Source organism: Barbatula barbatula, assembly GCF_947034865.1.
Source record: "Barbatula barbatula genome assembly, chromosome: 17".
NCBI lineage: Eukaryota > Metazoa > Chordata > Actinopteri > Cypriniformes > Nemacheilidae > Barbatula > Barbatula barbatula.
In genome coordinates this window covers 7,521,779-8,096,784 of record NC_136780.1, presented here as the reverse complement: position 1 = coordinate 8,096,784, position 575,006 = coordinate 7,521,779, and the positions used below count along the sequence as shown (strand labels likewise).

Below are 575,006 nucleotides of genomic sequence, written 5' to 3'. Positions count from 1 at the left end.
ACCGTCGTCCCATTCGGGAACCATCACCACAGGCAGTTAATGTGGCAACTTTACCAATGACATCATAAAACAGCAAATTTGAATATGAATAACAGTAAGGGTACTAAACATTGAATGTAGTGATTTGTAAGAGAAAGTCCTCATGAGTATCTATGTATAACCAAACATAGAGCCCTTCAGGTTGTTGTTTGTAAAAAGCAGTTTCAGCATGTTGGTTAAGATACAATGTAGAATGGGAATGATGGGAATTGGGAAGATGCCACTGGCCCCAAGCCTCAAATCACTGCAAGATTGTGTGGTCGCTGGAAAGAAACATAAAGAGAAATTCCATTCCATTGGTCGATTTTCCGACACTTCAGCATCTCTGAAATACAGTCCATATCTAACTGTTGATTGGGAAGAAAGGGGGGCGGGTGGGATCTTCAGCACTCATTCCTTTGTATCACAGCTTTTTCATGAAGTTGGTTAATTTCATTGAGATCACAAAGCTATTAAAATGTATAAATACATATAATATATAAGTAATCTACTCTATTTTCCTCAGGAGGTCACAAAACTGAACATTTTAACATTTACTTTTCTTTTTTGTGTGTTCTAAGTTTGCAGGTCTAAATTGTAAGCGGTAATCAGAACTGCCTAAAGTTGGACCTGTGGATGGATGATCCACATGATGCCACAGTATTTAGACTGTTATTTAACATCAAATAATGTAATCTCATTGCATTCTCTTTGGGTGCAGTACATTTATAAAGTTTGTGAATTTTGAATGCAAAGGTTATCGCAATTTTTTATGTAAATTTGAAAGGATCTATGCAACAAAAACACAAAAATTATATAATAGGAAAGGGATATTCTATTCTATTCATAAAATATTATTAAATTAGAAATAAAATAAATTTATTGAAAAGTAAAGTAGATTAAATTAAATTAAAGAACCGAAAAGAAAATATGTAAATAACAACAGATAACATATTCTATTGAATGCCTGTTTTTGGTACAACACATTAGCTCTCAGTTTAAGACGGAAAATGTGCAGCAAATGATGTGATTGGCCGTCATGTGATTAGGCTTCACAAAGCGATGCACAAATTCACTTGAATGAATAAATGCTCTCTGAGGGCCTTTACAACAACATTCCAATGCTCTGACTTGGAACACACCAATGTACCTTCTATTAAATTAGATGTGCTCAAGGCTTGGTTAACATAAAGCAGAAAAATGCACGTTCTAAATATTCAATGGAGGCAAATGACCTTGTCACAATTCATCCGCCCAACAAGGAATCTATATGAGGAAATTTTTGCTTGTGTAAGAAAGATTGTCCCAGTCAATCTCCCATAAAGCTGGCATAAATCACATCAGGGCTTTAGTTGCACTGTATTAATGAGAGACTTGTTGAATGGCCACCTGTTGATTCAGTGCTCATGACCCACCCAGCATTGAGAATGTTCAGTCATGCATATATCTGACAAGCCTGGCAGGCGGAAGGGATGGAGCGGTTATGTGTGTGGTAACCTATGACAGTATGATTTAAATCTATGTGGCACTGTTTGTTTGAACGCAACTTCAGTTTGCGGTCTGTAAAGTGGTCGAACTCACTGTGAAGTTTTACTGTGTTGTATTGAGTGAGCAGACACCAATAAGCCACCTGTTCCCGCAGTCTCAAGCCCCAGGAGGTTAACATTGGTTTATTGAGGCAGGCATTAGGAACGTCAGGCATGTCACCCCCCCCCCCCCCCAACCAGCTGACTGGCCCTTCCTTCCTCCCTCACCCTGCCAAGAAGAGCCGAGAGAAAGTGGATGGCAGCTGTGTAAATTATTGGAGGAGGGAGGAAACTCATAATGTAGTGGTACCACATAAGGGAAAGGAGGAAAAGGAGAGGAGGATCAAAGCATAGATCAGACAAAAACAAGATAAAAAACATTACAAAAGATGGAAATGTGTTATCCGTTTGATTAAAAACAGCAGATTGGGAGTTTAAAGAAGAAAAGCACAGAAGTGAGGTGCTGTACAGTCTATGTAGGTCACGGAAATGTCATTAGCAATGGGTTGATAACAATCTTCATTTGGGTGTAGCCCAGCAAAGTGTACTGCAAGATTAATTTTTTTTTAATTCTTTCTGACACACATATACATTTAATATATTGCTGACTTATTTGATTCAATATTCAAAGTCATCCATTTCAAAACAACAAGTAAAATTTTAATTTTGTAATGAAACAAACTCATGTTTTCATAATTATACATTTGTCTGCAAAACTTCTTTCAACATATTTCAGCATATACCGTCATATCAAAAAGTAAAGGTTAAGGTCAAGCGGAACTTTCACTTCAACTGTAGTGTAAATATTTTTATATTTACATTATATACTTATATGTTTTGTTTTATGGGATGGTTTCATTAAAGCATCTACTGACCCATGACGTTCCCATGGACAAAATTTGACAGCTGAACAGTCTGCCTATTATTTTGACAGGTAAGTAGTGGTTTGGAATTGGAGGTTGCAAATCATTTGCTCATTTGCTGACAGATGTCACATCTTACACAGTGCTGTGAATCTGTGGCCCGTTATCTTCTCATGGGGAACTTTATGTGAAGTGCGAGAACATGTCAGTCTTTGTTGGCCTTTTCCCAAACACGACCCTCAGAATGATTCACCAGATGACAGCAGGCTTTCATTTTAAACGTATTGGCACATGGTGACCATTTATAGCTTTATTACCTCACCTCCCTCAATAATACGCAAGTATCCACAAAAATCCACATGTGAACACAAAACATAGTTTTCTTCAATACATCATATTTTCTTTGTACTAAACTTGTATTTTTAAAACAATTAAACAAACATAAGCAAAATGTCAAAGGGTTCACACAAAAATTCTTTACTCACCCTCCTGTTATTCCAAACCTGTATGACTTTGTTTCTTCTGCAAAACACAAAGACATTTCTTTTGTGTTCTACTGCAGTTTTATGACATAATAACCATACAAAAAAAATATTTTAGTGGTAAATAATCCCTTTAAAGGTCCAGTGTATGAAATTAAGGGGCATCTGGCGGTGAGTTTGCGAATTGCAACCAACGACTCACTCCACCACTTCCTTTCAAAGCACTATAGCTCACAATGGCTCACACAGAACTAAGATGTTGTCACGCTTTCGCTTCTTTGCCGAAGGACAGCAAAGAATAGCAGAGCAGTATGTCGGTTTAGGGCTATAGAAACAACATGGTGAATTCCATTCCAGGGGACCTGCCGTGTATGTAAATAGAAATAGCTCATTCTCTACATTAACATTTAGTCCTTAGCAGACGCTTTTATCCTAAGCGACTTAAAAAGAGTTCAGGGAGCAATAAGCCATATGTCATACAATAGGTGCTGATACAAAGTTACAAGTTTTAACAAAAGCCATGAAGATCAATACCTGTTGGGAGAAAGAGAGAGGGTGTACATTAAATATATATTTTTTTATCTTTCATTTGTCTGTCAAGTATTCACAGAAGAGGTGGGTTTTAAGAAGTTTTTTGAAGGTTGTGAGAGATCGGACCGAGTGTTCCACCGAAGAATGTTCCACCAGGAAGGAGTTGTGAAGGAGAATGAGCGGGAAAGCGATTTACTGCCCTTCTGAGAAGGCACTAACACACGCCGCTGGTTTGCATAACGCAGGGTTCTTGATAGGGTGCAGGAGGGTGTGCCGGTGATAGTCCTGTAGACAAACATCAGTGACTTGAATCTGATACGGGCTTCAACCAGTAGCCAGTGGAGAGAGATGAAAAGTATTAAAAAGTACCAACATATTAAAGGTATTAAAACATAACGCTTCATTACGTAAGGTCATAATACACATCTGGAGACATAGTTGTGTATATTTTATTGCATTTCTGTCAATAAATACCCCAAAAAAAATTTAATGTGCAAAAAGTTGGAAATGTGTAAGCTGAACAGAGGGCATTATAATGAACTGCACAACTTTTTCAGTCTTCTTATATGAGTAATATGCTGGTACAATAAAGACTGAAGAACAGTAGAGGTAGCACTATTATTTTGAGTCTGGTAATCGTTCTCTCCCACAAAATCTTTCCTTTTGCTCTCCTTTTCACACGCAGTTCCTTCAGCTTGCCGTTACATGCCCTCACAAGTTCCACCTTAACCACAAAATATATCAGATGTGTTGGAAGGGTGTGTGTGGGAGACTTGGAACAGGCAGAAATGACTTATGCAATATAAAATGTTGCTTTGTTGTCCTGCATATGTGATTCTTTCAAGATCACACATGTCTGCTGTGCCCGAATAGCAAGTGGCATTTGAAAGATTTGTCATAAGAAGGGTATGTGTGTGTGTGTGCGTGTGCGTGTGTCATCTTTAAAGCTTTTATGGTAGACAGATTTTATATTTGATAACGTTCATAGGGTAAAAATAAGTATATTCCATTCGGATTCTTTCATTTGAGATTTTAGATCTGAACCCAGATCAGGTCTGCACTGCCCAACCTGACCTGAAGAGAACCATTATTTCTGTGAGATATAATTATGAGGAAAACCCGTCTTTACTTGTGTACGAGATTGTATTTCAGCCTCAGAGCAGAGGAGATGATGTCAGGGGCGAGGTGGTATGTTTACATGGGTTCAGTCACCAGGTGAATCCTTTCACAGCGGGATTGACCTTTTCCAATCCCCGGTGCCACCCGATCCAGCACTAAACATATCCTGACCATTGTGTAGGGTATGAAAAGAGGAGCACAATCAAATCCTATGTCTTTCTTCACACTATTCTGTTGACAATTGGATCACAACAGATTGGCTTATGGATATACGTCATCTATTAGGCTTTATCTAGAAATTGTATCGTTACCCTCAGTCACGCATTGCCGTCTCCTTTTTCACATGACTGAACGCTGAGACAAAAAAGGAACATTCAAACATCTTCATTTCACCCTAAGTAAAAGGTCAGATGGCTCTCAAATCTCATATTTAGACCTTTTGGTTGTTTTTATAACTCAACGTGATCAATGCTGTGACTTTGAAGCTTTGGGCATAGTCTTCAATAGTCCCAGAAAACAATTATGACAAAAGGTGCAATTCGTTTTTTGTTAAAAATGCACTGAACAGAAAAATGTTAATATGGTGTGATATGTTATTTATGATATAAAATGTTTATCCTAAATAAACGGTAAATACTGAAAATATGTCCCAGAGGCCCCAACACAAAAATGCTACACAAGGGTTACATTTGCTGTTGAGAGGTTCATATCAGATAAATACAGTATGTCATTGAAGTGAACTGATTATCTAAATAAAGCCCATATTTATGTTATCAAATGTCTGCTTAAGGATAATGTGAGGAAAGTGGAATATTGTACTAAGGGATCCAGATCAGAATCTGCTGGGTATTTTAATGGCTTTAAAACCTCTTCAGACGTCATTTATCTCTAAAACATGATTTTAAATTACATGTGAATGACTTTGGGGATTATGAGAACCGCAACTAGTATAAAGGCAGTATTAAGGAATCAGAGCGGTTGTTTTTTGCAGTCCTGCATGTTTTTAAGGGCTTTATGTCTATGTATTTAAAGGACCAGTGTGTAATTTTTTTATTTAAATTTATTTTAAATGTAAAGGTCTGTGTAAGAGGGTACAGGGGAACAGTAAAATAGCCTTGTTTCATCCATTTACACCCCATAAAGACAAAAGGTGAACATTCAGTAGTACTCTCGTATTCATATTATCATATCTCTTGCTTGTTAGATTGCATGAATGATCCATTAAGTTCCATTTTAATCATTTAAGCTAAATCATTCAGTGTACCTGAAGCTCAATATAGCACATTACATTAGCTGTGCAAATGGTTTGATGCGTTTGAATGCACCGTTGCTTTGGATCAAAGTTTCTGCCAAATGGATGAATGTGAGTAATTTGATGAACGGCTTAAAAAAATAATTTTCTCTGACTCAGTCTTACATATCGGCCCAGTAATGATTATATCCCATAAAAATCCATGCGGGAGTCAATTTTATCATACAGAATTTGCATAGTCATCTCGAGAGAATTCTTATGTCAAAAGCTTAAAGACAACAGGAGTCAGCACACTGCATATGTACATCTATTTTTGATAAGGAATGTATCAACTCAGCTACTTGTAAGATAATTTAAATTGCAAAGATGTTTAGTGCGCCCAAATGACTGGTGGAAAGTGGACACTTATCAGAAAAAGAAAAGCCAACCCCATATTTTCAACATTCTTAACATTTTCCTTCTCTTTCTAATTTGGTCTTTTGGAAGCTATTCAGTGTGGTTCTTACAAAGATGAAGGATAGCACAAACGTGTGCAATAAAGAGAAGCTTTGACCACTCGATGGAAAACTACATTCTTGCACCCGTATACACACATACATTCACACACAAATCATGATGAAGTAATAAAAATTGAATAGAAAACGAAAAATAAAGCATACGTAAATCTGAATAATCATCATGAGCAAATAGTTCTCATATTTTCCCAAACTGCCTCTAATGTTCATGAGGCTTGAGAATAAATGCAAAACAGATCTTCCAAAAGATTAAAATCCTACTAAGTATCATATCACATGGACTCAGCAGCCAACATATGGGTCCAATAAAGCAGTCCAAAACACTCCCAGCAATTTGAATGAATTAGATATTTGCATGCCTGTTCTTGCTTTGTGTCCTCCAACTGTGGTTTTACTACATACCAAATTCCCTACTGCGGCATCACTACCTTTGCCGTCGGCTGAAGAGGAACAATATAATGCTTTTTTTCCTTTTTTCTCCCAGATTCATACAGTACATCCTACAAATCTATTACTGCTTTACTGGGAATGGGTGTCAATTAACATTCCTGGTCTTGGCCTGTCAAGGCATTATAAATCTTATGCACTTCACCTCTTATTTTCCAGGAACACACCCCTCTTCTCACCGCGATGAAAAGAAAGATGGGAGTGAAATGTGTTCGGCGTGACTTGTCTGTAACTTTTTTTCTCTCTTTATCGAGTCTGTTTTAGCTAATCTCTCCTCAAACTTGATATAGAATTTAAGTGGTCTTTCATTGAGGCACATTTTAAATATGTATTTATTTATTATTTATTCTGACATATTAAACCACATCTTTGGAAAGAGATAGTGTTTCTGAATAACGTGCATTGTGGTAAGGATGGGATCAGATTTGAGCATCAGAAAAATCATCTGTGATGTATCTTCCAGCTCACCGCACTCTCAAATCTACTGAGAGATGTTTCCAATGTCATGCCAGCCTTGCCACAAGACACAGCCCTTGGGGATTCCACAAATTCTCTGTGGATCATGAGGGTTTATGGATTTATTAATCTGGCATAAAACATATTTAACCAGGACGAGAAACTTCACATGTCTCTTTTACACACACACGTTTAAATATCTAAATGAAGGCATTCTATAGACTTCTGTTTTTATACAGAGACAAGTAGCCTACTCTAACCTTAACCCATGCTAACCCTAAATGAAAACAGTGGGTTTTTTTCAAAATTGTACAAATGCACAAAGCCTACTATATTTTTATATGATGACATCCACCAAAAGGTTTTGCTCAGTTTTTTTGCAAATATGCCTCCTAATATTTTTTATAGGTTTTTTGTACCTCGCTCTACTCCTAAACATACTAATCACAGAGACCTTTATTTTATAATTTTTTCACTTGGTTTCATTTACTTGTTTAGGCAGTTAAAACTTTTACTATCAATGGTAAAGTGCATAACAAAACGCAACACAGGCAAACTTGTGTTTTTTAAGTAAAAAAACATGAAAAGCGTGCATGTCTTTCAATACATACTTGCCATGGTGATAATTGCTTGGCTCTACTTTCAGGGAAAGGGGGAAATTAATTTTTTTATGTAAAAAATGCACAAAACTGTAGTTGAAGTAACCTCAGCATATGTTAATGACATAATAAATAAAAATTCTAACTTCGCCTCATTACTGCATTTGACCAGCTGGTGGTGCTGTCCTCTCTTTCTTTCAGTCTAATGAGGGAAGATAATGAGAATGGTATGATCACACGGTCAGGTAATGCGTTTCGATGTTCTGAATCGTTAATTGAGTCAAACTTCCTGTTTGGTGTCTTTGTTAATGTGTTGTCTGAACATGCACTTAAATGAATCCGTACGTTTACTCTGGTCTGAAGCTCCTCTGAGTGGTTTTCTCCTCATAAACAGGGTTATACGTTATATTTGTTATTACAAAGTGTACTAATTGCGTTATGTGTTTTTATAATGATAGTTACAGACAATTTGATCAAAAAGAGCTTCAAAAGTAGCGGTAACTATTTGGTGACAGTTAGCATTTGGGGAGGTTTAGCCGGACAAAATAAGTTTACGGTTTAACAACACTGCCATCCAGTGGTCGTTAGTCACTACTACTGACAAATCGATCTCCTTAAATTTAGTTCTAGACGAACATGATTGAAAATGACCAACCAAACCAAACTGTAATATATAACAGAAATCAAATGGAAGCAACAAGCAAACACCAACAGACAGATAGCGATTGACCATTTAATGATCTGCAGAAGTGTTAACCAACAAAATTTATTTTACATCTTAAAATGTCCTCATAGAGGAACAGCAAAATGCACTCAAAATGATGAAATAACGTAAAACAAGGACAAAAGATTAAGACCAGCTGTTGTCGTTGGAGCTTTCTTTTGGTTTTCTTGTATGTTAAAATTTGTATATCAAAAAGGGTAAGTGCCTTCAAAATTACCATGAGAAAAATTGTAGTCAACCCAAAGAAACTGCAAAACTAAGACTCACGGTTATACTTTCTGCATCGGTTTTACATATTTTTGTTTTGTCTCGCAAAACAATGACCCTGACATAAAAGACAAAACAGAGACAAAACAACACAAAAAGAAAATGATTATATACAGCTTGGCTCAAAGAGACAAAAATGAGAACAAAATCAATTCTCTATCATGTCTCCTGACAGATTTGTACATAGTTTATCTTTCTTTTCTTTTTACAACGTTTTTAAATCACTTGCATTGCACTATTCTTGTTGGACATTCAGAGAGGTATGTTTAAAAAACAAAAGAGAAACACTTTTAAGGATCCAAAGGAAAATATAATCAGTTAAGACCCAAACGTTTCTAACAGGACAATTAAAAAATAGATAGAAATAGATAGGGGACAAAAAGTATAAAACAAAGGCAATTACAGATTTTAAAAAGGCAGGCCTTACAGATCAAGTGACAAATACAAAGTCAAGTATCAAAATAAAGATTGATGAATCTCAATTAATTTAGGTTATCCATTTAAAAAGATTATGGCACAGGATTGATTAAAAAAAGAAAACAAAGATACTCAAGTGGTATGACAATTCATTTTCATGGTTGATGGCAATAGGTTGTCAATCTTGTTATGCTTGTTATCTGCAGTGTCTATTGACTGCTTTGAAAGTCTTTAAATATACATATTTACATTCACGCCTTTGCTCGATTTCACTTTGAAAGTATAAAGAGGAAAGCGAAAAAGTATACATACAATCCCCTATTGAGGCATCAAGTGTAAACTGTACAAATCGCAATACTTCCATATTTTGTCCCTTTGGGAAAGAACAAGGGTTATATCGAAAGCCATTTCTAGAAATGACATGGAAGTGGCATTACGATTGAACAATAGCTGCTTTATATTACAATATTTTCTATAAAATTTGTCCAAGGAATTCCAGGAACTGCTTTGACAAAATAACAATTTTAGTCTCTACCATAAAATGGCTGGTGAATGAAGCATGTCCATGAAGTAATGTAAAGATACAATTTCAATAACCACATTTTTACAAACTTGTTTTTCATTTTTTTGATTTTCATAACATTGTGCAATGACAAATCTTGATTGTTTAAAAAAAAAACACTACCATATCACTTAAAAAAGAAAACTTACCCCATTACCCAATTATTCCCTATTCACCATTTTAAACACCATATACAAATCTCCAAAAGAGGAAAAAAATTAAATCAATGATCAGAGAATTGATCGTTTTAAGTAGCTCCATTAACCCTGTGTAACTCAAGATGATACACAGTGGAAATGCAAGCATCAATGTTACAATGGATTCAAAAGCTAGTGAACAAACAAAAACAGAGTGAGTAAATGGCCAAAATGGAATAAACTTGAGAAACATTAAGGTGCTCTACAGAGTAAAAAAAACTGTCAAGTTCCAAAGGCTGGTGTTGGCATACTGTTTTTTTGAGAAGCTGCAAACGTCCTCTTATACAGAAGCTATAACAATCATAAGATGGGGAGAGATACTGGAGATGCTATTGAGAAGGTCCGGAGCAAGATGAGACAAGTGGCTCTCGGAAAAGTCACAGGGAGGGAAAATCTGGACAACATAGGCTGGCTAAAGAGGAGAGAGAGGAAACAAAGATCTTACCACACTGTTCTATTTTGAGTCCCCCTGTTGACTATGTAACAATACAAGTTTACTACATTCAAATATTACAGTTTGCTTATGCTTAAACAGTTTTTATTGTTTAACCCCTAAATGCAATTGTTTAACACCTAAATTCAATGAGTACTTGCCTGATTTGAGCCTGGGTTGGGAACATTGATAATTCCAGCAGCTTGTTTTGCTTGCAGGTAGGTGATGAAACCTGTTTTGAGAGCATGGGTCTGGTTATGGACATCCTCTTGGTCCAATCCACAAGGCAATGCCAACAGAAGGCAGTACTCACTTTCCACCTAGAAAAGAACAATGTTTTGTATTAAATTCTGAAGCCTGTCCTGAAATTTCAATGCATGTTATCTTCCTTCATTGAGAGATTCTTGATATGACTTCCAAAAAGGAATGAAAAGTATGACATTTTCTTACAGTCATTCGCCTAGCAACCCCTTCAAGTTGTGAGGCCTCTAAACGCATTCTCTGGGCAATGCGAAGACAGGGACCACCATCTGTTGATGGCAGTGAGCGTTGAGCCAGGACATTGTTACCAGACACAAAGTGCAGCTGTACGGCAGCAGAATCATTCTTGAGTGCCAGGTGACCTTGCCAAATAATAGGGTATTTCTGCTCGAAGACAGATGAAGAAACTGTTAAACCCTGAAAACATGGATTTTATTACTAAATAAATCAAAACAAGAAGAGTACACACCGTTAACAAGTGAACCATATCAACAGACCGTCCGGTGTCTGATCGCATGTGTGAGGAGGCCGACGGTGGAGGTGCCTTCTGGTTAGAAATAGGTCCTTTTGGTACGGAGATGGGCAACTCAATTTTGGGAGTTATAGTCACTGGAGAAGTATAAGAGGGGGACCCAGCCTCTCCTTGGACTCTTGAGATGTGAGACAAATCCATTGAGCTTGGGTGTCTAATGTGTGAACTGTCATGCTTTGGTTCACCAAAACCTCCCACTGATGCAATGGAGGACACTGCAGAAACCTTATGTCTCTGACCATGATCGACTTCCTGTGATACCTGGTAAAGAGATAGATTTATAAAACAACATCAGGAGAAAAGTACTAACTGTGAATTTGCACATCTTAAATCTACAGACCATGTGTTTTCACAAAACACTTGGCTAACATTTATAATTTGAAACTATTCATGTTGAATCCCTCACCTGAGATGAAGCCATTCCACGATTTGCCAGGTTAATCCCAATTACTGAATGACTTTGATATTGAGAGTGAAAGCCACGGATGTCTCTGTAGTATTCAGACATGGGGTTTGCATTTCCAGGATGAATCAACTGTACCCCTTGAGGGGATACCATCACAGAGCCTGGTGGGTGTCCTATTATTCTGCTCTCTGAGTGAGGGGAGGGCGACATCTTCATCTCCATTGCTTTTGGTGCATCCCTCACAATTGGTGGAGCACTCTTTACAACTGGAGAGGATTTAGAAGTAGTCAATACATGTGTAGACTGGATTGCCTCTGGTGTTCGAGTCTGGCGACTTTCAACAACTCCTGGATGGTCAGCCAAATGTTGGTGCACAAGTAGCCGAACATCTCTGCTGTACTGATCCAAGCGCAAGGCCCTGTGATGCAGACCTTTGTATTCTGGCTGAATAACCACACTTTCTGGCTGTATCTGGGGTGCAGAAGCTCTGCGAAGTCCTTGTGGGAGATTCTGCACATCATCATTGCTTGTTTCACCAACCTGGCCACCAGCAGATGAACTTCCGTGCGACTTCAGAACAGCATCTCTGATCACTGCAGGCTGGGGGGTAGTGGACCGTTGCTGAGGTCCAGACCGTGGAGATAAGAGGCCTTCTGACCGAATACCATAACCTATTGCAGATAATGGACTATTGACTCTGACATCTCCTTGAGACAAATGACCTATGGGCACAGACTGGGTGACACTGTGAGGGGGCATTATCACTGATTGCTCAGCATGGTGTATATTTGAGACATACTGAGGTATTGGGCCACCTGATCCCAAAACAACCGAGCTGCTAGGAGGGCAAACTTTGGGAAAGCTTGAATGGCCTGATGCCCTTGGAGAGTGTGAATCCTGCTTGTGTTGTGTGACCAGACGTTCATGTGAAATGCCCGGACTTGAGATATGATTTCCTGATAACGATGAGCGGTTTGGGCTTAAAACAGGGTTTACATTAAGGGTCTTCAATGAAACTCCATTTTTCTTCATATGCTGCTGCTGTGCAATTGACTGGCTATACCTTAGAAGTTGAGAATTGCCAGTGGATTGCTGGAAAGCTTTTACAGAGCTTCCTTGCTGACCAGTGTGGTAGGGATGTTCAGATTTTTCAACGCTAGAACTTTCCTGATTATTGGAGGAAATAACAGGTTGAGCGTTGTATGCCTGGCTAGTTAATACCACCCCTGTGTGTCCATAACCTGTAGGTGTCTGTGATCCTTTTGGGGTAGAGGGTTGAGATGGTACTTCTGGTTTCAGCTGAGATTTTGATACAGACTGCTGAAATTCAATATCAACTGCACTGGCTGGTGGGATCTGACTAATTTTGGCAATGATACGCTGTGGTCCCTCAGTCTTTTGTCCAGAATAACTCAAAACAACCACACCCTCTGATGTATTTACCCTCAAACCACTCCCTGACCCTGTGTTACAATGTGTGCTTTCAGCTGTCTGCCGTCCAAAATTTCCTCCATCGTCAGATGGGTTAAATCCATGATACTTGGTATTCTCATTTAAGCCTGAACGATACTTTTGCTTAGGCAAGGATATTCCAGAGCTACGGTTGCTCAAAGATATACGAGGGGTGTCCTCAAAATCAAAGGGCATTGGGATCCGACTAATGACTGAAGTAGCAGAAGATGTAATAGCCAGTTTTTCCTTTAAGATCTGCTGAGCCTCACATTGCAAAGGAGGTGGCTGTGGTGGTGCTGTACGAGGTACAAGTTGGGTTTTGGGGCCAGGTCTATCATCATGTAGAGAGGACTTCAAAGGCAACACAGTCTCAACTGAATTTTCATTATCAGACATGCGTGGATCAGCTAATGTTGTTGTGAACTGCATTGTTGGGACTGCATTGCTGTTTGAAGCAGATACATACTTCGGCTCCATCAGAATCTTTCGCAGAGTACTGGAGCTAGAGTCAATATCAGACGCTTTTGTGTCAGGAGGCATGGGAGGATTTGCTGGGGGTAGCTTTGGTGTAGACAAAGCCACACTTACTTGTATTTTAGGTGCCATACCCTTATCCTCTGTTCTGGTGTTCCACTCAGGTGGTGTGAGAGGAGTCTTTGCAGAGCATGCAGGGGAATTCAGGCGGATGGTTGGTGACGTAAGGCTAGGTGTTACGGGGTCAGGAGATGAATGCTGTGTTCTTAAATAAGAAGGACCGTTATTCCTAGAGTGAAAGGCAGATTCTTGAGGTTCAGGCTGGTCAACAGCAGGCTGCTCTGCTTCTTTAGGTGTGTCCAAAATCACTGTAGATGTAACCTCATGTTTACATGCAGCAGCAACAGTAACTACAGCTGCGGCAGCTGCTGATGTTGCAGCCTTCGGGGTGGCAGTCTGAATCTCTTCTGGTATGGATTCTGGAAGTTTGACCGTAGTTGACTCCGGTTCCAGCAGTGTATCCTGGGTCACGTCTAATTTTCTGTTGTAAGGATCCTTTCGACCTCTATTTTTCTTTGGTGTTTTTGGCCGGGCTCGCCCTCCTTTTTTGTTTGCTTCTGATAATGGAGATTTTGTGAATGAAGATTCAGTGGTATTTGTTTCTGAGGACTTTGTATGTGGAACTGAACTACTTTCTGATTCAGGCGGCATAATATTCCTTACAGTCAAGTCTGTCTCAGATTCATTAATCTCATTTGCTACAGGCAAAACTAACGTGTCTGGTGTGGGAAGTAGGGCTGTGTATGTTGTTGGAGCAGAAAATCCTTCTGCATCCCCTGATATATCCTCAGCAGTAATGGAATCAATTGCAGCAGCCAGTTCAGTTTCACTTGCTGGATTGGCTGGCTTTTCTACCTCAGTTTCATCTGCTGGCTGTACTACAACAGGTGGTATTAGGGTAGGTGGTTCGGTTTGTGGTACTTTGTAAGGTACTGGATGTTGGTCATCTGTAAGTCTGGAAATGTTCTCCACAGCCCTTTCCAGTTCCATTTGACGGGCTAGCAGGGCAGCCACAGGATCAGCAGGAGGCTCCATTTCTGATAGAGACGCTTCTTTGTTATCAGGATCATGACCATTTTCCTCTTTTTGGGAGATATTTGGGTCCTCTTTTTCTAACTCTGGTACTTTGGTCTTGTTTGAAGACTCAAAACCAACAGTTTCTTCGACACCTGAGTGAAGAGCATCTTTAACTGCATCCACAAAGTTGACTGGTTTTTCATCAATTGTAATTTTGGTGTTCCGTGTCGCTCTTGATGTTTTGACTTTTCCGTTCTTTTCTAATGTCTGCATTGTATCTAAAGGAATAATTTCTGTATTATTATCTGTAGATTTTTCCTCAGAAACATATGCAAGTTCTTTTTCTCTGTTAGTGGTGTGTTTGGTGTCTTGTGACAACTGTTCAACTTGCAATGAAATTTCATTTGTGGGTTCATCTTGATGCTCTAGAGAAGCAGGCATATCAACATCTGCTTTATCCGACTGAATGGAACCTGGACTACCAGACATTTTGTCTAATTTTGATGTTTTTCTGCATTGTCCAGCTCTTACAGGTGAGGAATGCATCTTTTGAGATCGTGGGGAACGCCATCCCTCAGGTGTTTTAGAGACTTCACCAATATTTGCGGATTCTTTTTTTTCAATGTCTTCCCCCTCAGAGGTTTTGGTCTGTTCTGCTTTAACGGGTGACACATCATCACTTCTTTTACGAGTTTTGGGTGGGCGACCTCTTCTTGAAGTAACAGATGTGTTTGCCATATGTTGTGTTGCAGCATCCTTATCACTTACACGTTTACGAGTAGATCGAAGAGCTTCATCTTCATGGGGTGTTGCATAAACAGATCGCACATTCCGTCGCTGCCGCGTTCTGCCGTGATTCATGTTTGATTCATGGCTCTCTTCCACATCTGTAGCATGAACAGGAGATTTTGCAGATTTTCTTGGTTCAATAATTGGTTTTGTGGAGTCTCCTCTGGGTGATCTTTTCAGCTTTTCTCTGTCTATGCGTTCACTCTTCCGTATGGCTGGCTTTTCATTACCAATTGTTGGTGTTGGGGCTGGTGAGACATTCTTTGCCTTTTTATTCTTTGGTTGTTTTCTTGGTGCCTGGTCAACCTCCAGCTCAATAACTGGCAACTCAATGTCACGTTGGGATGCAACCAGGTGCAGAGAATCACTAACAGGTTCTGTTTTTGTTTCTGAAAACTCCATAGTCTCTTGAGTTTGGCTAGGCTTTGGATTCAATACAGGATATGCCTGTGCGGGATCACATTCTGGATCAATATTACTTAAAGATGCACCAGGAGTAGGAGGTTTAACGTCCAAGTCCTGTTGCACAGTTAAAGTTCCAGTTCTACTTGATTCATCTAGCTTCTCATTATGTTCTTCTACTGTTACCTCTTGTTTTATCATGATTTCAGGGGAATTTACGGAATCAGCTTTGTTCTCCTCGTTTTGGCTTATTAATAGAGAAGAAACTAATAAAGTATCTTCTGACTTCTCATCTAATTCTACTGGATTTTCAATGTCTGTTAATGTAAAGGGCATAAGTGGCTTATCATACTGCACAGAAGACTCTGTGTCTTTGGAGAATGACACAGGTGATGTTCTTGATGGAATAGGACTTACTGACACCTCTTTGGAAACGTCTAATAGATTGGATGGCCCAAGCTCTACCTCGGATATCTTCTCTTCCTCTATCTGATCATGTACACTGGCTCTTCCTGGGATAATAAGCTGTTGGTTCTTATCCCTTTGCTGTTGAAGCTCTAAAAACCTACTATGAAAAAGTACTTTTGGCTCCTGAGAAATGTCTGATCCCCCCGCTCCAGCTTGTTCCACCTGGGGGTCACATGTAATATTATCTTTACCAACTCTAACTTCAGGATCATTCTTTTTTAATTCAAGGTGTTGAAGTCGCCTTGAGTCCTGCTCAAAGATAGAACTATGAAGGAAGCGAGAAGCAAAAAGCTTTTGTCTTTCTTGTTCCTCAGGTTTGGCATCTTCCTTTTTACAATCCACTTTCCCCTCAGAAACAGAACGGATTTTCTTTTTTTTCAAGTACCAAGAAGGAATGGGTCTTGGGGTGGGTTCAGACTTCTCCTTGTCTGTGCTATTCCGAAAGTTTTTGAATTTTGAATCATGACCAAGGAAAGACCAACTATCTTCTCTAGATGAAGACAGAGATTTGGCACGCTCAAGCAATGCCTTGGTGTCTGGTGTTATAGTCTTATCTAATGCAAATTCATAGAACTTGTTCTTTTCAAGAGTTTCAGAGGACTTTAAATCTGACAGCCTCTCATCGCGCTCTCTTTTGAAGGAGTTTGGCTTCGGTAAAAGTTGGCTGCTGTCACCATCATCATCAGAGTCTGTCTGAACCTCCCCAGGTTCCAATTCATGTTCAGGACGTTTTCGTATACTTTCACGTTTAACAATACTTGTGGGGAAGCCCACTCCTCCTCTCAATGGGCTCTGCCTTTCCCAACAAAACTCATCAGACAGTGATGCTTTAACTTTTAAAATTTCTGTAGGTACTTGATGCACAGAGTTATCAATATTGTATTTAGATTCAACATAGTCCAGGCATTCCTTCTCCACTAGCACTGGTGAATGGGGCTCCTTGGCTGCCACTAATGGTGATGCGGTTCTCTCCTCTTCTACAGAAGGTGTCCCTTGAAGAGAATCAAGTTTCCTATCAGATTCATCATTTGTTTGTCTAAACCTTGGGTAACTGCGCTCTCTTTTAGATTCAACATCAAACTCAAATGCTCCTAACTTCTTCCGCTTACTTGGCGGTGAATCAGCAATAACATCTTGGGGTGGTTTTCCTACTTCATGCTCAATACTTTGCTGTTCAAAGTCCTCTGCATCAGTGGTGGGTGTGCTTTCAGTTCTATCAGACTTATCACATTCCAGAAGTTGCTGGATGCAACGGTTTTGCTCCATTTGTTTTCTGCAGCTCTGCGAGTGATCAATATCTGAGAACAACCTTTCCTTATTTTCTGAATCTCTTTCTAGGCTAGTAGACAGCAACTCATAGTTAGTAAAGAGCTCTGGTTCTTGGTCTCTTGAAGATTCCAAATCTACACTCCCATCATCAGAGACAGCACAGCCTAATCTTGGCTGACTATTAGCTCCAAAACGTCCCATCTTTTGATCAAGACTGTCTAAGGGATCGATTGCCTCCTCGGTTGGTTCCCCAAGACGAGACTGAAGATCTAGACTGATGCCTACTGAGATGCTAGTGTCCAGTTCTTCCTTTCTAGTACTAACAGTGACCATCCTATCTGGCTTAACATTTTGCTCTTTCTTTTGAGTTTCTTTTCTTTTCAACTTTTTATCATAATCAATGTCTTTTGGCAAATTATCATCAATGATTTTTCTTAATTTGCCTTCATCTTCCTCCTGACATATTCTTCTTAAATGATCAGCTTTTCCAGATGATTCGTCAAAACGCCTCTTACGTGCAGCCAAGCGGTCAGCATCTACAGAAGAACTGGTGTCAAATCCTGAATCAGTTTTACAGTATTTTTTATTTTTCACCTTGCTTTCTTTATCAACAACCTCTATCTGACTTGCTAAGCTAAGAGGTTTTCCGTGCTTAAAGAAATCTTTAGCTTGAGTCTCTATGCGGAAAGGCATGGTCTTGTGATCAACCATGGGGGGTGTGGTTGGAGAATGCACAGGATCGCTCGTCTTTGTTTTTTGTTTCTCACTAAGAGCATTCTCAATTAATTTTCCTTCTTTCTCCTTCACTCTTGTCAGTTGGACAACACAATGTGGCAGATCAAGTTTTCCTTTTCCAGAATAGTCTCTCTCTTTAATTAATGATTTGTTGGCTTTACCTCGCAAAGTTATGCTAGTTTCTGGGCTATTTTCAAGTTCAAAGTCTGTCTCTGACGACGGAACAGAGGGAGATGCAAGTTTTAATTTCCTTAATTTCTGCTTCTCAGTTCGGTCCTTGTCTCCTTTCTCTTTACGGCCTGCACGACGTTCTTTTTCTCCTCCGTTTCCATGCTCTGCTTCAAATAGTAGTTTGTCTTTCTCCGATTTATCAGTCATGTTGTGTCTTTCCAAGCGAATTTTGTCCGGCTTTTCAAAACGCGGTGGAGAAAGTGAGCTGCAGCTGCCACTTCGCTCAGATGAACGACTGTAGACAAGATGCTCAGAATCACTAGGTGGACGTTCTGAAAGAGACAGAGAGGCAGTAGGGCTGGCGGGCCGACGTGGATGGGATAGGCTTTGATTATGCTCAATTGTTCGTCGACCATGGTCTCGTTCACGATCCGTTTCAAATCGCTCTCTTTCAAACCGCTCCCTTTGCAAATAGCTGTATTTCCGAATATCCTGCTCGTAGGGGTCTCGATAATCCCTGTATTCCCGGGGGTCATCATGGTATCGTGGGTCATAGTAATCACCCTGGTAAGGGTCCCATTCCGAATAAAATTCTCGACCTCTGCCTGAATATTTTCGCCGTGGGTCCTCTGTGTACGAGCCTGGGGAACGCACATTTTCGTAGTATGCCCGCTCAGCTGTGAACTCATGATATGGCGGCCGGCGCTCATCTCTGTAAGTCAAAACACAGCAACGTGAGTTGATCTCAAGACATCCATGATACCATACTCCAAATGTATATACATTGAACTTACCGTCGTTCAGAAATGATTTCATAGAAATCTCTTATATCCTGTCCAGATGCCTGCATTGAACGGTAGAAAGCCATCTGGCTCTCCTGGTTGGCAAAATCAACCTACAAACAAGTAATTTTAACGATTTAAAAAAAATAGTCAGCTTGTCCAGTCATTCAAAATTGCAATGATATTATTAAAATTGTTTTACAGACCTTTATTTTATTTCCTCCAATTTTCCAACCTTTTGTTTCCTTGACAGCAGCCTGCGCATACTCTATATTATTGTATAAGATGAGGGCCATCCCCTTCAGCCGGTCAAACACAACCTGATAAATACATTTAAATTTAGAAAATTCAACAATTCAAATTTAAATTTTTATTCTTTTCAAGAAAGTGATTTAAATGAAAGTATAGAACATAAGTAATTTACATTTAGCAGACGCTTTTATCCAAAGCGACTTACAAGAGGCAAAGAAGCATAGAAGCGTTAAGTCGTAGAGGTAGCAATAGAAGAAGTGCTATAACGAGTTACCAAGCTTAACACAAAAACAGAAATTCTAAATTATTGACATGACGAGTACCTTTACAACATGTCCATAACGGCAAAAATGTCTTGTGAGATACTGTTCGGTAATATTTGATGCCAAGCCATCCAACCATACACATGTAGTAGGCATACTCTTACCAAATCCAAGCTGCAGATAAGAACAAAAATCACATTAAGTCATTCAATAGCAATATACAAAGGTTATAATTCTAATTAGCAGAACTTTAAAATTATAAATTTAACAGTGATCATTCAATACACTGTTACAGTAATTATTTTTGATAAGATTCAACTTAATTGTGTTCTTCTATTAGTTTCCGGAAATAATTTTATTAATTTGATCTTATCCTCACCTTAAGTCTGTTGTTGCCAAGGTATTCACCATCCATTTTCTTGATTGCTTTGCAGACACTTGCTATGTCACAATACTGGAGAAAGGCATACTGGGGGGAGCCATTTACCTTTTTTATATCAATATCCTAGAGAAAGACAAAATATCCACAAATAAGCTTTTCCCCAAAATCATCCATGCTTTTTAAACAAAGATATTTTCTAATGTCTACTTACAACAATCTCTCCAAAACGCTGAAATATGTTAAGCAGGTCATGATAGGTTGTCGTTTTCTCCAAATTTCCAATGAATAATGTCCTTGTAGCTTTGGGGTGAAACTCGTCTATACGTTCATCCAAAGGCCGAAACTCATTCTCACTCTCTGTTTCTATTGAACAATAGATTTAAGAACCAAGATTGGTCCACTGTTACCTTTAAACCCAACAACAAAAACAAAGACAAGGGAAACCAACCTGGCCCATTCCAAGCAGTGACCTCAATTTGCATCCCAAAAAACAGCTTCCCTTTAGATGCACTCAGGGCTTTCTCTTGGTCCTCTTTTTGGCGAAAGAACACTAATCCATATCGTTCCTCAGAGGCGCCGTGTATCTGAACTGACGTCACTTTGCCATGCTTTTTAAATTCATGGAAAAGACCATCCTTCAGACTTGTATCTGAAAATAATTTGATTTGTTTAGACCAAATTGATATTTGAATTTATCCTTTAACAAGAGGATGTTCTTACAAGATGAATGAAATCAGGAATACTGTTCTCACCTGTTGAGCGCACAGGAAGATTTTGCACTTTGATTCCGAAGCTTTTGCGAGGTTCGTCTTTGTCCAGTGAAGGTAGGGGTTGAGCAGGAGCAGGAACAGCTGCAGACTGCACAGAACGAGCTGGGGATTGATCACTGGAGCTGCTGCTGGAATCACTGCTGTCAGAGTAAAACAAAACTTGAAATATCTTTAACTACCATATAAATACAAGGGCAATACCTCAGTACTACTGTATTATCATCCTAAATAATAAATGATGGTTAATAATACAATTCAATAGTATATTGGTGCGATATACATCATTTTTTTACAAATTTGAAATAACATTACATTTGAAGTTTTACTACAAACGACATAATACTCCACTGCCAACCAAGCAATTTTTGTTTAGAATCATTAATAAACATCTGCATACAGATAAAATTCAACTGCACTTTATTTTCCCACCCCCAGGAGGCGCAATTGGCAAATAAAACACTGTCTTTCAGCAATCGTGAGAATGAACAATCTTTCAGGACTTTCTAAGAATTTTATAAAACGAATTCATCTCAGTCACAAAAGAGACATGCAAGCTATCCAACACACTCACCGATATCAGGCTAAATACTAATAATTCTATATGGAGGCTATTTCTTTCCAAAAACAAAATAACAGTTCTTTGTAGAAAATCTATGTCAAAACATTTACAACATCTAAATAATGGCTAAAATTGATTCTGGTTCTAATTGTACGTTTATGATGTTTCATTCAATTGTACGTTTATTTGAACAGTTTATAATTTGTTCTAAACCCATTCTATGACATGTAGCTATTTTGTGAATTCCTAGATACATGAATGGTTTGGACATGACCTATTAGTGGAGTGGACACTTCTTTCTCCATTATGATTCAGCCACAAACACTGCTTTCCTTTTGTCTGTTTACATCTTTGCACTGCCCTCTTTTCTCACTCACTCTCAGTGCTGCTGATAGGGGCTGGCCTATGGGAGTGGGCAAGCAGCCAGCAGTGGCTAGAAATTTCCAGTTCCAACCAGATCTCACAGGGGTGGGGGGGAGTTCAAGTGGGCAGTGTGAAAATACACCAGCCGTTGTTTCTTAAAATTCCCCCACAGCATTTCTTCTCAAAGCACACGATACCACCATATAGATGTCCTCAAAATGAACATATATATAAATATATATATATATATATATATATATATATATATATATATATATATATGCAATAACGCAATTACACTAATAAAACAACTTTAACTATTAAAACACCAAAGAAAACGTTAAACAAAATCACTAAATATTTAAGATTGGTAAACATTAGTATGTGAACCATAGTCACCCTTGAGGAACTGTTGCTGTTTTAAGCAGCAAAAAGCCTCTATAATAACAGTACAACCACAAGTGGATCAAGAAATTTACATTTAAATACAGTATTTGACGAAATGTGTAGAACTGCTTAGAAGAAAAATTCAGGCAAGATTAGATTTGTTCATTTGCTCTGTAAACCTGTGTCAGTAAAACAGATGTTTTCTTCATCTCACACACAATACACACAATAACAAAACGGACATTGTTTAATTAAATATCAACTAAAGCCATCATGAGACAAGACCAGTTTTTAAACAATGAGTTGCAATTCTTATCCACCGTTACTATTATTACACTGATGGCATGGTTGTCAAGGAGACTATCAAAGCCCTAGATCAACATCACAACAGGAAAGATAAACTATTGTAACTTCTGTTCCAAGCCGACATTTAAAGTCACATTTTATGCTGAAATAAAATGATTCTAGCTGGGAGCAATTCCTGACCAGAGATGTGAAAGCCCACACAACACATACAATATTCTTGGTTATAAGAATATGACAGCTTTAAATCCAGACACCCTCAAAAACTGGGTGACTGCAAAAAAGAGAATGGTGAGGGGGGCCATCATGAGACCAATGACTGAAGGAGTAGACATTTCCCTGGCAGTGATTGGAGAGATTGTTGTCCATATGACAACAGTTGCCTGGGTACCTCATCAGTCACTTTTATGGAAGAGCATCAAGAGAAATGTCACATGACATCTCAGCTGCAGTTTTGCAGAAGGCAGATGAGAGATCAGCTGAAAAAAGGTTCAAAGGTCTACTGAGCTTTTCAGGCATCCCACTAAACTATAAAGTAGATGCTGGGAAGCTAGTGAGAATAAACCCGTAGAAGAGCAGGTGGTTGTCATGTGGTTGTCCTTCGGACAAGAAAATGTGTCATTCTTTTGCCAGAGTACCAATATTACTATAAAAATGATAAAGATTAAAAAAATTATATTACATTTGAAGTGTCAATATCATTGTTTCGGATCCTGATCGCTCAAGTTTATTTGTAAGCGTTTTATCTATAGTGTCTGCTGCGGCCAACTAAATTTGTTAATTTTCTCCATGATTGCTATAGAACAAAGGCAAGCAGTAATTATTGATAGTGTCGGCCTGTACCTTAAATTTTATTTGCAGATAGCACTGGTGCTAAAGAGGCCAAACCTTTGTAGCGCAAGTATAAAACGTATGTTGTCATCATTAAACAAATATGAAAGTGCAGTTCATAACATGAATAGGCAGGTTGCTGGCATATTACATTAATGTTACATACAGATGGATAAATTAGGGCCATATAATTTTTTGTTTACCTAAATTTGTTTTATTTTTTAAGTTCTGTGTATTTCATCTTTTACTATACAATAGATACATAGTCATTCCTAGATACTATAGTGCTTTTTAACCTTACTATAGTATACTACAGTGTTTACTACAGTTTGTCAATTTACTACAAAGGTACTACAATTTATTTAGCAAACACTACAGTATTTTTTCTGAGGAGTGTTCGGGAAACTGGAAGACGCTTGAGTTTAAGTGTGCTTGATGATAGCTGTACTTAAACAGTAAAATGCTTGCAAAAAAACTCTAGGGGCAGCTGGAGATGAAGTTCATGTGTTTATAACCTCATACAGTGCACACCCAGACAAATCCTTGACCATCACTCGTGTAGTAATAATCTGTGCACCTCATTCACTCAGACACACAGAACAGCCGGTTTAAATAACAGGATTCCGCGTCTGCATCTACTTATATAGACTCAATGCGCTGTGCCATTGATTAATGTCACACAAGCACAAACGCAATTCACACAAACACGCAGCTCTGTCTAATGCACCTATTTGTATTACATTTATGCATTTGCCAAAGCGACGTAGATTGCATTATCCTATATATAGGTATGTGCAATCCCCTGGGATCGAACCCACAACCTTGTGTTGTTAACGCAATGCTCTTACCACTTAGCTACCACTCAGGTCGGGCAAGTAAATTTCTTGCCAATACAAAACAATCACTTGTCCTGGACAATACAGTGAAATTATGGAGGAAAAGAGACTATATAGGAATGGTTTAAAAGCAAGTCAAACTCCAGTTTTCACCGAGACAACAAACGCACAGGTGGACAACAAAAAGGTTGCCACCTCAACATCTCAATGAAACCTCAAGCAGTTATGCAAGGAAGAATTGGGGAAACTGCAGAAGATGCTCAGACTAGAGGTCTTCACAGGTCTAAAAATGTGGACCCGAACTCAAAGAGAATTTATGATTCACGGGGAATGTGCTACACTGGTCCGACCCGAACCCGTCTAATTATTTTAAAGTTTGACCCGGACCTGTGCAGAACTGAGAAAAACCATAAATTGACTACCCGAACACGACAGAGACCGTAATATTATTTGAAAGCTGAACCCGTAACCAATTGGACCTGACTGGACCTGGTCGGCGGATATTGCACAGCAAATTCAGTCCATAAACAAGTTGCGAAAATAAAACCTTTGTCTTACCTACTGTGAGAACCCTTCTGCCTCCCTGACTGTGATGCAATCCTCCTATTTCATTCGTTTTATTCCTTGTAAATTCCATTCATTTTTCCAGCTTCCGACTTTTCACGAAAGAGAAAACCAACGCAAACGTGCAAAGTAAAATAAAACTTTGTCTGTTTGCTTTGTTAAACTACAATAATGATTGCACGTTTAGTGCACTCTATGACTGCGGACATTAGCAGCACTTGTTTGCTATCATCTCTGTGCTCTCTGAGCAGAGTTTGACAATAATTTTTAAATATAACAAGATTAAGTGGAATAATCATTTTTCCCACATCACTCATGAAGGCAACCTAGAGTTATTCTGCGGCGGAGTTCTCATGTTTTTTCCCTTATTTCCAGACTCACACATTTCTCGTCCTAATTTTACGAGATGAACGTTACTAACACGCACAGTGCTGACTGACACTGATCGCGGCTGTGTTCGCCAATCGACTCAGGCATTACACACAATATTAAACAGACCCGGGACCTACATTTGGAACCCGACCCGGCTGACCATATAAAATATAGACCCGAACCCATACGGATCACGGGTCCACCATGAAGACATCTAGCTCAGACAGGCTCAAAGCTGTAATGGCTGACAAAGGTAGATATACTATAGGCATACACTCATCATGTATAACCCATGCAAAACTGGGCACACAGCATTTTTTTGTTTAAAATATAAATCATAAACGCTGTCCAATCACGTTGCGACTTTACAGGTAAGCTGTTAGGTCCGATATCTTTAGGTTCGCTGTTAAAATGTCGTCTGCTGAACAGACCAAAATAACTAAAAGAACTACACATCAACTACACTTTTGTGTAGTTAAACAATGTGCATTTTTCCAACATTTTTTAAACTCTGGTGCTATCAAAGTTGACCTGACCAGGCTGATTGTGGCAACATCAGCCTTACAGGAGTTTGTGGTATGTGTCCATCCAAACTGGTCACGCTGGTTGGACAATTTACACAATTCACCTTTTTAACACTGAAGCATGTTGATGCTGATAATCCCACAAGTTTTGGACTTCCAGATCTTGTTTAACCATTGATAACCCCTGTCATGGCTACATGTAGTTCAATACTTCTCAGTTGTTAGCCCTTGGTCTTTGGACTCACGCCACATGCTTACATAATGACATGTGACAGCCTTGTGTTCAGTGGTTTTGGTGATCACCTAGGTGTCTGAAACATTTCGTAACCATGGTTACTGATTACAGATTAAGTAGTCAGCCGCATTAAACATGCCACTGTTGTTACTCGGTTCCCATCATTACTTGCTCTTTGGACCTTTCCTGAAAATGTGATTTAGTTAGAAGATAGAAGACTTATTATTTATGTTGGTGTATTATATTTAAGTGCCTATAAAAACTAATCACCCTCTTGTAAGTTTGTGGCATTGATCTACATAGCTTTTGTGACACTGTAGTTAAAGGTCTTGTGTGTTATTTTTGGAAGATCTATTGACAGAAATGCAATATAATATACACTACTATGTGTTCAGAGGTGTAAAAGACCTTACATAATGAAGCGTTATGTTTTTGAGGGGACATGGTTGAAGTAAGCAGCAGTAGCTTGCATTTGGCAACCTCACTGGTAGATGCCACTAAAAAACACATAATGGACCTTAAATAACACAAAATAGCTGTAAATAGTTTAAATCAATAGTAGAGCTGCAACTAACGATTATTTTAATAATCGATTAATCTGTCGATTATTTGTTCGATTAATCGATGAATCGGATACAAATTTTTAAAAGCATTCATTTTCAACCCTTTATTGAAAAATAGAACTGACATTGCAAAACATATTTCAAAAGCTTTATTATTACTTATTATATTATTATTACAGCTTGCTGTGGTTTACATGATGCATTTCCCATCAAGAAGCCTCTCATGGTTTGCTGTTTTTTTCGGGTCTCTCTGATGGTCTTTCCTCTACCTCCGCTCTGCTTTTTTAATTTATTTTTTCTCCGCTATGCTGCGCGGCGCGATCAACTTTTTTTAGTCCTGTGACACACTGGATGCGTGGCGTGAGCGTCTCAGAAGCCTGGCGTGACCGTTTTTAAATCGGCTCCCATGTTAACAGGTTAGAGCTTGCACACTGCCTGCGTGAGACGAGCCGCACGGAAAACGCGCGCATGCTAGGAATTGAATCGACGCCTATTTTTCACGAGACACGCAAGCGTGTTGGAAGCGTTTCCAGGCAAAATAGAATAGGAAAAGATGTTTATATGTAATTTTGTACACGAATACATATTAATGAATGCCATTTTGATGTTTGAAAGCTAATCATCATTTATTTGATCGTATTTTCAAATTGAATTTCATTAAACCAACATCTACACGTTACGGGGTTTACATGTCCACTGTAGAAAACATCAGGACTTAAATCATGTTTATAATGCATTTTTGGAGAAACAACAAGTGAATATTGAAATAAATTATACATTAATATTCCTATTAAGTATGAGATATTATTACTAAAATGTTGCAAATGAATACTCCAATTAACTACTTTTTTCCATAAAATCTTCCTCCAAGAAAATGCTTAGGCTATATCCAATGAAAAGATACATTGCATTGAATGGGAATATTAATTTATGTCCATCTTAAACACATATTGCATAAAGTAAACTCGTGCATCAATTGATTACGTTACATCTTTAATAACATATCTGAGAATCATCTTAATACGAATTGTGGTTCGTATTAAACCCCAAAATGTATTGGTGACTGAATTATTTTTGTTTTTTATGCTCTTAACAATGTGATTAAAAATGGAAAAAAAATATGACACACTACAATAACAACGTAGTCTAGTGTGTCATCTGAGTGACGGTCCAACATCAGGTAATAAAGCTACAAAACATTTGGAAATGTTATTTAAATAAACAGACAGCCTACTTACTCATTTTTCGGATTTTGGAAGGTGTAGGTTATGTGAAAAAAGTTTAAACTTGTCGTGAATACAAGACCCTTGTCTGTCGGCGGCCTCCCTCTATGTCACCTTTAGCAGCAGCAGCGCGCCAGCGCCGCGTCAGGCACGGTGCTGCTGTGCAAAGATACAGAAAACACGACGCAGCCGCCACAGAGCTGACACGCAACAGAAACGCCACGCTCACGCCACTCAAACATGCGGCGCGCGTTATAGTCGCGCGATACAACGAATCGATAATGAAATTCGTTGCCAACATTTTTAATAATCGATTTTTATCGATTTTATCGATTCGTTGTTGCAGCCCTACTGCACATATTAGGGTAGAAGAGCGAAGACCTCATGAAGTGTTAAAAGCAGTCAAAACGGCACCAGGTGTTCCTTTGTTACATGGTCAATCACAGATCTAATAAACAATCCTTTTATAATACCAAATAACAAGATTTTCGGGTCATATAATGTTATCACTTCCTGTTTTTGGTTCGGTTCGATGCTCCGTGTTGCATTCATATTTCAATAGAACCGTGCCAGAGTTCGTTTAAAAGTGGAACAAGACCCATCTTTTCAGCAGTTTTGGTCCAAAAATCTTTAAAACGTTAGGTTAAGTATTGCATCACATAAGCTTATGACATGCAAAACTCTTACCTGCCACTTCCGCTACTGCTGGTGCTGCTGACAGAGTCAGAGCTGGAGGAGCGACTGTGGGATCCCGATGCGCTGCGGGAACGTTCCGGCCGCGTGGCCTGACTCGCCATCCTCTGTGGTGACAGATTGTGTGACTGCGAAGAGTGTGGTGATCGACTGCGACTGTGGTGGTATGTCCTTTCTGCCCGTCTGCCTCTTTCCTCCCTGTATAAATCCCGATGGACCACACTGGCCAGAGTGAAAGATTCCCGTGCACGGGGCTCGTACCGAGTCTCTGTAGTCTCAAAACGACTGGGGCTTCGTGAAGAATAATACACAATTGCTCCCGGTAATGATGCTCCACTTGCGACTCCTGTAGCACTGCTGCTGTTTCCAACTGTGCCGCTACTCCCCACGACAGTTCCGCCACCGCCTGTGCTGGCCCCGGAGGAGCTCCCTCCAATGCTGCCACTGGCAGAACTGGCACTCCCACTGGTTCCACTGAGGGCCCGGTCCCTAGAGTCTCTATAATAATCTGTCTCATAGTGGCGTTGCCGATCAAAACTACTACTGTTGCTGCTGCGTTCATGGTGTCCGTAGGCACTGTGATCGTAAGAGCGCTCCCGACCTTCTGCAGCCCTACATGATAAGGAAAGGAATGGAGGATGGCAAAGAAAAAATGGAAGGAATGAAACAAATGTTATTTTCAATAGATGGGTCTCGGATAGATGTGAGCATCAAGTGACATGCGTTGAAGAGGTGATTTAATTAAAACAGACAGCAAGTGCATGATTATAGATTATTCATTTTATTGTACTGCTCAATACAAATATCGAAACCACGTCAAAACAATTTCTGGCGAGTAGTCTTTATTTGTAAATCTGCTTATTTAGCCTTTGATGCAATTTGTTTTAATTTTGAATTTCTAACTAAATCCATATTAAAAACAAACGGGAAGAATAAATATGCATGACAAAAGTCATGCATGCCACGGTCAGTCACACTCCAAGTTACACAGGGTAGAGAAAATTTATGAAGATTAACGACAAACATTTCCTAGTCAGCTAAAATTAGTTTTTATTTATTTTTCTTAACACATATAGCTATTGTTTTTGTTAAGGGAAATTGCAACTACAAACCCATTGCCCAAAATGTTGAGATTTAGGTCTAAACAACCCACTTTTATTATAGTTTACGATTAACGTTTATTCATTTTGTGATTTGATTCCAAATCAATTTAAATTAAATTAAAACAACAAAACCACCGTGTGTTAAAAGAGTCGAATCAAAACCACAAATTTCAAGAACCTCATTATTCAGTATATATACTCAGTATAACTCAACCTGGTTGAATAATTATTAGTGAGGCAAATTATAGCTATGCCAAGGCTAAGGGAACGCCATCCTATGTTCTATGTTAGCATCGGTTAAGTTTGAAAAGTCTTATTTTCACTATTACAATGCAACTGCCTTAATTCGGATTCATTTTGAGTCAGGTAACTACTCCTACTTGAAAAACTGAAGAGATAATTGTGCATTAGAAATGTAGTTCTTAAAATAAATAAATTACTCTTATCAGTTTGCAACATACTACATTCAAACATCCTTGCGTTTTTAAACATGAAGTCATTTGACTGTAAATAGAAATACATTTGAAAAAGAAGTGATCTTTTATTTTTCAAACTTCAATAGTCCTCAGATTTCAGCAAATATTCTCTCGTTAAGTCTGACGTCACATGCTTCCGGTTCCAGACGCGATCACATGCCAAAGGCAAACAATGCTAATATACACTGTGCTGTGAACTACAAAAAAAGGATGCTAACATTTATCTCCATACCAAAATACAGATGAGCATTTTTACAAATCATTAAAATATTGTTGTTGAGGATGCTGTGAGGCTAAAGACTACTATTAGCCTGTAAATAATCTTTATTAAAATAATAATAATCATAAATTTGAATAACATTTAGTCAGGTTATAAAAGAAAAGTTAGAAAATGCATCACTGTTTGCTAGCCTTACTGTACAGTTGCCTAGCAACACAACAACTTTCCATTAAAGCTAAAGTTTGTAAAAAACGCAGCTAGAGACGAAAACAAAGGTGTAGCTTGATGACGCTGTGAATGAGTGTGGAATAATGGAATCGGTTGTCTTCAACTCCACCGCTGATGGCCATCAATCAGACAGGAACAAGAAATCGTGTTGGCGGATGAGGTAAAGTAATAAAGTTTTATAAGTGTTGCGTATAATTGTGGTCCATAAATAAGTGACTGTTTGAAACAAGTTAGTGGCTTGTTAGACGCCAGACACTACTTCTAAATTTGTCCACGACACTGTTGTCATGCAGTTTCTACGTCAGTGAAGGCGGTAACAAAGGGTAATGCGGATATGACGCCATTGACAGGCGCCCTGTCTCACTGTTTAGAATGGCGATTTTCTCCCGATTTCCAAGTAGTTGGAAACATTTGAGATATTGTACGTACTCAGCTGAACAAAATATATAACACTGGCCAAGTGGTTTTGGGATAATTTACTGCAAACTGTACCTTTAATGTATTAGCTATTTAAGCACACAGGTTATATTACAATAGCTTTCAACATAGCTTGTTCAACATAAATTTTAAAACCTATTCTAACCAATTAAAAAGATTTAAACCTAAAGTTGCTTATATGTTCCTGATGTATATAGTTGCAATCATTAACTTTATTTGGTTAAAAATAAGCCATAATCAGTTGAGCAAGTACATTGAAAATCAGTGTTGAAAACTGTTCATAACGGTAACCTTATAATGATTTTTGAGCAGTGGGGTACAATTTTGTGGTAATGTCAATTTGACTTCAACCCATGTGAAGATAAGTGCCTACGTACAGCAACCTGCAATTTTATTTTATAACACAGATGGCAAAAGAGATGCAAAAGTTTTACAGTTTACACCTTTAATAAAACCTCATTGTCTTAAACAAATTGACATTACTGCCATTTCAGATAATCGAAGACAAAAAGTAAAGTTTAAGACGTCTTTGATCTTCATTAATAATGAGTAACAGTAAGCGTATCTCAACAAATCTGACCTTGGTATTCCTATTGGTTTTAATTAGAAAAAAGCTTTGGTTTAGTGAAATCCAGCTGTGTAACTTGACTGTGAAGAACCTTTAAAATGCACATATTTCACTCCTGTAATTTTCACAAGAACTGACAAACAGTGGTGACACATTGCATCACAACACTCCAAGCTCATTTGCCATCTCTCAAATCCATAGAGCTGTTATGTGATTGGTCAGCTTTTCTGTATTCTTTAATCGTCCTTTTAACCTTTTTCTTGAAGACTCAAACACTATTCAAATTAATCACCTAGGTAAAGCAGAGAGGCAAAAAGCCAGGGAGTGTGAAAGAAAGTGAGTATCAGGAAAAGGACAGCAAAGTGAGGTAAATTTATTTCAAAGGCCAACAAGGTACTAAAAACAGCCTGTTTTTAAAGCTACATCTGTTAGTGGGAGATGGAAAAGACAGGGGATCATACTAGGGGTTAGAGAACAGCTAATATACACAGGGCAGAACATACCAACCTTTTCAGACAGCGGTAACCCGACCTACAATTCCAAATACAATTTAGGGAGACAGAACTTTGTGAGCAAAAAAGGGGGTTAAAAATGTAGAATGTAAAAATGGTAAGAAAAAAAATCAACGGAAGTAATCCTTGTATTTCAGGATCCAACATTATAGTTCAGCCAAAATTATCCAGGCATTCAAAAAAAAGTGATGTTTGGATCTAGGAAATGTGTATGGAGGTAGTTAGGAGGTAAAATGTTCAATTCAAGTCCAATCCAAGAATCATTTTATAGAACAGAAATCAGCATGGAATTGAAGATTGAGTTCCAAAAATCAATAAATCCATAACGTAGGTCTTCATACAGTTTAACTTTAATAGTCCTCTGACACAAATTGTCTTTGTAGATCAATTAAAAATTGCTAAATCACTCTTCGTTGTGCCACAGAGTTATTTAATCCCTCTTCTCTGCGAGAAAAAATGCTTTTATTTAAATCCCAAAAGTACGACCACATTCTCAAGGATGTCAAAAAGGCGTTATAATAGTTCCAGACATCCCAAAACAAGGTACCAATGTTCTAACCGATGTGAATGGCTATAATCCGAGTCTTCTCTGACAATATAGCAATTGACTTGTTGTTTTACGAATCCCATTGGAATCTTGATTGATGTTTGAAAAAAGATCAATAATCCATTGCCGTAGTAATGGTCCATAAGGGGAAAGAGAAATGTCTTTCTTCTTGTCTGTACTGTATCCACGGTCAGTCCTAGATCCATTATGGGGCTTTGTAATCCAAAGGGATATTTCACATCCAAGCTGAGAAATGTTCAGCCCCACAGCAACACCTCCATGCTTTAATTTGTCGATCCAAAAATCAGTCCACTTTTCCGATTTAGATGATATACTTCTTAAATCCATTTTTTATCATTTCGTGTTTAGAAAAAATGCAAAAATGAATTTAAATGGTTTAGAAACAAGTAATGAATAAATAAAGAGATTTGCTCACTGCGTTTCTGTCACATTCTACCACGTTGATCAATGGCAAAATCCCCCATGTATTTACCAGCAAAACCCTAAAACCATGCATAATCCCAAACTGCAATGTAGTTATAGATTATCCTTGTATGGGTAGTATTAATCCAGGGTGATTAAGATTCCAGAGAATATCATCCAGAGGTTTCCAGATCATGTAGGGAAAGAACTGCTCCTAAACCACCAATTTCAATAATCCAATTACCAATAAATGCGTTTTAATTGATCAACACTGCAATGTTGTTACAATAACAACAGCACAAAACCACATGTAGTAAGGCATTAATCCAATTTGTATGGTACTCCAGAATAAGGCAATTCCAGGTAGGGTCACGGCCACCGATTCTCTCTCTCCTCCAGAAATCCCGGTATATTTTGATATCCAAAACATGCCCTGGATACTCTTCGCAGTAATATCCAATTCACGCAGAGGAGCGCTAAGGTCTACGTAATTATTATGAATTTCTGCGCACCATGGTTTTGCAAACTTCGATTGGCTTGCTTTACATGGCAAGTGATGACAGACCTCAACCATCAAAACGTGATGCTTAAATTACTACCCTCCCGTGTGTTAACTTAATTTCCCTAATGTCCCCGACCCCAAAACAATAAATTAGCCCAATTAATGACGGAAATAATTGGGAGGGAGAGATGAGTTACAAGAAACGAATGGTCCCCCTGCCTTCAGAAAAACTATGTCCACTTACCCGTCTAGTCTGCGTTCAAAGCGTCCCTCTCTGCTGTGAAGTGACACAGGGGGCCCATACACCGGGCCCCCCGCCCCCCTTGTGAACCCTGAAACATCCCGCCCACGAGTGGCTATGGACAGGCTATCATCCAGGCCTCGAGCTGCACTGGGGATAGTTCCTGGCTCATTGTAATCGGTGCGCAGGTCCCTGTCTCCCATCTTGTTGATGGAATTATGTGCTTTCTGAGCACTCTTAATATCCACAAAATCCACAAAGGCAGCCACTCCACCCTCCGATCCACGTTTCGGCAGGACTTTGACACTCTCCACACGTCCATATCTATCAAGAAAAAGGCAAAACAAACATTTAAGTCAGTTATTGGGTTTCAACACATGCATTACATGATGCCTACATTTATTTTGAATTTAGCCAGAAATTATGACAAGGAAACAAATATCAGACCTCCATGTTATGGTTTTGATGTACCACAGAATTGCAAATAACATGATTTATTACACGGCTCGTTGAAATGCTTGATTCTGATTGGCCAGACTCGCAAAATTTGCAGGTTTGTTATTCCCAGATAACAACCGCCCAAGACAAATAACACAAGGTAACCCGGATGAAGCAAATCTTTTTGACAGGATTTTTTGACAAATTAAATATAAATAAGTCTTTTAATAACATATGTAACATATTTAAAAAGAATTAAGACATTTTTACATCATTTCTTACCTTAAAAACGAGAGTAAAAGGCTTTTCATCGCAGAAGGTCTGCTTTCGGTAAAAATATTACTGATAAATAGCTATTTCAATTTCACGTCTAGTTTTTTTCTCATGTGGCAAATAGCCGTATAATAAGTGGGATAATGTACAAGCACCAGGCTGTTATCGCCAAATAACTGCCTTCAGTGTTATTCAAGACCCTTTGCCTCACGTCGGATCACACTGTCTGCGATAAAAACCGACTGCATGTACATTATCCCTTACATAACACAACTAACATGGCGCTTATATCTTTGTCCGATAATAGGGGTGGGCAGATCGCTCCTGAAGTATCGATACTTCCGACACTGATGTTGTATAGAAAAGGATCGATCCTAACATAAAAAATATCGATACTAATGTGTTTTTAATACTGATTTCATTTATTTACAAATGTAGCTAATAATTGTATAATGAAGAAAAATAATTTCCCATACAAATTGTTTTGCACACCTTGCTCGAGTCACGTGACAGTGAGTCACGTGATAGTGGACTACAAAACACATCCTGATGTGTTTTGTAGTCCACTATCACGTGACTCGGCAGCGCCAAGCGCAAGCACGCCGGCACTGCTGTAGCCAATGAAAAGAAGAGGAGCATCGTGTGGAGTTTTTTCACCTCTGTGAATAAAAACACTGCAAACTGCGACATATGGTAGTGGGCCTTTGGGGGTAAAAAGTCAAAGATTGAGAATTAAGGTACTTTATTATTTAAGCACTTTATTTACTTTGTTTCTCAAACAATATTGTGCACTTTGTTTATAAATTCACTTAAAAGAAGGGTAATGGAAAAATGTTAAACATATGTTCTAAACATAACACTGAACAAAAGCGGAAAAGACGTTTTAAAATCTTTCAGTAATAATTTTGTGCACCTTGACTGACAGGTAGTACTGGGATAGGGAGAAATTGTTTTGTTATATGTCGCTTTTCTGTTCTGTTTATCTGTTAATGTTACAATTTTCCAGTAATAATTTGGTGCAAAGTTCATGTTTACATATTCTATTACAGTAATAAATAAATAACTAGATATATTTATTTGGTTTAAAGTATGTCCGTGTTTTTACATCTACTTGATTAATTAGCCTACAGGCACATTATTAAAATATCACAAAATATTTTAGTGGTCATGAAATAGTATTCAGATTTAGTATATAAATGATGCATTAATCTGATAAATCATGACATTTCATGTATAGGTAAGTAAATGTAACTTCAAGTGAATGCTTCTAAAAGTAAAAAGTATCGGTATCGATATCGGCAATACTGGCCCTACATGTACTTGGTATCGGATCGATACCAAATTTTACAGTATCGCCCACCACTGTGCGATTATACAATTAAACTGAAGAATATATCCGTGTGTGAATGCCATGAGGCAGCCAAAGAGTAACAAAACCATTTAAGTTAACTACTGTCATTTAAGGATAACAGATGTGAAACATCACAATAAATCTTAAATATTTCCTCCATACCTCATCAGGGCATGTTGTGTGACCGTAATGCGCTTTTGGGCTCTTTTTCTATAGAGCTCATGAGTCATCCCTTAGGGCTTATATAATCATGTGAATATACCGATGCATTAATTTACTGTCAATGTTCAAACTGTCGACATACAAAATATATGCAATAAGACAGGCTTACTCGACAACACCCGGTAAGCATCAGTGAAAATATGAAAATTAGTAATAAACAATAGGGCATTGAATGGGTGCAGCTCACCCCGCCGCTGTCTGCAAATAGGTGAGAAGCTGCCTGCCACACCAGTTCTCACACTCACCACAATCACAGTCGCCATTTTACAAACCTATTCACACTGCTTATTCATTCTCCCGTTCCCCATCTTCAGTAAGCACCTCTGCTGCACTGACCTGAGCTTTGTCACTCACCGTGCGTTACCCACATCACTCTCGCGCGCATTTCTAACGACGAATTCGGGAACCTGTATCTTTTAACGAAAATTAATTGAATAAACAATAGGGCTATATATATATATATATATATATATATATATATAGAGCCTACGTGCAGCAGACGATTTGCAAATATTTCTTAACGAATAAGCTTCAAAGCGTTTGCCCCAAGGGCGACCGATAATGCAAATCTAAAGCTAAATAAACATGCATTTGAACAAAAGGCTGCCTTTGAAACAACAGCGGTCAAAACGAAATGAATAAATGACTCATATTATATAAACAGATGTTTATAATTAAAATTGTGCACAATTGTTGCAAAGCTATGCTTTCAAAGCCTGCCTCCCTATTTTCTCGCATAGTAATAGCCTTTGATCGTGTTAAGGTCTAGTTACGTTCATAAACTACAGCCTGTAATTGTTGCATTGATATTTTTATCGCAATATTGGCTTAATAGGTTCACAACCTTTTGAAGATTAGTGTTTAAATCTAAATATAGTGTGTTTTTATATATATATATATATATATATATATATATATATATATATATATATAGGCGATCATATTTCCTGAAAGTCTAGTATCAAATGTGTAATAGACCGTACTGCGACCACGTCTTATAAATCTCGCTCTGCTGCAGTTCAGACTGAAGCCATTACAACAAAATCAAAACAACATCATTTTCTTTTAACAGACGGTCTACGTGTTGACAATGCTGCACTTGCAACAAGGGTAAACATCTTAATTCTCGTTCCCAAATGTGCAAAATAATATATGAAAGACAACCACGCAGATATCATGTATACACGCACTTCAGTGCCATGCACGAACTTCTGGCTGAGAACGTAAACGTCAGATGGGTTCAGTAGTACGAACGCTCGTCACATGTTCACACTGTAACCATAATTTGCATTATGGTCGTGAAAATGGTCGTGTGACAAGACGACGTTGTCCTGAAAGTGCTTCCATTGTTTGACTTGCATAGCCAGCGACGGTCACAGCCTGCCTGACATACATGTCATCGGAGCCGAGAAGGTTCAAAACAACACCCACCAAAGATCCACTGTAATGCATTTAGTAGTACACACTCCATTTAGCTCATTCAACTTGCTCGCAGTATTTTTAGCAATCGAGCAACATACGGACGGTAACTGCTAGACATACTTTCACAAGTGTCATTAAGTTCTGATAGAGACATTATGGGTTGCAAAAATACTGAAAGCCAGAGTTGTGCAGCCACAAGTCAGGCGCTTGAGCGCGACCCTCCGTGCTAATTAGCAACCTAGCGACAACTGCGACTCTCGAAAGCTAACTCATTAGCCAGCGTCAAAATCAACCAAGTTAAACCAGCCAACTCAAATGCAGTGTTGTTGTAAAAGTTATAGCACACATTTAAGGTGTTTAACCACACACGGGTGGCTCGCTTTTGTTTTTCCCAACCACTTGATCACAGCTCGTCTGAATGAAGCAAGTACATTGCTGTATGTTCTCTTGCTGAAAATTGTCACTCACCGTTTGAAGTGCTCGATAATTTTTTCCTCTCGCACATTTTCTGGTAAATTCCCCACCCATAAATGTCTGGTTTCCCGGACCATACTGCGTTTTGGTGTCCCCCGATCATACAGAAGATTTTATTGAGTTAAATCCGTTCCGACTGAATGTATGTGTGTGTGCGTTACACTGGAGATGTTCAAAGCTAGAAAACGACGAGTAGTTCCTCTGACTCGATACTACGCTAGGACCCGCTTGCACTTGAAAGCTGTGTTGACTACGAGAGCCTGAACCTTGCTGTCGAGGAGCGCGCTCCGGTTCATGACGAGATCGCGCATTAGAAGAAACGTATGCGAGGAGCATTTGGAATACCACATGCCTCAAACTGGACAGGGCATTGTTATGTGAATCACCTCTAATTCAAATGTTTAGCCTAGATGTAATCCATACGTTCAGACCAAGCGGTAAGAGTAAAACGAAATTTAGGTAATCCATGCTTTCTCTTAAATGCAGTTTAATTTGTTCTAGGACTATATGTTGAACATTTGTTAACATGTGTACAATGTGATTTAACAGAAATACCACCCTCCTATATTTATGTCTCCACGGTTGATATGTGAATGTGTTTGACAACAGTACGCTGTCCTGGATAGGATGGCACGTTGCATGTCTTGCTCGTTTATTTGACCAACATTTTGTGTTGGATAACAGCTTCCCAATACACTACTTACATTTGAAACATCAAGAGGTTATATGTACCTGCGTGGCACGCTGCTGGTGCATTTGGTTTATTATTAGATATTATTGAATCGAATTAATGATTTTCTCAGGATAATAATTGTCCAAATTCTAATTAACGAACGGGAGAGAATTGATATAGCCTTTGCCCGTAGCTTCAGAAAAAGTAATAACTGCACCTTATTTGTATATGATTAGTTATTAAAAAGAAAAGCCTCGCGTCGACTGTTAAGTATTAATATCAGTGCAGCCTATTTACAACAGGAGTCAACTCCATTTATTTAACACAAAATATCTTAGCATCGTCTGACCAATTAGTAGCCAGCTTGTGGCAATCAATGTGGTTTAAAACAGTAAAGATAGTGACCAACCACTTAAACGTTCCTACTTCAAATAAGGTTTGGACTGTCTACTGGTCTAAAAGAGCACGAGGCGAAGAGTTTAAAGCACGCATGCGCCAGAATGCGGCAAAACAGGGACCGCAATAGCTGGATTTCGCATGCGCCTAACACGCCCACAGAGGTTTGACAAAGAGCAATTACAGACCTGCAGACGGACAGAAAATTCTCCAACTTGCACCGAGATGGAGCGGGGTCTATCTTGGGCAAGCCATGTAATCTTCGAGTCGTCACTGGAATTGTATGGATTTTATGGATCTGGCTAAATCCCTAATATTTCTGGATTCGAGCTAATAAAATCCATTGACAGTACTTTTGGGATTGGATTTGTTACACGTTGGAAATACAAAAGCGCAATTCAGACCTATCTAGTGTTTCATGTTATACAATAAATGAATCCCCTGGACATTTGGACACTAAATATTCTTCTTTCTCCGTTCCCAAACAACAACAGACGGTGTGGCTAACGTCTAAGGAAAGGAATTGATTTAAGTTACTGTCTTGAGAACGAAAACGTAATGTGTATTTTTCTGACAGGAAACGACGGAATTTTAAAAACTCCAAGAATTTGTGAAATATTTAGTTTAAAAGAGAGAGAGAGAGATGTTCGTCGTTCGTGTACTGCCTTACAATATATTAAAATATTGAAAGTGCTGTTGCGATAGAAAATAAATGCAGTTTAAACATACCAGCGATTTTAAACGTCACAAACAGTTCGATGTTTCGAGGTGTTTAAATAGTTAAATCAACTGTTGACGCCAGAATGTTCTTTGAAATATGACGCCATTTTGATCATGACCTAGAATAGACAGGACCCAGCACAACAATAGAATACAACGCGCTACGGCCATTTTGTTCCCTGAGCTATTCTTGAGTTCAAGTTCAGTTTGCCCTGATCCCACCATAGACTCTGAGAGGAAATTGTTAGAGATGCAAACAAAATCATAACTGTGTGAGAGGGCTGCATGTAAATGTCATTGTTAAAATAAAATGGTCTTCTTGATCTGTGATGGTTTGTGAGTGCTTTTTGATTAAAATAAATTGTTAAATAGATTGTTGAATTTTGTTGCCTGTGTGGAATTCCGTGACGTTATACAAAGCTGGTAGGAAACGTCCCTAGAGACTTGAAATGTGTAATTTAAAAGAAGTGTTATGCTATATGTAGGTGTAAAGTAGGGGGATTTAATTCACCATAAATAGAAATCAGCTAGCTTTATTTTGATGCAAGTCACTAGGGAATAATGATGCATGATTCATACAAATGTAGCCTACATTGTTTCATACAAACCACAGTCCTTGATGGATTTTTTTACAAATAAGGTTCATTTTTGTTATTTTTTTGTAGAGAAAGTCTTGCGTTCACAATATAGGCTAAATTAAGCCTAGTATGTTTTCATCCAGGCTGAGTCACATTTTCCCCATTTGTTTGGGTTCAGTCAGGTTTACGGGCCTTTTTAAGGAGCTTTTTTGGCACATGGGTGACATGCTGCAAAGAAATAAATGTAATTAAATGCTTATAATATTCTCTTCTAAAATCTTAATTATTATATGGAATCTGTAGGGAATTCTCTCCTACCATCCACAGGTTACTTAGTTCAGTGTAAATAAAGACACAATAGATATGAATTTTTAGTTCTAACCTTATACATCTCCTTCAAAAGGTCTTGAGAAAGTAACAGGCACACAGCTTCACCAATGAAGCAGATTAGGACATGGAGTACATCTGACCACCTGCCCACCGTAATCAGCAAAACAAAAAGTCCACCCATTCGCACAACAACTGTATTAAGAAGAATTTGCTGGCCAGGTTGATGTCGATCCTCTGAAAAAAAATGGATGATATATTTTTTTTTGATGGCATAGCCCAGGGTATTGGATAATATTGGTTTTCTGAATATTAAAATATGTCTTCAAAAAACGTCTAATTGTGTTCAACCCTATTTTCTTAGTCCTACCATTTTATTTTCTTACCATTCATATACACAACTAGTAGAGTGTAGCAGATTGTAAGTGGTGTCCAAAATCTCAGAGCCTCGGTAGTTGATAGAAAGTGTTGGTTTATGTTTGATATGGCAGCAATTCCAGACACGCTAAAAGTTAAAATCAGGGCAGTGCAAAGCCAAGTTAATATTGAAGAGCCAGTAGTTAGGAGTCCAATGCAGAGTCCACAATAGCGCTGTGTGCTGTGTATTGGATACATTTTCTGTACGTGTTGCCTTAGTTTACAGCACTGACTTGATAAAAACCAGCTCAGTCCAACTGCAAGGATGAGGCTTAACCATGCTTGTGGTGCCCCCTCATGGAGGAAATTTATGCTGCAGCTGAGCGCACATCCTAAGGAAAATTGGCATTGGATGAGCAGCAGTAACAATGGATCAATTGATGAGTCCTAAACAAGAGGAAAAGTATATTTTGCCCAGAGTGGGTTAGTGAGTCATGCAAACGTAAGTTAAAAGAAAATAATGTAGTCAATAATTTTTTCATACTGATCCTCCTGTGATCCGTGCTGATATGACACGGAGAGAGAACTCTAAAACCACCAGAGATGCAACGCGAGACCCCACGATGGAAAGAACCACAGTAAGGATCCAGAACTGAATTTTCTCTGTTAGACCTCCATTTAGCTGGTTTGTTTTCTTATGGTCCGTTTCAGCATCTGCAACACTTAAAGGGACAGTTCACTTAAAATTAAGATTCTTTCAGCATTTACTCACTCTCATGTCATTCCAGCCCTTTATTACTTTCTTTTTTCTACAGAACACATATGATATTTAGAAGAACGTTTGTAACCATACAACCGTTGACTTGTATGGCCATGAAACCACGATGACATTTCTCAAAATGTCTTCTTTTGTGTTCCACAGAAGAGTCATTCTGGTTTTGAACAACTTGAGGGTGAATAAATGACAAAAAAAAGAAAATCTGTCAACACGTACTCACCCTTCAGTAGTGTCAGACCTTTGTATAACACATAAGAATATATTTTAAACAATGCTGGGAATGTAAACAACTTTGCAACATTGACTACCATAGTAGATGGTAGTCAATAGTGTCCCAGAGCTGTTTGGTTACAAACATTCTTCCAAATATATTTTTGTGTGTGTTCAGAAAAACACCAAAATTGCAGGCTTGAAACAACTTGAGGGTGAGTTAATGATGACAGATTATTTATTTCTTGAACTATCCCTTTAATATAACAGTGATACATGCAAAAAATATATATTATTTAATATAAAAACATTAATACATGTAACAAAATAGTGTTTTAAACAAACATCCTTACCTTTGAGCATCAACAAACAAGTAAACTCTTAAAAGGTTACGAAGAACCAAAATCCCACAAGCACCCACTATTCCTGTGATTAATATTAACAGAGACAATTTCTCAATATAACAGATCATTTTCTTAAACATTACATCTAAACAAATAATATTAAAAAAAATATTATTATTCAAACATATAAACGAAAGTTTGACTTATTTCCTGAGATTTGTCAAAGCATTTATTTTATTACTTACCTTGTAAAACACTATGTAAAGGATCAGTGCCTGGTGTCAACCAAGTAACACTTGGGACTAACCAGGAAATGAAGGACAGCATTCCTGTTAAAGTGAAACGCCGTAGATACTTGTCAAACAGAACACACAAAATCCAAGCGAGATTTCCAATATCGTTGACCTTATGTTATTTTCAGGTGTGTTGTTTGAGAGACTCATTCGTGTAAGACCTTTATCGGTAGCTGATATGAGAGGTGGAGGATTGGTAACAGTCTCAAAGGTCACGTCTTCGTATTCATATCTGTTTATATGGGCTATTCTCGCACAAACATTTAATTTATTAATGGATTTTCTCAAGTAGACATCTACAAAGTCAATGTTCGTCATTCAAATTCGGGTTCAAATTTGTAAAAAGTTATAAATATAAATAAATTAATAATTAAAAGACTTCTGCCATCTACAGGTGATCATTTTCATTGCAATTTAAGATTACCTTTTGTAAAATTAAGACCTATGATAGCATTTGAACTTTACACTACATGAACTTTAAACAGTTTAGCATTACTTTTCTCACCTAAACGTCTGTAGTTCACTGATATTACATTTTGTTGCTCAACGTAAAAATAAGATCAAATATTTTAATATGTAATTTTTATAATTTATGTAAAAAACATACATTTTCAGTATTGTATAGTTATATAAACAAATACCTTTTTATTTGGGGTACTTTTAATGTTTCCTGATTCTTTACTAAGAAACACAATCTAATACAGTTTCTTATATTGTGAATCATTTCAATAGGGCAGTCAGCCATGAATTTGTAATACCTGTCCTCAAATAGACCATCTTCACGTGGACTGAAATGGTTCTTCCAGTCACCAACCACAGCTATAAAATATAAATACTACTCGTTTAAATTTGGATCCGATTCTGCTTGTCGATTCCCAGATTCCACAGTTGAAGAAAAATATATCAACCTGTATGGTCATGTAGCCGATTTGCAAACATATAGGCTACAAAAACCGTTTTGTGTATAGGCCTACAAATAGCAACCATGTTTTGTCTGATTTATTACTATTTGTATTACTATTGTTTAACTACATCGTGGTTAAACTAGTTACTACAATGAAACCATTGTACATTTCTTGTTCCTGTGCTGTACTGCAAATGTTTTAGTAAACCAAGCTTACAAATATCGTTAATTTTCATAATAAGATATATCGTATCACAAGTTAACACATGCACGGATCTGAAAATATGCACACAGGAATTGATAAAAAGAATTGATATTTTAATTTCAAGTACCCGATTACTACTCCTTTTGATTCCGATCCGAGTCCTAACCTTTCTTTGCCAATAAATGTAAAGATAACCTAAAGATCTTTGCCAATAAATGTATTTTCATGTGTAAGTAAAGTTGTAACCACAACCCCATTCCAGAAATTCCAATGTCCTCCGTCCAGCAGGTGGCGGTGTGGTGTGAGACTTTTACTAACCAAACGGGTCTTTTACGCTGTAGAGGGAAAATGTGCGTTAGCTTGTGGATCAAGGGAACCCCCTAGTTAGTAGCTAAGAGTGGAAACATGGATGACGAGGAGGTCGCCGAAAGCTGGGAAGAGGCTGCTGATAGTGGGGTAAATATCTCATCGTGTACTTTCTTTTTACTCGCCCAGACGCTGTTCAAAGTGTAAATAGCTTAACAGTGAGCTTTAGGCCGATTCATACGCTGGCCTCCTGCTAGCTTGCTAGTCACGCCTGTGTATGAGTGTACAGAGTTGGGAAGTAGGCCGAAGTTAAAGGAAAACTAGTCCCAAGATATATGTTGGGTATTTCTTGTTTTACTTGAGTGTGTAGAAAATGACGGTGTTTTAGTATTAACTGTGGCCGAAGCGACGCGTGGGTGCGTCACGTAAAACTATTTGTCCACTAGGCAAGCGGAATACTGAATGGAGATTCCTCGGTAACTAGCGCTAGTTAGCTTGGGCAACTTGAGTCGAATTAAAGAGGAAAAACCCGTCTTTGCAATCGCGCAAGAAGTCAAAGATGGCTGCCCTGACGGAATGGGACCTGTTGGATGTCGCGATGAAATGGACGTTGGTTTTTAGTTGTATGTTAAGAGTTATAAACGATTTTATGCGGAAATATGGGTTTTAAAGTCGCCCGAGTGTCCCCATTCAGGCACTTTTCGTAAGTTTCAACATGATCTATCTAAACACTGCTGAATTAGTGAGTCAGTGTCTTTTACTTTCCCGAAAGTGTTTTATCAAAATGTGTTTGTTCTTTCGGACGGGTGTATGCATCTTTAAGTATTCTAGTGCTACTGCTGTTTGTATGTAAATGAAAAGCGAGGACGTGTTTTTTGCACCAAGCAAGTGTCGTTTAATGCCAAGTATTTTTAAAAGTCTCTGTTTTAGCTGTTAAGTTACATTACATGATGCTTAATCCTATAACGCTATATTATTATTAACTTGACCGTAAGTAAAACATTTTGTATTCGCTCTAGTTTTTCTTTTCTGTAATATGCATGCACTTTGTAAAGATTATAAATAAAAAGGAACAGCATATATCTTTGAGATGGCAATATGCTCTCATTTATGATTTGTCACGACCGCAGTCAAACTGAACTTGTCAGTGCCAACTACAACCTTGCCACTGTTAACATATTTCCCTCCATTTATGTGTTTTACCACAAGTCTCTGCTTAGACAAGCCCTCATGTTGTCTGGTTACTCAAGCACCACACTGTAATTTGGCCCTGCCATTAATTTAGCCACAGCACTAAGGATTTATAAATAACTTGAAATTGAAAACTTGCTGCTACTGCAGCACAGGCCCCTCCTCGATGCACTTCACTTATAATGGTTTATAAGACTGCTTCGTCCTATATTATGTAAAATTAAAATTTGTGTTGACTTAGGAAATGGAGAGAAGACTAGAGGAAAAGCTTCGTATCAGTCAGAAAGAGAGGTACGTGTCGTCCACAGTTTGTTGAGCTCATGTTCTGCTTATGTGCATTTTGCAAAAAATTGTGTGTTTCCTTCAGACTTGCAAGTGGTGGTTCAAGTCGATCCCCGGTGAAAACAGCAATTGTCATCCAGGATGACTCACTCCCCGCAGCACCCCCACCTCAGATTCGTATTTTGAAGCGACCCTCCAGTAATGGATCCTTGGGATCGTCCGTGACGCAGACCCGACCCTCCCCGCAAGTAAAATCCTTAGCTCAGCGGGAGGCGGAATACGCAGAAGCCAGGAAGAGAATTCTTGGCAGCGCTACGCCTGATGAAACACCCCAGGAGAGGCCCAATTCAGACCGGTAAAATACTGACAAATATTAGACCTATAGATTTTTTACGGATTTTTGTACAATAATTTTGCTGTCAAAACTTGCATTTAAGTCTAACAGGTTGTCAAAAAGGTTAACTGTGATTTGTCATTGATCAGATCCCCCCGCGGAAGTAACCATACACTTTCAGAAGAGAACAGACCTGTAAACCATGTGGTTCGGCAACCAGAAGGTCCAGATGGCACACAAGGCTTTCACCAGTGCAGATAGGAATAACAGTGTTTCCTAAGAGGAAGCGAACCGATCGAGTCTCTCTCCCAGAAAACGGTCAAAATTCTACTCATTTTTATCAATAATTAGGATGCGGGATGTTTCTCAATTAAGTATAAAACTCTCAGATCAAGCACGGCGCGTATGCCAGCGTGTGGAACGTAACGGAGGACAGAAACGTGACATAGAGGAGCGGATGGGGAATGTTTCATTCCCAGTTTTACACTGTGATGAGGACCTCGCTTCCGAACACAGCTCACTGTGATGTCCAGCCCCTGCCCCTTCAAAAAAACAAAAAAGTGAGAAATAGAAGTGTGGAACGATTGTCACTTACTCGCTTTACTTCGCTGTCGACGGCAGCCAGCCCGGCAAGTCACGCATACCCCTTTGAAAAGACATTTGAAGCAGATTATAGTGGTGGAAAGGCAGAGCTGGAGGTATAAATGCCATGAGGCACCAGCTTCTTTCAGCAATAATTGTAGAATTATCACAAATCTCCTTTCAACACTGTTCTACTTTTGTATCCATTGTGTTTGTCTTTGTTTTAATTTTGGTTCTTACTGGCTTGGTCTGCTATTTGCCATACGTTTTTAAATAGGTAAGGAACAGCGAGGTCATGGTGGAAACTCAAGCTGACTTTAAGTTTGTTCTTTATTGTTTACGGTTATATTTTTTTCATAAGTTGTTTTACTCATGGGTTTTCCTCTGACTGTCCTGATTTCTACATCAAGTGAAAAGAATAAAAACAAACAAGTAGAATTAAACAAGTGCAGCAGATTAAGCAGTTTCTATGCCTTTCAGATGATTTGAGAAAGTAGTCATTTTTAGAGCTGTGTATTTTAATTCAAATCTAACAGAAAATTGATTTCTGTATATATTTGTTGTGCTGGGGAGAACCAAAGGGGGTGAAGCGAGGGGAGAAAGATTTTGCTGGCTCCCCTCGCCTCACTTTCTCATCAGATCTGCTGTTGACCATTTTCTTTCTTTTCACTTTTTACTTATGTAGGAACTCAGGTTGTTTGAGGAATTATGAGAATGAAGTTGCGTATCAGTGGATATAGGTTTTTAAATGTTTGATGGTGCAATGTTAAGCTTTCATGAAGTAACAGCTTCAAGATGGTTTTAAAAACATCTCCAAGACTGGCTGACAGATTATTCTATAAGAGATTATTTAACGTTTATCGAAATTTAAGATGAGTGTGCATAGCACCAGTGGCCTATCAAGGCATCTTTGAGTTTTAAGTGAGTTGACCTAGTTGCTTTGGCTCATGCAATACAATGTCCATACAGGAAGAGCCATACTTTTCTTGACTACAGCACCATTTTTTTTATTCTGTCCTTAACCTTTCTTTCCTGTGCTGTCCATGAAAGATGTCTTTGAAACGACCCTGCGGTATATGGAAACCCTTTAATCTGATATGTCATTGTTCACCTATTGTGCTGTAACGAAACGGAATCGACAGGTTTGTCTGAATTCCTGAGAACAGCAATCTGCCTGTAAATACTTTTAAAAATGGCCATTTAATAAAGACTTTTTAAATAATCTCTCTATATATTACTTTTCACACTAAGGATTGATTAAAAGCAAACGTGAAGTTTTATTCACTGTACATCGGAGATATTCCTTTAAATTCATCTGTATAAATTTCAAGATTTGGTTAACTGAGGACGGCTGATACTAGACGCACTTAATATTAAATTAATAATTAACGTTTAAAAATAGAAATGAAAATTTGACAAATAAACTATTTAGACTATATGAATGTGCAAGACAACACTTTTTTTACCAGAGTAAAGTGAATTGTTTTTCAAGTGACCAATACTGTTACGCTCACATTGCTATAAGATAGCTTCAAAAGATTTATGGACCCTTAGGTTGAAAGCCAAACCCAACTGACCTCTCATCTTTCAATGTTGATAGCCACTGATCAATTATTATATCAAATATTAGGTTGTCAATTCTTCAATATGGCACGGCAGTAAATGAATCGCACCTGAATTTGAATTCTACTATTCCTTTATGCCTGGGATCATTTAAATATTTTTAATGAGTCCTCATCTCACCTGAACCTTTTTTTTTCCTCAGGAGGTTATGCTCTTGACACACACCTTTTCAAAATACTTTAACGTTTTATTCCTTTTAATATTTTGCACTAGAAACACCATCATTAAAAGTTTACTCCAGTTGCTGTATGAAAAGAAAGTTAGTGCCATATATAATAGGCAGACAAGGATGGCATCTGGTACACACACCTCACTGCACTTTGAGAGGTATCAGATTTTGGCAACCTTGGATATGTGTAGTAGGAGAGTCGGAATGTGAAATCGGGAGGCAGGTGTTAGCTAACACCAATGATGGTACATTGTGTTGGGACCAGGGTCTGGTTCAGAGGCGGCCATGAGGGTGTTTCCGCTAGCAGTTTGTCCAGACGTTTGTACTGTTTTTTAGACTCGCGCTTCCCACGTAGACTGCGAAGGCAGTTCAGAGCACCTCGATCAATGAGAAGCTGTGAATAGAAGCCGAAATAAGTACCAAGCCTTAACATCAATTTCTCTACACAGATATATATATATATATATATATATGTCTTTGTTTTTACCTCAAGCAAGTAACAAATGAAGAAATTAAGTGCAGCTAAAGCCACCAGTAGCAGTTTATAATTCATGTCGGTATTGTTGTAGAGCGTCAGAATTTTATGGATGATGGAATAATTGTAAAGCACCAGCCAGAGCATCATCGCAAAGAAGATCAGCAGTGTGACGAGGAACAAAACTAAGAAGAGAAAAACATGAATTAACTCGTGATGAACACTTAACACATGCATTTGTAGCAAAAAAGAAACAAATAGGTCAATGTTTACAATCTCACCGTTGTAAAACAGTGGTTTTTTGTAAGGATATCCTTTAGTTATCACAATAGCCATGATGATATACTGAAAACCTGATAAGGCAAATACACTTGTATTCTCCATGTTAGGCAAGTTTGCAGCCCCTGTAACAGTGGTGTTTAAAGACACATACCTGAAAGAAAAGTGAAAAATACACATGCACAATTTGGGGCTAAATATCTTTTTTTTTTTTTTTAAACAAACTCTTATTTAAACTTACCAGTCTTGTGACATAGTGATAAGGAGGGCAGACACCTGTGCTAGGATTATCAGCACAGTGTGCAACAGTAGACTAGACACAACTGCCAGAGAGAGAAGACTGGCGGCTGGTCGCTGGGGATGGAGCTCATCGCTGGGTCCTCCTCTTCCCATTACTATAGCCAAAACAGTCACCAGGACCAAATCAATGAAGAGGAACTGCAAATCACCCAAGTTTGTTTTCTCCTACAAAAAACATAGATGCTTTTGTTAAATTTATCTTTTCCTTTCTTTGTATCTTTAAAATAATGAATATAGTTGATACTCACAGTGTAGAGAATAAGCACAGATGCAAACTGGATTATACTGTACAAGGCCATGTACTTGAAAAGACTGAATGAGGTCACGAGTGAACATCTGCCTTCTCTGTTTAAAACATGATTTCGATATTTAACAAATTAGGCATTTAGTGGTTTCATACCATTATATAAAACACTGTGTAATAGACTATAGAATACAATATAATATATACAGTATAATCAAATGATTATTCCTATCATAGAAAAAATGAATTTTCCTATCAAAAGTGTCAAAAGTTTGCTTTCCTACATTCTTCAAAATAGCTTATTTTGTGTTCAACAGAACAAAGACATTTATAACGCATGTTTATCCTACTATGGTAGTCAATGGTTGCCAAGAACTGTTTGGTTACAAGCATTCTTTCAAATATCTTTCTCTATGTTCATCCAAACAAAGAAATGTATGCAGATTTAGTAGTAGTTTTTGGGTGAAGCGTTCCTTTAAGGCAGTCAACAAGACAAAAGTGAAGCAGTGTTCCAGACAACTCATCCATAGGAACTGTAAAAAAGAAGTGTTATTTACTTAATGAGTAGAGGCACACAGCTAATGTTGTCAGATTTGGATGTGAACGGAGAAGCCACAGACGCCTCGGCCTCAGATAATGACACACCAACATCTGCAGCCCTCAAAGCGCCACAGTCATTGGCTCCATCCCCACACATCCCCACCCTGTAACTGTACAGGAGGTAAGAGAAAATTAATTTATCATTTTACTTTTTTAAACAGTCAAATTACTGTTCCAACGTATACTGTATTGATAGTAACAATTATCAGAAAGCTTACTATATATATGGTAATTTAAAGTGTACTTTTTTATACACATGTAATTACACTTCAGGTCTTTACTTAAAGCTCTGTACTCACTTGAGTTTCTGCAGTGCTTTGACCAGCTGGGTTTTCTGATCCGGAGTCATGCGGGCGTACACTGTCCCTCTCATTAGGACCTGTAACACACACAATCATTGAACCCTGCTGGAGATCCACCAAAACGACATCTAAAATTGAAATGGATCAATATACACAAAATCTAATCCAGAGTCACCTTGGGTACATATTCAGGGAAATGATCACAAAGTGCAGCAAAGGACATTCCATTTATAGCCAAGTGATAGCCAACATCATTCTGATAGAGGCCCTTAGTGAACAGAAAGAGGAAGTCTTAGTTTCTGTTTAAATGTTGTGAACTATTAAAAAAAATCTGTCATCATATTTAAACCTGTGAAAGAGCATCCATAGACTCTTGTGTATTAACGTTGACTACCACACCATCTCCTTGATGAAACTGAAGTAAGGCCATTGAGTTTGCAGTAGGGGGCGATGCTTGAACAAAAATAACCCTCTCATGTGACAGCAGCATTCCACATGCACGTGCAACATTTACAGCTGTGAGGATATTGTCACCTGACAGAGCAGAAAAAACAGCATGACCAATCACTTTCACTTCCACACAAACCCATCACATGAGAGACTAATACAAAAGCCAACCAAAACCTTCAACTAAACTTGAATGACAAAACGAATGATTCTGATAAAACATATTTATGTACATACACATAAGTGTTAAAGTTAAGCTTTTTATTTTTGGGGCATACCAGTGACCATTACAGGCCGAAGCTTTGCCAGTTTAAGAACGTGAATGACTTCTGCGCTCTCTGGCTTCACTTGGTTTTTCATTATTAACAGACCCAGGAAGTTCATGTCTTTCTCCACCTCCACCCTGCAAGCAAACACTGATCAAAATCTGATGTCAAAGCTGCTACGCTATTTCTACCATGAGTTACGAACTGTTTCTATGGCCCTGACGTAGCATTTCTAAATGAATTAAATTCCAATCATTTGTTTTTGTTTTGCCCAATTCAGTTTGTTCTATAATATTAATGTTTTTTTTGTTTATGGTACATCGTAAAGCTTTGTAATAAAAAAAGTAAAACTCTGATGCTAAACTAATGAGATTGCTGAATTCAAGGTCTGTGTACAGAACATAAAACAGCTAACCTTTCAACAGTGCTCAAGTCAGTATCCTTAGCAAGGTGCTTGTAGGCGAGTCCTAAGACCCTGAAGCCCTGACTTGCATACTCCCGTAAAGTGTGTGAAAAATGAGTAGGCACTGTTACAAAGACAGAAGCAAAACACGTTTTGGTAGGGTTTGAATCATACGTTTTGTATATTAAAGGCAAACCAACAAAACAAATCTTTAAAATGTCAAAAATCGCCATAATGGAACTTAATTCAAAATCGTCCTCCAGACTTTTATATATGATGTATTTTGGTGGTTTCTCTGTGGGTGTTCATACGGTTTCTTGTAAGTTACTTATGAAATAATAAAATAAGATCTAAATAAAACAGCTCCATATACACTGTTTGTACTTCGCAAGGTGACGCATTGAAATAGGGAATCGAGTCCATACCACTTTCTTGAAGGCAGAAGCTGGCCACCATCTCAGGTGCTCCTTTAAGAAATGCAGTAGGAGAATCTCCTCCAGGGCCAACAGTCACTGCACTCATCCTTTGGAGAGTAGATGAGAAAGGATAACGCCGAACTATCGCCACTGGTTGATGGACAGACTGAAAAACAAGAAGGAACAGCTACATTTCTGAAGATAATCCTTAAATTGCTGGGTTATAGCTGTATACAAGCCTGGCTTGTTATTTCTGGTCACTTACGGCTCCTTCAGATGCAGGAGGCCTCATCACTGCTTGTACTCTTTGTCTCCCAAATTCAGAGTCAAGTCCCATCTCATTTGCAGGCTCTGTCAGTTCCTATTATTTACATTCAATTAAAAGAAAAGAAATTATGTAATCTGCACTAGATGGCAATTCATGTGTCATAGGTGTGACATTAACTAAAAGCTATGACAAATTTAGACCCCTTGATTTGTGACTGCATGTGGTCTGTAAGAACATCAAGAACAGTAAGACTTTACCCAGCCGGTGGACTCGATCATTTTGAGCTCCAGTGGGTCTCCAAGCGGTTGACCCCCCAGCAAAGCCAAAGAATGACATGAGGCAAGTGCAGAGAGCATCAGTCCAGGAGGAAGAGAGTAAGGGTCAGGAACCATCTCAGCAAATCCTGTACCGCTAACTTCCATCACACCCCACACATCAAGCCCTTCCTCTGTAAGAGTACCAGTCTGAAAACAAAAATTCATAGTTTGACGTCTGGGCCATCCAACAGGATCTTGATGTTTGGTATTGACAAGAGCAGAGATTAAGCGTCAGGGATCGTATTAGTCATCATGGTTAATAATCTAAACACATCCGTGTAAACTAGATACTGTGTACACATGCTCTTATTAAAACAGTGGGTGACGGACAGAAGTTTTCTTCACAGGGAGGATGATAAGGATAAGTAATTATAAAGCTGACGTTTTTTAATTGTTTGAAATTTAAGAGAATAGGGCAGCCCACACCACAACTACCAATACAGTGGAACAACATTGTTGGGATCATGTCTGAGTGATTTTTTTCCAGCTGATAAAACTTTCACTGCAAATTAAAATTCATACAAAATTTAAAGGGCTCACATATTTAAACCCATACTAAACATGCCATTTGGTGTGGACGCTAATATAGTTATTGTATAGTTACTATTATAGTTATCATTCTCAGTGGGAACTGGCATGTAGTCTTGGCACTGATCTTTAAACAAACAGAACGTCTTTTCAGAGCAATAAAACAAAGTTTATTTAAACAGACTGAAACCCGGCCTTTTTACTAGATGAAATAAGGAACTACGCTGTTTAATATATACCATCATTTGGCTATCCCACAAAGTATATTTACAAAGTGTGACCTCATTAGAAAAGTATTTTCAGATAAAGGATCTCACCTTGTCAAAACAGAACATTGATATCTTGCCACAGATGTTAATGCGAGGAGGGCTGATGCAGAACACCCCATGGCCCTTCAGCCGATTCTGGGCGTAAATGGTGGCTGTAGTCATAGCAGCAGGAAGGGCAGGTGGAACAATTATTGTCACGATGTCCAGAGACCTTATGATAAGTTCTTGCCAGGTAGTCTGATTACCAAAAATAAGAACAACCATTTGGACAAATGAGCATAGATTTAATGGTAGCAGTTTATTTTACAGTCCTGTTACCCATGTACATACTGTGTACTTATTACAGTAAATATAATAACTGGGTATTAACTAGATACTAACCATGAACCTACTCCTAAACGTATACCATGTAGTAACCTTAAACTACCCAGTACTACTTTGTGCTTTGAGGTTCAAATATGAACTTAAAAATACTTACATTGCTCTTTGAAAGTATCACAAGGCTATATATAGTGCCAGCCAGTGCTGTAAAACAAACACATTTATTCAATACTGTCTACTGACACCACAAAACAGAAGTCATAGTTTAGTTATCAAGGTAAACCAACTTACCCAAAACCGCCAAGAACAGTATAAACTTCATAGCGTCCCGATAGAAGCGGAAGTCTAGCGGTTGAGGGTAGAGGATAGAACTAATCAGGTCACCTTTGGCTGTGAAAAAACCTGGAGGAACAGAAAACTAACTGGTTTAATGTGAAAACAACACAGAACACATAAAATGAATCATTTTATATCTTCTTGTAGCCTAGATCAAAAATTACTATAATATTTATTCATTTCAAATTTGTCTGTGCATGCAGGCAATTGAACTTTAACACAAACTGTTATTTATTCATATACTGCCATTTTTTGTTTTTTTAATAAAACAAAATTGCATGGCAAAACTAGCGGTCTCAGACTTCAACTGTTTGTAATGTAATAAAAACATGTTTTCTTTTCTTTTTAAGTCACCTGTGCATGTTACAACAGCTATGGCCCCTTTCCCATCAGGGCGGCCTCCTTTAGCCTGGATGACCTGTGTGCCGCAAAACAGAGTATGTCTGTGCTGCAACTCTGCATTGTATGTCTCCTCAGACACAGATAATGGTGTCTTCATTACAGGTATACTCTCACCTATAAGCGAGATGATTCAGAAGTTACAGCAGTGAAAACCGTTGAAACTATTACAATGCTTACAACCATGGAGCATCACAAACATGACTTTTGCTTGTCGATTTATTTTACAATAAGGCAGGTAAAATAAGCTAACTTTTGTAGGTGTAACAATGTTTAAGTTGATGAATTGTTAGTTTGTAAATTATTGGCGTATAATGTGCCCCGCTTTCCCCTAAACAATTACACAACACAGTCCTTTGATTTCTCTCACCGGTGAGCATGCTTTCATTCACCATGCACTCCCCAGCCAGCAGGCTGGCATCACAGGGCAGAAGAAGCCCCTCGGCTGGAATCACAACACAATCCCCCGGTACCAGCTCTTCTGAACTCACATGCTCCTCCTCTGTACACACAACCAACACACATTGTGATAAACACCACTGATATCAGTTTGCTGGCTATTCTTTGAGAATTTATAAATTTCACCTCCAGTTTCTCTGCGCACAGTAACGTTCACCACTAAGCGTGCCATGCGGTGGAGAGAAACACTTTGCTGAGAAAACATGAAACATTTTACTATATGAATTAAAAGCAGCACATCTTAGATGAAAAGAAACACCACACATACCTTACGAATCTCATACAGTGACACAGCGATAGAAATGAAGGATATGATGAATATACAAGCAGCATAATAGTAGTAGTGGTCTGACATCCACAGAACAATGCTAAACACTTGAAAAATGTAGAAGGGATTGAGCACCTGGAGATACAAAGTAAACTGTATTAGTACATATATTTGAAGAAAGCTAACTTTTGGGTAGATCCTTATTTACTTATCACACAATGACCTTGGATGGATAGTGGATAGTTCACCCAAACATTTTAATTCTGTCATCATTTACTCACCCTTGAGTTGTTCCAAACCTGTACAAATTACTTTGTTCTGCTGAACACGAAACACAAAACAGTTCTGGGTCACCATTGACTACCAAAGCAGAAAAAAATACAATGGAAGTTAAAAGTGCCCTAGAACTGTGTGCTTTCATACATTCTTTAAAAATATATTATTTTGTGTTCAGCAGAACAAATAAATGTATACAGGTTTGGAACAACTTGAGGGTGAGCAAATGGTGACAAAATTTACATTTTTGGGGGAACTTCACCTTAAATAAAAGTTAAAATTAAGTTTTATTTATATATATCTATATAGATATATATAGTTTGGTTAAAAATTTGAACTTTTTTATTATGTTATCATAGCTGTTTTTTATTGTTATTATAGCTTAAATCAAAACAAACCAACTGCGGTTTGATTGATATTAATTGGAATGCACAATAAAAAAAACATGATTTTTTAAAATAAGTTTTTTTTTATTGTGCCTTCCAATTAATATCAATCGACCTGCTACACACACACACCTAAAATAAATTGAAGATCACAAAAAAGGTTAATATCTTTTGTTACTAATTTCTATAATCATCAAAATTTCAAGAAATAATGAAAACCCAATGTTAATTTAAATATTTTCCAACCTCTTCAACGAGAAGTTGTAAATAAGACTTCACAGGAACATCAATAATATTGGCCCCGAAGATCTGCTTTCTGATAAAAACAAACAGTGTAAGGCAAACAAAGCTAGTATTTGTGTAAGGTATCAGTTACATTTTCATATGGTTATTTAAGGGTTACAGACCTAGCACTTTGGTCTGAACGACTTAGTCCTCGCTGTCGGCCATGCAGGTCAGCACAGGTCCAACCCTCAGTGAGAATACTGACGAGAGATGAGCTGTTACTACCGTACAATTTTCAGCTAACATTATAAACATATAGTACAGAAAACAAACACAAACAGTACCTAGCTTTGCAGTAGGCTCCCTTTTTGGACATCCATATGTAACGCATGCCTTCAAACAAATAATATCTGAGAAGTGTTTTCTGAATGGAGGGGAAAGAAGATATTATGCAGCAGGTGGTGCAAAAATGTGGAAAATCCCGGTTTTGACTAGCTCATGTTACCTTTTCTTTGTGTAGCTGCACAGTGTCTCTACATTCATTTTCATCTGCCTCTCCTACTGCATAGTCCAAACTACAACATAACAATAATAACAGTTTGTAGTTTATTTATTACAAAATATTGTAAATACCCATACAAATATTGATCACGAATATAAAATAGTACACCATATTATCTTCAAATGCAAACAATAAACAAGTAGATGGCTGCCTTTGGAAGGAAACTCAAAGAACATGCCAATAAAAAAGGAGAGGTGTAAACAGTTAATGCTTTGTAGATCTTACCTGCCTTCCTCAATCTCTTCTGTATGCACATCTATAACAAACTGCTGGCCAAATCGGTCCTGTTATAATCAATAAAAAAAAATGTCCCTCTGTAACAGTAAAAAACTTGACTATATGAATTATATTAGTAAAATACAGATCTTTTTTAGTTAATATTATACCAATCCGTATTTAAAACATAAGGACTGCATATTTAGAGAATACCTTTAGTAGTAAAACATCTGCCATTGGAATGGGACAGGAAGTGCACCGGGCCAGAATGCCGAGCCGAGGACGCCAGTTGAATAGCACTAGCAGAAGGCCTAAGGAACATACCGCCCCGATTCGACATAGCCACACCTTCCAGCATACCCATCTGTACCCCTGAACATCCTGAGAAACAGATTACAACAAAAATATTACATTGGACATTAGTTGACCATTTAAAGGTGCTACCTTAGAAATTATACCATATGTGAGACAGCGGCGAGTTCCTTGGGCGTTGGATCCTTTACGATGGGTTCTGTATCTGGGGAGGTCGGCCCAACCGCCCCCTGAACCCAGCTCCCTAAAACACAAGATCAGTCATCAGTCCTGCTGAAAAGTACAACATACAACACAATGCAGACCCTCTGTTGAGTACACACCCTTTCTGTACATACAAGTACAAAAATCAAGCATGAACACAGCACAATCTATTATGCTGAGACAGAGGCATGTATTTAACTATAGCAAAATCTTACTTCCCATTTACTGTGAAGCCCACAGAGAGCTCTTGCAATATTTGAGAACAGTGCCACGTTGTGCTCCACTGAGTCACACCCTGTCAAATCCTCAACGTTGGACACATCACAGTGTCTTTATATTTGCAAAGTCAACAGTTCTATTTGATCATTGTATTACAGTCAGCTTCGGTCCTTCAAAATAAGCAGTACAGAAAGCCAAACTAACAGCTACTGTAATAATTGGAATAGTGTACATTATCTCTATAATGTTTTATGAATCTCTAATACCCCAACAAAGCTATTTTTAACATGTTATTATATAATCTACTAGAGCTTTAAAATGTCAAGCTCAAAGATCTGGCCCATGGTTTTGTTTATCCGCTAGACTAGATTTGTGCGACTTTGCTATGTTACTACTGGTCACAGCAGTTTATGAACTCAGAGAATCCCACTTTCTGAGAGAATTTCCTCTTTTTTCCAGATCATGTGCTTGCTTTGTGATGCGTCTAATCTACACACACAAAATTGTGCTGATTTGCAATTCACAAATGTTTGCTTCATCCTTTGACAAGAAAAAAACAGGATACAATTTTATAATATTGAATAATTGTCTTCAACAACAAAAAGCTAAGTTTTAACATTTCAAAAATCTTAATTTTATTATTTTTTTTTTTTAGAGAATAGGGGCTAAACTAGTGCTTAATTTGTAAATTCCGAGGTGCCAGAATAAGGGGTTATGGCAGCTCTCAGGGGGGTTTCTATCTAACTATTTAGATGAAATGCGCATAAAAAAAAAACATGCAGAGATAATCTCAGAATTATCAAATAAATGTAACGTGATTTTATCTTAAATTTGTCTTCGTTCAAATGTGTGAAGATGATGGAAACAGGTTATTGTCAGAATGATGATGTTATGAATATGTGCATGTTAACAAATATAACACAGCCCTCAACATGCGTGTTCAATTCAGAAGTTTAACATTTCAATTAAAGGAATCATATGACACGGCTTAAACTAGTATAATCATTTGTTTTAGATGTAATGCAATGTGTATACATGATTCAACGGTAAAAAACGTTGTTTTTTCCACATACTGTGCATGTTTGTATCTCCTTCTCTGAAACACGCTATGATGGGGCAGATAACCAGTGCCAAGTGATTGGTCTTATACTACAAGCATGTCACGGAAATGTAACGCCTCTTACCATATTTGGAACATTGATCAGGTTCCAAAGCAATTGTACTGACAGGTACGCCCACCCTTACTTGCGTTTACATTTGGGAGGTGTTAGTCATACCACGAACTGACGTAGATTTGTGGGGGTGTGGATACACGAGGCGTTTCAGTCTGGTCTGAGTGAGCATTCACTTTAAAATATAATACATATTTTGTTCACATACTTAAATTTTTGCATTTTTACGTGTCTAATACATGCATGGTCGATTTACAACACTCCAAAGACACAGAAAAAACACGTATTCGCGCCTTTTGACCCCTTTAAATTACGCACTTAGTCATCTGCATATTATCACCGTTTTTCCCTTTCGTTTTGTTAATCTTCATTTTCAAATATTCCGCGTATATTTATTCGCGTCGCATATGTTTGCATTGTATATTGAAGGGAATTTGTCGTGATGGACACTTCGGAGAGAGTCGTTTGTTTTGTTGGACAAATGCTGCGAAGAGACGCAACGGTGCCGTGGTTCAATTTGAGAGGCGCTGCGCTCCACAAAGAGGAGATGATGGAGCGCATCCCGTCTTTATTTAGCAAAAGTACAATGTTCTGTTTTTAGCACAAGTGTGTACACGACCAGCTATAAGTACGCGAATTAACTTTACAGCATTTAATGACGTACTCGACTGTTTGACCATAAATCATTACAGAGGTTTTGAAACTCATTGAAGTGCTGGGGACTAGCTAATCCTAACCACTCCCCCACACCTAATCCAACACCTAATGTAAATGGGAATGGGGGGGGGGGGGGTCGGATTTCGATCGGAGCTCAAAATACACTATTCTGAAAAGTCATCATTTGGGAAGCACATACATCATTTTCTCCTTTAATTACACTAATACCATCAGTTTAACACAGCTGCAGCAACCCAATACCTTTACAACATGGTCTTCTTTACAGGCTTAAAATACTGAGCTTGATCTTGAAATACAGGTTCGGTCAGAAAACACAACATTTGAGAGTTCCAGAAGAAAATGTGCCAGACAAAATGTATTTTTTAACACATTGAGAAGCTCTAAATCAAATCACAGGTGTCAACATAACACAAGGTATTACTTTTTCTTCTTCGGTCAACTGTATATACCTAATGCGCTGAGGAGCTACAGGTGTATTTTAGAGGAAGGACAACTTACCCCGTTCCTTTTGGTTTTGTTGGATCTTCCAATAAAACACACTACGAATTTAATTTATGACATTGTGGTTATTATATATCCACCGAAAAACAACAACAGAGGCTAAACACTATATCAAATCCTCCGTCAATCGCCTAGAAGCGAGATAGGAAATGCTCCTGATTTCTGAACAGGTAAACCAACCAATGCAGATAGACACTCCCACATTCGCATATGAATTGTGCCCGTGGCGCTTCGTAGTCGGTCAGAGACGTTCTAAAAATGTGAAGCTGAAATCTTTGAGCTATCCCAGCCTGAGTATTTCGGCGGATTCTTTCATATATCAAGATATATACATATACATATATACCTAAATCGCATGTTACTGTTTGGAGAACAGTGCCAACATAATAAAAGCAACGTATGGAGTTTTGTAATCGTACTTACATATCACATTCAGTTTTGATGGATAAAGAAAATTAAAGAAGAGTGTTCGTTTCAACTTCCCAATGGTCGCGTTAACCAGCCGACTAAATCAATCCTGTTGTTATTTTCCGCATATTATTAATTAAATGCTTTGACAACACAACACTGATTTAGTTAAACATTCTGAATAGCTGTTCATATCATCAGACATTAACAAATAGGAGTAATATTCACTTTATCAATCAAATTATTACGCATTAAATCATAACGCGTGTCAAGCATGCAGTCAAGTTAACGTTATATGTTTAATGTTAGCTGCGTTGACATTTCAATTCAGTAAGGCATGCGCTGGCAACATACACTTACCCGGCGAATCCATCTCTGTTCTAGAACAAGAGTCCCAAGGCGCATACTTACTAATCTGGGGTCATTGTTATTAGACCACACTTTTTTGTTCAACTATTTTTCTCTGAATGTGACGCCACAGCTCTTCTTCCTTTATGATCTGTTGGGGTACTTGGGGAAATTCACCCACTTTATACCGCCGCCTGGAGGACATCATGAGAATACATAAGCTTAGTTTACATTTTCAGTGTTTCAAAATAGGACTATCCGACTATGAGTATTTTGTTTGATTAAATATGATTTAAAAAAATCTCACAAATGCTACAAAACCACACATTTCTACATGCTATTAAAAAAGTATGTGTTTTTGGGTGATTCAATTACACACTAACCAACTGCTGCCGATCAATTAGATATATATTTATATTTTAACAATTTGTTACAGTTACTGATGCTCTACGTAATTATACAACTTTATGATTCAATACTTGTTATTTTTCAGTGCCGAAGAAATTGGCTACTACATGGAAATAGGTTATAAACTGTTCAGTTAATAAAGAAATTAGTTTATGGTTTTGAAATTGCGGCGACTTTCTCGGACACCTCCTGCTACAGTGGCATTTCTATCAGACAAGGACTTTCTTTGGAGTTGTTGTGCAATATGAACAGCACTTTTCATAATCCCAGTAAAATAACAGTAGGCATGAATGGTAGTAAAGTCATATCTATTATTTTAATGCAGGAAATTTTTAATAATGCAACATATTTACAGAACACCATGTGACTGTAAAACATGAACCTATGAACAAAGCAATGAGTGCGTTTAAACAAGGAAATGCCACATTTATTACAGTCTGTTAGCAGCTTCTGACGGTCTTTAATTCTCTGGAGATATTGTTGCTTTCCTTGGTTTGACTCATCTTTCTTCTTAACATAAGCCTCAATGGACTTATACTGTCCATAAAAGTTGCTAATATCCTAATATGATTGTAGATACAAGCATTTAATTTGATGGATTAAAAATAATATGGATTGAATATTATGAACACTCATATTAATATAGCTATTGTTTTATACAGTGGCACTCTCACAGGGACAAGAACCTTCACGACATACATATGAGGAAGAAGATAGCTGTTTGTGACTTTGCATTTGCATCTATTTTGTTCAGGCCAAGATGTTGCCTCCATTGATGTTCATTGCAAAAGAGCCACATATACCTGTAGAATATACAGAAAAATGTCACATTTATGTATAATGCATTAACTGCAAACAGATGTGTCGATGTACTCTTTTTTGCATTTAAAATATTATTTTATATTATTATTTCTCTCACCCTCTCTACACACATCTAGAATGTGAAAATATTTATCAGCATTATAAGGTAAAGAAACTATTACGACTAACATATGTACATATGTGTTCAAATCAATCTCATGGGTTTGCATGCGTGGGTTGTCACCAGGTGTCTCAGGGTCCCATCTGTAAATTTGAAATGTCTTTATTTTTGGCTGAGGGGCAGAAACAGGGGCAGCTGCTGTTTTGTCAAATCGGACCAGCTGTGGTAGACAGAAAAAGGAAAAAGATGGGTCAACATACGACAAGCAATGCAATACTAACAAACTGTCAGTCTTATCAATTGGAATTTCAGTGTCACTCACTGCATAGGCCTATGTTTATAGGCTAAACGATTGAAGTTACAATGAACCTATCCAAGTCTTTGGTAAGCCACCCCGTAAAGAAGAAATTACTGTGTTAAATCACTGTTATTCAACTCACATTGTGACAGTTTCGTTAGAAAATGCTTTGTTGTTCAGAAAAGACAAACCCAACTCTATACCCATATGTTATGCAAGACGAAGTTAGAAGCTACCATGGGCTCTATCAGATAACCAACTAATAAAGCCAAATAAAGAGGTGAGTTACCTATGGAGATAAGTTATGAGTATTTTCTGGGCAATTCTATTTTACAGCTATGTCTATATTAGTTATAAATAACACCATTTCCCAGAGATTGCATATGTGCGACTTGTTGTAAAATATAGAGCTGCTGCACTACTTGAAACGCAAAAATCTGCACATCATGCACCTGATCCCCAGTTAACTTGCGGTCTATCTTTGGTTAGTGTCTAATAAAACTATTTATATTTTATTTAATGTATGGCCTTATTCATTTATATTATTATTTAAATATTAAATTAAATTATTAAATCAACGATTTATTGAATTTCTTGTATGTTAATTTTATTAAATGAATAAATGAACTGAATGAATAATTTGTTGAATAATTTCTCCTTCCTGGTGGAACATTCTTCCTAACGCTGTCCGGTCAACCACATCTCTCACAACCTTCAAAAAACTACTTAAAACACACCTCTTCTGTGAATAATTGACAGACAAATTAAAGGGAAAAAAGTATACTCTCTATACCTCTTCTCTCAACAGGTATTAGTCTCGCTTTTGTTGAAACTAGTTTGTATTAGAACCTATTGTACTGCACTGTTAGACATGTAATTTTTACAGTTATTTACTTTATATCACCCAGTATAATACAGCAATTTATCTATACAGTAAATAACTGTAATTACTATTGCATTGTGGGATTTTTGTGTGACAAATACAGTGATTTACTGTATTCTTTAAATTGATGTACTATACTGTATTTCTCCTAACGGTCTTTGGCGGTCTTTAAACACAACGTAATTATTTTGCTCATTTCTGAGGGACAGCATAGGCTTTGCTCTCTACGTTTTGAAAAAGGAACCCCACCGCAGAACGGAGAAGGTTTTACCGGGGAAGTTGAGTTGCAACTATTTGAGTTGCACAGTTCCTGAAAACACCTGAAGCTGAAATTGTAACGGTGTGTTTTCAGCGGAGGTGTTTTTCTGTAAGGTTTGCCAATGCAAAAAGTAATAGAAACCTAGCTAATTACAGATTTTCATGTGGCATTGACAATAAATATTTTCTATAGTTTACACATCCCCCTGTCATCTTAGCTGTGAATGTCAGTTAAACAGAGTGTAAGTGATTGTTTACATGAAAACAGGTCTGTCATCATTTACTCACCCTTTTAACAGTGCAAACCTTCATGACTTTGTTTCTTCCACAGAAAACAATATTTTGAAGAATGTTGGTTGCTGGTTTCCATTCATTGCATTGGTTTTGTGTTCATACTATAGAAGGGTAATGGGTGCCGCTGCTGTTCAGTTACCAACATTCTTCAAAATATTCTCTTTTGTGTTCTGAAGAAGAAAGAAAGTCATGCAGGTCTGAAATGATAAAAGGGTGAGTAAATATGTAAAACATATGGAAGTTTATTATTTTTTTTCTAATTTTTTTATTATTTCCCTGTTGATGTAGATTTTTATCCAGAGGACGGAACAAAGTGCACTGCAAAGACCGTAGTGAGTTGAAAGACTGGCGACAGCAATAAACACCAGGGTATCATCCTTCCTTCGCCACCTTACAGAATTTGAGTGGAAGAACTTTGTAGGTGAGACGCTGCTCAATAGGATATGTACAGTATACATATAGTTTCCAGTTTATCTGGGATTTCTAAGTACAAACAAAAATATATATGTAAAAATAACATTGGAGAATGTTATTGCGAGAGTGAACTGTATTGTGTACTAACAGTTTTTTTGGAGTGCAATTAATTTATTTCGATGCCCTACAGGAATACCAAAGGATTTTGGTGATAATATTCCTGTAGGACTCTTATAGGACCAGGAATGCAAAGGAAACCTACAGGATTTCATTAGGAATCTAATGTATCCTGTACTATGGGTTTTTTATGCTATTCTACAGGATTTCCCAATTATTTTATTTATTTTATATGAATTTTCTTCACATTTGATGCTGTAAAGTGCTGTTTGATGCAGTTAATGGTGAATTCCATTTAAAATCAGTTCTGTTTTATTCCTGTTTTATTCACTTACTGCAAAATATGCTAAATAAACCACCGGGAGACTGCTGACATTAGATATTATTTACTAGGTGTTTATATAACAAGTTAAATTATTCATGTACTGTGTTTTACCTTTTTTTCTTATTTTCTCCTGTAAAGCTGCTTTTGAACAATGCAAATTGTGAAAAGCGCTATATAAATAAAATTTAATTGAATTCCAGATACAATTCTTTAAAATAATGAATTTTCTTTAGATTTCATATTTAATTGTGAATTCCATTTTAAATCTGTTCTGTATGAAGTCCAAGTAAAATGTACACAATATTTTACTTTACATTTGATACAATGGTTTGAATGACAGAAGGGTTCATGCATTGCTGCAAATAACATTAATTGTTTTAAATGTATTTTTGTGTTTTAAGCATTTGTAATGTTTAAATTAATTTAAATAAAGAACAGTTTTTCAATATTGTATTGGGAGTTATTATCGTGTATGTGTTGGATAAAAGTAAATTTTAAATAAATATTATAAAACCTAATTTATATTTCCTAAAATATAAACCATTGAATAGGATTACAGTAGTGCACTGTTAATCCAGGTTTTAACAGTACCTGTACTGTATTATATGTTACAGTAGTGTTTAAATACTGTAAAAGTGAAATACAGTTATGGTACTGTAAATCTCAATTACAGTAATTTACTGGCAACAATGTTGCCAGTAACTTACTGTAAAAACCCTTTGAAAAGTCTAACAGTGTGTTGCTCTTTTATGACTCTTTGTAAATCGGTTTGGATAAAAGCGACAAGTTATCCACCCAACGGTTCTTCTCGGTTATATACAGGCACTCGATTGTTTGTGAATGTGTACCGGAAGTGCACTGGGGTCAGGCGCGCGCGCATGCGCAGTATGGTTTATTTTATGTTGTCACTTTGAAACTGTATAATCAATTTACCGCCAACTTCTTACTGCTGCGACAAACGATATGTTTCACTTCAATACTGGTATGTAGGAATTTAATGTATTTTCAACCTAGAATAACGTAAGTTACTCATCTGCCACGCCTCTGGATGCCTCTGGCTTGAATCAATGCATTAGTCTTCTGTCGATTTAAAGCAATGACAGGGCAATGTGGGCGGTACCTAAAATGCCTTTACACCATTAGGCTACAATGCAACAACACAACATTTTTCAAGTTGATTCAGTAGTTTTGGAGGTCATACATAATAAAGAAGGGCAGATTTAACATTAACATTTCATATTTCCATATTGATAGAATACCACATACTTTTATTCTGCATAATTGCATTTATATACATACATTAACATTAAATTTTTTGTGTGTTCCCTAAATTTCTTTTGACTTTGGCCTTGACATATGTCACATGCCTGTATAAGGTCAATATTGATCATTCTAAACTATCCCAATAAAATTGAATTGTAATAAATATACATTTAGCAATTTTACTGGCTTTAGAATAGATACATACTCATTTTCCAGAGCAAAACACTAACTTTAATGTTTACAAATGCAAGCTATGAAAGAAAATCAACTCTGTTGGTAAAGCATACCATTGATATTCTTTAGGTATTGAGCTCAAGTCCCATATTGTGTGTTATAGACTATTGGGTGTGTGTTGTGTTGCAATCTTTTCAGTAACACTTACTTTACTTATGTCATTTAAGGTAGAAGAATCTTTGTAAAATCATAAATAGCAACATATAAGGAACTAAGTATTATGGCTCATTATATTCTAAAATAATTTATCTTATATAGCCTATAACAAAAAAAACTATAGTCAATTAATACATTTGTGATGTTGTTCGTGTTAACCTTTAATTGTTGCAGACTTTCTCAAAGCAAAATGGATATTTACAAATGCAAAAACACGTATTTTGCTTGGATGGAAAAAACATGTTTAAAATCACCTTAAAATCATTATGAAATAAGAGCACAGTCCAGGGGTCCGTTTTAACCCCGCCACCTCATTGTTTCTAACAGTGAAAACTGACCTACTTTGTAGTTCGTAAGATGTATTTAATATCTGTTTATTGCATTCTTTTCCTTGCTTGGTCTCGCTCAAGAATTACGGGTGAAGAAGCATTAAACGTTCCTTCAAGGTAAAACTTGGATGATGTTTATTGGTGTTGTCTGATTTCAACACAGAGATCTGCAGTGACGCCTGGAACAAAAGCAATCTTATTCAGGCCTCAAGTCGAGTGGTCTACGTGTATCTGTCATGTGAGTCCCACTTCTGCCAGAAGAGCTTTTAACAAATCCGTTTGACCTTATGAATCCATGCAGTGAATTTTTTTTGTATGCAGGATATCAAAAAGAGTTCATCCGCCTTCAGGTCAAGCAATTCAATTATTTGATTTAACCAATTTAAAGGATACTTATCCAGATAAATACGAAGCCAATTACTTAGTGTTGAAATGTAATGTTGACATTTTTGAAGGTAAATGCAGTTGCACTTATGAATGCAAATGCAGTGGCATTTATAAATGCAAATTAATTTACTTATTATTTCAAATGTAATATTTATTTTTGGTTCTTTCGTATAAATCAGTTAAAATGCTCATTCTTCATTTACTCACACTCACGTTTTTCCAAATCTGTATAAATTTATTTGTTCTGATAAACATAGAGAAAGATATTTGGAAGAATGCTTGTAACCAAACAGTTCTTGACCATCAGATCTGCACCATTTACTTCCATAGCAGGAACAATGTAGAATATTTTTTTGTTCGGTTGAGCACAAAATAAGATATTATGAAGAATGTAGGCAAGCAAATAGTTCTCGGGCACTTTTGACTACCATTGTCAATTTTCAATGGTGGCCAAGAACTGTTTGGTTACAAGCATTCTTCCAAATATCTTTGCCGAACAAAGAATACAGATTTGGAATAACTCGAGGGTGAGTAAATGATGAAAGGGTGAACTATCCCTTTACATCATGTCCAGAAACTACAGGACTGATGTAATTCGTTTATCTCTTAAATTTACTATGCATTTGTCATTTACTAAAGGTGAGGCACAGCAATGTGCATCTCGTAATCTTTCACCTTAAGTTCAAAATCAGTCAAAACTTAAATGCATAAGTTATTAACCATGAACATTATTAATGTTATTGGCAAAAGAAAACTACAGGAAACATAAATGAGTAATTTATGAGTAATTGGTTTATCCAATGCAACACATTCAGCCGCTTAGAAATAACGCATTCCAAAACTAGGGGTCACTGTTGTGCTTCAATAGCACTTTTAATAAAACAGACATTTTATCTTCACAACAGCAATGTCTGGACATAAAGAGGAAGAGAAAATTGGGTCAGAGCTCTTTCTGCTGGCAGGCTGGTTGATCTTGTTTGAGTGTGAAATATTTTAAAAGCAAAACTGGATGGGCTATGGACACAGGGAAGACAAAGCGAGTGCAAGCAGTTCTCACATTTGATGGATGACGTTCAAAACAGCAAAAAGAGCCCTGACCATTGATTTCAATCTTCCTGCACTCTCCTTTATTTACAGATAAAATTATTACATTCATTTATTTCACGTGGTAACAAAGCTAATCAATCGTTTTTTAAAGTAATCTCTTCATCCATCCAAAATGTTCACATATTACATCTGCATTCAAAATTCCTTGTGAAGTATCAATATCTTTCCCCTCTTTTTAAACAGCTCAAAACTCTTTTTCTAAGAACCTACTCATGTTTTCACTTCAATCCCATAAAACAATATGTGTAACTATTTACAGTAGCAGGAATCTCTAACTACACCATCAACCACCATCACAAAACCTCCAACCCTCCCACCCCAAGCCATATTTATCACCCCACCCGAAAAAACCATATCTTGATGAAAAAGGAAAAAAAAGTATATTGGAAAGCAAGATAAAAATGAATTGACTCACAAAACTAATTCTTGCATCTCCCCCATTCTAAAAGTGCATGCCTAGATTCAGCAATGAAAGAAAAACATGTCTGTACAGAAAAATAAATCAGAAATCAGGACACCGGCAAAGATTATCTTCTTTGTTCTTGAATTTTAGTTTTGGCAAATACTTGATGGTGTTGAGTGCTTTCAGAAAGTCTAAAAGATGGTTCAGACTGGAACGATTAAAGTGGGTCTCTGAGGCAGCAGCTGGTAATGGAGCAGTTTAAGGTAAACTGCTGTAAAAGAGTCAAAGGTGACGGGGACTGGGGTGACCGTTATGATAAAGCTTCTGCTTAATGTGCACCATGTTTCCACTGGAATCCTCCAGCTGCCGAAGCTGCGCACGTCTACGGAGGTCCCGAAGGTTGCAGAACTGTGGTAGCCACGACCAGGATGGGGTATCTGTGAGCGTTAAGTAGAAATTTGCATTAGGTTATGAGCTTTGTCAAAGCAATTCAATAGGATTACTGATCCTTTTGGAGTTCCATACATTTTTAAAGGGATAAAATCTAATAAATTAAATACAAATTCTGTCATCATTTATTCTTCCACAAAGCCTAAAGTCAACTGTCTTTAAAATACCTTATTTTATGTTTTGCAGATGAGAAAGAAAGTCATACAGGTTTGAAATTACATGACAGTGACTTAATGATAAAATAATTTTCGTTTTGGATCAATTATCCTATTAAAAACCAAACTAAGATGGTTAGAAAAAGGAAGAAGTTTAAAAAATACTATAATAAACCAGCATGTGTACCAGTGTGTTAATGGAAATGGTATGTGGTTCAGGACCGGTGTTGATATATAGCGAGACCTTGCAAGAGAGCGCCTCAGACGAATCCGCCAACTAGCCCTGTTGGAAGTGTGTCAGTGTGTGTGTGAAAGAGACGCAATAGGGATGGGGGTTATTTATAGCATTCCATGAGTATGCCATCTACTAGGACTATCATGAAGGGTATACAGAGGAAGAAAGTGAATAAGGGCTTTTTTCAAACCTATCTAAATCAAAAGAAGAAGGAAGAGGGGAAGAATCCAATGAAGATCTGCATATTAAAGCGGGAGGGTTAAGGAGACTTCTTTGTAAACAAAAAGAAAGCCATACAGAATTGGAATATTTATATTTTTTAAATACACATTTGATATATTACTCTTATCTAATAACATTAATTTGCTATTTTTATTATTAATTGAACACTGATTCAGATGTACATGGCTTCTATAAACTGAGGCATGAGATTGAATTCTGTAATTAGAAAAACAGAGCACAAAAATCTCAACCATAAACATTTATTGTGTGTGCGCGACTGCACGCTTATACAGTATGTGTGGCCAACTTGCCTTCCCTTTCCAGCTGCTCTTTGTCTATTTATAGCACTTGCACAGTGCAAGGGTGCAAGAGTGCGTGAATGTGCTAGTGGGGGTGGGGGCAAGACTGCATCTCTCTCCCACCTTCCCTCTCCATCAGCCTCACCTTCACTCACTATCGTGCTGAAGCCAAATGAGGCTGACCTGCCATCAAGATCATGATTTCACAGTTGTGGTGCTCTGCACTAGAGAGGCATTCCCAACATTTTTCCATAGGCAAAACCTTATGGAGATAGCATTTCTCTTGGATCTAGATTTATAAAAAATTAAAGGGATAGTTCACCCAAAAAAAATTTATTCTGTCATTATTTACTGACATATTTCAACCTGTACGACCTTATTTCTTCTGTAAAACACAAAAGAAAATATTTCGTAGAATGTTGGTAATCAAACAACGGCAGGAAACATAGACTTGCATTGGTTTTGTGTCCATACAATAGATGTCAATAGGTACCAGCATTCTCAAAATATATTCTTTTGTGTTTTGCGGAAGGAAGGAAGTAACATATTTTTAAATCGACAAGACTATATTACAAAATTGATTTTTGGGTGAACTCGCCCTTTAATGTCTGTTTAATTGACTTTTATTTTTATAATAATATTTTGTTACGTTTTTTCATATTTCGTGTCTATACCTTTAACCAGCAACATGCACATCAGCCACCCATCCAAGTAACACGGTAGTTTTGTTTAAACTTTGAAGCACCTACATCTTTTATCACAACATATGAACATTTGTGCCCCGAGAGTCCACGGCAACTGTTATAAACAACTGCCTGTGATTCAGTTACATTCAGTGAATTCCTGCTGTAAATTTCTACAGTCACCGTCTTCATCTTAATGCATTCGTTACTGAGGGTGATAATAACAGGGCAGAAGGGGAGTGCTGACATCAGCTGATGAACAAAAATGAAGCTTTGTAAATGTTTGGGAATAGAAAACTGAATTTTTTGCATGGTTAAGGCGTCACAAATTAACAGCACAAGCTGTGTTAATATTGTTAGAACATGGATGCTAACATTTAAGCTTCTTGTTTTTTAGAGTAAATTGTTTAAAATCAATAATTAATTTTTTAGATATTAGTGATTTGAAGTTACACTTTCAAAAAAGGTGCTTCACGATGGTTTCACAAAGAACATTTAACATCTTTAGATAAAATTATTTCGATTATAAAGAGTAAGACAGCAATTGTACTTATAAGACTTTTTTAGTAAATGAGAATTTTGGTTAGTAAACCAGAAAATATTCGACTAAGACATCGCTAAAAACCCTTTGAAGCAAAGTTATGTTCAAATTATGTTGAAGGGTGTTAGTATAGCAACATTTATTGAGCAAAAACAAATCATTCTCTCTCAACCTCAAATTCATCAACTTTAAACAAGTTCATATAATGCCAACAAATATAGTAGCATGAGTGTGAACATTTCTGCTCATAAGATTAAATAAATTATCACTTTAGGGAGGAAAATGTGATTTGATGTCACTGTGATGAATCAGATGAAATGCATTTATATTCAGTATTATCTGAGTTTCAATTGATCGGTTGTTCTTACAAGGCCAATCTTTGGTCCTTATATCTCTCAAAATATATGCTCTCCCCTATCCTTGTGGTTACAATGTTCTTCCCACTCACCAAAGTAGCGACTGGCTCTCCAGGCCCTCACGGCACAGTGCAAAGCTCCATCCAGCCACAACAACAGCCAGCTGATACAGAACCCCAGCAACAACCCCAGCATGAGGTCCATCTCTTGTTTGGTCACACTGTCACTCACAAAGTAATTCTCAGATGAGTCCACCAGCGAATGGTCTCCATCATATGGAATTACGTAGTGAACATGATGCCTGTGACAGAGAAGAACACAGAATTTTAAGAATAGAGAAAATAATAATATTAATATAAGAAAAGAGCACAACAAATGGGGAAATACAACATTATGTCATTTACATTTAGCAGACGCTTTAATCCAAAGCGACTTACATTGCATTGTCGTATATATTGTATCTGCAATCCCCTTGGATCGAACCCATGCTCTTACCACTGAGCTACAGAACAGCTTTATTTCCAAAAACCATAAAGAAAAATGGACATTTCTGTACTGGTACTAGACTGCATGGGTCTGAATCCAGCAGAGATAAAACCAAGTCACGTTTTTTCTTGGAATAAATGCATTAAATATATGGCTTGACACACAGTTAATGCTATTTTTAAATTTGTTGCTCCGTAATGTTAATCAACATCTACTAGAATATTTTTACAGTTTCATGATGAATATGGAATAATAAGGCAGCATTATCTCTGGTGGCTAGATATGAACGGACTAAATATATATATACTTGGTTTTAAGTATATATATATATATGTGTGAATGCATATAAAAACTCTTCTAATTATTAGCTAAATAAATACAATTTAGTTATTTAGCCCTTCTGACATGCAAAGAAATCTATGCAATCCTGCAATATATCCCCAAGAATCAGATAATTGACAAATTAAAAACATCAGGGAACAGAAACTAGTGAAAAATATTGGTTGTTTAAATTACTTACAGGACAAGTAAAATGCCTGAGTCTAAACATTAGAAAACAAAGTAAGGTATATTTACATCTTACAGAGAAAAGTTAAATAGTTTGTTGGATAAAATATATTGTTTAACAAATCTTACAGAAACAAAGACATAAAAGGAACAACTAAATTTAGAACTTACAGTACATTAACAAGGACAATGCTTAGCAATGTTTATATAATATACAAGTTAAATTGTAAAAATGTCACATGAGACTTTTAATGGTCATTTCGGTAAATACCATGACAATGATTTTAACTAACTACAACTCAATGGCCATGAGAATGATCTTGATCCTGATGTTTGTCACAGAATACTATTTCTACCTGTTCTAATATTCATTTGACTGCTGTAACTAATCTGGTCCCGTTATTTTATAATTTACTTTTAAGTTTAAACAAGTTAATTTAGAAATAGAAAGTTACCAAGCATCAACATTTATCAATATTACTAAAACATGCATCTCTTACAGTATATGTGAACAGCTTTAATTTGACCTAATTTAGCATCCCAATGTTGTTTTTACAAGAACAACTTCAACCGATGTAGCCGTCTTCTGCTTAAACAGAAACAACTGTTGTATACGTGATAGCTAATTTATTTTTATTTTTAATAATAGACAACTAAAAAATGTAACCTGTGATGTATATACTTGAAGGACTGTCTAACATAGGCTAAGCTCTAAGCTACATATGCTACAAGTGAACAAATAAAGAGCCAGCTAATCTTTATGTAAATAACAGCCTCTTTTTACTACACTAAACACAAAATCACAAAGCTGAATTTGCCGTGTTTTCACTCTCTGTACATTTTCCTTTTATACATGTTCTATAATTTTATGATCAACACTAAGATGCAAAAGAACAACATCTCTGTATGTGGCTGAAGAAAAAGCACACCTTGATACGCAGGAAGAAAAATTACGAGCAGGAAAATCCAGGATGATTTTCATCAGGCAACACCGACGCAAACCAACATCGGTGGGTTAACCTTTCGAATTACGGCCAAATTATGACACAACCCCCACGAATATGTAAAGGCCATATAAAATGACGATCTCCGAATAAATCAATGAAATTGCACAGACAGTCAAAAATGGTTCAGGCCTAAAACCTTTCGGCATTAGTTGGTGATTATGTCAATGCGCGAAACGGCATCGTTTTCCCTCCCGTAATAAGATTGGCTATTAATTATTAACCTTTGTTTTTTACCTTCCACAGTTGCAATGACAGACGCGGTCCTCCCCTCGTAAATGCGGTAAGATGTAGTTGTGAAAGCGGTCCAGGAGTGCGTTCATGTCCATTAAACACGCTATCGCCTGCAAAGAACCATTCGAGTCAACCGGGACATGACAAGCAGTATTGGAACACAGCAACCGCTACATGACCTGGTACTGTGACCACTGCAGGGGGAAATACACATTGATACATTTCCACATCAGCCAGTAATAGAAACAAGTACGGCAATGCTGCTGAGATTTTTAAGTGGACTTCACATACTCCAGTTCTGTATCTAAAACCCCCGATTTTACTTGAAAAAAATATCAAACAAAAATGTCAGAAATACACATTTGTAACCCAAATGAAGGTGTGCATAGGCGGTCTAATGATCTTACCATTACAACTGAAGCACCGAGGATCATAAAAATCATGGTGGTTGTGATCATATGCATCAAAACTTCCGAACTCGCCTTTCCTCTTTCCCCAGTCTTTTCAACAAATTCGATTAAACTAAAAACATGCCGTCCCGGGAGAAGACGCTCATGGATGCGCCCTCGCCACTAACCCTGCCTCTCAGTCCGAAACTCGGCAGATTGGAAAATGTTCTTAAGGTGCATATGGCTCGAGTGAGTCCAAATCTATGCCTACAAACGTATGCAACACAGCCCTCAACCACATCCAGTGATTCGTTCCCCCAATGCTGCAGTTGAATCCGCCTCAGCCGTGTACTTCGGTATCGTCGTGGGAGGGTGCTGAGAGTGTCCTAGTCTGATTACTGATGCTATAGTCTCTCTCCTCCTTTGCGCTCCGTTGAAATGTGTAGCGAAAACGATCAAGGCAAGGGACAGCTAGTTCTCTGATATGTCTGTCTTGTGGTTGCCGTCTTCCCGTTTCGTTCACGTGTGATTCATTTCGTCTTCAAGGTTTATTTGTAGAAATTTACATATCTCCCGTGATCCGCGTTCTGTACGATTGTTCGAACGGTAGGTTTTTCTGAGCCACCAGAAGACCGGACCCTTCTTTCTTTAAATCCATTTGGCTTTATGCAGCATCTGCCATCACAGCTTCGATGTCGTCCACGGCAGCCAGGAGCGTTCCTGTGGTCGTGAGTGAGAATGAGAGAAGGATAAGGAGAGAGAGACAGAGGGGGCGGGAGGGTTGGGAGTGGTGGAAGAGTCTGACTAATTCACTTTTCCCGTAAAAAAAAACATGGCTGATCTTTTTCAATTAATGAAATGCATTATATAGGACAGGCACCCCCTCAAGGACCACGTAGTTTTTTGCGATCCATCCTCACGCCCACTCGCGCGCTCTGCAGTTCATATTGCGCCATTTCGTTAAGACCGTGCGATCGTTCAGCATCTCTATCGCACTTCGAGTTCCCTGATGCTCTGTGCTTTAACTAACACGTGCATAAGACCTTGACAGAAGATACAAAGCACTGGCTTGGCAGGGATTCAAGCTTGAAAGCCATATTGTTCTCCCAGTCTGTTACCCACGATACTGGCACAATAACTCAGTTCGATGCACTTCAGTTTCTTTCCAGTGCGTGGAGCAGACAGCGCTTTAGCAGATTTTTGTGTAAACGTAACCAAATTCCTCTGTTGTACAGCCCCTTAGGAAACTCGATATAGTGAACTCTTATGAAGATGTTTTTAAAACAATCCTATTACTATTATGCAATACCACATTTAAGGTCAGATTCCGACCACCCGTCATTATCTGTGAAGGTCACCGGGAACATGTCATGATGCCCTCGACATAAAACAGCAACACATTTCAGCACCCTGGAGAGCAGCCACAGTAAAGATTTACTGCTGACCACCATTAAACTCTGACACTCCCCCTCTCGAGCCCAATCTTTTAAAAACTGATACAATATCATGAAATGAATAAGGAAATTAGCTTCACTGAAAATGCTCCAATTTATCATGTTTAATAATGTTTTATATTGCTTAGATATTTGTGCCTTTCCTTTAGTAAATATAATAAAATACATTTTATCTCAGAATGTGATTTATGAGCTTTTACAAGATTTATTGGCCATGTGCAATAAGGGGATTGTCATTGCTTTTTCTCCACATTCTCTGGCTCATTTACATAATTTAACAGTAAGACTTTCCTCACCAAAGTAAATTACTGTAAATTAGAGTACCTGCCTTTAAGTAGTTTGACAGCACTGCATTTTTATCCACTTCTATCATATATGCATATATAATATGAATGCATATGAATGTTTTACGCAAAATTAATATACCCAACTTATATTTCTTTCTATGTATGCTAAGTGATTTCTTAATTGCTTTTTTTTTAGAAATTTGTGATCGTTGATATACTTACAACTTTTTGCAAAGTCTAATAATAGCCATAAAGTTTCACGACTCACATCACGGTTTATTTTTTTATCTTAAAAGTTTTCTTTTGTTTATCGAAAAATACATCCTTGAACATTTTTGTACGTAACGTTATTCGTGGGAAAAAAAGATTTAATCAGAAGTAAATATTTAGCTACTTGTGGAGTCTTTTGTTTACGAGCTTTGCCTTTTAATACATCTTTACCTTTAAGTCGTTTGCTTCACACTGCTGCTCATTGGTAGACGTCATTTCCGCTAAATCTCTGTTGCTGCGGGAACTCAACTGTTTTTTTAAACGAATAATAGAAAAACGTGCTGTGCAAATGTTATTTATTTTACATATTAGTTCAGTTTACTCAAACACCCCTTTGTGTTGCAAGGTAAACGATTTTTAAACGTAACATTACTTAAATTAAACTTATTTATTTGCTTGTGTAGATATAAAACGGTTGCTTTAACATTTTAATTTGTTAAACGGGTTATTTTTTCTCTGTAAGTTACGTTGACTTACGCACAGCTTACATCTGACAAAACTCAATGCATTGTATGTCATTTATGTGTAAAATTGATGACACCATCACTAAGATCTAAAATGAATGAAAACTTAATAATGAATGTGTACATTTAATGATGTAAATGCCATAACGATATTTTGGGGTATTTTATCACCGTGCACCTAAATATTTTCATGTTTTTTCCAGAATGATCAAGAGCTTACCCACAGATGTTCGAGCACAACTGCGCTCCGGCGTTACAATCTTCTCATTGCAGCAGTGTGTGGAGGAGCTCATATTGAACAGCATTGACTCAGGAGCAACATGTGTTGCTATCAAAATGGACACAGGGGCCTGCAGGGTGCAGGTCATCGACAACGGCTCAGCAATGTGTCGGGAGGATATGGAGAAAGTGGGAATCAGATACAACTCCAGCAAATGCAGTACACTGGAAGATCTGGATAACCTCCGCTTTTATGGGTTCAGGGGAGAGGCTCTTTCCAGTATTATCTCTCTTGCTGAGACGGTTGACATAATTTCTAGATCTAAACAAACTGTGAAAACCTACGTTAAAACGTTTAATGAAGGAAAAGAATCAAGTGTTGTTGAATCGCAGACTGTCCGTCCATCGTCAGGGACAACCGTTGCAGTCTACAACCTCTTCTACAACATGCCAGTCAGAAGAAAAAGACTAGATGCTGTTTTAGAAACTGAACGCATCCGTCAGAGAGTGGAGGCCATAGCCTTAATGCATCCTTCAGTGTCATTTACATTAAAAAATGAAAACTCCTCCCACATGGTAGTACAGCTTTCCAAAACACGTAATACCTATTACAGGTTTGTTCAGATTCATGGGTTGAGTCGAGCTCAGAAGCTTGGAGAGGTCAGTTACGTCCATGAGCAGTTTGAACTGACTGGTCACGTTGGTCGTGAAGGTCACTACAACAACAGTTTGCAATTCTTATTCGTAAACGGGAGGCTTCTTCTGAAGACACGCATTCATAAACTACTCAACTGCCTCCTGAAGAGAGTAAGCAGTGGAGCCAAACAAAACAACAGCCTGACTTCATCGCCCTCAACAGCAAGCCCCAAACAAAAGAGTGCAGCTGATCTATATGGAGTCTATGTGTTAAACATAAAATGTAAATACGCTGAATATGACATATGCCTGGAACCAGCCAAGTCCCTTATTGAATTTAAAGACTGGGATAATCTTCTTACCTGTGTTGAGGAAGGGGTTAAATCATTCATCAATGAGGAAAACTCGGAAACAGAGGTGATGGACGACGCGTATGGTCCTACAAGTAGTGCAGCGAGGAGTGTGAAAACCCCTGCCGTAAGAAACTTCAACGTTGAAGAAACGCTTGAAGGGTTTGAATCACTGACTGAGAACAAGGATAATGCAGATGGTATGGAAGTCTCGGGTGGGGTTCAAATTGTGGTTTCAAGAAACGCAGAAAGTTACTCTAGTGAAGAATCAGAGACAGAGGCGGTTCAGATTGTCCCTCTGCCTGCATGGACCATATTACCCGTTGCCTCAGAAATTAATAACAATTGCAAGAAAGATTACATATTTCAGAAACATGATTCGAATGTAATCTGTGCAAAAAATGACTCAGCAGATATAAACCACAACAAACTGACAGAAAGCAAAAGTTGCAAGATTTCAATACTGAATGAAAAATCCTCTGGAGATAGTTTGAAACAATTCAGTGCTCCAAACAAACTTTTTCCACCAAAGAGAAAATTGCTATTAAAGGACAGTGAAAGAGGTGAGCCGAATTCTTTTCATGGTCCCAGGACAAAGACGGTTAAAACTGCGGTGCCACCTAAATTGACTCTGTCTTTTGAAGCCGGATCTTTTGACAAGTTCAGAAAGTTGTTTGGGAAGGATGGAGAGAAAAAACAACCAACTATGGAAGAAAGCGGTGGCTTGCATCCAGACTCTTCACAAAAATCTCTGGGTTCTTCTGTGGATGTAGATGGTCTGATTAGAACTGATTGTGAAAATGATGAGAACAACATAGACAGTACAAGGGACATTGCAAGTTATGTGTCTGCACATTCTAAATGTTCTGCTAATTCTTCACCTTGGAACAGGGGAGACAAAATATCATTGGCTGCCAAATGTTCACATTTGAAACAGAGGAAAGTAGTCTTCAAAATACCACAGCGTCAACAATTGCACCCAAATACAATTGATGCTCCTGGAGATGTTTTGTTTGAATCTTCTGGAACGGTTGGTTCAGCTGTCAACAATTCTTTTAAAGATATTCCATCTGTTGTTTTTACTGACCAAAGCTCCAAAATACCTCCTCCTGTAGAGGACCATGCTGGAGGAGGTGGGAACTTTGGTGATGAAGCTGGCGTTACCTCTCAGTGTGATCCATTGTCCCACAATGTAAGCGATGAAGGCCAGACTAAAAATTATAGTGATGAAGCAATCCCAGTTTCGAGCAACTGGCTGGCCCATTATGACAATTCGTTATGTAAGCTTGTTTACATCAACCAAGTTACAGGACTCAGCAAATACAACTCTCCTCTGGTGGACACTCAAGTGCCATGTACCACAGATGTTACTAACATGGTAGTCAGCGTTATTTCAAAATCAGGTAGGAAGAATTCAGTGAGCACTGTTTAGATAACCAATGTAAGGTTTCGTCTATTTTAAACCGTATGTTTGTACCATAATATATGTTTTTCTGCTCATAGGATTTGAGTACAGGTGTTACCCATTTCAGACAAATATTGTGCTTCCCTTTCTGCCCAAGCCTAGAGCAGAGAGAGCTTTTTGCTCACTGATAGTCAGCAAAGGTACAGCTCAAGACTGAAATCAAGATGGGCGCAATGCTTTGCTGTGTACTTTTACTAATCGTCTTTTTCCTTTTTAAGAGGATGACCAAGGTCCAAATTCACTTTCAACCCTGTTTTCAGAATGGACAAACCCAGTGTTCATACGACCCCCAGAGGTTACATTAGAGTTTCTCTCACTATCCTTCAAAGATTTAAGGGCGGTTTCCAGGACAGGGTTTAAGCCTTTATGGGTAACTCAACCCAAAAACGAAAATTCTGTCATGAATTACTCACCCTCTAGTTGTTCCAGACATGTATAAATGTCTTTGTTTTGTTGAACACAAAGAGAGATATTTTGGAATAATGTTCGTAAGCAACAGTTCTGAAGCACCATTGACTCCCATAGTAGGAAAATAATTGTAACATTATTTCAAAATATCTCTCTTTGTGTTCAACCGAACAATGTTTGGAACAACAAGAGGGAGTAAGTCATTTTTGGGTGGAGTATCCCTTTGAATGTAAGAGGTGTCTTGATCGAGAACCACTTACACTGACATATCTTAAAATGCAAGTGCAATTGTTTCGTCTCAACATTCACACCATTAATGTATTTTGAAAAGTGTATATTTAAAAACAACTTAAATATCCTAATTTAACTAAGGCCTAGTCCTGGCTTAAACGAATCCCTGTCCGGTAAACCGCCTCTTAGGGTCACTTGACTAAAACATCTCTCATGATCTTTAAACATATTAATCAGAACATGTTTAAATGTTTAAAATGTTTTTTTCGCAGCCAAAAATATAACTGTCAACATAATTTTGCATTTGAAAACTACAATTTTATTTAAAAATGTTTGGAAATGCATGATTTGCTCTAAATGCTAAAATATGTATAAGTGACGCTAAACATTTTGAACGGTAGTCATTTCTTAAATTTCTTCAGTTTCATTTTGAAGAACATATCTAAACTACTTCTGAATTCTGAAAAGGTGGCTTTGGATGTAACCAGTGGTCAAGCAGAGGGCCTTGCCGTGAAAATTCACAATATTCTTTTCCCCTACCGGTTTACCAAGAATATGATCCACACAATGAGAGCAAGTATTACCTCTATATTCTTTTTAGTGCATTGTGGATTTGATAATTCTAGACTCTAATGATAACAATGTCATAAAACTCCTTGCCCTGTTTTACAGACAAGGTCATAAGCCTAGTCCTAGACTATACTGCATTCTTGAGCTGTCTTAAAGCAGCCATAACGCAGACATTTTCTGCATATCTCATGTTAATCTTGAGTACTTAGAGAATAGTATCGTACCCTTCAAATATCCGTAGAGTCTTTAGTTTGATCACATTTATAAAAGACAGATACAGCTGTACTTCGCGAACGTAGTGCTCTCTCTCTCTCCTGCACACAAGTGAAAGTGACTTGTGCGCATGCTCCTTCTCCCGCTCTCCTTGCTTGATGCGTGGGCATGCCGCATGCTTTTCCAGGAGAATTGTCCAAAGAGGGACTAAGAAAAATTGGTACGAAAGTGATTTTCATGTTCGAAAAAAACTTTGCAAAACCTATACGAACGCTGGGGGAGTGTATCGAGCACAGAAATACTACGTCATATGTCAAGCCTGAGAAGACAACATGTTTAACAAATAAGTCAGAATGCATACACTGTTGCACGGCCGCTTTAACTGAGAACAACTTGAATTGATATGTATGCATAATATATCAGTGCCATTACTTTGCACACTATTAATATTTTTTCTTTAGGCAAAGAAAGGCTTAATCCAAGCCTTGTCTGTGGCACCGGGCCATAATTCTCTGCGAAAATTAATCTCTTTGTTTTTATCTCAGGTCATCAATCAAGTGGACAAGAAGTTTCTTGCTTGTTTGATAAATGCAACAGAACAAGAGATGTCCAAAAGCAGTAAAAATGAAGGTAACATGTTAACTATGGCTCATAATATTACATTGTGTGACATTGTTCTAAGCATGTTCTTTTCTTTTCTCTGTAGGAAATCTTCTTGTGTTGGTTGATCAACATGCTGCTCATGAAAGAGTTCGACTGGAGGGGTTGGTCACAGGTAAATTAAGTTTTGGTACCATTTGATCATGGTACCATGGTACCATGGTATCATGGTACCATAATGAACTCCATAAAAGAGTGTTACTAAACTAGAATGCATCAAAACTGTTTCTTGTTTGATATAGACTCATATGAGGATGATCCAGACACACCTGGAAAAAAGAGGCTGTGTTCCTCAAGAGTAACTCCACCCTTGGAGATTAGTGTGACGGAAGAGGAAATGAGACTTCTGAGGTCAGCGCAGCTGCTGTCACGAATCAACATTCCTGACTTCACCACCATCATCATCTTTCTAAAGTTCTGCACTTAATAAATGGTTCTATAAATATTTCTTGTTCTTGAAGGTCTTGTCATGCCTTTCTAAGTGATCTTGCTTTAGATGTGAGCTTCAAGAAGAATGAGTCATTGAATGTTTTTTTGGAGAGACTTCCCACATGTTTCATAGAGAAAGAGAGCACAGAGCTCTGCCGAGGAAGGCGGTCTGTAATTAAAACCATTGCAGAGGTTAGGATCACTTCCTGTTTAATGTTCAGGCATGATTTAATGTAGTTTAGAAACATAACTTTTACCTTTTCTATTGTTAAACTTTATGTGTAATTTTGCAGGAGTACCTGAGGGAACAAATTGAGGCGAGTCAGGGCAGTAACTGTGAACCAATGTTCTTGTTATTGCTTTATTGAAAATAAGGGATTTGTTTCTGATGGGTCTTGTTCTTTTGATTCATGTTTCAGCTTCTACGCTTAACAGGAAGAGTGAGAGGAATGCTACCTTTAACCGTTCATAATGTACTTGCATCACAAGCTTGTCATGGTTAGTGTATCAATCCACCATAGTGTTTTAAAATTTTATTTTTGGGGTGACCTTTTGTCTTTATTTAACAGAGAAGTTAAGTGTATGGGGTAAAAGAGGGGGTGTGGGATCAGGACATTTTTCGTGTGGAGATTTATAAAGGGGGAAGTACAAATGTTTATTTTTAAACAAAAGACGTTTGTGAACATTTTGATGGTAACGTGTGATGTAGCTATCATTTCATTTTCACAATATTCTAAATTAACAGGAGCAATTAAGTTCAATCACATTTTGAGTAAAGAGGAGTGCTGTAGTCTGGTGAGCTCGCTGTCCTCTTGTCAGCTTCCCTTCCAGTGTGCCCATGGAAGACCTTCCATCATCCCAGTCGCAGATCTTCACCACATAGAAGATCGAGAGGTACATTTAAGTAAATAAGAGTCAGTTCATCCTAATATGAAAATTGTGTCATCATTGATTTACCATCTCATGTAAACCCCTTTATATATATATATATATATATATATATAATTGTAAATATTTATAGTTGTAAATAAATTTGAATAACTATACTATACTAAATTAGACAATATCATAAGCGGTAACCATATGCAATATACAGATTATGTCACAAGAGAATATATTTATTAAAGACTATTGTACCATATATTAGACCCTTAACAGTGTATGTTTATTGTTTCATTTTGATTTGCCCTCAGGATCTTCCCAAGCCAAATCTGAGAAAATTGAGGAGAATGTACAAGGCATGGCAACTCTATGGAAGGGATAAATCTCTTTCATAAAACTGAGTATGGATGCACAAAAACAGCACATTTTGTGTTCAATCCACTACACTTACTACATAAAATATCTAAAAACATCAATATAAATACTGCAGCTTTTATTTGATTAATTTATTTTGCTAATAACAAATACACAAAAACAATATATTTATAGTAAATTATTGTCAAACTTTTATCTATAAAAAAATCAAATGTTGATATTGCCATTTTATGTTATTGCCATAAACAATGTATTGTAATAAAATATGTTGACAGCATTGAACAAATAAGGCAGTCGACAGCTTTTATTTTGTTGCACTTCTATGCATATACTGTATGTGTGACGTTAAAAACGAGCCAATAATAAAAGAGATGTGCTCAAGCAAGACATAGATGTCAAAACTAGATGCCGCATTCCAGGCACGTAAAGACCGGACTCGTACCGTTCCAATATGGCGGACGACCGACGAATAGCGGCCCATATAAACAGACGCTAATGCGGCATCTAGTTTTGATATCTAAGACTATGATCATCCAATCAAATCGTTTCTTAAAGTATTGCGAGCCAATAGACATGAATGTGGGTAGGAGCTTATATCGATGTTCTTCGACAGCTCGCTGCTGCGTTTCAGCGGAGGATTGATAAAAGATTAAAAAACAAACCCGAGAATATACTTTAATCGGTAAGTTTTGCTTGTGAAAATAACAGATAACAATGTACAGAATTATGTTAGACGGAAGGGACATACATATAAATGAGTCCGAGGATCGATAGAAGATACAGCAAACGGAATATAGTTTAATCGGTAAATGTTGCTTAAGAAAATTACAGATAGCGATGTACAGAATGTTAGACGGAATGTGGAATACAGAGTCCATTTTTGTCAGCTTAGTAACGTTAGTTATTTAAATAATCAGTATGCGATTGCAATATATCGAAGAAGCTGGACCACGTGCCAGCAACTTACAGAAGCTAACTTACTGGGTTCAAGCGTACAAAATGAGACCTCTTCATTTAATAAATGGGTTTCTCATACTGTTAGATGACTTTAGTGAAATTTATTCCGTCAGAACAGAGCAGTTTACTAGTTTTCTAGCATTTTTTGTGCTCTTTCGTGTACAGGCATTATTCTTAGGTCAGAGATGCAACATCGTGTCTTCTCGTATCCTTGTCTGTTAACTGTTCATCTTCCATTCAAATGATTAATATTTCCTTGTCGCATAGTGAGATGTAATTGGTGAAGTATCTAAATAACTGTTACCAGCTCTTGAAGCCCTGAATCAAGGCCTACAGCTTGCTGTGTAGCTGTTGGTTTCAAACAGTGGCTAATATCAAAGTCTTCCATTGGTCTATTGCCTTGCCCAGGAATATCTAACTGGTTAAGCAGATTCAGTAGAAGGAACACTTAAAACTCAGCACTCTTAAGTTTTGATTTCTTTAGAAATAAGCATTATATAACTGTATTCTTGACTAAACCAATATTGTTCTTATAACATGCAATACATATTATGTCTTAACCTTTCACAATAGACATTATCAAGATCGTAGCCAAGATTTATTCAAGATGTGTCCAGGTCTTAAGGATGTTCCATGTGGTCGCCCTGTGCACATGGGACAGAAAATTGAGAGGGATGTACAAGGCACGACAGGACTATGGAAAATGTAATAACTCTTTATTTTCAGAAGTTGCATTACTACGGGTTTATAAACAAAAACGTCCAGCACTTAGCATTTATATTGAATTAATGACATCAATATTATTTAACTGTCGTTATTGCTACTTACATTAAATTTCAACTGACATAGACATCGGAGGGCTTTTATTTTGATATGCTCGTGTGAGCGAATGGCCAATCATGAACAGAGTTACTCACCCAATAACTATTTCCCTCCAATCAAATCGTTTCTTAAAAGATCGTGAACCAATGAACTCAAATGTGGGGGGTGCTAAAATGGACGACGCTCGCCAACAGTTCATTGTTGATACTGACGTTGGGACGGAATCTTAGGAAGCTATCGCAAACGTTAATAAGAATCTTGTCATTGGTGAGTTTGTGGAAATCTCATATTACAAAGTAGCGATTTTTCATAGACATTATAGACCAGACATGTAAATAAAACCATCTAAATGTTGGTGATTTTAGTTATTGTTCAAATAAGTAGCATGTAACGTTAACTTACGTTAGCTCTCCCAGTTCAAAGATGGCGGAACGGCAGCTTTGACGTATGAGTTAGCACGTTATAATCTTATTGTTATATCATTTGTTATTGCTTTGAAAACGTGGATATATTGTTCTATTATATTTAGCATGTTTTATCGGAACATGAGCGAATTTCGTATGGTGATGATGTTTTTTTCTTTAATCGATATCTTGTAATGTGAATTTCAGTTGCCGTTGACTCTAGGTTAGCGTTTAGATAAAGATTAATCAAATTGTTTACGGCTTTTTGAGGGTCTCCTCTCACACGTAGTGCACACGTTTATTCATGCCGTGGAAAATGCACTCTATCCATGTCTAACATGCTTTGTACGGTAACGTATCCATTATTGCGTTTGCGAAATGGTGGATCCACATGAATCGTTATTCTGATTTTCTCACGTTGCATCAGCGATGAACAGGATTCGGATACACGTGTTGCCGTCCAGCAGGGGAAGGGTGACCCAGACTGTTCGAACCCAGGAGCCTCAAACCTGCTCATACACCCAGAGACCCTGTTCACATCCTCGACTGGAGGGCTTTGAGTTCTGCATAAAGCACATACTTGAGGATAAGAATGCCCCGTACAAGCAGTGCAGTTATGTGTCCAATAAAAATGGCAAGCGCTGCCCCAATGCAGCCCCAAAACCAGACAAAAAAGATGGGTGAGTGTGTTTATTTTCTTATGTAAAAAAACAGTATCAACTAGTAGGAAAAATGATTGACCAATTGTGCTGATCTTTCTTTTCTTAGGGTAACGTTTTGTGCTGAGCACGCACGTAGAAATGCATTGGTTCAGCAAGCTCAGATGCGTAAGGCGTCCTCGGGACCTTCCCCTGAAGTTCTGTTGTCTCAGCTCAGTGGCTACAGTCGGCCAGATTCTGGTGCAGAGGGGCGTAGTGAAGCTAGTCGCATACTAGGTGAGCTTTTACTTGCTTATGTCTAGTTATTTTCTTTTACCAGACATGATATTGGCCTCATGATCAACTTGACCATAACTGCTATGTGTGATGTATTAATTATTTATGGTTATTTTATATGTATGCATTTCTCTGTGTAGATGATGACAGCTGGAGTGAAGAGGAGCAGGATCCAGTTGTTTTGGATCCGACTTGGAGAGGAGACCCTGACAGTGAGGCTGAAAGTCTAGATAGTGACCATGAAGACCCTTTGAAGTGAGAAATATTACTATTAAGATTTACTGGTGAGTCTTTTTGAAAGATTGTCAACTGACATGCCAATTGATGGATGTTTACTTTCTGAAGGCATGCTGGCGTATACACAGCAGAGGAGGTGGCACTCATAGCACGTGAAAAGCTAATCAGACTTCAGTCCCTCTACATAGACCAGTTTAAACGTCTGCAACACTTATTGAAAGAAAAGAAGCGACGCTACCTGCATGGTCGCAAAGCTGAGCATGAGACCTTTGGTAAGGCAGCTGTTTAATGCCTTAAAAATGTTCAGTGATAAGCAGTGCGTAACTGATCACTGTTTGTGATGCAGGGAACAGCCTGCTAACAGGCCCAGAGGGACTATCCACAAAAGAGCGTGAAAACCTTCAAAAATTAAAGGCTCTGCGTCGTTATCGTCGACGCTATGGCGTGGAGGCTTTGCTGCATCGCCAGCTGAGAGAGCGCAGACAAGCAATTACAGAGGGTGGTGCACCACAGGTATAAAGCTTTTTATACTTTTGAAAGGTTTGTTTCTTTTAAGCCAAGTAAGTGTTTATCATGTCCCTGAACAGTAGCTAGCAGACGTTTTCAAAGCTGAATGCAAGAGCAGATTATTACAAGATCTCGCTGAAGCTATTCTACGCTAAAGTTTAGCAACTTGTAGTTGTATATACCTATATCTGTATCTATATCTGATTGACTTTCCCATAGTGTCAAATGAAAATAAAATCCCTGTGGTCCGTTTCTGTCGTGGTATGTTGTTAAAAAATTTCTTGTACCCTTTATGTACAGACGCTGTGCTCCGGCCAAAGATGCATTTCATTTGTGGAAGGGACTCGCTGTTCAAATCAGTGTCTGCCGATGACACGACATTGTGTCTCTCGTATCCTTGTTTGTTACTGGCGTATCTGTACCTCTTTAAATTTAGGTCTGTTGAATAATTAGTTAATATATTAAGTAGTGCAGTTCTTCAAATCCATAAATACTTATATTAAAGACTAATAATTATATACCAGCATTTGAAGCCCTGAATGAAGGCCAACAGTTTGCTGTAGCTGTTCGTTTCAAGCAGTGGCTAATATCAAATCTTCCATTGGTCTGTTGCCTTGCCCAATTCTATCTAAAGGGTTAAGCAGATTCAGTAGAAGAAACATTTTAAACTCACCAATTCCTTTGGAATATGATTTATTTTAAAATAAGTGCAAGTTATATGTTCCAACCATGCCAAAATTGTTCTAAAAACATGCATTACACATTTATCCTTGACCTTTCTCAAAAGACATTTACCAAGACAGTAGCCAAGTTTTATTTAAGATGTGCCCAGGTCTGAAGGATGTCCCATGTGATCGTCCTGTACACATGGGACAGTCGGAGGAGCCTCGTTGTTCTTTGCATTTGACCTTGCCTCCACCCATGTACCAACCTGAACAGGAGTCTATTGCCCCGGAGGAACTAGCAGCTGCACCCACAGATATGTACCTTAGTGCCGCAGAGCTCCAGCCCACAGAAAATCTGCCATTGGAATTCAGTGATGTATGATTGTGTTGATCTTTTTCCTCATTAAAAAATGACTTTCATAACTGTTTTGGCACATCCCTTCAAACTAGTTTCATATTACCAGTGTAATTACCACACTAAATTTGTTCATTAGAACATCTTGCACGGATTGAAGAAGAAACAATCAAGTACCTTCATGCCCGTAAACATAGCTGCTTAAACATGTCTCCTACTGTGTAAATAATACCCTTGCTTGTAGTTTCACATAAATGGAAAAAAGGAATCCGAATGATCAGTCATTTTAACTTGGTGTGCCTCACGTTTTCTTTGTGTACATAGTAAAATCTCATAATTTAGAAACGTGTCATTCTTGCTGCTGCTCTTTATTTTCCTTTTCAATATGTCATGTTGGTTTACAAACAACACACACTATACAAATTAATTTAAACGTATTACTGATTATTTTATGCTGTTACTTTGGCTCCTAATAACAAAATGATAGAACTCGATATGAGATGGGAACTTTTCATGCTAGTTAATTTATAAATGTGTTTAGATATTAAACCTAGGAGTATTTAATATTAATTATGATTATGAGTCCCTTATTGCATTTAAAATTGGTGTTTAGTTTGAAGAAATGTGCCATGTATTGAGATGTGGAGTAATGGGAATCTTAAAGGTCCAGTCAGTAATATCTAGCGGTAAGGTTGCGAATTGCAACCAACCGCTCACTCCACCCCACCCCCTCCCTTTTGAAACACGACCATGCCTGACAGAACATGGCGAATTATGCAAGTAGACCCGTGGTGGATGTAGATAAAAATAGCTCATTCTAAAGTAATAAAAACAACACTTCATTGTGTGCGCCCTTTATACCTCTGAAGGCATAGCTTCTCTATATTAAATTGCATTTCTACCCATAGATCATCCCAAAAATTACACACTGGACCTTTAAATGATTATGACAGTACCTCTGAATAAAACTGACGTGCGATTATACAGTATACACTTATTACAGAAGCACATTTGGCAGCTTCATGGATTTATTTTTTTATCTTTTTTTATCATCACAATCAATGATGTGTAGGATCTTGATGTTGAAGATGAGGGTTTGCAGTGTCCTCCATCCCCCCTGTTGTTTGATACAGCCCTCGCTTTAGAAGACCAAACCATCAGAGAAATTGCAGAGGCTCCCATGGATATTCTGACAGGGGAAGAGCAGGGTCTTGAAGCCCAAGACGCCGAGCTTTCAGAAAGAGATGAGGTGGAAGATCAGGTAGTTATTACTGTCACTTGTTGGTACTAACTTAAAGTGTATTGGTGAAACAGTTCAAAACTGTCCTGTGAAATAGGCAAGTTAGCACTTATAAGCACCGGGCTTATTTTCTTGTTACAGGTTGAATCTGAAAATCTCGAAGCAGTTGGACAAGTGGTTGCCACACAGAATTCTTCAAGAGACTTTGACTCGAAAACAACAGATGCGCTATCTTGAGCAACGTGTGACCTGATTTTCTCAGCTGTCATAGTGTTGATATTTCAAACAATTTAAATAACTTTGTTTAAAAGCCATTCTTCCGGAGGCCTGCTTTCATTGCAGAAGTATACTTGAATCAAGCCTTCTCTATTCTTTAAATAGCAGACTGAAAATGTGTGTGCTTTTTGTGAAGCTAAAAGGGTATGTTGAACATTTACATGCGCGTAGGACATAGAATTGAGAAGACAATGTGGTTTAGTCAGATATCTAGATTTTCATCAAACTACAGAAAAAGTCTGTAGTTTGATTATATCTGGTTTTCATCACATGTACTGGGATTTTTTGACTGAAATAAATCTTTACACAGCGTCATGCTCCAGTTATTTACAATAATGCACACGTGAGTAAGCTCCTCTGGGACAATTCTATTGAAAAATGTTTTGTTACTCGTGATACTGTACACTATATGTAAGCCAAAAAACGAGTTATACCAATAAATATATATTTATTTTATAAATAAAGACATGAGTTTAGCCAAAGACTAAACGTAATACGCCGAGTCGCTTTAGTCATATTCATATCACTGCAGATGTGCGAGCGATGCACAGCTCGTTTGTTGAACACTATTCGAGCAAAATAACGTGGTTGAGCAAATATAAAGGCTATTTATAAACAAACCGTGTAAGGACAAGCAATAAAACACAGGCTTTTGAAAATGCTACGTGGAGCACATAAAGATAGGCCCTTTTACTAAAAGTGGGGCGGGCAACACAATTTCAAGTCATGACATCACTTTTCCTGCCGAGTGCTTTAACCTAAACACGGGAAGAGAGACGGATGGGAAGAGACGACGATAAAACCTCCGATCAGAGGCTGGGAAAACAGATAAACATGTCCACACGCTGCCAGTTTAATAGTACAGTTAAAGGTATTTCTTAGCTATATTTATCGTCGATATTTTCACACCTTCCGAAGAAACAGAAGGATCGCGCGAGGTAAAGATTCCCTTTTTCCCCTCAAGCCGTTTGTCGAAAGTGTTGAAACCATGCTGATTTTGCACAATGAAGAGTAATCTGCACCCAGAGAGTGATTTAGATTTTTTTGCGAAATGTTGTTGTGTGGGATATGAGATGGGTAAAGCAAATGTGGGGCATTAGCCATCCGGCTATCTGGGACACCGGTGGGGTTGTATACTGAGGGATGCTTGTCGTGAGCCTGCTTTGCTCAGAAACAAGATGCATGGCTTCATATAAGAACTACATTCTAACTAGGTTTAGTTTGTGGTTTTAGGGTAATGTATAAAATATAACAATAATCCGATCTTGTTTTAAGCCTTTGCGTCGCTTTCCCCGGATCACTATGTATATTGTTTCATGTAACGCTAGTTATAGGTATAGCTCCCCCTCTTTGTCAGCACATCAAACGTGTAACTGTTTGTAATACGCACACCGACAACCCGCAACTTTCGTGTTTACTTGTGTGTGTGATGTGAACGCAGGCTGCATTGTTAATATTCTCATTTTGGCGGAATTCATTCTGCATGATACCCTAAAACAGCAACTAATTCAAGAGTAATTGAGGGTAAAAGCATGCCCTCAGCTCCTCCCCTTTAATATATTACAGATGTTTTTCACATTCGCAAGTCCCTTGTTCAGAACCATGTTCAGGATATTTTACAACCTACAACCCCCCTTCATATTCCGAGACACGATGCAGTGGAGAAATTTCTTCTAACAGAGTGCCCAAACAAGCCATTGCACAGCGCATTGAATAAATAATGCGCCCAAAATAGCTGACAGCAATCGAAAGCGAGATAAACTGCAAATTGCTCAGTAAACCAAATGGCCACAAAGGACATTACAGGCAGCAGGGGCCTTTCTCCCTGTTTACTGATAGTCAGTTGTTTGGTAATTTTGCGAACTACTCCCTATGATCACAACATTATCTTTGCATAGCTTTTGATCTCTTTTGCATGCCCGGGAGACATACATTGTCTTTAATGGGAGTCAGATGACATAGGCAAGATCACACACACTATAAATGACTCCAAAACACTGCTTAATGGTTGTGCTTTGTGAGTTCTGTCCTGTTATCTGTGAAAATATACAAATGTTTGTGTAGCTGCAGTTTATATTTTTGAGTTGCTGTATATTTTAAACAGTGTGTGTTCTTCCAATATTTTTTTAGACAGATTCTGCACATGCCAGTGTGGGTGTATCCTTGCAGAGAACACACACATACGCTTTAGGCACTTTTGAGTGAGGCAGATTTTCTTGTTGGACGTCTATGCAATTATGGGCACATTTCTTCCAACGAAGCACTTATGCGTGCAAGTGTTCTTTTGCCCTGATTCTGCTGAAAAGTTATTTGAATAGTTATTTATAACGTTTCTATTTGTTATTTTGTAACATGTATTATGTTAGCTTTAGAATCAGAATGCAGCCAAGATTCAGGGTTTGGTACATCAGTGCTTTACTTTATCCAGCATTAAACTTTTCATCATAAGTTGTGTGTAAATTTGTGACTCCATATAATTCAAGTTCTGCAAAAATGCACTGACTCAGGTTAAAGCCGTGTGGCTCCAGTACCAGTGAAACGCTGGTGTACAATTACTGTGCCATATCAGTCACACAATTGCTATTGTTCCCATGCATTTGTATTTAGAAAAAGATACCATCAGTCAGCGTTGAAATCCATTTCAACACATTACAACTCCCACATGGCCTGGAGTTATTACTCTGTGTTGTGAACAGTGCCGTTCGTTGTTTTTCCAGGTTGTGGCTCATGATGTTATTTTATGGATCGGAGCCCAGAATGGACTCTGCTGGCCACCTGATCCTAATACAGGGCAGAGACTCCGATCAGCTGCTATCAAAAAAGCTTCCATAACAAAGCTGTCTTTTTGATTTATCAGGCGGCTTTAATACATGTTTTGAGCGATTTACGTCTCCTGATTGTTATTCTGCTACTTTGCACGGCCCAGATTTGAGGAACCACCATCGAAAGATGAAGTGACCCCTTCCTCAAATTTAAATGTGTTGTCTGACTGTTGTTTTCAGTTTTGGTCATCTAAACATTGCTCTCTGGAAAATTAGGCATGAGCCATGAAATTGGACTTTGGCAGCACATGTTTGGGTCTGTTCTCAAAGAGTCTTAGTTTTTGTCGGAGAAGTAGTCTTGCATTAGGGTGAGAAAATGGAAGCTGTCCTTCCACCAGCATCTTGCTTGTCAAGATAAAACGCTGGAAGGTATCCCGATGGGTCAGTGTTAGCACAAAGCATGTTTAAAATCCCTCCAGACAAACAGGCTCTCATTTTCCCCATGCTGTGTTAGGTCGGCCATGTCTGTTACCAGTTTTCCCTGTTGGTGCGTTACCCTCTGCTCTCCGGCAAACAGTTACCATGGTTATGGATTGGGGGATCATATAAGCATGTAGAAAACTCATCAATTACTCGGAGATGCTGGAAAGATATGCCGCGTACACAGCGGGGGAGTGGGCTGTCATCTCCCCAAGACATTACTACTGTTTTCACAAACACTGCAGATATTTGGACGGCGGCAATTACTCTTGCATTTCCCCCTCTTGCAGCCTTTGTTTCGATTTTGGGGTTCGGCGTACATACAATGACATTAAAGGCTTTCTTGTGCATCCATTGCATATATATGACAATGTAGGCTGTATTTTGCACACTTTGCAACAAACCGTTAATAATATATTATTTTATATTACTTGAAGTATATTTATAATGTAAAATAAAATAAGATTGATTATTTCTTTTCAAACGTTTTGCTATTTCACACCATTGGACACGTGCGGTTTATTTGTCAACTAGCCATTGAAGAAAATAAGTGACCACTTTAATTTTGCCTTTATTTTGAATTTCTACATGTATTGTTTTCATTCCAGTGTAGTGTCTGTTGAATGCCAACAGACAGTTAGAAAGTAATCCAAAAGTTATGGGAAACACATTGACAAAAAAAGCATGAACGTTGTGGTTGCATCTTTTTTTTGTTACTTTGATTATTTTATTTAAATATCATTCTTTTCTGGAATTTGGCAGAAATGTCTTTATTTCACAGAATGAAACAAAAATTCAAATTTTACTTCAACGCATACCTATAAACAGTAAATTCAGAAAAACAAAAATTAGAGTGGTCTCTAAATTATTCGACAGCTCTATATAATGTTACACTTAGTTTTTCAAGCTTACCTTCCAATTAACTTCCTGTAGTTCTCCAACAGTAACAGTATCTTTCACATTAAACAGTGGCGCTCACAGAACCTATCAGAGAAAGAAGTGCACCGCTGCAAAATATTTGGATTCGTTTTGCTTCACGTTCACACTTGCAAAAAAAACTGAAACAAACATTTGCTTTGGTTTTTCACAGTGTGCCAGTCTTCAGCTGCAACAAACATTCAATTCATACTTTTAGTCAACGGAAATATGCTTCGGAATGTGGCCTTAATCAATTCAAGCAAACCAGGTCAATGGAACATCCTGTTTGGGTAGAGAGGGGATAAATGTCCGTGATTTGGTTGGGCAGCACTAAGAGTCAAACAAACCTCATGGTGAACGGTTTAGAGTGGGGCGTTTGTAAAGCGCCATACATTTGATATGGCAGGGGTCCTTTTCTCTGGCACAAAGACGCTACAGTCATAGACCCCTTTGAAAAGCCAAGCCACCACCCTGTTTAAAGCAGGGGGAAATGGCCTCGTGCCTTCATTTTGCTTCTTTTCTCTCTCCAAATGAAAGCATTGGTGGTTTAGGATCTAGTGACCTTTACCCCGTTAATTGCGCCAAACTATTCCCCCGAGAGGCTTACCAAAGCTGATGTATGTTATGTTTATGTTAAATATCCAACCCGCCATGCTAGAGGATCACTTCTTTTAAAACACTCGCACTTGCGGTCTGCTCTTTGAGAACTTTCTGCCGTCCGTTATCCTTTTTTTATTTAGCCTATATTTTTAAGGGGGCAGATCTCATGTATGTGTAGAGCACTGTCTTAAGCAGAGGATTAATCTAAGTACGGAATTGAAATGCTATGCGGCATGCACGCTTAATGCTTTAATGTGGCTTAAATATGGATTCTTTCATTTTAACTGGACTGTGGTCACATTGAGCGGAACAAAAGATTGAAGGTATAGAGAGCCGAAATGGCTGCATCGGCCCAGCTGGAAGGTGCCAGAGGGCATTTGCTTTAAGCCACGACGCCTGGTGTCCAGATGTTTAGTGGCTGTGTCCATGTTCACTGGCTCTGCAGTCTGCTGAAGGCCAGGCATCACTGCGTTTAACTGCAGTACCGGCACAGGGACACCAGCCCAGCCAGCACAACTCAAATGCCAGCCTTTAAACCAAGCGTATAGCCCACAGTTTTATTACGTGAAGCTGTTTATTTTACAGGTAAAATACATTTTTCCAGGTTATTTAAATACGTGGTTTTGTTTATCATTGGAGGAATTTAATCAGATTTTCTGTTTTATTTCTTTAGCCAATACAGTAGCCTGTGTGACATTTTAGTCAAGGTGGTAACCATGGCTACAAGATTATTCCACCTTGGCTTTACCAGATGTCCTTGTGCGGTAGACATATCATTGACTAGTGTGTTTGTAACCTCAAAGTCAAATTTGCTTTGTCAAGCAGTTTATTTTTACTCTCTGTGTTTTTACTGTTCATACTTGCAATGTATATTTTGAAACTACAGAGTTTAGTGATCACACAGACTCCTTAATTGACTTGCTTACCATCCATTTGCCAAATTGCTGCTAGTCAAGTGCTTTATGAGAAAAAGATGCAAGCTTTAAATGCGAATATTTATTTCATTACTAATGGTCGATGTGATTGTTTTAACTGAAGACACGCTCTTCACGATGTAAAGACCGGCAAGTTTAGCACCATGGTGTATTACCCCCCTATCTCGCCTCCAACCCAGACTAGTGTCACATTTCTAAAAGGTGGATCAGCCCCTCCACCTCACATGGAGTTCAGCACATTACAGCCCATTAAGCTGTCTCACTCTCAATGGGGCTTTTTAGCCATGAGCCTGATTTATTCTCTTAATCCTGATTCACCCAAATGCTTTGTCATTGACCAACTGCTGCCAAATGGAAGTGGAACAAGCACTGGCAAATGTCCTATCCCATATATAGTGCCAGACATAAACAAATACTGCGTGTTTAAACATATATGTGTATGTCTGTATGTTCAGCTTATACGGAGTGGATGAGAAGAGCACCATCATGTAATTCATCTACCCAGAAAATCTCTCTCTTGAGTATTTTATTATCATCTCACGCATGGCACCAAGTGTCTATAGTCAGCTCTATCTCAGTACAACGTCATTAAAGTTATGCAACCTGCCAAAATCAAATTCACAATATTGCTCCATCATGATAAATCTTCAAATGTAATTGCCTGAAGTACGTCCTTTGAGAGATTCTAATTGGGTCAAATGTCCAGCTGTGTTTAAGGAGTGCGTTGGAATTGTTACGTGCATGTTAATGTCATTTGGCACCTGGGGCTTACAGATGCTTTCAAGTGTGCTCCAGTTTGCATGTCATCGCCGAGTGGTGATTTGGCAACACACCACTAACACAAAAACCCCCAATAAGAAAACTCGTCTCTAAATACCTGACATTTAAGAAGGACGTGTCACAAAGTACCCTATTGTGGTTCCGGATCATTGTTCGTAATGCCGTAAGTCTATCCGTCTTGGTGTTTAGAGAGGTGAAAGTGGAGTTTAAGGCATCACAATGGCCTATTGTCCTGCCCCTTGACTGTTGACTCCAAGACAACATGTTACTCCCTTGCATATGGGTCATTTCATCCAATTTAGTCATCAAATGTAAAGACTCAACATAGTGGAATTCTACCTACAGGCATGCACATGTGAATAAGCATCTGGCAGGAACGTGATCTAAGGTTCATTCACATTCAGGGACAAGTGACAAGCCATTGGCCTTGTAGCCATAACATGGCACATATTTTTAGATAAGGTTTTAGTACTTGCAAGAATTTGCTGTTGTGCCGGCATTTGGAATAGATAGTGTTAGTGAACTGTTGGACTGGAGAGTCAAAATTGCAAAGTTATGAATGTATACAACCCGACTTGGTCACACAAAGTCTCATTATGCATGTATTTGTGATTTAGCTATCTATAGTTTGTTTCACACATTCATCAGTGTTATTCAGGTCAGTTTGTGGTCATGCAGCTCTATTTACCGCCACAATATCTGCAGTCGCAATCCAATCACTGCAAGTCTGATAAAGTAGTCCAATCCTCTTAGAAAAGAAGCTCCTGTTTCTTGACGGGGCCAAGTTGCCTCTGTAACTCCATTTTACCCTGGCGCTCGTTGGGATATGGGTCTCTTGCCTCATCTTTGTTTGGGGTGTGGCATTGTCCTCCTTGAAATATAACCCTCTCGGTTTTATGGCCTGGCCAGCAGTTGTAGGGTTAATGTTTAGCTGCAGCCGTTGGAGGAGGGAGAGACACTCAGAGGAGAGGTAGGGGGCTGGCCCACAGCTGTTGTAGTAGGCTGGGTCTACTGGGGTAGGATGCCTGCCTCACACTCCCTTGAACAATGGGAGGACATGGAGGCCACTGCAGACGCTATAGACAGTTTCCTTACACTGGCTTAAGGACAGTCGATTTAGTTCCTTGAATAGGGAGAGCCCTCTGCGCTCGCAGAGGACAGAAGATCGCTGACAATTCACGGGTTTCTTTGTGGCGCTTTTGGATTCTACTCCTGTGCCTCACGTTTGCGTGGGTCGCATTAAAACGTCTGGGATGCTCTGACTGGAATTTAAGGTAATTTTATGCAAAGCTATTTGCAACACTGTTTTTCTATGAGGGCTCCATCTTGCTTGAATGTTTCCCACTATTTTTATTCATTTTATTTAGCAGGCAGTTTGTCTGCGATATGTGTCATGATCTGGCTTGGTTTTGTAAAGTATGTATTGCTGAACAGTTGTGCAGCAGTCATGCCATGGTAGCATTTTATCGAAGCTAGGATAATATTCTGCAATATTAGAAATGTGTTGTTCTGGGACATTTATCGCAGGTAGGTCATCATGCCATTCATTTGCAATATACCTATGTGCAACGCAATCACAACGCTCTAAATAACCAATACAAGTTTTCCTCATTCTTCAAAATGGAACATTACAGTCCTAGATTTCATTGCAATGTATGTTAGAGAATCAGTTGCGTGTTAAAATGTAAATAAACACACATCTGTTTAAACCGGATAAGACACGAGAGACCGCTTTTATCCTTGTGTTTGATGCTTGAAGGATTCATTGTTTTGGTGTGAGGGTTTAGCCTTATTTCCTACAGTTGGCAATGAGTTTAAATTAATTGGTCAGAATAGTCCTCGAGCAAGCAATAGCTTTTGCCTGCTTAGTCGTCTTCAAAGTGTTCGGAAGCTCAGAGCCGTGAAAACTGAGATAATATTGCATCGAGACATAACCCACATAGGTGCGCTGCTGTGTAAAGACAACTATAATGCATGAGTCTGCAGATGGCTGCAGCAAGGCAACTTTGCTAAAAGCTACAGAGAGACAGCTTACCTTTCATGTTTGGAGCAAAATGGAAGACTAGAGAGTAAAATTTAGGGCCATGCTGTCAATGTCAATGATGCGCCGGATAAAATAATCTTTAAAGCGCATGAAATATTGAAATGGAGCCGCATAAACTCTAGAAACTTTCATTATTGAAGAATTTTTATATTTAATGCCACATTACTGAATAGATGCCGCCTCGCTTACTTCGGAGAGTCTTATCCCCAGAATAATTTACATCAAAGGGAAAAAATAATGCCCTGAGGGACTTAGCGGAATGGTCTGGATGTTTGTTTGCTTTTCTGTTAAGCGTAGGCGTCGTCCGCTTTTGTTTATTGTAACTCATTCATTATTTGCGTTTATGAAGAGTTTCCATTCTCTCTGTGCATGATTGATCATTTGAACTGCTCGTAAATCATGTGTAAAGATCAATAATTGGGTTATGAAGGTGTCTGTGGGCTCTGTGCCCATTGTGCAGGGTGTGAATAATCAGAGACGGTCTCTGCGGACGGGGATTGGCTGGTGCTTAATAACTCCTCGAGTGTGGGGGATGGAGGCGGAGCTGGCAGCACATTTTGGGATCCCAGAGAGCCCTACTTCTGTTTTGATTGCCTTCACACTGGCTTTATTCCACCCCTCCAAGCCATTCAGGACCTCCCCCAACATCCAATTCCCTTTCTATCTACATTCTTCTTAATCCGTTTTTGCATTTTTTTAAAGATATGATTCTTCACTGTATGAGGCCCCCCTCAAAAAAAGGAAACTTGAGCATTATATCTGTGTCAGCCATCCATTCATGCATTCATTAATGCCCTATCGGTGACCTAAACCACTGAAGCTTGTGAACGACACCTTGATTTTTGCAAACCAAGATAAAAGACCAGTATATACTATATGGAAACTATATGCAGATTAGAATTTAACAAAATTGAGTAAAAAAATCACACAATGCAACCGTGTGAATCAAAAACTGGCTTGTTCTGAATTGTCCATTGACTTGAATGGGTTTGTTTGAAATTCGTCAAAGTAAATATATTTTTTTATAATCTTTATATTTCAGCCATCCGTTCCAATGCTCTTCTGTAAGGCATTTGTGCATAGAGGCAGTGAAAGTCTTTGTTCTTTTTGTGTGTGTGATGGCAAAAAAAACGTCAGCGTGTGTTTTCCTGTAGCTCAGTGGTAAGAGCATTGCTTAACAACGCAAGGTTGTGTGTTTCGATCCCAGGGGAATGCACATACTAAGTAACAAATGTATTGGATAATGCTATGTAAGTCGCTTTGGATAAAAGCGTCTGCCAAATGCCTAAATATAAATGTACTGAAGTCTGAAACTACATCATCCATCTCCCTGATTGAACCATCTTTGTCTGCATTTCCCCTAAATCGTTTTACCAACTTTCGGTATGAAAAGCTCAGTCTTTTCTCTCCACGTTGTCAGATAAGAGTGTCCCTCCTGCGTTTGATATGTCTCGTGAAGAAGACAGTGGCCTCTGGTGTCTGTCTCTACCATGCATTGTGAGACCGTGAGACTGGCGTCTGCACAGCGGAACTTTGATTTCGAGTCTTAGTCACATTTGGTAGACTTCTCCTTTGGGCATCATACCAAGCCGGTGACTCAGAAGTACAGGGGAATATAGGTCTTACCAGGCCTCCGTGCTTCAATGCAGAACACTAACAGTAGTCTCTCAGAAGCTTAGTTTCAATAAATGTACTGCTTTACAGACAAATGAGTTTGGGGCCCTGTTTAAGGAATGCCACAGTGCTTTATTGCTATGTTTACTATACAGAAAATCCCGGGATTAAGGGGCTGGCATTTTGGCAGAGTGCTTCCAAGATTTCTGTTGGCATGGGTACTTGTTTGCCTCTGTTTTGCGTGTTGCCAAAATTGGCTCCACAACAGGATAGTATATAGAGCAGAAATATAGCACCCTAGATATTAAGTGGGGCACGCCTACCCCAATATTTGGAACAAGGGTTTTCACATAGTTTTTAGGGATTGTTTCCTAACCTTTTACGTTTGGTCCCTGCTACTTTTGCATATCGTCGCTGTCCAGATTTGCTGTTTTTCAAGAAAAAACACTGTACTTTTAAAATGATTTAAAACTGTATTATTAGTCAACCTTTATGTTTGTCACTGGGTTTTGCAACCAATAAACAATAATGAAAAGAAAATCACATAGAATGGCGATTTTTTTTCCTCTGCCCTTTATATATCTTTTCAAAGGTCAACCCCACCAGGTCGGTTAAGTAACCATTAACACCTAAACATAAACGTACGCTTCTTAAATGTATTATAAAAATACATTGTGAGGTTGTGCAACAAAATGAACAACTGAAACTGCCGTGTTAAAATAATCCCTTCTAAACTCTATTATAAGAAATCTGTATCCTTTATACATATTGGTGATCTGCTGAGTGAAAGTTAGAGCCTTACGTTAATACAATGATATTGTTTGCCCCAGTTAATATTGAATAATCCATTTAATCCACATAGGATCCCATTACAAATCTGGGTGGATTGTCACACGTGTCTAGCAATAAGCAGCATGGCTTCACAATGGGTCCGTATAGAGCGCAAGCATTAAGTTTAGGGCCAGATGCAAACCGATGCTAATCTGCTTGGGTCACAAGAGCACAGGGGATTAGTCTTGTTCCACTTAGGACGTGAGAATACTTCATCACGTTAGAAAAGATTGTACTGAAGGTGACTGTTCTGTTGGCCATCAGGACTGATGCGAAGTTTGAGAATAAAACGAGGATGGCAGCAAAATGTTAGTCATAAATTGAATTCCTTGTCGTCTAAATAACTGTAGAAGATTGGTTATGTGTCTAATAGAAGTTGTACTAAATAATAGGTCAGTGGTTTTCATACCTGGTCTTGACAGCACCACAGAGAGAAAGACTGCGGTCATGTTAACACACCTTTTTTGAGGAGTGCCAACCAGTTGTGTGGTTAGACCAGGTGTGGTTGTTCAGGATAGAAACTGAAAATGTCTGTTTAGCATTTGTGGAGATAAAATGAAATGGTCTAGACCTGTTGTTTAGGTTGAGGGCTTGTATGAGGTTGGACGTATTTATACTGCGCTGGTCCTGGAGAATGCATTTCTTTCTCAGGTCTGACAAAAAGTGCTTTGTTTATTATGGCGGGAGGCGCACTGTTGTTTCATCAAACATATATCGCTGTCACTTTTGAGGAATGTCAAATGTTTTCTGGAGACTTTAAAAATGTTACACTTGCGAATGAACCAAAAATACAGTAGCTTTGAAGGGGATTTTTGTTATGAAGACCGAAAGTTTAAATCATTGCTATTTTAGAGCTAAAAAACACTTTCTAGGCTGTATTTGACCAGAATCAGCTTGCTCACCCGTTCATTTTTCAGCTTTTGCAAGTGATTCATAGATGAGAAGAAAATATGATCGAGGCTGGTGGTGGATCACATCTCTTGAGGGTGACCCAACCCTAGCCGCCAGCAGTCAGAAAACAGACACAGGGTAAAGTGGAATAAAGACATGAAACGTTTCTAGCTAATCCAGAAGTATTACAAATGCTATGAAACGTATTGCCATCCTTTCATCACTTACCCATAATTACAGCGGTATGTAGATTTGACTTCCTTAAAGGGCGTATTCCTTAATATCGTTATCACGTGTGTGAGTTTAGACAGATGTAAATGAGGAATTGAGCACGGCACACTGAATTCAGAGAGATGTTTTCATTCAGTTTCTTTTACATTTCTTTTTTTTTCCGTTTCATAAATTAAACCAGAGAACTAACCTGGAATACTGGTTATTTCTGCTCCTATAGCTATGTTCATGCTTAAAGAAGGCTATCGTATAAACTTGCTCTTCAGACTATAAAAGTTCATTTATGTTTTGTGCTTAAGGCTTTGGATTTTTACAATATATCTTGGTGAGTTTTTGGCTTCTCTACTTTACGGGTGTTTTGCAAGCTATTAAAATAAAACAAAGTATCTGGAACTTTAAAATGTGTTACATCATAGAAGATAGCTCTCAGATATTTTTATTGAGAGACATGACACAAAGACAGAACTTTTAAAATGGATGCTTAAAATATTCTTTAAAACTGAATTTTATTAAGAAAGATAAGTTGTGAATCAGTGCAATATTTTTTGTTACAAATAAAACTGTAAAAAAAACGTTGTTTTCAAATTAAGTACAATAGTAGTAAACATAGTAAAATGTTATAGTCAAATATTTTTGGCAATATGCACATCTTATAACTTAAGGTATGGGGGGGTGATGGACTTACAGATTTAAAGGGATAGTCATCATTTACCTACCTTTGTATAAATCTGTATACATTTCTTTGTTCTGATGAATACAGTGAAAGATATTTGAAAGAATGCTTATAACCAAATAGTTCTTGGACGCCATTTGTATGCATTTTCATCTCGTTGTAGTCAATACACACTTTTTCATATTTTTGTCATGCTGTACAATGGTTAAAATTATAAATATTGTTATTTTGCTAAACATTATATTCACTGGCAGAAAACTGATACTTTTTTTAACCTTTCATCCCTGTTAGGGGGATCAAATCTTTGGGGGTCTGCAAAACATGAACACACGTACTACAGAGGCTCGCACAAATCGTAAAAATCTGTAATATTTATGTTCAATTCTTTTCGACAAAGACTAAAAAGAGTTTGTGGGTACGTTTTTATTTTATAACTACATTTTATTCTCATAATATTTTGTCAACAATATTGCGTGCTGATGTAGTCTTAGTTGTCATTTAATGGCCTTACTTTTTGTCTCCTCATCTTCGTCCTGGGTAAATAGTGATTGATGAATATTTTTGTGGTAGTTAGTAGAATTACACATGTACACATTTTCTTGATTTCTAAAATGCTATAAATGTAGAGTGTCTTCAAATGAAAAATACAGCTTAATCCTCATCTGTTAGTGGATTCTGCCTCGTCTCTGTGAAAAGAGTTTGTCATGTGAAAGGAGCCTGGCACCGCAGCGCTCTAGAAGAGCTTCTAGTTGTATAGCGTGGCCTCGGGCTTGCGGTAGTGCCGTACTTCACCGTTAAAACAGAGCTGTGTTCTCTGACCCTCCACACCCTGTCAGCCCCCGGGCCCCAATAGGCTTTATATTCATTTACTTCCAGATATGGAGTTTCCATTTAAACTATTCACTCGCAAAGAGTCAGGCTTCTATACATAGACTTGTATAGGCTCAGTGAGCACACAGAATGCTTAGACGATCAATTATAAATGAGTCGCATGAACATGCGTATTGATTTTTAGATCCAATCTGGCAATGATAGTCCATTTGTCAAGTACGTCCGGCGTTCTCATTGAAGGTCATATTTACGGTATAGTGCAGTGTTGGGAAGGGGTGGATGAAAGGCACATCAGTTATAATTTACATTTAGCAGACGCTTTTATCCAAATGTGATTGGTCTCTTTACATGTCAACTCAGAGTTGCCGTGGTCAAAAGTGTGACATGTAAATATGTACATATTATATTGGTTTGGAACCACAGCACTAGATCATGTGCCTCAATACATTCCTTTCTCCTCCTAAGTTTAAATGCAGGTCACGGGGAACCAATTCTGTGACCCGGTCAGTAGGTCATGAGGAGGCCGAGTGATGGCAGGAATCCTCCAGTGTCTTCAAACCTTTTCTGTCTAATCACTTTTGTGGAAACTAGTTACTTGGTATTAGCACCTATTGTATTATTGCTCTTGTATGACATATCGCTGTATTGCTACCTTAACTCGCTGTAAGTCGGTTTGAATAAAAGCATCTGCTAAATGACTAAATGTCAAACTCTTTGTACTTGCTGAACACTTTCTGCCATTTCATAGAATCGAGCTCATGATGGCATTGTTAGCATCTCTACGAATTGAGGTACAGAAACTGAAGCAATTTTTTCTCGTCAGGTACAGACAATGTCGGAAGAGGCCCAAAATAGAGTGGACGAGGACTTTGAGTCAGAGGAGGGTGATCTTGAGTCCTATCTAGAGGAAGAGAGTAGCAGTGAGCTCCTTGAGAGAGTAAAGGAACTTCAGGTAAGTGAATCGTATGGTTCCACCAAGAATAGATTTGCTTCCCTTGATTAAGTCCAGACGTAATGTTTGAAACTGTCCTTTTTTGCATAGGCTGAGAACTCTGCTCTTTCCCTGGCAAATGAGAGTCAGAGAGAAGCATATGAGCGATGCTTGGACGAGGTGAGTCCAGAGTGACATTATATATTGTTACATGGAGTTGTTTTGCCATTAAAGGAACGGAACCCCAAATTTCTTTGTTTTTATAAACACAACAGAAGATATTTTGAAGAATGTAGGAAATTTACTTTTGACTACCCTTGTAATTTTTCCTACTTTGCTTGTAAAAAAAACCTTCTTGGCCACCACTGACAACCATTCTTTCAAAAAAAAAAAGTATAACTCGAGGGTGAGTAAATGATGATAGCATTTTCATTTTTGTGTGAACTGTCCCTTTAAGATTTGCAGTGATTTTGTATAATGAAGGTGGCCAAGACATTTTGTAATTCTGCTTAAGATGTTTCAGATACATGTTCTCACATTTTAATTATTAAATTCTTCTTTTTTTGTAGGTGGCCAACCATGTTGTCCAAGCTTTGCTCAATCAAAAGGTAAAACTGCATTTTATTTGGCAGATTATTTTTCATGGATCATCCTGTTCTTATTTAAAAGGCTCTTTTACATCAAAAACAATAACTTTATTTGTTTTCACACCAACGGACAATAACATTCTTTATTTTAAGTTTGTGCTATGCAGTTTCACATTTTACATGTGCGAGCCCATTAAATTAAAATAGATTTAATTGACTGTCAATGTTTTATTGTTCATCAGCTGGAAAAAATGCTCTGAGACGGAAAGGGATCCAAACTATATCATTCTTCTTTATCCACTATTCTCTTAAATTTAGAATAATTTTAAAAACTTTATAGTTATAGCTATCATTATCGTCCTTTGTGTAGACCGGCCTTAAGGAAAGAACTAAATAACGGGTCCTTGTGTATTTAGTTTGGCATACAAAGAATTCACATAACTTGAACAGCATGTTTTATATAGTGTTACCTACCTGGCAAATGCATTTTAGGACTATAACTTTATAATGTAACACATTCTTGTCTTAGGATCTGCGAGAGGAATGCATTAAGCTGAAAATGCGAGTGTTTGATTTGGAGAGGCAGAACAGAACATTGTGTGAACTCCTTCAGGAGAAATTACACAGTCAATCATGTGTACACCAGCAGGTAAGCGATTAAATACTTACACATGATCATATGATGAAATAATCCCTTGTGCTATTTATGTTGTTGTTGTTTAAATGCACAAAACATTCTTCAAACCCCACAGGAACATCCTATTAGGTTTGTTTGCAAACTAAAGAAAATTGGTCAATTAACATTTTCCTGTTTTACCTTCTTGGGCTTTTATTTTTATGTGATTTAAAGGGATTTAAAGCAAGCAAAAAATGCACCTGGTGTGTACTGTTACACACAATCCATTAATTCATTAATATAAGAAGTTTAAAGTTATTCTTATTGTGTTTTATCAAAGCAGCCAGGGCCCTGTTTGGAACATATCAGTGAGGTGCAGCACAGTGAATCTAACAAACTTATAGAGACTCAGAGAAATCCACAGGCCAAGGTAGAATCAATACACATCACCAATCTTTGTTACAGCTATTATGTTTAAGATAAGCATGAGTCATTTTACTAAATTCTGTTTTTCAGGGAACCAGTGAATGTGCACAAAACTGCATACCTGACACCCAGGGTTCGTCCACCTCCATGGAGGCCATGTCTCCATTCTTAAAAAAGAAAGCACACATATTAGAAGTCCTCCGCAAGCTTGAAGAAACTGATCCTCTTCGGTACCATCGCTCCTCTGGCATTCCGTCAATCTGTGACTACAGCCAGGCTCTTGCCTCTAAGGAGGCTGTATTAGCCTGCAGAGACAATTCATCCAGGTGCAATGCACCCAAAGCACATTGTTCCCATTCCTGTCCAGATGTTTGCACACATCCACATTTGAATGGAGGAGAGCACAGCAATATCAAGTGTGGAAGCTGTAGCACATGCCTGATGCTGTCCAATAAAGATTCTGTCAGCTTAGCGAAGGGTAGCCACAATTGTTGCACTTCATCCCCTGTTACTATTGACAACCTAAATTTGGCTCGGTCTGATTTCCACGAGAATTCTGAATTGCAGGGCCTCGTAAAGCCGGCCACAGGTACAAGTGCACTACTTGTAAATAGGACGTCTGCTGATGTGTCTGTTCTTTCAGCAGAGCAAGGTCCATCCAGCGATCCCCACCCTTTAGAAGCCCTAGATCCTTACTTAAGACTGTCACTTTCAGAAAGAGATCCAACTAGAGCCGTTTCTGGTCTTTTGCTGGTAGAAACAAGAGACAAGAATAGGTTATCTGACCTTCTGTTCGAGTCCCAGTCAAACAGGTCTAGTGGTAGCACCTGCAATGACACGATTTATGATGATGGCGCAATTGATGTCAACCTGCTGGACTCTGATCTGAAGCACTTAAACATCGTAGCACCACAGAGACTTGAGAAGGTCAATGGTATTGAAGAGTTTGCAGTGAAAGAAGACACTGACTGTCTCTGTCGAGCCAGCACGGCCGCCTCAAAGCTGCCTACTCTTGGACTCAAAGACAATTTACAGACTGCACACTGTGAGGAGGAAAGCAATGAACCGGTGCACAAAGGTCTGCTGTTTTCTCCAAATGAAAATCACACAGCCTCAAAAGTACTCGATGACATCACTGTTCCTGTGAAAGACAGCACCCAGTCGGACCCTCAGTCCAGCAGATCAAAACTTATGGGCAGCCAAAGTCAAGTTTCCTGCCTTAGAGAGGTCAAGGCTTCACCCTCCAAACTGCTCAAGTTTCTTAAGATACCCACTCTTGGAGAACGTACTGCAGTACCTAATCCACCTCGTCTCAGTCCTCAATTGACCCGTAGCTCAAAGATTCCTTGCCGAAGCAACAATTATGAGGTTCACCAGTCCCCTGTAGCCACACGAAAGGCCACCACAACAGAAAGGCAAAGACAGCTGCCTGCTTCTAAATCAGAGTCTCAATCGGCACCAACATCTCCACCCCAGCCTGAAGATGTCCCCACACCACTGACAAAGGATCTTAGCTCTGGTATACCTAAAACAAGTCGTGTAGCCAAACCCACACAAAGTTCTCACGTTCAGAAGACCCCTCAGAAAATACCCCATTATGAAAACGTCTCAGATCTCTCTAAAACATGCGCTACCGATGTGTCCCTGTTACTGGGAGAAGTGAGCTCATCTCTTCGAAATACCAGCTCTAGTAGTGAAGCGGTAAAAGTGAAGCAATCAACGTTTGCAATAGAGCGACCAACAAGTCTCAAGCAGAAAGAGGCCTCACCAGAATCTAATTCTTCAGATCAAGAGGACAGCTTGGAGAGCCCTGTGTGGCATAAGCAAGTTAATCACCGGAGTCTGCCTAGTCAGTCAACATCCCAGAAAGCTCAGACTGGGATCAGTACACGGTCAAGAAGCCAAGAGAAAAATGAAACCGATAATAATCCACCCAGCACAGAATCACCTTTTAAAAGGAACGATCCACCACCAGTTCCTAAAAAATCAGGGATTGGTAGACATTCAGGTGAATCAAGTCATTCGTTTAAAGAAAGGTTGGCTGCGCTTGGCAAGTTAAGGAACCCGGAGGAATTGACAGCTTGTTCTCAGCTTGCAGAAAGGAAAGAAGTTCAGTCCACTGCAGGTATGGCGACACGTAGCCAAGATAAAATCAAAACTGCTGACAGAAATTCTGATTGTAAATCAGGGGAATATAGACTCGAGAAAAATATTGAACCCACTGAAGAAAAGTCATATCATTTAAGTCATCTTGATGGTGCTATCTCAAAACAACAAGGGTCCTTTCAGCACGGCGAGCAAGCAGTCAGATCTCTTCCCTCCAGCTCATTAGTCTCTAAACTTGAACATGATACTTCAAGATCATTCTTAGCCAAGCAAGAAAGCCCAAAATCAAAGATGCATCCACCATCTTCCAACTTAGAGGCTGCACAAGCCTTGCGCAGCTATGTTAAAAGTACAACACCACATAGCCTTTCATATAATGGAAAAAACGTCACCGGTCCCCACGGTGGCAGCCCCAATAAAATACCACTTAAGTCACCAACGAAAACTGTACCACCATCTATGAACAGAGATGGGAAGCCTACCCAAGAGTTTCAGAGGTACATGTCCAAATCTGAAGACAGAAGCCATCTCAGGGCCAATAAGAAGAAGATTTCTACCTACGGAGAGAGTCTTCCTCCTCCACCTCCAAGGCCGGTAGAAGTAGCCGAAGAGAAGAGACACTCTGCCCCCAGTCCTCAGTCTTCTATTGAGCAGAAGGTCATGAAGGGCATAGAGGAAAATATGTTAAAATTGCAAGAACAAGATAAAGGGCAAATGGTTGAAGTCAAGCAAAAGGCTTCCAACGGCATTGCCAGCTGGTTTGGCCTGAGAAAAAGCAAGCTGCCAGCTCTTAGCCGAAAACCAGAAGGATCGAAAGTGAAAGATGACAAGAGAGAATGGAAACTTAATATATCTTCGGTGGGCAAGGATTCCAAAGGAGCTTTCAGGAAAACCGAGGGTGAGAGCTTGAATATTTCTATGCTAATTGAGAAAGCTGAGGGCTTGCACAAGGCTCTTGAAGAAGAAAGGGCTTATGTCAATGGAGTGGCTTTGGACCGACAAGGAAAAGGACATTCCTGCGAGGTGGTGATGGACCAGGCACAAGGACAGCTGTCTGTGATGTACAGGGGAGTGCCATCTGACAACTTCATGCAACAACTGTTGAACCGGTTAGTACAAAGCAGCATAGGTCTATAGAGCAGTTCTTCCAAAACTTTGTCCAAATGGTATTGGTATTGGGGGGAGGGGTCTCGAGGACTTTTTTAAGTTAATGCATTAGCTAACATGATCTAACGATAAGCAATTCTTCTACAGCATTTATTAATCTTAGTTTATGTTAATTTCAGCATTTACTAAAACATTTCTACTAACATGCACAACTAAAATGGCATTAACTAACATTGACAAAGCTAATGCATTTGCTACTGTTAACAAATGGCATTTTATTGTAACGTGTTACCAACCGACACTTACATTTTTGCAATTTTACGTGTCTAATACATGCATGGGCAACTTATAACACACCAAAGACACAGAGAAAAGCGGTATTCCCGCCTAAACTGTGGTGTACTTTAATATTTATTGCATTAATGTTCGCAAACAGTCGTATCCAGAAATTTTACTTTAGTTACTCTAGTCAATTCTATTCTATTTTTATGTTTCTTTCTTTTTACATAAACCCATACAAATATATAGGCTAATTGTATATTCCCAAATGTAACAATTATATGTTTGTATGTCAATATATATATATATATATATATTTATATAGTACCCTATAGAGTATCTGTGGTCATTTAAAACAACTCAATGTGTGAACGTTTACTTCCAAAGCCATATTCAAATGAAGTGTTTGAATGCGAGTCAGCTGCTTTGACAGTTACTTGGAATTTGTGAGTTATCATTATAATAGCTGGGCTGGAGAAAAATGTGTGGGAAACAGACTGACATTTGAGTTCCATGTGAAATAATGTTGTGTGAAAGTAACAATGTATTTTGCATTTTCTTTTTAGGGTTGATGGGAAGGACACAGGAGCCATCAGCATGGCACACAGACGCCTCTCTTTTGACTGTAAAACCAGACCTGTATTCAGTCACCAGAGTTCTGGCATCGGCAGTCAGACACGAAGCAGTGATGACATTGAAAAGGTAAAATCATACAATGTTGTAGTTATCACGAATTGAAATTTACAAATAAGTTGTGTAGTTGTGAATATGAGAAACTGTTTTAATTTTAGTTGAATAATTCACAGGTATCTACTTTGAGTAAAGATGTTACATCAGATGACAACCTGGCTGAGAACATTCCTCATGAACACTTTACAGGTAATGCATGATTACAATGTATGGCATTCATTGTTTCCAGGGGCAGGAATTATGATTGGTTAACATGTCGCCACAAAAAACAGGTTTTAACCTGGTTTTAAAGTCTTTGATGATGAATTGTCTAGGTGCGTTAAGGTGATTCATCCTTGACAACAGCTGCTTGGTAGATGTATGTTGAATAGGGTGTGATGTACATGTTTCCCTCTGGATGAAGTTCCATTGTTATCATTTATAACAGGAAACCTGCATATGACCATCAAGGAATAAATTGGGGTTAGGTTTCTCCAGGGGTTGGGTTTCTCCATTATTATTATTATTATTATTATTTTTAGTTTAACTTATAAGAAGATGCAAGAAACACCAAAGCCATCAGTTAAATTCCTAGAGAAAATGTACGTATACAAAAATAGACAAAAGCCATATTTGTCATCTCCCAAATGTAGGTCTTAAGTGCTAGTTAAGGAAATGATTATATGTATATTGCCCTTAGCCCTTAAATCTTAATTTATTACAGTAGAATCAAATGGATAAATTATTTGCTAACCAAAATCAACCAATCACACATTTTTCTCAGAAGAGGTTTACAAGTTCTCACATGACATCAGTAAAAGCATTGTAAGACCACATTTGTCTCATTCATTTTCCCAACCTTTTCTCACAGGTTCTGGAATCTCCACACACACTCTTGACAGTGGCATCGGCACATTCCCGCTTCCCGATTACAGTGCGAATACTGGTTGCAAAAGCATTCCCAAAGGAAAGTGCCACGGGGAGAGTGACCCTTCTCATCTCCTGGGAAAACATGGATCAGGGATGAAAATTTCCCACAAGGCATGGACTTTGGAGAGAGAGCTGTCATCTTTAGAAGAGGATTATATGGGGAGTCAGGATATAGACCATCACACCAGCACGCTGGAAAACAGGATTCCAACCGGCCAGATTGCAAACGTTGTTCATGATGGTATGAATTCAGTTTTGTATTGGAATTCTTTTTGTTTAATAAACCTTGTAAATAGAATAGAATAGGATTGTAAGTGACCGTGTTAATTCCAAAAGTGAATATATACCATGGTGGACAATGACTTTTTTATTCTTCAGGAATTTAGGGAGAGCTTGTAGAATATTACACAACTTGTTCACAACATCAGGTTGTATTTGGAGTGTAGATCTCTGACAAGTGTACTAGATAAAAGGTTACAAAATAGTTTTCCTATAACATATTTTTTCCTGTTCCCACAGGAATGCAGTGTGCTATTAAAACAATATTTTCCAACTGATATTAATAGTAATTTTCACCAAACCTGCTTGCTCCATAATCTTGATTTTGAAAATTAATTCTTCAGGTTTTTACTTAAAGGGGTCATATGGTGCGAATACGTGTTTTTCTGTGTCCTTGGTGCGTTAAAAGATGCCCATGCATGTATTAGACAAGTAAAATTGCAAAAATTAAAGTGTTGGAACAAAAGATCCATTCTATCTTAAAGCGAATGCTCTCCTAGACCTGCCTGAAACGCCTCGTGTAACCACACCCCCACAAATCTACGTGTTATGATTTGACTAAGACCCCCCAAATATGGTAGGAAGCGTTACATTTCTGTCACACGCTTGCTGTATTCGACCAATCACTACGCACTGGTTAACTGGCCAATCATTGCACACCTCGCATTTCAGAGCGATGAGCTTTGTAAAAAAAGAAGGAGATACAAACATACACGGTATGAGTTTGAACCTTAAATCGTGTATACAAATTGCATTCCATCTAAAACAAACGATAATATTCATTTTAGCCGTGTCATATGATCCATTTAATTTCATTGCGATTAGGGGTGTTACAATATAATGGTATTGACAATAACTGTGAATAACAAACAAAAATTGTGATTCATTTGGCCAAAAAAGAGAAAACACAAAATACACAAAATGTAAGATTAATTTGACTGATAACATTATTATAATTTTGTTTCTTTAAATAAAAATAAAAAACAATGCCATGTTTTTCGTGAAGTGCTTTTGGCCCCAATAGCCGTGTAGTGAAAATCTGATATTGTTAAAATTTAATTGTGATGTTTATGTGATGGGCATTGCTACAAACTATCAGAATTAAACACATTTTCAAAATCAGAGTAAACTTCCAAACCGTTTTAAAAGAGTTTCAGATTTAAAATATAATGCTGTAAAATCTTTGCATAAAACATGACAGATATATGAAGGTGGTGTTTCTCATCACTTTGGTTTTCTTTTCCAGGCACTGGTATCTGTGGAGCGCCTATGAAATTAGGCCCTACTAAAAACTGGACGTTTCCTAACCTCAAAGCATCGGCAGAGCCATCTGAGGTTTATCTTGGTGTTGGAGATGGCGTGGAGCCAGTCAGTCATAAGAGCTCTTTTAAAAGGGTGAGAATCACTTGTTAAACCTACATATCAGTACCACAACATCTACCCTGACTGTTTATAGATCAGCTATAAATGCAATAAAGTAAAGCATTATTTACATTTTCCAAGATTTTTCAGTGCAAACAGATTACTGTTGTTATGTAGTCGTTCAATGTACAGTATGTGGCTATACAGCATTGCAGTATGGTGTAGTAATGTTTCAGGACAGTTAAATCAAATCTCGCGCTGCTTTTCCTTGGCTGTTTTATCTGCAGCGCAACAAGAGTAGTGACCCCATAAGCAACAGAGAAGGTGACCCGAGAAGTCTTCCTCAACCCGGCCAGGCACGTAGAGGCAAAAGTCGTATTCCTGCTAATCCAGAGATGGTGAGGGACACAGGTCTTGAGTTGGTGAGAGAGAGACCGGATGACGGTCTGTCTCCAAGCCATCCCCAAGTCCTCGAGACCCCCGAGTCACTGAGTGACTCTCTCTACGACAGCCTCTCCTCCTGTGGTAGTCAAGGCTAAAACTGACTGAACGATAACCAGGTACCAACCTTTTTTGTAAACCTGATTTATGAGATGCTTCTCACACATCAGACATTTTTAAAAGGTGGATACTTACGGGAAAACATTTTTTTGACCGAGCAAGCACACATGTGTTACCCCTACACTTAATACCCATGTTTCTATCTGAAATACCCTGATGGAGGGAAGGACTTTTACGGTGTGTTCGTAGTGATCTCATTTTTGAACCATTTTACCAACTCTGTCACCTCATTTGTGTTCTCGGTTTCAAGTGGTAGCAAAGTAGTGACGTTCCACTCATGACATTATTATTAAACTAGCTTCGACGACCAAGGTCTCAGTTCATCGCAACAGTCTTCCAGTTTCTAACTCGCAGAATGTTCTGGTATTCTCATGCAACATCCGTGCACATCCTTTGGTAACATTTGTGTAAAGATATTGGAAAGTGAATGTTAATATATGTGATTTTTTTATTAATTTAATATGCATATTTCATGAAAATAAGAAAAAAAATTGTGTAAAACTTGCATTTTAGGCTTTTTTTTGCTTCATTGTGTTGTATGTGAGAAAAAAAACGTGTAGCAGCAACGCAAATGCTATACATGTAAGACAGAGTGTCTCCAGTGTTCCGCAGTAAATAGTCATTTATATTTTTATTTATTTATTTTCTTTGAATTGTGTGGTAAGACAAGACCACATTTTATTGGTTACTCTGTTGAAGTATTTATCGTGCCTGGGTTTTTGTGTTTCTTTGTGTCTATGGGTTAGTTTGTTCCCCAAATTATTACTATTTTTTTAAACATTGATTTAAAATTGTGACTCATGAACTCATAACCTAAATCAAAACTCTGTATTGTTGGATCATGCTGCTTACAATCACGTATGTTTAACAAAACCTTCCCAGGAGTGTCCCAGGATGTTAAGGTTTGGCCATGGCTGAATTGGCAACGAAATGAGTATAAATTCTCAGCACATTTTAAAAACAAGGCTTGCAGTTCATTTATCTATCTTTGTTGATGTTATAATGCTGACCCTGCCTTACACAGCTCTCTGTAGCTGTTAGAATCTGAGTTTAATTTTGTCAATTACTCAGACCACGCACAGGACTATTGTTGTGATTGTCATGTTTTTCCATAACCCGATATTCTTTTCACTTAAAATATTTTGCTGCCATTCAGATTAAGGTGTTGTATGCATTTTTAACAACAGGCAAAGTGCACATTAGTTTTTTCATGTTCCAGTGGTTGCACAAAAAGCCATAGTTAATAGATTAGTAGCGCAATCCAAACACTTTAAAATGTATGTGCTGACCTCATAAGAAAAGACTAATTGGAAACATTCCTGAACATACATACGTTGTTACACAGTCCTTTCTGGCCTATGTCAATGTTTTTTGTTAAAAATTTACAAGTCCTTGTTTTCAATCATATACGCTTGACACTGTGTTTTGTCACAAAATCCTGTATTCATAGTAGTTTGTTATTCTCTTAGATCCCTTATTTTCTTGCCATTATAACATTTTGTTATTTTCTTTGTTATAAATGTCAGGAATATTTTATATTAGTTTGGTATGTTTACAAAAGAATTTATGATGAAGTTGTTAATATATCTGTAAAATGTTTATATAAGGTGATATCTGATTTTTGTTTTCACTCTGTCCTGCAAAAGCCATAAATGTGTTTTCATTATCTCCTTTCTAAGCAATCGCCATCACACATGCAACTCAATAAATACATTTTAAGAATATTTTTCTTACTGTAGTGTGACTTTAGTCAGAGTGTCCCTAGTGGTAAAAGAAGGATTTACAAGCTTATATGAAGATGAGGCTGCTTCAATTAAAATCTTTGTGTGCTATATTTTCTACAAGTTATCAGACATAATTTAAAATTAATAATCTGGAAACAATATGACATTTTTTTGTAGTTTTTTCTCATCTAAAAGTAGCCTAATATTTCCCTTATTTTTTATTTTGTATGTATTCATTCTCTAGGGCTATGTTCAAGTTAACTAAGATAATGTTCTGTGATCCTTCAATGAGACAACAAAGAAAGAATTTCAACTATTTTATGTTGCACAGGAAAACAAAGTGTATTGTCGGCAGTACAAAAGTCGAACATCACATAACACAAACCTTACACAGGCAAGACACCACCCTTTGAACATTTTGCTGTAAGTATAAAATTGTCATTTTAATACTTATGCTACAATAAAAACAACTGATCATATTTAAAACAAAAGGTGGTGGAGCAGCTGGTCTGTGCCAACAGCGTTTCATTCAAAGAATTCAAGTTTCAACCAAATATACACATAGATGACAGCATAAGTAGTTGTCTGGACAAAATACAGCATGATGTAAACCCTCAATGAGTACGATAAACTAAACAACATGCATTTCTTTGGTTCAATCTGTGTGGTGTTAATTCTGCCTCTCAAGCATCATAACAAAACTCAAGTACACTTGAAGCAGATATAAGGACACTTTAAGATGAATACAGTAAATATCAAAGTAACTTAACAGTGTGTGCTTGTAATTCACACAAAAAAAGAGAAAAAAAACAGGTGTTTCGTTAAATGTTGTTAAAGCACCTTAGTGAAATGGAATTGTTTTAAGGACTTTAAAATTTGTTATATAAAACATTTGCATAGCATGTTGGAAAATAAAAATATGTATCCCATTCATGCCATATTACAATTCTTCTGGCATTATGAGTCTGGATTACATTAGGGACACTAGAATGCCTGAAAATATTTGAAGTATGATAAATCAATGATAAAGATTAAAACAAACAGTGTGTAATTGTGATCTGTTCAAGTAGAACTTGCATAGACTGGCCGGAATGTTTATTGTGCTGTGACGTATGTTCTGAGCTGTTTACCATAGTTTATGCGTTTGAGTAAACCCTGTATTTTATAATGTTCATCACCATCTAGTTTAATCTCCCAAACGATGTCATGAAGAAAAAATTAAAATAGAAAAGTAAAAAAGTAATACAAAAATTTGTAAATTATTATTGCAAAAGACTCGATGACAGAGTCAGTCTCCGATAAAAATATTTATCATCTCGCACTGTTAAAGGTTACTTGGACCAAGTAACAGAACAGCACAAATTTCAGTGTTCAGTAGATTATAAGCTTTTGTGTTTTTAGGTCAGAGGGGGGAGTCTACTGCCATATGAGCTGCTTGTGATTGCCAGTCAGCGCAACACAACATGGAGGTTTGCCCTGTTCTGACAGTGTAGGGATTAGAGACCCCTGAGTTGTTCAAGTCTCCTGTAGACGTCATCGGCTTGGCTTAACTCTTCAAATACTGGGATGAGGTGAAGCAGCTCTGCGTCCTCTGTATCATCGAACCAGGACAACACAGGGACCTGTTAAAAACAGAAGTTTTTAAAACCCTTCCAATTTAACAGTTTAATAATGAAAGGACTGCATGTATCTGTTCCTTGTGATGATTCGAATCTATTGGGTTTTTGTATTAATATTAGTGTATTGAGTATAGACCGTTTCACTGGACGTGCGCGACTGGACTGCGCTAACTTTCGGTCTGTGTTTGTTTATCGGTCTGGGTAGTGTATTAAATAAACGATTTGTTAAATTTTGTTCTACGTTAATTTTATTACATAATTTGTTCAATGTGTCCAGTAGTTTAAATGTTCATTTAAAGAAACCATATGGCACATTGACATCTAGAGGTTGAGTTTAATATCGCAGTCTGATTTCAATATGTTAGTAAGCACTTTAAGGTTCTATTTATACTTTTTTACATTTACAGTTAATTTAAAAATATTTTTTAAAACCATATAATTAACACAATTTTGAAAAAAATCTATTTTAAAAATCTATACTTTAAAATTTTTTCATATTTTACTTAAATCAGAAATGCAACATAGAAACACATAGTTTTACCTGTTGTTTCAGACTATTGAGCCCCATATATTTATTCTTAAAACTGCAAATTCTAAAAGAAATAACTAAAAGGTGGTTCTTAATGCCGGCCCTGGGCATCCCCAACACTGCAAATTTCCATTTTACCATAAAGACCAAATTATGGATCTCTTCTAATGACTTAAAGATTTGCATCAAGGGTGTTAAATGAAGTAGACAAAACTAGGATTAAGAAAATGAAACCCACAGCATTCTCAGGGTGGAAGATGTAAGAGGCAGGGGAGTTGTCCAGGATCAAGGTCTTGTGGAGCTCACGGCCGAGGCGACTCAGGTCTTTAACATAGCAGCCTTGATAGAACACGCAAGATTCTCGGAAGAGCCGTGACCGGAACACCCCACACTGATCCAGCAGGTCAGTAACTGGGTCTGCATACTACCATAGGGAAGAATGCAAGGAGATAAGGGGGAGGGAAGGAATTAGGAAAACTGCAATGGATCTAAATGATTACACTGAATCTGAATGCTAAGACAAGTTATAGAGGTTATGGACGTGTCGTCACTTTACCACATGAGCATGCCTCTGTGGGTGGCAAAACACTCAGCAAAGTGACTGGTTACAATTTTAGGAAATGCAATTCGGCGCAACATTTCAGTGTACAGGAAACACCTGATTCCTTTGTAAATCGTAGGTTAGTCATAAGGATCACCGTCTAGTTGAGTAAATGCTTGTAATTTCTTTGTTCTTCCATTTCTCCTGAGTCATTTAACTCTGTGTATTGCTTCCCAGGGGAGCGTGTCCCAGGGCGTGACCCGACATGTTCACGTGGTAAAGTGACATCAACGCATACCCTCTATAGGGGTATAATAGTACATGGCAGACTAGTCATTGGGAGGCATCTCTAAAATGTCCCAAAGCTCTAACTTAAAGATAAAAGGACTTAAAGGTCAGAATTAGAAATATCGTTTAATACCTTAGCAAGGCTGGCAGTGAACAGAACACATTCAAACAATTCTCCCATCCGCTGAAGAAACTCATCCACATATGGCCGCTTCAACACATACACCTACAACACAGTTTAGAGTTTGTATGTTTCCCTCATTTCTCACTGCAAAGGTTAATTCTTAGATTTAGGAAGGTAAAAAACACACAGTTTTATCAATGTTCTGCAGTGCCGCTGGTAGCCTCCTCCTGAAACAAGTAATCAAGAATAGGCCATACTAGTGGGAACTAACCTATCCTGGATTACTTGAACCAGGGAGAGGCCAAATGCAGGATTCCAAGTGAAAACAATTGTGGTTATCTTAAAAAATTGTTCAAAAATATCAATATTCTGGTCCATCACAATCATTTGGAACTGCCGAAGCCTTCTCACAGAAATCCAGCAGAGGGAGCCAATCATTCATGTTTGAATATGGAACAACATCTCCACTTTATCCTCAGGCATATGTCCTCTGTGCACAGTTCATGTCAATAAAAACACCAGGCTACTGGCAGGGGATTACCAGTCTTTCTCACATATACAAGCATTTATCACATCTCACCTGGTGTGTGGTCCCCTCGATCTCCACAGGCACGATGAAATCAGCATTGCTTATTGGCTACAAAAATACAACGTCATGTTTTATCTTATTTAATTAACATGAATGCATTTTGGTTTTATCCTACAAGCTACCCTGCTGTGTTTAATGATGAAAGAACAAGGCGTACCTTAAAGGAGCTATGGACTAGTGTTTCATCCAGATCTATGACCACACAGATCTTACCCTGGTCCTGAGAGGTCACTGCTGGTAGAAGACACTCTCCTGGTATCTGAAGATGAGATACGTATTTTATTTACAGCTCTGTGTTTTGTCCTAATAATGAAAGCTTGAATCTCTGAGCCAAACAACATCAAAAGTCTTATTTATGATTAGGAATGACATTAAGACACTTATTATTTAGTTCAAAATGTTCTGTGTAGTTTATTTAATTTCATAATATTTTTTCTTGAGCAATATTCTACTGGGGACGACAATGCAGTACGTTAACAAGTACAAATGGTCTCAACACTTTATAGGAGTTAAACTTAGTGAAATTGTAATAATCAAAAATTAAATATTTTCCAATGAAGCAATAACACACTAAAGAGTTTATTTGTCATAATGAACCAATATATTTTTTGTAACCTCTTCTAGTTAAATCTTGTTTAACACTATATATATATATATATATTTCTTAATACAGTTAAGATTTAAGGTTACTATAATACTTTGGCAAGGGTTCCATTGTCCTCAGGTGCTAGCAAGGCATCATGGGTAGGTGAAGCTGGCAGCTGGGCATCTTGTGCTCGGAGGCAACAGATGAGCTTTTTGAAGATATTTCGACTTCCTGGTTTCTGAGGCGAGCTTTTATTCACCTGATCTGTTATTGGGCCAACACAATAAAACAGGTTTTATCAATTTTAGAATTTGCCTTCTGATGAATACATTACATATACCTCGAAAAAGTTTATTATATAAACTATTAAAGCTATCACAAAATACTACAGGCTTATGTTAAACAAATACATTTTAATATTTTCTAGAAACGTAACTCTCCAGGTGAGAACACAATGCAAGCAAATAAAAACGAATTAGTTAGTGGTTACATTTGCATCAAACACACCACAAAGGTTTGACAGATCTTTTAAATAATTCAGAGCACTGGTATGTTTTAGTCCGTAAACACAGAGTGGCTATAAACATCAAAATGACCAAATGCTCAGCCACCCTTCTCCAGTGATGGCACACGTTGCACAAAAACAGAAAATCTGTTTTAAATGACACTGCTGGCCACGGCTGGTATATGTTATATAATCTCAGAGGGCGGGAAAGGCCACACATTTCAGCTGTACCTTCAGAGCAAAACATACACACACACACACAACTCCTGCCACTTCATCACAGGAGTCTGTCAGAAACAAGCTCTCCAAGTGTAATGCCACATACACGACTCCCAGGCACAGAAATAAGAGCCATGTTTTGTAACATGGCATCTGTAGCGAGCTTTGCAATGCAGTACAATGAGCTCACGGCTCCTTGCATATTTGGGGGCTTCGCATACTTTTGCATGCAAATTTCTACATGTTACTGAAACATAATTTTGTCCAGACATGTCTGTTTAGATTATAATGAAGCTTTTTTTTATTACAGAAAAGCTCTTGTACCAAAGTGTGTCATGCAAAAATGATTATTTGATTTCTACAATGATGTAACTTTAGCACTAGTAATGTTTTTTCCCGTTCTCAGCTAAAGGCATGATGGGTATGAAAGAGGCGGCTGATCCTCATTCCAATCAATGCACGCTTTCTCTCTCGCTCTTTCCCTATGGGGACTTATGTAGCCATAGGAATCATTTTATATAACATACTAACAGCATGTACAGCAGAGAGAGGAGGAGAGAAAATGGCCTCCTTCATCATTTACTCTGTGCGGTGTTTGCCCATCTGTACACTCACTGATAACACTCTGCTTAACACAGAAACTCAGGAAATGGACTAGAAGGAAAATGTATCCATGAATTCATTTCACACATGAAGATGAAACAATAATGCAGAGCATCTGAATAAAATGAAGAGGGGGCTGAGTGTTTTGCAGGGACTTTAAAGAGTTATTTTACTGCAAGGCTGCTGAGACCTAATCAAATGAAAGAGCGTAAGTCCTTTTTTAAATCCATTTCCCAGCACACCAGATGTATAACAGAAAACAGCTAAATCTGACCCTTTTGCAGCACTAATTCATTCTCGTTGTGAATAATCTGAGTGACATTTTCTTGAGTAAAGAGAAACAAAATGAAATAAATGACAAACATGGATTTGAGTTTCAAGAGATTTGTGTAACTGGAGTCCAAGGAATCTGCTAAGAAAACAGTAAAAGGCCATGCTTGATATTTGTAATGACACCATTGGGCTGAGTACCTTATAAATACATACCAGCCTTTGCATTTTTAAAACCTTTGTCATTCTTGTAATTTCTTGGAGTCGCTTTATTCTACCTTGTTACATGTATCTATATAACAGAAAACACTGAGGTTGCATCAGTAATATTATCCCAAATGTCTTGATCTGGTGTTAAATAAACATCCAGCATAACATGTTTATCAGTTCATATGGAAGTTATAAAATGCAAATGCATTTACAAACAACTCATGGATCTTACACATTTCCTTTCTTCGTGTAGAGCATTTTAATAACTTAATTTTTATTTACATCAAATTAATCTATAGTTAATTGCAAAACAAATTACATGATAATAAATAAGAGAAACTTTGGTACTTGCCTCGTTTACATTGACATCAAAAATGACTTCACAATACTTAACACGGTAATATTTTACATGAACATTGCAAACACGCTTTGCCTTAGGCATGTAATGTTATTCACATTGGCACTGTATTTGCTCACGCTCTGAGCGCCATTTGCCGCCATGGCTGTTTTTAGAGTTGTTATTGTGTTACCGTTCAAGAAATTGTTTCATGCTTGCCTTGGTATTTCCGAACGACATGGCTGTTTATAATTCACTAACAGAGGTTGTAAACATCTGTAAGCATAACCTGCTAGTTTTATATTAAACCTGTTTGCGTCTGATCTATAATTAGCTAAGCTGAGGTCATATAGTCTATTTACTAGAAACGGGGTAAACACTGCGCGCACGTCAAAACACGAAAGTCCACTGGTTAGTAACTAGGGGACAAAATGGTATCAATCAAGTATTTTATCGTGCTGTATCTATCCTTTGACATATTTGGTTGTTTAAACACGTGAAATATGGCCTTCTTCAACCGTTAAGGTTTGAATTTTCGTAATCTTCGCGTCTGTGGCTGTTCGTCGCACGGCAGATGGAGGGCGTGTGCTGAGGGGTGTGTTTGTGCATTCCACCGCGGCACCTTGCGTTCTCCATTAGGCCGATGTTTTCCCCGTTTACAACGTTACTCGATATTTTCGTGTCACTTCATTTAGATAGGGTGCAAGATACGCGGTCGTTGGTAAGTCGGTTGAATAGGAAAACATATTTTTAAGCATAATTAGCATGTAAGGACAAAATGTCCCTCGAATGATCCATTAACCAAGCCATGAAACGCGGCCTGTTTAACATCACAAAAGAGGAAACTCGAGATTGTTTCAACGCTAATTTACGTTACTTGGATTGGCGACACGTTTTACAAATGTCACAAAATCATGCCTTTGTGGGAAAGGGAAAAACAAATAATCGATTCGCGTATGAATTGTTTATTTATATACGTTTGTGTGTATAACAGCGGCGTGGGAAACAATACAACAAAACATGTCAAATTAAGTTACGCGACAAAAATACAAACAACCTAAACAGTATTTATTACGTAAACGGCGCCTGACCGCACCATAAAGGCGTGTAAATAATACAATAAAGTTGTTATTGGATTTAGCCCTACCAAACCACGTACAAAAATAAAATATACATTTTCTGTTATCTTATGTTATCTCGAGTTGACCGACATGTCACGATCGCGAGCGGAATTCGTTCATTTCTAACCGTTGGAACTTAACGAATTCCGCTCGCGACTGTGACATGTCAATCAGCCCAATGTCACGAATAACAACTGTCAACGCTCGAGCACCGATGATGTTCGACTCTTTATCTTTCAAACGAACATTGTGACTCGTTGATTCCTTAAAGAGAATATGACTACAAAGAGTTCAGCTCCTATTGACAGCGACGAACACGACCATATAACATTTGATAATCCACTGCCTACCTGTTTTCGAAGACGACAGAGAATCCTCTCTCTGCACTTGAGTGATGATCGAACTTTCCATCTAACAAACGCACAGCCCTTAACGTCCAACCAACCTTTTCCAGCGACAAACAGTCGGACCGCATTTAGTGGCATTAATAGCTAGCGATGCCTGAAATGAATAATTTCCGTTCGCGCAAAAAAATATCTCAAACCGACTGCGACGAATTATTTTGTTATTTATTTATTCCCGCCTTCTATTCTCTTCCATATGGGAGGGGCATGCCACTTTGTTTTGTTTTCTCTTATCTGCTATTCTGTAGGATTCGAGTCTCAGTTTACTCTATCGTATGTATATTTATCCATAGCCCACTCTGGTCTAGGTAAAGCCCTCACTTTTTCTCCAACAACATGGAGAATCCAGGCGAAAGAAGAAAAACAACCGAGGACATGGGGCAAGGGACGGTTTCAAGTTCCCCTTACTACAGATAAACAACCTCGTAGCTGGGCTATATTCAAAATCGTATTTTTTTAAAGACACTGTGATTTCGATCAAATTTACGACGTGCACAGATAACAATCGAAAATGTTTGACAATTGACGACTTTTGCGTTTTTCCGTGTATTGTTTTGCTTTGGACGGACTCGCAGGGGCGCCTTGAAACGGCTGCTCGTTTCGGATTGGATCTCCAGGAAGTGGGAGTCGCTGAAGCATTCTTCTGTACGCTGCACGCTCCACACCGAACGCATTCCAGTGCTGGTTTTGTCACAAATCAGTAGTCAGATGCAGTAGTCACGTATAATCTATATCACAGTGACGGAATGTTTAGTCAAGAGTGAGAAAATAGCAAAGGACACGAGTAAGGCGATTAAACTAGTCATATTTGAAACGCCCATTTCATTCTATTTTTAAATGTTTCGCAATTAATTCGCATCCATCCTTCTTAAAAACATTGTAGATTACATAGTTGTTTGAATTAAATTCGTATTAGAAAAATGTGGGCGATTGAACTTGAGATTCTGTGCGAAAAATACAAATTTCTGTTAAAATTGTTGAATCAAGTGTGATAAACAACAATAATTTTAATTGTTAATGAGGCTATCAATCTAATAATACATTTAAGTAGTTTATTATTGCGTGCTGAACTATAGGCCCTTATTACTGCATGTAATGAAAATCTTAATGTCCTTTTAAACATGCATGATTGCGTACATGTCTTGCGTCACTGATGTCTCTATAAAGCTGTGAGATCATTCAACTTCAGAATCGATTGAAATCTTAAAGCTCTTTACTCAGTGTTTCCATCTGTATAACAACTTATTTGTGATCTCAACAATATGTCACAATAGGCGTAGAAAAGGATTTTTCTAAAACTGCTTAAAGGAAAACCTAAGGTTGCTTTGCTCATCTCCTAGCCACTCTTGACCAACGTAATTTACTATATATGGTCTAGCAAAACCCACATAGGTGTTAGTTAATTGACGTGACTTACTGTTTCAAGCTAATTTCAAAAGTGGAGGCATCTTTGTTGTGCAATCCAATGTAGGCATGTTTTTCAAATAATAATGTAATCTTTGCTGATTTCCAAGTGACAGAGGTGCAGAACAGGCATCGCTTAACATGTGTGAGTACTGCAGATCTCCTATGTTGAAAATCTATTCCTGACTTTTCCGAATGGGATCAATTTTATACCACAAAACTAGGACATAAACAAGAATGGTACCACTGTTTACATTCCTAGTTTTAGAAATGTGGAAGCTGTGCAGATGTAATATGTGACTAAAATAACTGTAAGCATGAGTTCCAAAACATGTTCTGCTTTTGAAAGTTATTTTGCAACTCCATGCAACAAAAAGCATAGAATAACAAAAAGAGCACTGGAGTATAATTGCATGATAGTAATATCTAAGCCATACCAAGTTCAAGGTCTTTGTAACCATAATCATTTTACACCAGTATGATCACTATAATTAGCTTTTTCTATTCAATTTAATCGGAACGTTTATATACGTGTTAGAAAAATGTCACCACCTCTTTTTTGGTGTAGACAGTGCCCCTTGTTTGTCCTGCAGACTAAGCATTCCACAGAGGTCAGAGCTGAGAAATAAAAAGAGGTAATTAATGAAACTCTATCCTGATTTAACTCGTGTGACAATGATTTCATGTTGACTTTCATTTACATCAAGTTATCATCATCTACGGAGACTGTTCACAGACCATTGGTAATTATTCGATAGATCAGCCTGCCATGTATCGCTTTTTTGAACCATTAAGGTTTTATCCTGGAGTAGTGGTGCCAGACCCGTAATATTCCATTAAACTTAAAATGTAATCGTAGCTACTCGCCCAAAAGGGCAACCTAATTGTTGTGTTTTTATAAGTCTGCAATTGTGGATTGCTGCCTCAAACAAGGGGAGAGTACTTAAACATCTTTATATTTCAAGACAAGCAAACAAGACAACTTCAACTTTTAACATAATGGAGGGCTGGTGTCAAAATATAATATAATATAATAAATGTTAAAATAAAAAACGAACTTTTCCCTTATCATTGTGGCAGCATTTTCCTCATTATTTTGCAATATGAACAATAAACAAATAAATAATACACATAAAATACGGCTAAACATCTTTATCCACTGTAAAAAAAATCCTGTAGGAAATCACAAAATTTTCTGTCGGCTGGGCCACCAGAAATATGCCGTGAAACAATTCCCAGTAAAATTACATGTTTTTCTTGTAAATTTGGTTTTGACTATATTTTTTGGACACACGTGGAAAAACATGTAAAAATAATATTTTTGACCTGTAAAAATATGTTTTTTTGACAATATGCACTTAAAGTGTTTGTACACCTCAAAATCTTCTAAATTCAAACATAATGCACATATTCATAATCAGTAAACATGATATTACAACAATCCTGCATAGAACCTCTCCACCCTCTTTGACGTCCAGTCCATGCACTCGGTGACCCAATCGTAACGCATATGCTTAACGAGAGCATTGCTCAGATTGACTAAATCTGAAGTTTCTGAATAGTTCAGACTCAAGTTTGCAGCCATGTGATTTGCAGGAAGGGGAAGACCCCCTCCCCCGATCACTTTCTCTCCCCCAAACCTGCCCCTGAGTGGCCCCTGCCAGGCTCTGTTTCCAGGAAAGGGGCCTAGTGGATAGGCACAGGGGCCTGCATGAGGGAGAGCCTGGCTCATTGAGAAAAACAAAAACAGAGGGGAGGTGGGACGACTCTCCCTCCTTACATAACAGTCTCTACCACTGAAAAAGAAAGCCTCTCTCTACCACCACCTTACTTAAAACCTGTCTGTCTGCTCTGTGCACATTGCCACACCCTACTGTAGGTCTCTGCTAGAAATGCATCGTTTGGAACTGCACACAAACCAGAGTGCGACTCGAACTTTTAATTTTATAGAAATTGATGGGCATAGACACATATGCATGAAAAATAGCAAATATCTCGTTTGCAGATGATAGGCAAACCCAAGGTAAACAAGATGTTGTGTTAGGTAAGTAATAAACTCAAGCAATAATATTCATCACGGCAGTTTAAGGGCATGTTTATGCTGTTTTCGTGGATTTTGACACTTGACTGCCACCTAGTGGTTATCGTGAGAACTTCTGTAACTGAAAATTGACAAAGATAGTCAGTTTGAAAATAATTTGCCTCAGCTTTTCAAACTATTTAAGACTACGCAACCTAATTTCTGTAGTATCAGGTTAACTACTGGGGTAGGAACCTTCTGTAGGTTGTTGTTGAGGGGGGGTAATATAATAAAGTGTGGTTCAACGAGTGTGCAGCTGTGGTCCTTGTGTTGAGCCTCCTATAAAGGTTACGGTGTACCTATAAAACACGTAACAATTTCCCAAAAAGGGAAATTGAAAATTTTTAATTAAAAATGTTAGAGTAAAAGCTGTGAAAAGAGCTCAAATGCACAGTTAGTGAAACATAGTAGTCAAATTCTTTTGAGACAAATGTTTTTTATTATATATTTATTTCTCAAACCAACAAATTACATACAATTGTCCTTCCATTTTCATATTGACCTGAAATTACGGTCCCTAATGATACAGTGCCTTTTTATGCATTTGTCTACATGTTTCATTCTTTTTATCTTCACTTTGAATAACCTTATGTGAAGAAAAAGCATCAGTGAACCAACCGCTGATGTAAAAAGAGGACAGCAAGAGGGAATGCTGAGGTAAGACAATAAAACTATAATATTCAGGCAATACCATTATGAGTTAAACTACCAGCCAAGAGTAAGAGCCTAAAAAATTTATTGTGTGCTAATTCTAAGCCATATCTGGACTGATTTATTACACTATGCCCTCTCAATTACTAGATTTACTATTTGACTACTTTGCATTTAATAAGATTTAAAAAAGAAATGCTTCATATCTTACAGTTTCATTAAATAATTTATCCAGTCAGAAAGCTGTCACAGCCCACCAGAAAGGTCAATACATTTATATATTATGGCACTCCAAATAACTATAATACTTACATTAATTAATTTTCCATGTTCCAAAACACTCTCTTACTAACCACATATACATACATTTATTTTAATTATAACACAAAACTTCATGAATTCATGAACATGATCATGTCTAAAACTAATAAGGGCAGGTTCATGTAGAATTTGGAAATTACACCTTATAAGATCAGCTAGGAAAACATGAATGCAGAATAATAATGTGTCATACTTCAAATAAAGAGTTTCGGGCTTGCAGGTTTGTAAAGTTACAAACACATCCAAATGCACTTGTTTACAAGCAAAGTCTAACAAAATTCTTTAGACACTTTGTACAAGCCTTAGCGTAGCCTTTAGATATATATACATAAATATAATTATTTTAAAGACAGGATACTGTCTTAGAACTCTTCATGTACGTTGCGGGCATAGTCCATAAGTTTGCTGCCAGTAAAGTACTCGCTGTATTTAAGGATCTCTTCTAATTCCAGGTTATGGTTTTGATTCTCATCTGCCACAGCAATCATCTGCTTGGCCTCATTCAGGGCATTATACTCATTCATGGGGTCCATGTATTCCTGTGGGACACAGAGAAAATAAGAGACAGAGAAGACATCAATGCTCATACCCAAACAGCAGTAATGCAATTCCCTAATGCATTGGAGTGAGCCTAGTGAAACAATTCTGAAATACTTCATTAATTAAAAACATTGCAAGCTGAAGGAAGGTGTCCATGTCTATAAAACATTCTGATTCTCAACACTAAGGAGAAAGGACCAACCTCCAACTCTTCCATGGTTACAATCGAATCGTGGTTAGCATCAATAACTTCTTCAAACTCCTTCTTCCTTTCACGAACCCAGTCATCATCGATGTCCTGAGCTTGCTGATTCTCCACAGTTCCCATAGGGAGGGAGATGAACTCAGCAAGAGTCAACTTTCCATCTCCATCTTGGTCTGTTTAAACATTCGAAAAAGCATGGTTCCATTATCAAGAAGTAGTACGACATTTAAAGAAATGCAAAACTAGTTTGCAGTTTTATAGCTACGCTTAGGAGCGTGATCACAAGAGATGAGACAGAGTTCACAAGAACGAGATTTTTCAACTTTATTAAACAAATCCCCAATGATATATATATCTTATTCACCTTAAAAACATAAAATGCAAAAAAAGTAGGCATTATGAAATGCAAAACAAAACTCACACAAATGCTCACAAATATATTTTGAGGTCACACAGGTTAAATATAGGGAGCATATGTGACTAAAATGGTTGCCATCATGACAATTGTGTGAAAATATTGTGTTCCCACAAGAAAACTCAGATTTCCCGAGATCTAGTGCCACGAGATCTCATGAGATCAGATTTTCCTCGCGAGATCTAGTGCCACAAGATCTCACCAAACCCTACGTTCTCAATGATCTTAGAATTGCGCTAGATCCCAGATTTCTATACTTACCAAGATCTCTGACAATCTCCTTGACCATGTATCTGAGCATGCCTCTGCTGTGCTCTGGGTGCAGGAAAGAGAGAAACTCCTCTTCATTCAACAGCTGATCAGCTGGAGGGTTATCTGCCTGAAACCAGCGGTCCTTTAAGCTCTCCAGAACCTCCTGGGCTGTGGTGAGGCATCGTTCAATACATATTCATTATAAGAAATGAATTTAAAAAGAGCAAAAGAAACCAAACCAATAGACAAGCAATATTACAACTTACTCTCTTCATCCACTTTTAGTTCTTCATTGTTCTTGATCTTCTCAGCTACTTCTTTCTCATTGAATCCCTTGCTGGCCAAAAACTTGACACGGTATTCATCCCAAGTTACATGTCCTGATGGAGCACAGTACAAGCAGATCGGGTCAGATTTTTAACTACACAAATATGACACAGGGAAATAGCAAGTCTTGTGTTACTTGAGTTATGCAATTTTTTCAAATAACTGCTTTGCTCATAACTTACCGTCTCCATCTGGATCTACTGCACGGAAACTGAGCTTGTTCTCCCTAACAGCCTCCTGAAAATGTTCCTCGGTCTTCTCCATGATCCAGCGCTGCATTTCTTTAGCACTGACACTCCTGTCTTTATTGATATCCACCCTAGAGACAATGATTAAAAAATGAATGCCACGAATTAGCAAGAGAACTTAATGGTTTTTCCTAGAAGGTAACATCCCACCTTTAATATAATTAAATGTTTAATGGCTAGTTTGATTTTGTTCAATATGTCGACACCCCAAACGTGAATACTGTTGATCGAGTGTAAACAAAAACATAAGCATATTTTGCAGAAACCCTCATCATTTCAACAGCTACAAACTTACTTGGTGAAGATCTCAATAAGTTTCTTCCGGTTCCTTCTCGGTTCCGAGTCTTCCTCAAATTCCTCCATCTCCTTCCCCAGAAACACCTCCTGATGGAAGTCTTTATTCAAGTGTCCGTCCATCTCCATCTTCACACCGTTCAGATGATCGGGTGGAAGGATCTCGTTCTCCTCTTTGCTGCTTGGATGTTTGTCTTTTAATGATGACATATTCGCTGGTCTGGCATGAGCATTCAAAAGCAGCATCAAAAATACTGCCAAAGATGTGGCGGACAGGCAGCCGGTGCAAGTTCTACGGTTGGACGTCATTTCACAGCTTCGACTTCACAGACAAATACTATAAAAAATAAAGAATATATTCAAAACACAAGCAGACTTAAAGATACTAAGTTGGTATCCTCTTTTGCAAATGTTGTGTTTGAAGTAAAACCACTGTTACCACAAATTTACGATCTGCAACCACAGATTCACCATTATCATTTAAATAAAATGATAAAAAAGGTAATACAAATGGTGATCAATCTGTAAACACTTTTACTACACTTTCGTGGAGGTGAAGTGAGTCAACAAAAATACAAAGAATTATGACAAAGGGTCGTGCATTATTGACAAAATAAGTAGTTTTAGATTAGATTTATAGCTGGTTATTATGAGTATACTAGCGTTGTATCAGTCGGCATTGAACATGGATCATGACAACACTAAGAACAAATGTCAACTCTAAAGTGTAAACCACGAACCTGTCAGCGTAAACGATCCCCAGTAGAAATAAGATGTTTGAACGAGAGGACGTTTATGCCCAGCTGTATTGTAATGACGGTCTATGTGCAGGTCATCGCGCAGTTCCTGTACACGTCGTCAATCCAGACTAATCGCGGGCCATTGGAGCAGTTTACTACCTCGTTTCTAAACGGGATTTGGTAACACACGACACATGAAAAAGATAACGGCGATGACTATACAGTCTGACACTGGGCGAGCCTTCAGGACGGAAACATTGCTACGTTGACAATAATGGCGTTTTTCTTCGATTGTAGTGCCACTGCAGTGGCACGAGGTAAAATGGCCATATAAAGCGCGTATCGCCATCTACTGTTCTAAATACTAACTGCATAGGACAATACGTTTTCTTTAAAAAAATAACTAGTTTATTCTTTATTTTAAACCGTCGGTCTCTAACTTAATCATTAGTCTTTTGTTGCTGTTGGTTTAGTCCCAATGATGGTAGGTGTGTGGCCTGCTGCTGTGGTCAATGCGTAGTGAGAATGGAGGTAAAGTGGGACTTCCATTAATTTCATCGACAGAGTGTCACACTTTACCCAATATCGCCCTATTAACTTTACATATTGTTTTTTGTACCTTTGCACTGCTATATGTGCCCAGTGTGTGTATATATATAATATGTGTGTGTGTTACAGATACTTAGTTGCCTAAAAGTTTACACATTACATTGTATAGAAATGTATGCTATCTAAAACAGGGCAATTTGCGTCACGTTGTCCTGTTGGATTTAAAATAAAACATATAAGTTTGAAATACTTTTAGATGCGTTTCAGCTGTTTTATGTTCTGCCACCAGAGGGCGAAAGAGCGCCAAGTGGCGTATGATAGCTCCAGTTGCAGAGGGATGTACGCTATGTTTTTTCAGTCCTCCGATTCTGAGCTTATATAATTCTTTTTTTATTTGAAAACTGTTGAAAAACACATTCATATAATATTGAAGAAATACTAACATTTACATTAAATCCAGAACTAACACCAGCATTTCTTCTTCTTTGTCATGTTTTGCAGTATTTAATGTACGCATATTTTAGGTTAGCAATCCATTATAATTTTACACACCAAATAAAAATAAATTCTGTCATCGTTTACTCACTTCAAGTCTGTATGTACATTTCTTTGTTCTGGTGAAAACAGAAAACGATATTTGTAAGAATGCTTACAACCAGACAGATTTTGCCCCCCATTGACTTCCATAGTAGGAATGAATACAATGGTATTCAAAAGTGCCCCAGAACGGTTTGCTGTCCTACAGTCTTCAGATTGTCTTATTTTGTGTTCACCAGAACAAAAAAGAGATACAAATTATAAAGTAATTTTTCCTGCTATGGTAGTCGATGGGGGGCAAGATCTGTTTGGTTGAAAGCATTATTCCAAATATCTTTCTCTGTGTTCATCAGAACAAAGATATGTATAAAGATTTTGAACAACTCGAAGGTGAGTAAATGATGACAGAATTTTAATTTTTGGGTGAAGTATCCCGTTAAGGTGTATATATTTATTGTACATACATTTTCAGCGCCCTGTAAAACTTCTGTGTCTTTGGAGCTGGACAGACATCAGTTATGATGCCTCAAAGCATTTCTTTGTGAGTTGTTTGAATTCTTTGATACTAAATGTCACATAGCTATTCCAAAGTAGGACAGTTCACACACACACTTTTACACCTACACACATGAACACACATTCCCTTGAGTCTGCCTGCCAAAGAGCTCTCCCTTGCTTTCTCAAGACTTGAGTATTTCATTAGTGAGATAAAACAGGGCTGAGCCCACTGGGTTTGCCAGCTCTTCTGATGAGGAAAAGAGAAGCAGGGGAATCAGAAAGAGAGAGAGAGAGAGAGAGAGAGAGGCAGTGATAAACTCTTTTGTGAGTCCTCATGCAAGCAGAGAGAGAGAGAGAGAGAGAGAGAGAGAGAGAGAGAGAGAGAGTGTGTGTGTAGAAGCAGCAGCATAAGATCTGGACAGAGTTAGAACACAAGCGAAAGCAGAGGGAGCAAGACCTACCACAAAGATCGTGCAATTAGATGTGAGTGTACATGTGTTTTTTTCACTCTGCTGGACCAGGCTGATGAATTAGGGCCGGGGACTTTGTACGCAAGTGGGCACGTTTGAAGCTGTCAGAGAAGGCGCGATTGTCTCGTCAAGTGCTTCACGACTTTGAAGTTTCTCAGAGTCGGCCGCGGGGGACCAATTTTTCCCTGTGAGGAAAAAAAACGGCAAAAGAGGGCCAAAGGCTACGAATACTGGAGTGGTTCCAACTTCCAATTCCCTCGGGACATTTTTTCAGCTTCAAGAGGGAACCACATGTGAAGACTGATGGGGCAAGAGCTCAGCATTGCTTACCAGAGAATCTACTAAGATGCATCACTGACTGCAACACAACAGAGGCTCCGCAACACGGTATGAGCGAGACAGAGGCGAAGATCCAGAGAGAGGGAATCTAGTAATCTCCATCCACGCTCCCCTCCCCATCTTCACTTCATCTGCCTGGACCTTCTTCGGTTTGCCCCTGGTACCCCCCGCAGGGCAGGAAGCGTGAAAAATCTCACTAATGGGTTTATTTGATGTCAGCTCACCGACGACCTGTCATTTCCCAGGGGCGCTCCGCTTGACACATTTCATAGTCGAGTAAGCTTCCCTTTGTTTCTGCCAAAGGAGCTTCGGCCTTTTGAGAAGATCAAGACCAAGCTTAACAGCCAGCTTAATTCACGTTAGTTGCCTGTTTGCCTACATTATTTTCTTGTGGGAGGTCAAGCGCGTGATTTAAAGCCAAGTCGACTTTTGCCGTTGCTCTGTGTTTCTGACCAAGAACTTGCAGAAGAGAGTAAGACAAGCAGAGATTTCTGAGCCGACAACATTCTCCAGGTTGGTGGGCTGAAGATGCGGTTCTGGCTGCTAGCTGTGGTGACGGCAGTGCTCTGGAGTCACTGCATCCTTCTAGGGTGGGCTGAGGGCAGGAAGGCACGTAAGAGGCCGAAGGAGACCAATCCACAGTACACTGAAGCCAGCAACAGCACCATCTCAAACAGTGAAGAGCAGGAGGACAACGTGAGGGTATGTTCTCTTTAAAAATCTTAAAAATATAGTTGCTATGCTCTAATATCTTTATCTTTTAGTATAAACATGCGTTTGGAGTTTTTGAAAATGATGTCACATCAGGTGTTCGGTTATTGTTATCTGATTTTCTGATAAGGTGCATTACTGCTTTTCAGCAACAGGTCCTTTTTGCAAAGTGTAATTTGGCATAACTGCATGTCCCAGCTTTCCTGTTTCCTGGTTAGACCATGGTGTTAGCAACGCCAAGGTCATGGGTTCGATCCCAGGCAATGCACATACTTAGAAACAAATGTATAGTATAATGCAATATAAGTCTCTTTGGATAAAAGCATCTGCCAAATACGTAAATGTATCATATTTTGAACATGTGCGCTACCTGAAAGACTACGGCTGCTTCGCAAACTTTGGCGATTATGCAGAGCACATTCAAAGCCTGTGATGAAGATGCTGCAACATTTCTGATTAGTTTGGCCCAGACTCAAACATGTGCATTTCTAGAGAATTAGGGCTTCTGACAGCTGTAATTCTCTAGTACAACCTTGTAATGATTTGTGATCTATTACAGGAGATCTGATTTATAGATTTTGATCATGTGCAAGCGGTCATATGTGACACTTCTGAGATGCATGTTACAGGTGAAGTTTTAGCTGATCTTAACAGATCTTAACACCAGGTTTCTCAAGATGAGACTGTAAAGTGTGAAGTGGATGACCGCCTGAGTTATGTGAAGAATGCACAGTCAAAGGGTCTGATCAGAGCATCAATTATGTTCTTCACAAGTTCTTATTGTGGTGTCAATTCTTCTAATAAATTAGTATGTTGACATATTCTGGCTCCGGCATGATTGACATTTTGCTATTTCAAACCTGTTATTGTTTATGGGTTTGTATTGTTTGGTTATTGGGATTTTCATTGTAAAATTAACTCATGTTTTAGCCCACCCACACAGTTGGCATTCTCAAATACCCCACCCTACCCCTATGCCAACCACCCGCTTTCCATAACTAGTGTGCTTCAGTGGTCTTGTTGACAAGAGTTATTGCCTGATTCAGATAAATGTTAGAGTTTTTATTATATTGTGGCATTCTGGTTGTATCTTACTGTATGTTTGTACAGTATGTTTATTTAACGGGTATGTTACATTTCTGTCATTACTTCTAACCTGTATGACTTTCTTCTACGGAACACAAATGAAGATATTTTGAAGAATGTTGGTAGCCGAACAACAGCAGTACCCATTCATATCTATTACAAAACCAATGCAAGTGAATGGGTACCGCCATTGTTTGGTTACCAACATTCATCAACATTTACATTTACATTTAGGCATTTGGCAGACGCTTTTATCCAAAGTGCCTTGAATTATCCTATACATTTATACATAGGGATTTGCATTCCCCTGGGATCGAACCCAAAGCCTTGTGTTGTTGACACAATGCTCTTACCACTGAGCTACAGGAAAGCAAGAAATATCTTATTTTGTGTTATGCAGAAGAAAGAAAGTCATACATGTTTGAAATGACAATATGGTGAGTACATTTTTATTTTTGGGTGAACCATCCCTTTTAAAAGTAAGCGTCTGGAAAACAAGTTATAACTGGTGACCTTGAGACAACCTTTGTCTCTCAAGACTTGTTCTGCTCCCTCATCATCACACACCAAGTGTCTTCATCACCTCTTCCTCCTCCTCATCCTCTCTTTGTGGCCCAGCATCGGCAGAATGCCATGATGTAATTCCTGAGAAAGTTAGGTAGAGAGATATTTAAAGTCCCTTGGCAGTGCTCTTTCCCAGCCCATTGATTCTGTCATTCACAGACCAGGCTGACTCCGCTGTGTCTGGGACATCCGATAGGGGCGGTGCGGCCCCCTGTAAAAACTGGGGCAGCAGGCCGCGTAAGCCCCTCACAATGCCTCATAGAAAGGGTCTTGAAAGCGGACACCTCGAGAAGGATTAGTCACTCTCTCTCCCCTTGCTTAAAATCTTTTCATCTTGTCCAGTACAATGTGAGAATAATGACATAATCACACTAAAACCCAAAGTTGTGCCAGGTTGTGTCACTACAGGGTTAAGGTGATGTTCAAAAGATGGAGATCATCTTTAGAGGTATAGGTGAGATTTATTGGATCCATGTGCTGTTATTTATTGTCATATTAATACACGCTATAAAGCCTGGCTGGGAATCCCATCAAAGCCAAACCAGTGACGCCAAAACCGGCTATATAAAAGCATTCTGTTATTGTTTTGTCTTGCAGTGTTCGTCCCACATGAAGAAATCATAAAGATAAAATAAAAGTTATTTTTATATGGGGTTTGCTTAAAATACTTTTTTAATTCAGTCAAGTAAAGTGATAGTTCACCAAAATATAAAAATTCTGTCATCATGTACTCGCCCTCTTTTTATTTCAAAGCTGCATGACTTTCTTTCTTCTGCAGAACACAAAAGAAGATATTTTAAAGAACATAGATAACTGAACAATGGCGTTACACATTCACTTCTGTTGTATAGACCCAAAACCCATGCAAGTCAAGGGTACGGTTGTTTGGTTTCCAACGATCTTTAAAATATCTTCTTTTGTGTTCTGCATAATAAAGAAAGTCATGCAGCTTTGAAACGACAAGAGGGTGAATAAATGATGACAGATTTTCATTTTCACTATCACTTTAATGTCTAAACAATTCTCATGTAAACATACAGGAGAACGATATCCCTGCTGTGGGCCTAATCGAATCATAAAACTATTCTAATCTTTAACAATCGACTTTGGATTAAATTAACAACATCTTTACACAGTTTCTGTGAACAGACGTTGTGAAATTCTCTTCCAAATTATTATGCTTATTACACTAAGCATTTAAATAACATTTACTGATCTTACAATTATGCTCCACTGATTCTTTCTCAGAAGCTCAAAACCACAGTTATTTATCTTCCAGGCGAGCTCAACATTACGGCTGATTGATGTAGGTGTGTACCTGAAGCTTTTCCTAGCTGTCCATTTCACCTACCACAGATAATGGGGAAATGAGCAACCAGCTTGTCGCAAACTAGCTTAACGGTATAATTTGAACACAAAGCAGGTGTGATGCTGCAATCAGACGCTCTTTAACTCTTTGACTTTTTATGTGAGAGGAAGGCTGAATAATTCTCCAGCAGATCTCGTAATAAGTCCTGTGGCTCCCTATCTTTTCACATGTCTTCACTAGCCAGGAATGCGCACTTCACGTAAATATCTAAACAATGTTTACACTGCCACAATGCCATAAAACAGAGAGAGAGGGAACGGGATTAGCTTAGAGTTATTAGAACAATACAATCGGTAGTTCGGTAATGTCGCAAGTGGATTCCGACACGAACGTGTTATTGTGCTTGGGTTAGATCTGAGTAAATTAGATTCAGACGTCTTTGATGCCACTATTTAATGACCTGTGGGCTTAATGGGAAAATGTCCAACTTTCCCCCATGAGTAATAACACAGCGTTTAACTGCCTGTTTGGCTGCTCACGTAAGAATGCGATGAAAGGAACTTTACGGTAAGTGCCAAACAAATATTTGACGTACACGCGAAAGAAAAGCAGTATCTGTCGTCCATTTGGAGTGTATTAGATATCAGGCCTCGTCCACAGGGAAGGAATTACAGAATAATGAGGCCCAGTAATGAAATTTACAGTGCTGCTGGGTCTGTTACCTGTTAAATGATGCCCTTTGAAGCTGTGTTGCTTGATATTCAGCCAAAGAATTATTTCTCTTTTGTATCTGTGTCGAGTTCCAAAACCGTAATGACTTGGTACCAACAGAAACCGTAATTGCAGGTAAGAAACCAAGGTGTGGCTTGCACGGGTTCATATAATCAAATCCATAAAGCTGTTGACTGACCCCTTAAGCTGTGTTTCGGAACCTACCATCACCACACTTGTTCTCATCAGGACGGAGGCGTAATGAAAGGGAGTATCTGTATGTGGTGTTCACGTTTGGTGGCCTTCACGTCTTATCCATCAGGCTCTTGTTTGTCAGTACAGCGATAGATGTGAAATGATGGGTGAATCGAGAGATGGTGGGTGCAGGGTGCATGATACGAAGGATGCATGCAAGTCCCGAGCTGCGATACGGCAGGGAGATCCTTCCCCGGAGGCGTGGGATGGAAAATATCATTGAGCCATGCATGGATGAGTGCACAGACAGAGATGATACACCCATCTAGAAACAACAATCATTTTGGGAATGCCCTCAGTTACAGTTAGATTTTTCAACATCTTTGTTGGTCTTGAAACAACCTGACAGCTAATATTCGGCGCTAATATTAGGGTTAGGTTGGGTGAGGGACATGACAGGATTGTTTTTCCAGGACCAACGAGAAATGTTGACAGAGGAACGTGCTTTACTCAGCAAAATGTTATATTTTTGAGGTGGTAGTATAGCAGGCGGTTGTATGTGCCATATCAACAAGTATGAACAAGCTGTATTAACGGGAATTCCATCTTTGTAGCAAGTTTTAGTCTTAATGGAAACACAGCGGGTTTGCTGTATTTTGTGTTTCTGCATGACAACTTCAGTACAAAACTTAAAGTGAAAGTTCACCCAAAAATGAACATTCTGTCATCATTTATTCACCCTCTTGTCATTTCAAACTTTTATCATTTTCTGCATTATCAATAAACTGTTACTTTTTCACTTCTACACAAAATCAATGCAAGTGAATGGGTTCCGGTTATCGACATTCTTCAAAATATCTTCTTTTCTATCACATTAAGATATTTAATAAGTCTTCTGCTGTCTTTATATTATTGTGCTAGAAATCAGAGAAATGTGTAATTTAGGTTCAATAAATATGTCATCTTTTTGTTAAATGTAAAAAACAATTTTTTGCATACATAAGGCAATGTGAGGTAAATAGGTTGCACCATTTGATGTGTTCATATTTCTGTATTAAAACGATGTAAAGCTCAAATGCGCCTACAAGTTTCTTCACAATCACTGCCGCATAATTGTTGATTGCGGCCTCAAGGCACATTTTTATGGCTGTGTTTATATTTGCTGTGGAGCGCTGCCATTAAAAATGTCTCTGACGTTTCTCTCTTAAAATAAACAATTTTTCCTAGATAATTAAGCAAATAGTGAGCTCTTAAGAGTTTTGTAGAAATGTTGAAATAATCTTCAATAAAGGAATTATTAGAGCACAAGTTATAAATACATGGCCCAAATCTAAAAATAAATCCCGAATTTTGATATCTTTTAAATTTAAAGTAAATTTATCATTTCTGACTTTAAACATTTAATTCTTTGGTAAACTTTCGGTTTATAAAAGTCTAGAAAAATCTCTCAAAGTGACATGCTGTATACACTTTCCATATCATGTTCAACCATTTATATGAAAATGACTGAGGGGCTTTGTGTTTACTTACTCAGCCTATTATAATGTCTTCAAGAAGTCTATTTTTCTCAGCTTTCCTGTTGTCTCACCAAAGCTCTTGACTTTTTTTCTTTTTTTAAACTGTCTCTAATGGAGCATTTGGCAGCTTTGCTCCACAACGGTCTGCTGTTTTAACAGCCCCAAAACAAACTCATGAGGGAAAAATCCACCCCAGTGGTATGCTGAGATAATAACAGCTTGCCATGATCTGTCATGATCTGAATAACTTCAGCACAGGGCTTTTCATACAAGCCATGGTACTGCTGTCAACTGAATCGGCTGTGTACATAGTGCACTGAAATATTGGAAATGTTATCACGCTGAACTAACCACCACACATTCCACATGAGTCTTAAGCTTAAATAATATCTTCTCTTGTTTCCAAAGATGGTTTTAAAGACTTTTATCAGAATGCGTTGAAGAATAAGATCACTGGTTATTTAGTTTAAATCTTTGTTGTCCGGAAGAGCGATAATCTCTGTGCAGCATTTAGATATATTGTTTTTTCCTTTTTGTGTGAAGGAGAACATGAGAGAACATGATACAGTTTGATGGCATAGAGTATTGATGCGTTTCCATAAACTTCTACATCATTTCCCAGCAGCGACTTCAGGCAAGTTAATCCTTGCCTTGACAGAATTATGGATCCTCCCCGCTCATCTGATCTGACTCTGATCGTTCATGGTGTTAATGCTGATTCTTCAAATGTTCTTAAGTGGATCAGTAAAGGTGTTGGCTTGTCCACTTTGCAAATCCTGTGGGAACTGGTTGTAGGTGCTCATAATGCTGCATTTCCTTTCCTTGGAGTTTATAGCTTGAGAAACTTTCATTGATTTATGATGTAACAACAAGATCATCAGGACATCATGAACTGAGCATTTCTTCTATTCACTAACATAAAAATCCTGTGGCTATTTTTTGGCAGCGCTAACCCATTCCACACTGCTTTGACATACAGTCTGTATAAAGCATTCCATATAAGACAATGGAAGAGAAACAAGTCGCTTGTCTTTTCCCAGCGTTTGGTGAAGCTCTGAGGGTTCGACTACTGCTGCAACAGTATCTTCACAAATCTCTCTGTCTTTCAGCTGTCTCCGGGCTCCTAATTCACAACAATAACACTGAGACAGCCAACACGCAAGGGGCTTGTGTGCTAGTTGAGTTGTTTGTTTTGTCTCCTGTCACAAGAAACATAGAAAGATTTTTTTTTTACACGCAACCAAAAATATGAGCTCTTCTTTCCAGTAAACGTCAGAAAAACAAGGCGATACTTTGTCACAGCTTAACACGGGACAAGTCTTTTTGTGAGGAGATGTAGCATGTTAGTTTAACAGATAAGCGATGCAGGTCTCGGTGCCAAACCTAAACAAATTCCATTTTCGACAGCACACCTCTGCAACTTATCTCTCTATCTCTGTTTCTATCTCAACCGCCTTCACTTGAAGTTTAGGGAAGGGCTCCTAGAGATTGAAAATTATATTTGTGGTTAGTGGATTTCATTAAGCCCAGCACTGTTTGTGGTTGGTTGTTCAAAAAGTAGTAATTATATTTCATATTTTGTGTGGTGCGATGCTAATGTACACAGTGTGTTGTTTTCGACTAGACAGAACATTCTCAGTCCATTACTTCGATATATACTGCTGTTGGGAGAATAGATAACATTCTACAATGTTTCTCCAAAAAAGGGAAGATGTCATTTGCTTGGCTGCTGATTGTTGAAATCGCTCCAAGCTTGAATTCAGAGAGTTCAAACTATGCCAAACAGAGCGAGTTATATTAAATATTGCACATTAGATAAACTCTTTGTGGGTTAGCCTGCTACCTCAGAGAAATGAACCCGACGCGTATTGAAGCAGACAGCAATTTTTCCACTGTATGTTTTTATCCAGTTGCATAAAGCAACCCACAGTGTAATGCGCCATGTCTCGGGCCTCTCATTTTCAGTTTAACAGTAATGTCTCGCTCATGGAAACTTGTTTAAACTAGATCAATTTAGAAAGGCTGTTTATTTTGCACAGACCCTACTGCAGGGCAAAACTGACGTATAGCACCTGAGAGAACTACTGAACAGGAGTAATTAAGCAAAGGGTAAAGTACTTAAGAGCAAATTTGACTGAGTGTGTTTGGCATGAGGTAGTGCCGCACGCCACACAAATATTCATTCCTTGCAGTGCCGAGAAAGAAAGAATAAGAAATAAAAGGGTACAGAGTGCAACCTGCTATGATGTCTGGCACCATTTAATAGCATCTTTAGGCAAAAGTTTCCTATGAGGGTTTGTAAGCAGAAATTATGACTCATTGGTTATGGCTACAATACATCGCAGACTGAATGATCTTAGCCTAAATATTTGATATCAGGACATTGGTACTGCTTTTAATGACTCATCATCAAATATACAGCCGCGGATATAATTAAGAGACCTTTTCAAAATTATTTTCCGGTTTCTGAATTTACAATTTATATGTGTTTAGGTAAAATTATCATTTTTGTTTCAGTCTGTTACCTACTAACAATATTTATACAAAATTTCAAATACATTATTATTCTATTTGCAGAAAATGACTGAAAAAACAGGAGTAACAGGTCTGAAAAATGTATTTTTTCAGACCTCCAAATACGTTTAAGCAATACAACAGTACTACTTGTACATATATTTAGGAAAAGTAATTATTTTTTAAATGTGATAACATTTAATCGCAGTGTCATGCTGTCAGTCTTTCACATTGCTGTTGGATGACTTTGTCACTCCTAAAATTTGATTTTGTTGAAATGCAACAGGCACTGGACTGGCCACAATACATCTAGAAATGCTGAATACATGAAATTTGGAATCAATGGTATTAACATAGCTTTTTTTATGGCATACTCTCTGACGTGTTAAACAAGCGATATCATATGTCATACATTCAGAATCATCATAATACTAAAAGCTATGTGCAGTTCCAAAAAACAACACAAGGTTGATCACTTTTGGTTTGATTCATCAGGTCAGTGAGAATCAGAGAGTGGATCCTCTTGGATCATGGATGGATTTTGTGAAGAGACCCGTGGGCAACTTTCCCGGAAAATGCAGAAAGCGAAAACGACCACTGGTGCGGAAAATCTTTACAATCACATATTATCAAATGTCAAAGAATTGACAGAAGTACATAAGAGCACGAGAATGTACAGTACAATTCTTCTGGCTATATTTTGTGACAATTTAACAGCAAATGCAAAAGGCTACGGCTAAACTTTAGGCAAGAAAAGCACAGTTAAGGACGCACTGCACTTAATGTAAAAAAAACTGCTAATGTAAATCTGTTAATGCATAATATATCCCTTGCATGGAATTTATCATGCTTTGCATAATACATTCCTAAACATTTCAAGTGGTGACATGTCATTATATAAAGTGAAATACCATTTGAGCATTGAGAGAAGTTTACTGTACGGTTGATTTGATGTTAGTATGTATAACACTTTTATTTATTTTGACTATCAGCCTGGTCCCCCAGGCCCTCCCGGTCCTCCAGGGCCTCAGGGACCTCCAGGATCTCCCGGGGCAGAGGTCACTCAAGAGGTCCTCCTGCGAGACTTCAAAGAAATGATTAAAGGTGAGGGCCCACACTGTGCATCTACAGCGTTTTCTATTCGTCATCTTGCTATCATGAAGATTAGTTGGACATTTTGAGATGCAAATGATGTTTGCTTGAACAGAGGCCACAGAGAGGCGAGCTGCAGTGGACAGACCCAACGAACCCAGTCAGCTGCCCACATCTCTCCTTAACCTAGAGAGCTTGACCTCCTACAGGAGAATTGAAGAAGCATTTCACTGCAAACTCAAAGGCCCTGTAGTTGTGGACAAGAAGACTTTGGCAGAGCTGCAGAACTTTCAGACGGTAGGTAAATCATAGAATCACATTGTGCTGCTAGTGGAAACATATCTGCTTTACTTCATCAAACACTCATATGATAAGTCATATTTTGAGGTGACAGACGATTTTAAATAAACAAAGTGTGTGTTTCTGCGGTCACTCATTAAGGTGCATTTGGTCTCTATCACAGACATGCATCTAAAACTTAAAAGGACAGTTCACCCAAAAATAACAATTCTGTCATCATTTACTGATCCTCGAGTTGTTTCAAATCTGTATAAATGTCTTTGTTCCGATGAACACAGAGAAAGATATTTGTAGGAATCCTTGTAACCAAACAGTTCTTGGCCACCATTGACGTTCATAGTAGGAAAATTTACAGCAGTAGTCAAAAGTGCCTCAGAACGGTTTGCTTTCCTATATTCTTCAAAATATCTTCTTTTGTGTTGAACAGAACAAAGAAATGCATAGAGCATTTTTTCCTACTATGGTAGTCAATGGTGGCCAAGAGCATTTTTGGGGGAGCTGTTCCTTTAAGCGTACTAACATAACACATTATGAGGGACTTACAAGACAGAAGAAAACATATAACAAGCGCGCCTAGATGTGATCACTTGAATTGTTTAAGAAGGAATATCCTCACTTCTTATTGTTATTGTTCATTCTTATTCTTACATTAATGCCTTATGTTGAGCACAATAATGTTGACGGGCCAACAAAAAAGAAGGAAACTGAGAGCAGATTTGAATTAATGTCAATATGAATGAATTCCAGTGATTTAGAAACATACAAAAAGATACGACAAAAGTGAACGTGATCAGCAGGTTAAGCTCTTGATATTCCATCAAATGATTTGAAACTGGTTTGTTTTGTCTTGGCTCCATTTCGCTTCAAACTGCATTGTTGTGTCTATAGTGACAGTTTTACGGAAGACCAGGCCATTTCCAAAAGCTTCCAACCTGCGTGTGCTTCACAACTGAATTTAGAGCCATCTGTGATGGTAACTTCGTCATTGGTTCTGTTTTATAAACGTAGAAATGAGATGCTGGATTGGCCAATAATTTACTCAGCCAGGTCCACCTAAAAATTACATCCAATGGAATGCACAAAAGGTACTCTGTTCTGAACTAGTGAGTTGTGTGGATAAAAATAGACACTATTTGAAACAGAACGCTGTTTCAGGGAAGAACTACGGCCTCTGGTATTCTGATTAAGCTAGTTTATGTCAACAACTGACGTACACTGAAAATCATGCTTTTGGGGAGTAAGTCATGGAAAAAAACTCATTGATTTAATGTAGACAACAGTAGATTTTTTAAGACCAGCATTACAGTAAATTATCATAAAACACTTTCACATTTAGTCCTGGAAGTTTCATAAATCATCCAAAGATCCCTTTTCCATATTAACGAATTGAGAATCATAAAGATCCCCTCAAATGGGTGACATAACAGTTTTTCACATCGTCACGAGTTCATCCAATTTGACAATGTCAAAAGTAATCAAACTCCTCTTGATCTGACATGTATGAGAAAGGCATTTATTGTATGTGTTTTAAGCTGACAGCACAGAACTAAGTGAAAGGGTGTTTAGCACACTAATCGGAGCACTCATTATAAAAGCGTCTGAGTCTGGAACACTTGGTGGGTTCTGAAGGCGTAATGTAGAATAATGTGGTCTGGCATGGCTACATGGCTGCAGTTATGATCAAAAACAGAATCGGAGGATTCTTGGCAGATATCGACATATTTCTAGCCATTTAATGGTTATGTTCTCCCAAACTGAGCCCTAAAACTGGTTCATTTTGGAATGCTGTATGCGGGATCCTTCGATTTGTAAGTGAGTTTATTAGAGCGTGAAGGGCAAAAATTCATCTGAAAACAAATTTGTCTTCAATGCTTGGAATGGTAGTGAGCAGTTTATGTGTTTGTGTATGATATCTTTATGCCCCACATACACCTTGAAATATTTTTATAAGGAGTGACTGCTGTTAATGTTTGACTTAGAAGTTCTGCTTCATATATTCTCAAGTATAGGAACTGGTTATTTGATGTGCAATGTTTATTGTAAGCCCTCTATAATTCTCACCTGTCTCATATCTTTAGCCTCCTGCCAAAGGTGCCTTCCTCAGAGGAACAGGGATGGATCAGTCCACTGGCCGATTTACAGCCCCCGTAAATGGAATTTATCAGTTCTCTGCCAATGTTCATATTGGTAAGGAAAGAAAAGTTTCACCTCAACAAACATTTACCTCTCATGATCAGAATCTTTTATTTTTTACTTTTGTGTATGAGAAAAGGTCTGTGGATATTATCATTAGTGATTTGAAGAATATTAACATAATGCACTATACTATGCATAATAATATAATTATTTTACATAAAACGTTTTTGCTCTTTATAGTTCAGGAGATTTAATGGAATTCTCAAAAAGGTTATATTTAAGTATCAGCTCTGTCTCAGATAGGAGAAATAAAAAAAATGAGACAACTGCTGACATACTGTGCTGTAAGTGTAAAAAAAAATGTTGACAGCTTAGCTCAGATAATTGAAATGTGGAAGACCATATGGAAATCCCTGGCTTTTGACAAATTTTTGACTTTGGTGTTTTGACAAATCTAAGCACAGTTTGCGACCATGTCAAGATCTCTTCTAAACATTTGAGACACAAGACTACAGGCTCTTTTTAAGGACAAACATCTGGGAAGAAGACTTTTTTTAAAGTTCTCCCAAAATTAAAGTTCATTTCATTATTTACACACCCTCGAGTTGTTCCAAATCTGTATTGTAGGGGAATATAAACAGTAAAGATCCATAGATCAGTAATGTCGAATGACGACAAAGAGTCAGGAATGCATCAATCAAAGAATATTTACTGAAGAAAAATTGTTTGTAGTTTTGCCAGCAGAAGTCAAATTTCAGAACTCTCAAGGAGTTCCACAGGCCGACCTGCCTTACATCCAAAATGCAGAAATATTTAAAATAACAACTAGTGAACTCAATCGCACATGATTGGTTATCAATAGATAAGCACTTATACAATAAAGAAAGCCCTCAAACACTTCTGGAGTCATGAGACGTCCTGTATGTACTATATGTCCTATATAGTCCTATAGATTATCAAAGATGACAGGCATGTACTATAATAGAACTTAATTAAAACATGACGTTAAGTCCGTCTCGTGATTTTCCCCTCTTTCTCACTTTCCTGAATCACACATACACACACTCCTCAAGGGTAGAGTGTGTGCTAACAGATGTTTTTCGAAGAATGATGATAAGAAGTCCCTTTTCTCTCAAAACCCACCTCCATCCCCATCTCCTCCATATCTGCCTGTATCTGTCGGATCATTTTAATTTAATCCCATTGTGCATCATGAACTGTTCTGGTTAACAAATATAGGGGCGACGGGCGAAGAGTCTCCCCAAAACAGTTTCATTCCGCCAATCTTATTATAAATATTGCTATTGTTTAAATATTTGATGACAGTCGTCCTGACAGAACTCTACTTTCTGTAGTTTATATCATAATCAGAAAAGGTTTGTCTTAATCATGTTTAAATCATCCATTTAAAATAAGACGATGCTGAATAATAATTGATTCATATTTGTCAAAACCACACAAAAGTATTTATATTTGAAATAAGGTGAAGCCACGGCACCAGTATGTCTTTGTTCTGATGAAGACAGAGAAAGATATTTGGAAGAATGCTTGTAACCAAACAGTTCCTGGGCACCATTGACTAGGAAAAACTCAAAAGTGCCTCAGTAATGTTTGCTTTTCTACATTCTAATAAAACAGTATTAGGGATCTCTTAACTACCGAGGATTTCTCTTCTATGAAAACAAACCCGTAAAACACATGCAGTACGCAAACATCAGTGGATGGCACCATTCAATGAATGTGTTTCAGACTTGGCACGATCTCAACACATGGATTGCATTCCCCTGTAACTACATTCCAACCGTTATGCATTTTTCAGAGACTAGGGGTGTCTTGCACAATATCTCGCAATTAACAATAAAAAAATGCACAGCCATGTTGTTGGTCGATGCTTTTGGGGGTGGGAGTTATGGTGTTGACTTCATCCTCTCCATAGTGGGAATACTGATGTGGAGTTACGCTCAAACAAGCCTCAGGGACTCTAAACACAAAACTCTTCTAAGCTGTGGCGCCACCATGCAGCTCCGGGAAAAGGAGTTGGCTCTCTGCAGTAGACTGTGGCAGAATAAAATCAACATCCCCAAACAAATTCACAAATCCTCTACAGACTTATAGAAGAGACCAATATTTAGATGCGGCCGGAGGTCAAACAGGACTGGAATCATATGCCCCAGATACAAAACTCTGTCAAACACAAGACTTCAACAGACTTTACTCTTCATACAACAGCCTTTATTTCTGTGTGACAAAAGGGAAAGTTAAAACATCTACATTATCATGTTCTTTTTTGCAGATCACACTGAAGTGAAGAAAAGTAAGAACCAGCTGAGAGCCAGAGACAATGTGAGAGTTTTGATCTGCATTGAATCACTCTGCCACAGATATACGTACGTTTCCTTCTAGTTTACAGAAAGTTAAAATCCTGTCATAAATTCATCACAAATCTCATCACATTATTTCAAATAAATGTTTTTTATGGTTTTCGTTCTTCTGTGAAACAAAAAACAAAGACATTTTAAGGATTGCACTTGTCACTGTTTCCCATGCAGTGACAATGAATGGTGTAATTTCAAGACAAAATCATGACAAAAAAACATGATTTAAAAACAATATCTTACAACTAAAATTGATAGTTCACCCAAGATAAATATTCTGTCATCATTTACAGTTATTTCAAACCTGTATGACTTTGTTTCTCGCAGAACAAAAAGAATATATTTTGAAGAACGTTGGTAACTGGACCCCAATCACTTGCATTGGTTTTGTGTCCATACAATAGAAGTGAATGGGGTACAGTGCTGTTGGGATACCAACTTTCCCTAAAATATCTTTGTTTGTGTTCTGCGGAAGAAAGAAAGTCATACAGGTTTAAAATGACAAGAGGGTGTGTAAATGATGACAGAATTTACATATTTGGGTGAACTATCACTTTAGGTTCATACAGATTGAAAGGCCATACACAAAAATGTCTTGTCAATGCTGGTGGATTCAGGACTTCCTGCCAGACAGTGTATATTCTGTCAGCAAAACAATCCAGAAGAAGAGCCGACACAAACATCTTTTGCCTGAAAACGTATTATGATTACATTATGTATAATTTACCGCCATGCAGCACCTATTTATTAGAGACAAATGCTCGATTTTGGACTCCGTGTCCACAGACCACATCCACATAAATTCATGACTTCAATATAAATTCATGACTCAGACCTAAAGGAATACATCGCTTCAGATGAAAATGAGTATTTTTCTTGAGCTTCTTTATAAATTCTGAGCATGTGGTTTTTATTTTAAGCGGCTTAGGATTGCATGTCATAAAAATCCTCTTTCACAAATCAAACAAAAATGATTTTGCTAAAAAGAAAAATGCTACTAGGGGTACAGAAGGTGGGAGAGAGAGAGAGAGAGAGAGAGAGGTTGAATTCTGGACAAACTCTTCCAGTTTATGTTGGTTGTTAGTCCGACATCTTAGCACTATAAAGCATGTTGTCTGTTCTAGCTTGTGTGGAACCAGTAAGGCATTTCCTGTGATAAAGTAAAGCAGGCCTTTAAAAAAATGTCCTCTCACCTTCCGTCTGGTCCTGTCACCTTGGTAACCTTTACTGGCCCACCTTTGACATATAGGGTCCCTGTTGGTTTTAGCAACAAAGCTCTTGACGGGTAATTCTTCAGATTTATTACTGGAAAACATGAGTGTAACAGGGTACAACATCATTTATGTTTATTTTAAAAGAACAGAAGAATGTTATAAAGTAGCACATTAACTACAGTAACACTTGTTGTGCATATTGAGCTTGGTAACAAAATATATGAACTGTCATACAAACACAGTTTTTGTCCTTAAATCATTTCCCCATTCTTTAATATTCTTTATACCTTTGTGCAGATCATTGGAAGTGATTGTTGGTCTTGAGAGTAACAGCAAGATATTTACAGTGTATGTCCATGGACTGCTGGAACTTCAGGTAAGCATTGGGGAACCTGACCCACATTGTTGAATAACTGGAGTTAGACTTTTATATTCTTATTAAAATCCTATCTTTTTCTCCTCTGCTGTTTTATATGATATTTCTGGCTCTGAACTCTAAAATCAATTTACCAAACTGTGTTTTTAAATGCTTAGTTAAGATAAAAACCGAACCGTACGTTTTGAAGTGGACACCAGGAGCCGTGCTGTATTTATATCGCAATGTGATGTGTTCTTTTCTAGGCTGGCCAGTACACCTCCATATTTGTGGACAATGCAGCTGGAGCATCGATCACAATACAGAATGGCTCAGATTTCATGGGCATGCTGTTGGGGGTATAGCCTTGGCTATATCTGGCGAATCAAATACAACAGACTGCATAGCTGCTCTGTGGACTGTCACGCAGCAACACAAGACATCATTTGACTTCACCGTGGATGCTGTTGTCTGTTCAAACTTTATGGGTGAGCAATGGACATATGGAACCCCACAATGCTAGCGACAAAGACTGTTGGATGCAATACTAAAAGACTTGACAATGGACTCTTATCTGCCTTGACTGTATTCCTTACAGCAAAATTCATCCTGCTCCCTGTGTTCGTTTTGAATGCCATTCACCAGATCGTATTTTGTCATAAATGTATACAAAGAGATTTTTCTACCTATATATTGGTGCATGATGTCAGCACCATCCTTAGTGTTTCTACACACTGTTTCTTTTATATATGGTGAGAGGTATTTTTGAGTAAATACATTACAAAAGCAATGGGTTTATCTATGGGCTTATAGTCTCACATATTTTGGAGGTGTAACACAAAATGCACACCTTCTGTCGTAAACGACTGTATAGTGTATTGTTAATAGCATTTAAATAGCATAAGCTAGACAAAGTTTTATTTACTTTGCAGATCCAAATAGCATGTGTTCGAGCTGGATTATTGATGAAAGATTTTCCATTACGCTTGGCCAAAAGAAGGAAACAAGCAAAAGTCCCAGTAAATATCCCAGACAATAGTGTTGATTCAAGAATGTGTGAGTGTATGCTTGGAAAGCTACAGTCATGATCGATTAGACATGTTAGAGTCCTGCTGAGTTCTCGTCTTGTGTGCCTCAATGCTAAATACGTCATCTAGTTTTACATTCACTTTTCTCTTATTTTTCCATCTATTTTCATACATGATCTCATCTTTATCTTTGGTGAATACAGAAATTAAGATGCACGTGCATATGTACAATATGACATATATACAGATTATTTATGTTTAAATTTCTCTGCCAATTAAATAGATTTATTTTTTTTATTGGCTTCTAGGCTTTCAATAGATCTCAATACAAGTAATATAAAAGAGGTGAAACCATTTGAACGTATTTGCTTTACAGTATCTTGTATTGTGGTGAAATGGAAATGAAACTATATTCAATAAATATAAAGTATATCTATTCACCTGGGCATACATGCGGTTGACTTTTATGAGGTTTGAATATTTGCTAACATTGTAATTCTCCGCTTATATTCCTTGTAGTAGTGTGGAAAAAGCTTTTTTGTATAATTTGCATTGTTAATAATCCAGGGTAGCTCAAATACAGAGGCATGTCGGACAGACTGATGGCGCCATGCCACTCGGCAACACTGGTGAAATGTTCTGAAATTCAAGAATTTTAGTATCATTTAATCAAATCATTTACAATGCTTATCTTAGCGTATATACTAATGTTAACAAATACAACCTTATTGTAAAGTGTTACCAAAAGGTTGCTGGTTTAGCCAATCTGTGTGATTTAGTGACGCAGTACCCTTTTGCCATTTTGCTGTATGCATTGTGTTGGGCAAGTTTTGCTTATTCCAGATACTTACAGTTATCACATCTCTTACGACCATCAAGGCCAGCTTTCATTTTGAGACCACACCAGAGTTTGTGTCAGGCGGCTGTAAAACCATCAGCTGTAAAGCCCGTTTCACAGCGCGCGTAGGAGCACATATTTATTTCAGCACTCATATTGATAGGTTACAGCGTACCGGCTGTCTGAGTAAATCTGACTGAAACCAGACAGCTGCTCAGTTTGTAGCTACACTGCGGTTTGAGTGCCGTTCCGTAACGTAAATTAGATTTCACGATGATCAAGTTTGTAATACAGCGGAACTGCTGTCATTGTGAGGCTGCAGTTGAAGTTATAATGCTGCATCTCTCCCGCTCTGCTTATGTTGATGATTTAATATAATAAATTACTCAAAAACTTGTTTTAGTAACTTGTTTATTGATTTTGCCCGCCAAAGGAAAAAAACATATAAAAGAGAATCTGTAACAATGGCTCTATCGATTTTGTCTGTAACAGTTTTACAACAGCTTGACTAAATTAGGCCCTTATTATGTGGAAAATGTACACATAAAAGACCCCAAACACTTGTGACAATTTTGCTGCACTTTTCGCCTCACACTTAGGGATAATAATTGAAATGTGGGTGCTAGTTACACAGCATCTGCAGGTAATCTCTTTCAGCTGTTAGTATTGTCAGCATGTACACACACAGTAGCCCTGGCACACCTAAACTTAACCCTTTTGATTTAGAAATATAGGCCTACTATATCGCTATATATCATTCATTATTTTGGGAGAGTGGCAAAGGATTAAAAACATATTAAAAGAGATCAAAACAATCAATTTTCAATCTAAACTGAAACAGTTTAATAGATGTTTGGAAAAGTGTAAAGAATCCAGAGAGGTGTTTGGTATAGTATTTTTTTACAAGGCTGTGTTATGTGCATGCAAATTTAGAGCTCACACACACACAAATATCGTTTAAAACCCAAAACTAAAACGTATTTCATTTTCATTCTTAAACAGCTTCTGTGTGAAAACCATGTGCTAGACAAGATCTTGTTTGCTGAAATGTTTGAAAACATAAGACGGCTTCATATTTGTGTTCTAGATGTATTCTGCTGTTATTGGAACATGTGGTTTCGAAAACGAACTTTGCTTTGCCTGGCATAAAAAACTTTTGGCTCAAGTGCTGCATGGCCATTTTCTTAGAATAACAGTAATTGGAGCACTGAAACGTGTGGTTAAGGACAATATTGCTCTTCTTAATAAATAGACTTATTAACTCGTTGGACAACTTTTTTGTGATCTTTAAAAATGAACTGAAAGGTTAAACAGCAATGTTTGAAGTGGGAACGAAGCTCAAAATAAGTAAAATATTTGGCACATTTAGGAATTACCCATGAAATAATCTACAATGACCAGCATTTGTCTGGTATTCAAGTCTTTTTTCTAGACTAATTTGATTAAGTTATATTTTGCAAAGCTTATTAAGGACCAAATATTGGATTAAATGTAACTCAATTGATGCCTAAAACCTAAAACCCATTATGTTAACTGTTATGTCCTATACAAAATACATTAAATGCAGTCAAGTGGTTTTTATGACGCGTGAGGCACAGCTGAAAGGCAGCAAGTGATTTTCTTCCATAGGAATTCACTATCACAAATTCAAAGTAACTATGTTTAATGACCTGAACAACGACCTGGTAAGTCCAAATTTCGGCCAAACCTTACTTGTAATAAATACTAGCTTCCGATAAAAGAACGAGCCCTTATTAAATGGAGAAATTTCTCTCTTCAAATGAACCCCTACATTGAATATAGCAAAAATGTGTGAAATGTGAATAGGGCCATAAGCGTTTCTCAGCCATAGCGTTTCTTCCATTATAAGGAAACATCTTTACATACCGAAACAAAAAACACAGAAAACTGAATAAAAACAATTTTGTTTATCACTGATATCAAACAAAAATATGATAACAGAAAAGTTTTATGTTATCATTTTGTTGATGCCTCGAGCCACTTTATGTGTTTTTTTATAATTAACTTTAATGAGTAATAATCTTAACATGAGACTTCTTATTCCTTGAATAAGTGCTTGTTCTTTTAACAGTAGCTAGTGTTTATTACAAGTTAGGTTTAATAGAATCTTTTTTGTGGTCGTTGTTTCGCTAAGCGGTTTCATTGTAATGGATTTATTTGGGAGAAATGTGTCACTTTATCCGTTTTATCAGGACTCGATCTTTGCAGCGCCATTACAAGATTCTTGAGCAATAAATATAAGCCCACCTGGTTGTTGTTTAAGTACGTTAAACCTCGCTAAGCGTTTAAGAAAGTCATCCGGTTCGGCTCATCCCAACCGCAGATTCAGGTTTACAAGCCACTTTTATCTCCGTTTCTCAGGCAAAACTCGCATTTTCCCCCTTCATGAACATCAACTTTTGCTTCACAATAAAAACACCTTTCATTCATTCATTTCATTTCATTCATTTGATCGATTTGAACAGCCAAAGGTGAATTGTTAAAGTGAATTCCTATGGAGAAAATCAGTTCCTGCCCTCCATCTGCACTTCGTGCAGTGCCATGACATCATGTGCACACGACCTATTGATCACCAGCTATTAATTGCAATTAATTAATTCACCCAAAAATTACATTTCTGTCATCGTTTATTCTCCCATGACCCTAATTCTGCGAAAGGCAAAAGAAGATATTTTAATAAATGTCTTTGTGATTTTGTGTCCGTATAAGTCAATGGGGCCAATGTTGTTTGGTTACGATTACCAACACTCTTCAAAATATCTTCTTTTGTGTTCTGCAGAAGAAAGAAATCCATTCAGATTTGTAATGACATGAGGGTGAGAAAATGATGACAGAATTTTCATTTTTGAGTGAACTGTCCCTTTAACTTTCTATGTAACATTACCTCAAACATAAGAATTTAGCACAATGCAAAAAGCTTTGTATTTTTTGCCATTATGCTGTTTGTTTTAAATATGTTTAATGACAGCTATGCGAGCATGCTTCAACCCATACGCCGTCCTAGTGTGGAGCATTCAAAGGCTGCCAAGGTGGTTGCGAAACCGCCTTGCGCCACAAACTCCCTGACAGGAATTTCCCATTGCCCCATTATCAGCATCAGACAAGCTGAGTGATCCCAATTACCTCTTGCCCAAATGCTAAGAGCAACTCTCTTTTTTTCAGAGAGGAGAGTGAACGTTTATGAATGGTGCCATTGTGAATGTGGAAGTTTCCTTGTTCGCTAAGCGCTGTATAAACAATCGGAGCATATGTCTGTAGCCTATGGAGGGTTTAACAGAGTTTTAATTAATGGATTCCTTATCCCTAACAACTGGACAGGTAGAAAGATAACAGCTTGGTCTCAGAAGGGATTAACTGTTAAAATAAATTTAAAGTGTAGTAAGTGAACCATACAGTAACTGGCTTGCTTTTCATAAATCAATGTCTCCATTGTTGTACAGTAAAGTGTACTGGGAGGTGTAAATGTTTATTTGTATATGTGACGAATTTTCAGCAATAATTGACTTTTAAGATTGGATTGGATTTATTGTACAATAACATTTTGTAACGCTAGTTACACTTTTTACTTCACTCATTAAAATACTTAGAAATTCTAAATATCCACCCTGGAGTGTTATTGGAGGTTATTACAAGACTTTTGTGACTTAAAAGAAAAAATTCTTATTTATTTAAGAACATTTCACTTTTATTTAGGATTTTTAATAATTTTGTTTAGGAACACAGAAACACACTCAAAACAGTAACAGTGAAGTGCAGATCTACTGAAAATAAAGTATATTGACATATAAATTGTAAATTTATAATAATAATATATAACTAAGTACTGCTGGTGCCCCTTATTTGAGCAGTAATCCATTTATAAGTTTACTGGATCTCTGTTAAATGTAATTCAAACCTGTGGCAACATTCAATGCACTAATAAATACTATTGCCCTACGTTACAATTCATTATTATTAAGAGTATGGCTTACTAGAGGTATCGAGTATGTCTTAAAATTTACATTTGGTCACTGACCTGATTAAATATGATCACACCATTTTTCATGCAACAATTTCACAAATTTCTAGAAATCCTACGAAAACAACATCTATCGCAACATTAAAGATGGGGTAACACGCGCGGTTTCTGCAAAACTCATATTAACCTTGAGTACCCATACAGTATTGCATACGTCATATTTTGAAGAGTATTTAGTTTGATCATATTTATAAAAGATAAACAGCTGTATGATTAATGCCGGCAAAAGACGAGCTGCTGGAGTCAGGCAGTACAGCACAAGCGCACAATACATCATCTTATTATCCCGTTTACATGTTTACTGTTTACATTATGCACATACGTGCCGATTGCCAACAAAACACAGACACATTGTGACTTAGGGCGTGCAGTTCATGTCCGGCATCTTTTAGCGCTTGGACTGCGCCAACTATCAGTATCAAACAATCTCCAAATTCAGCATTATATCCACCTTTTATTTAACATTCATCAACGATATGCATTGAGCAAAACACAGCTAAACTTCCATCAACCTAGTGAAGCGGCATTGATGGGCGTGCTCTTTCTCTCACACTAGCGTGTGGCCGTGGTCTTTCGCACAGTTGATGACACATGGGCGTGCTTTTCCGGGAGAATGGCTTGTGAAAGAGTAGGATCCCTGTTACGAAAAAGTTGGAGTGCTGGGGTAGTGTATTGAGCACAGAAATACTATGTCATATGTCCAACTCATTTTTGAACAAGTTGACCATGTTAAGCATGAGTAGGAAGCACGTTTAACAGTGTAAATAAGTCAGAATGCATGAAACAGCATGTTACTCCATCTTTAAACACTAATTTTACTTAAATTACTTGAATTAACACTTTAAACTATTCAACCACTGAACTATGTGTGAGTTTCATTAACTGATCATTTGTTTCAATGCTATTTACGTATTTGTAGAAGTAGGTAGGAGCGCAGATCTGTGTTTCACAAATTCCGGAATTATGCTGAAGTTTGAAACGCCCCGGGCAACTCCTGATTGGTCAGATCCCATGGTGGCACTTTTTGTGATTGGCCGGGAGTAATCCATGCGTTTACACAAGTTCACAGGGAAGATTAAGTTACCAACTATATTTTTGCTTGTAAAAAATCCCAATATAAACAGTACTGTTCCTATATAAAGTACTGTATACTGTATTTAAAAAAGGTCCAATGTATCATTTTTTTGGAGGATCACTTAACAGAAATGTTATATAATATACGTAACTATGTCTTCAGAGGTGTAAAAAGAAGCTTACAAAATGAAGCGTTATGTTTGTATTACCTTAGAATGAGATCTTTCTATCTACATACACATGAAATTTGCCATGTTGTTTCTACAGTAACTGACAAACTGCTCTACAGAGCCTGTTTCAAGAAGCAAAAACGTGATGACATCTTAGTTCTGTGTCAGCAACAGTAATGCTTCGAAGGAGAGGAGTAGAGTGAGCCATTGGTTGCAATTCCCAACCTCACCACTAGACGCCGCAACATTTTTTAAGATGGACTGTTAAACGGCAAAGATTGAAAATTGAAGACAATAATATCAAACCATTCTAGAGAATATCAAGTTTCCACATGATGTAACTTGGGTTGCCATGAAAAAATTCTAAACATGCACAAAACATAATATACAGGAACATAGCCCCAGTCCGTCCTACCATACTGTTTCATCAGATGTGATAAGACGTGACCCCATGACCAAACCATCTCTCGAAAAGAAAGAAACCTGGATATTACACAAGACCATAGCAGTGGACTTTGCTTTTGGAACGAGCTAAGGTTCTCAACTATGCCTACAAATTTCCTATTTGTCAGCATTTCCAAACAAGGCCACCTGTAGAGAGTAGAGCAGACAGAGAGACTCTCTCCCTGGGTGACGCCGAGTTCCTGTATATTATGTTTTGTGCATGCTTAGAATTTTTTCATGGCAACCCGAGTTACTCTAAACAGCTCTGTGCAGCCCCAGCCCCACTGATACCTGTCACCACCAAACAAAACCGTTGCCATAGCAGCAGCTCACTCCTGTCTCTTTCTGTCTGTGGATGAGGACAGAACTAAACATCTTAAAACCACAAACTTGCTTTTTATTTTAGGTTTTTGTATCAAAATGTATGAATTAAAGGCATAGTTCACCCCAAAAGGAAAATTCTGTCACCATTTACTCATCCTGTTGTTATTTCAAACCTTTATGACTTTTTTCCGCAGAACACAAAGAAAGTTGAAGAAAGTTGGTAACCGAATATTTGCTGGACCTCGTTCACTTTTATCGTATGGACACAAAACCAATGCAAGTTAATGGGGTCCAGTTAAAATTTTTCAGAATATCTTCTTTTTTGTTCAGCAGAAGAAAGAAAATTATACGTGTTTGAAACTACAAAAGTAAGTGAGTAAATGATGACAGAATTTTTATTTTTGGGCGAGCTATTCCTATAAGTTTATGTTTTTATTTATTTTTATTATCTATACGTAAAGCTCTGAATTTGATTGGAAGAGCCACTTTCATATCTAAAGTGAAATGCTGATAAACATCTACTGTATGACTGCACTTTATTATTATTGTGCAAGCTGCTGATAATATTAAATTGAATGATAAATCATTATTAGTAATAAATACGCCTATTTAGATGAATTTTCATTATATTATTGTTATTCCTGTTTTATGTTTTATACAAGCAAGGAGAAACTCGTGACATAATAATCATAGATAATTTGTGGTAACGTACCGTGTTCTGTTGCTTATTCTGAATTCACTGCCTGTCTCCACCTGGAAACATTGCTTTGTTTTCTCTTTAATCCTATGCTCTTTTTTTACCCCACTTGTATGTGTGGTGTTCTGGATTATAAAGGAACCTGATGTGTCTCTCCAAGCTTACGTTTAAATGTGCAGCACTGTAAAGCCTGGAATGAGCAAAGTACACAGACAGTGAGCAACGACTGACTTTCCTATAAATTGTGAGCAGGAGCTATTGCTCAGACAAGAAGACTCTGGTAAGAAACAGAAGACATTGCCAGGAATGAATATGAAGCTCTTGTCTCTGTGTGTGATTGAGAGAGTGTGAATTTAATTATCTTATTGTAAATATTGAAAAAGGACTGTTAATATAGTTCTATAAATCTAATAGATGATGTAGTTAATAAACAACCACAAGCAATTTCAGCATTATTTTTAATCATTATTTTTGATAATCTATCAGACTCCCAAAACAGCAAGACAACACCCAGAGGAAAGACTTGTGAAGATACATTATGAATCAAATAGCCGCTTCATTAGGTTAATTACCCCACAAACACAGAACGGGCATGTTCATTTCAGCAAGGGCGACTGGGAGACGTGATGACACAGGCTGTCTTTGAGAACGTCTTCATAATTGCTTCGGCTCTGACATGCATCTGTCATTGACACACTGCTCACGTTAATGCCCTTCTGTCCACGGAAACGGAGGGGGAAGGGGTTATTTTGGTACTTTAGGGTTGGACAGGTTGCCCCTTTGAGACCGTGGGAGGCCCGAACTGGAGCCATTGGTGTAGATTGGTATCATGTTGATGGTTCCCCAGACTCTGAGACCCATGCTGGAAAGCCGTAAGAGGCTGAAGAATGCAGATCTGCCCAAATCAATGTCACAATTAGAGACAATTGCATGTACAGATTTGAGTCTGGCATCCAGACACAATGTGGCTTTTGGAACGTGGCCCTTCTCATGGTTCTGCATGTTCCGCTTGTGCACAATGATAGTCTTCCATTTGTCATGCATCTAATATACTGTTTTGCCCATGCACATTAAACCTCATTCAAACCCAAGTCCAGGCATCTGTCATCCTCATTGCCCAGCGCCACTGTGTTGGGCCGTTATGAGAAACATGTCAAGCATCTCTGATGAGGAGACAGGGATAGAACTAATAGCACTAATCAGACTACATCTGGCCCTATTATCTCAGCTCTGAGTGATAAGACAAGTGGAAGGGCTGTGGTGCCCCTCACAGACTGATGGGAAAATGTAATGGGGAACTTGTCTGGATGATGGAGTAAACAAATCGATGAAACCAGCATTCTGATAAAAGGAGCATATTATAAAAGCCTGTCTGGTATACATCAGACATGCACCTACTGTATATAAGCAGTTTTTTTTGAAGACAGATTCTGAATGGTGTTGGTGTTATTGTAGTATAGACCATTTCATCGGACCACGTGCGATTCACCCCAGTTAACTTCCGATAGTGTCAAATAATATAACTGTTTACATGTTCTTTCATTTATGTTAATACTAATTTGTATCATTATTTTACTTTATAATAATTGTATTAAATTAACGATTTGTTGAATGGGTCCTGTAGTTCAGACGCATTTAAACAAACCATATAGTACAATTACATCTAGCAGTTGAGCTTGGTATCGGAGTCTAAATTCTAAATATTGGAGAGACAAGTTTAGCCAAGTAAATGCTAAAATGCTGAAGTGTTCGATTCCAGGTTTATTGGAGTCGACTCCGATTCTCGACTCCCACTTTTGGAGTTGATGGAATCGACACTTCGACTCCATTTACTCTCGTTCAATAGGGGCTCAGGAATACGAATAAATTAAATTTAACTTCACAATTTAGAGAACTTTTGGCTGGCAACCAATGTCCAAAGTCACTAGCAAATACACATGCATTTTAACTCATTGCCTTTCTGTGTTGGGCATATAACAAGATCAACATGTCATTTTAAAATCAACAATATGGTATAATTATATGGTATAATAATAACCCAGCAGCAAGAACTGTTGAACTTTTTAAGTTTTTAAGATGGAGCTTTATAATTTGTCTCCAAAAACTTGATTTTGATTTGTGTCCAGTTATTCGCACAGACTTACCTTTAAGCAAAGCGCAACATTTTCATTCAAAGCAACTTACAAATAGTTGTTTAGAAAAATATAAGCTTGAAGAGGGACAGACGAAATAAGAGACCACAGAATTTTATGTGACCGGATGGAAGGTGAAGAATGAATGGGAAATTAATGAGCCTGCTCTTTTGTGAGAGTACCAGTAGGCGTCGCTCATGCTCTGATTACCCCAGTGTTTTGGATCGGATGTAAACGTGTACAATTACATAGAGAGTGGAGGTATGCCTTAACCTTAAACATGATTGGTTTTTAATTGTAATTCTTTGCAATTTAACCGATTTGAGTCAATGACAACATTAAAGAGTCGAAAAGGCCGGCGAAGGTCGATTGTTTGACTCACATGTTTTACTCACATGCTGACTGAACATGGGCTTTTTCTAAAGAGTAATGCAGTCGGAGTTATAATACCACGTATAATTTCATTTCCAAGCGCTAGAATGGGAGTGAATCGGTGTTGACTTTTTGAAGCTCCAAAAAGTGCATCCATCGATCAAAGAACTGCTCAACATGGTGCTGTGGTCTTAACAAAGATCTTCTGAAGCGAATCAATCATTTGTTTAAAGTCTAGGTAACATGCCATCTCATGCAACTGACTTTTTTACACTGTTGAATGTGCTGGCTACTCATGCTTAACATGATAAACTGGTAAAAAAAAACAGTTGGATGTATCATATAGTATTTATGTGCTTGATACACTCCCCCAGCACCACACTATTGGGCAATTCTCCCGGAAAAGCAAGGCGAAAGAGCGTGCCCGCCCACCTGCCCACCGACGAACAAGATTAATAAGAGATTGGTTGAATCTGCATTTAAAACCTGATCTTTAAGGAAAATAACCATATTGATAGCACTATTAACTTTGATGTCTAGCTTTCGTCATCTCGCGACATGCGCGTGAACCAGAGGCTTGTTTTTCCGGCAAATGACGGAGATGAATGCTCCTGCCAGAGTAGACGCTATCCTATTGGAAAAAAAAACTAAAAATGCATCAGTCATCAACGGAATTTATGACAGGCCTTCGTCATCTGCCGAAAAACACGCATTCGGGAGATGACGGAAGCTAGACATCAACGTTAATAGCGCTGTCAATTTGGATGTTTAAACTAATGCATTGATTTGCTTCAGAAGACCTTTGTTAAGACCAAGGAGCTGTGTCAAGCAGTTCTTTGATCGATGGATGCACTTTTTGGAGCTTCTGCATTATTCTTCAAGAAGAAAACCATATTTAGTTAGGATACCTTGAGGGTGAGTAACACTGGGAAATTTTGTTTCAGGTTGATGTACTGCTTTAAAAGTCGAGGATTTTTACCCTAATTTGAATTACCCAGTAGCTTTGGTGTTGATATTGACATAATAAAAAACACATATTGCTACACAGCTCATTCCAACAGATTAGAAAACCCAGCAGTAGACATTCTCTGAAGAATAAATCTACTTTTAAATTGCTCCAAAGCATTTGAGTTTTTTTATGCGATTCATTAATATTCAATTCAATTAAAATGTCACGGGGTTGTGGTGTTGAGAGCATTTCCATAAAATAAAGTGCAGCTCAGCTAAAATATACAGACTCGAGTACACACATGCCTGAAGAGGAAAATATGCAAATGACATGTGTCATATCTCTTTATAATATTAGACCATCATTCTGTCCACATTCCTCACCATATTTATTCTGGGACAATCTTTTTTTATAACAGTCTGTCTTTGAAAAGGCATTGATTCCTAACCGCTAGATCACAATGTATAGACATGAAATTCATTTTCCTTTGAACTGGCCACCAGTCCATGATTATGTGTTCCAGGCTTCTCCGGATGAATATAGCCAAAAAGAGAAAAATCTGAAATATTGCCTTGTCTGGTTCATAAAGTTCAATGTCAACAATTCAAATGGATTTCTCATTCTCCTGTTGGTGATGGTATGTGGTGTGGTTTGACATGGCTTTGTGCAGGCCCCATACACACAACCCTCCCTCCTTTTTCCTCAACCAGCCGTCGTGCCGTCACTCAATTCGTTCTTTGTTACAGTGTTAATAAATGTCAAAAATATCAGTGCCGTTACAGATGAGGTGTCTGCTGAGTCCTTTTTGCTTTTTGCTGTCAATGCCTCTGTGATGATGGCAGGCCTTATGGCGGGAATGATGGGAAGAGATGGCCATATTGCTGCCAATGCTAAAGAATGCATTAGATACTTTTTTTTAAACATGGCTGGTTCAATTTGGTCTAATTTGGTGGCCATTGCAACCATTTTTTTACTATTTACTTCCTATATTTATTTCCTCTAAATAATTTCTTTAAGTTTTATTCTTTGGGGTAGGGTTAAAATTATTAATATAGTCTTCCTCGCTACAAACAGTAGCTTTGAGGTCAGTTTGTGTGTGTATATGGAAGGTTAAGAGAAGGCCACGAAACATAATAAATATACATACAACAACAAATGAAATATATTAGGCCACATAACTGTCAAGGTGAAAATTTGCACGATTCACATACTCCAGCCGCATTTCTCCTCCATGCTGAGTTCACACCGATTCATTTCCTCAACATACTGGAGTGGGTTGTTTTCAAAGATCATGGCTAGATGAGAATATATTGTGGTTTGCAGATGATATAAGGGTTTGGCTTAGCTCCTCATTTGTACCAGCTTTGCAGCTCATAATGTGGCCAGCCCCTCCACATGGCCCGCAATAATCTGAGGGTTTTCCCTAAAGTCCACATCAAGGTGTTATATGAAGTGCATTTTATAATACTATTAGCAATGTTTGCATTTCAAGGCATTCCTATTAAAGTGGATTACAAGAATAAAGACCAAACTTTTGACTATACAACAGAAATGTTTCACTTTCAATCCTACCACTGGCGATTGTACATCAATGCTTTTATAGAAAAGAGAAAAGGTCTGCAGATACTCTAGCTGCTATAATAGCGTTCGAGGGGGAAAAAAAGAAAATTTGCAGACATAATTTTCCCAATGTGGGACAGGTTTACAATCTCATGCTGGCAGAATAAATTCCTGAAATAAACTTTCCAGACTCTGGGAGTGAAAACAACTCCCTTTCTTTAGTGAGTGCGACTGGCCTCAGCCTGATATTCATCAGCAGGGATAACCTCTGACCTCAGGAATCATGTGATGCTGAGTGCTGGGGATCCTGCTGTAGCCAGACAGTCTGACTGTGTGGCAGCATCTCTCGCTCTTTTACATACCCCCCTCTTTCCCAAAATCTCTCTATTTCTCTCTCTATTCTGTGGTTAGGTTCAACAATATCATTATGGGTTTGGTGTATAAATATTCTTTCACACCACCTTTTTCTGTTATGAAACATCAGCACAAAATGAAAAGTCTCTTTTCCTTCATGCATTTTCAATAGTTTGGTTGACCCTCAAGTAAATTGGTAAAATAGGCCTCTTAAGGTTCATTGAAACAGGCTATAGTGATCTCTAATCTTGACAGATTTTATAATGCAGAAAAAACGTGTTAACAGTTATATATAGTACCCCCCCCCTCTCTCTCTCTCTCTGTGTCTGTGTACGACGAGCAGTCCCCATAATGTAAACTGAATGTAAATATAAAATAAAAAATGTTTCTTTGAAAATGCAAAAATCCAGAACGGTTTGTGTGGTGGTATGGTTTAGATTAGGGAAAAGAATATATAGTTTGTACAGTATGAAAATCATTACTCAGGTGAGGTTCTATAAATGTATCATTTTCAACAGGAATCTTTTTAATTGTAACATTATAACATTTCTAGCTTTTTTTTTATTTGGCTCAAAGTGTGTACAGGTTTCTAAACCAAATGTCATCACAATGACAGATAAAGTAATAACCACCTACAATTCCTACCAAAATTATGATCAAAAACATACTAAATAATGTTTTAATGTAAAATGTACAGTAAAGGTTTTCTGTGATGGTAGGGTGTGGGGTGCAGTGTAAAAATCCTCACGTCTTTGGAAAGTTTCTAACGTCTATGAAGAGAGTCTGTCACCTCTGTGTGTGTGTGTGTGTGTGTGTGTGTGTGTGTGTTGGGAGATGGTCTGATTTCATAAAAAAATCATGATTCAAAGTGGCTTTTTGTAAATAATCCAGAGAACCCTAGAAAAACCCATAGAGCACCTAAGCAACCACACAAGACAGATTAGAGTACTGTAGGTGGCCCTGGCACATACCACCAACACGCTAGCAACACGGTGGCATATTTTGCAAGCACAAGCATTATAGCTTCTATTACAAACAAATCTAATCCCCAAAGCCTCACAATCCCTTCTGGAATCATGATTACCAGATACGCAATCGTCATTATTTCTGTGCTGAACAATCAAGCTGTTAATTGCATTATCTAGCAAGGATTCACTGAACAAACTCTGATGCATTCCACATATATTAGTCATATTACAGTGCTAGAGCCGAGACCTCGGCTGTTTGAAAAGCGTGAGACAACATGTTTGGCTGTCGAGTTCTTGTGTGGCTCATGTAATTAGTGTTCGGTGATATAATAGTATGCAATCAGCCCCCGACCCCCCCCCCCCCACACACACAAAGCTTTTCATAGCTAGAACAAGTGGAGCATTGGCAATATGACATCAAGGTCTCGGTCTGGCCAAAAGCCTGGACGCCCCAACTCAGTCTAAGCTGGCCATGACGGTTGGCCATTGACCAGCGGCCCATATGAACCCACAAGTGGCTCCCAGATGCAGCAGGGCCTAAAAAGAGTTGCTGTGCTTAACTTGCTCCAGCCCACTCGCTCTCCACAGCCGAAGTACGTCGGAGAACATGTGTGAGGTACGAAGGAACAGGTTTGTCTTTGATGAGAGAGTTTGTTTTTGGTTCTCGGCGAGGAGAGCGAGGTGGCGTAGTCTGGGCACTGACGTAGCTGCGTGGGGGGTACAGATCACCAGGCACCTGGGAACTTTTGGATTTAGCTCTCTGTGGACATGTCTAGATACTGTGTCTTTATTTCCAACGGGCAGGAGTCCTGTACTATGGGTTCTGCGAAATGAATGCCGCCCTGTTAGAACTTTTCCAAGCGGTGCCAACTGTCTTCTGCCTGCCTGATGTCTGCCACGCTGACCTAACACACGTAGTCTCATGTACAAATTAGAGCCGTGATGACATTTCCAAAATGGATTCGGTAAAAGAGACGCGGCAGATTTTACTCGTACCTTACATAAGTGTCGCTTTATTCACTTCAGTTTACATAAATGCTCCTCGGTTTCCTGCGTGCATGCATTATTGCACAACAGTCTGTTCCAGCAACAACCCAGCTACAAAATATTTTACCCGCCTACAGAAAGTAAACCATAAATTGTTGCACAAAATAATATCTGTGGAGAGCACACTAACATCGCATTGAGGTCCAGAAGGCCCTCGGCCTGATTAAATGTAGAAAGTGGGCCCGAGGTTGGAGTCAGACAAAATAAGTGTCAGATGACTGTGCTGCTAATTATGGTTTGACTATTACCTGGACTGACAGCAAGAGAATGGGACGAGAGGGGGGTGGGTCCGGAACATTCAGTCAAGCAGAAAGCTCCCAAACGCTGAGGCTAACACAGGTCAAGTGATTTGGCGCCTCGGGTGTATTAAAGCTATTTACTAGAAGCAGAGGGATTTATAGTGCTTTTGCACAGTCTGTTCTTTTATATGACCTGGCACTAGGTGGTCATGCTTTCTGACCCACTCAATCATTATTTTGGCCCAATAAAAATCCTTCTTTTCTTATGTATTTACGTTGGGTTTTAAGAGGTGGAAGAGTGCTACCGGAGAACTGACTCTCTGGAGGCACCATAATGCCAATGCCATTGACTTGATCTACAATAGCTATTGACAATAAGCTAAAAAATCTGGGGCAACTTGTATAGCTTTTATGGATTTTATAAAATGAATGAAAATTTAAATGATTTATATTTTTATAGGCTATAAGAGTTCATAATAAGGATTCATCTGTTTCAAAATATAAACAAGACAGCAGTGTACATCAGACGCTAAAATCGTGTAATCGTGTTTCGTGTACAGATGGAACAGTGGAATTAAAGTCAGGTAAGCATGAATTTTTGCAGCTTGCTTACACTGCCATCTAGCGGAGATATATGAAAAGCGCAACATTCTTTGAGAATCGATTTAGTGGTTTCTCAAACTTCATTTATCAAAGTCCATTTGTAAAACGTAAAATATGGTTTTTAAAAATACGTTTCTTCTAAAATGATCATTGTGATGTATTTACTCAACGGGGTCAGTTCCCTAAAATCTTTTAGACACTGCCATGCAGGGCTGGACTGGTAATCTGGCATACCGGGCAAATGCCTGGTGGGCCGACGCACTTGGGGGCCGGTTGATATAAAATTATTTTTTTTTATTTGCCAACGACCGGCCCATAAAGCAGGGACAGCGGCCCATTGGTTCATTATCCATACTGACACTGGGCTGGCCCAATCATCTCTTAGGGTTAGGGCTCCAACCCTCCCCCTCGGTTTCTTGTGTCAAATGCAGTCAGTGGGTCAGAGCCAGAAATCTGTGGATTTAGGATGGAGAAACAAAAGCGCAAGGGCAAGGGGGGTGCGGAGAAGTTGCGGGCCAAACAAATACAAATTCTAGAGGTTGATGCCTCAACATGTGCAAAAATAACCGACATGTTAAGTGCTGTAGCTTCAGTTTCCAAGCCTATAGTAGCTTACCTAACGACATTTTGCAAAAACAGGTGAACATAGCACATGGAGGAGAGGTGACTAGCCATGGCGGCACCCAGGAAGAGGAGTAGGTGTCTGATAGTGAATTCAAGGAGAGACAGAGTGAGCAGGAGAGTGTACTTGAAACGGTAAGCAGTGTTGGGCGCTACAAGCAGTGACGCTACTAGCTTAACTAAATTTTTCAGTAGCGTGGTGGTAACGTCGCTGTTTTCTGAATCAAATAGCTTTTCCGTAGCGAAGCTCTTTTGTTGATCAAGTAGTGCGGTAGCGTCCACACAAGCTAACGTTACATATTACCAAACACAGACATCCCAAGTCTCCCGGAAGTTCCGGGAGTCTCCCGCATATTGATAGCGGCTCCCTGATGCCCGCAAATGAGTTAAAATATCCCGGAATCTAGAGCGAGTGATCAAGAGCGCGCATGCGAGACAGAGACTGTGCTTCAACACATGTAGCGCGCGCACAGCAGAGAGGGAGCGCGATACCTTGCGTGTGTGTGTGTGTTTGTGCTAGTCTGCGTGTGTGCCTCGTGAAGCGCAGGTAATACAGAGAGCATCCTGATTGGCCCGTTTCGGTAAATCAACCAATCAATTGTCAGTGTGGGCAGGCTTTTGTCTCTTCTCCCTAGTCCCGAACTGAATACTGGGTTTAATGATTGTAAAGACATGTTGAGGTGAGTTCATCAAGTTTTATTTGATTTCATGCGCATATTATTCAGGTCGGCTAACAACTAGCTACGTGAAAACACCTTAGACATATTTAAAATGGCAATGGAATGTAATTAAAAGCATTTCCCTGAAATGACTTTTTGCAGGTTGGGATGTCTGCAAACATTTCTGAAGAACAAGCTCATATCGGAAACACAACTGCTAAGGATCACCGATCCTGGTCCAGTAAGTGACGCCACCACCATACAGGGACCGGCCGATGACTTCTTCGTGTTTTACGGTAAACATTACTGCCACCTTCTGCTCCGGATGGTGACATCACAGTGTGTGGGCCTGGTTGGGCCACGACGAAGATGATGATTTACCTAAATTAATGAATATTATAGTAAGACAACATAATCTGACAGACATTATAATAGCGACAACGATTGTCACCTACTGCACTAGCCACTCAGTCAGCTAAAGTCAAATAACACAGCATAAGCTATTTTGCATTGTTTTTGTAGCTAGTTAAGCAGAGTTAACTTATTCAATTGCAACTTTGGCTGATTATTCTAATGTTAACTAGCTTTTATAACATGGAGCACATTGTAATTGACAGAGTTGCAGAGAAGAGCAAGCTACTGAGGAAGCTGCTGTTATTGTAAGGTGAGTTGAGATTATTGATATTATTATAAAAATATTCATAATATTGTAGACTGAAATGTGACTCGTTATTCTCTCTCGCTCTCGCTCTCGCTCTCTCTCTCAGGATGCCCTCACGTTTGTAGTTCGTTGTCTTTGATGTTCAGAGCACCATGGAGCCATTTCCACTAAGTAAGTATAAAATATGTGCAACCATCTCTCTACATTGTTATATATTAAAGATACTTGTATGGGGATCATTTTTCTCATTCAGTTATCATTCTCGTCTCTCTCTCTCTCTCTCTCTCTCTCTCTCTCTCTCTCTCTCTCTCTCAGGATGCCCTCACTTTGTGTAGGCCCTACTCCACTGCCACCTTTGGTCACCACGGAGTCAGTCAAGAGAGAGTGAGTACACTGGTCCATGGCACTTAGTTCTCAGCTTTGTAGGGGTTTTTGGGAATGGAAAAGTAGATATGCATATCTACAGGGACCGCAAGGATGGTGTACTGGTTGGTTGTGTCCGACCGATTGTGGTGGGCCGGTCTGAGCAAAAATGCCAGGGCCCTTTTTTTATCCCAGTCCAGCCCTGCTGCCATGGTAACCCGATCGGTTCTCCAATAGTAAAACCGCAGCAAGTTTACTACGATATCACCTTAATAATAATACTTTAACCATGCTGTTTGTAATAAAACTATGGTATTCCATTTGGTAATTATAAGCTTGGTTCATTTTCCCAATGGGCTCTTTAACGGTTATGGCCCGGAGTCTGCAAGCAGCTCGTACTGTTGCCATGACTACTTCAACTGCACAAGTGAGTCATATAGAAAATCAACAAAACCGGACAAAAACATGTTGGTCCATTGGATTGCTTTGTGTACATTAAATTCACATTTCAACAACGTTAGCTGTTCCAGAATTTCCTCCACACATTGAATCAGACCAAAGACACCATTAATCCAACACCCCCCCCCCCCCCCCCGTGTTTCAACCCACAGGGGTTTCAATTTGGCAGAATGTTGAAACAACGAGTATTTACTCGTCTCAGAATCGACTCACATGACAGTTTTACTGATTTTGTGTTTCGTTTGTGCGGCAGGTTATTTAAACGTCTTTCCAGAAGGATTTGAACCCACCACTTGGAGGCGCATGGAAACACCATCAGTGAATTTCGCAAGTCACTTACGTTACGTTAAGCCTACAATGACGCGATCTGTCAAAAGCAATGATGGCGAAACAGCGTTTTCTCACGGCTTGAAAATGTGTTCATTTGAATAGTAAAAAACGTACGCTTTCGTGCTTTGCATCCACAAAAACGCAGCCTTCCCGTTCCCGTTGGCCGACGCAAAGAATTGTGGGTTATCTCGAGCAACGAAGTATACACGTCGTGTGGTGTGTCCTCCGAATTCTCGTGAAACCATACGGTGTCCTACCTGGCTCGATGACATAACGTTAACAGACGAAACGAGACATGAAATGTTTCTTGATATATTAACGTTCATGTTCATACATATTATGTGTTGTCGAAATAGTTCAAAGAATGTTTACAGGTTCGACTTTCATAAGGTTGCGAAGGGCTAGTCGACATCTTTTCCGTGATGTCAAATGATGCGTTTCACTGAAGTCTGGGTTAATAGATCTCCCCCTACCTGAGGTCGGATAAACGACTTCGTTTGCATTCCGTTTTTCCAGGATTGAGGTTAGGGTGGCCATTTCCATAACACCAAAAAGGAGGACACTTTGCAGCATTTAGTGAGGCAAGAATAACTGCATCTGGTGTACTCGCAAATATAATACAATTTTGTCTATCATATCCATCGGATCATGATACAGTGATTCTGAAATAGCCTACTCTATTCATTGCCAGACAATTTGATCAACAACATATGTTGATGTAGACCTATGTGTAACAGTAGAGGCAAAAAAGTGTTTGTTTACAGTATTTGTATTTATTCAAGACACTCCTGTATGACTGGTGATGCTTGACTGCATGATAGACTTTACAAAGCTCTGCAGCAGAGATTTGTCATCCTGAGCTGATGTTGCCTCTCGAAAATAAGACCTAAGGGGAAGACGTACCAGCTCATTGTTTACCTTTATGTCTTTCAGTACTGGCATGTCGATCAATGGCGGATTTCCCTTTAATAATAACGTCCACTTCACAGCGACATAGTGTGCAAAATCCATGGAAAGCATCTCTGCTGCTTTTTGATATGAATTTGTGGTGTTTTGTCTATTCCGGACTAAATGATGTCAGACGTTTCGGCATGTTAACGTTATGATGTGACGTAGCCAGTAAGTGGACTCCACCTCAATTCGTGAGGACAAATGAGTGTCCGGCTTGAGGCTGCCTCGGACAGGGGGCTTAAAATCCGGATTGTCCGGCCAAAAGCCGGACGTATGGCCACCCTAATTGAGGTCGGCAATAGAGAATATGGCACTGACGTCAGGCCTTGTTGCATGCTGGGTGTCGCGGCCATGTTTGTTGGTGGTAGCGGCTTTTTTCTGCTAGTGAGTTCAGTTCAATGTCGTTCCGTTTGACTAAGAAGACATAGACATGGTGGGTCGGTTGTGCTGTGTTATAATCGCACAGAAACTATAGACAGCAGAATACGATTTTTTAGTTTTCTGACTTGTAAACAACGCAAAGGAAATCACATCGAGGATCATGTTTTATGTGTCAATTGCTGGGAAACAACCTCCAAAGATGGCGGCGCCGCCCCAGCATGCAACACACCGTGATGTGGATTGTCAAGCTCTATACCCGAAATCCGAGTTGTCTGGATGCAGCATAAATCCTTGGTGTTTCGAGTCTTACGATACCCGTACCCTAACCCACACCCTAAAACTAACCATGCATACTACCTATGGTCCTTGAATGTGCCAAAAACACGCCCACATGATGTCCTCTGATTTGTAACACCAAGGATTAAGCGAGAGCCTTGTGGTTTATAGTGCCGTCTTGCCCATCCAATATGGCGGAGCATTGACATATCATAGCAACTGTCAAAGCGCTTGCTCACATTGATTGCCCGGATGTGCTTGGCATTGCAAAGAATATATCACATATTAGAAAAATATCAGAACAATCCATAATTGGATTAGGCTACTTTCTGTGCTTTCTGTTCTTACTCAGTACTGGATTCTGATGGCAGAGTATTTGGTATTGAGCTAAAACTGTGAGGATACTTGATAAAGATCTGTCTTCAATAATTTAGTCTGCATTGCCTAGTACATTGCTTATTCTGTGTATTCAAGGAATGAAGGCAATATTGTTATTTTACTACTTGAACAACTACAGTAGCATCTGTTGACTGTTGACTTTTTTAACGGCATGGAAAGTTAAAGGGAAAACATTGCAAGACAGAATTATAAATAATATGGTATGATGTTACTTACGGTACAACAGCGACTTCATTTTTAAGGTACAGTATTTCATTCTCTTTTAAAGACAGAGAGAGTCCACGTGGCTCCTCCCTCAGTATTAGTGAAAACATTCCAGCCAGCGAATTTGAAACCCTGGAAGTCCCTGTTACTGGTCCCTTCTGCTTTCGAGAACACACGCTTATAACAGGACAAGAAATCTCCATATCCAGCTGCTGCACATCAGCTTCTCCGAGTTCTCAATGTACTTTTGATTTGTGGAGTACTTGAAAGTGTTTCTCATCCAAACTCGGCATGAAAGCCACTGTATTTTTAATTTTCTTCACCATTTTGACTCAGGTCAGAGGCCAGTACTACCAGGGCCTTATGAACTACCTGGAAAGTAGGATGCTTGCTATGGAGGTAAGACTCATTTGGTTTGTCTGGCCACATGCTGTTTAGGTGTTCTTTCTGCCATCATGTAAATTTTCAGCCATTTCATGGGATTTTCCCACAACAGATTATACACAGTTTCAGTTTAAATTTTAATATTTGGTGATTTTCATTGGAGGAACACTGAAGATTCTCAAACATTTCTTAGACAACATTGTAAAGAGTAACATGACAGTAAAGAGAAGTCATTACTTTTATTAAACAATTAGTTGTTGGAAGTATCTCAAAAGGTACATTTTCTTTTAACTTAAGAGTTTACAGACACACACAATGACTGAAGCTGAAGTGACCCCCTTAAAGCAACTTTGCTCACACATCGGCCACGACATCAGTGATTAAATCTGTGTTTTTCAAACCAAAGATCCATCGATGCATAGCTTAAGCGAACAATCTAAAATGTGACTGTTTATCTAAACCATGCTGTCTGACATCGTCTCATGATTTTCTGTATACTGCCTCAAGCAGATTAACATCCCTGCGATGTTTGTACATGATGACAGTATTGTTTAGCTCAGCAGTTTTGTTCTGTGAATAATATTAAACCGTCTTTTTTCTCATTTGGATAAAAAATTCTCATTCGTACTTTGATAATAATTTCCCTTTTCAAATAATAAATGGGCCACAAGAGGATAACAAAACCTTTCCAAATAACTCAACACATGATTCTGGACCATAACTGCCAAACCCTTTAATAAGCACAGAAAACTATTTACCACTGCAATGACATTAACATTCGAAATAATTATCTGGTAAAGTCTAAATATAGACGTGCTGTGCATGTCTCATTAGTCTGTTTGTTATACTTCCAGGAACGAATTTCACTGTGGCATGAACAAAACAACCGTTACAACTCCGACCTGAAGGAATTCAGACAGCTAGCTGCAGACTTGTTGGAAAAGTTGGCCAAGGAGCACAATAAACTGCGTTTGGACATGGAGGGTGCGGGATCACGGGTGGACCGAGTGGAAAGAGAGATGGACTACATTGAAACCAAGAATCCCCCCAGGTCTTGTGTTAAAGCTGCAGACAAAATGGTGGAACAGGATGTGGTTGTCAGAGAGAGGAAGAAGGAAGAGTTCTTCGAGATTTCGGGTGAGTAGTGTGAATAAGTTGGGGTGGTAGGCAAAGAAAATATATTATTCTATATATAACTTTTAATTATTAATTCACTTTCTTTCTTTATAAATATATTTAATAATACATTGTAATCATCTATTAGAATATATTGAGTTATATAAAAGGAATTGCTGCTGTTGATGTGTTGAAAAATCACTTGGTTCCAATAGGTAGAAATATGTATTTTTTAATATACAGCATTATATTTTCCAGTACAGACCCACGTATTTTTATTTTATAAGGGAGAAGGCGTTTGGAGTTAATGCTGGAAATACAATACTGGAAAAATAAAATAGGAAAGGGGGTGTAAATTGTTGCAACTCTGGACAGAGATGATGAATGGAGAGTATGTGCTTTGATTTAAGATGTTTGTAGGCTATGTTCTTGCTCATATAATGATTTTGTTGCGGTGTGTGTATAGCCTGAATTTAAGGCTTTTTTTGAAGTACTGACCTTTTTTTGCATAAAAGTTCTTCCATTTTGAGATTTCTATCAAGATCTTAATTCCAGGATCAAGGTTTTAACCCACTTGGATTGAATAACAATGTCTGTTTTCGCTGACAGTGTGCGTTAACATCATGTCCAGTATTCGAGCAATGAAGATTCTCAAGAGGCTTGGGAGTCCCAAAGGTGTATGGACCAAAGATGCCAGATCAGCAAAAGTCTACATCTTCAACAGCACGTCTGACAACACGCTGTATGAGTTCAGCTCGGTACGAGAGCTTTCGGCATCATCAGGCGTATCTAACGGCAGACAGATCACCCTTCCCTCTGCCTGGAACGGGACTGGACACGCAGTGTTCGGCGGCTTCCTCTACTACATCAGCGAGAGCTCGGAGATCCAAGTTATTAAATATGATCTAAAGAACGGCTCAATTGCAGACAGCACAGTTTTTCCCACAGAGAACAACAGTCCTGTGTACAGCCTTAATCCAGAGACCCTGGTGGACTTGATGGCAGATGAGGATGGCCTTTGGGCCTTGTATCCTGCTGGGGATACCATTAACGTGGCTAAAATGGACTCAAACTCTTTAGATATAGAGCAGATGTGGGACACAGCTTGCCCGAGAAACAATGCCGAAGCGGCTTTTATTGTCTGCGGCACAGTCTACGTGGTTTATAACACCAAGCCACCGAGCCGCTCGCGCGTGCAGTGCGTGTTTGATGTGAATGATATGGTAAGCAGCGGTGAGGCCCCTCTTGTTTATTTCCCCAGGCGGTACGGGACTCATTCCAGCCTCAAATACAATCCGGAGGAGCGGCAGCTTTATGCGTGGGATGATGGGTACCAGATTATTTATAAATTAGCCCTGAAGAAGAAGCTATGGGCAACTATGCCACCTCCTGAGGAATAGAAAATGTGCTTTTGTAGCTCTGAACAGGCTTTAGAATTCAGGCTACTAAAGCCTTCACCTTTATTGGTGCATAGATACATTGCTTTAGTTGCACATTTTATTAAAAATATGAGACAATATTGATCAGTGTAACACATTGTTTTCTGCCGGGAGTTCACAAATGCAACTCTATGCTTGAAACGACTGAACCAACATTTTATTTTTGGCATTTTTGAAATACAAGAACCTCTTCAAACATTACAAGTTATATTGCAAGTACAAATGATCAATACAAAATTAGAAAGTTATTAGATTCACAAGGGAGCAGAAACAGATTGTTAAAACACAGCACACAAGAGTTAGTGATGAGGTAAATAACCAGTTTGTATTTCTAAACCTTATTTTACATTCACATACGGAAACACCCTATTTTATCTGAGTATTACAACATAGTCATGTTGTAAAAACAGGTAAGACCAAAAAAGTTGTACTTCGTCACAAGCATTTCCTCAACAAGTTCACCGGTATTTTCAAAGATTCCTTTAAAATATTAAATCTGTTTTACTATATAGAAATATTTAAAACTCAACCTTATGATATGAAGGACATTATCTTTAACTGGCCCCAAGTGTCATATATCTTAAAAGATATTTTAACACCACTAGCTGGATATTAGTGAAAAGTCATTGTTCTAGAACCCACCATCTTTGAGCAGCCGGACTGCAGCCTCAATTGACAATAGATGTCCTGCATAGATTCACTCTTACAGGGCTCATCTCTCATGATTTAGTGACAATAATGTGCATTTGAATTGTCTGTATGTATGCAATACAATGAAACAATGTAAAGATGTCCAGGATTTTGAGCGGAAGCTCTTAATAAAAGCAATTTGTTATTCAGTAGGTTTATACTAAGAGCTATACGTCCTTGTAATTATGATGAATAACTGTGTTAAACAAAAGAACCAGAATTCATTACATCAGATGAGCTCCAAACCACACTATAAATAATTAAAATATTCTTCATTACAACGCAATGTAAATTTGTTAGTTGTTTATTAAATCTATATTGTAGCAATAATGACTTTTTGCCTGCACCATTTTGCATTATCCAGCCTTAAACAATATAAAAGAAATGCTTGAGCAAGATGACATCATTGTTTTTTTCCTGAAAATGATAAATTATTTAAGATATTTTCTTTATGCTGTACTGTAGACTGTACGTACTGCGCTTTCATTAACATCTCTTTAATAATCCCTATAACATAAAATTGGTCTAAAAAAAAAGAGTAATTCTAGATACATTTATGTGTTTAAAATCTTATACTTTTATGATGTAATGTGAACCCTGCTCTTGTCATATAGTGCAGAAAATACATTTAAGCATACATTGCTTACACTAGACATTTTCCAGTGCAATCTGCCAAAATGTGGAGTGTTTTGACAGTCCAATTTAACTCACAATAAAATTACATGTCAAGAGATGTCAACTCGATAAGATGTCATCAAAAGATGGAAATGCAACGGCAGGAGGTTTTAAAGAAGAAAATAATCTATTAAATGCAATGCTACCAGATTCCCTCTCTTCACCTCTTTAGATATTTATGGTCTTACTTTTAACTCCTACATGAAATGGCCAGTTTGCACTCATGGTTTCACACATGAATATTTATGTTATCAAATATATTTACTGTATTTAGCTACATGTGAAGTGTGTGGAGCTATGAATGTCTTTACATGTAAACCATCTTTGTTTTGCTAAGTATAATGAATAGGAAAAGATTCTTGTGCTCTGTGGAAATTCCATCTCTTTTTACACATTTAACATTTATACAACATCTATAAACTTCAATTTGTTATATTCTTCAGGATATTTGTACCCTCACACACATTTGTATTCATACAATGAAGGATAAAAAGGGTCATATAGCACAAAACACATCCTTTACTTTCTTTCGCATCGCTTTCTTCTCCTCGTACTGACCACACTGTCAAGCCCTTCGTTCCTCAAGATAGTTAGTCCTCCATTCACAATCTAAGATCTGAGCAGAGGCATCCACACAGACCTGCAGCATTGTGCGGAAACTTCTACAGCACGCAGACAGATAACAGAACACCACGGTCACATTTCAAACGCTTCAGTCTGAAGGAGAATTCAAATGGGAAGAAACACTTCTGCTGACTATACCGAGCTATTCTAGGAACACGAAGTTTACTTTGTAGAGTATTCTAGGTATAGAAGATTGCACAACACCCCCGATAGCTGACTGAAGATCGTGTGGACTGGAACATTTTGAACATGAGGAACATCGGGCAAAGACAGCAGGGACTGATCTTAGATCAGTGTTTGGGAAGCATCTATAGCAACCCAAAGGGAAACGTGGATAGCAGAGTTTATTTCTCTCTCTCCCTCTCTTTTCCTTGTACAGACACATAGACATCGGCGAGAGAGCGAAGATGAGTTTTCATAGCCCGTTGGTTTTTACATCTGGCTCTGATCAAGGGCTGGAAGGAGGTTTGGGGGAGGGGCAAGAGCCTTGACTGTCAAAACTGGCCGTTCTGGTTTTCCACTGTAAGAGAGGACACATGAAAAAACAATCAATGATGACGTATAGAAACATTTCCCATAATCATTTCCAGCGCAAGAAGAAAGCTCCAAAAATACAGCTCAGAGGAGTTTAGAATCGGTTGATTTCTTATTATTAACTCTTGACCACAGGTCAGGTCAGATTGCTCGTAAAATTTCAGCACATAAATCAGCTCTGACACATTCTTGCATTATGAATTATTCATGAAACACAGTACTGAGGAAGTGACTAGAAGGATGTTTACAAAGCGAGCTTGGCGACTGGTCAAAAATAGATCTAGCAATACAATTTGCATTTTTAACAGTCAGATTCAGAAAGTTATTATATATGCTCCTCAGCAACATTTCTGCTCAATATTTGCACTGTTCATATTCACATTTGTGTTGGCATTTCTTGCAAGGATAACTTGCCTCTTTTTCAGATTTCTTGGACTCCAGCAGGGGGTGCCAGTGTGCAATGGGTTTACGAGGGTATGCCAGCATCTCATTCCAGTGATCCCTACCCAAACCTTCAGCACCACACCCCAATCGGCACACACCAATAATCTCATTATGGCCCACCCTGAACAACAACAAAAATAGAAAGAACTAAATTGCAAATTCACCATGACAATTCACAACTCATGAAATGAATATGCCTTTGTCATAGCATTCACACGGTTTATGATAATGTTGTTTTCCATTTCATTTTAGTTTAAAGGGATAGTTCATCCAAAAATGAAAATTCTGTCATCCTGTCCTCACGCTCATGTAATTCCATACCTGTTTAAATTACTTAGTTCCAAAAAAGAAATATCCCTTTAATATATTGAGAATTTGTATATTTTTGTTGCATTTTAAGGTATTTTGTTGTTCTTTTGTTCTTTTGTCATTTTGATTATTTACATATTTATTTTACTATGTATTTATTTTTTGTTTTATTGCAGTTTTCTTTTTCATTCATTTTTTATTTATTTTCAATAAATAATTATAGTGCCTCAACTTGTTTAAGTCTATTTCTGAGGTCTGTCAAATATTAAGATCACTGCTTTATTTGATTTAAGTTAAGTTTAGAAATCTTTTCAACATTTTACTAAACTATAATAACCTTGGTTCATACAGTATTTCTTTCGTTGATGGGCTTTGATGATAAGGATTACATGTCCGAATCATTTCTTTTCAGTATGTTGATGCTTCATATTGTGTGACATTCCTGATATGTGCATACATATATTTGTATGTTTATAATTCAGAGAGACGAGATAGCTAGAGTGCCATAGGGAAAACATATCAACATATATTTATGTCTCTGACACTGAACTTTAGATTTTTTTATGAACCCACAAAAGAGAATGGTGAAACACCAGGTCCTGGCATGTCATCTAAAGCTGTGTTTGTTCTCCATACGACAAACTGATTCACTGCTTGAGACTGGTGAGTATAATACACGCACATTGCCCTTCTCCAAGTGACCCACCTGTAGAGGGGTGAGCAGTGAATGTTCTGACACCTAACCTTTTCCTCTAGCTATTTAAAAGAACACTTCACCCAAAAGTTAACATTTATACTCATCCTTGTGCCATTCCAAACCCATAATATTTCATTTCTTCAGAGGAACACTAAAGGATGTGTTCTTTTTAATATGATGCATTTTATACTGTGGCGTATTTCATGTCTTTGATTTATGTAAAACTGCACAAATGATGTTGAATGCATTGAATTTGATACACAAATACATTATGATATGTGATCTCTAGCATGCGGTGTTAAATTTAACAAGGATTAAAAATGATTCATAAAGCAAAGGAAGCTGTATAACATACAGATCATAGTCCATGACGGAGATGTGTAAGCTGACTTGGTCCATACTCTCAGGAGGGATGTCGAAGATAATGGCCTCATTATACGTGGGGTTCAGGGTGTTTTTCTTTGTCGTAGTCTTCTTCTTTTTCAGACGCCTCCCATCACAAATGAGGGACACTTTCACATAGGGATCTGTTTAGACAAAACACTGGTATCAGTTCAGTTATATAAACAATTTCTAATTTGCATATTAAATGTTTTTCAATATTTTTAATTCTTTCTTATTTTAGTCTTCACAAATATTAAATGTGAATTGATTAATCCTCTAACAATAGCTTCAAAATATATGAAATTAATGCTGGATATCATTGATCCCAGTTAATACTCAGTGAGAATAGAAGGCGGGTGAGATTCAGTGTTTTAATAAAATGACTTTAGAGTCGATCCAGGGCTGAATAACGATTCCCATCCTTCCCCATCATTGCACGGTTTGTCTGATATATTATGCCTGTACTTTACTAAGCCATAAACCACTTCCAGCTCGGGTGGAACAAATCAGATGAGAAGTACTTGTTCTGACACCAAATTTGCTTGAGGCAATTCTTAATAGATATTATCCAGCGCATACGAATTCAATTTCACCGCAAATGAAAGACGTTTACAGACCGGATAAAAGTAAAAATGTCTGGTGTATGAAATATTATTAAGGAGAAACCATGACAGTATATTGTTATTGGAGCTTAAAATTGTCTCTTGCATCACATCACAAGCCTTTCTTGCCTTAAACTTTCAGTGATGCTGTTGATACAAAGGGAAGTTGAGTTTGAATTCAAAAGTCACGTTATTAACTACCTTTTTTGCAGAAGCATATTTTCCCCAATATTTTCACACTCATGGCTGTATTCAGATGCTTTAGGCCAGTAAAATGAGTGACAGAAAATCTACCTGAGTATCCTGTAATGTCCATTGCCTTGAGGTTCCTGCACTTGATGACCGTGAGTGTTAATCTGCCTGCCGTAGGCAGATAGCAGAGCGAGAACATGATCTCCCCAAGATCTACAGTTTCCTGTAAGATACACACAAACACACACACACACACACAATCATTGTAACAACATAAAACATTGGGCAGCATTGCTATATACAGGTCACCTTCAGGTCACATAAACAACACATACCGTTCAAAAGTTTAGGATCACTTATTCATTCCTTATTCATGTAATTCATGTCTAGATAATGAGATGGTGATAATTATGTTGTCACTAAAAAAATATAAAACAATGAGAACTATGTTAAATTTTTGTATATTCAAGGTAGCTACAGTACCATTTGCCATGAAGTTCTCACCCTAAATGCTGGGCTTTTTGTGGCTGCATTGTCCACATTTTCTAGTCCAAATCATACATTTTACAAACTAGTTTACTAAATAGAATACCGAAGTTGTTATGTATTTTTGTGCACATAATTTATTTAAAATATATACAGTAAGCAAGTGGCTTTAGATCATGATTTTCTAAGATCCCCAAATAAATCTCAGTCAAGCAATCCTAAACTTTCAAAGGGTAATGTAAATAGTTGAATTCATACTTTAAATGTATGAGTCCAACCTGGAAAAATGTAGCAAAAACAAAGAAATGTTGAGTGAGAAAGATAAGTGAGGCATTTAAGATTCTACAGACATTCTAGCTCATTAGCATATTGCCCTCTGGCTCCTATTGAAGCTAAGCAGAGTTGAGCTCTGGATGGGAGACCTTCAGCTTTCTACTGATGCCTGTGGTCTGAACCCTAATGTCCCAACAGTGAAATGCCAGCTGTCATTAAACAAACAGAGTAAATGGATATACCAATGGACATTCTGAAACTCATTTAAACTTATTCAAACTTTTAAGGCATTAAATATTCTTAAAGGCCAAGACAAAATCTTTGCATTTTAACTAACAAGACCCTGACTTCATAAATCATAGAACTGTTTTTCTAACAAGCCAAGCTATGAATCACAGACCTTGATTCATACCAATTCACACTGGCTTCCTTCACTGCAATATTAGTGTCAATAGAATATTAGTAATCTTTTATCTTTGTGTCTGCACAATAGATGAGAAAATATATCTTACGTCAATAGGATGTCTGTCAGTTTGCTATCATTTCACAGATATGCAAAAGTTAGAATTGAGAACAGTTATTCATTGGTATTGGAGGAAGTGGGTTGGCATTTGCACTGTGAAGGCTGGGTTTAATAAGCCTATGACTCAATATAGAGGTCTAAGGGAGTGTTGTTCGGACATATATAGCCATGGTGACCAATTAGCTGTTACGATTCTCTAAGTCGTGCTCTTCTCTTGGACAGCACTACAGCGACCCGTTAATTAAACGTCAGGTCTGCTAAACATTGCAGCTTTTTCGTCAGGGTTAAGCTGTTGCACGGGGTCCATCATTTTCACCCAGCTAATCCGAGTCTGTAAATGTTAAAGCTGAAAGCCGTAACTTTTGCCTCTATATCGCCATCTTCTTTTAAAACATAACATTGCAGGTTACTTTATGCTCTTACCGCCTTCATTTTAAACCCAGCACGATATCTGACTTAAACAACTTAAACGTTTACCTTAAAATGATCGAAAACCGAACGTTTTAGCAAACGGCAGCATTATCAAAAGATGAAAGTAATTCAATAGCGTCCAAACTTTTCCCTCTTTCAGGAATTTTTTTATGGTGCTGGAGTTTATCATCAACAGTATTAGTTGTGGTGTAAATAAGAATCCCTTTAAATGAGCTCCGTAAGCCTCTGTCTGATGGACATATCCCTCGACTCCACTACTTGTGGCTTAATGTCTCTCTAAGGTGATTATTTTCAGGTTGCGCTTCAGTATTACACAGCCGAGACTTTTTGAAGTGGATTGATGGATGTGTGCAATACCCGACTTGGCAGTAAAACAGCTGTAAACATGTCACACAAAAGCATTTGTAAAAACTTCATGAGCCAAGAAGTTAACTTTATGGTGGCTCAACTGCAGTGTTATTGAATTTGACTGAATGTAAGTGTCCCGTAATGAGACAAGATAAACATTTCTGGTTACAAAATAATAATTGGTTCTAGAATTACGGTGAGGCAATTAGGATTTGTTGTCAACTTCACTGAAAAAAATAACTTGTCAAATTTACTTAATAAAATCCTCGTCACAATTTAAATAAACATTTTGAAAGTAAGATTTTCTGCTATAATTCAAGTACAATTTACGAAACAGAATGAAGTAAATTCTACTTATTAAATCAATTCTGTTTTTGTTAAAATATCAAGTTAATGTTACTTAAAGTAAACAAAAAGATTTACGTGGAACAAAAACATGTTTTTAACTGAAACTTCACGGATCAATTACTTTCATTTGATATAAACTCTTATTTTACAACATAGATGGTCAAGTGAGAAGAGACTGGTACTGTACTGGCATAGTTACTGCTCAACACACTTCATGACTAGGCACAAGCAACGCTCTTCAACTATAACTTAAAAAAACACAAACTTACAAATATTACCAAAACTCTCCTAAATCTCAAAGATTAATCAACAAAAACACGAACAAGTCAGAAAAACACTTAAAATGACAGAAAAAATGGAAAATGTATCTCCTACTGCAGTCAGATACAAAGCATGCTGGGAACTACAGATCAACTGCCAAAGAAGTTATATCTACAACAAATATTTATGTTGTCTCAACACAGTCAATAGTCAATAAATTATGATTTGACCAATTTAAATGGTTGAATATTGAGTTGGATTTACCTAATAATTGGTTTAAATAAAATTACTCAAACAAAATCATTAAAATGTTAACAACCAAAATGATTAGATTTTATTCCCAAGATTTTTCTGTTATTTTAACAACATCTTTCTGTTAAAAACAGGAACCAAATTATATTGAGTATGTTTCTTTGTTCTGTTGAACACAAAATAAATTATTTTGAAGAATGTAGGACCATTATTTTTTCTTTCACTCTCATGGTGTGCTGTTAAATTATTTAAAAAACACAATCCTAACCTTCATCTCCATAATCAAATTCTGAATTAGTGATTCATTTTTTATAACTTATGTCCGAGATTCTATGAACCTGGAAACTGTTGTGTACGCTGTCTGTGAGTTTATAAAAGGGTCACTTAAATGTATGATATGAATAAACAGAGCTCATTAATAGTCGCCTCATTTGAAATGAATGGAGGCTTGGACCCAGAAAGGGTTCTCCCTACGTCACTTAAACAGAATGTCCAATGTGAAAGCATTTTTTCATCCTCTGAAAAGCCCAAATTGACCAAATTTGTCTTCAAATGTGCTTTTATGTCTGACAGTGTTTTCTGTAACATGTTTGCTGGCTGCTGGCATCAATCTAACATTATCAGTTCTGAGAAGACGCATCTTAAATTTCAGATTGAAATTGCCTGCCAAGCATAATAGAAGTTCAAATGTGCAGCCGGCTTCCAGCCCTAAGAGCAATAAGCACAGGTTTATTGAATTGCTCCTTTGAAAATAGCTTTAGACCCAGCAAAAAATGCCATTGTCAACTAACCTAAGATGACCCCAAGACCTATTTTGGCGGTAAAGGACAGCGTTTAATATTGTGGCCTTGAAGCATCCTTTTTATTGGCACCAGCGCTTATTAGTGCCCATTACGGAAAAAAGCAATTACTTTTTCACCATTATACTACCAGTCAAGCTGTGAATTATCAACTCATCTCTGTGTTAATAAGGCTAAATCCTGGAGCGCTCATTCTTTTGGCTTTCTTACTGTTGGGCAGGTGTATAACATAATATTGTGACTGCACTTAAACAGACTGATAACTCAACAAGCAATTCGCGCAGCTCAGCAAGCACCGATAAAGCTAATGGCATTGTTGTTTAGAATAAAGTTCAATGGATTTTCTTATCAGCAACAAACACAAAGTGTCTGACCAGTGCAATATCAAGAGCACTTGCTAGGGGTTTCATTAAAATCTCCTTTTTCTTACAAGGCAAGCTTAAATTATGTGTCAGGAACGCACATTTATCACCCTTAAAATTGGTTTAAAACTTAAAATGATGTCTTCATTTATTCACCCTCACGTTGATTAATGCCTGTATATGACTCTTTAGTCTGTGGAACACATAAGAACATCTTTTGAGAAATGTCTCAGTGGTTCTGTGTCCATACAATATCAAGTCAACGAGGACTTTGTTTGGATACCAACATTCTTCCAAAATATCTTCTTTTGTGTTCTGCATTAGAAAGAAATAATACAGTTTGGAATGATATCCGGGTGAATAAATGATAGGATTTTCATTTTTTGGGTGATCTCTTTAAAGCAAGAAGGGGGTGATTATATACATTTTCCATTTAAGAATCCACAGACAGTATGAAGTGTACTATCACAGCACATTAAACAAAGAGAAAACACCAGGGTATTCTTACAGAAGTAGCATACTGAATGTCTTTCCAGATGGAGGTCTCCCTCGAGAGATCAGACTCTTCAAACAGATTGTCCAGTATGACCTCCCCGATCATATCATGCCGTGAGAATCGGTCAAAGTCAAAAACGCTTAGATGGAGCTTCCTGACGGGCAGCTCGTCGTAGGTCACGGGAAACTGGAAGGACTCGTCGAACGTGGGATTGAGCGTTTTTCTATGGACTCGCGTCTGGAATTTCTGCTTCCTGTCAGGCAGAAGGTAGATCTTCACGTAGGGGTCGGAGCTGCCACAAAGATCCTTAGCTGGTAGATCGAAGGCCTTGAGAATGTTAACAAGCAACATCTCGTTCTCGTAGTCGTACCGGAGAGAAAAATTTATCTTCCCACAGTTTTTGCCACTCTCGCCGTTGCTGGACTCTTCGTTCTTGGTTCCCATCTGCTTGTAGAGTTCGGGATTGATGCGGCCGATGCTGGTCGGTTGTTCGTCCACATTGTAGTCGTCGCCCATGTCCAGACTGCATACCTGCATCTGACGGGGGAGGTTACGTTTGAAGGAACTGTGCCTGGAGTAAATCAAGTAGAACGGAGAAAACATTTGATATTTTTGATATTTCAGTATTTCATTATTTGTTTTAAAACGCGTGTTACCTGTCAATTTAATGACCATTTTAAAAATCTGCCTTTTCGGTAACTCATGTACACTTATACGTTTATAGGTTTGCAGGCTGTAAAATTGTGTGCATATTAGGAAAAAATGGTTTACTTCCAAAAGTTTGCAAGATGAATGGCCTCAATCAGGGTATATCCAGAAATCACGGAGCTAAAATATTTTCAACACTTTCCACAGTTTAATCATACATACATACATTGGCGACACTTTAATTTACATTTAAATTTAGTCATTTAACAGACGCTTTATCCAAAGTGACTTACAAAGAGTTCAGGAAGTTATTAGCGATATGTCATACGGGAGCAATAATACAATAGGTGCTAAAACAAAGTTACTAGTTTCAACAAAAGCCAGACCACTACCTGTGTGGGAGAAAAGTTAGTGTTTTGTTTTTTAAACTTATATTTACATTTACTATATACAGTATCTGATTGTAAGATAACACGACTAAACAATCTTAGTTTGTAATAACTCATTAATGCAACATAATTCAAAAGGGTGGGAACGAAGCCCCAGAGAATTGAGGGACTAATGCAATGCCAGATTCTTTAGAAAGTTAAACGAGGCTATGCTAATCACCTTCCGACACAGAGCAGTATGCCTCACGTTATTCCCAGAGACGGCCCTCAGCCATGGTTCCAGCTCTTTATCCTCTAACCATTTGCACAAAAACGTGCATTGCCCCATTAGTCAACAATGTTGTTTAACGACCATGTGTTAATGGACCTACCACTATTCTCCTACGTAATTATTAAATTCAGACAAACCTTCACCAATGTCCTCTTTGGACAAATATGAAAATATGATAAAACATGTATATCTTGGAAAATTGCATTTAAGACATGTTTATACTTTCCAAGGGCCTTCATTTTCTCTAAATGTATTTATCAACATTTAATACTTTTTAAGACCCTGGACACACCCTTCTCAATAAGGGTGTTTCCTGTAGCTCAGTGGTAAGAGCATTGCGTTAACAAGGCAAGGTTGTGGGGAGGATCCCAGGGGATTGCAGATACCTATGTAAAATGTATAGGATAATGCAATGTAAGTTGCCTTGGATAAAAGCGTCTGCCAAATGCCTAAATGTTCTTTAATTTTTCCACTATAATTTAAATGACTGTTATGACTTAATGACAATAAACCAGAATAAGGTATGACTTCATAGTTTTTAAAATATTAAACCTCTTAATGGTCATCAATAGTGACAAAAAATCACAAAAACACATAAAGGTATACTGCCCTGCAAAGTGCAGTAACTACACATTTGGTCAAAATTAAGATAAAGTTTGAAAAAGGCTTTGTAACATCTGTTCTGTCTTTCGACCAGCCTCCTGGTTCAATTTTTGTCCTGTTTCAGAGATAAAAGAGAGTCAACATCGCAGTAACTGGCTGCAATGACTGGCTGGTGTGAAACTTTGAAGGCATTTTTCTTCATGTTTCAGTGTTTGCCTGTACTTTACCTTTTTAGGGCAGTATAGATCACCCAATTTACTTACCCGTTTCTCATTTTAAACTTATATGACTTTCTTTGTTCTGCAGAACACAAATCAAGATATTTAGAAGAATGTTGGTACCCAAACAACAGTGGTTATTCACTTGCATTGGACAACAGAAGTGAATGCAGAAGTGGCCCCGGCGTTGTTTAGTTACCAACATTCTTCAAATGATCTTCTTTTGTGTTCTGCAGAAAAACGAAAGTTATACAGGTTTAAAGGGTGAATAAATGATGAAAGAATTTTTGGGTGAACTATCCTTTTAATGCAAGAGAAAAAAGAAATAGCTTTGGGGATTTTTTATAAAAAAACATTTGGAGCTTAAGCCCCAGGCTGTCCACATCCACTGCCATCCATAAAAAATCATAAATGCTTGTCTGATTATATTTTATGTAACAGTCACCCTCAAAGGTAGACTTAGTACTACAGTGAGTAATGTTGCAATTCATTCAAACACATTTGACTTACTATTAATAAAGCCATGCTTTCCCTTTTCCAGCTGAGCTGTTAATAACCTGAAATCTATGAAAAGGGCTTCAAGAGCAGCAAAATACTGAAACTTAATTAGAAAGGACTTCTTAATAGGCAAAGATGATATGACAAATACTTAATTTCAAGCGTACAAGTACTGCACCATAATTAAGTGCCCTGGAAATATCTCCAATGAATCAAGTATGCATGAGCGACACTTCAGTTCAATCCAGGGACTATGGAACAGTTAAACATTAAACACGCACCCTGAAGTGACACAGAAATAATTGAAGGCATAACAGAACAAAGTAGCCCAAGATGAAAGAATTCACTACCCTAAAAAAATCATGCATCATCAGCAATATACTTTAATTTTCAACGTGTAAATGTTTCTCTTGCCGCTGTGTAATTTGGCTGGGAATGGATGAGTTGCATATGATTAATGATGTCTTCAGAGAGGCCTTTCTTAATGGACAAATCACAGTTTTATACATTCACCTCGCACATAGATATACAATTCTGCAGGAAATTCAGAGATGTTTGGCTCGGTCTGCATTGCTTTCAAGTGTATACTTCTGAATGAGACTGATAAGAATGAAATGCAAAAATGTATACAGTGAGGTCCAAAAGTTAAAAGAAATCACTGAAGCACAAAAGATGATCTGGAATATTACAGACAATTAGGATTACAAATTTATAGAGGTCCTTGTAATCTCAAACAAATGTAACTAAATAAAAAAACAGGCCTTTGTGAATACAAAGAAACTATTTTCATTTGGTCAAACTTTTGCACCCACTGAATATGACTGCAGGCACAATCTGTCCCTCAAGCATTAGAAACCTACTCAAATATGTATAAAAACTACCTGGATGACTGCATATGTGCGGGGCATTCCTAGATACTTTTAAGTTCTGTTACCTGGTGGATGATGCCGGCTCAGTGGTTTGTCTCTGCATGCGCTGCGTACGGCGCAGAAAGTGTTCCCTCATAGAGCGCTGCACCTCAGCGGGGATGTCAGGAGATGTTTGGCTTATTTTAACGGCTGCCTCCAGGAAGCCCATCGATGCCAAAGGATATTTTTCCTTCTCAGTCGCCATGGCGACCTTGGATGGCTGAGGACTCGGTAGAAGAGACGGTAGCTGAAACGAGGGGCAGTCGTCGGTGGCGAGGGCCGCAGAACTTGATGAGAGCGATTTTTTCCTCCAAGGAACCCAACAGAGCTTCCAGGAGACAAATGTCGAAAGCAAAAGCAGCGCCAAGCCACACGCTATTATCACGCCGATGGGAAGGCCTGCAGTGATGTCTATAGTGGGACGGAAGTAACAAACATACAAACAGATGGACACAACACGGAGAAAGACAGAACGAAAAGTGCATAAGGTCCAAGAAGAGTCAAATGATTAAAGACCTTATATTTTACACTATTTTGCAAGATGTAAATCTACATGGTCCTGAACACAAAAGAAGATTATTTGAGGAATGTAGGAAATTCCATTTTCCTACTATGGTAGTGAATGGTGGCCAATAACGGTTTGGTAACAAGCATTCTTCCAAACATCTTTCTTTGTGTTTATCAAAACAAAGAAATGTATTCATAATTGGTAAAACTCGAGGGTGAGTAAATTACTGAATTTTTACTGTCCCTTTAAAATTTTTGAAAATGAACTATATGGGAGACCAGGGCTAGTTGTCACATGGGAAAGTTGTAAACAAATTGTGTGTTTACAGTAGCAGTGGTTTTGGAAAAAATGATTAAAGTAATTTTTTGTTTGTTATAGACAACCTAAACCAAAATATAAATATGGGTAAAAAGTGTGACAACTAGCCCCAGCCTCTCTACTCTCACTTAGCAATTAAACTTTTTTGTTTACGTACAGCAACCCTGTGTAAATCACAGACTGTTTGTGTCGCTGCATTTGCTAAACCATAAAATGCAAATACAATCACACAGCGCAGAAATGACGAAATGTAATTAAAGTTATCGCGGATATGGTGTCACCACAGGGCTATAATCTGTTTCCAAGAGAACAATGCTAACAGAAGACGCTGCAGCCATACCAAGGGCTCTCACTGAGAAGCATTCCACCCATGAATGACTCTAGTGCGTGTAAGCGGAAGGGAAGCTCAATCTCATTTCTTCACGATTACACAGAATTTGCTCGCGGTTGAACAATTTGGATTGAAGAAGCTCCAGGACTGCTGACAAGTTCCATGTAAACATTAATTCTAAATAAGGATGATGGGGAGAGAGAGAGAGAGAGAGAGAGAGAGAGAGAGAGAGAGAGAGAGAGAGAGCGAGAGAGAGAGAGAGAGAGAGAGAGAGAGAGAGAGAGAGAGAGAGAGAGAGAGAGAAGCTTTATAGAAATATAGGTTTGTAGATTACGATACAATTACCACAGTTGTTTTTGCACATTTAAAAAATACAGATTATGTGTTTTCCTCACATGATGATAGTATGAATTCTCTCCACCCATGGCTTTGACTGGTTTGATTACCCATATTAATATTTTACTGTAAAATAATTTGTTGAATTTTACTATATTTTGATTTTATCAAGGAAACAATTTGTTGAATGGATCATGTAACTTTGTCGCATTTAAGTTTAGCCAAGTAACAGTAACGGGTAAACTCTTAAAAATAAAGGTGCTTCACGCTGCCATGGAAGAACCTTTTTGATCTAAAAGGTTCTATAAAGAACCTTTAACACACAAAGAACCTTTCTGTTTCACAAAAGGTTCTTTGTGGTGATAAAATGTTTTTCAGATTATAAAAAGGTAAGAAAGAGATGGTCCTTTGCGGATGTGCACAGGAAGTTAAGGGGATAATTCATGCGAAAATGAAAATGATTCATCATGTACTCACCCCCAAGATGTTCAAAACCTGTATACAAATTTTGATGTTCTGTTTAACACAAAGAAAAATATTTGCAAGAATATTAGCAATTTTCAGTTCTGGGACGACATTCACTACCATAGTAAAGAAAATTGTGTATAATTTTTTTGTTCTGTTGTTCTGTCCTAATATGGTTGTCAATGTCTCAGAACTAAAAATTGCTAACATTTTTCCAAATATCTTTCTCTGTGTTCATCAGATCAAAAAAATTTGGCCGTTAACTTAAATATTTGGGTGAACTATCCAGAAAAGTGTGCATGCACCGTAACATTTGTTTATGTTGCTGCTTTGAAACCGTCAATACTATACTACCTCCAGAAATGAGTACCAGCACCATCAATAAAGTATGTACTTCTCTAAAATTTGTAATTGTTTCTATACCAAAAGCTGTATTTTAGCTGAGCGTCCATTTTACTTGAATAAGCTGTCAAGAGCTCCCTATTCTGTAAACTGGTTTCTCCGAAGTGTCCGTTTGAAAGGCTCAGGGTTTATCCTGGATGGGTACGAAAATCTCTGAGTCCAGAGATTTATGTGTGAAGAGGATTTTCACATTCGCGCCCTGCCTATGCTTGTGTTTTATCATCTGAAATGATCCAGTAACAAATGTGTCCGTGTGTGTTGACGTTTGATCCATATTAAGATCGGTTAACACTCACAGCTGGACAGTGCTGATAATGTCAAGCTGATATGGATGAGGGATTCGTCAATTTAATTGTCAGAAAATGTGTTGCATATACAGCACCCAAATTTACTCAAACATGTCTAATGTGAATGTTTATGATACTATTTGTACAGTGAGCTTACTGGACACCTATTATGATTTGTCAGCGAGCAGCATAAAATCAGGAGCAATAAGATGTGCAGCAGTGAAGCAGCGTGAACACAGGGGTTGTCCTCCACCCAGTGATATATGGGTAATTAATCCAAACTGTGTGACACTGTGACTTCCCGAAGTCCTGGTTGCGAACCAGCATGATATTCAGCACAGCGCCGGTTATAATACTCAGTTAATGAGCCGTGCGCATAATGGTTAACAAATGCAATCAGTCAATCAACAGGAACTTCTCAGGGCAGAAATTGATCTTTTAGTTTAAGGCTATTTGTATAAATTTAGATGAAAGAGAGCAAGTTTCCACATAGTATTCTGGTAATTGAAATGTTTATGGCTGATTAGATAATATGCATTTAATAATGTGCTGGTATTTACTATTTTGCCATTTGCTACCAACTATACAACAGTATGACATTTACAGCGATACAATTCTGTCATCCTTTACTTATTTCAAACCTGTATGACTTTCTTTTGCAGAGCACAAAAGAAGATATTTTGAAGAATGTTTAAACAATGGAATACCCATTAACTTGCATTGGTTTTGTTGTGTCCTTACTTAATAAAAAGTGAATGGGAGCCAGCACTGTTCGGTTACCAACATTCTACAAAATATCTCCTTATGTGATCTGCAGAAGGAAGAAATCATACAGGTTTGAAATGACAAGAGGGTGAGTAAATAATGACAGAATGTTACTTTTTTTGGAAAACTATCCCATTAAATGGCCATCATCCCAAAATCTAAAATAAATAAAGACGGCTACAGCCTTTCATGCATAATAAATTAATTTCACACCTGCATCCCAACTTATAGCGTCTCTTGGCGCTTTGTGAAATTTCAAGCCAAGTCCTGCAGGAGCAGACAGGAGAACATTCTGTCCTATGAGATGAGCGCATGAAAGGAGGAGGGGAGCTGTTAATTTCCCCTCCTCAGGCACAGGGTTCAACGGGGTTTGGCCGTGGCTGGAGCGTACGGTAATATCAGGAGGCCTACAAATTCAATTAAGACTTGTTTTGAAACTGAGTCACGGCGCAAAAAGGGCCCAAGGGTTTTCCCTTCAAATGTCTTCGAATGTAACCTGGTTGCCATAGAAACCAAGCCATGAGAAGCAACATGTGCCCTGTCAGCTCTCATCATCTAATCCCTGGCAAAAACAAAGAGCTTTGTTGTGCGCTCAAAGGACATTAAGAGCGCAGAAATAAATGTGAAGCCATAAACAACCATTACAGAAGGGTCATGTGAAGCCAAGTAAGGATTGCTTGTCTTGATATGGCTCAGATGTGCAGCTTTATCGGTCATGGTTTGATTCCAAGGAGCACACACACTATACAAATGTATAGATTGAATGCACTGCAACTTTGTTTGTCAAATGCTAAATCTAATCTAAAAAAGTAAAATTACCATTACAGTCTATTAATTCGTTACATTTACTATAGTAACATTACCTAGTGTTCCACAAAAGAAATACAGTGACACTGTGTGTTAACCTAGAGGCCCTCAATTATTCCCTCCGTCCCTCACCCACACATCTCTGTGGCAGCTGATATTTTCAGGACAGTTGATAAGAACTGGCTTCACAATGAGTGGCCACCATTAGAGAGAGCGCTGAGGTGTTGTCATATCATGCCTTTGAACTAAATCTCCGTTCCCATGTGAACGCTAAAGAACATTGATTGCGGATGTATAGCAAAAATCATGGTGAGAAATTTGAAAAGGAAATGTGGTGCTGGCTTCAAAGACCATATTGGATGAATTCAACTAGTATCATTGGCTCAGAAAAGCACTGCAGGACTGAGACCTTGATTGATTCTATCTCCTCAGGATGTATGCAAATATAACCTCAGAAGATCCAGCCGCTGAGAGAACTAAACCTTGCTGTGTTTCTCAGGTCGAGATCAATTATACGGGCTTGAATAAATCAATGTGACAGGACTGTAAAGAGCACTCTGTGACTTTTAGCAACAGAACAATTTTACGAGAACTAAGCCAAACACTGCGCCACAATGCACTAAAATTTCAATATTACATGTGAATGTATACTGCTATAAAACAAGTATCATCCAGAATCAGAGTTTAAAGAAGAGGATGTGACTGTGGTCTCAGGGTCATTTCTCCTGGTTTCTTCTGTTAACCACAGCGCATGATGCTGCATGGGCCTGGGCTTTAAAGAGGAGATTTCCTTCTCGTTTCTGCACAGGGAGAACATATTGGCTCTGTGAGTAAATCTCCATGCCACATCCGGGCCATTTTTAGATTGCTGTATTTCATAGCTCTTTCACTGCAATCTCCAATCCCCTTATTCCCAGATTCTCAGAACGCTGAAGCAACAGCAAACAAAGCCAGGGTTCTCAAAGTGAAGACCACTGGGACCAATACAGAATTCATGTGCAAGGACTTAGAGAGATAAACAGCCTCTTACAGAGCTTCAGGCATATATTCACTGTAATAACGTTGCACATATGTTTCCTTACGTGTGACATCTTACTATTTTCCTGAATTCCCAAAAGATAGAAATGAGTTTTCTGGGCGAATTTGTTCTGAGGAACATCCTGCTAGGTTTGTACGCTCGTATGAGACTTTGATGTAAACCCAAGGGTGTTGGGGGAAAACTGAGAGCCTATTTCAAATATAATCAAAACATTTAAAGTCTCAGAACACCACACATAAAAACGAATTCTTTAAAGGTACTGATGATAATATAAACAAAATGAAACTGCTAGATGTCTATAAAAACGTATGTAAAGAAAGAGCAAAAAGACATACTGTACATGCAGTCAGAATCATTCAATTCTAAACACATCATGTGTCCATTTGTGACAAAGTATATGAAAATCAGGATTAAGTCTCAAAATCTAATTCTGAGACGATAAGCATCAAAGTTTGATGTCAATCATTCATTTCACTATGATTTCAATCTTTGACATGGTCTTACACAGTCAATATAAAAGATAATAATGTTGTACTTTCACAGAATGTTCTTTACATTATGATGATTTATGTAGAAAACACTAAGTCACAAAAAGATCACTTTAGCTGGGTTTTCACATCTCTGAATGACAAATCCCAGAATCAAAGATTTGTCCTTCAATAAAATATTTTTCTTCAAGCACTGTGCATCATAAAAATGTAGACATCCTTTTTTATATTATTTAAAGGGATAGCATTTATGCACCCTCAAGTTATTCAAAACCTGTATGACTTTCTTTCTTCTGCTGAACACAAAAGAGGATATTATGAGAAATGTCCCAGTGGTTTTGCGTCCATACAATGGAAGTCAATAGGATCCAGTACTGTTTGGTTACCTTATTTTGTGCTTTGCCAAAGAAAGTCAAATAGGTTTGGAATGACATGAGGGTGAATAAATGATTAAAGAATATTATTTTTGGGGTGAATCTCTTCTGTAAAATAGTAGAAATAGTAACAATAAGAATGTGTGCCTCATGTTTCTCTCGGTTCAAATGATAATTACTTATAACTAGAGCAATCACTAATCACTGGCATTGAGATTAGTCCACTCAATACCAAAATAATCACCCTGAAAAGGTCACCAAAGTAATAAGAGGTAATATAAGGTCACATCTTTTCTTGGACTAAAAAATAACAAAACATAGCTACATGCATCAGTTTTTTTGGGCTGTAGGCTTTTAGTCATGATGACTGCAATATCTCCCCAGTGCGTGCTGTGTGCAAATAAAAGTATTACCACAACTTGATAAGCCATTTGAATGTCAAATGTCTGCTTCAGCCAAAGCAAAACTGTGATAATACTAACAGAGCCCACGGTGTGCTCACTGTGCTGCTTTTTAAATTCAGAACAGGCATTGAATTCTTGCAATGTCTTTGGTAAAACACATAAGAGCAAGCAAATTGCTTTTTGCACTCAAGCCAAAACAAGCAATGTTTTAAATTCATGAGCAAAAAAAACACCCAGATGTATACAAATTCCTAATGATATAGATCTTGTCAATCAAGCAATCACCATGCAGAGTATAGAATGCAATTATATTGTGTATTATATTTTGTTATTCACAGAATATCTCAGTGACAGTTTTTAAAGAGATATTTTACAAATAAAAACATTAATTTAGTAACCTATACTATCGGTCATGTGAACCATACAGTATGATATAAAGTGAAACGCTGTGTCCAGATATCTTCTATAGCAATACGACAAACCCATGTAATCTGTTTGACCCTAACCTGGACGTCTGGCTCTCTGTTTTTAGCAGCAGACTATGCACAAACACACACTTTGAAATTTAGGCTCCTTCCTGCTCCCGGTCTGGATATGACACAGCATGATTGTCTGAAGTGTTTATCCATTTTAATCTACCACATAGACCTCTCTGCAGAAACACTGATGCTATGCTCCTTCATATGCACATTCTGTTATTACAAACACACCATGACTGCTCATTCCAGAAGCAACGCAAGTGTGAAACGACAGGGTCTCCTTTGATGAGTTAAACTAGCGGTTCTTTTGCAACATAACAAAATCCAATAACATGATCAGGTATTGGGTTTGGTGCATGATTAGAATCCTAAAAAGTTGTTTGTTCATACAAGTAGTCTTAAGACCTTTATATAGGTGCTTCACTAAACATTTGTTTTGACAGGACCACTGTCGTCAAATATTTAAACAATAGTAATAAAGGTTGGCGGAATGAAACTGTTCTGTGGGAGCGCAGCAATACATGTCCCCCACCTGGGGAACCAGAACATGTGATGATGCGTAACAGGATTAAATTAAAATGATCCGACAGATACAGGCAGATATGGTGGAGATGGGGATGGAGGCGGGTTTTGAGTGCGGCTCGATTAAGCAGCTGATAAGAAAGGCAACTTAAATAGGACACAGTCTAGCATGTGTTGTATGACTATTGGTTAACTTTGATTAGCTGCAACTATAGATCATTTAAGTAATCGAGTGTTCTACAGATTTTTCGAATAATAAGTACTTTTTCTTTATTAAAGAGCAATACTAAATATACAAGAGAAAATAAGACAGGTCTCTTAAAACACAACTAATGTGTTTCCTTTTAAGAAAAATAAAACATCTGATTGCTGAAATTGCATGCATTAATATCTGTGAAAACTAAACCCATTTAGTACATTCCACTGCCATATTACATTCAAATGCAATATAATAGAAATATATAAATAAGAAATATAAAATTAGAAAGAATCATTTCAAAGGTAAATAACTTAAACTTATGCACATGTCTTTTAATTTATCTAAATGAGTTTTAGTTTATATATTTTTATACTATTTAATAGTAATTTATTTGTCCACATAAAAATACTGTAGTTAGCCAGACTTTTATTTGGGCATACGCTTATTTTTTTGGTATGTCTTTCTTCATTCAAAAAAACAAATGTTTGTGAAATAAACTCTTAGAGCAACTCTGGAGGTGAAGTTCATGTGTTTATGAGTTTGTGTCCTCATTCAGCACAGACATTTTTTGTTAAAGGTTTTGTGGACTCAATGCAGCCGGAAAACACGTTTCTCTTGCAAAATAGACTAAAACTAAATAAAATAGCTGCTCACCATTTCAAAAAGCTATCACTTATTTATCAGCATGAAATACGTGTGAGCGTGTGAACAGTCTAAAATGCTTGTGTCTTGAGAGCCCTGTAACATGTAACGTTACAGAGTTTAGCGGGCTGTGCATTACTAATAATGATCAATGGGGGAATGCAGTGCTTCGTTTGAATTGTAGTTAAATAGATTAAACAAAGCTTGGAGGCAAAGAAATTTGCCTCAATGATTTTTTGTATTCGAATTACTCAAGTTAATCAAGGAATCAATTCAGCCCTCCTGCAGCTGATGTGATCGGCTGATGCAAGCTTGACTCAAATGACCTGCCAGAGCTGACGCTACTCCTGATGCTTGAAACTTCATGTTCAAGTTTAAATTAAAAAAGCTACCTTTCTTTCACTTTATTAAGTGAAGTCACAAAATGAGAAATACCTAAACAAAATGTAAATTCATCATAAACATTCACACAATAACTATTACTCAAAAATCACTGCAGGTATAATCGGTCAGAGGAGAACTGGCCCTCCCGGCTGAGACTTTCTCCCAATGTTTTTTCTCCATTTATTCATCTCTGGAGTTTTGGCTCTCTGCTACTGTCACTAAGAGACTGCTTATATTAACTTTTTACACTCATTTTTCTCTTTTCTTTTTCACGTTAAGCTGCTTTGAAACAATGCAACATTTTAAAAAGCATTATGGAAATAATCTTGATTTGACTTGATGTAGTGATCACATCAGATCTTTATTCCTTGATAACCGAGGACAAGTTGATGTGTCTTGTCTGACCACTTGTGATTTAAACATATCTCAGTACCAGATGAAACTGGGTCTTTGAATTCAAATATTTGTCAATGCTAACGGATTTCTAATCAGGCATTAAACAGAACACCTAAAAAGCTATTTAACCAATGGCATCGTTTAGTAATCCAAAACTGTTATGAGACCGGAAATTAAACTGCTACTAGCTATTGATGCATTTAAATGTAATTCTGAAAGTATTGCATAAAGCTTTTGTTCCTGATTTTATGTTGTTTTAGATAAAGTTAAGATATCTCACTACAAAACAAACCAAAGGGATCTTTAATCTCTAACGACGCTCTTTCTGTCTCCTGTGTCTGCTCTGAGCTGTTGTCCTTGTTTCTGGCATACTACCAGAGGCCGTAAAGAAGGCGTTCTGCTGAGAATGCTACACTCATTTATCCCAATATCAACACTTGCTATTGCACGTTATTCCCTCACTGAGAATAATATAAACCTGTCGCAGGGTAAGCCAGGGAAAGTAAAAAATCTACACTTTAATCCTCCAATATAAAGCTAATGGGTTACACTGCGGTTTATGCTACATCTTTATTCCAGGTCTCTGCATAGATTTACATTTAAAGCAAGCTGAAAATTAATTATTATGAAAATGTATTCCTGGTTGATATAAAAAATAAAAATCATTTTATGTTTAGAACATATATTCTAAAACACCCACTTCAGCTTTTATATGAGCATAAAACACACTGATTGGAAAAACAGACGAGCTGGAGGAGGGAAGAAACAAAACATCAATTCAGATTTTCAATGTTATATATTGATTTATTGGCCATATGCAGAGCAGTTTCAAAAGGGATATTGATAAAATGATGCTCAGGTGACATATTACTTTAGGGGATCCTTTTAAAGATTCTACAAACCTTCACATGTAAAACTCGTTTCAGTCCACTCGGAAATAATCATAATAAAAACACACAAAAAAAGAAAAACGTATTACTTTAACTCAACAAAAAAGCATCATTAAGTCTTCAACTACTTATTTTGTCTTATTCAAACCTCAGAGGGTGTATTTTGATCTTCGGAACCAACTTAAAATATGCAAATATGCTAATTAAACAAGTTGTATTATTCTTTTATATAAAGTTATATATTATATTAATTATATATTAAATATCAATGTGTTCGTTTGAAGCTTAAGAAGAGGGACACCATCTAGTCCCATTGTAATCAGAAAACCTAAAAAACCTGTGTTTTTCCTTTTTAAATCAAAGAAATCTATCCAGGGTTTAAAAGACACAAGGGTAAGTAAATGGTGACTAAATTGTTATTTTTGGATTTACTTTTTAAGTAGAATCAATGACTTTTACAGTGTTTTGTAATTTTTTTAATTCTGCAAAACAATTATGTACAGTATACTGTATATAATAATATATGTAAATAAATTATTTGCTTCATGTTGGGTTTGATGATCAAAGCAGTTCATTTTGCAGCAGGGTGACATTTGAAGATTGTTTATCTGGTTTAAGAGTGACATTTTGGCGATGATACTGTATAGACACAATAATCAATTATTGTCTTCTGTCCAAAATGGTATTATCACATGTATGTGACATATGGAAAGAAGTAAAGTTCAAATCTGGGTTTGTTATACTTATTTTTATCTGAGAAGATTCAGGTGTGCCAATTAAATATATGAGATGGCAATAAAAGAGCTGCTGTCTGTGCCCCACGATCCACTGCAGCATTTACAATCTCCTTAATTACTGACCCCGTCACACATATCTTCCTATTACACATATTGTGGACTTTAATTGGTTCTATCAGGAGGGATGTATAGCTGATTTATAGAGATTTCACTGAGTGCAGAAACATTTCAAAAGATGGAGGGAATATCATTGAGGCGCATTCCGTCAGATGGACACTGTGATTGGAAACACGAGCATGTGAAGATTTATGACATGGAAAAGGTGATAAAAGTTTTGTGGAATTTGGCACATATATCCTTCGCTTGTTTATGGCTGCTTTCATTTTAACAGGCTACACTAATAAATGAATGGGGTTTCAAATCTCACCTGTTAAATTAGTTTAATGTTTGTACAATTTTACAAGAGCTGATGAATAAGAAGCTCCAGTCGTCAACATAAAGGAAAAGCCGGTTGTTGTGTATGATATTCTACAATAGAGAAAATAAGATCTGTGCTTTGCACAACCCTTCCTGTCAAAAACGTCTAAGTGCATTAGTCACGTCCAACAAACCTTAGGCCTTCTGCAGATCAGTGCTCATCTGAAGGTCAGATGGCCAGTCACGTCAATTTAATACCTGCAGAGGTTCAAATTTGCAAATAATGCCTTTTCAAATCCCTGACATAGCACATTTGGTGGTGATTTGGGGTCTTGATTCCGTCTGGCCTTTGGCCTGTGACATGAAATAAACATCATGTCAGCTCAAGCGAGACGCATCACTTCACTGATCCTGGGCTTGACAGCGCCATGACAGTGAGAGTCATGGGCTGTTCAGCATAACATCATACCGTATTAGGCCTGACAAGAAGAGGGTGTGCAGTCTGTTTTGCACATATTCACCACAAGTAGACAAGGAAAAATAAATCATGTTCACGTTAAGAGTAGCTCCAGTTAGGTCATGATCATTGATTTCTTTAATGCTTTGTGCTTTACTTTTTCTTGACCATCTAATGACTGATCTGCTGATATTGATCTGCCGGCACATATGTGAATATGTGCTTATTGGCTACATGACATTCGTCAAATGGGACAAGAGTTAAGAGCCTCAGACGATCGGAAACAATGTGGTTTGAATGGTGTTCTTCACAGGAGAATTACCCATTAATATAACATGAGATATTAATACTGCATGGGAAAAATGATTGACCAGCATAGTATTGTCACGAGATGGGCTATATAAAATGCACACTACAACATAGTAGTCCACAAAAAGGTAAAGCACACCATGAAGACATTAACAAAAAAGAACAAAGAACTAAGGGACAGGACAGTTACAATAATTCGCTGCAATATTTTTCAGAAAATATTAACATTGTATTCAAAGAATAAAAGTGTATAAAAGCAATGACTCGTGATGACCAACATGTGTACCGATATGTTTGTGCGCTTGTGTAATCATAACAATGTAATCTACTCCGGACGACAGCATTCTTACACATTTCAGAGAAGCACTAAAGAAAACCGTTAAAATTTGTATACATCTCTTGTCGAGTTTTACAAGACTGAATGATGCTATTTTCAATAATCGTCCACTCAACAGTGAAGACTTGTTCTTATGCATTCTTGAAGTGTTTTACGCTCCTAAAACCGACTGCTCCTCTAACAGATCTCCAGGGAGAGCAGATACACTCAAAGCACGCCTGACACCTCACCACTCACATTTGCCACCTGCCAGTACACATTTTATAAACCACAGTACAAACATGTCTCACTAGGTTCACTCAGCCAGCTGTTGTAGGGAACTTTTAACAGTTTTGTTCACTGGTGACATTTGAATGTGAGCCCCAAAGCATTTTGCAGGGCCAGAGCCATAGGGGAACCTGCCTCTTAGCACCTTCAGTGTATGATTAATGTTGTTGAGGAAAAGTACAGTTATACCATCTGGGACCAGTTCCCGGGGGTCTCTAAATGTCAGGGGGTTCTAGCTGAGGGACCTTTTATTGACACTTAAATAGAGCAAATGCTGGAAATAAATTGCTATTGACAGATAAACAGCAATTGATGGTGCCCTCTTTCTTAGTGTATTTCTAATTTAAACTTTGTGGTTTAAATTAGAAGTGTAATTATGGCGGGCTCCATAGTGTAATTAGTGAAACGGAAACACTGTACATAAATATATATCATACATATTTTGCACATTTGTATATGTGCATTAGTCTCCTGCTGTTCACAGCGTCAACTGCACCTTGACGGCCTCGCTCACCTCTTTCCATCAACTGCTCTAATCTGTCACTAATAACTTTGTTTTGGGACTTCATGAGATGATTTTATTCGTTGGTGGACAGAAAACATTTTGTACGTTCATTTTGTACGTTGATTAGTAGAGACTGTTTTATTAGCGGTTTTATTTTTGCTTTGCGTGAAGTAAAATGATCTCTCTATCGCTAATCGCGATTGATTTAATGTCAATCGAATGTCGGTAGAACCGACGTAATTCGGTCGGTGGCCTTAAAAGTACAGAGGCCGGTGTTCTGTCGAATTGTGTTACCCGTGGAATGTTTTTACCGTGGTGTTGTGATTGGGCCGGAATGGGGAAACTTAGGTTTTAGGGGTTGGGTTGGGGAGGAGTTATTGCTGTTTTGTATGGCGGTAACAAAATTCGACAGGGTATCACAATTCGACAGAACACCGGTACCCAACCCTAGTAACTGTTGACGTTTACGCGGAAAGGCAAGGAAAGCCACATCTACAATGCAGTTAGCTGTTTTAAATAGTATTTTTTTTAAATGGGATAAAAAACATGGCGGGCACCATAGTGTAATTAGTGAAACGGAAACACTGTACATAAATATATATCATACATAATTTGAGTGAGACACCCTTTACCCAACCCCAAACCCTAACATCATAGGTGCAGAAATGTTAGGAGGTGGCAAAGCAAACGATAAAGGCCAACACTAACACCACCCTGCTTGAATGAGAATTGATAAGAATCACTCCCCTCGCACTGTCGTACCCATCAGATTGTGTTTATATATATTCTGTATATAGGTCTACATATACTGTGAATTTACATACATACATACACATACTGTATATAATATGCGTATATGAAAGATACTATTGGAATACATCAGATTGAAAATCGTGTTGAGTAATACAAACAAAAACTTAATTTGTCAAGTGAACATGAATTTTTAGATCGAAAATGAATGGATTTCATAATTATTCCAATTTACTTTACAAATATACCATAGAAATATACTATACAAATTCCTAGTATAGTATAACAAAAATTCTATTTTTGATCATGAAAGAGATTTGTTTCAAAAATTCTTCAGAATGTGGTGGAAATAAGCCATAAGAGAAAGAGTGTGATTAAGAATAGAAAGCGAGAAAAAAGACTCTAGCCAGACCGATCAACCCCCATCATGTCAATGATGACTGCGTTAATCACATGATTTCCCCTCTCTGACCGCTAAGCATCTGCGCCCACTGCAGATCAAATGGACCTCATGTAAGTGGGTAGGTGTCATTACAAACATGCAGCAGCCGTGATGTCTAGCTCCGCACTGTACCAGTATCAGTACCTAAAACAATTTCTGCTCCATGCATAATGCAACACCATTGATTTATGATAGTGCTGTATATTCGGCAGGCAATAGAGCCAAAGTTTGCTCACTTTGACTGCACTGCTACACTGCTGTGGCAAGACGTTTCTCTCTATGGAACGAGGGTGTGACAGTACCGGCGAGAGCCAACGCTGTGCTCCACAGATGGAGTGACATATTTACGTGTGTCTCCAGCAGGGCGAGATATTGAGACTGCCCCAGCTGATGGGGCTTAGAAAAATTGAGCTTTATCGAAGCCGACACCTACCGCACGAGCTGATCTTCAACTCAATGTGACACCAGGTTACCTCGCAAGGATTACGCAGCAGGTAAGATAGTATCACTGGTGGGGCAGGGATGAGACCCTACACACATGATTGCTCACTTAACACACAAAACAAACAAACAAAGTGAGACTTGTCAAAGTCACTGTGTGACGCTGAGCACAGTTGACATGCCAGAATACAAGATCAGCACATACTGTACCGTACTGCACTGTAAAAGTCCTAAACGAAAACAAAAGAACAAGAGAAGAAGAAACAAACAAGAGGGGCACGAAAAACGCTTTGATAAAATATTTACAAAGCCTTTTTGAAAGGGCAGGGGATAAACAACATGAACCTATAATCCAGTGCCACTCAGCGGTCATCTATTTTCAAAGTGCTCAGCCATGGAGACGGATGGAGAGATAAAACAAAAGCAATAAAGAAATCATGAGAGCTGTCGCCGGAGCGACCACATCCCTCCTTTGATGTAGTGGACACACGCTGCACACACGTGCCCGAAGGCGCGCACACAAACAGGCACAAAATTTTAGCAAATTTGCGTATGGTTCAGGTATAGTTGCTAAAATCACAAGCACGTGCTTGCCATTTTCTTCACAGCTATAACACTACTTCTCTTTGTCACAACATGCGCATGCAACCTGTTTCTCCTTCAACCCATTGATGCACAAATCCATTCAAAATATTTCCCAGTACACACGCTATTCAAAGACCTCACAGTCACTAAACTCCTCCAAAAAATTGTGTAACACTTATATACTCACCAGCACTTGTCTCTCTCTTACACTTTAAATCTTCTCACTCTCTCCTTGATCCCTGCGATGCAACACACGGCAGCGCCCAGGCAGAATGCGCCTCCACCGCGCTTAAGAACCCCGTTTCTATGGCAGTGAGAGCAAGCCAGTCAGCAATATACAGCACAGGGCTGGGGGCAGATACCTCATTGAGATATACACACACTTACAAACACTCCACGCTCTCATATTCCCTGTGGTCACACCTCAGAGCGCAATACACAACACACAGGGCAAGGACCTCTCCGTCACAGGGGCAGTTATACAGGAGAGATACAACCGAGAAACAGCTGTGATTTTATTCCAGACTAACTGGAATAACAAATGAGCGGAGCTGCATAAGTTTGACGCATGCATGTTAATGCAGGTTACTTCATGAATATCAAACATGTTTAATCAATGGATGAAGCACCAAAGGCGTTTTGTCTTTATTTAGAGAATTTGCCAATGGATTTAAAAGGAGACAAATACGCCTCTGTTTCCGACCGATCGGTTACAGACAGATGAAGCGAAGACATGTGATTTGATGTCTCTGGGTGTATTGCACTATAGCCTCTGCCGCGGGTTCAAACGCATACTGCAGTGCTGCCTTCACCCAAGCTGGAGAGATAGCGGGTCCCTCCTGCCTCTGTTAGATTACCATCATGCTATCAGCTGCATACAGCCGAGCACTGAATGGTGAAAGCAGTCAAACGCTGTCACCGTTTTCCTTCTGCCCATATTTTCTCCGCTAGTGGCAATACCTGATGTTTCTTAAACTGGAACCATTACAGCTCAGATGAACAACAAGCATTTTGATCCAAAAAATATATGCAACACTACACATGAGCCCCGGAGTGATTTCAGCAGCACGTTTGTGTTAAATTGCACTTTATAGGCAACAACAAATTGATTTCCCTTAATTTGTGGCTTAATTTAGTTCAGAGGCGGTGCACTAAAACAAACAACAAATTGAGTTCCGTTTCTGTGCTATTGTTTTTCCCTGAGAGATCTTAAGGAGCTCACGTGTGTCTCCTCTAGAGTTTTAAATTGGTTCTCAACATCTCCAGCTGTGCTCAGGTTTAGTAGAATACCAAAGTGTTTATTCAAAAGTCAGACATTTTTACACATTCTGGTGGTCGTATTCTTTTATTTGTTTCATCTAAGCTGTGCTGTGCACATTTATTTTAGCTCCATGCTACACCATCTCATTTGTTTGAATTTATATTCCTCCTTAGAAATTTTAAAGAGAAACATCTTAAAACAAACTGATACTTAGCATAATTGAGAACTTCAATCTCTTGTGCATCATCTGAGCAATAAAAGTTTCCTCTAGAAGAGTTCTTAAGAATACCATTAATGTTCCTCCATATTTTAACAATTTATATGTAAAGAAATCTCTGAAGCAGCATATCTATTCAAACAAACACGCGCGCACGACCACACAAACATACTATACTAAATCAAAACAAATACTTGATAATAGGGTTGCATGATATATTATCTGCCATATCGGTGTCGGCCATTTTTAACGTTATCGAAAAAATGATTCTGCTGTTAATTCTGCAGCCCACTTTTCACCTTTTGTTTCAGTTAACGTTATCGGCCAAAATGTATATATCAGTATCCCTACATGACAAATAAAGGTTGTCACTTTGTTATATACTGTATACCTGTATATACATCACATAGCTGAATTCCTAGATGATAAAAGCTATTCTCTCTTTATGCCGTTTGATTCAGGTACGAGACTTAAATCATACATTCTAGATAAGGTAGAATCACAAGAGTGCATGTTTCCTAGACGGTCGTAATTCTTTACAATCAATTATTTCTATGTATGTTATGTAGCTATACACATGCGCAAAACCTGCCAGTGTGGACAAGCTTTCTTTCCACAAGAAAGCGTCATTTATTTTAATAATGTCAGACAGATGTCTTTGTATTCCTCAGATGAGAGGGATTTTAAATGTCAATAAAGAACAAACAAAATTCTTCATTTCTTGACACAAACTTCCTGCATGAGAGGTTGTGTTTGTTAAAGGCCCTCTAGGGGAAACAGGAGGAAGTCATGGTCTAAACATGCACAAGCCATGCTGGCTACAGTAGCTCCGGGATCAGTCATCAGTGGACACGTCATTCATCATTCTAATGAGCCATACATCTACACCTCTGGTCATCTTTGACAGCAGGCGTGACACAGATCTGACAGCACCTGAAGACTGCTAAGGGACTCTGGGCAAGTTCAAAGGAACAAGGGCTCAGATTTGAAGCTTCATCCTTTTAGCACTCAGCATGTGGACACTAACAATCTATACCAAAATCCTCTTGGTTATTCTCAGATGCTTTAGAAGAGCTTTAAGACTCCTCGGAAATCCACAAATCCCTTAACAATGCTGAGTCGGTCCGGCACACGTGCTTTAAAGGAAGGAAGAAGGTAAAGAGACATATGTGAAAATGATCTGAAGAATGCATTGTGGCGAAAATATGACGGCTGTGATTCATATACGACAACCTCAATGATCTGACGCCTCAAGGCTTTGATGTCTCAGGGAATTTGTGTCATTGTGCTTCAGAAATTGTTCTTGAGTGCATTTATGTGCCAATAAGTTTAACTGTCAGCTGGGGTAATTTCACAGCAAATAAACTAGCAAACCTCTCTCTGTATAGTGTAGCTAATGGGATAGTACATAATCATTTTACAGACCTCCATTTCTATTTTTCTCGGATCAAGTGAGGTGCTCCGCTTTGTACAAATGAAGGGAAAAAGTAAGAGACAGCATTTTAGAAAAGCAGGATAGGAATTGAAATGCAACTGGTTGAATAATGTCATTGTGGACAATGCATAATGCATTAAATCCCTGCTATTAAATGAAATCCTGCTGATTCCAAATGTCACTGAAGTGATCCTAATCTAACTTTCTCTTTTACAGCTTCTCTATTTTGGTTACTTAAGACATCACTGGAATGTTATTGACTACATTTTCGTTTTCGCAATGGTTCAAGACCCTTTAGTTTCAGTGTTTTGTTCTCTTAAATTCTGCAATAATCAGCAGAAACCCTCCATATTGTTCAACTAATCTACATGAGATTTATTGGAATGATCGTTGAACCGTGTCTGGAGTCGCAGAGCACGAGGATTTACTTGCAGTCATTTATCATCTGTTCCTGTCACTCAGTAAAACAGCCTGGCACATGCCAGTCACGGTGTATTGCATGTTATTTACAACTCCGGTAGCCTAATGCCGGCACAATCTAATAAAAATAAGCTTAATTCACTTGAATTAGAAAGATTAATATGTAACAAACCGGAATTGCTGCTCAAGGTCGGTCTGTGAGGAGGTATCAATACTAAAACAACACAAAAAGCAAACAACGTGCAACTAACCATAGGCCATATTTGGAAATAGCTAAATAAATATGCTTGTCAACAAAAAGAAAATCACCTGTACACCAAATACCAACAATCATCTCTGCAAGGTAAATTAACGTTATAAAAAAATACAATCCAATAACCAACATCAGTTAGTAAAGTAAGAAACAAGTATGTCTCCTTACCTTACCTCTGATTCGCAACAGTAAGCTTATAAAAATGATTTATACGGTTAGCTGTCGGTAGTAATTCTTAAAATCTTAAAAATATAAAAAAAAGTTTTGGACTTAGTAGTCAGCAGATATACGTCATCAAGTCTGTGCAATGCATCAGAGATGATTCAGGCCATATTTGGAAATGCATCAATGTTCACAAACTATAGGTTACAGACATGGCAAACGAATCACCTTGTTATACAAAGAACATTCATTTCAGTCATTCATATCAGACATTCGGACCAAAATGTTCTCCTCACTCCTGCCACTCCTGCCCACTGTTTAACATGCTGCAGGAATCTCATAGTCCAAACCACTTGTTCTCCCCTCCAGTACCTATTTTAATAGGCAGTGAATTATTCCATTATTTTTTCCATTGTACATCACACATTTCCTAATTACATTACATCTTGACCCATGACATCATGAATGCATGTTTTGGTAAGAAGTGCACTCAAAACTTAATTCAATGCACAATTGTGTGAGTGCTTGTACATATATGGAGAGATAACAGTTCTTTTAAGGACCCCCATCTCTTGCATGTCTGCGCAACGCAACTGTTTTGATGTTTAATAAACTGGAGCGTCTCATGTACTACCAGATGAGCAGACTGGGCTTTAGACTTGTTACTGAACAAGCGTGTTGTTTTTTGCCCACATGGATTACTGCTTTAGCAGCCGATGGGGAGCATGTCTCTGTCTTTGCATGAAATCACACACACGCCCTTATCTTGCTCGTAATTACACGCACCACTGGGTTTACTTTGAAGGGAAAGACTGTCATTTGAAAGATAATGAATTATTCTGTAGACTGTTTTAGGTTTGCATGTTGGAGTGACCCGAAATATACAAATATTCATGTATGTCTAAGGATGGACATGGATGTATTAGGAAAGCCAGAGAGCATAAAATACAAACACTATAGAATACAATTGAAACTTACATGTCGTATTGCTAAATGAAAATAAAATATAAATAAAATAAAATCTAAATGGCTTTAAATTAATCAAATCAAAAAGACATGCCTTGCTAAAGGTCTACACACACTCTTTGATCTTCTCATAAATGTTCAATTACTGTCTGGTTGTCTCAGCTAGTAAAAGATAATTTCTGCACCTGTAGGCAACTTAACTGAATTGAGAGAAAGAATAAAAACACACTTTCAAGTGATAGATTTAAGCCACAGTACAAAGATATCTTCATTCATATGATCATGCAAGATGTTTCATGTATGATCTTTTATTCGTCCTTATTAGCCTGTTGTGCTGTAATGTACCGTGTTGTTACAGTTTTGCTTGTTCACATTATGCTCATAATGACAGCCCTCCTACTGTGGCGGTCATATCTGCAGGGGTTCTTTTGAGGAAAAACAAAGCTTTAGCTTCCAGCTTCCTCAATTCATTGGATTCCAGGAAACAGTGAAGATAATGTCTGTAAGCTTTGTTGTCGTTGGAGCAGATGTGTCTGGTGCATGTAGCACCCAGGCTGTCTGTTAACACAGCGTGACACGGAACGAGATGAAGAGCTTGCTGCCAAACATGCATCCTCATTTGCATGACACTGGTAAGGAACATATTTCAACGACTATCATGTAAGATTATTTCAAATGAGTCACAAGCACAATGGTTATACAAAACTAAAATCATTAATGATATTATACCTGTAAATTATGCTGATGACCTAAACGCATTGAATCAATTCTATATTTATTCAAGTATCATGTAAGGCCACAGAATGTTTTTATGGTTCTACAACCAAGCAGGGTTCTTTACTAAATGTCTTCATGAAAGGCTCTACATAAAAACACACATAACCAAACCGCTTTCTTGTTTCTATATAATATTGTATCTTTTAGTATTGAAAAATATTGTTTATAAATACTATTACATTATATATATATAACTGTTTTATATAAGCTATAAGCCCCGTGAAACCTTGGTTTACAGTGATTTTATAACATCTAAGGGTCGTTGTGAGGTACAATGCAAACCATGGCTTCTTGGGGCCTATTGTTCTAATATACATAAACACAAGAAATAGAAAAAAGATGAGAAATGGGAAAGTTACTGTACATTTTTATAACCATAAAAATATTTATAAAACTCTAAACTAGGCTCATGTAATTATAAACCTGTATGTTTTCTTTCCTCTGCAGAACACCGATATATTTTAAACACTCTTGCAAACAAACAATACTGTCCCCCATACACTTCTTTTGTATAGACTAACCCCAGAAACATTTCTCAACTGAAGCATACACGTCTGTTGATGTTCCTATCAGCTGCAGCATATACTTATATCGGACAGACTGGTTTCACTCCCACTCTCTATCTTGTCAGAGCCCAGTCCCCTCAAGCATTGGTACTAAAGCACGCACTCCACCTCCACTACACCACAATTACCCCCCAATCACAAAGACACATAATAATCATGTAAATTAGCCACTACTGTTGGACTTGTCTTGCCATTTTCCTGTGTGAAATCCAGCAAAAATTTATTATCTTCTAGGGGCAAAATGGCTGCCGGCCAATTCGGGGTAAAATGTGTTTTCTACAAAGGGCACGAGAAGACACATGAAAAATATTGAAAAAAGAATAGCATGTATGAAAACTCTATAGCACAACAAAGAGACTTGTTTTGCGTGACTTGCTCCTTTTCACCTGCAATGCTAAATGTTCTCAACGCAGCGTCTAATGAAAAATCATCTGCCTGTAATGTTTACTGTAGGGAGCCCAGCTTAATAAACCTGTGATCAAGGGACCCTGAAAATTAGATGTAATTAGAGCCGATGTGCAAATTTGACACATCACCTGTGCTTTGGCATCCATCATTTCAATGGATTTGGTTCACAGACAAGGACAATTGCAAAGGTGTCTCTCTGTGCTCTGTGTTATACACAGCATTTGAGCCTCTTGGAGGTGAATGTGATTTTTCCTCACTGTGAGCGTCTCATCTTTAGACATCTGTAGACTGTTAATGGAATTGCGCTGGGCATTTCATCCATCATCCGCAGCTACACAGTGTCCTACCATCACTGAACGCCAGCTGTTCTCTGACACACAGACCCATGAAAGCTTTAACACTTTTACGTTTCAAAACTAACCGAGAGATGTGTAGAATTTAGAACCCCCTTCGGTACCCTCACAACAGACGAGCTTACACATGTAAAACACATTATTGCTTTCATTCTCATTATTGCTGTGATTATGATTGTTATATTTTGTCTCTACCAGAGTTTGCCAAAAATGATCAATAACAGACGCGACACACATCTCAGAGTAAGACTGGCCATCTGACATTTGAAGACACTGACATTTTTTTTGTTTACAGAATCCCAATAATTCTGCAGACAGGGAAGGAAACACAGAAAAAAAGCAGCAAAATAGTGCTAAACAAAATTTTGTGGTTGAAACAACATTTTAATCTCATACCAAATCACTTAATCACAGCATAAACGTTTCCAAGCAAAGTATTCCAGGGAAAGAAACCTCCCACTTCTAACTGTTTGACATTTTCTTTTGTTGATCTGTACCCGATGTTATGCTTTAAATTCTTCCAACAATAAGACAAGGGTCACTGTTCTGGCACTGGTGATTCTCTGTGACCGTCTGATAACATGCCTTGGCATTTTGTGCCCACGCGGCTTAGATATAGATACCAATGGTTGGCTGGAGTGTCTTCGATTCGCCCGGTGAGGTTAATGCAAAGTGACACAGGATTTTGTCTACATTCCTTCTAAGCAGAGGTCTGTCAACACCGACTTCACAGAATGACAAGCACACAATTGGCCAAAAATACTCATATGGCTGCAAGCAAAATGATTTAACATACAAAATAATACAAAAGTCCTTATTAGTGTTCACAATATACCGGTATTGACAATAGCCGAGATACAAAAAACACGATGAATCATTCATCATGTTAATTCTACACATATGATAATATTGTAAATAATTCAGCACTTTCTTTTACAGCAGTAAAAAAAACAAAAAATATTATTGACATGAATTTATTTGGCAACGATAACCGTGCAGTGAAGATCTGACATAATTGTATACATAATGACTAATGCTTCCACAAAATGATCTCAGGGCAAGTGTGAAAGAGATAGTTCACACAAAAATGACAATTGTGTCATTATTTATTTGCACTCATTTTATAGCCTGGTTTTGTGACCATACAATGGAAGTAAATGGGTGTTGGCGCTATTGTTCTAACAACTTTCTTTAAAATATATTTTGTGTTATGTGGAAGAAAGCACCCTGCAGGTTTAAAATGACAAAAGGGTGAGTAAATAATGACAGTATTTTCATTTTTGGGTGAACTATCCCATCATTTTTTTTTCAATGTAGCGTTTATGCATTTACTGTTTATATATTCTTGTCCAAAAGCGCAATTACTCCAATGTTGTAAATTGCAACAAAAAAGTACTGCTCGCATTTGTCAATTTTTTTAATTGATCTTTCCCCCGTCTCTGTGTGTGGCTAATTTATTTACGTTCCTTCAGATCACAGGGAAGCCTGCAGCTAGACTTGACCAATATGTGCCTGCCACACAGAAATGACTTCAAATACAAATGTCATGTCTGCATCTGATAATAATATAACAGCTTTCCAATATAAATATTACCATAACGCTTTTCAGGCTATATGTGCACAAATCTCTTGAGACACCAAACAACTATTGCCAAAGTAAATTTCCTATCGAGCAGTAATGTCTGCTAGTTAAGAATTTTTAGCTGGCATTGCTGGAAGACAATAATTATTTTCGCCACAGCCCACACAGGAACGCAGTCAAACTGTGAGTTATGCTATCCTGGGAACAGATCATTTTAACTTGATACTACCCTGCAAGGCATTGGCACTGTATTGATCAAAAACTGTTGTTATGATTGTTTCTATGCCAAAAGCATAAGCATTTCCCATTGAAATGAGGGACTCATTCAGAAGAATACAAAACCGAGCACAACACAACATCTACAAAACAATTAAAAGTTAAAGAATTATACAGTAAATAAATCATAAAGAAATGTAATTACCCTCCTCGTTGTGGTTGTTCTCTTGATTGGAGATGAGAAAGAGAAACTCCTTGCAGGTGTCGTGGTCTAGCCGTGGGCTGTCCTGAGTGCAGAGGTCAACTATGAGGGCCACTGCCTTCTGACAGAACATATCATTCCCCTTTCCTACAGCAGACATGCTCTCTGACGCATCCTCAGTGTGACTGGCTCCTCCAGCAGGAGCCAAACACACCCCCCTCTCGTAACACAACTAAAGCATCCACATGAATGCTAGGTTCCCTCTCCTCCACTGATTCTGTTGCTTTTGAATCTCTGTGCAAGAATGCATGTAAATGTCTGGTTACGCGTGCGTGTGCGTGCGTGTGTGTGCGTGTGTGTGTGTGTGTGTGTGTGTGTGTACAACAGAAGTCAACGTATTTATTTGTGCTTTTATGTGTGTGTGTGTTTGTGTGTGTGTATAATGCATGCATACAAATGTGTGTGTCTGTGCTTAATGATTCACTAACTCCCCCAGATATTCCAGAGATGGCATTATTGCATCACATTAAATCTTGAGTTCCACAAATGTAATGCAACAAATGGGTCCAGTGGCAAAGGAGGGAGATTATACAACGTCTGGAATCTGCCCGTTTAAATGCTCTTGATCTTCACCCTGTGCCCAGAAAGGAATTCATTACGAACATTCAGCTCGTTTTTTCTCAAGGCTACCTGTCCCTCAGAAAAGATGTCCTTGGAGATCAGAACCCCGCTTGGAGTCGTGTGAGAATGGGGAGTAGTGTGCGCTGTATGATTTACATTTACATTTAGTCATTTAGAAGACGCTAATCCGAAGCGACTTACAAAGAGTTTAGGGAGCAATAAGCGATATGTCATAAAAGAGCAATAGTACATTAGGTGCTAATACAAAGTTACTAGTTTCAACAAAAGCTAGACCACAAGCTGTTTAGAGAAGAGGGTTAGTGTACTTTTTTTATCATTTGTCTGTCAAGTATTCACAGAAGAAGTGTATGATGTATTATCTAATGACTATTAAACTTATTTACAATGTTAAACGTGTTGTCTTCTCATGCTTGACATGGTCAACTTGTCAAAAGACGAGTCGGACGTATGACGTAGTATTTCTGCGCCCGATACACTGTTCATATAGGTTTTGGAATGTTTTTTTCGAACATGAAAAATTATTCTGTAACAATTTTTCTTAGTCCCATATTGGATAATTCTCCCAGAAAAGCACGTGCACGTGGCAAAAAACTGATTTATGGCCGCGTGTAAAGAAGTCCGAATGCATGACGTAGCATATCGGATCTTTTAACTAAAAAAGAACATATGGCCCTGATTAACTAGATTTGGGTATAAATAAATTCCCAATAATATATGTTTGCCATTCTTTTTTATAGTCAACACATTAAATATTCCTAAATTTAATTGTACAGATTGTACAGAATTTTAATGTCTGTACAATTGCTTTGCACAAGAAAACAAAAACTGTATTTTTCCACAACTTCAGGACATAATGAAGGAACTGGTTTTGAATAATAAATCAGTTTATTCAATCCATGTAACATTTCTTAACGCTTTGCCTCTGAAATCATCTATGATATTTCAAAATGTTTAAATAGTAAAACATACTGGAAATAGTTAAAAAAAATATAATATATAAAAGTTAGAAAATAAAATCTTCCTGATATGAAAATAATAAGAGTCTATGAGGTATTCTTACTAATACAGTGAAAGTGAATCAGTTTTGTCAAAGACAAAATTATATTGGCTTTGTACAGTTCCTTAAATACAGTACAGCTCAAAAGAGCCTTTTTCATTGAATTGAATGAAAGATGTGACACAGAAGAAATATTAGCTGGCTAATTGACATCTTCCCTTAATGCTTAAATTCACCCAGACTCCCCTGATAATCTGTCTCTTCGTTCAATGAGATAGTGTTTCCTAAACTTTTTTACAACACCTCTCCAAACAATGAATGTGTTTCTATCCATCCCCTCTCTCTGGACCCCTCTTTTTATTGTGTTTTCAAGGTGGATTGTGGGATGGACAACATTGGGATAAACCGACATACACGTCCTAAAGCTACAGCGCTTAAGTAGACCAATTATCTGACATCGACGGTAGTATTTTGAGGTTGGTACACTAGGGGGTGTACACCCTATTTTGAATACTTGGTTCAAACAAGTGCAAGTATATTTCTGCATCATTAGATCGTTATTTCATCTGACTGCTCTGATTTGATTGTGAAAAGTGAGATGTGACAAGCATTAGAAACTGCCACCGAGAAATGACAGGGGTGACACGTTGGTTATTCATGCTGCTTCAAGTCCACTAATTTCCTCCAGCTACACAAATCACACTATTGATGCAATCTTGCCTACAGTCTACACAGAAGTGCACTACATTGGCGATACAGGCTTTTAGGCCTATATGAGTTTAATGAAGAGAGGCGGTTTAATCAGAAACAGCATGAGTTTACAGTACCTGAGCAGGATTGATTACAATCAACAATGTAATTTTGATGAAGTGTGATGTTGTGATATTGATATGCCATTGTTCGCTATTAAGTTTCTATAAATTAGCAAAAATATGATCGCATGCAGCAAGCAACAAATATCCAAATAATGTCCTTTTGAAACATTGGATGTTCATATTCACTGTTTTTCAGGAAATTGAAACTTTTGAACTTTTCTCATTATATATTTGCAAAACCCCTTGACAAACATAAAGTGTGACTAATAATAATGATTTATGGCAGAAAATAAAATCGCGAAATATGGAGATGGTTTCAGAAGGACATCAGCGATATACAGTATATACTGTATATACACTCACCTAAAGGATTATTAGGAACACCTGTTCAATTTCTCATTAATGCAATTATCTAATCAACCAATCGCATGACAGTTGCTTCAATGCATTTAGGGGTGTGGTCCTGGTCAAGACAATCTCCTGAACTCCAAACTGGATGTCAGAATGGGAAAGAAAGGTGATTTAAGCTATTTTGAGCGATGCATGGTTGTTGGTGCCAGACGGGCCGGTCTGAGTATTTCACGATCTGCTCAGTTACTGGGATTTTCACGCACAACCATTTCTAGGGTTTACAAAGAATGGTGTGAAAAGGGAAAAACATCCAGTATGCGGCAGTCCTGTGGGCGAAAATGCCTTGTTGATGCTAGAGGTCAGAGGAGAATAGGCTGACCAATTCAAGCTGATAAAAGAGCAACTTTGACTGAAATATCCACTCGTTAAAACCGAGGTATGCAGCAAAGCATTTGTGAAGCCACAACATGCACAACCATGAGGCGGGTGGGCTACAACGGCAGAAGACCCCACCGGGTACCACTCATCTCCACTACAAATAGGAAAAAGAGGCTACAATTTGCACGAGCTCACCAAAATTGGACAGTTGAAGACTGGAAAAATGTTGCCTGATCTGATGAGTCTCGATTTCTGTAGAGACATTCAGATGGTAGAGTCAGAATTTGGCGTAAACAGAATAAGAATATGGATCCATCATGCCTTGTTACCACTGTGCAGGCTGGTGGTGTAATGGTGTGGGGGGTGTTATCTTGGCACACTTTAGGCCCCTTAGTGCCAATTGGGCATCGTTTAAATTACACGGCCTACCTGAGCATTGTTTCTGACCCTGTTCATCCCTTTATGACCACCATGTCCAGCAGGCTACTTCCAGCAGGATAATGCACCATGTCAAATTGCTCGAATTATTTCAAATTGGTTTCTTGAACATGACAATGAGTTTACTGTACTAAAATGGCCCCCACAGTCACCAGATATCATCCCAATAGAGCATCTTTGGGATGTGGTGTAACGGGAGCTTCGTGCCCTGGATGTGCATCCCAAAAATCTCCATTAACTGCAAGATGCTATCCTATCAATATGGGCCAACATTTCTAAAGAATGCTTTCAGCACCATGTTGAATCAATGCCACGTAGAATTAAGGCAGTTCTGAAGGCGAAAGGGGGTCAAACACAGTATTAGTATGGTGTTCCTAATAATCCTTTAGGTGAGTTAGGGATGCACGATACCGATACCAGTTGATATTAATCAACGTTTCATTTCGACCAATAAGAATATCCACAATTTAAAGCCTGAAAAATAATCTGCATGCACATGTGGCTGTTTAACTGCATTACTGTTTTACACTTTAAATGGACTTTCTGCACCTATAACCTAACGTGGTTGCTAATATCGTTAATGTGATGTAATCACCTCTGGGGTCATGATTGAAGGGGAGGAAATTCCTAAGGCTGATGGCTTTTTATTTGCCTGGTTTTATTTTGAATTTAACTAATATTTTTATATTTTGCTACACATCGATTCCATACGCTATTGCTAATAAAATAAAAAAATATTTCTGAAAAAAATAATCTTGCAACCCCGCCCTCAAGGCATCGCGACCCTCCAGCAGAACCCCTGCATTACATGACACTTTACAATTGAAACTTGAGTTTACAAACTTTCTTTGTATCCCTGAACGAAATGGGATAAATTTGAAGTGTATCTAAAAGCTGTTAGTACGGTTTAGAGAACCGTAATCTCACTATTGATACAACATCCTAAAACTCTGGATAAATTGTTGTCCTTGTTTTCAGTTTCAGCTATATTTTAGCAGAAAATGAGACACTGCTTTATGAATCATAGCTGAGGGATGTTTGTTATAAGGAGGAATGTGGAATGTTGAATGTTGTTGGATTCTGAAAAGAATTCTGAGAGTTAAAAAATAATGATATAATAATTTTTATTTTAATAATTGTTTAAATAACTTAATGAATATTTAATTGTTTTTATTATTAATAATAAAATAATATAATATGTTTTATATAATTGTGTTTTATTTTAATAATTGCTTAAACATTTATTTATGAATCGTTTATTGTTTATTATTAATAATATATAATTTTATATACTTTTTATTTTATATATTTTAAATAGTTTTTATTGTCCCAACTTTCTGTGCCAAAAACAAACCCAGTTTTTATCCCAAAGTCAATTGAGAGCTAAAGTTAATTTTGGGAGTTCTTCAATCATCAGTGATGAGTCTTTATGATGTGAAATGACAAGGCCATACCTGCAGGTGCACAACTTCAGTCTCTGTCTAGCTGTCACATGGCATAAGATGCTACCAATTCAAATCATGCTAATTAACCAAGAACCTGTCTAATGGCACAGATGGAAGTGAAGAGTGTATTTATAAACACAGAGTGTGTTTTACAATAATCTTACTTAATTCTCTCTCTGTTGTGTAGAGACATGGCTGTATGTCTGTGAGACCTGGAAAAAATAGAAAATAAGAGTTTATCCACGCATGCATGCATAAAAACAACACTGACAGCCAACAAATTCAATGTAACCCCACAGGAAATGCACCAAATCCAAAATCGTAATGACTTTCAAAACAGTACATTACCATCAGCTTTATAAACCTCAAAAGAAAGCGAAGCACCCCTGTGGCATCAAATCATTACTAGCAATGCATTAATAGCTAGCATCAATAACAATGCACTCCCTGCGTAAAGGGACATCTCTTCGAGGTTACATTGGATCACATACACAAACCCTTTTCTCGTATATTAAAGCCTGTAATCAAATGTCTCCATGTGCCTGCATAGCAATTAATCTCCCTTAATAGACAGAACATATTTCAGATACACTGTGTTATTTCCAGCTGAGGTTAAGAGGAGAATTAAATGAAGCTGTATGTTAATTAAACATTATACTTAAGTGAATGATTTAATGTGGAACTTCAGGGGGGATTCAAAAAGTATACAGCAGCGTTTAACAGCGTTTACTGGTTACCAGTATGGCCTGGGCGACACCAGTAATGCTCTCGTGTGTAATTATTCAATTAATAGCAAGTGGAGCAAAAGTACATCAAAGTCAATTTTACAATTATATTTTGCTAAATTGGACATCTTTTGGTGAGCAATGCATGCGTCTGGTTATCTTTTCCCCGCACAGTCCTTTAATTTCAGTCGGAAATGAAATGGCTTGAACACAATCAACCTTGTTGATAAGTACGAAATGAAAAAAAGATCATAAATCCACGGCCAACTTTGATTTAATCCGACAGAAGATCAAAGAGAGGAGTGAAATGTAAATGACGGCCTGCTCTTTAAGGAAGGACGGATTATAATGAATATTATACCTCAAAGACAGAAGGTGATTTGAAGAACAAACGGGGATCACCTGTTGTGTCCTTTTTTTAGAGCAGTGCCTTTGAAGTGTGTTAAAAGCTTACAAAATGAATATTTTAAACAGCTATTGGGGTAAATAGGGGGGAGTATTTTAGTGTCCCATAAGTTCAGTCCCCACAATCATTTCTATATGTTTTTATTTGAAAATAATACATACTCTAAAAATATATTAAATGAGGAGACACATCAGTCACAGGGTGCAGTAAGTAAGTGGTCTATTATAACGATGAAACAACACGGTAAATATCTCAGGCTTGATTTTAATGCAAGAATGTTGATCGCTTGTTTTCCGCCATTGTCAAGGACCCAAGCTGCCTTCACCCGTAGTTTCAATCTGGGTGGCCTGACTTGCTATCATAAAATCAACCAAGGGACAGAGGCTCTTCTTTGTTATTAATGTCCCTGGCGCACAATTTTTCCACCTGAGGTGATGTGTGAGATACATTTTAGAGGGCCTGTCAAAACTTCTACACCAATATAATTCAAACACAACATCCCCTGCAAGGCCGAGTTGGGATGTTGATTAATTCAGGTCTATGTCATTGTCATATGTGTTTATACTTTAGACTAGCATGGTTTGGAGACTTAGGGTTCGTAACATTGATTTATAAACCTGAATTTAGGAATTGGGAATTAATAAACCTTGCCCATTTATTTTACCATGGACTTTTTCCACACATCCTAAAGTATGTATTAGTCTTAGTTGTACTGAAGATTTTATTTTTTTAACATAAATCATTACTATTAGTCACCCTTATTGTTTGTCACTGGTTTTTGCAAATATGTAACCAATAAACAGTATTGAAAAGTACTTCAACAACAAAGTATTTAATCATTTCAAAAGTACAGTGCTTTTGAATCTTCTGAAAAATTGCGAATTTCGACATCAAAGGTTTAGGAAGGACAGACACGATACGTTGATATGAGTGTATATGCTGCTTTTCAGATTTATTAGACCACCACTCAGTGCAGGGTTTGTGCCACAGGTGCCCTAAACTAACAGTATTGAAGTTGAATGTGAATGCTCAAATTTGGGTGTAAAAACATAGTATAAATACTATTTAGTTGTTTCAGTTTGTTATTTTCCTAATAAATGACAATACAAATTTGTCATTCCTAAAACATTTGTATTTTCTCTTTATTATGATAGGTGGTCTAATACATTTGTGAAGCATTGTATGTACTGTATAAACTGAGTGGCTTTTGGTTTTGAGAGACATGTTTGTTGAAAACCATTACAGCCACTTCTTAAACTCAGACTAAACTTTTCCGTGTCACCTTCCTAATTTGGCCTATATGACCATAATTGCTCCACTTCACTGCAAGCCCAAGATGGACAAGGAAATTGGGTGCTGTACAGTCAGTCAACATGACAACAGAGTTAGAAGTACAGACTGTAGACACAAAGTGCAAAGTTCTTTGTGACTAAGTGTGCTCTGGAACTTTAATTTGACCTAGGACCAGATGTCCTTTTCTGAAATACCACACATAATGATCGCAAGACAGCCTGCGCAGCTGGTCTCAGATCAGTTTACTTCATAAAACCATTTTTGAGATCCGAGATTGCAGCTATTTCTCCAGCTGTGCCGTGTCTAATAGCGCTCGCTCAATGTTTGAAATCAACCAGGTGGAATGATGTGATGTTTGGCTGGGATGCAAAGCCATGAGATTGATCAATGGAAATTTCGCTGCGGTCTCTTGTTAAACTTCTTGATTTCATTTCAAAATGTGGTCTTTGTCTAATCACAGCCACAAACACTTAAATTTCTCCACATGGATTACTAGACTTGGTTCACTACAAATGCATTTGCGACGCACCAATAACATGGCTGTAAGATTCAACAAGCATTAAGAAACAAACAATATTCAACCGTAGATGCTGCAATTTACAAAACTCTCGACTAAACTCTAGAGCTCATAATATTCTGATGACATCTATATAAAGGTCACACGGCACAACACACAACTGCCATCACATACAAAAATAGCAACAGAAGCAGTGAGATAACCCTAGATGCAGTTTCCCAGCAGCTAAGAACAGAGAAAGAGCAAAAATAGTGAGAAATGTCAGAGTAAAGAGGTCATGCAGAAAACTGAACTCACCTGTGCCAATTAAATTCAGTCACAGGTTTCAGCTTTCCAAAACCACATGTAAACCGTAGCACGAATCATTTTACACCATTTATTCTAGGACTGACAATTAATGAAGACATTTCAGTTGAATTGCATAGTGATAATTGAATCGGATAAATCCTAAAAATCCCATTTGGATGAATATTTTCGAATTCATTTGAAAATGTGTTCACACGCAGAGTGCATTCTCTAACACTGTTTATGTTTGGTTTAAAATCATCTCCACTAAATTATTACATTACATTGACAGTCGTAATTTTTCTGTTTATGACTTAAGTATAAATTGTTTACCCATAGTTTTCCATGGCTAAGAGCAAGAGTATTTTTGTAAAAATGATAATTGATGGACATGACAACAGATTTTTCCAATGACTTTGTGCTTAGCTGCTTTTGTCCTCTTTCCTCCTGTTGTGTTCTAAAGAGCTGCAGGCAGGGGTGATTTAAGGGTGAGTGGCAGGATAATAAAAACAGAGAGAAGAAAAGAGTTCAAATGAAGTGTGAAGTTTTGTGGGTGAGAAAAAAACAGTGTCACGATCTGAGTTGTAATTAAATCAAAATGTGACCCAGTACCTAGTAATTTTTAGTAAATAATTTTATTAATTGATTAAATGTTTTTTATTCAATTCAATTGACTTGATCGTTGTAGGCTACAGTAAGCCAACCTCTGGTATGTTTTGTGGAAAAAAGTTAAATATAATTTATTTTAATATTCTCCACATTATACATAATAATATAAGTACTGCATTCTAAAAAATAAAAATTAGTTTGGCTATGACTTATTTATTACTCCTTATCTCATAACTATTATGCAACTTAAGCCTGGATTTCACAGATGGGTCACAAATATGACTCTAATTATAAAAATATTGTCAAAACTTGACAAAAAACGATTCCTTTCATCGAAATGCAATAAATTAGCAACTTTCTGAAAAGCACATGCTGTAAGAAGAATAAGACATAGGCCCTATTGATTTATATTTGAATTCAAGTCTCTAACAGAGAATAATAAAACGAAATTTCAGCCATGAAACCACTATTTCAAGCTGTGTGATTTAAAAAGCCAGAATCTTTATCTGGAATTGTTCTCAACTCAGAAGCCTCTTCAAAGTGATTGTGTCCACGTAAAGCCTCAGCACCAGCAGTTTATTCTTGATAATGATCATTTGACTTCATTCTCTGCCCACTGAGGCTCCGTTTTAATGACAGAGCTGCTCAGTTGGCCTGTGATGGTGCAGCTAATTGAAGGGTCCTCCAGAGGGTGAGCCAAAGCTGTTCTTCAGATTGTGAGGGACATACGGTTCTCAAAGTCTCCTGGGGTGTAATGTCTTGTTATTTTCCGGCAACCCAACCAGAATAAGCATGTCAGCAGCTGGGGACAGTCAAGTGAGCATTAGGTCACTCTATGTTCAGCTATGACAGCGTCTCACCTTTTAGGATCCTTTCAGGTGTACAGATACATTTTGTAAGTGAACGTGTTCACTTAAATAGAAGATTTTTGGAAACAGACAGCACAGCCTAACATTAGTTTGAAATTTGGAATCTATTAAGTCGTGTTCTTTGTCACGAATATCCAAATTTTTTCATGTCAGCGAGCACAACTTTTCGTGTCACTCACCAAATACAGACAGCGTGTGTATTTACATTTATATGTTTATAGCCTGATATCAAAAGAAGTCGTACATATTTTAGGATGTGGCTAACCAACACATTCCTTTACCCCAAACCCTTAAATCACAGCCACAATTTTCCTTAAAACGTGAATTTCACAATGATAAATGGCTCCCCAACTCCGCCCCACACCTTTTGCATAGGGAAAAAGTAGGATTTTTTTTAAATCGTCCAATCTTCAATCCAATTCAGTGGAGTAGTACAGTAGCTTCTACACAAATTCTTTCTCTCATTTGAATATTTGTATGTAGTTTTGCAGGTCACAATTGATGCTGTCTAATGACTCTCTAAATCTAGACATAGGGCAATACACTGTTTGTTATTTAACAAATTTGCATTTAGGCCTAATTCGCTCAAAACAGGATTTAGTTGAAAGTGAATTCTGAGTTTTACGGAGTGAACTTTACAACATTACAGCCGTTGTGCTGTGAGTCACTTAGTACAGTAATAAGTAAGACTGTGCTGTCCTTTTCTTCGAGTGCACACAGGATGATTAATGTTGGACAAAGGGAAAACGGATGGACAAATGTCTGCCAAGTGCTGTGCAAGTCATTGTTCTCTCTCCCCGTGTGTAAAAGATTCTGATAAATGTGACCACAGAACAAGAGTAAACAACTTTTGCCTAATGCGACCTAATGCACTGGGGACAAAATGATTTGTGCAATAAATACCATTTCCATGCATCTTCTTTTGTCCAAAGGAAGGGAAAAGCTTGCGGTGCTAATGTGACCAAACACACAAGATAAATTATTTCCTTGCTATTTCACAAATGATGGGACGTTCTAGGGGAATTCATTTGAAAAAGTTAAGATTGAATAGATAAGGCTCAATAGAGCCTTGCAAATGATGTTTATTTTTTATCCTGCCATCACTACAGATGAGCTAATGCACAGAGCAGAAGAGATCTCACACATCAGCCGATGTCAATTTACAGAGCAGAAAATGAGACTCGACTAGTGTTGATTTAGTTTGACACTGAACCATAATAATATTTTGATGCATATGCATTATACTATGATTTCTGTTATCATATCATGTCATGTCATGTATCTTGTAGCCTGTATCTAAAGAAGCTTAACAAAAGGCCTAATGGTAAAAATGAATTCTAGGTTGCATTACAGGTTTGTATTCATATCAGACACTAGACAATATCTGAGGCACGTTTCAAGCAGCATAAAATGAGTCCAACAGGTCTCCCGCCTCATTAATTTCCTCCTGCTGCTCTGATGGGAGCTAAATTTCTGCCTAATTGACCCGAGCAATGCTCTCTGATCCCATAATGCTGTCTGCACATCCTTCAGATCAGCTGAATAAATATGACACAATTGTTTGAGGAGAAAACTCATGTCAGGAGTTTGTTACAGACTAAAGCTGTTTTAAATTCTGCTCAGACATTAAGCCTGCAAACTTTCTTTGAGCTGCTGTTTTTCAAAAAGAGGCAATTGAAAATATCGAATTAAACTTTATTATAGTGGCCAAACAAACAAAAATATTTTTGTATAATGTAATTATTCCTTCAATACCAAAAATAAAACTGTCATAAAATGTATTCCATCCGCTATTTAAGAGGAAAAACACTTAAATCGAAGATTTAAAAAAATGACAGTCAGAAAAACTACATTTTTTTAAAAGATAAATTGTATATTTTGGGATATGTTTGGTATGTCACAAAAGATAATGGTGTATCATGGTGCAATTTATGATTCCTGTCAAAGGAAGGAGGGAGCAAGAAGAATAGCTGACCTGTATCTCTTGGTACAAACGCTTTAAACAAAACTGAAACATCAGCCGGAAAATGCCATTTTGACATTCAGCTTCAGATTTTGCTGTCAACGGAGGATAAAAGCAACTGGACATTATTTTATCTGACAGCCATGTCCTAAGGCTGGAACATCTATATTGAAAAACCAACCTTGGTCACCAGTCCCCAGATCCAAGAAAAATGCTGGCAATGCATTGCATACCAGAACGATTGAGAGAGAGAGTTGCGTCAACTCCGTTGACTCCAATGGAACAGTTTTTTCAGCAATGGCGGTTAACCAGTTAAAACCCAGTTAAAAACTTAAGTCATTTAGTAAATAAACAAATGAAAGGAATAAAGCATTAATTTATAAGCAAACATACAGAACTATCTGAAGGCTCCATGAATCACGATGAATCCATGAAGGCTTCATGAATCTCTCCCTCAATGGCTCTGTGCTATCTACTAAGTAAAATGAACCTCAAGCCTGATTTTACTATCAGGCAAAAATGCATTGAAGAGAAACTCATACCTATACAAGTGTGATACGAACATTGTTACAAATAACAGCAACTATTCTTTTTCACATCTATATTTATCCAACAAATATTTGATCACTTCTCCTTAAAATCCTGAAACTGATAGTTATTTTTAGCACACAGAACACATCTGAATGCACTATTATGATTGCCTCTGTGTGCTTTAGACTGTGCGAAACATATTCTGAACCTACATGCTTCCACAGATGTGTTTATTGGCATTTCGTTCCACACTCTGATTTAACAGTTGTATTAATATTTTATGCTCTCAGTGTCTGACAGTGGAGTTTTTTCTTCATCGCTCTGCTCAGCAGAATGATAATAGAACAAACAGCGCATGGATTTGGCATTGATCCTCGTACCACTATGCTTCAATGCCTATAACCATCTTTGTCTCCATCATCCAACTATAAAAATGAAATGACTAATACCAATTGGCTTTAAAGCTTACATGTTGACGTTTTCATTAATTCTTATGATTAATGGTCACAACATGGCTGTAAATGCAAGCTTACATTACTAAGATGTGTGGCGAAAATGAGAAGATAATAGACGCTGGATTTACAGTTTGCAAACAGTAATGCTCTTTGAATACTCATCGGATTATCCAATAAGATTACAGCAGACAGATACTATGCATATATATTCACATACACAGAGAGATATATGCAGTGCATGTTAAGGTTTTTAACGTAGCCTACACAAAATACAATGGTATGAACAACGGAAATGAAGTAACTCTCACGTTTATAAAGAAAATTCATAAAGTTAAAGAAAAGCCCGCCCTTCAGTAAATGAGAAATGTCTGCGTTGAATGAAACTACAAAATGTGTTATAGCTCCATCTAGTGAGTAATATATAGCCTACAGCCGTTTTAGCAGAGAAAAAAAAACGTTTTAAGAGCTACACAAATACAGAATTGCAAGCCTTAAATTAACATATGGCTAACCAAATAATTACACCATTGAATACCACCATGTTACATTAAAAACAACAATTTGCAATCTACTCTAGGATTAGACTATGTAGTAGATTCTTCACTTTTTATATTGTATGATCTCATACTGTAAGCTATATTAAGTGCAAGACTTTCAAATTTGATATGAATGCTAATATTTTATTTATCTGTTACGTGATCTATATTGTGTTAACCAAAGAAAATGTTGAAGTTGAATTAGATCTCAAAGTGTTTATTCCAGTTTAATTCCAGTATTTTTTATATTAAGGTTAAATCTCTATTTTGATCTCACATATTTAAAGAAGCATTAACGTATGCAATTTGACATGAATCAAAAGGCCCTGTCTTTCACTACTGGTGCATTATGCATACACATAATCTATTATAATATTAGCTTTACATATCTCTCCATCCTATAAACCTATATAACAATTTAATTAGCGATCAAGTACAAACATTAAGCTACTTCTCCTTATATCATTGTATGCAGGAATATATTTACCGACATAGTTATAACATAGTGAATTTAAAGTCATTTTCAAGTAACCGCTTTAGCATTTGTTTTAGAGAAGTTTGCTAAAGTTGAACAGTTAGAGCGTCAAACTTGAGACCACGTCACAGTGTTTCTACTGTAGTATCCAATGAGGGTCTCTGATGATGCGGAATCATGGCGCTGACATGAGCTAAGAGGAAAAAAACGGACGTTCGAGCAAAGTTACATTAAAACACGGAAAAATATCACGATCTCTCAAAGTATTCGAGGCACCGAAAAGTTGAAATCCTCCACTGTTGGATTCGGTAAGTACAAAACGAGAGAAACAGTGTGTGAGTGTAGATAAACGCGTGACGGTGTTGTTTTTCTCAGCCGAAGCAGACGGCGGCGGATGCGTATTGTGTCGCAAACCGATTTCACGCCTGTTTCTATAGTGATCATGACGCGGGACTTTGCCTTATGTTAGTTTCTGTATTGAAAATGCTTCCGTTTTTATGTGATGCGTCAAACTACGTCGATATATTGTCTGCAATAGGCGAAGCGTTGCAGTGGATAGCCATCAGGTCAAGTCCTAAGTTGTTGAAGGTCTTCTGGTTGTTGGAAGCCAAATAAAAAGCTGTAAAATGAAATATCCTTAACGCATACATCCAACGTTTTTAACGTGATTAGTGTTGCTTTATATAAATGAGATGTTATATAGTGCTGGGGATTTGATTTACTATCTAAGTTGTTCTGAAAACCTGTAGAGTTTAACTAAGTTTAACATTTAATATGAGTGACTAATAAGTTGTCCTATTGAAACCTGTACATTTTAAGTATTAAATTATATAGGTTATTTGAAATTTTGGAAGCTTGTGGTTTAATACATCTGCAATGTAACAACGATTTCATCACATTTAATAATAGGCTAACCCTGGGCTTTAAAGTTAAGAAGGTGTTCACATAAGAAATGTGAGCTAGGACTCATTTAACTGCCTTATTAGGGTGAAGCAGATCATGAATTCAGAGGCCAAACCTGCTCAGCTCCACTGGGCTTAAGCTGTTGGAATGCACAGAGTAGTGGCAGCTGTGTAATGATGGGCATTTTTCAGCCAGGTGCAACATTATTCTGTATTCCACTGGTGGGGTTTGTAGACATTTAAGGGTACTCCTCTGTATTTTCATTTATTCAAACTATTCAGCGGATGCGAGCAAAGTACTTGTAAAATGAGCTTTTATGTCTTTTAATTCATCCATGCCCAGTTAGAGCACCATTTCAAAGTTCTGATATTTTAATATGATCTATCTAAAGTACATTAAATGATCAAGTAACGGGACAAATATGGAGTTTACTAATTTAAGGGTCCAATGTGTGATCTACTGACAGAAATGCAATATAATAGACATAACTATCTTCAGTCTTCAGAGGTGTATAAAGACCTAACATAATGAAGCATTATGTTTTTATTATCTTTGAATTAGCTTTTTCTATCTACATATACCGCAGGTCCCCTTACATGAAATTCGCCATGATGTTTCTACAGTAGCCCTTAATGGACAAACTGCTCTACAGAGCGCGTTCCGTAATAGGTTATATCATTCGGAAAAGAAGCGAAAACTTGACAACGTCTTAGTTCTGTATCAACCGCCGTAGTGCTTCAAAAGGGAGTGGTGTAGTGAGCCGTTGGTTGAAATTTGAAACCTCGCTGCTAGATGGCTAAATTTCATACACTGGACCTTTAAATCGCTTTGTTTAAATGATTTCCTGTAGCTCAGTGGTAAGAGCATGGCGCTAACAATGCCAAGGTCGTGGGTTCGATCACAGGGGAATGCACATACTTAGAAACAAATGTATAGGATAATGCAATGTTAGTCACTTTCGTCTGCCAAAACTTATTCACTTATTCAAAAAACAATAACAGAAACAACTACAAAGTTTTAAAAATGACAGAATCCACCCCACAACTATACTTATCCTGTATATTGAGCGACAATGTTGGTGAAATCACTTCCAGAGCAATTTTTCAGCTCATAAATGATGAAACACTGACACAAAAAACATTTAAATACATTTGGCTCATGCCCTTTAAATGTCCAGTGTGTAATTTTTCAGACATCTATTGATAGAAATGCAATAAAATATACATAACTGTCTTCGGAGGTGTATAAAGAGCTCACACAATGAAGTGTTATGTTTTTATTACCTTAGAATGAGCTATTTCTATCTCCATACACGTGTGTCCCCTTGCATAATTCGCCATGTTCTGTCAGCCGTGGTAGTGTTTCGAAAGGGAGGGGTGGAATGAGTGGTTGGTTGCAATTTGCAACCTTTGCCGCTAGATATTACTGTCTGGACCATTAAAATGAACTGTGCTTAAAATAAACAAATATCATCATCCGTTGTGGATGTCAATATAGTTAGCGTTCTTGGTGTGATTGGACCTTTAGTAAGCGGCCCTTAGCCAAATAAATCTTCAAAAATCTTTTGGCCATCGTCAAATGTCTAGCTAACCAGTATATTTCTTTAACAAATGTTTTTCTTTTAAAAATAGTAGATGTGTCACCGAATGCGACATCGTAGAGATTTCCTGTTTGACGTCACGTCTTCTTACTATAGACTGTGACACCTTATTGACATGACTTGACAGGAAGTCAGGAGATCACATTCTCTTCTTCACTCACATGTTACAGACTATTGCTGGTCACGGTCAATCTTTCTATTTTGGGGCAGACCGGTAAACAGACTACCAGTAAGCAGGTTGGCATTCGAGTTGCCTAATACCCTGCAGGTATGAGAGGAATGAAAGGGTTGCTTCAGAAACCATGAGCTATTTCAAAGCTGGAGGACGAAATGTTTATTATTCATCATGTAACTGCTGTTTAGTTTGGATAGATGGTAAAGTTGTTAAAGTTTGAAATGGTTCTCAGTTACATTTTTGCTAATTCCTTCTGCAAACAGATACAAGCTAAAGTGATGCCTTAAAAACTGTCTCTTGAGAATATATAACATGCACACGGGAATGTTTTCTTTGCAGTTTTCAGCCCTTGCTATGCATAATGTAGGTCTGAAAACTGCAGAGATTCGCTGTTAAGAACAGGTCTGCAACCCTTTGGGGCCCCACTCTCTGTCTCGCTCGCTCGCTCTCTCTCTCATCTCTTTTATTCTTTTTGATGCCAACCTTCATAAAACTTTCAGTTGTCTGCTGCATAGGTGGATCTATGCATTGTTGAATGTCACCAGACTGTAGATGTTGGTGCCTTCAAGGACTTTGTTTGACAGCCTGTTTTGATACCTGATACTAAACAGATAAAAATACAGTTTTATTTTAAACAAACTCCAGTCTACGTTGGCGCACCAATAATACTATCAACCAGTAAGAATCATTCTTTTGTGTCTACTTTAGGTGATAAAACAAACATATGGAAAAACAAAATCCCATCCATATATGCAGTTAAACAACTCAAAGTTATTAAGCGACATTTTATCTTGAATAAACTTTAAATATACTGTGGGGAAAGGGAAGTTTCTGGGATCTGTCTGTATGATGCCGACTCCCCCCAGCCTGTGAAAATGGACACTGCTGGTGTATTTATAGAGCAGTCTCAGCCACACGCACTCTTAAGAGACCAACCGTTGCTCACATTCGTCATAACCGTATGATATTTTGTTCTAGAAGCTACGTCGTCCTTCTTTTCATCATTTCAAACACCTAAACAGAAGACAGGTAGGCTAAAAAGTATTAGGCCTGTTTGAAAAGTGTTAGATGTGTGTTTTTGAAAGTCAAATTAAAAGTGTTTGTCAAACTAATACTAATAAATACACCTATTTTCTATTCAAAGATGAATCCAGTTTTCTGAGTGGAAGAACGTCAAAAGAAATACACTAAACTTAAAGGAGCTACCATGGAGAAGCCTGTTTTACAAACGCAGCCCTCTATGCTGCCTTTCTTTGACACGGCCCATGCTGTCAACTTACTACGTGGTATCCACGAGCTCCGCGCTGAGCGCAAGTTCTTCGACGTCACATTGTGCGCTGAAGGAAAAGAGTTCCACTGCCATAGAACCGTGCTGGCTGCCGCCAGCACCTACTTTCGCGCTATGTTTGCCGGAACACTACGAGAAAGCGTCATGGACCGTGTGGTACTGCACGAGGTGTCGGCTGAACTGTTGGGGCTCCTGGTGGACTTTTGTTACACAGGATGCGTCACAGTCACTCACGACAACGTGGACCTTCTTCTCAAGACGGCTGATCTGTTTCAGTTCCCATCTGTTAAAGATGCATGCTGCGCTTTCCTGGAACAGAGACTCGATGTTTCCAACTGTTTGGAGATCCAGGACTTTGCCGAAGCTTATGACTGCCGTGAGCTTGCTACAAGCGCCTGCCGTTTTGTCCTGAAGAACATCGTGGAGCTGGCGAAGAGCATGGACTTTGAAAGGTTGTCGTGGAAGCGATTGTTGGAGTTCATGTCAGACGACGGACTCTGCGTGGATAAGGAAGAAATGGTGTACCAGATCGCTGTGCGCTGGGTCAAAGCCGACCTGAAGCACCGCTTGCACTACTGGCCCGAGCTGCTGCAGCAGGTGCGACTTCCTTTTGTGCGACGTTTCTACCTACTGGCTCACGTGGAGAGCGATCCGCTGGTCTACCTGTCACCGGCCTGCTTGAGAATGGTCAGCGAAGCACGTAGCTTTCAGTCGTACGAATATGACCGCCATGATAGACCCAGCCATCGAACTCGCCCACGTCCGTCAACTGGCCTGGCGGAAATTTTGGTGGTGGTGGGAGGATGTGATCAGGACTGTGATGAGCTTGTTACTGTGGACTGTTACAACCATCAGACTGGACAGTGGAGATACTTAGCAGAATTCCCAGACCATCTTGGAGGTGGCTACAGCATAGTGGCCCTGGGCAACGACATTTATGTAACAGGTTTGTACAATGACTTGACATTCATACGAAGGTAATACAAGAAAGCACTAATTCCCGAGTGCAGCTTTCCAGAGAACTGCTTACGACATGATGTATAATGTATAAATAAACCACTGTCTATTTGCGCTTGTGACACAATGTTCTGCCAGATCAGCAGTGGTCAGGCATTCAGGTGCAAGGTTATTACAGTTTACTAAAACTATTGACACATTTTTGCCATCATTTATTCACCCTCTTGTTGTTCAAAGCGTGTATATGACTCTTTGTTATTTGGTACACAAAAGAAGATATTTTGAGACATGTCTCAGTGGTTCTGTCAATTTAATGGAAGTCAATGGGTTCCAGTGTTGTCTGGTGATCAATGCTTTTCCAAATATTTTCTTTTGTGGTTATGTAGAAGAAAAAGTCATACAGGTTTGGAATGACATGAGGGTGAATAAATTAAGCAATCTTAGGTGAATTATCCCCGTTGCCTTGGCAATAAACTGAAATATGTTGAGACACCAAAACTGCAATAAAGAAAAACTAAACCTAAAGCTGAAATAAGAAATAAATGAATAATTAATAATGGTAACACTTTACAAAAAGGTTATTTGTTTATATAAGTATATTATTAGTATGAGTATATACATTAACATATAGTTATTAATTAGTTAACATCAATGTGCATTCAGTATTTATTAATCATAGTTCATGTTAATTTTTGAATTTACTGATAACTATTTTGTCAAGTTGTATCTATTAACATTTGTTCATGCACAATGAACTGAAATATTGATATTAACAAAAGTTAATAAATACTGAAAAAATAAATTGTTCATTACTAGTTAATGTTAGCAAATGCATTTATTCACGTTAACAAATACAACCTTTTTCCAAAGTGTTAGTGACATAACACAAATATATATATATTTCCTGTAGCTCAGTTGTAAGAGTATGACACTTGCACATACTTAGAAACAAATGTGTAGTATAATGCAATGTAAGTCGCTTTGGATGGTCTGAATCTCCTATGTAAACTTATATAGCAACATAAATTGACAAATAAAGGACAAAAGCACACAAAGTTTCTGTACTAAAATTAACATGAAAACTAAAAATATAAAACTAAAAGCTAATCCAAAATATTAATATTAACTGTAAAGAAAATAATCGTTTTCAGAATACATTTCTGTATTCTGAACATTTTACACCCCTTTGAGCTGCCTATATGAATATATACAAAAAACTTGGGAAAGTGCCTTTTACTTTATATAACTTATTTTTATAAATATGATGTAACAAACCAGACTGATTTAACTCATTTGACCATTTCTTCTGTAAACTTGCTTTTTTTTTGCACCAGGTGGCTCAGATGGATCACGTCTCTATGATTGTGTTTGGCGATATAACTCCAGCGTGAATGAGTGGACAGAGGTCTCCCCCATGTTGAAAGCCCGGGAATATCATAGCTCTTGTGTCCTGAAGGGTCAGCTGTATGTGGTTGCCACAGACAGCACAGAACGCTATGACCACAATCTAGACTGCTGGGAAGCTCTTCCACCCATGCTGCACCCTATGGATAACTGTTCTACTACGGCGTGCAGAGGGCGGCTTTACGCCATCGGCTCATTAACAGTAGAGGACACAATGGCGATTCAGTGCTATGATGCTGAAAGCAACCGATGGTCACTGGTCAATAGTGGAGAGTTGCCTCCGTGGTCCTTTGCCCCCAAATCTGTGACTTTAAATGGCTTGATCTACTTCATAAGGTAAGAAAGATTGGAAATGCTTTTTATGACAGTTTGTTTCACACACTGATAAAACACATTACACCAAGTTAGAAAAGCAAAGAAGGTAATTTTTCTGTTGCGATTATGTTTCAGGGATGATGCGGCGGAGGTTGACGTCTACAACCCACAGAAAAATGAATGGGACAAGATTAATCCCATGACACAAGTATGTCAAATTTTCTTCTAATTCTCAATGACATATTTTGTACATTATGCATACACAGATGTGTAAAGACCTTATTTGGCTTTAAATGTGTACATCATCTCCACAGGTTCATGTCGGAGGCAGCGTGGCAGCACTCGGTGGTCGACTCTATGTGTCGGGCGGCTATGACAACACCTTTGAGCTCTCCGATGTAGTTGAGGTCTACGACCCCAGTTCTCGATCTTGGACCCCCGCCGGCCGCCTCCCCCAGCCTACTTTCTGGCACGGAAGTGTTAGCATATTTCGACAGTTCATGCCCCTTGTCCCAAGTACCTTCGAACCTATTGACATGCCCGAAGCCAATGCCATCAACCTCCACAGACACCACCGCAACCAGGCACTTCACAACCAAAACATCAACGTCAATCAGAACCTCAACCAAGACATCAATCCAGTCCACTGAGAGCTTTTCAGAACATGGCAATGAAGGTTTCTCCGATTTTTGCAGAGGGCTATGCCTTGACATCGCTACTAGGTGTTTTTTGCACTTTATGAATATGATATTTATATTCACCTCAAGTAGGCAGCAAATGAAAGTGGTGAATAGACAATCAATGTTTGCATTACTTTACCCAGTAATCTAATGTTACTACAGCTTTAAATGTTGCATGCAACTCTAATGCTGGCTGTGTTTACCTTGAACAGAGACTTAAATGAAGTAAAATAGTGCCTATGAAATAGACACTTATGAAAGAGTGCCTGTATTTGGCAAATTTTAAGCAATTCGTATCTCGGAAAGTGCACGGGGAGTTCCACTCGTATAATTTCTTTATTATTTGACCATATTATTCAGCATGGACATTTGTGTTCTTCAAGTTAAAATATGGCAAGAACACAATCGCAAACAATAATAGTAAAGTCAATTAAATTAGTTCATATCGACAAATATCATGCCTAAGCATTCCAAAAGGTTAATGTGAAAAATAGATTCATGTTTATATAAACAGACAAGATTCTGTAATTAAATAAACATTTTGGAAAATCACAAACTGTCCAAAAACTGCTTGATGGTTGACAGACAAACATAGAGAAATGAACAACTGGGCTCCAGCATAATATAATACAGTGTATATTATGTTTATTTGTCCGATAACCTAGAATGCATGAAGTGGTCATATTTTTTGTGATTTTGTGTCATACCCTCTCTTATGCTCTTGTGTTTTGATAGTAAGTTACTCTAGTCTAGTTTATTTAAGGGATGGTATGATACCGTTTATAAGAAACAGTTTTTGTTTATTAAGCTGTTTGAAGTAGAAGATAACATGAAGAATATTTGAAGCTATTTTGTGTAAAATTGTATTAGGATGCTATACTGATAACTGGAAATAGTGATTCAGTATCTTTATTCTTGAGTAAACGTGTGTATTTTATAATAGCAGTACCTATTAAACGGATTAACACTTTAATGTGGTACTTTACATTTATTTTATCTTTCTTACAGAATGTTTTGTGTGTTTTGTTGCCAAATCATTTGTACAACATTGACTTGGCATTTTGATTTGTGTAATAAAGTTTGTACGTGTGATTAACAAATAAATGGCTGGCCGCACTCTTACTTTGTCTTCACATTTGCAATACGGGTTTGGTTCAACTCAAGCCCTCACACAGGGCTTGGAATATTTAATATATCTTCACCTTCTTTAATGAAAATAAATATCAAAACCATTTCTTCTTTTCAAGTAATAAGAAAGCTATTTTGAATGACTGACTTTCTTAAACTCAAATCTTCGTACTCCAACGTAAACAAATTCAGATTGTCCAGAGTCAATAAGTCTCCTCCAGTTAGACATTACCATCAGTCCCAGAGCTTGACAACTCAACAACCACACTTGATTGAAGGATGGGACATGCATCGGTCACCAACAGTGTCTGTTCCATCACATCTGCCACAGTGAACCCACCTTGCTCAACTCTACCATCAGTCGTGGCACTCACGCTAAATCCAGTCTGCTGACCATTCACTGTCTCATCAGTTATTGAATAAGAGGCCTGTTTTCCTTCGGTTCCTCCGGCAGAGGCTGAGACCACCTGCTCCACGACAACAGCTTCTGTCTGGGTCACAAGGTTAACTAGATCCCCTGGCTCAACCTGACCATCTGCTTGGCTGGAAGGACTTGAAGAAGCAGCTGCCTTCTCATCCTCCACCACCAAGTTGCGCAGTCGTCTCTGTCTGGGGTTATAGTTCTCCACGCGGGTGTGGATCTGAGAGTGTCGGCGCAGATGTGCCTGTATGAGGGAGAATAATAGTACAACAAAAATACTAAGACCCAAGACGTGAGGACAAACATGGATCACACTAGGAATGTTTTACTTACCTGTCTGGTGAACTTGTAACCACATTCCCTGCACTCATATTTTCTCACGCCTTTGTGGCGTCTGACATGCACACGAAGCTGCTCAATGGCTGATGGGACATAATAGGATATTCATTTTAGGTTGCGTTATATTGCAAGACTTTAAAGTGAATGAAAATTCTGTCATCATTTACTCATGTAATTTAAAACGTCTTTGACTTTATTCTTATGCAGAACACAAAAGAAGATATTTTGAAGAACGTCGCTAAACAAACCACATTGGATCCCATTGACTTTCATCGTGACACAAAACTACGGAGACATTTCTCAAAATATCTTCTTGTGTTCAATAATAGAAAGAAACATAAATGATAAAAAAAAATTGGTTTAAACTATCCCATTAAAATAACTGAAATGAAAGCTTGCAGTGTTCATAAAAAAACAATTAAGAAAGTGGCAAAACCTTTATAGTATTTTTTCACGTTACAAACCTTTGAATGTTTTGTTGCATATGTTGCAGAAATGTGGTCGGCCTTCTTGGTGTTTGCTGGCTATGTGGCGTACCAGAGGGCCTTTCTCAGTAAAGCGCTGCTCACAGAACTCACAGCTAAATGGCCGCTCCCCGGTGTGTGTGCGGTTGTGCTTGTCCAGACTGGCTGCTCACACAAATATCAATCGTTTGGTTTTAATAATAATAAAAATAATAAAACAGTATTGCATAAATTCAGCTTTTTTTTAACATTCTTTTGGGGTAAAAAGAATAAACACTTATTGTTAGGAAAGTCCCCAAGTGACCTTGTGTGCGAAATGTCTTTCCACAGAGGTGGCACTGGAAAGGCTTCTCTCCGGTGTGTGTCCGAAGGTGCATGTTGAGATTGGCTTTCTGAGTAAAAGCATGATTGCAAAACTCACACACAAAGGGACGCTCATTTCTGAAAAGTAAACAGAACAAACACACTTAGATCACACAGAATGAATGCGAAATGAATCGAACATCACCATCTGTTCTGTTTCGTTTACATCATGTTTTGTCTGTTCACCCCACAAGTCAAAAATAAACCTTAAATTAATCATGTTTTAGTTATTTGCATCTTAGGGTTATAACTAGTGATGTTTACCTGTGAATGGCTTTGATGTGCATTTGCAGGCCGTTGCGGCTGGAGGCCCTGTGGCCGCACTCCTCGCACACAAACAGTTTCTCACCGCGATGTTTGGCTGCCTCGTGCAGACGCAACTCGGTGCGAGACAGAAAACACTTGGAACACAACGAACACTAGACGAGACACGACAGATGATACATTAATGCAAGATATTTATAATTGTACACTTTCTAGGATATTGTAATAATATGATTTCCCCACTCAGTCCAAGACCAAGTTGGCCTTAAAACCATGAGTGACTTACTGCATGTGGCTTAGGAGCTCCGTGAACTTTAATCATGTGGCTTCTGAGGTCTTTCTTCTGCATAAACTGCTCAGAGCATGACGTGCACTAATATTGGGGCAAAATCAGCACAATTTGTAGCGACAGCCAGGCCAGTGATGGAAAGTGTAGTTGACAAAAGGTTGCATCCAACTTCCACAATGGAAGACAAGACATACCTTATTGGGCATCACTCCAGTGTGAGTGACTGAGTGAAGCCGAAGCTCTTGTCGCTTCGCAAAGGTCATGGTACATTTGGAACATGAAAACACCTGGCACAAACAAAACATTTATATTAAGTTGTACCATCAATTACAGCTCTAAGATTCATTTTAATCTAGGACTAGCAGGGCAGGAGCTAGGGGTGGGCTAAAGGGGCTGAAGCCCTGAATGTTTTCAGTAAACCGGAACATTCTCATCTTCACGCAGAACACAGCTCATGATTGCTAAGCAAGAGCAGACGTTACGACAGCCCAAGCTCCTGAGTGCTTCGAATTTTAACCGAAAAAGTGGCGCGGCTCGCGTTTTCCACACTAAATGTATTCGAAAACATGTCTCTGGGCTAAGCACCGGATATCCACTCACCCATAGTGTAATTTATAAATGGTCCCTTGATAACTCACCACCTCTGTTCTCTTAAGACAGTTCCTTGCTTCGTGTTCTAGCAAATTTTCCTTTCTGTAATAGCACTTTCCGCATTTACCGCATTTAAAGGGCTTTTCACCTGTATGTCTCCTGTAAAACCAAAAAGGGCAGAAAACAAGATGCACAGTTAGGAAATGGTCAGTTGATCAAGCAAAGGTTTGATGCTCAGGGAACACAAGGCTGCCTTGAATACACTAACAAGTGTTACATCAATGTTTATGCATTTTTAATGCACTGTCTAAAGACATATGGAACATTGAATAATCTGGTCCATTATTGCTCCCACCAAACAAAGAAACATACCTGTTGTGTACTTTTAAGTAGTACTTGCTAAGGAATGTTTTGTGGCATGTAGGACATTCGACAGAGCCTTTCTTGGAGGCTTTCGATGCGTCTTCTCCATTCTCTTTATTGGTATTTTTTAGTTTCCGCATTCTCCGTGGAGTCTTTCGGGTTGGGCTAGGTGATACATGAGGCACATACTCCTCATCAGTACCCTCATCGAGAACATCCATACCGTCGTCTCTGTCATTGTCATCCTCAGTTTCATCTTCATTGACATTATGATCATAATCATCACGATCATCATCATTTTGATTCTCAGCAGATCCACCCACCTGCTTGAAATTGAAATAATTTTCATTGTCAGAACTTTGCATAGACACATTTTTACAAATTAAATTGATCTTACGTTTACATTTTATTTGGCAGACGCTTTTATCCAAAGCGACTTACATTGCATTGTATTATACATATGTTTTTTATGTGAAATCCCTGGGATCAAACCCATGACATGGCGTTGCTACTGCTATGCTCAAACCACTGAGCCACAATAAAGCTTGCCAAAAATGGCTTCACTGCCATTTAGTATATGAAATTAAACTTGAAAAAGTGAGTACCGAGTACCTCAGTCTCATTCTCAGTCGAGTCAGAAGGTTTAAGGTGATCTTCCTCTGTATTCTCTATAGATGACGTTTGTGTCCTTTCTGGTGCTTGTCTTGTGACAGCAAACATGAGGCTCTCCCCCGTTCGTCGTCTGGGCCCTTTCACTCGCCTTCCAGAACGTGTGGTAGTACTGGACGTTGAGGCAGGGGGATCTTCATCACTAGCTTTGACCTCTACAGCTAAACTGCATTCATCTGGTGTTTCTTTCACTACGTGCCAAGATCTAGTCTTCTCTTTTGTCGTTAGATCACGCTTTGAGTCTGCAGATGGCAGTGGAAAAATTGGACTGTCTTCCACCTCTTCACTGAACACAGAAAGTTGTAGTGGTTCTTTCAAACTCTGAAATGGCATCAGAGAGTCTGGCACTGATAGTCCACTAGCCGCATTCTTAAACTTTTCTATATTACTGCCATCCAAGGGGAGCTCCCCAGTGTAAAAATAATGAATCAGTAGCTCCAGCCCATCATCAGGGCATTCCAATGGGAGGCTGAACTGTACACATGGCGTGTCTGAACTGGTATCAAGGAACAGGCGACTGAAGCAGGCAAGAACATTGCGATGTGCCAGGTGCACCTGTCCACTCGCTGTGCTCATCATGGCATCACAAAACTGGCCAAAGCATCGCTGTTGGTTGAGCGAGGACAGCACCCGCTGAGCATGAGAGATCCCTTGGGTTTGATTCTCCATCTAGACAAGGAGACACCAACCTAGTCAAAACAAGCAATGCAGATAAGGAATACATGTTGGTAAATGTTAAAATTAAATCATTTTAGTTCTCAAAAATATATAGTGACACTGCCATTTAGGAAGAGACATAAGTGAATATGGCAATATCCTTCTTATTTGGGCTTAGTCCATTATTTGAAATTAAATACAGTGAATATTTGTGCACATTTTCGTATATTTTAGCTCACATACGTTTTCATGTACAATGTTTTTGACTCATGAAAGCGATTGTGTTAACTAAACGTTAACCACGATGTCCGCATTTTAATGACGCTCCCTAAACTACTAGCGGCACAATCAGCTGAGTGTTACTTACCTTTCTCGTAAATTAGACCATTGTTTTTCCCGAAACCAAATACCGAAGCTTAACATATATATGTTATTTATTTCAATCAACAAGTCATATATTTTGTTTCCATAGGATCCTTAATTTAAGCTAAACAACAAGGAGCCATGTTGAAATATAAACGGGAAGTGACGTTGTAGTTGGCCAAGCAACGCACATTGCGTTGGAAATATTTTGTGAATTTTGAAGGTATGGCGTATATTATTCCCGTATACATGCTGGACGTCACGTTTAAGTATTTAAATGTAATTGTATTTTTCAAGTTGTCGTAGTATCAGTATATACATTTTCTAGCCACGAGACGGTTTAAATTAAAACTATATTCGAACTCCGGGAACTATCTTGTTGTCCATCACATGGCACGTTCTCTAACTGTGAGCGCTGTTCGAAATTGCTTGTTAGCCTGCCAGTCGTATCGTTAACATGTTTTTCGCCTCAGTCTCTTATGTATTTATGTTTCAATCGCATTCTCGCATAGATCAAACACTGCTGATGCGGTCGTAAATAAGACCAAAGAGGGAATATGACCAGGAGCAGCTTTATCTTGTCTAGTGGAGTGGAACTACAGCAGCATCGTGCAGTGTTATTTTAGTGCTCACATGGAGCTGGTGTCAATCTTTTAGAAATACAGCAAGCAGCCATATTTACAGTATATTTTCATAAACTTGTTTCACTTTTCTGCTCTGATTGACATCTATTTGCATTGGAGCGTTTATAACACGTTGCGGCGTCTGACTTTAAACGGGTAAGCTAACGGTATGGATTGAGTGACGAAAACAAAAAGTCCTTCATTTCTTAATTTAAAGTGTATATAAGTTAATTTATGTGTGTAATAAAGCGGTTATAAGCTTAAATCAACTCACTACACCAAGTTATTAGAAATTAATAGTAGTAAGCAGTTACACGTTTTAATTTCATCTCGAAATTGTGTCTACTTGCTTATTTGCCACTAAATTAAATCATAAAATATTTCTCACAGTAGGAAATAATATTTAAAGAGCACACATGTCTTTTCTTTATGCACGCTTTTATTGACTCGAGGTGTGCAGATACTGACATATTTACTCTTTATTTGCAGGTGCTCTGTGTGTATGTTGTTTCATTCTTGTTCATTGGATGACAATGAAAGTAAATAAGTTTTCATCTCATGCCAAACATAAGCAGCAAAACACCAGTACACACCATAGACTGACTAACAGGCATAAAAAATGTAAGCTAAAGAAAGTGAGTCTTCAAAATGCATGTACTGGGACTGCTAAACTTGAGCAACACTTAACCAAAAAGGAAAAGCCTCGATTGAAACGGTTAAAAAAGTCGTACGCAAAGCCAGTGATTGTGAACCCAGAAACCCGTTTTTCTGAGGAGGAACAGGACAAGGCCGCTTCTGGAGGTTTCACTCATGTGCATACAAACGGAGACACAGAACTTGAAGGAAGCAGCAATTCCGAGGACTCTCAGGAATGGAATGCATATGCCAACAGTGTTCTTCAGAATGGCACGGAAAGTTTAACTTCACCGGACGCAGATCAGGTGGACAAAGATGGACTTAAGTACCATGCCCAGCTTGACCATACTCGCAACCGGGCTGTTTTGGTCATGCAACAAGACCAGGTATATGATTTTTATCATTTACATGTTTTATTTTAATGAATGAACATGAGTGCAGTGAAGACATTGTTCAAGGCTGTTTATGTTATAGTTTATGCAAGTTTGCCTGACATTTATGTATGATGTGTGTGCAGACCCTGTGTTTCCGTGGGAAGTGCCTGCTCACTTGCCTTTATGGTCGTGTAGATGTGCTGGGCTTCACCATAGAAGAGGGCCAACAACCTTACCCGCTTTTCTCTCCACCCTCACACTGCCCGCTCACCATCACAGCCTTGGGAAACAACGCCTCATCCAACAAAAACAAGAAAGAGGGACGACTGGAAGCAAAAGCCATTGTTCGCAGATACCTCTCCTTAGGTATTATTATATTACCTAGACCTCCCAAATGTTCTCATATGACCTATTAAAGGGATAGTTCACCTAAATTGTTGTAATTGTTGCATTCCCTCGTGCAGTAAAAACCATGTGGTTTTTTTCTGTGTTATGTAAAAGGAGACATTACCTGAAGCAGGACTTCTTTTTTATAAAAGTTCAATTGGAATGCTGTCAATCTCTTCTAAAGAGTCAGAACACACTCTTCTTAGTTAAATTAAAGTTCTTCTTAAGTTTTAGAATGTATAAAATGAAAGATTTTTTGTATGAACTATCTGTAATTAGATTATAGCTACATTCATTAAGTTCTTTTTTGTTACGTTTCTAATGTTTGATCACGTTTTATTTGTGCACCTGATGTCCAGAGCCATGTAAAAGGCTTATCAATGAGGTGGACTCGAACTCCTGTGTGATGCTTTTAGAACCTCTGGACACACCCCTCACGCGCTTACTCACCAGCTTCACTGAACTCCGAGAGATCTTTGGCATAAACTTGGTAAGTGTGGGACATTTAACATTTATTTAAGAGACAAAAACTACAAGCTACATTTGTAAAGACAATTATAGGCACTCCATCCTTCGATTGGATACTTGAAATTCTGAACACTGTGCCTCAAGTGCTTTAAATATACGAGTTTAGTTTTAGTGGTCCGCCACATCAACATTGATTTTAAGGCAGGACTACTTACATAAATTCTGTGTAGTATGGTACACAAATAATATACGATGATTTATTGTGATATTTTATGTCTTGCAGTTGGAACTGAGGTCTCAGGCTGCCATCCATAACCCTGCTCTGTCCGCGGTGGGTGTAACAGCACTACGTCAACCTTGTGCACTAGGTCTCATGATGTCACATAGCTATAAAGAGGCTCTAGACAGTTTGCTCAGTGCCTGGGCAGGTACTACATGTTAATAGTTCTTCTTTTAAAGTATTTCTGAAAAGTCTGGTATCAATCAATGTTAATATAAGGATTATTATTTAAAATGTGTTAACTATTGTTATCTGTGCTCTATTTTCTGCATAGGAGAATTTGACCGCTGTCCCATAATTATTGTGTGTGGGGCGAAAAACTGTGGCAAGTCCACCTTCAATCGGCATCTCATTAACAGCCTTCTAAACCAGTGAGTGCATCGGGTTTATTTGATCTGTGAAGTAATAAGAGGATGAATTGAGAATAATAAACCATTTTATGCTATGATGTCGGACTGATAGCAGGACATCAGTTCCTTGGAAAAAGTTCTCACGTAAATTGATTTTGTGTAAATATTTCTCTCTCTTTTTCTATTATGTGTGATTGTGTATGTGCAGAACTGCCAGTGTTGAGTATCTGGAATGTGACTTAGGCCAAACTGAGTTTACCCCTGCTGGATGCCTCTCCTTAAACACCGTTACAGAACCATTGCTGGGTATTTGTCATATTTCATCCCTATTCTGTCGCATACAGAACATTAATACCACAAAGTAGGATTCTGTTCAACAAACAAAACTTTGTGCTTCTGAAATTTAAGAATGATCATTGTACATATTACAACCAGTTGACATGTTTGTGATTGTGGGTTTCTTTAGGGCCTCCATTCACACACTTGCGGGATCCAGATCACATGGTTTACTACGGTCAGGCAGAATGTCAGACTGACATAGATCGCTACCTGGAGTCCCTTAAATATCTATGGCGTCACTGCAGTGGAGAAAGTCCTGTCATTATTAACACTATGGGCTGGATCAAGGGTCAGTCATGAAAAGAAATGCATGACATTGGATTATAGTAGGAGTTAAATTAAGGAGATAGAAAGTTGTATTGAATATTTAAACATGGCTGTTAATCAAAAATTATTTAATGAAATATATGACAATTAATCAAATGTCTTCCTTTCTCTCACAGGTCATGGCCTTCAAATTCTGATTGACCTTATTCGCCTTTTTTCCGTTACGCATGTCGTTCAGCTGACGTGCGAAGACACACCACAGTGTCAACTTTTTACCCCAGACTTCCTCAAAACTACCCACGGCTGGCAGACGCACCCTCCAACACCCTCCACCCTGACCGAAGCTCCAGCGAATAACCTTGCTGTTCGATCTTATGTGTTTCTCAACATAATTTCGGAATTCGAAGGTGCAGGGAAATCTGGAGAAATGTAAGCTTGCCGGCTGCACCTTTTGTTCTTACAAGTACCTGCAATCTATTGTTGTTGTTGGATGACACCTGATATAAGTATTTAATTTCAGTGTATTCTTTTCAACAGTGTGTAAAGCTGAAAAAAGTCTATGTCCACCTATTGTAAAAGTCTCTCTCATTCTGCATTCTTCACAGGCGATTTCAGCGCAGCAATGAGTTACGAGACCTGGCTCTGCTCGCCTACTTCAGTAAGATGCAGTCCCCTGAGCCGGGGCCCATGCGCCCGCTTCACTGTTTCATACCCTACCAGGTAAACACAACTGTAAGAATTTTGTGTGCGGTTTCATTTTGTATTTTTCTGAGGCTTATTGCACAAAGCGAGATGAACAAACTCCGGGTTGCACAGTAAGTTCCACATTTACCAGGCAGGAATAAACACAGCTGCTGTGAAATTTTAGGAAGACAACTACTGACTATATCAATGCAAGTGAATTAACAAAATTTAAATATTTTATATAGGTTCCCAAAAAGGTCAAATGATACTTTAAAAAGCTGACGTTTGCATTTATACCTACAGTATATAGTTATATTGATTTAAATGCTTTGTTTATTGTTAATGGATAAATATTTATATGAGTAATATGAATTATGCATAATTATAATCAATAAAATATATATATATTTATACAAATAGCAGGAAAATATTTCCTTCTAACATCTTATCACTTTAAACCGAAAACTCAGAGTATGCTCACTTACCTGGTTAAAAACAGAAACCACCTTTGTGCTGTAGGCCTCTGAACACTTTGTTTGATGTGAAAATGTGCTCCATTCCTGCAGGTCCCACACTCTTCAGTGGCTATAGGAGTGGTGCACTGTGAGGTTTCACCCAATCACATTCTCTATACAGTCAATGCCAGTCTTGTTGGATTGTGCTGTCTTAGTGAAAAGGTTTCAGGCACTGGAGGTCCGGTTCTGCTCTCCCAAACTCCCATCTGTCAGTGTGTGGGCCTAGGTGGGTACCAACGTGATTTGGGGAATTTTCATGGAAATTAATTGGGGAAATATATAAATGTGAGTTGTAAGTTGACTTTGTTGTTTTTAAGGTGTTATTAGAGGGGTGGACATGGCACGAGGTCTGTACTTCCTGGTTACCCCTGTGTCTCCCTCTGTACTGAAGCATGTGAACTGTCTTCTGGTGGGACAGATCACACTACCTATAGAGCAGCTTACCATGCAGGTATGAATCAACTTTTTTGGTTTTTATTTATATTGTAACTAGCTACTGTTATAGTGTTAAAGCTTTTTTCCCCTCTCTTTCAGTATGGAGCTGAAGCTGAATTACCGTACGTCACCTCAGACTACAGCTTTGAACTTACCGGAGCAGGAAAAATTCAAATTTACAAAGGACTGTTAAGACGTTGTTTTATAAAGTAAAATTGTTAAGCTCCATATAGACTCTACTTTCTGTGAATCTGTGAATGCCATTTATATTCTTGTTGTTTTATACGCTGAATACAGAGGTACATTTTTCTGTGTATGTACAAATCAACACGTGTATCTTGGCTTCTGGAAGGTATTCTATGGGGAGATTGAGTGTATAAGGGGATCTGTTATTGGTTTCTTGAATGGTTCCTGTTTAAACATTACTCTGCCTAATGTTTGATTTGCTGTATTCTTTCAGTCCTTATGGTTTCCCTTACCAGGTAATGCAAAATGAAAAATATTAAAGGTGGGATTTGTTTTTGACATTTTTGTCCGCTTCATGCACATCAACCGTAAATGGCTTGCGCAAGGTTTTAAGACTTAATATTGAGGAAATAAGATGAAGTAGTTTACTGTAATCTATTTACCTCATCAGGTGTTTTAACCTGCATGTACTTTTATGGATTTATTCACATCCTCATTTGCTTTGTAATGCTATAACTGGTTATTGTTGTATTCCTTTATTCAGGGTAATTTTCTGTTATCAAAATAACAATGATTATTTCTGTTGCAATTGAAGTTTGCTTAATTAGAAAATATATTTGTTAACACATCCAGTCCCTCTAATCAGATGCAGGCTTTATCAATAAACAAAGTTCCCCATGTTCAGTTTTGAAATATCAGATCGTTTTCAGTTGTTTCCAGGACTTTTAAGTAATCGATTTAACAAAGTTATAAAAGTTTCCCAGTTATTGAGTATTTCATTGAAACGGACAAGATTGCGTAGGGAAAGATTATAATAACCGCAGCTTCCAGCAGGTGGCACTACTGCCGTATGTAATACGATTACTTGGAGCCTTTAATACACACATATATTACTTTAGAACTATTTTCTCTTTTGTTTTAATCATCTGTCGTTATAAACAACTACGCGTTAACATTTCCACTGCTGGATTAACACACAGTATCAGAGGGGCTAGGTTTTCAGTGCAATCTTTCTTTGTAAACACCTGCCTGGGCGTGCGCGAGTGACCTCATCGCTCACGTGATGTCAACAAGGAAGAATGCGCGCCCCGCTGCGCAGACCTCTCCGCAATGACAATGAAATTCCGCGAGAACGTTTTAAAAAGCGAAGCCTTCAACTCTCACACAATTGTGATGTCAGAGGGCGATCGGTCTGCGCAGCGAGGCATGAAGACTAACGCCGAGAGGTTAGCGTCGATAGACAGAAGCTACTTTCAGATTTGTTTTGTGAATTTCTGTTGTTTGCTGTTTCTTCCGACGGAATAGTTTCATGTGGGAATGGACCAAAGGCACAGAGAGATTCTTCGGCGGCACAGGACTAGTCTAGTCACGACGTTAGATACGGCAAATATCTGCGATGGGCTTCTGTCAAAGGGTGTATTCACCCAAGACATGATCGATGAAATACAGGTAATGTGGACGGCTGCCTTGTTTCTCGCGAGGAACACGATTTTGAGGTTGGCTGTTATGCGGTGAACGGATTGTGCCTGTGTTTAAATGATGTTACACAAAACTGAATGCTAGGGACAAACGCATCCCCGAACGTTTTATTTACTTACTAGAGTAATTATCGTATAGCTATGTACAAACTACTGTGTGTTTTGGGGGTTTAAAGGTGAATGATTTAGTTTCCTCCTCTAAGGTCAGAACATTGACCATATGAGCACTTATGCGAGTAGTGCCCTTATTAATAAGATGTGTAATGTGACATGCCCTTTAACAGAACAAGGAAACCAGACGTGATCGAGCAAGGGCACTGTTGGTAGACTTGGAGACTAGAGGCAGTATGGCTTTCCGATGTTTCTTGGAGTGTCTGCGTGAGACTGAATATCATGACCAGGCGGGGCTCCTGGAAAGTGGAGATGGTGCTCATCCGCCCATGCCCGTACCTGTACAACCATCGTTGATTCCTCTGCCCGTCCGTAAGTGTGCTTTAAAAAAAATAAAGAATATAGCCGCAGGAAGCACAAATATTGTTCACTACAAAACCCAAACACTATTCCTCATACTTTTACATTCATGATCTTTCATAGTCATGTCTGATTGTATCATTCTTTACAGAGAGGCCCAACTACACTGAATATCCAGACAGATCTGTTGTAATTCCTCCAAGGGTAGTACCACCCAGACCAGGAACCCTGCCTGTGCCTAAGCCTATTAGTCCTCGTAAGTTACCATCATGTTTTTTTACTTGAAAATACCGTGTCTGCTAAAGCGGAACTGAAGTGTTGGTTAACTCAGAATATATATTTTTCTTTCCACAGCTTCTGAAACAAAACAGGAGGACCAGAAACCGACCAGAAATAGACGTGACAGTATACAGGTGAGTCATTCCATGTAACCTCAACCAGTGGTCCCCGGTTTAAAACATTTTTTTACAGAAGCAAGACCAACATCTGTGGTGCTAAAAGCCAAAATTGTAAATGCAACGTTGCGCAGACGACCGACGTGCTGATGTCATACGCCTGTATCTGCGGATACAGACCAGGAGGAAATTCGTTTCAAACCCGCCAAGTGCCAAACAAACACACACAGCGTTTTTTCCATTATTATCGATTATCGTCTGGTATCTGTCTGTTGTAATCCACATCAGGATATTTGCGAGACATCTGCGATATATGAAAGCATCGTCACATCACCCAGCTCTATGCCACAGATGAATACTGCCCCACAAAGGCAAAGTGCACTTCTTGAAAGGCTGGAAATGGGCTTTGTGACATCTGTTATGTCTTATGTTGTGACCTGTCTCCTGTAAAATGTTGTCCCTTTCAGAGAAACAAGACTGTGAAAATTGCAGTGACTGGTGTGAAAACTTAAAGGCATTTTTCTCAGCTTCAGTGTTTGGCTAGTTACGTGCAGTGCAGTAACTTAGCTTTTTGGGGAAGAATTGTAACTGAGTATTCCACTTATACCAGCATCATTATTTTATTTTTACACAGAGTTTTGTATATGTCTATGTAAAATCAGTTGACTTAAGCAATCCTTGATGCAGTTTTAAGCCAATTGTGACAGTTCAAAAATGAAGAGCAAGCACTTTTTGTGATATTTTTACTAAATTTACATGCCTGTAACAAAAAAAATTTTGGGAACTAATTTTGTTTCTGCCCTATATGGTTCAGTCCTAGACATGTGGCTTCATGAGTAAACCTAATCTTTTGTAATGTAAGTGAAGACACCAATAGCCAACTGTATGATGGCATTTTTTTATTCTGACCATGTTCTAGTGGAGTGACATGTAAGTAGGTAACTGTTTATGATTGTCTTTACTCCAGTTTTTGGGTCTTTTGAGAACCCACAGCCTGAGTGTTTGCACAGTTTGCACTATTGCACCATTGTTATTGCTTTCTGTTCAACCGTCCATCCTGTCTCTGTTTATGCAGACTTACAAGATGGATGCCAATCCATGTGGTATCTGTTTGATTATCAACAATGTGGACTTTGAGCCGGACTCTAGTCTGAAAGACCGGACAGGGTCCAACATTGATTGTGACAAGATGGAGAGAAGATTTAAAGCTCTAAACTTTAAGGTTGATGTGAAAAGGAACTTGAAATGCAAAGTAAGCCCACTATTTCCTCTTTAAGTATTCTTACTGTAAACACAAATGCGTGAGAAATTAATAAACATTAATATATTGCATTGCAATTAATTTAATAAATACAGAAATAAACATACAAATAGAAATAAACATATGTCTTCTGTCTACAGTACATCAAACGAGATATGTCCACTTTATCGAAGGAGGATCATTCCCTATACGACTGCTGTGTGGTGATCATTCTTTCTCACGGCACTGAGGTAAATCTAGCACTATATTTTTAAAAGGGTGTATTTGATTGTTTTGCTTCATATTCATTAAGACTGTTAAGAACATCCTTGCCTTTTGAAACAACACAATTTTATTTGTTTCCTCTTTTTGTAATGCTGTATCATGCTATTATATTCACAGGCTGTTTCCGTTATGAAAATGTAATGCTATGCCCTTATGCTGTGCATAATTTCTATAATGTTAAGGCAAACCACAATCGTTTTCCTGGAGCAGTCCATGGTGTGGATGGAAAAGCCATCTCAATTCAGATCATCACAAACTACCTCAATGGCCATAACTGTCCCTCTCTACAGGGCAAGCCCAAACTGTTCTTCATTCAGGCCTGTGGAGGAGGTTGGCATTTGTAATACTTCACTACACTAAACTTTCTATCAATGCCCTTTTCATTAATTTCCCTTTAAATTTGGTTCCTCAGTTAGATAAACTTTCTGGAAAATCTTCCCTTTTTGCTGTTGCTATCAAATTTCATGAATACTTTGAAACCTGGCAACTTATCATGTTGTTCCACATTTGTCGTCCATTGTATCAAACATAGCTTCTTACACATCTCAACAATAATCACAATTCAACATGCCTGACTATTTTGTCTTGTAGATTATGCAAATCTGTGTCTTTACACTTCCAGGTGAAAGGGACACTGGTTTTGAAGTGTCTCCAGATGAGGCGCAGCCCTCAATGGGTGGGGAAGATGACCAGACGGATGCTATTCCCATGTCCTCCAGCAGTGATTCCCTCAGCACTTCTGATGAAATCGATGCTCGGGCCACTTTGCCAACCCCCAGTGACATGCTGGTGTCCTACTCAACCTTTCCAGGTTTGTTCTGTCCAAAACATATCGGCTGGATGAATTTGAATATGGACAGTTTAAACAATGTTGAGGGCTGCTTCTATTTTCAGTAAAATAGAACAATAGCTACATGTTAATGCATTTGCAGGCTACGTCTCATGGAGGGACACAGAGGCCGGGTCCTGGTATATAGAGAATCTTGATCGTGTGCTTCAGCAGAACGCAGACACTGATGATCTGGTGACCATGCTGATGATGGTGAGTCTTCCTATACTGCATCAAAAGCTTTGAGACTCTAATGAGAAAAACATGATGTCCTTAAAGAAAAAAATATGCACAACAAAATCTCTGAATTGTTGTCTCGTAATTAAGCCAATTCAGGCAAGATATGAATCGATGAATTAAGTGTTTCAGTGCAAATACATTATTTTAATTGCAATAAAATAATGTAAAATTTGTTTTGCACAGGTAAATGACGCAGTCTCCCAAATATCTGCCAAGGGCTTGTATAAACAAATGCCTGGATCTTTCAACTTCCTCAGAAAGCTTCTCTACTTTCAGACGCCACGATCATGATCACTTGAAGATCTGAACTGTGTCTGTATGATGTCACCAAAACACTGCCATCATTTTTCTGCAGAAATGTGCATAAACTAAATCATGTCATCTTTACATGTTGCCGCGGTGTTTGTTTTTGCGATCAGAAGTTATATATACCGGACAGTGCAAATAGACAGATCAGACCTTGGTAATCTTTTTTGCTAATATAAGAAATGATTGTTTCTGCAACATTCTGTAGTGTACACTGGTAGAAGTATGTTTTCAATAATCTGCAAGAAATACAATAGATTTTTAATACACTTGTGGTTAATCTGTGGCATAGTTATTAACTGTGACACCATCTTCTCAGAAAATCCCAGATTGCATCCGGTAGGCCTACGATTAGTAAATTAAAACTAGTCACTATGTGATATATATTTGGTTACCATTTTCTGTTCGCAGTCAATCAAAATAATCTTTTTAGTTTTTTAGAACAATGTTATTTCTTTAATTTGCAAATTGATAATTTTAACTAGTTTTATTCAATGGGGTCATTTTCATAGTCTGTTTTAAAGCACTCATTTGTGTATGACTGTGTGGGTATACATAATAATTTCCTGTATAATTTTTTATGTTTTAAATGCAGTCTTTGAGATACTTTGAGCTACTTTAACTTTTTGAAGCAACGGCCACTCATTCATTTAAGACAGTCATATTTGTTTTACTGATAATGGTACGTTCCCACCAGACGCGAATGAAGCGTAAAGCGCAAGTGATTTACGTTAAGTCAATGCAAAGACGCGATAGACGAGTTGAAAGTTTCACGCGCGAATGATGCGAGTTTCAAGTGTCCAACTACACACGAATAGCGCTATTTATTGCATCTGGTAAGCATTATTAAGTTAGTTTGAAAGCTTTTAAACAGAACGTATTATACTACTGTGTCATTTAAAACAGCATAATGTCATAGAGTGTCTAAATTCTTTCGAAGAAGGCGTATGGGCACGAGTTTTTACATAGAGCGTAAAAAACAACTTTGTTTCTCACGATAAGAAGTTGGACAGCGACATCCACTGGGATAATGACATTAAACTCCTGGGCCCAGTTTTTCAAAAGTAATCCACTAGGATTTTGCATAACGGATTGGATCAAATCTTGAAAATGTTTTTTTCAAAAGAAAAAATGGATTACATAATCGGATTAGATCACGTAATCCAATCTTGGTTTTGATCTGGATCAAACCTTTAGTTTGGGTTTTTCAGAACTTTTTTGTAGGATTTGGATCACTTTGATCCAAAATATCTGGATTAAACTGATCCCATCAGAAGGGTGGAGTCAGCATGGATTTCATGCCCAAAATGTAATGAAAATTTAAAAAATGTATCAAATAATACTATATTTGGATCATGCAATATCTTACAAGATATCCTATTTATTCATAAGGTTTTCATTTTATTTGTTCATCGATGCATGCAAGGATTACAGAATAACCAAAAAATGCAAAGAATGGCAATCACTGATTTTTGAAATCCAAAACAAATCCAAATCAGAAATAGTGTCTAACTATTGCGTCCCTTGTTGCACGTCCTGTTTGCTCGTTCTGGCAGAGGAACAACTGACTGCAGCAAACCAAGGCCAGACTTGAGATCCGCCTCCTAAAGGCTACTCTCAGACAAGCTGGTCTCTCCACATCAGATGAGGAAGTCTGAAATTATTGTGGAGTATTTGACATATAAGTATTTTTTTTAATTCAATATATCTATACTTGATGCTTGTTATAAATATCCTCAATGTACAGTGTTTGTGTTGTAGGTCTCAGATGAGCGGACTGCAGGAAGAGGATGGGGTGGGGTTTTTCTTGTTTTCAGTTTTTTTTTAAATGTGTGTGTTTTCATTTTTAAATAAAAATAAACTTATATTGACCCCACATTGGCTATTCCACTTGTTGCTCTACATTGTGATTTCCTATCCTGTTTGAGCACTGGTTATCCAGCACTGGTTATTCAGATTTGGTGATCCTGAAAAGTTCCAATCCGGATCAGATTGATCCAATCCAATGTTGCTTTAAAAAACTGGCTCCAAAAGTAAGATGGATTACGTGATCACGGATCGCAAAAAAAGGATTACTAAATTAAATTAAACCTTTTGAAAACCCGGGCCCTGGTGATGGTCGCTTTCTAAACAGGATTCATGAATCGTTTGCATCGAAGCAGTGCTTCAAAGCGAGTCAAACTGACTCGTGATCGTTACGTCACTACCATTTTGAAACATTTCAAAAGTCGACAACATTTTGCCACTAGGGTTGATCTGAAAGTAAACACATGAACCAGTGTCTATAATTGATTTAACTGATAAGTCCATTTTACTATGTAAAAAGGTATCAAAAATAAATGATCCATGTTTGTAGTGATCTCTGGATAGTGATATTCTCAGGAAAAGTAAGTATTACTTGTGAAATGTAGCCAAATTTGACTAAACAAACAGAGTTTTTTTACAGAGCCATATGTTGGATAATTTAGCATTTGAAATACCTTATATGCAACATGAGTGCAGTAAAAAGTCAAAGGTCAGTTGTATGGGAACATTTTGAGAATAGCTTTGGGAGGTTGTGATGACAAATCATAGCACCATATCAATGTTTAAACACATGCACTCCTACCAACTTTATTTATTGGATGGGCATTGGTTTAGCCAAAACATCAGCTGTTCTTAAGGTAGGCGTGTGTGTCACACTGAATAATCACTACAAATTCCAGTAATTTGAGTAGTTAAAGAACACAATTGTAAGCCCTCAAATCTCTAAAAAGTTATACAACATAGATAAAGTTACACAGAATTTATAACTCATTTTTATTTTATTTTTAGCAAGTGCAAAACACATTGATTAGGCTTTAGTGGACATAATCAAATATTCCCAGCCGTTTTCAGTTTTTGAGAACGTGGGCTTTGTGACATTTGTAAAGACCCAGCATGAAGGCTACTTCCCCCTACGATGCATAACTGAAGTACACAGTTTGTAAATAACATTTTAGAATTCAAATCTTTTTATGTAATAATTCTAGACATTGGGGTTTAATTTCGTTTATTAATCTTAATTTTCACTGCCAACCTTTGTTTGTCTGTGTGCAGATCTTTTGTAGAAGCAGCACTTTGCATTGAGACAGGTTGCAAAAACCGCTTACAGTATTACATGTCAGTTTAATATATCTAAACCGGCAGCGATGAATATAACACATTTCATTGAAGCTCTACTACAGATTGAAGCTGTTGGAAACGTGTGATGCACAGTGAAGAACAGCGTGTGCGTTAGGGTGATGACCACCCAATGAAGCCAAATGTGGGACAATGTGGGACCCCTATGTAAGGTTGCGTCAAATATATATTTTTCTACTTTTAAGCTCGTAAAAATAATTTGGATATTTACTCCATTACAACATAATTTAGCCATAAAGAAAATAATATATAACACAAAACAAGCCATGAAATTAAAATGCTGCACATTTTTTATTATGTGAGGCACGGGACAGATTGTCACCTGTGTGTGTCTGTGTGTCTGTTTGTTTGTGTACGTGTTTGTTTGTGTTTGTGTGTGTGTCTCTGTGTGTGTGTGTGTGTGTGTGTGCGTGTGTGCGTGTGTGCGTGTGTGCGTGTGTGCGTGTGTGCGTGTGTGCGTGTGTGCGTGTGAAGTGAGAAGACCGTAGGAGGAGGGGCCAATAAGGTGACGTTTAACTCAGCGTTCAGTTCTGTCGGCACTCAGTCGGTAAGTAAAAGGAGAAGCGTCTTCTGTGTGTGGCTGTGGGGACCGAAAGATCGTGTTGTGGCTTAATCGATTATAAGAAAGACAAGTTTTATGAGGATATACCAAGGTCAATGTGAATATCTGGACGGATTAGTGAGGTAAGTCCTAAGTGAATACTTGCAAAATATTATTACTATTTTAGTGCAACAAAATGTAATATGTTTTAAGTACTTGGCAAAAAAAGCATATATAATTTGACAAAGAACGATGCATTTTAGATATATCTATTATAGAACAGCTATGTCTTTGACGTATTTTGACAGAATAATGTTAACACACCAGAGCCAGTTTGCATGTAAGTTAGTCCAAGATTTAAATGAAAGTTTAAATGCATTGGCTGAGTAAAATGCACATAAAACTTTTAATTTACTAACAATTTACATGGTTTTATGTGTATAATGAACAACAGCTGGCGAGTGCTACTTTCATTAAGGCTAAATGGGGAAGTTGTGCGTGTAACGAGTGACAGAAGAAAGTCAATGTCAAAGGGGGAGTGGCCAGTTAAACGATTCCTAGTGAGAATGTATTGCTGGTGTCTGATTTGCTCTGTACTCCTTTTACCACAGGAAGTTTGCTATCTTCCTTTTTCTGAAATCCCAGAACAGAAGCGTGTTCACTGAAATTTAAAATAGTACATTGTAAATGTTGTGTTGACATAAGCCGCTGTCAGATACTGTATTATGACACAGTTGGCAGGAAATGTTACATTGCATAGACAGAATTAATGCAATGTGGAAAGTGTAGATGTAATTATTCTTTTAAAATTACTTTTTGTCAGATTAACATCTTTTAAGTGCGATTTATATTTATGAAATACTTTACTGTAGATTCTTGTCTCAGTATGTCTGGTGTTGTATTGTAATTTATTGTATATGTTAGGCAAGCCCTATTTTTAACTCAGCCTGGATGGACTTGGTGCTTGAACTAAGGTTCAAAAGTTCTCGGTTCTACGGGTTAGAATTGTCTTGAATTCGAAAGTTGAAGCTGTTTTCAAGTATATGTTATGGCATCTGTTTGAAGGAGAATTTCTTCTAGTTGGAATCACAATGTCTTCCCATGTCAAACTGTGGAGGGACAGAGTGGGGACTGCTGACTATGACACACAGATCAAAGGTAACCACATATAAACAAAGAATACATTTTGGATAAAAGAAAAAGTGGAACCTAAATCAAACTTCAAGCAGGGAGATGAAATCATCTGATAAGTTCCTGTGGCAGTTAAGTTTCTACTGCTGTTTTACCACAACAGCACTGAAAAGCCAGAATTAACACATGACCATTGTTTATCTCATAATGAGCCATTCATTTATAATTATTTGTGGTTAAATCGCTCGTAATCGCACTCTTTCTTTACATAAGAGGTGCGATTGCAGCTAGCTGAGCAACTGAGGATATTTGACAGTCAGGTGGAGCAGAAGAGTCAGATGTTACAAGACCTGACAGATTATCTGCGCAGACGAGGAGAGATTGAGGGGGAATATGCACGCTCACTTGACAAACTGTCTGAGAGATTCTCTTCCAGAACAAGAAAGTGAGGATATACTGAGATAAAGCACTATTTTAATATGTAGATTGTTTAAGCCTTGTCTTCATGTTTTTGTTACTCAGCCACAGGTCTAGTGGACCCACAACATTATTTGTTTTCTAAATCAATACAACCCTAAACAATATGGAAAAAAAATACAAATACAGTTTACAAATAACATGATATATGTATATGGTTAATATTTGTTATTTAAATCTTTCAAATTACATTCATGGAAAATGTGCTTTTTTGTAAATAAAAGGTTCTATGAAGGAAATCTATGATAAAACATGATTAAGTGGACAAAACACTATTTATGTCAGCATTTGTTTTGGTAATCATTAATAACACTTACCTGAAACCACACTAAATATAGTTCATTTACTCACCATCACGTCTTTCTAAACCTGTATGACCTTCTTTCAAAATGATATACTATATATATATATATACACACACACAGTGGGTACGGAAAGTATTCAGAGCCCATTACATTTTTCACTCTTTGTTATTTTGCAGCCATTTGCTAAAATCATTTAAGTTAATTTCTTTTTCTAATTTATGTACACACAGCACCCCATATTGACAGAAAAACACAGAATTGTTGACATTTTTGCAGATTTATTAAAAAAGAAAAACTGAAATATCACATGGTCCTAAGTATTCAGAGCCTTTGCTGTGACACTCATATATTTAACTCGGGTGCTGTCCATTTCTTCTGATCATCCTTGAGATGGTTCTACACCTCCATTTGAGTCCAGCTGTGTTTGATTATACTATTGGACTTGATTAGGAAAGCCACACACCTGTCTATATAAGACCTTATAGCTTACAGTGTATGTCAGAGCAAATGAGAATCATGAGGTCAAAGAAACTGCCTGAAGAGCTCAGAGAGAATTGTGGCAAGGCACAGATCTGGCCAAGGTTACAAAAACATTTCTGCTCCACTTAAGGTTCCTAAGAGCACAGTGGACTCCTTGAATGGAAGACGTTTGGGATGACCAGAACCCTTCCTAGAGCTGGCCGTCCGGCCAAACTGAGCTATCGGGGAGAAGAGCCTTGGTGAGAAGGGTAAAGAAGAACCCAAAGATCACTGTTGCTGAGCTCCAGAGATGCAGTTGGGAGATGGGAGAAAGTTGTAGAAAGTCAACCATCACTGCAGCCCTCCACCAGTCTGGGCTTTATGGCAGAGTGTCCTGACGAAAGCCTCTCCTAAGTGCAATACGCATGAAGGCCCGCATGGAGTTTGCTAAAAAACACCTGAAGGACTCCAAGAGAGTGAGAAATAAGGTTCTCTGGTCTGATGAGACCAAGATAGAACTTTTTGGCCTTAATTCGAAGCGGTGTGTGTGGAGAACCAGGCACTGCTCATCACCTTTCCAATACAGTCCCAACAGTGAAGCATGGTGGTGGTGGCAGCATCATGCTGTGGGGGTGTTTTTAAGCTGCAGGGACAGGACGACTGGTTGCAATCGAGGGAAAGATGAATGCGGCCAAGTACAGGGATATTCTGGACGAAAACCTCCTCCAGAGTGCTCAAGACCTCAGACTGGGCCGAAGGTTCACCTTCCAACAAGACAATGATCCTAAGCACACAGCTAAAATAATGGAGTAGCTTCACAACACCTCTGTGAACGTTCTTGAATTGCCCAGCCAGAGCCCTGACTTAAACCCAATTGAGCATCTCTGGAGAGACCTGAAAATGGCTGTCCACCAACGTTTACCATCCAACCTGACAGAAATGGAGAGGATCTGCAAGGAGGAATGGCAGAGGATCCCCAAATCCAGGTGTGAAAAACTTGTTGCATCTTTCCCAAAAAGACTCGTATTAAGCGAAAGGCTGCTTCTACTAAATACTGAGCAAAGGGTCTGAATACTTACCATGTGATATTTCAGTTTTTCTTTTTGAATAAATCTGGAAAAATGTCGTCAATCCTGTGTTTTTCTGTCAATATAGGTTGCTGTGTGTACATTAATGAGAAAAAATGAACTTGGATGATTTTTAGCAAAATAACAAAGAGTGAAAAATGTAAGGGGCTCTGAATACTTTCCGTACCCACTGTGTATATATATATATACTGAAGAAAGTTGGGGCACCATTGACTTCCATTGCATGAACACAAAACTACTGTGACATTTTCCAAAAAAAATTTGTTTGTGTTCCACAGAATAAAGAGTCATATACAGGTTTACATGACATGAATAAATAAGGACAACATTCTCTTTAATGTATGAATTTTGTAAATACAGTGGCCCCTGAAAATAAAGACACTTGCTGCTACACTTATGCATATGAATATAATTTTCAAAAGCATTTAGAATTTGAGGAAACAAGGCTGGCCATTTACAATGTTATAAACATACTCCGTAATGCATCTATCGGTGCCAAGGAACTTTTATGCTGCTAACTCTTTTTGTTGTCCTCTGGCCCCCTCAGAAAGGAGCCGAGCCATCAGTCAGTGGTTAACTGCTGGCAGGTGTTATTGACACAAACGCGTCAGGAAAGCAAAGAGCACAACATGCTGAGTGACAGCTACAGCAACACTCTTCCTCTGCAGCTTTCACACTGCATTGAGCATGCCCAAAGCCTGGCTAAACGAGTACACACACCCATCCTCTCTCTCTCTCTCTCTCTCTCTCTCTCTCTCTCTCTGTTTTAATTACCAAAATAATGCTTATTAAGCCATTTAACATTCTAGGACTATTTGTAGTCCACACAATGTTATGGTTTCCCATTGCAAGGCAGGTTTGTTTCCATAAAAAGTTCAAACCAGTACACCCACATCCCTCCACATTTGCAGATATACAGATAACTTTATACAGATTATTTTCACACAGTAATGTAACACATAATGGTGCACACATGCCCACATTCACCTATCTTGGGGCTTTCTTTGCAATGTTTGTTTGCAGACAGCGCATAGATATAAATATTCACAAACACATTTGTTAAACCCACCTGCTAGACACTAAAGTTCACTAGAGTGTAGATGTGCATTAAAATAGCTTAGAAACTTTCAGTCTTTTCTCAAGTCAAAACTTTCATTTTCCCAGAGCAGGGACATCTGCACCCAGCTACATGATGGACTTTTGAAGGTTACCGCTGAACTTCAGACGGTGCGTTTCCTTCTGTAACCCATAACTGTTTGCTAGTGTTTATAGTAAAATAATTCTTACGTTTGTTGAAAATCAGGCCTTGAAGACATATTACCAGTACTACACAGAATTCCTGTCAGCAGATGGCAAACTGAAGGAAGCCACCAGGCTGGAGGAGAAACAGAAACCAAGTGCTTCTAAAAAGATGGAAAGACTAATAGGGAAGGTAAGTCTTCCTTTTAAATACCAAACAACTGCCATTTAACTTTATATTGAAATATTATATTACATTCAATGCTTGTGATCACAAAAAACAACAACATTATTTTTTTCTTTTGTCATGCACATGGCCAGCATTTTCTTCCTGTGCATTGTAAATTGCAGCAAGGGTGCTCTGCATATGACTGTGACTTCCTAGATTATCACGTCTGATTATTGTGGTTAAATCTTGTGTTTGTAAGAGCAACTGTATGTTTCAGTTGTTCCAGTAACTTGTGCACTAACGTCAAATCTATTTTGTGTGCACAGAGGCAATGTAAAGTTGAAGAAATTCAGCTGAAGTGCACAAAAGCACGCAACGACTACCTCCTCAACCTGTCTGCAGCTAACGCGTGCATGAACAAATACTACCTTCATGATCTCTCCACACTTATAGATGTGAGTCCCTGTGCCCTCAAAGAAACGGCATATACAATAGGGTTCCATAGTAACTTGACCTCTCACCTTGTATGCTCACTCAGTGCTGTGATCTGGGTTACCATCAGTCCATATCAAAGGTGTTACAGTTTTACCTTAGCAGTCGACAGGGGATGCAGCAGAACGTGAGCTCGGGTTTGCTGCAGCTGAACACAACTGTCTCAGAACTTGACCAGAACCAGGACAGAAACACGCTCATGCAGGCCAACACCTCCGTCTTTTGTCTGCCCCTCCGCTTTCAGTATCAGCCTTATGATGCAGACCAGGTTATATTTTTCAGCATTGAATTCTAATTAGTTTTTCAATAGTCATTTATTGTTATTATTAGGGCACTCAAACAATTAATCGCGGCAATTAATCACATCCAGGATAAATGTTTGTTAACATAATTTATGTCTGTGCACTGTGTGCTTATTCGTTTGTATTTAAACCTCTACATAAACACAAAAACATACACATACATGCATTTACAGCATATTTACGGAATATTTTGATGTATTAATTTATATATGCCAATATCTGAAATTGTTATTCATTTGATATATTTCCTAAATATATGCGTGTATGTGTTTATAAATACACAATGTTCTTCTGTGAAAGAAAAAAGGAAATTATTTTCCCTATTATCTTTTATAATTCCCTCATTTATTGTATACAGAAAATTACTAGTGGGCTGTTTTTGCAATGAGAACAAACAGCCATCTTTATTCAGGTTTGTGTTTCAGGTTTGTGAGGTGTCCGCCACAGGGGAGGTGATGAGTGAGTTGGTGACTCGCTTTCAGCAGCTACAGTCGAGACTATCTTCTGTGACTATGGAGGTTGAAGAGGTACACACAAATGCGCAGATACTCTCAAAAAACGGAATAAATTTATGATATTTGGCTTCTAATAAATCTTTTCATTGAAACATGTAAACAAAATCCACTACAGTCTGGCAAACTACTCCAGTCAGCTCAATCGACCATGCTAAGTGGAATTGTTGAGGTCACCTTCGGACCCTCCCCTGATCTCCCCAACAGCCCATCACATGAGGGGAGCAGTGACATCTTGGCTTATAAAACCCAACTGTTGAAACGTAGAGTCAGCCATCAGGACACAGAGAGTTTATACTTTGTGGTGATTATGAAAACAATGTTACTTTTAGGACTACTTATTATGATCATAATAATACTCACAATACGTTTTTAATTTTGCTTTCTGTATATTGCAGAAAGTCAAGGAGCACCTATGTAACAGCTCTTTAATATCAAAGCTGGAGGCCAAACATGACCTTCTTAAAGTTGCCATTCAGAGAGGTGAAATAAGTACCATACTGATAAGTTAATATAATGTTAAGGCTGTTTGATGTGAAAATGTGAATCATGTGCCTGTTTTTTTTTTTGCTTAGCTGAAAGTCTTGATGTAAATCAGTCCAGGTAAGTAAACAAAGGCCCGCATGTTTTTTGCATTGTAACAGAGTACAGCAAGATTACATTGTAATATTTCTTTGATTTTTTCTTTTTTAGAACCTATTCCAGAAGATCCGTGCGACATAGAAAGACTCAACTCAGTACCCAGATCGGACAAAAGCTCTTCAATGGGGATTTGCTCTCATACATCCAAGTAACATCTCTGATTCAAGACGTGTTCTGATTCACTGATTAAAAAAGTTCAAGGCATCTGACTCACTTACTTCCTCCCTATCAGGCATCTGGACAGCCCATTCCTACAGTAGTGGAGAGTTGCATCAGATTTATTAACCTCAATGGTAGGTCAAACACTAAACCGAGTCATCCGTGCATCCTTTTTGCGTCATTCACTGACTTTCTAACCCAGTCGCCCTTTCTTCTACGGTAAGGTTTACATCATGAGGGGTTATTTAGAGTTCCTGGCTCTCAGACGGTGGTGAATCAGCTGAAGGAGGCATTAGAGAAAGGTATGTCCACGTACTTTGTGACAGTGACCATATCGTGCCTCCATAAAAGTGTCTCTCTCACTTTTAGCATTAGTAACAGTCTGTGAATTGTATGTTTCATCTATAGGTGAAAATCCCCTTGATGAAGGAAGGTGTGATATAGACTCTGTGGCCTGTGTGCTGAAACTTTATTTTAGGGGACTAGAGAAAGCCCTATTTCCTGAGGACAGTTACGAGCAGCTGATGGAATGTGGGCGTAAGACGATTTTACTAGATCTCTGTGTGCGTGTGTGTGTGTGTGTGTGTGTGTTTATTGCATGCTTGGTCGAAGGCATTTCCTGTGTTAATATGTTTTGAAACAGGAAGCTGGGGTGGTACATAAGCCTTTATATTTAGTAATTTAAAAGACGCTTTTATCCTAATCGACTTACAAATTAGGTAAACAATGGAAGCAATTGGCACAACATGAGGACAACAAAAAGCAACAAGCACAAGCGCAGTAAAACTGGTCTCACATAGCCTACCCCAGGACACACAGCTAAGGTTAAGGATAGAAAGAGTAGAAAAGAGATAGAAGTCAGAACTATTCGGTCAGGTGCTGACGGAAGAGATCTGTTTTCAGCTGAACCATAAAGATGGCTACAGAATCTGCCAGAGATGGAAACTCGAGTCCGTGACTCGGACTGGACATCAAAACCTGGCCAAATCATGATTTGCTACATGCTATGGCCGTACATCTAAAAGAATTGGAATACATTTTCGCTTTTAATGGGGTCTTTAACTTCTACTTCTATTCAGAAATAGATGACGAAACAAAGAAAGCATCACAGCTGAAGTGCATCATCTCCACATATCCATCTCCACTCATCATTGTCATGAGATATCTCTTTGCGTTTCTTCACCAGTGAGTATCGCATAATCAGTTTCTGACTTTTAAAATCCCACCATGTTAATGTATGTGCTCTGCTTGGTGTGTGTACAGTGTCTCCCAGTACAGCGACGAGAACATGATGCAACCCTATAACCTGGCGGTTTGCTTTGGCCCCAGTCTCGTAAGGGGGCCGGACAGCGGAGATGCAGCTGAACTTCAGCGTATCAACGCCCTGGTGAAGAGCATCATCACCCAGCATGAGAGCATCTTCCCCAGCCAGAATGAACTAGCAGGGCCAGTTTATGAAAAGTGCATGACAATGGAAGAAGACGACTGGTAAGAATTATTAATTCATTTAATGTTCACACAAATACAATTGAACACTTGGTAGGAATTTAGCATGTTTTTTGCCTCAGTGAGACGGTAGCAGAGGAAGGAGATGGAGAACCAGACACATCTCAAATTAAAGAGACGAAAGATGGTGAGTGTGATTTGCTCACCTTTGAGTATTTAGTTTAAATTGTCTTAAAATATTCATTTTGGTCAGTTCTTAATTTATCGTCCCTGTTGGTGATGCACAGTGCTGCTGGGAGTGGCCTTGTTTGACTACACAGGCCGTTCCTCATTTGAGCTGTCTTTTAAACAAGGGGACCGCCTCATTCTGCACACCAAAGCCTCTTCCGATTGGTGGAGAGGGGAAGTGAATGAGACAAGGGGTCTAATTCCAAATAAATATATTAGTGTGCCAAGGTAGGTTTTGAACTATTGACTCCTTGGATCAATACAGAGTGTTTGATTTGATTTGATTTTAAATAAATGAAAACAGAGTCCTAACATTCTGATGTGTCATCAGCGTGGCTGGAGGACAAGACCAAAAAGAGAAAGATTCTGTGAAATCCATCTGTGATAGACAGCAAAAGGAAGAACAGCAGAGAGTGGAACAAAGTGCACGGTAAAACACCCACAGTCATGAGCTTTTAACCACACGTGAGTTCATATTTTATAATGTTTACCTTGTGACTTAAATAGCTACATATAAATCTTTCAGTATACTGTATAAACTGTAGGATCTGAAAAGAAGTATGATCTATACTCCGTGTGAACCTTACATAAACTAAACCCTCCATTCTTACGTCACCATTACAATGAGTAGCTAGATTCACTTTTCATATAGTTTTGTATATATTCATATTCTAGGCTCAAGGTTTCTAATGACAAATTTGGGGTTGGTGCCAGCAATGTCACTTCTACAAAGGTTTCGTTACAAATTCCCACAGGACAATACATGAGGCTAGGAAGTTCTCCAGGAGCTCTACGGAAAACTTTAAAGTGTGTAATATAGTTTGCTTGCTATTCTTTAAAGTTTTCAAAGCATTGCAAAAAATTTACCCTTGTGAATGATTTATGTTTTTTGAAATGAGTGCTTTTCTGAAGTAACAAATGTTTGTTTCTGTGTCATTCTGACAGCCCTCAAATGAGGCGTTGCACAGTAGGGGGAAGTGCTGGCGAGGTGAACTCAATAGAAGTGGATAAGGTCTGGAAGTTCCTCATTTACATTTACAACCAGGGGTTAATATTAATATTTTCACTGCAAATAGGTGTTTTTATTTGTGCCTCCCTTTTACAGGGTGCAGATTTTAATTACACCGTGTCTACACCAGACACGGCATGATGCGACTTGATAAAAGAACAATAGAAAGCATTTGATATAATAAAACATTTTGTCCACACTTTATGCGGAGTGATGCAACGCGACAATCCCCATTAGAACATCGTGCCTGTCGCGGTGTAACACACGGTGTTACATTCCTACTGGAAAAAACTGCTTAAAACTAATAGGCTGGTCTCTCTGGTTTAGCAGTGTGATTTTGAAGGAGTTTTACCAGCTTTTTTCCAAACAGGAAGATCTTAATCCAGCAACCAACCCAACCAACGGTTTTAATAGTTTTTTAGAAGGGATGTGAACTTAAACCCTTGAAATGTTTTTTTGGCTCCACACTGATATTGTCAGACTTGAAGGAACAGTTCTCCTTAAAATGACAATGGTAGTCGAAAGTGCCCCAGAACTGTTTTCTTTCCTACATTCTTTAAAATATATTCTGTCGTGTTCAACAGAACAAAGAAATTAATAAAGCTATTTTACCTACTATAGTAGTCAATGGTGACCAAGAACTGTTTGGTTACAAGTATTCTTCAAAACTTCTTTCTCTGTGTTCATCAAAACCCCCAAAAAATGTTTTTCTTTACCTAATTATTTGAAATTGCTTAAACAATTTAATTTCGTATCTTGCAGGATGTGTGCCAGATGATGCACTCAGTATTCCAAGAGCTCATTTCCCGAAAATCTTCTTGAGACTGAAACAAATGTGCATCACCTCTTCCTTATCACTAGATGGCTGGGAAAACCCTGAAAGGGTTATTTGCTGATCCAATGGACTGAAAAAATTGCGAACAAATAGAAAGCTACTACAAAAAGTATGGACTTCCTGAGAATTGTATTCTATATTGTTGAGTTAGTCGGATTTTGTTCTGCCTGTTTGTTATGTAAATATTTTGCTCATTGAGCCATATTAAAAAAGCAGATTGTAGTGTTGTCTATTAAACACATGAGGGCAGTGTCCTCACAAGTGTTTTTCATAAACTTTTTTAAACAACTGTCAAAGTGACAGTTATTGGTCATCTACCCTTAACTGCCGTGACAGCCGTTCATGATCATTTTCCATATTTTCATTCGTAAGAAAACACAGAGCTTTCTAAAATGGTTATTTAAGTTTGTTTACTGGAGTATCCTCGTGATGGCATTGATAGTAAAAATCATTAGAATGAAAAAACTATAAATGACACCTATACAAGGTAAATTATTTGTACTTGTTAAATGACCAACAATACATTGTATAGTATAATAAAAAAATTTAGGCTGCAAGGTATAAAGATTGGAGCAGTCTGCAGTGCTTCTTCAGTAGTTTTCTTGAACTGACAGCCTTTCAGTATTTTAAAACTAGGAAAAACAGGCTAAAATACTAAAACACTTTCCAATTTGCAATTAGAACCAGAAGTGGATCAAGAAAATCTCATGTTTTGCGTTGGAAAATGTGTTTTTATATCCAACAGCATGCCTGTAACATGGCCAGCAGCCAGGGTGGCCTAAATTAAACTGTAATATAATCTGTATTAGAGAGTAATGTTCAAAATTTGTGTTATACTGTAAAACAAACAAGCGGATTATTCTTGCAAAGGAATCTTATATATAATATAAATATTAGGCGTACAAGTGTCTGGTACAAACTGAACATATTTTGACCAGACTGCTTTAATAGTGCTCAAATGTTTTTTTTCTGGGAGACCGTGGTTGAAAAATACTTTTGCAGCAGCTTTCTGTAAATCTCATTGTTTATTTTTCTCTCAACTTTCTAACTCTCAGTGTTTATATAACAGTCCCAATGCAAACCAGATTTTTTGTATAACTCCATGTGATATACCTGCCTTCCATATTTAGAGGAACTCAACGCCTGTTACAATTACAGTCTTCATTCCGGTTCCAGTCTCTAAAATTTACAGTTATTTCCTGTTCAACATTTCCTGCTGTTTCATCTTCTGTTTTTGACTAACTCTGTCTTGAGACTGTGCTGGAATGCTAATGAAATTTCATGAAGTCTTTCTTCCCAAATATATTTTGGATCTGCATGTCCAAAATGTATTCGCACAGCTTTTGGGAAAGCACACACCATAGGCAGTCACTATCAAAGCCTCCATTCCAAGTCTATAATTCATAGTGGACAGGTCATTAGACATGCCTTCCCTAAACTATTTTGAAACTCACTTTATGCTATCATCTGATTTTATTTTTGTGAACTTAGTTAACTTAGTTAAGTCCAACGTTATATCTGATCCTCCAGCATTCAATTCCATTGACAGAAACCTTCAGTTTTCTTCCTAAATCACCACAATTAACAACTGTAAACCACTGTGCCCAACAAAACCAATTGAGAAGATTGTCTTTATTTGGAAAATAAGATTCTGTTTCAGAGAACAAAGAGAGCAAAATCTGTATCTCAAAAAGCCCAGGCTTTTAAGTTTTTACTACAGACAAATTTATATATATTTGGCCATCTATAAGTTCACCGCCTGATCACTTGCCTAGCAGTTCACACTAGTTTAACAGAGTTCTTCATTCATTTCCTGTTCTAAGAGGAAACTGATTTAACAGGATTCAAGAGATAATCCAGGTTTCAGAAAACATAAGGAAACCACATGTATGATGTTTGAGCCTGTATTTACTACACCTATAATGCATGGGACGGACATCCAGTTGATATCAGAATATTTTTGTTGTTTTTTCAAGTGAGAACATAATGTTCTGTCCCTCTATCATGCAAGCATTTTGTTTGTTTACTTGTTTGTTGTTGTTTATTTTCCGTTCTCATTTCGAATTTGAATGCATGTAATAACAGGAAATGCATTGCAAAGGGGAAATTAAATCAGATTAAACCAGTTAATACTTCCAAGAATACATAATTTCATTTAAAAATATTTAGAAATACATCGCTATAAAAATAGTGTGACCAGATCACCAAAAAGTGACACAACAATAAATGTATATAGGCTACCGTATGTGGTTGATCTTTATGGTTGGAAATGAGATTATTACTAAATGTATTTATTTTTCATCAAACTTTAAATACTTTTTAAAAATATTCTTGGTTACTCTGATTGTGTCCTCTTCATCCATTTGCTCATGGTTTCAGCACCTTTTAATTGGACCGAATTTTACATATTTTGTACCTTAAAGGAAAATTCAATTTCTCACCCTCTTGTCATTTTAAACCTCTATGAATTTCTTATTTCTGAACACAAAAGAAGATATTTTGAAGAAACTTGGCAAACGAACAGAGCCGGCACCCATTACCCTCTATTTTATGGGCACAAAACCAATGCAAGTTACCAACATTTTTCAAAATATCTTCTTTTGTGTTTTGCGGAAGGAAGAAAATCAAGGTTTGAAATGAGAGCATTTTCATTTTTGGGTGAACTGTCATTTTAAAGACATGATTGGAAAGCCAAGAAAAACCAAAATGCTGATACAACATTAACGTCACCAAAGTGACAAACCCCTTTGTATCTTAACTTTGGCAAATTAGCTTTTTTGAAAACATTTAAAGTCATTTTCCTACTGAATATGCACCTTCAAAAACCCAAAACCCAAAATATTACCCAAGTTGAATTAAAGCGACACATACTGAAATACAATACGTGTAAAATACTTTAAAGGAGTCATATGAAGTGATTTTCGTGTTTTCCTGTATCTTTGGTGTGTTACAAGCTGCAAATATATTAGACACGTAAAATAGCAAATCAAAGTCTCAAACCAAAAGAGATGTTTTATCTAAAAGCAGAGGCTCATCCAAACCTGCCTAAAACACTTCGTTTAAACACGCCCCCACATGTATATGCAAAGAAAGAAGGCGTGTCTATTCCCACTGTATGTTGTTTATTACAAATGAAAAACTACTAGTTAGTTAGAAATCACTGGTTAAGTTTCATTTACAACACTGTTCCAAATCAGCACAACTCCAAAATCCGAGGGTGTGCAGCAGATTAATACCTGGTTGTGCACAAAGGATGTTTCTAAAAAGTGAGGCAAAACGAACTTTGTAAGGACAGTCTGCAGCTTCTCACTCGCAGCCTGTAAGTACGTTTTCATTATTAAAGCAATAATGCACGGTATGTGAAAAAGAATGTGTTTTTTTAAACGTAAACTGCTCAAACACACTGTATTAAATCAAAAACACACAATAATGTTCATTTTAGCCATCCAATATGACCCCTTTAAAAAATATGGTTTTAGATTTTTTTTTACATTGCACTTTGTAAAATGGAAAAAAATCAAACCCACCATCTTGGAATACACTAGCCCAGTGGTCTCCAACGTGGTGCCCGTGGGCACCTGGTAGCCCGCATGAACTCTGTACGGTGCCCGCTAAACACAGGGCTCTCCTATAATGCTCAAGACAGTTGACAAATCTGTGACTATACCGATCAGCCAAGTGCTACATCCTCATGAAAGTTTATTATTAGCAGGTGTTAGAAGCTTTAATATATTCAAGTGCAAAAATATCTGAAAGAAATCTGAATTTGGTTCTGTGAGTGTAAAAATAAGGCATCACGTGTTTAAAGTTTGAAAGTATGTTATCAACAAGTAGCCCTCTAGAGGATTTTTGATATTTTGGTAGCCCTCGCTTACAAAAAGGTTGGAGACCCCTGCTCTAGCCTATATCGAGAAACACCTTTACCTAACATTGAGCTTTTTTATAGTAGTTTGAAGTTCAGTTAAACTTTAAACATGATCTATAAAAAATTACAAAAAAGATTTCAGGTTGCAGTCCTATTTTAGTGAAAATCTTGCTTTTGACACATCTCTATACTTGCCTTTTTCAAGAAACTTGTTTTTATGTTTGAAAACAACAAATTGTGAACGAGCAATATGAACGTGCAAAGAACCTGCAAAGTTTGACAGTGAATTTTACTCACCCGCTATGCTATTCAGTTATATAAGTTTTAACTTTGTCAGTAATCTCGTTGGTTCTTGTGTGTCTTGTGATGAAATGTGCATCTGACAAGCTGTCACAAGACATGCAAAAACCAACAACATTTGAAGTTCTGTGTGTGCCTATTTTAATTCACTGCACCGACCTTTATAAATAAGTAGCAACTTTTTTAACACAGCTGTGGGTGCAGGCAGTCTTCTTTCTCTGTGCCCTAGAGCGTTGGTTTGATGAATTTAACTTGCTTTTTAAGAGACCGCTATCATCCAAGTTAAAGACACAATTGCAATTGTGTGTAGTTAAAATGACATGTACAGTTTAGAGTATGACTGCAAAAACACTTAGGACTTGAGATGCTAATATGTCAGATGCTAAAAAAGCTACAACGTATTAAAAGAACAGACTTATAGGCCGATTAAACAATACAGCGGAGACAATGACTATTGCTGTGGTGTGAAATGAAGCAGCTCAACCAGGAAATGCCTTTATTGGGACACATGTAAATGAGGTGATTGCTGTACAAAAAGAATTATTGACAATAATACAATACTACTGTACTGTAACATGCATGTTACAATAATAAATATGTAATATACAGTATAAAGTACCAACAGTATGATTCTGAACATTTAAACCATTTGTAAGTACATTTGAATGTGTAGCCTACGTTCAAGGAATAATTCACCCTCATGTTGTTCAATATGACTCATTGTTGTGCGGAACACAAAAGAAGATATTTTGAGAGATATTTTAGTAGTTTTGTATCCATACTATGGAAGTTAATGGTGGTCAATGTTGTTTGATTACCAATGTTCTTCAACATATCCACTTTTGTGTTCTGCAGAGTGAAAGAATGTCATTTTTGGATTGACATAAGGGTAGATAATTAAGAAAAATACAAATTTTTGGACTTACTTTCCCTTTAATATGGACTTAGTGTTCGCATTACCTTACTATTTTGAATTGTTTCCTAGATTGTGAATCTTTGGCAAATGTACCTTTGATGTGAGAACAATGATGTACCTTAATTTGCGCCTTAAAAGATACAAAACTTTACAAGAACTATTTACAAAGTAAACAAAATCTCTACATCAATATCCATATATATTTTACTCACATTATGTCTGACGTTTTAAGGTATTTTAAAGTGTGACCCTTCTATATACAATCAAAAAATAGAAGCTGTTTACTTACTGTACTGTATCACTGGTATTCAATGAACTCTACATCACCTAATTTCAGTTCATTTCTTCTGTATTTGCTTTTTTGTTATGACTTCCCATTATGCTGTCTTTATAGCTATGAATGTGATTTGTAAGCGCTCTATAAATAACAGTTGGTGCAGATTTTATGCGAATTGCTGGTGATTCAATGGATAAAAGATAATTATTTTCCCACAGCCTACTTATTATTCAATAACTGTCATATTAAAAATACAAATCGGTCACTGTATAATAACATGTGTTGGGTTTGTGGACTTGTGCTTTGTCTGGGAAACTATTACATTGACTTTTAAGTCTTGGGTTTTTGGAATAAGCATCTTAACATTCTCCTGTGCTCGATCAAATTTTTAGCATTTCCATCATTTTTACGATGCTTCTTGTTTTGATTGTTCATTTATTTTGGTCTGCGTTCAGAACTATCCCCAGGATACCGTTTCCACGCATCACATAACTCTTCCGCAGTCCGTGCCATGAAAGCGCTGAATCCAAAGACTTCCAGTATGACAGAAGAACTGATTAATGGACGAATCAACCGGCTCTGGGGTTAAAGCCTTGATCCGTCCTTCCTTCAGAGTTAAGACTCCTGTTTTATCTCCCATCCACAATAATGGAGAATTGATCAAACGCATTGCAAATAAATCATTTCATTCATCTTCAAATGCTTTTCTTTTTTCTGGTTATTGAAACAAGGTACGGTCATGTATTCAATGGTCCAGCTAGTCAATGGCCTATTTTGCATAACATTCTCATGAATTCCTTGTCATGTGATACTTTGGTCCGGCCTTGTCAATATTCTCACATGCATATATGTTTCGTGTGCAGCTCTGAATGGATCATGTGAATCCTCCACGTCTAGCAGATTTTTAACTTTTATATCTCACAGCGTCAGGCAGATACACCTGCAGCTATAAATCTCCAATTGACTTTCAGGAGGCACGGGCTTGGTTATTTGTGAAGGGGTCAGAACTGGTTGTCCTTAGTTGTGGAGGTGTGGATGTCACTGGAGTGGTCGTGGAGAGAGCTCCTGCGGGGCTTTGGCCGACAGCACAGCAGTGCTAGAAGTTCACGAGACACGCTGCTGGAGAAGGCTGTGTAGATCCACGGGTTAGTGCAGGAGTTCAGACTAGCAAGTAACATGAGGATTGTGAAAGCCACACCTGAGAATGTAAACAAAACTCACTGTTTAATATTATTGTGTATAATACTTTTTTGTGTATATGTTTTTGTGTATAAAAATAAGATAAAAAGTATCATCTATGAAATAATAAATATAATAAAATAAAAATAACATAATAAAACATAATGAAATCATTTTGTATTATAAATACAAAAATTACAAATAGTTATATTTGAGTATAAAATCCTTAACTTGATTACAAATGAAACAATATTTCTAGAGCCTTTGTTTGACGTTGTTTGAAGGATAAGCACCTCGTCTGATACATTTGTTGAAAAAGTTTCAGGCCCTGTGTTTCTCTATTCATGCAAAGTCCCTAGACATTTAACTGCTGTGTTTCTCATTTTCATGCAAGTAAACAGCTGAAACTATATGAGAAGGATCTGGAGTAGGTACACATATGGTACTCTACGTGTGTACATTAGCAGCTGTGAGGAGCCTGTGGTGATGAGAACAAACATCTGGTTTGGGACAGAAGAGCAGCATGGGAGCTTGGTTATTTATTGGGGTTAAGACATGGGCTTTAATATACATGATGTAGAGGAGAACGAGAGAAAGGGAGAGCTGGAGGGTATTTGCAAGACCTGTACTGCAGTATGAAACACCAACTTGACCACATTGATAGACTCAACATTTTCTGGATCATCATTATTGACAAGATAAGTGACATTATATATATATATGTGTGTGTGTATGTGTGTGTGTGTGTGAGAAGAACTGCTAATATCTCACCTTGGGAAGGTGGGTTGGGGTCCCAGGCTGACCAGAGCTGTACAGTAAAGAAGGGGGACCAGCACATGGTATAGACCAGCACAATGACCAGAGTCATCCTCACTGTTTTTGACATGGCTTTAGACACACCTGTAGGAGGTGGAGGGAGGCGGGAAGGTGGCAAAGAGGACTTGGAGGAATTATTAAAATCCTCTGCGGTGGTGTTGTAAGAGTTCCTCTGGACAACAGAGTGATCATGTGATGTCTGACAGCAATGATGTTGTTCACAGTGATGTTCAGATGAAGGAACCCTGCTGTGATTGGAACCATAACTGTTAGCCTGTGAAGTCATATCACTGGACCTGTGGCTGTTCCTGCAAGATTTTTCACAGCAGTGTGAATCTGGTGAATCCTTTGAGTTGTATGTGTTAGAATGAGAAGAACCCTTGTTGTTGTTCGCTTTATGAAGATCATCTCTTGTTTCTCCACCATTGCTGACATGCGTTCTGACCGTGCTGGCCGGCTTCTTGAGGATGGGAAGGTGAAAGAGCACCATGTTCTTCTTCATATCAGCAGAAACTCCTCGCTCTGATCTCAGGTAGATGTTGTCATGGATTTCTTTGAATATCCGTACCTAGTACAAAAATAATGTACAAAAGTACATTAGAATCGGTTTATTGTTTCATGGTAGCGGTATTTCACTACCAAAAACCTTGATTATATTTGGTTTATGTTCAGTCGTCCTCTGACTGACTTCCTGGGAACTGCATTAGCTGTTGGAAAGAAACATCTGCACACTAGAGAATTTTGCTCCTAAAATAGAAGTTTCCTGATCGAAACGCTTCAGCCGGGTCAGAGGTCATAATCTTAACAATGCTGAATATTAGCAATATGATGCATGACAGCGGATCTTCTAAATAATGTCACTCCGTTGGAAATACTGCTAAATCCACCAGTGCATTCACATTCAATTTCTTACATTGACGGTGTGTAGATCTCAAAAGAGGACATACAGAAATGTTTTTCTTTTGTGCTATGATCTAAACCTCACAGTAGCCAAAATGGACAGTATAGTCTATGTTATGTAGACAACAAAAAAGAATACAAAGAAAAAACATCTGGTTAAAATAATATCAAGCGAAAAGTGCATTAAAGTGTCTTTTACGGGTCAAGTTGCAATTGCTCTTATAAGTTTTCTTTTATTTATCTTTGAAGTAATGTGAAAATATATGTTGACATATTAATCACATCATTTTTGCAAAAATGGCTCTTGATAGAAAGACAGAGAAGGACTTCATAGGGAGTATTAAAGTTAAGAAATGATGATGCAGTGGTGCAGTTACTGTGTGGAGGGATCTGTCTAACTCTTGGATACCACTGTGTTCCAGGCAGCTGTTTGAAATAATGAAGAGGTTTCTGTAGTCGTAAACAGGATGATTTAAGAAAGATTTTTAAAAACAAAAAGAGAACCTGTGGCCGACCTTGGCTGCTTGCCATTGCAACTATCATATCCCTTTACATGTGGTACTTTAGTTAAAAAGCAGTTATCGTTATATAAAACCCGAAGTTTGATCTTTTTATTTTTCAATCATGAAAATAACTGAAAAAATCTAAATAAATGCACTTATGATACGCAAAACACACCCCAGGAATAAAATATTAAACATTTAACTAATCGACGTGACTAATAGGCAGAATGTCTTCCCTGATATCTAAGCCAACTGAATGACGTGAGAGAGTGAAAATAAGCTTGAAGCATCGCAGATGGAATTTAGAAATTAGCAGTACCTGGCAGAAGGTGATAATGAACGTAGGAAGCACAAACACAGCTACAGTCATCCAGGTGACATAAGCCTTCAGACCCCAGGACTCAGCAAATTGCCCCCAGCATTCAAACACACCTGGAGCGACCTCTGACCTTGAGAAAATAAATAGCTGACAGGCAACACAGGGTCGATTAAAGAAGACAAAGTGCCTCTAGGTCGTTGCATATTGTATTGCGACTTGCGAGATGTTGATAAGCTTTACAGGCAACATCTCAGTTTATTATTAAATACAAAAAGAAGATTATATAACCTGTGCACTATATTTAGTAGAATTTAGATGGTACGAACAACCACAGTACCTGTGGCACACTGAGAACAAAGGCCATCCCCCAAGCCACCAGGATCGGTGTGTTCCAGCATGAAACAGCCCCTCCTCTGTAAGCCTGCAGGGGGCAGCAGATGGCATTATGGCGGTCCACTGTCATCGCAACAATCATGAAAGAGGATGCAAACATTCCCACAATCTGCAGATATTTCACTGAGCGACACAGCACATCAGGACCCTGAAATCTCTCTGTGATATCCCATAAAAGCTGAGGGAGCACCTGCAGAGCATCACAGTATACATTTGTTGAAATATATCACATTTTGCATGAATGATTTAACGGCAAACTTTAAGCTTACCTGAAAAAATGCCACCACGAGGTCTGCGAGACACAGATTAACCATAAAAAGGTGCATGGGTGCATTGTATTTACGTCTCCTCACCAGAACCCACAGTACAAAGCTGTTTCCTAGTGTCGTGAGAGCGAAAACGAAACCCAGAACTGCAATCTCTGCTCGAGCAAGAGCAACGTCCCGCGCTCTGGGGAGAGCAGGGGAAGGAGTTGGGTTGATGGAGATGTTTTGAGATAGCAACCAGAAGTACAATCCACCTCTGAAAGTGCTGTTGAGTCCAGGATGCTCTGACAATGAATAGAAGGTGAAGTTGGTCCATCCAGCAGTTGCATGGACTGATTCTCCTGAAATGGTCTCCATACCTGCACAGAGAATAATGGATGAGCACGAGTAGCACAGTTTGTAAATCAGGAATCTCAATTGGTTCTGTCTATTTCCAAAAGAAAATACTAAAACTGTTTAGTGTAGGAAAACATTTTGAAAATCAGACATTGAAATATATTTATTAGAAATATGTACATAATATTATTAACATAAAATGCAGGATAATGAATGAGACACTACTGTATATTAAACACATGTTTAAGTCTTTTTCTTTCTTTTACTGATACAAATCTTTCCTTTTTTGTTTTCTTTTCCATGTTCCCCCAACTAGTTTGACTCCCACAATCCCACAATTTAGTTATGTTACTCCCCATTCCTCTCAACCGTCTTCATGTTCTCCCTCTGTTTTTCTTTGATCATTCCATCATCCCGTTTCTATTGCTTCTATCCTCTCATATTAACTGCTCTTTCATCTCAATATAATGTGGTTTATTTTCTTGACCCTGCAAATTCATAATACAAACAAAAATATCAGTTGTACAAAAGAGACTGGCAGTGTGAGAAAGAGAGGTAGCCTGAGACTTTGACTTAGTAAAATAAACAGAGGAGAGGAGGACATGCGGTACAGGACGCTGAAGTATGTACAGTAGAGTAAATTATGTTGTGCTGCCCTTCAGTAACTAAAAAAATAAGATCTTGACATATTTCAGAGGGGAAAATAAAACAATGAACACATCATGGATTTTTTTTAAAGGAAAATGGACATGCTACGCTTTACTTGTGTAGTCAATTGTGTAAAGTTAGTTATTATTTTGTCATGTGGATTATTTTTATGCAAATATTTTACATTAACATCTTAACACTACAGTACCACATAAAAAGCACTACACTGGTTTTTTATTTTATTTTAAAGATATTTAAACTGTGGAATCCATTTAGAGACCTCTTCAGTTTTACCTTTGCAGTATGTTTTGTGACTTCAATTTAACTTGAAGTCACCAACTGACTAAAATGTAAAAGTCTTAGAGACTGCAGATCCAAATGAAGGTTTTGAAAATATATATCCATCATATTTGAACTGAAACGTAAAATACATGTAAATAAACTAACATCGTATTGTTTGAAAATTGAAATTAACTTATTTTCTTTGCAGTATTTAAGATCTCCAAACATTTGTTATTTTGATTCAGTTTCCTGCGAATAAAAACGACATTTTCATTTGGAATTTTGAAAATCTTATCACTAGTTTACAGAATGAAACAAAAATGTGCCTTTTATGGTTAAACTCATACCGAAAGTATAAACATTAAATCCAGAAAATAAGTCTCTTAATTGTTTTCCAATTTTTGAAAATAATATAATATATTTAGTTTTGCATAATATACGTGCAATAAACTTGTGAGTTACTGTAAAAAAATTATTTGTGACATGGTCAACCAAACAAATATTACCTGAAATAATAATTATTATCTACACTTATTACACGGCTTGTTGGAATGCTTAAAAACATTTGCCAGTTCGTTATTCCCAGATAAAAACCTCTCAAATGAATAACACACAGTACCCCAGATGCAGCAAATCATTTTGACAGTTTTCTTTACATATTAAATGTACATATATTTTTTAATAACATATAATATTATATTTAAAAATATTGAGCCAAATCAGATTTGCCTGTTCGTGACATCTGAACGTCGTTTCTTACCTTAAAACCAAAAGTAAAGGGCTTTTCCTCGGGGAAGGTCTGCATTCAGTTAAAAATGAGCTAATAAAATATGTCAGATTCACATTACATGTCCAGTTTAATTTCTCATGTGGCAAAGAGCTGTGTAATAAGTGGGATCATGTACAAGCCGCCGGCTGTTGTCGGGAAATAAGCCCCTTCAGTGTGAAACAATACCCTCTGCTTGGTGACGGGTCCTGATCACTCTCTGGGCTTATTTCTTTACATCATCCCTTACTTTACATTCTCTACATTCTGATCTTTTTTTTAGTTTTTTACAGCTTTCAGGTATGGTCATAAATAACGCTTTTGTCCCTGTCACATGGGTCTTTAAGGTCATTCCGTGAAGCATATGATGCATGAGCTGTTCAGTTTACCCTTGCTTTGTCATTTTCTGCATCTCTGAAGCCATCCCTTTGTGGACGATCCACTAATATGGTGCTGCACAAATGTTGACCTGAGCTAAATATAACTGATGATACAGAGAACGTACTCTGCTTTGTAAACTGCTTGTATACAGTACAGCATTCAGAATACAGACATGTTTCAAAGATAGAATACGGTCCATTGCTAAAGTCCAAAAATTTTTGTTGCACTTTGTTTTGGAGCCTGAGTACTGTATATTAATGTTTTTTTCATTAGGCGGGTAATGACTTAATCAGGTTTCCTGTGTGTGCTTGAATTTGCACATATTCATTCACATGTGAGTAATAATGATCAATCTTTATTCTTCTCACCTGTCTCAGTGCATGACTCTCACTGTGAAAGCAGTTTCCCTTTATTGTGTTTGCCTAAAATAAACCAAATACAAATAGATTAAAATGTGACTTTTATATACAAGTATATTACCAAAATCTAATATGACTTTTTTAAGTTATTAGTATAATTATTTGTACTTAAGTTCTGACATATAATCTTTACATAATATTCTTACACAGCTTTCTTTTCACAGGATTTTTCACAGTTTACTAACACACTTCTTTTGGCACATTTGAAATTACACTTAAGCATTGATATAGACCTGTATTTTTAAATAATTCTTTGCACCTTTTCCAAAAATTTTGTAGTTCATCTTACCTCACAATGTATAAAAAGAAGACAAAAAAAACTATACTGTATTCTCTGGAAACCAGTTATATCTAATACATTACTAGAAAACAATACAAAATAAAAAAATATTGAATACAAAATTATTTGTTGTTGCGTAGATTATCAAAAAAGTATAGAATAAAAACTTACTCTGATGTTTTTGTTGATCAGCTGCAATAATCCAAGAGTATTCGGAGGACCTTCGCTCAGTTCTCCACAACTGTAATTCTACTTTGTTGATCAGTTGACGAAACAACTATAGTGAAGCTGAATAGCATTGAGTCATTTCATCACCCTACAGTTTGCGAGTGCATGAAGCTGTACTTTTCGTCCCAGAGCTTTACTCCTTGCAGAACATCTCCAGCAGAAGCATGCCATATATTCCAAGAAATGTCCGACCATTCCTGAGTGTCGGTGTGTCTTAGCATTAATTTCCCATATTACATAAGAGCCAGCTTGCTAATAGAGCTACTCTTGAGCCTTAAATATTTTTCTTACACTTACACACCCTCTCTGTCTTGCTTTCTCTGTCTCTTCTGATCCCATTTCTCAGGTCTGAGTGTTATATAATGGGGGAGGAGCTATAGAGGAAGATGCAGAATGTATCAACGGCATACATCTATTCCCACTGTGACAAAGTATTAGCAGAATGGGTATTCCCACTCTTTCTTATGAAGTGGTGTTCAAAGTGGGAGATCAGTGCCATTATTTGCTTAAGCGTTCACATTAACTTGCACTGGGTGTGACTCTGCTTCTGGCAATTTTTTAAGTCGGTGTAACAAAGCTGTCTGGTTGATCTTCAAACAATACACTATGTGTTTTTAGTTCTGCCAGTTGTAAAACATCAAATATGTCATTAATGGCATTGTGTTTCATATTAATCCATAAAGACATTCTTTAAGTTATATACATGTATTTGCTTTAAACCCAGTGCAATTTACAGTAAATTGCATTCACAATATTTTATTATATTATATTATTTTTCATTACCTGAGAATCTTCATTACCTGCAACATCATGCTCTCTTTAAGTTGCTGGAAGCCAAGCGCTTCTGAGTGTTCTTTCAAAAAAAGCATAAAACTTTAACTATATAGGGCACCATCAGGGAAGACATAAAGTTAAGAAATAAACTATTTTGTATTATAACAGCAGAATTTGGCTTCGATAGATTAAATTCCCAAAGCGGCCAGAAACCATTCAAATCATGCAAATATAAATCATCATGAGATTTATCATAAGGATCACTTCCAGAACCTCAGTGGCAGCTGTTCCACATTTCTGAGACCTCATATGTTTCTATAAAGATTTGAAGACCTTCCTCCTTGGCCAGGAGTGAAAGTGACAGCTGTTTCCATGTGAGAAAGTATACTTGGCAGTCCATGTTTCCGTATATGTCATCAGAAAACTGCTTTCTAACAGAAGTGCTGAAAGACTCAAAACATACTCGATTCATTACAACGCCAGACAATTTAACAGCCTTTCTGTCAGAAGGAACTACATTAGGCTTAAGATAGAATCTATACGATCATAAGCGAGGCAAAATAATCTACTGTACATCACCAAAAACATTATTCAAACTAAGGTAATCAAAGATGATATTAGTCTGTGTTCTGTTGGATACAAAATAAGATATTTCGAAGAATAGGACCGCACACAGTTCTGGGGCACTTTTGACTACCATTGTCATTTTTCCTACTAGTCAATGGGGTCCAACAACTGTTTCATTACAAGCATTCTTCCAAATATATTTCTCTGTGTTCAACCAAACAAATACATTTATACAGATTTGTAACCGCTAGAGAGAGAGTAATTCATGACAGAGTTTAAATTCTATAAAATCCCTTTATAGACAAACCTGATGGTTAGATTTTTTTTGTAGGATACATAAACACACAAAAAAAGAAACGCTACATTTTAAGGTTTCTTGGGGCTGGGAAAGTTAAAGTGAAAGTAAACAGAAAGAGTACAGGCCAGTGCAAGTAGACCACTCCAAGGTTAAAGAAATAATTCAAAATGAATATTCTGTAATTATTTACTAATCCATATGTTGTCTCAACCCATATGCTGTCATTCTTTTCTGTGAAACCAAGAACTATGTCCGTCAAGCTCTATAAAAACACTAAAAATAGTCAAATTCTTTAGTTATTTTTACTAAATTTGTTTGCTTTTTTCTCATACAAGTCGTTTATTCCAAGTATGATATCTTAGTGTGGAACAGACTGTTTTTACACTGCAGACTATTACACTGCACATACAGAAAGTAGGGTTGCTTGTATATATATATTGAACCTTTTTATGAATGAATGAGACCCTCATTTCTGAAGCTGACTTTATTACACAAAAGACCTCTATTTGTTTATGAGTCATAACCTAATTAACTAGAGTTCATGTCCGGGGTTTGGCTAACCATGTGTGGATGTGTAGGTACCTATATCTGTTTGTGTAACTGTGCATAAATATGTGTGTAAGGAGGTTGTACAGAGGCATACATTTATGGGCGACCGGGGCTAGTTGTCACAAAGGCTATAATATTTTTTTATTTTTAATAAAAAATTCAACGACATGGATATATGTTTTGTCTGTCATCGTTTTTTTTTCCAAATCGAATGTCCTTATCCAGAAATGTACTTCAAGATTAAACCCTCCCATAGAAATATTTACCGAAGCACAAAGTACAAGCCCCGGTCTCTCCTATGTGGATACTATACTGCTCAGCGGAGGGCTGTCCTGATTGCAGTCATTAACTTAGTGGGGGGCAGGCGGAAAAGGAACAAAGATGAAGGACGGGTCCATGTTCGTGCGATTTAAAGCTTACTTTGAACTAAAGCTTTTTCATTCTTGCTCAGCATCCTCTTAATAGTCAGTCTGAGAAACGAAACAAAATACATTGAGAGTGGCAGATGAATGTGTATAGGAAACCTGACATATGACTGCATCTCAGCATACACGCAAACCTAACAAAGAAAACAACTAAATAAAGATCTCAAATGAAAGGATACATTTTTTGGCAAGTAGACAGCTAAGGAGATGAAATAATTTTGAAGTGCTCTATTAACTGTCTTTTAAAATGTATATTGGCTACTCTGCTTCTCATAATGATCTGAACAAACCCATTTTTTGTATGTGTATTCATTTACAGTTATTTGGAAGTTGACGTTATTCTGTCATTATGGCAGAGAAGAGAAGGTGGGAAAATGTTGGTGGTCTGAAAGGAAGCTCTGTTGAAGTTGGAGGTAGATGTCGCATAAAATACTACAATGTTAGTAGAAGCTTGTGTATATCTGTAAACAATATTCAGTAATATTCATATGAAAGATTATTATTGGGGAGTATGTGAGGAATATATATGGAATTAAAAGCTCTTTTTTTAAAAGGATGCTACTATATCAAGGGCCAGTCATGGTTACTCTTCTCCACAGTTTTGACCAATTTAGGGCAACTAACAGAGGAAATTAAACGGCATAGTGCTATAATCTCTTTTTAACTTTACAGGCTGTTCTGTTTGTCAGGCTCATGATTTTAACAAACTTATTTCATGGTTGTAAATTAATATGTGTTTCAGTAGTCTTGCTTGGACGACTGAGAGAGAGTTGATGCATCTCAGCATTATGGAATATTTTAAAGACTGCTTTTGAGATTATTTGCTCTTTTACATACCATTACAACAGCATATTCTTTCAACAGCTTTTAGTGAGAATAAGACAGAAGTTGACATCATCTCTGAGGAGCAAAAAATGATGTCTCCATTTACTTTTTTAATTGAAAAAAACCCACTCTTGCCAAGCATTGAATGTAAATGTTGACAGGTTTAATTACAAAATATATTTCCATCCTATTCTCTCAAAGGCAAACTGGGTTTATGTCCAACAATAATTCATGTCATGTTTTTCAGAGCTAATGATTTGAGCAATTACCTTTAGCGGACATTCAGGTTTTACTGCACCCTCTCATAAAATGAGCCATTAACCATTTCTTAAATCGTCTTGTTTTTGTGTTTGGCTTCCATAAATTGGAGAAGAAAAGTAAAACCTGTTTTCCTGAAAAAATAATTTTCTGTGCCTGATCCAAAACGTTTGGATGTGAAATAAAGCAAGAAGAGAAATACTACATTAAGCTTTAAATGAGATAATGTCCATCATGTTTGCTACCGATCTTATCGACACAAATGGGTCAAACAGATGGAAATGGAAGGGCTAATTACAAAGTAAACAACTGGCCCGTTTGGAAATCACCACTTTTGGTCACGTCCAAAAACGAAATGGACTGTAGTGAGCATGTTTTAGTGTGCACTCAGCTCGACTCCATTAAGGGTACAGCACATCTCCACACCAGTGTTATTTACCAAGGGTTTGATGGTTAATGGCCTGAAGAAGAAATTGACCAAAGCATACCAAACAACAGCTGGTAACACATAAAACCTACACAGAATATGCTTAATATTGTGTTATTTTTCTTGAAGCGTTGTAAAAACCTGAGATGTGACGTTTTATTAAAAGGATGTCAATATAAACATAAAAAATATTACAGTATTGTAGGTTTATGGTGAGTGTTATTGTTGTAAACATTAAATGAACGAGAATTTTAACCGAAAGATGGGAACTATGAACTACTTGCATTTAGCCTTGTGACATACTTCCAACTTGAAAGCGTACTCACTAGGTTTCCGGTTATGTTTTTAACAATGGGGCGTTGCTCCCTGTAAAACCTAAACGCTTAAAATTAAGATTTTTACGAAATATATGAATATTCAAAACATCAATGTACACAATCTTCAAAAGATCTGAGAAAGCAATTGAAAGCTGGTGAACGATAGCCACATTTTCTCATCACACACAGCTCTGTTGCAGACATTTAACCACCGAACGCAAATCTGGATTTAACAACTAACAGACTTCAAATACTGCGGTGTTTAATGTGCGAGAGAGCACACAAAACACATTTTTATAAAACGTTTGGATCGTTATGTTGTGTCATTTTTATTGACAAATTAAATGATGAAAATGTAAGTAAATGCTATTTCTGTCAATAAATATAGGCCTATATCTGCTCTATCTGCACACTGCTATTTTAAAATACTACTTACTATGGTCGTATCTAATTTATTTCCACATAGAATATTTAACAAAATTTAACAAATAAAAATTGATGGTCGTTCAAATGTATGAAATATAATCTATTAATGAGACTTACACAGTTTAGGAAAGCGTTGGGCTGCTGCAGAGTGCACACAACAGATTTAATATTCAGGATATGTGTGTAGAATCCTACGTTTATAAAATATATCAGGGTGAATTTCTGCTAATTTAAAACCACATTAAAGCATGTTTACATCACAAACAGGATTTGTTGTTTTAAATTTTGTGACCGCTCTAAAAATAGAAATAATCTACCATGATCTCAGCATGAAGATATGCTGAACACTGTGACCGGAAATGACGGAAGACTTGAGAGTACATACAAAATACAAAAGCACAAAGATCACAGTCAAGGGGATCATTTAACTGTAATAGTCCCAGCATGCTTTGTGAAGTGTCAATACATTTTAATGCAAAGTTTTCTCAAGACAGACAGACCCCACAAAACCACTGAGTTTGTATTACCGAGATTAAGAAACTTCACATCACATTATCTTTTAAATCAGCCTTGGTTTCACATTATCACAAAGCTAATATGAACGGCATGGTTTCGTTAATATGTCTGCCAGGAAAAAAAACATGTCACATCAAAACATAGAATGTTTGCTTTTTATGCAAATAAAAATCATAGGAATATGCCAGCCAGCCAATAAATGAATTTGATTTATTTTACCCCTTTCTCATGGCAACAATCAAACTGCAATATGTCAAATAAAGGACCTAAACAAAACATAATATTTAAGATGCCAAACAGAACGTTTCCAAACATTTGTGTCAGGTAAGATGTTGTAAGCATGTAAATGTTCAGTGCCTTGCATGCAACTCATGAGGGATAAAGTGAGGGATTTCTAAAGGAAAAACTGAGTTGACTTAAAACAGAACCACTTTCAGCACCATTACGAACATGGAAAATACTTGTGCACTGGTCCAGCACTGTTACTTATTGAAGGAAGTTAGCCACATGGTATTGCTTGTTAAAAACACTTCAGCAATGCAATTGAGCACAGTGTTTTATTACCATGGAAAATGTAAGGTATGAACAAAATCAAGTTTTAAAGTAAACTAACTATAAACGAACTGTGGTATCAACATTTTAAGTGCAAGGTATGAATCGATACAACGGACTCACGTACGTGCCTAGCCCGAATTTAACGTTGTGTTTGTTGATCGGTCTGGCTAGTGGCTAATGATATAACTATTTACATTTTATCGAATTTATATTAATATTCATTTAAATAACATCTGTTATATATTATATTCACCTGCATACTAATTGTATTAAATAAACAATTTCTTGATTTTTTTTGTATGTTATTTTTTTATAATTATTTATTAAACAATTTATTGAATGGGCTGTGTAACTTTGACTCTTTTAAAATAGCCAAGCAGCGGTTCTTCTACTGGTAACCCAAAATAATACTAGACATAATGTAATTTATTTCTTCTTTCTTTTGCTTGTCATCAGAAATAATCTCTCTATTCTAGCTCTACTCTAACTCTATTCTTTGCAGATCCCCATGGCTTGGTGAGTGGCAGGGATGATGTTTTTTTTTGTTGGAGTACCTTAAACATACATTTGTGGTGAGTTAAAAGCACCTTTATCAAAAGCTTTATAGAACAGCCATCTGAGTACAGATAAAATGTGATGTTTTTGTTTTCTTCAGTTGTAGCTTATTTCTTACTGTGCTTTCCATGTCTCTTATTCATAGACAAGCCTTTGGCACATAGAGGCAGAAAATAAGGGAGGTTGTACGGCTTATAGGAGAATAGGCCGTACAAGACCTATAGGAGAATGTGGCCATTCTTTGATGTCCAACATGATGAATTCCCCTTTTTAATGTGTTGTGCTCTCTAAAACCTGCTCTATATAAACGTCAGGGAGGTCATGCATTTACAGAATTGATGGCTGATTCCACTCAGGGGAAATTGGGAGAGTTGTAATATGACAGCCAAAGTAAACCATGAATTATCTGATAGAGGCAGGGAGTGATGTAAAGCTCTTTCAAAGAGAATTACAAACAGGCAAAAAACAGCCATGAGGCCGTTGGTAAGTTGATCCATCCTCTCTTTCTAGAGAGCTGTGTTTCTCCCTGTCTTATTCCTTGCCAACCATTATATGTAGATCATGCTCAGGCATGTGTATTTTATTTAGTCTTCTCATATTTCTATAGCAACAAATGAAAGTCATTGTCCTGAGTCTGAACATTTGCTCTGCTTGGTAAGGCATTTATAATGATCACAAACTTACAGACACCTGTCAGACAATACACGTCTACATAAATATGCCTTGAGCCCAGGTGGGGTAAATTTTCTCTCACCTACAGGGTGTGTGGGCCTCTTTCAGTAAAAATACACCGTTATCGTAGGGTCATTCCTTGGGCCATAACTACAGAAGCATAACCTATAAGATTTATGCATGGTTATTCATTGGCAGTGAAGGTATTTTTATAATTTTGTTGAAGAAATCAGGAAAGTATTAAAATAATTCATAGAGAAGGAAGGTAACCTGGAGGAAACATTTGTTTATATTTTATTATTTTAACTTTACCTCAAAAGCGACTTACAAATGAGAACCAAGGATACATTAACAATACCAAGCAATGCAATACAATGTTCCAAAACTGTAAGTGAGACACTGTGAGAAAACAGAAAGTGCACAGAGAAGTGATATGATTATATGAGAGGTGGTATGTTTTTTTAACACTAACAGCTGTGTCTTAGCTGTGTTTTGAAGGAAGAAAGAGGATCAACTGTTCCGATGGAGTTTGCAAAGATCATTCCTTCATCAGGTTACATACGTGAAGGTTCAGGAATGGGATTTTGTGTGTCTTTGTGTTGGTACCTGTAGATTACTGGAGGCATTGTAGATTTGCAGAAGTGTGAAAATAAAGTACTCTAAAGTAGCGCTGGTGCTTTGAAGTTGACCCATCAGATATGGGTTCAGTCCCCCAAAAATCACTATCCGCCACAAGACTACTGAGACTAGATTTAACCTACTGTGTATTGGTTTACATTGAGTACCAATCATCTTATGTATAATTTTTGATGTATAATTAGATCAGAAATTAGGGTGAAGTGAAACATGCTTATACTTAGGGACATGGGACTGTATTACATTACATTTCCAAAAAGATCTCACAAAGGTCTTGGTGAAATTGCTGAAGATTGCTAAACTAATGATTGTTTAATATGACTCCTGGAATGAGACATTGGAAGTGTACCCATACAGCTCCCTTGATGTTAATTTGCCTGCCAATATTCTGAGTCATACTGGCTTGTCCAGAATATACACTTTCAGTATAAAAAATTAGGGGGGGGAAGTTCATGAACTCCTTGAAATGATCGAGGTGGGAATTGATATGTAAAATGTGTTTTTATCTTGTTAAAAAAAACTCTTTGCACAAACAATGCTCGTATTTCATATTGGTATGTATAGTATAAGGCCGAACACAAGACGCTGCAGCCCTCTCACTATGAAAAAAAGGATTAAAATGTGTGTAACCAATGTTTTCCAAGACGACTAACACAACCAACGCCAAAACAAGTGATGCTGGTCTGCTAAGGACTGCATGAAGAGGTGAATGGTAAACTGAAAGATAGAGTTTTGGCGATTTTGGACGATCAATTGACAGAAATGCAATATAATATACATATAGTAACTATGTCTTCAGATGTGGATAAAGACCTTACATAATGAAGCGTTATATTTTTATTACCTTAGAATGAGCTATTTCGATGTGCATACACCGTGTGTCCCCTTACACAGAATTCATCATCTTGTTTCTACAGTATAGCCCTTAATAGACAAACTGCTCTACAAGAGCGTACGTTAACTCATTCGGCAGAGAAGCGAAATTGTGAAGACATCTTAGTTCTATGTCAGCCACCATAGTGCTTCAGAAAGGAGGGGAGTGAGCCGTTGATGCCACAAAATTTTATACACTGGTCCTTTAAATGGAAGAATAGGTCAAACTAAACACCTTAATATACACCACAGACAACACACAGATGTAACTGGAAAATTTTGTATAAAATGTTCAACTCCTAGTGTGCATGTGGATGATTCCCAACACTTTTGGAATAGCCTTCATCAATCTACTGTACATGCTCTGATTCTCAATATTCCTAGCTGCAGGCTTGTAAAAGCCTTGGTGTTTTTTGGATGCACTTGACGCATAAGGGCTACAGGATATTCACATTTTACCACAAAATAATAGTCCCTGGCACATCTGTTGTTTCAGTTACATAATCTATAAATAACATTCCACATATTTTCCTCCAGTATTTTGTAAGTGATTTCAAGGGCAGTTGGAAATTTGGGGTATTTTGTCTGTCTTACTGATGTCATTGGAAATTGTAACCCCTCTGTAAATTGTGATTCTTAATATTATGCTTAAGGATTTTTGATTGATGTCCCAGAATATTTCCAGTCAGAGTGCAATTGTTTTTCCAAGATCATTTTGTCCACAATTTATGGTTCGTTGATGGGAATCATTTTAAACTGATTTTATTGAGTGATGTTGCCCCCTAGGTGCCTAGAAATATTATTCAACCATTTTAAGTACATCTGTGACCAAACTGCTGAATCTATGAAGAGTGCCTCCGTTCTTTTTATGTTTGTTAAATGTTTGTTATGTTTGTCTTTAAAGACATATGGATCATGTGCAGATTTAAATTCGCAATTTGTCAGATTTACTAGACACGATGCTTGAGTGGCCGGCAGGACTGGGATTTAACAGCATGACAGCATTTTGTGGGCAGTTAACAAGGGCTTTATTCGAAGGCACCTTCAGTGTGTTACCTGGAGGGGTATTTCCCAAAAGCCATTTGAATGCAAAATCAAAGGAAGATATTCTTAAAATATGGAATGATTTAATCTCTAAATAAGTATTCCAAATGGTCTGTGTGTTTACATCTGAGTAAAATGTTACGGCGTCTGTGAGATACTTGGTTTATTAAAAGTTGACAGTGTAATACTTGGTTTATTAAAGTTGACAGTGTAATAAGCAAAACATCCATTTGTTCTTTATATATGTGGTTTATTTTTGAGCCATTAAGGATTTGCGTGAGGTGGTCTGTGCAACATCTTTTAACTCTTTACTGTATCATCATTATGCCAAACAAAGAATCTGTATGAAAAGAACACAAACTTGTATGTTTTGATTCAAATGTGAAGAAAGATTACAGTATAACAAATGAACAGCATATAAAGACAGTGATGGAAAACATTTAAACAGGTTTATGCAAAAGTAGACCACAAATAATATAAGCTGTGAAATAAGGACAAAGCTGACCGATTTGACCTTTAAAACATCTTTAAAACAGCACTTCTTAAGTTTAAATAGGAGTAAAGTATTAAATATAAGAGGTTACTAATGGGCCGTACGGAATATTAAGTCATTTAAAGTTCAACTTTGTGAGACAGTGAAATCTAGTTAGAAACTTAAAATAACTCAAATATATTGCAATTGTTTTTAACTCACAATTGAAGGATCTGTATTCCTCAGGGTCAGTAAGTAACCCAAAGTAATATACTGACTGTGAAGATAACATTGTAAATTGATAAAATGTGGAATGCAACTGAGCAGCAGAACCCAATAGAAGACCCTTTAACACTGTATGAGCATAAAACCAGTATAACCATTACAATATCTAAAACCACAGTTCCTACAAGATGATCACAAGCACACTGCTGGAGTACGCTGAATTTCAAATGCTTTGGACTGATGTTTATGTGATGCTATTTCCACTCATAATCCCTGATGAGGTTAAAAGGATCAGGGGAAAATACTCCTGGCTCATGAAAGCAGCATTAATGAAAATAATGTGCAGATGCTCAAGAAGCTGACCCATCTGTAAGAAAAGCAAAGGAAAACAGGTCACTTGCAGCTAGGGAGATGTGAAATATCACAAGGAAACTTCTAAAAAGGTCATGAATGATAAAACAGCTCTAATGTCTATTTGGTATATCAGAAATAAAGGTTTCATGTTTCATTCCTAGCCATGCAACAGTTTTTTGACTGATCACAAAATACTTGTTCAGTACCAAGCAATGGTGGAGTGACAGACTCAGATCTCAGTAGTGAGAGGTCCGCTGCTCTGGATGATCCTCATGATGGACTGAACCACGTCTAAGGTTGTGCCCTGCCCCCCAATGTCAGGAGTGTGCAACTGCAACAGAGAGAAGCAACTTTGAACACTGAAGCCAACAAACCGGCCCCATTACAAACATGTGAGCGTAACCCCTGTAAATAATCTTTGTATATCAAACTGAAAATCAAAGCTGATCATTGATACATTTATGATGGCCAAGGGGGTGACCCGCTTTAAAAAAAAATTATATGATTGAGGTTGTACAGTTTGAGAGTGTAACATTTAACCGCAATAACATCTCTAACAAGTATTAATAGATTACATTTTTATATATCTAAGGACAATCATGCAAGTCACTGGTAAAAGATGGCTATTGTCCAAATTCAACTGTCATCTTTTCAACCTGACAGGCAGGTAGTTACACCTGACATTGTCTCTATAGATAAAGCTAGCTGATCGTTTTAAAACCTGCCATACAAGGTGTGTCAGGAGTCCACTCCCAAAACATAGAGAAGTATGTGACTGACCCCTGTCTCATTCATGGTGGTGAGGATTGCGCCTCGAATCATGTTGGCGAAGGCATGAAGTCTGAGGAAGAACAGAACATCAACAGATCACTGAGCTATGCACCACTTAAGCCTATAGTCCAGTTACACTCTTAAATGTTGTCAGTGAATATTTGGCTGATATTATACGAAAGGAAAATTCTGGTAAATAGCAGAAAGAACCAAAAAAAACAATGCACCACAATTTAATCATTATAAGTGCTGATACTTAAAAAACTATGAGCTCATATTCACAACTTACTTAAGGTGATCTAGCATGAGACAGCTGGCAAGCAGCATGGCAGTGGGGTTGGCGATGTTCCTGTTGGCAATGCTCTTTCCTGTGTTCCTGGTGGCCTGGACACATTTAATTTAATTCTGAGCCATTGAATTGTCATCTCAAATGCAATGCAGCAATTGTATTTCCTTCCTTTCAAAGACGTGTGATATCGACATACGCTTAATCTTTTCAGACAATCAATAATTGGATCAGGAAAAATGGATCAGATTTGGATCAAGTGCTGACAGTCAGGGGGGGAAAAAATCTGATTTGAAAACCAAATCAGATGTGTGCGCAATATAAACTGATAGACACCATCGTTGACACATTCATCAGACCAACCGTTTCAAACACAGCATAGTCTCGCCCGTAGTTGGCCCCAGGCACCAGACCGGGTCCGCCCACCAGGCCGGCACACACATTGCTAACCACATTTCCATAGAGGTTAGGCATCAACATGACATCGAACTGTTGGGGCTTGGAAACAAGCTGAAACGAGCAATAAGTACAATATTGGATTTGTTTGCTTCCCATTTTGGTTATTATAAGCAACACACAGCACAACAATGCTTCAATCATTATGTCTGAGTAATTCTTGATATCTAATATAACATCAACATGACTAGATTTTTTTTATGAATCAATACTTCACCTGCATGGTGGTATTATCAACGATCATGCTATCAAACTGAATGTCGGGGTATCCAGAGGCCACCTCCTTACAGCACTGCAAGAACAGCCCATCCCCAAGCTTCCTGTTAAGAGAAGGACGCAAGAACAAATTATGCATATATTAACACAACTATTAGGTAGCGGTAAAGATGACACAGCAGACTAACATGATGTTAGCTTTGTGGACAGCCGTGACCTTGTGACGACCATTCTCACGAGCCATTTTGAAGGCGTAATCAGCGATACGGAGGGAGTTGTTCCGGGTGATAATTTTGAGACATTCCACAACTCCAGATACACTCTGAAAGACATGAGGAATATGACATTATCAGTCCAGACAGAAGAGAGGGAAAGTTTTATATGTCTTTTAAGTGTCAGAACCGCTGATACTGTAAAAAGACTAAATGAAGAAAATAGTAGTCACATTAGAAACCCAACCAATTATTAATTTTTTTAAAATAGTGTTGTTAGTGTAGTTTTTAATAGTATTGTTGATCAATACTGATATTTTCAAAATTATACTTTTTTTGTTTAGACACCAGTACATACAATTAATAAGAAGTTCTTTATTATGTAATGGTTTTCACCCTGTGAAAGAAACTTGTGAACTTCTGACCTCATGCTCCAGGCTGCTGTATTCGCCCTCCGTGTTCTCTCTAATGATGATGATGTCAATGTTCTTGTGGCGTGTCTGGACTCCAGGAAGCGACTGGCAGTGCATCACATTGGCATACAGATCCAGACTTGTGCTAAAAGAGCATGACAGCTGTGTTGAGAATAACTGAGGTCAACCAGTCTAGACACAGTCACAAGCAAAACGCCAATTCTGAGACATCATCTACCATATTTGAATAGAGCAGCCCAACAACCTTCTTTAATTTAGCAAAGATGTATGGTTATATATATATATTCATTGTATATTCATTTCTGTATCTCAGGCCTACCGGAGAAGGTTGTTCCTTGACTTGTGGTTAGGGGGCATGTTGTGAGCGGTCTCAATGTTACCTGCAAGTAAGATTATGATAATGCAAATGTTTCAATGCTGCATATGACAGACAGATACAGTATATCATTGTTAAGTGGTGGATGCGTGTTAATACAGACCCTTAAGAGCAACTCTATTGCGTCGAATAGCTGTAATGGCATTGTCGATGTCATCCTCACTGGTTGATGCAGAATTTACATGAACGACCTCAAAGTCCACAGGAACACAGCTGAACCTGTGAGTCAAAAGAAAATATTTGTTTAGTTTGGTGACCTAAAAGTTGAACAAAGTGATACAGATAAATAACAATCACCTCATTTTAATAAAACCTGAAAACAACTTTGCGAAATGACCTGCAACGGGAATACCTCAGAGACCCATTTTTTGTACAACAAAATTGCTTACGAAAGTCAAGTTTGCCATAAACAGTTATCAGAAAGTGTTTATGTTGAGAAACGTGCTAATGTAACAAACCTGAACAGTTCCCGCACATGGTTGAGCAGCTCTGGTCCAATCCCATCTCCAGGAATCAATGTTACAGTGTGTCGACCTCCATACTTTGCAGGAGGCGGCTACATACAAACACATTAAACATTTTATTTACTTTATTACATATGTGTGTAACCAAAATAACTACACGCAGAAAATAACTGGAGAATTTGGTGGAATGCTTTAAATGTGTGTGTTTACTTACTATTATTTGTCCCTTTACATGGAGGCGGGGCCAAAACATTTTTTTCCAGTTAGTGAGAGAGAATTGAGAACAACAGAGATTTTTATTAAAATAAGTTACATCTCAAAGACAGTACACTTTTTGACAAGTCATAAGAATGGAATTCTTAAGCAAAATATTTTAAAGTGTAGATAATTTAAACACATTAAATATGAGTGAATAAGCACAACTATAATATAACTGGATGCCGAGTAAATTATTGAAAACATGTAAATGCAAGATATGAATCACAAAAGAATGCCTATATCGCCCCTAGCAGTTCAGTAAAGACAGAAACCCACTGTGTACGTAGCTTTCTCTCTTTGGTTGATAGCTGTACCAAAGACCTACAAAGAGAAACAGGTTAAACAACTTGTGTTGACAGCATCCCCGACATTTTTCCAGTGAGTCGCCTAGTTTAACAACATATGTGATACAGGTAAAACATCTCCTGATCTCATTAGGTGTTGCAACACAACCAATCAATCAATCAATGCAACATTGTAGGAAATGTCAGTTCGATCGAACAAATCATATCTTATCTTTTATTTTCTCGTGCAATGTAATTTGTTGTATACAAGCGATCGCGAGCTCATTTTGACCTTGCCTTTTAAAGTGTCACGAGTCACGGCGTGCTCCTTCGTCACACAGAATATTAAGAATGATAATATGTAATTCTGACCCTATGTTTATTTTAAAAGTAACGACTTGCCTTGGCTGTATTTCCCAATCGCCCTCCAAAGATTGGTTTTAAAGCTTTAGTGAGAGTGGCCATCATGCAGGGACTCATAGTACAAGCGCTTTTACGTTTCGGGTTAAACAGGAACCGTAGAGGAAGGTTCCGGGGATGCAAATCGAATTATGGTATAGGATGTAATGGTTAGTATATTGAGCAGAATTACAACTCAGAGATCACAATTTTTACTGATGGTTCACTACTGAGCTTCAGCATCTATATATGTCCCACATTTTCAAGTTAAAATTGGCAAAAGAGTATCAGACAGAGTAGGAGTATAATAATCAACAGAGATGGTAGCAATACTATTAGCTATCAGGTGGATGGAGGATACTCGACCAATGAATGCTGTGATATGTTCAGATTCTTTCTCTTTATTAACATTAACCATTAGCCTTATTAGTTGAAGATCCACAAGACAAGATCTTTTATATGAAATTCTTTTAAGTATGTATAGAGTGAATACGTTGGGAATTAAGATGTGTTTCCTGTGGGTTCCAGCACATGTGGGAGTGGATGGAAATGAAGAAGTAGCAAAACGCGCTTTGAGATTTGCATATATAGAAATCAAGATACCACTAAGTAAAGATGAAGTTAAAATTGGAACAGAAATAAAAGGAAAATGGCAAGAACTTTGGAATGAGGAGGGAAGAGGAAAACATCTTTATCATATCCAAAATCAAGTGGGGGTGAAAGAGAAGATACAGTATTACCAGACTTCGCCTTGGGCTTACGGCTCTTATGCTCTCTATATAATGAGTAAACATGTAGTTTGGGAATTGTAGTTAATGTGGATCAGCAGAAACAGTTCTATTATATTGTAATGCGTATGAAAATGAACGAGTACTTCTGTTGGAAGAATTAAAAGAATTGGTGATAGGCAAACTGTGTAATGGACAATGCATTAATGGATTTCTTAAGAAAGGTAGATCTGTTTAATAGGATTTAGAAGTTTTCACAATTGACGTACGGCTGTATCTAAATGATAACGTCAAATTATGTAATGTTGTGTCACTTCAAAGTCGCATCAAATTGTTTTTGTTTGATTACCGTTGACAAATGCAAGATCACACATGTCGTAAATGCTCTAATCAGCATATTGCCTCAAACCGAAATGATTAAATAACATTTATTTCAATAAACACAACCCCCATTTGCAAGGATCTTAATTTGCATTCGAACTAAACACGCGCTTTGCATATATCGCACACATGAACCACGTGTTCACAATGCTCAGTCAAACCGGAAGAGTGTAAACTGGGCAGGGCCAGCTGATGTACACTTAGAGGGTAGAGGACAATACCAAGATACCATGGCATTGTGTGCACAATTTCTCGGTTTAGTTTCTAACATGTATTTCGACTAACTCCGTTTACGTGATGTTTTAATAAGTACGTGCAGCGTTAGGCGCTTGTATATTGATCGTGGCAGTTTCACTTCCCGAGAGAGAGAGAGAGAGAGAGAGAGAGAGAGATTTTGTCATCAACACAAACCTGCTGTACGGGTTTAAGTCGTCAATCAGTTGGAAAGGTAAATGTGATTGTTTCCTACACTAAAAGTACTGTGTCTGATAGGCGAGTGAGTAGTTTTTGGACAAAGTGACACATCTTGTATTATGAAACTTGTGTTGTCTAGGCTTCAACTCCATGGGGGTTTGCTCCCCTCTTGACAATAACAGATCTAATATGTTTAAAACGAAATGTTACATGCTTGATGCTGTCAGTATAAAGTTAGGTTGAATGAATGTGCAATTCCATTCCAGGGTCATGGATGTGACATTTGCTGTTAAATTAAGAAATACAAACTCTCAGAGAACGTATTTATTACCATCTGTTTATTTTCCTGAACCCCTGTTGAAAGGTGTCCAGACACCAGAAAAATGACAGTCTAGACTTGCTTTCTATTTAAGATGAGGGCAATATACATGGGGTGTGGATGAAAAAAGAACACATTTTCTGAGGAATAACATACTTTACGATTGCTGTGAATTAAAATCCACAAACCAGAAACATTCTCAATAAATGGGGAAGGGATGACTCTTCATAGTATATAAAATTGTTATTATTTACATTTTTACATTTGTATCTAAACCACCAAATATCTTTCCTGTGGCTCAGTGGCAAGAGCATTAGGTTAGCATCGCCAAGGTCATGGGTTCGATCTCAGGGGATTGCACAGTCAGAAACAAATGTATACAATACAATGCAATGTAAGTCGCTTTGGATAAAAGCGTCTGCCAAATGCATAAATGTAAACATCTGCGCTATCAGTGTGGTGAAAACCTGGAATTGCCTATATCGTGTTAATTAGGCTTATTTGGTAAAAACATGTTATAAAATGTGCCCAAACAATGTTCTCATTTACCCCAAACAGAATAATAACCGGAGTGTCCAGATTTTGACATATAAGTACCATGAGGCTTGCAGGTCTGTGCATTTTCATGCATGTTTTTCATGGTCTTAAATTATGTTTCATTTCTCAGTTTCACCCACACACTGTTTCCTTTTTGTTTCGTTCTCAGTGGCCCTGCGTGCAGTTGGTTTGGTTCTACTTTTGGGCTTCACTTGGCTCCTAGCCAATTCTATGCTCGGAGGGGATAGTAACTCCTTAATACGGGGTCTCATTACTGGTAAGGATATTGCAGCGCTTGTTCCCTTAAACAAACCCCGATGAGAATCATAACAAGTTGCCACAAATTATTATTGATAAAGTTGTATCTTTTATAGGTAAACAAGAAGAGCCTACTCCAGGTAAGATTGGTTTGCATTGAAACATATCAGATATCACACTTCAGTTAATCCATCAGAAGTCTTTATGTGAGCTGTTTGTTGTTTATTTAATTTGATGCAATATCGTGCTGTCCTGCAGAACCAAAACTACGCAAGTACAAATGTGGTCTGTCTGCGGCATGTCCCCCCAAACATCTCGCATTCAGACTGACCTCAGGGGCTGCCAATGTCATCGGTCCCAAAATCTGTGTGGATGATAAAGTGCAAGTTTCTTGACCTTTTCAATTTTGCTTTGTTACTGTCTCTCTCCTTAAACCAAAGCTTTGCTTGTAACCTCTCATCATTATTTTCTTCTACTTTCACTAATATTCATCAGGTTATTCTTTCCTTTGAGATACAAGTCTTTCCTTTGTGATACAAGTAGGCACTGGTCCCTCTTTTTTCATTGCCTATGTTCTGTAGTTCATCCATTTTCGAGTGTCCCCTTTTTATTCTTTAAAACAAGTCTTAAAGGAATAGTCCATGTTAAATACAGGTTTAGCTGTAAATAGCAAAAAATGTGGTAACATTAATTTAATGTTACGATTAAACATCTATGTGGTAGCAATTGTATGTATGCTATTGATAGAGCTTAACTTGTTCTGTAGTAGAAACAATTGTTTTGTCCAGAAATACAATTTTGTGATGGTTATTGATTTGATTCTCATTTGATCTTACAGTCTTATCAGCAGTGCCAAAAACAATGTTGGCAGAGGTCTCAATATTGCTTTAGTAAATGGTAAATATATCAAATTCTTTAATGTCGTTGTACTAAGGTGTGTCTACTAATTTTAAGTTGTTTTAATTCGCTGATGCCACATTTTAATTCAATTGCTGTTTCTCAGGGGTTACTGGAGACATTTTGGAAATAAGAGCATTTGATATGTGGGCAGGAGGTACGATGATATATAAAATCATGTATTGTCATTTGTTTGATTAGTTCATTTTTTTCTTATAAATGGATATGATCCTTCACCCCGTTTCCTCCACAGATGTTTCAGATCTTCTGAAGTATCTTCGGCCACTCCATGAAGGAACACTAGTATTTGTTTCCTCATTTGATGACCCAGCCAGCAAGTAAGAGTCTATTGTTTTCTGTATTTCAAGTCCTTGTACCAGTCACATGTAGGTTAGTAAGTAGAGCATGGCAATAGCGATGCAAGGATTATGGGTTTGATTTCTAGGGAACACACTTATAGACACTGACTGAGGTAGTAACATGTTAAGTGGCACTATGTGTCAAAGTTAAAAAATCTCAATGTTATGTACCAGTTGTAAACATGCTATAAGGTTGATTTTGTAAATGTTTTAGTGTATGCTTTGCTTTGGAGAAATGTTTCTTAGGAAGCTATTAACACTAATGTTTTATAAATGTACTGAACAAATATTATACTATATTATAATACTGTTATTTGTAGGTTCTAGCTTTTGTTGAATATTGTGGCTTGACTTGCAAAAAATTGCTTGTCTTCCAGTTTTGCTCAACTGAATCAGAGGACTGTATTCTTATTAACAGGCTGAATGATGAAGCCCGCCGGCTGTTTGAGGAGTTGGGGAGCACAGCAGCAAAGGAACTAGGTTTCAGGGACAGCTGGGTGTTTGTCGGAGCCAAAGGAATAGAAAATAAGAGCCCATTTGAACAGGTAGGATTTACTCCAAGAAATAGGCATCATTTTTGTATTGAGCAAGCTCTGGTTTTTAGTCCAGACCTAGGAATAATGTGTAAATTATGCGCTTTTGCATATAAAGCTTTTTGAATCAAAAGTGTATTAAAGACACATACTCTGTTGAAATACATTTATGTAACATATATAATTATGTATCCAGTTATGTTTTGGGATTTTGGCTCTGAAAGATCCTTTCTCTTCCTCTTTCTCTCAGCGAATGAAGAACAGTAAAAGCAGTAACAAATATGAGGGCTGGCCTGAAGCTCTGGAGATGGATGGATGTGTTCCTTTGCGTGCTCCCTTGGAAACTTAAGTTCCTGCTGCGACTTTGAACTTTAATAACTCAACCACAGTGAACAAAGAACTCTACGTACAAAAATGATTTTGTTTTAAGCGAAAGCGCATAAATTACTCGGATACCTAAATGTTTTGTTGATCAAAAGGGTCAGGGTGGATATTTTTTACTAAAGGTTTATATACAGCTCTCGCTTTAAGGGCAAGGGAAGGTACGGAAACACAAATAAAACTGGTAGAAGTTATCTGCTTTATTGAATTATACATTGTTTTTGTAGACAAAATATTGTCACATTACATATTTTAAATAATATTTAAAAGGTTTGTTTAGAATTGTGTATATATTTTAAATGTGTCATGGCAATACTATATTAAAGCTATACCCAGCTGTTTGTAAAGGCTAATGCACACTCCCCCAACCAACATTAAATTCTGATTGTTGTGTTTTGTTGGATCAGTTTGATCCTTCTTGGTGGATTGCTAGAGCAGAATTACTCTTAATATCCACCTTGCCTGTTGATGTTTCTTGGTGGAGCAGTTACACAGCAGTCACTTTAAAATAAATGTATTTATAGAGACAGATAACTACAATGGAGAATGTGAGTGATTGTTGTTATTAATGTTTATAGCCATGCTGTCGTGTCATAAAACCCCTTATTTTTTACTCTCGAATACTGATTATAAGTTTAAGAAAATTAAAATATTTGACACATCACAGAGAATTTTAGGCTGTTTTGGAAGAGTATCCAATTTCATAACTCAGACACGTGTGTTTGACAGGAATAAACAATGTGGTCATTGTGCGAGCAATCGATATTTCCAGGAGATATGATTTGCGAATTGTATAACACGCAAACAAGCACCATGGACAGCGGCACTACCTGTTTCTATACACTAGGGGGCAGCAAACTTAAGGAAATCTAAAGTGTGCGCTAAAATAATCGTAAGAACGTTTATATATAATATATTTAACCTAAACATTTATTTTAACGTGATTATCCTCATAGTATTTTAAATTACAAAATGAAAATTATGACTTAAGTTAGTCAAACAATCTTTTTTAGAAATGTATTAAAACAATTAGATGAACTAGGCTTAAATATAGTTCGCGATTAAACAACTTTAAGCAAAGGCAGGACTGTCAAAGCTTACATAAATTGTCTGCGATAATCAATCTTACCGTATGAGAATTAGTACAAGTCTGTTTTAACGTTAACGCCGAGACATCTGCAGAACAAAGAATGCAAACGGGATAGTTTAAAATAAAAATGAATCGCACCAGAATGTCAAAACCCAAACCTGATCGTCTCCCCAGATGCACGCTAGGACGATGCGCTTGCGCGACCCCGCGTGATCGGGAAAAGGCGGCCGCGCGCATAGTTGGAGCACGCGGTACGAGCGCGCGTCTCTATCGTTAACCGAAAAAGGAGAAAACGATTGTGCTCGCGTCAACCATCACGAATGCCGCAACGACATACGTTGCTGTTTACATTTTGTAAAATAACTCAATAGCTGTCGCGCTATATTATGTGAATACGTTATCCTTACATTCACCGGAAGGAAATGTGTGCTAAAGATCTCTCAGAGAAGAAAAGCGATATGTTTTTTAACAGATGATGTGTCCAGGAGGATTTGCAGGATTTAACGACGCCGCTCCAACAAGCGAATCAAATGCTCGTGAGAGAAACTACCAGCAAAATTACGCGACAAAAACGCTTATGTCCGACGAGATGCCTACGAGCTGTTGACTTTGTGGCAGATAAATTGACTAACGTTAAACGCATCCCTGTCAGCTGCTTTAACGTTAGTTGAAATAACGACGAGAGGATGCAGCACACCGGTGAGTATCACTGACGTTTCAGATAAACAGTCAAAGCCTCGGATATTCACAGGGCTTAAATTGTATGTACACGCACGAAACAAAAATACGTCTTGTGTAGCTGTGTTGTGTCTTTAAAACACAGGAACACCAAACATAGCTTAGCCGCTAACACAACACGGTGGTGCTGAAATTGATATTGCAATGAACTGGGCGTGCGGACTGTTTGAACGGTTAAATGAAGAGGTTGCGCTTATTGTGTAACGTAGTCTGCTTTTTACTTCTCTCTGCGAACAGGTGTATGCTGTTGATAACATCCCTTTTAACGTTTTGCTAACTGAACCACAGGAAAGGTATCGTATGTAGACGTTTTGTATCTTTTCTGTGTCCACATTATGAGCAGATTCGCTTATGGTAAATGATCTACTATCGGGCCTTCAATTTTAAAGTTATAACATCCTTGTGCACGTTTTGTGTATTTACGCCTGCTTTGTTCTCTGTTGCTATGTGCCATTCAGCTCAAGCCATTGACCACTGCTGATTTCGGTTGCAGTACGTTACTAATGTAGTCTCGTTGCTTTAGCGTCACCTTTTTTTGTCCAAACGGACGCAGAATATGTCTGTTATGACAGGTTAAACAAAAAAGCACATACTTTTGCTATTATAAAAAGAATAGTTTCATATTGAGAATGTGATTCATGTCTCTAACAAGGAAAAGACAGTGATGGTTTAAAAGCGTGAGGCAAGTTATGTTTCCTGGATTATATCAGACCGCAGAAAATGAATGTAAGGAATGAAGTTCCTTCTGTGGATGTAGATCTCTTTTTCTGGTTCAGTGTGTACCCTACCCTCAGTGACCACAGTGACACTCACTTTCACATGCTTGACCTGGATTGGACAAACGTGTTTGTTGTGTTTGTTAGCAGGGGAACAAACTTTATGCCATCGGCTGTCATTTTGAGGGACTTTATTAAAAAGCAGATCTTTGTTAATCATATTTAATAGTAACATTATCCTGCACTGGATTGGTGCTGCACTTGGTCAGTAGGGTTCATCAATTTGCTCTTCTTTTTGTGTTTGGCTTGAGCAAGAATTATCTTGAAGCATTACCCACAATATCTATTTCCTAGAAATAGGCGTGCAGTTGTCTGTGGTTGAGAAATGGGTGTAGATGTGACTGGTTAAAAACCAATCAATTGTGACAGCAAATTATCCGGGCCACTTACATCGGTGCCTGAAGCAAGTCCACATAACCATAATCTCAAATATTTATGTTGAATGTTTTGATGCTGTTTGCCTTCCGTTCAGAAAAACATGACAGAACTTTCACCACATTTGTAAAACGATTACTCGCTGACACTTAAAAGTAACCGCCATTTAAAACTAGGCAAACAAGTCTTGAAAACTAGTTGAATAGTTTCATCTGGTCTTTGTCAACAAAATATGTTCCAACTACTTAATTGTAATGTCCATTTATTTATTTATTGCTTTGCCTCATCTGATCAAACTCACATTTACTTGACTGGCCTTTCACTCTCTCAGACATTGCTGTCAATCACACCAGCACATGTTTCGTCACGAAAAAATCTCCCCAACTTTTCTCTGTGTGTGAGACCCCGTCCCCCCATCTCCATCTCTTGTTCTCTTTCACACACATTTTCCCACCCATTTCAGCACAGCCCCCCTCTGCTGTCTAAAACCTTGATGTCCTCTCTCTCTACCCGCAATCCTTTCCTGCCCCCCTCTTTATACAGACTTTTCATCTAACTTCATTGTAGCTCAACAGCCCCCCTCCCCCAATCCTTCAATCTGCCCCCTCCCAAAACACACAGACATGCTAGTTTTTTGGCTACCTCTTTGTCTCCCTCAGTAAATTGATAGAGCCTTCTCAGTCAGTTCCAGGGGATTCATGTGTGTATGCCAGTGAAGAGAGCAATGAAAAACGGAGAGGCAGAGAGGGCCTGATTTTGTGTAGCGTGTGTTGGTTTTAGAGCTCTGTGGGTAAGTTGTGATAGTGAGCGTGAGGGAGAGAACGTAGTTAACACAGTTCAATGATTAGCTGTACTGTCATTGAAGAAAAGCTTGATTGCAATAAGGTCGATGCTTAAAATATGTCTTTCCCAATTCGGGAATCCACGATCTGGAGATGAAGAACTTGCATATTTATGTGACTGTTTGCAGATAGAAATCTAGCAGGAGAACATTTTGCCACAGCGCATATCAAAGAGGATTAAATCGGGAGCACGGATATTCAAATTAGCGATACATCTGGGAGAGGTTGAACAGCGTATGTCATGATCAGGGCTGGGTTTACCGAAACCTTCTTAACGCTCCATCATTCTTAAGTTATACCTATATATTCCTAAGTACGACGTAGTGATAAGAAGGTTTTGGGAAACCCAGCCCAGTTAAACACGCTCCATTGAGAGATGAGAATGGAGAAAAGACTAGTGCTGGAAATAAAGCATGTGCGCACAAATTGCCAAGAAAACAGTTCACTTAAAACGTGCGGTTCATGTCCAGAGTCTTTTAGCGCTGGGACCAGCGCTCCATCTACCAGTTTCAAACGATCTCCAAATCCAGCGTTATATCCACCGTTTATTTATATAATGTTCATCACCCAAATGCAGCGAACAAACAACACAGCTGAACTTCGCGGACATAGTGCTCTCTCTCTACTGCACACAAGTGAAAGGGACTAAGAAAAGTTGTTTCCTAATTATTTTTCATGTTCGAAAAAAACGTTCCCAAACTCAAACACTGAGGGAGTGTATCGAGCACAGAAATACTACGTCATACGTCCGACTTGTTTTTTGACAAGTTGACCATGTCAAGCATGAGAAGACAACACGTTTTACATGGTTAAGAAGTAGGAATGCATGAAACACTGTAGTAGGGCCGCTTTAAAGCACATATTCCTTGTATACTTTAAATGGCGCTTCTACTGCACCTTATTTGGAGCTTTTGTCTTTGCAAAACTAAATGAACAGTGACTGACAAATACAACAGCGCTCTCCGAAAAGCCTCTATTTACAACAACACTTTTGTCAAATCAGCAGATTTGTTGCCATTTCATTGCAATTATAGAATATGATCAAGACTTGAGCTGAATTGACTGTGTCAGAAATGAGTTTGAGTGATGTGCTTGCTGTATGAGCTTGACGTTCTGTAAATACTCTGCCCAGTATGTTGTTCAATGGAACTCCTTGCCCTGAGGACATAGGCAAATAAGCTTATTTAAAGCATAACTTCCTCCTCCCATGGTTTGTTTTTTCCCATGTCCACCCAAACAGTGAACTCACTATTATTTAACATTTTATTCCTATGTAATCACTTTGGAATGATGCTACTTCCTTTGTCTTATGTCAGTCAAGTGAATCTTAAGCATCATACAGCAGGCTTAAATGCTTTACTCTTATGTGACATGTAATTTATGGGGAAATCAGTGGAAGAAAGGAGATATTGTCCATTTTAGGGGAAGCGTGACTATTGGCAGCTTTCAATGTAAGCATTTTTAAGTATCTTATGTGTTAGCTGTGCACTTACTGCCCTCTCAACCCTTGGTGTATTTAAAGTTTGCATGTGAGTTTGCAAGAGAGAAAGAGGCAGACAAAATCTATTCAGGCTGTCAACTTGCATTTTAGTCTTATCTCATCTACAGATGGATGTTCGATAAGCATGAATTGCCATCTAAACCAGAGTTTCAAGATATTTTCCTAAAGAAACCATGTATGATCTTGAAAGCAAAACAAACACATTCCAGTAATGTTTCTTGTAAATACAGAAATGAACTTTAAGGGCAGCTATCCATTTGTACAGGACTAATCTTTTTTGTGTGCTCCATTAATAAATAGTCAGCAAATTGTAGACATAAATTGATATAGAAGACTTAACTAATATTAGGTGCTGTTTCACTTTCAGCCTTGTTTTCTCAGTGATTTATTTTGTGAGCCTGTGTGACATATCTTTTCATCCCTGAAGCAGTCAGCGAGTGTGTTATTAGCATGTGTTTAGTATACTGTAGGAAACTTACCTAACTGATAAGGACAGATGGAAATGACAAGAGAACTGAGCATAATGATGTAACCAGAGAAAAAGAGAGTGAGATTGGGATAGGAGTGGGTTGTACGATTCAAAGTGAACATTGAATCATATAAGAGCCTGTGGCAGGTGTTGCTGTATTTAAATAAAAAAAGGCAAACACTCATTTAGATAACTGTACTGCATGAGCAATGATAGTCCACTAACTGTAAACATGAGAAGCTGTAATGCTCCCATCAAGGGGCCAATACTGCTGACTACAATTAATATGCCGTTTTAGTGCATATGATCCCTTAACGATAATCTATATTGGTCACTCGTTGCGCATCCTCTTGCCTCTGAATTATTGAATCCTAAAGGGCCTTTATGCCACCATTTATTATTAATCAGAATCGAATGTTATGTCCCATAGATTGAAGTTGAACTGAACTTTTTCAGATTTATTATGCACCGTGTAGCACGAGTTATTGTAAAATCAGTCATGCTTTCAGATTTCTTAATTACAGAATTAGGCAGTTACCATCTTGTTCACAATGAAGATCACTAAGAAGCGCCTTAATGGATTTATTAATTTACATGTTTTTGTCACCTCTGAGTGGATTTTGGTGACAGTTTGTTAGCAGACACAGATTTTGTTTCTACTCTAGTTACACATTAGAGCTGTACACAAAAAGAGACTCTTTTTTTTTCTATTGTAAATGCTCAGATTCTAGTGCTTGGCCTATACCTTCCATTACTGACATATGTCCATAGGTCTTTATTTCAACACAAGAATAAAATACATTTTCGTTTATCTCCCTTTCTATTTTTTTGACAGTCAACTAGCGGATTTTAATTTATGAGAGATATTTCTGTGTGCTTTATTATTTTACTATGAGAGTTTTTTTTAACTTAATCTTATTATCCACAAAATACGAATCATGTTTATTGTCAAATATATGTTTAGAAATTGTTTTTCTTGAGCCAAGTACGAACTAACTATGTCCTGTGTTTTCTTCTATAGGATACACCTGAAAACCACCCACCATTCAATACAAGAGATAATATTGCCTGTGGTTGTGTGACTTCTGAACGGCCCAGATAAAACTGTTGCAAATGGAGATAAGGAAAGTACAATAATAAGAACGAAATTAAACCGTAAGGATACACCAGGAAAATAATCACCCTCTAATACTTCTGAGAACTCAAGGGTACATAAGAACCGAGAAGAAGAAAGCGCTTAATTCTTGTTGCTGACAACTGGCAACTTCAGAAGAACAGCTGAGGAACTATATTAAAAGGGTAGAGGCTGATCACATAGAGAGAGAGACGGAGACTGACAGAGAGCCAGAACACAGGGGGGGGAGGAGAAGGAGGAGTGGGAAAGGTCAATCGCCATGGCGACAGACCCAGGAGAACCCACTGCCACGGAGGAGTCCTCTGGAGAGAAACCTGATGGAGATAGGGAGGAGGAGAATGACCAGGGCGACAGGGCTGCCTGTGAGGGAGAGGGAATGCATGGAACTCCATCTAATTTCGCCTCCTCCCAGACGCAGGAAAGGAGAGCAGGAGGAGCTGGAGGAGGAGTGGAGGACAGTAAAGAAACTGAGGCGCCAGTTAGAGCTCTGAGCTTTTTTATGCCCACCTCCCTAGAACTACACGAGCCCTGCCGGAGACGGGAGAACAAGCGTTTTTTCCGAAAGAGTGTGGAGATATGTGAAGAGGACGATGATGTGGAAGAAACATCCGGCGCCCCTCACAGTGCTCCTCACCTTGAGTTTTGTGCCTCTGACTCTGTTTTCAGCAGCGGAGCCCAGCAGCTACCCGCCAGTGCCTCTGCCGCCTTAGGTGAGGATGGCACTTACGGCACACAGGACCCTGATAAGAGTGGGCTTTCTGCGACCGCTCTGAAGGGGAAAGAAAGAGATCGAGAACAGGAGGAAGAGGCGGAGATGAAGGCCGTAGCCACTTCACCTGGTGGTCGTTTTCTTAAATTTGACATTGAACTTGGAAGAGGAGCATTTAAAACAGTTTACAAAGGCCTGGATACAGAAACTTGGGTGGAGGTCGCCTGGTGTGAACTACAGGTGAGCCATGTTTACCCATAAGCTAAGTAAATGTTACCTTCTTCATTCACCCGAGTTGCAAAGGTTTCAAAATTTCTGTTAATCTCTTAAAAAGACAGTGATTAGCATTAGCTACTTTTCTTGAATGGGAGTTTTAGGTAAGTATCATGTTCTTCTGCCTAAACTGGTATGAATTAGGATGCTGTTGCTCGGGCGTTTTCCAAGCTTGTTGGGGAAATTGTAGCCTCTCGTGTTTCTCCTGAAACTGTTACAGTTGACTGCAGTGCGAACAGTAGAAAAAGTCAAAGCTCAATAGCTTCATAGATTACACAGAGAGTAACCGTGGGAGAGGGGTCGGGCCTACTCACGGCGCAATGAACTGGACAAACAAGAAGGCTCAAAGAGGCTCTTTTGTTTTGATGTGGAATTTTTTTGCTTTCCACTATGCTGAACCTATTGTTGCCCACTGCGGAATGCATTTTTCAGGAAAGCTCGCAAAATACGCCATTGAATGATGGGGTTTTGCGTCAGGGACCCGACTGTTGAACAATGCATGTACGTAAATATTTTTTGCACGTACCACTGCTACAGAGGTTTAAAGTTTTGTAGCACAGGCAAAACAGTTGTAGGCTAAGTAAAAAATGTCTGTAGTCATTTGATGTCAGGTCATTACATAAATAGGCAGGGAACTGACAAAGGACGTTAAGGTTTCATACAAATAAATACATTAGGGCGTTAATTTATGTTTTTCCCAACTTCCTTTTTACTTAATTTTTCCTGTGTTCTAAGTTTCAAAAGTTTTACTACAATAGTAAGATAATTGTCCACATAAAAATTCTGTAGTATACGTTACTAAATAATTTTTTCATCTGTTTCAAATTAAGCAGAGTAAAATAAACTTTTAGAGCAGCTCTGAAGATGAAGTTAATGTGTTCATACAGTGATATGCAGACAAATTCACGAATTCAAAAAGCAAGTGAATTCATGTAGTTTGTTAAACTGTGCAACTCATTCACTCATACACGAACAGAACATACAGATCACATATAAAAAGAATTCCTCTTTTGCGATTCCTTCCACTTTTTTCCACTTCAAACAAATCATAGGACTCTAGATATATGGACTCAATGCAGCCATAAAACAAGTTTAATCGCATAAACTAATATAAAAAGCGGTGCACCATCAGTTAACCTCAAATACCAACAAACACAACGACAAACACACTTCACATCACTAGCGACTCCGTCTAAAACTGTATTGCATGCATGCTTGAAAATGATTAAATTTATCCTTTGCACAGACCGATTCTTTTCCTAGCCTTATGTTGCACTGTACAGCCCTACAATGCTATTGTCAACATAGGGCTACGCATAAGAAGACGCTTATTGCAGGACTGCAATATCCGTCTATCAGAGCAGACTCTGTAACCTGCAGTAGCTTTGCCAGCATGCCGTAAGAAATATTTTCATGCCACGTGTCTTTTTAATCCGTAAAGCAAAGTCCCTCAGGGAATGCAAAATACCCAGCCGAGAAGAAACCCTGTCGCATTTCACCATTAAATGGCGCTTGGTATAATAATTAGCAAATAAAAGTCCAATTGTGTAGGTTAATGCCAGCTTCGTAAGAGGCTTACTAAAGCAAATTATTGATTAAAAGGTTAAAGCGACATGGAAATTACAGGTCTGATCAAAGTACATTTATTCAAAGAATGAACATTTACATGGTTCCACCTTATTTAAATTCCTTAATGGAAATAGGCCGTCATTAATGTTCAATGTCTCCACACTAGAGAGTTAGCTTCTTGTTTTCATGACACAATCTGTGAATTCAGTCGATCGTAACTGTTCTTTACTAATGTTGCGTAGCTGCAATTGAATCACTGTACATTTTAATACCTGAAACCTGCATGTAGTCCACTTATCTGTATCCCAGTAGGGATATATTGTTCTGTTGCACAGTTTATACTGCTGTTACATGCCTACCTCCTTTCCCCTTTGTCTGTCGTGAATAGATAGTCTTCGTTTCTTTTTCAAAATGTGGTGCCAGTTTCCGGCAGCTGGCTGACAATAACACCACCTAAATGTACTTTAATGGTGATTCCGCTAATATGCACATAAACGGTGGGCTAATGGGAAGATTTAGCCATAATTCGGCTTTGGATGTTGTAAAAACAATATGAGGATGTTGAATAGATGAAAAGGTTGTAGAGATATGTAAAAGATGTGTAGGTTGCCTATAAATGTATGGAAGCATATTGTTAGTAATGTTTAATTTAAAATGGAGTATGTAAAATGACAATGGAATAATGTATTTAAATATACATTTTAAATAACGTTAGGTGCAGAATTAAACTTAAAATTAAATGATCTAAATTACATTTGTCAGTTCCTACACTAGTTTAATATATAATTTAAATAGATTTTTAACACTCTTAAAGTTGGAAAGTAAATGCATTCCCAGAATTTATTATATATGTGTAATAAAGTTAAGCAAAACAGTAGCAAAATGAAAAATGTTATTTTCCCATAAAAGGTCCAGTCAGTAATATCTAGCAGCAAGGCTGTGAATTGCAACCAAACGCTCTATTTACTCCTCCTCTCCCTTTCGAAACATGACGACGGCTGACAGAACATGGCGATAACATACCGAAGGGGACCCGAGGAGTATGTAAATAGAAATAGCTCATTCTAAGGTAATAAAAACATAACGCTTTATTGTGTAAGGCATAGCTATGTATTATATTGCATTTCTATCAATAGATCATCCCAAACTGGACCTTTAACATTAACAGGTTGAGTGTTGCATAATTCAATGTGTACTTGAAAATGTATTTTGAGCTGGCCTTCCCGATACGGCGTCATTGCGTGAAGGCGGAGCCAGTCGTAATGTGCGTTGTTTTGAGGTGTTGGAAACACGTACGGCTGCAAAGCTGATAAAAGCATTTAATCGCGTGCACATACACGTTTTCATCGCAAACACATTTAGTATTTGTTGTCTTGGTAAATATCTTCACATAATCGTTCAGAAATCTTTTTTGTGGCACAAAGTTTCCGTAACTTCAACTTCAGGAATCGATTTACAGTGGATCTGTCACAGCCCAAACTGCAGCATCTGGAGGAATAAGAAGACAAGGTTAATTTTTATAAGGGCAAATCTCCACTTTAGCAATGTGTATGTATATATGTGCATAATCCCCTGCCCTTACACTGCCTCCAGAACGAAAGTAGCACAGTACAAACAGGTGTTTTAGCACGTGGATGGGTCGCGTTTGTACTGTACAGATACGGTTTAACTTGATACCTAAGAGTGGTCTCACAAAACGACCATTTCTGAACGATTCTGTGAATATATTATCAATCAAAATACTGAATGTGTTCATGAAAACGTGTATGAGAGAGTCTAGGAGATGTTCAGCATAGCGAGCTCGCTGCCTGATAAGGCAGGGAATTCTCTACGAGGGGTTCTAACAATGTAGCTACTAGTTCTATCCTCTACAGACACGTAACAAAACCTTAAGTCATTTTTGTCTTTGTGCTCCAATTCATGCGCATGCGATTTAATGCTTTTATCAGCTCTGCAGCCGCATATTAATTAACATATACAATCAATCCGCGGAATGCATTTTCATTTTAATTTTGCAACTTTAAGAGCGTCAAAAATATATATTTAAATTACATATTAAAACTAGTGTAGGAATTGACAAATGTACCTAATGTTGCACATGTTATTTAAAATGTATATTTAAACACATAATTGCGTTGTCATTTTGCGTAATTTGCATTTCAAATTGAAAATTGTTACCAATATATGCTTTCATATCAATGACGGTAATTATGTTAAAAGAGCGGCATGGATCTACGGTGCTGGAAAGGATTAGAGGAACAATGTAAAATAGCAAAGTAGCTACTGAATGAGTAATGTAATGCTTGTTCTCGGTTCTCTCTCCGTATCATGTGTGGTTTGTTTGGTTGCTTTGTGTTGAAAGCTTGAAGTCATGTGTATGTGTACAAAAACGGTGTGTCTCTTTCATAAGTGCAATTAATTAATTATAATTGTGGAGTGCCGGGCTCTAAATTCCGACCATTTAAATCGCATATGCTCCCTTTATTAAACCTGTGTGACCTCAAAATATATTTGGGAGCATTTGTGTGAGTGCACATTTTGTTGGGGTGCGCGGCCTGTTTTCATTACTGTACAGAACACTATTAACTGCACTAGGTATGTGCCTGCTGTGAGCTACAGTGACCGGCTATCTATCTGCTATTCCTGATGTGAGATGTTTGACACAGTGCTGTTATTAACATCTCAATTAATACAAGCTCCGATTTTAGTGCTGTGGTATATGTTTTGATCTCATCAGTACCGAGAAAGCAGTATGTGTGAGTAGTAGCATACATTGTGAGTGTACAATTGAAAGTGATGATGGAGTGAGAGAGGTATTGGGTGAATGATAAGCCAAACAGAGGATTAAAATGGCATCAGTCCCACAGAGGAGCTGAGTGTGTAATACCAACCACACATACACTTAAACATTCAGAGGGTCACAAGTTCGCTGGTTTAATGCACTTACAAGGAGCTATTAGCCCAAATGCTTTGAAATACTTTTGGCCTTGCAAGTAAGTGCAGATTTCACTCATTTTTTTAAAAGCTTCAGAGATAATGACAAATAAAATCATCATTATTTGATGTAGTGTAAGAGTATGAGGTAACAATGAGTGAAAATAAGCAGGCATTGATGCAGTAAATTTAGTTGACGAATTAAACAGCTTATTTGTCTGTCATGGCAAAAAACCAGGGAGTCAAGCTGTGTCTCATTTAAAGGTTTTAGATATTTTATTTCAAATTGGCATTTAAACTGAAGTTAGTTGTTATGGGTTATGACAATACAATCAAAACATCCTGTTCCTTTCTCTCTCATGATTTCAGTGGATGGTGGTTAAAGTATACAAGACTGGAGTTCTCACCGAGACGTAAGTGATTATAGAAACACGAGACAAGTGATGTGTAAAGATTCCCTCTCGAAGTTGGCTTGCGTTTCCTGTAGCATCAGCTCGCTCGTTTTGCATTGAAATGTTCGTCTCCCTTGGCATTCTTTAAAAAACAAACATGTTTTATTATGCAAATGTAGGAAGCACATTATGTAAATGCCTCAATTTTATTAATGAAGTCCTTGTTATGCAGGGTCAACCTGTGTGATACTAGATTTAAATCTTTTATATTATTTTATAGATGTCCTTAAAGGTTGAATGACTAACTCACATGGGAGTTCTTTGTGGAATGCCTGCGGCAGGGGTTGGTCTTCTATTGAATTACCTATTCACGTCAGTTGAGGTGTGAGGCAGGGATTGCTTTCACTTTTGTTAAGTGATTGTGCATCAGATTCTTGTTTCCTACAATCATTTTAGGGCTGTACGTTAAAATTTTTTGCACATTGCACCGGTGGTTTAAAGTTTTGTAGCACATGCCTAATAGTTGTAGCACAAGTATATGTCTGTTATCATCTTTAAAAAAACACAAGTGCAGGTCATCAGAAAAATAGACAGGTAATTAAAAAGCACATTAATGTTAATAAATTAGGGCTTTATAATTTTTTGTTTCTACCAAATAGTTTTTTCCTTTTACATTTCTCTCCGTTCTGTATTTTCAATGCTTTAGTATACAGTATTTTTATGGACAAATGTATTAACTACTGTTTAGTATAGTATTTACTACAGTAAACTGCAGTCAAATTATTGTGTACCATAATATTTACTATAGTAAGGTTCAAATATACTTTAGTATACTATAGTGTTTATTAAAGTTTACTACAAGTTAATTATTTATTCTCTGGGTATTTATCATCAAATAATGCTGACTTTTATTTTGGCGGGTCATTGCGAAGAACTTGCTTCACTATTAGATTTTTTCATAGCACAGACCGATTTTTTTCCATAGCGTGACATATACACTCACCTAAAGGATTATTAGGAACACCATACTAATACTGTGTTTGACCCCCTTTCGCCTTCAGAACTGCCTTAATTCTACGTGGCATTGATTCAACAAGGTGCTGAAAGCATTCTTTAGAAATGTTGGCCCATATTGATAGGATAGCATCTTGCAGTTGATTGAGATTTGTGGGATGCACATCCAGGGCACGAAGCAAAGATGCTCTATTGGGATGATATCTGGTGACTGTGGGGGCCATTTTAGTACAGTGAATTCACGTTCAAGAAACCAATTTGAAATGATTCGAGCTTTGTGACATGGTCCATTATCCTGCTGGAAGTAGCCATCAGAGAATGGGTACATGGTGGTCATAAAGGGATGGACATGGTCAGAAACAATGCTCAGGTAGGCCGTGTAATTTAAACGATGCCCAATTGGCACTAAGAGGCCTAAAGTGTGACAAGAAAACATCCCCCACACCATTACACCACCACCACCAGCCTGCACAGTGGTAACAAGGCATGATGGATCCATGTTCTCATTCTGTTTACGCCAAATTCTGACTCTACCATCTGAATGTCTCTACAGAAATCGAGACTCATCAGATCAGGCAACATTTTTCCAGTCTTCAACTGTCCAATTTTGGTGAGCTCGTGCAAATTGTAGCCTCTTTTTCCTATTTGTAGTGGAGATGAGTGGTACCCGGTGGGGTCTTCTGCTGTTGTAGCCAACCCGCCTCATGGTTGTGTGTGTTGTGGCTTCACAAATGCTTTGTTGCATTTCACGGTTGTAACGAGTGGATATTTCAGTCAAAGTTGCGCTTCTATCAGCTTGAATTAGTCAGCCTATTCTCCTCTGACCTCTAGCATCAACAAGGCATTTTCGCCCACAGGACTGCCGCATACTGGATGTTTTTCCCTTTTCACACCATTCTTTGTAAACTCTAGAAAAGAAATGGTTGTGCTTGAAAATCCCAGTAACTGAGGAGATTGTGAAATACTCAGACCGGCCCATCTGACACCAACAACCATGCCACGCTCAAAATTGCGTAAATCGCCTTTCTTTCCCATTCTGACATCCAGTTTGGAGTTCAGGAGATTGTCTTGACCAGGACCACACCCCTAAATGCATTGAAGCAACTATCATGCGATTGGTTTATTAGATAATTGCATTAATGAGAAATTGAACAGGTGTTCCTAATAATCCTTTAGGTGAGTGTATGTCGCACTGTTATTTTATTCTGTATATAGAAGCAAAACTAGTGTGCAGATGGTATGAATTGCAAAAAATTACATTTCAAAATTAATAGTGCTGTTTACTACTTTACTCCAGCCAAATTGGTCCCGAGTGGCACTAAGTGAAACTGTGATGGTTAAAAGGCATGTTGTGGTGTTAATTTGTACTAGCGATTCAAGCAGCAGGAGCATAACGGTAAATTCAGATTGTGGGGATCTGAAAAAGGGAAACGAATACCCGACGAACTAAGCTTTCATATCAACGATTATGTGTTCACTCTCTTCTATGTGACGTACGCACGCTAGATGGCGATGGAGACAACATTTCACTGCTAAACATAAGGTGGCGCTTAACCGCCATTGTTTTAGTTCTACAACGTTATCACGACCAGCATTCGCACCAAATATTCGGGGGCAATGTGAATGGGACTTAACCCTGTATAATGTGATTATTGCAGTTTTTGCAAGTGAATAAGCCGAGCAGAGATGACCTGACAGATATTATCCATCAGCCTCCTGGTTCTTTGTTGAAGATGGTTCTGTCTGGCCAGCGTGTTTATTGACTCACTACCCTTAAAAGCTTCAAAGTCTGTTATATCATCAGTGCAAAAGGCACATTGGGAAGATTTCTATATATGAATAATACTAATATTACCCTTTGCAAGAACAGAGTTGAACACATTGCACGTGTATCTGTTGGTGTAATGTACGAATCAAATTTATTGTGCAGTCTGCAGCTCTATACTGGCACGTGAACTACAGTGTTATGTGTTGGTGATACATGTGTTCGGGGTGCACAGTGTTGGGAAGGGTGTTCTCTCTGTCTGTGTGATTGAGTATACAGGGTGATCCAGGGGGTTAATTACAGTGGGTGCCTGTCAGGCTCGAACAAAAAGCTTGCACAGACAGCACAACTCGCACAGAAATGAAACTGAATATAAGCATCCTAAAATTTGGCCCAGCTGATCCCCTGTCACCACAGACTATGAACTGTAGTAAACCTGACTGAAAGAAGTGTCATTTCTGTTCGATTGCAAACATTCTCTATTATTGTATGTTAACAGGGTTGCACATTTTCAGAAAATGTGTTTTACTATGAGTTTTTAGAAGCTTTTATACGAATACTGTAACTCATTTAAACTCCGTTAGTTCAGTTCAGTTTAGTTCAGTGTAATGTTGTAAGTGCCTCAGAACTTTTCACCCAGTCAGTTGTGGCTGGGTTGGTACTTGCTGTGAGAAATGCAGAGTGACATACTGTGACTCGCAGTAAAATAGAAACTGAGGCAGTGGCTCAATGTAAATGTCCTCTTTCTGATGGCAAAGCTCCAAGCCCTCTGTTACAAAGCCAGGGCAAATCTAATGACTTTTTGCCCAATCTGTAGAGTAAAGGGACACAGCTGCAATGACCTCACCATTCAGTGGAATATAATTTAATGATTCTTATACACAGTGCAGACATATTGCCTACATTTAATATATTAAGTAAGTTCGAATTTGAGCAGAAATGTATGCAAAAACAAATATTCCAGTACACTGTATTTTAAAGGAGCAATGTGGAAACTTTAGTGGCGTCTATTGGTGAGGTTGCGAATTGCAACCAACGGCTCACTCCACCCCTCTCTGTTTCGTCGCACTACGGCGGCTCTCACAGGACAAATGTGTTGCTTTGCGGAAGGAGAAAATGTATTTACGAACAAGCGCTCCGTACAATAAGCGTTCGACCGATATTGGATTTTGCTGATAACTAAGGTGGGCAGTACCTGCCAGTAACGATTCAAGATTTTTTAATGATTCTGCATCCAAACATAACACTAAGTAAAATACCAGTAAAGTTTATTTGGCTACAACAATAAACTGCATTTCATGAACCGTAAAACTGTAATGCTACTTTAAATAAAACACTGAAATATTAACTATTTTGATAAGTATTTAACTCAACTGTAGGATTTAAACAAAAATTATTAGTAGGTGTTTCCTACATTGACAATTTAAACAAATGTTTCTTGCATCAAATGAATGACATCTGAGAGATCAGTATTAATATTTTACAACATTAAAAAACAGTTTTTACAAAACTATTATTGACAAATGCCCAACCGATACTGCAGTTGTGACATTTTAAAATTCTTGCATGTATTTCCTCTCCCATTGTCTTTACCACTTAAGCTAATAGGCTTCTAATGTTAGCAAAATATTGATGTTCTCCATTAATGCAGATAACAGTCAAATGAATAACTTTTTAACCTGTGTCCTGCAATGTGCTCAACCTTGTCAAACTTTTAAATCCGTAAATAATGTAGCCTATTCCGCTTTGTGCATAGTGTAGTCTCCACTGGCTGTCAGTATAATTTACAGTTAGGTCCATATATATTTGGACACAGGCACAATTTTTATTTTTGTTAGGTATTTACCTAAACCTATTCAAGCTATAGTGATATGATGGATATTGGCTGAAAGTGCACACTCTCAGATTTAATTTGATGTTTAGATTTAATTTCAAATGTTTGGTACATTCTGAGAAAAAATAATGCACTGGTGAGCTCAGCAACATAAAAAGGCTTGGACGTCCACAGAAGACAACAGTGGTTGATGATCACAGGATTCTCTACTTGGTAAAGAAAAACCCATTCACAACTTCCAGCCAAGTGAAGGAGACCCTCCAGGAGGTAGGAGTGTCATTGTCAAAGTCTACAATCAAGAGAAGACTCCACGAGAGCAAATACAGAGGGTTCACCACAAGGTGCAAACCATTAATAAGAATCAAGAATAGAAAGGTCAGATTAGACTTTGCCAAAAAACACCTAAAAAATCCTGACCAGTTCTGGAAAAGCATTCTTTGGACGGATGAAACTAAGATCAACCTGTACCAAAATGATGGGAAGAAAAAAGTATGGTGAAGGCTTGGGACAGCTCATGATCCAAAGCATACTACTTCATCTGTAAAACATGGTGGAGGCAGTGTGATGGCATGGGCATGCATGGCTTCCAGTGGCACTGGATCACTGGTGTTTATTGATGATGTGACAGAAGACAGAAGCAGCCGGATGGATTCTGAAGTGTATAGGAATATACTGTCTGCCCAGATTAAGCCGAATGCAGCAAAGTTGATTGGACGGTGCTTCACGGTACAGATGGACAATGATCCAAAACCCACTGCAAAAGCAACCCAGGAGTTTTTTAAAGACAAGAAGTGGAATATTCTGCAATGGCCGAGTCAATCACCTGATCTCAACCCGATCGAGCATGCATTTCACTTGCTAAAGACAAAACTAAAGGCAGAAAGACCCACAAACAAACAACAATTGAAGACAGCTGCAGTTAAGGCCTGGCAAAGCATCACAAAGCAGGAAACCCAGTCTTTGGTGATGTCCATGGGCTCTAGAATTCAGGCAGTCATTGCCTGCAAAGGATTCTCAACAAAATATTGAAAATGTACATTTTATTTACAATTATATTAATTTGTCCAATTACATTTGAGCCCCTGAAAATGGGGGGACTGTGTATAAAAATGGCTGCAGTTCCTAAAATGTTTATTTGATATTTTTGTTCAACCCCTTGAATTAAAGCTGAAAGTCTGCACTTCAAATTCATCTTGATTGTATCATTTTAATTTTATTCTGGTGGCATACAGAGCTAGAAGTATGAAAATTGTGCCTGTGTCCAAATATATATGGACCTAACTGTATATTTCCGCTTCTAGAGGTCGCCGTTTTACGCTGTACTCTCTCATTGCACGCACTGTGCATGTGTCGAACTCGTCTATAAGCGATGGAGTATGCTCATAAAGCAGAGCGCACGTGTTTGTCCGCGAGACTGATGCGGAAAGTCAAGTATACCTGGTGCTTAAAGTTTTTCCTGTTGCGTCTGAATCAAACGCAACCAGAAAAAACTATCGGTGGGGAATTCTTGCCTATTAATTATAGTTATGACATACAAGACATGGTTATGTATATTATATTGCATTTCTGTGAATAAATCCTTTTAAATATTACCCACAGCCCCTTTGATAAAAGGTAATAAAAGTTTTTTATAATGAATCATAAAGCATCAGTCTGTAAATGTATTTTTATGAAACACAACTACAGCTTATTTCTGTTCTAGCTACTGTATATGACTTAGCTACTGTATATGACTTATTCCTCTGTAGCGAGGGCATTTTGAGTAGTTTGTCATGCTACTGGTTTGCCCTGGTACCCGCAACCCATGCTGTATTCTTAGTTCCGCATAACAGTATTTTACATTTGTCCTGATTGGCTGTGACTGTCATGTTGTGCAGTATTTTTGCATTCAGAATGCACAGACAGCGTGGACTTTGTCATAATAACAAGCGATGGTAAGATTCCCAGTGTTAGTCAGAGCTCTTATAGAATACTGTAATCTAATCCAAGCAACCAGTTGCTAAAATGCTGGTTTGCTCTTGTGTCGCTAACAGTAACAGCCCACACCTACACATACTGTAGATATAAACATGCGCAGGATGACAGACATGTGTCTTCACGATGCACTGAAGCAGTGGGTATTATGTTGCTTTCACTATATACTCCTGTATTACAGTGTCCATTTTAGTAATATGAGCTGACCATGCCCCTTCCCCCCTTCCTCTTCATTGCTGTTAAACCCAGACATACATACAGACGTACATGTTACATAATAAAAAGGTTGTAGGCATGATTGCTTTACACGTCCATGGGGACTAGAGAATTTAGTTCGATGCTTCAATTGAAGAAAGACAGATAAACTTGATTTAAAAGCTCACGTGTAAACAATTCGGACTAATGCGCTTCTTGAGTTTCATTAGCACTCAAAAGCCAAGCTGGAGTTCAGAAGGCATTCATGCATAGACCACCTAACGGATAACTAGACCTTCGAACAGGTGACGGGTCATGAAGTGTTTCTTTTTGTGGGTCAGGCTGCCCTCGGCTTTACACTTTTTATGACTGTTACCATAACCTTAACTGACAGCAGACAGCACATTCAAATGACATTTTGTAGACAGGAAATATTGTTTACTTCCTTTGTGTTAAGCATATCAAATACATTTATACAGGTTTGAAACAATTGCAGCTTTACTAAGCTTGCAAACAAAGCTTAAAGGAATAGTTAACCTAAAAAATAAATTCGTCATTGACTCACCCTCAGATTAAGGAATTATTTGAACTAATTACATTTCTGCAGAAATTTTGAACTAAACCTCTTTTCAATGGAATTACACTTTTTGGTCACTTCATGGTTTTTAGGTATTTGTATATAGTGCAGACAGTGGTCAAAAGTCTGAGCATGTAACCCAGAAATCTGACATTTCTAAAAAAAGAAAACGTCACCCTGATAAAACCGCTAAAATGAAAACCTGCCCATGTAGCTTCACCTGACATCACTAATGATTATGTGAATCCTCCAAGCTTTTGCTGACGCAGGTAGCTGGTCACTTGACAAGCCACAATAACAGGACAAGAAACTGTTATGAAGAGGTCAAAGGGTTAGTGCAACCATATATACGGGACACTGTCTCAGACATCAGCACTGAGTTCACCTGCAGAGCTGTTCATGTTAGCATTTTAGCTGCACAATACAGTGCAATGCATTTAAAATTCATGCCGGGCTAAGCAGGAAGCATCTGTCAACACAGAGAAACCTTGTGTTAGTGGTGGAATTATCGGTCAAAGTTCAAGGAACAGAGGTCCTGTTTTCAGTGACATAAAAGTGTATGTGTTATTAAGCACACTTATAAAGGAGCTGTATTATGTATTGTTTAAACAGTAAGTGAATAAAGAGAAGCTGAGAAAGACTCAACAGGATACTAATGAGCTGTAACAGGCATGTATTCAGAAGTAGGAAGATGGGACAAGAAACCTCAGCTACCACAGAAGACTCCCTCAAAGTAACATCTAGTTCATTGGTGGATAAGGAAAGATTGGAGAATGGATAGGCATGATTTATAGATGGACAAGAGAAACCTCATTACATGGAAAATCTGATTGTACACTCTAAAACAGCCTCCAGGAATTGGCCCTGTTTTTAGATCCATATACAGCAGGCCATTGCAATGTTGTTTAGAGAAATAAAAAAAATGATGTCTATATATCTTGTGTGGTGATTTTCTGAGGCTTTGAAATCTGTTGTTTCTTGCTTTAACTCAGCTGTTTTTCTATTGTGGCCTGATGTGAAAATAGAAAGTAAGGCAATAAGTCTGTTGTTGTTATCTTTATGACATAAACGCCTTCAATTCATCCATGTAGGTCCAGTAAAGTCTCAAGGAAGAAAGGTCAAGGAATATCACTGCTTACTTTTGTTTAGCAGCCGATGTCACTTGTACACCTGCCTCTCTCACAGGTCATTTAGCAAGCAGTTGTAGCTAAAAACAAATGAATAATTTTTTGTGGTTGTAATGTCTTTTGATCCCGTTGTTATTTCCATTTAGATTTGCATTAGACAAAGCTTTACTCAAATAATGTATTTTATTAGTAGCGTGATGCAGTAAATTATATTTTAGTAAATCTTATCTATGTTGTATAGTTAAACAATCTTTTGCTTCGGGCAGGCATTTCAGCATGCATAATCGTGTAGTGTGCGTGATGTTTGCCAGTGGAGTGAGGTAGTACTTACTGTTGGCACTGTGGCATTTTCCCCACTGTGTGCCAAGGAATGGATCAGCATTCCACCATGTGGCAATCTGGTCATGGTGGCAGCTGTGGCTGAAATGTGATTTTGAGGATAATGCTGGGTGTTGCCTCCCTGTCACACATCTCTTCTTTGCCAGCACCACCTGGTGGTGACTGGTTAGTAGTGAGTGACAGCATTGTTGTGAGGGGAGTGATCATGTTCTTATCTGCATGTGCACATGCTAAACCAAACATTTTGCTGCCGGTATACACCTCTAAAAAATTTTTTGCCTCCACCCCACCTGTCAATTGAAACAACTAAAGATGGCAGATTCTCTCGCAGCACATTTTTTAAAGGGGAATATATCTTCCCCTTTGCAGGAGGTGGCTGAAAATGTTCTGAGCTATCGTAGTATGGCGAGATTCATAATTAATGAGGCAATACAATATAATTTATGAATAATTGGCGGTTATTATTTAAATCACATTTATATCAAATCACAGAATAGTTAGTCATATTTATGACATGGTCATTAACATGATTAATAGGACAGTCGAGAGCACTCTTGGATGTGGAAATAATCATATGTTTGAGTCATTGAGAGGTTTGGAAAGAAGAGCCAATCCGTTTGTGTGCAGTCATCATTGCTTTAACCATTAGTTGACCGGTCATTAGCGACAGTGGAGCAACAAATGCTTTCAAATAACAATAATTCTTTCTAAGATATTTACTGTCATATGATATGCAAAAATTTTAAATGGAAGGTTGCAAAAAAGAAACCAAGATTTTCCAATGGCGTTATTTGGTTTAATGTGCATTTAATAAACATTTACATGTTTTTCTGCTACGTGTGTTCACATGTTAGGATCGAAAGCTGACCAAGGCAGAGCAGCAGCGGTTTAAGGAAGAGGCAGAAATGCTAAAAGGTCTACAGCACCCCAACATTGTGCGTTTCTATGACTCCTGGGAATCAGTACTTCGAGGAAAGAAGTGCATCGTTCTGGTGACTGAGCTTATGACCTCAGGAACGCTCAAAACGTGAGTAACGTTTTAAGAACATCACGTTCAAATAGATATAGTCATTATTCCTTTAAAATATACTCTGTACACTGTGGAAGGCAAAATACATTAGTTTACAGTACTTAACTCATTTCTAATACTGTGATATGTTTTCTTTTTGTACAGGTATCTTAAGCGCTTTAAAGTAATGAAACCCAAGGTTTTACGCAGCTGGTGCCGGCAAATCCTTAAGGGTCTACAGTTCTTGCACACCCGTACACCACCTATTGTGCACCGTGACCTCAAGTGTGACAACATCTTCATCACTGGCCCCACAGGGTCTGTAAAGATTGGTGACCTGGGCCTTGCCACCCTGATGCGTACATCTTTTGCCAAGAGCGTCATAGGTTTGTGCGTTTCACTCAGTTCTTTTAAGTTGACTTTAGAGATTCTTCTAACATGTGTGGCGTATCATGTATGACCTTTTGCTAAGACCCTTGAAGAGGCAGATCTGCCACACTTGTGGCTATGGTTGTTGTACGAGTGTCAAGTGAGAGTCCTTGAATCCGTGGAAGGCTTTGTTCGTTCTGCCTTTGTCTCTTATACTCTCTTAACTTGTATTGCATTTGCAGCATTGTAGCTTAGTAAAGAGCTCTGCTTGCAGTTTAACAATATTGACAATATAACAGCAGTATGCCCATGCATAAAAACATCAATGCCTGCCATTGATTTCTTTTGTTTTAATATTTGCTACGAGAAATGTACAGGCATGGATATTTACATTAGTACAAACATCAAATTAAAACAGAATTACACAATTTATGAAAAAGCAGGATTTAAGGTTCTTTGGGAAGTCTGTTCTCATTGATCCGGCACACTTTACTGGAACTGTACCACATCACTCCACTACTGTAATCCAGATACCTGATTCAGCTCTTTAAAATGTTGAACGTGCACGTGACAAGATTATGATGTTATGCTTAACATCCTCATTTGATCTTCATTTGGTGAATTGCTGGCTTGATCAGTAGACAGTGTACCCAAGCTGCTTTATTAAGTTTTGTGAACAAGGCTTAAAACATCAGTGTGCTGCATAGACTTTTTGAAAGATTGAAATGCTTTATTTGAATATTTGTAATCCCAGGTTTAAGCCTGAAAGCACGTTTGACTGTGTTTATAATGGCTGCCCTTCTTCAATGCTTTCTGGTTTGAAATATTATGTGGGCTTTTGGACATATTGTATTCACTTTGTGATAGGTTAAAAAAAGCTGTCTGACATATAAAGATTCCCATTATAGTTTTTAAACTTAATTGTCAATGTGTAACATTCAGCGTTCATGATTTTGTTTTGTGCATAGCAACAGGGCTGTTGTCAAAGAGAAAGTTATTGTCAAGACCTTACAGCCTTTGCTGTAGAGAATGATGATAAAAGTTGCTGACATAGGGCAGGATGACATCCAAATGGTGTTTTATTCCTCAGGGACTCCAGAGTTTATGGCCCCTGAGATGTATGAGGAGCATTATGATGAATCAGTGGATGTCTATGCCTTTGGCATGTGTATGCTAGAGATGGCTACATCAGAGTATCCATACTCAGAATGCCAAAATGCTGCACAGATCTACCGCAAAGTCACCAGTGTAAGCTTTTATACTTATACAAAACATTGCTTTTTAAAATGCAGTTGATATGCATGTCACATCCAGACTTTTTGTGTACTTTGGTCATTCATCTTATGTGGAGTATTGCTAATGCACCACATTTTCTCTTAATGCAGGGTATCAAGCCAGCCAGTTTTGATAAAGTAAATGACCCGGAGGTAAAAGAGATCATCGAGGGCTGCATTCGCCAAAACAGATTAGAGCGGTAAGAATATGGCCGGTGGAAGGTCTTCTGTAAGTAAAGAGAGATTAGGAAGCAGTCTAAGTTCTCTCCTCTCACTTTCAGACTCTCCGTTAAAGACCTTCTGAATCACGTCTTCTTTGCGGAGGACACCGGGGTGCGTGTTGAACTTGCAGAAGAAGACACGGGATGCAAAGACTGCCTGGCCCTGCGGATCTGGGTTGAGGACCCAAAGAAACTCAAAGGCAAGCACAAAGACAATGAAGCCATTGAGTTCACCTACGACCTGGAGAATGACAGTGCCGAAGAGGTTGCGCTGGAGATGGTGAGGACAAGGATAAAATGGAAACTAGCTCATTTCATCAATCTACGTACCTTTCCTGTTTTTCTGTCATACATTTTTTTTCTAAATTTTTTAATTTATCCCCAATTGTATCTTTTGTTTTATAGGTGAAGTCTGGCTTTTTCCATGAAAGTGATGCCAAGGTGGTCGGGAAGTCTATCAGAGACAGGGTTACGCTGATTAAGAAGTCCCGTGAAAGGCGCCAACAGCAGCTCCTTCAGCAGCAGCAAAGTCTGGATGAGCGTCGTGGCTCATCAGTACTCGGCTCCTCTTTTTCCTCTGTCCATCCCACCTGTCCCCCCTCACTGGGTCCTGGAGTTTCTACAGCGGCTGGGGGTCATGGGGAGGCAGAGGACCTGCCAGAAGTGGACCAGCATGTCCAGCAGCAAGGCAATGCATTGGGCCTCAAAGGTGCACAATACATGATAATTACTGTAGAATAAGAGATGAATACTCTGTTCCAAAGCCTTGTGAGCTGCATGATGCAAACATCGCTTTATCTCTTTTTTGCTGTTTTGGTCAATATAAAATGACTCAAATCTGATTCCTTCTAATGAATGTGGTTTGACTTTCTACTTTTCCATACTCAGAGGGTGAGAGCCTTTCTGCCGTTGGTGGAGATCCTTTCTCAAGTGGACAAAGCCAAGCCTTTTCTCTCCCTGAGTCAGGGAACGCTTGTGTTCAAGTCCAAACCAGCTACCCCACAGGCACCTCTGTAAGTACTGCTCCTTTATAACATAATCATACATGGCATGTTCATCAATATACGGCTCTAGTAATCACTCCCTTGTATCCACCACCACTCTTACTCAAAGCTTTTGATAAGAAGAACAACTGCTTAAAGTGGCAGTTTTTGATTTACAGCGGCCACTGGCGTCGTGTTCTAGATTTGCAACGAATATCTCTGTTCAAACACGACGGTGTCCACCACAGTACAAAAATATGTCGTCGGCTGCCACAACGCGCCTTTTCATGTTGACGCAGGGAAGAGATAATGCGGGCATTAGACTGTAGGAAGAGCGATGTCTTATTCATTACATAAAATAAAATATTTTATAAAAGTCAGGCGGAGCTAGGACCTGCGTTAATATTTTAAAGACTTTCCTGCAGATTAGTGTTCGGACCTGCGGTACTAAGGCTTTTAGCAGGGATACTCATAGATATCTATGGAGATACTAATAAAAGCGTTTAATATTGTACACATCCAGATACTGGAGAGAGCAAGGGCGCTAAAACAGGAGAGAGAGCGAGAGTGTGTTTAAAAGGGGAGAGGAATCGCACGCTGTAGAATTGTTTGTCTGTATAGGGCTGCTGTACAAAACATGGCGGCAAATTCAATGTATGAAGGCCCGCTCTGTATGTAGCTATAAATAGTTTATTCTAAGGTATTACAAACGGTTCTTTATGTAAGGTCTTTATAACCACTGAATAAGTAGTTTTTTTATATTATATTGCATTTCTGTCAATAGATCCTGTTGAAAAACTTTATTAGCTTTTTGTCTACTATGTGGTGGGATAAGAATTCTTTCTTTCATTTAGGGAGTGAAAGGTACAGGGGTTGTGTCCCACCCTCAACTTCTCCCTATGGGTCAGAGCGGAGGGGTTCAGAATGTGCCTATTGGCCAGAATGGTGGGCTTTCTGGCCTTTCCATTGGCCAAAGTGGTTGTGGTGGTGGACCTAACATTCCTGTGGCGCAGACTTTCATTCAGCCAGTCACTATGGCATCACAGGTCCCTTTAAGTGTGCCGCAACAATATTCTCAGGTGATTGTCTCCCTTGTGTCCGGCTTCTCCTATTCCTTTGATGTTCTTATTCTCTCAATGTATTCTCTCAATACACTGGAAACGTTTGCATATTTAAAACAAAGCACTATGCAGTATGTAACTTTGATGTAGGTCATGTGTCGAGCTACATGATGTTCGCTGACCCACATTTTTTATTTTAATAATTTTGGTTGAATTTCACTGTGATATGGCTTGAAGTTGAACCATAAGAGCTGCTAATTTGTTGCTAACATGCTAATGGTTTTCTATATGATTCACCAGTTAAATAAAAACTAAATCCTAAAGTAACAATTACCTGAAGTAACCAAAATTCCAGGTACAAATGTCTAGATCTAGTCTAAATATCCTAGTCCTGCCAACTACTGTATTGTATTTGAACAAACATTTATCCATGGAATTCACTGGTCTACCATTGAATCAAAAATAATAGAAAGCTTTTATTTTAGTACACAGTCTAGCAATAACCTAATAAATGTACCCATAGAATCTTGTCTTAGATACTTTGCTTACCAAAATGTCCTATTTCTATTGGATGATTAATGAACCACACTAATGCTTACTCTTGCTCTCTCTCCCTCCCTCTCCTTCTCTCCCTCCCTCACCCTACTCCACACTTTGTTCTGTCCAACCTTTACAAATATGTTTTTACCACCAGCCCCTCCCACCCTACTCAGTAGATGTTACACCCTCAAAGATGTTACATCCTCGGCCTGTTGATGCCTCCACTCCGCACAGTTCCCCTTTGCAGTCACAGTCATACTTCCCCACAGTTACTCCCCAGGTCCCTATGGCTGTCCTCACTGCCTCTGTCCCTGCTGGAGAGCCCATATCATCAGCAGGCAACATTATGCCCCTTATGCAGGCCCAGCCAAGTATTGCTTCAGTTCAACCCACTGACATTTTGCCCCAGCAAACCATTGTTCAGCCACAACAACAGGCCATGTCAGATTTGCCCGAAACGCTACAACTGAACATCCAGCATCCAACACCACAACAGCAAGCACAAATAGTGCAACCCCACCAAGCAGCACTGTTACCACAGCAATTAGATCAGGTTCAGCCAACGACTGTTTTGTATCAGCAGCAGCATGTAGAACAGCAGCAGATGATTTTGCAGGAACAGCAGTCACTGTCCATTTCATCCCAGCAGGCATATATTTTATTGCCACAGCAGCAACAACCAACATTGCCCAACCCACAGCAGCAGATCTACACACAACATCCTGCAGAAAATCCCCAACAAGAAGTGATACAGCAGCAAGTTCAGCAACCTTTAGTACAACAGCCCCCTGTTGAACAATATCAGCAACAGCAGGCGCAGCAAGTTTATTTGCAACAAATGGCTGAAACACAAGAGCAGAATATTGTCAAGACCATGATACAACAGCCACCGGTACTTCAAACCATTCAGCAACCGCTACATATGGCAGAACAACAGCAGCAACTTCTGATTAGGCAACAATTGGATCAACAACAAAAAGGCGTCTTGCAAAATCAAATGGAACAACGACGTCAGCAGCAAGTTTATATTCAACCGCCTCAGCAGCAAGTTGAGCAACAACAAATTATTCTGCAGCAACAGCCAAGCATGGCTGTGCAGCAGCATATGGAGCAACAGCAGCAAGGGCTACAACAACAGACAATAGAACAGCCGAAACAAACCATTTTGCAACAACAGGTGGAACAACAGAGACAACAGCAACAGGTTTTGTATCAGCAGCTGGAGCAACAGCAGGCAATCTTGCAGCAGCAACAGCACGAGCAACAGCAGGCTCTTTTACAGCAACAACAGTTAGAGCAGCAAGCCTTGTTACAACAACAACAACTCCAGTTAAAGCAGCAGCAAGCCCTTTTACATAAGCAACAGTTAGATCAGCAACAGCAGGCATTGTTGAAAGAGCAACAAACTATTTTGCAGCAGCAACAGCAAGCACTTCAACAGCAAAACGAATTAGATCAGACGGTACTTTTACAGCTGCAAAAGCAGCCGCAGACTTTACAGCCGCAACCACAGAAGCCAACAGAAACTTTTCAACAGACTGAGCAGCAACAACAGAGAGAGTCACAAATGCAGCAGCAAGTTTTAATGCAACAACACAATTTAGACTTACAGCAACAACAATCTGAGAAACATGTTTTATTGCAGCCGCAACAACATTTTGAGCAGCAAATTGCTCTGGTAGATCAAAGTGGGCAGCAACCAAACATACTGAAACAATCAGAAACAATCCAGCAAATTAATCAAATACCGCAACCCCAGCCAATAATATCCCCACAACCTCAATCTCATTCAAGTCTTTCCCAACAACTCGCAGAACAGCAACAGGTCCTAATTCGGCAGCAGCAAGCAGTCGTCCCTCAGCCACATAGACCTCTGGTAGAGTTACAAATTCCAACCATGATTCAAGCACCACCGCAAATGGTTAACACACAACTACCTAGTCAAGTTCCAGCTCCAATACTTGTACAGCAGCAGATGCCACCCCAGATATCAGCTCAACCATCTGTGCAAATTGAAGGACAAATCTCGTTGCAGCCCCATTCTTTACCACAGTCAATAGGAGGACACTTCCAAGCAAGCCAGTTGCAAGTTCCACAACTATCCCAACAGATCACATCTCCAACCCAGGTGCAACAAATTCCCTCTTTTGTCTCAACTCAAACCCAAATGGTTTCCCAGGGGCAAAGCCTTCCAGCACAAGCTCAGATGGTCCAAACTCAAGTTGCAGCTTCACTCCAGTGTCAGGTTCCGATAGTGCCCGGACCTGCATCTCTTGTGCATCCTCCATTGCAGTCCCAAGTACAGGACACCTCAACGCTTCTGCCCACACCGAATTTACAAGCAGCTGTAACTCAGCAAACCATTCAGTCAGTTCAGCTAGACCTCAACCAAACCGTGAAACAGCCTCCGCAGTATCTGCAAACAGTGCTATCTCCGGGGTCAACTGCCATAGATCCAATGGCCACTTCAACACAGTGTTATTTGCAACAGGCAACGCAAATGCAAGCCCAAGTTCAACCGCAGCCAATCATACCAGCTCTGAAACAACCAGTGAATGTAGCTTCTATGCAGACAGTCTTGCAGCCTCAAGCATCCATACAGTCTCAAGCCCCCCAACAGTCTCAAGCCCACCATGTGCACCACCATCAGCATCAGACCCAACCTGTTCAACAGCTTCTGCCCCCACCCGCTGTACTACCCCAAGATCTCCATCAACAGCCCTGTCAATCTCAAACTATTCTTCAACATGTTCTACATATTACACCAAGTCCGATACCCCAGACCCAAGCCAGGACAGTGCCTCTTTACAGTCAGGTAGTGTCAGGTCCAGCTATTCCCCCCCAACCAAATCCAAACCCCCCACCTTTTCAAGCCTACATACAGACTAGCATGCAGCCACAAGCACTCTCAAATGCACATGTCCAAACACAAGGTCTTAACAACATGCAGACCCACGCAGAGGCTAGTTTTGAGCAGGCTGCTTATAAACCTCCACAGATCCCTCAAAGTCCATCTCATTCTTCCATACAACCCTCCGCCACTCTCTCAACTGTACAGCGGATTGTCCCGGTGTCAGAAATTTCAGTTCCTGCAGAGGCACAGCTAATCCAGACCAGGCCAGTTGCTTCCCCTCCAACTGTCAATGCTTCACAGTCCCATGACTATAATGGCTCTGTGTTGCCTATCACCTCCTTGGCAGACAGTGATGCTGCATTGCTAGACATTGCTCAGGTACAAAAGCACATTAATCTGATTTACATCAAACAATCCCACAATTTTTTCACTTTAATGAAGGTAAAGGGCATACAGAGATTTCTAACTTAATTACTTCCAAACTGCCTAACACCTCCATTAAACAAACTTACAAAATCTAAATTGTAGACCATTTCACAAAGAGTTGTTTTGATTTTTGTTTTGTTTTTGTTTCGATTTAGTTTCTGAGGATGTTTTGTAGTAATATTTGTTATTTTAGTTTTGAAACTAACAGTATTATTTGCTTATTTATTTGCAGTCATTATATAACTGATGTTTTTTTGTTGTTTGTTTGTTTTTCTGTTGGTATGTGGTGGATCTTGTGTGTTTGTTTGTTTGTCTTGTTCCTTGGAATAACAGGAGAGTTTAAATCAAGCTGCATACAGAAGCTCTTTATCAGGGTAGGTTTAAGTAGGTTCTATTGTTTTCTTTACACATGTTTCTGTACGTTTGCACAAACAAAATCTTAACAGATTATTTTAATATTTCATCTATCCAGCTCTGTTGCTGCCAATGGAGATGATTCACAGTTGGTGTGGGCTAGTGGAAAACCAGACAGGGCAAAATCTCAGAGGAGATTGTCCTGTCAGAAGACTGAAAAAAGTCATTTTCAGCTCAGTATGCTGCAGGTATGCCTATCGCAAATTACGTGTCCTGCAACTCACTTTAATTTAATGTTTAATAATGAAACAAATTATTTTTATTGTAGGTCTCAAACACGGGGGACAACATGGTGGAGTGTCAGCTGGAGACTCATAGCAACAAGATGGTCACGTTCAAGTTTGACATAGAGGGAGATGCTCCTGAGGATATTGCAGATTACATGGTGAGATATTCAACAGCTAAAGATTCATACTTTTGCTATAAAATGTGAAACGTATAAAGTGATATATTTGCTGGCTGATTGTGGCTTTTGCGTTTTGATTGCGTAGGTGGAGGAGGACTTTGTCCTTGAGCCTGAAAAAGAGAAATTTGTTGAGGATCTAAAGGCTATTGTTAAAAAAGCTCAAGGAATTCTAAGCACTCAGTCTCAGGTCTGTAATTCGCATTAAGCTGAATATGTGTAGTAAAAGTGTAGTATTGTTTTTGTTTTTTTCAATGGAATGTCTTTGTGTATTTTAGACTGGGTCAGTGGATCAGCTCCAAATGAGCACTCCTTCCAGTGCAACGGGTTAGAGTCAATCTGGTTTATTTACAAATAAAATAGTAAAGTTGATGTTAAATTGAAGTTAACATATAGACAAGTAATTCTAAAGTATACTCTTTCTTGTAATCTTACATTTTCTGTGTCATTGTATATTTGTCGTAGTGGATTCAGCTCCTCAGTCTTCACCAGTCGGTCGGTGGCGGTTCTTTATTAACCAAACAATTCGCCATCGCGACTCACAGTCAAACCAGGGGGCCTCCACTCCCCCTCCAACTGGAGAAAGCAGAGTTCCTAAATCCACAGAAACTGAGAAAGGTATTTTAATACAATTCAGTATGAGACCGTATTTTTCATCTTGTGTTCAAACTAAAATTAGATGAATTTAAAAGTTTAAATATCTGATAAATAAGCCTCATTGTCCTCTCATTGTCTTCCGCTTTGTCAGACCATGAGAGCCCTCAGCGCTCAGAGTCTTTTGCCGGGATAGCATCTTCCCCAAGTTCTTCTCTGTCTGCATCTCCTCCAGTATCTACTGTATCTGCCCCAGCATCCATTTCGGTTTCAGCCATCGCCACACAAAAAGACATAGCATCTCCCGCATTACCAACAGTAGAGAAAGTTTCCTCTGCTCCCTTGACTGGAGGCTCAGTACCTGCCACACCAACAAGCATTGATGACTCTTCTTTTCCCCTAGCAGTCACAGATCAAGGAGATACTGCAGCAAAAAGTCATAGCATTTCTAAGGGCGAACAGCCTCTTACTAGTGTTTCTGCTTATGGAACACCTCCAACATCACTGGTGGGTCATGCTGATGCATTGCAGCAGTTGGGAGCTCAAACCCTAACTGCAGCCTCATGGAAGCCAGAGATACTTAAACAAACCCTGGCACCACACCAACTCATAGACACCCAGGCAATACCTTTAACAACGGGCGCCACTGAACAGATGCAGGCTCAGCCACAGCAGATTATGCCTCAGCTGCATCAGCCAGATCACACAGAGTCAAAAATAATGTCGCAGGCAATGACAATGGAGACGTTGCTGCAACAAGGAGTTCCTCCAACAACCCAGCAGCCACAACTACACCTAGTTCAGCAGTCTGTGCTGCAACAAGTCCCATACCAACAGGTACCAGTTGAATCTCAACAACCGCCAATGCAACAGACAGCGTGCTTGCAGCAAAGCATTGCTGACCAGATGCAACAGCATGCAGTGATACCACAACAAGCAGTCCCTGTAGAACAATACATGTCTCCAGAGACAATGCAGGCCCCAACAAGGCTGACAATGCACCCACAGCATGGTTTCCATACTCAAGATCCCCTACAGCATCGAGCACAGTGTCATCCTGTGACCCCGCAGCAGCTACCTAAGGAGCAAGCACATGTGGTGCAGGTTCCACATGATATTATACACTCTCAACAAACCTCAGTGCCACAAGCCGTTCAAGAGCAAACATCTTTCCAACACTCTGAGTTGGAGTTGTCCATGGATGAGGCCAATGTTGAAGAACGTGTCAGTCACTTTGCCCAGCCCTCTTCAGACGCATCTCTCCCACCCCTCCCTCTCTCCGATACAGCTCTCCCCGCCCTCTCCCACACATTCACCCCGTCTCCAGCCCAGCCCTCCTCAGTAGCAGAGTCAGACAGTGAAGGCCCCCCTAAAATCGAATTTGTGGACAACCGTATAAAGACGTTGGATGAGAAACTTAGGACTTTGCTGTATCAAGAGTACACCGGCAGCGGAGCAACACTTGCCGGCCCCGCCCCTAACTCCGCCACTGCTGTAGCCTCTACCCTAGCGGGAGGCGATGAATCTTCAGAGCCCCTCTCGCAGCCCCCCAATGCAATCTCCCCTCCTCCTACCATCTCCTCTGACACCTCTCCACAATCCACCTCCTCCACCACCCCTCGTTCTTCCTCCACCTCTCCGGAGAGGGAAAAGGAGAGTGCAGGTGAGGAGGAGATGGGTCCGCCTACTCCGGTCTCCTCTGGTGCTGTGCAACGTCAGCCTGCTTCATCCTTCTCCTCTACATCCCCTCCCTGCTCTCTCCTCATCCCACAACAGGAGCCCGGATCGCCATCTGTGCCCACTGAACCCTCAGAAAGCGTAAGTGGGGTGTGCATATTGAGGCTGGATTATTTTTTCTTGATATTATTTTAGTAATGTAACTGCAGTTATAAAATAATATTTTTCTGATTTTTTCTCACATTTGTTGCCCTCCTCTTGTTTGTGTGTGTTGTCCAGGCTGCCCCCTCGCTATCTGAAATCTGCACCCCTGGAGATGTTCTGTTGCCTTCTTCCTCTCAGCAGCCTGCCCCCTTGTGGCCTGGAGAGCAGCAGCAGCACAATGAAGGAGGTGGATATTTTGGCCTAAACCTGACATGTCCTAGTATCAGAAATCCTGTTAGCAAGAAATCCTGGACTCGCAAATTCAAAAGCTGGGCGTGCAAACTGCGCCACTCCACCAGCTTGTTCAAGAAGCCCAGAGTCCAGCAAGGTAGTGACCGTAGGAAAGAGCGCACGAGAGAGAGCGAGTGAGGGTTGTGGGTGGTTGGGCACTGACCTAAAACAAGTGTTTAGATTAAAAGTAATTTAGCCAAAATAATATAGCTGACCTTGCTAGATAGGGATTTTTAAAAACACTCTTAGAATTAATAAGAATTAATAAGAGTGCTGGAATTAATTCTATTAATCCTAATAGTTTTTTCATGTTTACGTGGTTGTTGATGTGCATAGTCTGTACTGATTGATATCATTACATAAACTAGAAAAACATTTTGCTTGTTTAATTTTTTTGTATGTGCAAAATTAAGCTTTATGTTGTAGTTTCCTTTTTTGTTTTGTTTGCATGGGTTACCCAGGGGTAAGAACATAGGTGTGTAGAAAGGGAGGACTATCTGGGAAGAAGGATGAGCCTTGTGCACCTTACCTGGAGTCTGCAGTCCTACCGTATGCAGTGCAAAATTACAGTGCCCTCACCCCTCACCTTCCTGCATCCAGATTCATATAGCTAGACCACATGCAAACACAGAATAGAGTGTTGGCTCACAAACTTCACAGACCAGACACACTGCACCTGAGCTTGCACCTGTTAGTTTAGTAAATACAGAGATATGAAACAAGATCCCATCGCCAATATTCTCCATTATACCCACTTTAATTAAGTTGTCCATTATCATTTGAAAAAGCAGGTGCAAGAAATTAATCTGGTCCAGGTTAAATTAGTAATTGGCCACAGTTTTATGTCTATCAGATTTTAAATAATAGCCTGTTCTTTCCTACCTGGGTAGATTTCTTTAAATGTTCCGTTTTGTATTTGCTGCATGTCTGAGGCTATGTTGAAATGGGATACTTGCCCACTTCATAACGCATACTGTGCCGTATACGCTGTATATTGTCTACTTAAAAAGTAAAACCTACTTAAATTGTATGCAAAATTCAACAAATTAAATGTCTCAAATATGGTAGTATGCTATTCTCAACATAGCCTAAACATATCATAGCCAAATATATACAGCTCTGGAAAAAAATAAGAAACCATCCCAAGATTACAGTATTTATGTTTTCTGTACCTATAAAATTATATATATATATATATATTTAAATTATTTGAAGAAAATTAAAGTTAATATTTAGTTCTTCATGTATTTAAAAGCAGGTTTGCTCATGTTGGGATTGAATATAATGGCTGAAATGCATGTAGAAGTGCATAAAGGCAAATTTGGAGTTATCTCTTAATTCTTTCCAAGGCTATATCTAGCCAAATGTATTATACTTAACAATACAGTTATTGTTTTTTAATTTTTTTAATTTTTTATTATGGCTTTATACATCCTGACATACATTGTCAGCTTTATATGTGTGTATTAATGGTCGTGTGTCACAAAAAGTAAATAATGACTGGAATGATTCACACTCAACATACAGTACATGTAGATTTTTTTACAGACACCACACATGCTGACGGGTATCACAGTTGGTCAGACAGTGATATTGCAGTCTGACAGATGAATGCAATTGTGTGAATGTGGATGGATGGGGCAAATTTAGTCTTGTGTTTGTTTATTGCTGCAATGTTTAAAGAATTGCAGAAACAACTTCTATAAAATGGCTTTTTCCCTACCACCCCTCCCCACACTCATTCCCCATCACACTCTGCATCCACTCAGCATGGTGTTTGAGATGATAATCATATCTGTAGTCATGTCTACTGAATGCCAACGATGGTGTAATTCACCATGCTGCTCTCATCCCCTGTGAACATGCATGGATGCTTGTTAGTTAAAGATCTCATATCATAAGGGTGCGCCATGCTTATTAATGTAATCTTTATGTGTCTGTTGTGTCGTTTTTGGTGTCTGTGTGCTTATATGTGTGTCTGTGTGCTGGTCTACTGCTTTGTTTTTTATACCTGATATGTATTTGTTTTTGTCTTTCGTTTCTTTCTCTTTGTTCCTTTTTCAATTTTTGTTTGTCGTTGTGTTCCTTCGTCTTTGTGTCTTTCTCTGTTTTTCTTTCTCATAAGATGGTGACTCCAGCTGTCAGGGGATGAGGGAAGACATAGATGCATCAACAGATGCCCAGCCCTTCTCACACACGGGACGTTTCCAGGTGCCATTATTCAGTTATACAACATATACTGCAGTAGCTCAACCTTACCAGCCTGACAGGACGAATATTTGATGTATTTATCTTCTGCCTTGTGATTGCGTTTTGGGATTTTTAAACCATTAATCAGTTATTTTATTTAGATATTGTGGAAAAAATGGTAAACTATGAACATCTTTTCAGAAGTCTCCCAAATTTAAATACATATAAACAAAAAACAATGTTAAAGTATGTAACTTAATGAAGAATTGACTAACTCCCATCTACTTGACTCAGGTGATTCCAGTGTCCCAGCCCACAGAGCCCCCACCACTGCAGGAAGCTGTACAGAGCCAAAAGGTCACGCAAAGGAAGGTGGGGCGTTTCTCAATCACCCAGGCTGAAAAGAGAGAGGAAAATTTGACAGACAGCTCCCCCGTGTCACCTGACCTTGAGCGAGAGAGGAGGAAACCGAAAGCAAAGGACGGTGTTAAAGAGGAGAGGAGAACCACCGCGCTCAGCCACCCAACCAGGAGTCATGCTCACTCCCCCCTGGGCAGCAGTGATGATGAGAGTGATGTGGAGGATGAAGATTTGAGGAGAGAGCTACATAAGCTAAGAGAAAAGTGAGAACTGGGCAAATGTTGGGGATTAAACTTTTACAGTACCACTTTGATTTTTTTCTTAAGGGTACGGTGAGAATAAAGATATTGTCCATACATTTAAATGTTTATTGCTTGTTTATCTCTTTGTCTTTTTTAGACACATCAAAGAGGTGGTGTCCCTGCAGGCACAGCAGAACAAAGAACTGCAGGAGTTGTACAGACAGCTTCACTCTCTTAAAGACAACAGACAGCCACTGTCCCTGCCCCGTACCCCCCCTCTCCCCAACGCATCCCTCGCCATCTCCCCACGCAGACCCAGACCCACCAAAGTCAAGCTCCGGCCCCGACCCCACTCACACATGGACAACAACGGAGTCACACATCAAGGTACACTCTCTGACAGAATCTCTTAAATCCACCCAGAAAATTTCACTTTTGTTGTTGATTTATTTTCTGTAAATGATGCTTGGATTTTCATTTTGGTGTTTAATTAACACATAAGGTTGTCATCGTAACAACTATCTACATGACTGTTTTCCCTTCTTTTTTTAAATGCAACCACTCAAGGGAGTCTTCAGCAATCTAGCAGTTATTCAGGTGGGGAGCATAGCAGACTCCACTCATACTGCAAGCCAGAGAAGAACCCTTCACAGACCACTAAAAGAGGTAAGTAACCCACCAGTCGAAATTGATCTGAAGAGTGGCATCTTTGTATAACACTTATATCATTTGTATTTCAGACCAGAGTCCCTCAGCCCAGGGTTCTGCCAACAGAACAAGCACATTCACAGATGATCTGCACAAACTTGTCGATGAATGGTCAAAAGAAACGGTTTTCCCCGTTCAACCCAAGCCCTCGCTGAATCAAATCAAACAGATTCAACAAGTGCAAGAGTTAGGAGGGTGGGGCCAGCCTGCTGAGGTAGCGCATTCATGCAATAAAAGCAGTGACTCAAACATGCATATGCAGACTTGCCTATATGGGTTAAATATTTTTTTAAAGCAGTGGGATTCAAAAGTCTGAGACTACTGGCGACAGTTGTTTTTTGATTGATCACAAAAAGGTTTTTCAGATTATAGAAATATAAATGCGGCCTCCCTTACGCAAATACAAAAATCTGTCTTCCTACAGTATATATTTCCTTTCAGTAAGTTAAATGATTTAATATATGAAGAGTTTGGTTCCAAAATGACATAACTCCTTTTGTAAAAAAAATCTGTTTTCAAAAGTTATGTCATTCAAAATCATCATCAAACTGCAGTTGGTTTGTTTTGATTTAAGCCATAATAACTCAATAAATACAGCTAACTAACACAATAATAACATAATAAAAAATGGAGTTATCTCATTTGCGAACCAAACTCTTCATATATTAAAGGGCCGTAGCTATATCGAATTATAGAAGAGCATAGAATCCTAAATATTTTAATCTGATGTAATATTTTGTTAACTTGTAACAATTGTTTATATAAAACTTTATTTCCGAGTTTAAACAGATTAAATAGATATTATTGCTGTTGTCTTAGACTTTTGGACCCACTCATATAAATCATTGTTTGAAATATGTAGATGCAATATGTTTCTGTCTTGCAGACATCAACTGCATCTGGTTGGTTTTCGGCATCTCCTTTGAACCCTCAAACTGCTCCTGCTCCTGTTTCTGTCAACTTGTCTACAATAGCCTCGACCCCATATAGCATCATTGGAGGACAAACACAGCTGCCTCCGACGCAATTTCCCGTCGCTCCTCTACCACAGCAGAATGCACATCTGCAGACTGTCCTGCACCATCAGCCCCTGCATTACAGCCAGCCTCACCTGCAACAGGTCCCACTCCTGTCAGGATCCCAAACCCAGCTGCCTCCCCATAGCACCTCCCCCTCTCTAAAAACCACAGCGGGGCCTCTGCTGCCCCCTGCCACCAGCATCACAGCTGCCTCTGCCTCCACAGCTGTCAATCAAGACACAGTCACCACGGCAACCTTCTGCTCATGCTCCTCTTCCACATGCTCCTGCACCACTGCTCTGCCTTCCAGTGCCAAACTTCACCCCAATCCCACCACTTCTTTAGAACCGCAGTGAGTTGGAGGCACATGTGCTGTTATGGAGAGAAGAGCATGATTTGGAGGACTTCACATTGACAGCTTGTTGGAGGGATTATGTACCGTATCTTGTACAGGAAGGATTAAGTAGCAAGTGTTGAGTGTTCGTGTGTTTGGGGGCGTATAAATTATGTAGTGTGTGTATTTGTGTGCGCGTGTGTTTGTGTTGCATTTATTCAATACATATCCTCCGTGTGTTTCATAATCCAACCTACTGCTGTTGGAGCTGAACTCTCCCTATATAGCGACATGTTGGAAGCTAACATTTCCAGCATGCAATATGATCGTCTTTGTTTTATTTATCAGTGCTTCAAATGAAAGGACTATTTGAATTTTAAAGTGCAATTAGATATTTAAAATCTTTTCATCTTTTCTGTGTTGTTGTGATGGGTAAAGCTTAAAAGAAATATTTTTTATATAAACGCACAGAAGCGAAAACCAGACAGCAAAGGGCCATCTCCAGAAGATAGAGCACAACAGATTCAGCAGGTGGTGAGATCAAACACGGTTGAAGCGACAGCAGCATGTCTCAACGCAGATCATGGTAAACCATAACCTTGCAACCATCATCATAGCTAGAAACGGTGAAAACACTGTTGTGCAGTGTTGTGCACAGATAAGGCATGCTCCTCATGTATTATATTTTACAATGACAGATAGCAGTAAAGTTTAGGTTAGTGGATATTTTATAGAATAACATAAATAGGCATAGACTAATTCATTTTTACACCCTGTGTTCTGATTCTGAGAAATAAAACTCTTTGGTTCTTCATTTCATTTCAAATGAACATCGCTAATATGAGTGCAGTATTTTCCTCTCCGGTTTAGCAGAAGTTCATACTTTTAAGATTTAAAATATTAACATTAATCCCATAGTGAAGAGTGAAAGAGCATACAGCTGTTCCGAAAGCTCAAGTGATGTGAACGCAGCTTACTTGTTCTTCTGTGTTTTGCACAGCCCTGTACGTGCTTCTGTGCACGCCGAACTGTGATCTGTGAACTGTGAGTTTTCTTTTTGTGAGCATGACGCATTAGCAAAACACTGGTAAAACGAGTTACTTTTCATAAAATACAAGATTTTATGAACTGCCAAGCAAATCGAACATTTGGAGAACATCCAGAAGTAGGTTGCCTTTCTGATATGTTTCCAAAGGGTTTCTACATATAAAGCTCATGTTTGTCATTCCGCTGGAACAAAACAGCAGTGCCCAGCCTTGGAAAATAGGCAGAAACCCACAAGGCACACATGTAAAATGTACAGACACTGAAAAGCAACAACCACGCATGCTTTTAACAACTAGCTAGAAATTCAAAAACATGTAATACCCATGAAGAAAATTTTGATGGGAAAATTCAGTTCAATGAGTATTTTGGATAACAAATTCTTTGGATTTTTCAACATTGACAGATAAACATGAAGGAATGTATAAAATGGCATTGGGAATAGAGAATGAGTTGGGGGGGAAACATTTGTTTTAATTGCGCTAACGCTTTTAGATGTCAAAAAACATGGCTGCTGCATACAGAGGGTTGTGATCATTTAGTTTCCAGTATTGTATGGCCTGTTTTAAAAACAAACCCAAAAACATTGGTTCAGTTGTGGTGAGTAACAAGGCTGTTGTATCTTAACTTAAACATTAGCCATTTGATCTGTATAAGTGGAAAATGTCAAGATAACCTTCTGCTGAAATGTCACCAAAATGTAATTTAAAAGAAAGCATTATTTTTGTATTTTGCAAAGGGGTTTTAAAAAAACGTAAAGCTGTATACTCTTCAGTGTTGAGAAAGCTATGGTTATCAGATAAGACACATCCTAAACACTGTCTTGTGTCCCCTTGACTTGTAACATTACACACCTAACCTTCAACCTGAGAGTACCACAAGATACTAAATTCAGATTTAAATTCTGTGCACCTGATTTTTTATTGTAAGCCAAATCATCCTGCAGTTTTACGCCTGAAGTAAAACCAGGGGACCCTAGAGAGTTACTTGACTGAGCACCAATAATAAAAGGTTATTCAAGTGGAAAATAATCTTTAGGAGACTCAACTTATTGCTGGTGATTTAGCTACTGTAAATTGTAACTAATTCAACTGTTGATTTTATTTATGTTTTGTAACTAATCCAAAATAAACATCAAATGTTCAACATCAATGTGTAAATTCATTTCTTTGAAATGTCTGTACCTGTAATATTCTGTGACACCAGTAGAGGTCTCCATTTGTACATTGCAGTCCTCGCATTGAACCTTTAAAAAGGGTTTGAATTTTATTAAATGGATATAATGTGTAAACGTATGCGAGTTTTCTGTCTATCTTTAAATGAAGATAATGACAATAAATGCAGAAGTTAAGTCATAATTTCAGATAGGATTAAAAGTTGGCTAGTAAACTCTTGATTAGAAGCGATTTACAATGCAAGACACATCCTTTAAATTGATAGTTCACACAAATAAAGAAAGAATCTGTCATCATCCTTCATTTACCGTCTTGCCATTTCAAACCTGTATGACTTTTACAATTGCTGACCATTACTATATTGTTCGGTTATTCTTCAAAATATCTTCTTTTGAGTTCTGCGAAGGAAAGAAAGTCATACAGGTTTGAAATGACAGAAGGGGGAGAAAACAGATTTTCATTTTTGGAAGAACCATCCCTTTAAGTGTTCTCTGGGATTCGAACCCATGACCTTTGCGCTGCTAACGCAACCCTTGGCCACAGAAATATGGGAAAATAAAAGGAAAACGCAATTAGAGGGAAAAAATAGGAACAAGCCATTTCCATCACATTCAAAGACTATCTTGGTCAAATAAGGAAGAATTGTAAGCATGCGCCAGTAGCGTGCCATCAGAGTCAGTAGTGCAGCAGATCTGGAAACTTAATGCGCGTTAACGCGTTTGTTCGTTTCAGTCGCGAGTGTGTGGTACAGTGGACGTTCTGTTGAGATCAGACATGTTCTGCAACGGGATCACAAGTCACCAAACCCCTCGACAATGTGCCTTTTGTGACAGCTCGGTCTATATGTATCAATGGGGGGATTAACACAAGAGGACAATAATTCTGTTCACTGTGAACAAGAACCCATGCAAGACCCCCTGCAAATGACGACCCTGTCATAAAACGGTTTCTAACGGAGCAGACAAGAGTTTGTCTGTGTGATACCTGCGGGATTATTGCCCTTAAATAATGACCAGAACTATGGCTTCGTGCTTAAAGAATGCTGTTTATTGCGGCATGTAAATATAAGTGAGTCACGGGCTGTTGGGTGGAGAGGCGCGTGCATGCAGTGATTCGGGCCAGTCCAAAACTGAACATTGCAAGTGTACACTGAGGGAGTGGTGATGTGCGTGCGTCATACTTATTTTCTTTTTGAGTAAAGATAGACTCTTAATCTCATTTAAACCTCGTATATACGTTGTTATCAGATGTGGGAAAATCCGATGGAAGCGGTACGGAACTTTTGACGTACTAACTGGATTGATTGACGGGGACCGGCGGCAGGGAGATAGAGGGAGAAACAAGCAGAGGAATTTCATGGATATTTTGAAGATATTGTAGCACACTCGGAGTTTTCTCTTCATCTTTTATGCAAAAAACACCGGAGCATTTTATCAGGTTTTTCGGAATGCCCATGTGCGCTTGTGGGAGCACCAGCGGATCCTTCACTCGCGAGTCAAGATGAGACAGCAGGTGCTCGCGCTGGGCGCGCTCATGTTTCTGTGTGTACTCCAGCCGGCCACTTTACAAACACAAGAAGGTATTTAATTTGTTTTATGGTCAATAATTTTTATATGTATTTAACTGTGTTAAACTGGTTTGCCAGTGATTTGACTTGCTTGGGTAGAAAATGCGGTTGCCACGTGTTATAGTTCCTGAAAGAAATGAACTGTTATATTTTCTGGTCATGTCCCATTTGTCATTGGTCCCATTCCATCTGTAAATGTTTAATCGCATACACTTAAAACCATAATAAGATGACTTACTCCGTTGACTTAGTTAATGCCTTCCCTTTATTTATTGACAAAAATGTATATTCACTTACCTTAATGTAATTCTTGTACTTTGACCAACATAAATAATTAAACTATACAGCTGCAAGGGTTTATGGGTATTCCCCAATGCATTTTGAACTGATTCTAAAACAATTTGAGATTGGTAATGTTATAGTGTTAACGGTATTGGATTTAGTGGGAACTATAATGTTGTCTACTGGTATGTGATGGAGTCTATTGGTGCGATGTGATCTGGCAGATGGGAACCAGTAGAATCAATTGAAATCCTATTGGAATACCCAAAACACACTACAAAAAGGAATTTTGTTTTATTGGGAAAAGCTTATGGTTCATAATGGTATTTTAATGGATACCATTCTGTGATGGTTTCTGGTGGGTTTTTTCAGCAGGGATCTTTAATCAAATAGGTCCAATACCCAAAATTATAACTGGCACTGACCCTAGATCAGGTCTCCATTGTGTTTATAACATATGACTGGCACTATGAACCAGGATGGGGATGACGTGAGGTGTTCTGTTTGAAGAGTTGTTTGAAAATCTAAGATTACAGATAACAGGTGGTCCAACTCACCTGTCTTTTGTTTTGCATAGTCTAATCGTTTCACTTAAAACAGCTTTAGGATACAACTAGCTCTTTCCCCACAATTACATTCATGAACTCTAAGCAATGCAGGTCTTGTGAACAGAAGACCCAACCCAATCACAAGCATCCCCTGTATTGCCACCAGTCGTACTACGTCACTAATCTGTATCTGAGCTATTAAAGCACAAGGCGAGAGGCTATATTGCCATGTCGTAAAGCACTCCTTCCCAGTTACGGCTCCAAAGTTCACGGCTCCTAAGTGATAGGATGTAAGTTAATATTGTTAAGCACCTTTACCTGTCAGTGAGGCCAAGACTGAGGAAGGTTTAAATGGTTGACATCAGCAATGACCTAATAAAAATATCTCCTGATGGCGCAAAAACAAACAGTAACCTGTGAGCTTGTTCATATAGACTAATACGGCAGAATATGGAAGCACATCATTGAGCATATATCCAAGCAAAGAGATCAAAACTATGTGTGCCTTCCAATGACAGCTTTCCGCTGATGGCTTGTTGTTTGGAGCAGTCTGTACTTGCAGAAATTCACGTGAATGGGTGCGGGTGTATGTTTTGGAAGCCTGCCGTTTTTTCGTTTACTGTCTCACTTTGGCACTTTATTTTATGACATAGATTCTTTCACTTCTTATTGTTTCACTCTCCTATCTGTCAAACCTGGCCAGTCCCCGCCTTGATTCAAAGCTGTTAAACCACTTTCGACTATAATCATTGTGCATTGCTGGATTCACCCTAATATAGGTTCCTTAAAGGCCCCTTCTCACTGTCGTTGGTGCTGTTGACTCAAGATTACGTGTGTCAGTGAACAGAAATGAATGAATCCATAAATTATTGGTGTCCAGGCATTATGGATATGTGTGTGTTTGTGTGAATCCGTGCATGCTATCCAGACAATAACCTATGTGACTGCAAATATGAACAAGTCATGTGGGTGTGTACACTTTTACATGTCTGCATAGCCCTTTGTACCAGGGTGTTTCTCAAATTTCATTCAGCAGTCTATGTCACTGAAATTCCTTTCATTAATGTGGTAAGACTCTTGGACAGATAACATTCGAAGCACCTGAGCCAATAGGTAACCTTTATCCTAGAAACATGAAATAAAAAAGGCCACATTTATAGACATTATTTAAGATGTTTACTGTGTGGATTCATTTTGCATGCACTTTTTTACCCAATTAACATGAATGAAGTGAATATTGCGGCTGTCTTTATGAAACCTCATAACTCTCTAATGTTTTTATTGGCCACCAATCATTTTTATCAGTGACGCTTTATGTTTTTTAAATATCTAACCAATAAAAAGTGCTTGTCAACAACACAGTATTTAATCATTTTAATTGTGTTTTTTTATTTCCGGGAATTTAGACGTTTACAAGGTTTGCAATTTCTGTGAGCAGAACACTTTACACATTTTATGCATTAATGTGAGTGCTGCAGATGTAAAAGTATTCATGCATTGGCACCAGTAGATGTTTTTCACTTATAGACGGTTTCAAAGCAACAACATAAGAAAATGTTACTGCGCATGACTGCCAAACTCACCTTCGGTACACATCCGCAAAGAATAGTGTCATTGTAGCTTATTTCTGATAACAAGCAAAAGACAAACAAGTCAACTACATTAGCTAGAAGCAAGTTAAAAGTATGTCTAGCTGGGTCACCAGAAGAACCGTTACTTGGCTAAACTTAAGTTACACGACCCTTTCAACTAATTTTAATTTAATAAGATTAATATACAATACAATTTTAGAAATTGTTTATTTAATACAATTATTATACAAATAAAATACTGTAAAAAATATTTATATTAGCACCTATCGTACTATTGCTCTTGTATGACATATCGCTTATTGCTCCCTGAATTCTTTCTAAGTCGCCTTGGATAAAAGCGTCTGCTAAATGACTAAATGTAAATATTTATACAAATAAAATAAAATATAAATAGTTATATTATTAGCCACTAGCCTGACCGATCAACAAACACAGACCAGAAATTAGCACCAGGCGTATGTGTCCGTTGAAACCATCTATAGATTATGTCTTCCTGCCTCCCGAAACTGCCCCCTCCCCTTTATGAAGTACTACGCTCACACTCATCCTTTTGTCTGGTTGTATGATCTCAGCTCTGGACACACACACACACACACACACACAGAGTCACTGTCAATCACAGCTACACATTAACAGAGCCGCACATTTATAGCTAAGTGACAATCCTGTGCTTTGTTCATTAATAATGCCTCTCTAGATCGCATATCCAGATAGAGCCTTGGGCTCCAGACATGCAGCTGAAGATTAGACTCTGCCAGTCTCTGAACTATACCATACAACCCCTATGACAAAAAAATGCCCACATCAATAGAATTGCAGGCTCGACTTTCCTGCCACCGATCCCCGCTTCTGAACAATCATCCAGAAAGGCTGTCCTTTGAAAGATGAAATATGTTTTATATGCTTTAACAGGTATACACATTTTCACATGTTTCTAAATTGCTTTTAACACTGATGCCGTCAATCGAATTTAAGGAGTAGTTAACCAGACACACAGCCAGTATTAGCAGAGCTTTGAGAACACACAGTACACACGTGCTTAAGGAGAACAAATCTGCCAGTTTGCAGACGCACTGCGGTACACTCAAGAGTTATGACATACAGTACAGTCAGGAAAATCTCTGTGTGTTTTATAGGTGGGGTGAAGGGAGGCACAGGAAGGGAGCGAGAGATATTAAGAGAGAGGAGGAATGAGAAAGAGAGAGCAAAACAGTCTTGTTTGTGTCATGTCAATTTAGCATTGAGTCCAGCGGATGTAATGATGATTTGCACCTCAGGCCAGTGACCCTGAATTCCATCTCTGTCTGAAACTCTCATACTCTCCCCTTTGTAAATTTAGTTGTGGACTTTCAGTTTTCTTGTAGTACATGTTACTCCGTAGCATCTCGGCGACCTCTGACCTTGCCCTCATTATGTTAATGACCTTGTATTATGGCCACTGCATGAAGTCTTTATGCGAGCTATGAGTGGATGCCTTGTGTGGATGCTGATGCTTCAATAGGGCTATATTTGGCTTCTTTTAGATTCAGAAAGATGAACATGCACATTCTGTTTTGCTGAAATGCTGAGATTTTCATTTTGGGTGAACTATGCCTGTAAATAACAGTTAAAAGATCATTTAAATGCATATATTTCTATTACCATTTTTCTCTATTCCCACCAGTTTGCACGGGCACCAAGAATGCACTGAGCTCGACAGGCACCCCTGCACAACACTACAACAACCTAAAGGAGCGCTACACCGGATGCGAGATTGTTATTGGCAACCTTGAGATCACACAGATGGAGGATAACCTCGACCTCTCCTTTCTTGGGGTAAAGCGAATAATTTTGCATATAATACAGCCCAATCAAATCATGAGATGTGACATAATCATGCTTTGCTTTATCTCTTTTGCTTTATCTCTTTAAGAGTATCAGAGAGGTCACAGGTTACATCCTCATTGCTATGAACCAGTTCAGCCAGCTACCCTTAAACCAACTCAGAGTGATTCGCGGCAGCAGTCTGTATGAAAAAGAATGGGCACTTTCTGTATTTCATAACTTTGAGGGCCACCATGGCCTGGAAAGTCTGGGTCTCACCAACCTCACAGGTAATACAAAACTGTATAGAAATAAAAGAAAAGGAAAAAGAGTCAAAGGCCTTAAAATAAGTGAAAAAAAATTATCCATGTGGACAAGGTCTTGCAGTCTTGTTTAACATAAAATTATGCTTCAAGGAAGTCCTTTTAAGATTTGTCATGTTGTACTGTACTTTTAAAACAAATAGATGTTGAAGATTAGTACATACGCTGCCACGCGGAATATTTGACAATTGGTGATTGGAGAAATGTGTAGGAGAGAATCTGCCGCATATGCATACACACCCATGACACTCGTTGGGGGAGAATGCTTTACACATAGAAACTCAAGAGAACTACCAGCAGAAGTGTGTCTTTGGTACATCACATCAATCATACTACATATTTTATACCGTTAGGCTTGTTCAGACGTATCTGGAACATCAGCAGAGGTGCACTTAAGACAACACAGAAGTCCATGCTTTTGTTATCAGTATGCCAGAATTCTCAGATTCCAAGAATCTGCTTCAAACCACTGTTTACTTTTCTCTTGAATGCTTAATACTCTCTTGTCAGCGTTTTTGTTTGTTTAACATTTTTGCAAGGGATTTTAAAAGGTCAGATTGCCTTTTTCTACATTCTCCATAGGAAAATAAATCAGATTTGTATTTATTGAAATTCCAGAAATCTTGGAAGGTGGAGTGCAGTTCGTCCAGAACAAGAACCTGAGTCTCTCGATCAAATGGCAAGACATTGTCAGAGACGGTGATGCTCGTATTGAGATCCAAAACAATGGAGATAAAGGTTTGTGTCATAGTGTAATTAAATTGTATTTTGACACGAATTCCATTCTTAATTGACTTTTATTTATGCAATAACAATGAATGAATGTATACAGCACTCTGTGATCCTACATGTGGAGGATACTGCTGGGGTCCAAGCAAAGATCAATGCCAAAAATGTAAGTAACCGATATGCTTATGGTGTTGTGAGTAAAGTCGTACATTGCAAATCATGTTAACAGAATGCGTTGTGTATGTTACAGTGACAAAAACAGTGTGCGCGCCTCAGTGCCACGGTCACTGCTTTGGGACCGAACCCAACGAGTGCTGCCATACAGAGTGTGCTGGAGGCTGCATTGGGCCACGGGACACTAACTGCTTTGTGAGTGTTGGCACTATTGCCTTTATGCCGTCACTGCACAAGATTCACCACATCTATTATCAGAGAGCAAAACGCTTTTTAAACACTCTTTTCTTTGATACAGGCTTGTCGGCATGTCAATCACTCAGGTGCCTGTGTCCCTCACTGCCCTTGGCCTCTGGTGTACAACAGACAGACCTTTCAGCTGGAGCCCAATTCTGAAGCCATGTACCAGTTTGGTTCAATCTGCGTTCCTAAATGTCCCGGTGAGTTATAACTCACTCTGATCATCTTATGGCAAAGAATAAGAAAAGTAAAATAAGTAATCGTTTTATTTTGGAGTAGTGGTCGCCTGGTGATGTGACTAACACAAAGCTGGTTCGAACCATGGTTGAGCAAAGCTAGTAAATTATTGTCATCGTACTGTGAATGCGTTCAAAGAGGCATTTGAATGATATGGCTCATTGAAAATGAATGAAACTGCACCGACGTATCCATGGAGGACCATTAACAACACTGTAAACATGACACAGGTTTAACCCTTGCCACACCACAGCCGGCTGTTATTCTTTGTGGCTTTGACTTAACACACTCGCTAAGTGTGTGAACAATGCTTTAGTGAGTTTCCAAAATTAGTTTTGTCAGGGGCTTTTCATAGACTTACTTGAATATGATGCTATTAATGTTTTCTTGAGTAATCTCTTTCTCTTTATCTAGCACACTTTGTTGTGGATGGCAGCGCATGTGTGAGCAGTTGCCCTCCTGGTAAAACAGAAAAAGAGAAAAATTTTATTAAACAGTGTGAATCTTGCATTGGCCTGTGCCCCAAAGGTAAATTGTCTATCTAATCATTCATGATAACACATTCTGCACCGTTCAAATGTTTTGAAACATTTACTCATTGGATTTTTATATTTTTCCACATTTTAAAATAATAGTAAATTCATTAAAACTATGAAATAACACAACTATAGAAATTATGTTGTGAAAAAAGGATCCAAAAGAAATCAAAACTCTTTGCGTTGAATTTGGTAAATCATACTCTAGGCATTTTATCACTCAGCTACTTGAGGTGTTGAAGCTTTTTGAACAATATTGAAGAAATGTCCACATCCGCATTTTTATAGGTAGTTTTTTTTTAAACTTTAAAAAAATGTTTTATAATGGATGAAATTACTGTCATGTACAATTATATTTTTGTCAACAAAAGTTATTTCAAATATTTAACATTTAAAGGTCCAGTTTATGAAATTTAGCAGCATCTAGCTGTGAGGTTACAAATTACAGCCAAAGGCATACTCCACCGCTAACCCCTCCCCTTTGAAGCACTAGTTACTAGTTCTGACACAGAACTAAAATGTCGTCACGTTTTTGCTTTTGAAAATAATTTGAAGACATAGTTACTTCTGAAGACATAGTAACCTGAAGTATATTGCATTTCTGTCAATAGATCCTCCAAAAAATTACACACTGGATCTTTAGACATACACCTTCAGACTAAAAGATTTGTTAGATCATAACAGAGTTACGTCACAATTTATCTTAATATCCTTTTGAGATTTTTTTCACACCCGACGAGTCTATGTTCTTCTGTTGCAGAATAAAGCACATACTGTATTGTGCTCTGTATGGCACAGAGTGTTACTGATAATACTTAAGTCTCTCTCTTTCTTTCTCTTTATAGTATGTGAAGGCACTGGAGCCAGTCACAGACAGACTGTGGACTCCACTAACATAGACAGCTTTATCAACTGTACCAAGATCCAAGGCAGTTTACATTTTCTTATATTGGGTATCAAAGGGTAAGACTTGCATAATAAACACTGTCATAAAGGCTGTTTCTCTGTAGTCTTGTTGTGTATGTGTACCCTCTTTACTATATATTGGGGACAAATTTGTCCAAAACCCAAACGTGAGCAAAACATTAACATGTGATTCACACACTCCACAGCTCCCATTCTTTGACTATCTTAGAGAACATATCACAGGTTATTTATTGAGAAATAGACAGGGAGCAGATTGGCCCCTGCAGTTCTGCACTGACATATGAGGAATGACATGGAGCCCATTACAATGATTGCTTCTGCTAATTTCAGCTCTGCTCTATTCTGCAGAGATAGCTATCATGACATACCACCCCTGGAGCCCGAGAAACTCAAAGTGTTTAACACCGTCAAAGAAATTACCGGTATGATATTGGCTTGGACTGATTTTTCTGTTCGTAATAGTTTTTAAGTTATTTAGTACTGTTTTGAGACTCAACAGTGTGTGTTTGTGAATTGTAGGTATTTTGAATATTCAGTCTTGGCCCGATGAGCTCAATGATCTGTCCGTTTTCTCCAGTCTCACTACTATTCAGGGAAGATCTTTGCGCAGGTAAGACTAATATGTTGAGGTGTGCGTTTATGTGTTTTTAAGGATGAGGTTTAAACCAAAATGAAAATTCTGTCTTCATTTACCCACCCTCATATCGTTCCAAATCAGTATAGATTTAGTTTTCCTGAACACAGAGAAAGATATTTGGAAGAATGCTTGTATCCAAATAGTTCTTGGCCACCAATGACTACCATAGTAGGAAAAATGACAATGGTAGTCAAAGTTTTCCTACTATGGTAGTCAATGGTGACCAAGAACTGTTTGGTCACATCCCATATGTTCATTTAATCCAATATGTATGTCTCTCCACTAAGTGTTTATTGCTTTCTATTTCTGCAGTTTAACAGTCTGTGCATGCGTCTCACCATTGTTTTTTGTCCCCTGTGTTTTTGTATGTTACCCTCCTCATTCACACATGCTTATGTTTGTCCCCCAGCACTAAAAGGTATGTACACCCTGCAACCCACAAACCGCTGCTTTACTTACTGTCTGAAAGCCGGTGTCTATGTATTGTCAACAATTCTCAGACACATTCACATTGCTTTTTTTCCTACTGCGGGTGCCAAATAATGACAGCTTTATAAGTTGTGAAATATTAATAAAGCATGTTTGAGCAGATTCTTGAACTGACTTTTGATTGGGGTCATAATTAGTTCATCTGCTTTGGTTTGCTATCGTCTGGTGCATCTGGTCTTTGGGATGGTGACAGACAACTTCTCAAAATAATTCACTTTGGCTGTGTATGTTTATTCGTTTTATTCATTTTATTCTTTATCTCACTCCTTTAGACCCTTCTCTTTATTGGTTATGAAGATTCCGTCCCTCACATCTCTTGGATTACATTCTCTTCGTGAGATCAGCGACGGCAGTGTTTACATCAGTAACAACATAAACTTATGCTATCACCACACCGTTGATTGGATCCAGATCTTCCCCGGTAGCCGCCGGCAGCGCAGACGTAACAACAACGACATCAAGGACAACAAACCCCAGGACCAATGTGGTGAGACATCCTGTTTCCCCTGACCGTCGATTACTTGTTGTTTATTTCACATGTGCGTTTTATTACTTTTCCATCCTTCGTTAACTTGCATACAAACAAACATTTGCTATGTCTGTGTTGTGTAAACAGAAGCAGAGGGCCACGTATGTGACCCGTTGTGTTCGGATGCAGGATGCTGGGGCCCGGGACCGGAGCAGTGTTTGTTGTGCAGGAATCACAGTCGACAAGGCACCTGTGTGGCGCACTGCAACTTGTACACCGGGTCAGTACGGAGGCTGTTCTTTGTGCTGTTTCATTCATCTTCATATGTTTTCCATCGTATCAATTTGGCTCACAAAATATGTGTGTCCACAGTGAGCCGCGGGAGTTCGCAGCACCTAGTGGAGAGTGTCTTGCTTGTCACCCTGAGTGTCTATCTCAAAATGGGCAACAAACGTGTCATGGAGAAGTACGCAACACCGTAAAGCATATGTTTTTAGTTGTTTCCTGTGTTTCTCAACATAGCTGAATGGCATCTTTGGTATCTGGCAACTAGTCAAACCATTTAAGGCATGTGACATTTTGAAACACTTGAAAGACCATGTGGGTTTTGTCCCTTTTGCAGATTAAATAATGCGTTCTGGGTGTCCTCTTGAAAGTAGCACAGTTCAGATTTATCACACTTGTCTTAACAATTCTTCCCTGCTTACATGGCAGTTTAACTTTAAGGTATCCAAGTCTTTTTTACCAGAGCCTGTTTGACATGTACCTCACATCACAGTGTACGATAGTGCTCGAGGGTGTTATGATGATGACGTAAACAAGAATATTTTCACGATAAAACATCCAAACTTCAGGTACCGTGTAATATCTGTGTTTGGAGATTACGGTAACCTGCCAGACCGGCTTTGCGGGCTATTTGCTGTAAATGTACATTGTGCAATACTTCACTATTAACTTACAGGAAATTCATCTGAACTGTGTGTTATAGTGCAGGTGCTCTGCGGCTGAAAACAATAACTATTCATTCCATTTATATGTAACTTATTGTGTATTTTATTTCTGTATCAGGGTGCTGATCAGTGTGTGGTGTGTTCACATCTGATGGATGGTCCGCATTGTGTCTCCAGCTGTCCCAATGGAGTGAATGGGGAGAAGGGTCAGACCATATTTAAGTACCCGAATACAAAGGGTCATTGTGAACTCTGTCACGTTAACTGTACAGGAGGGTAAGCTCTAACCAACACTGATGTGCACTAAAGTCATAAGTTATTTCCATAATGTTACACTGCATAAAATTAAATGTATTGAATTATTTAGAAATATCTAAACATTCATAATCAAGTTATGTTTATTCGAGAAACAAAATGAGATATTAGGTCTCGTTTCCTAAAAAAGTATCTAAATAAGGTGAGTTTAAGCTTAAAATAAGAAAAATATTTCAAAGTGGGTTAAGAAACATAAAGAACATAAACTCACATTCATTTATATATATCATTTTTCATTTAGGTAAATGTATCTTCATTTAAGAATGTTTAGATATTTGTACTGAAAAAGTACAAAGTAAATTTGAAAATGTATGTACTAGAGAGTCGATTCCCTTGTATCAAGATAAAGATGAAACACTTAAGAAAATGCATAAAATTAGGTTTTATCCCTTAGACATTAAATAGATGTTGTTGTATACTGTATTAAATTGTATACCTGTTTATTAAAACCATGCCCAAACAGCTACAGTATTCTGCCCCTTAGTTAACTTTATACAAAAGCTCACACATCAAGGTCCTTCCAGGGAAAAAATAAGTTGTTATGATGTCAAATAAAGAATTCGAAAACAAAGAAATACTGTGAAATAAAACGTATCAATGAATCATTCACAACGAAGGCCAGAAATGTACATTTGTAATATTTTAATTTCTTGTTTATTTTATATCCAATACCATTGATAATAATTGATAGGTCTGTTTTGCCCATGACCACTACACAGTATTGACAGTAGTATTTGTACCCTTTTCAGATGCACAGGCCCAACACTAAGAGACTGTATAGATCCAGACAGACAAGTCAAAAGGTTTGCATCACCCTCTACTGGTTTTAATGTGAAAGTTCAAGATTTTTTTTCGCCTTTCCCTTTACAAGATATCTTCCTCTCAGCTCCCAGATTGCAGGTATAGCTGTAGCTGTGTTCGCTGGTATCATTGTGCTCCTGGCACTGTTTGTGCTCGGTATGCTGTATCACAGAGGCCTGGCAATCCGACGTAAAAGAGCCCTGAGGAGGTACCTGCAGAGTGGTGAAGTACGTCACTTAATGTTCTCACACATTTTTATGTACAACGATTTGTCTGTACATTAAATGCAGATAGCAGAGCCTATGTAATGGCCTTTTTAAGCCATTTGTAAAAATGATACAGACTCATGGTATATTGAAATATTAGATATGGAAAGTCGCATTTAAACAGTGACACCAAAAGGTATGTGTATGAATGTCATTGCATTGGCAATCAAATATCAAACCTAGAATAATTTTTATGAAAGAACAACTGCTTAAAAAGTAATTGCAAAAATGTCTAAGAAACGTCATTGGTTTACAGACACCACCTGGTTTGATATTTATCATCTAATGCATGAAATCAAGGCAGCGTATCCCAAATATTTTTAATGGGCCAATGCACCTTCTACATCATCTGATGCACATTTTCTCCTCTTTTTAAACAGAGCATGGAGCCACTGGATCCGGGAGAGAAGGGGACAAAGGTTCACGCCCGAATTTTAAAAGCACAAGAGCTGCGAAAGGGCAAACTTCTGGGATATGGAGTGTTTGGCACTGCCAACAAGGTTGGAACACCTCTCCCATTTGAATTTACTTTTTGGCAGTGCAATCCGCACTTGGTATGTGAGTTAACCTATTTTATCTCTCCTCAGGGTTTTTGGATGCCTGAAGGAGACTCTGTAAAAATCCCAGTGGCAATAAAGACCATCCAAGACCACAGTGGCCGGCAGACCTTCACAGAGATTACAGATGTAACACACCAGCTTGCACTTAACGTACAATTTTACATGCATTTATTGAACACGTGGTCTGGTTTATTAAAACGTTTTTCATCCGATTCTTACTTTTTTCTGTCTCTAGCACATGCTTGCAATGGGCAGCCTGGATCATCCATATATAGTGCGTCTGCTTGGTATCTGTCCAGGCACAAGTCTCCAGCTGGTCACTCAACTCAGCTCTCAAGGATCCTTACTGCAACACCTTCAACAACATAAAGACAGCCTGGACCCCCAGCGTCTGCTCAACTGGTGTGTGCAGATCGCTAAGGTGAGATCGCTGGAGATACTAATAAAACGTTTGAGGCTTTGTCAGTGTTAGCAAAAGCTTACTGGCCCATGATTTTGTAACTTTAGGGCATGTATTATCTCGAGGAGCACTGCATAGTCCACAGGAACCTTGCTGCACGCAACGTCCTTCTCAAGAGTGACTACATCGTGCAGATCTCAGACTTTGGGGTTGCAGACCTGCTTTATCCAGATGACAAGAAATATTTGTACAGTGAACACAAGGTCATTTACATCACAGACTTCAATTTTAAGTTAGACTGAAATAAGATAATTATATATATATACTAAATGTTTCTATTATATATTTCTATTTGTAAACTAAAATATAGGGCAGGTGATCAATACTTGAGAAGTAAGTATTAACCCTTTCATGCATAGAAGCCACTAAAGTGGACAGCAACAGAATCTCTTCAAACTAGAAAAGACACTGTCCACTTCAGTATACATCTGAAATCTCATTGACAAATATGCGTAAATGAATTAAGAGCAATGAAAACACAAAAAAATCCTCACTGAGGTTTTCGAACATTCATGCATCAAAGGGTTAAATAGCATTCAATGTTAAATGTCTCATTTGCTGATGTTCATTTAAAATTGTTTATTATTCAGACACCAATAAAGTGGATGGCATTGGAGAGCATCCTTTTCGGGAGATACTCTCATCAAAGTGATGTTTGGAGCTTTGGTGAGTCCCAGCACTATCTATCTCTATTTTCCTAATGTGTGAATCTATTCCTGAACCCTGATTTATTCGAGAGAAACTTTCTTATTCCAGGGGTGACTGTATGGGAGATGATGTCATTCGGAGCTGAACCATATACAACCATGCATCCCCATGATGTGCCAGGTCTACTTGAAAAAGGAGAGCGATTGGCTCAGCCACACATCTGCACTATAGATGTCTACATGGTTATGGTCAAATGTAAGAAAAGAGTAGATTAACATTTAATGATATAGTACACAAACTGTTAGAGCGCTTATATTGTTTTCTTAATCTTTATTTTAATCCTTTCTCTCACCAGGTTGGATGATTGATGAGAACGTAAGGCCTACGTTTAAAGAGCTGGCTAATGAATTTACAAGAATGGCAAGGGATCCACCACGGTACCTTGTGGTAAAAGTAAGAAATCAAGTTGAAGGAAAAGTTCACCCAAAAATGACAATTCTGTCTTCATTTACTTAACCTCAAGTTATTCCAAATCTTTGTACATTTATTTTCTTTGTTGTTCATCAGAACAAAGAAATGTATACAGATTTGAAACAACTCGACGGGGAATCAATGATGACAGATTTTTTTTGCTCAACAATTGACACCCGGGCAGTGTTACGATTGTTTTCATGGTTGATTTTGTATTTTCTTTGTAGCCTTCTCAGGATTGTAATGGAGCAGATGAAAGCCACCAACGTGATGTTAAAGGCCCACATTTAGACAAACACTTACAGGACGAAGATGATGAGGTATTAGGGGATGGGTTGGACACACCTCCTCTCCTCCAGTCACCTGCCAGGAGTCATTCTCGCCTCCGTATGGCCTCTTACAAGGTGAGATGCTTGCGATATTCATGTTTATGTTTGTTATTCTCATCTGACAATAAAAACAACAACACTTTACATAAACATGCATCATTATAAAAAAACTGTCATGTACTCTGAAAAATGCAATGCTGGTAATAAAACCCATCGTGGTCATTCCCTCTCTCTTCAGGGAACCTCAGACCATTTAACACCAGTGGGCTACCTCCCCATGACCCCTGGCCCCGGGGGCGACCCAAGACAGGTCAGCATCCGTATCATTGTGCTACATTCTGCAAACAGTTAGACACGACTTTAGTGAATAAAGTGCTCTGGTTATATCATAGTTTAAACATGCATTAGATCACATTAAGTGACATAATGTGAATTGATGTGTCTCACACACAGATTCGAGCCCAGAGGAGGAGAACTGGATCGGCAAGGACAGAGTCAGAGGGCTCGGAGGGCTGGGGGACAATGGGAGACATTGAAATGGCTGAACTCACTTCTCAAACGGGCAGCCTGCGCAGGGGTGGCAGCCGTATGGACAGCGCCTACATGTCTACCAGTGTGTCTGTGGCCTCGGATCCATTTTCTCCAGGCCTAGAGGGTGTAGACGAGGACTATAATGGTTATGTGCTGCCCACAGACACCCGCAACCAAGACAGAGGTACAAAATAAATCAAGCGTAATTAGACATATAGTAATAAATATTGAAATAAATTGAGCATTTCAGGCCTTTGTTTGTTCCTTACAATACAGAGTTGTCATAAGGACTCCAGTGCATGCCATTATATGTCATATCTTTTCTCTGCCATCTTAGGTTCCAAAAGCGCTGTTCATCGTAATAGGTTATCCAGAGGCTCCAAGTCTGCCCTCTCTATACCAAAACCAGACACCACACAAGAGTACGAGCTGATGAATAAACAGCCCCTTCAGCTCTCTCGTTTACCCACAGACACCACTGAAAGTTCTGCATTACTGAACACGCAATCCTCCCCTACCAAACCAGCAAATACATGCATTTTACCGCAGAAAACAGACTCAGACCCAACACAAACCAAGCATCCGGATAACTGCAGTAATCTCCCTGAAGAAGACAGCCTGTTGTCTGGAGCTTGCGGCGACAGTCCCATTGAAACAGCAACATGTAATGAAGGGAACCGTTCTGAGAGACTTCCCTCCCAGAGCAATGCTGTAGAAGAAAACCTTTCAGAGGAGAGGCAGCCCCAAGAAGCGGTAGTAGAGTATGAATACATGGACATACGTACAGAAACTCTACCAAAACACCAGCAGAACACCACAGGCGAAAGTGTAGGAACCTCAAACGTGAGGACCAGCAGTACAGATGTGACGGTTAGCAGAGAAGGAGTTTACCAAAATATAAGTGAGCTGCCTAGGTTGACAACAACACAGAGTGGGAGACGGAAGGCCACGGAGGACTCTCACAGCAATATACGGCATGGTGAGTATGTGGACATGGAGGCTTCTGGGAAACCTTGCTGTGAAGGAGATCAACCAGAGTATCAGAACATTCCAGTAAAAGGAAGGACAGTAGTGGGTGAAGAGCCTCAAAAAAACAGTCTCAGGTCCTGCATGAAAGTGTATAATGGAATAGAGGAGCAAAGCACTTGCTTTGATAACCCGGACTACTGGCACAGCAGACTTTTCCACAAGCAGGATGCTGTATGCACGTAAAACTGAAGAAAATACTTTAATTGACAAACGCAAACATGGTGATGGATGAACAATGGAAACAATAAAGATTTTCTATAAGGCATAACCAGCATGAATCTCAGGACACATTTACACATTATGTGGTTATATGTGTGTGTTTGTTGTGTGAAAGTGAAGTGAAATGCTGTCTCATTGCAGTATGAAATAATTGATCCTGTTGAAGATCAGCCTACCTCCATTTGTTCGTCCTCAAACTCCAACTATAAGGTTTTATAGATATGTTTTTGTAAGATAATGACTCTGTTTACTATTTTATAGTGGATGAATTTGGGAAAGTTCTTGTAAGTCGCTTTGGATAAAAGCGTCTGCCAAATGAATACATGTAAATGTAAATATCAATTCTTGTATTTTGATTTTTTTAATCAATAGAAAATCATACAAAGAATTGTTTGTCATCTTTTTAATACTTTTATGTTGTTTTTGTGCTGAAATATGCAATAAAATTAGACCTGTACTCTATGCACAAAGGGGATTCGAATATGTTATACTAAAACCTTTTGTAAAATAAAATTGACTACAAAATCTTAACAAAAGTATTTCACATTTTTAACAAATACCAAGCACATCCAATACTTTTATCCCACCAACCCAATGAATTTACAAAGGTCTCGGCAGATTTGAAACTATAATACATTTGACAATCTTCTACAAATGTATCTTTGTAGGTGTTAATAAAATATATCTTCTTGCTTACTTTAGAGGTCACATAAAGGAACAATTCACACGAAAAGAAAAATGTTGTCATGAATCCCTCCTAAGGTGTTCCAAACCTGTATACATTTCTTTGTGCTGTCGAACACAAGGAAAATATTTGGAAACAAGGGGACATCTAGGACATCATTCAATACTCTAGTAGGAAAAAATTTAAAGGTAGTCAAAGGTGCCCTAGAACTGCTTTCATTAATTCTTCAAAATATCTTAGTTTGTATTCAACAGAACAAAAAAGGGATTCAAACATTTTTACAGGTTTGGAAAAACTTGAGGCCGAGTAAACGATGACAGAATTTTCATTTTGGGGTTGAGAAACAGTTATCCCTTTAATTTGTAAACCAATGTACGTCTGCTTTCCAAGTGCGCCTACTGTTACTTTTATTTTGAAATGCGTCACGGTAATCGGCCATCTTGAACGTTTCTACGGCTGCTCGCTGGCTGGTGACGCAGGATGTGAGATGTGAAGCGTGCCCCATCATCCCACGAGCGAAGCGAGGGAAAAAAGTTACGAGTTCCCCTTGAATTTCACTATTGACAACCATGTCAGGAGACGACGACCAGCAGGAGCAGACCGTTGCTGATGACTTGGTGGTTACCAAGTACAAGATGGGGGCTGACATAGCAAATCGTAAGCATGGTTCTGTAACTTAGCTTTATGCGAGATTAAGGGTTGAATTTGACCGAGCAACGGTGCAGCTCGCTGCTCGGCCATGTGTCTGTCTAGTCTAGTATCAGGAACTGTAGTGAGATAGGAACTAATGCCATTTTTCCTGTTTTTCGGTTGATTTGGACTGACATCACAATAATTAGCAACGAGAACCGACATTGTGTCACCTAAAGTGCAATGTTAAGTGTTTTTATGTTAGCATATTAGCCAGCTAGCGGTAACGTTAGTTGTAGTGCTGCCACTTTTGGCGCTGAAGCTGAACGTGCTCAAGTTTTAAAGTTCTTAATTGATCATAGATGACATATCATCGCCATTTTATATTGTCCTCACGTTTTTGTTCATAATGTTTAAACTTATTTTAAAATTTTGTCTAATTTTAAGTTTAATAGTAATGCTGAGCAAGCTGCTGCCACTGTCGGTCTGCGGGACAGTCAATTTCTTTGCCACCGTTCCAAGAAATTCTTACTGATTAAATGTGTATTGATCTCCTTTAGACTACATAACTGTGCAGGGTTCTGATTTAGAAAGAGCTCCGATATGTGTTGACGACGAATATAATGTATTCATTTTATCAAACTTTTTCAAACAGAGGCTTTGAAGGCTGTCATTGAAGCAGCCAAGCCTGGCGTGTCTGTGATCAGCCTCTGCGAGCAAGGAGATATTTTCATCACTGCTGAAACGGGCAAGGTGTTCAAAAAGGAAAAAGATATCAAGAAAGGTAAACACGTGTCTAGAAACCAGAACATATTCTTTAAAATCTTGAATATGACGTTTTTAAATGTGGTGAACTCATCCAACAGGTATAGCCTTTCCCACTTGTGTGTCTGTGAACAACTGTGTGTGCCACTTCTCACCTCTGAAAAGTGATCCAGACTACATGCTTAAAGATGGTGACTTGGTTAAAATGTGAGTTTGGTTTCTGTACTGTTTTATGTTTGCATTTCCTTCGGGTTGTTTTCAACGTTTGCTTATACTGTAATTTACTTGTATACACAGCGACATTGGAGTGCACGTGGATGGCTTCATCTCCAACGTCGCTCACAGCTTTGTGGTTGGTGCAACCAAGGTATTGTACTCTTTATCGGGTGCCACAGATCTCATCCTTCGGTCTGTCAGTGTGATGTTTTCGACGTTTACATACCATTACTTATCTTAATTTTTAGGATGCTCCTGTGACAGGACGCAAGGCGGATGTGATTAAAGCTGCCCACTTGTGTGCAGAAGCTGCTCTTCGGCTGGTTAAGCCTGGAAATCAGGTTAGTTACAATGACTCGTATCTTTATATTATCTGTCATTAATAATGGCAGGAAGTTTAATTTGTTTTTCACCCAAATTTCAACACCAAATGACTATTATTAGAAGAAAAAATGCATTCACATTTTTTTTTCTTATAGTAGGCCTACTGAATTTTCAATATAGAACTGACCTTTTATTTGAAGTCTCGAGAATCTCTTTTATCTTTTGGCATGTTTCTAAGGCAAATTAATGGTCTTTTAAATGTGTTTCACTGGTCATTCACAGAGACAGATTATTGTTTAAACAAATCTTTTAAAAAAAAACCATAATAAATCAGTTATTGGTGTCTCTCTCTTTGTCTCTCAGAACACTGCGGTCACAGAGGCCTGGAATAAGATTGCCCAGTCATTTAAATGCACAGCCATAGAGGGTGAGTTGACTAAAAACCAACTGCTAACTATAATTGAAATATAGGTATTAATGCCCTGTTTCTTTCTGTTAACAGGTATGTTGTCTCATCAACTGAAGCAGCATGTCATTGATGGAGAGAAGACCATTATTCAGAACCCCAGTGATCAGCAAAAGTGAGGACATCAGATCTTGGTCTATACAAATATTTATAGTGTTCCTTAATTCCAAATGCTCATCATCCTTGTCGACTTTCAGGAAGGACCATGAGAAGGCAGAATTTGAAGTGCATGAGGTGTATGCTGTGGATGTGCTCATTAGCACTGGAGAAGGAAAGGTGAAATGATATTTTCTTTACATGTATTTAATGTCAGTGTTCCTGATGTGTCTTCCATTAACACAAGTAATACTGATCGCATCACTGTTTATGCAGGCTAAAGACTCTGGCCAGAGAACCACCGTTTACAAGCGAGACCCTAACAAGCAGTATGGCTTGAAGATGAAGACTTCCAGGATGTTCTTTAGTGAGGTGGAGAGACGATTTGATACCATGCCATTCACTCTAAGGTATTCAATTTTAAGTGGCCTGTGAATGGGTTTTCTCAGCATCTAATAGATTATGTTTAGCAATTCAGTTTAGACTTACATATTTACCTTATGTATTAAATATTAAGGTAATCCTTTATTACAGTACATTAGGTCACTTTTACATTTACATGCATTGTGCATGTGGCAGATACTTTTATCCAAAGTATCCACAGTGCATTCAAGTAGATGTTTTATCAGTAAGTACCCTCCCTGGGTGTTGAACCAATACAAAAAACAATACTATTTACCTTTGTCCATTTTATTTTGTCTGTCATTTTCTCTATCAGGGCTTTTGAGGATGAGGCTAAAGCTCGGCTAGGCGTAGTCGAGTGTGCAAAGCATGAGCTGCTTCAACCTTTCAGTGTCCTGCATGAGAAGGAAGGTGAGACATTAATATAACAGTAATAAAATATCATTATTTTATATGGGAAATGATCAACTAAGTATGACAAGGAAAAGGTTAAACCCATGCAAGTAAGCACCTAAATGAAAAAAATCCTCCCTAGCACATTTGCTCCATCACCAGGTAGTTTTGTGCCATCGGCAGGGTCATGGAAGATCTTGATCTGTCACGGTCCATTTACTCACGTTTGACTCCTATTCTCTTTCAAGGTGAATTTGTAGCACAGTTCAAGTTTACGGTGATGCTGATGGCCAATGGTCCTCTACGTATCACCACTGGACATTTTGATCCAGAGCTTTACAAGTCTGAGCATGAAGTACAAGATCCAGAGCTCAAGGTAAGGAACAATTGGGAGTAAGGGAATAGGTGTACAAAGGTTAAACTCAATGATTCTTTAGTGCAATGTTGTATTTACCCTGTGTTAAATGGCGTCTTCTATTTTCTGCAGGCCTTGTTGCAAAGCTCAGCCAGCCGCAAGGCACAGAAGAAAAAGAAAAAGAAGGTCTGTTCAATTTAAATACTATTAAATGTTTAAACAACACACTTATTGCCTCCTGTAAATGGGTTTTTTTCATCATGAGATTAATCATGAGATTTTGGTTAAGGTGGTATTCTGCTGGTGGTATTCTAATCCTTTTTTGTTCCCAGGCATCAAAAAATGCAGAGAGCGCTACAGGACAGCCAGAGGAGGCTGAGAGCCAAGCTGCTGCATAGACTCCCACTGCCAACCAAGATGACTGACAGCCTCTGCACAGCCCAAAGAAAAAAAACATTAAAGCTAATTATGACCTGCCCCAATGAGAGGCCTTCTGGCCAAGCCTTCTGTCTATTTGAATACCTCCTCATTAGCTATATAAGACTGCTGCAGGGTTTGTACAGTTTACTTAGTTTCCAAACTCTTGTTTGGTTGCTTCTCTCTGGAGTAGTTGCTACTCATATGATAGGGAGGATAAAATGAGCAGGTAGATACAGACTAATTGTTTACAGAAGGCAACACTGGGGATCTTTTGAGTTTCACTGTCCTTGTAAAAGCCATCATGAACAATAAAAGTGTAACAATGGCACATATTAATCAGCACTGCTACAACGTGTGATTTATGTCATTGCAGATAGGATCCCTGTTTTAGGTCTGTTCAAGATTGCTTTTTTGTAATGAAGTTTTGTCAATTGGGAGTAATTATAGTTTGTATTTGATGCAGTTACTGTCTCACTACAGCTTGAATATAGCAAAATAACTGCAACGAAAGTACTGTTATTCAATTTGGTAAGCTTTCCATTTCTGTCAGATGACATTTGGCGTTCATGTTTGTAGTATTTCCCAAATTACAAAATCTTTTCCAGAGTCTTTCGGTAGATTTTCCTTCAGGTTTGAAATATGAAATTATTGTTTGACTATATCAACTGACCAAATTATCCTGCCATTTTGTAAGAGTACACCTAATAAATTGAACAAGCCAAATTACGAAAGTCTAGTTTGTTTTTTGTAATGTGTGAAAATCTAAATGCTGTCAGATGAAAAACGCAGAGCTGCTTTTTCTGACTTAACAGGACCTCATATTTCAGAAGCCTAAACATGTATTAGTTTTGCAGTAATATTGTATCTTTTATTCACTCATATAACAACTTTATTCTAAATTAGTTTTATACTAATTTGCACTAGTTTGCAAAGCTCTTAGTTTACTGTATACTTGATCAGTTTTTACCCTTTAGTTTAAAAGAAAACAAATCAAATACATACATTTAAAGATCCCAAATTAAATTATTAAAACGCCAAACATTGCAGAAACTAAACCACTATAGTTCATTACTAATAAATACGAGTACGTAATAAGTACTACATCTGTGCTTCACGTATACAGGCTATCTACAAAAATGTAATATCATGAAAAAGGTCAATATTTTTTGTCACTCATTTCAGAAAGTGAAACCCATATATTATATAGATTAATAACACAGAGTGAAATATTTTAAGCATTTATTTCTTGAAATTTTGATGATTATGGCTTACAGATAATGAAAACCCAAAATTCAGTGTCTCAGAGAATTAGAATAATTTAGTCTTAAATTAGTAACATCAATAAATAAAATATTTTAAACAGACATGTCAGGCTTCTGAAATGTTCATTTCTATGCACTCAGCAGTTGGTTGGGCCTCCTTTTGCATAAATGACTGCATCAATGCTGTGGCATGGAGGCAATCAGCCTGTGGCACAGCTCAGCTGAAATAGAAGCCCGGGTTGCTCTTAAATTTCCTGGTAGATGGCTGGGTTGACTTCACAAAACACAGTGGACCAACACCACCAGCCTGACATTTCTGTTTAAAATATTCTTTTTTTAGTGATAAAAATTTTCTGATACAATGAATTTGGGGTTCTCATTATCTGTTAGCCATAATCGTCAAAATGTCAAGAAATAAAGGCTTGAAATATTTCACTATATGTGTAAAATGAATCTATAAAATATGTTTCACTTTCTGAAATGAGTGACAAAAATATTAACCTTTATCATGACATTATAATTTTGTATGTACATGAAATAAAACGCTGCACGCTGGAATAAAAAATGATTATTACGTAAACGCGCTGATAAATGCTGTCCAATGGATTAACACGAGGCTGAATTGCCAGCAGCTGCCGCAGCACGCGTTTCTTAAACTGTCGCTGGAAAATGACGTAATCGAGCAGTATAAAGCTGGCCGTCTCCTACATGACGTTCTCTTGGAGTCGTTGCTATCGCTTGACGAGGTAAGGAAGTTGTGGCTGCTGTGCTTGTGTAGCCATTGAATACAATCCATAGCAATCCAACACTTTAACGGACCATCCATCTAAATCTTTAACTGTCTTTGTTTATTTACAGAACAATCTTCTCATCATGAGAGCGAAGGTGAGTAGAAATGTTGTGTTTGCGTAAATTTGTGGTTCGTCATTATCTGGCTAATGTTGCTAACCCTTTGGTGGCTAGTCCAAACTGTTCGTATTTTGTAATTTATCTTACGTGTTTTATATGGTTTCATTTTTTTAAGTTTATTACACTAACTTTGTATAGTTTATTATACTGTAATTTAGTACACTGCTTGTATTAAAAAATACTAATGAGTAATTGGGCCTACTTCACTGAGCATAATTGCTGCACCTTTAAGTTGCGACAAGCAAAGAATCCGTAAGTCTTTGGTGAATTGAAACTAAATGGTGCATTTAGGTATTTTATATATAGACTTTGCTTATTCGGGAGAGTAAACGAGGTGTACGTTCCGTCTGAACTGCCATGCTGCATGGCGGGAGCGCTCGATGAAATGTGCGCATGTGTAGTTCTGCAAGCTCTGAACAGACTAAATGTTGGTCTGTATAACTTAAATCCATTTACAAAAAGTAATGACTGTCTTCTGTTTACAGTGGCGAAAGAAGCGTATGCGCAGGTAAGCTTGTCATAGTGTGGCCTTGTGTCATGTGTCTAATGCACCAGACAGAATGAAGTCTTAACCCGCGTTTTCTTCATTAGGCTGAAGCGTAAAAGGCGAAAGATGAGGCAGAGGTCAAAGTAAACGGACCCCTTTGCTGAAGCTGAGTGCTCTTCCACTTCAATCTCTCAAGCAAGAGTCTGTTGGAAGCTCAACTAAAGATCCACTCATCTGCCACCTGTGAACCAAGCCATCTTCTCAACAAAGACTTTGGTTTCCATCACTTGGTTCTGCGGAAGCATCCTGGTCTTGATGATCCTGTGAACTGTTTTTGGACTTTCCTCAGACGTGTCAGCTCAGCTTGTTTTTGTTAATGTCTTCAATAAATTTTCGTTTGACAAAATTGCTCATGTCGTCATTTTGCAAGTTCATAGAAAATGTTTAATTCCTAATCTTTTTCAACTGTTGAATGGGGTTGTAAACGTGCTTAATATTAAACCAAGGGCTTTTCCAGGTGAACATGTGCTCAGCTATGAATGCGTTACAGGCCTAGTTGTCAAAAAATGGACTTGTTCCTGTGTAGTTTAGCTGGTGCACACGTTTGACAGCATACTGAACAAAACATGTCCTTGACTGGATTAAGTTGCTTTGGCTAAATGTTCCAAATGTAAACCGTTGTGTGTCTATCCTGCTTTTAGCAACAGGACTGGTAATGTTTAAAGCATGGGTCTCAAACTCCGTAGGGCCACAGCTCTAAACTACACCTGCTTGGAAGTTTCTTGTAATCCTGAAGATGTTGATTAGCTGAATCAGGTGTGTTTGATTAGGGTTTGAGCTAAACCGTGCAGAGCTGTGGCCCTCCAGGAACGGACTTTGAGACCCATGGTTTAAAGGGATGGTTCAATATTGTGGTTTCAACTTGTTTGACTAAACAGAACACATCTCGGGTCTTTTGTTCTGCAGAAGAAAGTCATGCAGGTTTATAATGACACGAGTTAGTTTGGGTGAGCTATACTTCTGTGTGTTCAAGCCATAGTAACAGTAACGCTACACTAACTGAGATGTGACGTTTAACACGTAAAACCACTTTTGTCAACAGGGCGCGGGGTTGAATGTTTCTGGCTTTATGCGCAAACAAGCACTTTAGCACTTGTGTAGTGGGTCCACATTTATAAAAACACCTTTTCAATATGTAGAAAAGCCATGTTAAATGCCTTAAAGCTATTTTTTGCCAGATGTTCCTGAATTTGTTTCCGCCCTTTAAGGTCTTTTGTACTGCGCATATAAATGCCCAGCACCACATCACAACATTTTAAGGATCTCTGTGTATGTGGTTTTGAATAGAGGGTTATTGGCTTTTAACACGCCTCTACACGCCCTCTTTTAAGCAAACTAGAAATCCGCAACAGAGAGCGCACGTCAGCAGAGAGTGAACGAATGGAACATTTTCTATGTATGAAAAACTGCACGCGACGTTTACGAGCGGTATTGAGAGATTGTATGAGGTTGTGATTGTGATACATATCGCGGAACGTCTTAAGAAAACGATTTGATGGCGAGTTTGGCGAAAGAACCGTTACCATCTGATGATGCAGGGCCGAGGACTGGTGCCGCCGAAGACGCGCAGCCTCTCGATTCTCCGGGAAAAAACGCCGTGTCTGTTCTGTGGTCTTTCGGAAAGTGCCTCGGTGCCTTACTGCCGATCTACTTGGCTGGATATTTTGGATTCAGCCTCAGTTTAGTTTTCTTCTGTCTTGTAGTTTATACGGGATGGAAGCACAGCCGCGATGGAAAGAAAGCGCGATTGCAGAGAGCGATGTATTTTTTGGAGAATGAGCAGGATGTTACAACCACACGGGTGTTTAGAAGTAAACGGGAGATACCTGCATGGGTAAGACTTCAAGAAATTATTATTCTTATTAGATATTATTCTTATTGTTGTCAACAAGTGGCAGTCCGCAATTGTTTGCATCTGTGCGCATGTGGAAAGATGCAGAATTTCGTTAAGAATCTTATTTTTCCAGTTTTACTATCCTAACGTACGATATTGACAGCTTTCATGTTTGTTTTTCAATATTTATTTTCTGATGTGCGAGATGTTTTTGAAGAACTGACCTCCGACTCTTTCAATATAACCCTTTTGCGGTCTTAAAACAAGGCGTTCGTTCTTTAAGGTATTCTTAAATTATTATGCTATTCCAGAACACATAAACAGAGAATACTACATTTTTGTATACTAAAAGGGAATAAATTAACAGCTTTTTTATAAGAGAGATGTTCTGCAAATCACATTCCTTGTCTCTTTCTTGTAAGCATCAGGTGCCCTTTTTGGCAGAATTCTTATTCGTCTTTTGTCCACTTTTCCTTCATCTGTCATCCTTCATTTCCAACTTTACATTCCAAAGTCTGTTAGCCCTTGCTATATTTGGACATCAAGTCCCAGAGGACTGAGTCATTGCCAGCGAAATGACAAAATGGACCATTTACAGCGATAATGTGGTCAGAGCAGAATGAAAAACATTGTTGGAAGATTATTAAAAAACGTATGACTTGTGCTCAAACAAGCAGTTTTTCCACTTTTATCTCAGTAGGTTGCATACCGTGACATTGATGTGTTTTGTATAAACATACCCACATCCTGCTACAGATTTGGAGTTTAAACTTCAGTATTTAGTTGACTGCTGATGACTCATGATCTGATGGTCCGTGTTCACTTTGTTAATACAGACACATGACTTGGTAATGCTTAAGTAGTATGTGAATTATGTATAGAGTACTTTCACATTTACATTTAGCAGGCGCTTTTAGCCAAAGCGGCTTACAAAGAGTTGTCATAAAAGAGCAATAGTACAATAGGTGCTATAACAAAGTTACTAGTCTCAACAAAAGCCAGACCACTACCTGTTGAGAGAAGAGAAAGGGTTAGTGTACTTTTTTCCATTTGTCTGTCAAGTATTCACAGAAGAGGAAACAATATATCCTTCAATATTTCCCGGTAAAAATCCTTGGCGATAAAATATAAAAAAATTTTCAAACTGAAATTGGAATCGACCTTCACCAAGTTTCCCTTTACCAAATGATGTTTGTTTATAAACAGGACTTTAATCACTCTCGCTGAAGATGAGTTTTGGGTCTGTTTCTGCGATGTTCTATGGCGGCTTACATTTTATAAACAAATACAAAGAACATAGCTAAGAATCTTTCTGTGTATGCATAGCTGAGCTCTTCTCTGAATACCTCTTCCCGTCCTTCAAGTTATTTGCATAGTGAACAAAATTTGAGATCTTCTTCATACGGCATATTTAACCTTTATCTGTTATGTGTGTCATCAGAACATCAGAAGTGAAATCGTGTTTTATTTTTCTACAGGTGAACTTCCCAGACGTGGAAAAGGTTGAGTGGATAAACAAGGTATTATTTGTTTTTAAATACACAAACTCACACGTGACTGCAGGTCTGTGTCCCTGAGGGCTGTGCGTGTGTGTGTTTAATCCAGTGCCTGAAGATAAATAGTCAAACAGCTTGGCATCATTTCAGCTGCCATTTCCATGATGGATCAACTTTGGCTTTAAGTACCCACAGGCTACATTAATCATTGTAATAACTCGTGTATCATACACTGTAGGACAAAATGGTTGTTCAGAGACTGACTCTTGAGAGGAATTTCAAACAAGACTGTGGGAGTTTATCTAGACTTGGCTCACAAAGGTCTTCAGGCTCCAAACTAGCAGTCACATGGTCCTGGTTACAGCTCATTATGAATGTTTCCTTGTTTCTCAATTTGAAATGCAAGGATTTTGGCTTTTCAGTAGTTTAATATAGTTACTCAGTTGTTAAAACAAGCTTATATCTGAGTTTTTAAGGCCAGAATGGGTGCAGCGATGTGTGGTGATTGTGGATTGTGGTATGTTACTGCCCAATCACTTACACCTTCCTTAAAAGTCACACTTCAGAGTTGTCAACATATGCAAACTCTCTGTGTGACAGTAAACCTCCTGAGCTTTTTATAGCTTTGCCAAACAATCCTTCAAGGCAAGGCAATCTTTGGGCTTTACCTGATAAACATAGCAAACAAATAATAATTTCAGCAAACTGACTTTAATTCTTTAATGAACTATGTCGGTTTCTAGTGCCGTGCCATTTAAACAAACTGTTGTAAATGGTTTCTGGTGTTTGTGGTTTCATCTGTGGTTTGACTGACAAATTAAGCGTTTTTCCCATCATATGATCTGCTCTGTTTGGCCTTAGGTGTCCACAGAGGTTGTTTTGCTGCTTTGTTTATTTTGAGAAAATAAAATTTCACAAATTTCATGCTTGAAATCCAGAATTTCTTTCTGACATTAGTTTCAACTTTCACAGATATTACAGCAGGCCTGGCCGTTTATTGGACAGTATCTGGAGAAGCTGCTGGTTGAGACCATTGCTCCTTCAATCCGTTCTGCCAGCCCTCATCTACAAACTCTCAGTTTCACCAAAGTTGACTTGGGAGACAGGGTACACAAATCTGTTTTTCATTAAAAGACATTCATAAAGTATATGTTTCACATGAGATATTTTTAATACATTTAAGCTCCTTTTCTAGGTTGAATCTAAACAAATGTTAAACATTATTTAACAGGCCATAAAGGTAGCTGGGGTGAAGGCTTACACTGAGCATGATAAGCGTCAAGTGATACTTGATCTTTATATCAGGTAACACTATAGTTATTAAAGCCATATTATCAACTTTCAAAATATGTCAGACACAAAATCGTATTGCTCTTCTCTATTGTATGCAGTTATGCTGGAGATGTAGAGATTAATGTTGAGGTGAAGAGATACTTCTGTAAAGCCGGGGTGAAGGGCATTCAGGTAAGGTCTTCCTGTAGTTTAGTTGGTAAAGCATGATCTAGGGACCAATGTGTTGGTTGGGCTGTTGGTCTCATCGGTTGAAAGAATCGAACAAATGCCTAAAAATAATAAAGAATGCAATGGGACATTGAAACCAGAATCTCTCTTATTCTAGCTCCACGGAAAGTTGAGGGTGATCCTGGAACCTCTAATTGGAGATATTCCTCTCGTTGGAGCTGTCACCATGTTCTTCATTCGCAGACCTGTTAGTCGACATCTTGCAACCTTATCAGATCTGAACTCTGAACCAGTTTCCTCTTTTTCTAACCACATTTTGCTCTTCTAACCCTGTTCTCTGCAGAAACTTGACATCAACTGGACCGGCTTGACCAATTTATTAGACATACCCGGTCTGAAGTGAGTAGATACAGTATGCCTCTCATTGTTTCTCCTTATTTGAATCAACCATAACTCTCTTATTACTCTGTAGTTATTATCTATCCTCATTTGCCTCGTTCATTGATAATCAGTGGAGCACCGGCCTGATTATTCAAAATCTGCTGAGCTTGGAACAGGGAAACATGAAGTCTGGAATCAGTTTCCTTGTATCATCAGATTCATGTTTCTGACATCTTAGCCCACTGTAGTTACATTAAATACAGGCCATCATGCTGTCATTTAGATGTATTTTGTTTGTGCTTCTGTGTTGTCCCATTTTCTCTGTACGAACCACATCCCCTTGCATTCATTTTCAGTGCAATGTCGGACACAATGATTATGGATGCAATCGCCTCTTTCCTGGTTCTTCCCAATCGTCTCACTGTGCCTTTGGTGGCCAACCTGCACGTAGCACAGCTTCGTTCCCCTCTTCCACGGGTAACACTTCACTGTGCTTTAATGGAACAATGTTAAACAATGCCTTAATCCTCAGATATCCATCCAGTATACTTCCATTGTGTCATCATGCATGCTTGTGTAATAGAAATGCCAAGATCATGTCCTCTAAATACCTCTTGCAAGTGTATTTTTCAGAAAAAATATAAAAATGTAATTTTTGGGTGAAATTTTCTTTGAAATAAATTTCCTTTATTTACATATGTTAATGAATGCACACCTTTTGCACGCTTCTCACACACCTGATTTGGTTTCTGGTCCCGCAGGGTATAGTGCGCATCCATCTGTTTGAGGCAGAAAACCTGGCTGCCAAGGATAATTACGTGAAAGGCGTTATATCTGGGAAGTCTGACCCGTATGCAGTGCTTCGGGTGGGCACGCAGACCTTTACCTCTCACCATGTGGACAACAACCTAAATCCTCAGTGGAGAGAGATGTACGAGGTCAGAAAGAGAGAGATGTGCATGGGTAGCATGTGATCTCTGCGGTTTTTGTGTTTGCTCTCGTAGCTGAAAAAAGTGTGTCACATTTCTGAGGAAAGGGAAGCTGTGGGTTTTTTAGAAATACTCATACCATGTTGATGTTTACTCTGCTCAAATTCTTGTAACGCCTGGCGACAGCAACAAAAACGCAGTATGATGTGACCATCATGTGCTGAGATCAGATGAGTGCAGATTAACTGTTATGAGTTACAAATCTTGATAGTGTTTTGCAAACTCCGGATATTACAATTATTCAATATCATATGTCAAATTCAAATGAGTCAATGTGACTTTTCACATATTTTGTCTGCATGTGGGTTTGTTAGGTCATTGTTCATGAAGTACCTGGTCAGGAGTTGGAGCTGGAGGTGTTTGATAAAGACCCTGATCAAGATGACTTTCTCGGAAGGTATTTGTATGGGATATTGACATCTGTGAACTGAATATTGATTTTGATATTCTTACATGAATATATCAAAACATTAGACATTTTCTTTTTAATTGCGTTAAACATTTGGAGTTAGTTAAAATAATTTTACGTTTGATTTTCATCATAAGCAAAAGATGTTATGCTCTTGCTGTTTTAATTGCAATAAATATTGTGATGTATTCAGCCAAGCCAAAGCAGAGGTGCTGAGACATTGTACGTAACATGTTGTTTTTTGTTTCATGGAAGAATGAAAATAATAGAGAGTGAGGAGTACAAAGTGAGTAGTTGGTGGGTGTGCAGCGTCTTATTTTCTGTCTTTTTTGGATCTGTTTCAGAATGAAGTTGGATTTAGGTATTGTTAAGAAAGCAGTAGTTCTGGATGAGGTACTTCCCTTTATATTTTGATACTATATTATATACAGCTTTATAATATTACATAAAACAATTTATATTTGATATAAATCATTCTCTCCTCAATACTTTACATTTTACTTTACTTTACAGTGTTTACGTTATTATTTTAATGAACCTTAGCTGTCATTTTTCTGTCAATGTAGTTCTTTCTGTCGGTAATCTGTAGAGAGGTTTAATTTCATACTGCACTTTTCAATGTGGTTTTAGTGGTACACTCTGAAGGATGCAACATCCGGACAGGTTCACCTCAGGCTTGAATGGCTCTCTCTACTGCCCTCTGCAGACCGCCTGACTGAGGTTTCACTTGCTATACTATAAACACTTATGTTTTTAATAATAACGTTCATCAATATGCAGAGTAAACCTTTTTTATTACATAGGTGCTAAGGAATCAAAAAATCACAGTTACCGGTAAGACAGCAAATCCTCCCTCTGCTGCCATTTTGACTGTTTATCTGGACCGGGCCCAAGATCTACCTGTAAGTTTATATCCTTAGCCAGACCCGTCCTTTTTTAAACTCTTTTATTTGAAAAGAAACATTATAATTTACCGTTAATATGATGTGCTTGTATACAGTTCAAGAAAGGTAATAAGGACCCCAGCCCTTTGGTGCAGATTTCTGTTCAGGAAACAACCAAAGAAAGCAGGGTATGATGTCATTAGGCTTGTCACACATCATGTGTAAAGTTGATGAAATATAGATTTCATTACACGTTTTAACATTTCACCTTTATACTGTATGTGGAATTATTAATCCAGACGGCCTATGGAACCATCAATCCAGTGTGGGAGGAGGCCTTCACATTTTTTATAAAGGACCCACGCGAAAAAGACATCGACATCCAGGTATACTCACTTTGATCTTATCATTTCACTAAATATCAATTTAACCCTATATTCATATTTCTTCAAATTGTACATACCACCTGCAAATATTTTCTGTTTATGCAAATGTTTATCTTTGCTTCCAGGTGAAAGATGATGACAGGGCCTTGACGCTGGGCAATCTGACCATCCCTTTTTCCCGTCTGCTCACCAGCCCTGAGCTCAGCATGGATCAGTGGTTTCAGTTGGACAGCTCCGGACCGGCCAGCCGGATCTACATTACAGCTTTGCTGAGGGTGAACTAGGATTCTTAATAAAAACCCTAGAGTAAAGCACCAAAATCCGAGATACTTAAATGGCCTTCTGGGATGGATTTAAATTTTTTTCTAGGAGTTTAAATGTGTGTGGTCTTTTATGCTGTTCTAGGTGTTGTGGTTGAATGAAGAAGCTATCCCCACCACACCTGTGTCTCCATTGCCGGGAGAAGGGGATATTGAATCAGAGGTGTCTCCCGGAACAAAAGTGTCCCCCACTTTGAAACGTCCAGATCAAACCAGTCCAGACAGCGGCTTTGCATCTGAGGTGAGCTTTTAAAGATCCTACAACATCCTTTGATTCAATTTTGTTGCACCCATAATCGTAGATGTTACATAAACCACGTAGGGTGTGCTGCGAATCCACCTGGTAGAAGCTGAGAATCTCATCGCGAAGGACAATTTAATGGGTGGCATGATGAAGGGAAAGAGTGACCCGTATGTGAAGATCCGAGTGGGAGGAATGGCCTTTAAGAGTCAGGTCATCAAAGAAAACCTCAACCCCGTCTGGAACGAACTTTATGAGGTAAACGCAAAGATTGATTTAGCTTGAAATCTATTATATGTTTATTTAATGTCATATTTTATATCTCTGCTATATATAATTCATTGTAGGTGATCCTGACACAGCTCCCAGGCCAAGAGGTGGAGTTTGACCTGTATGATAAAGACATCGATCAGGATGATTTTCTGGGCAGGTAAGATAGACAAATGCTAAACAGCTATTTTAGTAGCAAATGTTTTTGCTAATGTGTTTTCCTATAATGATTTATTATCTTGTTGTAGAGTCAAGATTAGCCTCAGAGACCTCATCAGTGCTCAGTTTACAGATCAGGTGGGTCTGTCAATGTCCTGTGCATGTTTATTTTTTAATTCAAGTTTAAACATTTACAATGTTTTTCGGTGTTTACCTTTGATTCCCTATGCAGTGGTATAATCTGAACGACGTGAAGTCTGGACGGCTTCATCTGGTGATGGAATGGGTGCCTAAAGTGTCAGATCCTACTAGACTTGAGAAGGTTACAATTTATATCTGGCGTCCTCAACTCATTTATTTAATGATGACATTGATATGACTGTGCGCTCTGTATCCAGATCATGCACTACAACTCTCTGCAGTCCTACAAGACTAAAATTGTTCCATCTGCCGCACTTCTGTTTGTGTACATTGAGAGAGCACACGGTCTTCCTGTGAGTTCATTTTATTTTCATTCAATATTTAAACAAACTGGCGACAGAATAAATGGCAGCAAATGTGTATAGACTGAGAGTACCGGCAGTTTTTTCTCGGTGAACTGTACTCATTGAACATGCAATGCTGTCCACAGTTAAAGAAGAGCGGAAAAGAGCCGAAAGCAGGAGCTGAACTGTCAATCAAAAACGTATCCTACCGCACTAAAGTAAGATTCCTGAATCCCGAGATTTACAGTGTATTTACACTTATGCATTTGGCAGACGCTTTTATCCAAAGCGATTTACATTGCATTATACTACACATTTGTTTATAAGTATGTGCAATCTCTGGGATAAATCCCATGACCTTGGCTTTGCTAGCGCCATACTCTATCCACTGAGCTACAGGAAAGATACAAGATCATGATTTATTGCAGGAGACTAATTTTTTATTTATATCTCTTTCACAAGATTCCCAATCACTCCACTTCTCCGCAATGGGATGAGGCTTTTCACTTCCTGATTCATAATCCAAAAGAAGACACACTCGTAGTCAAAGTGAGAAGCTGGATTTTACAATAATGCTGGATTGAAAATTGGTTTATGGTTACTACAAAAATGCTACATTGTCAAATGTTCTCCGTTGTGTTTTAGATAGTTTTTATATTACTTGTATGTGTGTGTGCAGCTCTCTCACAGCTGGGGTCAGCCTCTGGGGGCTCTCGTGCTTCCGTCAGGGAGCTGTTGTATGAGAAGGATTTAGTGTTGGATCACTGGTTCACTCTGGATGGAGCCATACCTGAAAGTGAGATTCTGCTGAGGGCTGAACTTAAGGTCCGACATTCATCCCACACATGGATCACATACAGAAATTGAACAAATCTGGAGTCTGATATGCTCATTTTAATTATATGTAGACATTTTAAGCAAAAGCACTTTCACTAGTGATCGCAGACTTGGTAGACCATTATTGATTTCTCATACGTATATAGATTTCACATATTTAAACAGAACACTGTTTTTCTTCTCCAACTAATATAACTCTTTATCTTTGAACAGCTTTTAGACAGCAAGCTGGCACAGTGTAGTGACAGCACAACCAATGCAGAAGAAGTGACTGACATCATTTCCAGCGGAGAGGCGGCTGCTGAAAGCAATCGTGAACTCCGACACAGGAATGTGCCCGTCCAAGGGTGAGATACGGAAACATCTGTATTTCCCTTTCGTCAGTATGCTAACATCAAGTTAGACAGTGGCTGACAGATGTATGTGTTGATGTGGGTATGGGCATGAATTTGCGTGTGTAGAAGTGAAATGCTGCTGTGAAGGGGAAATCCCAGGTGAAACTCTCTGTTGCTTATTCATCTGACGAGAACAGATTAGTTATCAACGTCCATGCCTGCAAGTAAGTGTCATGCATGTTTATAAAAAAACAGTGTATGTCTACAATGGCATCTGTAACGTTAAAGGTTGGCGTTGGTGTAATGTACCATCACTCCACTAGGTGGCAGTATGTAGCACAAATCTAAACAAACTGATTTTAACCCAGCATTAAAACAACAAAAATAGAAGTAATATAAATATAATAAATATTTAATATAATATGAAATGTTCAATACTTACTGCAATACAGTTTGATATGTGGTCCCTATATAATAGAGCCTCTTTAGTGGCTTATAACATTCTGCTTTACTCTTAAAGGAACTTGCCATCCTTCTCCAAGGATCCTCCAGATACTTACATCTCGTTTATTCTTCTTCCGGATAAAAACCGGACCACCAAAAAGAAGACCATTGTAAAGAAGAGAAATCTCAACCCGGAGTTCAATGAGAGGTTAATAGGAATATCAGTCTTAAAATCACATCTTGAAGAACTGAATGTTCACCATCTTTCTACCTTTCTTACAGATTTTATTTTGACATGTCTCTTGAAGAGGCTAAACAGAGACGCATCGAACTCTCTGTCAAAAACAGTGTTTCCTTTATGAGTCGTGAAAAAGAGCTTTTTGGCAAGGTATGTATCTGGCAAAAATTATTTTGGTTCACAAAATGCATGTTGTGTGTCTAAACGTAGTTTCTTTTTCTATGTTTCAGCTTCAAATAGACCTGAATCAACTAGATCTCAAAGCAGGATTGACACAGTGGTATGTGCGATTTTTTTATTTTTGTTTTATTGACTATGAGAGATTATTTGATCGAAATGTTGGGTTACGCTCATGTTTTATTTGTATAATTTCAGGTATGACTTGTCAAATGAGATCAACTGAATGGGACTTCCCATGTTGACTTAAAGATGTGTTAACAATCATTTGGAGAGAAGGTTCTCTAATGCTTTACAGATGTTTACTTACCCTGACGCTAGCAGGGGTTATAGTGATCCAAAAGCAGAGTGGCTTTAGTGCCTGGATTGGATTGTGGAATCGCTGTGCCTTGCTGGATTCCCATTATAAATGAATGATGTTAGCACTTAAAAGCACCTCGAGCCAACATGAGTGTATGTTGGAGTTTTTTTTTATGTATTTTACTTTTATGCTTTTTATGCTTTTAGGTTGTGCTTTGTGATCCTGCAGGATCAGGTTGTTACAGTTTTAACTTTATGGGTCATTGAAAATGTGACAATAGACAGTTGGCGTTTCCTTCCAGCTCAGCCTTTATTGTGTTTTGTTCTAACATTTCAACGAGAATGAATTCTATACTTGTTTAGTCCAAATCCACAACATCAGTATTCTGTGCTTTTATTTTAAGGAAGTCTATTAAGAAACCTAAATAAAAGGATACATTTTGTATTATTTTAGAGTCTTTAGTTTAACAGAGGACTTCAAACTAAAGTGTTTTTCCTACGTGGAAGTGGACAGTTCGTCTTGCACATATCAACATTCAATCACTGTGTACATTTGACATGTTTCCCAAAGATAATAGAAGTATTTTATAATGTACTGTATGTTTGAACAAGCATAGCAGCATGAATATTTAAGTTGTAAGTCAAAAATGCTACACAAATACTTGAGATTTGGTCTTGTAGGAAAGAATGAGTTCCTACAAACAAAATACAAGGATACAGAGACAATGAAATGTAGTCCTTCTGCACCATTACTCAAGCTTGTATTGCAGTTTGTAATAAATATGCCATTTGCACTTTACATACTGCTTTGTTGTATTGTTTGATGTTGAGACTGGTCTTAACTAAAGCTTAGAATAGTGCTTCCCAAACTGTGGTATACTATAGTATTAACTATAGTTAACTGTAAATAAATTAGACATTTAGTCATTATAATAGTTTAGTAGAATTACTATAGTCTACTGATATTCAATTGTAATATTTTGTAGTTTCAACTAATTGATAAACCGTAACTTTCTTTTGTAGTATACTTATACTTCAGTATGTTTTCATGTAGAAGTGCACATCATTCATCTGAAACCCTTACGACCAATATTCTACTTTTTTACAACCAAAACAAACTAGGATCCCTGCTGTTTTAGTGTGTTTTTGGTGATCATTTCCCCTCTGTAATTTGGAGGCTTTGTGCTACTGTAACTCGCTTACTCTTTGTTAATCAGGCAAATTCTGCACTTTAAATGAACAACCATTTCATTTATTATAGTGCGTTTAAAAGAGAGGGAGAGCTCAAATATGAAGACGGAGAATCATTAGATACAATTTTTGACTGAAATCAAATAAGTTCACATTTGGGCATAGCTTACCAATGTAGCGGCGTAGTGACTTCAATATTATGATGTCATGATGACCAATCCAGATCTTTCTAGTCTAGTTTTTTGTTACAGATAAATGGTTTTATCGTGCATTTTGACATCACAAAGGGTGCTGTCTGTTCTCAGGCTATATAAGAAAGAAAGAAAGACAGAAAGTTGAGAAAGAAAGGTAACACTTTATTTTACGGTGCCCTTGTTTAGCATGTTACATATATTTACTATAAATGATGCATTATTACATGTATTTAACCCTTATACTAACCCTATAGCGAGTATATGTAGTTATTTTTTATTATTCAGTTCTTAAATGCTGTCTGTTCTCAGGCTTTGAAAGAAAGAAAGAAAGAAAGAAAGAAAGAAAGAAAGAAAGAAAAAGAAAGAGAAGAAAGAAAGAAAGAAAGAAAGAGAAAGAAAGAAAGACAGACAGACAGACAGACAGACAGACAGACAGACAGGACAGAGAGAAAGAAAGAAAGAGAGAAAGAGAGAGAAAGAGAGAAAGAGGAGAAAGAGAGAAAGGAGGAGAAAGAGAGAAAGAGAGAAAGAGAGAAAGAGGAGAGAAAGAGAGAAAGAGAGAAAGATGAGAAAGATGAGAAAGATAGAAAGATGAGAAAGAAAGGTAACAATTTATTTTACGGTGCCCTTGTTAAGCATGTTACATATATTTACTATAAATGATGCATTATTACATTTATTTAACCCTAAACCAAACCCTTATCCTAACCCTATAGCGAGTATATGTAGTTAATTTTTATTACTCAGTTCTTAAATGTAAGTTTTTTTTGAGGGGGGGCATAATGCAGTGTTCCAGACACCTTGAATTGAAGATATTTCCCCCTCGAACCCCAAATTAAAGTCTGATTTTTACATAAAAACATTAATTTTACTAATGGTTTAGTGGTGTTAAAACCTTAAAAGTATTAAGCATTATTAAAGTAATATTTCCGGGTTGTGGTGAGAAATATAAATCCGAGGTGTCTGGAACGCAGCCCTCCCTCTGAAGTTTAGGAACCTCAGACTATAGTGAATAAGCCGTGCAAATAAGAGCATTTCTTTACGGCTCCGCCCAAGCCGTCTAGCATAGGTCATTTAAGATGGATCGTCATTACAGGAAGGAGGTGGATTTTGAGATTTTGACTACAGATCATGAGGGCACAGCAAAAAACACAAGAGAATGACCCACATAAACTATTTACAATAAACGGTGCAATATGTCATTAAAAAATAGGCATTGTAGTTTATTTATTTCACTGGTACTTTAAATAACACACACACACAAATATAAACAGCTGTAATATTCATTGACTGGAAAATAAGGAATAGCAGACCGTGCAATATACTTATAAAGGAAGTCATTAAAAAAAGCACAGGCTTCAAACTGCGAGCTGCTAGAATGAATTATACTTCTACTTGCGTCTGCCAAATGAAATGTAAATGAATGCTGCAATTTAAGTATTCGGCCAGCAGGTGGCGACAAATAAAAGCCATTCATCTTTACTCTAGCGATTCGCAGTCAGTAGTTGTGTAGAATGGGAGGGCTTATCTCCTGTGGAGAGCTTTCACTGTGAACCATTCAGTTAACAGATGAGTACTCTGGATGGAGCAAAATAATTGACCGGAGAGCATAAACAATCAGAAACTCCTCACAAAGAGCAGAAACTCAACGGAGATACAACAATTAAAAGGAGGACTGGCGGCTTGACATGGATTGTTCGTACATCTTCAATACAATACTTTTGAGGAGTAAAACACATTGATACTTTGTGGCTTTTGTTTCTATTTGCGTGCTTTATCAACTTTTACAAATCTAATGTTTGTTTGAGATTCAGATCCATTTGCAAACAGATCTGAAACGGACCACGTAATACTCTGTGTTTGACTTTTTAACAAAACACAACAATATTGGAATGTGATCGCACGTATTGGATATAAATTGGATTTATAAAAGGCGCCGGAGGGAAAGCGCTTACATTACACAGACCATCTGAATTCTGCATCTGGACGGCGTCATAAACTTTAAATATGGGGAATATTGAGAGTGTGGACGGGCAATCTGAGCTGAAGCATCATATAATGCCTCTGAAGGTCCCAATGCCCGACCCAACGGAACTTGAAGAAAGGTTTGCCATAGTTTTGGTGAGTAACTGTACAAGAATTGTTTAATGTCTAAAAGTACAGCACAGTTTTTTTCAAACTATATGAGCACGCTTTTTTCACAAAATATGTTTTTAATTGTTTTATTTGACGTTAAACAGCTAAACATTATTAAATTGTTCATCTTAATTGATAAAAATAGCCCTTTATTGTTTTTTAAACATAGCTCACTGACATCTTTACACTATTAAACATATAATATCGCATCTCACAGATGAGCTAAACGACGTGACAGCCCGACAGATGTTGACGCTCGACTGATATATTCCGTATGTCAGATGTGCGTGGTGTCAACATCAGCGGCTTTGCTTTATGACTTTTTCAAATGTTAAACCGTGCCAGTCCTCCCACCCCCATTTTGTTCCTCGCACGCTTTTGCTCCGGTCCTTTTGTCTCTGGAACTTCACGACAAATGATGTGATATCTCACGTGAGCGTGAAAAACGTCGACACCATAAATACGTCACGTGCCAAATGTTTTGTCGGCCGCAGTGACACATAGGCAAAGGTTTTTTTTGTGAGGGGTAATGAAATAAATTTCAGACGGAACAACATTTTCTGAATTCCCCCAAAACTCCCACGAGCGAAAGATGGTGAAAGATCCGCCCCCTCCTTTCTCCGTCTCGCTCTTGCGTTTGTTAGAAACAGTTACAGTTAGCTACGAGTTGACATTTGTATTAAATACGCTGTTACATCTGTCAGTATCAATATGACACATGCAGGCGTGTTTATGTAGCCTAATAACTAAATCAACATTTGAACACTTTTAATTTGCTCTTTGATGTTAACCAGCTGTTGATCCGTGCTCGCCTTGTAGAATTATATAGATACTTTGATAAGTTTGATTCTTAAATATTGCAAAAGCAGTTTACATATAATCCACTATTGTTCAGAGATAGACATTAGTGTCCTCATCCCATAGTGGACAGTGGATGGAAAGAATGACCATCACAGGGTGGAACCGAGGTCCGTTTTAGACCCTTGTCTCATTAAAGTTGAGCCAGACGTTCTCCCACTGTTTTAAATTTGTGGGAAAGAATAACATTATGAGGCTGTTATCGGACAGTGTGCATGTGCTGGCCTCCGTCTCATTTCGATAAAAGAACATCAAAGTGTGTCTGTTGACATCATTCAGGAAAAGGATTCAGTAGTCACACATGTTGAGAGTGTTTGATACTGTGTGAATAAATTAGTTTTTCCCAGCAGTGTGAATCACGGATGTAAAATGTAGTGAATATTGCCGAAACGCTATATCTGGCCATCGTAAGAGAGAAGTGATTGAGAAGAATCAGCAATTTCCCCTACATTATATATAACTACTGGTTGTTATAAAGCCCATAACCTTCCAGCATCTCATGTGCCTCAATAATGTTCCTGATAGGTTGCTGTCCTTACAAAACCTTGGATGTCAAAACGTCCCTTTTAAAGGAAAAACACTGTTCTTTGTGAACGAAATACTGTGTTGTGATGTACTTTAAAAAACTTTTTATTAGTTAGATATTTGTGAAACCCAGCAACAAACATAATAGGTGACTAATAATAATGATGGCAAAAAATCATGAAATATGGAGGTTTCAGAAAGACGGCAACGAAATGTCTATATATAAATTAAACAATGTCAGCATGCTTCAATCAGTGATGTAACCATCGCTGCATCACTTCCACCCTTCAGTTCCTTCATGCACGGCCTGTGCTGCAGACTTCGCTCTGTGTGTGGTTGTGTCTGCTCGTACCATCTCTCCTCCCTCAGATGCATGCTCAGACGGATAATGGTAGCGTAAAATGATGTCATAGGTGAAGGCCATGCCAGAGCAGTAATATCCATGCGGTAATGGCTTTAACAGGAGCTTAGCACAGGAGGGTGGATTTTGTGTGGAGATGTATCACCAGATGAGACCCCTGGGCTACATCAGGCGACTTTGTGTGCACTTTTAATGAAACGGCAGCATGTGCTGTATAGCTCGCTTTACTCTCTTGCCTTTGTCTGGCTGGTCCAAACTCAGTTCTCTGCAGCTGGAATATTTTCCCCTCGTTTATGAATGGAAATTGACTGACTGTGGCCAGTTTCTCCAGTGATGCATACTGAGTTGAGTAAATTGGTTTACTGGATTGAAGGAGGCGTTCACCCCAAAATAAAACTTTTATCATGATTTAAAAACCTGACTCTTTCTTCTGCATGCTTAAAAGAAGCTATTTTGAGAAATGTCTCAGTGGTTTTGTGGTCACACAATGGAACCCAATGGGGGTCAGTTTGGTTAACAATGTTCTTCAAAATATCATCTTTTGTGTTCTGCAGAAGAAAGAAAGTCACACATTTTTGTAAATAATGAAAGAATTAACATTTTTGAATAGATTTCAATAGTATTTCTGCTTGTAATTTGTACTTGCCTAAAAAAAGTCACTTTTGTGTAACTTAATGTAGTCAGTTGGTTCAAGTTCGTATAACTGTATTAAATTGTACTTTGATAGAAAAACATTGTTTTCGCACAAAAATGTGTAACATTCTGGCAAAATATACAGAACTTTCTCAGATCTATCCTCTCTTTTTTATGTTCAGGGACATTTTGCTCTGATAAGAGGAGTGTTAAACATTGTAGGTGGAACACTTATCCATATGGAATTTCTATGGTAATGGAATCTCTTACGCTTCACTCTGTGTCTGAAACTGAAGTTGGGGTCTGGCTTCCCTGCTAAACTTCTCCATATGGCTCTGTGTTTTTGTTAAAGAGACAGGAGGTGTAATTTTTTTTAGAGGTACAGTGATGGAGCAGAAGTAAATGTGCGTGCACGATATCTTCTTACAAAGTGCCCCGCTCGAATGCGCAGCGGTGGATTCCTGTGGTCTGCTCTCGGTTAAAGCCACGGGAGAACTTTAGAGAGGAAAAATTCCCTTTGAACTGGCTGTCTGCCACTGTGTGCGGCTGTAATGACTTTACCAACACTTCTAACAGAATGCTATACTAAAGTGCCATTTCAAAGACCACTGTGCTTATTTTTTCCGTGTGATTACAGTCAGATAGATTTGATGTTGTGCTATTCTTAAACCTTGCGACTGCATTTTGTGACGTAGTAAAAATGCGTGTGTAACATTTTAAGTGCTTTAAGTTTTAAGGTGACATAGTGACCCTGCCAGCCTCATCGCCCGTCAGTCTGACCCCTGACAGGGTGCTGTCTTTCACGTCCGATTGATATGTGTCACTCAAGTGGAAATAATGGAGTCAAGCTGTGGGCCTTGTTTATGGGACATTAGGCTTAAATCATTTTCCTTAGATTGGCCTGTGACGCTGTGTGTCTGGTCAGAGCCGGTCAGCGCAGTTCAATAGAGCCTGCAGGTGGGGAGGAATCAGCTGTTGTTTGTTTGTTGTGCTGTAGGGGTGAACATCTGTCTTTCCAATGGCCTCGTCACAATACTGACTCAGTCTGTCCTCTGTGGGTATCCTTGTCCTAACAAAAAACCACAGACTCTCACACGCAGGCATTGTTTAAGAAGTGTGACAGGTTAGTGTGTGAGGCCCTAAAAGTGAGTTCACTTAGCGACCATTTATTTACCGGCTCATGCTGAAATGACTGTTTGTCAGGAATATTTCAAGAACATTTATTAAAATTAGTTAAAAAGCATACATTTGTTATTCGAGCATTTTCAAGCTAACACGAAAGGCTTATTCTAGAGCAAAAAGATCAGAGGAACGATTCACAAAACAAAACTTTTAATTCAAATGTGAAATATATTTTTGTTCTTCATCTTGTTACCACCGCTTGGGTTAAAAAAAAAGGGTTTAGAGAATATACGATACTGTAATCATATTTTTATGCAACAGATTTTTAAGAATTGCACTTAGGAACATTCTTTCAAACTTCGTATAATTTACTTAAAAATGGAATCATATTTTTTTGTGAATATGGCCTCAAAGCTATTGACTCTTTAAAACTGAAAACCAGGATTTTCTTTTCTAGAGCGGTTCATATTTGCATTGACCACGGCGCTTATGGTTATCTCCTTAACATTGGTTAAGCCGAGGTGAATTTCTCATGTAGTGAAGCAATACTTTTTCTGTATCAGTTGTGTCACTTTAAAAACGTGTCCATTTTATTTTCTATATTGTTTACTAGCTGTTTATTAGCTGTTACCCTTTACATTTGAAAGTAGGTGTGTGTGTGTTGTTCTTGCACAGCTGTGTTGAGGGTCCACTCACTCGCAGTGGTTTCCTCTTCAGTACAATAGAAGCTCTGTCAGTGTGCGTTGTTTTAAAGCGAGGGCCTCTCCCCCCTGAGTCCTTTGTGCTTGCCTATTTAACCCTGCAAGTCACAGGAACTGCTGCAAAGCTGACAGAGTTTTAACCTCTTGCCGATTAGCCCAAATAAATGTTGGCTCAAGATCGTGACATTCATGACTGTAGAAGATCCTCTTTTCTTATGGTCACATTCAGAAAATATTTTTCCATCATTTAGTATAGTTAAGGTTGGCCAGGACTGAGTGGTTGGTGACTTGTTCTGTTCTGGAAGCTGGCGTAGTGGCGTTATTATAATTTCAGGGAGAATTTACTCACCGCACCACCCTGACAAAGGCATGGTCCTGCTACACATTTTCTCCAAAGTATTTTTTACCAAAAATACTTTATTTAAAAAATACAGTCAGTTCCTTGCTTGCTTATTAACAAGTGTTCTCTAAAATAAGTCTATTTATATTCATTTGTGTATACAAGAATACTTCTTCTATTCTATCTATGCCAAATGAAGCTTTCTCCCGTACTTGGATTCCTCTGTGTATATCCGCTATATCCCGGCCCACCCATCTCCTGTGTGGCCAGCCGAAGCAACAAACAGGACATCCTCTTTTCAATTGTCTCCCGAGCCTGAGATTCACCATGAATTATATGTGCCTCGGCATAACCTCAGTTCTGACTCCCGATCTGACACATGGTTAAAAGTCAAACATTTGGTCACCATTTCAGAGCAACTTTTAATATGCAGATGCACATCTGGAACCTTATCTTGACTTTGAGTTGCCGACATTCCTGACATAATTCCTTGCATCGCTACTTCATTGATAGGTCTTTTTTCCTCAGTATTGGATTGGAATACCAGCTGATCTATGACACATCTCATGATTGTCTATCAGATTTCTTTTCAGGATTAGTCCGACACATTTTACAGGGGAAAGTGTCTCTTTATGGCTTGCCTTACGATGTAGCGTTTTGCTCAAAGCCGCAGGCCATCTTTATGGTGCCCGAGCCTGTGTGAGGCACATCACTGCTGTAGACCGTGAAGGTGTTAATGGTCACATCAGCATCATGTTAGGAGACTTTACAAGGTCTGTGTTTACCCTCTGAGTGGCATGTCTTGTTTTCAGTGTTCTCTGACATTTTTAAAGAACTGGCACAGCTTGTTTTACTTTCAGAGTCATTTCAATCTCTTTCACAGTTAATAACAGTGGTGAAGTCTGGGGTGTGTGAACAGAGGTAATGGAAACTACTGTACAGTAAATGTTTTTTTGTGTATTAATAATAATAAAAATACTAATAAAATGTTTTAAAACATCATTCTTATAATGAATTAAACTCATTTTTGTCTTTATCACTTGATTACTGAATGGTTTGGAATGGGGATTGTTTGTATTTATTGTTTAAACATCTTGTGGGGGAGGTTGCTCTCTTTCTGTGGATGAGGTATTTGTGTTGCGTGTATTTGCTTTGTTGTGATTGTCTGGTTCAAGTTACCAGTTGGGATTGAGATATTGGGTGTCAGTGTTGTGAATGGAGAACAGTATTTTCTCACACTCCGTTGTGTTTTGCTCAGTAGCAGGAGTTTTGAGAAAAGCCCTGCCTCCTAAAGATCTCCCCTTTCGATCTACCAACAGTAAACTGTTGCTTTTAACCCAAAGCATTGGAAGTCCCCAGGCCACGTGATGCTTCTGACAGCTGAGGTTTCACCTTCTACTTTCAGTATTATGTGTTTAGAGAAATGAGGAACGTTAACATTTATTGTCAAGATTTTGTGATCAGGAGTTTTCCATCATTTGATCATTACTGTAATATGATTTTCACATGAGGGTGATGTCATTCATCGTGGTAATTTTGCTCAGTAAGACTGAAAAATGCAGTCATCTATCATTTGTTCAGATTTGTCTTGACTTTTGCGTGTAGAGAAGCTATGTGGGTCTTGTGTAATAGGATTAGTTTTTCGGATTGGATGTACACAAGATATTACAGAGAATAAAGACAAAACATAGCAAGTCTGAGGTTGAACCTGGTTCTCTATGAAAGGGCAAAAAAGAAACATATGTTGAAATTATTTCTGTCTGATTTTTCCATTTCTTGTTTTTTAAGCATGGAAACAGACAAAATGGTTGGAAAGTCACTCTTACTGTACAGAAAAATTTGCCAAAACATCAAAAATATTTGGAAAAGTAAGAGGAAAATGTTAAAGCATCAGGCTTTGGCAGACCTAAGTCCTAAAATGTCTTCAGTAATAGATATTGTACCCATTCAAACTCTTCTAAACCCCAGGCTCCTCAAGCCCCGCGATGACATTCAGTGCCTGTGGGGAGCCATTAGGTGAAACTCTGTAGCTGTACATGGGAGACAGTCGGATGGAGAGACAGTGTGTGTCTAGCAGTCTGCTCCGGTCTGGTCAACTTTGACACGTGCTAGATCCATTGAAAGGATATGAGATCCCACGTACACCCTTAACCAACCCCCCTCCCAGCCTGTACTACAGTTCTGTTAAAACAGCCCTGATGAAGTCAGAGACGGCATTCTTACTGGTTACTAAGTAGCCAAAGTGTCATTTAGCTGAGTTCGTAAAGCGTTATTAGCTTTTTAGGGTTGTGGGGTGTGGGTAAGGCTTATGTAGAGTTTATGTTGGATGCAAGCATGAGAACAGACATCCATCCAAAAAGTGCAATTGCATTGATTATGTTTATAAATGCAACTTCTTCTTATGTGAACTCCCAACCTTTTAGATGGACAAATAAGCTGTATAAGTGTGTGACCCTCTTTTAAACATACCATAGTTGTACCCCTGGAGAAGACTAATATTTGAGACAGGTATATGAGAAAGCAGAGACTTTTGGAGAACACTATTTTGCATTGCTCCCCCACCAATATTTTACTTTCTTAAAGGGACAGTTGACCTAAAAATTTAAATTCTTTCTTTATTTACTCACCTTCAAGTTGTTCCAAATCTGTATAGATTTCTTTGTTGTGGTGAAAACAGAGAAAGATATTTGGAAGAATGCTTGTAACCAAACAGTTCTTGGTCACCATTGACTACCATAGCTTTATTGTTGAACCCAAAAGAAGATATTTTGAAGAATGTAGGAAAGCAAACAGTACTGGGGCACTTTGTAACGTTTTCCTAACATGGTAGTCTATGGTGGCCAAGAACTGTTTGGTTACAAGCATTCATCTAAATATCTTTCTTTGTGGTCATCAGATCAAAGACATGTATACAGACGTGGAACCACTTGAGTGTGAGTAACGGATGACAGAATTTATATTTTTGGGTGTACTGTTCCTTTAACATTTATAATAGTTATTTGGTTACTAGTGCCCATTAAAAAAACGTATTGTTTTGTTATGTTTTATGTGTCAGTAAAACGTCTCCGGTTACTTTCGTAACCTCGGTTCCCTGAGAAGCGGGAACGAGACATTGCTTGTGTCAAAGGTCTGGCTACACAAACTATACAGATCTGTGCCTTCCATCACATGTTGTGTTTTTTGTGAGCAGGGCTGTGTGACTGGGGTTTGTTTTTCCTTTTTCTTCTCTGTCTCCGGAGCTTTTCTCTTCGTTCTCTGCAATCTGATACCCAGCAAGAAGTCAAGCTACTGTCCTCTGTAACATCGTCTTTCTTTCTTTACTTTTCGCTGTCTTTCTCGCTCTTCAGCCAGATGTCCTGTTCCCTTCACCTACAAGTTTTATTATATTATAAGTTATTTACACCACCGTCTCATCGTGTGCCTTCCCTCTCCCACACTTTTCTTCTTTATATTTATTTGCACATGTTTTTGTGTCGTACACTTACAATACATAAAATACATGTTCCAAAAAACTACAATACAGGAGTGTGAATTCTTCAATTTGTGAGTAGCTGAAGTCACTGATCTGAGCACAGTCTATAGTTCAACATAATCTTTTGGAAAACAACTCGACATGCCAGAAAAAGGGAATGGTTCTTTGTTTTGTCCGCACAGGCACCCTTTCACAAACTATTCTGGATCAAACAGAAGCTCTTTTTGTCTCTGGAGTGGGAAGACTCGCTCTATTTTGGAATTGAAGAGCTGTAGGGAGTTGATTTTAAGTTTTATTCCTGAACATTCTCAGAATTGGCTCCTGCTCTTAAAAATAATAGTACGTCTGTCACAGATCTCAGATGTAGGTCTCTTTTTAAACTCTCAGCGTGGCAAGGAAACAAGACTGGACCTTTGCAGGAAAAGTCAAATGAGATTAGCAAAATTAGATTAGGGTTTGCCAGAAGCATAGCCTACTAGGTATAGCCACAATGTCTTGTTTTCTTTGTCTTCATTTTGTATTCTTTGTCAAATTGGCAGCTTTACCAGATTGTTGTGTGCCAAAGACCTTTTACGTGCCTTTTGTGCCATCTCTGTGGTTAGGACTGAATTCAAGACTGCTATATTCAGAATGCGGCCTGGAAAAGACAACTCAGTTCTTCTTTTTCAGCTTTACAAACATCTAAATCTTCATTTACTTTTCTTTCATCTGATGAGTTAGTTTTGCAATGTTTCTGTATAATACATTTCATTTGTTCACTATCCGAGTTTCATTTCATTTTTATTAGGTTTATTCTTTACCCAAGGGGTGGAGCTAATAATATCTGTGCAGGAAGCTCTTGGGCCTTAAATCCCCCGGGGTAAATAATGCGGAACCGAATTAGAAAGGTGAATCTTACACGATACACATATTGGACACTTGTGTTCCTATAACTACATTTCTGAACCAGAAAACAAAGGAACCTTTTGTTTCTGAGTTGGTGTAGATCAGATAAGACCCCTCTCAGTTCTTCGGAGCCCCTGTTATCAGTGATCCTGAATGATGAGAACAGAAGTCTGGAACCTCACTGTGCCCTAATTACATATCAGATCAACAAATGGTCACCAGGCGGTCTCAGGCAACAGACATATGGTCAGATACAACCTTCCACTCTTTAGACGCATCCAGAGATGTTTCTTCTATAATATAAACGATAAAAATGAAACAAAAAGGCTATTGTTGGAATAGATAATAGAAAGAAAGCTGGAAAAGACATGTTATATTATTTGACTTCAGTCTATTTGCTTTCTGTTCGTTCTCTTTGCTGGACAAACAGTTGAGATATTACTCAAATCTAATTTAGGCATCTTCAGGCATTTTGTATGTCATTGGCTTTTCCATTATGTATAATACTATAAAGTTGGTATCATTCAGAGGCTGGATTCTTTCCTATTAACTTGGCATGCACAGTGGCATTTTCGTAGGCTCTTCCTCAAGAACAATAGACACTTGCATGAGGTTATTGTATGAAATGTTAGGAAGCTGTGAGCTCATCACAAAGGGCTGTCGTTTACGTCATTTATAAAAATGCTAAACACTAGCCAGTGTAGGAGGCGCCTACTCCGTCTTTGACATTTGAGTTGGTAAAAGTGAGAAACCATTATCAGCTAAGCTTCAGAACTTCAATTTGAAAACCAACATTTGGAGTGTTTGCTGTGTACATTACACAAACTGAAGGAAATGGAACTTAGAGGAAAACAATGTGATAGGAAAGATTAAGTGGGATCATTTATGGTCATATTCATTACAGTTATAAACAGGACGCATTCCATTTGTAACTCTGGACATCTGGACTGCACAACGTCGGCCACAACTAAAAAAATGAAACAAAACAAAACAGGGGAGGAGATCCTCACAGACAGAGCCAAAGAACATTCTCTAGAGTCTTTTTTTAACACGTTGTCATTTCTACATTAATTTTGTTTCAGACATTGTCATCATAATCTAAATGCTTGCCAGTGGAATGAAACAAATTTACTACACTGTTGATTTGCCTCATCGGCTGATTCTGTCTGCTGTTGTGTTAAGTGCTGGAAGCTTTTGGGCTATTGGAGTAGAAGACACCTGATTCATGACTTTACTTCATCCAAACTGTGCCATACATACTGCATATACCAGATGTGTCTTCAAATATGATTCATATGGTCTTGTGGAAAGATGCACTCACTTTGCAGTGGAAACTGCATAAAACGCATTCTTTCTCAAACACACACAGTACTACCCACAGCATTGGCTTTCCACAAATCCACTCGATACCACTGGAAAAAATTTCTGTTTATAATTAAGCGGTCATGTAATTTTACTTAGTGATGTTGCTTTGGCAGTCTGTGAAGTCTTCAACTTCTGTACAGTTTTGGGTTTTTTCAGTGAATGAATCAGTTCAGTGTGGGGATGTGGGTAGACAGATGCTCGAGATAGGAGTAGATATGAGCATCAATGGCATCTACATAACCAACACCTTCAAAGGGATGGCCACTAAGTGGTTGCATGCTGTCACAATCACACTTGGCCCCTACATGCATCTGTCATTTAATCTAACAGGAGAGTCTCCAGTTAAAAAAACAAAACAGCATTTCCCTAAGGTCCAATGTGTAATTTTTGGGAGGATGTATTGACAGAAATGCAATATAATATACATAACCGGACAAACTGCTCTACAGAGCGCGTTTAGTAAATAAGTTTCTCCTTCAACAAAGAAGCAAAAACTGTAGTGCTTGGAAGGGATGGGGTGGAGTAAGCTGTTGGCCTTATTGACTTCCATTGTATGAACAAGAAACCACTGAGACATTTTGCAAAATATATTTTGTGTTCTCACCGTCTTTTGGGCGAATAGTGTTGAATAGATGATGAGAGAATACAAATTCTGGGGTGAACTGTCCCTTTAAATGTAATGTAAAAGAATAGTTCACCCAAAAATGGTCCTCCCCATTGACTTGACCATATTATCTTTTTATTCCTGCCATGGAAAGTAAATTGGTCGAACGATGAAGTCTGAGAAATACTGAAAAAGAGACTGAAAGTACTTTCTTATTTTTAGTTCAAAACAAGTATAGTAATTGGATACTTAAATACATTTCTTTTTTGTAAGGGGTGTGCAGAGCAAGGTTTCGTAAAACTACTGAAACAATCGACACCCGTCTCCACTGTGACAGCTAGTGGTCATTTGTGCATGTTGGCCTAAAACACCTATGTAACAAGGATTTAGACAATGGTGACGAATTACAGTTTGTATGTTCGTGAGGGTGCTTGTTTGAATGTGTGGGCGAGAGGTTAGTGCTTTTGACTGGCGTTCTGTCATTAAATATGCTATATGTCTGACAACTGCTTGAGCCTGGTTTTGTAAACTTTAGGCTCTCCATTGTAAACGATTGGCAGTAAAAAGGAAGAGAGGCCTTATAAAACAAATCAAACCACAATGTCTCACATTTTTACAAAAACAATTAGGTAATTTCACATTAAGTGATACTTATCCCGATTTGATCCTGATTCGATACAAAAGATTTGAGACGGGTTTCGAGGCTTCATGAAGCCTGTTTCAAAAGAATGTTTACAGGAGTTGGCAGCTTCTGAACAGATCTGCCAACCCAGACAAATTACCTGCTGATATATTTCTAGGGTAAACATGACCTGAGATGATTACTGAGTGAAACTGAGTTTGTGAGTTTTTAAAAAGATTGATGTCTCAGGCCCTTAAGAGCCTGAGACATCAAATATAACCTCGAACAGGATGCAAGTCAGCACAGGAAGTGAGGTCATAGGCTGCGGGCCAAGGTTTTTCGTGTCAGACAAGAAACCGCTGTGACCCCAAGAAAATGAGGACAGCGTGATCTCTGCAAGGTGGTTGCTATGGTAATGCATAGGAATAAATGACTTCCTGTTTGTTCTAATGCACAGACTCTCTCTGTTTTCAGAACTCTATGAACCTTCCCCCGGACAAAGCACGTCTCCTACGGCAGTACGATAATGAGAAGAAGTGGGACCTAATCTGTGACCAGGTAAAATCCTCACAATTCTAGTCTCTGTAATGTAAAAAACACAAACACAAAGTTAGATTAAATTAAGATTGTACTGGTCATTCAAATTACAATGAACGTGGATTTAAGGTTCCAATCTGCTACAAAGTCACAAAATGGTTTCAAAGCAAATATTGCTGCACATGCACGCTTTTGTGGCCCAAACGTAACTTCCGTTACACATCCTCAAAGAAGAGTGTCCCTGTAGACTATTTCTGATAACAAGCAAAAGATATAACAAGTAAATTACATTAGCTAGAAAGTAAAAAGTATGTCTTTCCAGTATTATTTTGGGTTACCAGAAGAAAAACCGTTACTCGGCTAAACTTATATGCGACATGAAGTGACCTATGCTTTTACATTTGTTTAAAGCTTGAAAGCTTAAGTCCCTATTCATGATAATGTATTGGAAAGCAAACTTTAAAAGTCACTGATATAGGGCTTGAATTACACGAGAGAGAGTGAATGATGACCAATTTCTTTTTTTGAGTGAACCATTTGTGGTAGCAAACAGCATAACCATGTTTGTTTGACTTTAGATAAATGGCTTTTTCATTTCTGTGTTAGGAGCGTTTCCAGGTGAAGAATCCTCCCCATACATACATCCAGAAACTACGTGGATATTTAGACCCAAAAGTCACACGTAAGGTCAGTATCATGTCTCATGTCTTTGTGATAAATGTCTGCTGAGATCCTTCACAATGTATAACCTAATTTTCGTCTGCATGATTACACGGGTTATTCAACATTTCCTAAACATTTACAATTAAATTCAGTTTCAAACACAAAGAAAACATGGACATTTTTCAATGAAACACTTAGGATACGTTAAGTTTGCAGGAACTGAATAACTAAACAAAGTAAACAAAAGTAAACAAAAAAATTATAATAAAAAAGTTTTATTATATATATATGACTACACATACGTACAGGATTTGTTTTCCTGTGCAGGTGCATTAGAGTTGACCCCTATAGAGCAATAAAATATTAACCACAAATTGTTTTCGCAGAACCGGTTTTACCCCAGCCCTAGTCAATGTTTGTTTATTATTATGATAATTTACTCAACTATTTTCCCTGTGCTAATAATCATCAGCTTTTTCCTGTGCAGAAATTCCGCAGGAGGGTTCATGAATCCACCAAAGTCCTGCGGGAGCTGGAAATATCCCTGAGAACCAATCACATTGGGTGAGTAATTCCTCTCTTCGCTCTTTTAATCCCTCCTTCACATCTCACCATCTACTGATCTCTTCAAACACCCCAAAGCAAATCTCCCATGATCCTCCAGTAACCAGGGCCGTAAGGTTATGAGGCACCCATGTACAGTGTTAGAGAACAATAGCACTGCTAGTTGTATAGACGGGAAGCTGTGGTATTGTTTGGCCTTCGTGTGTAAAGAATCACGCTTTCTTTGTTCTTCCTGCTGTAGAAAGCTAGATGTAGTGTTTGCCTGTGCGCAGATCCCTGCTGTTCCACCAGCCTCCCTATGCTTAAAGCTCAGTCTGTAGAGCCCAGATGGTTTTTATTCATCTTGTACCTCACACACCCCTAACAGCTCTAGCCAGCAGGAAACTCGGTTGTGTATGCTGGAGAACCAGGAAGCCCGGAGCGTCCGACATTGTACTTTGTGAAAAGACATTACAAACACACATACAAAGATTCACGAACACAGAGACTGCAATACACAGATATGTATAAGGAAACTTGTATATCAACTGGAAACCTTTTTTATGCTTTTCTTTTGGGCACACACAACACATACAAAAAAACGATATGAGGAATTCACTAAGAATGAATTGTGGTGGCTGATAGCGTAATTTATTGGACAAACTGTCTGTGCTGTTAAGCATTTATGCTAAATAAGTCCTCTCGCCTAATTGTCATGCTCTCCAAGTTTTGCTGTTTGCTAAGGGCGAAAGACTACCTATACAAATAAATAACTAATTCAATCTGCCACACGTGGGAAAAAGTCAACAGGCATAGGATACTTACATTGTTTGTTTTTTGGAAAAAAAAGTTATGCCGTCCGTTTATTTCAGTTCACCAACTCATCAAAATCACCAGCTCAGTCATAGACGATGGCACATGATCGCTATGGTTACCGCTACTACAGACACAATTGAGGCATCTTACAGCTCGTCATAGGACCCTGGGGCGGGGTCAGGAGTCGTAGCAGGCTAGCAGCAGCATCCAGAGAGGACAGTGAACGTAAACGTCGGTGGTAGCACCATCGTGTGTGTTTATTGACAACAGAACAGCGTGTAGTGAGAACCTGGGTACAAAGTAATGGGGACCGGTAGATTATTATTGTGCGTCAGACCCGACACGATTCTGAAGCAGTGACGGGAACATAATTAAGGAGCGGCGGGCCTGTCCTCCACTACTTAGGCTAATGTACATAGTGGAAACCTGGATTAATCCTCAGATTTGCCTGTGTTTGTTGCCTTTCGTAGGGTGACTGAGGGGGGCGGATCGGAATCGGAGGGGTTCATGTCCCCCCGTCCCTAGTGCCATCTGCGCGCCTGATAATAAGTATGATTTTTGCATCCAAATATCCCAAAAACCCTAGCACAGCGTTTTATTTTTGTTCTTTACATACTTTGTATAAGAAGCGAATCTTTGTCATATGTCAGCCTCCGAAGTGCTTCCAAAAGAGAGGGGAAGGTGGAGTGGACCGTCGGTTGCAACCTTACCACTAGATGCAGCTAAATCTCATTTAACTAGTTCATTGTATGAAGAGGGACACCTGTTGATCACATTTTCCTCAGTTCCCTCTTTTCAGTGCAAGACACAAGTCAGATTGATTTCCATTGGCTGAAGTCGTGAAGACTACAACTCCCATCATCCACAGCGTTATGGAGCTACGCCTTTATAATTGTTTTCCAACCTCCAGCGGTGAAATTTACATGCTGTGCCTTTAATTGTAACCCGAATCAGCTCTTTAAAATGCACACACAAATAAGTCTCGCCTAATCACCGCTTTCTATGGCCAAGGCCCATATGACTGACAGGTAAAGCAACCAATCACGTTTCGTCTCGAGCCACATTAATGTTTAGAGGAGTAGAAATTTCCCTGCAGTAACAGGCCGCTGTAAATTCACGAACGTGTCAAAAGTTAACAGCATCAAAATGATAGTAAGTTTATGCCGTGAACATTGCACACTTTTAAGAATCAAGCGTTTAGTCGATCGTGATTAATTCTTATAGCAACCGTTGAAAACACGACAGCTTACTTTTAGATCAGACGGCTTCGTTTTGTTTCCAGGCGGTCCGTCGAAGAACGCAACCCGCACATTCACCGGAAATCCTGTGAAATTTAACCAATCAGATGACGACTTTGAACGTGCTAAAGTATTTCCAAAAAAGTGTGCCATATGCATCAGACGTTCAGCCAACGGATCGTGGGCTACACACAAAAAAACGGATCGTCTGAGACTACATCTGAGAAAACAACACTAAACAATGATTATAAATGACTTCCTTTGTCTTCTTTGTGAGCCACAAATCACCACTAGCATCCTCTCCTGCTTTAAGAGTTTACAGTAATGTTTTTCCAGCTTTCCTGTAGCAACAGTGGTAAGAGCATTGCGTTAACAACGCAAGGTTGTGGGTTCCATCCCAGGGGATTGCACATACCTATGTATAAATGTATAGGATAATGCAATGTAAGTATGCATAAATGTTTCTCATCAGCAACTGAAGTAAAAGAATAGGAAGGATATTTTCACATTGATTTTTGGGGCTGGATGAAGTGGAACAGAAGACTGTTTATTGCATGTGTCTGATCCCTGGCCTCTTTCCGATTTGCTACTCCCTGCTTTGCCAAGACAATCTGAAATAGCATCTGGCCGGACAGGAAAAGAGTGTAAAGGGGAGCAGGGAGGGGGAGGTGCTAGACAGGAAGCTGATGATGGAGCGAGTCCCTACCACCTTTACAGTCTGAAAAGTCCGTTTTCTGTAGCCCAGGCCCACTCTTTATCTCTGTCTTTTGTGCTGTTTTAGGAGGTCGGTAGCTTCTTTCCTGATGCATCTTTGGCCACATTGATAATAGACCTGTCAATCAACTCCTGTGCTAAAAGACTATAATAACTGTCCTATTCTAAATCAATCCATTTATGTATTTCACGAAATTTGCAATTATTGCAATTCTTCAAAAAATATACCTTTTGGCTTTCAGAGAGAAAAGAAAGTCATACTGGTTTGAAACGTCATAAGGGTAAATAAATAAAGACAAACACTGTAAGTAATCATTACAGTTAGCTATTTAGGGGTTAAATGAGAAAGAAAGTGAGATACAGGCAAAAAAAGAGGAATGCATGTACTGTATATACAAGTGGATGTTTGTGTTAGAAACTCAGTCTAAACATTGCTTGTGTCAGATATTTAACCTCCTCTCCTGGTTCTCTCTCAGGCTTTTGCCCTCCACGTTCCTTTTCTCTGCACGGTGGGAATTCCTTTCGCTTAGTGTTCCCCCCCCCAAGAAAGCTGAAGCTAAATAAAGGAAATTTGAAGCTAGACTATTTTCTGGACTTTCCATCGCTGTGCTGCCAAGCCAGTCAAGTCAGATCAGCCTTTAGGAAGAAAATGTGTGTGTAGAGTCATCATGAAGCGACATTCAAGATATTTTACACACACAAAAGTGTGAAGCAAGATATTTGAGTAAAATAAATGAATATGTGGCAGTCTTTAATTGTACGGGACACTGCTAAAATGAATTTCTTTACAATTATCTGTATCTTTTATTATAGTACTTCTCGAAAACAAGACAAAAATGCTTGGTGGGAAATTTATTTTTGCAGTGTATACAGTTGTGGGCATGCAGAATCTGGAAGACGTTAAAGTCCTCATGAACCGGATGTTCCGTATTTTGACGCATTTCTTAGTGAAATGGAATTTCTAATGAGAAAATAGTGGGCGTGACTTTTGTCTTTTTTTCTGTGATTTGATCGGATGTATAAAAACAGCCGTTGCATTTAGAAATGGAACTGGCAGCAAACTAACAGTTGAAGGGGAGGAGTTAATGGATGCTCCGCCCAAGCCGTCTAGCATCACTAAAAATTTTTTTATTTAGTAAGTCATTTAAGATGGATTGTCATGAAGGAAGAGTGTTTTCAGATTTTAACTAACGATAATGAGGGCACACTAATTTTAAAAAGAGAATGACTCACATTGATAAACCATTTACAATAAACGCTCAATATTTCATGAAAAAATAGGCGTTGTCATTTTTTATTTCACTTTAATAATTTAAGATTTTTTTTCTTATGTTTGTTTATTTAGTACCACCTTAAACAAGCTCACTATTTATGGTGAGCATATAGTCGGCTACACAGAATAATAACTTAATTTACAACAGTAACCTAGTTACAAAGTTTACATACGCTTGATTTTTAATAGTATAAATTGGACAATAAATGACTATTTTGTTGTGAAATAGTTGTTCTTCAGCATTTAAAAAACCCTTGTTTGATTTCAGTAGGGTGTTTAACATCTTTCTCTTTAATGTGACAGGTGGGTTCGTGAATTCCTGAATGATGACAACAGAGGACTGGACATTCTGGTGGAGTATCTCTCCTTCGCCCAGTGTGCTGTCATGTGAGTGACTCGGCCTCCAAGCAACCAACCACAGACATTCTCACAAGATCAAAACACTCCCATCCACTGGTCCATGCCTCATGGCATTTAAAATTGACCTTTGTTACAAGCACCCTTATCTACAGTTTCTGATGAAGATAAGGGTTCTAATGTTGTTATATTTATGAACTCGCTGATTGTTCAGGGCTACTGCAAAAATTCTAAATCGGGGACAAAATCTCTGTGTGGGGTCCCCGTTACAGGAGGGCCACACACACAAAAACAGCCCTGTGTGTGCCTCTTGCAGCATTTTGAGCTTTGATTTGCCATGCTTTAATATACTGGGATGGTCCTGTGCTGCTGTCTGCATAACCCTGGACCCCATTACTGAGCTTTGTTGCTAACCCTCCCCACCCTTATCCCCTCGTTCTCCTTATGTGCGCGGCTCAGGTTGGATTTTGAGGCGCTGGAGATTGCCGATGACTGTTTGCTGGACAAAACTAAGTCCTGGAGCAGGTCCATCGAGGATCTGCACCAGAACGGCTGCAATACGCTGGTGCGCTCTGCGCGGCAATCCGTCCTCCGGTATGTACTGTGTGTATGGCCTGCTTGTGCTTGCTGCTGTGCACTGCCTTGCTTTGAAACGTTGATGTCTTGCATTTGCCAGATTTGAGGCTGATGTGCAGTTTTATCTTAGAACTGTTAGTTTCTACTAATAGGCTACACAAAAAGGCTTCTAAAAAAGCTATTTGTTTTCAACCAATAATACAACACTATTTGTTGAAAGTGTCCTATGATAATTAGTTATCAGTATGTGTGTTAACACTATGACTGACACTTGTAGTGCTTTCTACAGAAACTAGTCACATGCATGATTTCACCCACTGTGTCAAAGCCACACTTCCTGAGTGTAGACGGCACACGCAAATGAATAAACTTCTCATGTGATGTGTGTGATTGTGTGTGTGTGTGTGTGTGTGTGTTATGTCAAATTGAACTTATTGTTAACTTATGTCTTATTTCTATAACAGGTATGGCTCAGTATCCAACAGTAAAACCATCAAGAACTCCAGATTAGTCAGTCAAAAGGATGATGTGCACGTGTGCATTATGTGTCTTAGGGCAATCATGAATTATCAGGTAAAGGATGCAATGATCTGATTGGAGAACTGAATAAGAAGCAATTGGTAGAAGTTGTACAGGGTTTTCTCCCTCTAGTGGTATTACAAAATAATCTTACTTGAGAAGCTTTTCATTTAAAGGTACAGTGTGTGATGTTTTTAAAGGATCTATTGACAGAAATGCAATATAATATACATAACTGTCTTCAGAGATGCATTAAGACCTTACATAATGAAGCGTTATGTTTGTGTTACCTTAGAATGAGCTACATACACCCTTACATTAAATTCGCCATGTTGTTTCTACAGAAGATTTAAACAAATTGTTGTACAGAGCGCATTCAGTAAATACTTTATCTCCTTCAGCAAAGACACTTAATTGTGATGACATCTTAGTTCTGTGTCAACCTCCGTAGTGCTTAGAAAGGAGAGGGAAGGGGTGAAGTGAGGAGTGTGCAATTCACAACCTAAATTTCATACACTGGACCTTTAAACTACAAAGAGTAAAACATGCAATGCATTTAGGGGAGAAATAACATGATTTAATTTTTTTTCTATCTTTAGTACGGCTTCAATCTTGTCATGTCTCACGCACATGCCGTCAATGAGATTGCCCTGAGTTTAAACAACAAAAACCCTAGGTAAGAATCTATTTACCAATCTTCAAAAAGTCTGTGATTTTATCACCAAACAGGTGGTGTTACTATCTGAACCAATGCCTTCAAAAGTCTTTGGTCTCAGTTGTGCTATGAAGTTGGCGATTAGAGTTTTGTATGGAACGAATGAAACCCTCTGAGAGGATTAATGATACATGACTGAAGGCTGAACAATTGAACCCCTTGACTTTGCCAACATCACTTAGCTCAATGTCTTAATAAAAATCTTGATCAACTTTACAATAATTTTTTATTCAATATCAACATATAAACATGTACAGTATAAGAAAATACCCTACATTTACTGCTACTCAACATCAGAAATGACCCATCTGAGAAGTTGAAGATGAAAGGCGGTGATAAACCCCTCCTATCATGTTTCTGATTTTGAAAATTGTATAACAATGGACACAAAGATGCTGTTCTCCCTGAAGGACAGATCTAAGCAGGTGTGGGTGGGTGATTATCTATCATGTTGGTAACGTTACACTTGTTATTGTGGGAATCCTGCTCGGTCGAGTATTTTGCCTGAATGGTCACAGAGGCTATTGTTGTGCTTTCAGAACAAAGGCGCTGGTCCTGGAGCTGCTGGCTGCTGTGTGTTTGGTGCGAGGAGGCCATGAAATCATCCTTTCGGCGTTTGATAACTTCAAAGAGGTAGAAGCTGGGACATTCACACCTTCTCATGTACTACAAAAAACATTGACGGTCTATTAAATGTGAAAACCTTTTGAATGCAAGGTAGCAAGAATATTCGGGGCAAGCTCTGGTTGAAGGCCCATACTTTCGATGCCAATGGTATATTTCCAAATTCAGACCATATATTTACTCAATAATGAAGGTACAATTCAACCCTAAAATGAAGATTTATGCATCGGTTACTCACCCTCACGTCATTACAAACCCTTTCTTCTGAAGAACACAAAAGATGACATTTTGGGAGTTTGGACACAACGTTGGACTGAAATTGACTTCCTTTGTATGGAAACAGAACCACGTTTAAGCAGTTTTTTCACAAAACTTATATTTTAATACTGACAGTAAGGAGTTTAGACCAAACCCTGTAAAAATATGTGAGGAACATCAATAGAGTCGTACCCTTAAAGGGATAGTTCACTCAAAAATTATAATTCTGTCATGAATTACTCACTCTCTAGTTGTTCCAAATCTGTATAAATGTCTTTGCTTGAATGGTTGAAACCAAATGAGTTCTTGACCACCATTGACTACCAAAGTAGTTGATGTCATCCAAGAACTGCTTGGTTATAAGCATTCTTCCGAATATCTTTCCGAATAAAAATGTATACAGATTTGGAACAACTCAAAGGTGAGTCAATGATGACAGAACTTGTATCTTTGGCTGAACTATCCCTTTAAAACTGTAGCAAAGTTGTTTTGTTTCAGGGGTATGTGTTTGTGTAACTCGTTTTTGTTTATTCTTTTACATATAGAGCTGTAACCAGCCATATCTAATACCAGAATAATTTCCCCCTTCCTATCCAGTGTGCATTTTGTGGGAAAACACCACATGTTAAGCCAGTCGTATCATCAATTCTCTGATAAGGATCGTTGGTGTTTTGGGGGACTGAATTGCCCGCAGACTCGACCCGTTTGCTCAACCTTGAGTTCTGTTTGCCTAGTCATTTAAGTACCGGAAACGGGCCAATTAGCCCGTAACTGGCCGTCTCGGCCCTGAGAAACTATAAGAGCTCATCAACACAACAGTCACAACAATGTGGGACCCGCTGCTTTCCAGAGAGAAATGTAATGCCTACGTTCCTGCAAAACAAGTCTTCAAAGAGTCTGTGGTTAACCTGACATTGAATTTAGAGGCATGAATTTAACAATCCACCATTATTTCAGCACAGCACTATGTACACAAACAAGCCGATGACGGCTGATGGAGTTAATCATTTGACAAAATCCATGTTTACAAAACGGCAGGTTTTATGTTTTGCCTTTTATCTAACTGTGGTAAAGTGTAATGGCTACAGTGATATTTCACCCAAAAATAAAGATTCTGTCATAATTTACTCACCCTCTAGTCATTTTAAACCTGTATGACATTATTTCTTCCGCAGAACACTAAAGAAGATATTTTGAAGAATGTTGTTAACTGACACCCATGAATGGGTGCCAGCGCTGTTCGGTTACCTACTTTCTTCAAATTATCTTCTTTCGTGTTGTGTTCTGCGATAGAAAGAAAGTCATACAGGTCTGAAATGACAAGAGATCATGTAAATGATGACAGATTTTTCATTTTTGGGAGATCTATCCCTTCTCTTCCATTAAAGTCTACAGTAGCCTACTGTAGATCCTATATAGTAAATGTCTTTGGTAATGGACTGTGATCCAAGATCTTCAAGCTCAGCTTTATTAATATCTTACTCTGTTCACACTCATAGGAACTTAACACATTTGTGTTCACAACAGGTGTGTAAGGAGAAACATCGGTTTGAGAAGCTGATGGAGTACTTTCGTAGTGAAGATGGAAACATCGACTTCATGGTAGGTCCAAAAAAGCACTTCAGTATTCTAAACTTGTGTGTGTGAAAAAGTCTGCATGCGTAAATAAACGTGTTTGTGTTTTAGGTTGCCTGTATGCAGTTCATCAACATCGTGGTCCATTCGGTGGAGGACATGAACTTTCGTGTTCATCTGCAGTACGAGTTCACTAAGCTGGGCCTCGATGAATTTCTAGAGGTACCAGTCAATGTTCACCAAAAAAAAAACAAGCTAGATTTAAACAGTCAAGTTTATTGTGATGTTGTACGTAACATTAAACAGATATCTAGTTTATCTTTGTGTCAATTTGAAATACCTTCTAAAAAGAATGAAATAAATCAAACTAAATGAAAAGTATTCTTAAACTACATGAAAATTTAGAGATCTTTGTATTTCCTCAAAGAAATCAAAGCACACAGAGAGCGATAAGCTATCGGTGCAGATCCAGGCGTACCTGGACAATGTGTTCGATGTTGGAGGACTGCTGGAGGACGCTGAAACTAAGAATGTGGCACTGGAGAAGGTGGAAGAGCTGGAGGAACATTTGTCACATGTAAGAATCACTGCTATATGTTTATATTGCACAAACCAGAACAATTTCCATTGACTTCAGAATATCAACACTTATGCCTATTTTTATCATATAGTAAAAAGGTAAAAATAATAGTTTGGTATAGGTAGGTTACACACTTTAATTGTTTTATTAATTTCAATAAACTGATTTATTTTTGTTCAATGAAAAAAATAATCACTGTACCTTTAAATATCTTAATGGCTACTATCAGAGGTCATTTAGAGGTCAGAGGGTACACAGGGTTAGTGTCTTATATTTACCCATAACATACAGCCAGATACACGGATTAATAATTGACTTTTGACGTCTTATATATTGTAATTGAACATGTTATTTAGACTTCCTAACTAAAAGTTTCAAATGTTTTAGTGAGACAGACTTTGGCAGTGTTTGGCAGTGAAGGCTATATTTATGATATCAGTTTTAAAAGAAAGTTATAAGTCAGCTTGAAAACAATCGCTGAGATTGTTTCGGTAATCTTGACTCCATAGTGGGCCTGACTGTGGGCTGAGAAAGTCTTGAAAAAAACAACTGACACAGCAACCACTTCAAGCACACGATGGGGGAGGACATCAAAATTCCCCAAATTTTCCATTGTGTGTGTAATCTCTGCAGCTTCAAAAGTGAAAGTGATGCTGTGTCATGCTGCTGGAAATGTTCTCTGTATTGATCAGAAAGGAAGAGAGAGAGAGAGAGAGAGAGAGGATCATGTTTATAGGATCAGTGCTGATGCATTCGGTTTTCACTCATCCTATTGGGTTGTGTTTTCTTCTGCTCTCATTTTGTTTTAGGTGACAGAGAAGCTTCTAGATGTTGAAAATGAGACCATGATGAAGGTAGCAGACCTTGAGAAACAACTATTACACAAGGATAAGGAGTTAACTACTTTAAAGGTATGATCACTGATTACTTTGTACCGAATCACAGTATTAGCTTGAGCTAGACATGCTAACTGTATTTATGTATTGGATTTATGTAAAATTATGTAAATTAATTTAATTAAGTGACATAATGAATTAATCAACAGTAAAACCGTAATTATTTGTATTTTGTAAGGTTTCTGTGTCTTTGTCTAAAATAAAGAAACTTACTTAACAGTGATTTGGCAAAACATGTTATAATTTATAAAAATATAACAAAATGTTGTATTAAAAATATAAGTCTCTGAAAACAAGTTTTAATGTTTTAGACAGTTTGTCTTTCCACATATGATAATAAATAACAAATGTTAAGTTATATGTAATAATAATATTTGAAATCATTAATATATTAAATTATTTAATTTATTTAGTTTTTTTTACTGGAAAACAGGACAAAAATGCTGATTACAAAACTGTCTTGTGCTATGTGAGAAAAAACAGGTGTTATATTACCTCCCAAACATTGACTGGTCTCACATTATCATGCGTTCTTCAGGAGACGAATGAGTCGGCCAACACACAGGTGCACACGCTGAGACGGATGATCAAGGAGAAAGATGCTGCTTTCCAGAGGCACAACAACATTGAGAAGCGTTTGCTGGAGCTGGAGCAGCAGGGTACCATCCGTCTGCGCAAACAGCCTGATGGAGACATTGCCATTGAGCCTCTGGGTGGCGGTGGAATGGCTGGCGGGTCTGGGCCTGGAGCTCCTCTGGGAGACCCGGGCTCATTTTCTGCAGGCGTGACTAGGATCGGAGGACTAGGCATCACTTCTTTTGCTGATGTTGAAGCTCCTGCTCCGCCTCCTCCCCCGCCTCCGCCACCACCTCCACCTGCCCCGCCCCTCCCCTCAGAAGGTACTGAGATAAGGACAAATATGAAGTTTACAACAAAATGACAGATTAAGCAGTTTGGTTTAGATGTGTGTGTGCGTTTAGGGTCGGAGTTTTTAACGTCTGGCCACTTTGTAGTGTTTTGTGTCTTTACTGACTTGAGAAAAGTATAATGAGGAAATACAATTGGCTGTTACATAAACAACCCAAAAACAAATACAACATTGTATACAGCCCAAAATTTGTTTCATTTTTGTTTCATCCTACAAACTACTGACAACATTTATCCAAAACTCCAAACATAAATAGTGCTTTGTATTAGCAGAAAAATGTAACTTGACAGACTGTAAAAAAAGCAATGTTTGCAGATCTTGAATGCTGCAAGGAAAACAATTCTTATTGTTTCTAAACACATTACTAATGTTAATACATGTATTTTAGACCAGTTCAAGACAAAACTGGAATGGTCTCCTAATTTTTTCTGCGAGTATATACTGTATATATCTTTGAGTGCTGAGATGTTATTTTCAGCCCAATATTAACTGGATATGGCTGTGTAAGGATTTCTTTGTTTTAGATTCGAGACAAAGAGTACAGGCTTTGTCGAATATGATTAACACAGAAAAACTGTTGTGTTAAATGTAACAAATGTTCTCTTAAATGCACTGAATGTCATCACAGCCTTAGCAGGAAGAGGAAAAGCTCAGGCTGTTTCCTTTAGCTGAAGTGCAGTTCTGCTCCGGAAACAGCTGGACTCACACTCAATATTCATTTAAACCCTTTTTAATAGTGAGTGAATGTTAGTTAATGAAAATGATGCTTAACTTTTCGCAAATGTCTCTTTTTTTCCACAGTGGAGTGTATTAATATTCCTCCTCCTCCACCACCACCTCTACCTCAGGCTGGATCATCGCCATCAGTTATCCTTAGCTTAGGCTTATCAGGTAAACCATAGTTTAAAAACATATCAAAGACTAATTAATGCAATATGTATACAGTTGTTTTTTAGACAAACAAAATCATTGTGTACACATGCATACATATTTCTATCTATAATGAATTTGTAAAGGTTGCTAATTTAATCCCAATGTTCTTTTGGTTCTGTAGCCATTCGCATTAAAAAACCCATAAAAACCAAGTTCCGCCTTCCAGTCTTCAACTGGACTGCACTGAAACCCAACCAGATCAACGGCACCGTCTTCAACGAGATCGACGACGAGCGCGTGCTTGAGGTCCGTGAGCGTGATATGCACAGTGTCATTTTTCATTTCATGAATGCTCATTTCATGACGCTCTTGTTCCGACGCCCTGTAGGAGCTGGATCTAGAAAAGTTTGAGGAGCTGTTCAAGACGAAAGCTCAAGGTCCCGTGGTGGATGTGTCGAGTACAAAGAGCAAAGTGTCTCAGAAGGTCATGAACAAAGTACAGCTGCTGGATTCCAACCGCTCGAAGAATCTGGCCATCACGCTACGCAAGGCAAACAAGACCACGGAGGAAATCTGCAAAGCCATTCAAACGTAAGCTCTTCAATGTTATCTGAAATTGATTTTAACATTGTGAAAATGACATGGTTGATCTTCTGACAGTAAACAGCTGCAAAACTGCATGTTTGTGATGACAGGTTTGATCTGAAGGCTCTGCCGGTGGATTTTGTGGAATGTCTAATGCGGTTTCTACCCACTGAGGCCGAGAGCAAACTCTTTCGTCAGTATGAGCGGGAGAGAAGACCTCAGGATCAGCTGGCTGAGGAGGACCGCTTCATGCTGCTCTTCAGCAAGATTGAGCGTCTCACTCAGAGAATGAGCATCATCACATTTGTGGGCAACTTCAGTGATAATGTCAACATGCTGACACCGGTGAGATATCAGGAAATTGGGAAATCTGCAGTTTTTATGGATTTTCACTGAAGAATGACCATTCACTGTGAATTTCTATTACAAGTCAAAATAAAAGAGAGGTTGGCTTATGATAATTAATAAAAAATAACAAAATTTATACGAATCAATCATATTAAGAGTGAAATGGAGGGGCTCGGACAGCATTTCCATCATTTAAGTCTATTATAGGATTACACAGTAGGTGTAGTTTTGGGTTGGGTTTTAGGGTTTAGGTTAGGACAATGTTCATTTGACAAAAAGATGTTGATGTTGTGCTTGGCAAGATCATGTGATCATGATCTGACACACCTTTTCTAATCCATAGCAACTCAACGCCATCATTGCGGCATCAGCTTCAGTGAAGTCCTCTCCAAAATTAAAGAAGATCCTAGAAGTAAGTGTCTTCTTAACATCTGAAGTTTTACCCTGTTTGTGAAATTCAGTGTGGTCATTAAAATCATCATAGCCATAAAGTGATGAAAATAGGTAGCGTGTTTATCGATGTTGATTGATTTTATGATAGAGATGTGGCGCGCAAATGTTCATGTATAATACTGAAGTAAATGATTTTATAGCCGTTATGTCAAAAGAATACTAAAAGTTGGTTGGGTTTTCACAGACAGGGTCACAAATAATATGCTCATCACTTCTCTTCTCCACACAGATCATTCTTGCCGTGGGAAACTACATGAACAGTAGTAAGAGAGGGTCTGTGTATGGCTTCAAACTGCAGAGTTTGGATCTGGTGAGACATAACCTTAGTGTTATTGTGATATATTGTGACATAACAACAGCTCTTCTCATACTTGTTGATCTCTTTCAGCTGCTAGATACTAAATCTACAGACCGGAAGATGACATTACTGCACTACATTGCTCTCGTCGTAAAAGAGAAATATCCCGAACTGGCCACTTTCTTCAATGAGCTGCACTTTGTGGATAAAGCTGCGGCAGGTCTGCTCCATTAACATATCCTGCCTATACATGCTGTGATATGTCAATCATTACTGAATCAATGCATTTTCACAGTCTCTCTGGAGAACGTTTTGTTGGATGTTAAGGAGCTCGGTAAGGGCATGGAGCTGGTCAGGAGGGAGAGCAGTCAACACGATCATCCCATTCTCAAAGGCTTCCTGCAGACCAGCGATACCCAGCTGGACAAACTGCAGAAAGATGCCAAGACTGCTGAGGTGGCTTTCCCATTCTTAAAAAAAGGTTTTCAGGCATCTACAAAGGAATTCGATTATTTGAATCTCTCCTTGAATCTACTTCCAGGAGGCCTTCAACAATGTGGTGCTTTATTTTGGAGAGAGTCCAAAGACAACGCCACCCTCCGTATTATTTCCAGTGTTTGTCAGGTTCATCAAAGCTTACAAGGTTTGTGATGGTTCACAAATTCACTACTGCGTGTTATTTACTTCTTCATATGAAAACTTTGGATGTTTAAATGCTGTTAAGAAATCCATAAACCCACCCATCGAGAAACAACTGGACTGGCGTTCAGTGATAGTAAAACAAACCTTGAATGAGATGTCTTGTTGTCAGGCCTTTTTTAAGTCTTCCTGGTCGGTGTATCAGCATCACGGGTCAGGGGTGGAGGAGCAACGAACTTAGCCCAGGGCGAAAAACAGGAAGGGGCAGCTGGGCTGAGATTTAAGGGCAGCTGCTGTGTTTAGACTGAGCTTTGCCTGTACCGCCTCTATCCCGGACACACACATATACACACACGCCTCTTCCTCACATTGTTCTGCCGGTGGATTTATGAGCGCACACGAGGAACCGCAAAAGGTCCAAGATCTCCTGCGTGTGCATGTGTCTATATTGAGATCACAATACTCACAGATTGCCATGGTTGTGTAGATAGGAGGTCGTAGGCCTGGATGACGCTCAGCCTTTTGATGGATCTTTGTGTTGTTTTCTCTGCAGGAGGCTGTGGATGAAAATGAACAGAGAAAGAAGCAGGAAGCAGCTATGAGAGAGAAACTACTAGCGCAGGAAGCCAAACAACATGACCCTAAGGTGACCAAAACAAACAACACAATCTGAATCCAAGACACTAGAGACATACATGATGGTTTACTCAAAAAAACAATGTTGAATCTCTTTGATAAATAGTGGAATTTTAGTAATTGTGAGTGGTGAAACAGTTTTTTTTTCTTCGGATATATTTATTACCTCTGCAGGTCCAAGCTCAGAAGAAAAGGCACCAGCAGCAGGAAATGATCGCAGAGCTCAGACGAAGACAAGCCAAAGACCACCGGCCTGTGTATGAGGGAAAAGATGGCACCATTGAAGACATCATCACAGGTGGGCCGGGCAGTCAACGCTCCAGAATTACTGTGGTGGTCCACAGCTCTCCACACCAGCAGTGTACCCTCTGTTACGTTATACAAAGACCCCTGCAGCACAGTCATCAAACCTTTCAAATGCACATCAGTTAACACTGACCTGGTGTTTTTTCATTTAAATCATCTCAGGGATTATTGCACTTAAACTTGTTTTTAAACATTTGAGATGAATGTTTTAGTTTTCTTATGTCCTCTCCTGCCACCCCAGTCACAAAGAAATATGGATTTAATCTATATGAATGCGTTTTAAGGAGTGTCAGCATACTTAATATTAACACGTAGAGCGGGACCTGAGGCTATGCTGAAAATCTGAGATAAAAATTGTATTTAGTGTAGAATTAAACATTCTGATTATTTCACATTCTGCAATATTTAAAAGGTCTGTAATAAATTACGCAACTGACCATCTCCACAAAAAACTGAATTTGAATATTTAGCATTGTTAAGCTGATTATCATATTTGAAGTCAATACAAATGATATAATGTACAATAGAAGCATTTTCACATATGGCCCCATTGTACATAACATTTGAATTTAGTATTTTTTTTCTACATTAGCTTAATTGATTGCTAGAATTGTGAACATCTACAGGTAGAAGTTGGACCAAAGCAAGTTGCGTCAGGAACATTTGCTCCTCTTTAACCTCAGATGTAACGTTTTCTCTGTGACCTGCTTCCCTCCTCCCCCAGTGCTGAAGAGTGTGCCCTTCACTGCCCGCACGGCCAAACGGGGCTCTCGCTTCTTCTGCGATACCAACCTCTTCGATGAGTCAATCTGCTAGCCCCCAAACCCCCCCAAAAACCCTAATGCAGGTTGTCCCGTTCTCTTACCTGTCCCAACGTGCATGCATACAACACTTGCATGAACCTCTGTCACTCTGGTTACCCAGAATCCTCTACTAACTGAAGCACAATGGAATTGTGGGAAAAGCACAAGCTGTTGTTGTTCACTGGTCTGACATCTTGGAAAATGGGACTGGCCAAATGTTTCTTAGGGGGATATGACAAATGAAATAAAATACATTATACATCCCAGATGTTTAATAAATAATTTCATAAATTAGTTCTATACTGATTTTTACATAGATTTTTGTTACTATATGTTAGATTTTTGTTCAACTCTAGGTATTCTTACCATATTGTCCTTTTATTTTCATCTCTCATATTGCCCAGAGATATTTGGCCTGTGTAACAGTTCTTGTTATATTACACTTGGTTTGTCATCTGCTAACTCTCATCTTTTCTCCCATAACTCTTCCACCTTCCCTGCAGAACAAGGGGTTAATCTGAGTATATTTGAGCACAATATATTTGGAGGGTAAGAAAGGCATTATGGAGCTCTACCTCGCTTCGCTCCTGTCGGCCTTTTTACTATCAATTGAGTTGCTTTAGCAGTGCTTCATTATATACAACGCTACAATGCTGAAGCTTATGTGGCCAAATGTCCGGTGTTGCATTCTATTCAAAGTTAAGTGATAATATTGCTTTGCAAATGCATTGATAAATATTCACTTTAAAAATGTTGGTTTATTTTTAACCCATGGTTGGGTCAAAAAAGGACGAACTGGGTTAAATAGAAAGTTATATTATAACTTTATAAGTTATAAGTATATTTGACCCAACCATGTCTTAAAACAACCCAGCATTTTTAGAGTCAAAGCATTTCCATTTAAAATAATGTTATAGCACAAGGTAACACATACAGTAGTATCAGCTAATCTAGACAGCAAATTTTCTTTGCAAAGACTTCAAAAGTATCCATAATTGTTTTAGTGTTCTTCAGTATTTAGGTCTTTTGGAAAGGATTAAATCTCTCGATCTCTGCTGCATGTTATGCTTCTGTATGTCTACTTTGTCCTTGTTTGGCTCTCATGTTTGTGATATCTGCTATAATATCACGCTTTTATCATCACAAGCATTCACATCTGTGTTATGTTCAGCAAGATCTACATACAGTATAGTGCTCACACGGTGGTAAAGTGTTTGAGAACTCTCATTCTAGTATATTTTTGTCTGGTAATAACAAGTTGTTTCAATGATTTTCAAGACCTTGCTGAACATTGTATCTGTCATATGCCACATGTCTAAACATCCTCAGGGATTCTGTAAAGTGTTTAATGCATTTTTATTCTTAGTATTTGTTTTGTTGTTTGTCTCTGGTAAGATTGTAGTGTGTGTTATAAATGAAGGGTCATTGAAGGGTGTCATTTACTCAATATTACCTGAAAATGTAACTAAAATCTTATAGTTGAATTGATATTAACTGCATATTTTATACTTAAACCTCTGGTGCGTTTTTATTTTTTCAGAAAAATCGACGTAATATATTTAGTAAAATATTTTTATGTAACAATACACATTTTTTAAGGAATCTAATAGTTTCAAGTACTGTAATATTTATGCAACAATTATGATCATTTTTTCCAATATACTTTTAAAAATTTAATATTTTTGTATTACAATATATTTAAAAAACAACTGGTAGAATTTACTTGCTTTTTTGTGTTAGTTTTCGCAAGTTTTACACACAGTTTTTAAAGTACATTTTACTTTTTAGAAACTGTGTGGCAGAACCTGCACAAATAACACGTTGAAATTATTTGTTTTCAGAAATAAAGTAAATCCTACTAGTTGTTTTTTACAGTGGACGTAACACTTTTTTCATTTTCCTATTTTATACGCACACATTTTTGTCCGAAAACAACACATTTGACTATTTTTTGGAGGCCTTTTAGTCTTTTCAAATCACGTCCATGCTATTTGTTACAAAACCAGCCCCTCAAAAGACATCCACAATAGTTTCATACCAACCTGATAAAGTACACAAAATACATTTAAATAGTCCAATTTTGGGATCAAAACTGTGACTAAGAAAGTACCAGAGGGTTAAAGGCTAAATTCATCCAAGCTGTGATCGGTCATAAGACCTGAGACACAATGATGTATCAAACATCACTGATTCTCACATTTCTTGTATCCAATCACACCGTGCGATTATTTGCAGGCCGCTCAAAATCTGAGAATGACCCCGTTAACCCAAGCGTTCCCTGATCTAACTCTCTCCCTTCCCCACTCACAGATCTCCGAAGCCAGCCCTTCCTGCGAGCTGACGCGGTGATCCGGAATGGGTGGAAGCGACCCTAAAGACCCCTCACTCACTCACCCGCCGCTACCCTCCCCCCGCTTTCTTCTGAATGGCATCTTCCTGCTATTCACAGTGACTGAGGGAAGTGCAGGACCAAACCAATGTCTTTCATTTGTGGGGTGGAGAAGTTGTTATTTATTTATGGAAATCCTTTTTGGATTCTGCACTGGAGGCTCTCTCAACAAAGCCATAAAAGCACAGACGTTAAAGGGCTACCACCCTGTTCTCGTGAACGCAAATCCTGAGGAGCGTCGGTGTGTGTTCGCACAGGAAAAAGTGGTTCCCTGTGTTCAATGTGTCGTGTTGCAATGAAAGGACACCGGCAATCCTCGCTGACCATGAGGAGCCTGCCAAAGGGATCTCACGCCCATTAACATGGATTTCCTTATATTGTGCAATCTAAGCATGACTTTCTGGCAGTGGGGTAGAGAGCACTTCCTCTCTAGACCCTGTTTGTACAGTCCTTTATAAACTATGAACTCAAAATATTTGTTAATCCTATTTTACCTGCAGCAGGTTAGTCTGTCTCCAGTACGTTAACCTAGATCAGTACTATGGTTACAAAGAAGTGCCTTTCTGTTGAGTCAGTATTATTTCTTATAGCTGTAATTGATGTATCTGAGTTTATACTTTTTTTGTTAATCATTTTGTTGTAACATTTTGATACTTAATGTATATATATATATAATGTGCATCCGAGTGCTTTGCAGCTTTAATGAAAGGGTCTGAATGAGAGCTTTGTTTAACCGACCATGTGCCTTGTGTTGATTGTGCCTCTGTCCTCATCCAGACTTTAAAGACATCACTAATGGAGTTTTGTCATTGATGTCCATGTGTGCTTAATTGTAGAGAACTCCCGAAATGGGACTGAATTAACTTATGTACCAACTACATTCATTTAAGTATTCATCTTGCAGGAAAACAACCAAAAATGAGTCACCTGACATTTTATGTAATTGTCCAATCAGGTGCTCATAAGAATGACAGTGTCCTCCCCTTTATCTGATTTAGCAATTCATCGTTCACAATTTTTCTCAACAATAGAAGGAACACTTTGATGTCACCGAAACTTTCTGTTTTAATTTGAAAATACACCAAATGCCTTTAAAAAGATTACATGGGGTCTTTAAATGAACTGTCATTGGAAATTTGACCTGCACGTACCAAAATCCTGTACATAGTGCTTATTCAATGTCATGAAACCTTGAAAAGTGTGCTCATCCTTTCTTCCATGCTGCAGACACACTGATTTATGTATATACGTATATTTTGCGCCCTTTAAAAATATCAAATTGTTAAGATAACAATTTACTGGGGATAATTCCTACTCTAGTTCATCCTAAACCAGCTGCCCAGTAAACTAATGAAGGACAACCCCCATATAACTTCTGTTAGGTTAAAACTAAAATCTATTCTATATATTTTGGTAAGGAGTTCATTATGTTGTTTGTTACTAATCGAAGAATTGTTCTCTTTGCACTATCATTAAGCATCAATTCAATGATTGTCCAGACAGTGACTTTAGCCTTAAGTGAAAGTCAGTACAGAGGGCAGAGCATTATAGTACAGAATTATAAACTGCACAGAAACTAACTGAAACTCAAGAGAGAAAAACAAAGGCAACACTAACAGTAACATTTCTTATTATTTTTGTAACTTTTTGAATTACAGAATAAACACATCTAGCCGTTTGGGAGGAAAAGCACAAATAAATGAATGTACCAAAGAGTGGAAGTTTGGTTGATATGGACCAATGAATGCAGCAGTTTACTCGATATTCTGTTATGAGGGGATCTGAAAACATGACAATGGAAAATAAAATGTTGTATGACTTCTCACTTATTGCTCCCTGAACTCTTTGTAAGTCACTTTGGATAAAAGCGTCTGCTAAATGACTGAATGTAAATGTGTCATTAATTTTGTGTCATTTATAAAAGTAAAAATATTTGTACAGAATATAGTATTATTTTTTATATTGCGAGATTCTGTATAATATTATCCCATGACTTGTGACTGCTGGGAAAACAAACTAAGATTTTAAATAGAGATGCACCGATAAAGCAGCCCCTAATCAATAATGGTCGCTAAAAGCAAAACTATCGTCCAATTGTAAAAAAACTGTCGATGATAAATTAATAACATTCAGAAAGTTAATAAATATTAATTAAACATAATATTAGAATTTAGTTAAGGGAGTTGTTCACCTTCATAAACCTGACTCACCCTCTTGTCACTTTCTTTCTTCTGCAGAACACAAAAGTTGTTAACAGCCCCCGTTCACTAGCATTGCAATATAAGTAAAAGAGGGCCTGTGCTGCTCCCAACATTTGTTTTGCAGAAGAAAGTCATACAGGTTTGAAATGACAAGAGGGCGTGTAAATGATGACCGAATAATATAACCAACAAACTATCAGTATCGGCAGACATCACCCTGAATAATTGCCAGTCGGTATAGGCGGAGAAATTTAGTATCAGTGTATCTCTTATTTTAAACTGAACACCACCCGTGAAGAATTTACTTCTGTTTGTCTTTATACATTGTTTCTTATCATAATGCAATTTTCTGTGACTCCGTCTGAAAATGAAAGAAGCTGAGTCACAAAGCATTTCTACTGTAAAAAGCAGTTTAATTATTTTGCATATAAAAAAATAATAAAAACAAAATTAACCAACAAAACTACAGAGACGGTTGAAGGGTTGTGTGAAACTAGTCATCCGTGATGATAAAAAAAGTACTAAAAATTACATTTGATTGTAAACAGAGCGGACACGTAATGTTAAGTCCAGATGCTGGGATGAATACTGTTAACACGTATCACTTCTTGTGTTGTTGGATCCATGCATTAGCCTATGGCACGACAGTCTATGGCAGATTACCTCCATTAGAAGCGGTGGAAGGTCAGCTGAATCTCTCTACAGGTCAGGCAGATGAGAATGGAAATCATAGCAGCAAGGCAGTGAGTTATTACTGGATCCACGTGAACCTCACAGGAATGCACTTACACTTAGCATCAAAAGTTCATAAGACATGAAACTACGAACTAAAATTGATGTACGGCTTCAACTGAAGTGGACAACTCGAAGTCAACTCGAAGCCACACCAGAGCGGATGCAAAGCTTGGCGATCGTGGTAGTTTCAGGCCTCCTGGAAGACAGCGAGTCATATGAGGCCTGCTGTATGTCAAACGTTTCTCCCTCCTCGTACCGCTTGCTGACACGTGATTGCTTACATACACACCAAGGCCACTGATACACACCCTGGAAACAGTTCTGGAATGTTCTCAAATCATCCATTTATCGCTTCTTGCGTCTTTTCATCCATTTAAAACAAAACAAAAGCTAAAATAAAGACAGGTATATACTGGTATTCGTACAGGTGTCTGCTCGTATTCCTGGGTATATTCGTCAAGACACTTTGTTAATTATATATGTAAATATATATAAAATCAATCTGTGCAAGGCGTAAGACAATCATTGTAAGCGTTGTTCTCTGAGATAACAGTATAGAAATAAAAGCCATTTTCTTGTAACTCGCATATGTACGCACAAACTCTCTCTCTCTCACACACACACACACACCTACCGAGGCATATTATTCCTCAGCCGTAATGCATTACACAGTCTGCATCCCCCCCCTCCCTTATTATTACAACAAACACTTGGCAATTTCGCCTTCCCAAAAGAAACATCATTGTTCTCTATACAATTCATACAAAAATAAACTAGAAATAAAACAAACAAAAAAAAACCAGAACATTTCCCAAATTGTTGTTGGCAACCGGTTGAGCACAGAGGTAGTGGCTAAATCGGGGGACGTGTGAGGATGAGTTTTTGTTTGACGAAAAGAAAGAAAATATACGTGTAGAAAATGCTTTTCGTTGTTGACCAGAAGAATAAAATATAATACTGCAATCACATACAAAAATTGTCCTTCAATTTGCTTTTCTTTTTTACATTTTGTACAACGTTCCATCTCTCGTGTGGCTCTTCCTCTGACGTGTAAAGGCATAAGGGTCTGCTGCGTCCGGCCGCTCTAAGCCAGCGGGTCGCTCATGTCGTCATCGCCTGCAGCTGACAGCAGCTCTTTCTTCTCATCTGTGCTGGCCAGAGAGTTACGGCTGTTATGGGCGCCCATGTATAGTGTGGCGTACACGGGGTTGGTGAAGTTTGTGGGCTGTGGGAGAGAACGCACGTGGGTCGTGACTATCATCCTACATCGGTCACATTTATATAACGTTGTGTAAAAATAAACGTACCTTATCAGGATCTAGAGTGAATTCAGAGTCCAATAACTCCCCTGCGTCGTCATCCGGCTCTCCTTCATAAATCTTATACGCCGGGTTTCCGATCTCAACGTTCATGGCGCCGTTGGTCATCCTCTGGTGCTGGAATCCTTTAGCACTGTGGACGCAAACAAACCGGAGTGAGAAGTTCAATCTTAAGCCGAGTCTCCGCAACACACCTCTGCAGGCTGAGCCATGGCACAGCAATTCACAAACACAAAGACACATCCACAAGGGTCTCTCCTGCCATAGAAACACACACAAAACAAGGAGGAATGATGCTTTGAGGAACCATCCATTTGCTTTCGGGTGGAGACAGCCCGCCAGAGTGAGCAACTCTGCGGGGTCTCAGAGAAAGCTGGATATCCACAAGACATGGTGCAGGGGCGCCAATGGGTTGCCAAACACTTCAAAGCACGGCGACACTGCTCTCACGGACAAACGGTTAGAAACGGCACACGTCTATAGTATGGTGCTGGAGAAGGGAGGGGGACAGAACGTGAGGCGGTACTTCGTTTCGCACCAACCGTTTGATCTATTTTTAGTGTGGGTTAATAGATCCCTGTGTTTGACTGGTAAAAATCACGACAGCACAGGATCAGACAGGATAGAGAAAGAAGGAAAAGAATGGTGGAGATGATGGACTAGAATGGAACCCTGCTGTTAAAGAGGCAGTTACCGCAAACATCTGGAGCCGGGCTTGCCCTGCCTCACAGACCTGAGAGACAGAAAGATGCAGTTTAACACAGAGAGAGAGAGAGAAATAAAAGATGGGTGTGAAGTCCAACAGGGGTCCGAGTCCCCTAGGGGATCTAAAAGGTACTGCAGGGGTCTTTTCCACTTGTATTGAAGAGACCTTTTTCAAAACTTCTTTTGTGTCACATAGAAGAAAGTCAGTAATACAATTTTAGAATCCTAATTCCCTTCAAGTTCAACCAAAGTGTGAGCCAAGATGTTTTTCAACTTTTGCTGAATGTTGCATTTTATTTGGATATTGAATTGTATTATATAAAATGACAGTTTAAGTATATTACTCTGTTTATAAACAATGATTGCAATGTATGCACCATAACTAGCGATATGTCAGCTCATCTCTACTTTCCTGTTGACCTCATAAAAGTTCAAGACCCCTGCTGCTCTAAAGACAAATGAGGAAAAGATCTGATCAATGCAGAAAAAGGCCTGGCTAGAATATGTGAGAAGTCCGAGTTGCTCTTATTGCTGAGATGTACTCACCCGCTCATTCTCTTCTTGTACCATAAGATGGCGGCGACAACTAACAGAGCCAGTAAGAGCAGCAACATCACTGGGATGACCACTGACGGAGTGCCTACACATGGAGAGACGTGAATTATTTCAGAAATTAGATATGAGACACAAAACGAGAGAGAGTTAGATAGATAAACTTACTTCCAGAGTTTGTGTTCTGAGATGGGGAGACTCTGATACGACAACGGAAACCTTCCCAGCCTGAATGACACCTATTAAACAAAACACAAATTTTAACGCATGCATATGATCCAAACTGCATTTCTGATTGTTGGATATTAATCCATAATAATAAAAACTAGAAGTTAAAGTTTAAACGGCCATGAATTTCTTATTAATTTTATTTCTTACTTGCACTCTGGCAGTAAAGTGTGGGGGTCAACAGAGCACTGGCCCTCATTGCAGAAGTTCTCACAGGTGAAGCAAGACGGCTGCTGTCTGTTATCAGCACATCTGCCAATAAAAACAGAAGTAGATACATTACAAACGACACAATTTCAAACCCACATTCATCTCAAAGACCGTCGAGCATGCTGGTACCCACCGGCACGTAGTTCCGCCGTTGGGCAGATGTTCGCAATGCCCCTCGCCGCAGTATTCACACATGTTCAGCTCACACTTTGAGCCGAAGAATGCCTCAGGACAACGGCAAAATTTAGTGCCGCTGTTCTTCTGCATGCAAACGCCTTCGTTCTTACAGAAGTCTTTGCATTCACCTGCCAAACAGAGACACGAGGAAAGTTTGAGGCTTGTTAAGATCGGAGGGTTTTGTTTTATCCAGAGGACTGAAACTCACTGTACTGGCACTGGTCACCCAGGAAGCCGTCTGGGCAGCGGCAGGTGGGCTGGTTGCCCTGGTTGACGGTACAGTTGCCTCCGTTCTGGCAGTAGTTCTGACAGGTGTGCAGGTCACACTTGGACCCAGTGAAGCCGGGCTGACAGCGACAGGTAGGCGCACCTGAAGAAAGACGACATTACTGTTATATGGTAGTTAAAAAAACAAAAACCTATGAAATCATTCTTACTCAAATATGCCCTCCAGAGATCACTTTTGGCCACTGCTGTATATATTTACTCATAAACCAGCAGGTTAGTGTATCTGTGTGTACCTGTGCGATGTGATGGTGAGCAGGTTCCACCGTTCAGACAGTAATCTCTGCATCTGTTGATCTCACAGTGTTCTCCACTGTAACTGGTAGGGCAGCGACACTTGGGCTGGTTCCATGAGTTCTGATCGCAGGTGCCGCCATTCTGACACTGTATGTTGCAGGAAGGAGCTATAGGAAAACACATTTTTTTAACTTTTAATCTGCTCTTTCAAACATGTTTACTTCATTCTTTCAGTGTAATATACAGTGTGTCATATGTTCGAATATGATGTCGTTGTGGAAGCCGTTCTGGGGTCTTACTGAAGGGGGTCTGGGTGGCTGGGGGCACCTCCACGCAAGTGCCGTTGTCAGAGATGTGGTTATTAGGACACGTGCAGACCGGCCCGCTTGGACTGAGCAGACACAACCATTCACACTTCTTCCTGTCACACGGGTTAGCCACTGCAATAAAAACATACAGATTTAAAGTCTCTTATATTCACCTTGAAAAATGTATCCTATCCAGACCCAAGGAAACTCACTCTCAGGCTGTTTGTAGCGATGGTAGAGAACTATATCAGTAGCATGGTTCATTCCCGTTGTCAGGTTCTCTGTGGGACCTTTGCCATACTTGTTAACACGGAAAACCAGGTTTTTGGTGTAGGTGACTCCGTAAATGTAATCCTCAAATATATCAATGCTGTATGGGTGGAGAAGATCTGCAAACAAGAAAATAGGAAGCAGAGATTTAAACATGCACTGAAACACGGCAGGTTGGCAGGTCTAGAGCTGAATGTTTTTAAGCTCTATACACTACACAAATATCGCATCATTCTTGTAAGGCCTTCAGTAGAAAACTTTTCACTGAACTGTTTTTGATGTTGGATACAGCCACAACGGGATCAGAGCCATCCAGACGAACACTGCCGATGATGGAGAGCTTGCCGTCTGCCCAATACAGACGTTCATTGAAGTAGTCCACCGCAAGACCTGTCTCACAACAGACACGTACGTTAACCTTCCAATCTCATCGTTATACAAGGATGTAACGAGCATCATACGCATTTTATGTGGTGTATCATTGATCAGACCTGTCGGCCATTGGATGTTCTCATGGACCAGAGTTTGTCTGAGAGTCCCGTCCATGGATGCGGTCTCAATCTTTGGGTGATTTCCCCAGTCTGTCCAGTACATAGTTCTGAAAAATAAAATGAATATCATTATCAAAACAAACAAGTAGTAAGGAAAATATTAATTCAAAAACTAATCTTAAAGGAATAGTTCATCATTAAAATGAAAATTCTGTTATTGTTTACACGCCCTCTTGTCATTCAAACCTGTATGACGTTTTATTCTGCAAAACACAAAAGAAGATATTTTGAGAAATGTTGTTAACAGAAAACAATTGGTCCCCATCGACTTGCATTGGTTTTGTGTCAATAGAAGTCAATGGGGGGACCAATGGTTTTTGGTTACCATAATTTTTCTAAATATGATCATCTGTGTTTTGCAGAAGAAAGAAAGTCATACAGTTTTGAAATGACAAGAGGGGGTGTAAACAATAACAGAATTTTCATTTTGTAAGTTAACTACTCCTTTGAATAGTTGCAACAGTCATGGAAAACTGCGAAATGCATATTGAAAGTTGTGAGAAAGAAATACCCAAACCAAACAAACGCCAGTTTTAAAGCAAAAGGATAGTTTGAATCCATTCAATATAAACAATAATAAAAAACTAAAACAGCCAATAGACAGCAAGAACACAGTCAGAAACACACATTAAATCACACAAATGTTTCCTACCCTCTCTGTGGATCCACTACTATAGCGTAAGGCTCGTCGATCATGCCAGAGATCAGCGTCTTCCTGTGCTGGCCCGAAATCTGAGCAACCTCGATGACATCACGACCCGAATCGGTCCAGTAGAGGTTACCGGCCACCCAGTCCACTGCAATGCCACGTGGCATCTTTAATCCTGGAATCTACAGAGGCCACATGGTAAATTTCTACCGGGAATCCCAAAATTCTTGAAGCTCGTTCGTAAAAAGGAACTCACATCAAGGTTGGTGACGGTCCCCTCGCTTTGCCTCTTGTTACGGTGCGAGTTTGAAGTGGGACCTGATGATGAAGATGGAGCCGGCAGCTGGTAGCAGGAAATGTTGGAGGTGTGCCAGTTGGTCCAGAAAATGCGATTGGTCTTGACGTGCAGATCCATGGTGTCGATGCGTACGTTGGTGTCGCCCTGGAAGGTCTGCTCGTAAAACCAGTTCGGCATTCCAGTGAGACTGCGGATCTCATTGTCGTCTGCGATATAGAGCACCTGCTTGTTGATGTTTAAACCTGGAGATGATAGAAAATTTGAAATTCCTTACTTAAAGACCTTACGTAAAAGGCATATCTGATCTTAAATCAGTTCAGCTTTAGAAATGCGATTAAAAAAGTAAAAAACAGCACGCACTGTCAGCTTTGCATGTGTTGTTGATCCTGGTGAAGTACTTGTGGCAACTGCACTTGTAAGAGCCCTTGGTGTTGTTGCACATATGAGAACATATGCCAAACTGTTTGCATTCGTTCTTATCTGAAACAAGAACAGATTACAGTTTATATTATGCATACATTCCTACAAAACAATTGCATTCGGGATGTGCATGTTATCCTTTTCCAGGAATCAAACGCACTGCTAGAAGTTAAGTAGTACCAGTTAAAGTGATAGTTCTCCTCAAAATGAAAATTTTATCATTTACTCACCCCCTTGACATACATCTTGTATGACTTTCTTTCGCGGGACACACAAGAAGATATTTTGAAGAATGTCAGTAACCGGCACCCATTCACTTGCACTGGTTTTGTGTCCATACAGTAGAAGTGAATGGTTGGTGGCAATGTTCTGTTACCAACTTTCTTCAAAATATCTTCTTTTGTGTTTTGCGGAAGACAGACAATTATACAGGTTTACTTTGACAAAAGGGTAATAAATAAATGATGACGGAATTTTCACTTTTGGGTGAACTATCCCTTTAAGGTTCACATTGCGAATGACTATTTCACACAAATGAAGCCATATCCTTTAAAGCCGTCTATTTATATCCTTTAAAGGATGACAGATGGTGTGTGTTGTACCTTCACAGATGTTGTGTCTGACGCTCTGGAAGCCTGGTTTACAGGAGCAGAATGTGTCTGTGCCATTGACTACACAGTGAGCTTCATCTCCGTCTCCACAAAGAGATTTATTACTCTTACAGTCATTCAGCATGGTGTCTAAAATCACAGCCACACATTACGTCAGCTCAGAAACATCTCAAAACAAACTAACCGCAAGGAAAATACCAACTCACCAGTCTTGCATCCGATCTCATCTGAGCCGTAATCCTCACAGTCATTGAAGAAGTTGCAGCGCAGGTTGGAGCTGATGCATTTGCCGTTGCTGCACTGGAACTGGTCTTTATCGCATGTGGATGTGTGCACTTCTGTAGGAACACGTCACGGGACAATCATGAAAACAACAGCACAATTGGTGTAAAACGAAATCACTGTGGACGTTCAGAGCAGAAGACTCACCGCAGTTGAGCTCATCTGAATTGTCGCCGCAGTTGTCCACGCCATCACAGCGCTTGCCACTCCAGAGACACACGCGGTTATTTTGACAACGGAATTTTCTCGTCGGTGGGCATGTGAAGTTTTCTAAAATAAGGAAAGAAATGAATATGAACCATGTGCTCTGGCTCTAGGATCTGTTGAAAACTCCTTTCAATAAACTATGGTGAAAATATGAATGGACATCACAGGTCGCCTTACAAATCTATTTAGCTAAAAACGACAGGTTGCGTGTTCTTACTGCACTGGTCAGGGTTCTCATCAGAGTTGTCTCCGCAGTCGTCCTCTCCATCACACTTCCAGGACAGAGGCTTACACAATGTGTTATTACACTGGAACTCATCATGGGGGCAGTGTCGCACCACTGACACAAAAGAGGAGAAGAGCAGAGATGTGAGATCTCTCATTAAACACTTTAGGAAAGAACTAGGTGCAATAATGCTCCATGACTGACAACCAACAATATTTCAGAAAGAAATATAGAAACAAACGCATGCAGACATGCACCCTTACCCGAAATGTCGCAGCCTTCCTCATCGCTGCCATCGATGCAGTCAGCATCAGCATCACAGCGCCAGCGCAGAGAGATGCAATGAGTGTTCTTACATTGGAACTGATCCTCATCGCACTTCAGATCACAGCCATGCTAAAACACACACAGTTTGTCATACGATTATGATCACAAACTAATGTTGCTTCATTCCATGCAATAAATGGCTTATTATTTAAACCGGTCCATATTTACAAAGTGTGCAGTACCTCATCAGATCCATCTGAGCAGTCGTGATCTCCATCACACTTCCACCTTCCAGCAATACAACGTCCATTTGTGCAGGCAAACTCACTTTCTGAACACTGACGGGGCACTGAGAGCAAAAGATCGACAAAAGGATCATTTAAAAAGAAAAATCTATATCAAACAGCACTTATAATAGACTATAATGACAGAAGGTAACATCACAGGAGGAAAAAGAGGGTAAAATCTGAAGACAAGGGAGTTGCTTTTTATAGTCACGTACACAAACACACAGATGCTTCATGTAGGATCCTCACACCCATTGGCCAACAAATTGTCATGATTCTTTGTGTAATTCATGATTAATAAACAAGAGATTTCTAGCCAAAGGACTTGTGTTTTAAAGCTGAACGTAAAAATATATTTATGACATTTCGAGGATTTCCATGAGAGTCAAAAACTTCCAACTTAAACACACAAAGACCAAATCAGTTCTTTAATTCTAAATACAACCTATAATGTGTAACTCCAACATACAAGCCACTTCTGTTGCGAAACAAACATAAGGTGAGGAAGATGAAAAGACAGGAGAGGGAGTGCTGGGAAAGGTGGTTCGGAGGGAAGAGACACCTACCTCTGAGCCAAGCCAATGTGTCAGTGTGAAATGAAGAACAAAGACAAGATGAAGTGAGATGCAGCAGTGCGTAATGCGAGTGAGTAATGACATAGGACTGTACAATTACACACAATGCCTTGCACAGACACATGATCACACATCAGAATAAATCGCCACATTCAGCGCATGGATTAGAGCAGGTACGTACCACACTTCTCCTCGTCTGAATTATCTCCACAGTCATTATCATAGTCACACTGCCAGCGGCCGGGCACGCAGCGGTTGTTCTTACAACGGAATTGATACGGCTCGCATGTTCTCTCATCTAGCACAGAAACAAAGAGAAGGTCAATCATCTGAACTTGCTTTGAAGAGAATTAAACATCTGGAATGGAGAGAACAGGGCGCGTGGTCGTACCACACTCCTCTTTGGGCTCATCCGATGCATCGCCGCAATCGTCCTCTCCATCACACGTCCAGCGCGACGGGATGCAGCGTCCCGAGTCCTTACAGCGAAACTCGTCCACGCCACACTTCATCTGGGCTGTAGAAACAAGCGTTTCAGTGTCCTACACAAAAAAAATGTAGAAAAAAATGCAACAAGTTCAAAAAGATGGTTCTTACTGCAGTTGGCCGGTTCGTCTGAACCGTCTACGCAATCGTAGTCTCTATCGCAGACCCAGACGCGCGGTATGCAGCGTTTAGTGATGGCACACTGGAACTGGTTGGGAGCACAGGTCACCTCAGCTACAACAAACCAACACACAACAGCCAATCAGATCGCAGGTTGTAAGAAAACAGTTGAGGGAAAAAATTCACAAACATGAGTGTGTTGCAGAAAGCCAAGAACAAGTACTCACGACAGTCCTTCTCATCTTCTCCCTGGCCGCAATTGTTCTGACCATTACAGCGCAAGATTCCAGGAATACAGCGACTGGGATGAGAACACTTAAACTGACTGGGCAGACAAACATGGATGTCTACAGGGAAAGGTTAGAAGATGTTCAGATTAGGAAACAGGGCAATAACCAACATAATTAAATAATTTGAGTAATATAACAGCTGTCAAAGCTATTAAATAATCATTTGATCTCAATTATTTGACCTAATTGCAATGATTTCAGTTAACCACAATTATTGTGCACTTTCTGAGGACTCATGAGGGATCTGTATCTCCTGCACATTTACATCAACCATCCTTCCTCTGCACTTACTTTTACATTCAGATGATACTTCTACATCATTTGAGTCTTATCTGCTCTGAATGTTTGTGTTTATCAGTTTTTAAAGACTGTGCCGCATCTTGAAACCGATGACACCCTTCTTATATCTCAGTTTTAGTTATGGTTGCTTCAGCAATTGTTTTGGTTATTTACAGAATTTGTAAAAGGCTTAATCATAATAAATTTTTATAATTGTCAAAGTTGCAAAACAGACAAGTAGTAGTAACAGCGAAGTAATCAGCAATTTATCAGACAATGAATCGCCATATTTGCAATTCTTTTTTAGACAGTTAATCGACATGTTTGGACTTATTTATTAGACAATTAATTCTCACAATTGCAATGATTTACTAGAGTAATCATTGCCATAATCTCAATTATTTATTACATAATCCATCACCATAATAGCAATTATTTATCAGACGATAAATTGGCATAATCGCAATTATTTATCAGACAATTAGCGTCATATTCATGATTATTTGTCAGACAATTAATCGCTATAAGCGCTATAATGTTTTAGAGACGTAATCGCCATAATCGCAATTATTTACCAGACAATTATCGGCATAATCACAATTATTTATCAGACAATTAAACACCATTAGCAACTACTTATCTGACAATTGCAATAATTTTTCAGACAAACAATCGGCATAACCGTAACTATATCAGACAATTAATCGCAATTATTTTGTTCAGTAATCGGCACAAGCGCAATTATTTTTCCGACAATTATTTGCCACAATCGCAACTATTAATATACAATTAATTTGTATAAAATGTAAACTTGTTAGAAAGAGATTTGATTGGCTATCATACCACAGTTGGCTTCATCAGAATTGTCCTGGCAATCGTTGTCTCCATCACAGATGTAAGCCGGGTTGGTACAGAGACCTGTGCCGCATTGGAACTGGCCAGGTCTACATTTAAACTCCGCTAAACCCAAGAATGCATAATGAGAGGTCAAAAACATCAGAAAGTGTTCATGGTGAATGCCTTTAAAAATCACGATACATACGACAATCAGTTGGTTCATCCGAGCGATCTCCACAGTCATCCTCAGTGTCACACTTCCACCAGAAGGGAATGCACTTATCATTCTTACAGACAAACTACAGTCAGAGAAAGAGATAAAGAGTTGAGATAAACCTCACAAAATCTCTCAAGAACAATCCCAGTCATTTTATAGAATCTTTCTCTACCAGACTACACCATCCTCTCTCACACACCTGGCTGGCCGTACAGTTGGACAGGCATTGTTTTCCATCAGCGGCCAGGTAGAAGTTTGTAGGACAGGCACACTTGTAGCCTCCTCCAGGTGAGAGCAGACACAGGTTACTGCAGCCACCGTTATCATCCTGACACGGGTGACCCGTCACTACGATTGCAAACACATCAGATTGCTTATACACATCCGTAAACACACATTCCTCATAGAACATTTCTGTTACAGTACATTCATATCTTCTCACCCTCAGTTTGTCTGGACGAGTGGTAGATGTGTATGTCCATGGGTCTGTGCAGGGTGCTGATCAGCGTGGTCTTGTTGGTGCCCAGGGTTTTGTGAGCCCTGTTGATGGACTTCGTCTCCCAGTCAGTCCAGTAGATATACTCCTCAAACAGGGTCATGGCAAAGATGTGAGGGATGTCCTGATTTAGGACTATAGGGAAGGGATTACAGGCCCCACTTTAGGAAAATCACATCAAAGAAATGAATGTGTGGTATATGTGTGTGCACTCACTAATGTGTCTGTTGGATCCGTCCAGGCTGGCGAAAGCGATGTAGTCCTCACGAGCGTCTGCCCAGTAGATGCGGTCGTTTATGAAGTCTAACGTCAAGCCGTTGGGCCAAGTGATCTTATCCTGAATGATGATTTCGCGGTTGGTACCGTCCATGCCAATTCGGCCGATATGCGGCACATCACCCCAGTCTGACCAGTATAGATACCTGAAGATATAAAACCAGCAAAGTGAGATGAGGTTATAACTCAAACACCAACAAACTTATCAAATGCACTATACAAAAGACTAAACCCTCGCTTGGACTCACCCATTCCTCACATCCACAGCCACAGCTCTTGGCTCCCGTAGGCCGCTGTTGACCAGCACGGTTCTATAAGCTCCGTTTAGCTTAGACACCTCGATCATGTCCCTGCCCTTATCGCACCAGTACAGGTTTCCCCCGACCCAGTCCACAGCCACACCGTCGGGGTTACTCAGAGAGGTTCTGTGAAGTACCTGTCCAACAGCCAATGGAAAAAGTAACGCGCCAGCCAATCACAAAGAGGACAGTGTTGCAGAAAATGTTCATTCTTTACAATAAAGACCTGTATGTTACTGCCGTTGATGTTCATACGGCGGATCATGCTGCCCTGTGTGGTCACATCCGTCCAGTAAATCATCTGCTCTGCGTAATGATAGTCTAGAGCCACTGCGTTATTGAGCCCCTGTTATACACACATATACATTTATCATGTAATATTACAGCTACAGTTAGATCCATTTAGTGATTCAGAAAAAAAGCACTCCATGCAAATATCAACTTTACCATGAAAAAGTCACATCCGTAATATAGTTTTTTTTCCCACATGAATGCGAACACGAAAATGATTCCTTCTGGGCTGTGCATTTGAATTCACAGAATTTTGTGTCCTTTTTTGTCACGCCAAAACAAATGTATATTTCCCTCATTTAAAATATGTCTATAAATCATCAGAGGCATTGTATTAAAATAAACTCTCCGATTCATATTTTTCACACTTTGACTGTAAATGTCACATCCATAACACTGGGATTGCTTTGACGTAAATAAAATGCAAGGAAACAAAATGGTTTCGCTCTATCTTTCGGTTAATGTTGTTTGCATAAACAAACATTCGTACAAGATCATATGTACTTACAATTAAAATACATGGATTAACTTTCAATGTCATGGGATCTTGAAGATAGAGATCTCACCTGTTTAATCAATGTGTAGTTTGACCCGTCCAAGTTAAGTTTTCGCAGGTAGTATCGGTTAGCGAAGATGAGGAAAGGCTCCTCTTCTGTAATTGAACCAACACTGTGAGTACAAGTATATATGCACCATCCATTCCTAATCAATTATTGAGGTCAAAGGTGAACTGTTCACCAAAGATTTTTAAACCCTCATTTTGCCGTTCAAATGGCAGGTGACCTAAAAGCCCAACGCGAGGGACAGCGCACAGTGCACGAGATGCACATTTCGTCATCAGAATATTACAGAATTGTGTTTCCACGCGTACAAAGTACGCGCAGGTAGCGCATTCAATTTCTTGCCGTAACCACCAGGTGGCAACCGTGTCCTGGGAACCCTTATAGGCCCAGAGAGATATTGCGATATGTCATGATGCGCATGCGTCAAAAGCAGTATACTTAGCAAGGCTGTGCGTTCGGTTTAAAGTATGCCACAGGCTTAACATCTGAATCTACATTTAAGCATTTTGACATACATTTTATACTATGTTTGTTCCCTAGAATTCTAACCCACAACCTTTTCTCCGAAGTCGGTCCTGAAGGGCCAGTGTCCTGCAGAGTTTCGCTCTAACCCTAATCAAACAGACCTGAACCAGTTAAATCAAGGTCTCACTCGGTAGACTAGAAACTTCCAGACAGGTGAGTTGAGCCAAGTTTAGCTAAACTCTGCAGGACACCAGGCCTCCAGGACCGACTTTGGACAGCCTGTAATAATAGCACACGTGGATAGACTCACCAGAAGTAGATTTGCAGCTGGTGGGATCATCGGGGCGTGGCACAAAGCCCAAGACGCAGAGACAGTGGAAGCTACCGTGCGTGTTGATACAACGCTGGGCACAGGGGTAAGAGGTGGTGCATTCGTCCACATCCACACACGTCTTCCCATCATGCTTCAGGCGGAAACCTGGATGACAGCGGCACTGCAAGAGCGAGAGCCACGTCACATCTCCATCCATACATTTATATACTGTAATTCATGTATGTATTATGTGTAAGGTATATGAATGTACCTTAAAGCCAATCTTGAGGTCCTCACAGAGCTGCGAGCAGCCGCTCTGTTTGCTGTTAATACATTCGTTAATGAAGCAGTTGAGCTCATCGGAGCCGTCCCCGCAGTCATTGTTGCCGTCACACAGCAGCGTCTCGTTCAAACACTTGCCGTTCGAACACAGGAAAGCCGTGTCATTACAGCGCCTCTCTGTGGACACAAAGAAACAATGTCGTGAAAATAGATACAATTGAAGACAAAAAGATTAGTGTTGAATCTGTGAGTTATCTAGTAATTGCCATAATTCATTAGTCATTAGCGAAGTCATTAGCGAAATTTCGTTTCATCCTCAACGGGCTAGTTCATCCAAAAACGGTCCGTCATCCTTTACTCACCCTCATGTAATATCATAGCTGTATAAATTACTTTGTGACGATGAACACAAAGAAAGATATTTGGAAGTTTTGGGACATCATTGACTACCATAGTGGGAAGAATTAAATGGTAGTCGAAGGTGCCCTAGCAAAAAAAAAACTAAAAATGTTTCCTACTATGGTAGTGGATGATGTCCCAGAACTGAAAATTGCTAACATTCTTCGAAATATCTTTTTCTGTGTTCATCGGAACAAAGACATTTATACAGGTTTGAAACAACCTGAGGGTGAGTAAATGATGACAGATTTTTCCTTTTTGGAGGAACTATTGCCAAAAAGTGCTTTTTTGCTCACCTGAGTCTGAGCAGTGAGGGTTCTTGGGGGCTTCGTCTGATTGATCTCTACAGTCAAACTCTCCATCGCATTCCCAGTTCTTCTGCTTCAGGCACTGACCATTAGCACAGCGGAAATCATGCGGCCCGCAAGTGGGATATTCTATTAGAGCAAGGAAATAACATTTGAAATATTAGTCCGGGTAACCAAAGAAAAAAGACTTATAACAGATTCAACAATGCTTACCACACTCTGGTGACTCATCCGAGCCATCGCGACAGTCAACATCGTGATCACAGCGAAAGTGCTTGGGAATACACTGATAATTCTGACACTGGAACTCCGAGCTGTCACAGGTTCTGTTCAATACTGGAAAAGATATCAAAATAGGGCTGTCAGGATACCAGATTTTCACTACATAAAATCACAATAGCGATATTGCAATACGGAAAATAAATGTTGAAAAAGAAAATAATGCTGTCAGTCAAATCTATTTTTTATGTCCTTTGTTTTGCGTTTTCACTTTGGCCAATGAATCACAAGGCAGAGAGAGTTTGTAACCGTTGTCTTAAAGTCGGCATGAAATTAAAAATGTCAATTTTTTTTCAAATAAATGCATGAAGTCTGGAACCTAAACCCTAGATATCAATTTACTTATATGGGACAATAAACATATAAACTGATATGTGAGATCTTGCTCCCAACTCACCACAGCCAGCCTTAATGCCCTCGTCCGCCCCGTCAGGACAGTCCTTGTCCCCATCACACTTCCATCGCTGGGAAATACAAATGTTGGAGCCGGGACACTGGAACGCCTCCGGACTGCATGTTCTAGCCTCTGGATGAATTACACAGAATTCAATTGAATTCTTTCCCATTTCAACGACAATAACAACTGTTTGGAACCAGAATAGTTTTAAGGTTGAGCAAACAAAAAAATGAAACTCACTGCATCTGCTGTCTTCATCTGTCCCATCTCCACAGTCATCAGTACCATCACACATCCACGATTTAGAGATACAGCGATGGTTCGCACATTCAAACTGATTTGGTGCACAGAACTTGTCTGTAAAAAAAATGACATTAACAAAATATGATCGTAACATCAAAAACCATAAAAGTCATATAGTAGAGTCTTGAGACGCAAAATCAGGAGACGGTTTAAAATGAGATCTAGTCTTCACGAACCGCAATGTTTCTCATCTGCTCCGTTCTCACAGTCGTTCTCTTTATCACACGTCCAGCTCATAGGAATACAGCGCCCGCTAGGACACGCGAAGAAGTTCACTGGACATTTCAGCTTCCTCTTCTCTGTGAGAGAGAGAAAAATAACATTCACTTACATTGTTTTTGTACTGACAGTGAGGAAATTCATACGTGCATGTTGATGTGTGAAATACGCATGATAGTGTTTGCCTGACCTGGACAGTTTCTTTCATCTGAGAAATCACCACAGTCATTGGAGCCGTCACAGCGCCAGGATGGAGCGTAGCAGAGCGTAGTGAACTCACACCTCTGGAAGGTCGTGCCTTTTACTCCGAGCAGGTAGTAGCTTGAGCAGTCGGTGGGGCCTAGATGAGACATACGGGTTTGTAACACATGCCTCTTGTGAGATTGAAACCTGCAACCTTTGGGTACCAGCCCATTAACTACTTACTGCAGTTCATCTCATCGCTGGCATCCTCACAGTCCACAGCCTGGTTGCAGCGACTGGAGTTAGTAATGCAGGATCCATCTTTGCATTGAAACTCTGCAGCACCGCACAGAGTCACTGAGACAAACATTAAACAACCAGTGAGGACTAACCAGTGTGGTTAAACAGTTGAGATTTATAGACACATGCATCCCTGCGTCACTTACTGTTGCAGGGCAGCTCGTCTGAACCATCGCCACAGTCATCTGTAGCGTCGCACCAGGAGCTGTGTTTGATACAGCGGCCGTTGATGCAGCGCCGGTAGCCCTTCTTGCACATACGGTTAGCTGCATAAGCAAAAAAAATACACATGATCAATTCTTCAAACTTTCAAAACATTACTACAATTTATAAAATGAAAAATATTTGAGATTCAGTGACTGTCTTACAGCAGTAAGACTGCTTCTCATCAGACTTGTCTTTGCAGTGTGCGAGACTGTCGCAGGTCAGGCTGTAGTCGATACAGTCGCCGTTTCCGCACTCAAATTCATCGACGCTGTTACAGGTCGTGTTTTCCGCTGCGAGAGAGAAACATACTCAGATTAAAGTGTAGTACAGGCGTGTTTTCAGATAATGAAAAAAGATCAAGTCTGTCTTTCTCACCGACACAGGTGTTGTCTCCAAGGAGCTTGCGTTCTCCGCGGCAGCTGCAGTTGACTCGTCCCTCTGAGGTGAGCAGACACAGATCTTGACAGCCTCCGTTATTGGTGAGACATGCTGAAAATTCACCTACAAACACACAAATGTATACACTTAATAAGGTTATTTCCTGTTTTTTAATATTAAAAATAATTAAAACTTTTTAAATATGAATTTGATGCAGACATAAAATGTGAGGTACAACACGAACATTGTAAAAGATGACCAACTATAGACTGTTTCATAGACATGTGCCTGGCCCAAAGTGAACTTCCGGTCTGTGTTTGGTTATAATGCAATTCATTTTTTATTGAATTAATATTCATTTTATTAATATTTTGTTGTATATTAATTATATTAAATTAAACTACTCAACAGATATTGATTCTTTGCAGAGGTCTACCGGACATGAAGTTTGGGCCACATAACATTTGTTTTATGTTATTGTTGCTGAAACCATCTATAGTCAATTATAAATAAATACTATGATGTGTGCATTTAAAAAAACTTATTTTGCTAACACTAGTCATTTAGGCACAAATCTAATTTTGCTTTCGTCACATGTCGTAATGTATGAACGTAACTCACAGCTATTGGTGTCTTTAGCCACAGCGATGATGCCCATTGGCTGTTGTGGAATGTCAGCACGAAGGACTTTCATGTCTCTGCCGTATTTATCTGCTCGGAGCACAGCTCTACGCACCCAGTCTGTCCAGAAAATATATTCACCATACACTGACAAACCGAAAGGATGAACCGGTTCATTCTTCAGAACCACCTGTGAACACACAAAGGTGAAATAACAAATTAATTTGACAATGCACTTTTGCTTTTAATGAAAGTGCCTAAATATATATATATATATATTTCTAATATTGTGTAAAACTAAAATAACAACAGTTATAACCCATACAGAGCACTCTCACTTTCACAATGAAAATCACAAAAACTGACGCAAATATAGAGGAACTCACAAAGCGACGACTGCCGTCATACTCGCAGCGCTCAATCTTGTCTAGTGTGGCATCGGAGAAGTACAGTTTCTCTGCACGATGGTCTATAGCCAGACCATTGGGAGTGCGGATGTTACTGCCGATAATCACCAGAACATTGGCTCCAGAAAGAGATGCCCGCATGATACTGGGAGACTGTTCATTCCAGTTAGTCCAGAACATCAGACTGAAGGACATAACCGGAGAACACAAGTTAGAGATCGAACAGACCTATTCACACCAGTGAAAAAATCCTTTTGGTAGGATAATGTTTTGGGTAAAAAGGTTAGAACATGGCGTGAATATATAATTGATAGAACATTCATACTTTTGACACTCATCGAGAACAAAGGCTCTGGGATGATCATCTCCAGACATAGTGACCACCGTATCTCGATCAAAAGCTCCGGAGCGACTCTGGTCCAAAGTGTGACGTGTGATGGTGGAGGTGGTGTAGCTCGTCCAGTAAAGTGCGTCCCAACCTCGATGATAAGCCAAACCTTCTACTGATCCTACATCTATGAAGAGCAGAAAACAACTGTAAAAATGTCTGTGACTCAACTGCTTGAAAACAAATCCAGTCTTCAACATTGACTGCCTTATCAAATGGCAATTTATTCAGGACTGGAATGAAACTTGATCAAATGCACTTCAATATACATTTATTTGTATAGTTCTGTCTACAATGATACCAGACAAAGAGGAATTAAGAGGTATAACAAAGTACAACTGTAAGATACAGGAATAAATTGTGCATTTTAAAGCGAGATAATGTGCACATATGTCAAATTGGACAGTATTCTATGGTTAACACTTTGCAAAGACAGTCAAGCGGCAAAACATCTCTTTTGAAATGATTTTGCGGTTGTCAGTGAATGGTTTAATCCCATGATGTCTGCAGGTGTTAAGTAGCTTAGTGTCATATGGTCATTTTATGGATGGGTGACTGCGCATACAAGACCCTTTCCCGGTGAGCCTCTTTATAGCTCTTTCAAAGGATAAAAGAAAACTGTTGTAAAAACCTTACTAATGCTCATGCGAGATCCTTGGCTACGAGCATTGAGCTTCATTTAGTGCATCAGATAAGGACTCGGTAAAATTCTCTCCACCGAGGGTTCAGCATCATCGACTTCCCACCAATGACTGCTTTACGATAGCAATTACACCTCATAAAACAGAGATTAATCAACCATGCTGTTTACTTTTGGTAAAAACCAATAGTGATCTTGTACAACACATCAGTCTTTAGGCCACTTACGTAACAGACGCTCGACCCCAATACAGACAGTATTTCAAGCTAATAGATGACATTTATGAGACTTCGACAGATTAGCTATACACCTAACTACCTTCTAGGCATCTGATGATCAATATCATTGGGAAACACTTGGAAAACAGGAAGTTCATTATGATGTTAGGTGGTCCCACCTACTACTTTCATCTCTCTCTACAAAAGAAACTGTCTATGAGAATATGCCAAGAAGAGATGTGAGCCTTATTGAGATCTTTCATTGATCAAATTCATAAAAACATCGAAGCGGAAGAAATGGATGGCAGGAGGAATATTTGAATAGATCGTTAGAGAAAAGTTGTGATGATCACTTAGCTTTTAGAATCACTGTTCGTAAATTGATACCTGGTTTAACGCGATCGATACAAGCAAGTTTGTATGAGAAAGGATTCATCACAGCTGAACGGTAAGCGTTTATAATTTCACAATTCGTAAATGCGATAAAACGCAAAGTAATAGCTAATATTTGCCTAATCGAGTCCAAATTCTCTATTCTTGTCTTTTTTTAAGCAAAACTTAGTTATCAAAACCTACGTATGACTTTTTCTGTGGAACAAAAAAGATATTTTAAGTGTAAAATTGATCTAATTTAAGATGCCATCTCATCTTGATACTTTAATATTAATAGTACTTTAAATTAATTAATAACATTCAGAAAGTTAATAAATATTCATTAAATCTTCAGAATCGCTATCGGCAGTTATCACGATGAATAATCCCATCGGTGGACAAATTTTGTATTAGTGCATCTCTAAAGGCCTTTTCATACAGAGATTCTGGAAAAACACGCCTTTTGCAAATGACGTCAGTTTTAAAACAAACTTTTTATCTATATTTTTTATTGATAAATGCGGAACAACGAAGAGCATTAAGGCACAAGAATGCAAGGTAGGCTATAGCCCAACAAGATTATGCAAAGTATAAAATGTAATATGAAAATAACTAAAGGCAAATTGTTCAGGCTTGTTCGGAGCAAATTTACACAGCCTTAATGAAAACATATAAGATTGCAATACAAAAGCCTAATTGCAATACAAAAGGCACAGTACAATATTTTTTCAGAAATATGATGGACAAAAATTTGAGTTTAAAAATAATATATTTATTTTAATAATGTATTTATTCTAACTGTATATCCTGCACTTGCTAATGGCACTCCTGGTTAGACCTAAACTACATTTCGTTACACTGTACTTGTATATGTGTAATGACAATAAAGTTGAATCTAATCTAGAAAAAAATCTATTCTATACACTTATATGTTATATTAAAGACAAAAAGGCTAATTCGGGTTTTAACTTTTTTCAGGGAGATCCATGTTGCCTCACCACAGGAGGAAGTAATAAACTTTCAGAAAAGCAAATTATTAGCCTGAAACAGACGGTGATCATCGGGCTCCAGCATGCATGTGTTCCACTGCGCTGTTCTCCATGACCACCACTGTCAAATGATCAATGTACATTCAGAGGATAAGACAAAATGAATTACAGCCATCGAGATAACCTGCCCTGGGAATTACATCGGGTTTTGGCTCCTACTTTGGACGCAATAGTCATGGTGATCGGGTTGGTGGGCCACTCTCTGGTCATCTATATCCTGACCGGATACAGGAGAAAAAACGGACTGCAGTCTTTTCAAGGGACAGATACGTTACTTTTGGCTTTGAGCACCTCTGATCTCCTGCTCCTCATCTGCCTTCCCTTCCACACTGCTGCTATAGCACTGGGCTACTGGCCCTTCAGCAGTTTGCTTTGCAAAGTCATCAGCTTCCTGGGCGTGGCCTGCAGCTCGGCGAGTGTGTTGACACTAGCCGCATTAGCGGTGACTCGGTACCTCATTGTGGTGCACCCCACCTGGACATTTCGTTTAAGAATGCAGCGCTGGCTACGCTTTTCGGCGATCCTTATGTGGGTGCCGGCAATAGCCCTGGCCGCACCCCAGTTTGCATTCCGCACCGTGAGATCCGCTCCAATCTACTGCTTTGCCTTTCTATCGAATCTCAGTCAGGTGATCTACTGCACCATTTTGTTCCTGTTTGGCTTTGCTCTGCCCCTTATTATAATCATCATCATGTACGGCAAACTCTACAGATTCCTACAGAGGACACGGATGCGAGGTGCTGCGCCACAGCTGGAACGCTACCAACGGCAGGTCACCCAGACGTCGGCTCTGTTGGTGTTGGTTTTTACCATCTGCTGGCTGCCGTCCTACATACTCATGTTCTTGCTGGCTTGTGGTGTGCAAAACCTACGGGGGGACTTCGCCGTCATTGCCCGCTTGTTGGCCAGCTCATCTGTCATAGCCAATCCGGTGCTTTATGCTTTTATGTCCCACAAGTTCCGGCAAAAGCTGTTGGTGCTGGGACGAATGCGCTGTGGAGGCTGTAAGTGTGTGCCAGGAAGAGCGATAGTTCAGCCCTTCAACCCAGTTGAGCAGGACACTTTTACCTAACCATGCCAATAAATGAAGTACTGCAGAGACCAGCAGAGGCATCAAATATATTAATGCTATAAAAAACTAAATCAATGGGACTAATGATGTACTGAGATCAAATGTGGTTTGAATCACATTGATTTGTTCTTAAGGGTCAGTATAGTTAACCCAAAAATGAAAGTTCTTTCATCATTTACTTACCCTCTTGTCATTTCAAACTTGTATGACTATTTCTTTCTGAAGAACACAAAAGAAGATATTTTGAAGAGTGTTGGTAACAGAACAACGGGGTACCCATTGACTTGCATCGGTTTTCGTGTTCATACAATAGAAGTGAATGAGTACCGCCATCATTCGGGTACCAACATTCTTCAAACTAACTTCTCTCTTGTTCTGCAGAAGAAAGTTAGTTATCCAGGTTTCTCCCTTTAAGAATCTCCTTTTTATTGCACACTTACTCTCTACTATGGTCTTGCGGTTGGATCCATCGTCACTGATCTGCTGGATGTTACCGAAGTGGATGTCGCTGAAGAAGATGCGGTTGGCTCCCTTCCCCCCACCGCCTCTGTAGTCAAATGTAAGAGCGATCACGTTCTTCATGTGCTCGGGGTCTTCAAATGGTTTGATGGGAGCATTGAGGTTGGTTTCATCCGACAGGTGAATGCTCTTCAGTATCGTCCGCTCAGAGTGCAGGAGGTAGCCATCGTAGTCTCTGCAACGGCGTCCATCTTCCGCCAGCATGCCGTGAGCACATGCACAAGTACGGTTGCCGTTACCGCGGTACAGACACAGCTGTTCACATCCACCGTTGTTGACTTTACAGACGTTGGTACCTACAAATCAAAGTGTGATATCAATTCTCCATTGGAACATTCAAAAAGATAAAAAACTAGGGCTGTCAAAGATTTAGTGGGATTCATTGGAAGCAGAATAAAAGTTTGTGTTTACATAATGTATGTCTGTGTACTGTGCATATTAATTTTGTATTATGAAAACATGCATATGCACATATTTAAGACAAAAATAAGGACAAAAATATTAAAATGAATAAACATTATATAGAATTTTAATTCTATAGATACATGTTAATATTTTGTAAATATATTTACATGTATGTTTATAAAACAAATTATTATGCACAGTGCACAGACATGTATTATGTAAACACAAACATTTATTTTGGATGCGATTAATCGTTTGACAGTCCTTAAACAACATATAGCTTGTCATAGCGAGTCGTTCCAGATAAAATCATATGCCAAATGTATGTGAGTGTAAATTTAATGCAATGCATAAAATGTGGATGAATTCCATCTGGGCCTGGTTGTAAGCCACACATACGTAATATGTGATGCATTACTGAGCACATCTCTACATTTTTCATCTCTATAAAGTGATGTTTGTTAAATAAAGTACAAACCTTGCTGCCTGGCACGATTGAAGACTTTAATATCTTTGAGCTGAACGCCAATGCCTGTTCTAAGATAAACAATATCTGTGGCATTGTCCTTGTTTCCTCTCTTGATAGAGCCGTTGGCATGTGTCCTGTCAGAAACAAAGAACAAACCGTTCATTACTGCCATCTCCTATACCCAGAAGACAAAGCTAGAGCTATAGAATAACAGAAAACGATAGGAAAAAGATAGGAAAGGAATTTTGCATTTGCACCTGTCGCTCCAGTAGATGTAGTCTTCAAACACAGACACAGCAAACATATCCATATTATTGTTTGATAGCACCAGCTCACGGTTTTCTCCGGTCTCCAGATTAATCCGCTCGATTTTGTCCGTGCGGGCGTCGCACCAATAGAGCAGTCCCTCCTGCACATCAGACAGAGTTATTGAATTGATTTTGTACTTGCCACATGCCCTAAGCATCTCACAAAATTAAAAAAACGTATGTACAAACCTGGTAGTCGATGGAGATTCCATTGGGCCAACTGATACTAACATTGACGAGAACTTTTCTCTCTGTACCATCCAGACGAGACCTTTCGATACGTGGATACTGACCCCACTCTGTCCAGAACAGATACCTGTGAACACAATATATTTAGCCAAGAATGTTGCCGTGCAAGACGTCATGCAATATCCAATTTCTCATGCACTAGAAAGAACGGCGGCGCATTTGCTCACCCTCTCGCTGGATGTACAGAGATGGCACGTGGTTTGTCCAGACCCTGAGAGATGACCACATAGCGGAAGGAGCCATTGAGTCTGGCCACTTCAATCACATCAAAGCCCTGATCAGTCCAGTAGATGTTTCCTATTTACACAAAACACAACAGCATTGCAATACATGTGATATGACTACAACAGAGCTGTGCAGTATACTTTTATGCTATGTATGCGCACCTGCGATCCAGTCGACGGTGATGCCCTCCACACGTCCGATTCCATTGGTCACTATATCCTCTCTCCACGTCTGGTCTCTCTTGGCTCGGCTAATGGTGCTCAAGCCCATATCAACCCAGTAGATGGTGTCGTTTTCTACAGGGCAGAGGTTAGACATTAATTTGATCACTTTTTTATTAAATAAACCTTTCGCTATGGATATCTTATTTAAAACATATGAGCAGTATGACAGATGATTGACTGCAATGCAACTCACCAGCATGGAAGTCAATGCCCACAGCTAGAGAGGTGCCTGACACTGGGACAAGGGCATCAGATTTATCGGATGGGTCTAGGGGGATGCCACGAATGCCCTCGTGCACGGAGTAGAGCAAAAAGGAACCCATGCCTTCATATAAAAGTGCAACAGACACAATGATCATTCTGTGGTCAAATAATCGCAAGTGTTAGAAGAACACTAGAAGAAAGTGTATTTGTGAGATCTTGCCTTCACAGGACTGTTGTTCACTCTTTAGGCTGTATCCGGCCGTACACATACAAGCTCTTGTAGTCGGCGAAGTTGGCAGGCAGAGCTGAGAGCAGTCGCCATTGTTCTTACTGCAGAGGTTTGTACCTAAATATCACAAACACAACAGCTTTAAACTAAAGAATTAAACAAGGGCTACACAATATATCAAAAATATTTAAATGTTGCAAATGTGCATGTCACAATTTGCATCTTGCAATGATTTGCAATAACTGAAAGATTGTAATACTTAAAAAATGTAGGCATATTTAAAGTTTTAGGCTGATGCAGAATGCAGAGAAACTAAGCACTGAGAAAAAATTTGGCACTGTAATTTCACAGGGCCTTTAAAGAAATGTAAAAATGTAAAACATGTATATTGCTTTTGTAATTTTTTTAAATATATTTTTTATTTTATAAAGAGGTTTAATGAACTTACAGCATTATCCTATTATTTAGTTGCAAGGTATGGCATTCCACATTTTTCTTAAATATCGTGCAGCCCTACATTAAACACGTCAATGTATATTTCGTATATTAAATTGTAAGTCTAGATTTGCATTACAGTAATACAATACATTACCTGCAAAACAGCAAAACAAAAATTAATAGCAAAAATTAGCTATTAACCTTTTTGAGGCAAATTAAGCCTGTTATTATAGCTAAATAACCCCTGAAGAGAAAAACAGGGCTTTAAACTATTGGTCAAGTTATACCAGATTGTTCCCCAAATAAAATCAAACATCCCAGAAAGTAACAAAGTAACACAGTTTATAAGGATGGCTAACTATTTGTAACAATATAGACCAATCACAATTCACGTAAAAAGATAATTAGCAGTACAATTTCTAACGTTTAAGCTGATCGCTGAACAACTCTCATCATAACTATCCAAAATGCAAAATGTTAACAGACCAAAAACATTGACCTAGCACATCTAAAGTTGCCTCACTGTACGAATCGATCTAAATCTAAAATGAAGATGCTTGCAATCACAAACACACACCTAGTTGATGGACCGTCTCATTGTAGATCTTCATATGCATCATGGGTGAGGTGTTATTTCGAAGGACCTTGCAATTCCTTCCGTCGCTCTTGTCGCATGTGCCGATCTGATCCGTGCCCTGATCTGCCCACCACAGTTTATCACCTGCACAGAAAACACCCAGAATGTCACCAAAGCGGCCTAATAACACCAAGAATTTTGAGAACCAACCATATTTATGATTCTGAGATCTGCACATATGACGCCGATGCTTCCTCACCCATGATGGCAAGTGCTGTAGCTTTGGTGAGCTTTACACTCTCAATGACCTCCAGGCCAGAACCGTCCAGCTTACAGCGATTAATAGTGCTGTTTACAGAGTTGATCCAGTACAGCTGCTCCGTATCAAAATCTATGGACAGACCTGCCACAGGAAGAAGTAAACAAAGCAAAAGATCACATCCCGCAGCCTTGTCGTGGCAAAATGAAAGGTATACATCAAGCATTAAGACAGGTCGCTCACCCACTGGGCCTTTCTGATTAGAATAAAGTAATGTGCGGTTGGTGCCGTCCATGTTGGCCATGCTGATGTTGTCTCCATCGATCCAGTACAGCTTTCTGTAAACAAACAACACTTTAAAGCTCAAGAGCATTAGAGACTATAAAACATAGAAGATAAATCTTCAGTGAGTCTTGGCATAAACTAGATATGAATCTGTGAATGATTTACAAAGAGCACAGTGTCCTTAATGGCTTGTTGGTTTTGGTATTTGAGATTGCAAAAAAATGACACTATTTGAGTTTGTTTAAAAGTAAATGCCAGGAAGGTTTTTAATCAAGTGAACTTTACTTGTACACAAACAAACTCTTTCATCTACTGCCAGTGAAAGAGAAGTAAACAGTAATTTATCAAACAATGCCACAGGAAAGAAACAGTTCGAGTCACGTATATTGGCGGTATGCCCATGTGCACTGGTTTTATTAGAAACCGGTGCATCTGGAAACAAGCACATTGAGACTACAACCGAGCTACAACCGAGCTCTTCTGGTTCACATCAACCACACAGCGACAGATTGTGAAGTGAGGGTACGAGGAATTGCAAAGAAAAAAACATAAAAATGCTAAGTGAATATTTGTCTTCATTCACTCATTGTTGTTCCAAAACCGTTATTACTTTCTTCTCAAGAAATTCTGAAGAAAGTGGTTGTCTTTATTTCCCATGATAATGCCATTAAGCGCCGAATTGAATGCAAATGTCTTCAGATTGTCTCATTAGGTGCTCCAAGGAAATAAAGTCATACATTTTAAAGCAATATAAAAGGTACAAAAATCATATTAGAATTTCATTTTTATGCTGACTATTCCCTCAAAAGGCACCTCATTTTTTGTGAAGTACAGCTGTATTTATTTAGCAGATTTAGTTTGAAGCAAATGAGGGATGGCAGAATCATCCTGACAGCATATGCCAATCTCCGAATCTCTAATGTGACCTATAGAACTAATAGTTCCACTAACCCCAGAATAGGATGTAGAACCAAAGAGTGAGGCTTATCCAGTCCGTGGATTACGGCATTTTTGAAGGATCCATCCAGTCGTGCAACATTGATCTGCTTCTTATTGGCATCATAGCTGGTCCAGAAGAGATTTCTGGACACCCAGTCTACAGCCAAACCCTGAGCATTTGGAAGGTCTAGGAAAGAATCAGAAGTCATAATTTATTTTTTAAACAATGTATACTCAAAAATCAAACAATGAAAGATCAATAAAGATCTCACCAGCAGACACAACCGTCTCTACTCCGGTACCGTTGATGAAGGCTCGTTTGATGGTCTGTGTACGAACATCTGACCAGTAGATACGGTGCTCAAGAGCATCATAATCAACCACCGTCACGTTGTCAATGTCCGGAACAGTGAAAGAGATGATGTAGTTGTAATAGGGGTTATCAATGTCAACTCCTCTGATTTCAATTTGACGAGCATAGAGCAAAAACTGACGGAACTCTGGAGAAGAAAAACAATATTAAAGGGATAGTTCATCCAAAACATTCTGACGGGCTTCCTGACAATGACTTGAATTATACAACAATATAAAATAAATTCCAAACACCTTTGGATTTCACTTCCAAGACTTAGTTACAAATAAATTATTTTTATATACTTTTTTCTATATGTGAAAGACTGACAGCATGACAAGACATGTGAAAACTGTGATAAACTGATAATACAAATACATTTATTAATATTACTTTTATTACTGTATTGCCTGAAAAGTGAATATAAACTTGTTTTCTTTGCTGTATTTGAGGTCAGAAAAATACAAAGCGCATTTTCTGTTATTTTGATCCGTTTCTCCATTTTCCATTTTCTGTTCAATGCCTCCAAAAAAAAAATGCCTCCAATTGATTTTTACTATAAAATATTAGGGGATGAGAATAGTGGTTAGCTAGTAAAGCATCCGTTCGGACAAGTCGGCTGAGAGTGGGCGGTGCCTACCGTAGCAGGTGTGATTGTCTTCCTTGAGCTTCATGAGGTGTGGGCAGGCACACGAGAAGGTTTGGTTGTAGTTAATGAGGCACAGGTGAGAACACGGCCCCTTCCCGTCATTAGCCGCACATGGGTTTGGAGCTGCAAAGAAGGGAAGAAATATTTACAGCTTATTATGCAATAGAACAAAGACTCTCATAAACCTGTGTCCATTTAAACATCGAGTCTCCTCACCCTGAGGTTGTCTAGATGGATGAAACACTTGAAGATCAAAAGGCTGTGTGTTTGTTCTCTGCACCACTGTGACATTGTGTCCCGTCCATTTGTTGGCTTTGGCCAAAGTGTTGGTTCTCCAGTCTGTCCAGTAGACCTCCCCTCCATACATAGTGACAGCAAATGGATGAGATAAGTATTCGTGACCCCGAAGCACCTCGATTAGGCCGGAACCATCGTAAGCGGCAGAGTAGATAGCATCAGATCTGAACATTAACATTTGGAGAAGATCCAAAAAGATCAGCATCAAATTTTGACTGGCAACCAAACAAAATTGACAATTCTTAATCTGGTTTCTATGCTTTGCTTCTATTTTACTGGTGTGTGTGTGTGTATACCTTGCATCGATCCATAGGATTCGGCGTTCCAGATAGTCTACGGTGAGACCGTTGGGCCATCCGCCGTTCCCCGTCTCTTTGTGAATGGTGCGACGGCCCTCCCCGCTCATGGAGGCTGCTTCGATCCTGGGCGAGCTGGCGTCCCAGTCTGTCCAGAAGAGAATGCTGGGAAAAGTAGGCATGTTTGTTATGGTCAACATCTTATACACTCCTCACATGACTGAAAAATAAAGACGCATAAAAGGGTGTTTTACCCATCTCTTGGGTCAAGAGCAATGGCACGTGGATGCTCCACCTCTCCAGCAAGCAGTGTGGTACGCATGGTTCCATCCAGCTTGGCTACTTCTATCTGATCCAGGTTACTTTCCACCCAGTAGATGTTTCCTGCGATCCAGTCCACAGCCAGCCCCTCAGGAGTGGCCAAACCATACTGAATCACCACTTCAAAACTGGTGAGAGCTGAAATAGGAGAAGAGAGTGATTTATTGGGACATTATTCATATAGTACAGTAGGATCCAAATGTCAATATTAATTTATTCCATTTGTGTCTGGATTTTCAAAGTTATTAACTTTTAATAATAAAAAAATGACAGGATTAAAGGCAAAATCAACCAGCATTCTGCTATATATTTGAGATTAAATGCAAACTTAAAAAGCGAATAAATTAATTTTATTAGTAGTTGTACACTTTTGGACTCCACTGGATATTGATCCAGTCTCACAGCCTATGCCAAGCGAATGCTGCAATAAATAACCCTCTGCTTTGATCTTTAAACATGTGCAGGAGTGAAAAGGATTCCTAACTCATGGCCACCACTTCAGTTCTCCACAAGGAAACACAAAAGGGCCAGAGACAGCATGGCTGCTCCAATCCATCTGAAAACATCTGAGACTTTATTTCAGTGTTGGCAGCCTAACTGCTCATATTTTTACTCAAGGATCTGATACTTTTAGAAAAAAATGGGAATGAGAGGAAGATAGGCCTATAAAGTGTGTGTGTGTGTGTGTGTGTAACATGGTGCTTATGTTGTTTACTTTTACTATCCCCTGTGGTCACGCAAACTAGCATTGAGACAAATGAATAAAGACAGAGGCTTTCAAATTCCTTCAACTCGCACTCAAACAGACACACACGTCGTGTAGAAACGTAGTCGTGCTGTGGCTTTGTGGACCGAGCTTGTTTGTGGTGTTTTTGGTCAAATTTAGTATGCTGAAGAACACAAAACAATGTGGAAAAACACTGCGGGACATCAGTCTTGTAACTCATTAAAGTTACAGACGTCGCCAATTTCCAAAACCATTATTGACTTAATAAACTCACCACAAAGAACAATATACAATGCAAATTAAAAACAAACTCTGACTGGCATTTGCTATAGTGGAATATTTTGGGTTTCCGTTTTAAGTTTATTGACAAAATGTATAGCATTTGATGGATTACCAAAGAAAATAATTTTTAGCTTGACACTTGAAATCTACAGAACAATTATACCACACCACAATAAATGTAACACATATATTGTGTATCACACTGTTTAAAAAAAACATTTACCATTCATTTTTTACCAGCATTGTTTACCAGTATTATCTGTGCATGTCATTTCACTACCATGTTAACATAATATCCACAGGGGGATCAAATGTGATGTTACTGTGATGTTAAAAAACCCTACTAACCTCACTTTTCTTAGCTTTGTATACTGTGCTAGGCTTTAATGGACTAGTTTGATGCACTTATGTATGTTGTTATAATTGCTTCCAATGTTGCCTCATCTGTAAGTCGCTTTGGATAAAAGCGTCTGCTAAATGACTAAATGTAAATGTAAAGCCCTTTAGGAGGATTTTAGGATAATATTTACCTCCGTTTTCAGACAGCTTTCCTCTATAGATCTTGTCCTCTACCACATCAGTCCAGTAGAGGGAGCTCTGGTTCAGATGGAAATCCAGAGCAATGGTGTTCCTCAGACCCGGCACGAGCACGCTGAACTCTCCCTTGTACAAGTCAATTCGTCGGATCTCGTGTCGGTTAGAGAAGATGATGAAAGGCTTGAATGGATCTAAAGAACATGAACACCGGAAATCAGGAAACCACACAACTAACTCCATTTCCAAAAGACACCATCATCGTTATGCTTTTGAGGGCGTTGTGAAAGTGAACCCGAAATGTGACCTCTACATTTAACCCATCCAGAGAGTAGTGAACACATGCACAGCACGTCGTGAACACATGTACACCAGGAGCAGTGGGAAGTTATCACTGCAGTGCCCGGGGAGCAAGTAGGGGAAAGGTGCCTGGCTCAAGGGCACCTCAGTCGATACCTGCATGCCCTGAGTATAGAACCGGCAACCTTCTGGTCACGAGTCCAACTCACTAATTAGGCCATGACTGCCCCTAGAGCTTCTGCTCATATATGTCCTCATATATATATATCCCAGTTCCTCACCAGTGCTTTTGCAGCTCTCGCCGTCCGGCCCCAGAGCCCATCCCTCGTAGCATGCACATTTGACAGTAGCTTTCTCCTGCATGCAGCGCTGGCTGCACTTCAGATGCTTGGCGCAGAAGCTCTGAATCTGGCAGGTCTTGTTGTCGGTACCCAGCTCCATGCCAGCCGGGCAGGAACACAGGACGCCCTCACCAGGAGCAATGGTGCAGTTGTTGCTGCAGCCTCCATTATCAACCGAGCAAAGGTCTAGAAAACAGTGTTTTTCATCAAATCTGATATGCATCATATGCCAATGAGCAACACATGTTGATTATCTGTGTGAAATGTGATGGATTTTAAGGGACAGTTCAACCAAAACTGGAGATTCTGTCATTATTTACTCCCGACCCATTGACTCATTCTCATGTCAAGCCAAACCTGTATGACTTACACTATTCTGCACAAAAGATTTCCTCAAGAACATTGTTGAGCAAACAACATTGGACCCCATTGACTTCCATTGTATGGACACAAAACCACAGAGACATTTCTCAAAATATCTTCTTTTGTGTTCGTGAAGGCGAAGAACATTAAGGTGAATTGTAAATGACAGATTCTTTTTCAGTTTTGGGTGAACTATCCCTTGATCATATTTGTGTTTGTGCACTTGAATTACTGCAGAGTTTCTCGTCGGATCCATCGGGACAGTCGTCCTTGCCATCACACAGTTTCTCGGCAGGTAGACAGATGGAGTCGTTGCTGGCACAGACGTGATGGGAGAGCTTGCACACGAGCGCTTCGCAGTTCTCCTCGTCAGAATTATCTTCACAATCGCTGTCTCCGTCGCACACCCAGGCCTTACTGATACAGCGAGCTAAAACAACACAGAGAAACGTAAGATGCATACGCAATGCCAAAAACAGACCTTGTGTCTTGATATTTTTTGACATTTTAACTTCCTCAATCCCGGGGGGCATCTAATCATGCATAACACCAGCAAACATGATTAATTCAGGTGTCAAAATCAGTAACAACATCAAGAGAAATAAATGATCAGTATTTTCTGTGCTGATATAATAATAAATGTGTGCCGTACTGACCCGAGTCCTTGCAGGCGAACTTGACGGCTGGGTCGCACATATGAGTGACACCTTCGCAGTTCTTTTCGTCGCTGAGGTCCATGCAGTCGGAGTCTCCGTCGCAGCGCCAACGCATGGGAATGCACATGCCGTCCACTCCACACTGGAACTCATCCGTATGGCAGCCTCCGGGAGGCCGAGTGGCTACCCAAAGACAAAAAAGAAGACTTATTACAGAGCAGCGAAGCCACACATACAAAGCCGAACACATATTATATTATTTTGCGATAATGAGAGTCGGGCTTTCTGACGTCAAGAATCAGTTCCCAGAGATGTAGACTGTGACTATTGTGAGGCACAACCACACTGGATTCCCATCCAAAGCAAACTTTCTCATGAAGGCCAGTCCAGGGCTGGCAATGTGATGGCCATCATTAGGAATCAAACATAAAGGCTCCAAGTCCCGCTTGGGAAAGGTTACAGTTTGGCAGAGAGTGTCAAAGAAGTAATGGAGAAAACCAGACTCTGCCCGTAGACAGAGAGAAGTGTGTCTCAGCTTCCCGGATGGTCTGACCCTGATGACATCAGACTGTCAGAGCTTTATGAGTTCACTCAAACACACAACAACACTACAAACTACAGTTGTCATGGTTCAAAAATGTCAATGGTTAATATTAAAGTGGATTTTTTTATTCTAAAGGAAAAGGGATGGCTCACTAAAAATGAAAATTCTTTCATTATTTATTCACCAACATTCATTCAAACCTGAATGTTTTCTTTCTTCAGAGTAAACAGGAAGGAACATAATTTGAAGAACGTTGGTAACTAAACAACATCCGGTTCCAAAGTAATTGTACTGACAGGTATGCCCACCTTACTTGCGTTTACATTTGGGCGGTCTTAGTCAAATCATACCACGGACTGACGTCGATTTGTGGGGATGTGGTTACACGAGTGTGGTTAAATGCCAACATTTGTCATTATAAACTCGATGACAAAATGTAACATTTCTTTGCCCCTTCTTACAGTTACATCCCTCCACACACCCAAACGGTCTGTCAGTCTCCCATAAGGCCCAGCGCTCTCATTAGGCCTCTGGCTTGGTTCTGCGGCATTGATTTTTTGAGTCTATTAAGCAGCAGCATGCCATAGGGATTAGAGAGGCAAAGGACAGAGCCCAGACCCAGAACAAACATAACGTAACCCTCTCTTCCTGTTCCACCCAGCCTGGCCAACCGCTGGCAATTAACCGTGAGAAAGAAACCACATGGACATGACATGTGAAGAGAGTAATAAATTAAAAAAAACACGCGTGTGCAGATACTCCTATGGCCCGTGCGTCTAGCATGCTGGCACATCTGTACTTGTGTAATCCCTCCAGACAGCAGATCTCAGAACAGTCATTAACACAGACCTCCACAGGGACTCTCGCTGCCTGTTATGCTTTCAGACATTCTTCAAGCGTTCGTGGTTAACATACTTTACCGCAAGCCTCAAAAACAAAAAGAGGATGACAGGACGGTTTGCAAAATCGCTATTTGCCGCTGTTAATAAGCAGTTACTCGCTGCGGTTTTGACCAAAATCTGAAAGCCTGCAACATTCAAGTGTGAAAGTTTGCTCATACGTGAGGTCCTGATAGAAAAGAGTTTCTGTGTGGTTGGTTTGTCAATCGACTTGTTAGTGGATCGTGTTTCTGATCTCCAACTAGAACCTGCAACCGTTACGTCAAAACAAGACTCCGTCTTCGACTCACTTCTTTCTATCCAAAAAGAAATCTTGATTTGAAACTCACCCTGATTGGTGCAATTAGCGTGAGTCTCATCGCTGTAATCTCCACAGTCATTGTCACCGTCGCAGGTCCAGTACTCGGGAATGCAGCGACCGCTGTTGCATTTAAACTGCACGCTGGAACACGAGTGACTGCAGCCGGCCTCGTCGCTGTTGTCCCCACAGTCGTTATCTGAGGACGCACAGACATAGTGGAGGCGTTTGGATGGTCATGCAGTAATTGAGCAGTCCAATAAATACAATCTATGGACGGATTTTGAAACTTACCGTTGTCACAACGCCAGTTTACATTGATGCAGCGCCCGTTGGCACAGGTGAACTGGGTGAGGGGGAAGCAGGTGGGATATGCTGGAGACAGTAGTTGGAGGGACAGGTATGAAAAAAAGGCCATAATGAAAATTCTTGCATCAATTTTTACCCCCATGTCATTCCAAAAGATGATATTTTGAGAAATGTAACAATGGTTTGGAGTCGATTCCGTGGAACTCAACGTCGCCGATGTTGTTTGGCTGCCAAATATCTTTTGTGTATCACAGAAGAAAATCATACAGGTTTGGAATGACATAAACATTTATATTTTGGGGTCAACTATTTCTTTAATCTAATATTTAAAGAATGGAAAAAGGCAAGGCCATATATGTCAATACCGCAAGATGCTGGTTCATCAGAGCGGTCACCACAGTCATCGTCCAGGTCACATGTCCAGGAAACAGGGATACAGCGGCCACTGGCACATGGGTACTGATTAGGAGGACATGTGCGTGCTGGGAAGAGACAACAAATTAAATATTTTAAACAATATTTTTTTATATTCATATATTTTAACACCATGTTAGCAACAAGGCTATTTTATTTAAAAACCAAAGCAAGGAACATTTGCTTCACATTTTTTCGCAGCGAACAATTAATAAACAGCAGCATTAAAGCAACATTTAGTAACCGTATAAGAAATTGAATATTAAATTGCACTGTATTCATCAGATCTCAATACCTGAGCAGGTGCTGTTAGACTCATCTTCATCATTTCCACAGTCATTGTCTCCATCACAGAGCCAGCGCACGGGGATACAGCGGTTATTCTGGCACTTGAAGCGTTCCGCAGGACAGGTGTGCTGGTCTGTAACAAAACAAATGATATCACAGTCACAAGCTTGCATTTACAATCCTTGAAGACGAAATCAACCAGCTACTTTAAAATACTCCCGTGTGATCGGTCCTTAAGACTTATGTTTCTGAAATGTGAGATTAAAAGTCAAGACTTACGGCACAACTCAGGAGCCTCGTCGCTGTTGTCCAGACAATCGTTGTCACCATCGCACTTCCAGCGCTCCTGAATACAGCGATTATTCTTACAGGCAAATTCTCCTGGCTGGCACTGAGGAGGCGGCACATAGGAAGGATTCGCTGGAGACAGAAAAAAGAGAATTTTCTAAATTAAATGAGGCAAAATTTTTATCAAAAATTCTAAACATAAAATAAACACCTTCAAAAATAAAATAAATAAGAAATAGTAAAAATATAATATAATAAAATAATATTACCTTTGCAGGTCTTGTTATCAGCATCTAGTATCTGGTCGTCTGCGCAGGCACAGGATCGCCCGGTGGGCGTAAGCAAACACAGACTGCTGCAGCCACCGTTATTGGCGCGGCACACATTGGAGCCAGTAACTACAATAAACAGAAACATCCTTAGCAGATCCCCATCAAACACACAATAAAATCCCTCAGTTTTTGATCTCATTACATAATTGCCACTTAAACTCTATTTATAACTGTAAGGACAAGTAAACATACAAAAGAAAACAATCACATTAAAGCGCTTGCGTTTCATGCTTCGTAAATAGCTCCGAAATTTTACAGAAATTCTAAGAGGCTTCAGTACTTTGTTGTTGTTGTGCGTCATAGGTGCGAATCTCATAGATTGGTGGTCGTTCATTGCGTAGCAGTGTGACTTTCTTGGTGATCTGGTCCAGCTTGTAGATACCACCACCACGGTATTCATTCCAAAACAGGAAGTCCTTATAGTGGCAGAGGCCAAAGGGATGGTTCAGCTCCGGTCCCTGATAAACCAACTAAACAAACAGAAAATAATGTTTGTTGTATGATTTTGAGATGCCCCAAGGTTAAATTTTTCGTCTGTAGTATATTATCAAACACTACAGATTGCATTTTTGTATGTATAAACTCACTCAATACTCAAATCATAAGTTCTTTGCATTTGCAATGCCCGCATCTCAACACTATAACAAATGTTAAGCCCATACTATTCCTTACCGTGGACTGTGTTTTGTTGGTGCTGTTGAGAAACACCATGTCGATCCGGTCATAGTACGCATCTACCCAGTACAGGGCGCCCTGCTGGATATCCAGACTCAGTCCGTTGGGCCAGAGCACAGTTTTAGAAGTGTACAGGACTCCGGCGTTTGATCCATCCATCCAGGCCTTCTTTATACTGCCACGATTAGGCTCCTTAGGCTCCTCCTCCCAGTCACTCCAGTACATCATTCTGTTGGGAATTTAAACAATTGTTAATGCACATCTGTGCTCCCTACACAAATCAAAATGATGGGTGAACAAGACGATAATGACTTACCCATGAACAGGGTCCACTACTAAGGCTCTGGGATGGGTCATATTGCCTTCAATAAGGGTCTTGCGGGTTTGAGAGGCTTTTTCTAGTTTGGCCACACTGATGGTCTTTTTGGGTCCATCATCAGTCCAATACAAGTTCTGTCCCATCCAATCCACAGCAATACCTTCCACGGTGTGAATACCTGTTGAATTCAGACACAAATGGGTTCAAAACATAGCAAACACTGAATTGGGAACAGGTATAAAAGAACTTTAACAAATCTCAGCTATAGGATCATTAGGAAATTGTTCTGCACTTACCGTCCTTCACTATGATGTCCCTCTCAGTACCATCAATCTTCTGCCGGCCGATGATGTAACTAGTGGCATCAGCAAAATAGATAAATTCGGTCTCAGCGTGGAAGTCCAGTGCTCTTGGATTGTTCAGGTTTTCGATGGGAATGATGTGCTCATCATACACTCTGGCATGCATATCCATGCCGCGGATGACGCCCGGTCGACCCTTACCATAGACCAGAAAGAGCTCATGCTCGGGTTCTGTAATGAAAGCGTAAAGCAACTTGTTTTATTTACTAATAGTAAACACAAGAGAATGTCTGCAATGGGGAAGCCGGATGCATAACACTGAATTAGTTCATGCAGGATTTCACATACTCTTGCAAGACTTTCCATCACTGCCCAGAGTGAAGCCAGACCGGCAGCGACAGGATCGGCTCTTGTGACTGTTACTTAGCAGGCAGATTTCAGAGCAGCCGCCCGGTTTCCCGAATTGATCCGGCGCACAGGCGTGACTGCGAACTGAGGAAAAAGTAACCAGTAGCGAATGAGTCCTACAATGATGATTCATTTCTCTTGCAGTGGAAGGAATAGCAGTCATCTGAAACTGAATTTACAGAATTGTAAACAAAAGAGCAAAATTTCGGTATACCTGCAGGCTGGCGTCTCTGGTGGTACACATGAAGAGCCCCACCCTTGTCTACACGTGTCACCACTTGGAAGTCAGAGCTGTTGAAACGGTTTACTCTGATCACACTGGTCTTGGGCTGCATGTTGGCATTGTCAGAGTTGGTGGCGTACAGATAATTCTCAAACACTGTAAGACCATAGAGATGCTCTATCTGCAATAAAAGAGAGACAATACAGAGTTACACATCCTCTTTTCATTTCAAAACTGTGTGACTTACATCAGGGGTCTTCAACTACTTTTCTTAGAGGGCCAGATTCCAAAAGTATAAATAGAATATTAAATATTAAATATCATATCCTCATTTCTTCTGTTATTTTTGTATTAATATCATTAATTGTGGATTGCCGATTATATCGTTGCAAACAATATAACAAACATTTTCTGGACAGACCGATCAAATCGCTTTATAAGACGTCAGTATCGTTATGAGCCGCGGAATTACTTTTCTGTATTGAATATAACAGGGATTTGAAGATCAGAGATGTGATGTCTCGGGGCGTGCACTTCTTAAAGCACGCCATTCGTTAAGTCTCTCGACTTATTTGAAATATGAAGGCAGGCCAGATAAAGATGATTGGCGGGCCGCATGTGGCCCGCAAGCCGCCAGTTGACTAGCCCTGACATACGTCTTTCTGCAGTAAACTAAATAAGATGTTTTGAAGAATGTTGCTAACCAAACAACGGCAATATCCATCGACCTGCACTGGTTTTGTAAATTCAACTCTAGTCTTGAATTTAGAACAAAAAGAGACGTGAAATGTTTCGATCTGACCTTAAAAAAGGGACTCAAATGTGTTGCTCAATACGACTCAAAAGGATGTTGCACAATGTTATCATGCATTGCTGAGAAATGTCATGTTCTCTGTTCCAAAATTTAGCATGATGACGTCAATGAGTGACAACAAGAGAGAGAAAGAAGGGGAAGCAGAGAGGGAGAAAGAGTGTGTGTGTGTGTGTGTGTGTGTGTGTGTGTGAGTGCATCCAAACATGCATGAAACTTCACTCGTACCAGTAACCCTTGAATGATGGTCTGTCTGTTCTTGCCCTCGTAATCCACCACCTCGATATAATCTAGATAAGCATCAGCCCAATAAACCAGCCTGCTGACCAAATCCAGCGTGATGCCATGAGGGAAGACAATTTTACTGTCGACAAGCTTTGTGCGGTTCTGCCCATCCATGTCACAGCGTTCCACCTTTGGGATCTGGCCATAGTCTGTGAAGAACATTTTTCTGGACAAAAAGAAGAGAGAAATTAAATACTGAATTCTTACACCAACACTGCATGGAAAGGAATTACACATCAATGCCATAATAAAATTTGTATTTCTCCTCTATTATATATTTTTTTAAATTGCCTATTTGGCTTTTTTGTATTTTTACAAAACTGAGCCACTATGTGCGGATCAACCAATTAAAAGATGTCTTTAGTCCTTTTCTGGACCTTGGCAAAAACTGACACCATGATGGATCCTATGAGGAGGCCTGGAAATCTCTTGGATGTCACCTAAATATCTTCGTTTGTGCTCTGAAGACGCCAGACGTTCTCTAAACATGGTTAACGTCTTGTGGGTGAGTAAAAAAAATCACACATCCCCTTTAAAGAAGTGAGTTATGTCATGATAGACAAATCTAATTAAACCTACAGGAACTGATACTTCTGGTGCAAAATCGTAAGTGCACTGTCAACAAATACAAAACCCCACCCGTATGCAAAGATCTAAAGGTTGCAAGATTCATACCGTTAAGCAAAGATCCACCTAACATTCTAAAGAAGGGTTGTACGAGAGAGGGGCTTAAATGGGGTGCATGACGTCTCACCCCATTGCAGGGTCCAGTGCGATTCCTTTTGGGTTATAAAGTTCCAGGTCGAGAAGAATGACACAGGTGGAGCCATCTTTACTGCACACGAATATACGGTCGTCCACATCATCCACAAAGTAGAAGTTTCCTGTCAGCCAGTCGATGGCCATCTGTTCCACATCTGAGTGTGTGAAGGGCGGTTAGGAAAGACAGAAGACAAAGAGATGGGGGGGTGAGAGTGATTTAGTTTAGCTTTATTTTTAGTCGTAGTCTTAACTGCAGCTTCTGTCTGACTCAGCAGAAAGATGCTGCACCAGGTTGGAACATGAAACTTGGGGTAAAAAGTAAGAAAGTGTAAAAGAAAGCTTCCAAAAGAGCTATGGTTAAGATGCTCTTGTCATTTTAAACCTGTATAAGTTTCTTCTGCAGAACACAAAAGGAGATATTTTGAAGAATGTTGGTGCACCCATTCACTTGCATTGGTTTTGTGTCCATACAACAGAAGTACACGTATTCACAATTCTTCAAAATACCTTCCTTTGTGTTCTGCAAAACAAACTCATACAGGTTTAAAATGACAAGAACATAAATTTCTATATTTTAATCTACCATATTTATAACTATTAAACTATATCCAACTAGTTATAAAATATAGCGTTATACGAGTTATTTATAACACATATAGCTATATTTTATCTTTAATAAATCAGAATAATAACAAAACACTCTGAAACATGTGATTCCTTCTCGTGTTTGCTTTTAGTACAGACAGAATAAATCATAAATTATAATGTCATCAAAATTATTAATAAAATGTATTGTGCTGGGTTGAGACACCTTTTGCAACAATATCTTTGTGTTTGGATGTTTCAGTTCTTTTGTTCAAATAAAGAGATATGGATCACTCATTTAAATGTCTTCAAAGCACACTAGGTGTAAAAATGAGATGATATGAACTCGGCTTTGGTTTTCTTTGAAAACCTTATTGAGTGCTCATGCATGTCTCTGCGTTTGAATGGGCGTATCTGCCAAACTCATGACTCATTGTCACAAGATGATTATTCACTCCGTTTTTCCTCACTGCACTCATACAGAAATACAATTATAGAACATTTCGGATTTAATTTGTAAAATTAGTGAAAAAAATGTAGAAATTTTCATGACTTTTCCAGGCATGGAATATGTTGATTTAACCAGGTTTTTTCCATGACACTCTATACACAGCACTGTAATGAAAATCTCACACTAGGTGAGACACTTTGGGGTAAAGTGTTTTTTTATGGGTAGCCTTGGGTTATTCCACTCAACCTAAACCTCCTCAACCTTCGACTCAAATTCAAAAACCTGACACAGCCAAAAGACACAGACAGCCGTTCTCCATTACTTCAGCTTTCCCCGCACACATCGGGAGGTTTGACTTGGCTATGCAGATATCCTCGATTCTGGGAAGGAGTTTGTAATATTTACCGAACACTAACTTTCTCTTCTCGGACAATAAGACTCTTTCTGTAAATGCAGTCCAGAGCGCCCCAGCTGTGAGGGCCGGACCCCAGTGCCTCCCATGATGCCTAGTGTTGCAACAGCTGCCACCAAAACTTCCTTTAGTAGTGGTGGGGGGGGGGGGTCAGCAGCCATCCGCTAATGATATTCAGACACAGTGACACGTCCTTGTTGTGCAACCGGTACGGCGAGCCTCTGTAAATCAGACACAGACTGTTCTCACACGTTTCTACAAAATTCACTCGGCTCTAGTAAACAGGCGCTGCCGGGAAATGCAAAACTACCTCCCCACAATCCCCCCCATGCTGCCTCCAGTCAGGGCTCAGTGCCTGCAAAACAAACACAGGCAGTACATGTTGCGCAAAATTGAAAAGATACGTTATTGCCAAGGACATTTTATCGAGCTAAAATGTATTGACACTTCTGTCATGTGGAGGGGCTGCTAAATCGAACCGGGTTACTCATCTCTCCCCGTTTTCTCTGGAAGAGAACAACTGGGAAACAATGCTTGAAAGAAACATCTGTAACCAATCAGAGCCGAAGAAAAAAAATCGTCTCTGAACGGGCAAAAGGTAACAGGCGAATCACTGCAAGTGATTTCAAACAAACTGGACAAAGAAGCAATTGAGATGTTTCTGCAGACAGACAGTAAAGCTCAGATTTCATTGCAAATCGATCTAAATAACCGTGAGTGGATACAAATAAAGGAATGTGACAACAGATGTATCCAGTGTAAATGTGGTATATGGGACAAGGTTACAGCTACCAGTAAAGTGAGGTTTAACTATATCAGTGACGGACTGGAGGGTGGCAGAAACATGAGAGATTTGGGAAGGGTAAAGAGAACAAAGGGTTGTGTGTATTCGCGGCCTAGGATGTGTGTTGGGATTCCTATGAATGGAAAACTCTTTCCAATACTTAGAGTAAAACTCGGATATGCTTCAATGATTATTCCAAACATCTGAAAAATGTCACCTGTTATATTGGCTTCATATATATAAAGTGCAACAATAACCCACAGAATAACTAGATAACATTAATAGTCCTTGCATCTCTGGGATACATTTTTTTGTTATAAATCATTATTATTAGTCACCCTTTATGTTACTAGGTTTTGCAAATACCTAAACAATAAAAAGTTTTAAAACGTGCTTGTCAACTTTGACAATACAGTACATAATCATATAAAAAGTACAGTGTCTTTACAGAAAAAGGCGAATTTGGACATCCAAGGCTTCAGAAGTACATCGACGGTAAAACTGTAACTTTGCAGAGTCATTATAACTCATATTTTTTCATTTGCAGGAGAAAACATGCTAATTTAAATCCATGTATCTAATAAAATTACATTTTCTTCAACAATTTGATGAACACAAGCATGAAGATGGTAAAGCTAACAGGAGCAGATAAAAACCCACAAAACTCTAATTTTGATTTCATGGGGTCTGTAAACAGTCATAAACTGTCAGAATGCTTTTAAGTGTCCTTTGATAGTCTAAAAATGTCCTCAAAGACAGCAGGCCATCACCAATTCTGTAGCTTCCAGGCCTTTTGCAAAACCAGCCGCAAAACATCCTCAAAGAGGCCATAAATCAGAGTATCCTCATTCCCTGACTCTGTGTCCAGAGGGCCTGTGCCATCAGGCCTGAGATAATTACATGTTATCAAAGTTCTGATTTCCCTCTAACTGGACCTATAAATCAAACCTTGCCTTTGCTCTGCGGTGTGAGACCTTGCATCTTTATGAGTCTGTGTGGCCGGTTTGCAGCGTGTGAATGGGCATTGGGGTAGATCGATGAATATTTGTAATGAGAGCATAATCAAACCGTGGTTATTCCTTACTGTTCTATACAGGCTGGGCTGTAGTCGACTCGTGTGCCCTTGTTTTAGGAGAGGAGTGATTTATAACTGTTGCATGCAGGATAGATGAGCAGTCCAGATGTACCCCTGTGACCGCTCTCCCCCATAAATATAAAGCCTGAAAACCAGGCCAGAAGTCTCACATTCAACTTCAGCAAAGTTCTGTAGAAGTGCGAGTGCTGGCTGAGCGAGACATGGCCAGTGTGGCTGATGAAAATTCGTCAGTCATGTGATCTTAGTCATGTTAAGATGTCACACCACTTCATTACTCCGTGATGCTAATGGTTGTGAAATAGCTGACCTGCAGTTTTAAGAATGGCTCACATGTGTGCTACTGCACGATGGAATATTGCTATTGCCAAAAGGAAAGCTAGCTGTGCTTTGTTCACCACCAACAAATGGCTCTCATCAAGTGAAAATAATATGAAGTTAATTCTATCAATTTGGTGTCAAAATGACGTCTGCACAATAAATGAAAATGATGGATATATTGCAAATTTGAATATCCCAGTGGTTTGCAGTAACGTTGTCCAATGGCTGTTCACTTTCAGAAGATACAATAAGTGCTTTGTCTAAGAAATAACATTTTAAAATTGATTTTTAGAGAATTTTGTATATTTTACAAACTCAAACCTAGGGCTGTTAAAAAAACAGTTTGTGTTTACATAATATATGTCTATAGTTTTGATTTGAGTAAATATTTATAAATTCTTTTATTTTCAGATTTTTACATTTTGTTGATTTTAGTTAGTGTTAGCAATTTTGGTATATGCTTTTGTAATTTTATAATTTTTTGGTTCATTTTTATTCTAGCTATATAAGATTTTTTTTTATTTTAGTTTACTATTATAATTTAGTTAGTGCATAGCACATTCTTTTTTAGTTAGTTTTCAGGTATGTGTGTGTGGAGGAGTGTTGCTTTTTGAATGTCCAGCCTTAAGTTTCAAAGTGAAATATTACTCAGGACAGAAACTCAGAAGTTTTTTTTGTTAATATTGCCTACCTTTACAATCTGCCTAAGTGTCTCACGGGCATTTAAAAATAAAAAAAAGTGTGCACAAAACCAATTTGTAAACCCCAATGCGAGGACCCTGGAGTCTGCATTGCCGTGTTAGATGTTGTAATTTCAGTGTCTACCAGCAGGCGCTACTGATCCACACTAACCAGCTAAACTTTTACCCCACAACTAAAACAATAGGGCAGGATCTGGATTCATGAGGATTCATTGGGGTGCATTCCAGTGTGCTCTGGTAGACAGCTGAAGCCTGCGAGAGCCAAATCCTAGTCTGCTGGATTACTCAAACGAACCCGATCAGGCCTCAAATCACAACAGGGCCTAAATATTACACAACTATTCCGAGAAAGGACGTGCACACGGTTCCTCTGAATCACTCCCATCTGACGCTCCAGCTATAGCCCATCACCTGCTGACTTCTGCAAGACTAAGACAGAAATGCTACAGAAAGAGATCGTGAGTCACAGTTTCCCTTGCTTGTCTAGCCTGTTGATGGTTCTGAAATCATGGGGCCAGACATAACACAGAACTCAGACTCTCTATAAACCCTTTACTCTGAAAAAAAGTTTTGTTCATATCGCTAAACTGAAGTATATGCGGTAATAACAGTCATGTTAGCCATAGAGAGCAGCACTAACAACAATGTGAGCTATTTCAACACAAGCCCGAAGATGTAAACAGGCCCTGATTATTTCCAGTAACAATAAACCACTGTGTGCTAACTGGTCGTCCCACCCTGTGCACCCTTTCCTGCAAAACGGCTTTCTTAGAGTGCAGGTGCCTGGCTTATCCTCCCATTCACAGAGACAGAGAGATGGTATTGTTGTCTTTGGAAGCTGAAGGATATCTCAGGCCACTGTATTCCATAGCCATTATTCCATGTCCTTATTAGACAGAAGTCTATATTAGTCTGAGCTGCTTTTGAGGAAGCATTGCAGCGCATGTCTACTTAACTACATGCACATCAACAAACTACTTAGACTCAAGTGAAATCTGGGTTACCGTGTGTTATTAGTTTTGAGAGGTTATCGTCTAGGAATACCCAACCTGCAAATATTGCGACCGGCCAGAATCAAGCATTTCATCAAGCCATGTCACACATTTGAATAATTGTACAAATGGCTAAGGGTAAGATTGCGACGACACTGAGTACATGCCATGTCAGCATGCATTTCTTTCAGAAGGAAGTTGTGTGAAGAATCGTGGCTCATCGCTGGTCTCTTTTTCCCAACACTTGTGTGCATGATGCATTTGTGGTTCTCTTCGGCACGCTGGTGCATTTAATCTACGGGAAAGGTCTTTCCAACAAGGCAAATGTAAGAGGGAACCATTTCACCCATATTTTATGACATGCAGGTTGTTCGATTTTGCCTGAACACAGCCAAGAACAAAACCAGTCACAGGACAAATAATGGAGAAAAAACCCTACGGGCAAAAATGTGACGTTGACGTTATACTTATTCTCGTTGTTCTTGTTTAGGTTCACCCAAGACATGTTAAAGTCTCAGGCATAGCTCAACTGGTAGAACAAGGCTCTATCTACAGTTAGAGAACACTCAACTGTTAGACCTTGAACATAAATAGAATACAAAAGTAAACGATGAAAGGTACAAAATGAATTGGTGCACTTGTGACAATTAATTGGTGCAATTGTGTGCATCCAAAGTAACGTTGTGTTGCAAAACCTAGAACAAACATGTCACTGTCGACACGCCACAACAAAGCGTATGTGTCAGATGCTAATTATAAGATTTCCGGACAACCGTTAAGCTTTATCATAGACTGAGCTGAATGAAAAGTAATACATACTGACAGAGTAGTTAACACCTTTCCCTGTTACTGCAGATGGGAACTGAGTGTAAAACACATGATGGGAAAACACGTCAACCGTAGCAGCAAAAACATGCAATTACGGCCAGGGACAAACAAGGAGTGCTCGGGAGATGAGTTGACACTGGAACACCCAATGAATGTGTTTGGTACATGTTAAGAGAATTGGATCATCCAGCCTAGGGCTGATGATTACATTTCTAACAAATAATAGCAATAAACAAGTAACGTGTCTGTTTTCCTCCTTTTTGATTTTGGCATTCGATTACATAATAATAACCAACCTAATCTGGACCAGACTCCCGTCCGCCAAAAACAACACATCATCAAGAACACGCTACTCACGATGCAGGCTGAGAGAGATGTTGATGGTCCTCTCATCCGTGAAGCTCTTGGCGTTGGGGAACTTGGCACACTTGAGCTGTGTGGCAGCAGGTAAATCACCCATGTGAATCCAGCACACTGTCTCCTGGGCATAGATGAAGTCCATGGCAGTGGTCTGCTTGGTGCTGATGGAGATGGGGTTGGCTCCGCTCAGCGAGGTGGCTTGGATGTTCTGGGAGTTGGCTATCAGGAGGTACGGATGCCGATCTACAGGGTCTTGAACACAGACAGGGTCTTGTCATTACCAAAACAAGTATCTGCTTTGTGAATGCAGAAGAAGGGAGGGGCAGAAAGTGTGTGTGTTTGGTTCTCACCGTTCTTGGCCTTGCAGGAGCGGTTGTCTGGCTGAGGCAGGTAGCCCTCCACACAGCTGCAGGTGTAGGAGCCTTGGCTGTTGTGGCACGTTTGACTGCACGTCCCGTATACAGCGCACTCATTAAAATCTGAAGAAAAGCAAACATTTGACTCATGTCACCTCATGGCAAGTCTTTCCATTATAAAACATTGATGACGGAGGTCACTTTCAATACGGGTACGGGTTCAAACTCACCTTTACACATCTTCCCATCCTCTCCAACTTCATAGCCGTTTCTGCAGTAGCACTTGGGACCTGACAATGTGATCGAGCAGTTGTACTGACAGCCCATTATGGTGCAGTTATGAGCAAACTCTATTGAGAAGAAAAGAGGAAACAATGGGATTATACTCAGATTAAGACGAAAATAAAATCTCAAACAGATCAGAGTACTTCTATCTTGGACTGAACAAAATAAAAAAAATGTGTCATGATTTGCTTTTATAAACATATTATACATTTTATTGGCTAATATAAATTTTTATATAAAACTGAAATCTGTAACATTTGGGTTTATAATGCCGTCTCTGTTTGAAACATAAAACTGCATGTTAAAAATCATGTAATAAGTACCCACTTATAAAAATCATTATTATAAGCTTACTGTTATGAAACAGGGTAAGATGATGATACAGCTTTAAACACTGATATTTTTGTAGTTGAGTTTTAATAAATAAACTTAAATTAACTCTGCACATTATCAATCCGTTCAAAAATATTAAAAATATATATTTATTTACGACTTTTCTGTCACATCAACTCTTATTAATAACGAAATATTTGTAATGTTTAAGGCAAGAAATATAGTAAAAAACAGGAAACATCTAGATATACTCAGGAAGTCATGTATTTACATAACTTTTCTATTACCAACAAAGCATATAATATATTGTAAAAACAAGCAAAGTATTTCATCTTTATAAGAGCATTGAGGAGATATCTTGACAAAATAGGGAAGCACAAAAAGGGAATCCGCCGCTGTATGATTAAAAGGATGGAGTGGACACAGATGAGTGAATTTGCTTTCACACTGTGGGTGTAACTGTACTGCCAAACACTGTATCACTGTCCACCAACTGCTGTGTGAACTCGCTCAGACAGAAAACAAGCCTCCGCGTGCCCATCGGATACAAAACACATACTGGTCTCCTCGATCTCAAAGCCACGATGAAAACAATGAAAACAGTCACATTGTTTGATGTGGGAATGCATTAAGGAAGAAAATCACGACGGCAATATTCTTTAAAGAAGCTTCCATGCAACATAAAATGAACTAGGGATTAAGTTTGGCTTTTCTGAATATCTAATAACTCAATAATATAATTCCTAGTGATAACTAATTTGCACAATATTATTACTGTAGGCATTTAAGAAGGCTTTTATCTCTAGACAACACAGTACTATAATTAATTATTAAAACATTTTTAAGAACAACAATGAACATGTCATGCGGTACACTAAATACTAGAAAAGACCAAAGATATTTTTGGACTACGGATAACATCTTTTGAAAAGATTGACATCCACACTAAACGAAACCAATGCATGTCATATAATGATCAAATTATAGACCCTGTCATAAGAAATCTTAGCTAAATCCAATTACATGTGATCAGAGGAGACATATGTGAGACATGTGCCAATGACTGACATGTAACACCAGCAATGGAAATAGTTCAGGACCAATCATCCTACAATGCACTGCAACTTTGAAGGAGTGATTCTAAACACACAACTCAAATATATACAGTACTCATCGCACAAAATAAAAGACTGCGGATGTGAGGTACAATGGTGCTTTTGTATAATGTGTAGCGAGGGGAAGATGTGCAGGGAAAACACTGCAGCCTGCATCGAATCAATTGCCTCATCCTTCTCCAGCCTGTGTGAGGCCAAACGCATACACTGACCTCACACCCACAAACCACTTCAAACATCAAAACAAGAGACAGGCAACGTGCATTTTGACCTTTCTGAATTTATTATGGGTGAATTTTATAGAATGTATTTTGGTATGGCATCACGTATTCAATTGATCAGCTTGGAGAGACGGCTTGAAAGATTTTTTAAATCAACCAAAATATTTCTGAACATCAACTATGTCGAAGCTTGTGTTGCGCCTTTCAATATTTCTACATTCAGTTTTAGTGCGTTGAATCTGTGCGGGCCGAATCATGACTCACTATGAAAGAAATCTTATGGGTTAAATACAAGTTCAATTCTATCATCAACAGAAGTTTGTAAAAACAAGCAAGAAATTGTTGACAGTTTCACATTAAAAATAATAATGCGCAAATGTACAACGACGAATTACATAGTAACGCATTTCTATCAACACCTTAGTTTGTTTATTTTACAAACGGAAGTACAAATAGTCAAAACTCTTTTCATGGTGAATTAAGATCTCAAAGCATAACTTGTACTCTGGAATATAAGAAATGACCTCCAACACACAACTGCATTCTTAAAGGAACAGTTCATCCTAAAATAAACATTCTGTCATCATTTGCTCACCCTCTAGTTGTTCCAAACCTGTTTCATTTTTCGGTTTAAAACATGAAAAGATATTTGAAATAGTTTTTTTTTTGGTTCTGTTAAACACAAAATAAGATATTTTGGGGAACTTAACAAAGCAGACAGTTCTGGGGCTCTCTTGACAACCATTGTCATTTTCCATACTATGGTAGTCAACGGTGCCTCAGAACGCTCGGCTGCTGACATTCTTCCAAATATCTTTCTTTGTGTTACACCAAACAAAGAAATTGATTTGGAACAACTAGACGGTGAGTAATTCATGACAACATATTCATTTTTGGGTGAACTTTTCCTTTAAATTCCCACAGACAAGCATTACCTTAGGGGCATTATTACAAACTGCTACATAGTCCTCATATTTTTCCTCTAGAATTAACAATGAAGCGCTGAGAAAAATGTCAACAGGTCCAGGGGCAGTCAGTTCTCAATGACCCAGCATGCCTCACAGGCAGAACAGGAAACGGATGGAAGGTTCAATATACTTGCTTTAGCACTTTAAATATTCATTAATATTTCAGCTGATGAGCGATGACTGGACCAGGAACTAACTAAAAGAATTGATTTATTAACACCTCTTTGGTTGTCCTGCCGAAAACAATGACATGTATTGCATGCAAAAAAGGTGTTCATACCAGTAAAAATCTATTTCCATGTACAGTAAGCGTGATCTTCGTGTTATTTCATTGTACTAATCTTAATGCAAAAACTTTTTTTGCATTTTTATCACACTTCTACATCAGCGATAAATCTGCCAAGGTTCAGCACAAAATGTCCTACTTGACATCTGTCTCTTTAATCCTTCCTTGCATGACATCATATGCCCCAAACCATGTGATCCATATATATTACAGTGTGGAAGAACAATTATTTTATATAAATATTATTTTGATTTGAAGTTGAAACGCAACCCTATCAATCTTGACACGGAGTATTGCTTTTAAATCTCTATTAAGCCATAGAAGCTATCCTGACACTGACAGGTTGTTATTTATAATATAATGAACTGATGTGTCAGTACAAATGACCATTTAAATATGAATCCGTGAATATTATGTTAGATGCTATTTGACTATGTAGGCCATGTTAAACACACTTTTGTCCAGCAAGTAAAGTGGGCATCTTTAGCTTAGCCCTCACCATTACATGTGTTCACTTCCCTTTCTTAAATCTAGTATGGAGTAAAATATGTTTTATCATATTTAATGAAACACCTGTCAAAGTATCAATAAGCTGTACTTTCAATTTGATATTTGAAGTTATTAAACTTGTTTTTGACACTATAACACTACTATATTATGATATTGACTTGGCTTATGTTTTTGTCCTGTTTTTGTAATGCATTTTATCACTGTGATACTAACGTCTACCGTTAGAAAAGCTTTATCAATTACCGCCACACAAATAAGTACTACTGGCACAATCCTACTGGAGACAGGTCTTTGCATGCTCATGCGTGTGAGTGTGTGTGTACACGTGTACGGTAACGATGGGAAAAATTTCAGACAGGGAGAGAGGTCTTGTCAGGTCAGGAGTCAATGAACTTCAGTTTTTGTTTGGTAGGGGCGTGCAAAAACTCAGAAATATGCGAGCAAAATGTTCAGAAGGCAATGTTTTTTTTAGTGACGCTTTGTCACATACCACACCGAGACCAAAGCAAAGTTCTTTGACTCCTTAACCTAACAAGAACTTAAAAACCAGGAACCAGAAACCAAATGCAAAAACATTTGACATAAATTGCAACATTAAAAGTACACAGTGATTCCATCGATACCGAGATCACCCACCCTATTGTGTTTCAATATGACGCAGAAATCTGAGCCAAACTCATCTATCACTGCAGTGACAACAAACTCTGAGTGTAATGCCTTACAGCTGAATAGAAACAAATGGATAAGCAATTGCCCAGAATGATAGGCTGCTGCCAGAACAGAGAGCTCAGCTCCGATAAAGTTGCAAGGTGCAATGGCTTTGCCCATAAAAGTGCAAAGTTCTGTTTTGAAGTACAGCGTATCAACTTCCTATGCGAAGATACACAGCCACCGAAAAAAGCTAACAGCGATGTTACATGAAGACGTCACCCTACTGTTGTCAAATTGCTAACCGATTGTGTTGGGAAAACGTGTTGTATTTTGGTGAACTACACTCTCAATTTAAAGCAGTTCTGCTTGTCAAAAACCTGTACGTTAAACAAAAAAATAAAAATAAAAAACTACTGAAAGTTATTTAATGCAATGTTACGTTATGTGAAAACACTATTATGGAATATACATTTATATTTATTATGCGCAGTCTAACGTCAGCGAGAATTTATCTGAGGTGGGAAATTGCATTTTAAGTACAGTACACTGGATGCAAAGTGACATTACACTAGCAATATTAAAGGGTAATAACTCCACCCAAAAATGAAAATTCTGTTGAATTACTCACCCTCTAGTTGTTCCAGACATGTATAAAAAAAAATCACAAAGAGTTTTGTATTAGGCCTATATAAATCACAGCTGAAGGGCGTTGTTAGGCGACACAAAACTGTGATTTATTCAGAATAAAGCACTAGCCTCGAGTACCTTATTGGCTTTATAAAATGGTTTCCACATTCTGAATAGACTTTTGAAAGATTACTCAAATTTTAATAAAACAAGCAAACAAACTGATTCGATAACTGATTCCGTACAGTGTTGTACAGAATCTTATCAGGTAAGCACACACACAAAAACAAAGATAACTTGGCAGTACGCAATGCTCGGCATTCCCCTAAAAGACGTAAAACACTCCAATCTCTTATCTCAGATGACTGTCAGTAAAATAAGCCCATGGGTACATTGGGAAATGTCTATCTCTTAAAATTAAGACTGTCCTCTCAGATCTGTTGTGAAATAACACAGTGGTGTAAAAAGCAATAAAACTAAATGTACAAGGAAGTTGAAAAAAGGTTGTACAATGAGAGCCTTAGGATAGCAAAATGAGAAAATGTTTCACATATCATCTGGACAAATTAGATAGGGGCCAACATTGACATGCGTGTGTAAAACTCCCTCAAGCTATGAACAAAAGCACACTGTTTTTGTATCTAGGTGCCTTTACTGAACTGCCTCGTTCAACAGTAACAGAAAAAAAATTTTTTTCAGCTGACGGATGAATTGTCCGGTGTGTTATATACATGTAATCACAGTTAATCTTGTGTTTCATCTAAACGCCAACTATAGTATATTCATAAACTGTGACGACTGACAGATTCGAGTCGGTGTCTTATAGCAGGAAAAGACGTCCAAACGTGGAGCCATTTCCAACTTCATTACAAAACCATTTACTCCAGCCACTAGGGAGCCAACTAAGTCTAGCAGGAGTAGAAATGCATTCAAACCAGCTTTCAGCCAAAGGGTTGAGTTTACAACTCTCCGCCGGGTAAGATGACCCAGACTAACGTGACCGTGGCTGATACGACCGTAGATTTGATAACCTTCCGTTTTTTATTATTTTATCCGGTTCTGCTCTCCGTGAATCGCTACATTGTTAGCATAGCAGTCAGGCTCACTCCCCCTGTCAACAACTCTGTGATAATGACTAAGAAACACACACTGACAAAGCATGTTTTGAAAACGTATCTAGCCCAAACTCGGGATGTGTTCGGGGCAAACAACGGAATGCTTGTGAAACTGCAAACATTTCTGGGAAAGCTGGATTTAGCAAACATCCAACGGGAAAGGCGTGCAAGCGTATGTTTGCGTGCACCCTTATGTATCTGAATGCGAGCGGTCCGTGCGGAAGAGTGCGCAAGTGTTTACCTCCAGGTTCAAAGGGTCGCCATTTGATCCAGCATGTGTGTCTAAGCTCAAAGCGCAGGATGGGGGTCAGGTCAGAAAAGCACATTATTTATCATTCGGCGTCAAGCCTGGTTTGTCATTCTCACATTCCAGCAGGGGAGAATGATGTATTTATGTATCCAGACCTGGACTAACACTACTGAGAGTTATTTCACCTACACAAACACCTCTTTTCCTTGAAAATGAGATTCAATTCAAATCATTAAGGTACTTGCTAAGTGGATCATTACTTTAAGATACTGGTCAACTCGATGAGCCAACTCTCTAGACTTTGTACACAAACAAGATAAAATTCTGATAAGTGATACTGATATTATCCAAGTTACAAATACAAACACTGACACGAGCCTACACCTTGTTACAACCTATGAAAATTGTGCAAAAACGCGAACCGAAAACTCAGAAAGACAAAAGGCAGAAAGAAGAAATAGCTCATTTGCTAATGGTGTCTGCAGATGTGTCACCTCGACAGTGCGGTCCTTCATCGCGCCCATCTGTGCAGTCTGGGACGCCGTCACACAGCTTGCTCAGGTGAATACACACATCTGTTCCTCGACACTCAAACTCATTGGGAGGGCACTGCGACACTTGGGTGTGATGGCCTGCGAAAGAATACAAAACAAACAAACAGTTAACACATTTCAATGACAAAGAAACAAATTTCCACTCAAATCCTTCACAGCTAGTTTAACAGGTCATGGGATATTATACTGAACGTTGACAGGGTTAGCAAGTGATCCATAAGATGAATCTTTAAGAGATGTGTTCGATTTAATATTTTTTTAACGGAATTATTTAAATTCTGTGCCGATATTTCTGGTATTCTTCTTGACTAAAATATTACAGCAAAAGTTAACCAAACGAATGCCTTGAAAAATGGTCTTTTGTTGTATTGGTATGACTTTAACTTCTTTCTCTCCCCGTCCAGAAAAAACAAAATGAGAATGTCAACTGTTCCGAGCATCGCCATTGGCCCGGGCCGTTCACTCTCAGAACGGACCGCACTGCAAAGCAAACTGTTTGTTTTGGATATTTTTCTTTCTTCCTCCTCTTTCACTCTTTCCCTCCACCGCTACTCATAACATCTGCTGACCCATTTAAAAAAAACACACAAGAAAGGGGGAGAAAGGTGCTGGGGGTGTGTTCACCTCCCATATAGGTGAAAAAGAGCTAGCCTTTGCATTGCACTGTAGGTTTCGTGGGTAGATTCTTCTGAAGGTCCTTTGGGTCTCTCTAGCATTTGTGTGACCATCTTCAGGGACGGAATTGGAGGATCCAATGTGTTTATTTGGTTCACCGACGCTTGGCTGGAAAAATATTTATGTTGGAGGCCCCACGAGTTTTCATTTCATACCAAGGGTCACATTATGATCTTCAATTCTATTTTCAACAATGTCACGTGCGTGCTCTGTTTAGTTTAGAAAATGGTTTAGAGTCAACTGTACAGGGATTTTATTCAGCACAATGACACCGGATGTTCTTTATTACTGTACTAAACTGTTCTTAGAGAAACTAGTGCATGCTTTCATCACCAGCAGGGTGGATTATTGTAATGGACTCCTTACTGGCCTCCCCAAAAAGACCATAAGACAGATGCATCTCATACAGAACGCTGCGGCAAGGATTCTGAGCAGAACCAGAAAATATGATCATATCACACCAGTCCTCAGGTCCTTACACTGGCTACCAGTTGCATATAGGATAGATTTTAAAGTTTTATTACTGGTATATAAATCGTTCAATGGCCTAGGACCTCAATACACTGCAGATATGCTCATTGAATACAGACCCAAAAGAACACTCAGGTCATTAGGATCGCATCAGCTAGAATTACCAAGGGTTCTCTCCAAGCAAGGAGAGCCTGCATTTAGATATTATGCGAGCCGCAGCTGGAACCAGCTTCCAGAAGAGATCAGATGTGCTCCCACAGTAGTCACATTCAAATCCAGACTAAAAACACATCTGTTTAACTTTTTATTTGATTAATGTGCACTGTGCCTCTGACCGTCCGACTGTTTGTGCTGTACTTTATTTTATTTATTATCTATTCTTAACTATATTTTATTTTTATTCTTAACTGGTTCATTTTTCTTTTTCTTATTTCTTCTAAACTATGTTATTTTATTTTTATTCTTAACTGGTTACTTTTATTTTTCTTATTTCTTAACTGTTTTATCAAATGGATATTTTTAATTTCTTCTATGTAAAGCACTTTTGAATTGCCATTGTGTATGAAATGTGCCATACAAATAAACTTGCCTTGCCTTCCAGCAACACCACACCAACATCAGAATAAATTGAGTTTTTACTTCACCCAGAACAGCCCCCATGTGTCCAACATGGACTCTGTTTAATTTCAGCTGTTCTGCTAAATTTAAGGAGGAACGGCACGTACCTTCCTCTTTTTCCAAGAGTCTCATATTTATAAGAGTTCTGATTCATATCACATGACATTTCCCCTTTATAACATGCCGTGAAAGCAGTGAAAGATTGTCAAGATTGTCCTCTGGAGCTTTAGATGGACCGTTCTGGACTTATCTGTGTCTGCCATGGCACAGCACATTTTAATAAAGTATGTACTTTTAAAGTAGGGAAGAAAATATCTACTGCGGCTAACTACAGGTTCTGAGGTTTCTATTCTATGAATTATAATGAAACTTTGGGATTTTCTTGGCTAGATGTTAAAAATTCAAGCATAACCTAAATGCTGCTCTCTTCACTCGTGCCTTTGTTTGAAGCAGGCTGTTTTCATCAAAAGCAAAGGCGATATGTAGTTGAAATACACTCTTGGGTAAAAATTCATGTCTTGGGAAAGCATTAATGCAAACACAGTCAGGGCCGGACCTTTGCATTAGGGTTTGTTGCGTAAAGGCAACCCGAATAAAGCTGCTGGTGGTGACTATTATGACATTTCTGTGTTTGACTAACATTAAAGCACTCACTGTCCATTCATTACCTTGGCATTATTACCAATGTTTACTTGAATAATTGCCAAACGTCATGCAAGGTTTACTTTACTGAGAAATACTTACGGCTATTTACATTAATAAAACCGAGAAGTGTATTTAATAGATTTTTTTATATAAAGTATCATCAAATTTGGTGATAGGCATGGTTTAATACCCAACTGTATTTATTTAGTATCAGCTAAATGCTAACAAAATGTTAACACTGCTGGCACACAAAATGTTGTTTTGTGAAGAAAGGAAATAATAAAAGCAGCCGGATGTTCTGGAAGAATGGATTGAGGCAGAGCTCTGTGATCTGTGAGTGAACTGGAAGTCGTTGGTCGTTTGCTAACAGGAGTGCTCTCATACAGGCGACGACTGCTTCCTTCCTGCACTAGACACCCATAGTCTGCTATTGATGCCCTGAACCACATGCACTAAAAACTACAGCAAAAGAAGGACAAAAAGATAGAGAGCGGGGCTGAGCACACACACAAACTGTTGGGCTGACCATCACAGATAAACAGAAAAAAGTTTTAATTAAGTACCTAACTAACTATTTACGTAACATTAACATATCAAAGAGTACATATTCACATGAATGGGTAAATGCAATGAAACCTGAATATGACCATTGACCATGATTATATCCTTAATCAACGGATAGAAAAGGTTTTAAAGTTTGCTTAAAGAAGCTTGTTGAAGACAACACTTTTTTTAAATTTCAATTCTCATTACTGTAAAGCAAAAACAGCCCTCATCTCTACAGAAATGAAAATTTTAATTTATCATCAATTCTAAAAAATAATTAACTTTAAATGTATTCTTATAATTGTAAAATATTTATACATCATAATATAATTCAACAATTTCCCATAAAATAAAAATCCTCACATTACTTTATTAAAGATATCAGAATCTAATGACAATCAAGAATCAATTATAGAAGAAAATATAGAGCAAATAAAAAATATGAATGGTCCAAAAAACACCATTTCAGTTATTCTCAATTTAATATTTATAGTTATGTCTTATGTGTTTAGGTAAAATTAAAATTTTTGTTTCACTCTGTAAACTACTACCAATGTTTCTCCCAAATTTCAAATATTGTTTCTGTTTGCATTAATTTGGAGATAAAAACTGGAGCACCAGATCAAACAGATGCTCTTTATTTTTTCAGAGCTCAAATACTAAAAAGAAAAAAATATCATATTCACTTTTAAGAAATACAAAAGCATTCAAAACGTCTATGCAGGCAGTCTTTTATATTGCTGTTGGACGACTTTATGTCACTCCTGAGATCAGATTTTGTTGAAATTCAACAGACACTGGACTGGAATGGCCACACTACATCTAAAAATGCTGATTTGAAATAAAAATTTGAAATGGTGACTTCCTTTTTCCACGACTATTTCATGTATGACTTTAGGGTATTCAATATGGAACACATGCCGTTTTTCTTGATATTGAAGACAAAACGTGACCCAATGAGATTTACTCAAATAACCTGGCTGCTCTCCCTGTGCAAGAACCAAAACAAGAGCTGAAGGGAGAGCGGGATAAAAGAAGAAACAGGATGTGAATGCAAGTAAACACACATCACAAAGCCATAAATCATGACTTCTCAGTTTCCTAATAACTTGGTAATGCAATCCCCTATTTAACCAACAATGACAAGGAATCTGGATTAAGCGAATCAGCTCCGTCACCAGATAAAGGTCTCATTCAGGCCAAGAAACTGCTCGAACCAAATCATTGAACTTGGCTAAATTTAATGTAATGTAATCTCACCGAACGTCGTGTTATTTAGAACTTCAAAATCTTAAATGACTGAAAATAAATTAAAGCCCCCCTAATCCACATAATGCACTTTAAAAAGTTGTTTAAACATATCTGTGTGTCAGGAGTGTGTGTACCGAACCACCCTAGAATGATATAAATCCACTCATACATTTCTTTTAAATCCCCAATAAACCTCAACTGTCCTCTTGAACGAGCTATTGGCATTCTCTCAGTAACCTGACGTCACATTGATTGACCCCTCCCTATGACTGCTGACGGACTTGCTGATTACATGTTTTAAAAGGGCTACAATTGGGGGCCTTTAAATGAGGAATCAACTGAATGCCAATGAATCAAACTCAACTGAGTGAATTTGAACGACACTGAACTGAATCACTAAGCACTATCTAACCAAATTCCCTATTAGCATTAGTAACAGTGAATGTGATACTGAATGATAGAGATTTTTGACTGAGTGACCAAAACTGACTCTGCATTCTAAGCAGAGAATCGTGACTTTGCAGTAACCTGGGCTCATGTTATAAAGATGAGCTCTATTTAAACACTTGAGCAGAGCAGCGGGGAGTCTAAACACTATACGAGCAGTCTGTACGCGTTTCTAAACTCTGCTTATCCTAACCTTACCCTCAGTTACATAATGACCTCCTATTTGGCTTCCCTGTTGTGCTTTTGTTAATTGTACGTGTGTGAAAGACGCACCATTTCCTCCCCCCACTAAAGCGCCCTGTCACTGCTTCACTCTCATTCACGCTGCTTCAAGCTTCAATGAACAATTTGCATATTCGCAGACCCCTTACATTGTCCTCCTGCACCGCTTTCCGTGCTAACATCTTTGAGACTCTTTCCCGCTCCATATGGCAAGCTTGCATGTCACGAAAAATAAACGCAACGATGTTCGAGACATGTGCATGTTACATTTTAAGAATCATGGATAATTTAGTTCTCGTTCTAAACAGGAAGCTAAGGGGCAGAACGATTCAAATTGGTCTTTAAACGAACTGACCTTGACCTTCCTGGTTCTTCTCCGTCTGTTTTCTGACGCTTAATTTCAGGCTGTCTTTGATCAGCTCATTAAGGGTCAGCAATGACGCGTCATTAACCCAGCGTGCCTTTACGGACCTTCTGTTTGCCGTTCCCAATAACAGCAGAAGGGCATTTTAACAGATGAATGGGGTCAGGTGAGACGCACAACTGAACTCTGTCTCTGCCGCCCAGAATACCCATTAAATTCTTCGGCCACCAAGGTCGTTGTTCAACAGACCTAACCTCTAATAATTCATTTTTAGGATTGGTATTAGTCCACAAATTCTGTTTCAGTCTTGAGCATGTGATCACGTCATCATTTGTGAATTTCATCTATGTTTATCCATAGGTGTGATGTCACGGTTCATGCTACTGGTTATTTATTTATTCACTCTCATGCTGTTTAAAACCTGTATATGACTCTTTCTTCTGTGGATCACAAAAGAAGATATTTTGAGAAATGTCTAGTAGTTTTGAGTTCATACAATGGAAGCCACTGGTCATTCACTTAAGTTTTATTAGCAACATTAACATTGTTCATGTAGGTACAGTATGAAGATATTTATGAATGTGTAAAGTATAGGAACAAAAGCATTTTGTTTGACCTGTGGATATTGAGAACACTTTTCTGGGTCGCACTGGAAGAACATCTATAATTTGTTTATTAAATAAAAATAAGGCCAGAAAAGTTTAAAAGTTATAGAATCTTTAACTAGTGTAAAGTTAGCTTGGTACACGATTTTCAGGTGGAAAAAATAAGTAATGGTTCCCTTGTTTTCTGAAGTTTCTTTAAAAGAAAAAGCAGTTGTGTGATTTTTGCCTTGCGTTATAGTCCCAGAAAATGTTATATAACATTTAAACTTAGTTATTTAACAGACGCTTTTACCCAAAGGGTCTTACAAAGAGACGTCATACAAGAGCTAATAGATACAATAGGTGCTAAGACAAAGTTACTAGTTTCAGCAAAAGCTAGATCACTACCTGTTGAGAGAGAGAGGGTTAGTGTACACAAATTGTACATTAGTTTTTTTTGTCTGTCAACTATTCACAGCAGAGATGGGTTTTTAGTAGTTTTTTTAAGTTTGTGAGAGATGTGATTGACCGGACCGAGTTAGGAAGAATGTTCCACCAGGAAGGAGTTGTGAAGGAGATATTAATATTTGGATACTGTATATTGGCCAATATATATCGGCTTCCAATGTTTACAAATTGCCGGTTAAGATATCCGTGCATCCATAATTAATTACGTTCAAACGTTTTTTTAAAGGGGAAGTTCACCCAAAAATCTACTTTGTGTGATCTTTTACTCAACCACATGACGTTAAACATGTTTAGAGAACTTCCGCCGTCTTCGGGGCAATAATCAAGATATTTAGGTGACATCCGAGAGATTTCCAGGCCTCCTCATAGATATCATGGTGTCAGTTTTTGCCAAGGTCCAGAAAACTACTAAAGAGAACTACTAAAAGTGAATTACTTGAATTTTTTTGAAAAGACGAGAAGGTTTTATGTCCGAAAAACAAACCAAAATACCGACTTCGATTGATATACAGTGGGGAAAATAATGATTTGATCCCCTGCCGATTTGCCTGCTTACAAAGAAGTGAAGGGTCTATCATTTTTATGGTATGTTTATTTTAACTGATAGAAACCAAATGTCAATCAAAACATCTGTGAATTTTTTTTATATAACGGTTAAAAATCCCTCACTGTATTCTCCTCCGTCTTGTCAGTGTATGGCGCGTGTTCAGGAGAGCACTTCTTCTTTGTCTTCTTCTTGGACGAGAGCACTTTTCCGCGTTGTGAGTCAGAGCGCCGGCGTCCAATAGGGGCAGACACATAGCGGTGTTCGGCGCACAAACCGAATGCGAATGCGTCAAAGTGCTCACGTCCAAGAAGACGAGGAAGTGCTCTCGTGAACACGCGCCACACACTGACAAGACAGAGGAGAATATATCTATTAAAGAGAAGGAAATCTCTCGAATGTCACCTAACTATCTTCGACGCCGGAAGTTTTTGAAACATGTTTAACATGTGGGTGAGTAAAAAAAATCACAAAGTAGCTATTTGGGTGATCTTCCCTTTAAAGATGATCACCTAGATTTTAATCACAGTTTTCATGTGTCTTGTCATGCTGTCAGTATTTCACATTTGCAGTTGGATGACACAGAATTTTTTTGCGGCTGTATACATTTCAAATATTATAAATAAACAAATATACTTATATTATATATATGTACCAAAATTAAACTGTAAAAAGCACATACACAATAAACAGCACCACTAAAGTAATCCAAGCCACTCATGAATAAATGTGTTTTGAGGGAAAAACATCTCGCACATCTGGGATTGCATGAGGGTAAATCCACTACAAAAAATACAGTTTTAAGTTAACTATTCCTTAAGTCATCAAGCAATTTTTACACTGTTTTGACAAAATGATCAGTAGACCCCTAGTAGTCAAGGACCAAAATCACCAGGGAGATCAAACCAGCATCTGCAGGTCACATGTTTGACAACCTTTTCCCAGTTGAACCAATGGCTGTAATGATGCAGACATACATCGGTGTTCTCGGGGGAGGCCGTGGGTGGTAGAAGCTTTACACAAGTGCAAATTACTCTGAATAATCACTCCTCCTGGACCATTCAATCAAAGACTATAACGGCATCAGAATGTGAAAAGACGGCATTTACATACACTCTGAGATGCATGTGAGCCCACACCGATTTCTCTCCTTTCCCCAGAGCTTTCTGGAACAAGACTGCTGATTCACAAAAACATTTGGCGCGGTTAGCATCTCTTTAAAAAATCTTTCTTTAGCCCTAAAGTGACCCACATAGATGAAAGTTGTCCCAACCACAACCGTGCTGGTCATCAAAGCATTCTCTGATATTCTACAGAATGAAAAAACAATTTTGTTGAATGCTGTTAAAAATAAATAGCAAACCAGGCTCAGCTAATTCAAAACATCACAACCTCACTTGTTTTACAATACCACAACATAGGATGTAAAAAAGAGAAACCGTGCGTTCCTCAAATATGCTGTGTTTGTAGGAAGCGGGCTGGATTTCGGGACAGAGCTCAAATACAAAACAAAAGTCAAGGAGATGAAATTAAACAGAAAGAGAAACAGCAAAGGTAGAGATGAAAATGTAACTATTTCACAAAGAGACGGAGACATCGCATTGTGTTTTTTTAATCAGCCTGGGAACGATGAATGAGATAAGCTTCACAAGCATGCAGCGTGATGTCCTGACGCAGCCAAACTGTGAGAATCTGTCTTTATCTCTGGAGGGTAATTGCAGCTTGGGTAAGACACCTGGGAACCGCCGTATAATTAAGATACAAGACAATGAAATAGCGCGGTGACTCACTGAAGCCGCAGACTTTCAAGAGCAACAACCAAACCGAATGGAGAAGGATATGCTTCTTAGCTTAATGTTCTTGCGGACGACTGCAGACCTTCCTGATGACAAAACTTACGGCAGCGATGCGCAGACAGACCTGCTCCTTAAGACATTCTTCTTACAGGAGCTCAGCATAATACGCATAAACTTCCCTGAAGAATCAATTCTAAATAAATAAAGAGCTTATAACTTGGGAATCAGGACGGGTCTAGACATTCAACATTTCTAAATATACAGTCCACAACCGCATAACAGCTATTGTTAATGCTTAGTGTATATTCCTGCAAAACAGGCCTAACATTTTTAAATAAATATTACACTTTAAAATGACAATTCTTTTAATCTTTTAAAATAACTAAATATTTTAAAATTAACCAATGCCTAATAAAAATATCACATAATCTTCAATATCGCACAATTTGTGATGCATTTAAACAAAAATGGAAACAGTCGTTTGTTAAAAAGCCAAAGAAAAGTTGATATTTCATACATTTTTGATATTTGGAAAAGCATTCATTGATCAATAGCAAAGTGTATTTTTCTCACACTTTATGAATATTTAGCAAGCCTCTTTGTTTTACCGACAAAATGTGGATTTAACTCAATGCATCGACTCTTGGTGTTAACAACGAAAACATTATGCTAAGTATGGTAAAATCATAAGAAGCTAAATATCAGTAGTGCTTTGAACTAAAGTTCTAAGTTCAATCAATTTAAAATAGCGATAAAATCGAGTTTTCTTTCAGGAAAGAGTTCCTCATTCCACTCCTCTCTTATCTCTGTGCTTTTCTAATGATATACTGACCTACTTAAAGAAATAAACAAGTCCTATATTGGGCGAACGGAGCTGCCAGGGTTCTTGAAATCTCTCCCAGAGAGAAAGTGAGACCGAACGAAGGAGAGAGAGAGATAGCCAGAGAGAGATTTATAGTGTTCCGGCTAGTTAGTAATTAACTCGACTAGAAAGATGAAGTTGAAAACAAGAAACCTTCGAACGCGCAACACACCTTATGAGCATACGACACACCTAAACTCCACAAGACTCGCTTTGAAGAAATGTGCCTACATACATTTACAATAACGAAAGAGTTGAATTTTATGCAACCAAACTGCAAAACTAAATGAAAAGCCAAAACCAAACTTTTACGACGCACATGGTGTTGCATGCTGGGACATCTGGCAAACATCCCCTACTGACTTTCAAAATACTTTAACCACAAAACAATGACGGTTAAGATCAGGATTAGACACGACACTAACTCTGAATTTACATATACATTCACATTTGATACGCTGACAGCTGGTAATGATTTTGTTTCGGATTTGAAGCGCTGGAAATGGCTGTAACAAAGAGGATTGAGTGTGTAATGTGTTGTAATTGGCAGAAACAGATCAAGATAAATCAGAAGGTCAGAGCATGCGTTTAATGAAAAGGTCTCTTTGTCTGTTCAGCCAAACTGCATTAGCAGCACTGAAATTATATTAGGGGCACTTCTCAAATGGCACATGGGGGATCACAGCAGAAAGTTTGTTTGCGGGTGGAAAATACTTTGATGTTTATGTGCTGTCAGTTCTTCAAGTGATGCAAGATGTCTACTCCATGTTAAGGGCCGTTTGTTTAGAAAACTCAAATTTGCAATCAAAAGCTTTCTTCCTGTAAAGCTGCTTTGCAACCATGAAACATTGTGAAAAGCGATATATAGATAAAACGGAATTGAAATCCATTGTTGCTACTATAAAGTATGCCATTTAAAGGGATAGTTCACCCAAAAATGAAAATTCGGTCATCATTTACTGAACTTCTTGTTGTTTCGAACCTGTATGGACTTACTTCCTCCTGCAGAGAATAAAAGAAGATATTTTGAACGAAGTGGTTTTTAATCGATCGATACCGATTATTGGCTGTGATCGGTGCATCTCTAATATACATCAATAATGAGTACAGCGTACAATTTCCATAGCATTAATGACTGTACAACGACAATGTACTGGTACCAAAGGGAAATCAAGTGAATAAAAAGGAAGAAAAGAAAAATATATTTTTCGCTGAGAAATTAGCATAACGGGGGGGGGTCTGAATGAATCCAGTAAACACAGGCATGGACCGTGTTTACCTGGACTTTCCTGGATCTGCTTGCGTAATCTTTTGCTTATCAGCCATTGAGGATGAATAGCCGTCCGCAGTTACAACACAGAAGGTCGTGTGTTACCTACCTCTGTCTGTTCTCCTGGTGGACAGTAAACCACCAAACAAACTGATGGTGAAACCATCATGGCCCCTCGCTGTAAAAGTGTCTGGCTAATGTGACAGATGTGAAGTGAAGCGCTTCGGAAGGTCTGTGTGCTGTAAACATTTATTTTGACAATGACAAGAGTATTTAATGACAAGAGCCTCTCTTAACTGACAAGAGCCAGGCGACCACGAGTCAGACTAAACAGAGCCTTTTTAATTAGTGCCATCGCTCCGGAGAGACACCCAACGGCTTTGTGTCTGCGCTTGAAGCCCATACGCTACCCTACATAACACACAACAACATTTACAAGCTCTTATTTCAGTCATCTGTACGGTTCTATCTTCTGACAAACTAAATCATAAAGCAATTCATAAATTATAAAGCTGCGATTTGTAACTTTTGCCTGTAGATCGCCATCTCGGTTTGACACATAAAATTGCAGGTAATTTACATAGTTATCTTTATGTGGGTCTATGAAAAATTAACATCACGATTATACTGAACAAAATTATCACGGCTGTCGGTGTTGTTGTTGTTGTTGTTTTGTTACAATGTGCTAGAAATATCCAAAAAGTACTGATACAAAGTTTTATATTGATGTGACTTGCTAAAAGCACTTTTTTGTTGGCAAACATCAAATAATTTACATTAATATTAATTCCGGGGCACAATTGGGGTAATTAGGTAAAAGTATCTTTTGTTCAGGTTGAACACAACACAAAGTATGTAAATCAGACATTCAAGACACACTTTTCTTATTTTGGTTTCTTTTTTTCATCCCAAAATATTAAAATTCAGCAGCTCTTTAAGTAACAGCACTCAAAAACCTTTTGCACATTTGTGAGTTCAACAGGAAACAACTGTTGTGTCTGAGAATTTATCTCCAACTGACTTCTGAGTTTCTTATGACAAGCCACAACAGGTGTATTTCAGCTCTGCTGTGATAAGCCGAACATAATAATTTTTCCTGTCATGCTGAAAAAGTGTGGGACAGATAAAGCGGAGCACTCACAGATATCTGCCGCCTCATCAGAGCCGTCGGGACAGTCTTTCTCTCCATCGCATCGCCAGCCTTTGGAGATGCAGGTTACCTGGTCTTTACACACAAACTGTTTTGGACTGCATGTCTTCGGAGCTGAAAGAGAGAAAGAGATTGTGAGGATGATTGTCAGAAAGTTAAACCTTTAAGATCGCAACAATTCACACAATTATGCTACTATGATGTTCACAACTGCAACCTTATTTATTGTTTAGTCAATTTTGGGTAAAAAGAGTTTTAACGTTTTAAAAGGGATTCTATCATTTATACATGTCCTTGAAAACCTGTTTATGACTTTTTAAGTAAAACACAAAAGACATTTTGAGAGATGTTTCAGTGGTTTTGTTCATACAACAGAAGTCAATGAGGGCCAATGCCGTTTGGTAACAACGTTCGTTAAAATATCTTCTTTTGTGTTCTGCAGCAAAAAAGAAAGACATACAGATTTAGGAATGACATGATGTAGAACAAATTATGAAAGAGTTTCCATTTTTGGGATAATTCCCCCTTTAAGCGCTTGTGGATGCGGTTTGTCTAAAGCAAAAGACGGATATGCCAAACACTAAAAATCTAGATCGGCATCAGCCAGTGAAAAACCCACAGTGGTCTGCCAGCCAATGGTTCAGCAAGTGTAATTTTTTAGGGGCAAGGTTCTGATACACCACTCATGGAACATTGAACTGAACTAAGTTTTGGGAAAGAAATAGCCAACGCATGCGGTCGCAGGCTTTGCAGAGCCTCCCATTCCTCATGACAAAGATACTTGGTTTCAACACAGCAGTACATCTGTAACATAAACCCACTTAATTCACCATGGGTGCTTTAATGCACATTTTTACGTTCTGCCCACAAACAGTGGTTTTCTTTTGCCTTTCATAACCTGAGAGATGTTTGCTCTCCAAATGCAAACAGAGACCTTTTTATTACTGGTAGGCCGAGCATGCGTCAGTTCTGTCTAACCCCCGGGAATCCGGCGTCCAGGGGAGTATTTTTGCTCAGTCAGAGCAAATGAGATTGTTGAGGTAAACCACAGCACTGCCTCAGGACTGCGGGCGATCCGGCGCTGGCCCTCTGCTGACACCAGCCCGCTCGGCCAGAAGTCAGAGATACACCGCAGATGCAATTAAACTATTCTCAGTCTGTCTGTCCCGCCGACCACTGTACCCCTGTAAAACACTGCAGTTCCCATGTCAATACCTTACATGGGTGCAGCCCAACAACTGACCACAGCCCTTCTCTAAAGACAATACACAAATGAAAATACAAATCCGAGCACTTTCTTTGGCAAAATGTTAGAAAACGCAAGCGCTTTAGGACTGCAAAAGCATTGAGCTAGGCTACAAACAAAACTTCATTCATTTATTTATTTATTTGCCAAACCCTTTATAGCTGATCATTGTGTTTAGAACACAAATGGTGTTCCTTTCACAGGCTGACTCCTTTATTTCAACCAGTCAGTGTTTCTGCCAAGTGTGTACCAAACACTACAATGACTACAATGACAGTGGTGGTGGTACACTGTATTTCAAGGAGCAGCGCATTGATGAGGACAGCGTTAACTATCTGATTGTGATTCTCAGCAGGACTCCCTGTCCCTCTCCAACACTTACCTCCCTGCAGACTTGGCAGGCGCAGAGGTGTTTTGGAAAGAGAGGCGGAGGAAAGCTGCGAGGGGGACAAGATGTGACTGCAATCGCAAGAGAGAAGTGGGAATGTGTTGGGCGCAGTCACGTCTCTGTACGTTTTCAAAAGTGCTGAGAAAGCCAGACAACTGCTTCTGTTCTCTAAAAGACACTTCTCAACCCATCTCTGAGTTCAGTAAGGTAATTCACGGTTATGTGACGGGATAAAAGTGAAACAGTGGTGGGTCCAGTTTCTGTATATAGTTCATTGAACTTAAAACGGGAAATTAAATCTATTTTTATTAAAAAAAAAGAATTTACTGTATATGTGCATTCCTACAAATTGCTTTACACATTTCTTCGTTCTGTTGAACAGAACAGAAGATAATTTGAAGAATGTATCATTTTTCCTACGATGGTAGTCAATGGAGGCCAAGAACTGTTTGGTGACAAGCCTTCTTCCAAATATCTTTATATAGACTTGGAAAAACTGGAGTGTGAATTTTTATTTTTGGGTGAACTGTCCCTTAATCTGATTGGCTGTCCTGTAGTGGATCCCGTATGATTCTTTGATGCCATAAACACCTCGATTGGCTTTTCCAGGTGGCAATCACTAGGTCATTCAGAGCAACAACAAAAAACACAGTACAAACGTTCACACATCGGCGCCGGGAGACGGCGAGGAGAGCCTGCGACTCTAATTGGCGGTTGTGGGTCGTTAACGGAACCGAGAAGCTTTGGACACTTTTCCCACAGAGCTCGCCTTCTTTCAAAGCTCACTGAAATATTTCGTACAGACATCCGGATAGTTAATTCAGACCCCTGCTTTTTCCAAAGGCAATGCCAAACTACTGACGAGTTTTTGAAGGTGCAAATCCAAGGGGACTCTTAATCATTGCAGAGCATCTGGGTGTATGGTGGGGAATGAAGAAGGCTTTTATGTGTCCCTCCGGGACGGCACCCAACTGCAAACATCTGGAGAATCCCAAAAAGGTGCACTGGCCAGGCCTGCATACTACAGCAGGAGTAAGTTATTGTAACAAATGCTGTTTCCACACAGAGATTGAGAGCAAACACGACTGAAGTTTGTAAAACATCAAAAGACAGGTTTAGAAAAGTATCAGAATTTACACAATAGAACTGCCTATTATGTTTTGCTATAAAAACTTTCAAGGGAGAAATACACACACTCTTAAAAACTAAATTAAAGTATCCAATTAAATTTCCAAGAGCTCCGGTCTTTATATTTTCTTCCAAACAGAGGTCCGGACAATATGTTTTTTGAAAATAAACAAATATTTAATCAATTTAGCCCAGTGGAATATACTGTATAAAAGATATGATCTTTTATCAGGCCATTTATTTCATATTTTGATATGAATTTATAGGATCTTTTATGCTGGCCTTGGGTTTTATGGGAATGTCCTCTTAATAGAAGTCGGATAATTCATATTTGTAAAAGAAACGTACTGACAACATGCAAATAGCAAATGTAATGTAACAATTAAAACAGAAAACAGAGTTACTAACTAAATGAGCCTTTCCATGCCATTGTCACCTTTTCACTTTCATACCAGAACTACTTCTATCTTTAAACAATTTCCCAATTAAAATCTTGTTCATTACAAAATATGAACCGGCTTGTGTCCTTCATAAAATCATCCTACAGAATATTCTGTGAAAATATAACAATATCTTCAATATTGACTGAATAATACCAAAATCTTAGTGAAATCAATGCTTGATATAATAATCAATTCGATGATGAGATGTAAGCCTGGGTTTTCACAGGGTCACAAATGTTTACATGATGACTAATAATGCTAATGCTAAATGTAGATAAAAACTTTATGGTTAATAAAATATCACATATCTGGTTGTAAGGTTGGGACATATAGCAAACAGTAAACATACTGACGGATACAAATGCTTTAATATTCGCTGCATTTTGTTTACTGTTGTGTCCATTTACCTGCTGCGCCGGTCTGCAATCTCCGTTGTGAAGATGCGCGGCTCAATTTAAACAACCAATATTGTCAAAAGTTTTAAATAGTTTATTAGGCTATGTCTAGCGGTCCGGATGGAACCAGCAAAGGTCCGGATCGGGACCGTGGTCCACCTATTGAGGATGACTGGCATAAAAGAAAAATGTTTGGTTCCACAAAGAACCTTAAAGAACAAAGGTTATTTAAAGCGGACCTGCAATGGCGTTCCATGCATTCTGACTAATTCAAAAGTTAAACATGTCGTCTTCTCATGCTTGCCATGGTGAACTTGTCAAAAAACAAGTTGGACATATAACGTAGTATTTCTGTGCTCGATTCAATCCCCCAGTGTTCACACAGGTTTCGGTAAATCGTTACGTAACAACTTTTCTTCATCCCTTATTGGACAATTCTCCCGCAAAACCACGCGGCATGCATCAACCAATGAGAGCAGGAGAAGAAGCATGCGCACAAGTCACTTATACTTGTGTGCAGGAGAGAGAGTGAGAACTAAGTTCGCGAAGTTCAGCTGTTTTTGTCTGTTCACTGCATTTGGGTGATGAATGTTATATAAACGGTGGATATAACGCTGGATTTGGAGATCGTTTGAAACTTATAGATGGAGCGGCGTTCCAAGCCCTAAACGGTGCCGGAAATGAACTGCACGTGGTAAGTGAAACTGTCTGTGTGTTGTTGGCAATGTGTGCGCACATGCTTTACTTCCGCCTCCCCCTTTAACCTGTTTGCAAACATGTCCTGCAAAGTAAATTCTCTGGGACAAATCTCTGGGGTGTATTGAGCAGAAAGAGGCCAGTGTCTTTATGAGGTAAAATTCCAACGGAATGATGCGAAAAAACTGTTATTTACATATTTACTTTTCTATGTCCATATCCATATAACCTCTAGGCTGAAAGCAGGATGAATCCCACGCTGTCTTTTTCCAAAACATCCATAGAAGCTTCTGTTGGCAATAGTATTGTATTGCAGGTCTCCCCAAATTAATTTCCCACCAAATAACAAACTAACATAAAGTAAATAAAGCTTTGCAACAAAACTCCTCTTTTGATCGTCTTTCAGGATTGTGTTGCATTGTTCTGATTATTCTTCACATCTTAACTCGACGGGTTAAATATAAAATTCTGTCTCAGTGGCTTTGTCTTCATACAGTTGAAGTCAATATGGACCAATGTTGTACGGTTATCAAGGTTCCTCCAAATATCTTTTGTGTTCTGCACAAAAGAAAGTCATACAGGTTTTTGAATGACATAAGGGCGAGTTTTCAATTTAAAGTTTTACTGTCCCTTTAAAGCTATAGAAAATATAGATATTTCGAAAACCAAAGTTGTAATCTTTGGTCCCAGGACTCAAAGCCAAGATTTTATGATTTTAAAATTCCGATTGTTATGTTGTCCTGCCTATGTTCTCAGCTTATAATATAGCACAATTAACATAGTGTGACTATAAATTGAAACCACGGCAGGTCTTGGGCTTATTTATGGAATACCTGGAATGTGGGAGACTCTTCAGCTGTAAAGCATCAAACAAGCAAATTGGAAAATATCCGTGGTGCAGAAAGTCGGAAACAAGGCCAGCACTCAAATGAAAGGCCGGACTGACTAATTCTTTATTTACTTTTATTAATGATTCTGTGGACACCTCTTGATAATGCAGGATGTCTCTGCCATGATCTATAGAACAATGACTGACTGAGCCATTAATGGTTTAATCCCTCAAAAGTGCAGTTTAATTATAAATCGATGTCATAATCGAATAATGATGAGTCATGTGTGTGGTTTAAGCCCTTTTTAAAAAAGAAAAAAATTACACTTTTCTCAAAGAAAATCAGAGTTCAAAAAGCATGAGTGACAAGTCATTTTTGGGTATGCTCCCAATGTTATGAACCCATTCAGACAAGCCACACTACCATTTCGTGTGATGGCGGTAGGGAGGCCAGCTGTGCAGAGCGTGACCCACTTTCTGCTCCTCAAGTCTCAGCTTCCCCCCACATCAGCGTACCGCCCCTCCAAATCATCTCCAGGCCTCGGCCACACATTCCAGCACCTTTTAATTGATTTCATCTGTAGGCTCATCCACTGTAAGGACATGGGCTCGTAAAGCTGGGTTCTTTGGGTTTAGTGGGTCTCTGGAAGGCACTATCGATTTTTAAAACAGAAAGCCAAACTGAAATGACACGTACATGGTTCTACTTAGCTTTACAAAGCCTGAAGATTCATGAAACACTGTGCTTTATTACTTATGCAGGAATTCCGTTATGCAAGCAGTTGCATTCGAAGGAAAATTCCTGAAGGTCCTGTTTGTAATTATAGGTTGTCGATTGTATTGACTCAAGCATAGAGAAAAAGAAAAATCATGGAAAGACATCCGAGGCAGAGCTGTTTCTCATCAACTCGCACTGCTTTCCTCCCTTTAGGAATGTGAACCTGCCTCACAGAACTGCAGGTCACAAAGGAAGCGCAACATAAATTAATAAGTTGAAATATAGGAGTTAAAATAACTTTTGAAGCAATAAATGAATAAATACTTAAAATGGAAAGCAGAGCTGTATTTTGATGTGTGGGAGAGTTAAAGGCCACAATGCTGTCCAGGCAACAACGTTCACATCCGCTTCCTGTTAGTATATCCCAGTGTATGCATAGTTTTGCTACACACTAAAATGTATATACTTTTCCATGACAAAACAGTACATACCTTTGGTGCATAGTATAAACGGTTTCATCTTAACGTAAACAAACGTTACTGCGCATGTGCACTTACTTTCCGGTACAAATTCACAAACACTAGAGTGCCTGTAGATTATTTCTGATAACAATCAAAAGAAAATGAGAAGAACCGTTACTGAGCTAAACTTGTCTCTAAACTAAATAAAATATAAATATTTATAATGTTAGACACTAGCCAAACACAAACCGAAAGTTAACTGGTGGTTCAGGCGCATGAGCGTCTGATGAAAGGGTCTATAGACAAATTTGGATGCAGCATTAGCTTTGTTTGCTAATGCTATCAGTTATGATCATTATAAAGTATCTTACCAATGGATTGCGATGAATTGTTTACATGGATTCTGAATTGCAGTCTTTTTAAGATCAATACTTAACAGTCAATCTCAACATAACCGAGCGTCGACATTAAACACCAACCAAACATTACTGCTTGCACCCTCACTTAAATGACCAAGCACCCAGACAACATGGGTGTTAAAAACTTGACAGCAGAGATGAAACTAAGATCAATTTGGACGGGAAGCTTGTTCGCAAAGATTACAGGATGAATGACGTTTACTGTTGCTTGATTTGTATGAGGCACCAAATAACGTTTATTTTTATCTCAATAACACCAGGCTCTGATGCTTTTGGTAGGATTCTCAACAGGACCTCACTTCTGTTCCACAGTAGCACACTGTTGCATTTAGCACACTGTTGCATTTCATGATGATAATTTTGTGGGACTTCATTTAAGCAAATATACAAAGCTAACTTTGTATCCATGTTTGCAAAGGTGAAGCTGGATTTTGCGGACTGGAAATCCGTTTCTGTGGAGATCCGTTTCTCAGGGCTCATATCTCTGGCTTAATCTACGTTATTATCTAGACCAGTACTCAATCCAAATGACATCATTAAATAGACTTTAATGCCTATATAAAAACCAAAACTTGAAATGGCTGTATTACAGCTTTCAGGTTCTAAAGAAGGTACACACTATCCAAAGATACATCAGTTATATATTGTCAATGTGTTATCAGTGAGCAAATAAAATAGGTGGAATCTTCCCTTCCAAAGTGCACACTGGATTTATTGTTCTTTAAGACATTAAAAACGGGAAGAGCAAGATCTGTCAACTTAGTAACTGCTTGGTCTTTAAACGCGTGTCTCAGCTGGAAGGAACATCAAAATCGACATCTATATTTTTCTCCAATTGTGACCTTCCTTTGATTGATTCCTAGCAGGAAATATTGGTATAAGCTTAAAAAATTCACAAAGAATTAGTAAATTTATTACAAAGTCCACATTATGGACTTTTGTATTCTTATTTTATTCACATTTCGGGGTTTCTTGCCCATAGGCAAAAGACAAAGTGTCGGTAATGCCTGTTCCATGTACTCGCCAAGATAAAACCAAGGGTTTCTAACCATATTTGTATGTTTTAAATCTGGCAGTTCACATAAAGCAATAAACAGGATTTATTTGGATTGTCCTCTAGCACAAAGAGGTCGCCCAGACATGTTACCAGGTGAAAACTAAACCAATGAAACTATTAAAGGTGAGTTATGATGGCCAGAAACACCTGTTTTTTTGGTGGCTGATTACAAGTCAACCACAAAAGAACAAATCGAGGGCGTAGTAACATTCATGACCTTCACGTGTGAGGTTCTTGTAATCCGTTATTTATCTCTTTAACTTATTCTTCAACATTCTGCTCAAACAGGTGCTGGATTTGTAGGTGACCCCACAAACACCGTGTTGAAAACCCAAAAGCTTCCATAAGTTAGTGCCTTCTGAAGATATAAAAGAACTACAGGAATTTACCATGTAATGGCTTAGCTCTGGAACCACCCAAGACCTAAGTATATGCAGAGGAGTTCTAGCATGGCAGTGTGGGATGTTGAGGTAACATGTCAATTGGTCTCAACATTTAAGCTGCCATGAGAAAGACGGGATCAATTAACACAACCTTTAAAAACCATCAGATCCTCATACACAACTCCAAAAAAGGCCACTGTAGACAAAACTTCAAACTTATAAGTAAGTACCTTAAGAGTTGACAGAAGCATTTGCTAACCACCCCCTTTTGTTTCCTGTCAAACTAACATGTTAACAGCTCCCACCTTCCTACATTTTGCTACATGAAATCACGTCCTTCTGATTCGAGCAGCTGAATAGAGTAAACACTAATGCTCCAAACAGTAAACATCTATTACAGCAACCACCACTGTCAATAAGATCCTTTCATCCTAAGCTATACGCGCATAAACCACCAAAGCAGAAAAACGCAGTCTAGTCGGTTGTGCAAATCCGGTCTAGTCCTCAGTTGCAGATAAATGTAGCGTGTTTCCCAGGCAGAGGGAAGGATAAAAGAGAAAGATTAGAACCTCTGCGGGCTCTGGGTGGTGAGACTCCAGCTGGGCAATTTAATGCCATAATATTGTGCATTTCTTCTTTCAAGAGACAATTTTTGTACACAGATAAAAATAAACAGCCTAAAATCAGATTTCCTTTCAAAGCTGTGATTAATCTTAAAGGAATGCTCTGGGTTCAATACAAGTTAAGCTCAACAGACAGTTTAGAGACATGCTGTGGATACCACATACAGTAAGGACATTTTTTACCTTTTGCTCAGTAAACAAACAAAGAAAAACGTACAATGCTAGGCTACGATTGCTGATTGTTATTTGGTTTCGTCGTGACTTTACTTTATGTATTTTAACATTTATTCTAAACCATTGCCTTGCCCCATAGACTTCCATTGTAAGCACATTACGGTACAAAACTTTTCATCAGTTTTTACAAATTAACGCAAAAGTGCAAAGTATTTCCTGTGGTAACGCTTTCAAACACCAACTTGTACTGAACCCAGAACATTCCTCAAGTGGTTACATTTAAATATCTGGCGCGCAAGCAGTTTTCATTCAAGGTTATGTAACAGACCCTGTCATTCATGAGCTCTTCGATGTGCATGAAAACACTGATTAACAATAATCCACAGTGACAACAAAAGAAATTCAAGCCCCAATGAGAATGTTACCCGGACGTTTATAATGCAGCCCTTTTTGTTCATCAGATGGGACAGAGATGGTGTGGGAGAAACATACAGCTGAATGAACACCAAATGTATGAGTAGATGTATTAATGCATGAATGTGGGAGGATTCGTGCACTTATTTCAGACTATTATAGGATTGTTGGAACCTCTGGAGTATCCAGATAGAAAGAATGTGTGCATAATAAAACGTGGATAAAACAACCAGTTTCACTACATGCAAATACACTTCCCCTTTTAAAATTACAATGCTAAACATACTGGTAAAGGAGGAAGAAAAAAAAATGTAACATTGGCAATTTTCGTTTTTCATTTTAGTAACACATCCACATTGTTTTATTTCTTAAAATGGATCTGAACGTTTCAACATGAGGCAGCGGTGATACCATGAGATTTTGCTGGAGAGGAACTTTGCAAAGAAACTTTGTATTTGTTGTTACTATTTAGTTTTATATTCAAGTTATACATTGGCTATGAAATGATCTGACACAAATACAACCTGTTTTAAGTGACTGATTTGATGGGTTCAGACATTGAGCGCGTTTACATGCACAGTCTTATGCCGATTATGCTTAATAAACTGATATATGGTTTTCCGAGTAGCCGGTTTATTACCATGCATGTGAACATGTGAAAACAGGTTTCTTTTTAAGCAGATTTTTTATAGATATGTAAACGCACTCAATGAGACTTGCCAGGTTTATCACGTGCAGTGCCGTCATCGTCAATGTAATCCACTGTGACAACGCCACAAGTTATGATAATACGTCTCGATATAATATTTAACTTAATATTAATAGTAAATATAAATTTCAGGTAAACGAACCAAAACGCCAAACTAAAATAATAGTGCAAAAAAAAGGGCTAAGAACACAAACCAAAACCTTTTTTCTCTGGACCAGACTGCAAAAATAGCCTATAATGAGTATTTTCTTCAAATACAAAATTCTATTTAATTTAAACTTAGAATTTAAAATAACTGTAATAAACGAATAAATAACAATACAGCAAATTGAAGCACTAACATATAGGTGGAAATAATCAATCAGACGGCATTAAACCGAAAGAAAAGGTCACAATGCAATCCAACAATAAGGTCAAACTTATGTTCCTGTGACATTCCCAAACACTAAGGGCCGGTTTCCCAAACAAGGATTAGTTTAAATTAGGATATTTAAGTTATGTTTTACATCACTGGTGTGCATCTTGAGACAAAACAATCGCACTGATATATTTTAAGATATGCCAGTGTAAATTATTTTCGTTAAAGACATTTCAGTTAGTCTGGGACTAGCCTTAAGCCCTGTCCGGGAAACTGCCCCTAAATGTTCTGTATACATTCTGTATACATATATAATAAAGTATATTATGTAAAGAAAAGCAGAAGCCTTTGAACAACACTGAAACTTCTTCCTGCGATCCTTTGTTGATCGCTTTCCGTTCAAGTTCAGACTCTTTCAGCATTTCTTTATATAATCTTTATTAAGGTGTATACTGAATCTTTTAGCTTTTTGGAATGTCCACACCGCCAGAAAACTGAGTTCTGTGTCCTGCACACAATGAAGCTAGGGCTGCTCAATTTGACAAAAATCATGATCACTATTATTTTGGCCAATATTGAGATCCCGATTTTTTAACACGATTACTCATTAACCTTTAAAACAACATAGAGATAAAAAACTTGGCTTTTAAAGTCTAAATTTAACTGAAAAATAAATGTAAAGAAATAGCACTGCTGAACCACTGTAAAGAAAGGGTGCGCTGTGGATTTATACTACAAGAAAGGAGAGGATCCTTGCAAAATGGAATGCGGCAAAATAGTCGTTTACCTCGATGATTTTGTTTTTGTAATTGAAGGCCAAAATTGACGATTATGATCCATTATCGATTCATTTCACACGCCTATGTAAAGCAGAAGCGGCTGCCTTAAGAAGAGCAGAGATGGCGGAGGGATGCAGCGCATGTACTCAACAGATCTGGCAAACGTAGGATTGCATGTTCTTCATTTTTAGCTACAATGTTACTCTTACACCCTTGGACAAAGAAACATTTAAACATGCTGATAATAGTATTCCTTTCTCCAAGTAGAGCGAACGGCTATGTAAAGCGACTTACGTGGTGCATATACACTTTTACAAGTTAAAATGATAAGCAGACAATTGACTTATACAAATTTGTTCTAATAAGTGTCTTCTAGTCGAATAACGAATAGTCAACTAAAAGGGGCAGCCCTACGTGAGAGCGTTTTTTCTTATGCCGTTCGGTCTGCACAACACCGAATGAAGCCAAACACTCACTTAAGTTTGGGAGTGCAGGGGCTCTCTGCTCGCTCTTTCCTGCACTTATCACAAGCGTGTCTTTCACAACAAATGTAAAAATAAATCTTTGGCTGGGCAAACATTTGTTTTAGGCCACTCGTACCAATGTGACCCTGTGAAATTTTACCTAGCACGTTATAAAAAACGGTCGCGTTTGCAAGCATTTTGGTCGCAGTCTAGAGCCCTGGCCTGTATTCTCACTCCTTCCCAAATGTTACATATGCTTTCTAAGCTAATGGCTCTCCTCTTTCCAGATGTTTCATAGTGGCTGGAGGTGGTGGGAGGAACAAGACATCACTTAAACTCAGGCCCACATCCTTCACCCAGACCACTTCGACATTTACGGAAAGTAGGCAAAGTCAACTGCAAATTTGAAATGCCATAAAACCTATAAGTTATTTTCATACCAATAAACTGACAAAATGAAACGATCATTCTTGACCATGGGAAGTATATTGACGATAAACAGTATCTTTTTTTTGAGACCGAAAAGTATTTTGTTTCCCTAAAATCATGTACCAAGCCTACTTTACACTAATTAAAGATTCTTAAAGATAAACTTTTCTGGTATATTTGTTTATTAAATAAACATTTAAAGATGTTCTTCCAAAATAAACCAAGAAAGTGGTTATCAATAACCACAAGTCTAACAGGTCTCAAGACAGAAAGTATTCAGTCAGAGGCCGACTTCAAACTATATGCTTTTGTTCGTATTATTTACACATTCATAAATATCTACATACTACATGAACAATGTTTTGCTTAAAGCAGTAAGTAAATGATCATGACAGAAATTTTAACAGTAAGTGGTTCAACCAGAGGAAATCATTAATCATTTATCGGCTATAACATATCAGCCTAAATTGTATTACTGGCCAATACTGATAACATAAAAAATGATACCGTCGATAGTTATCTTTACCCTGCAGGACAATTCAATTCAAATACCCACATCCCTCAGGCACAGAATCCTGTCTAGACAAGATAATAGTAAAAGTTCATCAGATGTCCGCAGAGGTTCACTTGTCCCATTTTTTGTGGTCCCAAATAAACCTATTATCAGAGCTCTGCAGAGGTCACTGAGACGTGACTGACAATGTCAAAATAAGAGAGGTGATATAAATAATACTGGATCGGTAGTGTCACGCATGTCAAACAATTCAGGAATCGCAGTAAACTTATCAACTCTTAAAATCTAAAAAGGGCATTTAAATAAAAAACTGTATGTTCACTTTGAGTAATAAGTGCACTTAAAGACGGAAGTTTTGACACTTGACGTGCACTACCAAATGAATGGCTTAATGAAATTCTCCAAAACGTTTAGACATACCACAATTCTAACTACTAAATGTGGGCCATTTGCAGGCCAGCTTTCTGGGCCCTGCTAAAAATGATGGTTGCATAATTTATGTAGATGTCACATAAAAGCATAAGGCCCCAGTTTGCAGCAAGTCTTTAGCTAAAAAAAATATTTTTGAGGGCCCTTCATGAACGAATGTGTCTTACAATTACGAATAAGCCACACAAAAGTGTATGTATATGTTCCCTGATTCCGATCACACTAAATGTATTGCTCCCACTGTTATATTGATGTCTTATGTAACTTAGACATTTCCTGTCATGTACGTCAAAGGTATGTATGTACTACTTGAAAAGCGGCCCTGTGAAGGGAGCACATGCAGATCTGAGATCTATGCTGGATGTTTAGGAACAGATACACCGTGTCCATCCTATTACATAAACCAAGCGTTCAGACAATAAGAACGACTCGATAATGATGTTTACGTCAAAACATGAGACGGGTTGACTACAGCATCACAAGGTGACCGCGAAGCACTAACAGTTCCCGGAGGATGTGCCCGTTCACGCACTTGAATAGACCGCTAAGAATGCGGGAATATCGAGCATGTCCGATGCATGCAAATCGACTTGTGGCGAGCGCGGCTTTGCCTCGAGCAGGCCGTTTCAACGCAACACTGAAACAATACCATTGCATTGTAACGTGAAGCTGAGAATTGCATTTGACAGTCGTTTAACATTTTAAAACGGGTCCCGCGAACATATCTGGCCTCTTATGCTATTACGAAATTGCTCGACTCCCTATCTAGTCTAGTATAACGTTAGCCCGGAGGCACAAGCGCGCCTAAAACAGCACTTGTGGGCGATTTGTACCTTCTGTACCCAAATACTGATAGTGACAGCCTTTGCAACAAGCCGACCGTTGCATAATAAATGAACAGTAGCCTGCATGAGGATAGCATCAAGGATACGATCAGCCAGATGTAGCAATCACAGCACAGGTGATAACACAACTGCACAAATACGTTCATATTCATCCTTACGAAATGCATTCTATGCGAAATGTATCGAAAGCAGCAAGCTACAAATGTATATTTCGTCGCAACGTAGCCTGGCCATTATTACCAGGCCATCTCCGAAAACTTTGCAGCCTGTCTGTGTCCTAAATGCACGCATAACGTAACATTGACAAAATGACACGTTTAATCGCGGTTACTTACGTTCGATGGCTGTTGTAGGATCTACAACCTCCGCCGTGAGGAAAAATCCAAGGTAGAGCAATCCAAAAGCCAGCATGTTTGCATTGCAAGTTGGCATTGCCAATGAAAATATAGAAATGGTTCACGGTAAGGCTGGGTTCAAACGCCTCATCCAAACCTCGCAATTGTCCGCCGTGCCTGTTGTTTTTTCGCCCTCCAACGCGCTAGCAGATGTAGCTGAGCAGACAATATATCAAGAAGGCAGAATGTACGCTAAAAATATATATAAAAAAGGCTTTTCCAGCCTAAAGAGGCGAGGTGTTGTGCGAAAGCACGGTCATGTATATTGCTGACTGAAAAACAGCATGCAAACGGAGGTGTGTAACGTAATGTCTTTTAAAAATGCCTTAAAATCAAAGCGGTCCTCTTTTGATCAAATCATTCTTTTAGGCAAATCGGGGTAATTCAGATTCAAGATCATCAGTTGGCGGTCCTTGGTGCAATTGTTTACAGTCCCAAAAAATAAAAAAGGCTTCTCGCTTCTATGCCCCGCCGCTTCTGATGCTGGTGGCTACAATTTGAGTGAGGGGGGAAAGTGGAGACTCGACTGTGGCTTGTTACATGACGTCATCCACCTCGACAGGGAGTCAAAAAGCTGATACGCGGCACGTTTATTGTCGTTTTTTCAACCTATTTATTTGTAATTTATTTTCTTATGTTTTGTGTCTGTATTCTTGCTTGCACTGTATAATTACTTGACTTTATACTTCTTTGTATTTACCCTCGGCAAAAAACGATACGCGGCACGGGTCTTTGCGCATGCGCGCCTCAGCTTACAGTACCCAATTGGTTTTCTCCTTAATTCGGTGGAAACCGGACCACCGGGTAGCCATCTTGGCTCTCTCTTCGTGGGTCACAATAATGCATTTCCATTGAGTGCATATGGCAGAATAATTTGGGTGTTTGAATCGTATAAGGTTTCTGTTATAATGATAGGAGAAGATACAGTTTTAAAAATAAAAAACATGTATTATTAATATTATTATGGCAGCAACAATAGACTCAGTGGTATGTGTAGAATTATCAAATCATTCAGATGCATTCTGGTTATGAACGGCCACATGCAGAATTCATTCAGAGAGCAAAATTTACAATCGTTGCTTTTAGAAGGGAGAAGTGTTGAACTTTTTATTAATAACTAAGCATATACAGTAATTGTATTGTATCTTTGCGTTTAATTTCTAGCTTGCCATTCTTTCTTCCTTGTAACTATTAATACATTTGCCTTATTATTTTAATATAGCCTATTTTTTGTTCTGTGCATTACTAAGCAGAAAATACTTGGCCGATACAATAAACATCTAGAATTACAAACAATGGCAATAAAGCACTATACCGAAATGTATTTAATAGAGAGGTTGCGTGGTTATCTCTTTGTTCTTTTTCCGTCTTTTGTCTCTTTTCTTTATACGAATGACTTAGGTCCATCTAGCGGTGAATAAATGTCATTGCATAAGTAATTGCTACGATCTGAATCATGTTCATCAGGACTTAACAATAAAACCTGAATAGATAAAATAATCAAATTAAAATGCATTTGTGAAATGATTTCCGACCGGGTTTAATTTGATGCCCCTTTTATGACATATTCAAGTTCACGTGTCTTTATGTTCTGGAGACAAAATTGCTAAATAATTTAATGCACGTAAATAATGTTTTGAAAATAGAAAATAAATATAAATGCATGGAGCTATTGTGATGTATTTGTGGGTTTTCTTCAATTTATATTTTTATTCTCCAGTGGGTGGCAGTACACACCGGAGATTTTACTGTTTCTGCAGAGAACACCCTCTAAATCTCATTGAGACAGCACAGTTGTTTAAAGCTTTACAGAACCCACCCAAACATGACTGGGATATTCCATATGCACCCAGCTGTCACTTGCTTTATGGTAAGCCTGGGAACTTGAACTTTCCATTGAATCCCAGCTGAGAATAATGCATGAAGTACAGCTTAGATTTTCTGTTACAAGACCTACACGCAGTTATTAAGCCATTGTTATGTATTTTCTAGGTTGTACAGATTGCACAAGTCATTTGACAGTCCATTTCAATGATCTTATATCACATAATAGTTGAGTCACAGTGTTACCAAACATGCACAATCCATTCTATCTAAAATCACTCTTTTCGTAATTTCTTTTTCATTTCATTTGGTGGCTTTAAAGGCACAATGTTTTAAATACATCTGTTTTAAATCTCAGCTAAATAACTGATACTAAGTTCTTATTCCTATTGCAAAATATTTTTAAATGATCAAATATGCTAGTCAATAGAAAAAAACTGACACTGCTAAAAGACATCTGCAACCCATAAAGACCTCAAAACAAGGGACGCAGTCACTCTGTGATGTGGTATTGGAGAATTGGCGTTTTTAAGGAAGATGTGCAGCCTGCAGATGTTGCGGAGGAAGAGCAGTATTTCAGTTATGTGCACGGAGCATCTGTGAGTAGAATAGCAGAGATGTCTGGCTGTTCACGTGCACCAACATGTATCTACCCTTATTCTCCATGCCTAACTGAGAGAAAGGCTTGGGGGTGGAGATAAAGCTCATTGTACATCGGGGTATAAATCCATCTAAACAAGCTATTCGTCTGACACAGCATGACAACCATGCATGCTTAATGACCTCCTCTGCCTCGGGCATCTGTGACAGTCTGTGCATTCAGTCTGTGAAGCGCCCGGCACAAGATCTGGCCGCCAATTTGGGTGAAGCTTTTTTCAGTTGCATGTGAGCCATTTAGATTCGTCTTGATTCCTTGAGCCACATTATTTCTGTGGAAAATGATACCAGTCTGAAGACGCTTACTGAAGAATATACTGTAAAGAAAATGCAATTATTACTAGGAAAATGAAATAAACGTCTGCCAAAAGTTCAGCAATAAATATTAGGACTTTAAGGGATAGCTAGTTCTTGTCATATTGTTCAAAACCTGTATGTTGCTCTTTCTTCTGTGGAATTCAAAAGAAAATATTTTGAGAAATGTCTCAGTGGTTTTGTGTTCATACAGTGGAAGTCAATGGGAACCAATGTTGTTGGGAACCTACGTTCTTCAAAATATCTTCTTTTGTATTCTGCAAAAGAAAAAAAGTCATTCAGGTGTGGAATGACATGACGATAAGTAAACAATTAAATAATATTATATATACATTTTTGTCCTTTAAAAGTCCCTGGTCCCCATCCACTATTATTAAAGAAAGACATTCTGCTAAACTTATACTGAAGAAAGAAAAGGTTTGGATCAACTCGAGGGTAAAAGAGTAAAATATTTTTTAAGGGGTGGGGGGGTTTGACTATCCCACATAAACGCTGATGTCGATCAGTTCCTGAACGGGGGTGGAGAAAAGAGAGCTGTGTGTGTGGTGTCCTGTGAGGCCTTACATGTTGTGTGGGGGTTGATTTGAGACAGTGCCAGCGTAAACAGTCCCAGACCACATGTTCTCTCAGGGCAAAGCGCCTGGCCATTCTCCAAGCACATCTGCACACAATCCCCCGCCCTCACTATCCATATAAGCCGGGTACAATCGGGGGGGGGGGGGTGCTGTGGAAGGAGTGGAATAGTGTGTTTTCCCAGACTCAAACAACCTGCTGCAGACAGTCAAGAGTACAGGAGACAAAATTACAAAAGATTTGCGGGTACGTCTGAGGCTTGCTATATGTACGTACATTATATACAAGGAGCACAATGTGATAATAGTTCTGAAAGCTTTCTGGTACTTGTTAGCATTATAAATATGCAATGAATTGGTGGCAGTTAGGGTCTTTTCCACAGTGTGCGTTTTTTTGTCACGTGTAAACATCACAGTTTGGGCTGTGGGATATCTGTTAGGCTAATATTACTCCTCTGGCCCTCAGCCTTGAGGAAGATGGATAGTTGCATAAATCGAGCTTGTGAATCTCTCGGCTCTGCAGTGCAGATGTCACCGAGCTCAGCCCGTGTTTGCATTTGGTGACATTGAAAAGATATCTCATAGGCTATTTATGAAATGGTAATCCTAAAAAATGGTTGGCCTACCATACAAACCGAACATACTGTACACGACCTGGAGGCAACAATGCTGTCTGTTCAATTATGTTTACAAGGGTATTTCCTTCAAATGAAAACTAAATAGCAGGTAAGGAAGTGAACCAGGCTTCATTGGGACAGTTCCGCAAAGGTCGTGTTGACAACACCTGAAGAATTCAAGGCATGCACAAACACCAAAGACAACCCCCCCCCATCACCCCACCAAAATCTCATCTTCAATCTCATGCCAGCTAGATAGATACAGCAGTGTTTTAGTATCTGAAGAGGATTTTTTTTACTGATTTGCTCTAGGGATGTTAAAAAAGATGATTTGAAGAAACCAATAGAAAACTGTAACAAAATGATTATATCGCCGCAATTTATTAATTCATCATTTTTTATGAGATTTTTATATATTGTATGATCAAGCACATTGCATCTCTTTTGTTTGACATGTTTGAAAGTATCTTTCTGATCTATTTGCACTGTGGAGCCCAAACTGTTTATTTTTTTGTGTACGTATGTAAATCAAAAGCTCAGCAACCTTGATTTGTCCTGGAAAGCTAACAGGCTGAGACACTCACACTACTCTCTTTCGATTCTTTACACATATCCTAATCTGAAACATTGATATATCCAGCAAACTGCTGTACAAAACTGAAAAATCCCCCCTAGTAAATATCGACTCGCAGATCAATGCTGAGTATGGATTTATACGTTCACACTTTCTCCCAGTCTCGAAACATTCTAGGAATTCTTGACGAAATCCAACACGACTAAGCGTTAAGCATACGTACATAAAGCATAAATCTGTCTCTTAGCTTGATCAACACCTTAGGAATGTTGTATGTTTTGCCCTTATCTAAACACACACATGCAAACGGAACAAGACTGGAGGTGAAAGATTTCATCTGCATCAACACATGTGCAGTGGCCAAGCAAATACGTCTGAGTTTTAAACCAGCCATCCACCCACATTAGCCACTCATCTGAGTTTAGATAAACATGTCGACTCTCTGGCTGTTGCTGTGATTTGGAGGAGATGAGTTAGTGGTCTATGACTCACCTCTACTGTGGGCTGACTCATGATTCAAAGTGTTTTTGGGGTTTGATGGGTGAATACTTTGCCTCCTTAACACCAGATGTGGTGTAGACTGCTCACCACATTCTAATGCTTTCACAGAGGGTCATAAACATAATGCAATTTTATATTGTTTTATCACAATTTTGGGAACACTTTACAATAAGGGAACCCGTGTACTTATTCCTGTTGTATCGTTTAGTTTAACAAATGTAACATTTTATTTTGGTCATATTTCCAACACAGCAGGACTATTTGCATTCGCAGCAGTGATGTTAGGTTTAGGGGAGGGGTTTCAGTATTGCGTTTATCCAACAATCGTTCGTTTTTGTACGATTCCCATCGTATGAATTCATATGAATTAACCATCTCGTAAAATAGTGACGAATTCACGTGAGGTCAGGTTGCAATTTCTAAGTTTTTCGTTTGCGACTTACAAATCGTTTTATGGCTTCGATATTTTATTCGGACACGTGGAAACGCCTCTTTTATCTGAATGATCAAATCGCCCCGTCTTCTTTAGTGAACATTAACATGAACTAACAATGAACAATACTTAAAGCATCAATCGTAGTACATGTTAATGTCAACACAACATTAAAATAAAAAAAAACATGTTAACATTATGCACAGTGTATGAACAAAATGCATGAAGAATGTAAACAAATAACTAACATTAACAAAGACTAATTCATGCTGTTAAAGTATGTCATTCTTGATATGCTCGTGCATTTCATAAACATTTATCAAAAGTGCATTCAAGCTATGAGTGTTTTTCATCAGTGTGTGTGTAACGGAATCGAACCCATAACCTTTGCAATGCTCCACACCTTAACTACCATGAAATGTTACCTTGTTGTAAAATGTCTTAATGTGTATTTATATTCATATGCATCAAGAAAAAGGTGCAGAGATCCCGTTATAAGAGTGATGGATAGCTATAAAGTTATAACGTGAAATCAAAAAGAGCATTAAACACCTCGCCATTTATTAAAATGATATCTTAACCGCTTTCATATCATATTGACACAGAATCTCTACCGCTGTTTGCTTTATGAGTGCTAACGAGCAGCAGTGTTGTGTGTGTGTGTGTGTGTGGCTATGAGAGCGATTCGATCTCTTCCCCAGACTCCCGGCTGACGTCAGCTGACTGTTTTGGCTGTACAGGGCGCTCCGGACACAGCGCTGCCGCTGTTGTAAAAATGCTGCTCTCCGTGCCGCCAAGGACAGGAATCAACCCGTATAACAGTTATACCGGCAAAAGCGGTAAAAAGGTAAGGCGATGAACATACGCGCAGACGCAGCTGTAGAAAAGGCTTTCATTGATGTCGCTTATCTCTGTTGTCTGTGTAATTGCACGAGTGCGAGCTGCAGTGTCCTTGAAAGTGGAACCTGGGAAAGATTGAACTGTATCGTTGTGCGATCGCGACGGATAATACGCCGACGTCCTGAAGTGAGCGCGTATTTAAAAAGTCGGCGTCTTTATGATGATTTATCTACTGCACTGTCGGCTGGGTGAGAAGTCACGGAAGCCTACTGAACTTGCGAGCCGAAAGGGACACTTGCGATCTATGGGGACACGATATCGGTTTAATCAGATTTGTATTCATTGGGATTTGTTAAAGATGACTTGAGGGAAAAAGAAAATGACTTTAACCAAGTTTTACGTTGAGTCCTTGGCCCCACCCCTAAATATCTTACTACTATGACGGGAAACATTAAGGTTTCGAATTGACTTTGCGGATGAAGTCGGGATACAAGATCTGTGGTGTGGTGCTTGTGCGGCATTGCCATGTTTTTTCGAAGAGATGGAAGTTAAATTAAGATAATAAATTAAGAGAGCTTTTAAAGCACGCGAAAGACTCTATTCATGTGCATTATATCATAAACGTTTATTGTTTGTAAACTACACGATTACATTTATTACTTTTCACAATGTGGGCATTTATTCAGTACATTTCATGTTTTGGTTTATGCATCGGACATGGCATATAAATCACAACGAAAAATGATTTTGACATGTTATTAAAGACGTTTGATGTATATACACTTAAGGTCTTCCAAACAGTTTTAAGATTGAAGGGGAAGAATCGTGAATCAGGTTTGCTTGCTTGCAGATTCATACAAAGCAGTCTTTATCATCTGCCATCTTGCCATGTTGCAATAAAGACGGTGGAAAGAGAAAGAAGCAATTGATTAGATTATTTTGTGAACCATTGTTTCACTGCTGTGAAAGGATAGATATAGCAATGCACCCTAAACATCACATTATGATACACACTCTAGTCATCATCGGTTTATAACTGATTTATATACACTCTGACCTCTGGGTGTTAATTCGTCTGAGCTTCAAACCCTTGCATGCAACAGAATGCAAGAACGGCGCTTATATACCAGCAGTTGTCAAATTTAACTCTGTTTGGAGTTAAGTTTGTGGCCAATGATTTTACATTGCATTATTTGAAGAAATTAGAGAACTTTGAGTTCCACGGTGTGCAATGTGTTCAACTGTATTGTTAGACCTCATTGTGCAACAATGCAAAGTCTTGAAAGATGGTTGTTGTATTGCATTCTAGATTTCACAGTGGTATTCTCTAGTTTAAAACACATTTTTGGAATAGTGAACGTGGGGCAAGGGAGGTATAATATTATATTGTATCGTGATAACATGTAATATTAGACCAATAACTTATGTTAGGAGTCTTTAGTTGTTTAGTGTATAGTTTTGCAATCTTTACTTTCTATTTTTTATCTGCATTGAGCTTTATTATGGCTGTGACTGCAATGGAAATTTCTGCATCTAATTTGCTTGCTTTACAAATGGGCATGCTTTTCAGATCTGTCTCCCATTTTCATTTATTTTTAGATGTTACATTTTTTAAATCTCTCTTGACCGAATTGTTACATGTAAAAAGAAACAAATAAAGAATAGGTTGAGTAAAGATCCAGACCGAGCTTTGCTTCGGAAATGTTGAACCGACTAACAGCAGAAGTGCCCGCTGCTGAGCAGGCAGGTGTCCAGGCCCATGGTGCATCCTTTCTCAATAACTCTCACAGCGGGGACATGGTTGCTGAATGCTGGGGTAGAAAGCGTAGGTAGTAGGCTAGAAAGCTGAGCTGGGCAGGTGGGCTTCGTGTTTGAGTGGATTTTGCCGTCTGTACCCAGTCGTCAGACAGGGCCCCACAAACTTGGTGGCAGCCGAGTGGAAGACATGTTTGTCATCACTTAAAACAAGACTGTATCTGCTGAGACACTGCTGTGGAATGTAGATACAATACATACAGTGATTTATGGTGACTAGTTCATCCATAATGAAAATTCTTCTAATAATAATTATAATTTACTCATCCTCAAGTCTTTTCAATCCAATGCCTTTCTTTCTTCTGCAGAACACAACAAATATATATTTGAAGAAAGTTGGTAAAGAACATTGGTCCTCATTGACTTTGGACACAAAACCACTGTGACATTTCTCAAAATATCTTCATTTGTGTTCCACAGAATAATGGTTCTGATCATCTGATCATTTGTAATTTTTTCTCTGTGTTTGAACAGGCTCTGCGTCCATTTAAAACATTTCCACAGTCTGCATACAAGTTATCAAGGGACATTTTTCTAGAATGTTTTGGATTGTGAGAGTATTCAGCCACTGGTCTGTAATTTCTTCATTAAGTGCCCCAAACTAAGATAGGCTTTCTAAGCCCTGCGGGTCTGCTAGGCACTGCTGCACTGACTCTGGCGGAATAAAAAACACTTGATGGGGCGGCAAAATGTTGCAAGTACTTTTACACAGTATGAATATTTGGTAGCTCATTAAAATGTTCCAAAGATTCTTTGTCCTTTGTCACACGCATGTAGTTGACATCTTATAAAATATGTGTCAAACTAAATCTGTCAATTGAGAATGTTGCGCAATATAGTCACAGAATACACTATTGTAGCCATACACAGTTTTACACAATATTAACAGCAGACGAAAAACATTACATAGTTTCAGGCAGATCATTCATAGCAACAAAGTACATTTCTGTGGCTTTAGCATGTGTTCAGAATTATCCTTCAGGAGATGGGTCAGTTGAACACTGCTGAAAGCCACAGTTTTGAAAACTAGCAGCCTTCCCACAATCTTGGCATGCAGATTGCTCACATAAATGACCTGGAATTCCTGGAATTCCCATCTCGAACATTCTGTATGGATCCTGGTTTACTGGCTATGCAATGTCATGTTTTACATTTATTTCTACTAAAGATTTATATTCTGACATTTAGCCAACGAAATGCCTGACAAAATATAATGCCTGACAAAATATAATTCTGATTTGTGATTGTAACTTGGAAAAGGGTTGGGCACTCTTGAAAGTGAGTGATTTCTTATATGCGGTTCCCTGCCCCCTTTACATTTCATCCAATAAACCATGTTTGGGCAACACTGTATATTTCATAAGAATTATTACCATATGCTATTAAGAAACTAAGAGCCCTATCATACATTGGGCGCAATGCGTGTTATTTTGCTAGTTTACGCCTGACGAAGTTATCATTTTCACGTCCTGCGTGGCGTTGTTTAAATAGTAAATGCATTTGCGCCAATTTGTGCGCCAATGGGCGTGCTGTTCTTTAAAATAGACTGCAATAGACTGTGCAATACATTTTTATTTATTGAAAGAGAGTATTTGCAATATGCACAGCGCTCTACACTCTGCTTACTACACACAGAGGGATGCGCAGCAGCACACAATAATGTCAATTAATACAAATAAATGGATACATGTCAAATACAATTATTGCTAACATAAAGATAAAAATCTGGCTTGTTCTCTAGCTGGTCACGAGCAGATGCGTTTCATTTCTGCAGAAGTGTCCAGTCTTTGCTCTTACATTTCCACTGTGTCGAATCCGCCATGGCGCGAGCACAACTGGCCCTTAATTGGAATGGGAGATGAGACTCTGGTTGGTTTACTGCATGTTTTGCCCAAAACACATCAATGACTCATTAAGAGAATATAGGGACCATTTTCCCATCCTTAAACTAGCAAAAGTGGACACGCCCTAAATTCACTTGCGCCTTGCGCTTTAGACCATGGGCTTAGATCTTTGAAAAGTCTCTGCATGTCTCAAGAAACATCCATTTCGTAATCTTTAGTAGTGAAGGTTTTTGTAGATTTACAGTTTTACAATTACATTACTTTTAGGGATTTGGCATACGCTGATTCAGAGATGAAAAACAATGGACAACAAATGAATTAAGATTAAAATGTGCTTAAAAAAGGTGTGCTTAAAAACATAAAAAATGTGCTTACATGAACAAATGCAAAAAAACATAATCAAAATGAAGATTTTGTCATCATTTACTCACACACTTGTCATTTCAAACCTTACTTTTACCTTAACCTTAGCGCCACTGTTACCAACATTCTAAAAAAAAAAAACCTTCCTTTGTTTTCTTCGAATGACAATTGCGTGAGTAAATTTTTGGGTGAACTATCCCTTTAAATATACTGTATACTTACCCACTAAGATGCTCTGCAACATACTGCAGTGTGTAGTGCGTAACAATAGGATAAATATTCATATTCCACCGAAAAACCCAAATAAATCCAACTATTATACCGAATGCAGCTAGGAGTGACAGACAAAACATTTATTTCCAGTCACACCTGGTACCATCCCTATAGATCCAGATCCCCTGCTAACCCTTCAGAGCTGCTTACTGCCTCCTGTGACCTCTATTTCTGTGAGCTCGAGCTCATAGCCTCCCTGGAGTCTGCCCTAGTGTCACTGCATCGGAGTAATCGTGAGAGATGCAAACCATGCTCTCATTACCACGCTGCGCATATCTATGGAAATGAAGCGGGAGCCTATAGCGGGCTCCACTGCAGTGCTGTTCTCAAGTGCAAATAGAGGAAGACTGTCTGATTTCATTATGGAGCAGCCCGAGATGTTCAAGGGCAGGTCTGCAGATATTGATTAGTTGTTGACAAGGATTTGTTCTGCATTCTGGTACATTGAGCCCAACCTGAAGTAAACTGAGTGTAGCCGCACCGGATGGAACACGTGAGGATGGCCGTGATGCATGAATCGCTGTCAGCATGGTGGTGGTTTACAGGAATGCATCCGTGTAATATGTCACATGCTTTGCGTGAACACAAGTTAAAGCGTGCTTGAATGGAAAGGCTTTTGTATACATTTCATATGGGAAAGGAGTGAAATAGAAGAACAAGCCTTTTTAACCGCGTTATCTCACTTTCTCAATGCAAATATATTTTTTCATTCGGTTTAAAATTGTACGTATGAGTGAGAAATGTACAAAGCAATTTTTCCTATGGTAGTCAATGGTTGCCAAGAATCGGCTGGTTACAAGCATTCTTCCAAATGTCTTTCTGTGTTCATCAAAACAAATCGAGGAAATGATGACAGGATTTTTATTTTTGGGTTAGCTGTTCTTTTAAATTGCACAACACATCCATCATTATCAATTTCATTGATGTCATCCTTTGGTTTTCTCAAACAGTGTTTGTGTGGTGTTGGTTGTGGGTGTGCAGCACGGCTCAACCTTGAACAGGGTTGCAGGGCAGATGGGCTTAGCGGGGGGGCAGTGGTTCAGTCATCTGTTTTCCCATGCAGAGGCAGAGTTAGCCGAGCTCTAATGAGATGGTGCTTTCTGACTGCACCCAGCACATGAGAGGGATTAGCTCTCAATGCTAACAAGCTCAGATCTCAATTAGACGGCCCAGTTCAACCGGCTCAGGAGGAGAGGACTCCTATATATGACATAAGGCTTTTGGATGTGCCCTTCTCTCTCCTTTCCAAGCATCTCAGCCAAACCAATGAACCTGTGGTATGTATTAAACTGGCCCATTGTTCCCTCTGTGAGATTTGATTTCACAGGCTTGACTAATGAAATACTTCATCCTTGCCTGACCCTCTGACTGATGAGCAGTTAATTAGAAAGCTAACAGAACCTCTCAAGAGGGGAAAAGCCCCAGGCTTTGGGCACAAAAACATTTGGAGACGAAATCTGTGCGCCTGTTCTAACCCATATTGTACAAAGTCAATGCTAATCCACGTTCACAATCTACTTAACATCTCTGATGTGTATTTAAAAATCAGTGCTATAATTACAATGCTTTTATATGTTTAGCTGGTAGAACATTGTGTTAAAGGGACAGTTGTGAAATGAAATGCTGTTATCATTTACTTACCCCCGAGTTGTTGCAAATCTGTATACATTTCTTTGTTCTGATGAACACAGAAAAATATATTTAAAGGAATTCTTGTAACCAAACAGTTCTTGGCTACCATTGACCACCATAGTAGGACAAATGACGACGGTAGTCAAAAGTGCCCGAGAACTGTTTGCTTTCCTAGATTTTTCTAAATATATTCTTTGTGTTTAACTTGACCGTACTTATTGTATAAAAAGCATCAAACAAGGTATTCAAGGACGAAAATCAGATCCATCTGGTTAACAACGGGTGTTAACCAACAGAATTTGACCATTCACTCGTTCCTAAAAGCCAATAGGAAATTCAAACACTGTTATTTCCTTTAAAGACGATTTACAAAGCTTTGTGATATTTAATCTTATCTCTGCTTTAACAGCAGGCGTATGCCTCCTCCACCCAGCAGATGGCACCGCCCAGTCCTAACACCACCACCAGCAGTAATGGAAGCAGCTTTGGTGGGGATCAGCTGAGCAAAACCAACCTGTATATCCGCGGTCTCCATCCAGGAACTACAGACCAGGACTTAGTCAAACTGTGTCAACCGTAAGTATCCTTTTCCAATACCTCCACTTAACGCAAACATAATGTGACAAAGACTGTATGAATTCCCTTTTTAGCCATAACATGTACTAAAATGATAAAGAACCAAATCTTTGACTGTTCCTAGACATATCCACCATGTTGACATTATCTATTTAATTCCGAAGGAATGAACAATCTTATCTCTTTATCTCAATAGTTTCAGATTAAATGGAGAACAAATAAAGATCTGCTTTGTCTTCTGTTTTAAATTCAGCACTGAGCTTTAAGATCCTACTCACTTGACATGCTGTGTTTTACCTGCTGTGTAGGACTTATGCATGTAGTGTCAGGGTGCAGAGAGAGTTTTGAGAAACAGGAGGAGTACAAGATTCAAACTCTGATTTGACCATTCACAGAGAGGTTGAAAATGTTCTGCTGGCAGGTCAAGTTGACATGAATTCAAATTACGCTGGAAATACTTTTAGTCGGTCTTATTTTGCATATTGATGTAGTATATGTGGTGCATAACATACATTTCTATTCATGAAATATTTTTACGTATTTATGACAGTTTGGTGTGAATCGTGGGTCGAACCGCATCTTGAAATTTGTGTGTATAGCGGATTCGTCTTATTATTGTGACACCATTAGACCTGTGCATTCTTTGCTTTCATGTTAGACGACACTTTGGTGGAATGTAGGACTTAGCGTCACAAACTGGTGGCAAAGTCAACAGAGTTTTGGGTTTCAAACAGAGCTCTTTTCTGTTGACCGACTGCAGTGGTTCTGCAGTTATGCGTGACGCCCCTCCCTCACCTTACTTCCTGTTAGGGTTGATAAAAGTAAGAAAGGGTTCATTGGTGTTTTTTGTGCTTACACTAAGTTAACATTAAGATGCCTTCTTAATTATATTATAAAAACCTTGTTTGTCTGTATATAACCTGACATAATACATTGTACATAATAAAACAATTTTAATGGAGTATATAACGTAACTTTTGTACCACCTTTCCTATAATAATCTATTTAAATTATTATATATTTTTTTGCTGTAACAATTAAATGTAGTCGGGTCGTATCCATTTTTACTTTCATCTTTTATTTTCCGTTCATCTTTAATGATAACTTGTAAATCTTTTATCACACAGTAGTTGCAAACTCTGCATATGTATTTGATGTGACTTCTGTATACCAATGAAAACGTATGTAGCTTTTTTTACCATCGTTGAAGTTTATGTCTAATTTAAAGACAACCGGTCATATATTTAAGCTGTTGTGAAAAGAATGTTCAGAGATTTGAGAAGCAGTGCTGAAGAGGCCCTCTCATTCTGAGCATTCTGGAAGAAACGCCTGAGATGAGGCTGCCCAGCCCTACAGGAAACTCTGAGCCCAGGGGGAAAGAGAAAGACAAACAAGGGTAACAGCTGGGAGAGAGAGCAGACGTGAACTTACTGGTGTGTGTGTGTGTGTGTGTGTGTGTAGGAGCAGTGAAAGAAATCGGAACAGAGGAGAGAAGCAAATACATGTCAGGTGTTTCTCAGTAAAGAAGGCTTGGCAAAGAATTACGGTTTCATTTATAGAAAACACAGCATAATAGTTTTATTTTTCACATTTATTGATGTGGTTGGGGCTTATATGCAATATGATGTTTGCGTATATGCATTTTTATATGCAAACTGATATGCATTTTATCAATGCATGCCATTATTTTAGCTGGGCAATGAACCCCTGTCTTTGACAGTGACTTTGTATTCATTACATAAAATTGCAAAAAATATGCTGTGTCATATGACCCATTCAAAGGTTAAAACACCCTTAGGTCTTAATTTAGTTTTATCTGGACATAACTAAATGTGACCCGGGACCACAAAACCAGTCGTAAGGATCCATTGAATAAATAAGCTTTCCGTTTATGAATGATTTGTTATGAAAGGACAAAATTTGTCAGAGGTACAACTATTTGAAAATCTGGCCTTTATAGATGTCCATCAGAGGTGCTTAGCAGGCTGTTGCTAAGAGGAAACAGGTGTGTTTCTGGCCATTTTTGCTAGCGATTGTGCTGCATCCACTCCTAAAAATCGAGTTTTTTAATATTTACAGTAGGAAATTTACAAACTATCTTTATGGAACATTATCTTTACTAAATATACTAATGATTTTTGGCATTAATCAAAAGTCAATATTTTTTTATCCTATCAATGTATTGTTGGCAATTGCAACAAATATACCCATGCTACTTATGACTGGTTTTGTGGTCCAGGGTCACAAATAAAAAATCATAAGTTTTATAATCTGTATGTTTATGATTATACATGTTATTGAATAAGATATAATGTGATATACACATATATAGCTTACATTTAGGATAAATAATACAAATGTATATGTATGTTATATATATTTATACGAACTATAAACTATATTATGCATGAACTTTGAACTATAATCAATACAAACTTCTATTTGCATGAACAATAAAAAAAGCAATAGCTGTCAATCCACCCACCATAAGTCAAAACGAGTACTGATGTATTCCTGCAAAAGGGTCACGCTACATCCGCACACTTATACTTGCAGCCCAGCTCCTAACTGCTTGACCGTAGCTTTTGGCTCTCACACATGACTGTCTGTCCCTCCACCCCTGAGGTGCACTGGGGTAGAAGCAGGCAGGATTTCAAAGCGGTGGATTTCTTAGAAAAACGCATCAAGCAATGCCAGTTTGTGAAATAAGAGACATGTACAGACCAATTGTGAGAATAACTTTGAAACATTATGCTTTTGCACCAAATATTTAATGTTAGTTTGACGGCATTTTACTTGTGTGTATAGTTATGTATATAACTATAAGTAAATATAACTAAAAACTACATGTTTGTATATATTAAACATATTAAGAAATATTCACTGTTGAAGTCGCTGTTTACACATTTTACTGTCTCGCACCTTTAGAGGCCGTTTACACGAGACTTAAAACGCAAAAAAGATGTAAGCGGTTGAAAACGGTAACTTTTGAAAACGGGTCTCAAAGTTCAACTTTTTGAAACTGCAGGACGGAACTTTCTGAAAACCATGACGTAACTCACATGCGTATTACACGCTCAGTCGCATGAGTGTAGCCAAAACAATGTGGCGGTTGTGAGCTCTCGCTGCTCGACTATGTATTAACGTTTCCCCAGCAAAATGTGGATTTGCTGCACGAATAAGACCAGCGGAGACAAACTATTTACATTCGCTAGACTTTAAACACACATACAGTATACGTCGACCAATGGTGTGAAAAAGCTAATAACTGTGCATGTGTATATGCCAAGGGACGTCCTGTTTCTTTATACAACTGCATACTACTGCGTTTTTATCCGTTTTCCTGGATCTGTGTAAATGTGGACTGTTTTGATAACGCAGTCATGTGTATGTGAAACTTTTCAAAAGCGCAAAGGAAACATGTTTCTGTTTTTTCATCGTGTAAACGTGGCCTTAGACACCTGCATTCTTTCTATTCAGATTTTACTATTAAATCATTATAATTCAGTTTTCTAGACAAGAAACTGAAAAACGTTCATGACACTTTACCAGTGCATCTAAACTACAGTTTTCGTTGACTTTGGTTCAGTGATTTTTGTCAGTGTGGGATGCTGGAACATGGGCAGTAGGACCCAGATGAGGCGGAGCGCAGCAGAGGGCATTGTTAGTTGATTGTTGTGGATCCCAGCCAGAGCCAAACAGAGCATACAAGTAGAACTCTCGGGTTACACTGCAAGCACATGCCTGGAAAGAACCCCTGTGGCCCTCCCCGTCCCCCAGACTGCTGCAAGCCTCCTCTAATCCATAAACATGTACACAAATCTACCGCTGTATACCTGAGCTGTGCTGCTGCAATGCATCTCAAGATATGCAAAACGTTACAATCGCTGTACGGCATCCATTATTCAATGAATGTTACCATTTGATCCACCGCATCAAGATTTCATGCAAATGATTCCTGGGATGTTTTGTGAATGGTGCGGGTACCCTGCATTTATGGGTTTGTGTGCCCCGCTTAGATTACTTTGGCTCCTCCAAATCATGTTTGACCTTATAAACTACCAGCCACCCACTAGAAAATGTATTTGGTGTGTATATTACATGGTAATAAACACACCCATGGTTAATACACGGTAATTACAATGTTATACACTAAGTAATATTTAATAGCCATCTAAACCGAATGTTTTGTGTCTTTTTTTATGCTGCAAAGCTATGGGAAAATAGTGTCCACCAAGGCCATCCTCGACAAGACCACCAACAAGTGTAAAGGTAAAATGTAATGTTATTAATATAGCTTTTTATCTTTCACATTAGAGTGCTCTTCAATTAAACTTCCTCTTTTTATCTCTAACAAATTTTGTGCTGATGTAACAGAAATAGGATTGTTATTATATAACTCTGCATCTGTCAAGTGGACCAATGCCACTGCATTTGTGTGTGTGGTTAAACTTGGCCTTGTAGCTATTTTCTCACGAGGGACAGAGATTACCGCTATTGGCCTAACGACTAATCTCTAAGCAGTGATCACTGATCTTGTGTGTGTGTGTTCAGGCTATGGCTTTGTGGATTTCGACAGCCCAGCCTCCGCACAGAAATCAGTGACGGCGTTAAAGGCCAGTGGAATTCAGGCTCAGATGGCAAAGGTAAGAGGCGATGGAACTAAATTTCCTGTTCTTGAACTACTTATGAAAAAAGTGCATTTTTAAAACAGTTTAGTCAAAGCAGCACCTCTGCTGTACCCTTGAGCTTCAAAGGCATTCCAGTTATTTTATAGTTAATGGTGCTTGCTAAAGCATACCGGGTTATGGAATTTGAACAAACCCCCAATTATTTTATTTATTGATTCTAGAAACATTAACATTAAAGGAAAAATTCACCCAAAGATGAAAATTATTTATTTACTCACCCACAAGTTGTTCCAAATCTGTATAAATGTCTTTGTTCTGATATACGACAAGAAAGATATTTGGATTTGCTTTTAACCAAACAGTTCTTGACCACCATTGACCAATGTAGTGTCTTTTTCTTACTACGGTGGTCAATGGTAAGAACTGTTTGGTTTCAAGCATTCTTTCAAATATAATTTTCTGTGTTCATCAGAACAAATACGTGTATACAGATTTGGAACAACTCAAGGGTGAAGAATTTTCATTTTTGGGTAAACTGATACAACCACCAAAAACATTTTTGCAACCTCATAGCATCACCCTGGCAACACTCAGAACACCCCTACACCATGGCAGAGTTAAGACAGACAGACAGGCACCAAATACCAATACGCAGTCATTATTGTTTTGGACAACGAATCAACTAAAGTGTCCCCAGCCCACACACAACATTCACATCTTATCTACAAGGGAAAGCAATTAATGATGAAAATAATTGCCGCCAATCACAGAGGTGAGGGACGGCGTGATTACTTTAACTAACGCTTGGCCCGTCTGTGGGTGTCGGGCCATGAAAACGAAACTGGTGTCCCCAACAGGGTCATGCATTGAGTCATTCTACCATTGAAAGCGGTTCAACTGCCTGAGGAGCAGTTATTTATAACGCTGTTATAAATAAACTGTGTTCGTTTTTTAGTAAAGAGTCATCAATCGAATTACTGTTTCTCTTTATTGACAATAAAATGCAGCATTACTATAGTTGAGCTAACTGAAGTAGTTTTCATCCGAATAGGCTCTCTTTAATTCATAGGACCTGGTCATTTTGAAATAAATAATTTTGATTGTTGTGTGAGTGGGTGGGGTGGGAGATAACCGCATAACCGATGATGATTGTCATCATTTTTTGCCAACCAGAGGCAGAGGTACTACTTTTCCCTTGTTATGGTGAAACACAATGAATGTGTAGTATTAACTTATGCCCAGGAAGAAAGTGGCTCCACAACAGTGGCGAGCAGATCTTATCTAATGAAGCACCACACATCGTCACATGCCATCACACAATTTGTAGCTGAGACCTTGTCCGTACGTTTAACCGTATGTAAAACCACACTAGCGTTTTCAAGTGTTTTCCAAAAGGGTGCCTATCCACACTGAAACGTGCTGAAAACGTACACATCCATGCTGTGCGGTAAAACATATGGTGCTACAGTCTGTGTGGGCTTTGTTTACTTTCTGCCTTTATGTCACGGCAATGTGAAGGAAAGCACAGAGCAAAGAGACTTTCTTAAATGGAAGTAATGATGCAAGGATGCTTCTATAACTGAGAAAAATAAATATTCTGTCCCTAATATGCAATCTCAAGTATGCACAAACTAACATTCCACTATCATACTGGAAAGCAGTCAAAAAGCAGTCAAAACATTAAGAGCACTTCTTTTTATTAAACTGTTTACTTTGGTAGAAACTACGATAAATAAGTAGAACACTTGGCCTACAGTATTTCTAGCAGTTGGTAAGTTGGTGCCTTTCTTTATGCATTATGGAAGCATCATTTGTTTTTAGACTTATTTGTTGACCAGTTGTGGTCTGTGCATTAAATAATAAAAGTTCTGAACTATTCTATTGTGTTTTATTGTTCCAGTATAGTAGTCATTCATTCATAATATTTACAATATTGATATATAAAATATTGAATTTAATAGGTGACGCTCACATTTACCCAAAGCAACATTAAAATATAAGTGTACAATGTTTTATACGGATAAATCATTATATTTAGTTTCCATTTCATTAATTTAACATATTTAATATTGGGTGCGTCCAAGTTTTTTGACATATTTGAACATTTAAAAGGTAACGCAATAGTTATATTCCCTGGTAATTATTTACTTTTATAATGATGTAACTCTGTTACTAACTGGATTACTATTTGTGAGGAGTAACTATAACTAATTACTTTTTAAAGTGACGTGCCCAACACTGCCGAGGGGTTCAGTATTTGTCTTGTTTCTGCTCCTGCTTGGTTCTCCTGCTTCTCATAGGGATTGTGTGTTCTCTCTCTCACTCGTGCCTGAGTCACTGTCTGAGAAGCTCGGCTGGCAGAGCCTCCCGCCCTCCGTAGTGTACTACAGCCCTGCAGGCTAGCACTGCTCCTAACCTGGCCAAACGCTCGCAGGGCGCTGTGCTATCACTCAGACCTGCTCTTGTAGCGACATGCCCTTATCCCAGATTTTTCACCTTTTAATGGTTTCCCTTGAAGTACATGAGCTTCGCATCAGTGTGAAAGGGCCACATTTTTTCTTCACATCACCAGCCGCAGGTCTTCATTACAGCTCTTTTGGAATCTTTTAGTGACCTAACCTATTCAAGAGTCCATTAAATCTGTTTGTGTGGAGACTGCAATAGGAGAATCTCTTAAAAATATGTGTATATATACTGTACCACCGCAGAAAGAAATTAAGAGACCGTTCCAAAGTTTTATGATCAAATTAATTGCTTAATAATTTGTACAAATACATGTATAAAAACATGTACATACTGTAATACTACTCTTGTATTTCTTAAAAGTGAATATAAACTTGTTGTCTTTGCAGTACAATAAAGAGGATCTTTTCTGTTATTTTGACATATTTCTCCGGTTTTCTTTTTTTTGCCAATAGAAGAAAATAGAAACAATATTTGTATTTGAAACTTGAGAGAAATATTGTAAGAAAATGATCAATTTACCTAAACACTTACCTATAAGTAGTAAATTCAGATTTTTTACTGAAATATCTAGGTAATTTTACCTAGGGTCTTACTCTCTATTATAATATTTTGTCTTCATATTTTATCTTAGAAAAAGTATAACCTGTATATTATTTAACACAAATAATATTAATGTTGTAAATTATATTGAAATTTTTTTTTTTTATATTACGTTAATGAGAATGCCGGTCAGAAGCATTTATATTACATGTCTTTAAAATAATGTCGCAATCTTAATGGTCCTAAAATAAGCTTCATTTTCTAGATGTCAAACGTTATTCATTTTAACGTTTGAAGAAAACTCGGATGATGTCTGTACAGATTTAGTAAGATTCACCCGCCCGTCTCGAGATGCGATTCGATCAGTGCAAAGATCACCTTCATCACAGGTCACTGCAATTAGACATTCATTATTCATGATTCAGCGATGAACTGCTAATGCATTTAGGGCTCATATTTTAATCTCATCTGCACACCAAAGCAATTAATATGCAAAACGGCAGCAGGGTGAACTGGAGGTTTGCTATCTTGCAGCTATCTTTACGGCCTGTCTGATTTGTTTATGCAGGTAACAACACTCATGCTTCAGTGATAACGAAAAAATTAATTGGAGCTGTATAATATGATTAAGGGGTTTTCAGATACTGAACCCGAAACCTTCTGCCTGTGCTTATTGCGGCAGTTTGTGCAGTTTCATGTAGCTGTTAATTTAGGTTAGAAGAGATGCCAGCGTGTGCAGTTTGCATATTTGCTGTCATACTTTCAGCTTCAAATTATGCTAATTAGATCTTTATATGATAATAGACTCAGCACATGCCTTTAAAAGTCACTTGCACACATTTGAACACAAAGCAAAATGTTTAGAACAGCTGACTGCGGTTTAAAGACAAACCTTATTTAAAAAAAAAAAAAACTTACCAAGAATACTGCTGGATCAGCAGTTTGTCTGTAAACGTATGATCTCTTCCACAATCTTTCCTTTGTACCTACGAATGCAATGTGTTTTATATTAAATATACAAAATAATATGTAAAGCGTTAAAACATTAAATCACTTGTGTAAAATGTATGTTTAAGTTTTCACAAAAATGTGGATCTGAAGGCATATGCTTAAATTTCTTAAAATATAATTTCGCAAACATGTTATACAAGTGGTTCTCAAACCTCTTTTTTGAAACCCACAAAAAATTGGCTGCCACCCCACTCTGGTTTCCCTTCTGTCTATTTGCGATTGTGTTATGGTAGGGGGTTATATAATTACTTAATTTAATTAAAATGTTTCTAAAACGAAGTGACTTAATAATAACTGGGAACACTGAATCATAAAGAAAAGCCAATATAAATCCAGAATAGATGTCAATCCCAGCATTTAGACAGCGTTGAAAGCTCATATTCCTCATCATTAATCTATTGTTTTGATCATTCTAAAATATGGAAAGAAAAATGAAGTAAGTGAAGTAAAATTTGCCATGCTATGTATTAATGTTTTTGCATTTCTTCCATGTCCTTCCACTTTTCTTCTGCTTATTATATCACTCTGTGTCTTGGTCATGACCTGTGCAGCAACAGGAACAGGACCCCACCAACCTGTACATCTCCAACCTGCCTCTGTCTTTGGATGAGCAGGAGTTAGAGAGCATGCTCAAACCCTTCAGTCAGGTGATCTCTACACGAATCTTACGCGACGCAAACGGCACCAGCCGTGGAGTGGGATTCGCCAGGTAAACCTCACCAAATTATTAGTTAAATAACAGATACTTCTAACACGGGGGATATTTGCACCCACTCTTATAATATCTGGGGCATTTTTGTACAATTTTATTGCTGGTTGTATAACCAAGCCCTGGTTAATTTCCGACCCTGCTGGAGACTCATGCATATCATCTGACATAATCATGGTTAATATTTGATTAAGTATGCATTTGCAATTACTCTGTCAGGATGGAATCGACTGAAAAATGTGAGGCCATCATTCAACATTTTAATGGCAAATACGTCAAGACTCCTCCAGGAGTAGCAGGTAACACTTTTGTGTGGCAGCCTGAATGGTTTCATTTTTGCATGGGGGATTATATTGACTGCATGGTTATGAGAGCCGGAGACTGAAATGATATGTTTGCCTTTAGTGCCTACAGAACCCTTGCTGTGTAAGTTTGCGGATGGAGGACAGAAGAAGCGGCTGAATCAGGGGAAATATCACTCAAATGGGCGACAGTGGCCAAGAGAGGGCGACACTGTGAGAGAGCGGCTTTTAATCATTGTCACATAAAACAAACAAAAAATCAGTTCGCCCAAAAAAGGAAAATTCTGTTCTTATTTAATCACCCTCATGTTTTTGCAAATCAAGACCTTTAACGGTCTTAAAGAATACAACATTAAAATGTAATCATTCTTTAGAAGTTGTATTATATATTTAAAAAAGGATTTACCAGTGTTTTGTGGGTGAGAGTTTATTTTTGGGTTAACTAGACTTTTAAATTATTTTCTAGTCTTAAGTATTGACTCTCTATTTTCTAGTGTAAGTATTGACCGTCTCTCTCTTTCTTACGCAAATACAGGGTGGGATGATGCTAACATACGACCCTACCCCCTCTTTACAAAATGGGTGGGTTCAGAGTTAATCACTCAACAATGAAAATATTGCTTCAATCAGATGTGTTGTGCTTCATCGCTATCATTGACGCAATGGTGAAAGCTCAGACTGTTAAAATGTGTGTCTGTCGCCCCCTGCAGGTTCTACTCTCCTTCCTACAGCATTGCTCCAAACAGACTTATTGCTCAGACCTCAATCTCTCCATACATGCACTCACCTGTATCCACATACCAGGTATGACTTATTTTGGCTTGCCCCATAATACTGGGATGGTTTAATGTGTATACCGCGCTTGTAGTACCAAAGAACGAAAATTCTGTCATTATTTTTGCATCCATTCCTGTGGAACAGAGTTGCTAAGATTAGCGTTACGCTTACATCTTGACGTACAGACATAACACCTGCCAACCGGACAAATGTGGGTAAAAATTAACAATAGCTGCTGGAAAAGTTAATAAGCCAAACCTTGCGTATTTAGGACAAATCGTGAAGCCTAATTGTGCAGCATGTGCGCATATTTGACCTACATCATTACGTACAAATAACGGCGCAATGCTTCATTTGAATAAAAGTTCCTGTGAAGTTGCGAACGTTTTTATTTCCGTAGTTTGATGTATTTCCAAGTGAAATGGAATTTTGAATGAGAAAAATATTGGGCGTGGCTTTCGTTTTTCTGTGCGATTTGATTCAATGTATAAAAAGATAACAGCTGTTGCATTTTGAAATGAAACTGGCAGCAGACAGACAGTTGAAGTGGATGGGTTAACGAAAGCTCCGCCCATGCCCTCTAGCATACATCATTTAAGATTGATAGTCATTACAGGACTATAAACCGAAGTTTATGAGGGCTCTCGATTTTTAAAAAGAGAATGACCCACATTGATAAACTATTTACTATAAACGCTGCAATATTTCTTGAAAAAAAAAGCAATGTTATTTTGTATTTCACCGGGACTTTAAAGGTATGGCGAAGACATACCTAAAATGGTGAAAGGAGATACAGGATGACTTTAGTTTCATATTAATAAAATTAATTACAGATTTTTAAATAATTTTATAGATTTTTATTTAGTAAAAGTAGCTATTTGGCTGGTGAGTGATAAGCTGCGTCTTCACTCCAAGGCTGCGTCCTGTGGAGGTCGCATTGTCGACCGTGTACGCCATCAAGGGTTATTTCAGGTTTTATTTTAGAAAAGCAATAGTTACATTTCAAGCTAAGAATGAAACTACAATGATTACGAGAAATGAATGTTAATTTTATAATGTTTTGAACTGAAATGAGACGACCTCGATGACGTATGCTGTTGACAAATGCGATCTCCGGAGGAGGCAGCCTTTAAAATGTAGACGCAGCTATCACCAGTCATACACCAGTAAAACCTTGAAAAAAATATCAAATATTCACTATATTCAAAGAATATTCAATATATTATTGATTTATGCTGTCAATAATGTAGGTGGTAGTTAGTGGGTCTAAATCTTCTTTTTACCGAATAAATCTCTGTTTTTCAGGTACACAATCCATCCTGGATACATCACCAATCTTACCTCATGCAGCCCACAGTAAGTATACTCACTGTATATCCTCACCTCTAAAGCACCTGTTTCCGTTCTGACTCTCCCTTCTTTCTCTCTGCCTGTGTGCACAGGGTCCCGTTCTGACGCCCACAGTGGATCACAATATGACCATCCAACCCACTGCCATCATCGGGCCTCTTACACAGCAGCTCACCCATCTAACCCTGGGCAGCACAGGCACGGTATGTACCCCCACAGATGCCTGCAGAGAATTCATTGAAAAATCATACAAATGAAAAAAATATCAAAACATAATTATATTCCTAAAGCTGTTTTATAAAAAATGACTACTATTATTGTAATTAAGGAAACGCTTGTGGTTAAAAAACAATGTGAGTGCTATTACAACGGAGAATTATTTCAAACCCTCTGTTTTTGTTTGCACTTGTTCTGAACTCAAAACATTACTGTGAAGTGTCTGTGATTAACTTCGTAACAATTTGTGTTTGTCTATCCTCAGTATATGCCTGCAAACACAGCTATGCAAGGGACCTACATACCACAATATGCCCAAGTGCCTCCTTCAAGCATTACATCAGAGGTACAGTGTAAAACATTTGCATGCTGAATTATTTGAAGTGTTTTAAAGCTCGATTTATTCATTGTCGGTAATGCTGACCTCGTGCCACATGCAGGAAAATAGCATCCAACAGCAGCAGGTTGCCATAGAGACACCCACAGACCACACAACATACTCCTACCAGCATGGCAAGTGATGAGAAGGCGAGTTAAGTCCTGTTGATTTTGGAAATGTTTTAGTCTCTAATGGAAAGAGAGAAAAACAATCCTCTTATTCACAAAATGTTTAACTCCCCTATAATTAAACTGTAATAAACCTAGATAACGTATTACCTTCTTATGTTCTTAGAAGTGACATTGGATTTTAAACCAACTCTCTTGATGTGGAAAGGAATGGACATTGTGAAAAGAATCAAGAAGCCCATGTCTTTCTTGTGAAGAAAGGCAGACATTGTGATTTCTTTCAACCGATAATGAAGCTAAACATATTTTAGAAAGAGCGAAAGACTTGGATGGAGAAAGCTGACTATAAAATGTCACAAAAAGCAATTAAGCTTTTTTACCACAGAAACACACACACACACTTTGAGATATTTTATTTTTCTGCAACTTTATTTTCTAAGACATTCTGCAAATCCAGAGTGAAACAATGTTAAAGCACCACGTGTCATTTTAATTTGATTTCAAATCTTTGTAAAGTTCTTTAAAGATATGCTTTTGAAATGTTTGCCGCAGGAGTAAATTTGTACATAAAATACAATGTTTTTGCTAAGATCTTGCTGCATTTTCTTTAATATCGGTTTTAAGGAAAATTTGAGGAACCTGCTTTTAAACCAGCAGCCATATCATTGTTTTGATAGATCTACAGAAACTGCATCGGGTCCAAGAGTCAATTTTTCCTCATTATTTCAAGCAAGACTATTCTGATTTCTGAAGCGAAGACCTCATATTCCCTCCGAAAAATACGAATTTCCTTCCAAAATGCTGCTTTATCTTGTTAGTTCATTCTATGTTTAAATGTTGAGATTTATTTTTGTATTTGAAGATTTTTTTTAAAGAAAATTTCCAGGGGAATTATTTGGATGATAAACTTTTGTATGACTTTGTTTTCATGCCAATGATTCTGTCTTGCCTCTTCATACATAAGTTATGCGTTTTCTTTTATTCATTGTTAGGAGTGCTCCACCAACGTTGTAGACCTGTAAATTAATTTGCTTGCCTTGGTGAACTTTAATAATGAGGAGTGTTTGTTGGGATTTGTCCCCTGCGATATAAAATTGCAATATAATGAAAACCAAGAGTTCTTAATCTTTTAGTGAAACACTCCTGTTTTCTTGTGATGATTTTAAACTGAAATAGTGATTTTTTGCGTCATTCTCTACATACATACACATCCAAGATGGCAGAATGCAACTTAGAATTTGGTGAACAGGATAATTGTTCAAGTATAATAGTATAAATATAAAATATGTTATAAAGTAGGTCTTATTCTGTCATGTGAAAACAGTCATTAGTCAACTTAACCATACCACCACCATAAAAATATAATTGATGCATTTGCTTCTTAAAAAAAAACAAGTTTTGGTAGTTAATTTCATATTTTTGCTCAGGTTTCATCAAGAGATGTCAAGCTTCCAAAATGATTTACAAAACTGAAACTTTGAAATTATTTCATTTCATACACACATAACCTTAGGAATTTATTTCCGGAAAGATCTGCTCCACATACAAAACCAGATAATAAAAGGTACAAAAGGAGTATTAAATATGTCTTCAGTTTTACCGTATAGTCACTGTATATACAACAACTGTCAATATCCTGGCCAAAAATCTAGAAACAACTGCAAATTGCCAAAAATAGTTCACTTTCTCACATAAACGGAAGAACAGAGTAACATCAAGAAAGATCCAAAAAAAAACAAGATGAGACTGTTGGCTTGTGAGAATTTTCCAAAAGAAGGTAAGTGCGGCGTGTCTCTGAAATTACCAAAATTCCAAAAGACTCTTTAGGTAGAGTCATTAAATACTGATAAAAATAAACATCACCAGCTCTGCAGAAAGAACTCTATCTGAAGTCAAAAGGACTGCAGTGAAGGCAGCAGAAAATGCTAAAAATAACAGAAACGGTCAAATCTTGTTTGCTTGCCAAGCAAGAATATGTCACGTTATATGACTCTATAAAGGGGCATGAAACCACTGCCCTGAACTTTATAGACTGAGACATCAGTGTCCTACAGGTGCATGAGGATCTCCCATGTTTCAATTGGACAGCATTAAAATCGACTGGTGTGCTGAACATATGCAAAGAGTGATCCAGCAGCTAAAGCAGATTGAATCTGATTCCTGAAGTGCACAGGGGTATCGATACAAACATACATAATGACGTCCTGTACAAACAGCTGTGTCCAATCACAAGAGTTTCCGGTTGAGGATCTCCCAAACCATTCGTCTTCTGAAATAGGGCATGTGTTTCTGAAAAAAGAAAATGATTGGTCCTTCTATACACAACTGTTACCAATATTAATTTACGGTTCTGAGGAAATTGGCGGTCGCTCCCTGCTCACCTGTGTGAATGTGATTGGCCTGTCTTTGGTGATGTACTCGGCGTACTTGCATGTGAACATGCCACAGTCACTTCCATTCATTTGCTGAGGAATCTCCTGAGGATTACCAATAAAGATGATGTCGGAGCTTTTTGTCCAATTTACAACAAGAGGCTCTATGATGATGGTGGTATAAAAAAAGCAGGAACTCACGTTGCGTCTTTTACTCCTTAGAGTCCATTCTGAAGTATCCAAATTCTTTCCTCTCTTGTCTTCACTTTCTTGCTTGAGATATTTGCTGTACAAAAACACAAAGTTACAAGTCTGGACATGCATAATGCATAACATTTATTTCTCAAGGGTTTAAGGGAGTTATTTGTAAAGACACTCTTTCATCACTTAATCCTCAGGCAACACTTACGCTAAAATACTGCAGGCCCCGTCGTTGTTTCCTCCCATGGAATCAAAGTAAGTAATAGTCTTCTTGCGGAAATCGATCACCTATCAAAACACAACAAAACTAAAGTCACCAAGAATAATTATTTTCAACTAACAATCCAGATTTTTCCAAAAGAGGTGATCAGCTATACAGCTGGTTACTTACGGATAAGCACCAGTGCACCCCTAGGTGGATAGGCACCAGAATGATGTCAACAGAAAAGATGTCCACTTTCTTGGTCCAGCGGCGGACAGCAGAGTAACCAGAGCTCCGCAGTTTGGGAAAGAAGAAAGTGTTGAACGTGTAAGCAGAGGGTAAGTTAGGTTGCTTACTGCGTTCCACCAGCAGGTTCATGTAGAAATTAATAACCTGAAATAGAAAAATTTGTTCAGAATCAAAAGTCAAAATATGAGTCAGTCTGACCTATTGACACCAAAAAAATCAATGCGATTAAATCCGCAATATGTACATTTGGACCGCTAGATGGCGCTCTTTTGAAACAACGAAAGGCAAAGCTAAGTTATGTAGGAGAATGGAATTGTTGTTTTCCCCATCCAGCGGCGTATGGAGATCACCCATCATGTTCACGGACGAGGTAATGAATTAATTTAATGTCAAAGTAATGAATTAGAAACGTGGGATGTAATGCTGCTTTAGCCCCCGAATGATATTGGACTTTGTCAATTGATTTGGTAGCGTAACGCTACAAAGATTTAGGTTTTCCAGTCAGACAAAGTAAACAACGTTTAGGCTATTTTTGATTTGTATCAAAATATATCACACTCTGGAAGTGATTTTTGGATATGTTATCAAATTATTCCATAGTGTGGCATTAACATTTTAATGTGAATGTTTTTCTTGAGTCTAATTCAGACTAGCATGAACATTTACATGAATAACCCTGTTGTACTTCATCCTAACTAATATAGTGAAGTTCTGACCTCATCATTGAGCCAGTTGAGGTTGCTGAGTGTCAGCAGGTCCTTTCTAGTGATGGTTTGGCGAAACCCCTCGCTGAGCCCCTCATCTTGACTGCCGCCTCTCCAAGCTCTGCTCACCTCCCTCTCCATATCCTGTGAACATGACAAGGCAGCAAACACAACCCTCAACCACTAAACTATAATGTGACTTAATAAAGGGTGACAACAGTAAATTCATTCATACAGTCTTAAATATGATCAGCATTTCAGAGAGCCATGCAATATGTATATTCATCCATTGTCATCAAAACATCTGATGCTTTTGAGTTGATAAAGGTAATTTCAAAGTTAACGGGCATGTTTATAAGCCCTTACCTCTGTTAGTTCTGGGAATTCTTGTTCTTCCTTAATAGGCTTAGAAACTTTGAAAACAGTAGCAACAGGAACCTCTTTCTCCAGAGGGACTCGAACCTTCAGCTCCACGCTCGCTGGGGCTACTCGACCCTCTCCAGAGAGGCGCTAACAAAACATACGGGAAGAGTTTAAGTGGGATGGTCATAGTAACCACAGGTGTAGAGAGAAGGACAAGGAGTAGTTGACTCACCTGACGCTGGAGCTTAGAGGCCAGAGCTTCCTGTTCTTCAATTAACCTCCGTCGCTCCCGTGCACGTGAGTCAAAAAGGCTAGTCCTGAATACACAGCAAAGACAAGAAAACTACTCTTTAGAGTACCTCATTATTGAGAGAGGCAGAAAAAGCTGGATTTTTTATTGTAGTTAACAAATATGAACAAAGCATGAGTGACGGTTGCCAATTAGGACAAAGACCAAGTTAAATACAAGTAAAAAACTCAAATACTCACAGTTCCTTGATCCAAAGTTCAGCCTGGAAAAATGGCACACTAAAACAGATAAAAACAAGCTTAGATTAAGTAAACCCAGAGAAAAGATAAGCGAAAATCAAATCTTTCCTCTTACCTTGAGGTCTCTGACTTCTTTCCCTGCTGCTCCTTGACAAAAATGACTGAATCTCCATCATGAGCTAAAGCAAGTGATGCAAATAACCAAACACTGAAACGCAACCTCGGAGTCCGAATTACCTTACATACACCGAGAAAAAATGTCAATAAAATAAGGACCTGAATACTCACCCGATGACTGTGTGTCCTGAGAAGAAGTATCCTGAAGTGCAGCTGGTGATGGAGCTGAGAAAAGGGTCGCTTGGCTTTTGTTGGTGGGCTTGGGGTCACAGGCCCAGGGATGAGGCTCTGAAATGCTAGAGCTGGCACCAGGACTAGGGAGTGCACTGGAAGCTTGGCTAGACTCGGGCTGGGGGCTAGGGGGTAGACTGGATAACCCGTATGAGGACGTACCAGCTCGAGAGCCTTCTGGAGAGGAACACGGAAGAAGACGATGACTGGATGTCAGGAAGCTGGAGCTGAAACAAAACCAGAAGTTCAAGCATCTTAAAAAGTTTACTTTAAGGGTTTTACAATCTTTATTGCTTGTTCATTATATTTGTAATATCCAATGGCAACCAAACATAGCACTTAAACTCTTTTTAATACCAAAATAAAAAAATAAAACCTTTTGAAAATTCAACATTAAAATATGTTGTTTTAAATCAGATACTCACAAATCTCGATGTGAACGAATGCTGGAATGAGAACTTCCGTCACGAAGAAAGGACGACTGGCCACCGGACACCATGGATAGAAGCTGGCTGTAAACTTCCTTCTCTTCTGCACGCACAGACTACACAAATCAAAGTTTTAAAAATAATATTATGGAAAAGTAAGAAAATGTCACTTTGAATGTTGTATTTAGTTTACAAAGCAGCTCGAAGTACTTGTGAGTGCCTGACCTCCTGTGCCGTACAGCGGGTTCTGGCCCTGAAAAGTCGATTCGAGCTGCCATGGGACGGACTCTGGACCACTCGGATGGGAAAGTTCTTCTCAAACAGGCTGGTGTAGTTGGCCTTTCCTGTACTTGCTTCAGAGGACGACAGTAAGCTACAACGACACAAAGTATGTCTTTATATATGTCATAACTTTGCTTCTCACCTCTACAGTTACATACAAAAAACAGTTTTTACTGATTAAAGAAAACAAAGAATATATTTAAATTATCATAAAATGTGTAAACCTGTGTTGCCGGTGGTACAGGGACCTGCCCAGACGGGGAGAGACAGATGGTTGTGGCATAGAAACAGTTGGTAAATTAAAAGAGTGTCCATTGGCTTTGTGTGTCTCGTGGGGTAGATGGTCCTTAGTACAAACATGTCGTCTGCCAACTTTGGATATGGTCACAGACTCCTCAGTTCTTAAAGAGTCTGCAAAATAAAAATGTCAGCAATATTGAGGTGTGCAAACTTGGAGAAAGAAACTGCTGACACAATGAATTTGTATTCATTCTTACCAGATTTTGTGAGGGTCCTCCATTCAACTGCACTGGATGGAGCCACAAATGTGTCCTCGAGTCTATTTTGATTCCTCTCTCCAAACTGCAAAACAAAAACAAAACTGAGGTACACTTATAGAAAAAATGCAATGCATCTTGAAATGTGCGTTTTCACAGCTGTGATGTCATTCTCAACCTGCAGAAATTCCATTTACATTTCTTTTATCAGTATGCATTTACATGAGATTGAATCTATGAACTTTTGCGCTGCCGACCACCAAGTGAGCAACAGGAACACAGTGACAATAAACCCCAACTTTTGCAAACAGGTACCTCGTTTTTCGCCCACAAAAATGCAGATGCAGCAGCACTTGTTGAGGGAACTGATGGGATTGCTGCTTTAGGAGGACCCGGCGAAGAAGGAAGCATGTTCGTCAGGGTGGGTCGGACGTTGTTTCGCACCCAATCCGCAACACTAGAACCTTGGGTCTTTACTCCTTCGGCTGCACTTTTCACTGTGGTCATGAAATCATCTACAAGACATTTATATTCATAAGTTCACAGTTACTGTTGGCTTGGCTTACGTATTCGTGTGACTTACCCATCTTGAATTTCTTGACCACCCTCTCCTCCTCCTGATCAACTGCATCTCCATCTTCTAAACTATTTAGAAACAATATTAAACATTTAACAACAAAGAATCGTATAGAGTTTAACAAATCAAGAATCATACTTTTTGGTTATCACAAAGACTGAAAATGTTATACATTTACAATGTCTCAAGAATAAAGAGAGAACAACGTTATAAGGTTTCGTGTTCCTCAGGCGCCGTAGACGAGCATGGGTTTCTGACGTCACCAGAACAGTTCGCTCTTTAATGACCGAACCAAAACATTTCAGTTTGAGCCGAAAACAAACATTTATTTCGCGTCTAAACAATACAAACAACACTTTATTCTACATTTAAGTATTTTCTTACCACTCAAACGGTCTTTTTTTCAGCAATGTCCCGTCCTTGTCCACTCTCACTGAACCGGAGTGAACGGCACCCGCCGGACCTCCGTTTCGCAGACTGCCGATTCCGATCCATTCGTAGAACTTATTAAACATAATGAACGACTTTAAACCTCGACACGATCTAGATTCGTCCTCGGGGCTGTCAGCGCAGTCCCAAACGCGCGCTCCCCCTGCCCTTCATTCGCGCGCCACCGCTAACCAGCTCTGCTAAGTAAAGGTAACTTTAGCCGGATCTTTCACCCAACAGACTCAAACGAGACTAAACCAGCACAGGTAAGTCCACAACGGTGATCTTTAGCTTAACCAGCTAACGTTAAGCCGCTGCTAACGCTCGATACACTAGCCCGCCAATGTTTACATCTGGATCGAAGAAGGTTCTAATGAGCTACTCGCGTGCGTTAGTATCTCTTCTGGTTATTTTTTCTTAACCGACTAATAATTGTTGGAAGTCGTAAGCGATGGTGTGAATGAGATATTGAGTACACAAAGTTACATTATTGCCTCCCGCTTCTTCCTTATTTAAAAGCAGAACATGGCCGAAGAGCACATGCTAAAATCAGGCTCTCCGGTTGGGCGAGCGGACCGGAAACGCGTCATACGTGCGCAGTGTTTCGAAAGCGGAATGGTTGAACGTCTTTTCAGCTTTAGACTCTTTTCAAACGCTCACAACATCTCTGTTTAGCTGTGAACGCAAATAAATGAAACCGTACAGTTTCAGGGATCTCGCATCATGTTATAGGCTTGTTATGTCTCCTTTGTGGTCCGGTGAAGTATTTACATATTCTGGTTATGGGAAAGCATTCTTGCATCACAGCCCGACACAAATAGGGTGCTCGGATTGACCTAACACAAAATATGTAATCGTTTAAAGCTGTAATAAGTAAATAAATCCACACAAAATGTGAAAGGAATTATTTATTCTTGTTCAAGAGAAACTACGGGATAGGCTACACAGTTTTTACTGCAGTTATACTCAAATCTTACATTTAGCTCTGCATTTCAAACATATTTCTTGAAGTAAACTTTGTGCAGTTATGTTCACTTCCAAAATTATTCAAAGACCCATTTTCTTCAAAAATATAGATTTGAACTATGATAATACATAGAAAATCTGTTTAATGAAAAAAAAAAACGTTTTGGGATTTGATAAACATGTCAACAAAATAAATACTTTGACCTTGCACAAAATATGTAATCATTTAAAGCTGTAATAAAACAAACCACACAAAATGTGAATGGAATTATTTATTCTTGTTCGAGAGAAAATACGGTCACATTTATTTTCCTATTTAATTTACTTAATATTTAACAATCAAAACTACGGGATAGGCTACACAGTTTTTACTTCAGTAATACTTCAATCTTACATTTAGCACTGCATTTTAAACATATTTCTTGAAGTAAACTTTGTGCAGTTATGTTCACTTCCAAAATTATTCACAGACCCATTTTCTTCAAAAATATAAACCTTCAAAAATATAGATTTGAGCTATGATGATACACAGAAACTCTCTATGATGAAAAAAAGCATTTTTGGATTTGATAAACAAAATAAATAGCGACTTTAAAACGTCAGTGTTAGTGACGATTTTAAATGAAATTCAGAAAATGGAATATACAAAAACGTATATAATGTAAATGCGAACTTGCCTTTCTGCACTTTTGTAGCATGTCAGCCAATCATAAAAAAACTCTATAATACTGTGATATGAAAATATTATCTCCATCAGTTTTCATGATTTCTTTCCTCGTGCAGTTATATCAATTATGAAGGAACAGGAATACAGTTGACATATTCTATGGATAAACTTATTCTTTAAAGCAGCTTTAACATGATTAATTTTGTGCACATTATTGCACATGGACACATCTAGCAAAAATATTAACTTTCATGCAAAAGCTTGATACACTTTATTGCAAATGAGATTCTTCAGCAGTACTGAAGTGCTTGTGTTTTCGGAGCCTACACTGAGATGTTGACAGTGCATTTAATAACACTGATTTCACAACTACATGGATGTTGTAAAAATTCAACCAATGCAGATATGTTTGTACAGTATATGCAATTGGAGACCTCCCTAATACTACAGGATGAACGTGTGCCACATCGCAGCCGAAGAGAAGCTGGGGTGAGCTTGAAACACAACAATGTGCACTGTAGATCCATCTCATGCTGGAGAAGATTGCTCAGACAAAATAAATCTATTGAAATTCATGGGCCTGTGCAAATCAATAAATTGGCAAGAACATTACACAATTTTACTCTCGTTGAGTTCCAAATAACTGGAGAAAGAAGGAAAATATGTAAACAATGTCGAGGTATAGGCTTAGGGTGGCAAAGATGTACTCCTCTGGACTTATGGTATATCGCTTGCTTCCCATTAACATCTGCGTGTCAAATGCCAGGAACTAAACAGCAAAAGATGAAGAGAAATGACAATTAATGATTCATCTAATCCAAGTTCTTAAAAGTCTAATCTAATTTTACTTTAAAAAGAGCATGTAAAATGCACTTGCGCAGTACAGCTTTTAACAAATGTTCAAAGATGACACTGTCCAGACACAGCTTTACAATATATATTTACAGTATATTAACAGAGGAGATCTATTGTACCATGCAGAACAGTATAGCTCCCAAAGCAGCATACACAACTTGCAACCATGGAACCTGTTTGAGAAAAAAGCACATAGAAATCAAAGTACATCCTTATGTCAAATAGCCCTTTTTAATACCTTTGAAAATCAATATTTGGATAAAGGCATAAATGTCAAAGATCCTACAAAACTTACATATCCGAGGGGCAATATGATGGCCAGGACAAGTCCACAAATGCACAAGGTTAAACATAAAACTAACAGAACGCCTTGGCAGGAAGTAATGTCAAACTGTAAAAAAAGAACATTTGTGTGATTTAGCATCTAAATTATACATATCAAAAAATTAATTGTTGCAATTATGATAAATGTGTTTATAAATACTGACCTTGGTTTGGAAGCTAAAAATAGTAATGCTGAGACACACCAAGGCAGTAATACCCAGGCAGATGATGACAGATTTAGTGTTGTAGTAGCTAATAAATATACAATATAAGAGATTAGACATTAAAATGTTTAATTTGGTACGAGCAAAAGCTCTTATTATTATTATGATTCACTGTGTATTGTTACTGTATATGTGAAATTATTACTGTGACACAGTGAACAGAACTTTACCTGGACAACATCCCTGTCATATATGAAAGTGACAGAGTCTGAAACAAGATTTGAAACAGGTATTAAAAGAAAAATTATTTATTTTAAAATAGTTTGAGACAGTCTTTCATAATCATGATAATGGATGGAATTGTTCTGTTTCCCATTTACAATGAGAAAAAGCAATATGGCATTATATAGCGGCATTATATGTTCTATGCCTACTTGATATTCAATAGATTAATCTAAGTGAACAAAATAATCTTTAGTTAAGTACTTACAAAGATCATGAGCAGAATCAGATTCCATGGAAACTGCCTCCTGTATGTTTGATAAGGATAGAAATGAAGAACATTGAAATGAAAACCTGTTGTCAATTTTGTTGATGAAACTGGACGGCCAAGGTTATGTTTTAATTCATTTTGATTTGAACAAGCATAGTAGCTTATGTCTCATTAAATTAACCATAGAATTACTGTATAATTGTATTTTATTGATATACAATGAATCTGAATGAAAAACGTTTTGTAGATTTTAGATTAGGCTATTAACTCACCGAGGGCCACGGCAGCAGGACAGGGTGAGATATGTGACAAAAAACACTACACTATTGGGGAAAAATACATTTTCATTGTTAAAGTGCAAAATACATGCTAAAAGCTGACTTTTAAATAGTAGGATTTAGTTAAAGCTGGCATACATACAATTATTGAAAGATTGAACCCAAAATAGTGAATTCAACTTACTATGATGCCCAGTACCAGCCAGGGTTGGTCTGAATGTAAAACTTCACCGGTTCACTGCAAGACAGACAAGACAGAGCTGTAATTCAAACAAATAATATTTTGTCATATTTTTTCTAGCTTCTATATAAGGCCAATAAACACTCACCAGAAAACAAAAAGCGACACAAAAGCAAGTGTGACAGAAAGCTGGAGCATCAGGATGGTGTAAACCTTGCGGATAAATATCCTCCTGATATTTCGGTCATCCCAGCTGAATTCTGTGAGCATCTCTCCATCACCAGAATATGATCCACTATAACAAGGGCTTTCACCTTCCAAAAGAGTAGACAAATATTACACATCATGTTTTTCACAGTACATCTCACAGGCTGTAATCATTTGCATACCAAACTCAATGCTGAAGTTTAACGTCAGAATAGGATAGATATGGTGTAACACTAAATTACTGTCCTCGTAGTGTGTAGGATTGTGATCAAATTGTATTTGCATTCATGCATGTCTAAGATAACATCTGAAGAATCTAATGTACAAAGGTAAATAAGTGAAATTACCAGCAACAGCCTCATAATACGATGGAGGAGCCGGGGGCTGGGGAGGAACGTCTGCATCATTGTTTGACTTACTGGTTACAGAAACCTGTACAAGAATAAGCATAATTTGATCTCTAATAAAACATTTAAAGATACAGCAAATAAACATTAGCATTGAATCGTATGCTCATAATCAACTGTTTGATTCTTTCTCTCCTGCATTCACTTCCCGTTTTCCCATTCAACTGATAAAATTGATGAACATGTATAACCTGCTTTAATAGAACTACATTTCACATATTTATTATGAGTCGCACTGGGTATCCGTTGGTGAATCATAGTGGCACCCAATGGAGAGTTTGAGTAATTTATCTGCTCATTACTTATGGATGACTGAGTCACTGTGGCCCCGAGAGTCGACTGAAGGTAAATATAACAAGCCACCTTTAAAGAGGCTTTCCTCATTAATGTCCTGATCCACTTAACTTTAGCAGCCGGGAACAAATCTTCTTAAGAGTTAAAAGATCTTGTTTCTTGATATGTAATTGAAATCACATTCATTTAACAATAATATAAAATCAGGTGTATTTACCAACCACACTGTTAGTAAATTATTTTTTGAGTCAACCTTTGCAGCTCACTCATGAACACATTAAAACTCTACCAAACACCTATAATATATAGATTATATATATAATATATATCAAATTGACTCAGATATCAGCTTAAATGCATTATGCACAAAAATCAAAACATGAATGCTGGATTTTTCATTTTGTAATCGAGAGCTGTCCCTTATGGGGATGGATAAAACTAGAACAGTGCAGAAAAACTTCCACAGTATCTCTGCCAATTTACAGAAAAACCTTGTTTTTGGTTAACGGTTCCCAATTAAAGATAAATACACCAATAACTGTAAAATCTTAAAACACTGTAAAGAATAAAATGCTTCTTACCTTTCCCTGCGTCATTGTGAAAGTATTAAATCTACCCTGTGTAATTCTTCGCAATCAGTCAAGGTGTGTGTCTTAATGTTATAGTCTTTACTTTCTGTACCTGTCTGGGATGCTGCACGCAGATAATAATGGGGATGCTGCGCAGTTCTTTTAAGAATTAAACCCCCTCCACCACAGTAATGATGCAATCCTCCAGCGTAGCAGGTCTATGAAGTCAAACCCCCCCCTCGCTGTAAAAGGCACATTCTAGCAAGATCTAGGTATTAAAGCACCATTGACTGAGGCATGGAACGTACCAATCGAGCCGGCAGAGGAGGGGGAACCCTTCACCCCAGTCCCTCCCTCTGATGTGTTACACTGTGAATTAGTGCTGGAAAATTTGTCTAGAAAGATCCAGAATATTTCTGTCGCACGTGCAAGAGTAATAAAGGCAAATTATACATTTAGTTTTCATTCTGTTACATACAAACTAAAACCAATAACATTAAACAGAGTGAAGAACAGTTTATTCAAGAGATACAAACTGTATTCTGTTATGACATTTTGCTAAAATTAGGAACATAAAACAACTGTAGGTTCTTTGTTACAACGTTACACAAATAGTGTTATTGAATAATAGAGACCAAAGTTACAAATGAATAATGGATGTTCCCTCCATAGGCAGCATGTTCCCACTCTCCAATTCTTACATCAAACCTGTAAGAAATACTATTAAGAAGCCATACACCCAGAATCTAGCATGCAAGGAAAAATGTAATTGTTTCCAAATAATCCAGTTTTATTCAGGTCCCATTACAGTGCATTGTATCATATAAGAACATCTTCCAAAATCTAAAGCTCTAAAATAATTAAGCCTTTACTCCTACAGGTACCAATGACAACATACAGACGTTATTTACTATTTATAGTAAATAGTGCACCCAAAATAAAATTATTTCATCATTTACCACCCCCCACACGTTCACCCACTCATGTCATTCCATACAGTAGCTCTTGTGAAACACAAAAGTTGATATCTTAAAGAACGTTGGTAACCAAACAACATTTCACCCATTGTCTTCGATTGTATGGATGGACAGTCACAGAGACATTTCTTAAAACACCTTCTTTTGTCACAAACAGAGTCAGGTTTTCATTTATATGAGGGTGAATAAATGATGACAGAAAACTACCCCTTAAAGAATGGCACCAACAAAGTTCGGCAAGATAGGTAAAACATAAAATCACGAAGAACTTTCTTGATAAAAACTCAATACAATTGAGTGGCATATGGCATCAATTGAAATCTGGAATTGTTGAACACATGAATGATGTTATGTTTATGTTCAATATGAATAAATAAATTATAAATACATATTATTCCAAAAGAAACATTCTCAGCCATATAATGTCAAGGCAGCTAAACTGATGATTGCAGGCTTGATAATACAAGTCGACAAACTATAATGTTCAGGCAAAATATAAAGTTTGCAACTCCAACCCTGTGTGTGTAGATCTACAGACCTTTTGAATACAACAATAAGGATCCGTGTCCTCTCTCATGTTACAGATTGTCATTTTAGGAACATGGGCCGACCCATGCTTACTTTCAGCCCAAACAAGGCAGATGTGTGACGTTTGTTGTAGTGTATAACTGGGTTAGTATAAATGATGGCATGGTTTAGATATGCAATTCAGTTCTCACACTAAGCATGTTCTTTTTGCTCATTTGGCTGTGGAGGGAGACCTGGTAAAGAACACTTCGGGTACCAAACAACATAGGTCACATACCACCCCAATACTCCAACTGAGGTCCCCAGAAACTTGTCAATCAAATGATGGAAATATACAGACGTACATGCGAACATCCATAACCAGATAGCCACGATCACATTAAGTGCTATATAGAGGCAATCAAGAAAGGCGTTTCGGTGAGAATTTGGTATTTGTAACATGGCCGCCATTTCTTCCACGATGACGAGAGCGGAGTAAGACAGAATGAAAGAGTGTCCAGATATGTCAAAGCCATCCCATATGAATCCGGCCTTCTTGCATGCTGCCTTTGTAGTTATGTCACCATCACGTATGACCTCCATGGTGTTTGACTCGTAGCATGCACCCGTTACATCTTCAATGTAGTAGAAGGTCTCGGTGCAGGTGTACCAGATGAAGGTGGCCACCAGAAGTGACGTCAGCCGCTTAAGCACAAACGCCCGGCTTCTCTTGTAAGAGTTGGAGAAATAAATAAATGGCAGGAGTAAAGCAAGGGTCCATCCCCAAGAGACCTTTACAAAATATCTGAAATGAAAAAGGTGAAGTCAAGGACAAAAAAATACGCTTAAGCTTCACACCAATGTCACATAGAGTCGTCAATGACATGTCGTGTCGTTTATCATTTAGCGAGAAGAGCACTTTAAAATAGTGATAAGTTAAACGATTTGTCTTTTCGGAGACAGTTCCATTATAATCTTTAGTTTTTTTCTATGTTAGTGTTTTAGCAAGTTTTGTCTACAAAATAGCGACCACATAGACCGATACTTACACATTTAAAACGTTTCTGCTGTTACTGAAGTAGCTCTCCGAAACAAGCTCCAATAGTTTTAAAAGTGATCCTAAAACTGAAATAAAAAGGAATAGATGAGGTAAATAAGCACGCGTGTATGGACATTTCCACAGCTCAATCAACTTGTTCGCTGAGCTGCCTATAGCAGCCATGTTGCTCGGTGTGCCCTGTGAATAAATGCGGAAACAGAAATCAGGCTCGTTTATTAATCATACTATGGCGAAGGAACATTACGATTAATATTCATGAAACAGCCATCGTCATTGGATGGCTATTAAGAAACGTCACGAAAAAGTATTTAATATTTAAAATTGGCTTCCACCATAGGGCGGTTACTACGAGACGCCAGTATTTCCTCACCAATAAGCAAGAGCAATAGCTTCGCCATAGTATATTACGACAAACCCAAATGTTGGTAATCTGTAATGTCAAAATGTGAACAAATATGGCACAATAATTACAACACGAGTCATTGCAAGTATTGTCTGGTGGGTTATTGTCAACTTTCTACACTGTGGTAATATGTTGGCTTTTGTTCTCCAATAGATGGAACTATAACATCGTTTTGAAGGGCTAAATTTGCTTTTGTGGGGAAAAGATTCACCAGATAGTTTTGATCTTTAAATAAATCCTTTTAAACAAGGCTTTAACGCTACAGTCCAAAGTAATACATTTGTATTTATTTACATTTACATTTTCTTTACATTTTGTCATTTAGCAGACGATTTTATCCAAAGCGACTTACAGATGAGGAAACATTGGAAGCAATTATAACAACATAGGCAACAAAATACATTAGTGCATCAAAACTAGTCCATTAAAGCCTAGCACAGTATACAAAGCTATTTGAGCACGAATCTATCTTTCTACCATTTAACAAAAGGTTACAATTACGACCCTGGGTTGCTAACAGCCCCTAGATAACTGGGGGCCCCTGGCCAGGATGAAAACCTATTGACTCATTCAGTTTATTTAAGAATAATGCCAGACCTTCATGTCTAATGTGCAATTTAAGATAAGTCAAAATAAAGATGAATGAGTTCAGTTAAAAAATCTTGGCAACTTTATTCAGTTACGCAGAAGGATTGCCATTGTTGCACTCAAAACTTGCGCACCATGATCATTAATATTGTCCAATGACCAATGCCTATAAATTTATGTTTATAGGTTTTTAAAACCCCTTTAGATGGCATGCCATCCAAAAGAATCACTTCTGTTAGCATCTAGACTAGGTGATGTCAGAAACGTTAGGGTAAGGGGAAGATGGATTGTTTCTACTCTGTTTAAGGACACTTCACACAGACTCAATGAATTATTGCTCTTTGGGGCGACCATGCTGGGAAATAAATACATTTATCCAAATCTGGAAAAGGAACAATTTCTTTATTTTAATTCAGATGTTCATGTATTTGATTAGAGTTAGAGTAAATTTTTTCACCACAGGTTTTATTTTTTTCTTCTTATATGATCGGTAAATCTAGTTGAATTAAAAACAACACAAATGCAACTACAAGCAAGTAGAATGTCATCAGGTTGTTAAATACTCCCCAGTTTTTGTGTTGTAAATGCTATATCAGTAAAAAGAAGAAATGTGAACCGCTAGTAAATTATTGTAAGCGGTGATCAGAACAGACTCATTGTCTCTGTTCTGCTTGAAACCATCCATCACCACGAACATCTACATCACTTAGCAAGTTTGTTTTCTGGCAGTCAGTACAAGTTTGGACTGCTGACATGAGAAATGGAGGTCTGAACAGTCTGTTAAGTGAGGTGTTTCATAGAAAACCCCCAGTGCTCTTTGCATTGGTGTGGAAAAGAGGATGGCACAGCTGTGCACCTTTACAAGCTTTTTTCTATCTCTCTCTCCATCCCACAATGCACTGGAGCCCTTCCGAACACCGAGCAGATAAGAAACAGGAATGGGGTGTAGCCATGGCAACCATTCTGCCACTAAATTAAACTTTATTTGGTTATACTTGCTGCGTGACCAGACTGAACTGAGAGATGAGTTAGATATTTCTGCTCAACATTCAGCACCTCCTTTGATCTGTGATGACAGCAGTATTAAGTATGTGACAGAATTTACAGGCACATGTCCGATGCTATTTATAAATGTTACACAAGGACTCATTGTGCTTGTCATATCAACACATAAAGCTTTCAACATTTGACTTCAGGCATAATGTTTACCAATGTCTACGGCATGACATGAATGTGAGCAATTTGTGTACAAAGACAAAACAGTCAGTGCTGCTATGTTGTGTATGTTGAGACGTGATGACATTTGTGTCTTTAGAGAACAAGTTGCTGTTTTTTTGTCAATATGAAAAGTCAATAGAAAGTCATCCAAACAGGCCTTAAGAGGAACTTTGACCCTGTCGACCGTAGCAGTTTGAGGATGACTGCTTACTACAGGAGTTTTTTTTTTGAGGAACTAAAGCCTGAAATACATTAAATTTCATTACAATATGACTGTGCATGTACTGTAGGCTATTATGTCACTATTTACAAAATGAAATAATGTCACAAGACTGAAAAGATATATCACAAAAATAAAGAGATATTTTAACAGATATTTAAATGGAAAAAAGCACCAGTCTTTATATTTTGTTATAGCATCTTAAGAAGAATGAGTATTTGGAGCATCCCTACTGAAAGGTGCCTAAAAAGGAAAATCTTCTTTAAAGTTTCCTGAACTTCGGGAACATCCCTGCAAGGGAAAAAAGAGATGAAGCTGGATCCAGCTTTTCTTTTACGTCAAATGGTCTTACGGCGTTGGTCCAGTTAAAGTGCTCCGCGGCACGTCAAAGAAGTTGTTTGCGAAGGCCAGAGTTTAAGTGAAGATCCCTCTCCAGGCTGTGCTAGAGCTCTGAAATCACTTCTGAAGGTATATGCTGTGAAGACCGCATAGCTGAGGATTCATACACTTCACACACCACTACAAGCATAGGTACTTCAATATTTCATATGTTCACATTACAATATGTGTGTTCACATTAGTCTTTGCTTGTTATGTTAAAACGGTCAATCTTCGAAATATTTAAAATGGTTAAAATATTTGTATTCAAGTAATTTCTTAAAAATCTTTTATATTTACAGTTTTGCTGAAAATGTTTAAGATTTTGAATTGCACACCTGTTGAAAAAAACAGCATCTGGTTTGGTATGTTTTGATACTGGTTTGTGCTTGTTTAAGCTGGTCATGTGCTGGTTTAAACTGGTCTTGCGCTGGTCCTTAACTGGTTTAAGCTGGTTACACCATCATCAAAACACACCTAGCCCAGCATATGCTGATTTTCTTTTCAAGAGTACTTGTTGATAAATGATGCTATTCGTAAATATTCAAATGAATTACACCGTGCTTGTTTTTTATAATCAAATTCTCTTAAATGTTTGTTTGTTCTAACAACGCTCAAAATTACACACACACACGGCTATTACCTTACAGCATCCCCATTGATACCTGTTTTGCATTAATGTCATGATCAAGCTACACTTGGAATGGACTATTCTGTTCCCCTGGTTTAATTTTATTTCACTGGTTGGAACAGTGAAAAATGGTTATCACTGGATTCTTCTTTCACAGATAAATCACCTGTAGCCAGCCGGCAAAAGGATGACTCTGGCTAGCGCTCAGCTGTTCTTTGCTGCCACCTTGTGGACAGTGTCATGCATGACAGAAGTTGTGGCGCTATCCAGCTCAACGGATCTGCTTCATCTCAGTGAGGTTTCTATTGAGACGATGATGAGCTTGAGGAACAGAACCGACATCAGCCCACCTCGAGCTCGGCGGAAACGATACATCTCCAACAGAGACATGAGGGCTTTACTGGATTATCACAACCGCGTGCGCCCACAGGTGTTCCCACCTGCATCCAATATGGAATATATGGTATAGCAGCCTTAACCTATAGTGTTTTTATAGGAGTTTCCTTTTTTAACATTCATTATATTTCTAGTCATTTTCCCAAATAAACAAACACTTTTAGTGTTTAAAGCCATATTCGAATAAATTAAAGGTACACATAAAGATATAAGGACAACAAAAACTAAAATTTGTACATTTTCCAAACTTAACTTTAACATTGGACCTTCGCAAAGAATCAATATTAATGTATATTAATATTAATATAAAAAATTATATTATAGCCAAGCACATGAAGTTAACTTTGGGCCAGCCTTGTAATCTACATCAGATAAATCGTCTATAGGTGCCCTTATCCAACCTTGCCATTGATCTATCTTTAATTATTTCTCTCTCTCTCTGTTCACTCTCTCGAAAGGTGTGGGATGAAATACTGGCTAAATCTGCAGAGTCCTGGTCCTCTCAGTGCATATGGGACCATGGTCCACCTCATGTTATGCGGCACACTGGGCAGAACATGTCCATCATCTCTGGAAGGTACAGACTTGCAAATAATAGTAACAAGGTGTACCATGGTATAATAGATATTCCCCCAGCAGCTGCCACACAGTCTATGTTGTTATTCTGATCCTGTTGTAACTTTCTAATATAGTTAATGGTAAAATGTATCTTATTTTGCAGATACAGGTCTGTCATTGAGCTGGTAAGATCCTGGTATGATGAGAGGCACTCTTTCTCCTACCCCAGTAGATGCACTGGCTCTGTCTGTTCACACTACACTCAGGTATGTCTAAAATACCAAATAAGTATATGAATTGTTCTTATGTTGACAACTCCGAGATATCTGGGATAGACCCTGTGTTTCAGATGGTGTGGGCCACCAGCAGTAGGATTGGCTGTGCTATCAGCAGGTGTTCAAACATGTATGTGTTCGGGAGCACATGGAAACAGGCCACACTATTGGTTTGCAACTATTCTATAAAGTGAGAATAATTTAACAAAAGTCAACAACAATGTTTATTATTGTGCGTTTTTGTTTTTAAAATAAAGTCCAGTAACAGAATATCTGCACGCCGTACTTGTATTTCAGGGGAAACTGGGTTGGAGAGGCTCCATATAAGACTGGGAAACCATGTTCTGCCTGTCCTTCCAGCTATGGAGGCTCATGCAATAAAAACCAATGTGACTCCAGATCAAGATCTAGAATAAATGGTTTCTGACACTTCTAAAATGCAAACACAGTACAATGAGCATATTTTTTTATATAATATGATATTATACAGTCTTTTAAAGAGTGTAAAGCATATAGGGCAGGAACATGTGCAATGCTGGTTTATTCATGCATCATAAACTCTAATAATCAGTTAATATTCACACGTCATCCATTTACACCTTCAAAATATTTTATACCTTAATTTTCCCCCTTTTTCCCCTAAGATTTCAGACAGTTTGCACTGTTGTATACTAACATCACATTGTGAGTACAGCACTTTGTTATAATTTTTCTTTTTGTATACAAATAATACATTTCCTTCAGAATGGGTCTTGTATTGCGTTCAGTGGTTTCCAAGTAACTATCTTCTCTGAAATGTGTATTGCACTCTTGTCATACAGAAAGCATGGTGACCTTGTCAACACATTTGTCCTTATAAAAACAGACCTTTTATTTACATATTCTTTCAAAGCACTTAAATGTGACCACTGTGTTTGCCACAGTGTATTGAAGACATGTCAAACAAGTCAAATACACTCTTCGGGAAACGGTGATCATGTGGGTAACAGGTCCCAGATCAGCATTGAGTGGCATAATAAAAACAGTTTTTATCACATCGTTACTGTGTTGATGTCGGTTTGTGAAAGGCAGTTCTGCTGTAAACCTTGTTTTAAAAGCTATTTAAACCAATAAATCACCCAACGTGGAACATGCATATTTCTTTTCTGCGGATGTTTATTGAACAGTGATTCTTTACTGATCATTTAGAGTTTACATTTATTAACATGAATGTGGTATTAAATTAAGTCTTGGTACTATATTTCAGCATTAGAAAGGACGCTCTGGCATGAAAGTGTCTCTTTCTTCATGATATCGCTGTTTCACAAATGGGAAATCTAAAGTTTCAAAACACCAATTTTCCCATGAAGCTTCTTGAAAGTGAAAGTGTAATGCTACACTTTCACCTGAAAGCATCACTTTATATTCGTGAGAGAAGTTACTGACCTAATGCACTCTATCTTTTGTATTTTTTAACTGCATACATTATTACAATGCACTGTCATTTGAAAGTAGCTTTGATTAGATTAGATTAGATTCAACTTTATTGTCATTACACATATACAAGTACAGTGTAACGTAATGTAGTTTAGGTCTAACCAGAAGTGCAGTTAGCAAGTGCAGGATATACAGTTAGAATAAATACAGAATACAATAGTGAGAATATAATACAGTGGGCATGGACTATAAAAATATTTTGCAGTAGGAATGTTCTATGAAAATATGACAGTAGGTATATACTATGAACAATATATACAGATGACTATATACTATGAACATTAATGTACAGGTGGCTATGAACAGATAGTAATTTAGACTAAAATAGTGCAAGTGACTTAGGTATGCATAGATTATTGACATTGGCTATTAAAGTTGCAGTGCAATAGGTGAGTTAATGCAGTTAACTTTGGATAAAAGTGCATGTCAAATTAATTAATGTAAATATTAAAACGTATCCGTTTGTATAGAAAAGTAAGTGGTGGTCTTATGGTTAAGAAACTAAGCTGTGGATGTAAAGACTTAACGTTCTAGTCCAAGCTCCGGATGAGTTTTAGAGTAAATTCTAAATAAGCAATGTTGACGTGTTCCTCAAGAGACATCTGAGAAATCAGCATTCCAAAAAGACTCTGTATAAACTCTCCACTCCTTACATTTAACTTACTTCTTCCACGTTCACTATTTCCATAACTAAACATTACTCTTCTTACCCGTAATGATTCATTTCTAAATGCGAAAAGTGTTGAGAAAAGATGCAGACTCAGAGAAACGGAGAGAAATTCTACCAAACTGCCCATTTGAGTTTCTATCATCCTGTTGCTATAGCTACGGCTGTCATATGGATTGGTCTCTATACAAGCTTGGTTACTGTTTAACCTCTCCACCCACATTTGCCAAGATTAGGAAAATCAATAAGATAACAGGCAGCACTGGCCTTACCTTGCGCCAACAACACCTTTACCAGAAACAGAGGGCTGTGCAAAACTTATGTGCGTTTTCTTTAACTTTTATAAACACTTCAAAGCACACTTGTGGGGAGCATAAGAGACGATGGTCAATGTGAACGCTCAAGTTGGCACCCATATGGATCAACCGTATGGTAAGTAAACCATCTCTTCAATTCTTTCTAACAACGGAAAAAAAATGGAGGACACTGTGGGTGCATGAGGTAGATGGTCTTGGTGGAACGTGTCGTTGGCATTTAGCATTTTTAGATTTTATTCAGCGTGTAAATAGTATCGCCATTCGCAAAAGCTTTTAGTGCGCAACTGTAATTTGGGAGGTGTGGCAAATCCGTGATGACTGGTAAACACGGCCTGTTTGCAGAAGAAGATGAATAATGTAGAGAGAAAGCCTGCAGTTCCTCTTTCTTGCTGGGATCTGTTGCTGGATTAAGTGTTGTGCTGGAACAAAGTGAGCGATGTTATAACTGGAATGAAGTAACCCCAAACAAGGTGTTGGTTTAAGGAAAATAGGCATCTGCATGTGTCAACTTCTGATGGGTGCATTTATTCCATGAAAATCTAATCTGTACTAAATTTATTATGGTATTTGATGCATATTCATTACAGCAAATACATTTTTCACATAAAATGTTTAATATAGTAATAAACAAATCAGTTACCAATGTCTCAGATGATCAACACAAATTCAGATTTATTGAATCATTGTTTAAATACAGTATGATGTAAGCTTTAGTATTTATCTGCGTGCTGCTCCATTTTACAGCTAGTGATGTCAAATATTAAGGGCTTCTTCCTCACAATAACCACGGAGGAACCAAAACATTACAATAGAGCAGACAACAGAAACAGTCACTCTGAGGATTTTGTAGGATCACTCTAGAAAAGTAAACAAAATAAAACGCTCTCGGATGCTTCTCGAGCGAGGAACTCTGTTTGCCCTCGAATGTTGAATGAGTTTGTGATGTAGGTCCTCCAGCATCAGCAGTTAGTTCAGAAGATGTACACGGCCGTTTAAAGTATAACAAACCACCTAAAGTGAATGGCATATTGCCAAAAGTAAATCTTCCACATAGACTTTCTTCTGGTTTGCACTTTGATTTCCACTTGAGATCAAGATGCTCATAGAAGAACATGCTGCGAAAATAAATATTTATGGGAAATCTAATTCATGTACTTGTATCAGGACTAGATGGACAGGTAAACACGTTGATGTCACTCTGTCTCTCTCCTCACAACCATGGACCATTATTCAATTTAAGAATGATGACATACTCATCACCATGGCAACCTAATTAGAACATCTTTCCTGTCCAATTGTGTCCAGGAAGTCCAGAGGGGGCTTTGGGAAGTGAAAGTGTGCTGTTCTCAGTTTTATGCTCTGTACACTTGACACCATTAGGCCACGCGTTTGAGCCCGCAGTTAAATCTCATTGTGACAGGCATTAAGGGATTAAGCGAGCTGAGGGTCGACGTGTGCGCTGCAGTGAGAACAGTAGCCTGCACACACCATCTCACGCTCATACAAGAGATTGAATGGATTGCTCATTCTGTGGAGGAGGTTGAGGAGCAGGGGTCCTTGCCGACTCACAGGACCACAAGCTAATGCAGGATGTATGAAGAACATGGCACGGGGCACTTCAACACCACACCAGGTACAGGAGGAGTGTGAAGACCACAAAAACTCTAAAACTGCCACTTTTAGAGTAGTGAGAGCTGAACACTGTAGATTTTTAGGGCAGACGTGTGCGGTTTGTTTACTCCCTGAACAGAGTGAGTGTATTCACAAAAAGCTGTAACTTCATTTCAATGTGTGAATGGAGATATTACATGCACATTTTGAGCAGATATTGGAATTTAGGTGGAATGCTAACTGAACAACGAACAAATAAAATATACGCAACATAATCTCAAGCGTTCTTAATCTTAAATTTAAACTAGATGTTTTTTTGACAAGATTTGTTGTGACTCTTGTTTAGCACTAAATCGTTGCGGTCACACTGTGCAAGTCTTTTGAGTTTATTAACTGAAGTATTTAGGTTTGCAACAATCATACATGTTCATGATGGTACATGTCTGATTCATTATACTGAATGTCATTGGAGGCTGTTTGTCTTTTTGTGCCTGGGGCTAAAAGAAGCAGGGCTTGATGTAGGACAGTGATTTCCCCACATGAGGGAGCTGCTAAGTAGCAGGAGCTTTTTCAGTAAACATCAGTGTCAGATTTGTTTCCTTAAAAATCTTAGTTGTGTAGTCATACTTTATCGGTAAACATTTGTTTCAAATTGTAAGACTCATTTGAGTCTATATACAGCCGGGGGGGAAAACGAAGAGACCATTTCAAAATGATTTTTGTTTTTTTCAGTTTACTATTTATAGGTATGTGTTTTTAAAGCTGGTTTTGTTTCATTCTGTGAACTACTAACAATATTTCAAATATTTCTATATGCATTTGTTTGCAGTAGATGAAAACCGGAGAGAAACAGGTCAAAATAACAGAAAAGATGCTCTGTGTTTTTTCAAATCTCAAATACTGGAAAGAAAACAAGTTCATATTCACTTTTACACAATACAACAGTAATATTTCTACTTGTATTGAGGAAAATCTCTATTTGTCACAGTTTTCACTTCTTTCACACACTTCTTTCACACTGCTTTCTAGAAATGCTGATTAAATAAAATTTGGAATGGTCTCTTCTTTTTTCCACGGCTGTATTGTACAATGCACATACATGTATTCATTTTTGGGTGAACTATCCCTTATGTAATTTATTTCAAGTGGTTAAACCGTGATCACGCTGCAAAAAGCATTACAGTATATTCATAATACCATTATGTAATTTCTATGTACTGTTCCACACAGCACAAATAAGTAAAAGAACACTAAGCCCCAGTAACAATTAACTGATTATAGACCAATTTATAAACCATGTTGGCCTCTTTAGCTTTGATAAACTGGGGTAAGGTTAAACTTGTTTGGGCAAAATGTTCCAATGTGCTGTACGCTATGATGAAAAGGTGATTGATTGATGATAACAAGTGAGTGATAACTGTCCACGCAGCATCACTGAGCCTGCAAATGTGATTGGGTCAACAGGCTGATTCTCAGCAAAAACACAGTTAATCATTGAAAGAGTCTTATCACAGATGTGATTGATTTACAAAGAGCATTGCTCCAAATGTTTATTGATGCAATTGTTTACTTGCAGAGAGCTTTTGAAACAGAATAAAAGAAACAAAGAAGTTTGATCATTTCGGGAGCACACTGTATGTTGTCAGACATTATTCTATCTTTTAATGCAAGGCTGTGATCATTCGACAAACAAGCAGCCCATCAGGGAAGAATCCTTTTAATGGCATTATCGTGTTTCTGATGAAAGCATAGACAGAGATAAGCAGAAAGTCATAGCAAAGGTTGACTAATGTAAATGTGCTTTTTTTGCCAAATGTGTTATTACCTAATGATTTTGAGTCTTAAACTGAAATGCTTTATGGAGGCTGTGCAAAAATTAGGGCCATAGTGGTTTATGATTACCCAGACTACAAATACCCTGATGGGTGAGGACTTTGAGAACTTCGCAGATAACTGTCTCAGTTAATCGTTACGAAGAAGGCGCTCCTTGAGAAAATGGCTTTGCCTTGAGTTAGGCTATTTAGTATATTTTTAAAAGAAATGTACAGCTCGACGTTTATTTGTGACTGTGTCTGATTTCTTTAAATGCATTGGTATGCAAACACTTAAAATATACAGTTAAATGAATATAGAAAAGAAACTTCTCAATACCAAGAACAATATGAATTCCAGTCGTTTTAAAGCGTTGTAAAACCATCCCAGTGCTTGTAAGGTTTTGGTTTAAACTACAGTTTGTTTCTGGAGAATCACTAACATTGTGAACATTGCTTTTAACTCCTCCTGTTTTGCACCTAGATTATGTATTTAAAACTTAACAGTGCTTTGTTTGTCATGTCACATGAGATGATTCTCTGTTTGTGGAGCTGATAACATTTGGACTATCAAAGTGTTTGCATTCTTTAATGCAGAAGACTTTTATTCTCAGATTTTGTTATTATCCTCTGACACAAAAGGGTTTCTTTAGATCACCCGGAAATATTAAATCTATTCTGTTTAAAATATCTGGAATAAATTACATCTGAACTTTGTTAAGAATTTAACAGGCCATCAAACAGCACCACAGCCTGGGGGAGGAGTTTCCATGCTTATCAGTCAAGTATACAGTAGACAAGTACAACAAAACATTAGTCCGACACAAAAAAATCCACACCACAATTTAAAACAAAAAAGGCAAATTACAAACACACAAAGTGATGTCCATTGTGTAAAGACAAACATTCCCACCTACAAAACGCAAGCACCACACAAGCTATGTGGTCTCCGACCGATCTGTTGACAATCTGTGTCGTGCTCAACTATGTCGCCATACTCACATATCTGTGCCATCTACCCCAGTCAATCCACAGAGGCTTTTTTACTGGCCTCGAATTTGGCATGCATGCTGCTGCCATCCACCTCCCATCAAGTTTCATTAAAACAACGTAAAATAACAAAACACATATTCCACATTTAAGACACCCGTTCCCGAGTACTCCAACTGTGTGTTATTCCACATAGGCTGTCAAATCCACCAGCTACGCATTGCACACACCTTTCTAGTCCTTGTTAGTCCCATTTGGTCAGACAGGTGAAATGAAAAAGAGGGATTGGAGAGAAAGTACAAATAGGCAGCGGTTACAAATGGAGTTTGGTCAGTGGTCGGAGATCCTTATTGTGGAGATAGGCAGGACTTTGTTCACAAACTGGAGTTTGAAGTTTCAAAGGGGAAAATAGGCAGAGGAGTTACATCAGTTGTGAGCAACCCTCTGACTTTTAGCCCCGGGCTGTATGGGTGAGTGATTATAGTGCAGGATTTGACATCGCTGCCTCATATCACAGGCGGAAGACGAGCATGTGCTGTCGTATCGTCATCTATGATGAGACTCAAAGTACGCTTGCATGTAAACATCTGTCTTGGGCCATCAGTGATTATCTTGTTGGTTGGAGGTACAGAGTGATCGGATCATGTCCATTTTTTTACAGTGAAAGTTTTATGTTGTGAGCCAGTTGGTAAAGTTTATCACTTTATCACAGGGTGGGGGGGGGGGGGGGTTTGGGGAATCATTACAGGTGTGATTCAACTTTATTAATATTAATACCAAATAGCCTGTCACATTAATTAAAAAGATTGACATGAATATAAGTTAATCAATACACAGCCGAACCCACCTGCCTCTCATTACACATCAGCAATACTTTACAGATTCAAATCGTTTCAATACATTTGTTCACCGAGAGACTCCGTGTGAGGTAATGATCTAATGTAGTTATCACCTTCTGCTCATTTCATGGCATGTGAGTAAGGGCCATAACTTTGCCAATTACACTTTATAGAGGTTGTTCTTTAGTTCAAACATGGAGATGTGCTCTGTGATAAAGAATTTAATGGTGATACAGATAAGATTTGTGCATTGTGAGTCATTCCTGAACACTGAATGTCATTTCTAAGGTTCATTTCTGGTGAGTCGAGCACAAATTTTAATAACCCATAAATAAGAAACATGTATGAGTATTTCTCATTTAAACAGTCTATACACATTTGGCTAACTAGTGCTTGGAAAGGTTGCAATCCGTAACTTTTTTGGTTAAAGAATGAACAAAAAATATGTTGAACATAAAAGATCATTGTTCAGAACTGTCTCCTTACCTCATCCTGATTTACAATGTAATAGTTATAATACCCATTTATAAATTGAGCTGTCAGGTCAGATTTAGCAGGAAATGTCATTTTGTCATCATTTGACTTCATTTGACACACATGAAGATAAGTATGTAAAGAAATGTTATGTTTCAAAGAGAAACTCAGAGGCAACACAACCTGTGCAGTTCTAGCATACGTATGTCATATATAGTGACATGTTTTTTCTTGTGAATGTTCCTTAAATGCCATTGACAAATGTCCCTGAAATATACTGAAATCAAGCATCTTTATGCTTTAGGTGTTTTCCAGCCTATTTAAACCAGCTCAGCACATTTAATCCACAGAGACAGTGATTTGAGATGTGCTGTACAGATAATGAACAATGTTTTAGCAAGCTCAACATAAACACACAATCTCACATCCTCATTCAATTTCTCCCAATACCGCAATTTGATTAAACAAGACACACTACTGTGACTCAACAATAGTAAATAAAGGATATCAAACATGATTTATTTATTTATTTGCGTACGCTTTGAAATGTACAGAACACTGGGTAATAGTTACGTTGTTGACTGAAGAATGTTAGATACAGCCGCCAAACAAATTAAATGACCATTACATTTTCATTTGAACAATTAAGGTTTAACATAAAAAATAGTTTTGGGCTTTTTTCCACATACATGTACAAATTTAGCTATTGTAGTGCTTTAAAGTGAATATGAACTTGTTTTCTTTGCAGTATTTATTTGAGGTCTGAAAAAATACAGAGCATCTTTTCCGTTATTTTGACCTCTTTATCCAGTTTTCATTTTCTACTAATAAATGCAAATAGAAACAATATTTGTATTTGAAATCGGAGAGAAATATTGCTAGTATGTCACAGAATTAAACAAAAATGATCATTTTACTATACACATAGTAAAAAATTATATTGAAATGCTCTCTTAATTTTTTCAGTGGCTGTAGATTGGCAAATGGATACGAGGTTCACGATCCTGGTTTCAGAAGCTTGAGGGAGTCTGAACTGTAGAACACTGACCTATTGGTTGCCTTCTACTCTTCAAATATGCACGCTCGCCTCTGTTTGCCTTGGCTCTTACATTGATGTACTTGAAGTTGGTATTTGCGTAACTGTACCATCAAATTTTCCTGTTTGAGTAACAAATAGTTTTATCCTCTCCGTTAAGAGTTAGGACAACATTGATCGCTCTACAAATTCAACGCTTCAGAGTTGACCGACTGTGACTTAATCTCATTAATGGCAAAGCTTTGCGCCACTTTGGATTGTTTGTAAAATCACAACCAAATCTATTTCAATGCATCTAAGTCTGTCAATGTGTGGCGACAACAATTACAGGTGTCACCACATACTACTGTATCTAGATTTTGTATGTGTTCGATTTAGAGAACAACATTCAAGCAATGCGAGTTCTTTATCACACCCAGAATATTGAACAGAACAATGTACTCTTTTACAATAAAGCCACGATTTGACTGTGCTATTACTTATTTGCACATTGCAAAATTGGGGGGCATATTTGGAACATATCAAATCCCAGACCTGACTCCGTTCTCCTGAGCCCGTGTGCTGAAATGGATGATATGGAAAGCAAGGAAACAATTTACTGACAAAATAAGACCATAAAAAACCTGTATGTCACCGTCTTTAAAAAACAACTCTGATTTAGCACTTTAATGATTAACATAAGGGCCACCCCGTTGCAGAGTGGGGCCGTGCCTTGGGAGGAGGCCCCGGCCTGTCAATCACAACAAGCCTCATCTTTGCCCTTGAGGACATGGCCCCTGTCACTCAAAGGTATCTACCCCTCGTAGAGGCGGGACTTGGCCTATGAGGGGGTGTCCAAACTGTGTAGAGAAGACAAGTCTTTACCCCAGCATCAGGTAGCTGAGAATGCGTCTGTCTAAACCACTAGTAGACATGGACATGGCAGATTACAGCGAGGCCTTGGACCCAGCCTATACCACTCTGGAGTTTGAGAACATGCAGGTGCTTGCAATGAGCACAGGTGAGTCATCCACCCAGACCCTTTGGTGAACTTTGAGACCTTCGGTGACTTATATAGGCTACTAAAAATACGGTCAAGCGTGGGTGGCATATGTTTAACAGGACTGATGGTTTATAATTAGTGGAAGTGTCATCCCTCTAGGGCTGCATTACGGGAGGACGACTAGCTGGTTCGTACGCGTTTGGGCTGAGCCACTGATACTGGGTGTAAAGGCTGATACAAAATGCAATTTTTAGTAGATGATAAGAAGAGCATGCTCAGTCTTGCTGATATTGTCTACAAGAAGAAGAAAGAAAGTGTCAGATCACTGTGTCTTGTTCTCATACAGTTGGCTTTGGATAAAATGACTTGTTTGGATAGTATTTCAACGAGAGGTTTGACACCGGTGTGAATGATCATTATGCTGAGAAAGCGTCGTGGAAATGTTTCGCAGCTCAGTCTCCCATGTCCAGGTTTTATGCAACAAATTGATATCCAGCCGAAATCAACTTGTAAACTAATACTTATGGTAAAGTTATACATAATTGGGGAAATTTCACTGACATTTGAGGTTAACTTACATTTACTGTATGTATATCTTTTTCACTGAGGCAGTATAAAATCCAGCCACATTCACATTAAGTGTAATTGGTATTAATTCAACACATTCAAAGTATATATATATATATATATATATATATATATATATATATATATATATATATATGAAGAGTTTGGCTCCAAAATTACATAACACAAATCATGTTTTTTTATTGTGCATTCCAATTAATATCAACCGAACTCCAGTTGGTTTGTTTTGATTTAAGCCATAATAACAAAAAAATACAGCCAACTAACATAATTAAACACGGTAACATTTTGAATGTCTCTTTATTTGGAACCAAACTCTTCATATAAATAAAAATATCCTTGTCATGCAAATGATGTGTGAAATGAAACTGGTTATTTTTCTTTAGACAATCATCACATAAAATAAAGAGACCATTTATCACATTTTGCCTTTGATCAGCCGAGTCATTGCTTAGGTGTTGATGTAATTACCTCTAAATGCTCCCCTGTCCTAAAATATAAAAACATATTTCTGTAATCTAAAATCGAATTATTTCCCATTTAACCCTATTTTTTTCTAAATTAACTTTATAGCCATCGTGTGCTCAATGGATTTTTTTGTGGAATGTGTTTACTGGTCATCAGCACTAATTCGAGTTTATACAGTCAAGCATGCTCTTGTTTTAGCTTTTGTACAGATTTGGTCATAATCACTTGTGGATTACTTACTTACCTTTCCAGCACATTTTTATCATGATTACCTACTTCCAATTGATTTAGGTGTAAAAATGTCTTTTTGAAAGTATTTCGCACTCCATAACCTTTCCCCTATTTACTTCAACTCTGATTGGTCAGAGAATCAGGAGTGTATCTGATTCAGTCTGCAATCCAAATGCTAAGAATGCAATATTCACATGTTGTTTATCATTTTTAAGCTCTCATGAGTACATTTATTTACTGTATTTTCAGACTCCTCGCCAGCTGACAGTGCCAACTTGAATGCTGCCAACCACTTAGGCGTGGGCTCCCTATGTGCCATCTGTGGGGACCGTGCCACAGGAAAGCACTATGGTGCCTCTAGTTGTGACGGCTGCAAAGGTTTCTTCAGACGCAGTGTACGCAAAAACCACATGTACTCCTGCAGGTCAGAAACTATGCCAAACAATCCTAAATAAGCCCTAAATCCCAGCATTTTGCAAAGAATCCCATTAAGTTTTCACTGAAATTTCATTGACATACAAGAATAAGCATCTTATATATAAAATGTTTTATATTTTATGCCTGTGTTGCAGGTTCAACAGACAGTGCATAGTGGACAAAGACAAAAGAAATCAGTGTCGGTACTGTAGACTGAAGAAGTGTTTTCGAGCTGGGATGAAGAAAGAAGGTATACCTATACCTGCTTGCTGTTATCTCATTAATGCATCTTTTAGTCTAAAGCGATTTAAGAGTACATCTTATCAGTACATGTGTACTCCAGGAATCAAAGCCATGACCTTGGTGTTGCTAGTGATCTTACCAGTCGAGCTCTAGAGTGCAGATAAATAAAGCCGGAGATTAAATCTTATTAAAAAGGTTAGAAGACGAGGTAAGACACTGGTCGTGCGAATTATGTTGCAAGAGCGAGGAGAGAGTGAGCGAGAGACATTTTGTTAATGTTCACTCAACAATGCACCGAGGTCTATGTCTGGTTTATGCTGAACAAACAGTTTAGAGCCATCATAACCGCACACTGATAAAAAGCTCAACCTTGAGGAACTCCCTCCCCCAACTCACAAAGTGTCTGCTCAATCTCGATTGGTTGTCTGAACTTGGTCGCATTTACTGACACTGATAACAAGAAAATGTTTTAACATTATAACATGCACACCTGTGGATTTTTTGTTGTTGTTGTTAATGAATGAAACTTTGCTGCTTGTTGTCCTCAGCTGTGCAGAATGAAAGAGACAGGATTAGCACCAGAAGATCCAGCTATGAAGACAGCAGTTTACCCTCCATAAATGCACTCATTCAGGCTGATGTTCTTTCTAGACAGGTTTGTATTTTGCAAAGTGTGAATACACTTGTGCCAATAATAAAATATGAACCACATTTGCAAACAGTCATCATTTTAGCAATTCCAATGACTGTAGAGGCACAGACATTTAGTTATTCCTATTTTGTACTGAATTATTTTAAATAAAATGTGATTAACAACATTCTGCTGTTATGTCATGGTGTAGATCACATCACCGGGACCTATAATGAATGGTGACATCAGAACGAAGAAGGTAGCCACAATAACGGATGTGTGCGAGTCTATGAAACAACAACTGCTGGTGTTGGTGGAATGGGCCAAATACATTCCTGCATTCTGTGACCTCCCGCTGGATGATCAGGTAGGATGAGATGCATGAATCATGTAGCAGCTCCAATACATAGATTAATTTATTTTGAGTGAATGGGAACTTTTACACGTTACAATAATGTCCAACATTTGCTTTGTATAAACATAAAATAAAAATGAAAATATTTTAACAGCATTTATTGATCTTGAATATATAAGTTGTGAAAAACACTTGAATTAACAATGAACAACATATAAATTAACATTAACCAAAGGTTCACTGAAAGATCATGACACCTAATGCATGAATGCTAATGGGTTGAACATTATTGTAAAGCGTTAACCATTTCCTGGATAGTGTTGTCAACTTTTTTTCGGATTTTTTTCTAGTCGGAAAAATTGCGCAGAGATCCACGGTTTGGGTGGTTAATGTATTTTGATGGCTCTGGTTAGAATATGATGAGCTAGTTTGAAAGTTACATCTCTTCTCGATACATTCAGAATCATTAACATCCTGAGCACTGAGGCATGGTAACTGATTCATGTGCTTTAGTTGAGGGTGAGAGCGCTTCACACCGTCTCTTCTCACACAAACATGCATGTAAAAGTCCCACAGGCATTCACTAAAACCTGTATGATTTAGACAGTATTTTAAAAAAGAAGATACTTTTTTGGTCTTTTAAAAGGATATTTCTTCCAAAAACATGATTCTGTCATAATTTACTCAACCTCTTGTCATTTCAAACCTGCATGAACACAAGATATTTTGAAGAATGTTGGTAACTGGCCGCCATTCACTTGCAAAGGTATGAAATGACAAAAGGATGTGCAAATGATCAAAGAATTGCATTTTTGGGTGAACTTTCACTTTAATAATGGTACAACAAACAGCTATTATAATATCTAAGACAAAATTCTTTGCTACATCATAAAACTGACTTCTTCTCACTTATCTCAGGTGGCTTTACTGCGTGCTCATGCTGGAGAACATCTCTTACTAGGAGCGTCCAAACGTTCCATGTTGTATAAAGATATTTTACTATTAGGTAAGTAATAGAGCCCGATAAAGGGTGACCGTCTTCAGGATATCAGAATTGTCTAACATTCTGACTGAATCTAGATTTTACCTCACTTTCTTATTGTTTCTCATCACAGGTAATGATCATATAATTCCTCGAAACTGCCCAGAGCTGGAGGTGAGCCGGGTGGCTATAAGGATCCTGGATGAGTTAGTTCTTCCCTTTCAGGATCTTCAGATCGACGACAATGAATATGCCTGCTTGAAGGCTATTGTATTTTTTGATCCAGGTAGATAAATCATTCTGAAAAAAAGCAGAAAAGCAACTTTCTGAACAAAATTTTAACATTTTTATGTTTTGTCAGAACAGATCTAACAAGGTAATCTTTTGCTACTCATTTAGATGCCAAAGGTTTAAGTGATCCAAGTAAGATCAAACGTATGCGATACCAAGTTCAAGTTAGTTTGGAGGACTACATCAATGACCGCCAATACGACTCAAGGGGGCGGTTTGGCGAGCTGCTTCTTCTTTTGCCAACACTACAGAGTATCACCTGGCAAATGATTGAGCAAATCCAGTTTGTTAAACTGTTTGGAATGGCAAAGATAGACAACCTGCTACAAGAGATGCTTCTAGGAGGTAATTATAAAAATGACTCTGAAAGCTCTGAACATTACAATTTTGTGTTCATGAAAATTAAATGGCTCAAAACTCTCTTCTTATCAGGTTCTGCAAATGAAGCCCCTCATGCCCACCATTCCCTACATCCACATCTGGTCCAAGAGCACCTCAGTAACAATGTCATAGTCACCAACATGGCCACTCCCATACACAATGGACAGATGTGTAAGTATCTGTATATTCTAGCTGTATTGGATTTAAAGTTTATAATGTTTCTCATGGACGTGAGATTCAGGTAGCCAGTCAAAAACAGGCTTGTTGGAGAAATTCTTAGCAGAATCGTGAAAACTAATCAGGCTTACTTGAAGGTTACTGTAATTCTTTCCAGCCCTAATGCCTTCAGAAATGTCCAAAGGGTGCTTACTTTGCGTCAACCGATGGTTTCTTTCTTTCAATGTTACCATTAAATTATGTACATACTGTAGCCTATATGAGGTTCCACTGATCTAATGTCTCTTCTCATTCTGAACAGCCACTCCGGAAACGCCAATCCCTTCTCCCCCCACAGCCTCAGGTTCTGATCACTACAAGATGGCTCCAGGGGTTATAGCCCAAGTGCCCAAACAGCCAAGCTCAATTCCACACCTGACCATCACAAAACAAGAGGCCATCTGAGTACACGGGACACACAGATTCAAGATTTAAAGAACTATCACAGAGAAAGTTTTTAACTTGTATGGTACTTCTATTAGGTTCGATTAAGTATGTTGTGTCAGACATTTGGGCAGAGTAAGAGTAAGTTTTTACTGTTTGAAGGTTTTTAGTGAAACAATTCAGGGATCTAATTACTGTCGTCGTCAATCAAGGTCTATAAAAATTATAAATTGCCAGACCAAACGAAAGACTTCAGTTCCAAACCTGAGATATGAATAAGAACCAAACCACATATGCTTAACGCTGTGATTTGCCCAGAAGTGAGTACCATAAATGTTACAGCAAACCTCTTATCTAAACATGATCAGCTGTTTGTTTTATTGTACGGTATTCCAATAATTTGCCACAAATAACTGACTCTTATACAACTTTTGGCGTGGCCTGAACACACTTGGTGCCTTGGAAATGTTATTTACCAAAATTGTTGTGTTTATGTTAAGACTTGAGTATGTGCATATCCAATTTTTTTCTGTATATGCCATACCGAAATTGTAAATATAATGATTATTCTGGGTTTTTTCATGTCTTTTCTAAGTCACTGTTAATGAGCCCATGATGTCATGGTGATGGTTTAAAATATTTGTGAAGTAAAAAAAACATTTTGGTCTCATGCTCACCCCTTTACTGTGACTAGTGAGTGATGTGTATTTTATGGTATAATGTCACACTGTATTCAGTGCTAGTTTTAAACATCCTTTTATCATTTAAGATCTATATACACTTCCCACCTTCAGGAAGAATGGTAATTTGTACTACAAACTGATATTAAATGCTATGGTTATATTTTTACAAAACAACGTCTGCTTTTATTTTCCCCACTCGCGTGGTTCAGTTTTTAGTAGACTAAAACAAGTCTAAGCAGCTGTTGAAATAATACAAATACTAGAACAGTATTGAATGGCTATCGGTGGTCTGAGCAATCCTCAATCCTGATACTTGTCATGTGAACGCACTTATGTATTAATATCAAATGTCATCTCATGCTATATTACAAAATCTTATTTTTAGAGCAGCACTTCAGGCTCATAATAGTATGAAGCAGTAAAATCAGCTGAAGCACAAGATGATAAAAGAAGAGTAACACGTGGCAGAGCATGGTCAAGGATTTTTTGCGCTGCGGGTGTGTGCGCTTCTCAGCAGCACTGATAACGACCAACAATAATTCACGAGGCTGATACACATCACGATAGAAATATTTGTCGGGGAATGATATTCGTCAATTACTCGGTGTACCCCGATGTTATCACATCTACAATGTGTCAAGCAGTGGCGATTTTAGGGTCAGAGCTTTAGGGGTGCTGAGCACCCAATGAGCCCCGCTGCCACCACCCATCCTCTTTTCAGACAAAAACAAAAAATGTGTCTATTGAAAAATAACTTTATCATTTTAACATTGATTCAACTAACTCCAAAATCCAGATTCTTGTAAAAGATAATTTTTTTAGAATAACAACATTTCTTACTCCAAGTTTTAGGGGTGCTGAGCTTCTTTTTAGGGGTGCTGAGCTTTTACGCCCATGGTGACATTATAAAATATAATATTCCTTTTACAGACGTTTGTGGGCTCGCACCTCTCTCGAAGACGAGTTCACTTAATGCAACTGAATGACGAACATAATTTTCTATCTATAAACTACAAAAACCGAAACCAATAACGCATACGCGTGTATACAAATTACTCACAGTGTTGCAATTATGCCACCTGGCGGGTAAAGTGTGACAACTTGTAACTCTTTAATTTCGTAGTCCAAACATTTCATCTGCTGGCTTTATTTATTTATTTGTCTTTAAATACACTTTATTTATTGACATGAATCTGCTGGCTTTAGTGTAGTTTTTAGACAGTTAGCATCTGACATCACACATCACGTGGTGTAGAGTAGCCAATGGGAGGACGGCTTCTGCTTGTACACGGAACTGATTGCGGATTTCTTGGGCAGGTAGGCTATAACGTTCACTGCTTTATTTATTATGTTCGGTTTTAAATGAAGTGCTTCAGTTTAAACCAAATCGCACATTATAAAATCAGCGTCTGTTTTCGGTATTTTTTGATTTTTCATAAAATGCATTACGAGGCTTTTTCAAGCAACACCACATCAGAGCCCAGCAGGGTCATAATATTGTACTTGTTTAACACCAGTTGTGAAATATATTTCATTTTTTGCTTGTGTTAACAGTTAGATATTGGACATAAGATAGTATCTGTTCCTTGTGAAAGATCTGTGTATGCCTGTAATGTTTGCATTGTTTTTCATATTCTGCATGACTCACTCTGTCATCATCTTTTCAGTTTTGCCACATACTCAGACCTGTAATACACTGATCCACAAACAGTACATGGAAGACCAAAACCGTCTCATTGATGTGGGCCCTACAAGGGAAGAAGTGACAGGTGAGGGTTTCCCAGCCGCTCCTCCTCCCATCTACACCTGCACCCTGACTCCTGAGCTGGTGGCCAAGGCACGTGAGCAGCTCCAGGAGAAGCCAGAATGGAGGCTCCGGGATGTCCAGGCTTTAAGAGATATGGTACTAAAGGACCACCCTAATCTGAGAACACGCTTGGATGATGCATTTCTCCTGCGCTTCCTCAGGGCCAGAAAGTTCGATTATGACCGGGCCCTTCAGCTTCTTCTGAATTATCATGCCAGCAGGAAAGCCTGGCCTGAGGTGTTTCAGGATCTGAAGCCCTCCGCAGTGAAGCATGTGCTGGACCTGGGCTTTCTCACTGTCCTGCCCAGACCAGATCCACACGGACGGTATATACTGTGTTTACGTCCAGGTAATGGTTAAACCGTTGACGATGTCTTTTTATAGACTATCATTAGACTTGTGCTGTTCATGCGAAAGCGCAATATGAGTATTAAATCGTAATATTTTATGTAAAAAGAAGAATACTGTGTTTGGGCTTTGTGTTACTAATATTTTCCTGTGCAACAAGAATGTCATGACTAGACAATATCATGTTTCTAGTCACCTTGGTGTGCTAAGAAAATGTAAATATCAATTGGAAAATACTTGGGGGATATTTTACTCATACGAATTTCTAATGGTGCCAATAATTGTGACAAGGGTGTATTAGAGAAAAAAAGATTTTTCATTGTGTAATATTCCCCCCACTTCAAATTGTTGTACTTAAATGAAATGTTGGAATTTTATAGATTTGTTTTTATAAAAGATCCTATAAAATAATGCAGATTTATTTTTACAGCTTTCTTTGCTCATATTTACCAAGGGTGCCAATATTAGTGGAGGGCACTGTAAATATGGAAGATTAGTTTCAAAATAAAGCATCAGAACTAATATGACACACCGTCAATTGGAATGTTGCTTATCTAAGCAACACCTTTCATTGTCTGCTTATGCAGTATTCATTCTTTTTTCTTTCTAGGTAAATGGAGGCCTAATGACTATGCATTTGTTGACAACATCCGGGCCATTTATTTGACTTTAGAGAAGCTGATTCAGCCCGAGGAAACCCAAGTGAATGGAATTGTTATCCTGGTGGATTATGCAGGGGTTGGTCTCTCTCAAGCCTCTAATCCAGGTCCTCTCCTGGCAAAGAAAGTTGTTAGCATTCTTCAGGTAAGACATTTCTAAATCATTAAAGGACAGCAATCAATTATAATAAAGTTATTGATTCTGGCTGAAACACTGAATTTGTGTTTCAGGATGGATTCCCAATAAGAATAAAAGCAGTAAACATTATAAATGAGCCACGTATCTTCAAGGGTATTTTTGCGATAATAAAGCCCTTTCTTAAAGAGAAAATGGCTGAGAGGGTGAGTAACTTTTGCATAAAATATATTTTAATAATTTGTCCCCATATATTTAGAGTTTTTCATGTAGATGTACACAAATTAACAGATTTGCTTCATAAGGAACATATACCATAACCAAAAAAATAATTATTTATTCATAGAATAGAATTAAGTTATTACAAGTCTTTGTTTAAACAATCTAATCCATGGCCTGAATGTGATGAAACTGTAGCATAATAGTATGTCATTTTGGCCTGTCGATTCCCCACAGTTTGTTTTACATGGCTCAGACTTGGCTTCTCTCCACCGAGTCATCCCTCCATCTGTGTTGGCTGAAGAGTATGGAGGAGTGTCTGGTAGACTTGACATGTCAGCCTGGTCCAGAACGCTGCTGGAGGCTGAGGAAGAGTTTTTGGTGGAGTTTTGTCAGCCCGATCCTCTGGAGGGAGTCATTCTTCCAGACTCCATGCTGTTTGAGGGAGAGCAAGCAGGAGCTCATGGAGAGGACTCTTTCAGACATCTACGTTCTCAGCTTTACTATTGTTACTGACCTTCGGTGACCTTGTCCCTGGTTCTTTTGAAGGTCAAGATACATACACTGTTTGCACAGTTCTATGTCAAGCGATGAGCTCTCCGTATCTGGTCATCTGCAATTTGAACAGCTTGATTCTGGAGCCTTTTTCAAATCACTCATAGTCTTTATATTTCAGAGGGAAATCCTGGGATTTTAACATTTAGTAATCAGTATTTATTTTCATGTATTTACTTTGTGTCAAATATCATGTTGCATCATACTAATTTTATTATATTTTTTATAATTTGCCTTAATTTGCATTTTGTGTGAAACACGAATTAAATCTACATTTTTCTGTAGATTGGACATTGGAGATAGTGGGTCATGTCCATGAAATCCAAAGCAATAACAATGTGTATACTTAAATATAAATGTTATCACATATGGTGTAATATAGTTCGAAGTAATTCTATACCATAGATTAGATTACAAAAACGATATTTGTGATTTTTTTAATATTTGTGGATAGCACAGCTGTAAAACTGTTATATGCCTGTTAACAAAAACTGTGCATTACTGAATTTATTATTGGAGACAGCTGTGTTTTTTAAGGTGAGGGTAGTCAGAAAGTTGTGCTTATAGAATGTTTTGAGATGATCTGGACTAGCTAAATGTATATAGTATTCCGAATTATGTCATAGCACATAAAATCTCAAAGGAGTGGCCAATGTAAAGTTCTCAGTGTGTGTTTCCATATTGTTATTTGCCAAAATACTTCATTAGAACAACATTTAATATTGTACAGCTGCTAGATAATCGTGTGGCGTTTCAAAGACTATGGGATGTCGTTTTATTGGTCCTGCTGAGCACATTTTATACCTTATTTTAAAGCCTTACGTTTCCTTTCAGTTTTCTATTCATATATTATTGCTTAAATACTTAATTTTGTCTGACTGTAGTAGTTGTTAACTCAATAAACGATTATTTTCAGAGGTGGATTTTGTTGGCTGTGCTGTATGGTATGGATTTTTCCAGAAGATGGAGACAAACACCACTTGATAGACACTTCCTCCTATATCTGGTGAACGTGTAGAGAATAGCTAGACTTGTTTTGGAGTAACATTCACTGGCTGTTGGTCACAGTATACTCAAAACACTACCTTTATCGTTACAATCGTGAAAACACAGCATTTTAATATGTGATACTAGTCCATTTTTGATTTTTTTAATGCAACGGACGGTTTACCACAGTTTTATTGTAGTTGTGTAGTGTCTTTTGGCGCAAACTGTGGTTACCATGGTAAATTTAGTCACGTACTCCCACTCCCCATCAGGTTGCTAATGTTTTATCCATATGCACTATTTTAGCATGCATGCGAAGTGCTCTTATTGGTAAGAGCAGGCGGAGTGTGATTGGCTGCGGGATAACTCCATTTTGGAAACAGCTGTTTGAAGCCCTTTCCCTCTTTCATTGTGTTCAATAGGCTGTCAGAGTATCATTGGATTTAACTGGGATCTCACCCGTTTATGTTTCTGACGGAACAGATATATTGAGAATCAGAGGTAAGCGGGAAGACCGTTTGGGAATGAATGGAAATCCCAACAAAGAGTGGATGGCGTAGTAACAAGTGGAAGAAAGTCAAGACGATCAAGGTTAGTAGTAGCTACTCGTTGCGGTGTGCCATCACTGCTGCTCGGATGATGGTTGACTAGCCAACATAGTTTTAGTAGTGACCACCGGGCTCTGGTAGTGACTAAAAAGGCGATGGAAAAAAGGACAATGACGTGTTTCTTGTTTCCAATATTATGCTAAAATGAGGAAAAATATACTGGTTACATATTAAAAGGTTCTGTAGTGATTTGTGATGTAGGTATTTTTGTTGTTCGGTCATAGGACATTACAATGTTGAAAAATCTTCCAATGTTTGCGGATCAAGGCAAAGTCTTTTCTGCTATTCACATTTACATAGAATATAGAATAGAAACAAACATTATATAGAAACAAAGTGGGTTGTTTAGACTTTATTTACTTGTTTTTTAGAAACAAAGTGGGGTGTTTAGACTTTATTTACTTGTTTTTTATGTTTTTTAGAAACAAAGTGTGGTGTTTAGACTTTATTTACTTGTTTTTTATGTTTTCTAGAAACAAAGTGGGTTGTTTAGACTTTATTTACTTGGTTATTGATGTTTTCTAGAAACAAAGTGGGTTGTTTAGACTTCATTTACTTAGTTTTTGATGTTTTCTAGAAACAAAGTGGGTTGTTTAGACTTTATTTACTTGGTTATTGATGTTTTCTAGAAACAAAGTTGGTTGTTTAGACTTTATTAACTTGGTTTTTGATGTTTTCTAGAAACAAAGTTGGTTGTTTAGACTTTATTTACTTCGTTATTAATGTTTTTTTAGAAACAAAGTTGGTTGTTTAGACTTTATTTACTTGGTTTTTGATGTTTTCTAGAAACAAAGTTGGTTGTTTAGACTTTATTTACTTCGTTATTAATGTTTTGTTAGAAACAAAGTTGGTTGTTTAGACTTTATTTACTTCGTTATTAATGTTTTGTTAGAAACAAAGTGGGATGTTAAGACTTTATTTACTTGTTTATTGGTTCCTTGTATCATTTCACAGTGTGTTTGGTTTAATATAATGTTTGGTTATATTTATGTTTTCATGATGTTAGATGGTCTGTCTGTCAATTGTAAAGAATCGAGCCTGCTGTTAGGAGTAACTTTTAAGTGGTGTAGAAAATGGATAGATGTACATTTCTGGAACGACGTTAAAGGGGCACATGGGCCTCTCTAATGGGGCTGTGGGAAGTGCAAGTACATTCATGGGATCTTTTGGCAAAGCAGGAGTAGGAGGAACCCTTGAGCTCAAAGACAACATGGATTTGATTCACTGAGGCGTCTGGATGAGTCTCACGTCAACAACGAACAATCCGAAGCAACTATCCTAAACAATCAGTGCATTGTCATAGTCCTTTTAATTTTTCATAGTCATGTGAGCTGTGTAAGTAGATCTAGACAATTCTGCCTCTGAGGCATGAATACAGTGTTAATATTTGATTAATCTACGTTGTATTGAAGATCATAATGTGTGTTTGTTTCACCTGTCAGTTTTTACCGTAGACGTCCCCTGTGTGTCATGAGTTCAGGTGACCTTTATTTTGTCTGTTGTGGACTTAAAATGTTTGTTATTCTTGCCATCATGCGCTGAGCTTCATCTCTAAAGTGGGTTGATGAAATGTATGTAGTGCTACTCAAGAGTTGTGTCGTGATCATTGTCATTTCTCATTGTTATGCGGCTGTAACATTATCTGAGCTCTGTTGGCAGCACTCTGATTGGTAAAGTACTCTCAGGCTCTCAAGTGAAAAGGTAATTTGCATGACATGGTGAGATCAGGCCTGGGCAAGATTTTCACGTCATTATCGGCACACAGTGTTCATCGACAGCTTTTGTTTGGTTATGTTTTTCTCAATGAGAAAGACTTTCTTACTCTAGTGAATGGGCAACTAAATAGTCCTGCCATTAGTCATAAATATCTCGCAATGTTGTGATAGTGCCACACAGTAGGGCTGCTCGATTATGACACTTATGATTATTTTGGCCAACTTGAGATCCCGATAATTTAACACGATTACGCATTAACCTTTAAAACAACATAGAAAATAAAACAACGTGGCTTTTAAACTCTGAATTTAATTGAAAAATAAAAGTAATAAAATGGCACTGCTGAACCACTGTAAAGGAAAGGGTTCGCTGTGGATTTATGCTACAAGAAAAGAGAGGATCCTTGCAAAGTGGAATGCGGGCACAATAATCGTTTACCTCGATTATTTTGTTTTTGTAATTGATGAAGGCTAAAATTGACGATTCGATTAATTGCACAGCCCTACCGCACAGTCAGTATGAGAGTCCAACAACCAATGGTTTGCTTCTAGTCATCTCATAATGAACTGAGAAAGTATTTCAATATTAAACCTTGTTGAAATCCTGTTTGTCATCCCCAGATAATTTGGTGTTTACAATTACTTTGATCAAATTGCACAAATTGTCTTCATGGCCGAAACAAGAAGACTGTTCGTAATTTATCATTATTGCTAGACTGCAATTTAAAGCTCCATTATAGCCTGCTGAGAGAGCTGATGAGGTCATTAATGCTATTACACATGACATTTACAGCTTAATAGTGTCAATAAAATGATATTTATACTATTTGATATATAATCAAGGAATCTTTTTTTTAACAGTTTTGTAAATACTAAGCCACTATATTAGCCATTGATTATATGTTGTGATCTGTTCTTATATTTTCATATGCAGTGTTTTTGACACCTTATTTATACATAAGCTTTGATTTTACAACACTTGTGGTCCATTCAAATTAGCAGACATGACCTATAAACTGGTACTGACTACATTCAAATTTTCATTTGTAGACATGGTCAGTTTGGCTTTGCACTTATCAGGCTTGTCCAAAGCTGCTGGCAAGATTCATTCAGGTTGTCATTCAAGGTTTAAAAGCTTCTCTCAGGATATGTTTGGCTTGTTTTCCTCTCTTCACAACTCGGAGCAAATCAAATCACTTTACGCCCACATCCTCCCCGGTCTGTGGGAGAGAGGTGTGCTGCAGCTGTGTGGGATCCACTCACTGCGGAGGGTGTGAGTGAGCGAGACGGGAAGGAGAAAGAGAGACTGAGAGAGAAAGAGAATGAGGCTCGCTCGCAAACAGGATCAGAGGAAGCTGCTTGCTGCTTCTCCCTGGGACTAAAATAAGCCTTTTTCTGGTTCTCGGAGAGCTCTGTAGCACCGTGTTATTAGTGTTTGGTGAGTAATTGAAGCTGTTTCGTGACTGTAAGTTTGGATTCTGGTAGTTAGCTTGCCTTAAAGTATTGATAATTGGAAGTTAGAAGGGGTTGAGGATGGGGCAGCAGATGTAGTGGTACAGTGACAGGTAGTGTTTAAGGCATTACAGCTGTTCAGCTTGGTGTTTAATTGGTGTTTGGGTTTGAAATCTTTGGGTACTGGGTGACTTATACCAAAGATCTCGCCTACGTATTACTCATACTCATTAACCTATAGTAGAATATTGTGAACCAGCACAAAGCAGCAAAAATGTTGACACAACCCATGTTTAGATTTACTTTGATTCGTTTTTCTCCAGACATTTTGGTTGGGCCTGCATGTTCAATATTGCAATAGCTGTAGGTAGCTGAGAAGATCTGTTCTGGGTTCATGTATTATGGGTTTGTGGTGGTTATGTGTTATCATTTTAAAATCTGTTCTGGGTTCGGGAGATATCGTGGCATTTGTTAATTTTGGATATTCCATATAATTTAGGTGTGAAAAATGGCTTTTCCATTTCTGCATAGATTGGTTAACATTTCAGATCAGATCAATTTCATAATCCATGTCCACTGTATAATGTTTTCCTAATATTGTATTCTGTGTTTATTCACTGTATATCCTGCACTTGCTAATTGCACTTCTGGTTAGACCTAAACTACATTTCGTTACACTGTACTTGTATATGTGTAATGACAATAAAGTTGAATCTAATCTAATCCTATGTAGAAATGCATTGTACTTCTTACTGCAACCGTAAATGTGTCTATATTCTGTCCCTTATCTTACTTTTTGTCTGTCTGCACACCAGATGTACTGTATTGTGCAGTGTGGTTTTGTCTGTCTGGGAGTCAGACTGTGGTTGCAGGAGGACATAAATGACAAGGACACAGATCCCACCTGCTTCCTGTTGAGGCCGCGTTTAGATTAATAGCAGAACTAGATGTGTGTGACAAGGTCCCGTCAAAGAGGCAATATCCTGGCCTTTTAAAGAGAAGTTCACCCAACAATGAAAATTGTGTCATTATTTGCTCTCCCTCATGATTCGCCTAACCTATCTGCTGTTGTTTTGAGTGCAAAACTCATACATAGGGCTGTCAAGCTCCTTAAAATTACAAAACACCATTAAAGTAATCTGAACATTTAATGAGCTATCAAATCTTTCAGAGATATACAATAGCTGTGATAAGTTCAGATTGAAATGCATGTTACGATATTTTTAAGTTTTCGCTTCTGAATTCCTTGCAATGGGAATCACGGTGTATGTAGATTGAGCCATTTCTTTCTAAGGTGATGAAAACATATCGCTTCATTATGACACGTCTTTATGCACCTCTGAAGACATAGTTATGTATATTATATTGCATTTCTGTCAGTAGATCCTCCAAAAAATTACACACTGGACCTTAAAATGGTTAATTTTTATGCAAACACAATAGCTATGAATGGCAAGAGCTGCATAATCATTTTGTTCCACGCGAATAAATAACGTTGTATGTATTTGGAACACAAGAAAGTAAATAAAGCAATAGTTTCGTTCACCTTTGCCCGTTATGTTTCTCTTAAGCATCATGTTTTGTGCAGCTTGTAATAGCAGGGTGGAGATGCTGGCGAGTGCATTTAAACGCGTGGCATTTGGTTTGACTATAATTTGTGCTCAAAATCATCATTTTCCAAACAACACAATTATTTTCAGAAGTGAAATGTTGACTGTTTGTATGCAATATATCCCATCATATCTCAGTTATGGTTTGAAAATAAAAAATATGTTGCGAAAAAACAAACTCCCACTATTTTTATCTGAACCCACCACCTGTTCATGACTCATTGCTGAATCTTGGCTTTAGTCTTTGCTGTCATAGTCTAATGCAGGGGTGTCAAACATACGGCCCGCGGGCCGTATCCGGCCCGATAAGGCGTCCAATACGGCCCGAGGGAAGATTTGAAAAATAATACAAATATGAAATAAAAGTTTATTATTATTTTAATTAATTTAAAGTTTATTAATACAATCAGGTTTTCGCTGCCATATTATGTTTTGTTCTATTAATTTTTTTATTTTATCATTGATCATTTAATTGGGCTTCTGCCGGAACCCCTAACAAGCATGCGCATTCTAAAGCGCCGCCTACATTTCGAAAACAAAGTCGGCTAAGTTGTGCGGCAAGGACTAGTGATTTTAAAATGTCCAAATAAAGAGTCGCAAAACGAGTAGAATATTAAACGGCACACACGCAGAGAAATATGATAAATACACTGGACAACTTCGAAAAGTCAATAATTTAACTTTAGCCTCGGAAAAAAGCAGTCAATGATCACAAAAACAACAGGGACTGATGAAGCTGTAACGCTATTTGATTGCCAACGAAATCGCAGCGGGATCAAAGCCGTTTTCAGAGGGAGAATTCATCAAGAATCGGTAATGAACATTAACAAGTCCAACCTGCGCTCTCGACTCACAAACAGACAGATAAATGACATCATGAGATTGATGTGGTTGAAGAAAAGAGATGTCAGGAATTAAAATCATAATGCAGATGCGATCTAGATCTTTTGTTGTTAAAGGAAATTTCTAGTATATATTTAATGTTCATATCCAAAGTGAAGTTGTACTACTGTACTAATTGTTAAATATGTTAAGGCAGTTTTTCCTATTAGTGAATTATATTGTATAGCTTGTATGGTTCATATTTAATGTGACCGTCTGTACACAAATAGAGTCTGTTGCATTTTTGTCATTACTAGTTTAAAAAGTATCTGACAAAAAATATTCATATTCAAAGGAAAGGGTTTTGATTGCCTTTACCTAAACAAAATAGTTTTTTCAAAGAGGAATAAGAGTGTTATTGAACCGTTCTGAGGATTTATTAAATGCACCTTTTACAGAACAGTATGTCTTTCTAGTTTTTTTGCTAATTCATCTGTAATTTGGTGCAATATGGTTTAAAAAAGGTGATTCGGCCCGCACATTGTCACTTTTCTCTCCATCCGGCCCTTACCCTAAAATGAGTTTGACACCCCTGGTCTAATGTCTGATTCACAGGAAAACCCAAAGTCTGAGTTAAATCCATTTTAGCGCACACACCCTCCCTCGTCCCCATTGAAACACTAAGTGGTAATTATGTTTAATAACAGAATTTGATTCTGTTGGTTCAAGCAGTGATTTGAACCCCCTCAATTAGCAAACAATATATATTTTTTCATGTCTGCTCATTTTTCAGAACTGATGATTCACAGGCAGGTTAACTGTGCCTGTTGACCTCAATCCGCCTCCTGTGCGTTAATTTTGACAGTGGAAACATTATCATCTTTCATTGGCACATAGTTTCAGTTCCTCCAACGTGGCCCAAAAGGAAACTTTAGCAGACAGGGAAAAGATTGCCTAATTGAGACCTTTTCTTTTCTGCCCTGAGCGAATTTTAAAGTGAAACTCTTGTTTGCTTTCATGAAGGATAATGATACCTCCTTTTTTTAGCACGCTGGTATCACAGTCATTGTCAGGCGCTTCAGAATGGTTGTGCTTGCTTATTATAGCTGTGTATTAATTGTATATGAGGTGACAGTCTTGGCTTAAGGTCTTTGGCGGAAAATGATAAAACGCTTTCTGAAACTGTAGTAGTTCTGCATGAGGTTATAAAATGTATTTGTCAAGCAATTTCGTTTGTATTTAGTATGCAAGAAAGTCTATGAGTTGAAATGCTGCCTTGATTATAGTGTAATGTTTTGTCACTGGGTTTTTGAAACATCTTACCAATTAAAAGTATTACAAAGTGAAGGCCAACTTTAAAACCACAGTATTTCATCATTTAATGGTCCAATGTGTACATTTTTGGAGGATCTATTGACAGAAAAGCAATATAATATACTTAACTATATCTTAGGTGTATATAGAACTTACATAATGAAGTGTTATGTTTTTATTACCTTAGAATAAGCTATTTCTATCTATACACACCGCGAGTCCACTTGTATGGAATTCTCCATGTTGTTTCTACAGTAGCCCTAAACGGACAAACTGCTCTACAGAGCGTGTTTCGTAAATACCTGATCTCCTTCGGCAAAAAAACGAAAAAGTGACGACATCTTAGTTCCGTTTCTCCTCCAAAAGGGAGGGGTAGGGGAGGAGTGAGCCCATGATTGCAATTTGCTAAATTTCATACACTGGACCTTTAAAAACATCATTCTGTTTCCAGTTCCAGTTGGACATCTAAGGTTTTGGAGGGCAGCGAAGATTTGTTATTGAAAGTTGCATTCAAAATCCATTTCACTCCACCACATTGTACTTCAGTTTCAACAGGCATGTCTGAAAGACATTGTGAGCTTTTTATTCAATGAAGTCTGATTCTGGTGTCGAGGTTCTTGTTATTCAAATAATGAGGCAAACACATCCACCAGCTCTAAGCAAATAATGTTGGCACTGTGTTGGATTCGGATGATGTGAAATTATTAAAGAAGGATGTGTGTCGTTGTGTGGCGGCTCTACAGTTCAACGGTCCCGAACTGCCCTAACATTTGACTCGGTCTCCCTGCAGCGTCCTCATTATTATTTAATATTTGCTCTGATATCAAAAGGGCTGATGGGCCACACAGGGAAATGAAGTCCATCAGTTTCTGCATTAGTAAAGAGGCAAACGAACACTTTGCTTCATCAAATAGAAGCAAATATTCAGGTGAACAGAAAGGGAAAATACCTTTAATCTCAATTTCACTATCACTTAATTGCTTTTTAGTGGCTTTGAAAAGAGGTAAAAGAGTCTCGCTGGCAATGTGGAAAAACTTCCTCGAAATGGTCTGTCAGCCAACCACAAAGGTTTTGCGTTTGCTTTGCTTATCTTGATCCTCAGTTGGAGTGGCGTCGGTCCCGCTGGGGTCTGGAAGATGAAGGTTTGGATGCGTTACGCGTCACGTGTGTAGCACTACAGACTCTTCCAAACACTGTAGGGCTGGCAGCCTCTTCTTTGCCAGCTCTATTTCCAATATGCCTGTGATCATTACACATTGCAGAGCTGTTTTGTTTGTCATGCAAACTGTCAGTACTGGCATTAAAGGGATGGATTTTGGACATCTGATTGATGGCAACTGCCTGGGCGTCTGGTTGTTTGTATATGGCTAATACTGCTCAGATTGAGATCAACAGAAGGTAAAAAGGAAACCATTCTAAAGGAATATTTGTATTTATATGTGGATTTAAAATATCAGGCAATGTTAGCTTTACTGGACGCACAAGACCAAATCAATCCAATATGTTTTTGTCATGTTTAAGCTTGTACGAATCTGTTCTTACATTTTCTGGTCGGTAGATGTCTACGTACCAGCAAAGTTCGCCTGCGGGGGGGCTCGTAACCTTTTCCGGAGTGCGGAGTCTGTGAACATGTGCTGAAATGTTACAGTATGCTGATAAGAGGCTGTGAGAGCCGAGCCCAAGTGCTTGGGGACCATGAGGCTGGCATTTAAAAAGTCATGATAGCACGAAATACTCTGACAGCAGGAGAAGGTGACCGATCCCTTAAACACATCACCAGTGCGAAAATTCTCGTTTGATGCTCCATCAGAAAAATACGCACAAAGCCAGACCCTTTAAGAAAAAAGAATTGAGAAAGAATAGCATCAAACAAAAAAAAATTATTCATGTTTTTAATGGAAAAGTGCACAATGAAAAACAATTTCCTTGCCCAACCATTGGAAATGCACTCGCTTGTGTAAACGCTGGTTGCATTTTATTCTGCCCAGAAGAGTAATCACTGACGTCATGTGAGCAAGTGTATGTTTTCATTCAAGCTGCAGCTCAGTAAATAGCGTGAGCCGAGGCCGGTGCACTTATCTGAAGAGCAGCTGAGTATGTTCCTTCAGATGAGCTGGAATCTGTTCTGCTTGATAAAATGCAGATCCTTAGTGTCCAGAATCTCTTGCCTGATTAAGAAACAATGTGGGGCATTTTAAGCTTCATTCCTTGGGAACTGTTATATAAACTCTGTTCTCTTGCCCAGACCTGGAGCTTAAAACATATCGGAAGACTCTTTTTTATGTCGACTGAGTGTACATTCCTTCTTAATGGAAATCTGAAAAGGGAGTTGTCATATGTCCATGCATATGCTTGACACCATATGGGCGTTTGAGCTGTTGTGGTTTTTCCTGGCCGACCCAGAGTACACAAACACGTGACCAGCACTGTTTTTGTTTGGTTGTTTTTTTAGCTCTCATTGAGAGTGTATGCCTTGTGCCATATTCGCTATCAAGAGGACTCCCTGCTTAAAAAAAATAATACAACCCAACCAAAAGACAAAATAAAATGTAATGGTTATAATGGGAAATTTCATGGTTTTAATGGAAACTATAATTGTGTCTTATGGTATGTGATGGATTCTATCGGTGGGGTGTTTTTTCAGCAGGAAGATTTATTTTGGAATAATGCCCAAAAATAATACAAAAAGGAATTTTGTAATGGTTTCACAAAGATTAAAGATAATGGTTCATAATGGTATTTCAATGGAAACCATTAGAATGGCTATGATGGTTTCAATATAGGTTTCAAACTCACGGGTTGAGTTTATTTGTTTATTCATTGATATATTCGTTTATTCTTTTATTTGTTCATCCAAAATCTAACTTAAATAAGTGTTGTTATACATTTATGCATTATATCATTTTGTAGGTGTAGGTGTAGGTGTATATGGGCAAGTTGTCACTAGTGCTGTCTCCTTACTATAGTTTATAACTATATAGAAACTGTCTATATAAAAATGACCTTACAAGAAGTAGTGTTCCCTGAGTTTATCATATAACACCCTGTACAACCTAAATCTCCAAAATGTTCAGCACCATTTCAAAATATAATCCCTTTTGCTTGTTAAAGATCCCGATGGCCACATTTTGCTGTAGTTTTATTTGTCAAATTAGCACCTCATGTTTGAGTATCGCCTACTGTACCCTCAACACTGGATAATGGTTTTATTACACTCAGTGGCATAAACGCTCCCAGCTGAATTGTAGCAGTCGACTCACATCCTCCACTGGGAATTCTGGCCTTTGTTCATCATCTCTAAGAGCTCCCGTTACACAGAATATCCTCATTCACCGGTCGACAAAAACCGCAGGGATACAGGACTTCAACCTGTCTGCTTCGCAGGTGCCTTGATTCAAACCACTAGGCCAGGCCTTTTGTTCAGCTGATTTCTCAAATGTTTCCTACTACTTGTAAATCGTAGGAAAATTGGCATTCTAATAGTTGCCTGTGCAGTTGCCTGTCAAAGGCGTCATATCTGCATTACAATTTGTTACCGCCTTTACTGACGTAGAAACCGCATGACAACAGTGTTGTGGACAAATGCGGAAGAATGGTCTAGCGTCTAGCATGCCACTAGGCTGTTTGAAGCTGTCACTTATTAATGGACCACAATTATTTATAAAACTTTATTACTTCACCTCATCCGTTAACATGATTTCGCGTTCCCATCTGATTGATGGCCATCAGCGGTGGAGTTGATGACAACAATTCCCATCATTCCATGCTCCTACACAGCATCTTCGTGTGCCCTCTAGCGGCGTTTTTTGTACTGTAGCTTTAATGAAATTAGTTTTGTGCGGATGAAAACAGGAGATATTGGTACACTATACGTTCGATTCCCAGAGAACACATACTAATACACTGTATTACTTGAGTCCATGAATTGGGGTCTGCAGGTTAGCTGACTGCATGATTGAGGGTCCCTATTAAAATAGATCTAAAGTGGACTTTCAGTCTCAAGCTTGTGTGTTTCAGGGCCTTTCTACTAAAGCATAAGAAGTTTTGGTCTCAAGGGTCCCATCTTCCTCCACTCTGTACAGAAGAAGCTCTTTATTGACTGGACAATGTGCTTAGAGTGGTCTCGTGCATTTCTGAAGACAGAACGGCATGCGCTTTTAAGCCGGGACTGATGGAGGAAGTGAAGCAATTATGGGCAAAAAGTATTTAAGCCTTCTGCATTATTGCATACATTGACACTCCCCGTGGTCGACTTGTCAGTTTTTTGATGGATGAGAGTGCCGGAGACTTGCTAATTGTGTGTTTCTGAAGGTTTCTACACTTGAAAGCTACAGGCGAAGTGAAGAAGCACATATTTGTCCATATAGCTTGTGATCATCTGTCAGAAGGAAGCACTGATATTACCTCCAGAGTTTGCCTCTTTTCTTTTCAGCTAAGCAATTTGGCTTAGAAAAGGACCAACTCTTATGTGGAAAAGGCATGGATTACTGCCGTTTAATGGTACAACATGATCTTTCATCACAACAAAAACATTGAAAATTAAAGGTTCAATGTATTATTTTTTGTAGGATCTATTGACAGAAATGCAGAGGTGTATCAAGACGTTCAAAAATTAAACGTTATGTTTTTATTACCTCAAAATGAGCTATTTCTATCTACATACAGCGCGGGTTCCCTTACATGGTATTCGCCATGTTGTTTCTACAGTAGCCCTAAATGGACAAACTGCCCTACAGAGCGCGTTTCGTAAATATGTTATCTTCCTCAGCAAAGAAAGCAAACACGTGAATATCTTAGTTCTGTGTCAGCCACCGTAGTGCTCAGAAAGGGAGGAGTGAGGGGTGGAGTGAGCCATTGTTTCCAATTTGCATACCACTAGAAGCTGGTAAATTTCACACACTGTACCTTTAAGACAGACAATATAGATGAGCAGTGAGGACATGTTCCCAGTAGACTGTGCATACTATTTAGATGCTGCCGTATTTATCCAGTTTTCAGAGCGAAAGAGACCCCCCCACAGCCTTCCTTTTGTATTTTTATATGTAAATAAATCCTAATCCTCAGTGTGTGATTTGTTTAGAAGTGCTGGCGTGCAAAACTCATGCAAATGATAAACGCACCATCGCTCAAGTTGTTGTTTTTGTGAGATCCTCGTCCTTGATGAGGACTACAGGCAGTACACAGCAGGGTCTTTTGAGGTTTGTGCACCCATCCCTCATTTGTCCTCTGATGCTGCAGATGACTCCGGATTTCTTCCCCCGTGTGACACCATCAGCAAATTAAGGGATTGTTTCAGTTAAATGGGCCACACGATAAGGAAACTGCATCAGGTTAGTGATGCGAGCCATAGTGTAACTTCATTGTAATGTCATTGGGAAGTAACCGAACACTGTACATCTGAGCAAAGCACAACAACCCCCTCCCCTCGTCTCAGATAAACTCGCTATTTATAGATATTTTAACTTGAGGGATCCCAAGCTGAAGGACAACATGTCTGCCTCTTGTAATTATCAGGAAGATAGAAATTATATAGGTTGGTAAATCATATATATCATATGCATTATTTACAACAATTGACAACATGTATAACAAATAAGTCTGAATATATCTACTTTTTGTAGAGGGCGGTCAAAATCAAAATTTTCACCTAAAATTGAATCTATGTAAATGTATTTGGAACACTGTGTGTATATTTCAATACTGCATGGCTTGTGTTTTTTGGAAGGTCTCCTGAAAAAGGTTAATAGAGGTCTTGAGTTGTTCCTTGTCTGGAGAGACCAAATACTCCATCAGCCACTGTGACCTCACCCTGACCGATGCCAACCGGGGTCATTTCAACACAAAAACTCTCTCTGTGTGTATTACCTACTGCAGGGAATGTGAGAGTCTGTATCAGAGACTGTGGAAACAGGTTGACAGCAAGGTAACAGAGTTTGTATAAACGTGAAATTGCCCAGGTCCTGGTTGACAGTGAGGTTGCACGTATCGGGTAGCGGGTGTGCTGGTGTTGGCAGATGTTCTGTTTAATGACTCGGCCTGATAAAGCAGACAGCAGCAAGCGTTGAATGTGCACAGCCTGTGATACGATAGCAAACAGGTGCAGAAAAGACTGCAGAGCCTTTAGAATATGACGCTAGATAATGTAGCACACATAGTCCGCTTCATTGAGTCTTGCTGAGTTTATAAGGGCTACTATTCAGTTTAGTTGTTGTCACGGAGTAGTTGCTAAATATTAAAAAAGTGGACAACTGCTATTATATCTAATTATTGTCTGCAGAAAACAAGGAAACACTTAGTTTTTTCAAAAATCATGTATAAGGCAGATTCCGTAAACATTAATATGTCCATTTATTGTCCGGAACCTATAATGCATCGCTACTGTTGATGGATTCCGACCACAAGTAACTTTTCCTGCAGTTTCTTTTTAGAAGGCATTTGTTGACCAATGAGAATTAAAAAATTGAAATGGCTGTATTCCAAATTTGGACCTGACTCTTTCTGCACTCTCACAACACTATTTCGTTTTTTGTTCTCAAGGGCACCGAAACGGTTAAAACGGGAAATTCTTACGTTCGCCTCCCCACATTTTTGGACGATCATAACGTTTCATGTCAACAGTCCCTCCCACATCCCTGATTTGTTCAGCATTGAAAGTAGTGGAGGTCTATAAAAAGGAGGAGAAGAAAGAGGAGGGATGGACGCAGAAGAATAGGAACGTCTTGCACTATGATTTATACTCTGTGATTTTCTCTGCCTGTTGCTGTCTCGCCAGCCCTTCGCTGTTACAAACGCATAGCATCGCATTTATTTATGTGTGGCGTTTTTCCCTCGACCTCTCACATTCCTCTGGCATACCCCTTTGCTTCTGTTGCCCCCTCTATCTCTGTAACATTTCTACAGAGGGACCCGCTGTACCCATTGACTACCATTGTAGGAAAAATGACTTTATAAATTTTTTTGCTTAACACCAAAGAAGATATTTTGAAGAATATAGGAAAGCAAACGGTTCTGGGGCACTTCTTAGTCAGGTTACACGCATTTTTCACTAAATCTTTCTCCGTGTGGATTAGAACAAAGAAATGTATACAGATTTGGAACTACTTGAGAGTGTGCTGCTCCTTTGATGTGACTGTAAATGACGACAAAAAAAGGAGACAGCGTGTATGAGTAGCTAATGTGTTTTCGATGCAGTCTCTTGCAGGATTACTCTCTCAGCATAACATCCAGCTCCTGTTGAGCCTTCTTGAAAGCAGTTTGATGAGCTGTGCTTATAGAGCGAGAGCTCCAAAGAGCTCCAAAAAGTGTCTAATCGATCGCTCGGGGTTTTAGCTATTGTTTGTGTGCCAATACGACTCCATTTGCGAGCTTTTGCGAGTACTCGAAAGAAACCATGAGCGTAAACAAGCGTGAAACGAATCCCGAACGCGGCGTGGATTGGATGAATGCTTTTGGCTCTCATTTATAATTAGGCCACGAAATGAGTTCAGCGGCTGAATCTATTAACTTAAGCGTGGAAATAGAAGCCCTGAAGTAATAATTACTCCAATTCATCAAACTGTGCGTTCTGTCATGGGTATTACTCAGCTGTGAGATTCTCAAGCTTGTTCAGTGCGTTAGGATTTTCCTTAGCAGACCTCATTATATGGATTCATTAAGACATTTGAAACTTTTAACAATGCATTCCTTAAATCACAGTAAATATTTCACATTTCTGTCGTTGTTTTTTATTCTCTTTAGGTGTAATGAGAGGGCATATCGTGAGCAGATGATGGACGTTGAGGCGTCATACTCGGAGTTTATCAACTGTGATCGGACGGGTCGCAGGAACGCAGTGCCAGACATTAAAGGAGATGCCGTGTCCGGGGGGGCAGGGGAACTAACCAAAGACATGGCTCAGATGGACCTGAAAGCTGCAGGTAGATCAGCATTTTAGTGGATCGTTTTAATCTCTGTTGTGCTATCTACTTTTGTTTTTTTACATTATATATAGACATTTAAAGCTGAATTTTTGTGTGTTATTGTTTTCAAGTAATATCAGGTCATTGACCTTCTGTTTCTGTGTTTGAGTAAGGTTTTAAAGGGATTGTTCACCCCAAAATAAAGATTGTGTCATCATTTACTCACCTTCAAGTTGTTCCAAGCATGTATACATTTCTTTGTTCTGTTGATCATCAAAGATGATCATTTGAATAATGTGTGAAACCCAACAGTTCTGGGGCACTGTTGACTCCCATAGTAGTAGTTTTATCCTTATATGATAGTCAATAGTGCCCCAGAACTGTTCGGTTTAAAAAAATCAAAATCCCTTTTTGTTCAACAGAACAAAAAAATTGACACAGGTTTGAAACAATTTGAGGATTTTAAATTTTTGGGTGAACTATTCCTTAATAGTGCAAGCTACTGTGTTTATACGTGTCATATAACATATAATATGTGAATTTGACCTATGCATGGCTCATATATGTAGTTGAATCTGTATATTAGGCTGTGATCGAAGCAAATATTTTTGAAGTTTTATGGCAGTGTTTCACTATTCTTTTTATGTTTTGAAAGCACTGGTACATCCAGGGATTCTTACAGTATGTGATGAAAGAACTGATCATGTCTTTTGAGTCTTGACTGCCATAAGGTGAATAAGATAAGACTATAATACATCTGGCATATCACAGAGATTTTGCACAAAAAATATTATTCCTTCACACGAAATGAGTCTTTCCATTACACCGGCCCTTATTTTGTTATCCAGGACCTGCTCTGTAAGGTCACAGTGTCCACACGAAGGTCTGGTGAGGTAGAATAGAGGCTGTCGGCGCTGACAAAGATGTATTATCTGGCCTCTCAACAATAACCACTTCCTTGACCGTTTCCTATTCGTATGGGAACTTTCCCATTTCTGCTAACTGAAATAAGAGCCACATCTGTCTCTATTCGACCCATTTTCCTCAGTTCACATTCTTGGCACTATTTATCGCGCTGAAACAACCTGAGACTTTCCCATGGCCAAGACAACTATGTCAAGAATATACTGCAGAAATATTTGATATTTCCGACAAAGGGAAACGTTCCATATGCTTTTATATGCCTAGTGCTTATGTGTGCTTCATCCATTGTGATTGAATTCTGTTTCTAAAAAAGAACTGAAAACTATGTAAAGGTATTATTTTGGTCAAACACGTTTATGTGATTTTCTCACAAATGGTATATTTAGTCAATATTGGTCAGTACTGTAAGATGCAAAAGACAATGGGTTTCATTCACTAAGCATGCGTACGCAAAAATTTGTGCATGAAACCTGCGTACAAGGTTTCAAATCTTCCCGCCTTGACTTTTGCTACTACTTTCGCGATAAACCCATAGCAAAACTAACTTGTGCACTTGAAAGCCCACAGGCGAGAGAAAGTGCGGCATTTGATGATATCATGCGGCTGAGCCACACCGCCCCCCTAACGTCCCCTTACCTTCAAACACTTGGGGTCTTTGCACTGTTAGCCAAACATAGAATAAATAGCTATAACCTTAAAAAGTAGTTGTATAACTTCCACTGGAAAGCTTTTCCGCAACATCTTGCGAGACCCGAGCAAAAAGTCTCACGATACATCTAGAACGTGATGCATGATTGGATACAACATTGGAACGTTATAGAAAGCATTTATACAAATTCAGGCTGGTTTCAAACGAAGTGACAGCTCCATCTGTTACAGTATATACATTATTAGTAAAGTTTGTCATATATGTCTTATAGAGGGAGATGCTTCCGGACCTCCAGCCCCTGAAGCAGAGGCATCTGGCAGCCAGGACAATCAGGGCAAAGAGGGTCCGTCATAAACGTGAAGAATGACCTAGAGGAGAGAAAACCCAGGGAGTTCTCTCCTGTCCTTATCACAAACTCTCCTTATCTTTGCTCATCGGGCAGCATTGAAGAGCTCCTCTCATAGACTGCCTTTAAGGTGGAGGTCCACCCATTGCCTGCTGTTGAGTGCCTAAGAGACAGGTGACGACACTGCCTTTGCAAACACCCCCACACGGGATGGATCCGGCTAGGACTGCATTAAGCGCTGATGAGGGAATATTGTTTTTCTATCTGAGGTTGAACAGAAGCACAGGAGTTTTGATAATCTTCCATCCTAAACTTTTAACATTAACTGTTCAGTTTGGATGCGAGATACTGTTAAGACAAATCCTCAGAGCTACTGTACACTATATAAAGAGTACCAAATATAGCCTTTTGTTTAAGTTTGTCAGCTGATGGCTCAATTTTACTTTAGTTTTTTTTTTACAATGACCACTACAGTTAAAGCAGGTCTGTTATAGAAAGGAATTCTAAAATATTTCCTGAGGTCAGAAGATTTTTGTTTCTATACTTCATTATATACTGTAATACGTAACATACTTAACAATATTTATGTAGTATCTGAGTTATTGCTTTCTGCTCGTGGCACTGTTGTGGTTTTTGTGAAACTCTGAAACACAGTTCGTTGGAACACATGGCATTTATATTGTGATTATAAATGTAAGTACCTCAAATAAACAGAAATGACATCATGCTTTCAGAGTCGTAAATGATTGTACACTAAAATAAAAAGATTGTGGCAATGTTTGGTGTTCCTTGTATACCACAATAACTGAACCCACTCGTGAAACTCTAGATATGCTTTCAGTAATCTGAGAAACTACTGTTCAGCATCTAAACAACCCCAACCTCTTACAGTGACTCTATGGTAAAGAAAAGGCTTCAAGGGATTTGAAATGTATATTGATCCTCAATGAATACATATATATATATATATATATATATATATATATATATATATATTTCTATATATAGGATCATATAATGTACATATGTTTTGGATGACACTAATACAATCAATGTAATTTATTGGGATTTTTTCTAGACGTGAAACTGGCCGTTGACTTTCTTATGGGATAGGCCTACTATTCAGATTCTGCTCAGGGTGTGACTTCAAAGGAATTTGCATTGCATTTCCCTTTTCTCAAATTTAGGAAAAGAAACATACAAGACAGTCAACTTCATTCCAGTAAGTTCAAGATCATCTTCATCTACAGTTTCTTTTATTTGTTTTATTTTACTTTATAACCGTCCAGAAGAATCACACAACACTCATTTCAGAAGCAAAATCATTTGTATTGATATATGGCTATAAAGTAATTGACAAAGCTCAGCTGCTTATGCTTGCAACGGTTTTGTGCATTTCATACTATACATCACAAAATGCAACCCTGACCTATCTTCAATAGTCTGATTATTTACTTGCAATCTTAGAATAAGCCTTTAGATCGCAATTCCTGAGTTAAGTCTATTGGTAAATGCCCTCTGGTGTTAGAACAAGGGTAGGGCAACAAAGTGTTACCCTATAGTTTATATAATGTACATAAATACATACTGTATATTACACAAGCACCAAATAAAGCACTAATCCGGTTTAATATTTTTGGATTCATGACGTGGGTCAAACATATAAGGACAGGTCTATAATATATTTAATATACTATGTAATATACCATTTCATGTTTTCACAAAGCACCTTACATACACCGTCCTGGATCATTTTGTACAACTTAATCACATTCTAAAGATTCACAAAAGAAATTCTCACATCTTCTGTTGTTTTGTGCATATATGGGCCATTCTACTGAATTCATGCAAACTGCTGTCCCATA

General features: G+C 38.4%; 36 protein-coding genes and 1 long non-coding RNA gene across 67 annotated transcripts; 23 read left to right on the top strand and 14 right to left on the bottom strand.

Moving 5' to 3' along the window:
- Positions 1 to 8,534: 8,534 nt before the first annotated feature.
- spen (spen family transcriptional repressor) lies at positions 8,535 to 38,078 on the bottom strand. Of its 2 annotated transcripts, none has more exons than XM_079478407.1 (15): positions 37,779 to 38,078; positions 33,608 to 33,928; positions 28,341 to 28,958; positions 20,876 to 21,033; positions 20,572 to 20,772; positions 20,335 to 20,486; positions 20,121 to 20,246; positions 19,802 to 19,915; positions 19,433 to 19,546; positions 19,239 to 19,339; positions 11,608 to 19,156; positions 11,139 to 11,462; positions 10,859 to 11,053; positions 10,566 to 10,728; positions 8,535 to 10,383 (listed from the first exon to the last, which is right to left on the bottom strand). In XM_079478407.1, the coding sequence occupies exons 1-15, from the start codon at positions 37,859 to 37,861 to the stop codon at positions 10,256 to 10,258; spliced, it is 10,347 nt and encodes a 3,448-aa protein (XP_079334533.1). In that variant the 5' UTR covers positions 37,862 to 38,078; the 3' UTR covers positions 8,535 to 10,255. The 2 variants fall into 2 exon arrangements, with proteins under 2 accessions (XP_079334533.1, XP_079334534.1); XM_079478408.1 differs by having other exon boundaries at positions 20,876 to 21,030; positions 37,779 to 38,056.
- A 2,008-nt stretch (positions 38,079 to 40,086) lies between these two features.
- Positions 40,087 to 42,682, bottom strand: tmem82 (transmembrane protein 82). Of its 2 annotated transcripts, XM_079477691.1 has the most exons (6): positions 42,413 to 42,682; positions 42,177 to 42,249; positions 41,380 to 41,557; positions 40,865 to 41,282; positions 40,534 to 40,715; positions 40,087 to 40,379 (listed from the first exon to the last, which is right to left on the bottom strand). In XM_079477691.1, exons 1-6 carry the CDS (start codon positions 42,492 to 42,494, stop codon positions 40,326 to 40,328), a joined length of 987 nt encoding a protein of 328 aa, XP_079333817.1. In that variant the 5' UTR covers positions 42,495 to 42,682; the 3' UTR covers positions 40,087 to 40,325. The 2 variants fall into 2 exon arrangements, with proteins under 2 accessions (XP_079333817.1, XP_079333818.1); XM_079477692.1 differs by lacking the exon at positions 42,413 to 42,682 and having other exon boundaries at positions 41,689 to 42,405.
- A 1,177-nt stretch (positions 42,683 to 43,859) lies between these two features.
- szrd1 (SUZ RNA binding domain containing 1) lies at positions 43,860 to 47,701 on the top strand. Its single transcript, XM_079478638.1, has 4 exons — positions 43,860 to 44,025; positions 45,308 to 45,357; positions 45,434 to 45,703; positions 45,832 to 47,701. The coding sequence occupies exons 1-4, from the start codon at positions 43,975 to 43,977 to the stop codon at positions 45,941 to 45,943; spliced, it is 483 nt and encodes a 160-aa protein (XP_079334764.1). The 5' UTR covers positions 43,860 to 43,974; the 3' UTR covers positions 45,944 to 47,701.
- On the bottom strand, positions 47,457 to 60,649 carry atp13a2 (ATPase cation transporting 13A2). Of its 3 annotated transcripts, none has more exons than XM_079478635.1 (29): positions 60,473 to 60,649; positions 57,077 to 57,174; positions 56,832 to 56,999; positions 56,628 to 56,686; positions 56,346 to 56,415; positions 56,185 to 56,264; positions 56,023 to 56,100; positions 55,862 to 55,931; positions 54,954 to 55,088; positions 54,812 to 54,878; positions 54,597 to 54,728; positions 54,182 to 54,343; positions 53,783 to 53,893; positions 53,649 to 53,695; positions 53,219 to 53,407; positions 52,314 to 52,520; positions 52,054 to 52,149; positions 51,798 to 51,954; positions 51,385 to 51,496; positions 50,982 to 51,106; positions 50,606 to 50,790; positions 50,432 to 50,524; positions 50,254 to 50,333; positions 49,912 to 50,064; positions 49,359 to 49,455; positions 49,052 to 49,275; positions 48,813 to 48,964; positions 48,544 to 48,716; positions 47,457 to 48,450 (listed from the first exon to the last, which is right to left on the bottom strand). In XM_079478635.1, the coding sequence occupies exons 1-29, from the start codon at positions 60,483 to 60,485 to the stop codon at positions 48,283 to 48,285; spliced, it is 3,501 nt and encodes a 1,166-aa protein (XP_079334761.1). In that variant the 5' UTR covers positions 60,486 to 60,649; the 3' UTR covers positions 47,457 to 48,282. The 3 variants fall into 3 exon arrangements, with proteins under 3 accessions (XP_079334761.1, XP_079334762.1, XP_079334763.1); XM_079478636.1 differs by having other exon boundaries at positions 60,524 to 60,533; XM_079478637.1 differs by lacking the exon at positions 60,473 to 60,649 and adding an exon at positions 59,702 to 59,934.
- A 6,948-nt stretch (positions 60,650 to 67,597) lies between these two features.
- On the bottom strand, positions 67,598 to 74,837 carry tmem240a (transmembrane protein 240a). Its single transcript, XM_079477550.1, has 4 exons — positions 73,838 to 74,837; positions 73,434 to 73,540; positions 71,292 to 71,500; positions 67,598 to 68,695 (listed from the first exon to the last, which is right to left on the bottom strand). Exons 1-4 carry the CDS (start codon positions 73,892 to 73,894, stop codon positions 68,541 to 68,543), a joined length of 528 nt encoding a protein of 175 aa, XP_079333676.1. The 5' UTR covers positions 73,895 to 74,837; the 3' UTR covers positions 67,598 to 68,540.
- Positions 74,838 to 76,031: 1,194 nt separating this feature from the next.
- mlh3 (mutL homolog 3 (E. coli)) lies at positions 76,032 to 83,012 on the top strand. Its single transcript, XM_079477549.1, has 13 exons — positions 76,032 to 76,176; positions 76,498 to 78,902; positions 79,003 to 79,104; positions 79,183 to 79,259; positions 80,072 to 80,176; positions 80,932 to 81,016; positions 81,093 to 81,161; positions 81,289 to 81,397; positions 81,508 to 81,667; positions 81,769 to 81,792; positions 81,895 to 81,973; positions 82,221 to 82,369; positions 82,669 to 83,012. The coding sequence occupies exons 2-13, from the start codon at positions 76,499 to 76,501 to the stop codon at positions 82,750 to 82,752; spliced, it is 3,447 nt and encodes a 1,148-aa protein (XP_079333675.1). The 5' UTR covers positions 76,032 to 76,176; position 76,498; the 3' UTR covers positions 82,753 to 83,012.
- Positions 83,013 to 83,291: 279 nt separating this feature from the next.
- kansl2 (KAT8 regulatory NSL complex subunit 2) lies at positions 83,292 to 89,548 on the top strand. 5 transcript variants are annotated; one of them, XM_079478049.1, is made up of 12 exons: positions 83,312 to 83,414; positions 83,855 to 83,894; positions 84,263 to 84,394; positions 85,343 to 85,595; positions 85,684 to 85,850; positions 85,991 to 86,105; positions 86,196 to 86,359; positions 86,434 to 86,600; positions 86,895 to 86,985; positions 87,382 to 87,635; positions 88,687 to 88,875; positions 88,996 to 89,548. In XM_079478049.1, exons 3-12 carry the CDS (start codon positions 84,316 to 84,318, stop codon positions 89,089 to 89,091), a joined length of 1,575 nt encoding a protein of 524 aa, XP_079334175.1. In that variant the 5' UTR covers positions 83,312 to 83,414; positions 83,855 to 83,894; positions 84,263 to 84,315; the 3' UTR covers positions 89,092 to 89,548. The 5 variants fall into 5 exon arrangements, with proteins under 5 accessions (XP_079334178.1, XP_079334176.1, XP_079334175.1 ...); XM_079478051.1 differs by lacking the exon at positions 83,855 to 83,894 and adding an exon at positions 84,647 to 84,778 and having other exon boundaries at positions 83,341 to 83,414; XM_079478050.1 differs by lacking the exon at positions 83,855 to 83,894 and having other exon boundaries at positions 83,302 to 83,414.
- A 285-nt stretch (positions 89,549 to 89,833) lies between these two features.
- Positions 89,834 to 114,294, top strand: nckap5l (NCK-associated protein 5-like). Of its 2 annotated transcripts, none has more exons than XM_079478742.1 (12): positions 89,834 to 90,068; positions 103,544 to 103,672; positions 103,763 to 103,831; positions 104,221 to 104,259; positions 104,768 to 104,887; positions 105,195 to 105,284; positions 105,371 to 108,495; positions 109,339 to 109,474; positions 109,579 to 109,651; positions 110,313 to 110,612; positions 111,897 to 112,045; positions 112,300 to 114,294. In XM_079478742.1, exons 2-12 carry the CDS (start codon positions 103,553 to 103,555, stop codon positions 112,549 to 112,551), a joined length of 4,473 nt encoding a protein of 1,490 aa, XP_079334868.1. In that variant the 5' UTR covers positions 89,834 to 90,068; positions 103,544 to 103,552; the 3' UTR covers positions 112,552 to 114,294. The 2 variants fall into 2 exon arrangements, with proteins under 2 accessions (XP_079334868.1, XP_079334869.1); XM_079478743.1 differs by lacking the exon at positions 89,834 to 90,068 and adding an exon at positions 96,379 to 96,879.
- A 306-nt stretch (positions 114,295 to 114,600) lies between these two features.
- Positions 114,601 to 122,807, bottom strand: ctdsp2 (CTD (carboxy-terminal domain, RNA polymerase II, polypeptide A) small phosphatase 2). Its single transcript, XM_079478747.1, has 7 exons — positions 122,189 to 122,807; positions 118,686 to 118,837; positions 118,145 to 118,246; positions 117,979 to 118,035; positions 117,408 to 117,500; positions 116,684 to 116,869; positions 114,601 to 115,919 (listed from the first exon to the last, which is right to left on the bottom strand). Exons 1-7 carry the CDS (start codon positions 122,247 to 122,249, stop codon positions 115,794 to 115,796), a joined length of 777 nt encoding a protein of 258 aa, XP_079334873.1. The 5' UTR covers positions 122,250 to 122,807; the 3' UTR covers positions 114,601 to 115,793.
- A 3,342-nt stretch (positions 122,808 to 126,149) lies between these two features.
- On the bottom strand, positions 126,150 to 130,025 carry sdf4 (stromal cell derived factor 4). Its single transcript, XM_079479035.1, has 7 exons — positions 129,720 to 130,025; positions 128,981 to 129,316; positions 128,620 to 128,756; positions 128,377 to 128,490; positions 128,120 to 128,278; positions 127,441 to 127,616; positions 126,150 to 127,237 (listed from the first exon to the last, which is right to left on the bottom strand). Exons 2-7 carry the CDS (start codon positions 129,286 to 129,288, stop codon positions 127,061 to 127,063), a joined length of 1,071 nt encoding a protein of 356 aa, XP_079335161.1. The 5' UTR covers positions 129,289 to 129,316; positions 129,720 to 130,025; the 3' UTR covers positions 126,150 to 127,060.
- Positions 130,026 to 131,540: 1,515 nt separating this feature from the next.
- c1qtnf12 (C1q and TNF related 12) lies at positions 131,541 to 150,454 on the top strand. Its single transcript, XM_079477706.1, has 8 exons — positions 131,541 to 132,814; positions 141,215 to 141,319; positions 141,712 to 141,823; positions 141,927 to 142,108; positions 144,190 to 144,298; positions 146,541 to 146,634; positions 148,134 to 148,212; positions 148,458 to 150,454. The coding sequence occupies exons 1-8, from the start codon at positions 132,641 to 132,643 to the stop codon at positions 148,554 to 148,556; spliced, it is 954 nt and encodes a 317-aa protein (XP_079333832.1). The 5' UTR covers positions 131,541 to 132,640; the 3' UTR covers positions 148,557 to 150,454.
- A 19,978-nt stretch (positions 150,455 to 170,432) lies between these two features.
- olfml3a (olfactomedin-like 3a) lies at positions 170,433 to 174,362 on the top strand. Its single transcript, XM_079478727.1, has 3 exons — positions 170,433 to 170,732; positions 171,572 to 171,854; positions 172,443 to 174,362. The coding sequence occupies exons 1-3, from the start codon at positions 170,625 to 170,627 to the stop codon at positions 173,231 to 173,233; spliced, it is 1,182 nt and encodes a 393-aa protein (XP_079334853.1). The 5' UTR covers positions 170,433 to 170,624; the 3' UTR covers positions 173,234 to 174,362.
- syt6a (synaptotagmin VIa) lies at positions 173,410 to 210,910 on the bottom strand. 2 transcript variants are annotated; one of them, XM_079478725.1, is made up of 7 exons: positions 210,644 to 210,910; positions 186,566 to 186,950; positions 183,017 to 183,575; positions 178,526 to 178,646; positions 177,601 to 177,772; positions 176,210 to 176,360; positions 173,410 to 175,781 (listed from the first exon to the last, which is right to left on the bottom strand). In XM_079478725.1, exons 1-7 carry the CDS (start codon positions 210,798 to 210,800, stop codon positions 175,710 to 175,712), a joined length of 1,617 nt encoding a protein of 538 aa, XP_079334851.1. In that variant the 5' UTR covers positions 210,801 to 210,910; the 3' UTR covers positions 173,410 to 175,709. The 2 variants fall into 2 exon arrangements, with proteins under 2 accessions (XP_079334851.1, XP_079334852.1); XM_079478726.1 differs by lacking the exon at positions 210,644 to 210,910 and adding an exon at positions 202,010 to 202,130.
- A 13,601-nt stretch (positions 210,911 to 224,511) lies between these two features.
- klhl21 (kelch-like family member 21) lies at positions 224,512 to 232,813 on the top strand. Of its 2 annotated transcripts, XM_079478994.1 has the most exons (6): positions 224,534 to 224,678; positions 228,027 to 228,077; positions 228,193 to 229,282; positions 230,628 to 231,033; positions 231,148 to 231,220; positions 231,327 to 232,811. In XM_079478994.1, exons 3-6 carry the CDS (start codon positions 228,256 to 228,258, stop codon positions 231,660 to 231,662), a joined length of 1,842 nt encoding a protein of 613 aa, XP_079335120.1. In that variant the 5' UTR covers positions 224,534 to 224,678; positions 228,027 to 228,077; positions 228,193 to 228,255; the 3' UTR covers positions 231,663 to 232,811. The 2 variants fall into 2 exon arrangements, with proteins under 2 accessions (XP_079335119.1, XP_079335120.1); XM_079478993.1 differs by lacking the exon at positions 228,027 to 228,077 and having other exon boundaries at positions 224,512 to 224,678; positions 231,327 to 232,813.
- Positions 232,012 to 237,810, bottom strand: zbtb48 (zinc finger and BTB domain containing 48). Of its 4 annotated transcripts, none has more exons than XM_079478989.1 (11): positions 237,608 to 237,779; positions 236,527 to 237,252; positions 235,924 to 236,237; positions 235,599 to 235,710; positions 235,155 to 235,247; positions 234,958 to 235,044; positions 234,672 to 234,826; positions 234,349 to 234,485; positions 234,045 to 234,209; positions 233,575 to 233,663; positions 232,012 to 233,485 (listed from the first exon to the last, which is right to left on the bottom strand). In XM_079478989.1, the coding sequence occupies exons 2-11, from the start codon at positions 237,250 to 237,252 to the stop codon at positions 233,042 to 233,044; spliced, it is 2,322 nt and encodes a 773-aa protein (XP_079335115.1). In that variant the 5' UTR covers positions 237,608 to 237,779; the 3' UTR covers positions 232,012 to 233,041. The 4 variants fall into 4 exon arrangements, with proteins under 4 accessions (XP_079335115.1, XP_079335114.1, XP_079335113.1 ...); XM_079478988.1 differs by having other exon boundaries at positions 236,527 to 237,272; positions 237,608 to 237,732; XM_079478987.1 differs by having other exon boundaries at positions 232,017 to 233,485; positions 235,924 to 236,240; positions 236,527 to 237,272; positions 237,608 to 237,810.
- Positions 237,566 to 243,859, top strand: nol9 (nucleolar protein 9). Of its 2 annotated transcripts, XM_079478990.1 has the most exons (14): positions 237,566 to 237,826; positions 238,116 to 238,382; positions 238,716 to 239,248; positions 239,380 to 239,602; positions 239,983 to 240,113; positions 240,375 to 240,519; positions 240,646 to 240,742; positions 240,930 to 241,027; positions 241,188 to 241,349; positions 241,504 to 241,756; positions 241,933 to 242,047; positions 242,578 to 242,752; positions 242,844 to 242,977; positions 243,061 to 243,859. In XM_079478990.1, the coding sequence occupies exons 3-14, from the start codon at positions 238,754 to 238,756 to the stop codon at positions 243,172 to 243,174; spliced, it is 2,142 nt and encodes a 713-aa protein (XP_079335116.1). In that variant the 5' UTR covers positions 237,566 to 237,826; positions 238,116 to 238,382; positions 238,716 to 238,753; the 3' UTR covers positions 243,175 to 243,859. The 2 variants fall into 2 exon arrangements, with proteins under 2 accessions (XP_079335116.1, XP_079335117.1); XM_079478991.1 differs by lacking the exon at positions 238,116 to 238,382 and having other exon boundaries at positions 237,606 to 237,826; positions 243,061 to 243,850.
- Positions 243,860 to 244,192: 333 nt separating this feature from the next.
- casp9 (caspase 9, apoptosis-related cysteine peptidase) lies at positions 244,193 to 250,266 on the top strand. Of its 2 annotated transcripts, XM_079478336.1 has the most exons (11): positions 244,318 to 244,373; positions 244,453 to 244,596; positions 244,910 to 245,108; positions 245,248 to 245,352; positions 245,451 to 245,509; positions 246,567 to 246,743; positions 246,893 to 246,982; positions 247,199 to 247,346; positions 247,639 to 247,827; positions 247,949 to 248,058; positions 248,269 to 250,266. In XM_079478336.1, the coding sequence occupies exons 2-11, from the start codon at positions 244,465 to 244,467 to the stop codon at positions 248,374 to 248,376; spliced, it is 1,317 nt and encodes a 438-aa protein (XP_079334462.1). In that variant the 5' UTR covers positions 244,318 to 244,373; positions 244,453 to 244,464; the 3' UTR covers positions 248,377 to 250,266. The 2 variants fall into 2 exon arrangements, with proteins under 2 accessions (XP_079334461.1, XP_079334462.1); XM_079478335.1 differs by having other exon boundaries at positions 244,193 to 244,596.
- A 1,786-nt stretch (positions 250,267 to 252,052) lies between these two features.
- Positions 252,053 to 262,809, top strand: arhgap4a (Rho GTPase activating protein 4a). The gene is made up of 24 exons (XM_079478114.1): positions 252,053 to 252,237; positions 253,160 to 253,252; positions 253,499 to 253,670; positions 256,102 to 256,264; positions 256,719 to 256,781; positions 256,858 to 256,986; positions 257,289 to 257,417; positions 257,501 to 257,722; positions 258,182 to 258,283; positions 258,387 to 258,572; positions 258,667 to 258,751; positions 258,844 to 258,871; positions 258,962 to 259,058; positions 259,143 to 259,203; positions 259,294 to 259,371; positions 259,478 to 259,606; positions 260,149 to 260,254; positions 260,333 to 260,557; positions 260,638 to 260,702; positions 260,803 to 260,971; positions 261,075 to 261,173; positions 261,419 to 261,550; positions 261,689 to 261,755; positions 262,515 to 262,809. Exons 2-24 carry the CDS (start codon positions 253,186 to 253,188, stop codon positions 262,572 to 262,574), a joined length of 2,634 nt encoding a protein of 877 aa, XP_079334240.1. The 5' UTR covers positions 252,053 to 252,237; positions 253,160 to 253,185; the 3' UTR covers positions 262,575 to 262,809.
- Positions 262,810 to 267,208: 4,399 nt separating this feature from the next.
- On the bottom strand, positions 267,209 to 275,992 carry avpr2aa (arginine vasopressin receptor 2a, duplicate a). 2 transcript variants are annotated; one of them, XM_079478112.1, is made up of 7 exons: positions 275,605 to 275,992; positions 275,103 to 275,156; positions 272,325 to 272,680; positions 272,000 to 272,245; positions 271,663 to 271,809; positions 269,896 to 270,508; positions 267,209 to 269,143 (listed from the first exon to the last, which is right to left on the bottom strand). In XM_079478112.1, exons 3-7 carry the CDS (start codon positions 272,676 to 272,678, stop codon positions 268,947 to 268,949), a joined length of 1,557 nt encoding a protein of 518 aa, XP_079334238.1. In that variant the 5' UTR covers positions 272,679 to 272,680; positions 275,103 to 275,156; positions 275,605 to 275,992; the 3' UTR covers positions 267,209 to 268,946. The 2 variants fall into 2 exon arrangements, with proteins under 2 accessions (XP_079334238.1, XP_079334239.1); XM_079478113.1 differs by having other exon boundaries at positions 275,103 to 275,141.
- Positions 275,993 to 285,504: 9,512 nt separating this feature from the next.
- Positions 285,505 to 290,961, bottom strand: idh3g (isocitrate dehydrogenase (NAD(+)) 3 non-catalytic subunit gamma). Of its 2 annotated transcripts, none has more exons than XM_079478479.1 (13): positions 290,589 to 290,961; positions 290,179 to 290,223; positions 289,639 to 289,736; positions 289,284 to 289,399; positions 289,124 to 289,184; positions 288,796 to 288,928; positions 288,347 to 288,480; positions 288,160 to 288,262; positions 287,850 to 287,996; positions 287,490 to 287,584; positions 287,210 to 287,270; positions 286,636 to 286,760; positions 285,505 to 286,442 (listed from the first exon to the last, which is right to left on the bottom strand). In XM_079478479.1, exons 1-12 carry the CDS (start codon positions 290,664 to 290,666, stop codon positions 286,659 to 286,661), a joined length of 1,173 nt encoding a protein of 390 aa, XP_079334605.1. In that variant the 5' UTR covers positions 290,667 to 290,961; the 3' UTR covers positions 285,505 to 286,442; positions 286,636 to 286,658. The 2 variants fall into 2 exon arrangements, with proteins under 2 accessions (XP_079334605.1, XP_079334606.1); XM_079478480.1 differs by having other exon boundaries at positions 285,527 to 286,442; positions 289,859 to 290,223; positions 290,589 to 290,685.
- Positions 290,962 to 291,779: 818 nt separating this feature from the next.
- On the top strand, positions 291,780 to 296,247 carry fam3a (FAM3 metabolism regulating signaling molecule A). The gene is made up of 10 exons (XM_079478478.1): positions 291,780 to 292,142; positions 292,986 to 293,038; positions 293,134 to 293,241; positions 293,339 to 293,362; positions 293,481 to 293,604; positions 294,061 to 294,119; positions 294,226 to 294,276; positions 294,373 to 294,457; positions 294,897 to 295,023; positions 295,262 to 296,247. Exons 2-10 carry the CDS (start codon positions 293,026 to 293,028, stop codon positions 295,358 to 295,360), a joined length of 690 nt encoding a protein of 229 aa, XP_079334604.1. The 5' UTR covers positions 291,780 to 292,142; positions 292,986 to 293,025; the 3' UTR covers positions 295,361 to 296,247.
- Positions 296,248 to 296,787: 540 nt separating this feature from the next.
- Positions 296,788 to 336,327, top strand: wnk3 (WNK lysine deficient protein kinase 3). Its single transcript, XM_079478271.1, has 25 exons — positions 296,788 to 297,181; positions 302,205 to 303,267; positions 317,875 to 318,047; positions 318,195 to 318,415; positions 319,489 to 319,646; positions 319,784 to 319,872; positions 319,954 to 320,173; positions 320,299 to 320,602; positions 320,782 to 320,906; positions 321,731 to 321,955; positions 322,632 to 325,709; positions 326,091 to 326,131; positions 326,230 to 326,359; positions 326,440 to 326,556; positions 326,663 to 326,764; positions 326,853 to 326,901; positions 327,040 to 327,192; positions 327,323 to 328,986; positions 329,125 to 329,377; positions 331,406 to 331,491; positions 331,765 to 332,093; positions 332,230 to 332,459; positions 332,640 to 332,738; positions 332,813 to 332,994; positions 333,667 to 336,327. The coding sequence occupies exons 2-25, from the start codon at positions 302,578 to 302,580 to the stop codon at positions 334,153 to 334,155; spliced, it is 9,207 nt and encodes a 3,068-aa protein (XP_079334397.1). The 5' UTR covers positions 296,788 to 297,181; positions 302,205 to 302,577; the 3' UTR covers positions 334,156 to 336,327.
- Positions 336,328 to 337,277: 950 nt separating this feature from the next.
- On the top strand, positions 337,278 to 353,946 carry erbb3b (erb-b2 receptor tyrosine kinase 3b). Its single transcript, XM_079478752.1, has 28 exons — positions 337,278 to 337,931; positions 342,005 to 342,156; positions 342,254 to 342,434; positions 343,086 to 343,205; positions 343,300 to 343,362; positions 343,447 to 343,565; positions 343,669 to 343,810; positions 344,262 to 344,375; positions 345,229 to 345,346; positions 345,659 to 345,732; positions 345,830 to 345,920; positions 346,709 to 346,923; positions 347,053 to 347,185; positions 347,278 to 347,371; positions 347,974 to 348,131; positions 348,920 to 348,973; positions 349,057 to 349,198; positions 349,618 to 349,737; positions 349,825 to 349,923; positions 350,033 to 350,218; positions 350,305 to 350,460; positions 350,848 to 350,923; positions 351,014 to 351,160; positions 351,261 to 351,358; positions 351,604 to 351,780; positions 351,944 to 352,015; positions 352,159 to 352,420; positions 352,574 to 353,946. Exons 1-28 carry the CDS (start codon positions 337,853 to 337,855, stop codon positions 353,446 to 353,448), a joined length of 4,317 nt encoding a protein of 1,438 aa, XP_079334878.1. The 5' UTR covers positions 337,278 to 337,852; the 3' UTR covers positions 353,449 to 353,946.
- A 601-nt stretch (positions 353,947 to 354,547) lies between these two features.
- Positions 354,548 to 359,007, top strand: pa2g4b (proliferation-associated 2G4, b). Its single transcript, XM_079477802.1, has 13 exons — positions 354,548 to 354,826; positions 355,455 to 355,583; positions 355,666 to 355,771; positions 355,862 to 355,931; positions 356,029 to 356,121; positions 356,468 to 356,531; positions 356,607 to 356,685; positions 356,768 to 356,846; positions 356,943 to 357,076; positions 357,385 to 357,479; positions 357,710 to 357,837; positions 357,949 to 358,002; positions 358,149 to 359,007. The coding sequence occupies exons 1-13, from the start codon at positions 354,739 to 354,741 to the stop codon at positions 358,212 to 358,214; spliced, it is 1,185 nt and encodes a 394-aa protein (XP_079333928.1). The 5' UTR covers positions 354,548 to 354,738; the 3' UTR covers positions 358,215 to 359,007.
- A 1,207-nt stretch (positions 359,008 to 360,214) lies between these two features.
- LOC306906543 lies at positions 360,215 to 361,303 on the top strand. The gene is made up of 4 exons (XR_013787848.1): positions 360,215 to 360,244; positions 360,357 to 360,383; positions 360,893 to 360,915; positions 360,999 to 361,303. It is a non-coding gene; the product is annotated as an uncharacterized lncRNA (long non-coding RNA).
- Positions 361,304 to 362,282: 979 nt separating this feature from the next.
- Positions 362,283 to 373,398, top strand: esyt1a (extended synaptotagmin-like protein 1a). The gene is given in 33 exon segments (XM_079477948.1): positions 362,283 to 362,788; positions 364,267 to 364,308; positions 365,257 to 365,391; positions 365,516 to 365,589; positions 365,676 to 365,748; positions 365,903 to 365,992; positions 366,089 to 366,144; positions 366,483 to 366,603; positions 366,888 to 367,064; positions 367,430 to 367,512; positions 367,869 to 367,917; positions 368,155 to 368,244; positions 368,328 to 368,426; positions 368,525 to 368,596; positions 368,708 to 368,794; positions 368,920 to 369,069; positions 369,200 to 369,355; positions 369,437 to 369,613; positions 369,703 to 369,785; positions 369,874 to 369,922; positions 370,017 to 370,106; positions 370,183 to 370,278; positions 370,416 to 370,487; positions 370,732 to 370,818; positions 370,949 to 370,991; positions 370,994 to 371,094; positions 371,320 to 371,453; positions 371,568 to 371,572; positions 371,575 to 371,665; positions 371,962 to 372,093; positions 372,168 to 372,273; positions 372,354 to 372,403; positions 372,499 to 373,398. Coding segments are annotated over 33 exon segments (3,237 nt in total). The 5' UTR covers positions 362,283 to 362,449; the 3' UTR covers positions 372,527 to 373,398.
- A 2,138-nt stretch (positions 373,399 to 375,536) lies between these two features.
- fmnl3 (formin-like 3) lies at positions 375,537 to 409,632 on the top strand. 7 transcript variants are annotated; one of them, XM_079477593.1, is made up of 27 exons: positions 375,537 to 376,106; positions 388,084 to 388,167; positions 388,753 to 388,833; positions 389,297 to 389,373; positions 393,697 to 393,780; positions 394,210 to 394,344; positions 394,791 to 394,899; positions 395,445 to 395,521; positions 396,100 to 396,193; positions 397,970 to 398,044; positions 398,129 to 398,239; positions 398,445 to 398,594; positions 399,407 to 399,508; positions 400,032 to 400,392; positions 401,223 to 401,312; positions 401,476 to 401,600; positions 401,683 to 401,885; positions 401,990 to 402,224; positions 402,571 to 402,639; positions 402,910 to 402,990; positions 403,069 to 403,198; positions 403,274 to 403,434; positions 403,520 to 403,621; positions 404,171 to 404,263; positions 404,428 to 404,551; positions 405,284 to 405,406; positions 407,673 to 409,632. In XM_079477593.1, the coding sequence occupies exons 1-26, from the start codon at positions 375,993 to 375,995 to the stop codon at positions 405,373 to 405,375; spliced, it is 3,159 nt and encodes a 1,052-aa protein (XP_079333719.1). In that variant the 5' UTR covers positions 375,537 to 375,992; the 3' UTR covers positions 405,376 to 405,406; positions 407,673 to 409,632. The 7 variants fall into 7 exon arrangements, with proteins under 7 accessions (XP_079333719.1, XP_079333721.1, XP_079333723.1 ...); XM_079477595.1 differs by lacking the exon at positions 405,284 to 405,406 and adding an exon at positions 405,866 to 405,911 and having other exon boundaries at positions 407,673 to 409,575; XM_079477597.1 differs by lacking the exon at positions 394,210 to 394,344.
- Positions 409,633 to 410,341: 709 nt separating this feature from the next.
- On the bottom strand, positions 410,342 to 490,420 carry lrp1ab (low density lipoprotein receptor-related protein 1Ab). Its single transcript, XM_079477886.1, has 89 exons — positions 489,858 to 490,420; positions 475,613 to 475,735; positions 463,649 to 463,786; positions 457,024 to 457,143; positions 456,788 to 456,916; positions 456,435 to 456,689; positions 449,903 to 450,065; positions 449,092 to 449,314; positions 448,044 to 448,233; positions 447,770 to 447,913; positions 447,416 to 447,652; positions 447,117 to 447,297; positions 446,798 to 447,029; positions 446,406 to 446,595; positions 446,063 to 446,191; positions 445,785 to 445,925; positions 445,513 to 445,638; positions 445,169 to 445,285; positions 444,789 to 444,869; positions 444,526 to 444,693; positions 442,754 to 442,936; positions 442,330 to 442,527; positions 441,675 to 441,920; positions 441,090 to 441,287; positions 439,484 to 439,688; positions 439,230 to 439,394; positions 438,853 to 439,097; positions 438,628 to 438,759; positions 437,908 to 438,135; positions 437,648 to 437,822; positions 436,655 to 436,749; positions 436,412 to 436,555; positions 436,153 to 436,296; positions 435,129 to 435,254; positions 434,898 to 435,029; positions 434,642 to 434,776; positions 434,423 to 434,552; positions 434,196 to 434,322; positions 433,956 to 434,107; positions 433,708 to 433,832; positions 432,746 to 433,120; positions 428,892 to 429,081; positions 428,546 to 428,750; positions 428,160 to 428,349; positions 427,536 to 427,661; positions 427,322 to 427,450; positions 427,100 to 427,219; positions 426,897 to 427,010; positions 426,661 to 426,810; positions 426,428 to 426,550; positions 426,189 to 426,305; positions 425,949 to 426,077; positions 425,486 to 425,608; positions 425,261 to 425,401; positions 424,555 to 424,742; positions 424,281 to 424,464; positions 423,509 to 423,594; positions 422,878 to 422,997; positions 422,601 to 422,788; positions 422,293 to 422,498; positions 422,023 to 422,211; positions 421,780 to 421,928; positions 421,569 to 421,662; positions 421,370 to 421,486; positions 420,185 to 420,304; positions 419,949 to 420,071; positions 419,743 to 419,868; positions 419,533 to 419,649; positions 418,732 to 418,838; positions 418,486 to 418,618; positions 418,214 to 418,336; positions 417,937 to 418,059; positions 417,714 to 417,845; positions 417,499 to 417,636; positions 416,837 to 416,956; positions 416,435 to 416,718; positions 416,182 to 416,360; positions 415,470 to 415,576; positions 415,249 to 415,368; positions 414,921 to 415,097; positions 414,700 to 414,840; positions 414,400 to 414,567; positions 414,087 to 414,248; positions 413,835 to 414,006; positions 413,642 to 413,743; positions 413,432 to 413,502; positions 413,258 to 413,351; positions 411,995 to 412,139; positions 410,342 to 411,912 (listed from the first exon to the last, which is right to left on the bottom strand). The coding sequence occupies exons 1-89, from the start codon at positions 489,952 to 489,954 to the stop codon at positions 411,772 to 411,774; spliced, it is 13,647 nt and encodes a 4,548-aa protein (XP_079334012.1). The 5' UTR covers positions 489,955 to 490,420; the 3' UTR covers positions 410,342 to 411,771.
- LOC306906473 (somatostatin receptor type 5) lies at positions 430,190 to 433,719 on the top strand. Its single transcript, XM_079477887.1, has 2 exons — positions 430,190 to 430,260; positions 431,163 to 433,719. Exon 2 carries the CDS (start codon positions 431,334 to 431,336, stop codon positions 432,303 to 432,305), a length of 972 nt encoding a protein of 323 aa, XP_079334013.1. The 5' UTR covers positions 430,190 to 430,260; positions 431,163 to 431,333; the 3' UTR covers positions 432,306 to 433,719.
- A 3,017-nt stretch (positions 490,421 to 493,437) lies between the features above and the next one.
- rbms2b (RNA binding motif, single stranded interacting protein 2b) lies at positions 493,438 to 516,842 on the top strand. Its single transcript, XM_079477880.1, has 15 exons — positions 493,438 to 493,532; positions 496,059 to 496,257; positions 502,587 to 502,753; positions 506,967 to 507,025; positions 507,308 to 507,399; positions 511,953 to 512,110; positions 512,330 to 512,409; positions 512,516 to 512,625; positions 512,948 to 512,994; positions 513,123 to 513,216; positions 514,495 to 514,545; positions 514,632 to 514,742; positions 515,021 to 515,101; positions 515,196 to 515,283; positions 515,429 to 516,842. The coding sequence occupies exons 2-14, from the start codon at positions 496,186 to 496,188 to the stop codon at positions 515,274 to 515,276; spliced, it is 1,203 nt and encodes a 400-aa protein (XP_079334006.1). The 5' UTR covers positions 493,438 to 493,532; positions 496,059 to 496,185; the 3' UTR covers positions 515,277 to 515,283; positions 515,429 to 516,842.
- Positions 516,752 to 523,009, bottom strand: senp1 (SUMO specific peptidase 1). The gene is made up of 18 exons (XM_079477879.1): positions 522,359 to 523,009; positions 521,981 to 522,042; positions 521,713 to 521,912; positions 521,398 to 521,482; positions 521,125 to 521,311; positions 520,844 to 520,991; positions 520,616 to 520,734; positions 520,131 to 520,417; positions 519,958 to 520,021; positions 519,843 to 519,881; positions 519,586 to 519,670; positions 519,357 to 519,500; positions 519,003 to 519,134; positions 518,227 to 518,430; positions 518,044 to 518,123; positions 517,836 to 517,920; positions 517,644 to 517,739; positions 516,752 to 517,551 (listed from the first exon to the last, which is right to left on the bottom strand). Exons 1-18 carry the CDS (start codon positions 522,487 to 522,489, stop codon positions 517,489 to 517,491), a joined length of 2,211 nt encoding a protein of 736 aa, XP_079334005.1. The 5' UTR covers positions 522,490 to 523,009; the 3' UTR covers positions 516,752 to 517,488.
- Positions 523,010 to 523,627: 618 nt separating this feature from the next.
- On the bottom strand, positions 523,628 to 528,059 carry LOC306906948 (protein lifeguard 2-like). Of its 2 annotated transcripts, none has more exons than XM_079478716.1 (11): positions 527,821 to 528,059; positions 526,886 to 526,970; positions 526,480 to 526,645; positions 526,335 to 526,388; positions 526,145 to 526,195; positions 525,870 to 525,909; positions 525,610 to 525,647; positions 525,380 to 525,467; positions 525,187 to 525,282; positions 525,011 to 525,064; positions 523,628 to 524,805 (listed from the first exon to the last, which is right to left on the bottom strand). In XM_079478716.1, exons 1-11 carry the CDS (start codon positions 527,833 to 527,835, stop codon positions 524,656 to 524,658), a joined length of 837 nt encoding a protein of 278 aa, XP_079334842.1. In that variant the 5' UTR covers positions 527,836 to 528,059; the 3' UTR covers positions 523,628 to 524,655. The 2 variants fall into 2 exon arrangements, with proteins under 2 accessions (XP_079334842.1, XP_079334843.1); XM_079478717.1 differs by having other exon boundaries at positions 527,921 to 528,054.
- Positions 528,060 to 528,194: 135 nt separating this feature from the next.
- On the bottom strand, positions 528,195 to 530,540 carry fitm2 (fat storage inducing transmembrane protein 2). The gene is made up of 2 exons (XM_079478592.1): positions 530,342 to 530,540; positions 528,195 to 530,097 (listed from the first exon to the last, which is right to left on the bottom strand). The coding sequence occupies exons 1-2, from the start codon at positions 530,512 to 530,514 to the stop codon at positions 529,506 to 529,508; spliced, it is 765 nt and encodes a 254-aa protein (XP_079334718.1). The 5' UTR covers positions 530,515 to 530,540; the 3' UTR covers positions 528,195 to 529,505.
- A 3,473-nt stretch (positions 530,541 to 534,013) lies between these two features.
- Positions 534,014 to 536,146, top strand: r3hdml (R3H domain containing-like). The gene is made up of 5 exons (XM_079478139.1): positions 534,014 to 534,253; positions 534,645 to 534,763; positions 534,908 to 535,010; positions 535,094 to 535,209; positions 535,317 to 536,146. Exons 1-5 carry the CDS (start codon positions 534,035 to 534,037, stop codon positions 535,444 to 535,446), a joined length of 687 nt encoding a protein of 228 aa, XP_079334265.1. The 5' UTR covers positions 534,014 to 534,034; the 3' UTR covers positions 535,447 to 536,146.
- A 1,274-nt stretch (positions 536,147 to 537,420) lies between these two features.
- Positions 537,421 to 551,259, top strand: hnf4a (hepatocyte nuclear factor 4, alpha). Of its 4 annotated transcripts, none has more exons than XM_079478137.1 (10): positions 537,421 to 537,594; positions 546,759 to 546,933; positions 547,082 to 547,176; positions 547,718 to 547,824; positions 548,012 to 548,167; positions 549,074 to 549,161; positions 549,271 to 549,423; positions 549,537 to 549,773; positions 549,861 to 549,980; positions 550,288 to 551,259. In XM_079478137.1, exons 1-10 carry the CDS (start codon positions 537,546 to 537,548, stop codon positions 550,428 to 550,430), a joined length of 1,323 nt encoding a protein of 440 aa, XP_079334263.1. In that variant the 5' UTR covers positions 537,421 to 537,545; the 3' UTR covers positions 550,431 to 551,259. The 4 variants fall into 4 exon arrangements, with proteins under 4 accessions (XP_079334263.1, XP_079334262.1, XP_079334260.1 ...); XM_079478136.1 differs by lacking the exon at positions 537,421 to 537,594 and adding an exon at positions 545,070 to 545,240; XM_079478135.1 differs by lacking the exon at positions 537,421 to 537,594 and adding an exon at positions 545,104 to 545,240 and having other exon boundaries at positions 547,091 to 547,176.
- A 1,042-nt stretch (positions 551,260 to 552,301) lies between these two features.
- Positions 552,302 to 555,737, top strand: ttpal (tocopherol (alpha) transfer protein-like). The gene is made up of 5 exons (XM_079479073.1): positions 552,302 to 552,409; positions 552,760 to 553,248; positions 553,858 to 554,051; positions 554,138 to 554,248; positions 554,499 to 555,737. The coding sequence occupies exons 2-5, from the start codon at positions 552,807 to 552,809 to the stop codon at positions 554,775 to 554,777; spliced, it is 1,026 nt and encodes a 341-aa protein (XP_079335199.1). The 5' UTR covers positions 552,302 to 552,409; positions 552,760 to 552,806; the 3' UTR covers positions 554,778 to 555,737.
- A 44-nt stretch (positions 555,738 to 555,781) lies between these two features.
- On the top strand, positions 555,782 to 573,915 carry pkig (protein kinase (cAMP-dependent, catalytic) inhibitor gamma). Of its 3 annotated transcripts, XM_079477511.1 has the most exons (4): positions 555,782 to 556,133; positions 556,226 to 556,394; positions 571,062 to 571,240; positions 573,067 to 573,915. In XM_079477511.1, the coding sequence occupies exons 3-4, from the start codon at positions 571,090 to 571,092 to the stop codon at positions 573,147 to 573,149; spliced, it is 234 nt and encodes a 77-aa protein (XP_079333637.1). In that variant the 5' UTR covers positions 555,782 to 556,133; positions 556,226 to 556,394; positions 571,062 to 571,089; the 3' UTR covers positions 573,150 to 573,915. The 3 variants fall into 3 exon arrangements, with proteins under 3 accessions (XP_079333637.1, XP_079333635.1, XP_079333636.1); XM_079477509.1 differs by lacking the exon at positions 555,782 to 556,133 and having other exon boundaries at positions 556,157 to 556,394; XM_079477510.1 differs by lacking the exons at positions 555,782 to 556,133; positions 556,226 to 556,394 and adding an exon at positions 559,388 to 559,564.
- Positions 573,916 to 575,006: the final 1,091 nt, after the last annotated feature.

Bases quoted from the DNA above. Each gene is read 5' to 3' on its own strand.
- avpr2aa (XM_079478112.1), bottom strand. From the start codon at position 272,678: ATGGAGACCATTTCAGGAGAATCAGTCCATGCAACTGCTGGATGGACC. The intron at 272,246-272,324 runs GTAAGCTTAAAG...GATGCTCTGCAG, and splicing joins TCGTGGTGGCATTTTTTCAG to GTGCTCCCTCAGCTTTTATG. The intron at 271,810-271,999 runs GTACTGTGGTTG...GTTGCCTGTCAG, and splicing joins TTGTTCTCAGTGTGCCACAG to CTATTTATTTTCTCAAGGTC.
- sdf4 (XM_079479035.1), bottom strand. From the start codon at position 129,288: ATGACGTCCAACCGTAGAACTTGCACCGGCTGCCTGTCCGCCACATCT. The intron at 128,757-128,980 runs GTAAGTTTGTAG...CATTGTCTCTAG, and splicing joins CTTATTGAGATCTTCACCAA to GGTGGATATCAATAAAGACA. The intron at 128,491-128,619 runs GTAAGTTATGAG...GTGCTCCATCAG, and splicing joins AGTAGATCCAGATGGAGACG to GACATGTAACTTGGGATGAA.
- pkig (XM_079477511.1), top strand. From the start codon at position 571,090: ATGATGGACGTTGAGGCGTCATACTCGGAGTTTATCAACTGTGATCGG. The intron at 571,241-573,066 runs GTAGATCAGCAT...TATGTCTTATAG, and splicing joins GATGGACCTGAAAGCTGCAG to AGGGAGATGCTTCCGGACCT.
- olfml3a (XM_079478727.1), top strand. From the start codon at position 170,625: ATGAAAGCCACTGTATTTTTAATTTTCTTCACCATTTTGACTCAGGTC. The intron at 170,733-171,571 runs GTAAGACTCATT...TTATACTTCCAG, and splicing joins GTAGGATGCTTGCTATGGAG to GAACGAATTTCACTGTGGCA. The intron at 171,855-172,442 runs GTGAGTAGTGTG...TTTCGCTGACAG, and splicing joins AGAGTTCTTCGAGATTTCGG to TGTGCGTTAACATCATGTCC.
- idh3g (XM_079478479.1), bottom strand. From the start codon at position 290,666: ATGAGTCCCTGCATGATGGCCACTCTCACTAAAGCTTTAAAACCAATC. The intron at 289,400-289,638 runs GTTTGTTACATT...TTTGACTCACAG, and splicing joins CATGTGCGGGAACTGTTCAG to GTTCAGCTGTGTTCCTGTGG. The intron at 287,585-287,849 runs GTTGGTCTGATG...AAATGTGTCCAG, and splicing joins ACTATGCTGTGTTTGAAACG to GCCACCAGGAACACAGGAAA.
- fam3a (XM_079478478.1), top strand. The intron at 294,458-294,896 runs GTAAGAGTCTAT...TCTTATTAACAG, and splicing joins TTTGATGACCCAGCCAGCAA to GCTGAATGATGAAGCCCGCC. The intron at 295,024-295,261 runs GTAGGATTTACT...TCTTTCTCTCAG, and splicing joins ATAAGAGCCCATTTGAACAG to CGAATGAAGAACAGTAAAAG.
- lrp1ab (XM_079477886.1), bottom strand. From the start codon at position 489,954: ATGCCAACTTGCAATGCAAACATGCTGGCTTTTGGATTGCTCTACCTT. The intron at 449,315-449,902 runs GTGAGACGTCAT...CTTTTTGTCCAG, and splicing joins GCACTGGACCCTGCAATGGG to AAAAATGTTCTTCACAGACT. The intron at 429,082-432,745 runs GTAAGTGTGCAA...TGCTCTTCATAG, and splicing joins CCGCAAGACCATAGTAGAGA to ATGTAGGATCAGTAGAAGGT.
- casp9 (XM_079478335.1), top strand. From the start codon at position 244,465: ATGGACCAAAGGCACAGAGAGATTCTTCGGCGGCACAGGACTAGTCTA. The intron at 246,744-246,892 runs GTAAGCCCACTA...TTCTGTCTACAG, and splicing joins AAAGGAACTTGAAATGCAAA to TACATCAAACGAGATATGTC. The intron at 248,059-248,268 runs GTGAGTCTTCCT...TGTTTTGCACAG, and splicing joins TGGTGACCATGCTGATGATG to GTAAATGACGCAGTCTCCCA.
- tmem82 (XM_079477691.1), bottom strand. From the start codon at position 42,494: ATGCTGTCCTTCATTTCCTGGTTAGTCCCAAGTGTTACTTGGTTGACA. The intron at 41,558-42,176 runs GTAAGGATGTTT...TGTCCCTTTAAG, and splicing joins TTGTTTGTTGATGCTCAAAG to TGTTGCAGATGCTGAAACGG. The intron at 40,380-40,533 runs GTTAGAACTAAA...ATTTCTTTGCAG, and splicing joins TTTTGAAGGAGATGTATAAG to CATGTCACCCATGTGCCAAA.
- ctdsp2 (XM_079478747.1), bottom strand. From the start codon at position 122,249: ATGGAAAGTTCGATCATCACTCAAGTGCAGAGAGAGGATTCTCTGTCG. The intron at 118,247-118,685 runs GTATTATAGTAA...TCTCATCTTCAG, and splicing joins ACAATGGAACCCTTGCCAAA to ATACCAGGAGAGTGTCTTCT. The intron at 117,501-117,978 runs GTGAGATGTGAT...ACTGTGTTGTAG, and splicing joins TCGAGGGGACCACACACCAG to GTGTATGTGTTGAAGCGGCC.
- LOC306906473 (XM_079477887.1), top strand. From the start codon at position 431,334: ATGAATTACAGCCATCGAGATAACCTGCCCTGGGAATTACATCGGGTT.
- syt6a (XM_079478725.1), bottom strand. From the start codon at position 210,800: ATGTCTGCTGTAGGAAAGGGGAATGATATGTTCTGTCAGAAGGCAGTG. The intron at 178,647-183,016 runs GTAAGAATACCC...TGTATCTTACAG, and splicing joins ACATTCAGTATGCTACTTCT to GAAACTGTAGATCTTGGGGA. The intron at 177,773-178,525 runs GTAGATTTTCTG...TTGTCTAAACAG, and splicing joins GGACATTACAGGATACTCAG to ATCCCTATGTGAAAGTGTCC.
- hnf4a (XM_079478134.1), top strand. From the start codon at position 545,126: ATGCGTCTGTCTAAACCACTAGTAGACATGGACATGGCAGATTACAGC. The intron at 547,825-548,011 runs GTTTGTATTTTG...GTCATGGTGTAG, and splicing joins CTGATGTTCTTTCTAGACAG to ATCACATCACCGGGACCTAT. The intron at 549,424-549,536 runs GTAGATAAATCA...CTACTCATTTAG, and splicing joins TATTGTATTTTTTGATCCAG to ATGCCAAAGGTTTAAGTGAT.
- fmnl3 (XM_079477592.1), top strand. From the start codon at position 375,993: ATGGGGAATATTGAGAGTGTGGACGGGCAATCTGAGCTGAAGCATCAT. The intron at 393,781-394,209 runs GTGAGTGACTCG...TGCGCGGCTCAG, and splicing joins TTCGCCCAGTGTGCTGTCAT to GTTGGATTTTGAGGCGCTGG. The intron at 401,313-401,475 runs GTAAACCATAGT...TTGGTTCTGTAG, and splicing joins CCTTAGCTTAGGCTTATCAG to CCATTCGCATTAAAAAACCC.
- wnk3 (XM_079478271.1), top strand. From the start codon at position 302,578: ATGGCGACAGACCCAGGAGAACCCACTGCCACGGAGGAGTCCTCTGGA. The intron at 328,987-329,124 runs GTAAGTGGGGTG...TGTGTTGTCCAG, and splicing joins CCACTGAACCCTCAGAAAGC to GCTGCCCCCTCGCTATCTGA. The intron at 332,460-332,639 runs GTACACTCTCTG...CAACCACTCAAG, and splicing joins CAACGGAGTCACACATCAAG to GGAGTCTTCAGCAATCTAGC.
- nol9 (XM_079478990.1), top strand. From the start codon at position 238,754: ATGACAATGAAAGTAAATAAGTTTTCATCTCATGCCAAACATAAGCAG. The intron at 240,114-240,374 runs GTAAGTGTGGGA...TATGTCTTGCAG, and splicing joins AGATCTTTGGCATAAACTTG to TTGGAACTGAGGTCTCAGGC. The intron at 242,753-242,843 runs GTGGGTACCAAC...GTTGTTTTTAAG, and splicing joins CTGTCAGTGTGTGGGCCTAG to GTGTTATTAGAGGGGTGGAC.
- tmem240a (XM_079477550.1), bottom strand. From the start codon at position 73,894: ATGCATATGATCACAACCACCATGATTTTTATGATCCTCGGTGCTTCA. The intron at 73,541-73,837 runs GTAAGATCATTA...GGTTCTTTGCAG, and splicing joins TCGGTGCTTCAGTTGTAATG to GCGATAGCGTGTTTAATGGA. The intron at 68,696-71,291 runs GTGAGTGGGAAG...TAACGCTCACAG, and splicing joins GAGAGCCAGTCGCTACTTTG to ATACCCCATCCTGGTCGTGG.
- fitm2 (XM_079478592.1), bottom strand. From the start codon at position 530,514: ATGGCTGCTATAGGCAGCTCAGCGAACAAGTTGATTGAGCTGTGGAAA. The intron at 530,098-530,341 runs GTAAGTATCGGT...TTTTCATTTCAG, and splicing joins AGCAGAAACGTTTTAAATGT to ATATTTTGTAAAGGTCTCTT.
- kansl2 (XM_079478050.1), top strand. From the start codon at position 84,316: ATGTTCCATGTGGTCGCCCTGTGCACATGGGACAGAAAATTGAGAGGG. The intron at 85,596-85,683 runs GTGAGTGTGTTT...TTCTTTTCTTAG, and splicing joins AAACCAGACAAAAAAGATGG to GGTAACGTTTTGTGCTGAGC. The intron at 86,360-86,433 runs GTAAGGCAGCTG...TTTGTGATGCAG, and splicing joins AGCTGAGCATGAGACCTTTG to GGAACAGCCTGCTAACAGGC.
- r3hdml (XM_079478139.1), top strand. From the start codon at position 534,035: ATGACAGAAGTTGTGGCGCTATCCAGCTCAACGGATCTGCTTCATCTC. The intron at 534,254-534,644 runs GTATAGCAGCCT...CTCTCTCGAAAG, and splicing joins CATCCAATATGGAATATATG to GTGTGGGATGAAATACTGGC. The intron at 535,011-535,093 runs GTATGTCTAAAA...CCTGTGTTTCAG, and splicing joins TCTGTTCACACTACACTCAG to ATGGTGTGGGCCACCAGCAG.
- mlh3 (XM_079477549.1), top strand. From the start codon at position 76,499: ATGATCAAGAGCTTACCCACAGATGTTCGAGCACAACTGCGCTCCGGC. The intron at 81,162-81,288 runs GTAAATTAAGTT...TGTTTGATATAG, and splicing joins ACTGGAGGGGTTGGTCACAG to ACTCATATGAGGATGATCCA. The intron at 81,668-81,768 runs GTTAGGATCACT...GTAATTTTGCAG, and splicing joins TAATTAAAACCATTGCAGAG to GAGTACCTGAGGGAACAAAT.
- spen (XM_079478407.1), bottom strand. From the start codon at position 37,861: ATGGTCCGGGAAACCAGACATTTATGGGTGGGGAATTTACCAGAAAAT. The intron at 11,463-11,607 runs GTGAGGGATTCA...TCTCTTTACCAG, and splicing joins GTGGAATGGCTTCATCTCAG to GTATCACAGGAAGTCGATCA. The intron at 11,054-11,138 runs GTGTGTACTCTT...GTCTTCGAGCAG, and splicing joins ATATGGTTCACTTGTTAACG to AAATACCCTATTATTTGGCA.
- szrd1 (XM_079478638.1), top strand. From the start codon at position 43,975: ATGGATGACGAGGAGGTCGCCGAAAGCTGGGAAGAGGCTGCTGATAGT. The intron at 45,358-45,433 runs GTACGTGTCGTC...TGTTTCCTTCAG, and splicing joins CGTATCAGTCAGAAAGAGAG to ACTTGCAAGTGGTGGTTCAA. The intron at 45,704-45,831 runs GTAAAATACTGA...GTCATTGATCAG, and splicing joins GAGAGGCCCAATTCAGACCG to ATCCCCCCGCGGAAGTAACC.
- rbms2b (XM_079477880.1), top strand. From the start codon at position 496,186: ATGCTGCTCTCCGTGCCGCCAAGGACAGGAATCAACCCGTATAACAGT. The intron at 513,217-514,494 runs GTATGACTTATT...TCTGTTTTTCAG, and splicing joins CACCTGTATCCACATACCAG to GTACACAATCCATCCTGGAT. The intron at 515,102-515,195 runs GTACAGTGTAAA...TGCCACATGCAG, and splicing joins CTTCAAGCATTACATCAGAG to GAAAATAGCATCCAACAGCA.
- arhgap4a (XM_079478114.1), top strand. From the start codon at position 253,186: ATGTCTTCCCATGTCAAACTGTGGAGGGACAGAGTGGGGACTGCTGAC. The intron at 257,418-257,500 runs GTGAGTCCCTGT...ATGCTCACTCAG, and splicing joins ATCTCTCCACACTTATAGAT to TGCTGTGATCTGGGTTACCA. The intron at 258,284-258,386 runs GTACACACAAAT...AATCCACTACAG, and splicing joins TGACTATGGAGGTTGAAGAG to TCTGGCAAACTACTCCAGTC.
- erbb3b (XM_079478752.1), top strand. From the start codon at position 337,853: ATGAGACAGCAGGTGCTCGCGCTGGGCGCGCTCATGTTTCTGTGTGTA. The intron at 337,932-342,004 runs GTATTTAATTTG...TATTCCCACCAG, and splicing joins CACTTTACAAACACAAGAAG to TTTGCACGGGCACCAAGAAT. The intron at 345,733-345,829 runs GTATGATATTGG...TGTGAATTGTAG, and splicing joins CACCGTCAAAGAAATTACCG to GTATTTTGAATATTCAGTCT.
- atp13a2 (XM_079478635.1), bottom strand. The intron at 54,879-54,953 runs GTATGTGTGGTG...ATGTTTTCTCAG, and splicing joins CACTGTATGAGATTCGTAAG to CAAAGTGTTTCTCTCCACCG. The intron at 53,696-53,782 runs GTAAGTTGGTTT...TTTGTTTTACAG, and splicing joins ACTGTTCTTGGCGGTTTTGG to CACTGGCTGGCACTATATAT.
- pa2g4b (XM_079477802.1), top strand. From the start codon at position 354,739: ATGTCAGGAGACGACGACCAGCAGGAGCAGACCGTTGCTGATGACTTG. The intron at 355,772-355,861 runs GTGAGTTTGGTT...TTGTATACACAG, and splicing joins GATGGTGACTTGGTTAAAAT to CGACATTGGAGTGCACGTGG. The intron at 357,838-357,948 runs GTAAGGAACAAT...TATTTTCTGCAG, and splicing joins TACAAGATCCAGAGCTCAAG to GCCTTGTTGCAAAGCTCAGC.
- c1qtnf12 (XM_079477706.1), top strand. From the start codon at position 132,641: ATGCGGTTCTGGCTGCTAGCTGTGGTGACGGCAGTGCTCTGGAGTCAC. The intron at 132,815-141,214 runs GTATGTTCTCTT...TTGATTCATCAG, and splicing joins AGCAGGAGGACAACGTGAGG to GTCAGTGAGAATCAGAGAGT. The intron at 144,299-146,540 runs GTAAGGAAAGAA...TCTTTTTTGCAG, and splicing joins CTCTGCCAATGTTCATATTG to ATCACACTGAAGTGAAGAAA.
- senp1 (XM_079477879.1), bottom strand. From the start codon at position 522,489: ATGTTTAATAAGTTCTACGAATGGATCGGAATCGGCAGTCTGCGAAAC. The intron at 522,043-522,358 runs GTAAGAAAATAC...GTTTCTAAATAG, and splicing joins AAAAAAAGACCGTTTGAGTG to TTTAGAAGATGGAGATGCAG. The intron at 520,022-520,130 runs GTGAGTATTCAG...CACTTGCTTTAG, and splicing joins TCAGGACACACAGTCATCGG to CTCATGATGGAGATTCAGTC.
- ttpal (XM_079479073.1), top strand. From the start codon at position 552,807: ATGGAAGACCAAAACCGTCTCATTGATGTGGGCCCTACAAGGGAAGAA. The intron at 554,052-554,137 runs GTAAGACATTTC...TTTGTGTTTCAG, and splicing joins AAGTTGTTAGCATTCTTCAG to GATGGATTCCCAATAAGAAT. The intron at 554,249-554,498 runs GTGAGTAACTTT...GATTCCCCACAG, and splicing joins AAGAGAAAATGGCTGAGAGG to TTTGTTTTACATGGCTCAGA.
- zbtb48 (XM_079478987.1), bottom strand. From the start codon at position 237,252: ATGGAGAATCAAACCCAAGGGATCTCTCATGCTCAGCGGGTGCTGTCC. The intron at 234,827-234,957 runs GTAAGTCACTCA...TGTCTCGTCTAG, and splicing joins GAGCTCCTAAGCCACATGCA to TGTTCGTTGTGTTCCAAGTG. The intron at 234,210-234,348 runs GTCACTTGGGGA...TTGTGTGAGCAG, and splicing joins AAAGACATTTCGCACACAAG to CCAGTCTGGACAAGCACAAC.
- klhl21 (XM_079478993.1), top strand. From the start codon at position 228,256: ATGGAGAAGCCTGTTTTACAAACGCAGCCCTCTATGCTGCCTTTCTTT. The intron at 231,034-231,147 runs GTAAGAAAGATT...ATTATGTTTCAG, and splicing joins GGCTTGATCTACTTCATAAG to GGATGATGCGGCGGAGGTTG. The intron at 231,221-231,326 runs GTATGTCAAATT...TCATCTCCACAG, and splicing joins AGATTAATCCCATGACACAA to GTTCATGTCGGAGGCAGCGT.
- LOC306906948 (XM_079478716.1), bottom strand. The intron at 525,910-526,144 runs GTGAGTTAATAG...TCAAACATACAG, and splicing joins TCCTGCTGCCGTGGCCCTCG to GAGGCAGTTTCCATGGAATC. The intron at 524,806-525,010 runs GTACAATAGATC...TTTGCTGTTTAG, and splicing joins GAGCTATACTGTTCTGCATG to TTCCTGGCATTTGACACGCA.
- nckap5l (XM_079478742.1), top strand. From the start codon at position 103,553: ATGTCGGAAGAGGCCCAAAATAGAGTGGACGAGGACTTTGAGTCAGAG. The intron at 104,888-105,194 runs GTAAGCGATTAA...GTTTTATCAAAG, and splicing joins AATCATGTGTACACCAGCAG to CAGCCAGGGCCCTGTTTGGA. The intron at 110,613-111,896 runs GTATGAATTCAG...TTTCTTTTCCAG, and splicing joins TGCAAACGTTGTTCATGATG to GCACTGGTATCTGTGGAGCG.